General features: G+C 44.1%; 1 protein-coding gene and 1 pseudogene across 1 annotated transcript; one reads left to right on the top strand and one right to left on the bottom strand.

Moving 5' to 3' along the window:
* The first annotated feature begins 183286 nt into the window (after positions 1–183286).
* Positions 183287–460167, top strand: MTMR7 (myotubularin related protein 7). The gene is made up of 14 exons (XM_085642011.1): positions 183287–183435; positions 198451–198573; positions 205044–205206; positions 272525–272682; positions 299371–299499; positions 306020–306154; positions 317023–317155; positions 317492–317601; positions 360560–360685; positions 367540–367589; positions 372775–372975; positions 386817–386951; positions 399667–399793; positions 455750–460167. Exons 1-14 carry the CDS (start codon positions 183412–183414, stop codon positions 456110–456112), a joined length of 1977 nt encoding a protein of 658 aa, XP_085498137.1. The 5' UTR covers positions 183287–183411; the 3' UTR covers positions 456113–460167.
* LOC146862743 (endogenous retrovirus group 3 member 1 Env polyprotein-like) lies at positions 341185–342708 on the bottom strand (annotated as a pseudogene).
* Positions 460168–576716: the final 116549 nt, after the last annotated feature.

The following is a 576716-nucleotide window of genomic DNA, read 5'->3' on the forward strand; positions in this document are numbered from 1 at the left end:
ACTGTGTGATATCGCACAAACACAAGTCCTGATCCACACCACTTAAAACCAATGCGGGAAATTGGGTCGTTGGTTGACTGGGATGTGAGCCCTGGTCAGGCAGCACCCACAATGCTTTGCAGGGTAAACCACAAAAAGGCATACACAGGGATATGGTGTATATTTATGTTTGTGTATTGTGGTTATGTGGGCAACAGCCAGCTCTTGAGTTATCTTCAGAAGTTATACGTGGATCTTATGTTTGGGGATAAAGAAGTTTCATAGTATGGCTGCTTGAACAGAGAAGGATGTGCCACCTATGGTTTTTTTCTTGTATGGTGGGATTTTGAGGCGAGATGCCAAATTAGGGCGGAGGTTTCTTTGTTGAATGTATTTGGTGATGGTGATGTTATTCCTGATGAAGAGTGGTCCTGTTCCTTGTCTCGCTATCTGGGTGATACAAAGAAGCTTGAATGTGGATCTTCTGGCAACCGGTTACCAATATAGGGCCTTCAAGGAAGGGGCCATGTTGGCCTGTGGCTTTATATGTAATAGTGGTCTGGCAGCAGTGTTCTGAACTGTTGTAGTCTTTTCATAGTTGTTAAAGATGCTCCGTGGTAGAGGTTGTTGGTGTAATCAAGGTTAGACCGAAAAAAAGAGATACTAGCCTGGACCTTGTGTGGAAATACCAGGTGGGGGAAGACACATTGCAGAGTTTTTATAGTAATGAAGCTTGCTCTTGCTAGTTTGTCCACTTGGGCATTCATTGATAACTTGGTGTCCATGGTAAATCCGAGGTTTCTTGCTTCCTTATATACTTTAGGCGCTGTTCCCAAATTGTCAGGCCAGGCGGCGAGAATGTAATAATTTTTCCAATTGCCAGTGAGTATTTTCGTTTTGGAAGCATTCAGTTTGAGATGGCTCCATGTCATTCACTGATCAATGACTCTGAGGCAACTGACATTTTTTGAGTTTCCAATGTCTTTGGGACTTTCCAGTTTAAGAAATAGTTATAGCATGTGAGGTGAAATTAATTGATCAGTGCGGGTAATGACTTCATGTAGATGTTGAAAACATGAATGAGATGATAGATCCTTGAGGGACCTCTGCTTATGTGAAGTACGGTTTGGATGAGCAAGAGGGAGTGTGGATGACTTTAGTCCTGTTTGGAAGGTAGGATGTGATCCAGTCGAGAGCAGTCCCCTGTTTGCCGGTTTTGTAGAGTCTTTGTATTAGAATGTTATGGTCAACCGTGTCAAAGGCAGCTGAGAGGTCCAAGAGAAGTAGTGCAGCAACCCAGTTCCGATCAACTGTATTTTTAAGGTTATCCCAAATGGCAATGATGGCAGATACTGTGCCTCTTCCTGGATGGAATTCTGTTGAAAAGTCTGCAAGTATGGAATTGTCTTCAATGAAATGTGACATCCGGGCAAATGCTGCTCTTTCTATCAGTTCAACCAGGAAAGGTCCATTTGTAATCGGTCTGTATTTGTCAGGGTTAAGCAAATCCAGGTTTGTATTCTTTAGTAATGGGCATATGTATTACTTTTTAAGATCTTCTGGAAATATTCCAATAGTTAAGGAATTATTGATGATTCTCTTTACTGGTGTGGCAGCAGAGATAGTTAGAAGAGGTTTCTTGAAGGTTTGTTGTCAGGCTGGGCTGCTGGCAGGCCTGCTTGCTTTGACCCAGTCCATAAATTCATTGTGTGATATTTGTTGGAAAGAATGCAGAGGGTGGGTTAGCCTACTCTTGGAGTTTGTATTTGGAAAAGGATCGGTCCTGCTGATTTTTCTTTGTTTTAAATAGAAGTTCAACATGTCTGCTTTGGTGGTGAAATATTTGCCAGTTTGTCTGTTAAATCTTGAGTAATGGGATGAGCTCCTTCTAGGCAATTTGGTTTATGACATTCAGTGAGAATTTTATCGAATTTTTTATTTGCAAATTTAGCATTTTGATTTCTGTCTGAAAAGTATATATTCTTAGCTTTTTTGATTGATGACTGGTATAATATGTTCAGTTTCTATAGGTGAAGTTTGTCTTGATTGGTATGGGTTTTGAGCTAGGTGCATTGCAGGTTTCTAATTTGCTGTTTTATCTCTGTTATCTCTGTATTTCTCCAAGGTGCTGTTTTCTTTTGTTCTGCAGTGTTGTTTTTAGTGGTATTAGGATATCAAAAGCTTCCTGTTGCCACTCATATCGTTTTTAATGGATTTTATTGTGCCTAGATCTGTACTGGATGTTGTTTTATGTTGGAAAGCAAGCAAGTGGTGGTCTGAGCATGTGAATGGAGTAATTGTTTGAAGGGTAACTAGTTCTGAATTTGCAAACAGGACATCTAAGATGTGTCCAGCGATGTGTGTGTGTGGATGATCTGAGGAAGGTTCAGTTCGTCTAGGCCAGCGCTATTTATTTTTGGATGCGGCATATTGGGTTTGTCAAACCAAATGTTTAGGTCACCAAGAATGCATAGGTTGGAGTGTATTGTTATAAGGTTTGAAACTGTGTCTAGAAGTGTGTCTGGAAATGTTGCATTTCTAGGTGGAGGTCTGCAATGGAGTAGGAAGTCACAGGAGGAAGATGATGTAGGGTTACATCTAGTGAAGAGGGCCTCACAACCTTGCAGGGAGATGTCGTCAGCTTTAGTGATAGTTAATGTTTGCTTGAATACAACAGCTCAGCCACCTCTTCTTTTGCCTATATGATTTTGTGGGATAGTTTGATAGCCTAGAGGAACGGCTTCATGCAACGCTGGAGCCACGTCATCTCCTAACCATGATTTAGTTATGAAGAGTAAGTCAGTGAGTAGGTCGTAGATGTAATGCTTGGTTTTTTTAGAGTGATTGAGAATTTATTAGTAGGCGGTTTAGAGAATGTGTTTTGGGGATGGTGTGACTTTGTTTTGCAGAAGAGCAAGCAGTATTTTGTGGACTTGTAGCAGATGTGTCCTTAGTGCTGGTATTATCTGTGTGAATATAGTAATAGTGTAGCTGTTTTGTTTCGTATTCCTCATCAGCAGGCTAACAAGGCATTTTGATGGGTTTGAGTGTGTACATGGTTGAGATGATGTTTGAGTGTGAGTTGGTGAGCTGTGTTGTTTTTGTAGAGTAGCCTTGTTGTGCAGTCGACATGAAGATGCGAAGTTGTGAACAGTGTCATGTTGCTTATTTTGTTTCCATCTAATTAGGGAGGAAGGTGTATGAGTTGGGGTGGTGGTGTAGCATGTGGGTCATGTTGTAAGGTTCTAAATTGTCCAGTGTATGAGATGTGGTTAAAAGTGAGTTGCTGTGTTGCTGTAAATGTGCTTGGTGTGGGGGAAGAGAGAACGCTTGGCAGTCTAGTTGGTTTAGGGTGTCTATTAATTGTGTAGTCAGGGGGATGGGAGTGGATGTATGTTTCTAGTTTGTGAGGTAGTGTGTGTATGAGATTTTGTTGTGATGTTGTGTGTGTTATGTTTTGTTTTTGAAGAGTAATGAGAGTAGGTGATGATATATTTGTCTTCTGAGAAGTATTTGTATATAAATGTTGTTGGTGAGTGGAAGCTGCAAGGTAAAGGAGTGGTGATATGTTTTGGAAAAGAGTGTATGTGGTGTGGTGTGTGAGAGGGGATGAACAAGAGTTAAGAGTGTGTGTTAGATTTGATTGCTAAAAGAGGTGATATGTGTGGTGCAGTGGAGTGTAAGGGCTGTGTGGTAGTGTTTTCTTGTTAAAAAGAAGAGGAGGGTGTTGGTGGATGAAAAGATGGAAGGCTGAGTATAGATTTGTTGGTGACAGAAAATGGTCTGTTAGGAGTAATTAGAGTGGGGATTATGTGTCTGGTTGGGATATAGTTGGTATGGATTTGAGTTGTGTTCTTGATGAGTGGATTAGTTAGTAGTATGGGATAGGGTTGTGTTTTGTGTTTAAGTGAAGGTACCATTGTGTGGTAGTTGGGGTAGAAGGGTGTATATTTGTGGTTTGTGGGGTTTTGTAGTGGGTGTAGAGTACATTTTCTGTGAGTGTGTTAATATATTTGTGGATGTGGATAAGTTAAAGTGGGAGCTGGTGAATGGTAAATGTCTGTCATTATGTACCGCTGTGTAGGTGATTTTATTTTCTCACCTAAAACGATGCACGTACTGTGTTTTTTTATGTATTGGTCTTCGTTATTTTGTATTGTTTTACAACTTTTCTTTCATTCCTTACACTTCCAGGACTTTTTTACTATCTGCTTTTGACTGGAGGTATTTTAAGTTGTTTTAAGTCACTGGTTTTCAATGACCTCTCATTCTTGTAATTGGGTATAAATTACCATATTATTTTTAGAACATGTGATAAATAGGGCAAGTAGATCACAGACATCTGGTATTTAGCATGTGATGAACAACTCATCACCCCTGCGGCTCTGTTCTCTGCAGTCTGGCATCCTGCAGCTTGGATTCTCCTGCACTTATGGCTGCAGCTCTTCCCCCAAATTCAACTCCTTCATCTCTGCCCGTAAACTCACGACTTGCAACTCTCTCACCTACATTCTGAATATTTCCTGTTTCTAAGGCCATCGTTCACTGCCTGAGAGCAACTTTTGCTAATTGCAAATCTTACCAGCTCTGTATTTTGCGAATGCTAGTTATACCAAATCGTTATTAAGAAAGGGAATTTTATATAAAAAATAGTGATTTTCATTGGCAATTTGTAGGAAGCTGGCTCTCTATGTAGTGCCCCAAAACAAGGTACACTGTGCAGAGAGTCCAGGCGACCCTTATTGGTTTACAGAGGCACAAGTAATAATCCCACATACCTTCTTTTGTGTCAATAAATGAGACATACACTCAAGAATAAATTCGAGACCAATTTAGAAAAATAACACATATTTTTATATAAATGTCAACACCAAGAACTTTGTGATCATGTAAAAACTGTTGGAGTTATCAATTTTTGCAGGTAAGTAAAATGTTCACTTAAATGCGTCTTTACGCTGTAATGGGTAAAAAAGCATGTACTGCATACAGTTACTTGCAATAGGTGTCCGGGAGTCCCCCTCAGAACTTAAGGTGGTAGGGAGCCAAGGTCCAAAGAACCACCAGCAGTTACTCTTTACCTGTCCTGGAGGGTCCGGGTGTAGAGATGCTGGTTATGCTGGTAGCTTTGCATGCTATACAGAATGAGAGGGAAGCCACCAAGAAACAGGCTGCAGAGGAGGACTTGGGGACAAGTCTGGGAGCTTCCAACTGTGGGCTCGGTTTGTGAGGGTCCTGGGAGCAAGGAAGCATACTCGGTTCTCAGGAACCCGGGCTTGGGCTCTCAGGTGCAGCGTGGTTAAGTTTTGAAGGTTAAGGGAACAATAAACATGACAGATGGTCCACTCTTGAAGTGAGTCTGACTTCCTTCGATGGCTGTTTGGTCTTGGAGCTGTTGGAGTCCGGATTGGGCTCAAAGAGGCTTTAGTTACTGCAAGCGGTCTGGTACCCCGGGTATTGATGCTGTGGGGCTCTGGTTGGTCCTGGCATCTTCCCACTTGGAGATTGCTGGTCATTTGCGAAATGCTGGTGGTCTGCCAGGTTTCTTGGCAGATGCACAGCAGCAGGACAAGCCGGTTTGTTGCCACTGTTAGGACAGGTGCAGATAGGCAGGGTTTGCATCCAAAAAGTCTGCAGCTGGTCCTCAGTTCTTGCTTCTTCACTCTTCTTTGTCCTCTTCTTCTTGTGTCTGTTGAATATGTGTTCCTGGTGTCAGGGGTGACACCTAAAATTTTACTTTAGGGGCGTTAAGGGGAATGTAAGGTAGTAGCAAATGCCCTACTTACCTTTGCGGTGACTACACCCCCCTATATGACCACTTTCTGTGGAGAGTGGGCATAAACCTGACCTAGTGTATCTAATTTTACCAAAAGCAAAGAAGGTGGAATTTTACTTTTCATGTTTACTTCAGGTAGCCCACCTTGGGGGCATAACTAGCTTGATAGAGAACACGCCTCCTGACTATCTAATTTTCCTACCTGTCCAGTGCCAAATGGGCCCTGGGCAGGGGGTGGCATTTACCCTGTCTGGGGAAATCTGGTGTCACATATCAAAGGTGGCAGAGGCCTTTGACGCCTCCTTCCTTGATGTGCTGATTGGAGGAGGTGGCAAGATCTCCGTCCAGAGCAGGAATTGTTTCTGACCTCAGAGAGAGTGGGCTCTCACCTCCAGGGGGTCAAAAATGCATCTGTGGTGGCAGGCTGGTCAATACCAGTCAGCCAGCAAACTAGAGGTTGGTAGGTTTTAAGGGAGCACCTCTAAGGTGCCTTCTGGGTGCCTATCATAATAAATCTAGTACTGGCATCAGTACAGATTTATTAAGATGAGGTGTTTGATACCAAACACCATAGGTTTCAGTTAAGCCATCATGTAGCTGGAGAACTCGGAATGACCAGTGACCATCCCATGTACTCAAGATGGCTTTCCTGTTCATTTGCACTCTCTAACAATTGGACTAGACACCACAGGGGTATATATTCTCCAGCAGATATGTCCTCATATGTAATATAATGCGCCCTGCCTTAGGGCTGTATGGCCTGCTGTATGGGTGACTTACAAGTATTGCATGCAGTGCCAGTGGGTATGGCACACCGGGTGTGTGTCATGTTGTGTTTTCACTTTTGTGTGCGCTACTTCATGTGTTCAGTGGTGCATTACCTAGGATGGCACAATAGATGCTGCAGCCCTTAGGGATCCTCTTTAGTACCCATTCCCTCAGTACCAGGGGTGCCATTTACAAGGGACTTACAGGGGTGCTAAAGGTCTTGCCAATTGTGGAACAATTGAACAGCTACCTTGTTTTTGGGAAAGAACACTGGCACTAGGGACCTGGTTAGCAGGAACCTGGTGCACTTCAGTCAAAGTTGGATCAAATACTAGATAATAAATGGAGTGACTATTTAAAATCAAGGCACTTTCCTATACAATTCCTTAAAATTCACTGAGAAGGAAATTATGTTTTGCTTATGATTAGCACATCTAGCATATAGTTCTCTTTTCTTTTAAGTCAACTTAGATTGTAAAATCTTGTCCTCTGATCTCATTAATCTGACTTATTTTTGTAATTTATTTAGTACATCGAAGGAGTTATGGCAGTGGTTCCCAAACGTTTTTGACCCGAGGCTCCCTTGACCTAATTGGCAGTTGGCCGTGGCTCCCCACCATTTTTTTACCTGTTCACCGGGGTGAGGCGGCGCACACTTTGGGAACCACTAGTCTACATGAAGAATCAAGCCTAGACGTGATGAAGGATTCAGAGAGTAGTCATCACCATCATAAAACTTTATTTACAATCACAAATCTTATAAAGTACATCGCAATGCATACAACACCATCAAAGAGTAGCATAAAGCACTCCCACTAAAAGTAACCAGGCTAGACAAAGGCTCAAGGAGCTCTGTGGCGTTACAAAAAGTTTACGTGGGGTGGGCTCTGATGAACCCAAGATGGCTCACCCGATCCCATCTACTCATTGTTTTAAGTGGGCTGGGTCCTGCCGGTGCAGTTCTAAAAAGCTGGTGTCAAGATGGGTCCCTATCGGGCTCTCTATTTTTGCCTTCAGCCTCAGGATGAAAAAAAAAATCTTAACTCTGTAGCAGTCACTTCACTGCTTTTGAGGTAACTCCAAAGAGCCTCGTTTTAGTTCTATCACAGTCTCATCATTTCAGAACTGAATCATTTTCAATATTATATACAACAAAGCCATAGTTGTTGCTTATTTGTGTTATGCCACTAAGAATCATTGGCACGGCCAATTGTCCTGGCTTGTTGTAGGTGTAATGGTGCTTGTTGTATTATATATCTGGATGCAATGACAGAAGCAGCAAATTACCAGTCAGGCAGCACACTATGCTAAGCACAGATTAAGCCAGGCCCTTTATTACATCGGCCACCCAGTTTTTTCATCCCACTTAAAGCCCGGCATTTACATAAATGTAGGAGTACTTCACCCGTCATACTAGCTGCATGAGTGTTGGCTCATCCGCTTCAAAGTCGTATTTTTCCTCTCACCCCACACCCCCCTTTTCGCCCTCAAATTCTTGGTGTAATGATTATTCACTAACAATTTGGCAAAGTAACTTCCAAGTGTAATTGTGCTGAACCAGGGGCGTAACACAGGCCCCTGCATCCCCCGTGGTGCGGGGTGGCCCCGAGTTGCAGGGGACCCCCTCAGCACAATACTCAAAACTGCGCGCTCCGGATTAAATCCGGAGCGGGGCCCCTCTGTGTACATTGCAGGGGGGGGCCCTTAAACGTTCGTTACGCCACTGTGCTGAACTGTAACCGGAAACCAGAGCTACAGGGTCCCTTTGAAACAGCAGCACGGCCTAAAACAGATAGATGTGGTGCAACGCGCACACCAGTCAGAATTAATTTAAAGCCCCTCCAGCTGTTCTCCAAACATTGCAGCCTTTTATTGCATTTCCAGCACGCTCGCTGTCCAAGTTAATGCTTCAGGACGCACCGCGCTTTCTCCCAGCCAAATTCACTGTGATGCGATAGATAGAGAGCAGGAAGTGGACAGAAAACACTCTGCGCCAATGTCTTAAAGCACGTACGTTTGTCTTATCTTTGTATTGTATTGTATTTTTATGACAATTTGTTGGTATGTTGTATTGTGTTGTATATTTGTGCTTCTGTCATTGTTGTGTTTTTTTGTATCAATGTAAAACTGTTATGCAATGTTAAGCAGATTCTGCACACTAAGTACGTCAACGTGCTTCATGATGTACTTAGTGTGCAGAATCTGCTCAACATTGTGATACCATAGATGATAATTTCCTTGACATACCAGGAATATTGTTCAATGATTAGATCGAATCAGCATCAGTTTAATATACATGTCTTTGTTGTCTTATTTTCTTCTCCCTTTTTATTCTTTTCTCTTCTTTTTACCATTTGGATTTTGGTTATGCACCATATTGGGGGTTGCTTTATGAGATATTGCCTGAATCTTTGTAATGTAAACCGTTAAAAAACTTTTTTATGTGAAATATTGTTATTAGACAATTGTTTACATATTTTATATGTGAATTATTTATGAGCTGGCATTGAGTTAGACTTCGCTTTTTCAGTGGGTTTATCCCCAGAGGTTTTGCCTTATGGCCTCCTTTTTTTGTCGGTTTTAGAAATCTGGGCACTTTACCAATGCTATTTAGCAGCGGGCGCTGCAGGTAAGAGTAGTGGGGCAGTGGGGCCAGTTGAGGGGGATTTGAAGAGATGACCACGAGGGAAAATTAATTATTTATCTGATTTTCCCTCGTAGTTGTCTCTTGAAATCCCCCCTCACCTGGCCCCACCGCCCCTCCGCTCTGAACTGCAGCAGCCGCATCTTTTAGTCAAGATGATTTTTATGTTGTGTGTTTGAAAATACCACTTTTTGAAAGGGGGTATTTTCTTGCTCAGCCATCCTGTGTGCCGCTGCTGGGTTGTGGATTGACTGTCTGGCTTTCGATTGACATGGGCTTGGGGTATGCATTCTCTTCAGACAGCCGCTGGGGGTGTTGAGGTGTGTCCATCCTTTCCTGGTTGAGTCAGGGATGAAATTAATAGACCTGGGCCGCATTCAGAGCAGTGGGAGGAGTTTTACTAGCACCTGAATAGGCCTGTTCTGCATTTAGAGTGGTGGGAGATTTCCCTTGCACCTTAATAGGCCCTTTCTCCCATGCACAATGTTGCCTCCACCTCCTGCCGGGAAGCTGGGCAAGAGAGGACAGAACTAGTTTGGACGGAACTAAGAGACTTTTGCCACAAAGGAACAAAGGGAAATGTGGTATAAATATTGGGGCCCAGACCCCAGAACTTTGGATTATTGCTGAACTAAGGAACCTGCCAGTAAGAAGAGCTGAAAAAGCTGTAAGGAGTACCTGCCACTTTGCTGCATGCTTTGCTGTGTTGGCTTGCAGCTTGTTGCTTTTGTCTTGGGCAGGTAAAGGACTGGATTGTACGTTCATCATCCTGCTGTTAGAGTTTTCTCCAAGGGCTTGAAACGGAGCTTGCCTCCTGTTGGAAGTCTCAGGGTGATAAACAATTTCAGAGAACTTGCTTGAATCAAGGAACCTGCCAAGAGTAACAGCTGGAAAAACTACCAGGAGGAGTACTGCCCCTTTGCTGTGTTGTTGCTTTGCTGTGCTGGCCTACACTAGCTGCTTCTGCCTTGGGCAGTGAAAGGACTGGACTGAACTTTGTTCATTTGTCGCTGTGTATCTCCAAGGGCTTGAAATAGAGCTTGCCTCCTGTTCACAAAGTCTTATGACAGCAAAGACTTCACTTACCTCTGAGTACCGCCTCTGGAACCATGGGTTTCAGTTGGCACAGAAGGGAAAATAAGCCGACACCGCTTCGGGCTCCGTGTCCTGAAGGCACCGCAGAGGGCACCACAGCACTTTGCAACGCAACCCTGGTCTCACCGATGATGATGATGACCGCTGCTGCCACTGAGCCGCTGCTTGCACCATGACCTGTGGGCACCGCAATCTGCACCGCCTCACTTTTCTCTGCCACCCTGGTCTCACCGACGATGTTGCTGTCCGCTGACCTCAACACCGTGACCACCCTGTGGTTTGGGGGCACCGCTCGTAAGTCACACAATGCACTGCCCCGTCCCACACCGCAGTCTGGGCCTACTGATACCAGCTCCCATCAACCGGCACTGTCCCTTGCACCGTGACCTGTCAGCACCACCATGAGCACTGCCTTAATCCGTATCGCAGTCCTGGTCTCACCGACTTGAGGGCACCGCACACCGCACCACTATACTTCACATTGCAACCACGACGGTTGGCTGGAACCAAAGGTACTGCAAATGAATCTGCTGACAATTAAGCCTGGGCAAAGCACTACGCTACGCTCGCATAGTTTGCGAAGTTCGTGCTACTTCGCACTATGCAAATTGCACGTAGCACAGTGCGAACACGCGTAGCGTAGTGTTGCATAGTGCTGCGCTCATTTTTTTCTTGCTCGCGGTCCTCAATGTCAAGTTGGCGACCGCGAGCAAGCAAAATGACATCCCGGCGAGACTTTTTCCTTGTTCGCGATCAGCAACATCAAGTTGGCGATCGCGAGCATGGAAAATAAACCTCCCGGCGAGATTCCCAACGCGAGGAGGTCAGGTTTCTCATTACGAGTGGTCGCGTATGCTCGCGACCGCTCGGGATGAGAAACTACCAGTTCGCGTTGAGAAAGCTGCCGCTCGAGTAAAAATCTACTCGAGCAGCAGAAAACTACAGCTCGCACTGTGCAAGATGCCATTTTCAATGAATGAACAGTGCCGGTTGCTTGTCCGCACTGTGCAATCATTGAAAACAACATCTGGCATAGTGCGAACAAGGTACTACGCAGTTCGCGAAGTGCTACGCATAGCTCGCGTAGTGCGAATTGCACTTTGCGTAGCTTCGCGAAGTGCTACTTCGCGAACTACGCCCAGGGTTACTGACAATAACATCAGTCGACGCCAACGTGTCGGCCAGAACTGTTGGTTTCTGTTGATTTCAGCACCGCGGTAGCCCCAGACAGAGCTAAGGAACTGCATTTTAAAGTCATTCTTGAAAAGCGCACAATTTTGCTTACTATATGTTGGTATTTTATCGTTTTAGTCTTCTTTGCACAGATAAATGGTGGTTATTTTTCTAAAACTGGTGTGGTGTCCTTTTGTAGGGCCCGATTCACAGAACTAACTTAAGACAAAATCCTAAACTTACTACCATTTTGGTATTCACAGAAGGCATTTACTCATTTTGGTATTCACAGAAGGCCTTTACTCATTTCGGTATTCACAGAAGTTAGGAGTCCTAACTTTAGGACTCCGAAATGCCTTCTGTGAATACCGAAAATCTTAAAGTTAGAATTTTTCTCAGTTTAGGAGTAGTAAAGTTAGAAAGTGGGTTTCTGGTTGGCAGAGGTATGCACCCTGTCCAAGCAGGAACCACAATCATAGTCAAGCCAAGTCAGATAAACATCATAAATTAACCTGTGCTCAACCTTTGGTAGTGTGGCACAGAGCAGGCAGGCTTAACTAAAGAGGCAATATGTAAAGTATTTGTGCAACATTTCAAACAGTGACACAGTGAAAACACCACAAAAAGACTCCACACCAGTTTAGAAAAATTGATTATGATTTTGTAAATAAAAGACCAAAATGACTAAAATTCAATAAGTAGAAGTCAAGATATTTTTTTTTTAAATAATAGTGTAAATAGCGCTTAGAAGCAATAAGTGCCAATAGGGGTTATCTGGTCGTGCTGGACTGGGGTAAAGTCAAGAGTTCGGGCCAATCGTGATGGAGCATAAGCCGGACGCAGGAGCCTTGCAAGGCCAGCTGAACAAAGTGCCTTGATTGTGGTCGCAGAAGCAAGATGAGGGGTGCAGCCGAGCAATGCATCAGTGTCGATCCCGTAGGCAAGATGATTTTCTCCACGCGGTGACAACGATGACAATGCGCTGGTTCTGAAACAAAGCTCCGAAGCCAAGATGTCTTGGTTCCAAAGCCGATGCACTGGGTTTCTCCACGCAGTCAAGGGGATGTGTCAATCTACTCACACTGCAGCGGCAGCGATGCAGCGGTTATGATCCGTCGGTTCTTGAGGTGATGCACTGGTTCCGAATGCAATGCGATGGGTCTGTTCCCGACAGCGGCCATGAGTCAATTCTGCTTCACACAGTAAAGGATCCATTGGTTCCACTGCAGCAAGCACCTAGATTCACTTCCAATGGAACAGGCACAGGAGCAGGAGGTGGGACTTTGATATTCCTCATTCTCAAAACAAGAGTTAAGCCAGCATGCCCTTGAAGATATCTCTCAGTCTCAAAACAGGAGTTAAGCCAGCATGCCCTTGAAGATCACTCAAGAGCCCAGTTCTTCCTCAGCAGGGGCAGAGGGTAGCAAGCAGCAGGGCAGCACAGCAGAAAAGCAGTTAATCCAGAACAGCAGTCCAGCAGAGTGACTTTCCTTGTAGCAGCACAGCAGTCCTTCTTCCTGACTGAGTTTCTTTACAGGTCCAGAAGTGTCTGATTTGGTGGAGTCAGAGACCTGGTACTTATACCCAGTTGTGCCTTTTAAGTGGAGGGGACTTCAAAGAGGGACTTTAAAGTGCACAGAGGTTCTCCCTTCCCAGTCCTGGCTCCGGACTCACTACAGGGGTGTAATCAACCCTTTGTGTGGGTACAGGACACTGCTCATTCAGGTGTAAGGTTCAGCTCCTCCCTCTCACCACACCAAGGATGAGCCATCAGGATGCAGATTGGCACTCAGTAATACCTACCCTTCCTTTGTGTGTGGCTGTCTAGAGGGAATGTACAAAGTCCAGTTGTCACCCACCCCAGATGTGTATTGGAAACAGGTTGCAGGCACACAGAGCTTTAAGAGCAGAGAAATGCTACCTTTCTACAAGTGGCCATAATAAAATAGTAATGTTACATCCAACTTTGCCAGTAAAGAAGATGTATCTTTACTATTCAAACATGACAGAGCTACTCCTCCTCAATCAGGAATTACAGCTTAAAAGTGTAATAAGGAATTCCCAATGTTAACCTATGAGAGAGACACTCCTCACAGTAGTGAACATGAATTTGGTGTTATTCACTACCAAGACATGTAAAACTTAAAAGTACATGTCCTATAGGCTCTTAAGCGGCAGGCCTGAGATATCTTTAAACGGCTACTTGTGTGGGAGACACAATCAGTGCTACATACCCACTTGTAGCATTTAATTTACAGGCCCTGGACACAGGTAGTGCACTCTACTAAGGACTTACAGATACATTAAATATACTAATTATGGATAAGTAAATGAAACCATGTTTAGGGGAGAGAGCACATGCACTTTAGCACTGGTTAGCGGTGGTAAAATGCTCAGAGTTCTAAAGACAACAAAAACGAGGTCAGAAAAAGAGGAGGAGGAAGGCAAAACGTTTGGGGTAAACCTTCAGAGAGGGCCATTTCCAAAACACGACCCCCCTCCAGCCTAAAGCCAGTATAGACTAATCAATACCTTGCTGGACTTCCCTGCTTAGAGCGATAGAACGTGGACAATGGCCAACTACTGCAGGGACACTTGTCAGTTCATGCTTCTCTGAACCCAGTTGGATCCCTGTGTCTATACTTTCTGGGGCCACTGAGCTGAGGCATGAGGAACCCTTCTCCCCACCTGTCGACCCCATCTGTGCAACACCTAACCTTAACTTGTTCACAGATGCATCCCAGTAAGCTGACAGTACCACCATGGCCAACAAAGTGATGTGACCCATTCCACCCCTTGGACCAGACTTCTGTCCCTAGTCCAAGGAGAACTCTGCCCACAAGAACAAACACCACCAGAGGCCACTGACTGCTGTCAGTATCAAGAGCCATATCAGAGGCCATCCAGGGTTCTCTAACCTCTGTGGTTTCTTAGGGTGGGGACATTAGCCCTAGGTGCCTTGCACCCTTTTCCCCTCCTCCTCCCACCAGTTATGGGGTGGTATCCTGTAACTGGTCCTTCAACTCAAGGTCTATTCCCTTAGGCTGACCAGGTGGCTGGAAACACAGGACTTTCAGGTAAATCCCACTACTCCCCTTGAGGGAGACAAACTCATTGTGCCTGGCAGAGGTCCCAAGTCTTCTGTACCTGTGAGAGTGCACGGAGACCCCCTGGCCAGACGTTAACTCACCAGCATCAGTCTTGGGTTGCTCTGTTCCCAGAGCAGGCAACCCCTGACCCATTGGTCTTCCCACTGTGGACTGTTTTCACCTCCTGTCCCTCCATCTGGGCCTTTGTACCCTCCGCTATGGAGTAGTACCCCCAGAAAACGGAACCTGTGGCAGCCATCTCACCCATCTGTCCTGACACTGTGGAGCTCCCACCAGTGGATGGCCTCTTGGTATAGACCAGGTCCCCCTGTTTATGCCCCTGTTTGGGAACAATCCAAGCTCTGGGGCTGCACATAGGGCACCGTGCTCCTCTGCTCACACCACCTACTCTTAGAAGGGACATGGGACCCTTTTCCCCCCTTACCATACTGTGACTTGTCTGGGTCACTGCATACCTCTCTCTCACTCTGTTGAGGTGTACCTAAACCACCCTCCTAAGGATCATTCTCCAATGTCTTCTCAGACACTCTCTAGGAAAACTTGATCCAAGTTGCCTTGGATCTCAATGGCCTCTAAGCCTTCTTCTCCATTGATACTGCACTGAGAATATAAATCCAACTACAGCCATTGAGTGACTCACAAAGATCACTGCAAAGTGTCTGAAATATAGAGACAAATATGGCATTCATTAGTCTACCAGACACGCTGACCCAACCTCATATGGAAGCACCACAATACTTCTCTTCCCTGACTTTACTCCAATGGCTACTTGCCATTGGAGCGGTATGATTATGCTAAATGAAAATTCTGCAAGTATAATATAACATGATTCTATTCCAGGCCAAATTGAAGGTCATCAAGGAAAGCAAGTCATGGTTTACCCAAAAGCCAAATGATGTGTGGGACAACCAGCGGGAGAGCGCTAGGCCCTGCCGGGAAGAATCATAATAGATAAATAGCTTTGAACTAGACTGGGTGTCTAGTGGCAAGCTAAAGTCAAATGGAAAATCAGTTGATCAAATAGGAGACAATCTAGTGGGTGATATCTCAGAACAATCTAGGGCATTAACAGAGAGAGAAACTGGTGCACAATGTCTAACTGATGAGCAATAGACCATGTTGTTGGACAGTAAGCTGACCAGCCTATGAGAATGCATCCTACAGTTATGACAAGACATTAAGTTGTGGTCCAGCAGAAGTCAGTAGGTCGGAAAAAAGCTTGTGGAGACAGACATCATTGAGGACGAAATCTTATTTCAAGCCACAGTATTTGGTGAAATTAGCATATCTGTGTCTGAAATGGTAGGGTTGGGACATCTTGAAGTTCCTCAGGCAACTGCCACCATATCAACATTAACATTAGAGTGATTATGGCACAGAGGCATTGGTGGGTGTCTGAGTTAACCCCCCACACCACCTACATTCTTTATTTGATCTTGTGTTGCAGGGACACACTTCGGGGTATATTCACAAGAACGTGTGATAACTACCGCAAGACCAACGCAGGAAAATTATGCTGTGCCAACCCAGTATTCATACCGTGGCGGTAGCATGCTTTAGTCACCAGATAATGCGTCAACTGACCGCGCAAAATCCAACGCCACGCCGCAAAAATGCAAAACGCGAACGCTAAAAAACATGCGACGAGTCCAACGTGGTACAAAAAGTCGTGAAAACCAGCCACAGGCCTGCAAATACCAGGTTTATGGTGGGTAAATACACCACAAAAAAACAGAAACAACACACCAGAAACAAGCCAAAGCACGTAGCAACATGGATGCAAACTGACCCAGTGCAGAGGCCAACATGAACTCCACAAACCCCACAGACCACCAGCAAGGACCAACAGGGTCCGGGAAAACCAAGGAGAAGAGGGAGAGGAAGACGGGGTGCAGACCGCAGGAAAACAAGACCAGCATCACGGAGGTGACAGAACACTACCAGCAACTGACCCACAAGCAGACCACCTGGAATGCAGTCAGAGTGCCGAGGAGACCAATCCAGGAGGCCAAGAGGCGCCGGCATAATGTGACAACCAAAACCAGGCACAAACCCGCTGCCCACAGGAAGGCAGCAACGGCGACAGGAGGTGGTAGTCCAGCAACACAGGAGGAGCTGGAGGAAACCGAGGCCACAGCCATCAGTGTGGAGATGGTGCAAGGAGTATGAAGTACAGACACAGCTCAAGAGGACCTGACACAACATCAACAGGGACTGGGGGGACAGGGGGAGATGGGCACAATGGCACACATGCACAACGAGGCGTAGCACACTGCACACCCACAATCACCCAGGATCATGTCCCTCATCCCCTTGGCACACTGCAGCACACACACATAGCAAGAACAGCACACCCACATTGACGACAACGTGGTACGATGCGCATAGCCGACACTGCAGAACAGAGGACACAACTGGCTCCGCACATGCACAGAAACATGCCTACTACATCTGATAGAGCAGGAAACTGAGAAATGGAAATATACGCGTACGACCTCACATCCGTCATGTAGTCCAAATGTACACTGTCCCGCAGCAGGATTCAGCACCTCGTGAACAGTCACATTGCACATTGTCATACAGTCTGCATGAAGACCAGAACAATGCGCAAACATACATGTCAACACAATGTCAACATGCATCTCCCCTTCACATTGCAGAGGGGCACACAACACCTCCAGCAGAGCACACAAGACAACACATCTGTGATGCCAGAGAGGACCATCACACCTTCAACACCGTCACCCTACAACAGCCCATGGACATCCCATGTAACCCAATACCAGGATCGGGGCAGACAATCTACACAGAGGAGGACAAAGAGCCTACAACAGACCGCACAGCATGAAGCACCCGCAAGCACAGCTGGCTCACGACACTTCACCCACCCACACATGGCACCCCGTTGCCATGTGTCAGCACGCCAAAAGGAGGTGGCCGAACAGGCATGGATGGGGTCCGAACCCATGGAAGGCGAACTAGATCACATACGTTGGTGACCATTACACTTCAGGGACCACCCACACCCCACAAATGAGACCCACACAGCCATAGAGACACATGCAGATGCACATACCCAGTCCAGGACCACACCTAGGGGCACGCAAATAGCAGTCACACACCCACGTCGGCTATGCTTATGACGGCACAGCCCACTCCCCTTACGAATTGAGTGGCTGACGGTTCAGGGTCCAGCGGTCCGGGGTTCGGCATGCACACAGGATCGCAGGCAACTCCGCTCACGAGGACGGCATCGGCTTAATGGCGTGGTGAGCGGCGCCACCCTGGCAGAAACATTGGGCTTTCAGGAAGAGGACCACGCCCAGGGCTACGTGCTTTTTATTCACACCCCTATGCTGGCCTGGAGTTCGCCGGACCATCCCACTCCGCTCACGCTTACGGAGGGGACGTAACAGGCAACATTTACACAAACTCCCCCACTGGCCGGGGTGACATGGTTGCGTCCACTGTCCACTATACTCCATACACCAGCGGTGTATGTGCCATGGATATGGGTGTGTTCTGCATACTACGGTCTGTCCAGCACATCTCCGCCACTCTTGGCATTGTGTAGTTTCCCAATCACAGTTCTCCTGCATCCTTCACACATGCCTGGTTGCCACCTCTCTCCACAATCGGCTATTGTGTGGCTGAGGTGCCATGTCATTGATGGCTCATGTTCACGGCTTGCCCAGGTTTCCATTGTGAGTTGTCCTGTCGTGTCTGGTGGGTGGGCATGTTGTTTTGCATGTTGGTTTTGCTTTTGTGACATGTGCATTGCCAGAGTTGTGAGTTGCATGGTTGTGGAGTTGAGGTGAGTGGGGTGTTCATTTTGAACTTGCCAGGGGGCTGTGCATTTCCCTTGGTGCCATCCTGGGGACGCTGGTTGCTGATGGACTGTCGGAGGATGGAGGAATCGTGCACAGTGGCTGGGTATTTGGAGGCGAGATTGGTGGAGGTTCCACGGTGTTCGGTTGTTGCCTGCACATTGATGTGAGACGTGTGATTTCTGTTGCGGTGATTGTGTGCTGTGTTGGCAGGGGGAACAGGTATGACGTGTGCTGTGGATTCCCCACAACATGTGCCTGCATCCAGCTATGGCGTATGGTCCTTGCTTGGTCTCCAGCGGATCCTGCGCATTATGTTTGACGTATGGGGACTGGGGTACCATGCTGTGGTGATGTGCAGGACAGGTGTGAGTGACTTGGATGTGGCTGGCTGTTTGACTCCTCTGACTGTGGTGGGTGTTGGTTGGGGGTACCAGGGGCCTACAGGTGCAGCACAGCCAGCAGCTTTGTGTGGGGTGGGAGGTTGGTTGTCCGCTGTGTTGGTGCGGTCGGTCTGTTGGGCGTTGTTGGTCATGATGCATGCAATGGTTGTCCTTTTGACCCTGTATTGGGCAATGACATTGTCAGGTGTTGGGTCTGTGAGGCTGGCGTGTTTCCTGGGGGTCCGCTGTCTTTGTCAGCGTTTCCTGGGTGATGGTCCGGTGGGGGGGTGTTCTGGGTGCTGTATGGGGTCCTGGGGTGGTGGCAGTGGGTGTTGTGGCCCTCTTGGGTGTCCGGGCCACATGACCAGTGGCTCCATGGCATCTGCTGCCCTTCCGATGTGGCTGTGGGCTGTGCTCCCTTTTGTGGCACAGGCTGCGGTCCGACTTTGCACCAGGTCAGAGCAGGTGGTATTTTCCTGCTGCTAACATGCCTTATAGCCTGTTTTGTGTTCTTATCGCAGTTCTGGCTGTTCGTTGTGAATGTTGTGGAGTTGTGTTGTTGCTGCTTTTGGCACGGGAACGCCTACTCTGCATCTCATTAGCGATAGTTGCGGGGGTCATCTGTGGCGATGTTTTTTGCGGCTGCTATCGCGGGTAAACTGGTGCTGTGGGCTGTTTACACCAGCTTGTGAATGGGGCGATAAATGTATCGCAACTTTGGCTGCGATAAAGTGCTGTTAACTCGGCAATAGTTCCTTGTGAATATGGCCCTTCATTCTTTGGGGAGGTGGAAACAGTGTAAGAGTGGTAGGTGTGTGATGTGGGTGAAGAAGAGTTTATGCTTTGAGAATTACTAGGAGAGATATCCACAAAGATTGTTTCTTAATGTAGGAACTCAGACAGTATTGATTACATTTTTTGTTTGGAATGATGGCAAACAGTATAGAGTTCAGTTATACTGACCTCTTGAATAGCATTATTGAGTGTAGGCGATGGAGTAACATTGCTCAAGTATAAAATTATGCTACTGAGATTGTGGTTACATAAAGGGACATTCCCCAAGAGTGGGCTGGTAATGAGGTCCCTGATCTCAATACCTAGAGAAGAGGTATAGATAAGTGAGTGGCTATGTACAGTCAATTTATTAAGGTTAGAGATGCCCGAGAAAGTGGAAAAGTATATGGGGATCATTGTCTATCTCTTATAACTGGCACCACTCAGAATTACCCGGAACAATGGGTATGCTTACCCCATCACTCCCCACTCCCTCTCCTAATGTAAATCTCTTTTTAGACATGTTTTTGAATTCTGGAATCAGTTTTGGGTGGGCTGTCCAAGCAAAGTCTTGGCAACATTTATCCTCCATTTACACTTTTATTTTATTTTGTTAAATAAACATAAGTTTAGGAAACATTGCCAGATAACAAATGTTTTCAAGAGCAATGCCTTGAGGCTTCCCTAATATCATCAATGTGCTCAATGGTGATGTGATATGACGTTGCCAGTGATGTAATCTGTGACATCAATTGTTATTTTGCCTTCAGAGTAAATTCCATTACTTCTCTTTCAGAAAGTTTGGTTATGAAGCTATTTATTCCCTGTACAAAACATCCAGCTAGGTATAGGAGATTGCTTTCGGCTGCCCTTTATTCTTTATTCTCACAAGCACAGTAGGCCGAGAAGCAAAATAAGCTTTGCAATGCAACTCGAAACCATGCACTATTGAGAAGAAAGCTAGTCCCTTTAATGATTGAATCGAGAAGTATGTGGGGATAAGGGAATCTCCTTACTAAGTTATGCTGTGAACTTTCAAAAAATACTTTTATTAAGACCCCAATTGGTAAAGTGATCCATTAATCGTGAAAACTTATAAATAAATGATTTTGTTACCTTAATTTAGATTTAGATTCCTTGCATTCGTTGGGTAAATCCTGTCAATATTTTCCTTAACTAAAACAATACTCACAACATGTTAGCAACATATGGGCTATAACTTCAGCATCCAAAACAATCTGCGAAAATTTGGGCACAATTTGAAAGTGACATTTGCTTTCTCATCAAATGCAAAATAGAGCATTGGATCCCAAATAGACCGGTCAACCAGTATCTATTATTATCATGGGATTACAAAACAAGAAATGGACACTTTTCTAATCCTAATCACTGATGGGAACCAGCACACATTACATATGGAAAGCACTATTGTGATTCATAAATGGATATAAAAAGTATCTTCTGGGGGGAAAAACTAAAGAGCCCGATACAGAGAGCAAGGCAATCTGCAAAAGCCATCTAAATATGAACTTTAAGGAAAATACACCTACCACATGTCGAACTACTGTAGGTGCAGAAAGGGGATGGTAAGGGGAATACAAGACGAAGAAGGTATAGTTGCAATGTAAAGCATTGGTAACTTACAAAAATTAGAAAGTTTTTTAGACTCAAAAACCTTGAGAGCTATTTTACACAATGAAAAAAATAGGCACGAGCACGCGTTTGGCCTATGTGTTTTAGGTCTCGCCTGACCCAGCGCATGCGCTGGTCTGGCGAAACTTATTGAGAGGGCTCCAAAAAGTGATACCAGGCCAGCCTAGAGCTACAGTGCATGTGCGCGGGCGCGCGCACCGTGCTTTACCGCGATTACTTTCACTTTCGCGGCACGGCCGCTTAGATGTTTGATCGTGAATCGTGATCGCGATCACTTTCACTTTCGCGGCCGCTTTGCATAGCCAATAGGTCTCGCTTTTGGGACCTTTTAAGTATTTAGTTATGCAACTGTTGCATGGCTAAACACTTATAAGGTCCCAAAGGCGAGACCTATTGGCTATGCCAATGCTTGTTTTACATTGTGGTCTAATTGAAGGAATCACCCTCAAAGTTCAATGAGTGGTTAGTAGAAGACGTTTCTTCACTGGATACATTATTATAGAAGAGGTTTCTCCACTGGGGAGAGTATTATAAAGGAGGTTACTCCACTGGGTAAATTATTATAGAAGGGGTTACACTATTAGGAACATCATTATCGAAGAGGTAACTTTACTGGAAAAGTTATTATAGAAGAGGTTTCTCCCCATAGAAAATAATTTTTCCTGGGAATAAAAAACACTTAAAAGTGCCATTATTCCAGCAAACCGTGAAATAGCAGATAGGTGCTGTACGATAGGGTTAGGTCTCACATTTTCAGGTGATTTTAGTATGGGAGATCCACCAAACCTTTTTGTTGAGCAGCCTGAGTTTGTCTGGAGCATGCAGCAATTTTCTAAAGGACCGATGCGGAAGTCATGCACTTCCCCCATAAAAGGGGTTGTACTTCTATGGACAAATTATTTTCTATACTATGTTTATGAAGGATAAGCAAGTGACATATGACAGCGGTTCGATATCCAAAGCTTCCTATGCTACATACAGAATAATGAAGCTTGTATGGCTACACTGTCCCAGCATAGGTTTAGTCATGTCTATTATGTCTATATTGTTTGGGCAAATATGTTTAAATTGTTGGAACCGTAGTGAATGTGTGCCTTTTCTGGACCTCTTATGCTTCCCGACTCAATGCTCATGTTCCCAGGTTTTGTTCGCACAGCCTGCAGGAGTGGGCCTGGGAAGTGGATACGTTTGCAGAGTAGGGGTCCATACAGACATTTAGCAGTTGCTATCCAGCAGTCCTGCAAACCCTCTACTTTGAAGTCGTTCGAGAAGAATTTAAGAAGTTTTCAGCATTGGTTTCATCCTCTTCGGCTGTCACCTCTTGATTGTAATCTGAATAAAGTTATGGGAAAACTTTGAGAAGCATTTGGCGGTTTCTACTTTGAAGACCCAATGGGCCACGATAAAGTCATTTTGGTCCCCTTGGGGGAATTTGGCTGATGTGGCGGATTGGGTTGGACAGTTATTGCGCAGCTTTTCTCTTTATCGCACTTTTGGTTAAACCATTGTTTCATTCGTGGGAATTTGGTTTTGAAGGTCCTGGTTTCATATCCTTTCGAACCTTTGGAGTTGGTCAACAATACGTTTGTGACTTTCAAGGTGTTGTTTTTGGTGGCCATAACCTCTGCCAGGTGCAATGGTGAATTGGAGGCCTTGAAGGCCAGGGAGCCTTTTTTGACGTTTTCTGAGTATGGTTTCATTCTCTGTTTGGATTCCTCTTTTGTGCTGGAAGTAACTTTTAGTTTCACATTACTCAGGACATGGTTCTTCCAGCTCAGTGTCCTGAGTCGGGGTCTTCCACGGAGGGCCAGTGGTCTTTGTTTGCCGTGGAGCAGGCTTTGATAGTCTACTTGGATAAAACTAAGGGCCTGATTTAGATCTTGGTGGATGGGTTACTTCGTCACAATGGTGATGGATATCCTGTCTGCCCAAATATAGATCCCATAGGATATATTAGGGATTATATTTCGGCAGTCAGGATATCTGTTACCATTGTGACAGAGTGTTGGATATGGCCCTTTTTGCATGGTTATCCCCAAACTTTTTGCTTCATCCTCCTATTTTCTCGTGACCTGTCTTTGTTTGTTTTAGGACTCTGGGCACTTTACCTCTGCTAATCAGTGCTAAAGTGCATATGCTCTCTGTATAACTTGTATTATGGATTGGTGTTTCCATGACTGGCATAATTGATTTATTAGTCAGCCCCTAGTAAAGTGCACTGAGTGTGCCAGGGCCTGTAAATCAAATGCTACTAGTGGGCCTGCAGCACTAATTGTGCCACCCATATGAGTAGCCCTGAAAAGGTAACTCAGACCTGCCACTACAGAGTCTGCGCACTGTTTGTAACTGCCATGTCGACTTTGCACGTGCACCCACTTGCCAGGCCCTAACCTTCCCTTTTCTTACATGTGAGTCACACCTAAGGTAGGCCCAAGGTATGGCTGTGGGCAGGGTGCAGTGTATGTGAAAGGTAGAACATGCACTGTTTGTGTGTGGCACACCCTGGTAAGGAAATTACAGTGCATTTTGTTTTTCACTATTGAAAGGCTATCTAGCCCATAGGAAAGCACGGGAATTAATTTATGACATCTTATAAATATAACTTCCCACTGGGACCAGATAGGAAAATAAAGTTTAGTATGCCTGAACTCAGCATTTTAAAAAATGCATCTTTTAGTGAGGGTGATTTTTACATTCTATGTTTGAAAATACCACTTTTAGAAAGTAGGCATTTTCTTGCTTATCCACCCAGTGTGCCTCTGCTAGGATGTGTGTTGACTGCCTGGCTGTGGAGTGACAGGGCTGTGGATGTGCAGTGGCTCCAGAGAGTCTGGATGAGTCAGGGCTGGGCTGAATAGATCTGGGCTGCATGCAGAGTAGTGGGGGGAGTTGTCACTAGCACCTGAATAGGCCCAGTCTGCATTTAGAGTGGTGGGAGGAGATTTCTCTTGCACCTGAATAGGCCCTGTCTGCCTTGGACAATGTTGTCTCCGCCTCCTGCTGGGAAGATGGACCAGAGAGGACTAAACTGGTTTGTACTAAGCACAGACACTCTCTGCCCGAGAGAACAAAGGGATTTTGGGTATAAATACTGAGACCCAAACTCCTGAACTTTAGAACTCTTTGGGAACCAATAATACTGTCAGGGAGAAGAGCTGGAGAAGCTGTGAAGAGGGACTACTGTGTGCTTTGCTGTGTTGGCCTGCAGTGGCTGCTTCTGTCTTGGGCAGTGAAAGGACTGGACTGACCTTTCTGCAATTCTTTTTTGTGAGTTTCTCTAAGCGCTAGGGGTAGAACTTACCCCCTGTTCAAGAAGTCTCAGGAACGGCAAAGACTTCAAGTTCTTCTGCACTCAGTACTGGGGACTGTGTGTTTTGTGCAAGCGACAGAAGAAAAAGCAACCTGACTCCGTCTACTACGTGTCCTGAAGGCATCGCAGTGGGCACCGCCGCAACGCTGCACTGTAACCCTGGTCTCACCAATGACGCCACCTGAAGCCGCTACCGAGCCACTGCTTGCACCGCAACCTGTGGGCACCGTACTCCGCACCGCCTCGCTTCACGCCATCGCCCTGGTATCCCCTACGGTGCCACTCCACGCCAACATTGAAGACGCTGCTTGTGCTGTGGTTCGAGGGCACCGCTCGTAAGTTACACGACGCACCGTCCTCATACCGCACCGCAGCCTTGGCCTATTGATGCCAGCGCCATCGACTCCAGTTCGTCAGCCGATGACAGCACTTCAGCAACAACGACGAAGCTGCTTGCGCCGTGACCTGCCAGCATGGCGACGAGCACCGCATCACTTCGCACCGCAGCCCTAGTCTTACCGACGCCGTTGGACAACCGTCACCGAGCCGCTGCCTGCACTGTGACCTGAGGGTATCTCACACTGCTCCGCTGCATTTCGCACTTCAGCCCCGAGGCCTACCGATGCTGGCGCTCCCGACTTCAACCGCGAGGAGTTCGATCTGCAACGCGTGTGACTTCAAGGGCCCGACGACTCCTCCACCGATGTCCAGAACCGACGCCTGCAGACGCCGTGCTTTTGAGGGTCGACGAGAGGTCGCTGACGTCCTACATTTCTAAAGGTACTGTTTTGCAGGTCTTCTTGACACTGTAGCTGGCCCACAATACCGCGGTCAGCCAGAACTGTTAGGATTTGTTGTTCATGAAGCAGTGATAGCCCTAGACAGAGCTATCATCTACAGGGAACAATATTTCAAGTCTATTTTGATAACTGAAGATTACTCAGTACTATGTTGCGGATTTTTATCGTTTTTGGTCTTGTTTTAGGAATGAAAAATATTGGATATTTTTCTAAAACTAGTGTGGGGGGAAGCAGCCTTTACATCGCAACTGTTACAACGCATGCAGTTACATTGCATGCCATTGCAACAAAAAAGGTGTGCAGCAGTGGGTGGAAGGTGTTGGATTTAACTCCAACACCTTCCCTAATGTTGCACACACTGGAGTTGGAATTGAAAATTCATCTATTCCAACTTCCAGCGCTCCCCCGACAGAAAGTAAGGGTAAAGTTTGGCGTTGAAACAGAATGCGATGTAATGGCATGCATTGTAACGTCACATATCCGGTGTGGTGTCCTTTTGTAGTGTTTTCACTATATTACTGTTAGTTATGTGCAAATGTTTTACACACTGCCTCTAAGATAAGCCTGACTGCTAGTGCCAAGCTACCAAGGGAGTAAGCAGGGTTTAGGAGTGTAACTTCCTTATCTTGACTAGAAGGAAGGGTCCCTACTAGGGCAAAGGTGCAAACCCTTGCCAACTAGAGACCACCATTTCTAACACGGAATAACCTGTCCGCCAAGATCTAAATCAGGCCGTAAGTCTTTTGGGAAGACCGACTCTTTGTTTGTGTCTCTTGGTTCTTCCTCCTGGGGGGACAAATCTTCCTCTTTATCCATCAGTAGGTGGATCAAGCAGTTGATTTCTCTGACATATTGTTTGTCTGGGTCTCCTCCATCTGCGGTGGATCCTCTCGGGTATGGCTGCTGCCTAGGCCGATTGAAAGGGGTGTCCATCTATGAGATTTGCGGGGCAGCTACATGCACATCCTCTAGTACCTCTGTTAAGTATAACAGGCTACAAATCATTTTGTGGGATGATAACAATTTTGGTTTGGGGGTTTTACATTTGATTGTTTCATTAAACTTGCCCTCTTGCCTATATGAATAAATCAATATGGGGTGCTACAATTGGTGTTTGTGTATCCTAATGTGGTTTCTGCTTTCCTATGAATGCCGGGTTGTTCGGCTAGGGTATTCTCACTTGCAATGAATGGGACGAGGACAACTGGAACCTGGGGGTGATGTCCTATTACTTATGGGTAATCCTCAGTACTCCTGGTCCTGTTGTCCTAATTCTATTCATAACGCCCCTCCCTCCCTCCTGAACGTCCGGCCTTTATTGGTGGGGGATTGGTAGTTCAGGAGGAATGCTGGGTAAGTACCAATTAATAACCCCCCAGTAAGAGAGGGTAAGGCAGGGTATACTAGTATTCCTCTGTTCTTTTTTCTTATGTCCAGTGAGATAGTAATCTCACTTCTAATGAATGTGTCAAGGACAACAGGATCAGGAGTAATGAAGAGTACTGGTACTTAATAGGACATTATCGGTTTTGAGGATGTAGTGATGGAATAACAGTGCTGTAATGTTTGAAGGATTGGTGAAAGATTACATCTGTATAGGGCAATTGCAGTGTAATGTCGCCTTACACTATTCATGTTCCTGACGTAACTATGCCCACTTTCTACCCTTTCATTAGAAAAATCATAAAGCTATGAATTTGGCGAGATGGTGCTGTAGGTTCTTTGAACTGCAAATATTGTTATAAACTGTGCAGTGATCTTTTGATTATTTGCAGCAAGGAATCCACTCAGCTGTTTTTTAAATAGCTGAAAACAATGAAAAAGAATGTAGAGTGCGGGAAGAGGTGTCATCTGAAGGCTTAAAATATGTTTCTGAGAGACTGGCATGAATGCCAGAATATTTTTTGGGGCCCAGGTCTGTAAACTGAAGTGGGGCTCCCATAGAACATCGCAGGCGTCTTATCAGTGGGGATGGTTCGGTAGTGACAGCCATTTTGTCTCCTTCTACTGTCCCTCTCCGCAGCCTGATCACTCCAACTCGGTGAGTGTGGCCGGCCCCTGGTTCTGCACAGCAGTGATCCCGACCAGATGAAGGCTTTGCCTACCTGACTTGATTGGGACTCTGATATTAACCTTTTTTTATAGCAGGTATTGCGGGACTCTTTTTGAATTAGTTCCTACTACAAGCTCATGCCCTATCCCCACCACCCTTTTGTTCACCGTTTTCCTGCATTTATTTTACCGCTTCATTACTATTGTTCTTTTATATATTAGCCATCACTGGCTAACTGTTTGATGGTGTTTTGTATTCCTCCCTTTCCTATTTATTTGATCTACGCATATGTAACTAATGTAACTTTCATGTCCACCTCTATGTAAAGCGCTCTCATGGTCAGTGACTGGCTACCACCCTCCCCCTATGACCTCACCACCCCCGGACACAGGAACATAGACGTGGTATCTTTGGAAGGCGGGAGGTCGCAAGACCCCCCGGCCGTATTTATTAAGTTATAAAACAATAAATTTTTATAATTGTATAATAAACAGTTATACAAAAATCAGCAGGACATTAGATACATTATTGTCAACAGGTGTGAGTGACTAGCCTTAACAAAGACTCTAATACAGATTGTTTCCTAACCGAGTCTAACATCCTCCTCTGCATTTTTGTATACTAACATTTCTGGGCCATATGGCAAGGTCGCTAACCGGTGTCAGGTCCTACTAGCTGCGCCTCCCCTACAGATGTGCGCATGCGCAGCCGGGCCCGGTAATTACCCGGTCCACGCCGTGAACTTCATTTACCCACTAAAGGAGGGCCCTTACTCTGCGCCATCCGGTGACGTCATGAGTATGCGCGCGCGGGGTGGCTACCAGCCTAAGGAAAGTGTGACTCCCCAACCCGCGCCCCTTTGAAGCACCAGTTACCTTGCCCCTGAAGTTCTAGGAGGGGCCCCCTACTCCTACCCGGGACCTCGCTCCCCTGAGCCGACCGAAAGGGGTGTTGGGGTCTGGTGGAGTACCCCCTGACCGCACTGGTGGACTGGGGTGGGGCTGAGCTCCCTGAGAACTGCCTATGCCACGACACAGAGTCAACCCTGTCCCATGTCAGTGATGTATCAAATTCTTTAGCTTTCCTGAAATTGACATCATACTCCTTCCAGGCATCCCCCGGGTACTGCTCGCTCCACCCCACAATCCTACTCTGGTAGCAAGCCAATGGCGCCTGCACATTAGGAGGCCGTTCGGCCATGATGGTCGTGAATACTGCGAATGCCCTAACCCAGTTGAGCAAAGTTTCCTCCACCCTAAATCTAGCACACTGTGCCCTCCATTCACTAGGATGCATCCACTCTTTTAGTGTCTTTGCATGTTCCATTTCCCTGTTATCAAGTAACAATGAAAAAATGTAAATATATTTTCCCGCCCAGATCATTTCTTTCGTTGCCTGGGACACATGTTGTGCCAAATTCTCACTCCTGGAGGGCATTGACCCATCACCCAATAGAGGCAGCGCCACCTCCTTACCATTTCCTGGCACCCGGGCCGGTTGACCACCATCTGCGTTCGGTTGGGCGGGGCTGGAACCTGTAATTGAAGAAGATGAGGGAACCGCAGCTCTTTCAGCCGCCGCTGCCGATTTAATCCTTTCTACCAACTGTGTTGCTTCCGCAGCATGATCTGATGAAGCAGGTAACACGCCCCCCTTTTGTAGCCAAGGCAGTAAGGCCGCTATTTGAGATACCAATTCAGCCGGGACCGAGTCCGGGTTATCAGCTGGGACTACGGGCGCCCAAGGGGGCATGGCCGGTGGCACTGGTGTGGCAGGCACTGGCATCGGTACCACGGGCGGGGAAGCAGGCCCCACAGGAGGGAGCGCCGGCGGCATGGCAGGAGCCGGTGCAGCGGGCTCCGTAACTACCGGCACAGGTATAAAAGGCACGGGAACCGCGGGTGCGGGTGGGATCGAAACCGGAATTACCGGGGCTGGGGTACTGCACCTGGGCTTCTTGGCCTGAGACTTCTTTGGTGGGCTAGCGAAATCCCTCCTTGGCAAGGGTGCCTTTCGCCGCCGCGTGGGCCTGCCCGAAGGACCTGGGGGATCAGCAAACCTTTCATTCATGCGGGCCTCTAATTCATCCACTTTCCCCAACCTCCTATTAATGCTGTTCATCTCACGCATCATGGCCTGCATCATAACCTCCATCCTGGATCCCCCTTTACCACCCTTCGACCCCGGCATGACTGAGGAGCACTGCCCTACACTCCTAGTATTCCAACACAGATGCAAGTGCGCTTTTACCTTCACCAGCTGGAGGATGTACAGGGGGCTGTAAGCACCATGCAACCGTAACCGCAACGCCCCGGCTTATCCGGATTGTCTGGGGTGAGTAAACTCTAACGTAGACCCACCCGGCGGCTACCAGAAGCAATGTAATGCGAGCCCCCCGCTCTCCTCTTACCGTTCCAATCCTGCGCACTCCCCGCCGGAATTTGACCTGCGACCACAACCGCTGTCCACCACTCAGAGCTTACCACGTGAAATTGCAGGAATGCAGTACTAGTATGTCTAAAATAAAGAAAGTATTAGTTCCTGGAAATGTGAAATCAAGCAGTTGGCGAAAGCAGACGATATAATGTTAAACACCGAATGTAGAAAAGCAAATTAAAATTATAATAATCCTCAATATTCAAAACCAAACATTACCGAAAAAGGAGTGCAAACCAAATTTGCCGCCCAAACCATATATGCCAGATAGCAAACACCACAATAATGTATTGTAGACCATATATGTACCTCCACTGCCCTTGGCCGTTTCCCCTACCTTCGCAATCACCAATCACTGAACGCAAAAATAATGTCCCCTACAATGCTTAATGAAGGACACTCCCTTTGTATTGTGCTCCACGATCAGGATTCGAACCCTGGTTCGCCACCAAACCACACCTGCTCCCTGGTAAACAAACAACTCAAATGCAGATTTTCCTTGTCTAAAAAACCTCCACCGGATAATCCCCGGCACACGAGGGGAGTGCGCGGGAAAATTCGTTCTGCCGGCACCGGCCGCCGCCCCAACCCGCTGCTTTGACAAGGATGTTGAAACGAGGCTGGGGCTCGAACACGGAACCCCAGCTCCTAAATCTGCCCCTCTGAGTGCTGTGCCACGTTCTCCCACTTACAAATAATGCACCCGCCGCCTGGTATGGCCGTCCAATGCCCCCCCCACACCTTACCTCGCGATCGAAGCAACACCCCAAACGTGCGTCCGCCTCGCACTTGGGCGCCGAGCTAGCGCGCCACACCTTGCTCTACCAACGACCCCTGAGCGGAATCAGTCAGGCTGGATGGTTAACCCGGTCCACGCGTCAGCCCGTCCGTAGTCCGACGAAGGAAGGCGCCGAAAGCAGAATTGCCGACCAGGTCTCCCGCTTGCATCCGATGACTGCAGGAACCTCCAGCTGGCGAAACGTCCGTGGCCCTGAAAAAAAAAATAAAAGAAAATTGAAGCCCCGAACGCCGGGGGACGTCCGTTGTGGGGGAGCGTCCAGGCAACAAGGGGGCCACCTGGGCGCTCCCCGCCTCTTTATTCCACAGTGGCCCGCCCCCCCTCCCCTCCGACCCGGACGTCGATTAATGACATCCGGGTCAAGGTGGCAACCAATCGGTGGCAGGGCGCGCCCCAGAGGACACGCCCCACCACCGAGAGGTCCGGAAGGAAAGGGGGAGGTCGCCGCACCGCCATGCAGGCGGGGGGGCCAAGAGCCCCCCTTTCCAGATACCTCCGGGTCTAGCCAGCGCTAGATAAAACGCTACAAATAAATAAATAAATAGGTCAACAGCCACTTACAAAGTTTTAAAAATACCCTGCAGGGAAATAGAAAACATGGCAGATTTAGCATCTAGTGCCATCTAGTCATATTAGCACGATAGCTGGATTGTCATTATAAATACCACAATCATGCTTTACAATATATAAATAAATGTTGCTGCATGAGCATGGGACATATGGAATAATTACCCCCTCTTTACTGATGGACTGAGCACCTAGAACGCCTCCCCCAAGCTGCACCAAGCACCTTCACGGTAAAGAACAGTAAAATGAGGTACGGGAAAAAAGAAAAACAAGCATTGGCAAAGCCAATAGCTTTCGCCCATGCAGATCTATTGGTTTTTCGATGCTTTTTAGACATGTTGCACAGTAGCCTTGTGCGAGCTAAACCTAAGCAGACTAATGGACACATTTGGTAGGCGAGAGGTGGGGGTTGACAGACACAATATGGGATGAGGGCCCCTGCGCGTTAGGTAGACACAGGCTGGTGACAGACACGGTGGAAGTAAGAGAAAGAGTGGGTCAAACACTGTGGCTATGGTGATATCCAGAGGTGGGCGCTTAACGTCGAAGTGACAGAGGAGTAAATGACAGATGCACCTGTGCTTGACAGGCATGGTAAATAACCGACAGAGCGGTGGGGGGGGTGACAAGTTAAGTGCATAGGAGTAGCAGGTAAAAGGGCTGACAGATGCTGTGAGAGTTTGACAGATACAGTGGTGTTGCATGACACAATGGGGAAAATAAAGTGGTGTGACAGATGGTGAATACTGTCGGTGGAATGAGGAAGACGGTAAAATATTTGTGAAAACTGCGGTCGATTAAATATATACAATGGGGGTGCTGACAGGTACAATTACAGTGGCAGATAAAAGAAAGCGAAAGATAAAAGGGGTTCCAGGTGCAGGCGTAGGGTATGAAAGAGTGGCGTTTGGCAGCAGATAAAGTGGAGACAAAGAATGTAGGCTGGCAGATGCTGTGGGGAGGTATGTGCAGGGATGAGGTCTACAGAGAAGCTGTGTAGACAGCCAGATTACAGATACAGTGAGGGTTGCTGATACAGCAGATTTGAGTGATTTTTAGTGGTGAGATAACAAAGTGAGATCAGCGTTTCAGTGGATCGGGGCAGACACAAAGCGGAAACAGATGCAACTGGGGTGACAGCAAGGTTGCAGATTCAAGGGGGGGTTTACTCTGCTAGGCAAATAAGGTGGGTATCAGGCAAGGGGTGAAAAGAGACTGCAGGCACCGAGGGGGTTAAGGTGACACAGGTGTGTTGACAAAGCAAAAATTCACATACATTTACGAAGATGAAGATCGGTTGCCACACTGGGGAGTAAATGTAGGTTGTTATGCAGACAGTGCATTATCAGGTGTGTGTGTGTTGGGACGAGTAGGATGGTCGGACTGCTGACATAGTGTGGTACACCAGGTCCTCTTGCCGAAGGTGTGCATCTGTTGGTAGGGCCAATCGGGCGAGGTGGCTGCGGTTCCGGGCTCTCAGGCTAGGCTTGATGCTCTCGTCCATCTAAAAAGTTTGTGGAGCACTGGTCTTCACGCCGGATGGAAAGAACATGGGTTGAAGTGAGGTCACCAAACAAAAAACAATTGTGTTTCGTGACCAACAATATTTCATTCCAGCTAGTGCATTGAAAATTCTTGAGCCAGCCCTAATTTAGAAAAGGCCCCTTCGTAGACGTCATTTTTGTACCAAGCAGTCCTATGTTGGTACCTGAATTGTCTGCACGGTTACTTGAACAATGATATTGATTTTGTTAGTGAAATTTTAACTTGGCTCCACGGCATTAGAGCGCTTCACATGACCATCAAATAACATTACACATGGTCAGTTTTTGCATTTTTTTTTTACTCAAACACTGGGAGATTATGTGATTTTCCCCGAATCACATGATCTCGAACCTTGTGTCACTCAGATAACAGCAGTGTAGTGACCCACCCGGCCACGACACAACAATGTTACACCTCAACTCCCTGGGCCGGGCTCGGACCAGGGAGTATAAATAAAGGGCGGCGTCAGTGCACGTAGCTGACAGCGTGGACGAAGCATCTGTGCACACCTCCTTGTATTGTGCCCGCCGTTAGAGTTAGGCATGCCCCTAACCTGGCCATTAGTAGTCGGTTGCAGCCCCCAACCGCGACCCCAGTGACCCGCCCTGTACCCGGTATTTCCCCATCACACTGGCGACGAGGATGTGTGAAGAGCCCGCAAGTGCACATTCGCGCCTGCCCATCGCAACGCAGGTCGGTGTTGGTGGCGGTGTGGCAGCTGTCGTTGCATTATCTCGGCTCTCGGTGTCCCGGGGCAGGAGGACATAGGAGTACGCGGTAAGAGTGCCGTGTGCGTGAGCAGTTGAAGCGGCAAAGCTTTCAAGGGCCGCGGGTGTCCTCACTCGGTGACGCGGCCTGCAAGGGGAGTGTGGCCCAGGAGCCTGAGACTGTCTGCAGACTGCACGGGGACGCTCTGCGAGAGCGGAGCGGAGCCAGAGGGTGTGGAGAGCCCAGCGAGGAACCCGAGGGGTGCCGGAGGCAAGAGTGGGCACAGAAGGTGGCGCAGGGGACCGGAGGAGTGTGCTGCAAGCGCCTGAAGGGACACGGCCCAATGCGCAGGCACGTGCTGGAGACGGCAGTGGAGCACAGGCAGCCACAAAAGGCACAGAGTGAGCGGGAAGCAGGATGTTGGAGAGGGTGCAACGTGAAAGAAGGAGAGCACTGTCTGGCCAGCCAGGATTACAGCGATACTGCGAGGCAAGACCACTATGCCCAATCCACCGGCAGCAGCTGCGGTTGCGCCCCAGGACGCTGGAGCAGCAGGTGTGAGGCCGGGGCGCATAGCAGTGAAGGCCCTCCCGGAGTTCAGTCAGCTGGTAGACCCGGTGACAGCGGCGCCGCGGTGGCGGAAATGGATAGGCCAGCCAGAGAATTATTTTTGGCCACCAGGGAAACGGACAATGCTGTGAAGCAATCCACCATGCTCCTGATGCGGGATGACGAGCTCTATGACCTCTTCCAGGACCTACCGGACACGGGAGATGGCAACGACTATGAGAAGGTGGTCAGAGCCCTTAACCGGCATTTTGACCTACAGGTCAATCCGGATTTTGAACACTTTAAGCTGCGCCTGGCCAAGCAGAGGGAGGACGAGTCGATTGATATGTTGTTCGCGCGCTTGAGGAAACTGGTGAGCAACTGTGTTGGGGTGGATCGGCAATTTGAGACGAGGGCGCAGCTCATCGTAGGGTGCAAATCTGTGGAACTGCGCAAGCTAATTCTGTGACAGCCCGGTATATCGCTGGACAATATACTAGTCTTGGGGAGATCGCACGAGCTGGCGAACGTCAGGGCCGGAGAAATGGAGGTGGCTTTGGCCAAGAAATCTGCGACTAGCCCACCGTTATACCCAACACCCATCAAAGAGGAGAGGGTGGATACCATTCGGAAGACGTACAACAGAGGGACCACTCCCAGTACAATCACCGAAGAGTGACAGGCCAAGCCAGGGTGCAGGAATTGCGGACTAGCAACGCATGCCCATAGGGGCTGCCCGGCGCAGGGGAGGCAGTTTCTCAAATGCAACAAGTATGGACATTTTGCAAAGATGTGCCAGAGTGAGTCGAGATCTAGTGCAAGCCGGCCCAAGGACCAAGATTTCAGAGAAATGCTAAAGCTGTCCAAAAGGACTAATGATTAATCATAACAATTAATGAAGTATGGATTTCAATACTAATCATCCTTATTAACTAAGAGAATATACGTGGGATTGCTTTGCATGATTATGAGCCCTGTCAGAAAGATAAACAGGCTACACAGGACCCCATATCAGTCACCGAATCTCCCTCTTCCATTATCCAGCTCGACCTCACTTGTTCTAATAGGTTTGCTATCCTGGAAGACTTAGAGGAGGATACATCTGCATCTCAAGTGGTTGGTTCCTCGCCCTCTAAAGTAGCTCAGACTCCTAGCTCGCATGGGGTCTTGTTGGAACAAAAAATTGATCAGCTATTGTCCGAGATAGTATCCCTGAAGAACATAGTTATGGAACTGAGCAAGAGGGTTTTATTAATTCCTATGCAGTCTACAACGCATAGCAGCCCTGGGGTGCCAACACCACTTGTACCTCTAATCCCCGTTAAAACCGGCCCCTTGCCAATTACACACAGGGCTAATGATCTACCTTATGACACGATTAATTCCACCAGAAAGCCAACTCTGCCCTCCACTAGCCGGAGTATACCACTAAATAGGGATACTGTCAATAATCAGAGAACTGATAAAGTTACCACCCCTACTCCACATTTAGCTGTAGGAACTGGATCCTTAAGACCCAGTAGCCAGAGGTCTGTGCCATGTTCCGGAGACAACACCGCACTTAATCCTATTGCCGCTGGTTTGTTGTCTAACCCAACCGTAGTTTATATGGCTGGGGTACCAAGACTCACTAACAATCAATCTCACGAAAATGTGGATTCCCTCACTAACAAAGCTATACACTGGGTCAGGCATGTCAGGGGCTGTAGGTCTATTATTCGGGAAGACATTACCAAGGCCAGAAGACTGTCTCATTACACTAGCCAATTTGACTGTATTGAGCTTACTCTTTCTAATAGCACCCTGGCCGAGAATTTGGTGCTCCTCGAGTATCGCATCTCAGCCCCAGACCATTCCGGTATCCAGATAAGGCGTACTCCGCTTTGGATCCCAAGCAATTCTTCACCAGCGGGTAGACAGAGGATTCTTAGTAATGACTCCAACTTGAATAGGGTTGATTGACTGGCCCAAAATCCTTCTCCCAAGGCTTGTTCTACGGAACCGGTTACTGTTGTTCTTAATCACATTATCACAGCCCCTGAAAGTTTGTCCCCCCTCTTATTGCCCTCCTTGATCCGTGAGATGCCCCCTGTCATTCAGTCCACCATTACACTCGCCAAGCCTATGTCCCTTCTTAATTTTGTGTCATGGAATGTTGCGGGGCTCACCAAAAAGCTTTTGATCCCGGAATGGCACGATTTTATTGGCGCATTTGATGTATGTGCATTTCAAGAAACATGGAGTACAATCCCGCTATATAAATCAGGGTATTCCACATATTTTCTACCGGCCCTGAGCTCAGGGAAAGGTCGCCCTTCGGGGGGACTACATGTGTGGGTAAATATCAAGCACAACTGGCAGGTTCAGTGCCATAATAATGTTTCCCCCGATCTGCTCCACTTGACAATAAAAGGTCCACATGGCGGCCCCACCCCAGATCTCTTTAACATTTATGCCAGAGGCTCTACGGGTGGACAGATCTCTCAGACAGTGGCTGCTTTGGAACATGAACTGACCCATATCGACCGGAACTCCACTGTTATCATCTGTGGAGATTTTAACTGCACTTTTGAACCCCTAGCCTCAGAAGATCTACTGGGGTCCAGTGATTCAGATCTCATTTGGGGAATTCCGCCCTTGGAGCTCGCTCCGATTAAGAAATGGTCACAAAGGGCCATTCAATTGAATGCACTTACTCAAGAATTTAATCTACGTGCAGTGAATGGCAGATCCATATCTGACAAGGGTGGTGCCTTTACTTTTAACAGGTTAATTTCGCCATCACGCATCGATTATATCCTTGTCGATATTTATTCCTGGGGGCTCATCATAGATATGGTTGTCAAAAACACAATAGATAGCGATCACAACCCACTATGTCTACAAACTAAAGACCTCTGGATGACAACACCCAATGTGGCCAACGAACCCCCCTTAATGGCAACCAAGGAGGTATCACTGGCAGGGTGCTGTCGACGCCTTAAATGGCATGGGATCTCCCAACATGAGGAGAAGCTCGCTTTGATCAAAGAGCTTTTAGCTAGAAAACACACTGAACTTTGCGATGCCAGCACCAAAATGGATGATCCCCACCTCATAGCTTCTGTCTATCTTGACACCATCAATAAAATAGGGGACTTCTTTATTCTGGGGGAGAAAGCCCGTCCCAAGGTGGACTCCTCGAGGAGCGGAAACCCTTGGTACTCTAAAGGTTGCAAAAGGGCCAGAGTTACCCTGTCCCAAGCCCTAAGGAAACAGGATAGAAATCTAATTAGTAAGGCAAGACAAGATTATTCAAGATCCTTGAAAGACGCCAAACGGGATTGGGAAGAAAATCATTGGCAGGAACTCAAGGAGGCGGCCCTAAATCGGAATTCTACAGCCTTCTGGGACATTTTGAATAGAGCCAAAAGGGCCAAAACAATAAGCATCCCAAATCATATAGCGGAGCTGCAATGGTTCGACCATTTCTCTGCTATATATGAGGGTGAGATTGTCTCTGACACACCGGTGGCGGACGATTTGCCACCTATCGTTGAGTTCCCAGCGGAGACTAACTTTGGGACCCACGAAATTATTTTGGCTATTAAAAGTATTGCCCCCGGTAAGGCGGCTGGGCCTGATGGCATACCAGGTGATCTTCTTCTACACGATCCAATTCCCTGGGCCTCTTTTATTGCTGTTGTCATGAACGCCATAGCTAAGGGTTCTATAGTACCTGAGTCCTGGAAAGCCGCGGTGGTTGTACCAATTTTTAAAAAAGGCAATAAGGAGGACCCTGCTAACTATAGACCCATCAGTCTAATTGACGTAATACAGAAAGTGGTTGGCAGGGTTCTCCTAATGAGACTGAGATGCTGGATTGAGAACGGGGATGTTTTATCACACTTCCAAGCAGGTTTTAGACAAAAGGTAGGCACTATGGATCAAGTTTTTAGATTTTTTATGATATATTGGAAAACAGTAGTTTTAGGCAAGGGAACCCTATATTTAGCTTTTATTGATTTAAAGTCGGCTTTCGACTTAATTCCCCGCCAACGCTTGTGGCAGGTTTTATTTCAACTAGGTGTTCCCCATGAGATTCTTGCCTTTTTAAAGCTTTTACATGAAAATAATTATGCTAATATTAGATGGGGGGTCCAGGGCCAGCTTACAGGGAGTGTCGCGGTGAATAGGGGGGTACGCCAGGGCTGTGTGCTGGCTCCCACCCTGTTTTCTCTATACATTAACGGGGTGGTGGACTTCCTTAGAGAGGTCCCTGCTGATGCGCCAGTCCTGGCTGGCGAAAAGATCCACACCCTCCTGTTCGCCGACGACACTCTCCTGATTTCAAAATCCCCGGCTGGCCTACAAAGAAACCTAGACAGATTTGCCTCCTTCTGCAAATCCTATGGGCTCATTATTAATACCGAAAAAACTAAACTAAGGGTTATAAACCCTCCGAGACGTTTTAGCTATACTTTTACTCTGGATGGCACTCCCCTAGATATTGTAGATTCCTTTGATTATCTAGGGATACGCATTGCAAAAGGGATGAAGTGGAGTTCACATCTGACTAAGATGCTTCTGTGCCACAAGAGGGTTTCCGGTGCCATTATAAGAGAACAATATCTCTCTACTAGTCGACCTGTGGCACCGGCTCTTGTGGTATATGAGGCCCAGGCACTGTCTAGCTCTATGTATGGGGCTGAAATCTGGGGCCATGAAAACATTCACGAATTGGTGGTCTCGGAGAACAAATTTATGAGGAACCTCATTTCTGTCCCAACATCATCCCCCCTAAAACCTTTGCTGTATGACCTCGGGAGACACTCTATTCAGGACATTGCACGTCTACGACCCTTATTATTCTGGGCAAGACTGCGGCGGACCCCTGAACTTGCTAAATATGCAGCAGGTTTAAATGATCTCATATCAGCAGACACTGGGCGGAGTTTAAAATGGATCACTCACATAAAGCAAACACTGAAATCCATTGGCTATGAAGACTCCTGGGTATCCCAGGTACCCCCTCCGAAACAGGATCTTAAGGAAGCCTATTGGAGTTGGGTAAATACAAGAGATCTGAACAATCCCAAATCGGGGAAGCTGAGTGAGGCTTTCTTCGAACATAAGCCCTTTTGTAAATTGGAGGCATACCTTGACTTCATCCAGTCTCCACTGGACAGATCCCTGTACGTACGTTTCAGATTAGGGTCTCTCCCCCTTAATTGTGTGACTGCTGGCTGGAAGGGATCCTTACCTTCATCTGCTGGTTGTCCGAGCTGCACAGCACCTAATGAGTCCATTCCTCACTTTTTATTTGCTTGCTACCATTATCGAAGGCCAAGAGCCAAATGGTTGCGTCCGATTTGTAGAATGTTCGGATGCCGTGACTATCGTACTGTGCTACGCATTCTGCAGACTGATACTTCGTCACTTACTATTGTCTGCGGCATTGCCAAGTATTTGGGCTGTGCTTGGCTATTGCGTAAGAAAAAAATTTCATCGCAACCGCATTGATCCACTTTTGTGATCGATCATTATCTGCACTTTGTCTTTGCTTCTCATATGCTGTTCTTAACCTTTTGTACAACTTTTTTAGATGTATTCACGATCATTGTTGTTGCTTTTATTGTCTATCTTGATCCTTTTTATCATTGTATGTTGTGCTTTTATGATATTTTATATCGAATAAAGCTTTACCTACCTACCTACCTACCTAAAGCTGTCCAAAAGGACTAATGATTAATCATAACAATTAATGAAGTATGGATTTCAATACTAATCAACCTTATTAACTAAGAGAATATACGTGGGATTGCTTTGCATGGCTAAGGTAATATGTAAACTAAGTCTGTATGCATATTAATAGGATAAATGTTGCTTATGTTATGTTTTCGTGAATTCTGCTTAAATAAAGAAGTATTAATGGCTTTGGATGTGGCATATGGCTAGATAAATGCATATGGGTATTAGCGAGGGAAATAACACTGTTTAATCATTTCAATGTATTAATGACGTTTTATGTTTCTTTGCTTAAGTTGACCATTTGGGCCTGCTATAAAATGGCCGCTGACTGAATCGGACTTTACGAAGTAAAATCAATGAAGGGAATGGAGAAACGCGCTTGCGCAAACTTCAGTAGCTGCGACCTGCTGGTGAACTGTCATCGCTGTGCCCATCAAGGCTGTACCAGGCGAAGAGCCAATCCTTCAATACAAATTGTTGCAACCTAAACCATGAATTGCCACCATTCCCATACATTCGATTTGGAACTTTTTGCCTGTGGGAACGACATAGAATGTTACCTGATGAACTAAGATGTACTTTGTCCGTCCAATGCAATGCTCTGAAAAAGACAATTGTAACTTTTTAAATGTAAATTTTAGTATAAATATTAGTAGACTAGAGAGGGTCGTAGCTGAACGCACACCACCATATCCAGTATCCTGATGTTATGCTGACGGAGAGGACGGTGACGCTGCATGATAGAACAGAACTTTGACGATTTGACTGAGGACCAGATTCTGACTTAGAAAACGACAAATAGCCAGAATAGGTAAATATGACAAAAGATGAAATTTACTAATTAGGTCTAACCTGCATTTGATTTAGATAAAGAAAAGATTAATTGAACTCATGTGTGGGGTTGTTCTTTCATTTGAAATGTATTATTGATTGATTTAGGGAATTAAGGAATCATTAAACTAAATCCAACTAAATGATTCATCAGTAAAGTTAGCTGTTCTCTGAAGTAACTTGCGTGGACGCTCAATAAGTTCCAGTAGTTTTATTCATAACAGAGAAGACAGCTTACACAACCACGACAGTCCATTCCCTGCAGCACATCTCCCAACCGCCCACCATAGAACATAGAATCCAGAACAACCAATGACATTCCCAACTGCCGCGTGACCATTAATAGTATGGACACTACACACCTCCCCCCTTTAAAAAAAAACAAAAAAAAACACAAATAAAAATACAATACTATCACAAAATAAGTTTTCTATATGAATAGCAGTCAAAATCTAACAAAGTCATTCATTTTAACAGGAGGTTTCCTAATACGAGAACTTTTCCTTTGAGCAGGTATTTCTCCACATTTAACAGATACAGCTTCTACAGGACTAACATCTTGATTCACTACAGGAATGTCACTGGGTGTCATAACAGCACCCGGAGTTAAAGTAGGTGTCGCAATGTTATCACAAGTATCAAAAGCTTGAGTATTAGAAGATGGAAGTAACATCTCTGATCCAAAGTCAGATCCCAAGTCTAGAAAATTTTGGAAATGTTCGCTCTCATCCATGACTGGTGGCCCATTTCGTGGAGAAACGTATGATTCACCACCAACATTCTTGGATCTAAACATAGATACACGTCTAAAATTCCAAATTTTCCCCCCTTGTACTCTAACAGCTTTGCTGAATACTTCAATTACTTTGACTGGATCAGACCATTTAGACCATCTTTTGTCTAAACCTCCAAATTTAACACGTACAAAATCACCCACTTTGATTTTACAGTTCACAGAACGATCCTTGCAATTGACCCATCGTATCTTATCTTGGTAATTTTGAACACGCTCTCTGACTATTTTAAAATCCAAAATAGGATCACAAATATTGTTCTTTTTCAACCACCACGGCATAAGCTTAGAACACGGTCTTCTCCCTCTCAACATTTCAAATGGAGAACAACCCGTGACTGAATTAGGAGACATCCGATATGTATGTAAAGTGGCCCGTAAAGCTTTTTTCCAATCAATATTGCTCTTGACAGCAAGTTGTATCGATTCTTTTACAACTTTGTTAAAACGTTCAACTTGACCATTGGCCATTGGATTATAGTTGGAGACTCTTTTATGAATGACACCACATTTATGTAAAAACATTCCAAACTCACTACTGATGAATTGTGGCCCATTGTCTGAAACAAGCTCAGAAGGAAGACCCTCTCGACTAAAAACATTATCCAAGAATTCAATAACTTGATTAGAAGTGACTTTATCAACCACCATGACCTCCGGCCATTTTGAAAAATAATCCACTAACACCAAAGCAAAAACATGTTTGGCAGCAGGTAGATTTAGAGGACCAATAATATCGATGCCAAGTTTCCTCCAAGGTCCCTGTGAATACTCAATAGGAGAAACTTCCCCAGATAGAGGTTTAACAGACTTGTCACTCTTCGAGCATTGGACACATTCTCTGACCCACCTGTCTACCATACTATCAATACTAGGCCACCAATAAAATTCTCTCAAACGTCGCTTAGTAGAAGACATGCCTAAGTGTCCTTCATGAGACAAATTAACCAATTGTTCTCTGATTTTCCGAGGCGGAACAATTTCATCACCTCTAATTACAAATCCATGTGAAAACATGAGTTCATCTTTGATTTTACAGAACGAACCCATTTCTCCACTCAACTTCCTCTCTTCAGGCCAGCTACCTTTTAGATATTTTACAACATCTAACAAAACGTCATCTTCAGACATTGCCTTTGCCCAAATCTCTTCCGAGATAGCATCCGAGCTTATACTATGATGAACATCATTTATGGTATATGCTATATCACACTCATCTGCACTATTAATGGGATTTAGACCATCACAATATGATAAACGAGACATGCAATCAGCATGGACATTCATACGGCCAGGAATATACACAACTGAACACTGATAATCTTGCAATTTAGCAGCTAACCTAGCCAGGCGGGCTGTGAGAGTTCTACCACCACCAGCTGCCAACATATTTATAAGTGGTTTATGGTCTGTTCTCAATTGAAATGTTGTCCCCCACAGGAACTGTCTAAAATGTTGTGCAGCCCAAGTGCATGCCAGTAATTCCCTTTCGATTGTGGAGTAATTGAATTCTGCTCCACACAAAGCTCTTGAAGCATACGACACGACCTACTCTTCTCCAAATTTCTTTTGCATGAGCACAGCACCTAACCCAGTACTACTAGCATCTACCGCAACCATACATTCCCCACCAATCATGAAAGGTCTCAAACACGGAGCAATACAAATTTCTTTTTTAAGAGCTTCAAAAGCTTGACTTTGCTCCTCACCCCAAACAAATTTAGCATTCTTTTTCAATAAAATGCGTAGGGGAAATACTCTTGAAGAATAGTTTTTTACAAATTTGCTATAAAATTCCGTTAGGCCTAAGAACGACAACAGTTGTTCTTTAGTAGTAGGAGCAGGAGCTTTTGAAATACTAGCAACATGGTCTAGCTTTGGTTTAATACCCTCACGAGATATCTCATGACCTAAATACTCAACACTATCTTTTCTAAATTTGCATTTTGAGAACTTAAGCGTTAAACCTTTCTTCTGTATATTGTTCAATACCATTTCTAAATTGCTATCGTGTTCGTCAAAATCTTTCCCGAAAATCAAAATGTCATCTTGGAAAGCTATTGCACCAGGACAATCCTCTAATACATCTTTCATAAGTCTTTGAAAAACAGAGGCAGTGCTGGCTAACCCAAATGGCATTCGCAAAAATTGATACATGCCCTCAGGTGTAATGAAAGCTGTTAAACACTTAGATTGTTCATGTAGCGTGATTTGGTGGTATGCACTAGCTAAGTCTACCGTGGAAAATAAACACGCACCAGACAAGGTTGAAATTAATTCATGTATATTAGGTAGTGGATGCCTGTCAATCCAGATTTCTTTATTCAAACTACGGAGGTCAACACACAACCGAAGACCCCATTGCTTTTAAGGGAAAGAACCACTGGAGAAACCCATGGAGAGGATTCTATTGGTTCAATGATGTTTCGTGAGACCAAGTCTTTTAGCATATCTTTTAATTTGTTGCGATACGCCAAAGGAACATTTCGAACTTTATGTCTCACAGGAATAGCAGAATCTTTAAGAATAATTTTGTGTTTGAAGTCCACATATTTCCCAAGCTTATCATTGAATACGCTGGGAAACATGTTTTTTATATTTGCTACAAATGCTTCACCATCTGTAAAAACACTGTGAACAGGCGGAGAAGCATTAGGATCCAATTTAATACCCAACTCTTGTTGGTGAGGCCAACCAAGTATGGATATCCCCTTAGTGGCTACATACAATTTCCCTTTGATTTTCTTTCCTTTGAAAGTCAAATCAGCCCATACAAATCCTTCCAAATCAATTTTATGCCCTGAATAACTACCAGGTCTAATATCAGGAGGTAACAATTTTCTATCCTCCCACAGTTTAGTGAATACATCTTTGCCAATGATAGAATACCAGGCACAAGAATCTATCATCATAGTGACTTCCTTCCCATCTATCACTATGGAACCCGATGGAAAACCTTTACAGTTGTTCTCACAAACACATGAAATACAATTAAATTCATTAAATTCTGTAGAAATTTCATCCTCTTCACAAGTGACACAATTAACTTTTTGTAAGGATCTGCGCATCTTTCCAAAATGACCCGTTTTTTTACATTTAACACAGATTTTATTCCATGCTGGACAACCCTTATAATTTCCAACATGTTCGAAACTACCACATCTATAGCAAATTACAGGATTTCTGCTGTTACCAAATTTATTCTCTTTGAGACTTGAATCTTTCTTACTAAAGAAAGATGTTTTCTTAGGTGTGAACTGAGGTGTGAACTGAGGTTTTACGAGCGATACCTCTGCTACAGGATCTTGTACTTTCACATTAATAGTTTGGGATTGACCTCTAATCTCACTCACAAACTTTTCAGATTGTTCAATACCTTTTGTGATATTAACTACAGCACTCAATGATGATTCAGTGCCTAACCATAACCTTTCTTGTATTTTTTTACTTTTAGTTTTCATCATTATTTGATCTCTGAGCACATGTTCGTAATTAATAGTATCAAATGCACATGAGCCAGCTAGAGAACGTAAAGCAGATACATAGTTCTCAATAGATTCATCCTCTCTCTGAGCGCGAGAGTAGAATTTGAATCTCTCCATTACTATATTTATTTTCTTCCCATCTGATACTCATTTTTTTGACAGCGACTTCAAACACATTTACTCCATCTGTGCTTTCAAGGGGAGGCAGATTATCAAATTCTTTAATCCCTTGACCCCCTAAACAATGACTTAGAAGATCTAATTTCCTTTTAGGAGAACAACCATCTTCTTCTAATACCTCGACGTAAGCTAAAAACATGGGATACCATAAATCCACTCCATCTTAGGTTCCCCAGCAGAGGGCAAAAAATGTGGAGGTGCTAAAATATTTGAAATTTTTTTTTTTCTCCAAGAAAGGCAAACAAAAATGAAAAATAAAGAAGATAAAAAATAAATAAATAAATAATTCAATAAAAATATTAATGTATTGTGAACTTCCTTGCTATGTTTTATCTAAACGATGTCTACACCAGATTGTGCATATTTCATTTTGTTTTGTTTTTCCCAGCAAGGTGTGCGAATCACCGCTGTGCAATTCGCAAACAGTATTGTTTTCTCGTGTCTAAATAGGTTGCAACGATCTCCAAAACTATCCCAAACTAAGATGTCCGCACCACGCGTGACATCATCACGCTCCCAGCATGCCTTGTGATTGTTGAGGATCTACGCAAAGACGGCGCGGTGAAGCTTCGGAAGCAGAATGTTGGTGAGTGTTGTCTTTCAAACACGACTTTACTTGTTATGGCCACAGCATAGATTGTTACACTCCAAGAATCTCCCGCAGACGCGATCAAAGCGTGTATTCTCAAAAATATGCCACCAATAAACTGCCGCTGGCGCAATCATAGCGCGACTCGCAATGCGATCATCCTCATTCTTCGTTTTTTTTTCCCAAGTCACACCAGTAAGCTCACTTGGCCAACAATAACTTCTATGCTCCTTTACGCTCCTCTTAAGCCAGTATGCTCTGAAGCCAACACTAAAATGTTGTCACAGCCGCAGGTGCAATCATGAGCACATCGATCACAAAACAGCCGCAGGTGCATTCACGCACTATTACAAATACCTTAAAATTACTTCCAAACGTGAGCGCTGTCTTCTTTTTACTCCCAGTCGTTGCCAGTATGAAGTAACTTGCGTGGACGCTCAATAAGTTCCAGTAGTTTTATTCACAATAGAGAAGACAGCTTACACAACCACGACAGTCCGTTCCCCGCAGCACATCTCCCAACCGCCCACCATAGAAAATAGAATCCAGAACAACCAATGACATTCCCAACTACCGCGTGACCATTAATAGTATGGACACTCCATTCTCCTTGATGGGACGAGGAGGAGAAAGGGATTTCTGTTAGGTGATGTTAACAAGTTTTCCCATCAAGAGGAAAGCAGTGTAGTTCGGAACTAAATGTTTATTCCCCCTTTTTCTGAATAAAGTGGTACGGATAGACTGATTAGAATGAATGTTGGTGTTATGGGCCCCACCAGCGTGTGATGTGTATGTGTGTGTGTGACTGCAAAATCACTCTGTCCGTGGTAGTAAGGGGAAATTGAGGAACCCGAACTGCACCAGTTTTTCTGGTAGCTAGAGATGGTTTTTATTGTTTTGGTTTAATGATTTTGGCATGTATATAGCTTATCGATTATTGATTGGTATTGATATAGGTACTAACACTATATGTTAAAGTCGTATTGAGTTTTATGTTGTCTGTACAGCTTCTGGGATGTAGGAAGTCGGGAATTGGTAACAGTTCCGTAGCAGAGCAGAGGTAAGTGCTGCTCTCGGGAAAGACGGGATTGTGGTTGCCCGTAGGTACACGGGAAAACCGGGTGACAATTGAAGTTGCACGGCGCATTGTCTGGGTTCGATTCGGTAGCATCGCCTAGTGTTACCATTAGTGATATTTTCTGTGTGAGAAAAGTGTGAATGATAGCAAAGGGTTACCTGTGAAATTTTGGTCTTAGGTACCAGGAAACCAATTGGCATACTGATAACGCTTATCACTGAAAAGGTAGCAGGTGTTCTCTGAGCTTGAGTGAAGGACAAAGTAGAGGTAAGCGCTGCTTTGTTAACGTGTGACATAATTCTGTAGTAGGACAGACTGTTCGCTGTTCTCGGAAAAGACGGGATTCTGCGTGAATGAACTACATTTTCCAGTGTGAAAGTGCGTGAATGAAATAGCATTCGGGTTAATTGCGAAACTCTGGGTTTATTTCTCAGGAGCATTGCGTTTCCAACCATGTGTTTTAAATCTGGAGAAACAGTTAATTGATGCTTGGTAGAAGGGTGAAGTAGAGGGATGTGCTACTTTATCAACGGAAGTAACAATTCTGTGGTAGGGCAGAGGTAAGCGCTGCTCTCGGGGAAAACAGGATTCTCGTGAGAAAGGTCTATTGCTATTCTGTGGTTAGCGAAGCAGACAATGGAGATGTTTATATGTTGTAACTAACAGTATTGTAAAATTGAAACAAAGTCTACGGAGTAGTTTTGTAAAGGAGGGGTAGACTGAAGACAGGAGTCAGGAGCAGAAGCTGCCGCAGCGACTGCTGACGTCAGAAAGACCGCGCTGGGATTGGACAGCTAGACAGAAGTGTAAAACACTCTGGATCGGTACGTTAGTGTGAAGCCACGCTAGGATTGGAGAAGTACAGGGTGACGTAGACGCTCCAGGATTGGTGCGTTAGTGTGAGTCGCGCAGGGATTGGAGATTGTGATAGTGACGTAGACGCGCCAGGATTGGTGCGTGAGTAAGAGTCGCGTTGCTATTGGATGAAAAGATTGTACAGGTGAAGAAAAGACTAAAGGGTTCACGAGAGAAAGGAAGATGTATTATCATTCACCCGAGAAAAAGAAAAAATCCTTGTTTAGTAAAATAAAAGGATGGTTTGTGAAAGACAAAGAGATTGTGACTAGGGAAGGACAGTTACTTCCTCCGACAAAAACACCAGCATCCTTCATGGTTGCGAAATATGGATACCATACTTGCATTTGGTTAGACAATTGGGCAAAGTATACAAAGGAAGACGGAGTTTTAGCGTTTCCCGAAATTGGTTCATTTAATTTGGCAATTTTAAGAAACTTACAGGAGAGAATGATGGCCTTAGATCCGCGGCCTAGACCTACACAGTTCGAGGCATTGACTGAGTGGGAAGACGAAATGCATGAGCGAGAAAAACAGAGAAATGGCAGTAGATATAGATACTAGTACTTGGCTGGGGGCAGAGGTGGTCCCCATCTTCAAAAAGGGCTCGCCTCTCCTCCCAGCCAACTACAGACCAATCAGTTTAATAGACGTGGCACGGAAACTGTTTGGTAGGGTGTTGCTGAATAGGCTCCAGGACTGGATGGAGGAGGTGGGTGCCCTTAGTCCCTACCAGGCGGGATTTAGGAAGGGGGTATCCACAGTGGACCAGGTTTTTAGATTGAACCTAATCTATTGGAGGGCAGCAAAATTCGAGGGCGGTAGTCTGTACACAATTTTTGTGGACTTACGGGCCGCCTTCGATCTGGTGCCCAGGGGGAAACTTTGGAGCGTCCTGGCAGAGATGGGTGTTCCCCCGGACATCCTATTGATCTTACAGAGGCTGCACCACAATAATTACGCCCGAGTGAGGTGTGGGAGGTCGGGGGAACTGACCGATAGATTCCCCGTTGGCCGGGGGGTAAGACAGGGTTGTGTGTTGGCACCGACCCTGTTTTGCCTCTTCGTCAACGGGGTAATCGCCCATCTGAATGCCACTGAATACACTGACGCCCCGAAATTAAATGGCAGCAGGGTGCCCGCAATTATGTTTGCAGACGACACCCTGCTGCTATCCAAAACCCCTATGGGTATACAGAGGATTCTTGACTCCTTCGTGGCCTTCTGTATTGATAGGGGGCTGGAAATTAATGCGGCAAAAACTAAATTCATGGTTTTGAATCCGAGGCAAAAATTGCGGCCAAATCCGCAATTGGGAGCTGCACGGCTCGAGAGAGTGGCCACCTTTGAATACCTTGGTGTGACTCTCAACGAAACCATGACTTGGGGATCTCACCAGAGTAGGGCTAACCTCAAACTTACGCAAACCACTGGGGGTATCGCCCGGATGATGACTGGTTCATCATACCATCCATTGGGGGCACTAATCCAGATATATAAGGCCCAGGCTAGGGAGCGATAATGTACGGGGCGGAATTATGGGGCCACACGCCTTGCCGGAGTCTGTCATTAACGGAAAATAAGTTTATAAGACAGATAACCGCACTCCCGCCCAGCACCCCGCTCCTCCCCCTGAGGCTTGATTTGGGCCTACGACCGTTAGCTGACGAAATAAGCCTGAGACCCTTAGTATTCTGGCGTAGGCTGTGGAGTAGCAATGATCTCGCAGAATATAGGGCGGAACTGGTCGAACTTCTGAATCACCCAAAAGTGCTCAATATCCCTTGGGTCAAAAATATCCAAGCCACTTGCATGGAAATAGGGCTTCCCGATTTATGGACTGAGCCAGCGAAAGCCGCACTAAATATTTCCAAAAAGTCCCTGGCTAACGTATATCACGAACACAAATTAGCCAGGGCCCAAGCCACCCAGGCAGAAGGGTCCTTATCCTCCGTGTTTCTGCAAAGCAAGGATCTTTATAGGTTTGAGAAGGTATTGGATCCTATCTCCCCTGTACTGGCCCGGAAGCTGTTTCTCCAATGGAGATACGGCACACTGCCTTTCCGGTCTTTTACAAGCACCTGGCCATCGGCTCCCACCACAAAGCAGTGTCCGGCTTGTGATGCTACGGAGGAAACTGATTTGCATGTGGCTTTTTTCTGCCCAGCCTACAAGGTAGCACGAAAATACTGGCTCCTCCCGCTGATAAGAAATATGGGCTGCAGGGAATATGCACCAATGTATAGGATTTTAAAATCTGATGTCTCTGGCCCAACTGTCTTCGCACTAACAAAATTTCTTACCAATGTTTGGCATACGCGTAACCGTATTCTAAAGGCGTTGGGTCCCTCTTAAAAAATTTTTATTTTTTAATCAGTGATTGAATATGTGTACTGTATATTTTTTTTTCTTGGCCACGGCCGAAACAAAGAATGGAATTAGAATGGCTTATTGTTGCTACTTTGATAACTGTTGTTTAATAACTTTTTATCTCAAATGCTGAATTATTTATGTATTTTATGTCTATGTATATATTTTATCTGTGCTTTTATGGTCACCGACCGAAATAAAGCTATCAAAGAAGAAGATATAGATATATGTTCGGACGGCCAAATGATCGTGAAACTCATTGTGATCGAATGAGAAGGTGGCGAGACGCAAGTATGACTGAAGGATTGTTTCCTATAAGAACTACAGGGGAAAGTGAAGGAAGGAAATGTATAGAGAAGAGGAATAATGTAGAACCTAGAAGGTATGAAGCAAATGAGATAGAGGATGATGTCCTAGATGATATGTTTTACAAAAGCCCACCTCCGTACAGACAGGAATCAGAGTCGCTGACCTCAGGTACTCCAGTGAGGGAGACCCTGCGAATCATCAAGACAGAGGTTATGACTCCAGAGGTAAAGAGAAGGAATTCTCTTAAGGAAAGTGAGATGGAAAACAAGGTTGAGAGTGAAAATTCGAGGGAATTAGCAAAAACCACGCTTGAACTGACAGAGAAAATAAGAAAATTGACTAAAAATCTAGAAGCAGTTACAGTCCCTGTAACAATAGGTCCAGTTATGCCCATTTTTGAGAAGCAGAAAGAAAGTGAGCATGGTCTAACAGTTCCGTATGTGAGCAATAGACAGGCGGAACAACCCCTAATGAGAGCAAAGGAGAATCCTTGGAGACACACCATGAGTGAAGGTGAACTACATTTGTCAAATAACCTATTTTATAATCCTGATACTGTAGAAAGAAGCAGAATGGTAGGGGGCCCAATATTAGAACCACAGAGAATGACAGAACCAGGGAATGTAGAAAAACCAGTAGGTATAACTACAGACGAATTGAGCGAATGGCTGACGGACTTGCAAGGTAAAGAGAAAGAATCCCAAACCATTGATGTGGCAAAATTACGCATGGTGTTAGAAGAATTAATAGTAGGGACAATTCCCACAGAAAAGCTGAAAAATTACCAGGATGAGGAGCTGTTATTCTTATGTAAGAGTGTCACTTGGAGAGCAAAGAATTTACATGACAGGCTAGCAGAAATAGCAAGTGAAATGGGAATTGACATGGACAAGGTAAAAGCTTTACAGAAGCCTTACCGAGTGGATTTCACGGAAAAGGATATTGAAAATCTGAACACTGCAGGACGAATAGGGCAGATTAAGGACATAATCACATTGTTGAGGAAATGGGGAGATGTGGACAAATGGAAAAGCAGGTGGTATAGAAAGCGGGATGATACCTCAGACAGAACTTTCTCAGCATATCCTGTGAGAGAAAAGGAAAAGGTAGTGACAGAATTTCCCATGAGAGAGATTCCAGGAGGGGGATATGTGCACGTCCCATGGACAAGACAGGACATTTTGTCATTTACAAATAACTTCCCTCGATTGCGAGAAAAGCCCATCGAGTGGTACAGACAGGTAGACAGATTTGTTAAGTTGTCAAAGGTACTGTGGATTGATCTAAATAGTTTATTTGATATAATAGTGCCAGCCGACATATGGGCAGAATGCAAAATAGTCATAGATTGGCCAGCTAAAGAATACCCGAGAGATCCCAAAACAGGAGCACCAGACCCTGAGGTAATGAAGAAATATGAACAAGTTATGGTATTTTTGAAAAATAAAGTACCTCCCAAAGAAACAGATTGGGTTAAAATAGATCGAACACATCAGGAAGTGAAAGAATCAGTTCATGCTTACTATGAAAGGCTAATACTAGCTTTCAAACAGTTTAGTGGAGATGACAATCTGGGAGAAAAGGATCTAAGTCATTTTGTGTACAGATTTGTGTATGGTTTACGTCCCGAAATTGGGGAAATGATCAAGCAGCACACTGTAGATTGGCAAAGCAAGAAAATTGATGAGATTCTAAGACATGCCAAATACTTTAGTGATGAGATTGAGGCAAAGCAGCGAAAACTAAAAGAAAAGGCAAAGTAGGCTCAACTGAAAGTCGCAGAAAGACAGGAAGCTCAGCTGGTCGAACAAGCTAATAACCCAGGAATCAAACCGAGATTTGGCCCAGGAAAGAAGAAGGGTAATATAGAAGAAGCTAAAAAGAAATGTCCATGCCACAATTGCGGAAGGTTAGGGCATTGGAAATCCGAGTGTAAATATCCACCGAGTACTAATAATGAAAATCCATCATTGAATCCACAGGTGCAGTGTGAGGTGAGTGGCCCACCGCAGCAACAGCAGAAGGCTGTTAATCCACAGAATCAGGTGCCAAAACCGCCATTACCGCAAAGCAGGAATATCCAGAAATATAGCAAGGAAGTGGGATTCTACAATGAAGAACAGGTAAACAAACCGCAACGCGCGAGCGCTGTTTCACAATATTGGCTGCGAAATGACGAGAGGGAGTCAGAGGAGAATTATTGACGGTGCCGAAGAGAGGAAGAAGAGTGCGTACTTGGCGCAACTCTAGAAATAGATCAGACAGGACCATTTGTGGATGGGAAAGTTAATGATGAAAACATTACTTTTCTAGTAGACACTGAAGCTACGCAATCTACTGTCAGGTCAGCAGATGTGAAGAATCTTCCTCTCTCGGATGAAACAAGCCAAGTAGTTGGTGTGTCAAACACCCAGATTAGGACCTACCTTACCGAACCGGTAAAGGTTAAAATAGGGAAATTCACAGACATGCACCGATTTGTGGTGTGCGATACCAGTCCTGTGAATTTGCTAGGAAGGGATCTTCTGTGCAAAATGAATTGCACTATATTCTGTACTCCAGATGGAATAGCATTTGAGACACCAGATGAGGATGTACTGTATAAAATGACAATAGCTAATCAAGAACATGGAATTACAGGAACTTATGCAGTATTTAACCCAGATGAATTACCCAAAGAATTAAAGCAGTCAGTGAAGGCAGGAGTCTGGGATTTTACTGGAGAAGATTTAGGCCTCATGAGAAATATAGATCCAGTAAAGATTACACTAAAAGAAGGAGTAATTTATCCAAACATTCCACAATATAGATTGACACCTGAAATAATTGAAGGAGTGACACCTTTGATTGAGAAAATGATTCAACAAGGGGTGTTGAGGGAAATAATGAGCAGTCCATGTAACTCACCTATAATGGGACTGAAAAAGCCTAATGGGAAGTTCAGGATTGTGCAGGATTAGAGAAGGATTAACAAAATCGTTGTTCCAAATCCATCAGTGATTTTGTATCAGATTCCCCATGATGCAGAATGGTACACAGTAATTGATTTGTGTCATGCTTTCTTTTCCATTCCGTTGCATCATGACAGCCAGCCGATTTTTGCATTTCGGTTTGGAGAGCGTATTTTGGCATGGTGCCGAATCCCACAGGGGTACACAGAGAGCCTCTCAATTTTCAATCAGTTGCTAAAGAAATCTCTGGAAAGTCTAACCATGCCTGAAAATTCAGTTTTGGTTCAGTACATTGATGACCTATTGGTGGCGTCAAAAACACGCGAAGCTTGTGAAACGGACACAATAGCTTTGCTGAATCATTTGGCAGATGGAGGACTAAAAGTATCTCCGACAAAATTACAATTCTGTAAAAAAGAAGTACAATATTTGGGACATAACATTGAAAAAGGGCTGAGAAAAGTAACCATAGACAGAATCAGAATTATTAGAGGAATGAGAGCCCCTATGGTTCAAAGAGAAGTGAGAATGTTCCTAGGGATGGTTGGCTACTGTCGTCAGTGGATAAGTAACTTTTCCCTGATTGCCAAACCATTGATAAAATTGACGAGAAGTGAGGTTAAAGACCCCCTTGAATTGAACAAAGAAGAATTGGCAGCATTCAGACAATTAAAAAACAGCCTTTGCGAAGCACCAGCTCTGGGGATGCCAGACTATGAGAAAGAATTTGAATTGTACTGCAGTGAGAGGAATGGATGTGCACTCTCAGTGTTAATACAGAAACATGGAAGACAGAGGAGACCAGTTGCATATTTCTCGTCTATGCTAGATCCAGTGGCTGTAGGTTTGCCAGGATGTCTGAAAGCAGTAGCTGCTACCTGCCGAAGCCTAGAGCAGAGTGAAAGCATTGTGATGAGATATCCAGTAAGAGTGTTTGTACCTCATAATGTGGCGATCATTTTAACAAGGAGCCGAACACAGTTCATGTCACATAGTCGGCTGACTAAGTATGAGAAGGTCATTCTAGGTGCAACCAATGTGAGTCTGGAAAGATGTGTGAATATGAATCCAGCTACACTTTTGCCAGATGCAGAGAGAGTGGAGGTAAGAGATGATGTTGATCATGATTGCTTGGATGTGCTTGACTTTTGCACGAAACCTCGACCAGACATAAAAGATTTACCATTGCCCGAAAGTGATTATGTGTTGTTTGTGGATGGATCGTGCTTGAGAACAGATGAAGGATTGTTGAGTGCGGCCTATGCTATATGCACAGTTGCTGCAGTCATAGAAGCATCACACTTGAAAGGAGTTAAATCCGCTCAAGTAGCAGAACTAGTGGCATTGACAAGGGCATGCAAAATTGGGAAGAATGTGAGGGTGACTGTGATAACTGACAGCCAGTATGGCTTTGGAGTTGTACACAATTTTGGCCAACTTTGGCTGCAGAGAGGTTTCCTGACCTCAAGTGGAACTCCTAAAAAGAATGCAGAAGTGGTGGGAAAATTGCTTGAAGCAATACAGTTGCCAAAAGAACTGTCAGGGGTAAAATGTGCTGCTCATAGTCAAGGTAGTGATTATATCACTACTGGGAACCGATATGCCAATGACATGGCTCAGTACTGTGCCCGAAACCAGTATTCAATCAATAGGGCAAAGGAAAGGGAAATGTTTTCTTGCTCCATAATGTTTACTAACGTTGTGGGAACATGGGAAGAAGTGAGGCAGTTGCAGGATGAAGCAGGAGATGAAGAAATGAAACAGTGGGTAAAAGCAGGTTGTACACCAAGGGAGAAAGATCATGTGTGGGTCTATCGGGATGGAAGACCAGTAATGCCTGATAGCATGATGTCAACCATGGCACGGATGTATCATGGCCAAGGACACCTAGGGAGAGATGCCATGATAAGGGCCTTTAAGCAGACCTGGTACAATGCAAAATTCAGGTTGATAGCAGAGAGTCTCTGTCAAAGATGCCTGATATGTCAGCAGTACAATCCTGGAAGGAAAACAGTTGTGAGCCTAGGCACAATAGGCCGAGAGGGAGGACCTTTCACCAGAATGCTAATAGATTTTATTGAAATGCCCCCTTATAACAAGTTGAGGTATGTTCTGGTGGTAGTTTGTCTGTTCTCCAGGTGGGTGGAGGCATACCCAACAAGAAGAAATGATGGAATCACAGTGGCCAAGCTCTTGTTGAGGGAATTCATCCCAAGATTCGGGTTCCCAGTGACCATTGAATCAGACAGAGGAGGACACTTTTACAATGAGATCATGGGATTCATTTGTGAAGCATTGGGTGTACAACAAAAACTACATTGTGCATATCGACCAGAGGCTTCTGGTGTGGTTGAGCAAATGAATGGTACGATCAAAAACAGAATAGGGAAAATGTGTTCAGCCACAGGAATGAAATGGCCTGATGTCTTGCCACTAGTCTTGATGACCATCAGATCTACTCCAGACAGGACTACAGGTTTGAGTCCTCATGAAATTATCATGGGACGAGCCATGAGACACGTATTTGTTCCAGTCAACAAATTGATGACAATAACTGATGACATGATTTTGGATTACTGTAAAGGCCTGGCTGACCCAGTCCATTCTGAGTTTCACCAGGTTGGAGCGGACGCCACTACCCTTGAGAGAAAACCAGCCCATGACCTGCGCCCAGGTGACTGGGTGAGAATAAAAGTCCACAGAAGAAGGAATTGCTTGGTTCCAAGGTGGGGAAGGCCAAGGCAAGTTATCTTGACCACAACAACTGCTGTAAAGTGTGCTGGACTGAAAAATTGGATACATGCAAGTCACACTTTGAGACTTCCAAATCCAGCAGATAGCATTGGAAAAGAATATTTTGATGATTCGGAATCAAGTGCTGATTCAGACAATGAGAATACAAAGACAAAAGAAAATCCTGAAAGGGGGGTAAAGGAGCAAAGACTAGTTCCAACTCCAAGAGAGGAAATTCTGAGGAAGAGATTGCAGATTTCAGATAGTTCAGATTCTGGAGACGAGCAAAACGCCAGTGGCGAGCACCGAAAGAAGAAGAGAAAAGAAAAGAATGTCTCATCAGAAGTAACATTTACACCAGATGAAAGAGTAGAAGAAGTTCCACCTGAGAAAATTCTTGAAGGAGAAAAAGGGACAGAAATAGAGAGAGAGGGACAGATTTCTGCGGAAGACCCCCGAGGAGGTGTAGGGACATCCAACACTGAGTTAGGTGAAGGGACAATCAGCAAACAGAAAGATTGCGTGTCAGAGACCCGAGGAGGGACAGAAGTAGGGCCAACACAAGGGGTGGAGAAAGTAGCTGGTGGAAAAGAAAAGTCAAATGAGACAGAATCTGAAGACAGTGAACCAGAAGGTCGAGCTCTGAGGAAGAGAACTTGGATCGAAGAAAGAAACAGTAGAGAAGGCAAAACAAGAAGAAATGCTAAAGGAGACCTTTGGCCAAACAAAATAAAGAGACTGAGATATCGATTGACACGAGTTAAACAGTCAAAAGCTGAACAAGTGAACGAAGTAACAAGTCAGCATAAAGAAAAGGAGGGAGAGACAGAAGTGTCTGAAGGAAACAAACGATCGAGAAAACCAAACCAGAAGTATAAGTCACCTGAATGGACGTATGTGGCACTGCCTGAACAAGGATAAGAGGTAGATAGTCAAGGAAATCCAGAGGAGACTTTACCCTGAAGTGGTGGAAGAAGAAGAAACAGTGGAAATCCTGAGAGTTATCCTATCCGATATCGGAGAAGAAGTGGAAGATCAGGAAATTCTGTATGTGGATGATGAGAAGGATGTAAAAAATGATGAGATGCCAAACTGGGTGATTTCAAGAAAGTCCTTGTAGAAAATATAAAGGATTGAATAAGAAATTTAAGGATTTGGATAACCTGATAAGGGCCTAGCTCTTGAAGGGAAAATACCAGAAGCGAAATAGAAGAGGCTAAGTCAAAAGACACGGTCAATTTAACAAGATGGCTAACATAGATGATAATAAGAGTAGATGTACCTTTATGAGAAGATGCAAAATGTGTTGTTGTTGTACAGGACTATTAATGCTTCTTTGGAGCGTACTCGCTCTTTTAATCTCTTTCAAAGTAACTTTAGATACACTAGAAGGGCATACAGAGAATATGACTAATGCAGTGAAGAATTCACAGAAGGTAGTTCCATTTGAACATATACACAAGGATAGGTCTATAACTGATTTTTCTAGCAATGTATTTTCAAAATTATTGTATGAATATGTAAAAACAATGGACGTAAGGGATTGCTACGTATGTATGCAGTTACCTGCCTCTGTTTTAGAAGGAGTGACTTATCATCACCTTCCAGCAACTTATGGAATAACATGTAGCGTTTTAACCAGTATATTTTATCAAGTAGGGAAATTAGAATATAATCTGTCTAATATAGATAACATTCTTGGACAATTGCCCATGAATAATGAATTGAATCCAGCTAAAACCGCTAATGTACTAGGTGAGATTTTTATAGAGTTTAAAGAACTAACTTTAGAATATATTTTTAGAAACAATTTAACTTGCAGTTTGAAGACAGAAGAGAAAACATTTCTAGATATGGTCGAAGAAAGGAGATTGAAAATACATAAAAATGCAGAAGGACATAAAGTGGGGGAAAATATTTGGGAAATAGATGGGAAAAAGGAGACAAAGGGTGAAGCTAGACCAACAATAGCTATAGATTCACCACAGAAAGGCAAATTATGCATTATGAGGGAAAGATCCCAATATGATTATTATTATATAGGGACAAGTAAGTGTCATGATACATATTTTATTGCATCCGGATGGGGATTTAGAGGCGGAGAAGATCCAGTTTTTCCTGGACTGTACTATATTTGTGGGAACAAAACTTATTACAGGTTGCCCGACCATTGGTATGGCACATGTTATGTTTGCTTGGTCTTTCCAAAAATCTTTCACATGGATAGAGTAGAAAGGAGTGGATCACATAACCTACTAAGAAGAGAAACTTGGTTAGAAATTGTCGGTGTTATTTTCGGAGCTTTGATACCAGCAGTGGGAATATCGTTGAATGCAAATAATATTCGGAAATTGTCAACCATAGTGGATCGCTTGTCAACAAGCACCGCTGGCGGATTTCTTTTGGTAAATACTGAAATGGTTGCTATGCGTGCTCTGATTATGCAAAATCGACTTGCCCTTGATATCTTATTGGCAAAAGAGGGTGGAGTCTGTGGAATGCTGAAAGTTCAACATTGTTGCACTTACATTCCTGATGAAAGCAGAGATCTAAAGGTATATATTAAAAATATTACAGAACTGCATGATGAAATAGTACCACTGGAGGTTGAAAGTATCTGGACTAGAATTAGTAATAAGATGGCTGCTATTTAGACTTTCTTAGGTAAATTAGGTAGTACTATATTAGGGAAAATATTATTTCCATTAACGTGTGTGATTTTCCTACTATTAATACTTAGATTAGGATGTATGTGTTGCAGACATAGAAGAAATAAAAAGAAAAAGAAATGAGAAATTATCAAAAAGAAGGAAAAGAAACAAGAAAGAGAGTTTGACGAGATAGAATTGGAAGAATAGAAGGAGAGTATGTATGACAAAACAAAAAGAGAAGATGAAGGAGAAACAGAATTTTAATTGAGCAAGAAAACATTTCGAATTTCCATAAAAAGGGAAAAATAAATTGATTTTTGTGGGGTTTTTTTATGGTGATAAAATCACCAAAGGGGGGATTGATGGAGCAGGTAAAATGTTTTCTTTTTATATACCCAATCCATTTATATATGTTTGTATTAAAACGACTAATGGTTAATCATAACAATTAATGAAGTATGGATTTCAATACTAATCAACCTTATTAACTAAGAGAATATACGTGGGATTGCTTTGCATGGCTAAGGTAATATGTAAACTAAGTCTGTATGCATATTAATAGGATAAACGTTGCTTATGTTATGTTTTCGTGAATTCTGCTTAAATAAACAAGTATTATTGGCTTTGGATGTGGCATATGGCTAGATAAATGCATACACATATGGGTATTAGCAAGGGAAATAACACTGTTTAATCACTTCAATGTATTAATGACGTTTTATGTTTCTTTGCTTAAATTGACCATTTGGGCCTGCTATAAAATGGCCGCTGACTGAATCGGACTTTACGAAGTAAAATCAATGAAGGGAATGGAGAAATGCGCCTGCGAAAACCTCAGTAGCTGCGACCTGCTGGTGAACTGTCATCGCTGTGCCCATCAAGGCTGTACCAGGCGAAGAGCCAACCCTTCAATACAAATTGTTGCAACCTAAACCATGAATTGCCACCGTTCCCATACATTCGATTTGGAACTTTTTGCCTGTGGGAACGACATTGAATGTTACCTGATGAACTAAGATGTACTTTGTCCGTCCAATGAAATGCTCTGAAAAAGACGATTGTAACTTTTTAAATGTAAATTTTAGTATAAATATTAGTAGACTAGAGAGGGTCGTAGCTGAACGCACACCACCATATCCAGTATCCTGATGTTATGCTGACGGAGAGGACGGTGACGCTGCATGATAGAACAGAACTTTGACGATTTGACTGAGGACCAGATTCTGACTTAGAAAACGACAAATAGCCAGAATAGGTAAATATGACAAAAGATGAAATTTACTAATTAGGTCTAACCTGCATTTGATTTAGATAAAGAAAAGATTAATTGAATTCATGTGTGGTGTTGTTCTTTCATTGAAATGGATTATTGATTGATTTAGGGAATTAAGGAGTCATTAAACTAAATCCAACTAAATGATTCATCAGTAAAGTTAGCTGTTCTCCTTGATGGGAGGAGGAGGAGAAAGGGATTTCTGTTAGGTGATGTTAACGAGTTTTCCCATCAAGGGGAAAGCAGTGTAGTTCGGAACTAAATGTTTATTCCCCCTTTTTCTGAATAAAATGGTACGGATAGACTGATTAGAATGAATGTTGGTGTTATGGGAAAACCTGGTCTTAAGTTGGCGAAACCAGGAGAAATGCATTATTTCTTCTTGTTTTTTGCTTTTTCCATGTGTGCTGCCTTGTGAACCACACATGGAAAAAGCAAAATGCCTTGGTTTGTTTGTGTACAGGAAGGCCTCCTTTCTTGTACATAAACAATCTTTAAAAAAATGCTATGTTGTGACCTCCATGTGTGCTGCATTAAGCAGCCCACATAGAAGTGACAAAATGGCATTTAAAAATTGTTTATGTACAGGAAGGGGTACCTTCTTGTACATAAACAATCTTTCCCCTGCATGCAGACACCTTTGCACTATGGTGCAAGGGTACCTGAGTTGGGGCTACACTGCTAAATGAAGTGCCAGCGCAGGGGGAAACGCAAGGCTGCACGACATCGTTGTAAATATGGTGCAGCCGTGCGTTTGTAAAGTGGCGGAGTGAGGCATTAAGCCATGATGGCTAATGCCTCACTCTGCCACTTCCTTGTACATATGCCCCAAAATTGAAACAAGAGAAATGCAATTATAAGTAAGTCAAGTCAAAGTAGTAACATTTCGGTATTGGGGTCCTTTTAGAGCGAATACGGTAATTCTAGTTCAGCATTGTAGAATTTAAAATTTTGCATGTAGTCCACTGACATGGGAGCGTCGGTGTGCTTCTATTCCAGTGTTAGTGGTGAGTTCTATGAAGAATGTAGAATGTAACCTCGACTGCGAGGAGCTCAGTATGGCAAAGCTGGGACCACTCTATCCAGTTGCCGCCAGTAAACAGAATTACGATATGGTCCTGAAAGGCTCTGACTATTGGTCAGAGCCTTTCCGGGCCACATCTCGGTTTAATTTCCAACCACTGCATTACAACGCTGGCGGTCAGAAATTAAACCAGCCGGCCATTCTGGCTGGCTTCCGAACGGTTTAAGGAGCGCATCGGCTCGTCAGAGGCCAGCCATTAATCCCAAAGGGGCGGCCTTTCTGCCCTTGGGATAATGATACTCAGTCTCTGGCAGTCTTCACATGTCAGGCATTCTGACATTGACAGCCTGTCGGAGAGCTAGCAGGGCCACCTAGCCTCTGCGGCCTCCGGTTGATGGCCGAGGTGGCACTATGGTGCCCCTGTTCATCCCTGCACCATGTGGCAGGCACCCTGAGGTGCCAGCCACACGGTGCAGGGATGAAAACAGACACCCATTCCTCTATGGGAGCTTGAGCAATGGCCGGTTTAATGCTGTAATACAAGCTACCATAGAGATCGGTCGCATCATGATGAGGCGGTCGGGACCGCCGACCAGTGGTCAGTCGGTCCTGTTTCTGAGACGGCATCGTAATAGGCCCCAAAGTATGGTGAGCCACGGTGCGGGCGATGCCTGTTGCCACTGAACGCGTTGTTTAAACATAAAGAGATGTGCCTCAATAGTGTCAGTACTTTAGGAAACAAACATGCGGGCACTCCCTTTAAGGGAGTTAACGTAATCCTTCAACGGCCACACTGATGGCCTCCGCTGCCAAAATGGAAGGACCAGAATGCTGGAAAAATTCTGCAGCAGCGCTGAGGCACTGGTGTGGCACACAGGTAGTGTGGTGCATAACATGGGGGACTGCATGGATCCGTAGTGAAGATACAAAAATCTGTCCCTTTAAATATATCTGGTTATATGGGCTAGCAGCACTAGAACATTGAGAAGCATCTCAGTTAAGAGCACAAATACGGCCTCCAAGGCATTTACGGTGAAATGAATATTGCAGGTGCTCTCTTCACCTAATTATGGCATCAGAGTAAAAGCTAACTAGAAGTCTCCTCAACTGTTAAAGCTACAGCAGCGCTCACAGTATTCATGGAATGGAGATAAATACAGAATCACCAATGAGTGCTAGGGTAAGATTTAGAGCAGCCAACCTGGAAGCTGGGGAACAGGGTTCGAGTATCGGCAGGATGCATCCAGTGTTTCTATGCAAATCACATAATCTTTCTATGCCTGTGAAGTGCCTCGATACCTTTGCAGGGGTTCACACTATGTGCAAAACATCACATACATTAAGACAAGAAGTTCCACCAAAGCGCATGAAAGCATTACTTGGGAACGGAACACTGATAATAGAACACACGAGAGTAAGAACAGGAAATAGTATGCTATTCCCAATAAAAACTGAGGAAACGTAAGTTGCAAGCACACCAACCAATGAAAAGAAGGAGCGGAATGTAAGCCCCTTTAAAGATTTATATTAAATACAATAGTTTTCAAAAGCACAGCACAAGCGCTGTGCAGGTGAAACCTACTGAAGAACACAATAAGGCCTGAAAGCCATTTAAGGTGAAATTAATACTGTGGGTGATCCCTTCACGTAATTATGGTATGAAAGTAAAAGCTAACTAGAAGTCTCCTCCCCGTTAAAGATACAGCAGCGTTCACATGATTCATGGAAGAGAGATGAATACAGAAGTGCCAGTGAGTGTAATCGTAAGGGTTAGCAAACACAAGGAGATGATGGACCGAGCGCTGAAACTTTCCAGACACTCACCTCTACTCACAGATCTGGATTGAATCCATCATCATTCTTTAGCTCAATTTGCCACCCCAGTTCAGACACAGCTATATGCAAATCAGTCTTGACCCTGTGCCTCATGGGAACAGTCCAGCCTGAACTGCCAAGCCACGTCTTCCCCAGACCGGAAACCAGCATCCTGGGACCGGTTTCGGGCTAACAGCCCTCATCAGCCAGGCTGGCTTGAATCCAGTGGCAAAGGGAGCAAGGGGCCCACGTCTGGGCATACCCTGCCAACTTAGGGCAAACATAGCAAACACAAGGAGATGATAGACGGAGCGCTGAAACTTTTCAGACACTCACCCCCAGTCACAGATCTTGGTTGAATCCATCATCGTTCTTCAGCTCAATTCGCCACCCCAGTTCAGACACAGATATATGCAAATCAGTCTTGACCCTGTGCCTCATGGTAACAGTCCAACCCGAACTGCCAAGCTATGAATTCCCTGGATCGTAAGGGTTAGAGCAGTCAACCTGGAAACTGGGAAACAGGGTTTGAGTCTCGGTGGGAGGCATCCAGTGTTTCTATGCAAATCACGGAATCTCTCTATGCCAGTGAAGTTCACCTATACCTTCGTAGAGGTACGCACAATGTGTAAGATAGCATATCAATTAAGAAAAGAAGTTCCACCAGAGCACATGAAAACAGTACTTGGGCAAAGGGACACTGATAGGAGAAACACATGAGAGGAAGAACAGGAAATGGTATGCTATAGCCAATAGAAACAGAGGAAAAGTAAGTGGCAGCACACCAACTATTCAAAAGCAAGATTTATATTAAATACTCTAGATTTCAGAAGCACAGCACATGCGCGGTGCATTAAAACCTAAAAACGGGGATATTGTTGATTTAAATGCCCAAGTCACATCAACACAAAGAAGATGATGGGACATAAAGAGACCATGCAAATTCAACTATTATAAGAGCAGGAGAGACTATGCTACTAAACTCTGCCTAATTTGGTAGCCACTCATTTAGTACTCTACTTCGATGACCGCCATTGTTTAAGCAGACCCACAATTTTAGTTGTATCATGACAAAAGTATATATGTCCCTCAAATTAATTTTCTGCGTAGCTGGCTCCACTTGCTGCAAATTGTTCTCAGAGCTGCCAACGACGTACCAGTGTTTCATGGCGGGAATCTGAACGCATAAAAAACTCGATACCACATGCTCTAGCAAGAGAGCGAGACTGGCTTCTTGGAAAATTGACTGTCTCAGAATAAAGTTCACAATGTTTGTTAAGATTGCTTGAGTATAGCGAGCAATCCTGGACTGATGAAATGGGAAGCAATGGGTCCTTTGGATTATGGAATCCATATTCCAGTCCTTCAAAGAAGGAAAAGCTTCTCTAAAAAGCCAGACAATGTAATCGCTTGTGCCATCGCTCTTTTTTCCCTCGGGTATTCTGAGAACCAAGAAGTTATTCCTCCAAGATCGGTTCTCCAAGTCCTCTAACCTGGAAGAGAGTCCATCCATCTGTGTCTCATGTCTAAAAATAATTTCTCATTTTCTCTAGCAGTCTCTTGAAAATCCAATTAATAATTTACTCTTGCAGTCTCTTGAATAGCTACCTGCTGTGACTCCAAATCACTTAAATTAATGTGAAGAATATCCATATTCATGGATAACTTTGTCACCATTACATGTGTCTTTAAATGTGCTATTTTAAGAGCAAGAGAGAGTCCTTCCTGTACTCATCCCTATGGAGCTGTAAACGATCGTAGATAGTAGGCAATGTAAGAGTTGTAGATGACTTTAGGGTAGAGCTATCGATTTCTTCCTGAGGTCTGTTGACCACCAATGAGCTGGCGGTTGGACTGGCTGCCAGCACCAGAGTCATTTGAAGCAAATGACTCAGGTTGGGAGGAATCAGGCAGGGCCTCCGAGTTCGGAGAAGAAAGAGAGTTTGTGTTTTGTGAGCTTTAGACCCTCAGGATCACAGAGCAGCTCTTACTCTTCTTCCTTAGATAAAACAGGATCTAGATTATCTTGAGTGAATGCTCTAGGTTACTAAATCATCTAGTTGATCTTATGATAGGCATCTGCCCTTCTCCTTTTCAAAGTTAAGACCTGGCCTGCCTGCAGCAGCAGCTTCCGTTTTGCCCAGTTCTTAAGTTGTAAAAAAAAGTAACTGCCAGAGGTTACAGCAGCCTGCACCATCCGTTGCCCTGCCAGCGCTGCCCATGACAGTACCAACACAGCTACTAACCAGCATACTCATACAAGTGTGACAATTCAGACTAGTGCAGGCAACCCAAAGCTTTCATAATGGCATGAGCAGCAGGTATTATTCATTTTAATGTACATTGACTTATTAAAAACTGTTAGTGTGCTCATCTCAAAATTTGACAGACATCGCCACCATGTCATGGATAGTCACTAAAGCCAGTGCTTACAATTAAGTGCTGGTGCTGATGATCAGAAACCACCGGCCCAAATTAAGCACTGGTCTTGTCACTATAACATGACGCCTTGGAGTGTGATCTGACATTATCATAATTTTCCTCAAACCCAGACTGGATGTCAGTTTCTGAGAAGCTGCCTGCTTCAGTTATTAAGTAAAAATCGCCTGGATATCAGAAGCACCAAGTCCTGGTTGCTGGAGGACCTTGGTAGTCATCTGCTGGCCCCCATCTGCGAGAATGGTCCCAGCTAACCAAGTCGTTGATTCCTCCATGGGGCCTGTGGTAGATTGACCCTGAGGTAGCCACCCCTCGATGACCCCCACTACATTGAGACCAGATATGCGCAGATCGAACGAGAAGCGCTGGCCATTCGATTGGCGTGCCAGCATTTTGACATTTACCTATGTGGGCATACGTTCACGATGGTCACAGACCACAAACCCTTGGTACTGTTGTTCATGGGCACTGCACGCTATGGTCCTCCAAGGATAGAGCGCTGGGCGGTCCAGATACAGCACTACCGGTTCGATGTGGTGTATCGCCCTGGGCCAAGCAATCCGGTGGACTACCTGTCAAGGCCCCCCCTCACTCCCAAGGCCGGAAACAAAGGAGAGGTGGATGAAGGAGCCGAGTCGTTCATGCGGCAGATTGTGGAAGAAGCGTGCCCTCAGGCGTTATCGCTGGCAGAGATCCGGGAGGCCATGAAACAAGATGAATGCCTACAGGCTGTGGTGAGAACACTCCGCGATCACCAGTGGAAGTGGTTCATGCAGGGGTCGGGTCAGCGAACAGAAGAGGAAAAGGAATATTGGGAAAGCGTGTGGAGATGCAGAGAAGAACTCAGCGAGGCTGGAAACGGGGTAATCCTCAGGGGTGCCCAGCTGGTGATACCCGCAACACTTCAGAAGAGAACTGTGGACTTGGCACACCAGGGCCACCAAGGGGTCGTAAAAGCAAGGCTCGGCTGCGGTCTACGGTGTGGTTCCCGGGAATGGACCGAATGGTCGAACAAAAGGTGCGAGGAAGCCATGCCTGTTTGATAACGGGAGCCGAGCCAACCGTGGCCCCCATCATCACAGAGGGGCCCAGCCAGACCCCGTGGGCTCAGGTGAGCTTGGACTTCAGAAGTTTTCCCGACGGACGGCACACTGTAGTGCTGGTCGACAGTTATTCCAAGTTTCCAGTGGTGGAAGTAGTGATGTCCACAGCCTTTGACTGCATTCAACCGGTGTTGGAGAAGGTGTTCGCACTCCTGGGAATGCCCAGACAACGGACCTCCATTTCAGGGCCAAGACTTTAGAGAATATCTGTCTCAGTACAACATCAAGCATCGCTGAGTAACCCCACCAGTGGCCGCAGGCAAACGGAGATGTGGAAAGGTTCATGAGGACTCTGACCAAGGCACTAAGGATAGGAATAGACCAAGGGGGCAATCTAGAAACTTGTCTACATCAATTCCTAAGAGCCTACAGACACACTCCACACTGCACCACCCGTTGTGCTCCCAGTGACTTACTCATGAAGCGGGCGGTGCGGGACAGCATACCCACGAGCGAACAGTGGACTCCTACTGTGCTGGACACAGAGCAAACCCAAGCACGACGACAGCGCAACAATGATCGAGCCAGCCTGAAAAGGGGGGCTCGCCCGTCGCCATCAGAGAAGGGAACCACGTCGTGGTGAAAGATCGGCATCCTGGGTCCAAATTTCGCACACCGTTTGAACAGGAGCTGTGGAAGGTGGTGCAGTTAAAACGGTACCATGATCACGGCACGAAGGGGCAACTAGCAGATAGCTTGCAACGCGCCGTGGTTCAAGAAAGCCCGGAATCCCGAGGAGAAGGTGAGAGAGTCAAGGGGAAGACCTACAAATGGAAGAGCACACTGGAGCCGAGGACACAGGGGTGGGCAAACGGGAAGACAACCGGAGGGAACAGCTGGCGGGGAATGCTGAGTCCGCAGAGCCATGGGAAGAAGCAGCGGAGAATACCCGGAGCAGTCAGCATTACAGACTGAGAGACAATCCTATGCCCAGTTCTAGACTGCACGATTTCCTGTTTTGAACAAGACTGGAAGAGACAATATTTTCCCTAGATAAACAGTTCCTGAAACAAACTGTTATACACTGTTATGTTTGATAAGTTGGTTGGTACCCGCACAAGTTCCGTGGGTTAGATGGGATGTAGTGAGCCACCCAGCCACTGCACAACAATGTTACACCTCAACTCCCTGGGCTGGGCTCGGACCAGGGAGTATCAATAAAGGGCGACGTCAGCGCACGTGGCTGACGGCGCGGACGAAGCATCTTTGCAGACCTCCTTGTATTGCGCTCACCGTTAGATTTAGGCCCGTCCCCATCCTGGCCATTAGTAGTCGGTTGCAGCCCCCAACCACGACCCCAGTGACCCGTCCTATACCCGGTATTGCCCCCATAACAAGCAGCATGCTTTTAACTCGATAAGCTTTCTTGTCAGCTCACTAAAAGTGAAGCCCACCTTCTAAATAACTGCGACCCTACACAAGCAGCTCGCAGTGACTCAGTGGAAAAATAAAAGCAGATAAATGGAAAGTGATGTCTCCTTAAAATGGAGATGACTTGTCGAAACCTGTGTGCGGGCATACCTTGCACAGCAACGACTGCACGATCTGTTCACGTTGTGTTTATAAACAATAAAATACAATACTTCTAGTCAGCCTCGGTTGGCATATGAATGGATTTTCTTTATTTCCGAACTGAACATAAACCACAATAGAACAGCCGCGTGAACCCATGGACGTGTCACATTTGTGCTCTCTACGCCAGCCCCTCCCCGTTGTGAGAAACCATCCCTATAAGTCTGCGTTGGTATCTTTCTTCATCTTGGAGGTTTCACTGTATTTTTTGTACACGCTGACACAACAGCCCCTAAAGGTGATTCAGGATGTTATGCTCACAGAGACCCTTAGTGCTCTATCTCCTGAGCAGTCTGAGAGCACACTACCAGTGACGTATCACACGCACCTCTTAAAGGGGAGGAGAATGGCAAAAGCAAACTGCAAAACAGAGGGAAAAGGGGATGAGAGAATGCCATAACATGCCTTAAAGGGGAGTACATAAATACCACCCCCTAAAACAGGAGTAGCACCAGCGATCACCAAAGGAAAAGAGAGCTACAACACGGGAGAGAGTAATGTTTTATTGTTTTAAAGGATCCACCATTTGATGTGATCCAAAGCCCCTTAAATGAAAGGGGAGAGTATGTGGTGCTACAGACAGAGTTAGCGACTTGTGAGCTGAGTAACCAGGTTTGACTCTCGGCTTCGGCTCAACATCTTGTGATTCTGAGCAAATCACTTAATCTCCCCATGCAGCAAAAAAAACCTAATGCAACTGGTCTGGTGCTCATGTAGAGCACTCCAATACCTTTGAGTCGAGTAGAACGGGAGAGGGGGTTTGAGTAAAACCACCGGAGGAGGGAGGAGGGGGGGTGAAGGAGAGGAACTGCATACACATAGGGGCTTTTGTACAAGCCCCTATCGCCACCACAACCTCGTCAAATTGCCTTATTTAGAAGGCAGCGTTAAGCCACTTAACGTGGCTTAACGCTGCCTTATAAATAAGGCCCCCTTTCCACTATGCTAAGCGTGAAAGGGGTGGGCAGTGGGCATTGCAGTGGACATTCCTGCGCAACAGCAATTGATTTTGATGCTGACCCCCATTTACAAGGACAGCTTAAATAGGAAGCAGCGCCAAAATTAAGACCAGGGAAAACCTGGTCTTAAGTTGGCGAAACCAGGAGAAATGCATTAATTCTAAAGCAGGCGAACACCTTACCTTGCCACACCGGATAACGCCGACATTGCCAGGAGTCTTTGGTTGCTGTAAGTAGCGCCGCCGCCACGGGACTTCATTTCCCGGTAGCCCCAGCGGCGGCGCGCTCCATCCCGCCGCGCCTGCGCCAGGAGGCGCATTTAAACAACGTAGAGCCCAGCGGAGTGGGGGATCTAAAGCAGGCGAACAACCTTACCTTGCCGCACCGGATAACGCCGACATTGCCAGGAGTCTTTGGTTGCTGTAAGCAGCGCCGCCGCCACGGGACTTCATTTCCCGGTAGCCCCAGCGGCGGCGCGCTCCATCCAGGCCGCGCCTGCGCCAGGAGGCGCATTTAAACAACGTAGAGCCCCGCTTCGCGGGACGCACGCGGGAGGAGCCGGGCAAAGCCCGGGCCGAGGGCGGGCCCGTTTTAGCCCGTTCTAGGCCGGTAAAGGCCGGGACGGGCCACCCCCCTTACAACAATCGTTCAGCCTCAACTCTAGTAAGTGGTTGCCTACACTTGATTGCTATTATTAATATCATTATGACTGCCTCTGTATTGTCAGGAAGGGACACTAGTAAATTAACGGGAGGAGCTTTAATGGGCACTCTGGACAATTATTTAGTTAGAGTTTCCTCGGCTTTAGCAAAGGACATTGAGCTAACAGAAAAAAGACTGTCCTTGGACATTGCCTTTGATAAAAGATTATCCATGGGTGGGCTAGCTGAAGTCCGGTCTCCAGATCTACAACGGATCAATATCTGTGACTCAATTATATCCCCGGAGGGGGGAGAGAGACGGTCACCTGAAACAGCTGGACTATTGATTAATCAGCCTCCCTGTGATTTCAGTACATCGGACAAGAGGCTGAATAAAAATACATTCACTTTTACAGGGGTCATACGCTCTCCCAATATAAAAACTCGATCAGCTAGTAGTGCTAAGGTGGGGTTGGCCCAATGTGCACAGGGTTTGCCAGTAAAACGGCTTCAAAATGGTGCTAAAGTACAGATTCCCAGGAAGAAGTCAAAACCTGGAAAAGCTTTGATGTCGAATAAGCCCTTAACCCGAGGTCCTCCTCAAATTTCTGAAAGCCCACACTCTGCTAGTGATGGAAGGATCCATCATCCTCGGGACGAAGATAAAGGAACGAATGAGAGTTGTCCATCATTTTGGTCAAAGTTGGAAAGCCTCCTTAAGAAGTCTTGTGCCCCATTAAGAGAGAGGCTGGACTTAATTGAAACCAGACTAGTGTGCCTTGAATTGTTGCTTGCCTCATCTCGGGTCAGGGAGGAAAAGCAAGCTATTGGGCCAGTCAGTAATCAAGTAGGTGTCTTGGGGTCAAATGTATCCACTGTACCAGTAGCAGATATTCCCCCTAAAATACCGAGTAAAGAGAATGACAGTGGTAACTTGGCTGTTGCCCGAGTACAATGCCCTGCATTAGCCCCCAATCACCCGACAGTTGTAAAAATATTTTATTGAGGTTTTCCAACCGTCGAACCAATAAACCAATGTTGCATACAATAGTATCCTATAGAAGACCCAGTCATCAGTGCACAGATCAGGAGAAACCAGATCGGCAACATTTGCTACCCTAACTCCCCCCCCTACCACCCTCTCTACGCCCTCCCCCCCTGTCAGCGTGCCCGCCTCCAACCCCTGTAAATTGAGACATTAAGCACCCCGAAAAAGGACCTGAGGCTCCATGTCCCCCGCCATATACACTTCATGCTCCCGCCCTGACCACCCACGTGCACCTCAATACTTTGTGCAGACACAGACCCCTCCCAACTACGCTGAAGGGGCCTCATAACCCCAATCACCCGACAGTTGATGAGCGAATTAGAGAAAGGGACAGGTCGCAGCAAAGAGAGACCAGCAGGTCTGCAACCTATCAGCAAACTATGTATAAAAAGTTTACTGGTTATAGCGAAGCCCTACTGAATATTCAGCTCTCCCCAAAGTCCTCTCCTTATGTGGTGGTTTTGGTGGGGGTACCTTCACTAAGTCAGGGAAAGAAGGAATCATACTTGGAGCTAAAGAATAAATGTATTTTTTGGCTTAATAAGAACCGCCCACTGCCTTCCCATGAATCTGCAGAAATTCTTTTTGCTAGAAGAGTGGGTTGGGTGGAGAATAAGCCAAAGTCTGTGGAGGGGGATTGCATAGTTATTAATTTCAGGAACAGGAGGGCGGTGGAATACATCTGTAAATGACAACAAAGAGACTCGGTGTCAGTAATCCATTCTTTTCCCCTGTCCTATTTTTACGTAATTAAGGCTTCATGGCGGGGGGAAAAACACCTAATTGAGGGGCAAAAGGAATGGAGTGTTCCGGGGCATATTACGCTTTCTAACAGGTTCGAAGGGCTATCTGGCTTGGAAGATTGCGACTGACTGCAAATTGATAATTGTGCTTGGATGGCTAGTAACATAGTCCAAAATGTGGGCGATGAAGTCAAGAACATAAATGTAACAGAAAGCTCTGATGTTAACATTGTTCCCCAAGTGCCTACATGTAAAATTCTGAGCTGGAACATAGCTGGGTTGAGAAGCAAGTGCAGGGATAGGATGTGGTTGGGTGAGATAAAATCATATGATATAATGGCATTCCAAGAAACTTGGGTCACAAATAGCAATTTCACTATAGATGGGTATTCGCATTTCTCCATTCCTGCTAAACAGGCCCAGTCCGGAAGAGCAAAGGGAAGTTTAGCAATATTTTTCTCCATGAAATTAAATGGTTCGTTAAAACAACTTGTCGCGGGCTGCCATAATTGTTTGGTAGTGGAATTATCACTGCCACAGTCTGAGAAATTGCTATTGGTCAATTTCTACAATTCCCCTGAGAGTGAGTGTCTAAACCAATTCTTAACCTGCTTAGAGGATTTTTTTGTAACATATAAAGTCAAAAATCCAAGCTCTGAGGTTATCCTTATGGGTGACTTTAATATTCATCCATGTGCTCTAGCGTGTGTTTTTAATAATTCTGAAGGTCCCCCATACTCAGTTCAAACTCATTTTGAACATACTAAGCAAGGGGAGGCCCTGGAGAACCTCCTTGCCACCACAAATCTTTACGAATCCGGGTGTGTCATGGGAGGCGCAAGGGCTCCTACTTATAAAGGTACGGCTTCGGGCACAGTCATTGACTATATATTTATGTCAGCACTAGTTCTGACTAGAGTGTTAGTTTACAAGGTGGGGTTCTCTGTTTTTAGTGATCATAATCCCGTGATTTTAGAAGTGGCCCTGGGGGCCTATTTAAGTTTTACTGAAACAGAGATCACGGTTTTAGGCGGGAGATTATACCAACTGACCAGGGCAGGAGACTAAATGGACAAAAGTAATCCCAGAACTCTTTATGGGGGAAGTCTTGTCCAAAGTAGGGAGCGAGGTTTCCACTTGCCTGGACACTGCTGCATCAAGTACAATGATTGTGGGGGCTTTTGATGTTATTTGTAACCAAATTAATAGTTCCTTGACCATGAAAAGTCACCGTTTAATTAGTAAAGGAAATAGATGGTTTGATAGCTCCTGTTCTAGGGCACACTCGGCTCTTTTCAAAGCACTGAAAGAGTGCCCAAGAAACAGGGAGCTAGTTAAGGAGTTAAGGAAGTCCTACAAACAGGGCATTGGGGAAAGGAAAAACCAGATCAAAGAAGAGGCATGGGATAAACTCTTGTCCACGGAGATTCTGAGGGATAGTGGGAAATTCTGGCTAACCATAAATGAGCCCTTTTTTTCTGGAGAAGATAATTCCCCACTTGACTGTAATATTCCTGACGATCAGTGGATAGCCCACTTTGAGAAGATTTATGGGAGACAGATGGCAGTGTGCTCACAAGATGTGATCTTGAACTTAGAATTAGCCCCTGCAGTGGTTTTCCAGGAGACTGAAGTGGTAAGGGCAATTGAGGAGACTAGGAAAAACAAAGCGCCAGGACCGGATGGGGTCCCATCGGACCTATTTAAAAGTTCCCCCGGATTCTGGGCCAGGATATTGACTAATGTCTTTAATGCCTCGGGGTCGAATTCATCTCCCGCCTCCTGGTCTAACTCTATTATTATTTCGGTTTTTAAAAAAGGCCAAAGAGATGATCCATCATGCTATAGGCCTATTTCCTTGATAGACTCTGCGGTGAAAATTTTAGGCAGAGTTATCTTGGCGAGGTTGACAGACTGCCTTGAGGGGAGAGGGATTTTGTCGAATGCCCAGTACGGCTTTAAAACCAAAAGGAGCACATTAAACCAATGTCTCAATCTACAGCTCCTTATTAGTAAATATACTGTAGCTAAAAAGGGCTCTCTCTATATGGGGTTTATGGACCTCTCAACGGCATTCGACCTAGTAAACAGATCGAAGCTGTGGCAAATTTTACTGAATATAGGCATTGACCATGCTTTAGTTAAATTCCTGGCTGATCTCCACTGTGGCTTATTAGCCACTATTCGAGTCACCCAGGAAGGGAGATGCACAAAGTATTTTAATTCAGAAAGAGGGGTCAGGCAGGGGTGTATATTGGCACCCCTACTTTTTACGCTCTATATAAATGCATTGGAACCTGCCCTGAAGGGAGCAACATTAGACGTCCCGCGTGTAGGAGAAACAATTATACCAGTTCTCCTTTACGCGGATGACGCGGTTTTATTGGCACGTACTGGTGTTGGGCTAAATAAATTGCTGGATAAGTTTAGTAAATTTATGGAGTCATTGGATCTGAAAATAAATGCTAAAAATCTCATGTAATGATTGTGGGGGATCAAAGTAGAAAGAAAAGAATTATGTCTTCTTTCTGTGGGAGAGATGAGGTTAAAAGGGTCCCTGCTTTTACTTATTTAGGGCTCTTATTTGATGAAATGGGGTCCTGGGGTCCCCAACTGAAACATAAAAGAAATGTATTTGCCAGATCTACCTCAGCCCTTATGGACTTTTCTAAACGTCTTGGGGCTAGACACATGGAAGCTATTTTGAAGGTCTACAAGGCTAAGTGCCTTGCAATTGCTACTTATGGCTCAGAGATCTGGGGGTATAGCTCACAAGATCATCAAATTCAAGTGGTAGAAAATATATTTCTAAGAACCTTGCTATCCGTACCACAGTCAACCCCTACTTTTTCGATCCATGCAGAGACGGGGCTGGGTTATGTCTCTGATATATTGAAAACAGCCCCGCTAATATGTTGGCTTAAGACCTGGCTTAACCAGGAGATCACATTGAACCATATGATTTTAAAACACTGCCTAGCTCTAGATAAGGCAGGTAAAATCCCATGGATAGCATATATCGAATCTACCTTTAGAAAACTGGGACGTCCTGGGCTTTTTTCGGCCCCGGAAACTATTAAGAAAGTAGATGTAGATTTGATAAAAATTGCCATGGCAAACCTCCTATTTACTGAAAGGGAGGAAATAGAGCTGAAAAAACCGATGGTAAGATCGCATTATGGGCTAGTGAGCTCACCAGGATTGGAACATTACCTTAAGATAGTTACACGCCCTTTTCATCGGTACCTGTTAATCAGATTCCGATTTAACATAATTCACCTTACATTGGGAGATTACCCTCAATGGGGAATACCGGATAATACTGAGCCCTGTAAGTGTGACAATTTTTCAATACAAGATACTCTGCATTTTGTCATATTCTGCGAGTATTACGCAGACATTAGGAAAAAGTATTTGATTCCAGTCTTAAGGGGAGCAGGGTTTGTCCAGGTTAGGCCGGCACTTATTTATCTGCAACTGTTGAGTAGTGCCCGGATTATTTTCCATGTTGCAAATTTCCTAGTGGCAGCCGTGCGGATTAATAATACGAAGATAAGAGCAGGCCCTATGGGTGCTGTAGTTTGTTTATGATTATTGCTGTGACTTATTTCTAGCTTATTGTATATGGAATTGCTCACTACTTTTATGTGTAGTACGTAGAATGGATTTTAAAGGAAATTTTAATGTATTATTTTAATTATGGATTTGTACAATTGTGATAAATACTGTATTTGTGTCTTTTTATGATCTTAAATTATCGAATAAAAGTATGTGACTGACTGACTGACTGGCATTAATTCTTCTTGTTTTTGCTTTTTCCATGTGTGCTGCCTTGTGCACCACACATGGAAAAAGCAAAATGCACGTGTTGTCTCTCTATTGGAGAGCATTGACCCTGATGCGTACTCGTATGTTGATGATATTTATCTCACTGACGACGAATTATGGCCGCATCTGTGTTGCGTTGACCGTATCATTGTCATGTTTGCGGACTTCGGTTACAAATTTAACTTTGCAAAATCACACATTGTAGGTACACAATGTTGTTTTTGGGCTATGAGCTCAACAACGAAGGACGAGGTTTAGCACCTCACTTCCTGGAGAAATGCCCTTGTTTGCGCAATCCAACAACTCTGAAAAAACTACAATCTTTGCTGGGTCTTTTGAACTTCAGATGTACTTACATTCTAGATTATGCTCAGCGTATCAAGCCACTATATGCCTTGATACAACCTAATTTTACCAAATCTTGCTGGCTTCCAGAACATACTGCTATACTGCAATCCTTGCAGTCTGATCTACTTGAATCGAAATACTTACTGATACGTGACAACCACACAAACCAGGTAATAAGAATTGTGCCGGGCGCAGTAGGTTTCACATATTTGACGTTTAATGAGGGAGACACAGTCCCTATTGCTTACAAGTCACACTTGTACACTTCGGATGAAATGCGTTTTTCTTCTGTCAAGTATTGACTGCTGTGCAGATGGCGATTCTAAAAGAAAGAGCGCTGTCGCAGGGGAAACGCATGTTGGTTGTCACACCGTATCCTGCCCTTGAGGCAGTGACAGGAGCCAGTGTCCCAAATTCTAAAGCTTTGCATTCACGTTGGATACAGTGGGCTACTTCTTTGATGTCTCCGGATGTCACATTTATCTTTGATTCCTCATTGCAAACTTAGGAGTATTTACAGTATGAATTTGTTAATCCGGCTCCTCAGTCAATGCGCCCACTTGAGGATTACCATTGTATCATATACACAGACGGTTCGGCGCAACCGGCGACAGAATATAAGCATGCTCATTCAGCGGCCTGTGCAATAGTGGTAGGTACCATAGTGAATGGCAAATTCAAGTCCGAAGTTGTGCACACGCAGACATTAGGAGACTTTACTGCCCAGTTGGCAGAGCTACGTGCTCTGGTGCTTGCACTAGAGTTTGCTGATCCCCGTGTGACTACTCTTATTGTAAGTGACTCTTACTACTGTGTACAGTCTTTTAATGAACATTTATTCTTCTGGACTCAGAATGAATATCGTGATTCCAAAGGTGGCACAATTAAACATAAAATGCTTTGGGTTCGAGTTGCAGAACTTAAATAACGTCTGCCTCTCGTGAATGTAATTCATACTCTTGGTCACCAGCGCGTAGGAGTACACGCTGTTGGTAACAGTTTAGCTGACGAAGCAGCGAAAACAGCAGTGGTGACATATTTGGTAGCGGAAGTTACAAGATCCAAAAATAAAATTGATGATGACATCTTGGCAGCTATTGCGGCAACCGAGAAAGGAGATAATTACCCTATAGGTTTCCCTTCTAAATACTCTTATCATTTAAGTCCTGATAAAGTTCCCTATGTGAGAATTAACGTTATGGTGACCGATTGATTCCCAATGTGGACCGCAGGATTTACTTGATAACAGCCGCTCACAAGGGCATGGCCTCGGCACATGCTGACGTTTCAGCGACTGTCACTATCTTGCAGCAACGTTACTGGTGGCGCGGATTGTATAAACAGACTCGTGATTATGTCCTTTCTTATGACATTTGCCAGCAGATTAAGCCTTCAACTACTGCGCGTCCACCACAAACACAGTTGTACATATCTAATAAACCACTTGGGTGTGTTTATTTAGGTCACTGTGGTCCTTTCTCCTCTGATACTGCGTATAAGTTCATCTTAGTTGCAGTGGATTCGTGCACACGCTTTCCATGGGTTTGGCCACAAAGGAGTGCTGATGCTCAAACTGTCATCAGGGATTTGCGTGTCTTTTGGGGAATTTTTTCATGCGGTACCCTCCATTTGGACCAGGGTCCGGCATTCGCCTCTAAGGCATACAAAGAATCCATGAAGTCTTTGGGGGTCCAAGTCAAAGTTTCGTCTCCATACCGGCCTGAGGGCAATTCTGTTGTGGTACGAATGAACCGTGACTTAAAGCAATCCTTGACAGCTAGGGTTTTAGGTATTGTCAGAAACTGGTTGGCCCATTTGTATAGCGTATAACGTGCACTTAATAATCTCCCTAGAAGGTCTCTGGGTGGGCGGACCCCATACGAAATGCTCTTTGGCATAAACATGTTTGTCCCGGACCTTGATGGTGTAGACATGGCGGCGTCAGCCACACCCTTTGACGGAGATGATCATTCTGCTGTGTTACAGAACCTACAAGAGGCTCGAGACAGTCTTGCGAAGAAACACTTTCCCCCCACAACTGATGCTATACTTCAGATTCCGGTAGTTGGCTGGCTTCCTCGAGTTGGTGACCTGGTCCGTGAGAAGGTGGAGAACAAGAAGGAGTTTGGCCCCTCTTATCGTGCACCTGTTCCAGTGCTTGGAGTGCAGGGTACAAGAACAGTAATTTTACCTCCACTTCCTGGTCGCAAAGATAACAGGTACATCTCCATTGACAATGTCAAACTACAACGAGTGGCCGATTCTTCTTAGTAGGAATGAATGAACGAATGAATGAATGAAAAGAGTTTTTATAGAGCGCGATGGCTACCCTGAGGCGTCCCAGCGCTAGAGACCTGCGTATGCGTGAGTGGATAGAGGGACCTAATCTGTGGTGGTAAACAGCAGCGTTTTTAGCCCCTTTTGGAAAGAAAGATGGTTGGGTTCAGAGCGTAAATGGAAAGGGAGAGAGTTCCAGAGTTTTGAAGAGTTATAGGAGAACAATCGTCCGCCCGCTCTGGTTCTCTTAATTTTTGGCACTGTGGTCAAGAACAAGGACGCTGACCTGAGATGTCTGGTTGGAAAGTAGGGGGAAATCAGTGAGTGGTTTATGGTGGCGCCAGTCTTCCAGAAAGCGCGATGGGCAATACATAAGCTCTTGAAGGCGATTCATTCTCTAATTGGGAGCCAGTGCAGTTTATTTAAACCAGATTTTATTGAAACAAAGCAGGGAGCTTGCAGGAGCATTCGTGCTGCACAATTTTGGATGACCTGAAGTTTATTGATAGTAGACTGGGGGCCCCCCAGATAAAGGACATTTCCATAGTCCAAACGAGAGAGTATCAAGCCTTGTGTCATAATCTGTCTGGCTTTAAAGGGGAGTCTGGAAATATTTTTTTTGATAAGCCTGAGCATACCGGCACAGGTGGCTGAGAGCTTCGCCGCCTGGTATGAGAAGTTAAGAGACTTATCCAGCCAGATTCCCAGACTTTTAATTGAGTCCTTGTGAATAGGAGTAGGGCCAAGGCAGGATGGCAAGAGGAAGTTATTGATGGTGTATGATGAATTGCCTAAGAGCATCATCTCTGTCTTATCTCCATTTAATTTAAGACAAGAGGAGGTCATCCAAGAAGCAACTGCTTCTATGCAGTCCCTCAGGTTGTGTTTAGTCTGTGTCTGGGTTTGACTTAGTGCGACTACTAACTGCGTATCGTCTGCATAGGTTACGATTTTGATCCCGAAAGGGCGGACGATCGCAGCCAGCGGGGTCATATAAATATTGAAAAGTGTTTGACTTAATGAAGAGCTCTGCGGTACTCCACACCCTAGAGGTTTACGAGAGGAGGTGGCATCATTCTCGAAAACCTGGAAGGAGCGATTGGACAGGAAACATTTAAACCAGTTGAGAACATGGGTGGAGACTCCCAGATTGAAGAGTCTCTGGAGAAGGATGCTGTGGTTCACAGTGTCAAAAGCAGCGCTAAGATCAAGGAGGAAGATGGCGACGGTACCTCCTTGATCGATAATCCTCCTAGCCTCTTCCGTCACTGCAACCAGAGCGGTCTCAGTCCCATGCAGGGGCCGAAACCCAGTCTGGGAAGGATCTAACAGATGATGGGTTTCGAGAAACTCCGTCAAAGACTTATTGACATGTTTCTCTAAAATCTTACTGAGCCAAGGTAAGAGAGAGATTGGACGATAGTTATCTGGATTGTTACTATCTAAGTTGGTTTTTTTTAGCAGGGCTTTTACCATAGCCTGTTTCCAAGGAAGCGGAACTATGCCGGTGGTTAGGGAAGCATTAAGCAGATCCATGATAGTCGGCAGGATGAGTGGGCTAACCGAGATCAAAGATCGCGGGGGCGCGGGGTCATTGGGCGAGCCCGACTTGATCTGGAGCATCAAGGACTGTAGGATGAACTGATTCAGAGGAGGGAGTTTTTCCAGAGTAGCACAAGGCGGCACCTCTGTCCCAGTATCTTCAATAGACGTTGAAAGAGTCTGGGTAGTAGGGAAGGTGGTATAAATCGCTTGGATTTTTCCATGGAAAAACTCTGCCAGATCGTTGCAACGAAGTTGTGCATCGGCAGACTTGGGAATTTTTTCTGGCAGTTTGAGGAGAGTTTTTGCAATATTGTAAATTTCTTTAGGCTTGGAGGCAGCTGCATTAATTTTAGTTTCGTAGAAAGCAGCTTGTGCTGTTATAATTTTTTTCTTGTAGGATTTTATAGCAGCTCTATAAGCCTTTTTCCTAGAGGGTGAGAAATCTAGACGCCATTTCCTCTCTAGTTTTTTGCAATAGCGCTTGCATTCTCGCAGGTCCTGGGAATACCAAGGGGCAGTTTTTGTGCCACGTTTAGGCTTGCTGCTTTCTAAAGGGAGTATAGCGTCTAAAGAATTCAGGATCCAGTTGTTAAAATTGAGGTCAGCCAGGGTGGGGTCAGAGGTAAAGGACGGTCTTGATGACTCAAGGGCCAGAGCCCAGTCCGCTCGGGAGAGTTTTGACTCCAGCGGTCTCTTGTCCAGCAACGCTGAGAAATTCTGTTTTGGCCCCAGCAATTACGAACAGGCCTGACATTGCCATCGAGATGCATACAGTTACAAATCCATTATTGAATCCACCGACTGGTGCTCCCCATGAAGAAACTGAGTATACCTATCCCACAGATGTGTCGTTACCTGGTGCGCAGACAACTGCAGTTGACTAGTCACGTTTTTCATTTGACACTTACTCTAAAACATCGAGCGCCCCATCGCAAATTTCTATTTTTGCTGTTTGGTTTAAAAGACATTTTTTAATTCCCCCTTGGACATACTTTTGGTTGTTGCTAATCTCTATTTTTATGTTTATGTCGATTGGATTTGTACTTGTTTTTTTCCGTCTAGTGAATGGACATTATCTTACAGAAAGATCTGCAATTAGATTAATTGTTGGAACTTTGGCACCCCACTCCTCATCATGCATCATGAAGAGGGACCAGACTTTTGTCAATATTACTGCCTGGCCTGTGTTAGATGGGATTGTATGAGATGCTGTGAAATTTCAAATTCATGGCCCTACAAAGGTGATTAATATCCCCAATGTACTTCGTGTTTCTATGGGGGATGTTGTGAAACAAAACATACACTCTGATGATTGGGATGTCAAAGCCGTTGAGGCTCTTTTTTCTGATTTGAAATATTATGCTGCTTTTGATGCTGAAGATTTGTACTTAGACTCAGCGAATTATGCAGAGTTATTTTGTTACGAGCACTATGGCAATCATTTCCTGCATAAAGCTAATACATTTAGAAATGTGGTTAATTATACACAATGGGAACACAGCCCAGCTCCCATTGAAGGTAGTTCGAAAACTCTATTGAAAAAATGTACATATTTTACTGATTTTAGTCAACCCAATCGTGAAGCCTTTTATTTCAAAATAAATGCTGGGTCCACTTCCAAAGTTAGACTCACACACACTAATTTACTGTATTCAAAGTCCTTTATGGATCAATTAGCTGTAGGGGGCTATGGGCTGTGGAAATATACGATTGATCTTAAATCTGTTTGGGGTTCTAAAAGCTGGCAAGTGCAAGGCATAGAAGCTTTACATTGTGTGTGCCTCATCCCTAACCACATGTTGTGTTTGAATTCTAGTATTTCCCAAACTACTTGCTTTGGATTGGCTACTTCTAAAAATTGAATGCCCCTACCGTTCCTGATCTGGGTGTTTATCCTACATGGGACAATCACACAGATTTGTCCCTTGATGAATTGCAGTCCCTAATTAGTAATGACTTCTTCAATATTTCAAACTTGGATCCACTGTGGAAAAGTAGGTCTGTTATCTTGCCATTCACTCCGCCATTTTGTGCTATACCCTTCATGACTGACCTTCTCTCTGTATCACAAACACTCTGGAGCTCGACTTTTGACCTCCCACATTCCTGAACGGACGCTCACACCCTGTTCGTGCTTTGACCTGCCACAAATTGACCAGCCCATGCTCAACCAGTCGGACAGGGAGTTTCCCAGCTGTTTATCGTCCTCACCCTGCACACTATGCACTGCAGGTGTCCAACAGCTACCATCTGCAGGCCTATCAGATTGACCTCTGCTTGCTGTGTAATCATTCCTCTTGCCTGTGCCCTGCAGGGGTCCAACAACTACCATCTGCGTATAAATATGCTTTTAGCCTACACCCTGCAGGGGCCTCACCGATACCATCTATGGACTTATCAGATTAACCTTTGTTTGACATATAATCATGCCTTTTTCACCTATGCCCTGCAGGGGCCAAACAGCCACCACCTGCTGATTGTATCAGAACTGACCATTGCTTGTCTGTAAATTATTGGTTTGTTATTGTTCACCTAGCACGCACAGGGTGGGGATGAAGGGTATATAAGGTGCAGAACCAAAGCACTCAGCAGACTGCCTCCTCAGACAGCTATGGGTGTCTGTTGTTGATGCTTTCTCTCTCATGAGATTGTAATAAATATCCTTTCTCTCCGTGCTCCAGTGTTGGTCTCAGTTTGAATTCCGGACCCGTGGACTATAGGGTGACCCTGCACCTTTGGGCATCCCCCAAAAGACACCCAAATCCACAATTGGGGCCCAAACATGAGGCCCTATCTGCGACGCGGCTGCCAGGTCGAGGGGTCCCGACGAGGACGTTGAACGGACGGTGGTGGGGCATGCCTACGCGAAAAAGACCCTCGTCCTCGTAGCCACCACCCGACCTTCACTACATCTGAAAAGACCACCGCAAGTGGCTCCGGTCCTGACTCGGGCCCCCGATAGACTTGGACGATCTTTGCAGTAAAGAGACCATCTGCAGAACGAGACAAAGGATTCTGGTAGGGTCGCTGGTTTGACACCTTTTTGTTATTTGTTTGGTTATCTGGTCTTCTTCTGTAAAAAGTCACTCTTCGCAAAGAGTGATACTGGGCGGGTAATGTGGACTTTTTGTCCGAACTAGAAATTTGTAGAGACGTTTTTTAACATAGAAAAACATGCCCGCGTTTAGTAAATTTGCACGATGGTTTGGTTGTTGTATATCTCGATTGAGGGTGTTGGAAGATAGTCAGCCGGCTCCCCCGGAAGGTACCTCAAGTAAGGATATGTACATAAAATATGGTATTTCTCCCATAATGTATAATTATTATGGCATAAATACATGTCCAAGGATAAAGAGACTCAGTGTCCCATATATGGTTCTTTTGAATCTCACAAAATTGGGGCTGTAGAAATACAGCTTTTTAGACGAAGGTCGCAACAAGCTATGTTTGACGCCCTAGGCCAATGGAAAAACAAGGGAGCTGAAAGAGAAAGAAGGGCTCAGGGGAGGTTACAGAAATAGGCTCGAAAGAGCGATAAACAGACATTAATAGAATTACAGCAGGGAAAAGTTGCATCCAACCTTGCGCGCACAGACAGAGAACACAGGTTGAATGAGTCTGGTCAGTATCCTGTGCGTCATACACCACCAGCGCGAGCAGACCCCCATGAAGAGGAGCTTCTCCTCCATCCATTGCCACCACCGTACCATGTCCCTCCCCATCCTATTCCACGGCCGGCCGATGGAAATGTACCCTCTGAAAATGCCCAACCCCTGCCTCCAGATCCCACTGCCCCTCCCGCTCAATCTGACTCAGAGACCACATCTTCTGCTCGATCCCACACACCCCACATTACATCCGCACAGAAACAGGCCTTGGATGGTCTAGTTCGCACCTGCCTCGAGGATCTTTTCACCTCTAGCCAGATCCGTTCTATCTATGAGGCCTACGCACCACCTCAAAAGGGCTACTTCCTACAACAATTTGCTTATGAAGTATTCTCTCTTTATGAGAAACGCCACAAAGTGACACCAGCAGACCATGTTAGAGGATTGTATCGTAAGTTGACAGAGGGGGGAGGAAGTGCTGAGAAAAGCAACAGTTTGTTAGCATTCACGCTACAAATGATGGAGGGTCTAAGGAGAGACCAGGAGGAAGAGGAAAAGCCACTAGTAATGGAGGGTTGCAACTGGAGGTCGTATGGCACCAATTAGGAAAGCAGCTCCAGTCTTTGACCCCGCTCGAGGGGCAGGTACTGCTGAGGGACTGAATAGTCCAGATGCCAAAAGTAGGTCGTTATATAATTGGGTGTACACTCCGTGGCTTCGAGCTGACATCTTAGCTTTCAAAAAGGACTTGCCTAACCCCCGGAAGAATCCTACGGGATTCTACGAAGGGCTGGACACGGTTATTACCATTTATACGATGACACTGACTGACATAGATCAGTTCTTTGGGTTAATTCTGTCCCCAGATATTTGGAGACCCATAAGGAAAGTTGACGAGGAGGCCTTGTTCAAACATAAGTGGGAGGATTTGACGACAATGGATAGGGATAGAAAACCAGGTGAAAGGCCTGCAGAAGCTATTTTAGAGCTGCCAGGTAACATAGTAAAAAAATTGAAGGCCACAATTCCAGCTAGGAAAGTAGATTGGACAGCCATCATTTCTTGTGGACACATATCTGAGGAAACTACATCTGACTACTTCTTCCGCCTCAGCCAGGTGTTTATTGACTATAGTGGACAGGACTCGACGACTGAGACAGGTCGACACTTACTAGTTCAGACTTTTGTTAAAGGATTGTCGCCACCCATCTCCACAAAGTTACAGAGTAGCGAAAGCACGTGGCCTGCTGCAACACCCACACAGATCTTGGCTATGGCCCAATATTATGAACATCTGCAGAATAAGATAGAGGAGGAAAAAGATAAGAAAAGAAAAGAACTCAAAGAAAAAGTAATGCTTTCCCAAATAAGCATTAGAGGGGGAGGAAACGGTAGAGGTCCACAGTATAATTATATGCCCACGACTGCTGGAACACACCCACCCCACGTCAACTGTCCCAGGACCAATGCGCGTATTGTAAGGAAATAGGCCACTGGTGCGCAGATTGTCCACTTTTACAGAAAAATACAATGGGTCGGGGAAGGGCACTGAGTTGAGGTAGAGGAAGAGTTCCACCCTCCAACGGACAACGCCCCAATGTCTTCGATAACAATAGACAGGCTTTTGCACACGATTTTTCTGGTGACCACTTCCCCGACAATGAATTTGCATGAGACAGCCAGGGACAGGGAAAGGAACCAGTGGATCGTCCAATTGATCAATCAGGGCCCTATGTCACAGCTTCAGTGGTTGGAACTCAGGGCACATTCTTGGTCGACACAGGGGCCTCTACAAGTGCCCTCTCACATAAGCGGATTCCTAGGGCGCCCCGGTCTGGCTTATCGGTCACATCTGTAGGATTTGACAGCACGCCCTCCACCAACCCCCTTTCTACTGAGGTGCCCCTGGACATACAGGGGAACGCAGTTATGGCCTCTTTTCTGCTCCCTCCGAACTGCCTAGACAATTTGATGGGCATTGATCTCTTAAAGCATTTCAGAGCCACCATTCGCTGTTCTCCTCAGAATGTCAGAGTCATACTGTTTGATAATGATTGCCCCCTTGGTTATGAATCCCGCCTTTATTGTCTCACTGATTCCGAACAGCAGGATTTGTCCCAGTTACCGGACACCCTGTGGGCCATCACGGACACCGATGTGGGGGAGATTGTGATGGATCCTGTCCACGTAACGGTAAAACAGAATGCACCTCTACCTCGCCTCCCTCAGTATAAAATTTCTGCAGGCAGCGAAAAGGCTCTCATGACTATAGTACAGGATATGATTGCAGCTGGGGTAGTTGAGGAAGTTCAGTCTAACATTTGCAATAGCCCCATTCTTCCAGTTTTGAAACGTACATCCACTTCTGAGAAAATATACAATTTTGTCATTGACCTCCGCGCAATTAACAAAATAGTGGTCCCACAATATCCTGTGGTCTCTGACATAACAACTATATTGACAATGATCCCCTCAACTGCTACCACCTTCACAGTAATAGATCTCAAAAATGCCTTTTTCTCCATACCAATACATCCTGATTCAAGCTATCTTTTTGGTTTAATCATAAAAAACAGATTGTACAGATTCTGTCGGGCTCCTCAAGGGTATACCGAAAGCCATAGCATCTACAGCCAAACCCTTAAACAACAGCTCGACCAGATACAGTTACCACCCGGCGCTGTTCTCATCCAATATGTCGATGACATTCTGTTGGCTGCAGGCACTCCGGCCCTGGCTCGTACTGCCTCTCTTACTACACTACGCTTTTTGGCATCACAGGGCCATGAGGTATCCAAGAATAAGCTACAGTAGGTGACCTACCTCAGCCATCCTCTGTCTAAGGAGGGACGTACTCTCACACCTGACCGCATCCAAACAATACTACACCTTTCCTCTCCCACCACCCAAAGAGATGTTCGTGCACTAATTGGTCTCACTTCCTTTTGTCGCCAATGGATACCGAATTTTTCCCTCATAGTTAAACCACTCCTTGCTTTGCTTACAAAAGACACACCCACACCTCTTCCTTGGACACATGAACACGACGAAGCCTTTCAAGACTTACGCCACGCTCTTTGCTCTGCACCAGTATTGGGCACACCTGATTACTCTAACCCATTCTGCCTCTACACCCATGAGCGCTCAGGATGTGCTCTCTCATTCCTGACCCAAATTCACAGCACCAAACAACGCCCATGTGCTTACTTTTTGGCCACCCTAGACCCTGTGGCCCGAGGTCTGCCCTCTTGCCTTAGAGCGGTTGCAGCAGTCGCCGTCTCTATCCTACAAAGTGAAGGGATTGTGTTGGGATCTAGATTGACGGTATTAGTTGCACACGCAGTCGACACATTACTGAATCAGACAAAGACACAACACCTCACTAGTGCATGACTAACAGGATACGAACTGACGCTCTTAGCATCCCATATCACGCTAAAGAGATGTGCGACCGTGAATCCTGCCACACTCCTGCCCACACCAGATCCTGACATCCCAGACATTCCACATGACTGCCTCTTTCGAACAGAAGAACAGACTAAGGGACGGGTAGACTTAAAAGACACCACTCTCACGGAACAGGATGGACAATTGTGGGTGGACGGGTCTTGTATTAAACTATCAAACGGTACCACATCTGCTGCCTATGCCATCTCCACTACCAATACCATTGTTGAGACTGCACGCATACCTCAGAAATCGGTCCAGGCCGCAGAACTTATAGCTCTCACCCGCGCTTGTATCCTTAGCCAGGATCTCGCTGTCACCATCTATACTGACAGCCAGTACGCCTTTGGAGTAGCCCACAGTTTTGGTATCCTTTGGAAGGAGAGAGGGTTCTTAACGTCACATGGTACGCCCATTCAGCATGGCTCCAAGCCTTGACACTACCCAGAACATTAGCTATTGTTAAATGCAACGCATACAAGAAGGTCACAGATGAAAATGCCTTTGCTGATGAGACTAGCTGGGCTACTGCACAGGAAAGAATACATACCCCTATTTACATAGTAAAATCCCAAGCAGAGAAGTGGCATGATGTTAGACAACCGATCCGGGACATCCAGTCCACTGCCACCTCTGAAGAACTTCAAAATTGGGAGAAGGAGGGCATGCTTGATGAAGAAAATTGTTGGCGATCCAAAGATGCAAAACTTTGGAAATTACCAAATGCTTATCTCCTCCCATTGTTGAACATGACTCATTTGCCAGCACACACCAATGCTGCCACCATGACTAAAATATTACAGGAAGTGTGGGATAACAACCAACTCCAGTCTACCACCTCCAGGCTGGTCCAACAGTGTTTGGTTTGTCTCCGCTACAATGTAGGTAAAGGGACTCGGGTACCTCGGGCAGGATATGCCATCCCCACATCACCTTTTGAAGTGCTGCAAATAGATTATATCCAAATGGAACGATGCAACAACCTTAAATATGTTTTGGTGGTTGTTCAGCAAATGAGTGGAGGCTTACCCGGTTAGAGACAACACTGCCCTAACCACCGCCAAGATACCGCTACAGCCTTTGCCAAGTCCTATGGAGTGACAGTGGGAGTCACTTCATTGGAGAAATAGTCAAGCATATACTATCAGGATTATGGGTTCAACAAAAACTTCATGCCGTCTTCCACCCCCAATCAGCAGGCCTAGTAGAAAGATACAATGCCACAATCAAATCAAAACTAGCCAAAATAGTAGAAACTACAGGGCTAAAATGGCCAGATGCGCTATCACTGGCCCTTCTATCAATAAGATCTGTCCCGCATTCCTGCACCTCATTGACTCCATATGAGGTGGTCTTTGGACACCCTATGAACATCTGGGGCGCACCCCCCGCTACCACATTGTCTGATTGAGTGATTATTTGACCGTACTTACACAAACTTTGTCTTCCATTCATCAGCAGGTCCAGGAAGCATTTCCTGATTGATCCACCGGGCCGAGACATGGCATCCTACCAGGGGATTTTGTTATGGTAAAGAATTTCGCTCGAAAGAAGACGCTGGAACCCCGGTGTAGAGGGCCCCTGCTAGTCCTTCTGACCACTAGAACAGCCCTGAGAGTGGAAGGCAAGAAATCCTGCATACATGCTGTGCACTGCCGGAAGATCCCCAGCATCACTCAAACTTATCCTACCTTGTCCACCTACAAGGAAGTTTTAACGTGCGACCCCCCTGTGTGTGGTCTCCCAGAACCAGAACTGGAGTTATTCATAGATAACACCGTGCCAACTAAGGAAAGATACAACCTCCGCCCACGCACGGCCTCTGGAGCTCCAGTGACCGGACAGGGGAGGTGAGCCAAAAGTCGCAGGGCTGTAGTATTATCTGGAAGGGTGGATTGGTACTCAAGGTAGCGGGGTACTGAGAAGCCTACCCAGGAGAAGCAACCACCAGCTACCGGCGACGCATAGGGCTCACCTTTTCTCGCCAACAGCTGTAGAGCCCAAAGGAAGACTGATTATGACAAACAACAAAACCATGGAACTTTCCAACAAGAAGATAGCACTATGTAACAAACTGCATAATAACAGGTCAATAGCTTTGACGACAGTTCTCCTCCTCACTATTATCTTCGCCATCCTCTTCTGGATCCTAGAGGAAGGGGCACCAGCCAAGGATACCATATTGCCCACTGATGCCACGCCTCCTGAACACTCCCATGTCTCCTTGTTCCTTTATCTCCAAAATAGGTGGCAAGAGTTTTGGAACAACACCTTCATCCAAATGTTGAATCAACATAATGAGGTATTGAATAAAACGAACTGTTGGGTCTGTGGTCTCCTGCCTCACTCCACGGAGAATAACATACCCTTCCTCCCTTACTCTTACTCTATACACGCCTCTTGCGCTGCCTAGATGTCGCTCATCATGTGCGCCCATCAGTCCAGCGGCCTTGCCGACATCACTCTCCAACAATTGCAAGATGAGTTCTGGCAGAACAAAACGGGCAATGCTGTTTGTCCAAAGAACAATTCTACACGCATGTCTGAGGATAAGAAGGAGGAAATGCTGGTATTCGACTCTACCAGTAGAATACGCTTCTCCAGCTTCAAAGCAAGGACACCCGCCAAGCGGACCCCACCGCTAGCTGTTGTTCGCATTCCTGGACTTATGTGTATCAGAGGCTTAGGTATTGAGTACGTTGGGGACAGCTCTTGTGCCGTGACAACAACTCTGAATACGACATCTCCACCTCCCCTTGTTGCCTCCCCAAACACCTACTTAGTGTGTGGAACAAAGGCATACACTTGGCTTCACGAGAACTGGGGAGGCACATGTTACATAGCTTTCCTCCTTCCCCCTGTCTACATTGCTTCTCCTCTTCATCATCGCGCCCGCCGCAGCAACGATGTGGGTGAACAAACAGACACAACCTCTCAACAATTCATGGATGCCATGAAGGGCATCCTTCCCTTCTGGGGGCCAATGGCAAACAGCGTAGCCATTCGCCACCTCACCAGAGTCATGGAAGCCACCGTCAACATCACAGCTGGTATTTTGCCCAACAACACTGCGGAGCTCCAAGCGGTACGCCTCGTCACTCTACAAAATCGCATGGTCCTTGATATCATCCTAGCTGAGGAGCATGTTGCATCATCGGCACCAGCTGTTGCGTGTATCTTCTGGATCATTCATCATCTGTCTACGATGCTATTTCCGTACTCCATCGAATAGCCTGTGACCTCCGTCAAGATACAGACTCATGATCCCTTGGTTCTTGGATAAGGCAACTTCTGCTGACATGGGGATGGAAGGTTCTAATGATCATCCTGACCTTGCCCTGGTTCTCTTTTGTTGTCTTTGCCTTCAATGTGGTCCCCCACTCTGTCGCCTCTGCGCAAATGCTATCAAGTCAGTCCCCGTAAATGCACAGGTCAAGAACGATAAAATAAGGACTGAACGTGAGACACAGCTATTGATGAACATTGTAATTGACAAAAAAAAAAAAGAAATGGTTTCACTTATGGCAAAAGGAGGGACTGTGGAAAAGTAGGTCTGTTATCTTGCCATTCACTCCGCCATTTTGTGCTATACCCTTCATGACTTATCTTCTCTCTGTATCATGAACACTCTGGAGCTCCACTTTTGACCTCCCACATTCCTGCACGGACGCTCACACCCTGTTCGTGCTTTGACCTGCCTCAAACTGACCAGCCCATACTCAACCAGTCGGACGTGGAGTTTCCCAGATGTTTATCGTCCTTACCCTGCACACTATGCCCTGCAGGCATCCAACAGCTACCATCTGCAGGCCTATCAGATTGACCTCTGCTTGCTGTGAAATCATTCCTCTTGCCTGTGCCCTGCAGGGGTCCAACAACTACCATCTGCATATAAACATGCTTTTCACCTACACCCTGCAGGGGCCTCACCGATACCATCTGTGGACTTAACAGATTACCCTTGGTTTGACATATAATCATGCCTTTTTCACCTATGCCCTGCAGGGGCCAAACAGCCACCACCTGCTGATTGTATCAGAACTGACCATTGCTTGTCTGTAAATTATTGGTGTTTGTTATTGTTCACATAGCACACACAGGGTGGGGATGAAGGGAATATAAGGTGCAGAACCAAAGCACTCAGCCTCCTCAGACAGCGATGGGTGTCTGTTGTTCATGCTTTCTCTCTCATGAGATTGTAATAAATATCCTTTCTCTCCATGCTCCAGTGTTGGTCTCAGTTTGTATTCCGGACCCATGGACTATAGGGTGACCCTGCACCTTTGGGCGGTCCCCCAAAAGACCCCCAAATCTCCCCCCAAGAATGGTTATTATGGCAAAAAAGTTCGGATTCATGCTAACATCGTTTTCTGGGTCTGGCTCCAGGCTATACACAGGTTAGGGTGGACCCCCGTTTTGAAACCTCCCGTTCTGTTACTATCTATTCAGTGAGAAAATTATGTAAAAACTGGCTTAAACATTCCACCTTGGGGTCAGTGAACCTTCATTTGTCCCAACTGACTGACGATGTTGATTTGAAGGACTTTGTGAAAGGACCTGTAGGAGGCAGGTCCAAAAGATAGGTATATGTTATTTCCAAACGAAGTTTGGAAGTTATCTCAAATTGATGCTGCTTCTAGATTGAGGGCTATTGATCAAGCTAATTTGGAAAAAGTGCTTGCTGTCATTGATAGGAGCATTAATACTCTTTCTTCCAGAATTTACACATTAGACAATATTGTTTCATTTGTTGTGGATATTGTACAGGATGACGTGCCTGTTTTTTACCATGGTCAAAATCAATTGCGTTCTATAATGCAGTTTGCATGGACTTTACAAACATTGAAGTCTGGAAAGTTCCCTGGGACTACATGAATACATGATCTTTGTTTTTACCGTTTAATCTGACTGATAAACAACAGTTCATGTCCATGAAGGATGTGACATATTCGCTTTTGCATATTGAAAAGTTGGAACCTGTCCCATTTTCTGTGGCCGAATCTAACTCGGCTGTGTGGCTCATTAATGGGTTAATAACACTACCTTTTCCCTTGTTTAAGTTCAGTTCATGTATGAAACACTATGCCTTAGGCAGATATGAACCATTAGGTAGCCCTTTTCTCCATGAAGTTTGGTCACCCCCATTCACATACAGGTGCCTGAGAGAGGGAAAAGAAGTTTATTTGAAGGGAGAGGGGTGCACTTCTACATCTGATCACTCACTAGTGTGCAAGAATATACAATTGCAGGGCGCATGCAACATCCAAATCCCGAATTTAGCTTGCATTTTAAAGGGAAATCCTGTGCCAGCTATTACACCCACTTTCACATTACTAGCTAACGGTAGTTATTTGCTTTTAAATAATGAAGCGTATTGCGGGATGCTAGCAGGGATTTCGTACATTGTAACTGTCTCCCAACGTGTAGTTTGCTGTAAGAATGTACTCTTCCCGCCCCCGCATGGGAGACTCGATATATCCATCTGGCCTTCCATACCGACCTTGAAAGCAGAGTTCAACAAGATGAGCAGAATAAGGGCTCTATTGTCCCAAAAATAAGTCGCCCTAACTTCTTCTCATGAAACATTTGTCCTTCACGTAGCTAACACCCGCACCGAGGTACATGCGCTTTTAAATACTGATCTCCCACTTCATTCCGGCGCTCTAATTCACACTATATTCAATGCCTCGTCAACAACTGGCTTGGCTCATTTTTTCAAAATTTTGGGCTCCTCGTTCCAAACAATATCTGGTGTGATACCGGCATTTTTTCATTCTATTTTTACCAGCATCTTCGGCGGGTTACCATTAATTCTCGCCTTGGCTGCCAGTGTGCTGCAGTTGATTTGTTTGCTCTGAAATGGCTGCACAATCTGTGTCACAAGAAAGCCTACCCTGGCTGTTCCAGTTTTGCAACCGGATGCTTGAATACTATGGAACGCTACCTCTGGCCACTTTGAGTGTAGCCTACGGATTATCCTTCCGGTTCTCATATTTTAGTTGCATGCAAACTGTTTTCCATTGCCTGGATTGTTCCCTTAAATGGGCTTTGGATTTGTGCCTCTCCAATACGGTGTCTCCTGCCCCGTATTATGATCGACTGATGTGTCCCTTAGTGGCTCATGAGTTGGACTGTTCTGGTATCGGGATTATGGCCTGCGCAGCTGCGCATGGAGTTCTAGGAAATTGGGATATATATGTGCAGCGGCGCATGACTTCCTGGTACGAAGTTACCTCGACGAACACACAAGTTGTCCTCTGATGGTGCTAGAGGCTCCGGCTATCGAAGAACATGTATGTTCATTTACTTTATTAAATTGGATGGCTGAATCCTATACTGACGATAAGAATGACTTCTTGGAGGCTGTTGCAACATACTGTGCCTATACGCTGATGGATTAAATTGGCAATTGTCCATCTTCAACGCGTACTGTACTCAAATATTTTTTTCTATTTATTTAGCTCCAGGGTGGGCAGTATGCCGTCCCTTTTTGGTCCTTTTTTATTTTTTTTACACCACAGCTTCGAACTTATCACTCCCAATTATCCGGTTTGGCAAAATATGAACTTGGTTCTGTCTCACTCGAACTTGAACTCTGCGTTCCTAAAATTGCTTACCTATTTTGTTCGCGGTCCGATCAAGGGAGGGTGTAGTGAAGAACAGGGTTGTACTTGCACACATTGTTATGTCAGCATAAGTGTATTAGAAGTTTAAACGCCCTTTTGCCACTTGGCCGTTTTTGCACACAACACTACAGGTAACTGTTATTGTAAGTTAAAGTGCTTGCTTTTCTTCGCATGAGAACGGTCTGTTTTTCACATCCCTAGACTTACACCGCTACCTTAGTCTGTACACTGTGTGCAGAAGTCTTCAAGGTCAAATAACAATGTATACTGTTGCTTCAGGTTGATCGGGCCACGCTCTAGACACAACAAGCACACAGCTACAAATTTCTGAAACTCGGGTGCCTTTAATATTGCATTGCATGCATGATGCTGGCACTTGGAGAAAGCCTTTCCATCTACAGAGAGCGTTGCTGATCCTGTGACGTGATTCACCTAAGTTGATCTTGGAGGTATGGGGTTCCCCGTTCAAACCTAGAGACCTTCTATTATTATAAAACCTAGCTCCTAGCCAGGGGAGGGTGGTACACAAGGCCTCTAAGACCTGTTTCCACTATCATTATAACATGGTTTCTCCCTTTGTCTTTTATGGAATTGTAACAATGTGGATTGTTTTGTTTCTAATCATTTGCCTGCTTAAGTTAGCCAAAATGCTGCATCTTAGAGCACATAGTTAAGAATAAACATTTTAAACTTTTCCGTGTCTCTGATTACTCGCGCTGTGGACTTGTATGAGAATAAAAATGAAAGACTGTTCTTGATTCCCACCATTCCTAAGAGTACCCTAAGTCGCTTGTTCTGGGTTGTCTAATCATTGGTAGCTTCACTGTAGTACGGAGAACGAATGAGACACTGATACTAGTCGGATAGGGGTTCTAGGTACTGAGGTGAGTTTTTTGGTACACCACAATACACTGAGGTCCTGGTTTCCTGTGCATAGTTCTGTGCATGAGTAGAATCCCCGCAACACTACAGGCTCAAAAGGACAACCATCGTACGCATCCTGACCAACATCACCCAACAGGCGGATGGCACCAACACAGCGGACAACCAACATCCCACCCCACACAAAGCTGCTGGCTGTGCTGCACCTGTTGGCCCCTGGTACTCCCCAAACAACACCCGCCAGAGTTGGAGGAGTCTCACAGCCAGCCACATCCAAGTCCCTCATACCTGACCTGGACATCACCATCAGCCTAGTACCCCAGTTCCTATACGTCCAACACAATGCGCAGGATCCGCTGGAGACCAAGCAAGGACCATACGCCATAGCTGGATGCACGCACATGTTGGGGGCAATCCACAGCGCACATGTCCTACCTGTGCCCCCTGGTGACACAGCACACAATCACCGCAACAGAAAGCACACCACTCACATCAATGTGCAGGCAACATCCGAACACTGTGGAACCTCCACCAATGTCGCCTCCAAATACCCAGCCAGTGTGCATGATTCCTTCCTCCTCTGACAGTCCATCAGCAACCAGCGTACCCAGGACGGCACCAATGGAAATGCACAGCCCCTTGGCAAGTTCCAAATGAACACCCCACTCACCTCAACTCCACAACCATGCAACTCACAACTCTGGCAATGCACACGTCACAAAATCACAATCAACATGTCAAACAACATGCCCACCCACCAGACACGACAGAACAACTCACAATGGTAACCTGGGCAAGCCGTGAACATGAGCAATCATTGGCATGGCACCTCAGCCACACACTAGCCGAATGTGGGGAGAGGTGGCAACCAGGCATGTGTGAAGGATGCAGGAGAACCATGATTGGCAAAGTACACAATGCCAAGAGTGGCTGAGATGTGCTGGACAAACTGCAGTATGCCGAACACACCCATATCCATGGCAACATACACCTCTGGTGTATGGAGTGTAGTGGACAGTGGACACAACCATGTCACCCCAGCCAGTGGGCGAGTTCACGGTAATGTTGCCTGTTCGTCCCCTCCATAAGCGTGAGCGGAGTGGGATGGCCCGGTGTCCGCCAGGCCAGCGTAGGGGTGTGAATAAAAAGCACGTAGACCTGGTCCTCTTTCGGAAAGCCCAACGTCTCTGCCAGGGCGGCGCCTCACCACACCACAAAGCCGACGCTGTCCTCGTGAGCGGAGTTGCCTGCGATCCTCTGTGCATGCTGTACCCCGGCCCGCAGGACCCCAAACCCCTCAGGCCCGCCCCTGCGCAGCCAGGCCACACTGATCACCTTCCAACACCGGCGTGTGTCAAGGAGGGCCCACCAAGTGCCTGCGCAAGCTCCAAGCCCGAGGCTCGTGACCTTAGCAGCCTTTCAGACCATCACGGCCTCCACGACACAGGCCCGCTTTACTCCTTTCTCGTTGTCGCACTCTACTGCAGACTCCGGCCTACTCCACGGTCAAGTAGGTTACACATTTGGAACTGAGTCTTGATTACACGATGGCAGTGAACATTATTTAAGGCAGAGTTCATGTCACTATACTCCCTTCGATGTGGTGCCACCAAGTCTGTGCATAGGATTCCAACCACACGTGTCTGTGGGCCTACGCGGACTACTGCCCTCGGCCTATGCTGCACATGAGTAGGTCACAGAATTGGAACTGAACATCGATTATTCAAAGGCAGAATACATATCATCGCACGCAAGGGATGATGCGTTGCAGTCCGGAGGGAATAGGATCATCGTTACGGAGGTGATCGAACACTACCGACAACTGCCCTGGTGTCACTAACTCTGTGCATCGCAAGCCAATAACAGGTGGGTGTGGGCCACTGCTGACCGCTGCCTCCGGCCTACACTGTGGTCCAATAGGTCACAGAGTTTTGATTTAGCGATGGCGGAGGTCATATCAGTGTACCTGCATCCTCTCAGCATCGGTGCCACTAAGTCTGTTCCCCGACATTCATGGACACTCGCTGGTCGTACATTGGTGGCATCTGAGTCTATGGACTAGGGGCTAGTTTTCATCCTCATATAGCTGATACCGAATTGGTGGTGAAAACGAGGCTATCGCTTTCCACTCCACCATTTGCTGCTTCCGGATAGCATCCGACCTTCTGCATCATGCCCTGGAGGACACCTTCCACTGTTCCCGGCAACCCTCCGCAACATACACCTCGGACATTGATGAGGACCCGCTCAGGTCGCATGGCCCATCTGACTGCACCGCAAGTCACCGTCACGTGGCTGCCTGCCTGTGCCGGCCGCAGTGCATCCGGGGCCACTAACTCTGTGCTGGTCATGTCAGGGAGCCCTTCTTCTGAGATATTGGATGGCCTCTGAGGCAATGGCCTTAGGGTCATCAACGCCATGTGTCTGTGGCCCTGCCCTGTCCACTGCCTCCGGCCTCAATTGCAGTCCACCAGAGTTCACACAAATCGAGTCCCGACCGGCCTGGACATCGCATCACCGCAGGAGGCATACACCACCACCACCAGGACCACCTCCAACCGCAATCTGCCAGAGTCGAAACGTTGGTCCTGACAGACTTACAGAGTTGCTCACACCTGTCGTGGAGGCCATCGTCAGACTGATACCCTGCTCGGCACTCCAGGTGCCACTGACTCAGTGCACCGCAAGCCATCGTCCGTTACTGATTGAGTTTTGTGTTGTGCATCTGCATCAGGAATATCTTGAAGGGACACAATCCAAGACTTTTTCTTCACATGAGCGCGCTCAGCTGTAGTGCCCCAACCTGAGTGCACTAAAACTCACGGACACTTCTGTTTGCTCATTGTGTGCCCTCTGGACTTGCTCAGGCAACCTCCATGATGCTCCGCAATTGTCCCGGTGATGCTGGTGTTGTCTGTTTACGTACTGATTGTGTTAACTGTTGTATTTGTTGCCAGCACCAACGTCTCCCTGAGGGCTGGCTTGCACCCAACCCACAGACATCCAGCACATGCGTCACTGTACATGTGGCCCTACCAATAAAGGAGCCGGGCGCACGTGCCCATAGCCAGTTCAACATGATATCTGCATGTGTCCCTGTGATCTTGTTGTATGCATGAGGGCCCAGGGCCCTATGACATTACATTGTGCTGTGTACAGCGGATGCAGGCATGTCACCGCAGGCATCGGGTTTGAGCTTGGACATGTAGCTTTGTTTTCACCCACTCAATTCGTAAGGGGAGTGGCCTAGGCCATCGTACGCAGGGCCAACGTGGGTGTGTGACTGATATGTGCGGGCCCCTGGGAGTGGTTGTCTACTGGGAATGTGCATCTGAATGTGTCTCTATGGCAGTATGGGTCTCCTTTGTGGGGTGTAGGTGGTCCCTGAAGAGTAATTGACACCAACGTATGTGATCCTGTTCGCCTTCCATGGGTTCGGACCCCACTCAAACCTGTTCGGCCACCTCCTTTTGGAGTGCTGACACATGGCATTGGGGTGCCATGTGTAGGTGGGTGAAGTGTTGTGAGCCAGCTGTGCTTGCGGCTTGCTTCCTGCTGTGTGGTCTGTTGCAGGCTCTGTGTTCTCCTCTAAGTAGCTTGGCTGCCTGGGACCTGGTGGTGGGTTGCGTGGGATGTCTATGGGCTGTTGAAGGGCATCGGTGTCGAAGGTGTGGTGGTCCTCTGTGGCATCACAGATGTGTTATCTTCTGTGCTCTGCTGGAGGTTTTGTGTGCCCCTCTGCAATGTGAAGGGGAGATGCATGTTGACATTGTGTTGACATGTATGTTGGCGCATTGTTCTGGGTTACATGCAGACTGTATGACAATGTACATTGTGACTGTTTGGGAGGTGCTGAATACTGCTGCGGGACAGTGTACATTTGGACTACATGACGGATGTAAGGTCGTACACGTACATTTCCATTTCACAGTTTCCTGCTCTGTCAGATGTAGTAGGTATGTTTCTGTGCATGTGCGGAGCCAGTTGTGTCCTCTGTTCTGCAGTGTCGGCTTTGCGCATTGTACCACGTTGTCGTCAATGTGAGTGTGCTGTTCTTGCTATGTGTGTGTGCTGCAGTGTACCAAGAGGATGAGGGACTTGATCCAGGGTAATTGTGGGTGTACTGTGTGCTACACCTCATTGTGCATGTGTGCCATTGTGCCCATCTCCCCCCACATCCCCAGTACCTGGTCATTACTCACCCTGTTGATGTTGTGCCAGGTCCTCTCGAGCTGTGTCCATACTCCCTACTCCTTGCACCGTCTCCACACTGATGACTGTGGCCTCGGCTTCCTCCAGCTCCTCCTGTGGCGCAGGACTGTCACCTCCTGTCGCCGTTGCAGCCTTTCTGTTGGCAGCGGGTTTGTGTCTGGTTTAGGTTGTCACATCATGCCAGCGCCTCTTGGCCTCCTCGATTGGCCTCCTCGGCACTCTGACTGCATTCCAGGTGGTCTACTTGTGGGTCAGTTGATGGTAGTGTTCTGTCACCTCCATGATGCTGATCTGGTTTTGCTGCGGACCGCACCCCGTCTTCCTCTCCCTCTTCTCCTGGGCCGTCCCCGTCCCTGTTATTCCTTGCTGGTGGTCTGTGGGGGTTGTGGGGTTCGCATTGGTCTCTGTGCTGGGTCAGGGTGCATCCATGTTGCTACGTGCTTGGTTTGTTTCTGGTGTGTTGTTTCTGTGGTTTTTATGGTGCATTTTCCCACCAGATGTGTGGGATTTGCAGGCCTGTGGCTGGTTTACGCTACTTTTTGTACTGCGATTGGTCTCATTGCATGATTTTTTGCATTTGCGTTTCGCATTTTTGTGGCGTTGATTTTTGCGCACCCATTGGACGCGTTATCTGGTGACTATCGCATGCTACTGCTGCGTTGTGAATACTTGGTTGGCACGGCGTAATTTGCCCGTGATAGGCTGCGATGTTGAGAGTTGCATTAAGCTACTCTTGCGGTAGTTATCACACGTTCTTGTGAATATACCCCTAAGTTTCTCTATCTTCAAGCAACAACAGTGGAAGCAGGATGACTCTTGTTTAAGGGGATACTGGATCAGGATGCAAGGAGGTTAAATGAGCTTTTGGAGTGGCAGTAAGTACAGAGGGCTATTGGGCAATTGGCGAGTCATAAAGCGGTGTAACCAGATAAAATGCCCCTTGAAATATACAATATATTTTCTAACCTGCTTGTTCCAGTCCTTCGGGACTTAATCAATGCTTCTGACTTTTTGGGTAGGGTTCCTGGGGCGAAACCAGCATATCTATCATCCCCCAAAAAGGGGAGGATCCAAGGAAATGTGGCTCCAAACGGCCAATCTCCCTGATCAATTCAGACGCAAAGATTTATACGATGATTTTGGCCAATAGGCTATCGGAGTTCATTTCCAATCTGGTGGATTCAAACCAGCATGTTTCATCCTGAGTACAGACACAACCGAACATTTCAACACTGCAGTGATAGGGGATGTGGCATTTGTGGAGGAGGCTCCCACCTGGATGATCCTGCTAGATACCAAAAAGGCTTTCGACTGAGTATCCTGGCAGTTTTTCTGGCCAGTTAAGAGGACGTCAGGTTTTGGCTCTGGATTTATTTCTCAGGTCTTCTGTATCTAATGTGGGTTAAGTGCAAGAGTTCCAGGGGGTACTTTGTCTGACTCTTTCTGTATTACCCGAGGTACAAGGCAGGGCTATCTCCGCAACTTTTTGCCCTCTACCTGGAACCCTGTATTCCGGCTTTCACACAGTCGGTTACTATACAACCTTTTGCCTACATAATCTTGAACTGAAAATTCTTGCATATGCTGACGATATGCCATTTTCTACTTCCTTTTCGCCTGCGGCCTTGATGGAGATGGAAGCATTAGCAGCAGAATTTGGGTGTATATCCGGTTACAAGCTGAATTCTGAGAAAACGCAGGTTATCACTAATGCATCCTATATGGTGGAAGATAAAAGAAAGGTACAGTCATCCCGATGTTTGGGTGTGAAATTCTCAATGGTCTCCGACGAGATCGTAGAGCTTGACCATGTTATGTTTTTTAAGCATTCAGTTGATGTCTTTAACAAATGGAATACATTGCATCTTGCATTGATCAATAGATGTAATGTTATGAAGATTATTATCTTACCCTGCTATTTGTATCTATTTGGGTGTATACAGGTCGACCATTCAGAGACTTTTTTCAGAAAGGTCAAAGCCAGCTGGCAGAGGTTTATATGGTTTTACGGGAAACCCAGGTCTAAGATTCATTTTCTTCAACTCCCACGTGAGAGTGGTTGTTAGATCTGGGGGTCTCTAGTTGGTAGAGTTAGGTACCTTTGACTAAATAGGGATCCTTGCTTCTAGTCAGGGTAATGGGGATGTACACTTTAGATAACCCCTGCTCATCCCCTTGGTAGCTTGGCACGAGCAGACAGGCTTATCACAAAGGCAATGTGTAAAGTATTTGTACTAACACTCACAGTAACACAGTGAAAACACCACAAATGGATACCACACCAGTTTAGAAATATAAAATATCTTTACTAAACTTAAACAAGACCAAAACGGCAAAAATCCAACATACAAAACTCAGGAGAATGTCTTTAAAAAGGTTGTTGCAAAAATAAACTTGTAGAAATCAAATAGCACCAACTGGGGCCATCACGACGGGCAAAATCCAAAGTACGGCGCCGCCCGTGAGGATCGTGGCATCTGGCGCGGAGTCACACAGACCCCCGAACAACAGTAGGTTGAGAAACGATGTCGGTGACAATGCACGGCGTCGAAGGAGAATGATGTAATCTCGGTGATGATGAGACATCAGTGGTTCTTGCGAGTCGCCCTCGGCGGTTATCGGCGCCGCGATAACAGGAGGCTGGCACTTGGGGAAGACACAGTCGATGCGAGCACTGGCGTCGGTCACGGCCAATCGCTGCCGATGTCGGTGGGGGTTGTAGGGGGTCGTAGCTGCGGAGCAGGCCGGGTGCAATGTCATCACTTAACGATCGGCTCCTATGGCCTCGATGTAGGTCGCGGCGTCATGTTGACGGCGTCGGAAAACCGATTTTCTTCTTCTTCTTACTCTTGGTCAGCTCCCAACAGCAGAAAGGCCTCACATGCAGTTACAGGCCCTCCTGGCAAACTGGAACTCCCAGAAAGGAAGTTCAGGGAGGCTGGAGGTGAAGTCCTTTTGTACCTGGGACTTCAGAAACAGGAGGCCAGCTCTACTCAGGCCCTTGGAGACTCTTCCGAGGTACAAAGCACACAGCACAGCTCCTCTTCAAGCAGGGGGATCCAGAACAAAGCAGAAAGTTTCTTAGTCCTCTTCCTCAGCAGAAACAGCAAACTGCAGATCAGCCCCAGACACACAGCAAGAGCAGCCCTCCTCCTCAGTCTTCTTCAGCTGTTCTCTTTGGCAGCGATTCCTTCTTGATCACTAAGCTTTCTTGTCTAAAGTTTAGGGGTTTCAGCTCTGATATTTATACCCCAAAAGTCTTTGTTCTTCATGTGCAAGGGGTCCTGGACCCAGTCCAGTTCTGGGTGCACTCTGCCAGTGCACATCTTAATCCTTTGTGAGTGTGGGCCAGGGCTATCAGACGTACCGCAGGAGGTGGAGCCAGCATTGTGGAAGGCAGGCACAGCCCTATTCAGACCAGGTGCTACTCCTCCCATCACTCCAAAAGCAGATGTCAATGTCAATATCAAATGTTCTTGTTAAGCGCACATATCACCGGGGAGGTCTCATGGCGCTAGGCAACAACAACAGCAATACGGACGGCAGCAAGAACAATGAGAACAAGCTTACTGGGGAAAAAGCCAAGTTTTTAGTTCTCTACGAAAGCATCTATGATCAGCTATGGACGAGAGATGTGATGGTAGTTTATTCCATAGCATGGGGGCCAGGTAGGAAATTGATCAGCCACCATTTCGAGAAGTTTGAATGCGAGGCTGAACAAGGTGTGATTTGGTACCAGACCTTAACGATCTTCCAGGCATGTACCATTGAAGGTTTTTTGCTAGATATCTTGGGCCGGTGTCATACATTGTCCTGTGCGTGATACGTAAGATTTTGAAATGGCCTCTTTGTCGCACCGGAAGCCAATGAAGAGTTTTAAGGTTTGGGTCAGAAGGGGATCTGGAAGGGAGATTAAGAATGAGTCTGGCAGCAGTGTTCTGAAGAATCTGAAGCTTGGAAAGCAGATCATCATTGAGTGCCATCAGCAAGGCATTCCCATAATCCAGTCGGCAGATAACAAGACCCTGCACCAGAGGTTTCCTGGCTTCAATGGGTAGCCACTTGAAGATTCTGCGAAGTTTACGCATAATCCCATAGCAGGCACCAAGTACCTGGTTGACATGGGTTTTCATGGACAATGAACTGTCGATGGTAACTCCCAAGTTGCGTACTGCTAGCTTGGGGGAAGAACATGGGCCCAATTCCAGGAGCCACCAGTCTTGTGCCCAGAATTCCTCTGCTCTGCTAAACAGGATGATCTCGGTCATGCTACCATTTAGTTGTAATTTATTTCTACCCATCCAATTGTTTACCTGGATCATACAGTTTTTGAAACGAGATTGTGTGTCAGCGTAATCAGGACCGAAGGTGACAAGCAGTTGAGTGTCGTCGGCATACAACACGGTTTTGAAACCATATGATCTGATAATACCAGCTAAAGGTGTTAAATAAAGATTAAACAACATGGGGCTAAGAATGGAGCCCTCTGGGACACCTACATTGACTAGTCGACTGCACGAGGCTATAGAGTCTACGAGAACGGTGGTTGAACGGTCAGCTAAATAGTTCTCAAACCAATCTAGGGATTTCCCTCTGATTCCCACAGTCGATGTTTCAGGATACTGTGGGAGATGGTATCAAAGGCTGCAGACAGGTCTAAGAGAACCAACATTGCTGATTCTCTTTTATCCAATGCGAGTCTGATGTTATCAGTGATCTCAACAACCGCAGTTTCCATGCTATGAGCGGTGCGGAATCCCGATTGTGAGGGGTCAAGGAGACCATGGTTCTTAAGATGGACAATGAGGCGTTTGTTAACTAGATGTTCTAACACCTTCCCAAAGTAAGGAAACAATGAGATGGGATGATAGTTAGCTGGTAGATTAGGGTCAGTCAAAGATTTTTTACGGATAGGCTTGATTTGGGCATGTTTCCATCTGGTGTGGACCCTAGCTTGCTCTAATGACATATTAAAGATTGCTGTTAGTATATTTGCAAGTTGGGGCATAATTTTTTAAAAGGAGCGGGGCGGAAGTGGATCAACTGGGGAACCTGATTTAATCTTAGTTAGGCCTCCCAACACTTCGGTGACGGTTAGGGGTTCAAATTCCAACAGCAGCGGCACATCATTTATTTCCGATGGTGAGGTTGTCATGGGCATGCTACTAATTTGCTGATGATAATCTGTGTCGTGCTGGGGGAAGGATGAATAAATGGTTCTTATTTAAGAAGGAAGATACTGAATCTACCCATTCTTGGGTGGGGAGGATAGAAGACTGCTCAACCTGATTGGATGTGAACTCTTTCAATATTTTAAAGAGTTCCTTGCTTGAGTGCGCTACATTGTTTATCCACTGAGTTAAATACGACTTTTTTGCCAGTTTAATGTTTTTTATATAATTAAGGTGAGACTGTCTGTAGTTCCTACGATCTTCGTCAGTTTTGGTTTTCCTCCACTGACGTTCGGCTGTTCAACAAATTTGTTTATCAGTTTTTAGTGTTGTCGTAAACCAGGTTGAGGCTTTCCTTTTTATTTTAACCCTGGCTAAAGGGGTGACCATGTCCAATGCGGATATGATGGATAGGTCTATTCAGCCTAGTGCTGACTCACCCAGCCTTCTGGAGCCACCCCAGCCCCTGTCACTCACAAATCAGACAGCCAATTCACAAACAGGCAGAGGCACACAGAAAGCTTGAACAAGAAAATAGACACTTTCTAAAAGTGCTATTTCCATACACTGAATTTAAAAACCATCCTCCCTAAATTCTGAGTTCAGGGATACCAGATTCCAATTTTCCATCTTGCTACTATGGGAAGATATGCAGGTAAACATTTTACACAGCATTCCCTATTCTGTCCTATGGGGCAAGATAGCCTTTCAATAGTGAAAAACGAAATTGGAAGTATTTCACTATCAGGACATGTTACCCACACTAGTACATGTCCTACCTTTCACATACACTGCACCCTGCCCAGGGGGGTACCTTGGGCCCACCAGAGGGGTGTCCTATAAATAAGAAACAGGGAAGGGTCAGACCTGGCAAGTGTGGACACAGGCCAGGTCAACATGGCAGTTAACAAACTGCGCACAGGCACTGCAGTGACAGGCCTGAGACACCATCTTGGGCACTCCTGTGGGTGGCACAATCAGTGCTGCAGGCCCACTAGTAGCATTTGAATCACCAACCCTGGCACACTCAGAGCACTTTACTAAGGACCTACTGGTAAAACAAATATGCCAATCATGGATAACCAATCACAATTATAATGTAACCAGGGAGCACTTGCACTTTGGCACTGATCAGTAGTGGCAAAGTGCCCAAAGCATCTAAACCAGCAAAAACGAAATCCAGCACAGTGTCAAAAATACAGGAGGTAGAGGCAAAAAGTCTGGGGAAACCACACCAAGGATGCCAGGTCAAACAGTGGTGAAATGTCCTTACCAATACCGTGGTTCTCTTTACAGAAATGGTTTCCTTGTTTTTCTCTGTATAATCAATATACCTAGCAGGTTATAACCCAAATTTGCCATTATTCAGTCATGACAGCTTCCAGGGGTGTTGGGCGGTGGCGGGCCTGTACACTCTTGGGTCACGGTTTGATTGTGCGATATTAGTGACATACGAGGTGTTGCAAGATTGGTTCTCTCTTCCATGACAAGGTTTTTATAGGTACCTTCAACTACGTAATTTTGTACAAAGGTTGACGATTGAAGACCTTAACTTCTCCCATAATGATTTTCTTTATTATCTTATGCAGGCGACCAGAAAGGGCCATATTAGTACAGCTTATAAAGTGTTTCTTTTGGGCAATATGTCGAGGAACGTAGATGTGCTTCAGGATAGAGCAGATAAATGGAGTAGGTATCTGGGGGTCGCGGGTTTCGTGCTCTGAAATTAAGAACAGCAACGCCCTTGCACAATCTGTGTTGATTGTTTCCTGCAGCATGGTTCATCATTTTACATTTTTTAATGATTTTTATCACACCCCCCATTTTTATTTTAAATGAATTTACGGCAAGATAGTAAAGGTTTTTGATGTGGGGTCGATGGGGCAGACAGTGCGCATATTTTTGCCTCCTGTCCTGTTTTACTGGGGTACTGGCATTTTATTTTGTATAAGCTAAAAACAACTACTCATACGGCTGTTACCTGGGATAATAAGAGGATTATACTCAAAGAATCTCCGTTAATTCCATCTAGAGTTACCAAGACTTATTATTTCGTGATCTCCCTGGAACGGTTAGTTTTGGCAGGGGTGGCTCCTCTGTTATAGCAGAGGAACTTCGCCCCACTGAAATGCCCAAAGACAAACAAAACGGTAATGAAGCTAATTCATTACCATCTTATTTTTCGTCACCCTGTCCCGAATGGAGTGTCAAGATGGGAGTGAGGCTGCTGCTGAATGGCAGCAGCCGGGAGGAGGGTGGGCTGCATTTTGCACTTGTTTAAAGTGTGCATGTCTCTTTAGTCAGCTGGGTTGAGAGTAAGCGCAGGCATCCTGTGCCCTCGGGAGTGCCACCAGAGGCCGCTCCCTCCAATCAGAGCACTGCTCTCATGAGCATTAGAGCAGCGCCAGGATTGGCTTAGGAGCTTGTCTTGAGGAGAAAAGACGACGGAGGACTTCGCCTCGTTGCAGGAAGGTAAGTGTTTTATTTTATTCAATGTATTTTTTTTCCGCACCTGCCCCACCACACTCGGGACATGTCAGAAGACACTGAGTTTTGGCATGTAAATATTGAGTGATGCATCACACCCACGGGTCTGGTAGCAGGAGTTTATTAACGCTTGCACATTTGAGATTTCCATTTTAGACAATAACAGTTCTTGACCCAGATTGTCTCGTATTTGAAACCTCATCAGCGCGTGGATAGCTGTCTTCTTATCTGGGCATGATTATGATCTTTATAACGTACTGTAGGATGTGGTTCTTCCGTTTGCTTGGTGCATACTGGCATGCTTTTACTTAACTCACATTGCACTTTGTCATTATTATGTCCAAAATGTGATGAGGTCATTCTTGTTTGCTCGGTTTTTCTCTGGCCATGACCCATGACCTTCACAACGCAATGCCTAAAGCAGTTTTTAGGTTGAGCGTCAGCATGCATGTGCTGTCAGGAAGACCTGTTGTATTCACTATAAAATAGTGTAATCCCCACCTGCTGCTTACCATACGTGGATTTGTGCATCCCTCTGCTTTGCTGGCTCCTCATTGGTTGGTGATCCCAAACATCACTTCCGGTTTACGGTCGGAAGAACCGGGCAACTACAGTTTCCTTACTCTGTAAGCGTTTATGTGTCCCTTTGGGGACTACTTGTTTCATGTCCAGTCTGGCTTGTGTTACAATGTGAGTTCCTCACCATGGCGTCCGCTTCACGGCCTGCTGCGCTCATAAATTTCTATTCATATCTATAACTTTTCTATCTACACAGGCGCCGCACTTCTTGTTTCAGCACGGCACCCACTTTCATGTCAGTTTAATGGAGCCAGCTTTCAAGTTCGTTTAGTGGCGTCCGCTTTCATGTCTGTTTAATGGCGCCAGGTTTCAAGTCCGTTTAGTGCTTGTTCTTTTTTACACTATATTTTAACTTTTACATACTCGGCTCCCGCTTTTACTTTTAATTACTCTGCCGGAGCCCGCTTTCACTTTTAAATACTAAGAGCGATGGCTGCCTTCACATTTTTAAATACTAAGTGCGATGGCTGACTTAACTGTAAAATACTAAGTCTGAAGCCCGCCTTCATTTGATAAATACTAAAAGCTTCTGAGGCATTCGGGAGTAACTCACGTTCCATTTGCTACCTCTTAAACATGTCCCGTACCCAGAAATCCAAGTTTCCCTCACTCAATAATCACACTACACGCTGTACTTGAAGCGTAAAAGGCCATTTTTTAGGACAAGGTTGCTCCAATTCTCTCTTCCCATTTCACTCCGTGACACCCTCCGTCTCTCCATTCACTTCTTCACTTATCTTTCAACATCCTCTCCTTTATCTCCTCCCATCGCACTCTTGCATCCCGCACCTCCATTATTCACCCTTTCCCCCCAAGGGGTGGGTGTGCCCGTTAGTGACTCCCCACCCCTCCAAGGTACTGGCAACCTAAACCTACAACCCGTCCTCTACTGGCATACTCCAACCAACCAATCACCTCGACCCCAAAATCTACAGTGTGGGTGGGTGGTCCAAAATTATCCCAACCCTAACCAATGGTGCAGGGTGCAGGAAGAGGAAGAGCCTTCCTCCCCTGCACCCTTATATCCCCTCCCTAATCCCACCTCTTGTCCAACCCCATGAACAACTTGTCCTTCCTGCCTTACTGCACTAACACCCCGGGGGAAGACTGGTCTGCGACCCTACTTCCCCTGGGGGCTGGCATTATGATGCCAGACGGGGAAGCGAAAACTGTGGTGTGGAAATGTGCCTTTTCAGGGGCACACCAGTGCAGGGTTCACCCTTAAGTTTGTCCACAGGTCCTTAGACTAACAAAGAAGAGATTGTCACGGACGCTGGAATTCAAAATATCAAGTTTATTAATCACTCATGAGTGGGACTACATCAATACAACACCCTCAGGCGCTGTAGGAGGTAGTACATGAAATACAGAAACCATGGGCCTTTTATACAGTTTGTTGCAGAGTAAGCATGTGGTTACAAATAGAAGGTGCAGGCCTACACAGGAATAGATACTGACAAACATGGGCAGATGAATATCACTTAGTCAGCAAAGCGGGAGGGGAAACAGAACTGCTTACATCAGTAGGATATGATAGACAGTTACATTCTCAAACAGGTGCATTTTAGCAACTACAGGCCTTTCTGAGCTCATACATTGCTCAGGCTCAGTACAGAAGGAGTTAACTAAGGTTGATGACTCAAGCAGAATAGATAAGCAGGCAACAGTGAAGAAGGAAGAATCACAAGGCAAACAAAATGGATGCTGCAAACAAGATGGCTTCAACTCATGCTAACAGCAATAATTTTCGATTTCCACAGAGAGCCCTTTTAGCATTAGCTGAAGACATCTCTATGATTTAGAAGGAGCATGGAAGATATCATGGACCTCAATCATCATTAACTCACTCATTTCTTGGTCTGTTACTAGTCAGGTATTTACATTCTTGACATTTTGTTTAGCTGGTATACATGAGGTACAGGTAGAAGCACAAAAGGAACAGAGCATTGGGCCACATTGGATACACAGGCAACAGATAAAAAGGATTGCAACAAATATACATAGGGCTGACAATATCTTCCAGCCCCATACAGTAAATATAGTCCATAGCCATCCATTCAAAGTCCATGTTCCTGAATCCTGCTGGATTTCAGTGGCTATCTTGTGCAGCTTAGAAATTGCTTCAAACACAGAAGGGGCATGGTCAGGGATGTAGACACAGCAGCTGCTCACAATAATGCGGCATGCTCCACCACGGTCTGCCAGGATCACATCCAAACCATCCTGTTTTGGAGCACCACAATTCTCACAATTTGTAGTTCTTCCGTGATGTTTCCAAGTGCCATGGCAGTCTGATTGGTTACAGCCTCTACAACATGTGTTAAGTGCCTTATTTTTCTGCTGGTTAAGGCCGAACCAACAAAGAAGAATAGTCCCAAATTAAAGTCAATATACTGCTGCAATGCAGTTTCAGTTTGATCCACCTCATCGTGATTTATTGGCCTCTTAAATCGGCTCTTATAATTGTCATTATACAGTTTATAGTCTTTGTGGTAGGATGCAGGTGCCAAAAACATAGGTGGTAGCAAAAAGGACACAAAACAGCTACCTGACCACCCAATAGGTAGGTGGTAATAGCCTTTACTTCCACAAATGAAATAGGTGTTATGTGAGGACAAAAAACTACTATTGTTCATTCCAGTAATGTTCAGCACTGTAGTACAGTCAATTTCAAAAACTTCATTTCGACAATTAAGTCATAAAAGTAACAGATATCATCTATTTACATCAACATGAATTAAAACAAAACCTGATTATCCACATGATACAAGGCAGTTAGTTACACTAATCTCCATTTAGGTTAAACAATGTTAAAAAAATAATAGGACCTATACATACAGACGATTAAGAACATTCCATTTTCGGGCAACAATGTTTAGTGTTCCTTAACACAAATCAGTCAAGATGGCAAGGTATCCTAATCTAAGACTCTTATATAAGAGTATTAATGGATGAATAAACAGATAATTGTGAAAGTTGGATAGCTACATTTAAATGTCTATCCATTGGGTACTTTCGTAAGGAACTGTCTGGACCGAATTATCCAAGCCCACTTTATGAATTTTGCCATTGCTATTGCAATAGTCGGGCTTGGATCTGTACACAAAATTCTTAATGCCTCCTCGTGCTTTCTAGTGCCTATGAGCCGACAAACGGGTATTACCCATTTTTTGCGTGGAAGCTCATAAAGGGGACAAAAGAACAAAAAATGACTCAATGATTCAGACATATCCCTACATTTGGGGCATTTATCCTCGGACCCTTTGGCCCATTTGGATGTAAATGAGCGAATAGGGAGAGTACCTATCCTAAACTGAAAATAAAGTTTAAGATCAGTTGGTATTTCGATCAAGCTCCAGAATAGATCCTGTCTAGGATAGGCTTTAATTCTAAAAATCTGGCTGTTAAATGCGATGTACTCCCATTGGAAACTGATTCCATAGTGATCATTTCCCAGTACTTAGCTTTCATGATGTCTTTAGAGGGAAAGACCGCATTTTGGGGGTCATCCCATAAATTACTCAATCCTAGTCTATAGAGTAATGATTTGATAGACCTCAGCCAGTCTATTTTATGAAAAATATCTTTTTCCATTATTTCTTTTAGGCCCAGGGCATAGTGTTTGAGCTCGTCAGTTGACCAGACCCTGCGCCAGTACAACAATGGCCGCAAATTAGCGGTATCTTGCAGGGTCTTTAAACCAAGGTCCCAAAAAAGAGATAACAGAGGGGTACTCTGGGGCACACCGACTATTTTCCGGATAAACTCACTCTCCATGGCATTCAATCGTTTCGGATTGTTGCCATACCCCCATAGCTCAGATCCGTATAAAGATGAACTGCGGACCTTCATCGAGTAAATTTCAAGGAGTGGGCCAATTGGCTGCGTTTTCGAGGTTTTAAATCTTTTTAAAAGGGTGACCGTCTGTTGTTGGTACTTCAAGATAGATAGATCTAACTGGCTTTTCCAATGCATGTTCTTCTGCAACGTGACTCCTAAATAGGTGAATGCATTGACCTGCTCTAAGGGCGAACCATTCATGGAGATTACACCTTTGAAGGGTTTGTAAGATCTACACGGGTTTAAACCGTTAAGAACCATGAACTTGGTCTTGGAGACATTTATTTCCAGGCCACGGATCAAGCAGAACTCTTCGAAGCGTCGGAGGGTAAACTGCAGGCCACTTGGAGTTTTGGAAATCAGCAGCGTATCGTCTGCGAACATGAGGACTGGGACTCGAGTGCCAACCATGGCCGGCGCGTCCGAGGGGACCTGGGCGAGGAACTCGGCAACCCCGTTCACGAAGAGTGAGAACAGGGTCGGTGCCAAGACACAGCCCTGCCGGACTCCCCGCTCCACGGGGAAGCACTCCGTTACCTCACCCTGCCGGCCCCATCGGACCCGGGCATAGTTATCCTCATGCAAGCGGACGACCAATGCCAACAACTCCGGTGCCATCCCCTGTCCCTCCAATACTTGCCATAGCTTGCTGCGTGGAACCAGATCAAAGGCCGCCCTCAGATCGACAAACACGGCATACAAAACCCCTTTTTCTAAGACCACCGTCCTCCAATAGAGGACGACAAACCTGAAGATCTGATCTATAGTGCTGGTTTTTGGGCGAAACCCAGCCTGCAGAGGACTTAAAACCTTACTAGCCTTCATCCAGGTTTGGATCTTGCCCAAAACCAGCCGGCCCAGGATTTTTTGCATTGCGTCAATTAGGCTAATGGGCCTATAATTACTAGCCAATGTTTTGTCCCCTTTTTTATATATCGGGACAATTTCTGCACCTCTCCAAGAATGAGGGATAGCCATTCCCTGCGCTATGGCATTAGCTAGATGGGTAATATATGGACTCCATGTTTGCCTGTCATGCAAGAATACATCGGCCGGAATGGAATCCATACCGGGTGCACGTCCCTGGGTAACCATATCAAGCGCGATATCAACCTCCTCGACACTAAACACAGGGCTGTTGTAAAACAGCCTCTCCTGGAGGTACGTACTAGCATCCTCAGTACCTTTTGAATATTGCGACTTAAAAAATTTAACCCAGGAACTCTGAGGAACATGGTTATGGGGACTGTCGGTTATTTCACCATTCTTCCACTTAAAAATATTCCAGAACTTTTTCTGGTTTTTATCTGTGCATGCTGCTTTTAAGTCTTGCCACTCACCCTCCTCCCATTCCTTTTTTGCTTTCTATTGGACCTCTCTATAAGTTCTACGAACTGCTTTGATCTTACTTGGATCTTTTGTTTTTAATGCTAGTCCCAAGGATCTACGAGCTTGTTTACAGGAGGCATTAAACCAGTTCTCCTGTTTGCTTCTAGGGGCATAATTTCCTGAGAAAGGCCTACAGAAACAGGATTTGAGTTTGGCAAATAATTTTTCGTGTATACTCTCAAATGCTGCTAAAGGTTGGCTGCTGGTGCCAGCTGCTATCATAAGTGTCAATGCCTCTTCGACATGGGTCTCAATGCTATCTATGAGATCAGGGTGCTCTACTACATTATGCCACTTAAGGTGGCGTTCATCATTTGTTAGAGCGACAGCTGGACCGATCATTTCGGTAGCTCGGACCCTACTGTCTCCCAGCCCTAACTTAAAAAAAGCGACCAATGGATTATGGTCGCTTTCAGTCCGTATCTTAACCTCCATATCCACAAGGGTATGCCACATCTTCAGATGCACTAAGATGTAATCTATGTTACTTGCCCTGGTACCATTGTCAAACGTTTTATTACATGTCCTATCAGATACTGTTCTGCCATTAGCCGCCCTCATTTGGTTGCCCAGGCAGAACCCTTTCATATATAGAGCCGCCTCAGTCCACTTACTCACTGTCTTTGTCTCGAGCTGTGGAACACCCCATCTTAAGTCCTCTTCCTCTGTTAAAAACATATCTTGAGGCCCTAATGGCTCAAAAGTCGTGTTAAAATCTCCAGCAATTAATGGGAGAGCATCATCAGAGGAGGATTCAACGAGAGTGTTCAGTACTGTTACCACATCAGATTTTTTCCCGCCTGGTAAACCCCTAGCATATACATTAAATATATCAATTTTGAAATTTGGCAGATAAGTCAACCTAATACCTAGAATATCATCAGTCTGGGTTGGGATAGATTGGATGTTGCACTTCAGACTTTGTTTGACCCAGATGACCAAGCCTCCCACTGGCCGGCCCCCACAGGGATACTGCCAATACTGCTCACACAAAGGTCTGATCGAGCTCCAGTACCAGCTATGACAGGAGGTACATTACCCTTGACAGTTCGAGTGTTAGGGAAAACATGCGTGGAGGAATTTCCTCGGCGATACGCTTCCATTTCCCATACAGTTCCTTTAGCTTGTGGATCTCCTTCCTCATCAGGGTAACAGACTCTATTTAACTGAGCGTTAAGTCTTCCTACATCAAAGTTGGTAATATTACCAATATGAGAAGCCCACAACAATGCAAACCAGGCTCTGCAGGAGCCATTATGTGAAAATGGCAGAGGAAAATAAGACGTTCCTCCCTTTTTCTGATGAGCTGGCATCGTTCCACACACCCAAAAATTGTGAATGTTTGTAGCATTATTGGTGTGATGCAACATTTGAATGAAAGTGTTATTGAGATAGGACATCCGGTGTTTCTTCTCATGATAAGGCATAGTATAATAGTGGTGCTCAATTGGGACAGGAGTAGTAGCAGTCAGTAGATTTCGAGCAGGAGCTACTCCCTCTACAACCCATGTTATTGTAGCAATGATGGCAAAAATCAAAGTGAGTCCAATAATGAACATACTCTTTCGATCACAAACTTTTGCAGCAGTTGATTTCTTCTCTGCAGGCATGTTCATCTTGCCGTTGAACAACAGAACAGATGGTGCCCTAAGGTCCTGGGCAGATGTTTGTATTTTCGCTGAGGTTGAGATGAGTAGCCACTAAAAGAGTACCTCCTTTGTAACTCAGTCTTTCATTACCCAGGACAGTGGCTCAAACAGTCTTTTTCAGCAACGAAGTGTCTCTCTTCCGGGGTTGCAGCTGGTATCGAGATGTACCAGGGATCGTGTGGTCCGGGAAGACTTCCTCAGGTCCTTCAGGTGATGTGGCTTGTCCTTTCTCTGTGTCCAGGATGTCGGGATGATCTGCCAACACAGCTGGGCTCACTAGGTCCTGCAACAACTTCCGACAATGGGTTGCGTGGGCCCACTTCTTCCGGTTGGTCACTCGAACCACAGTCCTGGTAGCCAAAAGCACCTGCTCAGGGCCACGCCAAAGAGGCTCCAAGGAGCTGGTCCGCTGAAACGACTTGGTTAGGACAAAGTCCCCTGGCCGTAGATCATGGCCCTCACCCTGCGACCTGTCTGGAAGAGTCTCCCGAACCTGTTGATAAATAGAAGACAAACTGTCAGTCAACTGAGACAAATAGTCATTCATCAATACATAGGGTACATCATGTATAGGACGTGGTTTAGGAATCCCCCAAATATTCATTGGCCTTCCAAAAACCACCTTATACGGTGTGAGGCCAAATCATGTATGTGGTACCGATCTAATGGATAGCAATGCCAAGGGCAGTGCATCAGGCCGTTTCAAAGATGTGGAAGCCTGTGTTTTGGCCAATTTTAGTTTGAGAGTAGAATTGTAACGTTCCACTAGCCCTGCTGATTGGGGGTGAAAAGCAGCATGGAACTTCTGTTTAATTCCTAACCCTTTCATGAGGTAATCGACAACTTGCCCAATGAAATGGGGTCCTTTGTCACTCCACAAAACTCGACAAATGCCGAATCTGGGAAAAAACTCCTTTAGTAGCACCTTTGCTGTAGTAAGAGCTATATTATCTTTCGTCGCGTATGCCTCTATCCATTTACTGAAGGCGCAAACCACTACCAAGACATACTTCAGATTATTACAGCATTCAAGCTGGATATAATCCATTTGTTGGACTTCAAAAGGTGCAGTAGGTATGGCAAACCCTCCTGCTGGAGTTCGTGTTCCCTTTCCAGGATTATATTGGAGACAAATCAGACAAGATTGGACTATTTTTTTTAGCTGTGCCAGCAATATCTGGATGATTCCAAACTTGCATAAGTTGCTTTGCCATTGAGGACGCTCCAACATGTGCCGGCCCATGTGCCATGTGAATCATACAATATAAATAGGTTGTGGGTAACTTCCATTTTCTCATTTCTTTATTCCTCCAACAGCCCTCACCATCCAATGTTGTCTCCTTAGACCATTGGTCGAATTGCTCAACAGAAGCAGATCACTGCATATCCAGTACCTCTTGCCTGGCATCATGCCAACGCTCAGCCTTTGACTTAACTACATACATGGGTGTAGTATTTCGCTGCATTGCAGTCTTATGAACTGTGTGATCTGCAAAGGCATTGCCTTTTCCTAATTTATCAGTCACTTTCTTGTGTGCGCTACACTTAACAATTGCCACATTCTTAGGATATGTCAAGGCAGTAACGAGATTGTTTACTAATTCCCCATGCACTATTTGCATCCCATGTGAAGTAAGAAAGACTCTTTCCTTCAAGAGTTGCCCAAAATCATGAGCCACTCCAAAAGCATATCGGCTATCGGTGTAGATGTTAACAAGTAGATCTGTACTAAGCTCACATGCTCTTGTCAGTGCTATCAACTCGGCTGCTTGAGCTGACTTCTGTGGAATGCGAGCTGTCTCAACTTCTGTCGGAAGTGTTGTGATTGCATAGGCAGCGGATGTTGTGCCATCAGACAACTTCAAGCAGGACCCATTAACCCACAGTTCCTCATCAACACTAGAAAGGGGCGTATCTTGTAGGTCAACACGACCCTTTGTTTGTTCTTCAGTAAGGGATATACAATCATGTAACTCCTGTGACTGAGACTGAGTGGCTGGAAATGGCAATAATGTAGCAGAATTTAGAGTCGAGCATCTTTTCAGTGTGATATGAGGAGTCAAAAGTGTCAATTCATATCCTGTCAAGCGGGCACTAGTCAAATGTTGTGTTTTTGTTTGATTTAAAAGAGCATCAACTGAATGGGGTACTAGCACAAGCAATCTGTGTGACAAGACTATTCCCTCACTCTGACATATGGACACAGCCGTAGCCGCTACCATTCGAAAACACCCTGGCAGCACATGGGCGACTGGATCAAGGATAGCTGAGAAATATGCACAAGGACGCTGCTTATCACCATGTGTCTGTGTTAAAACTGAGAGAGCACAACCGCCCCTCTCGTGTACATAGAGTGTGAAAGCCTTAGTGTAGTCTGGAGTTCCTAATACTGATGCAGAACAAAGAGCTTGACGCAACTGTTGGAAAGCAAGCTGGCATTCAGTAGTCCATGGGAGAGTCATCGAAGTGCCTTTAGGCAAAATGGCCAACAAGGGTTTAACAATGTGAGAAAAGCTAGGGATCCACTGCCTACAGAAAGAAGTAAGGCCAATCAGTGCACGAACATCCTTCTGAGTACGAGGCACAGGCGTGTCTTAAACAGCTTGAATGCGGTCTGGTGTGAGTGCACGTCCCTCCTTAGACAAGAGGTAACCTAAATAGGTAACCTGCTGTCTACAATATTGCAATTTCTTCCGAGAGACTGTGTGATGATGAGAGGGAAGGAATGATAGCAATAACAGTGTACCTTCTTCACGCTGTTCAGGGGTATCGGCAGCCAACAAGATGTCATCGACATATTGAATAAGAGCCACCCCTTTTGGCACAGGGAAAGAATCAAGCTGCTTTTTCAATGCCTGGCTATAAATACCAGGACTGTCTGTATACCCTTGAGGAGCTCTACAAAATCTGAATGATCGATTATTCAAAGTGAAGCCGAACAAATAACGGCTGTCAGGATGAATAGGTATTGAGAAGAATGCATTCTTTAAATCGATCACACTGAATGTAGTTGCAGTAGGAGGAACCATAGTGAGAAGTGTTGTGATGTCAGAGACTACCGGATATTGGGGCACTACGATCTTGTTAACCTTTTGCAAGTCAATGATACATCTATACATTTTAGAATCAGTGTCTTTTTTTCAAAATAGGAAGAATAGGGCTATTACAGGTATTCTAAGGGACTTCTTCCACAACCCCCACCTTAATCAAATCCTGAACAATGTGTATCAATGCTTCTTCGCCTTCCCGAGATATTTTATATTGGGGCAGTCGAGGCAAAGAAGCACCTTCTTTCATTTGAATATGTACTGGTGGGATAACCATTTGTCCCACATCGGTATCTGATGTAGCCCACAAGGTACTAGGTAGCGATGCCAGAGCAACATCCTCTTTAATGAGACAAGACCTCTCAACCATTGGATAGTTATCGTTTAAAATAACATGCACACCTTCTGGGAAACAACGTATTGTAGCACGAAAATGTTTAAGCATATCGATACCCACAATGTTATACGGCGTGTTAGGAGAAAGCAGAAACGGACATGTTGCAGTGAATTTATCAAGACTAAATGCAAGTGGCTGTGACAGTGGGCTAAGTGTAGGTGTCCCATCTAACCCTATTTATGTTATCATTGTGCCAGACAGGGAAGCCCTAGGAACCAATTGTTTAGACAGAGCACTTTGAGTAGCTCCTGTATCAACCAGAAACTGATCAGTAGAACCCAAGACATTTGCATCGACATAGGGACCCCTCTGATCTACTGGGACCTCAACTGGTTCCTTATCCCATCCTAGGCATTCCTATGCATAATCAGAATCCTTAGGGCCATCAGCCGAATATTCAGACATTTGGTATTGGTTTCGTCTATCAAAGGTATGAAAAGAATTTGGATTGTGTTCCATTGCCTCAATTCTGGTGTGATTCTCCATGCCTCCCTTATTTACTGTGTTCCCTGGGTGGCTTCACCTACTTCCTCTACCCCGCTGATACTGCTGACCTTGTAAAATGGGGCACGCAGCACGCCAATGTCCAATTTCTTTACAATAAGCACACTGATCAGAAGGCAAAGTTGCTCGAGGTAAAGGGGGTACACCAGGGCGATACATCGCACGTCCACCTCTACCACCACTTCTAAATGAGGGACCATAGACTTGAGCCAACATAACTTTCGTTGTTAGATCCTTATCTTTTTTATCCTCCTTGCTTTTTGCTTCCAACTCCTGTCGCTCATAATACTGAGCCATAGTCAAAAAGGAGACTGGGGAAGACGTAGTCCATGAACTCTCGCTGGCCTTTAGGCGACTAACTATTTCTGGCAACATGTTAGCGACACATTTGTTGATGAATAGATGCTTACCCGTGTCATTTGTCAATGACTGCCCACTAAAATCATGGAATGTCTCTTCAAATCGTGTAAATAAATCAGAAACTGACTCATTCACTTTCTGCTTACAAGACGCTTATGTAGTCCAATCCATTTTCTTAGGGGGTATAAGAGTTTTCAATTTAGTCACAATAGCTTTGGGAAAATCTAATATCTCTTGTCGTGGCTACTGCGCAGGCTCTCTAGCTGCATCTATTTGATCTAAATGCACCCAAGTATCACCATAGGCTACATTATCATCTACCTTCCGAATTGATCTCCACATATCAGGGGACCAAATAAGTCCAAAAAACATTTCAATATCTGGCAGAGTCATAGTACAGGAGCTAATACCTCCTTCCACTTCTTCATAAAAAGCGGCTGGATTTTTCCGCGGGTCGGGCAAAGAAGCTTTAAGAGTCATAACGTCTGCTCTACTCCAAGGAGTGTAGACCCAATTATAAACAAAATATCCCTTTGCATCATCTGAATCTTTATCATCATTCATTCCCGCTCCCTTTGGGGGAACATACAGAGGTGCTGCTTCACACATGGGTTTCATAGTAACTTCAATATCACTAGTATCTTTATCTGTCCCCGTAGCTCCCTCTTGTCGCTCCGGGGTCTGAACTGTTTGTTCAGTTGTATCTTTACCAGCTGCTTTTTTCTCCTCTCGCAGCCGAAACGTGTCAGTGAGCAATTTAACCACTCGCCTAATTAGATCAGGCACCTGTGAAGGAAGAAAGGTGCCATCACTTGATTGTTTATAATTAGAATTTATATCAGAGGACTCTAGATCATCAGAATGTTTTCTAAAACTGCTCTAAATCTATCCACTGTTGAACCATTGCTATGAGTTCTGGGGCGGAGGCACTCCCACAAGCTGCTTTACGAGCAGCAGATCTAAGAGTGGCCTTGCACTCAGTAGTCAAAGTAGAACGAGTCTTCCGCCCGTCCTGCTTATCTTCATCTTTTCCTTCTGAAAACAAATGCTCTTCATCAGAACCTTCATTCTCAGGGGCACTAGGGAATTTATACGGGGGTGGAGGTCGATTTAATAAATAGAATCATCTTGATGTCTATTAAGTATGGGATAAATGGGGCGCCTAATAGGGTACTGGCCAGTTACCTCTAAATGATGTTTCTTTTATTTCCTTCATCTCCTTATTTTTCAATTCCAATGCTTTTTTATATATTGTTTTTCGCTGTTCTTTTTCTGCTATAGCTTCTTCTTTCCTCAATCTCTCATGCACTTCTTTCTCCCACATTCGTACACAATCAAACATATCTTGTCGACTCTTTCGTTCAAACAGACACTACTCAACATACTGAATCTTTTTAAAATCAAATGACCCATTAACTGGCCTTCGCAGATCAGGATCCTTTTTCGTATATTTGTTCCACAGTGTACTATACATTATGGAAGAAATACCGTATTTAATATACATGTACCTATTAGGTGTCCATTCTAGGAAAGCCAGCTGACTACTTTCTAAATCCATTTTGGTACCACCAAGACAGCAACACAACCTACAAAGTGTGCTAGGAGTAGGCATGCTACCAAATTGTAGTAAAATATTACTTATCCCAGATATATCAAAGTAGAGAAAAATCTCCACATTACCTGTCTTTATTTATAGCAATAAACAAACCAACAAAACCAGAATCTTGGCCAAGCAAATCCAAAATCAAGAGTGTCGCTTCAGCGACCTTACCAAACAAAAGTATCCAACCTCCAACTAACAATCTCTTGGTCGACCTAATGGTCAAGGCAAAACTTGCACCAAAGGAGATCTCAGTCGGGACCGGCCACCACCTGGAGGGTGAAATCGGGAAAACCGGAAAATCACTTCGGTCTGCAAAGACAAAAGGTCTCCTCGTGCAGGAAGTCTCCTCGGTAAGATTCCATTCCTCCATCAAGACCACTCCTTCGGATGGCCGCGTCTCCGATGAGCCCCACAAGTCGGGTGCCCAACTGTCGAAATGTGCCTTTTCAGGGGCACACCGGTGCAGGGTTCACCCTTAAGTTTGTCCATGGGTCGTTAGACTAACAAAGAAGCGATTGTCACTGAAGCTGGAATTCAAAATAACAAGTTTATTAATCACTCATGAGTGGGACTACATCAATAGGCACCCTCAGGCACTGTAGGAGGTAGTACATGGAATACAGAAACCATGGGTCTTTTATACACAGTTTGTTGCAGAGTAAGCATGTAGTTACAAAAAGAAGGTACCGGCCTAGACAGGAATAGATACTGACAAACATGGGCAGATGAATATCACTTAGAAACAGAACTGCTTACATCAGTAGGATATGATAGACAGTTACATTCTCAAACAGGTGCATTCTAGCAACTACAGGCCTTTCTGAGCTCATACATTGCTCTGGCTCACTACAGAAGGAGTTAACTGTGGTTGATGACTCAAGCAGAATAGAAAAGCAAGCAATAGTGAAGATGGCAGAATCACAAGGCTAACAAAATGGATGCTGCAAACAAGATGGCTTCAGCTCATGCTAACAGCAATTATTTTCGATTTCCACAGTGGGGCCTTTTCTCAACATTTTAAGTGTTTATAACTCTGCTCGGAGTTTGCAAGGCACAGGCGTATAACACCAGGACAGCATATGTGGCAGCAGTGGTAGTTTTCTCTAGAATGGCATACATATATGATGACAAAGCACCTGTATAAATCTGCAACGAAAAAAAGAACACCTCTCTGAGTACCCTTTTTTCTTTCTGAAAGGACTTCTGTTAACAGCTAATTACTATTTCCTAACCTAAAAATAATAATTCAGGAACACTATGAAAATTAGATCAGCAGTTCTCACAACTTTTTTGTTCTTTTTATTCCTGCTGTACTCTGCTTTTTTAAATTACAGCTGTTAAAGAGAGTGACTATGTGTTTCAAGGAGCTTGCCCTTTGCTTTTAAAATCCAATAATTGTTCAAGGATGTATAAACATCAATAGGAAAGTCAGAATATCCCAATTTCTGGTCTCTAATGCAACTTGTTAAATAATTAGCAGAGAAGCAATATTACTTAGCAGATTAGAAGACGAATTGCAGTTCTGCTGTAGGTGTACGCATGACGGATTACTTGACATCTCCCACAATTACCACATTAGCCCTTCGGCTTCCTTTTGCAGGGAGGTCAATAAACTCACACATTAGCTGAGGAACTAATTTCGAAATACTTGTGCTATTACCAAATAATGCACTGTCATGTCATGTCTTTGCTGTTCGCTGCTGTGTGTTTATCCCACCCACATAAGCGTCCCCTTTTGCACATTTCAAGGTATGTAAGTGGAAATACCTGCTTCAGTACACAGGAACACTCCAATGGAGGGTTCCAAAAGCGTCTTGACTAGTTGAATTTAAATTATATAAAATGTGACCTATTTATGAAATTTGACTATAATTGGGGCGAAGGGCCATTTATGGCAAATCTTTTGCATGAACAAGAAAGGAGTCTGGGACAGAATGCAAAATCCTAGGCTTTATAATTAGTGCTTGCAGAAGAAGAAATTTACTTTAGTTGTTGACTCTTTCGAATGGATTATTTCATTCCATTTGTGCTTTATCAAAGCAAGTTATTTTGATCACAGTATCGATAATAGAAGCATGGATTTGCTTGTTTGAATTTCGGAGCATGATTAGCTATAGAAAACGAGGTATATGAATTTAAATTACCAAGATCTGTTTTTATCTCAGTTATTTTTCTCATTCCCACCTCATCTGTCGATGTTTTATCATTTCAGTGTCTGACCAGCTAGGCTAATTTCATGTTTTTATATCAATTTAACATGTTCTAGTAACTAAAAACATAGCTGTGATAGAATCTCATAAATGATTAACACAAGTTAGAGATCTCCTATTCCACGTTCATAACATGTGATATATAATGCACTGCCTGAAAACTACCATTCACAACCAGGGGAACGATCAAGCAAGGTGTAATTGGAAACATAATCAGAAAAGTAAACATTCCTAAATCCTGTAAAATATAAAATGCTCTCCTTGAGCAGACAACCAACATATTAAGTCCATGCACAGTACTGGTGAAAAAGAACCTCTGCATCCTAGCAGAAGTGATTGCATCACAAAAGACACTCCTAATATATCAGAAAAAGAGGCACAGCTCAAGGAGAAGCCTGGTCTGCCAGAAACAAACGAATTTTAGCATGCCTCTTACTTTAGTTGTCCGGTGAATAACTCTCTACCTGGGGGAGAGGATCTTTTGCTACCCTTGAGGAAACTCCTTATACTGATATATGCTTTCTGCACAAAAAAGTACTATGTTTTTAAGTATGTCAATAAAAATCACCATTTTCTTTCAGATGACGAGTCTATGCGTGTTAAGACGATGCATTTCAATTAGTAAGGAAGATCTGAAGACGGATCACATTTTCTCAGATTTTCCTAAGTCACCAAGATGGATTTGGGAAACCAATCCAAAGAATATTATGCTTCTATCGAATACCAGCCAGCTGCATGATGAACTAGTAATGCATCAATGAAGCAGGTATGCTCTGAGCATATCACATGTGACTGCAGACCATGAAAGACAATGATGGAACGTTAATGTAGTCAAACTGTGAGGTTCTACATAGGCTGACTTAATCGCACAGTTTATGTTTTTAGACAGTTTCCAAACAGTAAATGTATATTTTTTATTACTCATATAGATCATGTTGCCAAAACTTAACACATTCTTGGAACACCCCGTTTTGGTCAATAGGCTAAATATGCGAAGTAAGCACAGGGAGATTAATAAATGTATTCAATGTTACATAACTACATAACATGCTGACTCTGAATTAAAGCCCATGTCTCTCTTTTTCTCATTCTGCAACTTAGCCCCAAGGCCCCATTTCATCACAGCTTTGGCTCTCCCTTACTCCGAACTCCACCAGGTTCTGAATCAATCAATCAATCAATCAATCACCAAATTTGTAAAGCGCGCTACTCACCCGTAAGGGTCTCAAGGCGCTGAGGGGGGATTCATAGGCCAGTCTCCGGCTGGCATTGTGTTCTCTTAAAGACCACTGGAAGTCACAAGAGACCCTGGCTCCCTAGCAACTGCTAAAAGTGTTGTTCTAGTCCTGTTCAAATTCTTACAGTTCCTTTAGGGGACTAGCTACCTGGTCAACGATGACACAATAGGTCTTAAAACCCAAGCAGACATTATCAAGCAAAGCAATGTTCCAGAATGCGTATTGTTAGTGATGGTCAGTGATGCTGGACTGGCTAAAGGAAGCTGCTTTTTCTTTACACTGGTTGGACCCTTTACGTTAGCAACAGTGCACCCTCTTAGAACAAATAGACCTTTGATTGTTGGCAATTTGAAAACCAGCCCCTTTGCTTTTAGCCCTCATTTTCTGTTGATGACTTTGAAAAGGGTCGTTTTATCACAGTCAAAAATCATATCTGGAAGTTTGGAGACGGATGAATCTGGATGTTACGTATGCAGATTGAGATTCTGTCTGCCATGAACGCATGGCACATCTCTACTCATTCCGGGCATTTTGCAGCTTTGAACACAAATGTCATCAGTGTTGTTTGTCAGATATAAGATCTCTGCCCTGATCAAGAGTATTGCTCTAGTGTGAGTTGAGCCTTTGGTTATAGGTGTTTCAACCTATTGTCTCAGGCCTGGGGCTAGTGGAAAACTATTCACCCCTTCTCAAATATCAAGGTGGAAAGTTCCTTTGTTGTAACCTATTAATAGTCAATTTCCAGATGTCACTGGTGTTAAGGTTTAAGAGCTTCTGGTTAGCGTGGTACTCGATAACTACGTGCAATTGCACTCTGGTAAATAAAGCATTTGTAATTTTGTTAGTGTAAATACATGTTTTCTTATTGTCCCTCCCTGCCGACTTCCCCTATTACATATGGTCTTACTCTTTTATTTATGTCTGTTCCTTCCTTCGCAAATTCATCAGCACACCACATAATTAACCTCCACTACAAATTACTCCAAAACACAAAATACCATTCAACATATTTACGCTCCATAACACACAAACCCACTCCACATAATTCCTGCACACTCAATACCACATAAATACCATCCACATAATTCCACAGCACACCATGCCATTAAATTCCACAACACAAATCCCCTCCACACCACACAATTCCATGCCACACAATTCCACAACTAATCTAATCCAACCCACAAAATGTCACTACACACCACATAAAACATTGCCCTTTTCAATGCCACTAGCCTTAACTCAAAAAAATGCGAGATTTATTGCATTTCAAATGCTTGTTTTCTTAGTGCTTGGTGTATACTCGTATGTCTTACCCGATGCACATTGCACTTTTTCATCAATTATATTTTATACTGTAATAGGAAGCGCTACTCTCTATGGTTATGAATTGTATACTTTTGATTGCTTGATGCATAAAAATAATAATAAAAATAAGGATTAAATATCCAGTAGGAAATTTCCTGCTTAGATCTATGTTAAAAATGTACTAAGCAACAGAGTTGAGGCTTGAATTTGAAAAAAAGAATCAATTTACACTATCTTATTAGGAAAATAATTCTCTATCAAGATGGCATGGTGGAATTTTAAGCAGGGCGATGAATGAAGTTATGTTAATTTATTCAGCGCACAGCTACTCGGAAGTGTCCCGGCGCTATAGACCGCTAGGGAACCCGTCCTGGCTATCCCTGTGAGATGGTCCCTTTCTGGGTATCTCCAAGGTGAAACCAGGCATCCCCGGCGTCTGTGGGGGGCCGTTGTAGAGATGAGGCAAACTTAATGCCCAGAGTTGCTGAGTGTGTTCCTGGTTAGAGTAGGTACCGAGGCGAGAATTATCGAGTCCGTTTTGACCCTGGTCCATGACCCTGCCGCGTCGGGAATTGAACCCTGGTCCCTGGCCGATTCTCTGCTTACGGGTCTGCCGCCTCTAACCAGTGAGCCACACCTCTCCATGAAGTGAAGTTTGATTGAAGTATGATGCACTTACCAGCTTTTGGCAGAAACATATCATAGACACGTTTGTGTTATGAACAAAATGTCAGTGGTAAGCAGATCAAATAAGCATTGCCAATGACAATAACTTTGTCTCTCGTCATGTGAAAACTTTTTCTCATGCTTCAGCTTCAGTGCGACACAGAGTAAAAGTACTGCATGGCCATTAGCACTGCTAGTTTGCCCCTCTCTCTGAAAAGCTGCAGCATGGGCATTCGGCAGTGCAAGTGTCCTTCCCACAGAACAGGTACAGCCAGAGAATCAGTACTGCAAACTTTCCTCCATCACACAATAGCAATAACAGAGCAGCAGTAGCAGTGAATACTCCCTCCTTTACAGAACATGAGCAGCACAACAGTCGCTATCCAAGCTTCTCTTGTTGCTTGAACATGAAATACCTTGAACAAACAAGAGGCGTTTGGCAAAACAGGAATAGTTTGTTCAATTAAACAATGTGGCGGGAGCACAGTCACAGGCATAGGGTCTGAGGACTGTCTCCATTAGCAATTGTTCTAACATGCATTTTTGTATAGTTCATTGAATGCAATAAACTAGTTCCGGCGATCCTTTTTTGGTAAGGAATGTGAACCTCTGTCTTTCGAGCCATAAATTATTGTATTGGATAAGGAATCCAAGTGGGCCTCGACCTTGCGTGGACACAGTGCGACCAGAGATGTCTGGCATGGGGAGCGCATGATAACTGCATGCACTGCGTGTGCTGTGTCCTAATTGGCTATGTTTTCCTAACTTCATGTGGCATCTGACTTTCTGGTGTTTTGGGAGCACGCATACCCTCCGACCATGTGTGCTATGTTGGGCCAATCTCCCTGAACCATTGTGGTATTGTTGCCCCTATCTGTGGGATTGATCTGGGGCTTCCTGATTGAGCATCTGTCTGCCGGCTATGTGCCACCCCACCTGTGACCTGTCAATCAGTGACCTCGGGCGTGGGTCTCAGAGCCTGACTAACTACATATTTCTGAGTTGGGGTTGACGTGGAGTTCACAATGGGAGAATGTGTCAATAAAGATGCAATTTCGTTGTTTTAAATACATCAATGTATCGTTATTCATCAAATATTTTATGTACGGTTTCAATTTTAACAATTCCCCTCTAGTTGAATTTTCAACTACACTGTCTAATCCATGCTTCATGACAGACACTTTATTGGGGGGCTTTTCTCCAGTTTTAGGAATTACTACTTTCCTAATTAATTGCATTCTACCCAATTTGAGGACTGCGGTTTTACAGAAGGGAATTCCCAATTGCACAAAACTACATACAAACAAGAACATAATGATAACTGGCAGCAACGATGAGCGCCGACTAGAAAGTCACTGGGTTAGCCAGGAGAACTAATTCCAGAACCACTCCTGCTCAGGGGCACCTCACTCCTCATGCATGTCCCTTTGTAAATGGTGCAGAGCTTGGATGGCAAGAGTCAATGTCCTATTATCCAGGTCATCCCCTGGGATAAATGTGCAGCAGGACGCACCAATATTGTCACACACTCCCCTCCATCGCATTCACTAGGTCTAACACATATCAATGCGGCATCACTATGAGGCGCATTGCTCTCAGTTCTTCCTTGATCAAATTAAAGCTGAGCTCAGTGCTGCTTATCATTTTAAGCATTTCCCACTTGGTTATTTGGAGCCAGTGGGCATTAGCTTTTGGCTGCATGGTAAATAAGGGCATGGACCCTCCTGCCGATACTTGTGAGACTAAACACAGTCTGAATTCTTCTGGAATGTTGTTGTACAGCCCAGCCAAAATAATCTGCAGTTCTATTTTCAGGAGTCTGATGCAGCAAGGCTGCTTTCTTCCTTAGTGGGTGCTGGTACAAGTCTGTAATTTCTTCTCCAGGAATGACCAGGGTAGGGGTGTATACGGTTACCAGAGAACAGAGTCCAAGCCATCTAGGGATGAGCTGAGTGTAGGCAAGCTCGCCGCACTGCCAGGACATGTCCATCAGCGTGGAGGTGTCCCATTGCATATCTGGACTGTGCAGGATTGTTCCGCTCGTTGAAGCATTCCTTTACCTCTGAAACATAGGGAATACAGTGTAAGTTTCCGTACAATTAGGGGTTGCTCCTTCCCTTCTAGTCAAGTGTATCCACCCACATCGGTATCCAGAATTCCTAACATGGGTGTCTATGCTTTCATTCAACCCTCACCTATGAGACCCATGACCCTTCATATCATCAAGCTGGATGCCCCTTCACAGGAACTCCATGTCTGGGTTCCACTTGTTGTTGAAGAAGATTGGGCCAGATACGCTAAGGGATACCTTTGGGCCACAGACGGAGGCAGAAGCGGATGTGTTTGTTCTTTGAGTTGGGGGTTTTGCTGCCTCCAAGAATCTCTTCTCTGGGAAGTCTCGGGCCAAACAGTATCCTCCCATATGGTGCCCTCCTGCACATCCTGTCCAGCTCAGTTTGGACATCGCAAGGCTCGGTGAAAAGGTATAGAGCCACTGGGTTGGTCTCGTAATGGGTCAGATTCACTACTACTCTCTGGGGTTCTACCTTGTTGGGCTGGGTTTTGGCCCTGATTCTGCATAGGTATAAGTGGAGAAGGCATTTTATTTTATGAGCTGCCAATTGCGACAAGTAAATTCTATCTGCTCCTACTGCATGCGGTATCAGCTAACAAACGTAACACGACCTAGCAGATGTCTTAGAGCTCATGGTGGTCGTGTGCTGATACCACATGTTCTGTTAAAAGGGTACTGTGTAGTGCATCTGAAATGCTAGTCTTTGGGTCAGTGTAATTATAAGTGACATGGGAGAGATCCCTACGCAAGCGCTGTGATAGTTTCTGAACGTAGTCCATTTGGCCAGGCGGTTCTTTAGTAGGAATAGGTGCAGCAGCACCCAAACTAAACAGAGGGTTACATAGAAGTGCAAAAATAAATAACTTGCAAATGAACATTATCGGTCTTGGTATGGATCCAAGGGGGTTTATGTGGTCATCGTTATTGGGTGATTTTCGTTTAAGAAGTCTATCAAAAAAATGGCAGAGTGCAGTTCATCATTTTTTGATTCGTACACCTTAGATCCATGGTGGGGCGATGATGTGTCAGCTGAAAGGGTGGTGCACTTGGAGGTTTGATTGCTGACCTGTTAAATAAGAACTTGGTTCATTTGTTAATTCAGAAAAATATTGTATGTGCGCCATCATTAATGATGTTTTCTTCTGGGTTCCTGTATTTCCCTCAGGGGTGTTCTCCACACTCCATTTACACAATTTTTAGTAAGGCACCAGAAGGTGGCACCAATCATGGTATCTTTTTGATGGTTAAAACTTAAAGATGGCTTATGAATTAAGCTATTTTATGAGTTTTCGTACCTAACTGGATGCTTGGATTAGTGTGAGATGCTTATGGAGTAGTCTTGTGGGCATAGGGATGGATCATATCAGTTTTTATCTAGCATTTTATGGGCTCTGTCAGTTTTCCGAGACCCTGTCTCTGCTGGTGTGTGCATGCAGCGCCACTAGGGTGGGCAGCTTTCAACTAACACATGCACAGGGCTGTACCAGGAAGGGACGTGTCAATGTTAATTGCTGTTGGTGGCTGCAACGTGCACCGAGATCACATGGGTATATTTTCCCTGTTCTCAGCATGCAGGGTGCCTCTTCCTTGTGGCGCCAAATATCCTGGCTCCATCCTTTCTCTAGAGACTTCTTTTTGGGCTAACTTTTGGCTACTTTTGTTGATATTTGGGTGCTTTTCTAGCTCTTGCATGATCTTCTATTTCACTTATCATGAGGAGGAAGGGGTTGGAAAGTTGTTCCTTGGCCCCCATGTACTCCTGATCGTGCCGTCTTGCGGTGTCTGAGGTCGGTGCTTACTGCTTTCTCTGGATGTTGTATATGAAGCCTGGTGCATTGTTTAATTGCTAGGCCTGATACGGGGTGAGTGCATTCAGCATTCTACTCTCACCTGGAGCTGTGATGAACTTTGTGACCTCCCCTCTCCCAGGCACCCCCCTCTCCCTCGTATGACATCTTTTCAATGTGTTTGGATCTGTGGTTCCTGGTTTGAGGCTAGAGACATCTAACTAGTGGGCATAGTCCTGTCTCTATTTTGGAGGGGTATGGCACAGTGACCAGACTTTAGAAATTTGAAAAACCTGAAGGAAAGAAAAGGCGACATCATCGAGGTCATAAGAACGTGGAGAGCCAGGGGTCTAGGCCAGGAACCCTCGCTGATCTTTGCCGAGGGATGACGACTGGACCAGGACTGTCTCACAACTATGGGAAATCTGGCTAACTTGACAAACCTCTTGACTGACTTGCTGCCATGCGGGCACCTTGCACCTTATTGGCTCTTGTGCATGTGCTGTGAAGGTTACGGGATCTTCACTATTCTAGGCGTACGGAAATCCTGGCTCCTGTCACTTGAGGACAGCTTTGTTTTAGAACTGGAAGAGGGCCTCTGTTTGGACAGAGGTTTCCAGTTTTTGGGGGTGCTGTTGGAACTTTATGCCATGAAGGAAACAATGGTCCTAGTCTGGGTGCCAGGGAATGGGGACCTTTTGAGCTTGTAATAGGAACCCATCCCATTGACTTTGGATGTGGGGACCTGGGTGCCTGTTTTTAAGTACTTTGCCTGGGAGCTACCCTGCGCCCTCATCAGACTGCCCCCCCCTGTGGTGTGGCTAGCCAGCCCTTCCCTGGGGGATCAGTAACAGAGTGGGGCCTTGGCTTCCACAGGAGCCCTTAATGGTGAACTTTAGTGAGGATACTCGATCAATAGAACACATGTAGCAGCCCTGAATCCACAGATGCAAGTAAAAGCTTCTATTCCCATTGTTGTCTCATTGGTCCTACTTTTGACTTTGGTACAGTTAATTTTTGGGATGGGGTAGATTGGTGGAATTTTACTCCAGGGTTTTACTTACTGCACATTTGGACTCTGTGTTTGTATGAAGGCATTACCTTCACAGGCGGTTACCCTCCCTGCCAAGGCTTTATTGCCGTTCCCTGTTGGGCTGAGTTCCCTGTCTGTAGTTGATGTTTTGTCCAACTGCCTGATCCCTGCTGCGGTGGCTATCTGAGCTCCCTATGGCTGAATGTAAGGTGCATTTGGATTTCCCTGGGCTTGTTCATGTAGGTGAGGATTTTGTGGAGACTGCCCCTGTCCCATCAATCTCAGTTTGTGGTATGCTTTTAACCAGCATCTGTCTGTCAGGAGGCCCATCCTGTAGCAATAGTAACGTTCCCTAGGGTCTGGTTGCTACCAACCTCCCTGGACTCTGCCGCTGTAGCTTGGTGAAAACCCTCTGGGGTTTTGAGGCGGCATTCCCTTTAAGACTGGTGCCAATTGTATGCTCACGGCCAACGCGGGCCTCTCAACAGCGGTCTTTTTCAATTTGTGTTGGACCAATGTAGCTGTGTCTTTTTAGGCTAGCTCCTGTTTGGGAATCGTCCTTGTGTGTTGCGGAGTGGGGGGCTGTGTTTGACCACTTCTCTCATACTCAGCCTTCTTTTCCCTGAGATCAGTGGGGACATTTTCTCATGGTGGATTTCTATCTCCCCTACATGGAGCATTTTTTATGATAGGCACGCATTCAGGTAACATATTTGATGGCAGAAAGGGGTCCTAAGTCAGGGCGAATGCCCCCTATCGCACCAGACAGCCTCATCTTCATCGCTCCCAGGTGCACAGAGTTGCCATGGTTTCAACAGGCACATGGGATCTAGCCATCACGGCTATTGCCCCCATATGCCTTGACCCCGTTTCTTGCTTTGTCCCAGGGGACCCGGTTGACGCATGTGTAGCGGAATTGTGACTTTCTTCGTCCTTAACTATCTTGCTAGCTACAAAAGTTTTAATCCTTTTAGCTGTCTCAACTAGGAAGCGGTGTGTGTGACGTGCCCACTGCCCAACAAGTTCATCAATACACAAGAGTTCTCCCCTGTATGCCTAGACCGCCTCAGTGAAGGTGGTCTGGTATGTAGGTGGTGTCTTTACTGATACATGTGATGAGGGGGTGTTTCAATGATGTGGATCCTAGGGTGGGAGCCCCTAGGGAAGAGCAGGCCATGGTCCCATCCTCGCTAAACTGGATGGTCGTTTTTCGTTTGGCTAACAGTTATCATCCTAATAGGTTAGTCGGGGCTAGGAAGAGTATAAAAACTGGTTCTCACTCAATTCCCTCCTATCTTTTGTTTGAGGGGTTTTGTGAAGGAGATCCTTCACCCCGAATCCGAGAACCCCTGTATAACTGTGGTGTCTTTCGATAAGGAGACCATCTCGTACCTTAGGCATGACCTTGCAGCCCCTGAGTCGTTTTACAAAGTTGTATGGTGTATTGTTCATGAATACCATGACTACTGGTTCTTCCTCTGGTCAGCTCGTGGTGGCGTCATTATGTGCCTGTTCTGGTTCGAGCATCGGCTCTCTTCGTACTACATTGGTTGACTGGGCAAGTCCTTTAGTCTCACCCTCGTCATCGGTCCCCGGGGACTGGGGTTCCCATCCTCACCTCCTCTAGTTGTGTCACTATCTAGAACCCCCACAAATCCCCCTGTCACTTGAGTGTGTTCCTCTAGACCAGTGGGAGTGTGTGTTCTCAGCTCCACTGGGGTTCTATGTGTTGAGCACGATGGATGGGGGTTCGAAATTCTGAGAGTCCTCACACTGGATTGGATTTGCTCTGTGACTGCCTGGACCTGCTGGCCTCTCGATCTCTCAAAGCTGGGCCTAACCGTGTGTTGTTCAGTAGGGGGCCCACCAGCTTCTTCAACTGGTGGATTGGAGTATCCTAATGTGGGGAAAGTGGGCGAGAGCACCCCCATACCTGCATATGGTGGGGGAGGTGCTGATGCCTTGCTTACTATCTGTAGGGCAGGGCTGTCGATTGGGCTTCCTTGAAGATGGCCCATAGTTCTAATAATGCCTCTCTCTTATGTTTCTTTTGACCTGTGTACTTGGTTTGTATGTGTGTTCTTGTATATTCAAATGCGTTAGTATCAACAGTTCCCTCCTATGGCCAGGGAAATATGTGTGCCTATGTGTGTCCTTGCCATACTTGGCAAAACTTATTGAGCTTTTTAGCCTGTGTGAGGTACCTGGTTTGCATGTGTTTTAATGATGACTCCATGATAAATTTGGCAGTTTCAGAGGACAAGAAACCTTAGCATCTTTTTAGGGAATTTTTGGTTTTGATCTAATCATAAAGAAAATATAAACGGGGGCTCATAGCTTCTAATTATGTAACGAAAAGCTCAGCGCTATCTACAGATGCATCAACGATTCACCATGAACATTTCATAAATACAATAACAACACATTTGAAGGATTGCATCATAGAAAAAATGCAATTTGTCAATAAAACAGTATCTGAATGATACTGACTCTTGGCATAAAAAACAGTTTGTTAGAAATAGCAGCATCTTCATATGAAACATTGGGTCATCGACAAAAACACAACACTTAAGACAAAACACAATTTGCAGTAATTAACAGCAGCACAATATCACACATGTACCTTACATTAAACACAACAATAAAAGGCTGATGACTTTGTAAAAATAATCCCTTAACCCGCTCCTAGCTCATGCTATTCTGTCACCAGGGGAAGCTCTGCGCAGTATATAGGACTAAGTGAGTCTGATAGTCTGTCAATATTGGCTCCGGGACAAAGATAATAAAAACAGTTCGCAGAAAAAAATTGAATAACTTGAGAACCAAAGGCCCCTCTTGGCTAAAGACAAATTACGCCTAATCTCCCAGGTCCAAATCTTTTTCCCTAGCTGCCCGAACCACACCCTGTATCACACCCATGGGCCAAGTGTACTATCTGTGTTACACCCAGCGATCTAGGCAACCAACACCTCTCACTTTTTTCAGATACCAACGGTGTTGAGAAACCAGTGGCACTGAGAAACCCTTTCACAGTAAAAAATAAGACTGAGGTGTCAACTCCAACAATAAATATTCACCTTTCTTAGCATGCTGACTATCAAAAGAGGAATTGCCTCAGAAGACGCCTAGTAACTACTCAGCTACGACAGATAAAATAGATAATATGCCAGATTATTGTCCGTGGCAGGGCGCTCAGGTTATCTTTATATGCTTCTCCCTAGTTGGCCATTTACCACATGCTTTACTAATGTACTGATGTAGTCTCTTACCTTCTGGTACGTCTTCTTCAGGGTGGGCCTCTGCCCCGCGGATTCAGCAGAACTTCCAATCAATTGCGGTATCTGCTCACCTTCCTTGTAGTGCAAATGTGAATTCATAGAGGCGGGGTCCCCTTCTTTTAGCTGCAGTTGGGTTTGCGTTACCAATCAGCTCCGATGGTGACTCACCACAATGTTACTTGAACATGAAATATCTTGAAATAAAAAGAGACAAAATGCCTTTGGCAAAACAGGAACAGTTTGTTTAATTAAACACTGCTGCCATGAGCACAGGCATAGTGTCTGAGGACTGTCTCAATTAACAATCAATATAATGTGGGTTTTTATACAGTTCATTGAATGCAATAAAATAGTTTCTGCGACCCTTTTTTGGTACGGAATGTGAACCTCTGTCTTTGGAGCCATAAATTAATGTATTAGATGAGGAATCCAGTTGGGCCTCGATCCTCACGTGGAAACAATGCGGCCAGTGGGTAACGCGTCCGGATGTCGGCATGTGGAGCACGTGATCACTGCGTGTGCTGTGTCCGGATTGGCTATGTGTTCCCTAACTTCATGTGGCATCTTACTCTATGATGTTTTGGGAACTCACTCACCCATCTGGCCAGGTGTTCTTTCTTGGGGCCAATCTTCCTGGACCATTGTGGTGTGTTGCGCCTATCTGTGGGATTGTTCTGAAGTTTCCAGTTCGCGCGTTTGTCTGCTGGCTACGTGCCACCCCACCTGTGACCTGCCAATCAATGACCCCAGGCCAAGGTCTCAGAGCCTGCCTAACTACGTCTTTCTGAGTCATGTTGATGTGAAGTTCACAACGGGAGAATATGGCAATAAAGATGCAATTTCGTATTTATACATGAATGTATCGTTATTCATATTGACATCGACTTTTTCATCATTAACATTTTCATACACAGTATAGGCAGAGCAACAGCAGTGAAGACTCCTTCCTTCATCGAACAGAAGCTGTGCAACAGCAGCAATGCAAGCTTTCCTCATACACAGAATAGGAACAGCATAACAGCAGCATCAGTAAAGACTCCCTCCTTTACAGAACAGGTGCAGTTCAACAGCTGCAATGCAAGCGTTCCTCATACACTGAATTGGAACAGCTTGTGAAGCAACTGTAAAGTCTACCTTCTTTACAGAACAAGAGCAGCACGATAGCAGCAATGCAAGTTTCCCTCATACACAGATTCGGAACAGCTTGTGAAGCACAAGGGCAAAAGGCCTTTCTTGATGTTAAGTTTGTTTGGGAATGTGGGGATTCATTGATAAGTAAATGGATGGTTGGATGAGGATGGTTGGTTAAGTGAATGCATGAGTGAGTGGAGTAGTGAGTTGACAGAAAAGCAAATAGGTGTGTGCATGTATTGGTGAACGAATCAATGGATGAATGGTGTTTATTTAATTGGTTAAGCGGGTGGACAAATGAGTGGGACATTGGAGGATGGTGAACTTAAGTTTTGATAAATGTAGAATTCTTGTGAATGTATGGAGAATGTGTGCAGATGAATAATGTGAGTTGAAAGATTGAGATATGTGTAGGATGAATTATTGGTCAGTTTGTGTGGATATGTGGTGGATATCCTCATGGGTGATTGATATTTGTGACTGTATGTATCTGCAGCCCTTTCTGCCCGATTACTGTCCCTCTCTGTGGTTACTGAAGAAACTTTCTACCCAGGCCGCTTCTGGGGTTCCTCCTGGGGCCCGCCAGTGCATGGCTATTCCCCTTTTTGCTAAGAGAGAATGGCTAGGGATGCAAAGCGACATTGTATCTTTTCGGTCTTTCTCTTACGAAAGATTCCCAGGGCACATGCCTCCCATGTGGATATGGCCATAAGATTGACCATCGCTCGGAATGTCCTGTGTACCTTATCTCAATACTGATGGATGGTGGGGCAATCCCAGAACATATGCTTGAAGTCCGCCTTCCGGGTCTGGCAGCGGGGGCATGCAAAATGTGTGTCAGGATAGAAACGGTGAAGTCTGTGTTTTGTGAGGTATGCTCGGTGGAGGATTTGTTCTAAGATTGAGTAACAAACAAATATCATTTATCCATTGATTTCTCAAACTTGTAACCGACGTATTGATTGTAATACAGTAAAATTATTGTATAACTTATTAGTGAGATTATATGACTTTTCATATCTTTACAGGCCCCTCGGACAACAGAAACACATAAAACTTACGCCCTGAAGAAGGTGGCACCCTCATTGTTGGGTGATTGCACCGAAACGCGCGTTGGCGTGTCCTTTTGTATTGTTTGGTTGTCTCCATCACTCCCAACAGTACATAGCAAAGGTTTTGAGGAGAGTACCTCTGTGTGTATATTTTTTAACGTGGTGAAAAGGAACGTGTAGTGTATTGATTGGCTGTGTAAGGTTGAGTGCTTTGCCTGGTGAGTATGAATGTGACATAATTGTTTTACACCCCTCTTACCTCTCTGACGGGGCCTACCTTGGTTTTTGCATATATCTTTTCAAAAATCAATTTGAGTTGTGTTCGGAGAATCTGTTTTTTGTATATGTACCAATAGAATTATCAAATAAACAGTATAATTTTTAAAATCAGATTTTTTGTGTACTCTCTTTCGAATGGTCTAGCCAGAGCGACTCTGAGGGTTGTATATCAGTAGGATTTATTTGAGCCATTATTATTAAGACAGGTAGAGCAAAATTTCTGTTTCTGTTATCGGTGAAGGATATTGAACTGAATATTTTTAAAGCGCGCATTCCTAGAGACCTTTTTCGGATACTCTAGTGCCTTTTCCCATTCCTTATCATTTAATACCCGTCCTACCTCGTCTTCCCATTTCTTTTGTAACGCGTCTAAAGGAGTAATGATCAGTTCCCGGATCGCTTTGTAATGCCAGGTGACTAAGTGTCTGCCCGCCCCCATATACAGGATTGTGTGTAGTACCGGGTGTGTCGGGGGTTCCCCTTCACCAAGATCCCAACAGTGTCAGCTGCTAACTAAGACTGTGCATCAGGAACTGTCCTGGCAGGAGATCATAGCATTCAACCTTTTGGGCATATGTCCTTAGCTGTCCGTCCTCAAACAAGGACTCCACCTCGGTCACTGCATGATCGATCCATACCTGAAGGGCTCCCGTAGTATAGTATGTATCCCTTTGGGGAAATCCTACTAGTGGGAGTAGTGGGGAGTACAGGGGTTTTCCCCTTGACATACAGTGGATTCGCAACATGCACGTGCGGGATAGAGATACCTGTAGGGGGTATGTGCGTAGTGGTTTGGTACCCGGCATTAGCATTCTCCGGATGGCTGGAAGGGGTACACAACCTTCATCGGTGATTGATTCCCCTATATGACGTTCTGCCGTCCAATGAGATAACCACTGGAGTTGTGCCGCTAGAAAGTATGCCTCAAAGGACAGAGCTTCCAGCCCTCCCTGAGTCGTAGGTAAGTACAGTGTGCTTAAGGCTATCCTATATCGATCCCCCCATATCAACGTTGTGAGTAACGTATCTAAATCCCGAAAGAAGGAGCGTGGCGGTATTACAGGGAGATTGGTGAAGTGACTGAGCAGTCTATGAACCATAATCATCTTTGCTATGGCTACGCGTCCGATGGGGGCCAAGGGCAATGTTTTCCCGAAGTTTACCGCCGTATGCAACCCCTCTAATGCCTTACAATGATTCCCTTCATAGAGGTCTTCGGGAGAGTGATATAATCTTACCCTCAGATATCGTGGTGCCACAGCACTCCAGGCGATTTTCTGGGTTCCCACTGATATGTCCAGAGGGGCTAAATGAGGGCTAAGTGGAAAAATCGTAGATTTGTCCCAATTGACTTTGAGGCCAGAGGCCGCTGCAAAGTTCCGTAGTGTTGCTCATATCGGGGTGAGGTCACTTGTGACATCTAGGACGTAGATCAGGAGGTCATCTGAATACAGCGACACACAGTGTACTGTGTCTGCTATTGGAATATCCCATGCCCCGCCCTCCTGTCGTAAGAGTATTGCCAGGGGTTCTACTGCCAGAGCGAACAGGAGGGGGACAGGGGGCACCCCTGCCAGGTCCCTCGTTCCACAGAAAATGGAGCAGAGATGTATTTGCTTATTCTCACCCTGGAAGTGAGGCCCTTATAGAGGAGTTGTGTATACCCCATTAGGGTCGGACCGACATTTATTTTACAGAGAACGGCAAATAAATATGGCCAGAGCAGTGTATCGAAGGCCTTTTCGAGGTCTAGGATCAGGCACGCCGCACGTGGGAACTGTTCTTTTGCTCTGTCTTGGATGTGGAACAGTCTGCGTATGTTCTGCGAGGTGTTACGTCTTGGGACAAATCCGCATTGGTTTGGATGAATCAGTGGTGGGAGAATTTGGCTGTAACGGTCTGCTAATATTTACCTAGTATTTTGCAGTCCGCATTTAGTAATGTTATCGGTCTATATGAGGCAGGGAGCGTTGGGTATCTATGCATCTTTGGGAATGTCACCAGGATAGATTCCCGGAGCGAGCCCGGGAGCTCACCTCTATTCAGCGCATCCTCATACATGGACACAACCCGGGGGATCAACTGGGTTGCGAAGGTGCTATAAAACTCGAGCGGGAAAGCGTTCATTCCAGGCGCTTTGTTACGCGCCAGTGCTCTGATTGCGTGAGCTACATCCGGGGCTTAATCCTCGTCTCCAACGCCTTTTTGTCTGCGGGTGGGATGCGGGGTATAGGCAATGGATGGAGGAACTGTGTCAACACATGTCGTGTTGTCTGCGTCGGGCCCGATAGGTTCCCGAGTAATAGTCGTGAAAAATGTGTAGTATGTCTACCTGTGAGTATTTAGGGGTTCCAGTCTTATCTATGAGCTCCGTGATTGGTTTCGTGTCTGTGTCTTGTTTGGCTAGCCAGGCTAGGAGCGTCCTTGCTCTATTACCCTCCCGATGTACTCTGGTCGCGTATTCCCTAAAGTTATATTTGCAGAGGTCCCTCATGGCTTCTACTTGAGATGTTTTAGCCTCCGCTACTTGCACTGGGGTGGCTTCCCCTTCATCCATGTTTTTTGTTAAGCCCGCCAATGCTGCCTCCGCCTTTTGCATTGCACTTTCTAGTGTTCTCCGTACCCCTACTATTTGTTGGATGCAGTGCCCCCTGGCTTCGACCTTAAACGCATACCATTCTATCAATCTGGATGTCGCTGTACAGGCATTAAGTGTGAAGTGTTCTTGGATGTGATCCCCATGTGCATGACAAAACGCCTATCAGTGAGGCACTCCCGTGGCAGATTGCAGGTAGGCACGGGGGTGAGGTGGTTTCCATTTGAGGATCACTGTGTGTGCGTCGTAGACTGACAAGTCTCTACACAGTGTGTCTGTGTGTTGTATTTTGGGGAGGAGTGTTGTGAAGTAGAGAAATCTATCTAGCCTCACCCATAAATTATGCGGGACGGAGTGAAAGGAGTATATTTTAGTGTTTGGGTTCTGCTCTCGCCAAGCATCTACCAATGTCCAGTGATCCACCCAGTTTTGAAAGTGTTCCGTCTGTTTGGTCGTGGGTGATTGTGCCGACGTGGGGTGAGATCTATCCAGACTGATGTCTAGGGTGCAGTTGTAATCCCCCCCAGAAGCAATGGGATCCATGTGTGTTGGGCCAGTACTCCTGTAAGGCGGCTCCAATATTGGTCCTGCTCTACATTGGGAGTATATATGCTTCCCAACAGTATTGATTGACCCTCTAGTAGTCCCGTTATCAGAGAGTATCGCCCTTCTTTGGCCACTATTCGTGTCTGCTCCCTGACGGGAATCCCAGGTCTAATCCAAATTAGGGCACCCCTGGCAAATAATACACCGAAAACAACAAGAGAGGGAGGGAAGTAATAAAAGGAGCACTCTCAGTCCCCCAGGGTAAATATAATCATAACAACAAAAGAGTGTGCCTTGTTTTTGGAAGTGGAGCACAACAGTAGAATCCAACTAGGTTCTTGGGTCTCGGGAGGGAGTGGTAGCAACAATGGCACACCGCCTGCACTGCTAGGCACCCGCTTGGTACCTGCAAGCTCCCTCAATGACCGGACCCCGATGGTGTACTTAGTGATTACGCCACATAATAAACTTGGTTCCTCTCAACACGAGGGATACCAGATCTATATTTTAATTTTTCACATTCATAGCCTCTGGTTAGGGTGGGCCTTAGTGCGCCCACACTGCCGAGGTTTAAACTTCCCCCACGGTCCTAACGAATGCCTGTTTAATTACAACACATAGGCAGAAACATGTTGACCACACCTTAATGGACTCTGCTGAACAATTTATTCAGCTTTGATGTCCTACACTTTGTTTTTATCCATGTCTGATTTGCTCCTAATAAAATTTATTTTTTGACACATCAAGGCAATTTTTTAATATTCACTTTCACTATTCACTGAACACGAATACCAGCTCTGCAGTAATTCTGGCGTTGAAGCACACCAGGGTGGTATTCGGCCTCTCCTGGTGGGGTCCGATGATGAAGCATGTCACCAACTAGGTTGGTGAGTGAGGGCTTTATTAAGAACCTAGTTGGATTCTACTGTTGTGCTCCACTTCCAAAAACAAGGCACACTCTTTTGTTGTTATGATTACAAATAATACCCCGCCATTTTTTACGCAGGCGGTCTACCTTTGTCGCTGTCAGGTGTGTCTCCTGTAGGAGAGCTTTCTGCGCTTGTTGTCTCTTTATGTATGCATAGATGGCGTATCGTTTGTTTGCCGTGTGCATACCCCTGACGTTTATTCCAGCCCTTGATGACTGATGTAGCTCACTTTTCTTCATACAATAGCTCTCCTGGGGCCTTAACACTTAGGGCTAGTGCCAAGGATCACCCCTGAAGGTTTTGAGCCTGATATCTGCCTAAGCTATTGAGGGCCCTACCATGAACAATATACACCTGGGACATTGGTTTATTTGTCTTTATTTGCTCTTGTGCTGCCACTTTTCTGTGATTTTTACATCTAATTGTCCATTTTTATGCCGGTCCTCCTTTGTGAAGAGCAGACACGCATATAAAATTATCAACAGGCCAGTGCTCCTTTTAAGAGTTTTGCTATCTGAGACTATTGTAAACAGCCGTCTTTAGAGGTGAGAGCAACCTCGTGAAAGGTCCAAAGCCTTGGAAAGCTGGCTTTCCAAGCAGATTTCGCTGCCTCTCCGTGTTCTTCTCTCCGACCCATTCTCGTGGCGCCAGGAAAGCACGGCGAGGGGCCAGTGTGTGCTTTCTTCGAAGTACTTTTCATTCTTTCATCAACTGCAGAAAAATGTAATAAATCCATCAGCCCTGCCTGTAACAAAAGTAATCTGCACAAACCGATGATTATCAATGACAGAAAGGTGGGTGTGCAGGTGTGGAAACTGAGGTGCGCAAACCCATATTTGCCCGGTGCCCGGTGCCCACTGGTCGCGGTGCGCCCCCTGCAGGGCTCCTGGTCCATCCATTGAGTCCCCTGTTGCTCCTAGTCCTCAGGGTCAATTAATGCTAAATACAAGCTGTTTTGGCAGTGCCCCCCAAAAAATCAGGAACAGCTACCATCGATTGATCAATAAGAAACAAAAAACAAATCTGTTAAGGGCAGCGACAGTGCTTCATTTGAGCCGTGGTTGCAGATGGTGAGTATGGCGCAGGTGTTTGGTTACCAGGCTGAGCCAAAGAGAGAAGGCACAGTGGAGAAAAGAAAGATTGGAAAGCTGTGATCAAGGAGAAAAGCAGGGATTCAAAATAACCTCCTGAACGGGTAAAATAAAGAGGCAGAAAGGTCAGCGTGGTGGACGAATGAGGCACGGAGTGGAATCAAGCAGGGCTTAATTTGTAAAACAATAAGTGCCAGGGCCCCTCAAGAGACTACCACAACTTGCACTACCCATTGCCCCGGCCAGCTCTGCCAATGACAGTAGTAGCATCACAACTATTAACTATCACACTCCTACAAGTGACATTTCAAACTATTCCAGGACCCCAAAGCTAATGGCTTAGGCAGCAGGCATTAGTTATTTTTAATGTATTTTGAATTGATATATAACTGCCGCTGTGCTCTTCTGTAAATCAGACAAACAGTGCCACCGTGTGGCAGACTGCCATAAGTCCCGGTATTGTCAATTAAGTGCAGGTGCCGAGAACAGGAAAACACTGGCACAAATTAAGCACTGGAATCAAGGTTCAGCAGCCTTGGTGTTCGACTACCCCGGTATCCAGAAGCTTCAATTGCGGGCTCTCAGATAATCTTTGAGCATTTGAACTTTTTTGTCGTTTTAACAAATAGTTCTCTGGGCAGCATGCTAAAGCACGCCCTGTGCTCTACTGTAGTGGCTTTGTATTGAACGGAGCCATCTGTAGCCCTTGGAATGACACCAGACTGCATGTCAAGGTTGACACCGCTGGCAGGACAGTGCGACCACGGTCTCACATGCCCGCCCCCTGGATAAACGTAAGGTGTCCCTGCCGAGGGCAAGTTAAGTAACCTCTCTAAGCCAACTAATACGCATTGGCGAAGCAAAGTAATTTGTTAATGAGGAAACTCTTACAGAGCAAGCTCCGGGCAGCACAAATAGGCCAACTAGAAAATATTAGATTAAATGTAATGTCACTTTAAAAAGAGGTTGCTTCTGTGAGTCCGTTTTGTTGCACCCAGCGCTTCTACGGAATGCATTTTCCCAGCCTAATGACTCCGTCAGGTGCGTTCTAGCAGTCCACAAATGTCAGACATCCAATACATGACGGGAAGAACTGGGTCGTAAGTAACTGTCAGCTGCAGCTGGCAGCCTTGTGATTAGTGGAACGAAGGGGCGTCGGTGCCAGGGGTGTGACCAGGAGGGGTCGGGAAACACCAATAGGAGAAGATGCTAAAACGAACCTGGCAAACGGTAGGGTTTATGCAACCGAAAAGCTAACAATGATCATATCGTCTGAGAGTCAAGCTGCCAGTTCCGGCCGCGGTGTCCCTTTCTACAGGATAGCGTCAATGCTTCAAGCAAAGAACGCCAGTCAAATAGGTCTTTGCTAGAAACATCCCTTTTAAAGCAGGCGCTCTCCCTCTGCCGAGAACCAACCGTTTTAGTAACTCTGGGATATCAATGACGTGCTACTAACTAATGTCAAACATTAAGAGAAAGGCCGAGACTGCTGTGTCCGCAGATGCGGGTTCAGACCGTACCCAGAACGCTCTTCTATCTCAGCAGACGAGGGGTCAGAATGTGCCCAGAAATGACTCGACCCGCAGACGCTGGGACACATTTTTAGACATACTCTTTAATGTTAAGAGAGACAAAGATGGCAGGTGAACAGAGAAGGGTACAGATAAAAGTAAACAGAAAGAATCAGCGACAGGATGGCTGAGGGACAGATGACAATAGAGAGACAGAGCGATGACAGAGAGATATGTATGTAACAATAAAAAACTATTTAAACTACACTAATATTTGAAATTGCGAAGTTAGAGTTAAAATTCTAAAAACGATGTAGAGTGGGGAAAGACGTGTCACCTGAGGTCTAAAATATGTTTCTGAGGCATTGGTAGGAGAACGTTTTGCGTCTAAAAATAGTATACGTTGGTCAACTAAAAAAATAGTGCAGTGCTTATACTCTTTCATATACCTTCACTTCAACATTGTTAAATGTCAGTTTTTATAACAAAACTTATCACAGCTAAAATTACATTATGTATGCTAACACTGCGTGCAGATTGGCGAGTTAAAGTTCATCAGGTGTGAATTTCATTTCCTAGCACAATGTTCTGAGGTGACCAATTTATACTATTTTTTGGATGAGGTAGAACATATGATTTAGAGTTTTAACTATAACTTTGTCATTTCAAATGTTTGTGTAGGTTATATTGTATGTTGTTGCTGTACTTAATAGCATATTCCTATATGTAACTAAACGTTAACCTTTGTCTTTTCCCTTGAATTTTAATGTTTAAAAAGTGTTTCAAATCGTAGTGTTGAGTGTCATATGTTAGGGTGTCATTAACTGGAATGTTGTATAGTACAGTGGAGGAGAGTGTTGTACAGTCTACTGTCACAGAGTGAAGTATTGTGTAGTAAGTGGAGTACAGTGCAGCAGGGTAGCGTACAGTGGAGTAAAGTTTATACAGCGAAGTGGTTTGGTGATTCCAATAGTGAAGGAATACTGTAGAGTGGAGTGGCGTGTTGTACATTGGAGTGGCGTGTTGTACAGTAGGTTGAGTTCTGTACAGTGGAGTGCTGGGGACTGGAGTGTTGTGGATTGTGATGTAGCGGAGTGCCATCGAGTAGAGTGTCCTGGAGTGGCATAGAGTGGAGTAGAGTGTTGTAGAGTGTAGTGGCATAGAGTAAAGTTCAGTGTACAGTAGTGTGGCACAGTTGAGTGTTGTCAACTGGAGTGTCATAGAGTAGAGTGGCGGAGAGTCTCGTACAGTGTAGTGTTGTACAGTGTAGTGTTGTGGAGTGGCATGTTGTATAGTAGACTGTGGTTACAGTATTGGACAGTGGAGTAGAGTAGAGTTGAGTGGACAGGTATACAATGGAGTAGAGTCTTCTACAGTGGAGTGGCATAGAGAAAGTGGCATGTTGGAGCACAGTGGAGTGTCATAGAGCGCAGTGGATTGTCATAGAGTGGAATGTTGTAGACTGTAGTGTTGTGTTGTATCATGCTGTGTTGTTGAGTGAAGTGTGGTTTAGTGGAGTGTTAGCGAGTAGAGTGTCATACACTGTCATAAAGTGGAGTGGAGTGTTAAAGAGTGGAGCGCCATAGAGTGGATTAGTGGGGAGTAGAGTGTCTCGAAGTGTAATGTCATTGAGTGGAGTGTCGTGTCATATCATGAACTGACGTGTTGTCGAGTGTCATGGAGTGTAGTACAGTAGCATAGAGTGGATGGGCATAGAGTGTAGTAGAGTGTCATAAATGTAGTACAGTGTTGTAGAGTGAAGTTGCATAGAGTGGAATAGAGTGTTGGACAGTGGAGCAGTTTAGAGTGAAGTATGGTACAACTGCACAGAGTGGGATAAAGCGTGGCAGAGTGACGTATACTGGAGTGGGGGTAATGTAGAGTTCAGTAAAGTGTCATAGAGTGGAGTGACATGTCCTACAGTACAGTTGTGTGGAGTACATTAGAGAGGAGTGGCGTAGCATACAGTCAAATAGAGTGTCATAAATTGGAGTTCTGTGTAGTATAGTACAGTGCAGTGGTGTGTCGTACAGTGTTGGAAAATGTTGTAGACTACCGTATAGTACAGTGGCATACAGTGTGGTAGAGTCTTGTAGAGTGGAGTGGTGAATAGAAGAGTGTCGTATAGTGAGGTTGAGTGGATTGGCATATAGCGTTCTAGAGTCGAATGGTTTAGAGTGGAGTGGCATACAGTGGAGTAGAGTGGAGTTCTGTGTCAGAGTAGAGTTGAGGTAAGTGGCGTGGAGTGCCATCAAAGAGTTGCATATATTGTCATAGAGTAAACTACAGTATCGCAGTGCGGCATAGAATGGAGTAGAATGTCGGATAGTGGCATACAATGCAGTAGAGTGCTGTACTGTGGAGAGTAGGGGTATAGAGTGGAGTAAAGTATTGGAGAGTGTCATATAGTGTAGTAGAGTCTTGTAGAGTGGAGTTGCTTTGAATATAGTAGTGTGCCGTACAGTGGAGCTACGCTGGAGTGGTTTGTTGTACAGTGGCATAGAGTTAGGTAAAGTTTCATACAGTGAAGTAGAGACCAGTGGAGTGGTGTAACATAGTGTGGTATAAAGTATAATAGAGTGCATTAGCATATCAGAGTACAGTGGCATGGAGTGGAGTAGAGTAGAGTAGGGTAGAGTGGTATAGCGTAGAGCAAACTGTCAGAAATTGGAGTGTTGCCTCATACAGGAGAGTAGAGTGTTGTTTCGTAGTGTGTTGGAAGGTCTCACAGACTGCAGTACAGTGTTGTACAATGGAGTGTACATGCATAGAGTGGAGTACAGAGTTAGACAGTGGACTGTTGGGGAATTCACTGGAGTAGAGTGTCTCTCTCAAGACATGGAGGAATGACACCATAGCGAGAAACATCGTTTACACCACATGCAACACAACGCATGCCATTACAACGCAAGTCAGAACAATGACTTGCTCTAGGGGTCAGAAGGTGTTGGATTTAAAACCAAACACCTTTCCCACTGTTGCACAGACTGGAGCTGGAATAGTAAATTATACTATTACAACATCCAGTGCCATAGAGTGGAATCGCATGCACTGATGAGGCGTAGAGTGGAGTAGTGTAGAGTGGAGTGGCATACAATGAATAGCATAGAGTAGAGTACAGTGGGGTGGCATAGAATCGAATCACATTGAGTGGAGTAGCGTACAGTGGAGTGACGTAAAGTGGAGGGGTGTAGACTGGAGTGGGTAACAGTGGAAAGGGGTAGACTTGGGGTACCCCACTCCACTGTAGACTAGAATAGAATACAGTAGAGTGGAGTAGATTGGATTGCCATCCATTGGAATAGTGTATAATGGAGTGGCGTACAGTGGAGTGGGATACAATGGAGTTGCGTAGAGTGGAGTAGCGTACAGTTGGGTTCCATACAGTGGAATAGAGTAGATTGGAGTGGTATGCAGTGGAGTGGCTTGTAGTGAAATAGCATATAGTGCAGAGTGGAGTGTTGTAGAATGGAGTGGCGTAGAGTGGAGTGGCGTCCAATGTAATAGGGTAGAATGGAGTGACATAGAGCTGTGTGGTGAGCACTGGAGTGGATTAGAGTGGAGTGTGATTCAATGAAATCATGTATTATGGAGTGACATAGAGTGGAGTGGCACATTTCTGTGTGGGAAAGTTCTAGAACCTACGTAGATCCACAAATTTCCTACCACCCAGCATTCCCCCAGGTCTCCCGATAAAAATGATACCTCACTCGCATGGGTGGGTCAAGTACCCGCGACAGACAAGGGCCCAAAACGTATTGAGGAGACATCAAAATGACCTATCACAAAACAACCTGGTTTTGCAAGGGGAGTCACCTGGGTTTTTGGCCCGAGCTCGGTGGCCATCTTGGGAAACCTACAAAACCCACACATTTCTGAAAACTAGACACCAGGGGGAGTCCAGTGAGGTATGGCTTTCATGGGTACCCCAGCGTTTTCCTACCCAGAATGCCCTGCAAATCTCAAATTTAGCTGAAAAACACATTTTCCACATATTTTTGGGTGGAATCAACGTGCAGGCACAAAAGTCCTACACCACAGCGTTCATCTCAGTCTCCGGAGTAAAATGATACCTCACTTGTGTGGGTGGGACAAGGGCCTGTGCCTGGGAAGAGCCCAAAACATAGGGATTTAGGGGATAGCACCGACAATTCTAAGCGCTACATTAAAAAAAAAAAATGTTTTTAAACAACAATTGGCCTGACCAGAAATGTACACCTAGTACTACAAATTTGGCACTTGAGGGGTTTCCCATACTTTTCAACTCCCTCACACAAGTGTTCCCTATCACTAGTCACAGTGTCGTGGTGTATCAATTTAAAGCTAAAGACGTCAAATTACCATCATAGAGCCATTCCCACCCAAAGATAGGAAAGTGTGAGAAAGGAGAGAAAGCACCTCACGGTCCTAACACCAAGGGGGTTGCTGGCTGGTACTCACCAGCACACCCACTTATCATCACAGGTTACTTTCTCTCTATGCGGAAAAAGAAAAGTGTGTGTTCTATCATGAAAATCTCAAAACCAATGAAGAATAGAGAAAACAGTGAAACCTAAATGTAAATGAAATGTCAGTGCATAGTGTCGTTGCAAGTGCCCACTGGACCCCTGTGCGAATGCAAACATATAATTCTCACCATTAAAAACCGGTAAAGCTTACTTGCTCGACGTAACTTTATTGAGTGCTGTAAGCTTTCCCAATTAAAAATGGTTTAAATCAAACCATAATCAATTTCCTTGAGCCAACATGTTTCATTGCAATAAAGTCATGCAACTTGTTCAGGGCTACTGGGGTTCCAGTTATAAACTTCATGCGAGATTCACATCAGACAAAAGTTACTCAAATAAAGTAAAGCAAATGCTTAATTACAAGCTGGTTGCGGAGATTCCTCATACCTGCAACCATCCTTCAGTGGCACAAGCGTCAGCCGATCATGTGCACACCGGGTAACTGCCAAAGGTCCCGTCCCCTACAAGTATGTACAAAATAGCATTATTTCACATGCCCGCTCTTCTCATTTTCGCAAGAGATACATTCTCATGGCATATTCCAACAAGAGCAACTCGGGTCGATTTTTATTCGATACTCACTCCGCATCACGGCTTTTCTCAATAGGCAGAACTTGATGTGGGCCCCCCCATTTTGAATCACAAACCTCTCCACTTTTACAAAAACTCTCTTCTTTAAAATATATAGCCTCATTTCCGTAACGAGTGTGACTTTCAGCCGTTTCTAGATTCCTTCGCCAAGTGCTCAGTCTCCTACTCTCCATATGCAATTTTAAAAGAACTGCCCATTTGTAATACGGCCTGAAATGTCAAAAACGTACGCACACCCATGCTCCAATGTTCAGCTCTATTAAATCTGCGCATGTTTCTCATTCACAGCGAGTCAAGAAAATGGCACTTCTGACCCGTTTGCATACATGCCCCCATACAGACATCTTACCACTACCACAACCCGCCGGCGTTCGAGCTGCTCCTTCTTGGAGCTCAGTCAACTGCATGGTAAATATGTAAATGTCCACGCCCTCATTCAGCGTGGACGTCATGCGGGATTGATAATCATTCCCAACCTACAGCGGCGGCCATCTTGTAGTGGATCCCAAAGTTATACAATGGCGTTGTAAGTCAGTGTCCAGAATAACAGCTCATCTAAAGAACTTTATTTAAAACGCCCTACCACCTTCACCCCCACCCTATATGCATGACAAATGATTGGAATAAAATCAGGGGAACAAAATAAGGGGGGGTGGATGTTAAAGTATCATCAGGGGTACCTAAGGTACGCTCTCTCACAGCGCGTACAAGGAATACACAAAATGTTATATCCCACTCTTATCCAGCCGTCATTCTAAAGAGAGTGCCTGTTAAACTTAAGGTGCACCCTTGTGACTATCAAAACACAATATCTCAATGTGCACAGAACTTAGACCTACCAGTTACGTGCAGATAGACAATACACCTAGCCATTTCTTACACCATCTCTATGTATTGATGGACAACAGGCACATCATCGATACACGTGGTCATGGTTATACTGTCATCTAATATATTAACAAACCATACAATTTTGATACATGTGGTCAGGGTTCTGCTGGGGTATAATACATTATCAATCAGTACTAAGGGGTGCTAGTACACAGGAGCAGGGGACTCGTTAAAGATTCTTAGTGTCTAGTGATTTTATTCCACTTAATAGATTCGTTCAATCCCACCTGATCTGCTCTCTTAGAAAAAATCCATTTCGCTTTTTTCCGTGCCAGAATGGATTCGATATTGTGTGTGTCACCCATCACCCTCTCGAGAACAGTCCACCTCAGATCCCTGAAGTCATGTTGTTTCTCTTGAAAGTGTTGTACCAACCGGGTTGTCAATTGTTTGGCTTTGAGGGTACTCTAATGTTCTTGTACACGCACTTTCCGCTTCCGCGAAATCAATCCAATATAATGTAACCCACAGTTACACGTCAGTCTGTAAATAACATTTGTGGTATTGCAATTATTGAACATATTCAAAAACCACACTCTGCCATTCTTCAAAATCACTCTTTTAGTAGCCTGGGTCAGGCTGCAAACTGAACAGCCACCACACGGATAGTGGTCGGTAGGAAGGTTAGATGACTGTGGCATTGTCATAGAGCGAGTTTGGACTAGTTTATCCGTAAGATTAGGAGCTCTCTTAAATGCAAACCGTGGGGGTGGCATCTTATTGGTTCCAGTATCTAAAATGAACCAATGTTTTCTCACTATCTGTCTTACTTTGGTTGATAGTGGGTCAAGTGTTGTAACGACTGGGAGGCACTCATTCTTCCACTTAATATTCCTCTCCAACAGAGCATCACGTGGGGTGTTCAAAGCACGTTTGCATGCTTGTTTGATGACTTTAATGGGATAATCCCTCTCCTTTAACTTGGTCACCAGTTGCTCTGATTGTTCTATAAACTTGCCAGTCATAGAGCAATTGCGACAATATCGCTAAAACTGACCCACCAGGAGATTGTCACGCAAGGCTCTTCGAAGGAACGAGCGGTAATGCAAAAGGGAATTCCTATCTGTGGGCTTTTGATGAACATTGGTGACCAACCCATGGTCCATGGCTGTAATGTCTACAGGAAGGACCAGGTGAAACACAAGCACTTATCCGCTTGGTTAAGCCATGTCAAAAATGATGACAAAAGGTCCTCTGATCCAGTCCAGATGCAGAGGACATCATCAATATACCTCCTCCAAACAGAAATATTCTCTTTGAAGGGGTTGGAGGCATGATGTATAACATTTTCCTCAAACTGGCCTACATAAATGCAGGCCAGACTGGGAGCAAATGTGGCCCCCATTGAAGTCCCCGACACCTGGAAATACAATTGGTTCTTATATAGCAAAAAGTTTCTTGTCAGTGCCAAATCAATACATTGCAGGACAAAAGACTGTGGGGTGTCATAAAACCACTTGAGTACCCCAAGAGCATGCGCTGCTGCCACCGGCGTGGCATCTTGGGGTATACTGGTGTACAAGGATTCAATATCAATCGTTACCAGAAATTGGTTCTCAGAGTCATATTCCACTGTCTTTAAAATGTTAAATATATCAGTAGTGTCTTGCACAAATAAGGGTTGTGTGATGACTGATTCCCTCAGATAAAAGTCCGCAAATTGGGACAAGGGCTCCAATACTGACTGGATGCCCGAAACAATTGGTCGCCCTGGTGGTGGACGTTGGGGCCTATGGATCTTCGGCAGAATGTAAAATGCTGGAACACGCGATTTCTGATTGATGATAAAATCCGCCTCCTTATGCGTTATCTATTTTTTCTCCATCGCGTCCACCACCAGGGTCTTGATAGTATCCGGTAGTTCGGGCGTGGGATCCCACATCAGTGGTTGATAACTAGTGCAGACCCCCAGTAATCTAAGAACCTCTGCCTCATAATCGCTGGTATTGAGTACTCCCATGGCTCCGCCCTTATCGGCTTGCTTGATTGTTATAGATTTATTGTCTTGGAATGATTTCACAGACATCCAGTCACTTTTACTCATATTATTCAAGTGCATCTGATTGTGCAACCGCTCCAAGGTCTCAATGTCGCGTAGGACCCGCTGTTCAAATACAGCGACCTCTGGACCCACTGAGGAAGTCGGTGGGCAAAACCCGGATGGTCGGTGTAAGTTGGTAGCAAAAATGGAAGGTGGCTCCCTTTATTTGTCAATAAAAAATGTATGAATTTGATCTTTCTCATCATTTCAAACATCTCTGTCCGACAGTTAAAAGTGTTGTGTCGCGGGGTGGGAATAAAGCCAAGGCCTTTGTTCAATACTCTCGATTCCTCATGGAACAAAGCATAACTGGACAAATTAACCACTATGTCATTTATATGGGGATGAGCCTGCTACACATCACTACTAGAGTCCATTATTGGTGTGTTCTGCTTCTGCTGCGCGTGATGCGGGTAGAGTATGTCTGTCAAGTCGGTAGATGGTTGACCCTGCCCCTGCCTCTGCCCCTTTAGGCAGGACCCCCTCCACCCCGGTTGCCCCTATGAGTTTCCCTAAAAAAGACCTCAGGAGAGCCCCGAGGTCCTCGTTTGTTCTATTTTCTGGTGCAAATCTGACCCTGTTCTGGTTTGATGTTGACGCTTGTTCCCCGAGTTCCTCCTCCTCGCTACTGGTGTTGCCAAATGTCCAGTTAGTGGGAGTTCGCCTTGCTTGTCTTTGACCACCCCTTTGATATTTCTGATAATGAGACTGCTCTACAGGTGATTGATAGTATTTATCCTCGACGTAAGGAAACGCCCACCCATATGAAAAGCGATCCAGGTTCCTATTAAGGCCCTTGATTTTCTGGTTTACCATGTAGGTTTTGTAATCCAGTTAATCACCCTGGATCCGCGCCAGTTGTTCTTTAGCGTCTGTAATTGCTGTGTCCCTCTTGATGGTCTCCTCAAGTTCGAGAATTTCCCTCAACAATTCCTCACTGAGGGCCATATGTAGGTAAGTTTTATTTACCGATTCATGAATACCGAATTTTACCGAATCGGTATTTATGAATCGGTAAGTTATATGTAGGTAAACATTCAGTAATTATTACCGAATCGGTAATAATTCATGAATCGGAATTAACCGATTCGGTAAATTCCGAAGTGGTATTCACCGATTCGGTAAATACCGAAGTGGTTTTTACCGATTCGGTAAATACCGAATCGGTATTTACCGATTCGGAAATTCAAATACACATGACTTGATGAATCAGCCAATCCTGTGCAAACCAAACCCCACCCAACCAGGAAGTGGCCACACCCAGGCAAGTGCACACAATCAACAGACTCTGGAGAGGCTGGGAGTGCAGAGGAGAGGAACAGTGCTACTGCCTGATTCAGCACAGGAAACTGCAACAATGGCCAGCCAGGACACAGAGAGGGATGGAGGGGAGAGGAAGAGAAAGCTAAAATTCAGCCAAAAGGAACTGCAGGTACTGGTGGAGGAGGTGGTAAAGCAGCACCAGAAGCAAGTGCTTGAATCAGAGAAACGGAAAATCTGGCTGGGAATCCAGGCGCAGGTGAATTCCATGGGAGTGACCCCCCGGGACATTGATGTCCTCAAGAAGCGATGGTACGACATCCGTATCATCACTAAGAGGAAGATGGCAGAATGGAAAAAAGAGGCCAGCCGGACAGGAGGTGGACGCAACAGGGCACCAGCCCTGACAGAACTTAAGGAGCTTGTGGAGACCACAATTGAGCCTGAAAGCATCGTGGGGATTGGGGATGCTGACAGCTCTGCCAGAGCCTCCACCAAAGAAGGTAAGACGCTTGCGCAGCAATGTGGCCCCCCCTACCCCTATCCCAACTCCCCAAATGGGCAATGAGAATCCCACTCCAGTACAGGTGTTAGTGCATACTAGCAATGCATCATGGGAGATGTAGTCCCTGAAACCCCGAACATGATACGAATAGCACAGAATAACAAGGCATGTTACACACATTAGCGAGAAGCAGGCAGAGGACAATGAGATACTGTTTAAGAAATGTATTGTGATGCTAGCAATTCTGTGCTTCAGGTACACTCAGCTGATATTGCATTTCTGTCCACAGGCACTACTGCGCACAGAACTGCACATGAGAAGGGAGAGAGGGCACACCACAAGGACAGCTCGGAGAAGGCCACAACAAGTTCTGGCCAGGGAACAGCACCACAGGCAGCCTCACCACCACAGCCAGCATCGCCACCCAAGCCAGCATCGCCACTCCTGCTGGAGTCACCACCATCATCACCACCTGCATTGCTCAGGTCGAGGAGGCGTGCTGCTGCCAGGTTGAATGTATCGGAGTCCTCATCTGAAGACTCGAGGGGTGCGGAAACGTCCACTGTGCTCCTGGATGTTAGCCATGCCAGTGTGCCCTCCGCCTCTGAGGGAGCACACACAGGTGGCGGACGGCGACGCAGGGCTGGGGTGCAAAGTCCACCTCCACAAGGTGAGGTCCATGGAGTCTCCTCAGGGCTTGAGGCCACCATGGTCAAAATACAACGCATACAGGCAAGGGCAATGATGTCCGTACAGCGCCAAATGCGTGGCCTCAATGATACTTTTGTAAATATTGACAGGGGCATCAGCGCTATGGCAGAGTGAATGGTTGAGATGGCTGCGGGCATGCGGGACATGTTCCAGTCCGTCATGCTGTTGTGCTCGAAGTTTGATGAGGACAGGGCAGCACGGCGCCGGCGACATCAGAGGAAAGACCAGAACACAAGGGCAGTGAACCGGCTGGCAACTGCCACTTCGCTGCTCTGCAGGCGCTCGGTGGCAATGCAGGAGGGCCTTGCGCACTGTAGCACTGACGTGTCAAGGGGGATGGTGAGGGTCACCAGTGCACTCGAAGTGCTGCTCACAAGTCAGTCTGCCACAACTGGCGCTGTGGATGCTGGGGACAGCGAAGATACGACCAGCAGGAGCAGCATTACCTCCCCTGTCCCAGACACACGGAGGAGCAGCAGGCGGCAAGGTGCTGCCACTGGTCCCACAGCCAGTGAGGACGCACACTCAATGGCATCCCGCACTGGTGCGCGTGGGCGCAGACACTAATGCTGCACGAAATACCATGACACTATTGGGTGAAGTAACCCTTGAATAACAAATGTTTATTGCACTATATTGATGGGACAGGTTTTCCTTTGTGTTGTGGCGTAGTGCCGCATGATTAAACTACGTTATGGCATCCAACTACTGGCTGTGTCCCCTTACTCACTCAGAAATAGTTGCATGTGATCTCTGCCCGTCTCACTCTCCCATCTGTTGCTGTTGCCACTCCTGCTGCGTTGGCCTCTGGCTGTGCAGACTCATCATCATTGTCCTCAAAATATGTCATTTCGACCTCTGTACCTCTCTTCGTGGCAAGGTTGTGCAGCATTGCACAAGTGGCAATGATCTTGCAGCAGATGATGGGTGTGTACTGGCGTGCACCTCCGCTTTTATGGAGGCAGCGGAACCTGCTTTTCAATAGTCCAAACGTGCGCTCCACCACATTGCGTGTAGATTTGTGTGCCACATTATATCGTCTCTCACTCAGGGTTGATGGGTGTAGGTAGGGAGTGAGGATGAATGACCGCACAGCATATGCACTGTCGCCTAGGTGAGTAAGAGGGAACCATCAGTCACATGCCTCAATACACTTTAAGTTGCACTTTGTATTAGGGAACGTCACTGTTACTTACCTAGCAGGTATCCTTCTCCAAATTCTCCGGCAAGCAGTCGTGTGTAGATCCCACTGTTCTGGAAGATGAAGGCGTCGTGGGTGCTCCCAGGAAACTTCGCTACGATATCAGTGATAATGTTCCCTGCATCACAGATTACCTGCACATTGATGGAGTGGGTGGACTTTCTGTTCCTGTAGATGTGCTCAGTGGCTGCTGGTGGGCAGATTGGAATGTGTGTGCCATCAATACAGCCTATGACATGCGGGAACTGTGCCATGTGGTAATAGTCTGTCTTGGTTTTCTGCATTTCAGCCTGTGTGTTTGGGAAGCTGATATAGTGGTGCATTCTCTGCATCATGGCATCCAGGAACTTCCTGAAGAAACGGGACAGGCAACTCTGGGATACACCGCCCACCGCAGCTATCACCCCCTGGTAACTGCCAGATGCAAGTAGATGTAGGCTGCAGAGAACCTGCACATGTGGTGGTATGGCATGCGCCCTTCTTGTTGGCTGGTCCAGGAGTGGGTGCAGGTCCCTTACCAGGTCCATGATGGTTTGTGGGTGTAGCCTGTACCTTTCATGTATCTCAGCCTCAGTCTGTTAAAAGAGTGTGATGCGCTGTCTGTAAATGCGTTCCCCACGTCTCCAAATCCTCAGACCTGCTGCCTGTAGACGTAGGCGCCTTGCAATCACATACAGAGCGGCCATGGTGTCCACGCTGTTGCATTTTGGGATTGCTTATATGCACTGTTGATGCTTACCACCTGCTTTCAATCTGTGTTAATTACCGACTCTTAATTACCGCATTTCATGGATTTCTTAAATACCGAATTTACCTACATCTCTTTTCTCTTTTTACCACTTCATATTTACCGATTCGGAAAATATGTATTCGGTAAATATGAATCGGTGATTTTGAATTCGGTAATTATGAATCGGTATTTACCGATTCATATTTACCGAAAACTTCTTTTTGGCCTCCTACATCTCAATTGGCTAAATACCGGTCGGTAACACGATATTTACCGAATTTCGGCCGTTACCGGCCGGTATTTAGCTACCTACATATGGCCCTGAGTCTTTTAGCAGTGTTTATAATTAAAATCAACCAGTCACGAGTGCACTTATTGGCTATAGAGCTCCAGTCCACTCGGAATTATTTGTCTTCCAAAAAGATCTTTGGTTCGATTCTTACCAACAGACTGGGTGGGGCTGCTCCAGCACAGAGGTATTCAGTCATAAGAGCCCCATGAAGGGCTACACGAATTTGGCGCTTCTTAGTGTTTGTTAACTTTTCCCACTCTTCCCTGGCTGTTGAGTTACTAGTTAACGGAGCATCCGGTAAAATTGAAGGGTCTGAGAGAATAGGAGCTATTTGTTCATCTGAGAAAGCAAGACCATCAGCATTGGCGTGCTCTGTACCAGGGTGGTGTTCCACCGTGAAATCCATCCCCAGTAGGGAAATGGACCATCTCAACAGCTTTGGATTCTCACCTCTCATCTGCATCAACCATCTGAGGGGCCTGTGGTCTGTCTGAACCCGGAAGTGAGTCCCAAAAATGTATGGTCTCATCTTCTTCAGTGCCCAGACCACAGCAAATGCCTGACGCTCAATCGCACTCCACCTCTGTTCCAGTGGAAGTAACCTCCTACTGATGAAGGCTACAGGTTGATCTAGGCCCTCCTCATTCATTTGTGACAAAAAAGCCCCCACACCATGCTCTGAAGCATCTGTCTGAACGATAAACTCTCTGGAGAAGTTGGGTGCCAGGAGCACGGGCGCTGTGCACATAGCAGTTTTCAGGGCCTCAAAAGCTTTCTGATATATGTCAATCCAAATCACTTTCTTGAGCTGCTTCCTGGAAGTCAGCTCTGTCAAGGGTGCAACAAAGCTGCCATACCCCTTGACAAACCTCCTGTAATACCCAGTGAGTCCTAAAAAGGCTCTCACCTCTGTCTGGGTTTTTGGTGGTTCCCAAGCCAGGATGGTTTCAATCTTGGGCTGTAGGGGCGCCACCTGGCCGCTCCCAACCTGGTGTCCTAAGTACACCACGGAACCCTGCCCAATCTGGCACTTACTCACCTTGATCATGAGGCCTGCCCAACGCAGCGCCATCAACATTTCCCAGAGGTGGCGCAGATGTTCTTCCCAACTGGCGCTGAACACTGCAATGTCATCCAGGTAGGCGGCACTGAACTCTTCCAGTCCAGCCAACACCTGGTTGACCAACCTCTGAAAGGTGTCAGGGGCATTCTTCATCCCAAAGGGCATAACGTGGAACTGGTAGTGCCCATCTGGTGTGGAGAATGCTGACCTCTCTCTTTCCCCATCAGTCAAGGAGATCTGCCAGTACCCAGACGTTAAGTCAAACGTGCTGAGGTACCGGGCAGCCTCTAACCGATCGATGAGCTCATCAGCTCTGGGGATGGTGTGCGTGTCAGTCCTCGTGACTGAATTGACTGCTCGGTAGTCCACACAGAACCGGAGTTCTGTCGTGGCACCCGGTGCGGCAGCCTTTGGGACCAAGCCCACTGGGCTGGCCCAAGGACTGTTAGAGGACTCAATCACCCCTAACACAAGTATCTTGGAGACCTCCTCCTTGATGCAAGCCCTCACCCTGTCAGTCACCCTGTACATTTTGTGCTTCACAGGAGGACTATCTCCAGTGTCCACATCATGGATGCACCAATCAGTGACACTGGGGATCAGGGAGAACAGATCAGAAAACTGTCCCAGCAACTGGCGGCAGTTATTCTGTTGCTCAGGGGTCAGGGTGGAAGAGAGTTTGACACCATCCACTGACCCATCATGCTCTGTCGCCGACAGGAGGTCAGGAAGAGGCTCAGTCTCCTCCTCTATTCCAGCATCTGTCGCTAAGAGCATGCCCACTTCGGACCTCTCCAAGTAGGGCTTCAGGCGGTTGACATGCAGGACCCGCAAGCGGTTCCTGGGAGACCGCAAGTCCACCAAGTAGGTGACAGGACTTTTGCGCTCCACTACCTCAAATGGTTCGGTCCACTTATCCTGGAGTGCGCAGGGCTTCACTGGGGCCATGACCCACACTTTCTGACCAGGCTGAAGCATTGACATTCTGGTCATACCACCGCTTCATCTCTTCCTGTCTGGCTTCCAGATTCGCTTCAGCGAGTTGCCTGAAACGCCTAGTCTGGTTCCTGAAGGCCAGCATGACAGGCGTTACTTACTGTCTGGGCTTGGCCTGCAGCGGCTACTTTCTGCCAAGGAAAGGGAAAAGGACTTTGCTGTTTGCTGTGTCCCCTGCATGTGGAAGATCTCCAAGGGCTTGAAGAGCTTGCCTCCTGTTCTGAAGTCTCAGGGACACAAAGACTTCACCACTCCACTCTCTGGAAGAAAAGCGGTGGGGCCTCTTATAGTGTGTTTTGCAAAGTATAGAGTAGACGCCGAAAGGTCATCATTTTAAATAAAGCTGTCCGACCCATTTGAATGAGAGGCAAGCTCCGCCAATGCTTGGCATCCATCACAAATCTGTCCAGTTGGTAACCCAAATTACGCTGGCAGATATATATTTTTTTATTTTCAATGCCCTTTACCAGTTTTTCTGATCTGTTTTGGTAGTTTGCATTTTATATACATATTCTATCTTTTATGGGTTTAGCCTGACCAAATGAAGAATGATGATGATGTTGATGATGATGATTCCAATGCTACATTGAAGTTTACTAAACAATGCATTTGCACCACATCAGCAGGGTCCTTCATGTTCACAAATGAAAGAGACTAAGTCCCATACACCCTCCAGCGATGTGGAATAATGCCTCTAAAGCATGGTGAAACTTATGAGATACACATGGAGGCATGATTGAGATGGTCATGTATTCTGAGATAACAGGGTAATTGTTTCGTATGTGGAAGGGTTGTTGGGTATCTTTCATCCAAAAGTCTAGGAGGGATGTTGCATCTCCGCCTCTCCATGTGTGTGTAATAATCAAGGATTTCAGTTACCGCTGTCACCAGACAATTATGTGAGCATCACTAGAGAGGGGCTTAAGCTCCGACCACATGTTAGGAGTCAGGAGTACATGTTTTGGGCAGAAGTTGTGTGCTTCCACAAAAAAGTGCTTACCCTCCACACAGCTGTGATCATTTTGTATATTTTGTCAGCTGCCTGAGGTTGATCTTTCAGGGGCACACATGGCATTGTAATGCTAATAGAGTGTCTTAGGTCACTGGATAATTAATGGCACCTTTTTTTTGGGCAGCAGCACAGATGGGAGAATGGCAGTTATTAACCTACATGGATTTTTAGGTCTAACCTAACAGTCCAACGGTCACCTGGCCTTTTAAACTACTACACCAATATTATTCTGCAGTTCTTTTCTTCCACACAAAGACATGTCTATTCCCATACTATTTACTTGTAATGCTTAATATTCCCCTACAACATCCCTTTAACCTCTTCAGTGCCCCGCCCTTTCCATGCCCTGTGCCGGGCGTTTCATTAGCGGGCGGGGTTCATGACAAGATAGTCTCGTCATGGGCACAGCGCAACCGCGCTCCATGACGAGACTATCTCGTCATGGGCACTGAAGGGGTTAAAGTCAGGCCTGTTGCCAGTGCCAATGCTTGATTTCGTTGCTGATGTTTGGAGAGGTAAGTGGGTTTTTGGTTTTCATAGTTAATGGAACATATATAGAGGAGAGCTACATGCCACTATGTTTACCAGAGCTTTATATAAAATATGCACCCTCTCTGTAGATGACACTAGCGCAAAAAATGTATTGACTAGTGACTGGTCCATTACTACTATCCTGGAATGTTAGGGAGTTAAATAACTCACAAAAGAGCAGGCATGCAATGGCATACCTGGATAGGCCTACAATTGATTGTGCGATGCTTCAAGAAACACACATTGCTCCTACACACTTACCACAATTTGCTAGGGCTTAGGGCCACAATAGCTGTTTTTGCTTTGGCTAGGTTTTATTATAGGGGCATGTGCGTACTTATTAGCAAGTATTTAGACTTCCGATTGACCAGGCAATACTTAGATCCAGATGTCAGATACTTCAGGGATATATGCTATGCCTGTAGGTCACACTCGTTAATATATATGTTCCCAATTTTGATTATCCTGTTTTTGTCTCTTACTCAATCCTGGATTTGTGCCATAGAGTAGATACAAATGCTATTATATGGTTTGGAGATATTAACACCACCCTGGACCTGTTTCTAGACAGATCCAGGCCTACCTTGGGATACAATACCCAGTGCGGACAATCATTAAAGACTATTTGTGATATCTGACATCTAGAGGGCCTTTGGAGAGTTGAGAAAGGCAATTAGAGAATATACTCGTAATCTTCAAATGTTAATGTTAATAATATGTCTTTGTGGTTGGATTATAGGTTTGTATTGGGGAAAATCGTCCTACGAGCCTCAGAGAGTTGACATATCACCCCCTATACGCTGTCTCTTTAACTGTTCAGCCTGGATGTGTAAACAGGCGGTTCCTTGCGGAAGCCCTGCTTGATGCTCTATCTAAGCATGAAATAAATGCTGTGATTATAGAATTTCTCCAACTCAATAGGAACACAGTAACTAGTTATCCCATATTCTGAGAAACCTCCATGCCTTAAGAGGGCTAAACAGTTTGATATCATTAAAGATTCTCTTGCACAACTTAATAAACTAGAGTTAAATCTGAAAGGTTTGAAATTTTAATACCAGCATGCTAACAATAATGTAATAATGCTCCCTAAAATAAATTCAAAGTTTAAAGATTTTAGAGACATGGCTGACAGGGATATAAAGATTCTCGTAAAATACGCCCTTTTGAAAAAAATGCATAGAGGGGGAGAGGCCCAGGCAGACTCTTGCTTGAGCGTTCAGGAAAGCCAGGCCACCCAATACAATTTGCAGGTTGCAAGATATCTGAATGAAGGTGAGATGACATTGAACCGCGAAATACTAACAGAATATTTCCATTATAAATCTTGATTATATTCTGCTAGAACAGCTGCAGATGATGAGGTGACAGAGGCATATTTAGATGGCATAGCCATGCTATGGACAGAGGATCATCAAAGAGAAATAGTTGATGATATACTGAAATAACATTGACTATAGAAAGCATGGCAGTTAGTAAGGCACCAGGCACCAATGGGTTGACTGCAAAATGTTATAAGGCATTCAAGGATGTACTGGCCCAACATGTAGTTGAATATATGTACTGACATCATATCAAAAGGTGAATTCCCAAGGTCCATGTGGGAGGCTACCATTGTTGTATTTCCTGAGACCCAGCAAAGACCCAACTAGGTGCTAGTTCAAGCGGCCCCTTTCAATTCTAAACTTGGATAATAAAATGTTGTCTAAATTGATAGCAATCAGATTGTTACCACAAGTTACAAGTTTGAAAATGCCACTTTTATAAGTTAGCAAAACCACAAAAAATGCCAATACTGATAATCCATTACACTTTTACTTCACTAGTGTCTAGAAAAAATCTATGGCATCATTAAGCCACCTTTTGCTTAATTTTAATTTATTAAAGTAATTTTAACACTTTGAGGTTCAAAATTATTTCATTTTTTGAATATACCACAAAGCTTTATCAAACAAGACAACAATAAACATTATAAAACATCCAGCCATGTTTTTATTGAATACAAGATAACATCATTCACTCTACCAATCCTACTTTCTGCTCCCATATCACATTCATCACACATTTATAGCCCATACTCAACTCCAAGCACACCCAAACAATATCTATCACAACCTGGCTGAACAATCCGTTTGCATCTAAGTCTAATGCCAGGGATAACCACCAAACATCACCAATTACAAACAATAGTCCTTTTCATTGCACAACAGAGAAAATGACACCTTTTTAAATTCATCAATACAAATCATAGTGCACAAAAGCAGCCATAAGCATTAGCCCTAAGATTGTTTGGTAAAAAATACGCAAGGTCGACGCGTTTTGAGCCCACTTCTTGAGGGGCTCTCTTCAGGACCAAAATAACTGCAAAAAACAAACAACACAGTCTTATTAACTAACAGCAGTTGCTTTTTTACCAATGAGCAGGTACAAACCACTACCCGTGTCTGTAGGCCTACCTCTAATGCGAAACACCTCAATCCATTAATACTGGAGGGAGTTTAGACAACACAAATGTCTGAAAAGTCAAAAGACAGAGAATAGTTTTTATCCCAAATGAAAAGAAAACAAGTCTTCTCTATTGGATGGGCCATCACTGGCTGGATAAGAGGGGGAGCTGGGCACAGCCCCACCTACACTCAAATAGGCTGTGCCTGCCTCCACACAAAGGGCTGCATATCCCCTCTAGTTAGTCTGGAGCCAGGGCAAGGAAGGCATGGCCCCTGTGCGCTTCAATGGCAAGCCGCTAGAAGCATCTCCTCCATTTTAAAGGCACAACTGGTTATACATATTGGATCTCAGACAGCAAATCTTCAGTACACATCTGGGCCTGTAGATACTCTGTCAGGAATAAGGACTGTTGTGCTGCTGAAAGGACTGCCACTCTGCTAGACTGCTGCTATGAAGGACTCATGCCCTTTTCTGCTGACCTGCTGCCATCTTACCTGGGTGAGAAGGACTGGACCTGCATCTATTGCGCCCAGGACCCCAGAGTGACTCCAAGGGCCAGTTGACTGGCCTCCTGACTTGAGCCTCAGGGAGAGGCTTCAACAACCTCCACCCCAGCATCTGGACTCTGCCATCTGTGGGACTGCCTTGCCAAGTTGTGCCGCCCCTGTCCCGGACACTGGGAAAAGGTCTTAAGGTGCTCTGTTAGCCTCTATGGATCCAGTGGAAGTGACACATCTCTTCTGCTGTGCTGTGCAACCCCAGGCAGAACTGATGCATCGCCGCTGATGTATGGATCGGACACATTGCAGAGACCCGCGTTGCCTCCGCAGCACGCATCCTCTTGTCTTCAGACCTGCCGCTGCACCATGCATCCTCGTCACAGACCCTTGCATCCATCGACGGAAGTCTTGACGATGACGCCAGACTCCTAATTGTAGTCTTGCAGCTCCTCAGAACTGACAAGTTGCCCCAACTGTGCGACACATCCTCGACGATGGACTTCACATCTCAAGCCCTCATCGTTGGGATCCTTGATGATGACACAGGACCTAGTGTCGTAGTCTCACCCCATCTGAGAGCCAACGCATCGCTTTGGCTGTGTAATGCATCTTCAACGTGGATCATCACAACGCTAAGCAAACCTGGAATTAAGGTACTTTGTTCAGCGTGCCAAACTGGGTCCTTGTAGATGGTCCGCGCTCCATCATGGTAGGCCTGAACTTATTACTTTGTCTGGGTGTAGCGCTACCAGATAATCACAGTTGATGCTTTGTGCTTTTTGGAACTATTTATACTGAAATCTCTAAACTTAGATATCTCCGTTTCTACTGATTGGATTTTTGTTGTTTTCCTCTTGTTCTATTTATTAAAAGTAACTCTAGTTTTCTAACTTTGTGTGGGGTCCTTTTCATGTGGTATTTTTCACTTCATTACTCTTTGAAGTGTTGCACAAATGCTTCATTCATTGCCTGCATCTTTTAGTGAGGGTGATTTTTACATTCTGGGTTTGAAAATACCACTTTTAGAAAGTAGGTATTTTCCTGCCGAACCCTCCAGTGTGCCTCTGCTAGGTTGTATATTAACCATCTGGCTTTAGAGTGACAGGGGCTGGGGATGTGCATTCTGTTCAGACAGCCACTTGGAGGGTTGTGGTGTATCCTGCCTTTCCAGGGTGAGTCAGGGCTGGGCTGAATGGACCCGGGCTGCATTCAGAGTAGGGGAAGGATATTTCTTTCACACCTGAATGGGCCTGGTCTGCCAAGGACAATGCTGTCTCCACCTCTTGCCAGGAAGCTGCACCAGAGAGGACAGAACTGGTTTTGGCTGGCCAAAGAGCTTCTCTGCCACAGAGAACAAAGGATTTTGTATTATAAAAAGAGGGGCCCAGACCCCAGACTTTTAGATCACTTCTGGGAATCAAGAGGAACCTTTGCCAAGGAGAGGAGCTGGAGAAACTGAGGAGGAATACTGCCCCTGTGATGTTTACTGTCTGTGCTTGGCCTGCAGTGGCTACTTCCTGCCAAGGAAAGGGAAGAGGTCTTTGCTGTTTGCTGTGTCCCCTGCATGAGGAAGATCTCCAAGGGCTTGAAGAAGAGCTTGCCTTCTGTTCTGAGGTCTCAAGGACACAAATACTTCACCCCCAACTCCCCTGAACTTCCTTGCTGGGAGTTCTGACCTGTCAAGAGGTGCCTGATGCTCTTCTCGGCCTCTGGAGGTTGGTCTGGCTGTTGGGAGATGGAAAAGCAATGCAAGAACGAGAAGCGAGACGCAACCGTATCCATTTCTGACGCATCGCTAAAGAAACTGACGCAGCGCCTGCCCTCAGCTCGAGAAATCATTGCATGCCACATCAAGTGCACCGGTCTCTGAAGTCCGAGATCACTGCACTGATTCCGACGCAAGCCCTGCTGTGCAGCCACAAGAACCCATGTATCATCCTGGATTGCCGCATCGAGGCGTCAGGTCTATCGCATTGTTGGGGTACGCAGTAAGAAACCGATGAATCACATCCCCAGCAAGTAAGAAACCAATGCATCACCTCCTCTCTGGTAAGGAACCGACGCATCACCTCCCCTGCGCAGCAGTAAGGAACCAATGCATCACCTCTCCCGGAGCAAGGAACCGACGCCTCACCTTCCCTGAGTGTAAGGAACTGACGCATCACCTTCCCTGCGACCCTTTTTGTTTGTGTGCGTGTCGCATCCAAGGTATTTTGTGTGAAAAGTGGTGCATCTGCATCTTGCTTTGAACTGAAATATTCCTACCATGTGAAAGTCATATTTTTATTACTGTATTGTGGATTTTTGTTGTTTCTGTCTTGTTTTGGTTTAGATAAAGATTACTTATTTTTCAAAACTGGTGTCTTGTCCATTTGTAGTGTTTTCACTGTATTATTGTATGTGTTCACAAATGCTTTACACAGTGCCTTTGAGATAAGCCTGTCTGCTCGTGCCAAGCTACCAAGGGGGTGAGCAGGGGTTATTTTAGAAGTACATCCCCCTACCCTGACTAGGAAGAAGGGTCTCTACCTGAACAACGGTGCAAACCATTGCCAACTAGAGACCCCCTTTCTAACATTGGTGGTCAGCGGTGAGGATCTGGACTTACATTTGTGTCTTACATACGTTGATTAGTGTCTACTACTAGTATAGTGCAGACTGTTACACAACCACATACAGTTGGAGGAACTTTTTCTTTGGGACAATTTGTTTTCTTCTTGCAACTCAGAACTGCAAATCTTCATCATGTCAAAGCCAGCATCACTTGCATCTGTGGATATTGAATTTGAAGAGGCTAAGATTGAAATCTACACTGTGCCACAATTGAAAGCTATCTGCAAAAGGTTTAAAATCTCTGTAAGAGGCCTTTCCAGAAAGTAGGAATTCCAAAAGGTGCTGAGGGCATGGTTGGAGTCAAGGGATGCCAGCAAGCATGACGAGCCACCTATGGATGAGGTGGAGAATTTAGATGGACAGCAGGATAGGCTATTGGGTCTGCCTGCGGTGAGGTTACCTTCCGGGGGGGAGAGGGGCGCAGCAGTGTCTCTTCAAAGGGACTGTCTCCAGCAGAAGAGCTAGAGTACAGGGAGAAAAACAGGATGCCTAAATTGGAGTTCACGAAGCTCAGGCTGGGGAAAGAAGATAAGGAGTTGGCATTTTAGGGGGAGAAAATAGACCTGGAAGAGAAAAAGATGCTCTTAGAGCATGAAAGAGGTTTGAGGGAACTGGATCTAAAAGCAAAAAGTAAGGAGTCCAATTCCATTGGTGGCAGCGCACCCTCAGTACCTGGAGAAGGGAGGGTATACATCCCCAAAGAGGTTATTAAGGATTTTGTGAAGGAGGAAGACATTGGTCCGTGGTTTAAGGCCTATGAGGTAGCGATGAGGTCCTACAGAGTCCCTGAGAGAGACTGAGGAGCAGGGTTGTGGAGCCGCTTTGTCACTGAAGGGAGGAACACATTGCTGGCATTACCCACTGAGGATCAGATGTCTTATGCTCCCATGAAGGAAGCCTTAATGGATAGGTATGGTTGGACTTCAAGCTATACAGGCAGAAGTTGTGAGCTGGTAAGAAGCTGGAGTCAAGCACTTGGGTGGAGTATGTCTCCTATTTTTGCAGAGCACTGGATGGATGGGTGAAGGGTAGCCAGGTAAATGATTTTCAGGGGCTCCATGATTTGGTTGCATGGTAGCACTTGTTTTCCAGAGCTACACCAGCACTTGATTGACAGTAGGCTGACTGACTCCAGGAAGCTTTCTGTGGAGGTGGACCGCTGGGTCAGTACCAGGGTCCAAAAAGGTTATGTGGGAGACTCCGCCAAAGATGGGCAGGGTCCCCATCAGAAGAGTGGGGGGGGGCAAGGGTAAACAGAAGGAGTTCCAAAAAGGGCCCCAAAGTTATTCTCAAGGGAAAGGTTCCCAGCCTCCCACTGAAAAGAAGCCATGGGTGCCTACAGGTATGCCTGTTCAGAAGGGCCCCAGGGCATGTTATGGTTGTGGTCAGGTGGGTCAATTCCAGGGTGACCCTAGGTGTCCCAAAGAGATTACTACTGCACCCTCTGGTGCACCGCCCCGGGAGATGGCTAGTGCAGCCTTGGGGGAGGAGTTGGGTGCCCAAGAGGAGTCTGAAGAAATGACCCTGGTCTCTTTAGGAGACAGTAAGATGGTCCCAAGAGCTCATCTGCCTGATTACACTAAAAAGTACAGACAGTGGGTGACCATCAATGGCCATAGTGTGGAAGCTCTGAAAGACACTGGAGCCAGTTTCATATTGGAAATATGTTTTACTTCAGAAACAAAAACTCTACGTGGCTTTTATTGACCTCAGAGCGACGTTTGACCTTATACCACAACCCGCCATCTGGCAAGCCCTGATGAATATGGGGGCCCCAGCTAACTTAGTACACCTAATAAATAGACTACATGTGAATCATTTTGCACAAGTTCGCTAGGGCCCAAACGGCGAACTGACGGATCGTATTCCTAACACCCACAGATACGGTTTCAGCATCACCAATCATCAACAGCAAAAAGAATCAAAATCTGTGATCATGCAGGAATAGTAAGAATAAATTAAATTCTTGGCATTTCGTTCTTCTGTTTTCATTGTTTCATTTTTAATCAATAACGGTGTTGTTTTTCTTCATCAGCCGACGCATTTCGTCCTGTTGACTTAGGACTTCTTCAGGGCAAATTAGTGGCACACCGGCCACCCTTGATTTCAAATATTTGTATATCCATATGACCGCAGTAATTTTTTGTGTAGATTCTATTACTACCCATGGTTTCTATTAAGGATACTTTTAAAAAATCCACAGATAAATAAGGATGTCATATACACATCTATAATGACACTTTGCTAACCGTAGACAAAAATGGCTTGGTAACCAAATTTACAGTGGCAATGTAGAGCCAAAAGATTCCATTAGGAAAGTATGGCAAAGAAGAGACAAGTAGTATCCAATTCAACTTATACACGATAAAGGCACCATCTCCCGTCTGATCCACCAAATATAGGGAGAGGAGTTCGCCATAGCTGTGTTTTAGCGCCTACCCTATTTTCATTCTATATTAATGATGTTGTGGACACTTTAGAACATTTTAGAAATGACTCTCCAATTTTGAACAACAAAAAGATATCCATTTTACTTTTTGCTGATGATTCACTTCTCATATCTAAATCCCGAATGGGCCTCCAAATTTTAATCGACACGTTTTTAAAATTTTGTAATTCAAGAGGCCTAGAACTAAACATAAACAAAACTAAGTTTATGGTCTTTGGAATGAGGAAAAAGGGAAGTCGTAGTATCCATGCAGGGAGTGAAGCCCTTCATAGAATACATAGTTTTGATTATTTAGGGGTTAGCCTCAAGGGCAATCTAAGGTGGACAAGTCAATTAGAGAAATCCAAATTAATTACTGAACATAGATCCACTGCTATCTTAAGGTTTTATAATCAAACCAAGTCGCGTGCTATTTCCACTGCTGTGGAAGTTTACCGCGCAACTGCCCAGGGAGCTGCTCTTTATGGGGCGGAGATATGGGGTCATGGTAATTTACACTTGTTAACTATTGTCGAGAATAATTTCTTTAGAAGACTATTAGGTTTACCATCCAGTTCTCCATTAACCCCCATGTACCTCAATGTTAGGATAAAAAGAGTTGCCGACCTGGCTATCCTAAAAACTTTAGCATATTGAATCCGACTTTGATCTACAACTGAACTTGTAGTTTTTAAAGACTCAGTGGTAGAGATACTAAATCTCCAAGGAGCAAGGGAAATCCCATGGGCCAAATCCGTCTCTGGATGGTTTTCTAAACTCGGAATGCAGAACCTGTAGGATGAGCCCAATACTATTTCAAAATCTGATAATATGTTTGCTAAAAACCTGGTATTGGGCTTATATAAACAACCAATATGCTATGAATACCCACAACGGCTCTGTAACCAGTACATTCCTGGCCCATAAGCATACTCCATTATTTGAAGAATTCCTTGATTTAATATTTCCATCTTCAACTAGGAACTTGTATATAAGATTTCGCTATGGAATTCTACCATTGAGGAACTTTACAAGTAAATGGTCGACTAATCAAGAAACCAAAATCTGCCCCATTTGTAATCTGGCTATTGAAGATGAGAAACACGTATTGTGGTTTTTTTAAAGGTGTATTATCATATACGCAACAAATGGTTAGTTCCTATCTGTCGTAGCATGGCCACAGGCAGTCACCTAGAAGCCTTAAGGATCCTAAAAAGCGATACATCACAAAAAAAAGTATTTTCTGTAAGTAAATGTTTAGAAGCAATGTGGTACAAGAGGTTAAAAGTTTTAAAGGCTTTAGAATGATTTGCCTCACTGGTTGGCTTTTCCCATTATGTAATGTAGTTTAATTTTACATTGCATTATGCACTATGCACGGACACTTTCTTTCACTTTTTGCACAGCCCTCACATTATAGGCGAGGACAGTATTTGTGCATGTTCAGGAGGCAAATTACTGCTGTTTTTATATATAATCAAAAAAGTGAACCCTGAGGCCTTAGCTATTTGTTATCTGAAGCAATACATATTTTAGCTTGTTTTGTACTCTTTTTTCATATGCTGTTTTTACTGCGTTTTTCTGTGTATTTTAACTGCCTGGAGGGAAATGATGGAATTATGAATATTTTTGTATACTATGAATATTTTAATGAATTGACTGAAACTTTTTATGGCAATTGTGATGATGCTGTATTGGGTGTATATAGGTCCCCTATCTCTTTTTTTATCCCCTGTGAATTGATTGTGCTTTTGTTTGTATTTGTTATGTGTGTACTTTGATGGTTATTCAACTGAATAAAGTTTATACTACTGCTAATACCACACACTGGAGCCAGTGTGACAGCTGTCAGTTGTCGGCTAGTGTCTGAGGAGCAGGAGGTCCCCAACACATTCTACCCAGTAGTTGCAGCTGACAACTTGGAGTGCCTTTGCAAAGTGGCATAGGTTCCCTTTGAGTGGGGGAGGGGTCTCAAGTACCTTGAAAGTAGCTGTGAGGCCAGCCATGCCTGTTGACTGTCTTCTAGGCAACAATTTGGAGAGTTCCTCTAGGGAAAAGGTGGAGCGTAAGTCTCATTTGGAGATGCTGGGCCTGCCTGAGTGGGCGTGTGAACCACTCGGTCTATGGCAGCCAGTAAGGGCGATCAAGAGGACTTGGAGCCTGAATCAGTGGCCCAGGTGCCTGCCAGAAAGAGAAGAGGCAGGGGGCGCACGTAACCGGCCTGAAGTTACCACGGTCTAGGAGGGAGCAAACCTTGAGGGGGATGCCCTGGAGCCTTCAGGGGAGCAAGTGGCTGAACTGGGGGACCTCCCTGAGCTGACCCGTTGGCAGCAGGAAGGGGGCCCCTCCAGGGAGGAATTCTGCCAGGAGCAGCAGAAATACCCTTCTCTTGTTGGTTTGTGGCAGCAGGCTGCAAACCAGGCAACAGGTGATCAGTCTGGATCACATTGGATTTTCTGGGAACATGGTCTTCTGTATAGTGAGCCTAAGGTTGCTGAGCCTGGGTCAGCCATGTGCTGGTGGTACCCCAGCGCTTCAGAGCCTTCCTACTGGGGCTGGCTCATGCTGTGCCTTTGGCAGGTATTTGGGCAAGACAAGACCTTTGAAAGGCTTGTCATCCACTGTTACTGGCCCCAAATGCGTGTGAACTCTGACACACATTGAAGGTCTTGACAGACTTGCCAGGCAAGTGGTTAGAGTGGGAGGAAGCACACAGCTCCTCTCCAGCCTTGCCCTGTGGCCAGCAACCCTTTGAGAGGGTCGGTAGTGACATTGTGGGGCTTCTGGTTCCCAAGACAGCCATGGGCAACAGGTTCATCCTGGTCTTGGTGGATCATGCCACCCGGTGTCCCAAGGCTATCCCTCTCCGGACTGTGATGATCCCTGTGGTGGGTCGAGCATTGATGGCGATCTTCTCATGTGTGGGGTTCCCCAGTGAGGTGGTGTCTGACCGAGATACCAACTTCATATCCAAGTATATGAAGTCCCTATTTTGTGCATTGGACCAGTCTGTTATATAGCTCCGCCACAGCTAGGGTCCGTACGGGACGTACCATATCATCGGCTTGCCAGGTGGAGAGGGGCACTCGTCAGGGTTGTTCTCTATCCCCACTGTTGTTCGCGCCGGCAATTGAACCCCTTGCGGCTCATGCCCGGCAAAGGCGGTACTACGAGGGCGTTCGGCTGCGAGGGGAGCTCCAGCACATATCGCTGTATGCGGATGACCTCCTGTTGTATCTGGCCGATGCGGGGGGTTCCCTACGGGGCGCCAGAACCCTGCTCAGGGAGTTTGGTCGCTTGTCGGGGTTGCAGGCGAATTGGACTAAGACCTGCCTGTTTCCTTTGTCCCCTGGAGCTCAGCAGCCTTCGGAATTTGCAGACCTGAGGTGGGAGCCTACCTGCTTGCCGTATCTGGGCGTCCGTATATTTCACACCTCCACTGACCTTTTTGAGGGGAATGTGGATGGCGCGCTGATGGGGCTCAAGGGTAGTATGGAGTTCTGGCGCACTCTTCCTCTTTCGGTAGCTGAGCGGGTAGCGCTGCTGAAGATGATAGCGCTGCCGCGACTGCTCTACTTTTTCTGTACTTTGCCGATATGGATCCCGGTCACCTTTTTTAAGACGCTTCGGACATTGATGACAGGGTTTATTTGGGGAGCTGGGAGTCGGCGGGTGGCGCTGTCCACTCTGATGAGGCCGAGGGAGGAGGGGGGGCTGGCGGCCCCAGATTTTGAATGGTACTACTTGCCGGCACAGCTGCAGTGGCTGACGCAGGCCGTGGCGCGTAAGTTTCGAGGCCCTGAGGGCCCGGAGGGTAGGGTTATCCCACGACATGTGTTGTCATTCATTGTGCTTTGGCAGAGGCTCAGGCTGGACCAGCTTACCCTCGAGGAGCGCACACTCCGGCTGTGCCGTATGCCCTGGAGATTCCTTTGGGCATGTGCACGGCCCTCCCCCATGGCGGGAATTGGTCGGCGTTGGCTGGCTGGGAAGAGTGCGGGGTCCACATGATTGGGGACTTATACAGGGATGGCGTCTTGTTGTCATTCCAGGAATTGCAGGGGGCGTATGATCTACTGAGGGGGGATTATCTTTTGCACGCCGCCTTGGTGTCAGGGATTCAGAAACAGTAGAAGATGGGGCTGTCGGAACCCCCAACTTCTTTGGGGTGTCAATACGTCACTATGGCGGCAGGTACATTCAGGGCCATCACTTGTCTCTATAGGGGGCTGTCCACGGAGAGGTTGTCACCTAGGGATGCCTTGCGGGGTAAATGGGAGGGGGATCTTGCTAGGCCCATTCCTGAAACGACGTGGGCTCAGCTGTTACGGCGGGCCTGGAAGGGCACGCGCAACGCTAGATTTCAATTGGTCCAATTTTATACTCTCGACAGGGCTTACTTAACTCCGGTCAAAATCTTGCGGTACTTCGGAGGCTCCCAATCGCCGTGCCCCCGGTGCAGAGTGGAAGGTGCTGATTCTGGTCATATGTTTTGGTCCTGTCTGGGACTGGGCTCTTATTGGGCGGATGTGGTGGCGTGTCTGAATCAAGTGACTGAGCGCGAGCTGGAAGTGGAGATGGGGACTTGCCTTTTGTTATGGTTTCCGCACACCCCCAGTACCAAAATTACGAGCAAGTTTTACGATTTGGGTCTGATAATGGCGAAGAGGGAGCTCACTATGCATTGGAAGGCTAGGGCCGGTCCGAGCTTTCAGAGATGGAAGGCGAGTTTCTTGTCCTGGGCGGGGAGCGAAGGGACGCTTCGTCTACAGCTGGCCAGGCGAGCATCTAATGACAAGGCGCTGGACGCGGCACGGGCGTGGGGGGCTCTGGTAGAAGGGCTTCGTTCTTTGGAGGAGTTGAGTGAGGGGGATAGGGATCCTGTAGACATAGACCGGAGTGTGGAACCGGGGGTGGGGCCGTCTGGGGCTACTGGGGAGACCGCGCAGGACGGGGCCACTTAGGTACACTCATGGAGGACTCAGCGTCTGCACTCTATATTGAGAACTGTCGAGTAGTCATGGTGGGAGCATGGGGCGTAGATGGGTGTCAATGCGGGGCCTTCTGCTTCTTGAGAACAATGAAAGTGCTCCTTTGATTGTTTTGAGTTAGGATTTCTCGGACCACGGGGCCCTACATGCAGAAGTTGAAGAGGGGTTGACGCGGGCACACTGACAGGGGGGGTGGGGGTAGAGAGGGTGGTGGGTGGGGGAACTAGGGAGGAAGCATGGAAGAACCGATTTCTCTTGACATGTAAGATGTTATTGTATGTAGTATTGGTTTTTTGGTGCACTGATTTGAAAACTCAATAAAAATCTTTAAAAAAAAAAAAAAAAAGTATATGAAGTCCCTGTAGCAGGAGTGCGGTGTTACCTAAAAGTTCACCACTCCTTACCACCCCCAAGGTAACAAGGTAAGGGGCTGGTTGAGAGATTCAACCGGATCCTGAAAGGCATGATTATGGGTCTTGGTGAACCCATGAGGTGTAAGTCGGGAGTCCTCTTATCATGCCTGTTGTTTGCTTACGGGGAGGTACCGCAGAAGTCAGTCCAGGTTCAGTCCCTTTGAGCTCCTGTATGGGCATCCTGTAAAAGGACCTCTAAGTCTGGTCAAAGAAGGCTGGGGGAAAGCTCCCATGAAACCTACCCTTAATGTATATAGCTACATGCTAGCCTTCAGGAACCAGACTAAGCGCTTCAGGTAACTCACTCAGGCGAATCTGGAAGCCAGCCAGGAAGAGATAAAACAATGGTATGATCAGAATGCAACTTTGATCGAGTTTAAGCCTGGTCAAAAATTGTGTGTCATGGCCCCAGTGGAGCCTTGCGTGCTCCAAGATAAGTGGACTGGGCCATTTGAGGTGGTGGAGCACAAGAGTAAAGTCACCTTCCTGGTGGACCTGCAGTCTCCAAGGAACCCTTTGTGGGTCCTACATGTGAACCGCCTTAAACCCCACTTGGAGAGGTCCGAAGTGGGCATGCTCCTAGCAACAGATGCTGGAATGGAAGAGGACACTGAGCCTCTTCCTGACCTCCTGGCTGCTAAGGAACATGATGGGTTAGTGTACGGTGTAACCCTCTCACGCACCCTCACCCCTGAACAGCAGAGTGGCTTCCGCCAACTGTTGGGACAGTTTGTTGCTCTTTTCACCCTGACCCCTGGTGTGTCCATGATGTGGACACTGGGAACAGTCCTCCTGTGAAGCACAAAATTTACAGAGTGACTGACAGGGCCAAGGCTTGCATCAAAGAGGAGGTCTCCAAGAAGTTAGCGCTAGGGGTGATTGAGCCCTCAAACACCCCTTTGGCCAGCCCAGTGGTCTTGGTCCCAAAGGCTGCTGCACCCGGTCCCATGCCAGAACTCCGGTTCTGTGTGGACTAGTGAGGGCTCAATTCAGTCACCAGGATTGATGCATATACCATCCCCAGAGCTGATGAGCTCATAGATCGGTTGAGAGCTGCTTAGTACCTCATTACGTTTGACTTAACATCTGGGTACTGGCAGATTGCTTTAACCGATGGGGCCAAGGAGAGGTCTGCATTTTCAACCCCAGAGCAGCACTACAAATTCGGGGTGATGCCCTTTGGGTTGAAGAATGACCCTGCCACCTTTCAGAGGTTGGTCGACCAGGTGTTGGTTGGACTGGAGGATTTCAGTGCTGCCTACCTGGATGGCATCGCAGTGTTCAGTGCTACTTGGGAGGAACATCTGCACCACCTCAGGGAAGTGTTGAAGGCTCTGCAGAGGGCAGGCCTCATGATCAAGGAAAGCAAGTGCCAGATCGGGCAGGGTTCAGTGGTGTACTCAGGACACCAGGTAGGGAGCGTCCAGGTGGCGCCCCTACAGCTGAATATTGACACCATTCTGGCTTGGGAACACTCCAAGACCCAGACAGAGGTGAGAGCCTTTTTAGGCCTCACTGGATATTACAGGAGATTTGTCAAGGGGTATGGCACCATTGTTGCCCCCTTGACAGAGTTGACTTCCAGGAAGCAGCCCAGGAAGGTGAACTGGACTGACATCTGCCAAAAAGCTTTTGATGCCCTGAAGTCTGCCATGTGCATGGAGCCCGTGCTCAAGGCACCCAGCTTCTCACAGGAATTCGTGGTGCAGATAGATGCTTCAGAGCATGTGTGGGGGCTGTGCTCTCAAAGCTAAATGAAGAGGGCCTAGACCAACCCGTAGCCTTCATTAGTAAGAAGTTACTTCTACTGAAACAGAGGTGGAGTGGGATGAGAGTGAGGCTTTTGCTGTGGTCTGGGCACTGAAGAAGCTGAGGCCCTACTTGTTTGTGACTCACTTCCGGGTTCAGACCGACCACAGGCCCCTCAGATGGTTGATGCAGATGAGGGATGAGAACCCAAAGTTGTTAAAGTGGTCCATTTCCCTACAGGGGATGGACTTCACGGTGGAATAACGCCCTGGTACAGAACACGCCAATGTTGATGGTCTGTCCAGATTTTTCTGTTTTAGTGAAGAGAATTCCCAAGAGGGTGGGTAGTTCTCCCTTGTGAGAGGGTATTTCTCCCCACATTTCAGCAGAGGAGACATGTGTTAGACCTGGCATAATTGACGTGGGTTTCCCCTGTATTTTTGCCTTTGCCTTCTGTATTTTGCTGTGTGTTGGATTTCGTTTTGCTGGTCTGGATGCTTTGGGCACTTTGCCACTGTTGTTCAGTGCCAAAGTGCAAGTGCTCCCTTCATAAACTGTTGTTATGGATTGGTGTTTCCACGATTGGTTTATTTTGTTTAATATTAACTCCCTAGTACAGTGCACTTTGTGCGCCCAGTGCCTGTAAACCTAATGATGCTAATAGGTTTGCAGAACTGGTTGTGCCATCTACACAAGCAGCTTTACAACAAGGTCTCAGGCCTGCCATTGCGGTGTATGGGTTCAGTCTAGAACTGTCATTTTGACTTGGCAAATGCACCCACTTGACAAGCCTGAACCTTCCCTTTTCATACATGTTAGTCACCCCTAGGTAAGCCCTGTGGGCAGGGTGCAGTGTATGTGAAAGGTAAGACTTGCCCTGATATGTGTGACATGTCCTGATAGTGAAATACTGCCAATTTTGTTTTTTCACTATTGTAAGGCTATCTGTCCGTATGATAGAATGGGGAGTTTGCTCATAACATCTTATGAGCATTACTGCCCATAAGATCAAGATGGGAAAATAAAGTTTGATATGCCTGAACTCAGAATGTTAAAATGCATCTTTTAGCGGGATGATTTTTACATTCTGGGTTTGAAAATACGACTTTTAGAAAGTAGGTATTTTCTTGCCTAACCATCGAGTGTGCCTCTGCTAGGTTGTGTATTGACTGTCTGGCTTTGAAGTGACAGGGGCTGAGGATGTGCATTCTGTTCAGACAGCCACTTGGGGAGTTGAGGTGTGTCTTGCCTTTCCAGGGTGAGTCGGGCTGGGCTGGATGGACCTGGGCTAGATTCAGAGTAGGAGGGCAGGTTTCTTTTACACCTGAATGGGCCTGGTCTGCCAAGGACAATACTGTCTCCACCTCCTGCCAGGAAGCTGCACCAGAGAGGGCGTAACTGGTTTTGGCTGGGCAAAGAGCTTCTCTGCCACAGAGAACAAAGGAATTTGTATTATAAAAAGAGGGGCCCAGATCCCGGACCTTTAGATGACTTCTGGGAAATCAAGAGGAACCTTTGCCAAGGAGAAGAGCTGGAGAAACTGAGGAGGAATACTGCCCCAGTGCTGTTTGCTATCTGGGGTTGGCAAGCAGTGGCTACTTTTTGCCAAGGAAAGGGAAAAGGACTTTGCTGTTTGCTGTGTGCCTTGCTTGAGGAAGATCTTCAAGGGCTTGACGAAGAGCTTGCCTCCTGTTCTGAAGTCTCAGGGACACAAATACCTCAGCCCCAGCTCCCCTGAACTTCCTTGTTGGGAGTTCTTACCTGCCAAGAGATACTTGTTGCTCTTCTGGGTCTCTGGAGGTTGCTCTGGCTGTTGGGAGCTGGAAAAGCAATGCAACGTTGAGAAGCGCGACGCAACCGTACCCGTTTCTGACGCATCACCGAAGAAACCGACACAGTGCCTGCCCGCAACTTGAGAAATCACTGCATGCTGCATCGAGTGCACCGGTCTCTGAAGTCTGAGATCACCGGACCGATTCTGATGCAAGCCCTGCTGTGCAGCCGCAAGAACCCGTGCATCGTCCCGGATCGTCACATTGCATCGAGGCACCGGGTCGGTGGCATCGTTGGGGGACGCAGTAAGAAACCGATACATCACCTCTCCAGGCAGTAACAAACCGATGCATCACCTCCTCTCCGATAAGGAATCAACACATCACCTCCCCTGCACAGCAATAAGGAACCAACGCATCACCTCCCCCGGAGCAAGGAACCAACGCATCACCTTCCTTGAGTGAAGGCAACTGATGCATCACCTTCCCTGTGACCCTTTTTGTTTGTGTGCCTCATGCATCCAAGGTACTTTGTGTGAAAAGTGTTGCATCTGCATTTTGCTTTGAACTGAACTATTCCTACCATTTGAAAGTCATATTTTTATTACTGTAATGTGGATTTTTGTCGTTTCGGTCTTGTTTTGGTTTAGATAAAGATTACCTATTTTTCTAAACTGGTGTGATGTCCATTTGTCGTGTTTTCACTGTATTACTGTATGTGTTTACAAATGCTTTACACACTGCCTCTGAGATAAGCCTGTCTGCTCGTGCCAAGCTACCAAGGGGGGTGAGCAAGGGTTATTTTAGAAGCGTATCTCCTTTACCCTGACTAGGAAGAGGGTCCCTACTTAGACAAAGGTACAAACCATTGCCAATTAGAGACCCCCATTTCTAACAGATATCAACAAAATGCTGTCTAGATACAATTTAACATTTGCAGAAAAGAACAAGTGGGGGTAGGTTTGAGAGTGTGTCACAAGGGAAGGGGGTAACTTAATTCTGTTGTTTTCTCATACTGTATGGGCAACCAAATAATGAGAGTGATTAACTTGAAAGCATGGCAGGAAACACATAGGCTGAGAATTAAAAACCCAGCTAAAATAGGGATCTGAAAGAAACAGTTAGCTATAGATTCCTTACCTTAGAATTACCCCTAGGCATCAGACTGGGGTTTTGATAGGGTTTTATTAAATTAGCACAGTTAATTATAACCATTGCAATAGAATGTCATCATAGCGCAGTTACTACGTTAAAAGCAAAAACAAAGAAAACCATCAAGTTTAAGTTAATATATATATAACTAACAAGGCAGTCTTGTAGTTACTATTATAATCACGTGACAGGTTTCCAGAGCCAAGGATAAAATAATTAAGTATAGGGATACTAGGACAGGGGGTGAAAAAAGCCTGTGATACGTTTTTTGGGGGGAGGAACTGGAAGGGCAGGGGCAAGAGATGGTAAAAGGAGATTGTCCAAGAGTCTCACATATTTTCCAGACCTTGCAAGCACTTGAATGTCTAGGGAAGTAAAGCAAAGGGCCGATGCCTCCCAACATGTTCTGATACCCCTTTTTAAATATAAGGGTTTTAAAAGAAGTTTTCTGGGAGCATCAAGGGCGGGACAACAGCACAGAAGATGCAACCATGATTCAGACCTGTAGTTGCACAGTCTGCAGGCCCCCTCCTCACTTGTTGGAGCCCATCGGTTGAAGGCAGTGGAGCGCAAACTTAGGAGACGCATGAACATTATATTCTTCCGGGCCACTGTGTTCAGACTTTCCAGGAGGTAAGATTGAGGAACCCCAGGGAGGTACGAGTTATTCACGGGAAGCAGGATAGTTGTTGTTTTTAGAACCTGGATGTCCATCTGGTAGGAAATTTGTCTGACCTGCTTATTGATAACCCTTTTCCAGACTGTGTATGGAATAGTGTCTGCGGTTAGTAATGAATTGTCGATGTCTAGCATTCTTATGGCCTTTATAATTTGACGGTTTCATGGATTCCCAGAGCTAGCAAGAGTTTTTTTTAACCCGGCTTTTAGGGTGTTGTCTGCGGCTTTTAATGTCCTTATAAAGTATTTCAGGATATCAGCCTCACAGAAAATAGATTGTCTTTTAAGGCCCAGCTCCAGTCGTAGTCTTGCCCTGTGGATGAAATTCGGGAGATGGAAGAATTTTTTATAAATGGAAACTTGGGCGTGGTGGAGATGGGCCGAGCATGCGCCAGGAAAGGCCTGATGCCCATAGTTTAAGGCGGGGAGAAGAGTGGCTTTAATCACCTTCAGAATGGCTTCGGCAAAAGGACTACTCAGGGACTGGTTGAGTCGGGTCAGGGAGTATGTTATTGCTCCAGCTCTCTTTTTCAAGGCGGCCAGGTGGACTGATGATCTGGAAGAAGCTAAACCAGACCCCCAGGTAATTGTATTTTGATGTTGTTTTGATCTTTGTGGGCCCAATATTCCACGTTACACTTTTCTTTTTCTTGCAACAGCCGAAAATCAAGACCTTGGTCTTATCATGGTTGATTTTTAGAGCGTTAGCAGTGTTATATTTATGGAGCGTGCTCAAGGCTCTTTGGAGGCCAGATTTTGCCTGGTCCATTATAACAATATCGTCGGCATATTGCAGAATGTGCAGGTTCGTTTTTGTGAGGCGCAGTTTTGGGGGAAGGAGACTGCTTTTCTCCAGGAATCTTCCCAGATCGGCGGTGTAAAGGTTGAACAAGAGGGGAGCGGGAACGCATCCTTGCTTGAGGCCGTCTGAGGTTCAAATTTTTGCAGAGACTGTCGTTGGGCCAGGTCTGACTCGTACCCATGTGTTCTTATGCAAGGAGATAAGGGCTCCTAGCAGACTCTGCGGGATCCCCCACTTGTCCAATTTCCTCCATAAGGATCCGGAAGGTTTTTCATCAGCCGTGCCCCTGCGCGTCGGAAGGTGGCGTCGGTCGACTCTGTGTTTGTCGTTGACATTGTGGTCACCGGGATGATGTCACGGTAGCTACATAGACGCCGCCCTTGTGCGCTGACGTCAGTTCTTTCTTTTTCCACGCCAGGAAGCGCAGATCCTGAGAGGGCGGTACCTCGAGTTATTTTTTGACTGACTATTTCTCGAATTTTGTCAACATCGTTTTTGAGTCCATCGACTCCTGGTGCACGAGGGATGCCCGGCTTCAAGGCTTGCTGTTCCTGTAGCCGACAGATGTCAGTGATGGATCTGCACGGCGTGTGCCTATTCTGCCAGACCATGAATCGGAAATCTTTGCGGGAGCAGTCCAGAAAGCTTCTCGAGGCCCGGCAGTCGGCTCCACGCTGCTCGAGATCCCGGTCGCGTAGGAAGTTGAGGGACCGGTCGCGGAGCCACCATCATTCTTCTTCCAAGTCTTCGCACTCGGGGTCAGGTAAGTCAGAGCACAAGAAGAAGCCGAAGAAGCATTCCCCCCTTTTTGGGACCTTGCGCGATCCCCTGCCCAGCTTCGTCAGTTTTAAGAAGTGATGCACACCATCTTTGGGCAGCCCGACTCCGCCGGTGTGTCTTCTGGCCCCGCTGACATGGCTGGGGGCCCTGGGCCTTTGACGCCCGCTGGCCTCAGCACCGCAGGGTCCACTTGGATCCAGGCCTGGATCCGGATTGGCACCGGTCAACCTTGTTACACCTCCCCCGGCACCGATTCCTCTGGCACCACATCCGCAGCCGGCGTCAGCTGTGTTCCCTACTGATGTCGACGCCGGCCTCCACCTCGAGGTAGACACGGAGCCGGACCGGCGTTGACCGACGCCGGATCCGGCGCCGACGGGTACTTTTGTGCCCCTGTTCTACCCTGGCTCTTTGAGACCACAGTGGCAGCCAGAAGAGGGTGAGGAAGACTGGGAGGGGTCTGGAGACCCTTTAATTGACCAGTTAGGTTATGAACCGGACTGGAGAGAGGAACTGGGGGTAGCCAGTGGTCTGGATACCTCACCAGACCTTGGCATGTTGTCTCCTCCTACTGTGGCTTCGAAGGAGGGAGCGTCTTACACAGTGGTGTTGCATAGGGCGGCCGAAGCTCTCAGCCTTGAGCTACCTATGGTGGCAGTCAGGACTAACCTCCTAACAGAGGTGCTTCAACCAGCAGTGAGCTCTTCGGAGCCTCTGCTGCCGTTTAATGAAGCCCTAACAGACATCCTTTTAGTCACCTGGTCCAGGTCCAACACAGGGGCTCCTGTGGATAGGATGATTGCCTGACGCCACCACCCGGCCCCGGACGACCCCACTTACCTCTCCCAACACCCCACCCCTGAGAGGTTGGTGATCCAAGCCTCCACCTCCAAAGGCGCATTCCCTACTGCCACACCTGACGGAGTCTCCACTCTGAGATGGTGCAAGGTCTCTTTCGCAAGTGGGGAGAGCCTTGGTTAGATCTATTCGAGAATGTGCAATGTCAGCAATTCTGCGCGTTGGAATTTCCAAGTCGGATCTCGCTAGGCGGCGCTTTTCGTTGCGAGTGGAGTTGCGATCTTCTATACGCCTTTCCGCCTATACCACTTCTGCCCAGAGTGCTGAAGATGATCAAGCGCAACCGGGCCAAAGTCATTCTTGTGGCTCCGGATTGGGCACGAAGAGTCTGGTATCCCGAGCTGCTGCACATGGCCATCGATCCTCCTATCAGACTGCCTCTTTGGGAGGATCTTCTGTCGCAGCAGCAGGGGACGGTCCTCCACCTGAACCTGTCCAGCCTCCACCTCCTTGCGTGGAGATTGAGCAGCGGCAGTTGACGTTGTTTGACCTGCCTCCTGAAGTCTGTGATTTTATCTTGGCAGCCAGGCGTCCCTCCACTAAGACGGTATACGCCTCCAGATGGAACAAATTTGTGGCATGGTGCGCAGCAAAGGATGTGCATCCCCTTTCCGCCCCTCTTTCTGAGGTTCTCTTGTTCCTTCTTTCTTTGGCCCAGCAGGGCTCTGCTCTGGGCACTCTAAAGGGCTACCTCTCGGCCATTTCAGCCTTCCATAGGCTTCCTGATCAGCCTTCTCTTTTCAAGTCCCCTGTTGTAAATCGTTTCCTTAAGGGCATTACTCATCTTTTTCCTCCTGTTCCCTTCGTAATGCCCCAGTGGGACTTTAACTTGGTTCTTATATATCTTATGTGCGCTCCCTTTGAGCCGCTACATAACTGTCCTCTCAGGCTTCTAACTTTGAAAACTGCCTTTCTGGTGGCCATCACCTCTGCACGCAGGGTGAGTGAGCTACAAGCTCTTTCTTCCAAGCCTCCCTTTCTGGCTGTTCATCCGGACAAGGTCGTCCTCAGAACTAGACCTTCCTTTCTTCCCAAGGTGGTTACTTCTTTCCACATTGGTCAAACAATCACTTTACTCACTTTGTTTCCGCCTCTGTATCCTTCAAAAGAGGAAGAGAGGCTCCACCGTCTGGATCAAAAACGTGCGCTTTCCTTCTACTTGGATCGCACCAAACAATTCCGGGTGGACGCCAGCTCTTTGTTGGTTACGTGGGCGCTAAGAAAGGTCAGGCCGTGCACAAACAGACCATCTCCAGGTGCATCAAAGCTTGCTATTCTTTGGCAAAGGAGCCTCCAGTGGGACTGCGCACCCATTCCACCAGGGCGACAGCAGCTACCACTGCTTTGGGATGGAGTCCCCCTTAATGACATCTGTAAGGCAGCTATGTGGGCATCGCTGCATACGTTCACCAAACACTACTGCCTGGACAGCCAAGTCCAGAGAGACAGCTTCTTTGGCCGTTCTGTTCTCCGGGACTTTCTGGTGTAAACTTAGTTCGCAGACCCACCTCCGGGATTGTTATTGCTGGGGTATCTATTCTAAGGTAAGGAATCTATAACTGTTTATTTAAGATGAACAAGTTACTTACCTTCGGTAACGATATATCTGTAAGAAACATAGGTTAGTTATAGACTCCTTACCCCCGACACATCCCCTCCGTTCTGAGAACTGACTTCTAGGGTTAAGGACTTCCTTAGGGCCCTAGTGTTGTGCTTCAGTGGTCAGTGTCTTGCATGGCTCTGCGCTTCTGGCGTGGAAAGTCATGTACAGAACTGACGTCAGAGTGCTAGGGCGGCCTCTATGTAGCTACCGCGATGCCATCCCGGCGACCACGACGCCAACGACAAACGCGGAGTGGACCGACACCACCTTCCGTCACGCAGAGTTACTGCTGACGAAAAACTTTCCGGATCCAGTCTAATGCCTGGGAGAAACTCTAAGGTAAGGAATCTATAACTAACCTATGTTTCTTACAGATATATCGTTACTGAAGGTAACTTGTTCTTCCAACTCAAATGTTGATAAGAGAGGTAAATATACTTGGACTTTATCTCTTTGGCCAGTTCAGTACTGTCTCTGATCCTGTTCCAGAAATCATGAAAGCAAGCTTTGAATTGGGCCCTGCAGTGTGTGGTCATGTCTTCTAGATTGGTAAAAACTGAACATAGTCAAGCTGGAACTTTGGATCAGATGTACTAACATTAGGAGCAACAATTTCCAACTTACAGTTATCCCCGAATCGCAATTTAGAAATCGCTACTCCTAAGGTATGTACATTTTTTTAAAATTTGCGGTTCCTAGTGGAATGAAAGTCAGCCTACCTCATGAATATTAAGGAAGTAGGTCGCAGTTTGTAACCCATTAGGAAGGATAGAGATCACACAGATGGTGGCCTGCTGGGGTCAGCAGAACACCTTGAATGTGATTACTTTAAATAAAGATACAGAAAGTATGCTGTTCCTAATTATGAGACAAGGGAAAACTAGGGGAACCGGTTTTGCGTGGTCATGAGATGTAGGAGAACGGGGATTCCTCCTCTTGGAATTTGGGGCCCTCACACACCCGGCTGGGTGTCATGCTTCATCATAGGGATGCTCCTCGTCAGGTCGGTGCTGCAATTCCTGATGGGCTCCCTATGAGTGACTCTTTAGCAGAGATCTTTTATTCCAAATTGCCATTTGGTGCGGTGGGGGTGAGGGGCCTAACCAGTGTAGATGCGTGAGTGGAGGTATGTAACCTGAAGGAAGTTAAAATGGGTTTGGAAGTACCAACAAAAACAATTTTAATCAATAGGTCTCTGTTGTAAAGGAAGATACAGAGTCCATCTGTACATGTAGGATACTTCTTTATTAGTAGCTTGGTTCCAGTATAGGAGATCAGGATAGTAGGAGAAGATAGATGGCACAAAGACAGCCCCACCAGGAGCAGGCTCCTAACAGCTCAGCCTGAGTTGACTAACTGACACTCTAACACAGAGAGGCACTCAGGCATTCTATGATATCATGGAACATTCTGATAGAGCAGTACATTGGAGAATAGTAGACAAGTAATTTACTACAGTCTCCCAACCTGATTAAAAGAAACAAAGGTGCATGTCTAAGGTTATGTCTTAAGTAGGGTGCTCTATTGTGTGGTCAACATGTTTCTCGCATAGTAGTCGATCAATCAGGTACAATTCGTCAGGACCTTATAAAATCAAATCCATCAGGTATTGTAGCGCCGGCCTGACGAGGGGCAGCCCTATGATGAAGCATGACACCCAGCCGGGTGTGTGAGGGGCCCAAATTCCAAGAGGAGAAATCCCCGTCCTCCTACATCTCATGACCACGCAAAACTGGTTCCCCTAGTTTCCCTTGTCTCGTAATTAGGAACAGCATACTTTCTGCACCTTTATTACATTTACGCACATATGCTGGACCTGTCCAAAAAGCCCAGAGTCCCTCCTTTGTGATTGATTACTTTAAATAAAGCATTTTTTTAAGGATGGGCTGTATTTCAAAAAAGAAAATGAAACATTTAAGTTTCATTTTTTAAGAGAACGTAGTGGTCTTTGGGACATTTTAAGAATGGAATTAAATAGTTTTCCAGTTCCAAGTGTGAGAGGCTCATCAAGTAGGGGCATTTTGTCACTGATTGTTGAGATTTGTAATCCTGAATAACCCATTAAAAATAGGACTTCAAATCCCAGAATTCTATAAAAATATCTGGGATGCATGAGGTACTTCACGCAGGGTACTAGAAAACTTGAAAGCTCTGCACGACATGGGGTCTTTTGACAATTAGGCTAGCTAAAAAAAACAACACTGGAAGAAAGTCAGCCCAGTACTACCTAAGAGCCTTAGGACCGACCCATATGCAATTTCCAGTGTCTTGTGTAGGAGAAAGGGAAATTCGATTAGCCTATGACACCTCTTATTAGCGTGCCTAGAAGCTCGGATGATTGTGTGATTCCCCTGGAGCGTTTCCATGTATGCGCACGTCGTGGACAGAAATCAATAATACCTGTTCTTTGATACCAGCTGCTGATGAAATCGGCGGTGTCTAGGGCCGCACGGCAGTCCCAGTCCAGGCGGCTGCACCTGAGGTAGGAGTAGGCGGGCCCTGCTGTGTACGTCAGATGTGCTCTCTGCTGTGGGATGCCAGGCCGGAAAGCAGGAGACCCTTACTGCCACCCACCCTTGCTTCAATGAATCCTTGCCATAGGGGTTACAGCGCGGAGCGCTATTGAACCTTTGTGCTGCGGGAGTCATGGAATACATCCGGATGCCGAAGGTTGGTGCTGACGAAGGGATGGAGAGATGGGCTAAAGGATGAGCTGGGCTATTTATAACGGTATCGCTAGCGCAGGAGCTGCTCGTCTGCGGGAGGACCGAAGGGCAGGTCTTCTCGCAGCCTGGCGCAGTAACACCGAATGCAAGCGTCCTGCATTTCCTGTGGTCGTTTTCTCAAACCACTTTCTCGTTTTTCTAGCCAGTTGTTTTAATTGCTCGAAACACTGTTTAGAGCAAGGGATGGAATTAGATACTACAAGGGTAGCAGGTCTTCTAGCTTCATACGGTACGTTAAATAATAAATATACAATATTTCCGAGGCAAGGATCTTTCCTCCATCAGAAAGAAAGCCTCAATTTTGTTTAAACTGCATTCCACCCGTTTTCTTTTTTTGTATATGCAAATGCTGATTTGGGCGAGACGCAAATGTCAACTTGTATTGCGTGGAAATGGCCGCTTTAATGAGTCAGGTGTACAAGTAACATTACCAATCCCTAGACCAATACCTTACAAAATTAGCAACCTCACTATAAATATACGATCACCTACTACCTGTCCTACCCCCACCCCTAATTGTCCCGTCCCCCACTAGTCCCTCAACTCTACTGCTTGTCACTGCCCACTTCAACCCCCTGAAGTAACTTAACTTTTTGTAACCAGTGGTCGAAGTGGGGGAAAAAAAAGTAGGGGAACTGTGGGCGGAGAATCAGAGGGCGGGAATAACCTGAGGATTGGATCAGTGGGCGGAGTTAGAGGTGTGGCCAGGATTGGCAAAACATCCCAATCTTTAGTATTTGTTTGGCATTTCACTGACCAGTTACAGCTTATTATGTTATGTAATTCAACCAATGGATACACATGATTATTTAACGATTAATATGAGTTATTGACATTAAAATAAATTCACAAAGTGGGATCTGCTTCTAATCACAGAATGTCCCAAATATGCTTAAAAGGGCGAGCACAAGCCATTTGTTTCCAAGCCATGGATTTTCTGTCATCCGCAATATACACACAGATAATCAATTTTACGTGTGTAAATCACTGTATGGGAAATGTTACATAAGACAAAGGACTACAAGGTGTAGGAGTCAAATGACAACCATATTAGTAGGCAGTATAGTTTAATAGTGATTGATCTGGAGAAACACAAACTCAGAATTTCAAACTTAATATCATGATTGGGGGTCACTTTAATAATCATTATTGATTTCTATTCAAATGATCACTTTTTGCAACATCAGGATATTCAAAGGCTTAGGGAAACAAGCATTGGCATAGCCAATAGGTCTAGCCTTTGGGACCTTATAAGTGTTTAGCCATGCAACAGTTGCATAACTAAATACTTATAAGGTCCCAAAAGCGAGACCTATTGGCTATGCAAAGCGTCTGTGCGGCCACGAAAGTGATCACAATCACGATCAAACATCAAAGCGGCTGTGATGCCGCAAAAGTAATCGCGGTAAAGCGCAGTGCGCGCGCACATGCACTGTAGCTCTAGGCTGGCCTGGTAGCACTTTTTGGAGCCCTCTCAATAAGTGTTGCCAGACCAGCTCATGCGCTGGGTCAGGCAAGACCTAAAAAACATAAAGTTCTAGTTTATACCTTGCAGTATGAATGCAGCTCTAAGATGATAGTTAATAGCTCACTGTTCTTTGTTAGGATTTTAACTTATAAACTGCAAGTAGCAAAAGGATCTTACTGACAAAAGTAGTAACCCTCTGACCTATTTACAATATGGGCACTTTGTGATGGGCATGGTACATGTTCTTAGCAGCAGGCACATTAACCCTCTGCGCTATCCATGCTGAGGAACTGCCTAGTCCAAACCTCGTGATATTTGGGGCCCGCTCACTGCATACCTGTTGACTATCACTGATGTCTGATTGCTCATGTCATTAATGTACTGTAATCCTCTACTGCCACATTGTATACCTGATTGATTACTATCGTGTTTGTCTGTCTACGATTGTCTTCTAATTCATTGTCGATATCTCCTGCCACCCCGAGTGTACGAACTGTTAATGTGTCATCAATTGCTATAGCATAACCATCTGTATGTGTTCTTTTTAAATTTGAAATAAATGAATTAAAAAAACCCTCTGCGCTATCTTTCCATGAGTCAAAACTTCTACTAGACAAAACTCTGATCTCGCTCAAGGAAGACTTTTATTCACCGAAGTTATCATGACATTTTTATTATTGCCGAAAATTGCTGTAGGCCAGGAAGGAGGCAGCAAGTGCTTTTAAAACCATAATATACAACGACCCCACTCAAAGTCAGCACCCGTTGCGGTCGCACCGCCCTAGAGCCAGCTCTTCTCAGGGGTCCTTTGACCTCTGTGACAGTCACTGTTGCTCTGGGGTCTGCTACTTCGTAGGTCGTCCTGCAAGACTGGAGGTGAACTTCATTATGGATTGTGGTGGGCAAGCCTTCAAGGTGAACCCACACTTGCCACTGCTAGGGTCCACCTGCTGGTGCTAAGACACCAGGGCTTTTCCGGATTAGCAGGGCCTTCGAAGGTCTAGCAGGGGAATGTGCTCCCTCAGGAGAGTGGTCTGGGGGACTGCTCATGAAGGCTGAACCTAGTTCCCCAGTTCTAAATTCGGCAGCTCTGCCCCCAGTGCTACATCCGCTCCCTCACTGAACACCATACTGCCCCACTGAGAGAAATTCACACTGCCTTCAACTACAATCCAATTTGACCTGCTATAAACAACTGGATGCGACTCAATTCAAATTACGCACTAGGCAAGAGCAATATGGTCCCTAAAGGAAAAAGTAACAACATCCTGGAAAAAGCAGACACTCATAGGGAATGAAAGATTAAATAAAGCATGCGAAATGTAAGCAGGAACTGGTGAACTTAACGCTTTCACACTCACTATTCAAAAATCGGTGAGTGCTTCTGCCTGAAAACTACAGGGCCTAGAAAGGACTCATTTCAATGTCCACTGCTTATATGCTTACAAAACGTAAGCAGTATGGTTTAAAAAGACCACATTCGTGAACACAAAGCCGCCGTACACATTTTGTTTTCCAATCCACCCATCAACCAGGTATTGCAGTACCTCCAGGTTTGCACAACTTCCCCACTGGTGAAAAACAGCGCTTCACTGACAAACTCAGTAAAGTGACGCTAATGTTTTTGGGGTTTGAATAAAACCGATCTTAAAGTGGCCAGAACACTCCGTCTTGCTTTATTTAGTTATTGATTTTTCATATTTTGAACCTTTTATTTCCGTGGCTGCACTTTGGAATAGAAAAATGTAAAAACGGCATTTCCAGCAAAAGTGGTTTTCGTTTTTGCATCCATTTCACAGGGGAACAAATGAGCGACAAGAAGAAAGAGAGGGTGAGAACCATTTCTTGAGTCACGGTTTTCGGTAAGTGAGGAGGAGCTAGACAGACAGAGAGGGAATAAGAAAGAGAGGGGGGGACAGCTGCCAGCGGCAGAGCAGAAGCGGACACCTTCCTTGTCTTGTCTGGGCAGGAAGCAAGAGACGGAGACCTTTTCCTACTCTGCTCCCCGTCCGTCCCCGAACAGCCACAAATGCCGAGCCTTCTCTGCAGGCCTTGGATATTTCTCACGTCCAGGGAGGCATGTTCAAAATAAAATAGTTGGGGAACGGAATCTATAGAATTAAAGAAGTAGGGGCACGCCGTGCCCTGCCGTTCCCGCCAACTTCGACCACTGCTTGTAACTGTATCATTTTTCTTCCTGCAGGTGTCCCCCCCCTACTCACCCGCCCTTGAACTGCTTCACCCCTAACCCACAACATCAACACAACTGCTTCAGAAAACCTGCTTAACTGCTCTGGAAACTGCCAGCCCACACCTGCTCCTCAAAGGCAAATAACATTCCCCCCTTACTCTTGTGCACCCTTCCCATAAAAACAGTGTCTGACTCATCTTCAGAAGCCCATTTAACCCGGGCCACTGCCTAACTATAGGCATGGGAGGACGGGCAAAAACTTCAGGCCCCCGCTTCTGGATTGCCGGCCTACGTGTCCCTTACCAACAAAATGGTGACTGCCGGCCCAAAACTGCTCCCTATATAACGAGGCCTGCCCCGCCTACTAAAGGTAGCCCAAAATGCTTCAGAAGTCACTGGGACTGAACAAACCTACCCAAAACCACCCCGGAGGCAGTGCTGTCTGAACGCATGGGCACACTGGACAGATGCCCGGGGGGACCCCACAAGCATAGGGGACCCAAGGTGACCAGAATTTAACACTAATTTTCCGTAAAACATTTTTATTCCTGTGAATGGTTGAGTAGGTACGGCCCAGTGCGCTGCTTTGCCTGGGAGCCTATAATGCTGTTGAGATGGCCTGGCCTGGGGCAGACCGAGCCGTTGGCTGCCCTCCGAGCCGTTGGCTGCCCTCCAAGCCTTCATTGCAATTTTACAGCCAGCTGCTGCTCTACATGAAATAAATAAAAAATAAAAAAATTCAGTACCTTATTTAAACTAAGTTGTGTATCAGTTCGTGCAAGAACTAAATATCTGTACTTCTAATGCACATAGTCTTGGTCATGGTGCATTATGCAACCCTGTTACTGTACGCCTTATCGTAGCTCCACTGTATCAACTGTAAACCCCTAGCTGAATGGGGTGTGCCTCAAAAGTGAGTTAGCTGTAATTATCTAGCCCATATAAACTGTTCTCCACTCTAGTCATCCAAATTTGATTTGCATTGAAGCAGCCGCATCCGTCTTTTTGTATTTATCCATTCACACAAAAAAGTTTTGTAGTGTCCCTTTGAATTATATATTTTCTTGTATCCATCCATTCAGTGAATCTTGTATTTCCTTTAAAAAAGACATGCCACTCGCTACTGAGGCAACGTGTTTAAATAGGTGCAGAATCTTGCTCCTATCCAGGATATTGTGCTGTTCCATGATGTGATATCTAGGAGTGAGTACCACCTCATAGATGTTTGTAATTGCCTCGGGAGCAGGAAATGCTTAGCAGTCATTCTTGACCTGAAGAGCTTCGTCGGGTGAAATTCAGGGTCTGTATCCATGAAGGTAGCCATGGTAGTCGGATGCTGGTCGTGTGATGGGCTCTGTGAAGTCCATTAGAGTTTTTGAGGAGACTTGGGACATTTGTTTTTGATGCAAAGATTCCAGAACCTCTGATCTTTCAAATGACGTCCAGTTCCTGCAGATTTGGGGTTGGAGAAGTACTCTCTAACACCAGCAAAGGGTTCAGGATCTGGAAGAGCACCTCTTGGGGGTTAGAGCTAATTCCAGCAGATGAGCAGCAGCATGGTTCTGGCAGGTCCAGTTGGTACTAGTCAGCTGGGCATTTGCAAAGGCCTCTGAAAGATTTTTGACGTCCCGTAGCTCAAACAGGAGGTCAGCACACTGTCCCTTAGAGTCACTTCTTGGGTCCTGGGTTCAAGGTATGCAGGGCGAGTCTTGCTTCATACAGTAGGGCAGTCCTTCTTCTATGTTTGCACAGGTCCAGGAGTATTCTGATTGGGGGTTCGTAGAGTGCCATTTTTATACCCAGTGCCAGCCTGTGTGTGGGAGTCACCCCCTTAGTCTAACCATAAATGGGTTCTGATCAGTTCTTCCCTTTTTCCTGGGTCTGGCTCCAATCTGTCCAGGGTAACAAAGAGCATGCAGTCACAAGTGTGAGTTACATTTGCCAGTGACAGGGCAGGCACATTCAGAAGTTAGGAAGGAACTGGGTACAGCTCTCACGCTATCCTTTGAAGTTCCGGAAGGGCTTAGTAGAACTCACCCCAGGCCATTCTCCTCAGGAGATGAACACCCTTCCACACACTCAAGGCCATTTTGTCCCCTTTCTGGAAGAAATACACATCACACCCAGGAGAGCCATTACGTTATGTGACCCTAGACACTGGCCAAAAGGCATATTGCTTTAGGCAGAAAAATACCAACTTTCTAAAAGGGACAATTTTAGAATAGTAAGTTAAAATCTGATTTTAAATACCACACACCCTGCCCTATGAGCCTTTAGGGCCTATCCTAGGGGTGACTTGGATGTATTAAAAAGGTTTATGTCTGGCAAAAGGTTTATTTTGCCAGATCGAAAATGGCAGTTTAAACTGCACTATAAACTGCAATGGCAGGCCTGAGATATGTTGAACAGTGCAGCTTTGGTGAGTGGCTCAAGGAGTGCAACAGCCAACATGTAGCATTTAATTTACAGGCCCTGAACACGTAGTACATTTACCAGGGACTTATAAGTAAATGAAATGTAAATTAAATGCGCCAATTAGGTGTATATTATTTTTCCAATGTTTGGAAAGAAGAGAATGAGTAAGCACTTTACCTCCGGTAGCAGGAGTAAAGTGTGCAATTTCAGCAAAAAAATATGGTAGTATACCACACAATAGATGGTAATTTCCATCACTAACAGTTAAACTCAAAAGACAAGCAGGCATGGACATCATTTGGGAGTAGTTGGGGGATGGGGTCGCAGATCTGACAACTAATTTGCTCCCTGCTACTTCTGTCACTTCCTTTGCGTCCCCTGGCTTCAGAGGTGCCAAAACTTGTATAATTATATATAATTAAATATTAATATCGGCCCTGTGGACCCCATCCCCCGGGGCCTCGCCAATTAATAATGGGGGCATTTGCACCCTCCCTCTCCAGGCCGATTTCTGCCCCGGGGACACGATCCTCCAGGGCTCTACCAATACCAATAAAGGGTGGGTGCCCTGAAGCCCACCCAAGGCACCCACTGCATCCTTGTTCTGGGGCGCTGGGGGAACCTGATGGCTCTTGTTGCCCCAGCCGGCTCCCTACCTCCAGTGGGAGCCGGCATTGCTCCTGCCCACCGGGAGCAGCTTAAAACACTGCTCCCTGTGGGTGAGTGCAATATTTCCATCTGTTTCCCTTCCCGCTTCAGTGTGGGAAGGGTAACAAATGAAAAGTCCGCTCCCAGCGGGCAGGAGTATTTTTCATGCTACCGCCCACTGGGAGCAGACTTGGATTTTTACTCTTGCTTGATGGGAGCTTTGAAATTGCTCCCACCAAGCAAGAGTAAACAGAGGTTTCCCTGCCCGTGCCAGTGCAGGCAGGAAAACTGCTATGTCCCGGGGCTGAACCCCGGGACTTAGCCGGAGCCAGCCCTAGGAGGACAGCTGTGTATCCCTTCTAAGGCCAGGCCCCAGGGAATGGGGTTCAAATCGGCCCAGGAGGGTGGGGTTCCTGTGGCCAGAAGTGCCAAAGGAAGGGGGCCGGGTGCACCCACTCCTGTTTATATAGAAATTAATTCCTCCCCCACAGTCTGGCCCACCCAGGGGGCTAGTAAAATGCACGGGAAACCACACGATATTTTTTCCCTCTAATTTTCCTACGGATCCTCTGCAGATTCATGGGAAAATAAAAAATAAAACTTTTCTGCCCCCCGGCAGGGCCTTTGTCGCCTTTTTGTTGTTCTTGGCACTCGACCGAGTGTGGGTCTGAAGATGGCTGCCACCAATTCCTGGTTGAACTGGTGGCAGCCAATCGGATCTCATTTTGAGATCTGTTGGAATCATAGACCCTTCACGTCTCTAGATATACAAAATCTTTTTTCCTGTTGATAACTTCAAAATTACTGAATGGATTTTACACCAAATCACAAAAAGATCTTTCTCAATCAAGGTCTAGCTTTCTGTCAAATTTGGTGTAATTCCGTTCAGCGGTTTGGGCTGAAGTCGTGTCTAAAATCCCCATGTGAAATTGCATGGGGAAAACATGTTTTGGGACTCCCCCCTTTTTCTCTGCCCCGGTTTGATGAATCGTCCCAAAACTTTCCAGACAACAGCTGAGTGGCAAAGTAGTTTTGGAAATTTCGTGAAGATTCATGAAATGGCGCCAAAGTTATTAGCAAAACAAAAAAAAACCATTTTCTATGGATACTAGATCCTAGCTAATACTATGTTGCCAGTAGGATGGAGCTATATATATATTTCCCCTTAGTGACTCCTAAAAAACTCTTTCCAATCAATACCCTTAAACCCTAAAAAACACCCTTACCGACCTGTAAACCCTAACAATTCCCTTACCCTCTCCTAGATCCTAAAAATGTACTTACCACTCTGTACTCCTTACCCACCCCAAAACCCTAAAAACACCCTTACCACCCTGTACCCCTAACCACACCTAAACCCTAAACATATTTACTACCCAATACGCTTACCCACCCGTAAATCATAAAATGCCCATACAACCCAATGCCCTTATCCATCTATAAACCCTAAAATCACCCTTACCAGCCCATACCCTTACCCACCCCATAATCTTTACAGCGCTCCTACCTGAAGTCCTAATACAGATCTATATTTTTAAAAGAGGTTTCCCTTACCTGGTTGATACTTACAATTTAGTTGTAAAGGCATCTGTTTTAAAGGCATATGCTTGGTAAAGGATGCATTGTAAAGGCATTGCGTGGTAAAGGCCTCGTTCCCAGTTAAAAGTCATGGAAATTAACGTTGATTTGCAGTAGTATCGCTAAACAAAGTAAGTGCACATCATAAACAAATATCATGATAGTGCCAATGTAGACAGCTCAAAATAAAAAAGGATATGAGATATTGTGTGACTACACCTAATAAGGATGAACACTGTAGTGCACTGTTTGCCAGAGAGAGCAGTGTCAAAAGAAGGGGAAGTTTGATTGATTTTGCAAGGATGAACAAGATTCAGTGCCCAAATGATATACACCATCTTACACCAATGTACTTGTCATTCCTGAACGATTAGCTGCATATTGAAGTAACACAAAGTGAGGCTCTTAGTGGATTCCAGGTAGAATTTATTCTATCAGAGAAGACAGCTTGTACAACCACACAAGTCAATCCCCAACCGCCAATGATCCACAACCCACCATGGAACCTAGAACTCTGGTAGAGCAATAACACTCTAAACTAGAGAGTGACCATGGATAATAAGAACACTACACACCTTCCCCCCCCTTGAAAAAAACAACAACAAAAAAAATAAGTAAATGCAAAATACTAACATTTAAAATCTAACACAATCATTCATTTTAACAGGTGGTTTTCTAATACGAGAACTTTTCCTTTGAGCAGATATTTCTTCACATGGAATAGACACCTCTTCTGCATGACTAACATGTTGGTTCTCAACAGGGACATCACTAGGTGTCACAGCAGTACCCTGAGTCAAAAGAGGTCCAGTAACGTTACTACTCGTATCAATAACGTCCGTGCTCGAAGATGGCATCACCACCTCTGATTCAAAGTTAGAACCACTCAAAACATCCAGAAAATTTTGAAAATCTTCACTCTCATTCGTAACTAAAGATTCTTTTCGTGAAGGTACAAGTGATTCACGACAAATATCCTTGGATCTAAATATAGATATTCGTCTGAAATTCCAAATTTTACCCCCTTGTACCCTAACAGCTTTACTGAATACTTCAATTACCTTAACTGGGTCAGACCATCTAGACCATTTTTTGTCTATACCACCCAATTTTACGCGAACTAAATCACCCACTTTGATTTTGCAGTTCTCAGAGCAGTTGTTACTCTTACCCCTCTGCATTTTATCCTGGTATTTTTGAACCCGCTCTCTAACTACTTTAAAATCCAAAGTAGAATCATGAATATTATTCTTCTGCAACCACCATGGCATGAGCTTAGAGCAAGGTCTCCTCCCTCTTAACATTTCAAATGGAGAACAACCTGTAACTGAATTAGGAGACATCCGATATGTATGCAAAGTGGCCCGTAAAGCTTTCCTCCACTCAATATTACTCTTGATAGCTAACTGTATGGATTCTTTCACAACCCTATTAAAACGTTCAACTTGACCATTAGCCATGGGATTATAATTAGAGACTCTTTTATGAGTGATACCACGTTTGTTTAGAAACATTTCAAATTCATTACTGATGAATTGTGGTCCATTGTCTGAAACCAGCTCAGAAGGAATGCCCTCCCGACTAAAGATGTTATCCAAAAATTCGATAATGTGGTTGGAAGTTATTTTATCTACCACTTTGACCTCTGGCCATTTTGAAAAATAATCAACTAACACCACAGCAAAAACCTGTTTAGCAAAAGGTAGATTCAAAGGCCCAATAATGTCAATGCCTAATTTCCTCCAAGGACCTTGTGAGTATTCAATGGGAGAAATCCCCATAGATAGAGGTTTAACAGATTTGTCAATCTTTGCACATTGTACACAATCTCTAACCCATCTGTCCACCATACTAGGCCACCAATAAAATTCTCTCAAACGCCGTTTAGTAGAAGACATACCCAAATGTCCTTCGTGTGACAAATTATCTAACTGTTCTCTAATTCTCCGAGGTGGAACAATTTTATCACCCCTGATTACGAACCCATGCAAAAACATAAGTTCGTCTTTGATTTTCCAAAATGAGCTCAATTCACCACTCGGCTTCCTCACTTCAGGCCATCTGCCTTGTAAATGCCTAACAACATCTTGTAAAATGTCATCCTCAGACTTTGCTTTTGCCCATATCTCCTCCGAGATAGCATCCGAACTTATACTACTTTGAACATCCTCCATAGTATATGCTATATCACACTCCTCTGAACTATTAATGACATTAGGACCCTCAGCTAATGACAAGCGAGACATGCAATCAGCATGGACATTCATACGGCCAGGAATATACACGACTGAACATTGGTACTCTTGCAATTTAGCAGATAACCTGGCTAAACGGGCTGTAAGAGTTCTACCACCCCCAGCTGTCAACATGTTAATAAGTGGTTTATGATCAGTCCTTAATTGAAACTTTGTACCCCATAAAAATTGCCTAAAATGCTGAGCAGCCCAAGTGCATGCGAGTAGCTCTCTTTCACTAGTGGAATAATTAAATTCTGCTCCTCTTAAAGTTCTTGAAGCATACGATACAACATACTCTTCCCCAAATTTTTTCTGCAAAAGCACAGCACCTAGGCCCGTATTGCTTGCATCTACTGCTACAATACCCCTCCAATCGTGAAAGGTCTCAAAAACGGAGCAACACTAATTTCTTTTTTCAGTACTTCAAAAGCTAATTTTTGCTCTTCACCCCAGACAAATTTAGTGTTTTTCTTTAATAGACTACGTGAAGGGAATACTTTTGAAGCATAATTTTTTACAAACTTACTATAAAATTCTGTCAAACCTAAGAATGATAATAATTGTTCTTTTGTAGTAGGGGCAGGAGCCTTTGCAATACTAGCTACATGGTCTAGCTTTGGTTTAATGCCCTCACGCAATATTTCGTGACCTAAATATTCCACACTATCCTTTCTGAACTTGCATTTTTCCGAATTTAAGTGTTAAACCTTTATTTTGTATATTGTCCAACACCCTTTTTAGATTGCAATTGTGGTCCTAAAAATCCTTTCCAAAAATTAAAATGTCATCTTGGAAAGCTATGGCACCCGGACAACCTTCTAATACGTCTTTCATAAGTCTCTGAAAGACAGAGGCCGCACTAGCTAGTCCAAATGGCATTCGCTTAAATTGATACATACCCTCCGGTGTAATAAAAGCAGTTGAACATTTTGATTGTTCATGTAGCATGATTTGGTGGTATGCACTTGCTAAGTCTACCGTGGAAAATACACAAGCACCAGACAAGGTTGAAATTAATTCATGTATGTTAGGTAATGGATGCCTATCGATCAAAATCTCCTTATTTAAGCTACGGAGATCAACACACAACCTAAGATCCCCATTGCTTTTAAGGGAAAGAACCACCGGAGAAACCCATGGGGAGGATTCTATTGGTTCAACAATGTTCTTAGAAGCTAAATATTTCAGCATATCTTTCAATTTGTTACGATACGCTAGGGGAACATTACGAACTTTGTCTTACGGGAACAGCAGAATCTTTGAGTATTATTTTATGTTTGAAGTTTGCATATTCCCCAAGCTCATCACTCAAAACACCAGGAAACATCTTTTTTATATTTGCCACAAAATCCTCACATTGTGTGAAAACACCGTAAACAGGTGGTGAAGCATTTGGATCCAACTTTATGCCCAATTCTTGTTGATGGGGCCACCCAAGTATAGATACACCTTTAGTGGCTACATACAATTTACCTTTAATGTTCTTTCCTTTAAAAACCAAATCTGTCCACAAATAACCTTCCAAATCAATTTTATGCCCCGAGTAACTACCAGGTCTGATATCGGGAGGTAGTAATTTTCTGATCTCCCATAATTCCATGAATAGATCTTTACCAATAATGGAATACCAGGCACACAAATCTATCATCATAGTGACTTCCTTCCCATCGACTAATATAGAACCTGTTGGAAAACCTTTACAATTGTTTTCAGACACACAAGAAATGCAGTTAAATTCATTAAACTCCGTTGAAATTTCATCTTCTTCACAGGTAACACAATTAACTTTTTGTAAAGATCTGCACATCTTCCCAAAGTGGCCTGGCTTTTTACATTTGATACAAATTTTATTCCATGCTGGGCATCCTTTGTAATTTCCAACATGTTCAAAACTACCACACCTATAGCAGATCACAGGATTTCTACGGTTACCAAATTTATTGTCTTTGAAACTTGGATCTTTTTAATAAAAGAAGAAGTTCTCTTTGGTGTAAACTGAGATTTTACAAGCGAAACTTCCACTACTGGATCTTGTACTTTAACGTTGACAGCTTGGGGTTGACCTCTAATCTCACTTACAAACTTCTCAGATTGTTCGATGCCTTTAGCTATATTGACTACAGCTTTCAATGAAGATTCAGTGCCTAACCATAACCTTTCTTGTATCTTTTTACTTTTGGTTCTCATCATTATTTGATCTCTGAGCACCTGTTCGTAATTAATAGTATCGAACGCACAGGAGCCAGCTTGGGAACGTAAGGCAGACACATAGTTTTCAATAGATTCATACTCTCTTTGAGCGCGAGAATAAAATTTAAATCTTTCCATCACTATATTTATTTTCTTTCCAAATCTGGTACTCATTTTTTTAACAGCGACTTCAAACACATTTATGCCTTCTGTACTTTCGTGAGGAGGTAGGTTGTCAAATTCTTTAATCCCTTGACCTCCCAGGCAATGCCTCAGCAGGTGGTCTAATTTCCTTTTAGGAGAGCAACCCTCCTCCTCTAACACCTCCACGTAGGCTAAAAACATAGGATACCATAAATCCCATTCCATTTTAGGTTCCCCAGCTGTCGGCAAAAAATGTGGTGGTGCTAAGATATTTGACATTTTGACAATAGTAACCCAACCAATAAAAGTATAGAAGAAGGAAGATGTGAAGACTATCCTTTCTCCCCTGGATGTAGTACAGATGAAAATATCACCAAAGATACTCTGCTTTGTTTGTTAATACTTCAATGCTTCTATGTAAAATTCACTTGAGTTAATAAAATAAAAAAAAATGGTAGTAACACGATCCCAAACGAAGATGTCTTTGTTACGTATAGCTGTTTGAGAAACGAGTCTTTGAAGTCAAAGTTAGAGCGTTTCCATGTAATTACACCTATCTAAAATGGCCTCTCAACGCGTGACATCATCACGCTCCCAGCATGCTTTGCACTTCCGATTATTCTCCCCGAAGGTGGAGCGCGTAGCACTTCCAATTATTCTCCTCGAAGATGGAACGCGTAGAGCTGGAGCTCTAAGCGAATGTTGGTGAGTGTGTATTTTCAAAGAATCTTTTTCTCCCGTTATGGCCACACTTCAAAAGTTGCCGGCGCCTCCATGCATCCTCCGGAAAATACCAACAACCAGCACAACCCCTGCATATACTGCCAAATCTGCCGCAGGCGCGATCAGAGCGCATAAATAGTTTTACACAAGCCACACAGCCGCCGACACAATCAGAGCGCAATCCTCAATTAGGGCATTCTTCAATACTTTTAAACTATCACAAATCCTTTTAAGCCACCAAATCATGCGATGATTAAATAATTATTTCAGCCGCTGGTGCAATCATGAGCACATCGTTCCCAAACAGCCGCAGGTGCATACATGCACTGATACAAGATACCTTATCGGGATTGTCTTCACAAGTGAGCGCTGTCCTCTTCTGACTCCCAGTCGTCGCCAGTGTGAAGTAACACAAAGTGAGGCTCTTAGTGGATTCCAGGTATAATTTTTTCCATCAGAGAAGACAGCTTGTACAACCACACAAGTCAATCCCCAACCGCCAATGATCCACAACCCACCATGGAACCTAGAACTCTGGTAGGGCAATAACACTCTAAACTAGAGCGTGACCATGGATAATAAGAACACTACACATATGAACCTTGGGGTGATACCACCAGATGAAGTTCATGTCATGGTACTATTTTCAGATAGTGATTCCAAGTTTTGTAAATGACATGCTTATTTGTCCACATCACAACAATGCAGTAGCGGCCCGTGTTTGGGACGCGTGACAGGGTGGGTGGTGGTTGAGGGGGGTGTAGGGGTTGCGAAGGGAGGGCGGGGAATACAAATATAATAAAAATAAAAAACACTTCCCTTCAGCCGTCTGCGTCCCACGTCATGCTTCTCTGCTCCTTCTGCTTCTTCAGGCACAGGCTCCCAGCCTGCCCCGTGGCCAATCCTGAAGCTGCTCTCTCATGAGAACAGCTTCAAGATTGGCCTGAGCGTGCGCAAATGGCGCTCCAGGACAGACTGTGTGCCTGCTCTCTGGGGTTGCAGAGAGATTCTCCTTTCCGGCCGTTTTTGGAGGGGCGACGCTCTTCTGCCATAGGAGCCTCCGTGTTTTAAACAATGACTTCCTTTACAGCCGACTCGAGTTCTCACCAGTAGCTCAGTACCTTAGAAACTGGATGGCCCGATTTATTGCTAACCAAAAGACCCCAGGTTTCCCTCTTGGCCAGACCTTCTCGACATTCATCCGTTTGACGTTAATTCATATCGGCATTATGTTGGGTAATATTGACAGCACTTAGACTTTTGAAATTACAAAATCTGCTGTAGCAAGTAAGTGTTTACTCAAACGTTTGACTTGGATTTTTTTATACAATTGTTTTTATTCCTCTTATTTTTTTTCCTTCTCAGGTTGAACATGTTCGGCTAATTGACAGAATTTCCTCTAGAAAAGCAGCACTAGGAACTTTATACCTGACGGCCACTCATGTCATCTTTGTGGAAAATGTATCTGAAACCCGTAAAGAAACTTGGGTATGTGTCCATTTTTACCATAAATAAATACGGTGAAGAGACCCCCACCAGCTCTGTCTTTCACGCTCCTTTGTGTTTCCTTAAGATCGGTGACTCGACATCTGTTTTGTGTCACACTTTTTTTTTTACAGTTCTGAAGTGAAAAAGTGTGAGAAGTATCTGTAGACTCGGCCTTTCTGTTCTTTTCAGTTTTGTCATGGTGCTGTGCACACTATTGCAGGTAGGAACTCCAGGCTTCTATTTTACAAATTTGCACCAGTGATGCTCCTGGGTTAAGCATCCTAACATTTCGAGATTCATTCAAACAGCCAGAGTAGGATATTATATCATTTCAGTCTATTCTGATCTTTGTTGGTGTGAGGACTGAGTCCTCTACCCACCCCACCCCCCCTTTACGGTGTCCCCTTCATTGGTGTATTTTCACCACAACATTTCTGCATCATAACCCCTGGGGTACCAACTACTGAGTAAAGTTTAGGCACAGCTGTTAGAACAAATAAATGTATATTTATGAAAATTAAATGAAAAGTGGTATTTATAGAGCGCGGACTGTCACTCCGAAAGGAGCATCCTGGCGCTAGTACGGAGGTGAGAGGAAGCTCTGTGGTTCTTAGATGAGAGAGAGAGAGGCAGAGTTCATCTCATGATCCAAGTCTTTAATGCCTTCCTTTATTGTGGTTCAGATTTTACCATTCTCAGTTGCAAAGGCAGCAGGTTCCAGGCTTTGGTACCTAGTGCAGCCATTGTTTTTCCTCCCTTTCTTTTGCATCTAAAGCTGGGAGGTTTGAGCAGGTTGGCTGATGAGGACCTGAGGGTTCTGGTTGTAAAAATAGGGGGTGAATCTTGATGTCTGGTATTTTGGCCCCATTTTGAGTGAGGCTCTAAAAGTGATTAGGAGAATCTTGAAAAGTATTATCTTATGTAGTGGGAGCCAATGAAGGGTTTTGAGGGCTGCGAATGCAGAGGACCTTCGTGGAAATTTTAAAACCAACCGCGCTGCTGCATGTTGGACTACTAGCAGTCTTTTAAGTGTTTGTTTGCTGGCGCCTGCCAGGAGGCTGTTGCAGTAGTCAAGTCGTGAAAGGATCAGGGTGACTGCTACTGATTTCCTTGCAAGGATTGGAAGTAGATCGAAAAAATTTCTCTAAGACTGAAGCAGGTTGCTGCTAACGTTACTGCGTGTGGTTGGAAGGTGAGGGCGGAGTCAAACTGCACTCCTAGGTTTCTTGCTACCTTCACTGTGTCAGGCGGGGGTGATGTACCCTCCGGCCACCATTCGCTCGGTAGAAATGAGACCCCTTTCCCTTTTGGTAGGATCTCCGTTTTATCAGTGTTGCACCTAAGGTAGTTATCCTTCATCCACTGGAGGGCCTTAGTTAGGAATCTCTTAAAGTTAAGTTCCGTGTCCTTGGAATTTTGATCTAGGGATAGGATCATTTGGGTATCGTCTGCATAGGAAGTAACTTCGATCCCAAATGATGTAATCAGCGCGATGAGTGGAGTCATGTAAATGTTAAATAACAGTGGGCTTAGTGTAGAACCTTGGGGCACTCCTGTTGTGATGGTCCGTTCAACAGATAGGAAAGTTCTGAGGGACACGACTTGCCTGCGCTTCGAAAGGAAGGATTTTAGCCATTCCAAGGCGGTGTTCGAGATACCGCTGGTTTTGAGTCTTGATAGGAGAATACTATGAGATATAGTATCAAATGCGGCGGATAGGTCGAGTAGGATCAGTACAGCCTTCCTGCCTCTATCCGCTATCATTTTTAGAGTGTCCGTAATTTTCAAGAGTGCAGACTCAGTGGAGTGCTTGGGACGGAAAACGGATTGTTGGGGGTGGAGGATGTTGGTGGCCTCTATAAATTTGGTTAGTTCTTTATGAACTCATTTTTCTGTGATTTTTCCTAATAAGGGAAGCAGTGATATGGGGCGAAGGTTAGATAGGATAGAAGGATCAATATTTGGCTTCTTTTTCAGGGGTTTCACTATCGCTAATTTCCAGTCGTCTGGCAATATCCCTGAGCTTAAGGAAGAGTTGACAATCTTGTTAATAATTGGTTTGACTGTGTCAACGATTTGGTGGAGAATTGTGGGAGGACAGGCATCCAGGGGAGAGCCTGATTTGCATGCTACGATTGGTTCGCAAGTTTGATCCAGTGACCCTGGTTGAAAAGAGCTAATGAAGAATTTAGTGGCGTCATGTTCATGCTCTGAGGTGGCAGATTTAGTAGGGGTAGGGTCCGTAATAAAGTCATTTTGAATGTTCATAATCTTTTCTTCAAAGAAGATTGATATTTGATCGCATAGCCTCTGTGAAGGAGGTAATTCTTTTTATAGTGCTTTGGGATTGATAAAGGACTTTACGAGCGAAAAAAAAGATTTTTTTGGTCAAGTTTAGCCTCCTGTATTTTGTTTGAGTAGTATTCTTTTTTGGCTAGTTTGATTTGTGTGTGTGGTAAAGCTTTCTGCTTGTTTTGTAAGCTTGTTACTCTACTGCATCATAGCACCTTCTCCATTTACGTTCTACTTGTTTACATTGAATATGTGCTTGTTTAAGAGTGGCCGTGAACCAAGGGGCTTTCTGGGTTGTTTTCTTTTGATTTTTATTGGATTTGTCTTGTGGTATGAGTTCCTTGCTTACTGTAGTCATCCAGCTATGGAAGAGACGTGAGTCATCTGCCGTGTTCCCTGTCAAGGTAGGCACTAGAGCCTTGGCGGTAGTGGCCAGTTTGGGATTACGTGCTAGTTAAGTTCAGTTCCGCCTAGACTGTGGGTTAGTTGATTGTTTTTCAAGGCGACTCATCAATGGGATCTTCAGTGTGAGAGGGGAAAAAGTTATGGTCTGACCATATTTGTGGGATAGGTGGGGCCGCAGAGAAGAGGGTGAAGTTAGAGCAGACCCCATCTAGTGTGTGGCCAGCTCGGTGTGTAGGAGCGTCGACCATCTGGATCAGTCCTAACTTCTCTGTTATTTGAAGGAAGTTGTCTACTCCAGGCTCTTTTTTTTTGTCTTCAAGGTGCAGGTTAAAATTACCTAATAAGGTGAAGTTGACGTATCTCAGTAGGAAGTGACTTAAGGTGTCCCCTAGTGAGTCAATAAATGTGGCACTGTGCCTGGGAGGCCGATTAAATCAGGCCACCTGAAAAGGACACAGAGGCATTTAGTGAGATGCAGAATCCAAGACTTTCTGCTCCCTTAAGTGTGTCTAATAATTAGAACAGTGAAGTGTATCCGGAGGATGATGGCCAGACCCCCTCCTCGAGTGTCTTCTCTGTCATTCCTACAGATCGTATACCGCGGTGGCAGTGCTACCGCGATATTCGGGTTACACCAATTTTTCAGCCATGTTTCGGTGCTAAATAGGAAGTCTAGTTGTTGCTCCGTTATTAAGTCTCTGATGTCTTATAAGTGCCTGCACAGAGAGCGGGCATTGATTAGTCCCCCTTTTAATTGGGCAAAGGTAGTAGGTGCGGCTAATTTGTGGTTATTAAATGTGGTCGGAATTTCTAATTTGCAGTGGTAACATGAACTTGCCCCCTTTTGTTTCTCAGGCATTATCTGTCATTTGTCCGATCCCCCAGTGTTAAAACTTTTCAGTTTTGCAGACGAATATACAACTTCTGGACCTTTTTGGGCAGCAATTCCTGCCCTTGTCGCACTCTTGGCGCGGATGGGCGCAGATGGGATTGCCTTTGGCGCGCCGGTGGCACGTCCGCTGCACGTGTCCGGCCGAGCATAGGATTAAATAGCTGGCCGGGCGCGGGAGAATGATGTGGTCGGAGTTACCGACCGGAAGTCAGGAGGCAGGCCAGGCAGGGGGGGGGTGTGTCCGCTTCCCTCCGATCAATCGGCGAATGCCGCGTCGGACTGGGGAAGCGGAGACTACACAATAGTCAAAGACCCAGGTACGAGTAATGTGCAAAGTTGCTGGTGGTGTTTAAAATAATTTAAACGAAAAAAGAGTCAAAAGATTAAAAGATACTGACGCTAAAAGCGATTTTAAAAAGATTGGATTTTAAAAAAAAAGATTGCTGCTTAAATGGTTCGCTGCTTGCTGCCGTTCAGTGAGAGCACGACTCACCTCGGGTAACATTTACTTCCTTATTTTATTTTTTTAGTGCATGAGATGCAATGCCTTTTTGACTAGAAATTGTGTTAGTTAAAATGACGAAGAGCAATGGAAATGGAGTTCATTTACACAGTGGTTAACTGCTGTCTTTCTGCAGTTTATATGCGATGCTGGCAAGGGACTCCTTTTTCGAATCACCACTGAAGAGTATACAACTGGGCCATATACTTGTGGGCCAAAACAAAATGTGAAAGACACTTTAAACAAGCAAAGGCTAAGGAGGGCTAACCCAAACATGCCAGTGGCTGAAGTGTTCAAACACAACGCCCGCTCTTTGCGTATTAGTCTCTGTTGATCATATGGGCTCTGGCCATTGCCTGACCTAAAAAAAAGGATGGAAACTGTGTATTTATAAAGCAATGTGAACATACATGTATTCCGCTGAGTAGATTAAAATGCATTTTGCAGATTTTTAGGTGCTTTCCACAGACAATACTCCCAAGCAAACCATAAAATAGTCAAATATCCCAGTTGCAAAAACGCTGTTAATGCATATTTTTTCTTCATTGTTTGCAAACACAAAAAATCACCCAGACCTACAGGGAAAAAGTATTCTCAAACTAACTTACAAAGTTATATGAGAATAATTAATTTCTTGATGTATATAAAATATTACAGAATTTCGTGAAGGAAAAAGGGCGGGTGGCCCAGTGCTCATTGTGTATTATTACACTCCGTGATAAGTGAAAATACATATGAAGGGACATTCTTTCAGAATTGCTGACTGATGAAAATGTTGTGTGATCCATCCACATTGTATGTGATCGATGGAGTACCTTTGAAATTTCAGTCTTAATAATTGGTGAGTTTTTTTCCACTTAAGTTCCGGAACGCAGGTCGTTTGTATCAACTGAAAAGATCATTCATTATGAAGTACCGTGACCTACACTTACAGTGCCGTGCCTTAATGCTCTCTAGAACGGCATAAGCATTGTGCATTTATTGACGGGGTTTCTGTAATCATTTTTTGCTCTGCAATACCCAAAATGAAGGACCAACGAAAAACTTTTAAAACAAGCATTGGCATAGCCAATAGGTCTCGCCTTTGGGACCTTGTAAGTGTTTAGCCACGCAACAGTTGTTGTTGCACCAAAGAAATTGTGCTGCATAAATAAATACTTATAAGGTCCCAAAAGCGAGACCTATTGGCTATGCCAATGCTTGTTCTTTGTAAAGAAATAGATGCTTGTTTCTATTTCTTTACTTTTGCTATAATCGCGGCACCGGCGCTTTATTTTTAACATTAAAAGTAAAGCGCCGAAGCCGCGATTATACCAAAGGTAAAGAAATAGAAACAAGCATCTATTTCTTTACTTTCGCTATAATCGCGGCACCGGCGCTTTATTTTTAACACTAAAAGTAAAGCGCCATTGCCCGATTATAGCAAAAGCGCCTTCATGACGTACAGTACCCGTGACAGAGACATATGGCGGCTGCGCGCGTTCACGCGCACATGCACGCAGGCTTTAGGCCAGCGGCTGCAGCACTTTGAAAATCCCCTTACAAAAATTCGAGCAACAGCGCATGCGCTGTTCTAGGCTCGACCTAAAAAGATATCGAGGCATGTGCTTGTATGTGCTTGATTTATCACAATTGATATGAAACCATAGATCGGTGATCTCCAACCTTTTCTGTATTAGGAGCTACTTGTGTTCAATGAAAATCTTCTGCTGCTACTATTATTACCAGTGCTGTAATAGTGACCTCATCAGACAAGATTACATTGGTGGCAATGCCATTCAAGCCTACCAGCGGTGATCACCTCAATGCATCGGCAAGGTTACTAGCAGTAATGATAAAAAAGGCGTTCTCAATTTGTCAGGCCTCTCCATGGGTAATACATAACAGCAATAATGTAATGCCCCAGGCACCAATATAAGTCTCCCTAATTCCGCCTGAGTTATCATTCAAATATTAGCTTTAAATATAGCATGTACATTTATAAAGCGCATGCTGAAGGTATTGGAGCTAAAATAACACATTTATCCTTACCCCATTCAATGGTTGTATTGGAAATTCATCAGGAAATGTAATTGAAATTCAACAATTTTTCTCCAAACATTAGCTTATGAGCCTTGAAAATGCACACATTTTCATCTCTAATACGCACTTTCAATACTGGTATATGTTTATTGATTCAACCAAGCAAAAGCTTCTAATTTAGTAGGCTGGGTTGCGTACTGGAGACCTACTTACAGGTAGCTGAAGAGCCATCAGAAGCTCACAAGCTACTCAAAGAACTCTGCAATAGATGTTGTACTTACTCCTTTTTACACCCTTCTCGTAGCAGCGTTTACTTCATGGAGATTTTCACTTGTGTTTTCATTTTTTTTCTCTTAGGTACTTCACAGCCAAATTTCATCTGTTGAAAAACAGGCTACCACAGCTACTGGATGTCCTTTGCTCATTCGCTGCAAGAATTTTCAGATAATACAGCTTATCGTTCCTCAGGAGAGAGATTGCCATGATATCTACCTATCCTTAATACGTCTAGCACGACCAGGTAAGCAAAAGGAGAATTCTGTAGCAGTCTCTTGCAAATTGGCTTACATAAAATGCTCTTAATTAATCAGGCTGTAAGACATTACCTGGGAGCATTGTTTCTCCACAACAGCAAATTGTGTATGGGCCAATCACAATAATATATACACCCTATAGAAACACAATCAAGTTAAATTGAACATTTCACCTAGTTGAAAAGCATTTTCATTCTAGGGGTCTCCTGATGTACTGTTGGCGAGTGACTGTCTTTAAGCTGAGTTGCTCCCATTCCTTGCACAACATCAACATTTGAACATTTGTTTCACAGACACAAAAGCAAGAAAAGTAAACAATCCTAAAGTGAAAGATTATGCACAGGATATGGGCAAGGCTGATAAAGAGGAAAATGCTGAATTTTACAGACCATTATGTAGGAAAGTAGGTTTCTGTTGTAGTAAAACCCCCACTTTTTGCCTGACACTTAGTGCACTTTGGCAGAGACTCAGGGCACATTAAGTCAATCAGGTTCCAAGGGCCTGTGTTCTTTCCCAATCAATTGGCACATCTCAGGCCACAAGTAAGCTCCTTCTAAAATGTACCATAGGTGCTAAAGACACTGTGACAAGGGAAGGCCTCTAAGGGCTGCAGCACCTATTGTGCCACTCTTAGAGGCACGGCACCTTCACACCCACACACTGCCATTGCAGGCTGCATGTTTTGGTGCGGAGAAAAGTGAGGAGTCGACATGGCACATATCCCTACATGCCATGACTGTAACCCCCTGCTTGGGGCCTAGGTAAGTTACCCCTCTAGCAGTGTGCACTAGCCCCCAGGTGAGGGTACAGTTGCATGAGCACTGTGCCCCTACAACGTCTAAGTCCATTCTTAGACATTATAAGTGTAGTAAAGCCATACAGAGTATATGGTCTGGGAGTTGGTCATTACGAACTCCACAGCTCCATTATGGCTTTACTGAAACCTGCAAAGTTTGGTAGCAAACTTCTCAGCACATTAAACCCACACTGATGCCAGTGTGGGATTTAATGTAAACTGCACTCAAAGGGCATCTTAGAGATGCCCCATGAAAAAAGACCAGCCCTGGTGTGGTTCCTGAATGGCTACCCGCCATTTGCCACCACCAGACAGGTTTCTGGACCCATGGGTTGAGGGCCTCCGCTCTCTGGGTCCAGAAACAAATCCGATCCTGGAAAGAGGTGTCAAGCCTCCTTCCCCAGGATGGGCTGGGTCCACGAAGGGGAAGCTTCAAAGGCCTGCCGCCTTTGTTAGCTGAGAGGCTCATGCCCCCTCCCAAAGCACATGCTTGTAACGCCCCTAAATTTAGTATTTACGGGGACCCTGAACCTTGCCTCCTGAGATTCCTGCAACCTACAAAGAAGGACAGAAGAAGTCGCACAGCAGAGGAGTCTGTGAAAAAGAACTGACTTGGCCCCAGCCTGTCTGCAGTTTCCGGAGACCCTGCACCAAAAAGCAACTTGTCCTGCAGGCAGTGACCTACAGACCCCTTGGGAGAACCGGCTGCCTTCCATAAAGACCTGATCTCCTGCGAACAGCAGCTCTGTTCCAAAGAAATCAAAAGAAAGACTCTGAGCCTGCTGAGGAAACTTAATGCCTTAATCCACCGCTGCACTCGTCGCCTATGGCCCGAGTTCAAGTGGCACACTGGTCGCTGCGAGGTCCCCCAGTGCTCAAGAGTACTTCCTGACATTGCCTCAGCCTCTGCACAGAGAACCACCCCCTTCCCCAACCGTGAGTGGCCCAGTAAGATGAAATCTAACCTCAAAAGGCACCCGTGCATCCGGCTGCCTTGCTCCCTGAAGTATAGGACCTGAGGTGCACCTACATCCCCATGCCCTTCAAGTTACCTGCCCTGCTGTTGGTTCCTCCCGGAAGACTTCCTGGACAAGCCTGCAGCCAAAATCGCCAAAGCCATAGGATTGCATTGGGCTCCCAACACCTCCTAAGCACCCTGCACCCAGCCGCCCCTGCGCCACTGGTAGTGCGGACTTGGTGCTGACTTGGGACCCCCTTTGCCCTGACTTTAACCCTAGGAGCTTGGCTCCGAAGATAGTGGGCTGGCCGTGAGCAGCCCCCAACCGAGGTGCCCCCTAGCATTGGCCCCCTGCTCTCTGCACTCGGCTACCATCGTATTGCTGGTGGCGCAATTTGAGTGCCCAACTGGACCTTGGGGAACCTTGGTCCTTACCCCTAAAAGTTGTACTTACAGGTCATTTAGTTACCTGTAAACCCTTAACACTCTTTTTCCCATAGGAACCAATGTTAGACATTTTTAGGTACAAAAATTCATAAGTGTTGACCTGTGTTTTGTATGACGGAAAAGTAACTGTATTTTAAACCTGAAAAAGTCTTACCTTTGTATTGTAGGATCCACAGTTTGATACCAAGGCATGTCACCCTGAGTAGTTGATGTAATCCAAAAGTAACGCTAAAGTAATCAAAAGTAATTTCAGTTGTTTTTAAATCAAATACAAACCTGTTAAGATTGAAAATACCATTCCCAATTGCATTTCTGTGTAAGGTTTTACAATTGAAAGTACATTGTACCTACCTGTAACCAATCCTGCCTGGTTCCAGAAATAAAACATTGGTATACCTTTTTTTTTTTTTTATACTTGCCCAGTTGGTCTGGATTCTGTCTGAGTGTGTCTAATCAGTCCTTGATTGAGTAAATACAATAAATGCTTAACACACCTTCTTGATAAGCCTAAATACTTGCCTACACTACCACACAAAGAGAGCTGTTAGTGATTATCTAATGTAGCCTCTTCTATACATTTGGGGATTTCCTGGACTCTGTGCTCACTATACCTTACTTTGGTATAGTATATACAGATCCAGCTTCCTACACATTTCAACTCCTCTCCCACCAGACATCCGGACATGGCAGCAGACATTACAGTCAGCTAGACAGCTGGGGAACAGTTGATATCTTTGAGTCCAGAGGACAGTATGATGGTGAAGGAAATTTAGAAAGATCAAACCTACCCTTCAAAGCTATGTGGATGAAAATGGCATTAAATTGAATGCATATTTTTATTTGCAGTCCAATTTAATGCCAATTCCATCTACATCGCATTGAAGGCACAAAGGACTAGGTTTCAGAAGCTGAAGAGAGGGCAGCTCCCAAGATGCCAGCATGAGAGAGTGGAAGGCTTCATGCAGAAACTTTCCTTGAGTTGCACTTGCAAGGTCCATGGGTCAAAACAGGCACACTTGCCAAAACAATATAGTGGTACTGGGGGTCTCAAAGAATACATAACAAGGAGGCATAGAACAAAACATTGAAAATGTATCAGAATATCTTCCCTAAGGCAGCACTCACACTTTTTTCCTGGTGGAGAGGGCATCCATGTTCCTAGTACCTAGACCGGTCGCTGGCGAAATATCAATTACAGAGACCATGACACAATATTGAGAGCTGCTAGATAAGGTGGGGAGGTCAAGCATTGCAATGCAAAGAGCAACCAGATTTTATTTTGGCTTTGTAAACAACTCGCGGGCAGTTCTACATTGTTTAAGCCACTCTACACGCTAGCCAGAGCATCTATGTTATGCTGCACCCATTAAACCACAGAATCTTCATCAGTGGCAGAGCATGGGTCTTCCAAAAGCAACTCTACCTTGTATTGAGGGGCAAAACTCTCAAGGGGATGGACATCGAAAGGAGCTGTGGTAGTATTATTTTTCTAGACCAAGTTGCATACAATATCCCTTGTATTAGGTAGGTGACTCGCCTCTCTGGTGGGTGGAGATTTTTTTTATTTTTTATATTGTAATATTTTTATGTTGTATTACCAATCTCCCTGTGCTTTGAGGTATCATGAGGCTGGGGTGGATAAATAGCAATAGAGAACGTCTCCTTTTCTGTTAAGATTCCATTGCTGCAGCGAGTGTGTAAATACTCGCACTGCATAAATCACGGTAAAATTGTTAAAGTGGGCTGGTACCACTGATCTAATGCTAGCTTTTTTAAACGGAAGCTTTTAGGCATACCATACACTAGAGAATGGTGTTGCATGATGTTAAACGCTACCGTAGATTTTATTTCAGAAAGTTGTACCTCTGAGTGATGTCATTGAATCGTTGTGTCTGGTTATGTTTTTTTAAAATAACTTTTTGATTGTTTTAAAAAGTATAGAAACATAAGCATGGCGGCAGTGTCAAGGTTGTTTCATGGACCAGTACAGTACCACTTTAAATTCACTTTTATTTTTTGCAGTTCTTTATATTGTGTGAAATTGACCCAAAGGTATTAGTGCGCTGTACACGAGCTCCAGTTACATTATAGAAGGTCACATTCATTTTTTTTTTTTTTAGGCACTGGGAGATCTACTGATTTGCCCAGAATCATCACAGAATGTAGAGCCGCTGCTGGGCCTTGAACCTGATTCTCAAGTTCCAAAGTCAGCAGCTCTGCCGTAAAGCCTTATAGGTGTAGCCTATACTTTTCAATATTAACCTGGCTCAGTCTTCAGTTACACTTTGGGAGTTTATTGCGAAAATACACCCACCCTGGATCTCACATCTTCCCAAGTATCTTCATATATCCTTGAACATAAATTCTCTAGTCCATAGCGCCAAGTCATTCACTTGTGGGAGGGATCTCCAGTGGTGGTCAATGTCTTTTTTTCCTCTATCATTATACCCATTACTACTAGTAAGTGTGTATGTCCCTATTAGTCCATTATATCAAGCAGCACCATCTTGGGGAGCACCATGACTGAGATACCCACTAATTGTATAATTATGAGGTGTATTAAAGCTCAGTACCTTTTTACTTGATGGGCATTTCCATTCAGTGTGAAAAAAGTCTACAATTTCAGTTTTGCTTCTCGGGCAGTTTGGGTTTTGCTCCTGCCTCTTTCCCAGAGCTTTCCGGGGCTAGAATAACCTCTAAGTAAGTGTTAGAATTGTGTCAGTCAGATACAAGATAATATTTTCAAAGTGAGCGAGACCATATTGGCCTTGCTCCATTCTGCCTATTTTAGGGTACAGAGATCCTGTTCCCATCTAGCATGAAGATACCCAGTGGGTTGAGCATGTCGCACAACCAGGATCTGTAGACTGTGGGAAAATCATTCCTGTCCAGTTATTCCATGGTGAGTTTTTAAAAACTGTAATGTTCCTTGTTGCACTACTTTGATGTTCACTTAGTTTGAAACATGTAACTGAGCACTATTGCTTCAACCCTAATGAACTTCACTGAAAGACGTTTTTGGCTATTGGACTATTAATGTATATTCAGGGAGGATCATTATTTTTGAAGATTCAATGTGGAAGTCTGGATTGAGATGTGCAGTCCATAGAAGGGTGTTATGCATTAAATAGCTTAATATCCAGGTACTCATGGTGCACCTAGCAGGGCCCTTTGTGTCAGTACTCGTGGATCATCTCAATCACAAAGTATGCTGTTAAGGTCTCAGAAGGCATTCAGGATGTTAGCCATGTCATTAGGAATTGCTCTGGTCATGTCCACTGCAGGTCCTCCAGTTACCAAGTAAAACAGTAGTTTCTCCAGGATCTCATCTCGTCCTCCTGCTTCCACACCCTCCACCTCCTACGCAAGACCTTCAAATGGATCCCCCTCGAACACAGAAAGACCGTCACTCATGCCCTGATCACCAGCAGACTCCACTACGGCAACACACTCTACGCCGGAATAAACCAAAACCTCACACGCAAGCTACAGATCATCCAGAACGCCGCCCCAAAACTGGTCCTCAACCTGCCAAGACACTGCCACATCTCCCAGCACCTGCGCACACTCAACTGGCTCCCCATCAAAGCTAGAGTCACCTTCAAGATGCTCACCCACGCTCACAAGGCCCTACACGACACCGGACCAGCATACCTGAACAGCCGACTCAAATTTCACGCACCCCAAAGGACCCTACGATCAGCCCAGCTCTCCTACGCCGTGGTCCCCTGCACCAGAAAGATCAGATCAGGCGGCCGATCCATCTCCTTCCTCGCGGCCAGAGCCTGGAACGCCCTCCCTCTCCAACTCAGACAGACAACATCTCTCCCCATCTTACTAATAACAGTGGAGGGTTTAGCTTGAGTTGAAGAAGTGGCGCTCAGGCGTGTGCGTTGTGGGTGTAGCTAGAAATTGGGTGAGTACGGTGCTAACAGGTCAGGGGCAACAAACCCAAAGAAACAACCCCTGCAAGTGTGCAGGTCGAGACCCGCACCATCAATTAGAAATAAGGTCCTGTGCGCACGTGTTAGAATAATGGCTTAAGTGCACCAGATAAGTCATGGAACAGATATCAAACATTCCTTGTTTTTTGAAATTATGGAGGTCGACATCAGGTGTATCATATGCATGGATTTTTTATGTTAATCCAGATCAATACAGAGTAAAAAACAAACCAGCCGACACGTGTTTCTTCACAAAGTGATACAATTGTGACTCTTCAGGGCTGTATGTAAATCGTGGCGGTTCTGTAAGCAATGAGCCGGTATTAATTCCACACCGGTCGTGGCACGGGTATTAGTAGAAGAAAAAGGGCCGAAGGTTGGAAGGCATCCTTCCATGTATCCCCCAGGTAGGCGGGGAACCACTGGAGAAGTTGCCGATCCCGCACACTGGATCTTTGTACACAGACCATTCTCACGCCAAAGACAGACCCGTCATTTTCTGGTTCCCCGCCTACCTGGGGGATACATGGAAGGATGCCTTCTAACCTTCCGCCCTTTTTCTTCTACTAATACCCATGCCGCGACCGGTTCGGAATTAATACCGGCTCATCGCTTACAGAACCGCCACGATTTACATACAGCCCTGAAGAGTCACAATTGTATCACGTTGTGACGAAACGCGTGTCGGCTGGTTTGTTTTTTACTCTGTATTGATCTGGATTAACATAAAAAAATCCATGCATATGATACATCTGATGTCGACCTCCATAATTTCAAAAACAAGGAATGTTTGATATCTGTTCCATGACTTATCTGGTACACTTAAACCATTATTCTAACACGTGTGCACCGGACCTTATTTCTAATACTTCCCCCATCTTCACAAGAAACCTCAAAACCTGGCTCTTTGACAGACCCCGTCCGTGATGGACTGGAACTTGCAAGACAGCCTCCCTCAGCGCCTTGAGACCCTCACGGGTGAGTAGTAGCGCCTAACAAATGCAGGATTGATTGATTTAGGATCTGCCCTCAGTGTCCCCTGCTCTTCTCTCCAGGTGCAGTGCATAATCTCGCAGACGTGCTACTTCTGTTTGGGGTTTGCAATTTGTTGTCTATAGTTGAGTTTCTTTCTTCAGCTTTATTCATGTTCTCATCCATGTTTCTGAAGTCTTGGCACTGGAAGGAAACCTCTGCTCCCACTCCTCCAATCTTACATTCTAGGGCAGTGTGGCTGTCACAGATGGCCTGGAGGATCTTTGCCTTCTACCACCTTGTACATTGGTAAAGCTACTCCTGTACCCAGGTTCAGGAACTTATGGATTTATTTATTTATTTATTTTAAAATGTGCCTACTGAGTAAGGGGTTGAGACCTTACCTTTTCTCATTTGTCTACCATTAGCAAGATTCCAGTGATGTTGGGAAATGACTGGTGCAGTTTCTCAAGCTTGCGATAAACAAATGTTTTCTCCAGGTGATGTTTCCAGCTTTCCCTTCGATGATTGGTTGGCCATTTCCCCTTTTCTTCACAGTAGATGAGTCTGGTCAATGTAGCCAGTATCATCCACCACATTGTTTTTAATAGTGCCCAGTTCACCACTAATAAAGTTTGTTGATGGTAGAATTGGCCACTTTTTAAATCACATTTCACATAATCACACTTGGATTACATCAAAAACCTGCTCCTCTGTAACCAGGCATTGTAGCACACCAGGGAGGCATTCGGCCTCTCTGGTGGGGACCCAATGATGAAGCATGTCACCAACTAGGTTGGTGAGTGAGGGTCCTTTTTAATCACAAGAGTGATCCTTCACTTTTTGATATATTTTCGTTTTCTTTGGCTTGGGCCTCACACTTTTGTTGTTTGACTATGGTTGGGTTGAGAGCCAGGACTGACCTAATCTAACACCGAGGTGAGGTCAGAGCTTGGTAAGTGCTATTGTAGGTTGCAGTGTCTGATACAGCAAGATACCTCTGTCCACAGTCTTTCTAGATGTACCTCATGTTGCACTATTAGTATGTGGAGCAAAGGCCAGAGTAAAATCGGGCATGTATTTATTACGATTGTTCTGTATCTTGGTACAAAAATTATTCCTTCAACCACTGCTCTCAATTAGTAGGTGGGTCAGTAGGACCATCCTCGTTCCACCCACAGGCTCTAAGTTGCTCCTTTAACATCACCATCTGCAGGTGCCTTTCAGGCAGCTGGTATAATCTATGCATCATCCTTCTCACTGCCGTCCCACACTGTGGACCCCAGCAGCTGCCTGCTCTGCAGCCACCAGCACAAGAGGCCTCCACTTGCATCCTCTGCCAATGGCAGCCAGGCAGCACAGCCTGCTTCCTGTTGTTCTAGTAGTAGTCCTTTGTGCTGAATTGTCTGACAGGCCCCCCCCCGCTTGCTCTTCTTGGAGCCTCGTGTCAGATCTTCCCGAGCAGGCAACTATTCTGAAGCTGGATAAGGCTTACTGCAGCCCTCCTGTTGTTCTTCCTGTCAGCTCTCTTTGCCGCTTTGACTCCCTCCTCACCCAACTAGAAGCCTTAGGCTGCAACTCCTACCATGTGCAAAACTTATTGTATCAAGGTAATGGTGTAGATGGTGATGTCCATGGTCTGGGGTCCCCTTAAGGTGCTGTTATGTGAGAGAAGGCTCACCAACAAAATGCTCTCATTATTTTAGTGTAACGGGTGATCTGCATGATGAGGAAAGTCTTGTATTGGCTGTACAGCATATGTCAGGTAATGTTATTTGAATTTATAGTGTGCACTTACACCTGTCGCTGAAGATTGAACACTACCATTCATGGAAAAGTTCTAACATTATGTGGGGGAAAAGTAATTTTTTAAAGCTTTTTTTTCCTAAATAATGCCAGTGAATGAATTAATCTAAGAGAGAGTGGTGGAAGATTCCATTCCTTAGCAGCAAGCACAGAAAAGGATCTTCCACCTCGTATAGCTCTTTTGAAATGAGGAACTTGGAAAGTATTTGTGTTGGAAGAGTACAGTCATTGTTGAGTAGTATGAAAAATAATTCACTTTTTCAAAACCGCAGGGGCTGATCCATGTATGCACTACTGAATGATGCACAATACTTTGACAGTAACCCTTTTGCTAACTGGAAGCCAGTGGAGCCTAGCAAGCAGTGCAAAGGCATTCGAAAATCTTGCAGACTGCATTATAGTCCATGCTGTTTGATTTAGCACTTTTTTGAGGTCTATGAATTTGCTGTTTGGATGTACCTAAATATAAAGCATTACAATAATCTAGTTGAGAGCTTCTGGTGGCTGCTAACGCTGTCCTTCTGACATCTTCACACAGCAATCGGAATAGGTTTCAGAGATTTAAGGATGAAGAAGCAATACCATATCACAGAGGAAACCTGAGTATGCAGTTTGAGAGATGAATCCAGTCTGAAACTGAGACTCTTGATTGAAGTTTTGGACTTGAACCAAAGTTCAAAGTCCTGGACTGTGAGACTAGATCGACAGATCTCTGCCCACCAAGGGAAACGCAATTTTTTCTCCATATTTATCTTTAATCAGTTTCTATCCATCTAGCCTTTAATAAATGTTTGACGAGAAGGAAGATGTTTAGCTATACATCCATATCTATTTAGTTTAAATATGAACTGGGTGTCCTCTGCATTAGAATAAATGCAGCATCCCACATTTTTTAGATTGAATCTTTACATTAGCTCTCTTTTATTCTAACGAAAAGGAGAAAGAGCTGAACCTTGGGGAATGCCTGTAATTATTTCAGAGGCTCGGAGACAAAGTGATGAAGCATAACTGCTTGAGTACGAATTTTCAGAAATGTTTTACAGCAATCAAGAGCAGTATTGGAAATGCCATTTTCGGCCCCTCTAGTCAAGAGAATTGTAAGAGTAACTGTATTGAAAGCTACAGAAAAGTTCAGTAATATCAGGACACAGGTGGAGTAGTTTTTGGCAGCCTTCAGAAGGTCCTCCTTTATCACACTTAGTGCAGCCTCTGTTGGGACAGAAACCAACCCGGGAGTCCCCCAAAATTTCAGAGGTTTAAAATAATTGAGAAGCAACAATGCTTTCCGTAATTTTAGCTGCTACTGGCAGATGATAGGACAGCAATGTTGGTGATGGCAATGATTCAACTTGAGTTTCTATAATAATGGTCTAAAATGCTAGGGCCCACTCCAAGTTTTAAAGATAGAAAGAATACCTTTCTTAGCAGATGCACTGAGATTGGAGCTAAAGAAGATCCATCTTAAATTCGTTAACAAACAACCCCAGCTCATCTGGCAAAGAGCAGCAGAACTGTTCTAGGCGGGGTTTATCCATTCTGGAATGAATAGGCAACTGAGATGGTAGTTCAGGGTCTGAGGTCACTCTAGAGGTGTTTTCTTGAGATATATCTATTTTATTGTTTTTTGATTAAAAAGGAAGCTAGCTCATCACAAAAGGATTGTAAAACAAGTTCCGGGGGAAAAGAAGTTGGAGGCAGAGATAGTCCCTTAACTTTGAAGAGATCTTGTTGTTTTCTATTGGATTCAATAATCTGTGTGATATATTATTTTCTTGTGGCATGGATGCATTTTTGTATGTTAATAAGTTGGCCTTGTAAATTGTTTTCAATTGGCGATCATAATGTAGTCTTCATTATTATTCTGCCGATATATTTTCAAGTTTGACAGACCTCCCTGCTTCAGAAAACCAAGGTGCAATGTTTCTTGGTTTTCATCAATTTTATAGTGGCAATTTAATCTGAAACGGCTATAGCCTAGTTAGCATAATGTGAATATCCTATTTCTGGAGCCTACATCATTGGGTTATTAACAAAAGAATGAATTGGAATCTGTTGATTTATTTTCTTCCATGGGATAAACCATTTCTTTTGGTTTACGTTACATTTCACTCAATGGAAGATTGTATTCCCTGAGAGTAGCACTGTTGATGACTAGAAAGAGACATCGGAATGTGTATGGCTGTGCAGTTGCAAGGGATCCCTAGAACATGGACATTTTCCTTTGTGGCTAGTGAGGCGCATGCTCTGCACGGAGTCCTGTTATTTATATCATTGGAAGTAGAATGCAGACTGCACACCATGGTCTCAGTTCAATAGCTATTGTCTGATTTTCTTAAACAGTAACTGCATGTGAGGGCTATAATCAGGTGAATATTGTTCATTCAATTTGGTGAACTTATGTTAACTATGCATAAATAGGGAATTCAGCCGAAGTTCAAAATAGTGGGTCACTTGAGGCTCAAAGAGGGGGCTTCATTGGCCCCTTATAACAGTGTAGATAATGAGTGTGTATCATGGTTCATGTTGGAGAGGGTGTTGGGTGGCAATGTCTTTTCTTGAGTCACATTGTGGAGCGAATATGGATAGGGTAGGGAACTAGATTGTTGATGATGTGTAATTTTGGTCAGTCAAAGGCAATAATCGTTGTCAATTATGCTTTTGTTAGTAAAAACCGTTTGCAAGGACATTCAGCCGAGGAGTGGGGAAAGAATGTTGGCTGTACAACTGACCTGTTTATGTATGCATGCTAGGTTTCTTTTGTATATGTATTGAGCGGAATGTGGTTTTTTTTTATGTAGTTCTTGTGGATTTTGAGGAGAGTTCAAAATATCATTTATAAATAGGATGCCGGAAATTTACTTACTCAAAGTTCAGCATTACAAATGTGTATTAAACTCAGATGCTTATAAAATATTTAGGGAACCATCAGGCTGACTGTGGAGTGGTGATCACCTTGGTCCACAAATCCCAAGATTTTGATTGTGAGAGGTACAATTCATGGCACAGGGTTAATGAAACAAACCGGTATGGGCTGAGATAGATGGCCAAAGTTTTGTAAAGGGTTCTTTTGTTACAGCACAATGCATTTGGTGTCATTTGGGTATTGGGGTTGTGATTTAAATTGTGCAATAAACATATCGTTATATTGCTCAGTAACCAGAGCACTCTTCATTTACAAGGCAGTATGATGCAACTACCTGAGCAACAGAGGATTTTGTGACCTATTGATAGTTTGTGGTTCTCTATCTTGGTGATTAATAGTACACCTGTTACTCAACGGTTAATGAGCTGGCATCTTGCAATAAAATGTCTTACCCCTAACAATTTGTACAGATGAATGTGATTATTGCCAGATTCACCCACACTCTCTGCTGAATCGCCCACTGCCACAGAAGGAACGTGGTATCCTAGGAAAATGTGCTCAAAGTGAAATTGGAATCTAATCAGAATCCTTGCCAAATCTAGCCTATGGCTTGTCTCTTCTAGAAGGCATTTACATTTATTTTGAGAATGTGATTGTAGGATGAAGGGCAGAGACTGTGCGTTATTTAATGAACGTACATTTTATCACTTGGAACATGAAATGTATTTTAATTTATCAAGAAAGTAATGCTCAATGTTCAATATGAAGTAAAGTTGCCACATAAGTCTTCTCACATAGGTGCAATTTTACTGGTGATTTTTGCATTTGTGTTTAAGCAATGCACGGTTGAATTATGTTTTATGACTATATAGTTATTTGCTTGTACAGGTTTATATTTAATGGATCATCATGTTTAATAAACTATGTTATATGATATAATTGCAGATATCCACTTAGTGACATAATGTAGTGCCACAATGCATCCCATTGGCTAACTTTCACTTTTGGCAAGGCAGGTATAACGCAAGTGAAATTTCAAGTCACTATGGAACCCCCTTCGATGCCTGTGCAAACCTTTCCCCTCCACCCCCCCTCTCCCCCCCCCCCCCCCCAGAAGTGGAGCTTCATTATAAGTTTAGAAAAATATATGCAATTTGTCTTCTAAAAATACTAAGGCCCACTGATCTTCAGAATTTGAAGATCTCATCAGCCTCTGCCAAAGTTTGATGGGCCCAGAAATTCTTTAGGAGTCACGTGGCAGGGAAGTGGTATATGTCACCCACTTCTCCAACCACATATGCCATTTGCATTATATATAATTTATTATAATATGAATGAACAACATATGTATTTATCCTGTTAGTTGTAGATGTTGCATTACTGTACCTTGCTGCCCTCTTATGTGTTCAAATCATAACGCTTTGGAATCCTAATTCATAAAATGGAACACACTGGGAATGAGCAGTATATTACAAAATATTTGTGCTCTCCCCAAGGCGGGCATGAACTTGCACAGCACAGAGTGCAGCAGAGAACCACCGATGGGTCCATGTAACGCTACAAGATGGCATGATTTAAAACGAGGGGCCAGGGATTCCCAGACAGGTGTGTGACTATGCCTGTATAGAAAGGTATTGGGTTCATGTGGAAACTGGGGGCGCTCTATCCGAGATGTACCCTCTAGGTGCATTAACAGTGTGTCACTACTTGTGCGGTGAAGAGTCTGGGTGCCTCTACTTGTGTGGTGAGGAGTCGGAGCACCTCCCAGATGCCTCTGTGCCTCTCCGCCTGTATCGGCAACAAGAGCATACATTTTCGTTTATTTGCATGGGATCACGCCATAATGCAAGCGAGGGAAGGCTGCGTTTTCATCTCATGGGCACAAAATGTGCATCTACGTGATTGGTATTACTGAAGGGGCCACAAAAGCATCTGAATCTCCTTTGGTAATGTGCCAGACACTGGGTACAAACCCCAGTACATCCTGTGGGCTATTCTGCACTATGCCCCCAGCGGAGAATTTGAAATTCTTTGCAAAAGATTGGCAGCCATTCCCTCCACATACTTATTTGAATGAGCTGAAGCCTGTTCTCTGGATGGCAGTTAAACTTCTCTCCACAGATTGACTGCAGAAGAATCTCTGTCTTTCCCGAGGCGATGGTGTGAGGGGAAGGTATTTTGTGTTAGAAGCACTGACTGAGCTCATTTCCTGCCTTGACTTAGACAGGCAGCACTAGTGTCCAGTCCCCCTTTAAATAGGGATAGACAAGTAACTTACAAATGACAAGGTAAGGTCTAAAAAAGGCTTGAAATTAACGACAGTTATTTTTGTCGAAAGAGGAGAATACTACTACTGAACCTGGGATGTAAATGGACATCTCTTACTCTCAACCTGTGAATACCTCATCACATAAAGATAGGACTTAATACTGTTTCTCGTGTCTGTTTCTGTGTAGGTGTGACAATATAATAGAGCAGATCCCCTTTCTCCTAAATGGGTGCACATCATTACCCATTCCCTTCTTTCTGCTGATACTTGTGGAGTGGAGCCTGGTTCTTTCATGCTAGAGATTTCATAGCACAAGCCTTCTGGCCTGCATTTCCCCTACCTTTACGAGTGCACGTCCTTGCAGTTTGAGGACCGCTTTGCGCCCAGCTCTGGTGTTTTTCCAAGATGTGCTTGACAAACTAGGAGTGTTCTATGTTTATCTGACATTCCACTTGGCTCTGCTGGCCAATGAGTATAACCTCAGTATACCACCAACCACAGCAGAAGGGAGCTACTGGTCCCTCACAATGATGTTGGGTTCCAGGTGAGATTCTAGTGAAGCCTCAGGTGTTTTTATCTGATCCTCTGGGAGGGCAGTCAACCAGCCTTTTCAGTTTTAAAATGTTGGTCCATTACTAAACACTGCATGTATATGAGTTGTAGCCCGTGGCATGAGTCTACCACTTGTGTTAGTGCTGTGTGGATGGTGACCTCCCTCTTGCAGTGATAACATGGCACACAATGACATTTCCCATCCATGCTGCCTTATAGAGGTCACATTCCCCATTTAGTCTCCCTTTGCAGTGCCTGGTAGCCCATCAAGAAGGGCTTTGGAAATCGCAATTCATTCCTGAGCCATGCTGGACTCACCAAAGCCATTGTTCTACCTTTGGCAGCCGTGCCTGCAGATGTGTCTCGCACATCTTATCTACAGCTTCCAACCAACAGCTGTTGCCAGACCAAACTCACGGTCACATTTAGACCAGAGAATGACAGTATCGTGGAGAGCATTTCAGTCACATGATTCACCACTTGGTGAAGCTATTCTTCTAATCCAGTGCACCTCGACCTGTAATGTTTGCAGGATATTTTGGTAACACTAAAATCTATCTTCCCTGTGTATTTCATTACCTGATGTAGTAATGTTTGAGGAATATCTTCCTGCTGCATCACTGATTCTTGCCTTAATAGACACGCCTTTCTTTTATGTTTGACGAAGTGTTACTTCCTTTGGGAGGCTGCGCCCTTTGTCTCTGGTGCAAACAAAAAACAGCAGTCACAATCTACCACTTGTGCAGTTGTACAATCATTTACTTGTTCTACTAACCCACTATTGGATGGCATTTCACGGTGTCAGGGGTCATCTCTTCTGGCAGTATGTCTAGCAGGAGAAACCGGAGCCTTGCACCAAGTCCTCATTGCTTTATATTTTGTGCAGTAAAGCACCTGCCTCAATTCACTTTGTGCATTGCTGTCTCGCATGCAGTTTGGTTTTACCTGCAGTGATACTGTGACGTCAGCATTTCTTAAAACGTATTTGAGGGTTCCCCATATACAAATGTTATTTTGGCCAACCTTAATCCCTTCAACTATTTGGTGATGTCATAGGTCAGTAGCAGAGGGTCAGAGGAGCCATGTACAACAGGCCTTCATCTGCCTCAGACCCCATACTTGTACTTTATTATATACCTGGTATCCTTCCAGCCACTCCCACCAACCAGGCCAGTGCACTGTTCTCGATCCTGTAATCAGACAAGCATTGGCAAATGCATTAGGTTTCACCTACGTGATTAATAAGAAGTTGTTTCTTGTTGTGAGTTGTAGTTTGGTGAATAGTTGTGCAATATAAGTTATTGAAAGTCTGTTGAAGTGATAGGACTTGTTTTTTCAGAAAAGCCGTATATTGCGTTGTTACTGGTTTTATTATAAAGTGGGGAGAACAGATACATGTGGTTATATGATAAAAATGCATGTACCTGAAATGTAGGCTTAAGATTGGTGCAGCTCTTGGGAGACAAGGTAAATGTTGAGTGGGATTGTGTGCCATAGATTGGAGTGAAATTATGTGACGTGGTGTTGAATTATGTGGCATGATGTGGAATTCTGTGGTGTGGATTTGATGTATGTTGTGTGTAATGTAATTATGTGTTGTGGAATTATGTGTTTTTGCATGGAATTATGGTGTGTGGATTGGGATTGTGTGGAGTTGAACTTTGTGGTGTGAAAGTGTGTTTTGTTCAGAAAAATTATGAGTAATGGTGTTGAGTGTATGTTGAGTGTTGCTATGTGGAGTGGATTTATGTGTGGAGTTGAATTATGTAGTGTGCAATGGTATTGTGTGGAGTGCGATTGTTGAGTGGTGTGGAATTGTGTGGTGTTGTGGAATTATGTGGCATAGTGTGGAGTGGAATTATGTGGCACATTGCCCAGTTGAATTTTGTGGAGTAAAATTAGGTGTTTTGCAGACAAGTCTCTATATGTGAAGTGTAATTATGTAGCGGTGAGTTGTGTAGTGAAATTATCTGAAGTTGTATTTTGTTGCGTGGAGTTTATTATGTGGATTGGAGTGGAGTTGCGTGGAGTTAATTTTGTTTGTAATTATGTGGCGTGGAGTAGAATGATGTGGAGTGGAATTGTGTGGAGGGGAAGGGTGTGGCCTGGAATTGTGAAATGTTTAAATATATTGTGGAATTATGCGGTGTGAATTTGTGTTATAGAATTGCATGGCACTTAATTTTGTGGCATTGTGTTGAATTATGTGGATTGTAATTAAGTGGTATGGAGTGCAGTTGAATTATTTGTAGTAGCATTGTGTTGCATGGAGTGGAATTATGTGGAGTGGACAGGGATCGGGGCAGGTGGGAGAAGAACGATGGATGGCGCAGGAGGAGATGGATTGAACTGCAAGCTTACCAGTGCCAAAATAATTATAGTCCGCAATGTAAACATCTTTATTCGCCACCTTCATATATAATGTTTCTTGGATTTGCTTGAAGATGAACATTGTTTCTATAAATATTAATGCCCAGTAATCCACCATCTTTAAACTGGCACCCTCATCATTGATCTCAGAAGAGTAAGAGGCTCCGTTCCCTCTTTCAGATTTTACCTATGAAGATGTGACCTGCGAGTCACAAGCTTATCTCAGGCACCAACTTCTTAACCCAGAACCTTTCATTTTGCATCATACTGAGGTGTGTCATCCAGTCACCTGATATTCTTTATTGTTGGTTTCATTGGATGATTGTGTGAAGATTGCATTACCCTTTACTTCCCCAAACCAGAGGTCAAAGTGCATTAAAAAAAAATACAAATGGGAAGTGTGAGCCAAAGTGCATTGGGGATGGTCAGAGAGCATGGCAGCGAGGTCAATAGGCAGAGATGTGTATAGACTGCTTGTAGAAAAAGGGCGGGATAAAGACCCCGTGTAGAGACCGCTAGCGACTGCTGGCGAGACAAGAAAGTCGAGAGAGAGAGTGATCGAGAGAGAGAGAGTGATCGAGAGAGAGAGAGAGTGATCGAGAGAGAGAGAGTGATCGAGAGTGATCGAGAGAGAGAGAGAGAGTGATTGAGAGAGAGAGAGAGAGAGAGTGATTGAGAGAGAGAGAGAGAGAGAGTGATGGAGAGAGAGAGAGTGATCGAGAGAGAGAGAGAGTGATCGAGAGAGAGAGAGTGATCGAGAGAGAGAGAGAGTGATCGAGAGAGTGATTGAGAGAGAGAGAGAGAGAGTGATCGAGATAGAGATCGAGAGAGAGAGAGACTGACACTCTCGCTCTGTCTGTATCAATGGCATTGGTTAAAAAAGGCTGATTCCATGCATACGCGGATAGACAGACCAGGTGTAAGAGAGAGAATTGAGAATTGCTGCTTTTAGTCATAGGGGGAAAGACCGTCTCAGTTTAACACAGTGGTGGATAGATACTGTTTCCGGAGTCGAGATAAAAGAACCTGCTTCAAGAAAAGAAGAAGCGAGAGATCTCTCCTAGAGACATGCTAGATAGCCCCTACTTCTGTGGACAAGCCTAGAGAGAAATGGAGAAGCTGCTTCTAAAGCAAACAGGTGAGAGACGGTCCAGGTCGTCAGAAATTGCTTTCACTTAGGGCATATAGTTAGACACGGAGTATGGGAGAGGGCCCTTGTAGACACGGAGTATGGGAGAGGGCCCTTGTAAACACAGGAGTAGAGACAATCCTTCTAAAGAAGGGAAAGTGAGAGATTGCTTCTAGAAACAAGATGTATAATCTTTTTGCCCCTTGAGACAGCAGTGGTAGAGCGAGACTGTGTCGAGAAAGCAGGAAGAGAGACTGTTTAGAGTAGTGTAGATGGACAGAGCTTCCCTATGCATGCATTATTTGAGTCCTTCTAAAGGCACCTCTGCACGGAGGTTGAGCCTACAGAGAACAGAGAGAGAACTTCTAAACACAATGATATGAGAACTGCCCAGAGACAAAATGGTAGGAAGAGACTGTTCTCGACCTAAGCAGAGTGGTATACAGCCCTGCATGTGTAATAGACCGACTGTTCCTAGGGGCAGTGTTGTAAGAGGGTGCTGATGGGAGTATACTGTCCCATGTACACAAAACTCAAACTGTTGCACAGTGCCTCGCCAGCGCTGGAGTTTCTACTGTTTCGTTAACGATCCACAAGTAATGTGGAGCATCAGGAGAATGCTCCTCAATCCTTGGAGCAGGTGGGGAATCAGACTCCTGCTGTTTAATGGTGTGGCGGTTAGGTGTGGTGCAGAGGCCAGAGTGTCTGACTCTGGAGTGCTGGGCTCTTGGTTTGATCCCCGGCGCTGGTGGCAGCTCAGACTGCACCCAGCACCTTAAAACGCTTAATGGGTGATATGTTTGCGCTTTACAAAAAAGGATTATTATTATAATTATTAAACCACACAGCCAGTAATCATACAACGGAAAGACACTGCATCTGTAGAGTGAAAAATACCCGAAGGAGTTAGCACTCCTGTGTGCAGGGGCAGAACTGTCGCGGGTCTTCTAGACTGCTGCCTTTTCACCACTGCAGGTGAATTGGTGACATCTCGCGGAATAGAGACATGCTGCTGTCTTGGGAGAAAAAGGCAAATAAAAAGTGTAGGAAAGTAGGATCTGCTTCTTATGGTTACCCCCACTTTTTGCTTGATGTGATCCTGTTTTTGACTAGTCTGATTGGGATCCTGCTAATCAGGACTCAAGTATATCTGCTTTCTCCCTAAACTGCTTTGTTCAGTACCTAGGTACATCCCAGATTGGATACTGGGGTACCCTTGTCAGGACCTAGTATATGGTACCCATGTACCCAGGGCATAGGTACCCCAGGGTTCTCCCATGGGCTGAAGCATGCATTATGCCACCCAGGAGAGACCATTCAAAATGGAATTACAGGCCTGCCATTGCAGCCTGTGTAAGTGGGTATATGCACCACTTACTAAAGATATAGGTTTACTGTAGCTAAGGGCCCCTGCACTTAAAACATTTAAGTCACCCCTATAGCAGGTCTTTACAATCCTGAGGGCAGGGTGGTTGGTTCTGAGTATGAGGGTGCCCGTGCATGAGCAGAACACCCCTGCAGCCTACAGAGTCCATTCTTCCGGGTTGTCAGTGAAACAGCCATATACTATATAGAGGGGTATTCTGTAATCACGCGAGGACCATCTCAAAAAGGCTGCAACAAATCCTATCATGTTTGGTATCAAACATGTTGGAATCATACCCCCACACTGTAAACGGTGTGGGGGTATGATTCCAAGCACTGGAAGAGCCCTCCGTTAGGCTCTCCTGGTACCAGTCTTCTAGTCCCTAACAGCACAAAATGGTTGCTGCTGAACATAGACACATTTCTGTCCTCCTGCACTGAGCCAAGCTTGAGCAGGGGATGGCATAACAATAGGCATCCTGTCACAGGGAGGTGTGACCACATCTCAGACCGGATTTAGTGGATTAGGGCTGGGTGGGTGCGCTTGCCAGCGCCTGAAAGTCTGCATTAGGGGCACATTTGGTGTCGTCCCTTTGCATAGTCCAGTTCAAACCAGCCCTGGGAGCCATTGGCTCCCGCTCTGGTGCGAGACTGGACAAAGGACATGGGAGTAACAACCCCCCTGTCCAGACCCTCCCCTGGGAGGGACCCCCTGAATCTGACCAACCCTTTTCTTAGGGTACTTAAGGGCTTATCTAGGTGTAGGTCCCTAGATTCGTCATGGGATAATATTTTGACCTGAAACCATTGCATTCTGGACTTCGCTGGACTTCGTTTGGGCCTGACTTTGTCTCCCTTCCAGTCTGCTGCATCGTCTGTGCCTGTGCATCCTACGGGAACCTTCCAAGGCCTGTGAAGCATCAAGGACAACCAAAATAATCTCCCTTGGAGTGAAGGAGTCCCTCCCCTACATTTGTAGGCACTGCAATGAAGACGACCGGTTGGCAGGACCCGAGGTCCTCTGGACTCCGTTGGCTCTGCAAACCAGGTGGTGGTTTTCCTCGGGTCCCGAGGCCTGCTCTACCCTCTTACCAAGTTTGAAGCCAGTAGTCCTCGTGGGGGATGCAAGAACCGAACCCCTGGGTACCATGTCCCCTTTGCAGTTACAAAGGCTGGTTGACATTTTTGCAAGAAGTTCTTCGGGCTTCAAGTAGCCCCAACCTCGAGCACCACTAGTGATCAGACTCTTTGGCCACACTGTGTTGTGGCCTGCATCTTTTGATGAGCTGCTTGAGGTCCTCTCGCGACTCCTGTGCCTTTTGGTCTGTGGTTCTATTTGAGGGTCACCTTTGTTTTCCTTGGGCTCCCCTAATTGCTCAGGGCCTGCCCTGACTCTCCTGCTTGTGGTAAGTCTCCTGGACCTTGCTGGTCCCAACCGTGCACCTTCTTGACTTCTTGCGTTGGTTGCATTTGCCAAGGCTAGTTGGCGTTCCCACCAGACACCAACCCCTCAGCACTCAACTTCCTTCGTGGGACTGCTCGTATTTGGGTCCTGGTCATCCTCCGCATCGCCGGGTCCTAGCAGCTGCAGAGTCAAGGTCACCCTCATCTTTCCTGAAGCACCCAACATCGGAGGGCATCTGTCTTCCAAGTCTCCTGGTCACTCCCAAGTGATATAGACTCTGTCCCCTAGCTTTCAGGTACTCCTCTTCAAGAATCCACATTTGGATTCCTCCGGACATTTTCTCCTCTTCCAGCAGCGGCACTTTCCTGAAGTCCTCCATTGAGGTCGACGGCAGTTTCCGACGCCACTTCACACCTATGCACCCTGCCTCCCTGGGATAGGCAACTTGGGTGCCACGATATCCACGGGTGGGGTGGCTCTCCAACCTTCAGTCTTCCACGGGGTTTCCTCGGGGTCCACTGGGCAGGTTCCTTATCTTTAAAATTCCAAACGAGACTTGCACATAGACTTGTACGGAGCACGCGGTTGTGTTCACACACTGCACACACACTCTGTGGGGTCCCTATCTACTTACCATGGGTGGTTCTGTGGGTCCCCAGCAATCCTACGTCCTCTCAACATTGTCCTGACACGAGTCATGGTTTTCATACCACTTTCTCAGTATCCCCCCTTGCCCCCTCCCCCCCCAGGCCCACTGTATAGCTATTTACTGTGATTTATTTGCTGAAGTATTGTGTGCTTTGTGTCTATCTCCGTGTGGGAGATACTGTAATGTACTAGATGGTGTTATATTAATAAATACATATTCTTATAACTACTGTGAGGTTCTCCTTTAATTTACTCAATACTATAAGGTTTCATTCTGGTAAAACAAGCTGCATTACACTCCTTCAAGACTAAGCCTGAAAGCTGCTCTCCACAACTACCACTTGGATAACTTTTTAAGGTTGTCTAAGACCTCTTATATCACCATAATGGTTGTTTGGACTGGTACAGGATGTCCACTTACATAAGTGCACATTATATACCAAGCCAGCTTCTCACAAAAAGTATATGTGTGCTGCCAGCATTGTACAAACCTTTAATTAGATGTTTGTTGCGCAACTTATAGTAAATGTATATATTTAGTAAGTTAACCAGAGAGACAAAACACAAAGGACCAAAAAGATATAAATGTTATTACATTTTTTCGAATGGTAGTGAGTGCGTAGTAATATTTTTAGCACTATAAAACTAACATTTCAAAAGTATAGCCGTTTGTTGCTCTTCTTAAACAGAAAAGGAAGAGTTTGTGCAAGTGTTACAATGTGGCTTCCAGTTTCCTGTGAAGAGATGTTATCGCGTGGTTTCCAACTGAACAATGTCTCGCTTGTGGATGGGCTGTAAACCGTGTGAATGCTATTGATCAACATACGTTCAAGTGGCAACGACAGTAAAGTACTGTCTGAAAGTTTGAAAAGACCGCGGCTTGTGTTTGAAGATGAGTTAGTGTTAAATCCCATAGCAGACGTGTAGTTTAATATAATAAATCTGATGAGCTAAGACAAAGTGATGACATTAAAAAAGCTGGATGCGAAACACAGATTTATAGCCATTAGTTCTCCCAAAAAACATTTACAATGCGTGATGAGAGCATAAAACGTGCAGTTTTCGGAGAAAGTCAACAAAATTTTGTTTAAAAAAACATGCTTCTCTCAGAATGTATTTCATAAAACATGTTAAAGAAATAATGATCACATAACTTAAAACAGTCAGCTTGCCCCAACAATGGCAACAATAAATCATACATTTCTAAAAAAAAACATTGGCAATGTGTGCTGAGAAGATAAAATATGCAGTCGCCGTAAAAAATAAAACGTCGGATAAAAAAGTGGTCTTCGGAGAAACTTAACAAAATAAAGCAACAAACCATGCTTCTCCCCTACTTCAAATGCATGCAGTCGGGCAACAAACAATGAAAATAATGTTTAAAAGCACACTTTTTAAGTGCATTTAGTCAGGAAAAGATAATGAAAGCTAAACAATAAACGCTGTCCAGCAATCAAATTAAAGAAGTTCCACCCATCAAAGTGACATGGGGCTGATGTACATGAGAACTAGAAACATTGGAGTCTGAGAAAAATACACAAGGAACACGGGAAGAGAAGCCTTCAACCAATAGAAAGGAGGAATAGGAACAAGCACTGGTAAATGCATTAGGTTTTGCCTATGGTATTATTAATAATAAGTTAAGAGGCGTGGAAGCAGTCTATCAGTGCAGGGAGAATGGCCGGTTACTCGCCAGTAATATTCATTACTCCTAGTCTTAAACCTCCCTGTCACAGTCCTTACGTATGTGAGTGACCGCTCACCCCGCAGACTTTCTCAAGCTAGGTTTGGAAGGTGGATGCGATGTCATTTGCGTGGAGGACTAGGTTGATGGATGCCTTTCCTCCGATTGCGTTGATTCAGTGGGTTCTCCTGACAGGGCTTCGGTGATCATGGTAGTGCCGGGCTGGAGCAGTCAGCTGGTGTTCCCTCTGGTTACAGTTGGTGGCATTGCCATGTTGGAAGCTTCCCCCGGCCCCCTGTCCTCTGAGATTTCCGGGGCTGTCTCTAGAGTGTCTGGTCCATTGCAGTTGGCAGGCTGGCTGTTGAAAGGATGAACCTTGTGGTGCTGCGTTGTTCTCCTGAGGTGGACCTCTTTATTCAGTATTTTTGGAAGCCTTCTACTCTGAAATCTTATGCCGGGTATTCGGTTTTGTTTCAGGGCAGGTGTTCTGGGAAGGGCTGGTCAGCTTTGACAGTGAACACTGAAGGATTTAGATTTTCTAAAGGATGGGTTTGATTTGGGATTGGCTATTTCCTCTTTGTGTTATGTTATGTTGTTATGTTATATGTGGATTTATAACGCGCTCCGATAGTCAAGACTGTCCAGGCGCGGGGACGAAACTGAATCAGAGTGGTAAAAGGAGTCAGCTATTCATGTATTTGAAAGAGGTGAGTTTTAAGCAGTTTTTTAAAATTGATCAGATTGGGAGAGTGTCTGAGAGCGTCTGGCAGGGCGTTCCACATTTGAGCTCCCTTTACCGTCAGAGATTGTCCACCCAGGCGAACTCTTTTAAATCTGGGGACGACCACCTGCTTTCTGGAGGTAGATCGCAGCTGACGAGTCGGGAGGTAGAGAGTGAATCTTTTGGCTAGATAGGAAGGGCACGGTCCATTGAGGGCTTTATAAACGAGGACCAAAGTTTTAAAGCGCACTCTTTGGGCCACAGGAAGCCAGTGAAGCTCCTTCAACTGTTTGCAAACGCTGAGTCTCCTTGAGATGTTAAAAATGAGTCTCACCGTTGCATTCTGGACTACCTGTAGCTTTCTGATCAGGTAGTCAGGTGCCCCTATATAAAGGGCGTTTGAGTAGTCCAGACGGGAGAGCACCAGAGCTTGGCTACCGTTTCTTTGGCCATTTGAGGGAGAAGGGGAAAGAATTTGCGAAGAGTGGTCAGGGTTCCAAAACACGTCCCCGCCAGTCGCGAGATCTGGTCGTGAAAACATAAGTCTGCTCCAAACCAGATACCCAGGTTCTTGGCTATCCCACTCTCTCCCGTTGGGCATGTTGATTCACTGGGCCAAATAGACTCCTTAAAGTCAGTGGGAAATTGGCCGTAGAGCAGAATTTCTGTTTTATCCTCGTTGCATTTGAGGCAAGCTCTAGCTAGCCAGGCAAATACAGAGGATAGGCATTGGCGTACTCCAGAGGTGCACAAGTTCTCCTTTTTCGAGGTGAAGAGAAGCTGGGTGTCGTCGGCGTAAGCCATAATCTTAGCACCCCAGTTCTCTGCCATCCATAGTCAGAACCATCCTGCCCTGGAGCACAAACTGAGAACCCCTCCTGATATTTCCCACATCCATCCACCAGGCCAACACCTGGGTGATTCTGGGACCCCACGAAATCAATTGGTCATAATCCTGTGACGTCAGACACCAGAGGCAAAGGATGTTATTCACCAAGGGGTACAAGCACAACCTGGCCCAAGGAACAATCAGGACAGCAGCTGCCATCAACCCCTGCACCCTCAACCACTGCGGGGCTGTGGAAGTGGGAGATGCCAAAACCACTGCCACTTCGGACACGAGTCTTCCTGCGAGGTTCGTAAAGGAACACCTTTACCATCCTGGTGTTTAAGACCTCTCCAATGAACAAAAGTTCCTGAGTCTGAATCAAGTGGGTCTTGTCCAGGTTCAGCAACCACCTGAAATTGTATAGGAGACTGCAGACATCCTGAGTCTTAGATTGAGCCTTTGTAAAAGAAGAGGAAGAAATCAACCTGTCATCCAAGTACGGGAACACCTGAATCCCCTGGGTAGGCAACAACCTCACCAAAGGAGCCAACACTGTGGCAAATATCCTAGATGAAGCAGAGAGACCAAAGGGCAATACCTGAAACTGGAAATGTTTGTCTCCCACACAGAACCTCAGAAACCTCTGAGTCCCCGTGCACTGGCACATGAAAATAAGCATCCCTCAGATCCAGAGAGGTCAAAAAATCCCCCACCGACAATAAGGGAAGAATCAACTGCACCATCTTGAAGGACTGGTGAGGAGTGCACATATTCACAGCCTTTAAATCCAACACCGGTCTGTAATCTCCATTTGGCTTTCGGATCAGAAAAAGGATTGAGTAAGCCCCTTTGCCCTATTGCGGCACAGGGACATTTATAATGGCTCCCTTGTCCAACGGGTCCTGAACCCCTTTCAACAGTGCCTGACTGTTCACAGGTGATTCCGGAACAAGGGTGGAACGTAAGACTTCCAAGGGCGGTGCCACAAACTCTATACAATACCCCAGTCTGATAATCTGTATGACCCACTGCTCTCTGACCAATTCCTCCCAGACTGGCAAACAATTCCTGAGGCAACCCCTCCATACGATACTTTCCCCACCCTCCAAAACACAGAATAGTCATGATTTAGCCTGACTACCAGCATCTGAACCTCCATGCTGGCCCCGGGACTTACGAAAGGTAGGGACTAAACAGCCACGTCCCTTACCCCGAAAGAGCTGGGCAGCCATTTGTGGCTGAAAAGCCTGTCCAAAAGCCCTCTTATAGCCAACATATTCTTGTCCTCTGCCGCTTTTACTTAATCATAGCCTCCAAGGGATCACCAAACAGTTTGGAGCCCATGATGGGAATCTTCATGAGACCGCTCTTCTGTGCCACCTCCACCTTCTAAGGCTTAAGCCACAACTGTTGTCTAGCTGCCACAGAGGCCCCAGCCGCTGTAGCTGAGGCACTAAGGGAATCGATAGACTGGTCAGACAAGGAACACAACTGCTGCTCCAACATAGTCAACGACTCAGAGGGATCATAATCCTGAAGCAGCTGCTCCGAGATAACTCTGACAGTCCTTCAGCAGCAACTGAACCAGATAACTGGTATACACCACAGACCTAACAGCCAGATTGGAAGCTGCAAACAACCTCTTCAAAGCCCCTTCAACCCTTTTATCACCATGATCTGAAGACACTGCATCCTCCTGCACCACAATACTTTGAGAAGAAAGGCCAGCCAACAGGGTATCAACCTTCAGGGCAGAAGGGAACTCCTCTTCGACAGGTACCAGGGAGAGGCATGTTAATCCACATCCCTCCATTCCCCTTCTAGTACATTACGGACAGACTTGTGTATGGGCAGACTTTTGGGCTCCTTTCTTTGATAATTGGCAAAAAACTCTTCAGTTTCCTCAGCCACAAGGGCATAGGAAATCCTAAATTGTCCCGCACGTTTCAAAACACTGCAAAGAGCTGCCCCTTGAATAAAGCGCCCCTTCACCTCCTACTCACAATCACCTTCAGACTCGAAAGGATCAGGGACATACAACTTTTGTCTTTTAAGCCCCACTGCTTCCCTGGCCTGAAAAGCAGCTGAAACAGCAGCCCCAATCATCCTCTGGACATCCGCCAAGGAAGGAGCAGCTGGAGGCCCAGCTACCATCTCTTCCTCCCTATGATTACACTTCTCTGACCTTTTCCCCCATCCATGATGAGTCAGAGGCCAGCAGAAAGCGGGCGCCAGTAGGTAGTTATAGTTAGGACCAAGTTTCCATAGGAAAAGCATTTTTTGATTTGCTTATAACTTTGACGTCGTTTGACGAATCTTTACGAAATTTTCCCCAAAAATTATTTTTTAGATCAGCTGCTATCTTGAAAGTTTGGGGGTGATTCTTCAAGGGGGGACTAAGAAAAAAGGGGGGTCCCAAAATGTTTTCTCCATGCAATTTCCATAGGAAACTTTAGACAAGGCAACAGGTCACACTGCTGAATGGAATTACGCCAAATTTGGCAGGGAGAAAGGTCTTGGTCCAGAAAGCACACTTTTGTTAAAATGGTGTAAATCCGTTCAGTAGTTTTTTGAGAAATATCCAAATTTACAGATATCGCTATTTGAGAATTCTGACATCTCATTGGCTGAGGCGTTATGAGAACGAGCTTGTGGCTCATAGGCTGTGAACGGTTGAAGCTAGGAAGTGTTGGCAGCCATTTTGTGACTCATTGAAAGGAGTAGGGGGAAAAAAAGAGAAAATTTGTTTAAGAGGGTATAGTAGGAACACTGTGGACTTAGTTTAAGCAGTCTGTACGGTGCAGAGGCAGGGAGTTTGAATGTTGCGTAGGCTGTGGAAATCACGTAGTCAGAACAACGGTGTGCGGTATTGCGGCAAGGTTGCGTTGTTTCTGGAAATCCCGTTGGGAAAACAATGCGGCGTATTGCAGCAAGCAGTGTGTAGGGTGCGCACACAGGTAGTGTGAATATTGCGTAGGCTGTGGAAATTCCGTCCGCAAAACAACGATGCGCGGTATTGCGGCGATGTTCTGTAGGCTTGTGGAAATCATATCAGGAAAACAACAATGCGCCGTATTGCGGCCTTCCTTTATATAATGCGCAGTAATGTTTACTTATAATGCGGTGTTCACTTTTATCACGGATAGTGTCACTTTGTTAGAGGAAATTTAATATTATGTGGGAGGGCGTATTCTGTATTCTGCGGAACAACATTTACGTTTAATTGGCTGAGGTGTTCCAACAACGAGCTTAATGTTTATTGGCTGCGAACCATTGAATGTATGAAGTGTTGCTAGCCATTCCCTCACCCTCCGCGGAGTAACAAGGACATCTGATTGGCTCACATGTTCCAAGCAGGACCTTCCAGAGCTTAATGTTCATTGGCTGCGAACCATTGAAAGTAGAAGTGTTGCCAGCCATTCCCTTCCCCTCCACGGAGTAGAAGGGACATTTGATTGGCTGACGTGTTCCAAGCAGGACCTTGCCAAGCTTAATATTTTTTGGCTGTAAACCATTACAAGTAGAAGTGTTGTCGGCAATTCCCTCCCCCTCCGTGGAGTATCGGGGACATCTGATTGGGTAACGTGTTCCAAGCAGGACCTTCCCTTAATGTTCATTGGCTGTGAAGCATTAAAAGTAGAAGTGTTGCCAGCCATTCCCCCCCCCCCCCTCCTCTGCGGAACACCATGGACATTTTATTGGCTAAAGGGTTCCGAGTACAAGTTTGCTCCTTATTGGCTGGGAACGGTTCACTGTTGTCAGCCATTTTGTCACGCACTTCAAAGGAGTACGGGAAAGAAAAGTAGTAGAGGGAAGGTTAGGAACACTATTAACTCTGTACAGTAGTCACAAGGTGGTGGATAGGGACTGTGAAGGTAAAAATAGTTTTTTATATATTTTAAGGGCCATTTATATAATTTGTGTGGGGCCTACAAATCACGACGGGAAAATAACCGAGTGTGTTGTGGTCTTCTTTAGGTCTCGCTGAGACAGCAAAAGCTGTCTCTTTGAGACATTTTGTTAGTGGGTTTTCAAAGTGCTTCCCCTGGCATAGAGCTACAGTGCAAGAGGCGTGCACACGCGCAAAGCAGCCATGTGGCTTCACATCGCTCTCCCTCGTAGCCCCTCTCCGCCCCCATCCCTGCTGCTATTTCACACCAGTTTTCATCACAGTGCACGAGGCGTGCATGCGCGCAAAGCAGCCATATGGCTTCACGTCGCTCTCCCTCGTAGCCCCTCTCCGCCCCCTTACCTGCTGCTATTTCACACCAGTTTTCATCAGAACTCCCGCTTCTCTCCCCCATCCCCCCACCATCGCGTCTCGCGCGTCCAATGCTTCTTCATTCTCCCCGCCCCCCCATCGCGTTTTGCGCGGCCAATGCTTGTTCATCAGTGGGCTCCTCCCCTCCACGGCGCCTCACCTGACGTACTTTGCGGGGCGCACTAGGCTCCGGCATAGACTTTCAATTCTGGCTCCAGTGGTAGTGCTATTGTCTGCTTCCCTCTCCTTCACTGAGTCGTGGATTCGAGGATAAGAACATATGGGCTTCGCCTCACCGACAAAAAAATATAATCCGGTTTAAATTTGTCTTCACGGTGACTTTATATCAAGACCCGCCGTCCGCCGCTATCGCCAGGTCCAGGTTAGAAAAGAGACGCTAAAAAAATACCACAGTTTTAACTGTGTTTGCTTTGCGCGCGTAGCTTTTCTGCACGTCTTAAACATACATTTTTTTGAACCGCCGAGGAGAGCGCACGTCCTTACCTTAGCCGTTTGAGACCACATAATTACTCATTCGCTGCTACTTATAATAGCGGGGTTTTGTTTACCGCTTAATAGGACACTACTACGCTTTCTAGGCACTGTAAATACTGGGTATATTTATGACCCACTTTTTACCTACCTCGCAAGGACTGAGGTTCCATTAGCATGTAAATCACTATTAATTGGTCTTCTGCCTGGGCCGGAACGCTCCCGGCTGCGCTGCCGACTTTGGTGCAGGAAACCAGGGTTCGAGCCTCGAGGTCGCGTCCACATCCTGTGATCCTGGGCAAATCACTTAATCTCCCCATGCCTGAATGTGTAATGTAAATACGGTGCTCATGTACAGCGCTCCAATACCTTCGGGTCGAGTTCGCGCTATATAAAAGATGCAGAATAAATAAATGACACAATGTGACCAGTTTGAAAAGCTTTGCTGTTTTTCCATGGGGGTCTCGCAGTCCTGATGGGACAGGGCCCTCTCACAAAGGTTATAAGCAAGAACTTACAACGAAGTCCTGTGCTTGATACTGTCTTCAATGTGAGCGAGAATGGCTTGGATTCGCCATCAGGTCAGAGTCGGATACCAAATTACAGGTTCTACTAGTGGGACGAAGAAACTCCAGAAATTCGAGTGGATGACGACTTGTGCTTAAAGGCAGGAACATTTATTTTGCTCTAATTTTATAACTTTTGTGCTGATCCAAGTAAACTTGGAGATCGAACAGTAAATTAGCCCTTAATAGAAGTCAGTGGCTGGTCGCCAAAGTGTAAGGGGGAGGGGCGGGCATGTGCTTGTAAGAGACTACGGAAAACATAAGTTCACAAAGACAATGGACGTTCCGGAGTATGTGGCAGGCCCACTGGTGTAAGATTATGCGGTTAAGTTACGTTGGCACCACATGTGTGTGCTTTAAGACCACAATCATCTCGAAGTACAAACGCAAAGTATTCACTGTTGGCTCTGAGGCATGCTTGAAGGGTACATCCGCATCACAATATGTGGAGGTTACATGGCTGCTGCAGGCCTTGTGGTATTTACAGGCCTCTGCTGCAGAGCAGCGGGAGGAACAGACAAGAGCCGTGCGCAGTCTGCAGCCAGGACACCTTATATAGCAGGCCTGTCTGGGACTCAAGGCAAACACTTAACTCTTCCTCCTGTCCCTGATAGAGTCACCAATCACCAGAGTCGCTCTGTCAGCCATGCGCGAGGTGACGTGAACGAAACGTCCACCGCAACCTCCTAAATTAGCAATTAGGCGATGCAAGTCTATCTATCCTGCATACAACTTGAAGCCCAGACATGAGCCTCCTTAAAAAAAGAAGTAAAAATGCATCTACTTAACAAATTCACATCCTAAGACTTTAAATCATAAGTGACTGTTAGCAACATAATCCTATCTACCACTGTCTACCTCTTTTGTATTGAATGTCGATTATTGAATGTATGTATATTACCCCCCAACCATCTAACGTTTCTGAACGGTGTAATGCAAAGCACTCGGATACCCTCTAGGATCATGTTCGCACTATATAAAACTTTATAAACTGTATAGGAGAGGTTGACAAATCAATATTGTCACACAAATGCATATTATACCTCCTTCAACCATTTCGGAATTCCTTGCCAAAACTTTTGTGTTGCATGTTAAAATGAATATATACTGTGCTTAGTGCTGCTGAGTCAGCTGCAAGAACCACTGACAATTACTGAAGTACGAGTTTGTACTCATCGCGAAAAGCATGTGTGTTGAGCATTAAGCGGAGCGTTGTGTTTTGCTAGTGTAATATTACTTAAGCAATGCTTCCAAATGCTTCCAAACATACACAGACGCAGTGGGTGGCGGGAGATCATTACGCACAGTCTTCTTCATAACAATGCCTTGGCGTGTGAGGACCTCTGCGCCTGTTTCTGTCTCCTGTTTTTACTTCTACTGTTTGTTTGAACCATTCTCCGGTCCAGTTATCCACAGGTAGCCTGCTGGCTGCAAAGGAGCTATAACACGATGCTGCAATGCTCCTCAGCGTCAAACTCCGCTGTATATGAATGCATGTTTTGTACATGTCCAGTTATGGTATTTTGGTAGTCTTGAAGTCTTTGAAGTGAAAGTAGGCTGCTAGGCCACTGCAGAGGTCCGGTATGGACAGCTTAGAAAACATTGCAAGAATGCATAAATATAAATCCAACCGCAGTGCCAAGCTTTTTCAAAGTATGTTATAAAAACAGAATTGTGAGAGCGACTTTTTATGGCTTGAAAAAATTGATTTCTAGTTACAGGCTTCTTTTTCTGACATTCTGTGTAATTAGCTCTCACTGTTCACAAGCTGCTAATCGCACAGCAGCAGACAGTCTTCCACCTCGTGCACAAATCTCAGGTTATTTCAGAATTCATGGTATTCAACGCACGAGGGTTCAGCCAAGGGTAGCGGGGCCGTTCAGCTGTGGGTTGCTGATTCGTAACTAACTCTGGGTTTGCCATCCTTGGAAGGCTGAGAGTGTCTTGCCAAGACTGGAACTCATGATACGCCGATGTCAGCAGTGAGCGTTTAACTCCTTGGATGAACAGGCTGTCAGGTGCAGAACACTTTGTGTAACAAGTCAAGAAAGGTGCATCTCACTACCAGAATGCATTGCTTATTCGGTAAAGGCCCCTGACATGGAATAATCTGGTGAGGCTGCCTTTTTAATCACTTGTGATGATTTGATGCACACACTAGTGACTATTGTGAGAAAACTAAAATTCACTTTGCTCGCTTATGCAGTGTTCTAATTGTAAACGTTCTATGTCCGTAATTAGTAAAATATATTTCACATTTGTATTCCCTTTTCTCTTCATAGAGTACTCTTATTTAAATGTTTTCCCTTCCTGCTGCCACCTTGTGGCAGTATTGAATATTATTACTCTTGCCTGGATTGTAAAGGTATACCCGTAGAAGTGCAGGTAAGTGCTGGAAAAGCAGGCCGGATGTTTGTGAATAGCCACAAATGTGTCTCACTCACCCTTTTCCACTGCATTGCCTTTTACTCGGTGTTGGCATTATCCTGAGAAGGCTCGTCTACTCATCTTAGCGTCACGTACAAATGTAAAGGTTGCCCGTACATTGTGTGACATGTTTTTGCCTGATCACCCGATCACGAACTTTTTAAATGTAGACATTCCACCACTGGGACAGGCAGATAGTAGTTGCCAGCATTGACAGGACAAAAAACAACCTCAAGACATTATTTATTGTTAATACTTTTTTAATATGGTCATTCAGTTGTACATAATGCTTTCTTGGTCATAATCAAGGTAACTAAAATGCTTTTGACACTTTATTATAACTTTTCTGCATGATGCAGACTTCTGACAGCACAGCTTAAAGACACAGGCAAAGTCAATATCTCTAGCTAAACACTTATAAGGTCTCAAAGGCGAGACCTATTGGCTATGCCAATGCTTGTTTTATTAAGTCCGCGGGCATGATACTTCCCAGGAGCACTATTTACTTATAATGTGGTGTTTACTTTTCTAACGGGGAGGTGTGCTTGCGCTGCAAAAATTTCAGTCTAGGTTTGAAACCGTTTTTATTAAGCAATCGCAAATATACTTTCTTAGGAAAGTGAAGCTGTATATATCAGAGGGGTGACAAATAAAAACGCAATTCATAAAATATCCCTTAAGCGTGGCCACACCCTGCCTTTTTTTTGTCGCCTATAGTTGGTAAAAGTATTGACCCATATTCTTGTTAATATAAAAGGGCATCAGTCACTTTTAGATAAAGTAGAAAAGAATTCCTACAAGAAACACTCCCGCACTACATCATCTCAGGTCACAACAACAATAACAAGTAAAAAACAGTTAAACACAAATGACGTCATATTACATAGAAATGTACACTTTATCAAAATATTAAATGAAGCAATATGTATACAATTTTTTTTTTTTTTAGGAACTACTATTTTATAAAACATTAGCAGTGTTACAAACTGTGAGGTACTAAGTTATCAACGGAAATAACTGTAGTATATGTTCTTAATTTCTCTCACAGATAGATCTCCAACCCCTTTGAACTACTATAAAGTCACAGTATTAAAATATACAGGGTGAGTTTATAGTATTCCACAGGAGAACAAGAATAAGGGCCACAACAAAAAAATCAAAATGTTTACAATTTCTATTCTGTAGAACTCGGGAAAGTTCTGTCGTAGTGCTTGGAGGTCGCTCACTGCTCTGCTAACAGATCACGTATTCCTTTAAGAACATATAGGATAGTAGTATAATATACACTATTATTCCTATATATTCTATAGGGAGAAGGAGAATATTTTACAGCGGTGAATATGTTCAAAGCTTTTTTTTTCCGGGACTTCGAAATCCTTTGTGCTCGCGCCGACGGGTGATGAACTCCACTGAGGTCAGTATGAATGTGAATATTACAATACACATACTCACACTATATGATCCCAGGGGGGAAACAGAGTAAGAACCAGAAGCTGCTGATGTTGTATATAAATCTTTAGTCTTCGCGCCCACGGGTCACCAACACCTCTGAGGTCAAGTATAGTGTCAATATTATAATATACAAAGTCACACTATATGAGCTCAAAGGAGACAGAAAAGGAACAGTGTTTTCTCTATTCTGTCTGTTTCTGAATAAAAGCTGCTGACGTTCCATATAAATGGCAAAAACAATCAATAACACTTTTTTTCTAAATGGAAGTCTTTAAATGACAAATAGCTACGTGTTATAAATATCTTCAATGCCATAATCCGACAATTTACAACTCTGTAATATGTTTTGTTGTCGCAAAAGAAGAATCTGACGCTAGAAGACGGAACCTGCATCACAGAATGGAAATATCTCGCAAAAACAAAACTAATCGATCAACGGGTGTGGTCTATATACTTTTTGGTTATTGAGTAGTCAATGGAAGCATGCGGCATGCGGCTCCGCCCATTTAGGTGTCACGTTTTACAGTTGACACGTGCTCACGTTTTCACTGTTTAACTTGTGCAAGTGTCGAAAAGTTACAAAATGTGAAGCGGTAAAGGTTTCGATCCTCACACGTATAAGCTCCTTAATATGGTACATATGTTGGAGAGTTTAAAAACTGTTACCCGGCAAACCGTGTCATTACCTTTCTCGTGACTAAAAACCTCTATTAATTGACTTCATTCTAAATAGAAGATATAAAAAAAAATCGTTCAGAATAGAAGAAAAAAAAATACGTGCTGATATATCTCATCACTATGGTTTTAAATTAAAAAAATGCCAGTATTTGTAAAGCGTACAGCTACCTCCAGAGAGGTGTTCCGGCGCTCGGGGGCGTTGGGAAGATTAAGCAAGTTATTGCCCACAGTGACATAGTGGTGGGCTAATGTGCCGCCGGAGCCGGGAATCGAACTGTGAACGCTGTTGTTCGAAGTCAGGTATCATAGCTGCTGCGTCACACTTTTTCCACACTTAGATGTTAATTAGTGCTAATTAAGTTTTAAACATTGTTAAATTATAACCATAGGTTTTAAAAATGTTATAGTTAGAAATTTGCATTTAAAAAGCCTTAGAAATTCACTGAAAAAAAACCTAGGTTTCAGGGACGTTATAGTTAGCTGCACATTTCACTTCTATAAAACCACAGAAATTCGCCCGTTATAGTTAGTTGACCTAAGTATAACTTGCGCCCCCGCAATGCACTGCTGATGACGTCACATATTACATCACTCATGACATCTTTCACATGATGGTAGGAGAGTAGGGTCTGCTTCCTATGGTCACCCCCACTTTTTGCTTTTGCTTTACTGGTTTTCGACTTAGATGTGGCTGTGGGCCTGCTAATCAGACCCACAGCCCAGCTGTTCTCTCTATAAATTCATACTATGTACTTTAGGTGCATAACCCAATTGGTAAGGATCACCTTATGGGGCCCTATACAGTGTACCTTAGGTACCCAGGGCATAGGTGTACCCTAGGCCTACCAGGGGCTGCAGCATGTATTATGCCACCCCTGGCTGGCCTCCCATCATGACACAACTGGCTGATCACTCAGCTGGGGCAAGGTCGTGTAATCACCCCTTGCTTAGGTGTAGTATCCCTATACCTACCTCACATATAGACACATGGGTAACCTGTCAGCCACTCCTATGGCAGGCCTTAACAATCCTGGAGGCAGAGTGCTTGGTAACATGTGAGATGGTGCTCTAGCATGAGCTGAGCCTGTCTGCAGCTTTCGGAACCATGTCCTTATAGCTGTTCTATGGTATCGCCTACCATATACTCTTAAAGTGCCTTATAATCCTCGCGGTTGTGGTAACTATGGTTTGGCTTTATCAAAACATGTCGTGTAAGGTGTCTAACACTTTGGAATACTACCCCCACACCATTTCTGGTGATGAGGATAGTATTCCCCCCTTCTAGAGGGAGAAGACATGTTGAAATCCTACTTACCCGGTTAAAGTTAACCAGAGCCCCAGCATCACAAAATGGATGCTGCTGCCACAGACACAAGTCTGACCTCCTGCTGCTGGGAGTCCTTCCAGCGAGGGAGGCTTGGAAAATAGGTTTCCTGCCTGGGGAGGTGCTAGCACCACCCCAGACAGGACTTAGTTTATTGGGGCAGGGAGGGATGAAAGAAACGAGACACTGCCTGGGGCACACAAGGTGTCGCATGCATAGCCCGGTTCAAACCGGTGCTGGGGCACTCCAGCCCCAGCCCTGGCGCGAAACTGGACAAAGGGAAGGGGGTGTAACCACCCCCCTCCCTGGTCCCACCCATAGGAGGGACCTGGCAGGTAACCCAGCCCCCCGATTAGTATAAGAGTGGGAGCTAAGTCCCTAGGACTTTGGATTATCCTGAACTGAAACTAGACCCGAAACTCTGGACCTTCGACAACAAGAAGACTGAAGAATCTCCCTTGTGGCCAAGGAGTGGCCACCCTGTGCAAACAGGCACCAACAAGCAACCTGCCGTTTGCTTTGCCCAAAGTTCTACGAGGAACTGACTGCAGAGCCCAACCAGCGCCTTGACTTTCAGACTTCTCTGACCCTGATCCACATCCACAGCCGAGCTGAGATCCGTGGAGGCGACGAGAGACGTAGGACCGGCTACCTGGGAAAATTGGCGAGTAGCTTCCAGCACAGCTTCTGAGGCATCCTCGAAGTTGTACTCTGGGGATTGAGAAGCCCCAACCCCGAGCACCATCTGCACCAAAGATCAGCCCTCCACACTCCACGAGTTCTGCGTGGGGCCCTTCTGTATTTTCCTGCTCGACACGTCTGTCCGGTTGCTGGCCCGTTGGCTAGTAGCCTCTGTGATGACGAACCCTTAACTTTCCACTGCTGGGTTGGCTCCTCCAGACTGGCCCTTGCTTCCCTGTGAAAGAGCAGCACCCCAGACCTTCCTGGTCTGCACCTGAAGCCAATTTCCCTTTCTGTGTGGGTTGCCTTTGCCAAGGCTTGTTGACTCCAATCGGGACGTCGACTCCGCCATCAGCAAGATCCTTCGTGGGACAGCTCGTACCCTGGGTCTGGTCATCCTAGACACCTCCTGGTCCACGCAGCTGCAGAGACAAGCTTCACGACATCACCTGTGTTCTGCACGACATTGCCTGGTTCCTTCCTGGTTCCACACGGGGGTCACTGGCTACTGACCCAGACTTTGTCCCCTCTGCTTGCAGGTGTTCCTCCTTCAAGATCCATCCTTGGATCCACCGGACATCTTCCTCCTGGCCGCCTGCCAGCATCTGTTCTTCAGGCATCCATAGGATCCAGCGACGACACCCGACACATCTTAACACCTATGCACCAGTCTCCTGTGGGTGAGGTAACCCGAGTACTCCGGTGCTCCAGTGGATAGTGACTATCCAAGTGTCTAAGTCTTGAGTTGCTTCCTCCTAGCTCCTTCGGAAGTGTCCTTATTCTCCCTATTTCTAACTGTTACATTCCCATTGACTTTAATGTAACCCGCGTTTGTGTTTCCACACTGCACACGCGTCCCGTGGGCCTCCCACTTCCTAACTATTGGTAGGGTAGTGTAGCCCCAGCGATTCCCTAGGCCTTAGGCCTACTCCCTGTTCGTGACGTGGTACTTATACCACTTTCTTAGTATATCGTTTGCGTGGCCCCGGGGCCTAACTGTATTTTCCTGTGTAACTTAACGTATGCTACTTAAGAAATTGTTTGTACTTAGACCTCTGACCTCATAAAGAGTGCTGAGGGTATATGCTAGAATAAATACATTCTAACTTTATATATACTTGGTGTGGTGTCCTTTCATTTGGTATTCAAGGGGTTATAATGGTATAACAACTGGCTTCACATGCCATACAGAGTTTAGCCTAAGACTGCTCTTGTCCATGCTACCACTAGGATAGCTGGTCTATAAGGTTGACTTTACAACCAATCACCATAAGGGTTGTTTGGACTGATACATGGTGTACACTAGAACTAGTGACATCATATATCAGGCCAACTTCTCACAATAATCATCTGATGCAGTTCTTCAGAACCAAATACCACCTTTCATACACTCACTCAAAAGTACATACCACTAATATGGAAACCATGCTCATTCAAATAGCAGTTACTACATAGCTGCTTACTGATTTATAGGTCTACATACACATACACCCACAAATTCATACAGTGTGTTATACATACAATCATTCATCAATACAGCCAATAATATATCCACTCATACACCTTTATAAATACTCACACACTGCTACTTACCCTAACAGTTAACCCAAATAATTATTTCCAATGCTTTTTTACACAGTTATACACACAGCACATCACTTTTTCATACACATATGTACTGTGTTTAACAATTATTGACATAACCACATACTTATCCATGGACCCACTGTCACAATAACTTGCTGTCACATATAGTTACTTATATACTCTAATTCTGTAAAATACTGCCTTTTACATATGTAATTACTTACACACATATCTGGAACACATCGTTGCATTTACCAACAAAGCTATACATGCGTTCAGTCACCAATACAGTCCTTAGCTCATACACCCATAAATGCGTACATGCACAGAATTATTCAGTTACACATCCATGCAAGGAGTCACACACCCACCCACGCATACAGACACTTTAGCACATAAACAGGTTATAACGCAACAAATCATTCTTGAATATTCATTAGCATATAAACATAAAACATTCTTAAAATTTTTAGAAACTGTCTGTGGGTGATGTCATCAGTGATGTAATTTGAGATGTCATCAGTGATGTCAATGAGCATGTCATGAGTGATGTAATATGTGACGTCATCAGCAGTGCATTGCGGGGGCGCAAGTTATACTTAGCTCAACTAGCTATAACAGTCAAATTTCTCTGGCTTTATGAGTGAAATGTGCAACTAACTATAACGTCCCTGAAAACTATGGTTTTTTCAGTGAAATATATATATTTTCATTCAAGGCTTGTAGAGCGTTGAAATACATTATGGCTGTGCACGAATAAAATTTCAAAGCACCTACTGCGGACCGTATCCGTTTTGTTTGTGGAATTGATGGTGAGACGGAATCTACAGGATATCTCCCAGTCAGATTAATTCCTGAAAGCCAAGACGCTAGTCCAATCAATTGACACGACCCAGCACACACATCTGGCACCACCGGCCAATCACCGCTCACGCAGAACAAGGCACGCACTGGTTAATCTCAGCACGGCCCTTTAAATACCCAAAGCCAGCACTCCCACACACTCGTTCCAACTGTGAGTCAGCAAAATGCCTAAGCCGTACATGTTTCCTTAAAGGCAGGCCCCGCAAAAATGTCCCGAGACCCACCACACCCCAGGCGCGCCGGTCTGACTCAGAAACCTCCCTAACGAGAGACAAACCCCAGGCTTCATTCCACAAAGCTCTAACGCGAGTGAAGCGGAGCCGGCGACCATCCTGCTAATGCAGGGACTCGAGCCACGCCTCAGCACCCTTCCAAGAAAAGGTCACTATAGCCAGGGCACAAGCCCTAAAAAAAAAAAGAAGTGGGGGGACTAACCTCTCCAATCGGTATGCAAGTGGCATCGCAGCGCGTGACATCACGGCACGTGACATCGCAGCGTGTGAAATCACAGCGCATGGCATCACAGGAAGTGCCATTGCAAAAAGTGCCATCAATTCTTAAGCCCTCACATATATGTTTAGCAGGTGCATCATGAGTACATTTTAGCACATTTCGAGTATACTTCCAAACCCTCCTGATTTAGGCAGAAGATTCACACTTTTGTACGCTATACATAAAACAATGTTACCTTTTGTCAGCATTAAGCTTTCTCTAGCCATAGTGCTTTAAAAGAAATAGTGATATTTAAATTATTAAAATGCCTCCTCAGGGGTAGTATGCGCTATATAAATGCTATTTATTTTGTGCAAATACTAGGAAAGATCAACACATCTGAGGTTCTTACAGTGATTGCACATCTCCTAAACAGAGCCTGAGCAAAGTGAAAAGCTGCCTCTCTTAGGTATGTGTGAAGTGCTAACAAGATTTGTTTCCCCTCTGCTGCATTTGCTTCTTGGTGTGAGGCTCCTGACTGCTCCAGGCCACGAGACTGACAAATGGAGGCCTGATGACCCCTCAGATTCGGCCTTTGTTATGGGCCAAGCAGAAGTCAGAAATAAAAGAGCCCCATCCCGTACCTGCCTGCAGGTTGTTACAGATAACAACGTGCAGGCGCTGCTGAAAGTGTCCTGGTGTTTGGAAATTACACCAGGAGGAATTCAGCATCTTTTTCAGCGGGGCCCAACTTCTTGGCAGGGTGGACGGCGTCCACCCGCATGTACCCACGACTCGTGCCCGTACTATAGCAGACCTGAATAGCTCAATACTTACCAGCACTAGTCCGAAAACAGCAACGCGGAGACCAGCACCAAATGTTTTACAGCTTGATCAAGTTGCAGAAAAAAACCATCAGGATTTCCATAGGATGTGGGCGTGGCCTGGAGGTTAGGGATGGGAGCAGGGGAGTTTTTAGCTTGAGAATGTCTGTGGGGGGAGGAGCTGTCACTCACTCACGTAAGGAGTGTGACTGGGAGGTCTGACGAGGAGGTAATGGTGTGAGTGCTCATGCAGGGTGAGTGGTGCATGAATGAAGGCTGATAAGTGTGTGACTGCAGGGTGAAAGTGCTTTAATGCATGGTGATTGATGGTGTAGAGTTCAGTTTTGCACAGTAGTATGGCAAAGAGTTAAGTGGCAGAGAGTGCACTGTTGCAGAATAGAGTGTTGTAGAGTGCAGTAGTGTAGGGTGATGTGGAGTGAATTGGAGTAGAGTGCAGTGGCGTAGACCAGAAAGGGGCAACATAGAGTGCAGTGGCGTAGAGTGCATTGGTATAGAGTGCAGTGGTGTGGCATAGAGTGCAATGGCATAGAGTGAAGTGGTGTAGAGTAGATTGTTTCAGAATAGAGTGAAATGGCGTTAAGTGGAGTGCTGCAGGATAGAGTACAGTGGTGCAGAGTAATGGTGTAAAGTGGAGCAGGGTGAAGTGGCATGGAGTGCAGTGGTGCAGAGTAGATTACAGTGGTGTACAGAGAATTGGTTTAGAATGCTGGGGCGTAGAGTGCAGTGGTTCAGAGCAGAGTGCATAGGCATAGAGAGTATTGGCCTGGAGTGCAGTGATGCAGAGTGCAGTGTTGCTGAGTGGTGTAGAGTGGAGTATCCTAGACTCAAGGGTGAGGAGGAGAGTGCATTGGCATAAAGTAGAGTGGTGCATAGTAGAGAGGCGCAGAGAGAAGTATCATATGGTGAAGTGGCGTAGAGTGGAGTGGAACAGAGTGGAGTAGAGTGCAGTGGCATTGTGTAAAGTAGAGTGCAGTGGCGTGGAGTGGAGGGAGCAGAGTGGAGTAGAGTGCGGCGTGCATGGTGTGGTAGGACACTGCCATTACAGACAGCATATTTTCAATTGAAATGACCATTATATTTGTACAAACATTCAGTTTTACTAATAAAACTATACAGCTCACTAATGATAAGGTGTGGAAATTGCATCACCTAGTGCATTGATTTGATCATATTAAAGTATTTGTTTACAACACACCTCTGAATTATCAAATAAGTGCTGTATTTGTGATTTGCTAATTCAGATACATTGTGAACTACTTTCACAATTCACTTAAATGTTTTTGTGTGCTAGAAAAAAAAACTTTTCTTTACCCCCTTTGTCCAGCAAGATTGTCACATAAATCCTCTCACTTTGAAGTTGAATAAAGAAAATTAAACACCAAGTTCCCTTGGAAGACAAAGCCTGACATTTGTCCTCTGTCTTTGAATGGCCAGCAAATATGACAAGATCTATAGGCCTGTTTACAGAAAAGGGCGATGTGGGAGAATCCTAAGAGAGGTAGTGTGAAAAAGCTTTACTCGGTGGGAGGGAAAAACTGAACCTGGACAGCATGAAACAAAACCAGCAAATAGAAAGACTGAAAATGTCAGTTACAAACCATATATCCAGCGTTAAGCTACGGGTGAAATTCATTCCTAGAGAGGTTTCTGATTATCCTCAAGATGTGCTGTCTGGTAGACCTCGACCTAAAAAGTAAACCTCTCTTCACGGGACCCACAGCCAATGAACAACTGGTGTTTTTGCTGCCAATAACGACACGCTACCCTAGCCGTTCCAAGTTCACCACACCTTCCTGCCACTAGTTGAATATGCTTTCTCCTAGCACTGGCCCTGCACCATGTAATGTGACATAATATGTATCAGTTAAAGGATTAAAGCCTAAACAGAGACCTCTTTATTTTAATTCTAAGCATGACTGGACATGTTCCCAGGTGTCTTCAAGTCTGTTAATAGTACTGTTCTTGAAAATAAATAATTGGGAGAAAATGTAATCCTGGCGGGGCGCTGTGGATTTTTATTTTTATGACAAGGGTGGCAGGGAAACAGCATAAAAAAGTAAACAAATATGGAATCCGCTTTAATACCTGGAGCAAACAGACAATTGGGTCTGCAACACCAAAAGAGTAGCCCTGTCCAATACATCAGTTGGGCAATCGTTTTGGAAGACAGAGGAGTGCCTTTAACGGTACTTGATATGCTCCAATTATGTATATTTATATTTATGAACAAACTGCACGTCTTACAGCCTACACATTTTGTGTGCTGCACATATCCTCTGTAAGAATTCACCAATTGAGACTGCTTTCAAAGAGGCATGGCATGTTGCATTCAGAAGAAACTGAACACACTTAAAGAATGAACACAATGCACTCTAAAAAATGGACTTGAGGCAACATAGCTCTGCCTTGAGCTCTACCAGAACCCGTGGGAATAAGCACATTTGTTACAGCCTTGCAACCCTATCTTCCAACAGCCCACACCAATTTATATTTACGGCAAGCATGAAACTAAGTTAATTCGTGAAGTATAATTGGATTTACTGAACTACACCATGGGCGGAGGATGGGGCGTTCAGGGCTTACTATTGCGAACTGCCTGTGGTTAGCGTATTAGTGACTTAAAAATGCATTTAGAATGGTTACTTGAGGGGTCATTGACTTTAATATGGTGACTGGTGTCGCAAAACCACTAAAAAGCATCAAAAGAACATTCTAGCATGCTTGTTGTTGGCGAATGTTGGTAGAAAGCCCCTTTAAGTTATCAATTGAAGAAAACGGTGTTCTTAAGGAAAGCTTTTGCTATGCCCATCACCCTGTTTTCCCATTGTGTGCCATGAATAGTAGCTCGTTTTTCTGGTCAAAAGTAGTCCAACAGATACGCATGTACATTCAACTGCATGTGTGTAAATACAGGATTATGTGATCATGCTTGGGGATCATGATGCATGAAAATACGGTCTGAACTGTGGTGCTGTTAGCCTCACCCTATGGCTATACTCATTTCACACCGGACAAAACTAGCGAGCGGAGAACATCACTCTTTGCATAGACCCACGCTTCAGAAGGGGAAAAGCTCTTTCAGGACCTATATGATTTTAGTTTGAGACTATAATAAGTTCTCACCTGCCATCATCAAAAAAATATAATTAAGCAAAAAGAAACATGTATTTATTAACAAATTTTATTTATATTTTTTTTGAATTTTATCCATATTCATTAAAAATTTTTTACTGTTACTATCATTGCTTATTCACATATATATTCTCATTGAGCAATTTACAAAAACCACCCTAACACATGATCCCGTGGCTAATTATATAAAAATACAAATCATACTCTCACTCATACATCAGTCATACTCATATTAAAATATAGCACTGATCATTTGGTTGTTTGACATAGTCTCCAGGACAGATAACAACAAAACAGTTATATCAGGTATTGTCGAGTCTCTGGGGACCTCTCCTTTAGATGAAAAGGGGCCTACGCGCGTTTCGGTGACAAGACACCTTCCTCAGGGCCACCAACAGGAGGGGCAACAAGCCCTAAATGATGTAGGGGGATCTGTAGGGGGGTAGATATAATAATTTTAGAAGAGGCAGGTAATATATTTTGAAACAATATTTCTTAAGACTTCATACTATTGTTCAGGTTTAAGTATCAGTCATCAATGTTAACAAACACCAGCAATTAATAGATCTATATATATATGTAGCATACATCTTTAGAGTGGATAGAAGATTGACCCCTTCACCAAAGACGTGATTAAAAAGTTTTTTCAGTGGTAATTGGAAAAGAGAAAAGATTAGCAGTCAGAAGAATACCTTAATAGTCTGATTTCAAAAAGGTGCTTTGGCAAAACCAATGGTACTCGGTTATTGTTTTTTGGTGCTTCTGCGTCTGTGTTTAAGAAAATGATTGTAGTTGGTGCTCTGACTTACTCTGGGTAATGACAGTGTTATACAAACTCTACATACACGGAAAGTACTCACCTTTCGGTATATGCTCTTGATTTCCCTGTTGTAGAAAGCATTTAGAGGTGCAAATAAATTGCTTTTAAATTGCTATCACCTCTATCTTTGCACAGCGTCCAAGATGTAGATATGATCAAATGCGTTCTATAGAAAATATCAGAAAGTAGAACGAAATTGATTACACCATATTGATGGTCGGTCTAGGGTCTAGCTTAGTAGTACCGCATTTGCGCAAATATGTCTGATTTCTTACCTTTAAAGGAGTTTCACGCATCCCAAAAAATGGAGAACATTTCTAATGGGTCCTTACGGTGTAAGTTGCTGTGCTGTGCGATCGGTTTACTCGTAATCGTGATGTCTCTAAAGAGAAGACATATATGTTTATGCCTTGTTAGACTCTATAGTTGTTTTCGGAAATGCTTCTAAGTAAAAAACACTTCCCCAGTCTTTTCTTTTCTAGTTGTAAGGCAATTGAGTCTTATGTTTAAATTTGTGCTGCTAGCGGTCAACTTCTACGCATATTCTAGAACTTACTGCCACTGTAGGTACAGATCTTTACAAGCGGAGCCACTTTTTCTTATTAAAAGTACTCGAGTTTTGGCAAATAAATGCGATCTAATATCGACGAAACCTCCGCGTTTAGCTATGGTAATAATTACCGGCACGACAGCCAACCTACAAGCTAATCAGTCTGAATGACGAAGTATATCCTCGAGCTTACCTGGCTTCCGCAGAGTATGGACCTCACTGGTACGTCTATTTCCAAAGAGCGATCAGCGTTTGTGATAATGACACCGGTTTTAAACGGACTGCTCGGCGGATGATTGGTCGAACACAGAGTCACATGGGCTTTACGCTCAGAGCTCGGGGTGATTGGTCTATTAGTTAGTCACGTGGTATGTTGCGCGATCACCGCATCTATGCCGGCAATTTGATATACAGACTACTCTATCATCGCGGCCATTTCTTGCTATGTAAATAGCTGTAAAATAGCTGCTATTAGCGAATGTATTCATTATATAGTCCTCAGAGATATAAAATAACAAAAGTCCCGTTTTTATGAACATATGTATGTCAGCCAAATGGATGATATTAGCTGGTAAGACATTTCAAATTCACTCAGTTAGAATATAGGTGATCACATCAGTTTTAAGCGGAATGCTCGAAGTGTTCGACAGTTTAAGTGGTCATACAGTTTGTTACGTGGTCACAACATAGTTAGTGATAATCTGATACATAACGCCATCTATCACCGCAGCCATTTTGTAGTATGTAAATAACTATGGGTTGGCTGCATCATCTATTAGCAAATATATAGTCTTCTCAGAGTCGAATAACGAGAGTCCCGTTTTTATGGGCATATATATGTGCCAGCCAAACAGATAAGATTGCTTGGTAAGACATTTCCTATTTGCTAAATAAAGATATAAATGTTAGCGCAACACAAGCTTTGCACTTATTAGGTAAAGGGAAGGTGTCTCAGTATCAATGTGTCGCTCCTCACTTAGGCCTTATATATAAACGACCACATACAAGTGTGATCATCATACTATATTGATCATCCGCTAAGACACCAATGGACTATTCAACGTGTTTGTAAGATTAGAATTAATACAAACAGCGTGAATAAAAATTAGGCTCGTGACACAGCCAAATATGGCTAAAATTCATGTTAGGTAACTAGCCATATAATTTCCTCATTGAGCCCATGTCGTACTGTGTCGAAGTAGAAAATCCAAAAGGATTCTCGTTCTTTCCTTATCTTCTCTGTGTCTCGTCCCAATTTTGGAGTAATCTTCTCTAATATCAGCCACTGCAGGTCAGTCTCAGAGTGATGTTGATCTAGAAAATGATTAACCATTGGGGCTTGTCTTTTCCCCAATTTGATTGCAGATTTGTGTTCGGATAGTCTTATTCTGAACTCACGGCTTGTTTCTCCTATATAACCTAGTCCACACGGGCACAATATCATGTAGACTAGGTTATTGCTTCTGCAATTAGTGTGGCTTTTCAACTTAGCTGTTTTAGAGCCATAGTTGCAGATTTGGGTGGTGATCGCTGAGGGACAAGCATGGCAATTACCACATCTGTGGTTGCCTAAGATGGGAGGGAGTCCATCAATAGTCGTTTGCTGTCCTTGTCGTCGTCGTGGTCTACTGTGGACCAATTTGTCTCTAAGATTTGTATTTCTTCTGAACGCTACGATGGGGGGAGCTAGAGCACTGTTATCATCGCAGACATTCAGTATCTTCCAATTCCTATGTAGCACCTTTTGGATCTTGTTGTTCAAACTGGAATGGTTAATTACGCAGACAATTTTGTCCAAAGCTGGTTTTTGTCTGCCAGAGATTAGGGCGTCTCTATTATAGTATTTAGCACGCTTCATTGAGTGCCTCACTAATCGTCTGGGATATCCTCTAGCGAGGAGTCTTTTTTGGAGTTCTTCTGCATGCATGTTGAACTCGCTTGTATTGGTGCAATTACGCCTAATCCTTAAAAATTCTCCAAAGGGAATGGAGTCCTTTTGACAGCTGGGATGGAAGCTGCTATGTTCTAGAATTGTATTTTTCGCAGTTGGTTTTCTGAAGAGGCTGACTGCAATTTTGCCTCCACAGTCCATGATCCAAATGTCTAGGAACTCCACTTTTTCTGTGGAGTATTTAGCTGTAAATTTAAGGTTGACGTCGCTAAGATTCAGCCACTCAATATATTCTAGAAGATTTTGTTCATTTCCTGTCCAGATGAAAAAGATATCATCTATAAATCTATGCCATACCTGTATATTCTCGTAAAAAGGGGCTACTTGATTAAAAATGTGCTTAAGTTCGAGTTCGCCCATGTAGATATTCGCTACACTTGGGGCACATGAAGCTCCCATGCTGGTGCCTTTGATCTGATGGTACAGTGCCTCTCCAAATTCAAAAAAGTTATTATGGAGTACTATATCCAGGCATTCCAGTATGAATCCGTTTGGTCTATCGCCCGGAGTTCTAGTAAGGAGCGCTGCCACCGCTTCTAGAGCCAGATCCTGGGGAATGTTTGTATAAAGGGACTCAATATCTAGTGTGACCAGATATTGGGTCTCCTTATTAAACGGTAAGTGCTCTATGGTCGTAATCATGTGTCCTGTGTCTTTGATATAAGAGGTATACAGTTTGGTAAGTGGACAAAGGAAAGTATCTACATATTTTGAAAGAGGCTCTGTGCAGGAATTGATGGAAGAGACAATAGGTCTCATAGGGGGATTGTCTGCATTTTTATGCGTCTTAGGTACTCCATACAGAGCAGGGACAACTGTATGTGTCTGATTTAGGAAATCCAGCTCTTTTTGACATATGTAGCCGTCTCTGAATGCTTTGATAGTGCAATTTTCAATGCGTTTTTTAAGTTCTGGTAGGACAGATCTATTAGCCTTACAATAATGATCTGAAATCGATAACATTGATTTCATTTTATCATTATAGATATCACTATCCATGACAACTATACCTCCTGCTTTGTCGCAGGGTTTGATCGTAATGGAGTCATTGTTCTGTAAATTGTTAAGGGCAATTTTCTCAGAGACCGATAAGTTGGGATGGGTGGATGGAATATACTTGAGAATTCTTTCAATTTCTTTAAGGACTGATTTTTCGAAGATTGTAACTTCAGGACCCACCATATCTAAAGATGGAGTAAATTTTGACGGTGGTTTACAGCCTGAGTAATTCATTTCTGATTCTGATGGCACTACCTCCATCATATATTTTTTCAGTCTAACTTTCCGAAAGAAAGAAAAAAGGTCTCTATGTAGTTTGAATATGTCCGGTTGGGCACTTGGTACAAATGACAAGCCTTTACTCAGGATATTAATCTCATCCGAAGATAGCAGATGTTTAGACAGATTAAAGATGGGAATGTTGTCATGTGGTTTGACTTCTTTGTTTATGACTTCCAATATTGATGGTTCCGTGTCCTCATATATTGCTGCGGATGTGCTTGCTCTGTTTGAGGATAGTGATTCCTTTCTGATCTCTGAAATCTGACTCGTCCTCTGCCTCTCCCTGACCGTAAAAAAGGCGACTGACCCTGTTGATATGGGTAGCGAGGTTGTCCTGAGGGTTGTCTATAATTTGACTCGCTTGTACTAGGACCCTCAGGATCTGAGTCCGATGAATTGGTATCAGAAAAGTTCACAATTTTTGGGCGTCTAGAATTTTGTGGATTATATACCCCATAGTCTACTGACTCACCTTGATAGAATGTACTCTGCAAGTAGGGATAAGCCTTTTCTTGAGTGAACCAGCGAAGATCTTTCTTCAACTTATCTGTCTTTTTCTTAATGAGATAGTCCTCGAATTCTAAGAGTTCCTGATTGATCTTACCTAGTTTGTCTTTTGCTTCTTCTACACTGTTGTTTTTTTTAAGCTTTTCCTCAAGTTCTAAGATCTCCTGATTGAGTGTCTGAATCATCTCCTTAACTGTTTCAATAATGAGGATCATCCAGTCCCTGGAGCATCGGTTAGCAATGTGTGACCAACGCTCCAGGAACTGGCGTACCTCAACAAATAGAGCTGGCACATTTCTTACTCTCAGACCTGAGGGAATTGCTCCAGCTTTTAAGTACTCTAACATAAAATGAGCGTGTGATTCCATTCTTTTGGCTTTTTTGCGTAAATTTTGCAATTTCATCCACTCACTGTTATCACCTATCTTGTCTCTTGTATCTCCATTGGTGCCTGTTATTTGTCCAATGAGGGTGGAAAAAAGTTCATCAGAGAAACCGAATGTTTTAAACCCATCCATGATGTAGTGCTGAAAACACCCGTGAGTAAAGTCTAAAGAAACAACAGGGAGGAGAAAAGGGAAAATGTTATATTTGCTCTTAAAAGTTCAGAAGTTCAACACATAACCAACTAAAGATATACAGCTACAAATACTCACTGCTGGGAAAATTACGAGTATGAAGTCAAAGAACCAAAATTGGTATATAAACCTTCGGTAAAGACCGAGGAAGAAATAAATCTAAGCACAAGGCCCCCCTTAGCACATACTTTGAGGTCCAAGAGAAAGGGGGAGAAACTGAACAGAAGGGGAAAAGCTCTTTCAGGACCTATATGATTTTAGTTTGAGACTATAATAAGTTCTCACCTGCCATCATCAAAAAAATATAATTAAGCAAAAAGAAACATGTATTTATTAACAAATTTTATTTATATTTTTTTTGAATTTTATCCATATTCATTAAAATTTTTTTACTGTTACTATCATTGCTTATTCACATATATATTCTCATTGAGCAATTTACAAAAACCACCCTAACACATGATCCCGTGGCTAATTATATAAAAATACAAATCATACTCTCACTCATACATCAGTCATACTCATATTAAAATATAGCACTGATCATTTGGTTGTTTGACATAGTCTCCAGGACAGATAACAACAAAACAGTTATATCAGGTATTGTCGAGTCTCTGGGGACCTCTCCTTTAGATGAAAAGGGGCCTACGCGCGTTTCGGTGACAAGACACCTTCCTCAGGGCCACCAACAGGAGGGGCAACAAGCCCTAAATGATGTAGGGGGGTAGATATAATAATTTTGCCAAAGCACCTTTTTGAAATCAGACTATTAAGGTATTCTTCTGACTGCTAATCTTTTCTCTTTTCCAATTACCACTGAAAAAACTTTTTAATCACGTCTTTGGTGAAGGGGTCAATCTTCTATCCACTCTAAAGATGTATGCTACATATATATATAGATCTATTAATTGCTGGTGTTTGTTAACATTGATGACTGATACTTAAACCTGAACAATAGTATGAAGTCTTAAGAAATATTGTTTCAAAATATATTACCTGCCTCTTCTAAAATTATTATATCTACCCCCCTACAGATCCCCCTACATCATTTAGGGCTTGTTGCCCCTCCTGTTGGTGGCCCTGAGGAAGGTGTCTTGTCACCGAAACGCGCGTAGGCCCCTTTTCATCTAAAGGAGAGGTCCCCAGAGACTCGACAATACCTGATATAACTGTTTTGTTGTTATCTGTCCTGGAGACTATGTCAAACAACCAAATGATCAGTGCTATATTTTAATATGAGTATGACTGATGTATGAGTGAGAGTATGATTTGTATTTTTATATAATTAGCCACGGGATCATGTGTTAGGGTGGTTTTTGTAAATTGCTCAATGAGAATATATATGTGAATAAGCAATGATAGTAACAGTAAAATTTTTTTAATGAATATGGATAAAATTCAAAAAAAATATAAATAAAATTTGTTAATAAATACATGTTTCTTTTTGCTTAATTATATTTTTTTGATGATGGCAGGTGAGAACTTATTATAGTCTCAAACTAAAATCATATAGGTCCTGAAAGAGCTTTTCCCCTTCTGTTCAGTTTCTCCCCCTTTCTCTTGGACCTCAAAGTATGTGCTAAGGGGGGCCTTGTGCTTAGATTTATTTCTTCCTCGGTCTTTACCGAAGGTTTATATACCAATTTTGGTTCTTTGACTTCATACTCGTAATTTTCCCAGCAGTGAGTATTTGTAGCTGTATATCTTTAGTTGGTTATGTGTTGAACTTCTGAACTTTTAAGAGCAAATATAACATTTTCCCTTTTCTCCTCCCTGTTGTTTCTTTAGACTTTACTCACGGGTGTTTTCAGCACTACATCATGGATGGGTTTAAAACATTCGGTTTCTCTGATGAACTTTTTTCCACCCTCATTGGACAAATAACAGGCACCAATGGAGATACAAGAGACAAGATAGGTGATAACAGTGAGTGGATGAAATTGCAAAATTTACGCAAAAAAGCCAAAAGAATGGAATCACACGCTCATTTTATGTTAGAGTACTTAAAAGCTGGAGCAATTCCCTCAGGTCTGAGAGTAAGAAATGTGCCAGCTCTATTTGTTGAGGTACGCCAGTTCCTGGAGCGTTGGTCACACATTGCTAACCGATGCTCCAGGGACTGGATGATCCTCATTATTGAAACAGTTAAGGAGATGATTCAGACACTCAATCAGGAGATCTTAGAACTTGAGGAAAAGCTTAAAAAAAACAACAGTGTAGAAGAAGCAAAAGACAAACTAGGTAAGATCAATCAGGAACTCTTAGAATTCGAGGACTATCTCATTAAGAAAAAGACAGATAAGTTGAAGAAAGATCTTCGCTGGTTCACTCAAGAAAAGGCTTATCCCTACTTGCAGAGTACATTCTATCAAGGTGAGTCAGTAGACTATGGGGTATATAATCCACAAAATTCTAGACGCCCAAAAATTGTGAACTTTTCTGATACCAATTCATCGGACTCAGATCCTGAGGGTCCTAGTACAAGCGAGTCAAATTATAGACAACCCTCAGGACAACCTCGCTACCCATATCAACAGGGTCAGTCGCCTTTTTTACGGTCAGGGAGAGGCAGAGGACGAGTCAGATTTCAGAGATCAGAAAGGAATCACTATCCTCAAACAGAGCAAGCACATCCGCAGCAATATATGAGGACACGGAACCATCAATATTGGAAGTCATAAACAAAGAAGTCAAACCACATGACAACATTCCCATCTTTAATCTGTCTAAACATCTGCTATCTTCGGATGAGATTAATATCCTGAGTAAAGGCTTGTCATTTGTACCAAGTGCCCAACCGGACATATTCAAACTACATAGAGACCTTTTTTCTTTCTTTCGGAAAGTTAGACTGAAAAAATATATGATGGAGGTAGTGCCATCAGAATCAGAAATGAATTACTCAGGCTGTAAACCACCGTCAAAATTTACTCCATCTTTAGATATGGTGGGTCCTGAAGTTACAATCTTCGAAAAATCAGTCCTTAAAGAAATTGAAAGAATTCTCAAGTATATTCCATCCACCCATCCCAACTTATCGGTCTCTGAGAAAATTGCCCTTAACAATTTACAGAACAATGACTCCATTACGATCAAACCCTGCGACAAAGCAGGAGGTATAGTTGTCATGGATAGTGATATCTATAATGATAAAATGAAATCAATGTTATCGATTTCAGATCATTATTGTAAGGCTAATAGATCTGTCCTACCAGAACTTAAAAAATGCATTGAAAATTGCACTATCAAAGCATTCAGAGACGGCTACATATGTCAAAAAGAGCTGGATTTCCTAAATCAGACACATACAGTTGTCCCTGCTCTGTATGGAGTACCTAAGACGCATAAAAATGCAGACAATCCCCCTATGAGACCTATTGTCTCTTCCATCAATTCCTGCACAGAGCCTCTTTCAAAATATGTAGATACTTTCCTTTGTCCACTTACCAAACTGTATACCTCTTATATCAAAGACACAGGACACATGATTACGACCATAGAGCACTTACCGTTTAATAAGGAGACCCAATATCTGGTCACACTAGATATTGAGTCCCTTTATACAAACATTCCCCAGGATCTGGCTCTAGAAGCGGTGGCAGCGCTCCTTACTAGAACTCCGGGCGATAGACCAAACGGATTCATACTGGAATGCCTGGATATAGTACTCCATAATAACTTTTTTGAATTTGGAGAGGCACTGTACCATCAGATCAAAGGCACCAGCATGGGAGCTTCATGTGCCCCAAGTGTAGCGAATATCTACATGGGCGAACTCGAACTTAAGCACATTTTTAATGAAGTAGCCCCTTTTTACGAGAATATACAGGTATGGCATAGATTTATAGATGATATCTTTTTCATCTGGACAGGAAATGAACAAAATCTTCTAGAATATATTGAGTGGCTGAATCTTAGCGACGTCAACCTTAAATTTACAGCTAAATACTCCACAGAAAAAGTGGAGTTCCTAGACATTTGGATCATGGACTGTGGAGGCAAAATTGCAGTCAGCCTCTTCAGAAAACCAACTGCGAAAAATACAATTCTAGAACATAGCAGCTTCCATCCCAGCTGTCAAAAGGACTCCATTCCCTTTGGAGAATTTTTAAGGATTAGGCGTAATTGCACCAATACAAGCGAGTTCAACATGCATGCAGAAGAACTCCAAAAAAGACTCCTCGCTAGAGGATATCCCAGACGATTAGTGAGGCACTCAATGAAGCGTGCTAAATACTATAATAGAGACGCCCTAATCTCTGGCAGACAAAAACCAGCTTTGGACAAAATTGTCTGCGTAATTAACCATTCCAGTTTGAACAACAAGATCCAAAAGGTGCTACATAGGAATTGGAAGATACTGAATGTCTGCGATGATAACAGTGCTCTAGCTCCCCCCATCGTAGCGTTCAGAAGAAATACAAATCTTAGAGACAAATTGGTCCACAGTAGACCACGACGACGACAAGGACAGCAAACGACTATTGATGGACTCCCTCCCATCTTAGGCAACCACAGATGTGGTAATTGCCATGCTTGTCCCTCAGCGATCACCACCCAAATCTGCAACTATGGCTCTAAAACAGCTAAGTTGAAAAGCCACACTAATTGCAGAAGCAATAACCTAGTCTACATGATATTGTGCCCGTGTGGACTAGGTTATATAGGAGAAACAAGCCGTGAGTTCAGAATAAGACTATCCGAACACAAATCTGCAATCAAATTGGGGAAAAGACAAGCCCCAATGGTTAATCATTTTCTAGATCAACATCACTCTGAGACTGACCTGCAGTGGCTGATATTAGAGAAGATTACTCCAAAATTGGGACGAGACACAGAGAAGATAAGGAAAGAACGAGAATCCTTTTGGATTTTCTACTTCGACACAGTACGACATGGGCTCAATGAGGAAATTATATGGCTAGTTACCTAACATGAATTTTAGCCATATTTGGCTGTGTCACGAGCCTAATTTTTATTCACGCTGTTTGTATTAATTCTAATCTTACAAACACGTTGAATAGTCCATTGGTGTCTTAGCGGATGATCAATATAGTATGATGATCACACTTGTATGTGGTCGTTTATATATAAGGCCTAAGTGAGGAGCGACACATTGATACTGAGACACCTTCCCTTTACCTAATAAGTGCAAAGCTTGTGTTGCGCTAACATTTATATCTTTATTTAGCAAATAGGAAATGTCTTACCAAGCAATCTTATCTGTTTGGCTGGCACATATATATGCCCATAAAAACGGGACTCTCGTTATTCGACTCTGAGAAGACTATATATTTGCTAATAGATGATGCAGCCAACCCATAGTTATTTACATACTACAAAATGGCTGCGGTGATAGATGGCGTTATGTATCAGATTATCACTAACTATGTTGTGACCACGTAACAAACTGTATGACCACTTAAACTGTCGAACACTTCGAGCATTCCGCTTAAAACTGATGTGATCACCTATATTCTAACTGAGTGAATTTGAAATGTCTTACCAGCTAATATCATCCATTTGGCTGACATACATATGTTCATAAAAACGGGACTTTTGTTATTTTATATCTCTGAGGACTATATAATGAATACATTCGCTAATAGCAGCTATTTTACAGCTATTTACATAGCAAGAAATGGCCGCGATGATAGAGTAGTCTGTATATCAAATTGCCGGCATAGATGCGGTGATCGCGCAACATACCACGTGACTAACTAATAGACCAATCACCCCGAGCTCTGAGCGTAAAGCCCATGTGACTCTGTGTTCGACCAATCATCCGCCGAGCAGTCCGTTTAAAACCGGTGTCATTATCACAAACGCTGATCGCTCTTTGGAAATAGACGTACCAGTGAGGTCCATACTCTGCGGAAGCCAGGTAAGCTCGAGGATATACTTCGTCATTCAGACTGATTAGCTTGTAGGTTGGCTGTCGTGCCGGTAATTATTACCATAGCTAAACGCGGAGGTTTCGTCGATATTAGATCGCATTTATTTGCCAAAACTCGAGTACTTTTAATAAGAAAAAGTGGCTCCGCTTGTAAAGATCTGTACCTACAGTGGCAGTAAGTTCTAGAATATGCGTAGAAGTTGACCGCTAGCAGCACAAATTTAAACATAAGACTCAATTGCCTTACAACTAGAAAAGAAAAGACTGGGGAAGTGTTTTTTACTTAGAAGCATTTCCGAAAACAACTATAGAGTCTAACAAGGCATAAACATATATGTCTTCTCTTTAGAGACATCACGATTACGAGTAAACCGATCGCACAGCACAGCAACTTACACCGTAAGGACCCATTAGAAATTTTCTCCATTTTTTGGGATGCGTGAAACTCCTTTAAAGGTAAGAAATCAGACATATTTGCGCAAATGCGGTACTACTAAGCTAGACCCTAGACCGACCATCAATATGGTGTAATCAATTTCGTTCTACTTTCTGATATTTTCTATAGAACGCATTTGATCATATCTACATCTTGGACGCTGTGCAAAGATAGAGGTGATAGCAATTTAAAAGCAATTTATTTGCACCTCTAAATGCTTTCTACAACAGGGAAATCAAGAGCATATACCGAAAGGTGAGTACTTTCCGTGTATGTAGAGTTTGTATAACACTGTCATTACCCAGAGTAAGTCAGAGCACCAACTACAATCATTTTCTTAAACACAGACGCAGAAGCACCAAAAAACAATAACCGAGTACCATTGGTTTTGCCAAAGCACCTTTTTGAAATCAGACTATTAAGGTATTCTTCTGACTGCTAATCTTTTCTCTTTTCCAATTACCACTGAAAAAACTTTTTAATCACGTCTTTGGTGAAGGGGTCAATCTTCTATCCACTCTAAAGATGTATGCTACATATATATATAGATCTATTAATTGCTGGTGTTTGTTAACATTGATGACTGATACTTAAACCTGAACAATAGTATGAAGTCTTAAGAAATATTGTTTCAAAATATATTACCTGCCTCTTCTAAAATTATTATATCTACCCCCCTACAGATCCCCCTACATCATTTAGGGCTTGTTGCCCCTCCTGTTGGTGGCCCTGAGGAAGGTGTCTTGTCACCGAAACGCGCGTAGGCCCCTTTTCATCTAAAGGAGAGGTCCCCAGAGACTCGACAATACCTGATATAACTGTTTTGTTGTTATCTGTCCTGGAGACTATGTCAAACAACCAAATGATCAGTGCTATATTTTAATATGAGTATGACTGATGTATGAGTGAGAGTATGATTTGTATTTTTATATAATTAGCCACGGGATCATGTGTTAGGGTGGTTTTTGTAAATTGCTCAATGAGAATATATATGTGAATAAGCAATGATAGTAACAGTAAAATTTTTTTAATGAATATGGATAAAACTCAAAAAAAATATAAATAAAATTTGTTAATAAATACATGTTTCTTTTTGCTTAATTATATTTTTTTGATGATGGCAGGTGAGAACTTATTATAGTCTCAAACTAAAATCATATAGGTCCTGAAAGAGCTTTTCCCCTTCTGTTCAGTTTCTCCCCCTTTCTCTTGGACCTCAAAGTATGTGCTAAGGGGGGCCTTGTGCTTAGATTTATTAGACCCACGCTTCAGACACACAGGGAGATAGTCACGCATGTTGAGTATTAAAAGTAAAGACCTTGCAACACCAATCGTGCACATGCAACACAGGGTCTGTGCTTGTCAATTCCTGGGGCTATTAAGCAAACATGGTAGTAGGGGCTTGTGGTAAACAATTTTGATACAAGCTGCCTGGCAGCAGCACAATGTGCCCTCTGTCTCTGCCATACCGAGCCCCAAAGCCGATGCACCAAACTCTCAAAGTCGACTACAAGCTAGAACCCAAGAAGCAGAGTGGGCAAAGCTGTGAAAAGCACTTATCAAAAAACGAGAGCACCCAGATACCGACCACAGGCGCCATTGTGACCCAATCACAGCCGAAAGGAAGAAAGCCAGGCGCACATGTGCAAAGTAGTTCTGAGTGCTAGCAGCATACATCAACCAGGAACCGATCATGACTTCCAGGATCTATTATACAAGTCATCAAACGGGACCGCTTAGTGGGCTCGTAGATCTTTGTAATATTTTGCGCTTATCACAGACTTGTGTTTCAGCTAATGCTATTCTCGTATTGCAGTAAATTTTAACAGATTATGTTACTTTGATCATGTTTGTTTGCCATTTTGCTACTTCATTTCTAGAAGAAATGAAGCTTCACAATGCAAAGAGCATGAACACAGTACCTAGCAGATGGGAAGCTGATAAGAGACACACACACACGGAACAGGAAATAGAACACCTAAAACCAATAGAAACGAGGAAAAGTTAATTGACAAGCACAAGGACCAATAAGAAGTGAAGAAGTTAAGGCGGGACGTAGGTCCTTTTAAGATAAATTAAATACAATAGATATCACAGGTGAAATCTAAAAATGACTAGCACACGGGCCAATTGCTGCCTTTTACCCGCATGCAGTCACACACTCTGCTCTCACTGTAAGAGCATAGAGCCCACCCAAGACTGACATCAACTCTGTGAGAGCCACCCACCAGCATCTCCTGCATGACCCATGGCTGACAAGAATTCTCTCCGTTTGTGGAGCAATCGTGCCACGCACATTCGTCTGCCAGCCTTGGGTCTGTGGAGACCCAGTGGAGTAGGTAGATCACTGTCACTCAGTCCACTGGTTTAGGTGCGTTACTGCTCTGATGTCACAATAGTGAAACGCCGGGCTTCCAAATCAGTGTTCTTGATATTTGCTTCGTATTGCAGACACCAGTAACAAGAGAATTAGCAACTGTCCTTTATAGTTCGTACTCGTTTTCATGTATTAAAAAAAAAAAGAAAAAATTATATACACGGGAGGTACATGCAGCTGCCTGCTCAGCTAAAGAAGAGCTACCAGGGTTTTTCTAACTGCTGGACAGCTGATCTTTTACAGAGTCTGTAATGCTTGTCCATTCAGTGAGTTCATGGGAGGACTGTATTCGATGAATGCGTCCTGGAAGTTCTGCTTCCAGGTTATTAATCTTCCTTTCCAGTTGTTGACTTGAGATCACATCAACACAGTTGAAATCCGAGCTCCATTTCCTCCAGATATTTACAACTTTTACTAGCTTGGTATGTAAACTGCCTGCCGTCTGCTTTGTGAACCAGTTGCTGCTCATGTTTCCAAAACATTTTAGGTGTTTGATTTGAGTTTTTGCAGAGGTGGGTTGACTGCCGCTATGTTTTATTTGTGTGTAGTTTGCAGAAACATTGTTTCTACTACTGTGCATTCATTCAAGAGTTCCACAGAAAGAGATTGGCGTTCCATCAGCCAAAAAATAGTGTATATACAGAATAAGTCTGTTAGATAGAGTGCACCAGACCTGTTTAGCTGACTTCTTTTGCCCAGTTAAACATTTATTGGTTGATTGACTGAATGATCTGTGTGATCATGGATTGTTTACAAATGAAGAAGCTACATATGAGATTTGAAGAGGTAAATCTTTTAAAGGGAGTGAGTATGACTGGCCTGTGTGTGTGTATTCTATGGTGGGCGGACCAGGAGTATGTTCAACCTCCTGCCTCAGCATTGCTAAAATATTAACACCAAAGTTTGTTCTATTTCAGAGGAGGCAAATTATATTCTAGATCATGATAGCCTAACCCACCCAATGCAAGAGGCGCACATGAAGTATAGATAGCTATCGATTGACCACAATTATTACTTGAGTATATCATCAGGTCAGCATCAAATAGAAATGTCAGCTTTTACACCTTCCGCTTTATTTGATTACCTTTGTACTCATGAATTAAGGTCAACATCTCAAAGTCATGTAACAGGAATGGAATGGGGGGGAAGATGCAGGGCACAGCATTTTTCCACCCACATTTCATTCCTCATCTGTTTTTTTTTGTGTGGATATTTCTAGTTCATTACAAACTTTGTTTACCATTACCTCTCCTCTAGCTACCTACATATGATCCCATGTTTTGGGCATTTGGTGGCGAAGACTCCACTCTAGACAGAACCCTAACCAAAGGTTCTCTGTGTTCTGAACAATTCCAGTTCCTTGCTACGTGAAATCATGCATCGCCCATTTCGTCTTGAGTAGAGGCATTACTAGTTACGGTCACTTTGCAAATAATGCAGCTAATCAAGCACCCTATCCTGTTTGTCAGCTGACGGCGTGGTAAATCTTTTTTTGGGCAGGCTCAGCTCTTCTCTTGGTTATTCAGATCTGGATTGTGTCGAAAAGCCACCCTTTCTTGATGAAATTGTCTTGAAACATCTAGAAACGTTTCCTAAGTCAGCAATTCAGAAGTTGAAGTTGCTCGAGGGAAGCTCGATGCTCCAGATCAGAAGCACAAACAAATGTCTACTTCTGACATGTTATTTTTATTTCCAGGACCTTATGAAAACTGTCACCCAGGTGTGGAATTCCACAGAGGCAAATAAACTTCACTGCCAGGAACTGGGCTCCAATTACTGTAGGTGTCTGCAAAAGGACAGCTCCACTAGCCTTTAGAGTAGCTTTTCAGTCACATAAAATCTAGGTTGAGATAGCGTGGAATTGTTCCCAGGCTTTCCCCAATGCAGCAGCAGGATCTTTTTTTGTCTTCTACTCCTGTAAGCGCCTTGCTGGGAGTGGGTCAAGTAGAGTGATTTAAAGGATAAAACCATCCTGCGACTGTAATTCTATTTGATCATAGATCATCATCAAATACCACCCTTTTTAGTTTGTGGTTTTGCAGGACATTGACTCCATTCCTATTTCAGTTATGCTTTCAAGCAAAAGCAATGCTAAAGTCCCTTCCGTCACAGGAATCCAAAATAGTAGCATCAATGGGCAGCCTGGTTACTTCCACCAGAGTTTAAAATGTCCACAACTATCATGTGCCAGCCTTATGCGCCAGCCCTCATGCTGCTTTTGGCTCATCTAGTCTTAGAAAGATCTCCAGCACAGAAGAGGAACAGGAGCTGTACACAGGCATGTACTCTTGAACGGCTGTGGCTAATTTCCCTCCTTTCCTGAGTCTATTGTGTAGAGACTCACTTATGAAGTTCAAATGCTAAATCTCTCAGCCCGAGGGTAGATTAGATGTGAATAACAGGATATGAGCCAAGGATATAGACAGCCCTTTAGTAAGCACTGTACTGGATCTTCAGGAAGACTATCTTTAATCATTCAAAACTTGTACAAGTAATCAAAGTCTAATAATTCCATTGACATCCCCATAATGCCTTACCTATACGCTTGTCAATGTCATTTAAATTTCATATTACTAAAGAAAGAAAATGGCAGTTTTCATTTTAAAAGCAAGCATTGCAGCTTGGATCCAAAAAATGTACCAAACTGTTGCTTCAGTTGTGCACCTCATAGTTTAACTTCAGAATTAGATTTGATTTAACAAGAGATAATTTGAAATTGAACCAGTTGTCTTTTTAAAGTCGAGCACATGTAACTGTGTCCTGATCAACAACTCTTAGTTAAACTAGATGTCAAGATAGTCATTGTCCAATGCAAAAGAAAATGGAAACACTGCAAAATTATGGTTTTACTACTACATCTATTTTAGTTCCTTTGTGGAATATAATAGGGGATGATGGTTAGGGATGAAGTTGGGGCACTGCTGAATCTATTGAACCTATTTAAGTGCACAACGGCACAGGCAACTGGTATCTTCGCTGTTTCACAAATAGCCAATAATGATTTTGAGGAAATGGGTCTCCTTTACAGACTTTTAAAGGCATCCGGTTATTTAGAGGAGCCCTGTAATGGGGTGTCTGCTAGGAGCCAGTTGATACCTCTTCTAGCTTCCTTGAAACTTTCCCTTCTCTTTTATAGTGGGGAATGTTTTGTTGGCTCTGCTGTCAGAAGCATCTTGCTGGCAGGCCAGCCATCTCAGGACTGCCATAGACATCAGAAACCCCACCACTAGTTAGAAGCAGCCTCTAGTTCTCTTTATTTTCCACTGTGACTTCCATGAAAGGCCTGGAGTTTGCAAACATGAGAAAACAACAATGTCCCCATGCAATGGGAGGAACCTACTAGAACACCAGGAAAATTATTTTATTTTTTACAAACCAAAATAATTGATGGGCTTCCCTTGAGAAGAACACCAGCCCATGTCAGACTGCAACTTTCTTGTGTGAATCCTGCTGTGGCTTTAGGCTAAAACGTCCTTGCTTTGTGGATCCTGCACCAGCCCTTGCCTTGGCTGCAACAGTCCTGCTACATGAATCCTGTACTGGGTCTTGTCGGGCTACCAATGCGGCGCCACATGACTCATGCACTGGCACAGGTTGAGCTCCACTATCAGTTTTTTGCGGGTGTATCTGGGCTAGAGTATAAATTTCTGTTGATTAGGATAAAATATCCGATTGATACAAATGGATCAGATGATGAAGATAAGATATTTGTATTTTTTTATTGGTAGCTGAAAAAGAAGAAAGGATGGCACAGCCAACACGTGTTTCACCCTCTAATTGGCCATCAGGCCTGGGGCTTCCTCAGGGCTGTACATAGACAAAGTAACATCAAGGGTTGATTAAGACAGGGTATGGTTAGTCATGTGTAAATCATGTGCATAGTAGTGGGTGGTAAGTGTAGAAGCGAAGCGTAAGAGGGAATAAGTAAGGGAAGAGGGAGAAGAGGGACTGAGAAGAAAGTGAGAAACGGGTCAGAGTTGGGGTGCGAGGGAAATGACAAGGTTTAATTAAGTCAAGTTTGTGGTATGAGTTGCAGCGGAAATGTATAGGTGAGGGGGAGTAGAGGTGTAGTAGAGAAGTTGTGCAGAATAAAGTAAGTTTAATAAGAAAAGGATAGGGGTGTGATTTGGATAATGAGAGTGGGAAAGGAAAAGTGGATATATTGGGCGAAAGGAGTCAACATATTTATAAGTCCATGTCAAGGAAGGTAAATGTAACAATTGCGACCGTTTTAGCACAGTAAATTTAGAAATCCAGACACATCAAAAAAAAATTTTGAGAGAAAGAAAATAGGTATAAACATTCAAGGAGTGGTGCGCATATGCGAGACAAATTACAAAAGACAATTTCCGGTTGTCAGGGAGCATGGTTGCGAAGAGAACATAATCACAAATACATCGTTGTTTGAAGTCAGAAGATCATATAGAGAGAGAAGAGGATAAGAATAGTATGTCATATAGGAGCAGGGTGGTCAAAAGGAGTCAACAGTATTAAATACAGTCATCGAGCGTGCAAAAGGTTGTGATGAGAACGCGGTCATGTGACGTATAGAGACAAAAATCAACATTCGAAAAGTTGTGGATATTTACAGTTCAGCATTACGGGTATATGTTTAAACAAGGGCAAAGTGTCAATTGTCATGCAAATATAAGAGATAAAAGTATAATTACAGTATGGATGCGCATCAAGGTGGCCCGGCTCAGGCACGAGAAAAAAAGGAGGAAAGTTAGCATTAGTTAAGACTTAATATGGGCGAGTAAATCGGTGCGTGGCGCCAAAATGGTGAATCAGTGACTTAGTGCGAGTCGAGGTACTGGCGCTTCATCGGTCGCAAAGCGTAGTCATTACGTATTTCAAGAATAGTGTGACATGCAAAAATAGAATGGAAGTATAGTTATACAATTGATAGCACATCGATAGGTATGGTCTATGTTATAGATGCTAGCAAGTGATTTTGAAAGTGAGACTGTCGCCGAGTAAAAGCGGTGCTCTTAAATTTTCCATATATTGTAGGTGGTAAAAACAAGACGTGAATATTAGCCTGTACGGAGTTCAAATCAGTGTTGAGAGTAATGCAGGCATACACATGCTTTGAGCTGATATGGTGAGCAATTGCAAATGGAATATAGAGCGGGATCAGGATTCCCTTACCGGGTATTCGCGGAAAGTGGTATCTTGGTACAAGGGTATGTAAACCCGAAGATTCTAAAAATAAGGCGAAAGGACAAGGAAGAGCAAGCTTATAGAAGCGTAATAGCGGGCGGGAGTCTGGTAGTGCATCGGAGAAGGAGGGGGGGCGGGGTTTTTTTTGGGGTGGGTATCTCTTACCTCTGGTCTCGGCTAATGCCAGGTGCTGTCGGTGTCCGTGTTATTTGGTGGTAATGACAGCCGGTAGCAGGGAGCGGTGAAATAGGAGTCGTATGTAAGAACTTCCGGTTTGTGACCCGGAAGTGGCAAGGTGCCTTCGCTGAGCGCCATCTTGGATTGGAGTATAAACCGAAAAGAGAAATGCAAGGGGGTGAGCGGGATGGTAATAGCGTTCATCATCTTAAAAAGTGGATTAGCGTTTTGGAAGAGATAAGTAGGCTGGTAGAGGTATGACGAAGTTTGACACTTAAGAAAAGCCGCACAATGCGTAATGCAAATAACATATAGATACATATTCGTGGGGTCTGTATTAACAGCACATATGACAAATATCTCTGAAAAGCTAAACATTTCAAAGAATTAGAAAAAAGGGGGCACAAATATGTTCCAATTTACATAATAGTGCCATGTGGTCATAGGGTTTGCATCTTGGTATGGATACATATACGAATGAGGGGGGACACACTGTATATTCTCCGGTTTCCTAAGGAGAGTCTCGAATGAGAGATCTTGGGAGAGGCAGGTAGTGGTGTCATTTGGTTAAGGATGGCGGTTAAGACAGTATGTGGGAGCAACTAATCATCTCCCAACCATACATGCATTTCCGCATCCTTATTGAGCCCCAGATTTGTGGTTCTGTAGTTCATTATCAGTTCGCTTTCTCGTCTTCGTAATTTGAGTTCACGATCTCCCCCCTCTTTTTGCTTGGTGTACAACCTCCAAGCCAAAGAAGCGGAAGTCCTTTTTGTGAGGATGACTGTCTTCAAAGTGTTCAGTGAGTGGGTGGCCTGAATGGTACTTATGGATGTTACGGTAATGTTCCTGAATCCTGGTCCGTAGAGGTCTGATTGTACTACCGATGTACGGAAGGTTGCATGGACAGATTATCACGTAGATGCAGAATTTACTGTTACAGTCAATCCATTCTTTTATCGTAAATTCTCGCCCTTCCGTTAGCGGGACTCTTGTAGTTTTGTTACAGCTGAGTTTGCAAATGCTGCAATTTTTGCAGGTATGGAATCCTGGGGGCCTGTCCAGGAATGTACTGACCATGTTCCGTTTGTCTATAAATTCTGATTTGCACAGCATATCCTTCAGGTTAGGTGCGCGTCTAAAAGTCATCTCTGGGTATGTTTTTAGATCATGAGTGAGGTTTGGTGTTTGTTGTAACAAGTGCCAATGTTTCTTGAGGCTTTTTCTGATTTGGTGATGGCCGATATTGTAATCCGTTATAAAGCGTATTGCTGAATCGTTCTTTTTTTCACCTCTGTTTTGTCTGAGCATCTGTTTTCTCTCTATTCTGGCTACTGTAGTCATTGTGTTTTTTAACATTGATTGTTCATATCCTCGTTGTGTGAGTCCAGACACCATTTCTTCTCCCTTCGTTTTGAAGACCTCGTCCTCACTGCAGTTTCTGCAGCTTCTATAAGCTTGCTCTTCCTTGTCCTTTCTCCTTATTTTTAGAATCTTCGGGTTTACATACCCTTGTACCAAGATACCACTTTCCGCGAATACCCGGTAAGGGAATCCTGATCCCGCTCTATATTCCATTTGCAATTGCTCACCATATCAGCTCAAAGCATGCGTATGCCTGCATTACTCTCAACACTGATTTGAACTCCGTACAGGCTAATATTCACGTCTTGTTTTTACCACCTACAATATATGGAAAATTTAAGAGCACCGCTTTTACTCGGCGACAGTCTCACTTTCAAAATCACTTGCTTGCGTCTATAACTTAGACCATACCTATCGATGTGCTATCAATTGTATAACTATACTTCCATTCTATTTTTGCATGTCACACTATTCTTGAAATACGTAATGACTACGCTTTGCGACCGATGAAGCGCCAGTACCTCGACTCGCACTAAGTCACTGATTCACCATTTTGGCGCCACGCACCGATTTACTCGCCCATATTAAGTCTTAACTAATGCTAACTTTCCTCCTTTTTGTCTCGTGCCTGACCGGGCCACCTTGATGCGCATCCATACTGTAATTATACTTTTATCTCTTATATTTGCATGACAATTGACACTTTGCCCTTGTTTAAACATATACCCGTAATGCTGAACTGTAAATATCCACAACTTTTCGAATGTTGATTTTTGTCTCTATACGTCACATGACCGCGTTATCTCATCACAACCTTTTGCACGCTCGATGACTGTATTTAATACTGTTGACTCCTTTTGACCACCCTGCTCCTATATGACATACTATTCTTATCCTCTTCTGTCTCTATATGATCTTCTGACTTCAAACAACGATGTATTTGTGATTATGTTCTCTTCGCAACCATGCTCCCTGACAACCGGAAATTGTTTTTTGTAATTTGTCTCGCATATGCGCACCACTCCTTGAATGTTTTTACCTATTTTCTTTCTCTCAAATTTTTTTTTGATGCGTCTGTATTTCTAAATTTACTGTGCTAAAACGGTCGCAATTGTTACATTTACCTTCCTTGACATGGACTTATAAATATGTTGACTCCTTTCGCCCAATATATCCACTTTTCCTTTCCCACTCTCATTATCCAAATCACACCCCTATCCTTTTCTTATTAAACTTACTTTATTCTGCACAACTGCTCTACTACACCTCTACTCCCCCTCACCTATACATTTCCGCTGCAACTCATACCACAAACTTGACTTAATTAAAACTTGTCATTTCCCTCGCACCCCAACTCTGACCCGTTTCTCACTTTCTTCTCACTCCCTCTTCCCTTACTTATTCCCTCTTACGCTTCGCTTCTACACTTACCACCCACTACTATGCACATGATTTACACATGACTAACCATACCCTGTCTTAATCAACCCTTGATGTTACTTTGTCTATGTACAGCCCTGAGGAAGCCCCAGGCCTGATGGCCAATTAGAGGGTGAAACACGTGTTGGCTGTGCCATCCTTTCTTCTTTTTCAGCTACCAATAAAAAAATACAAATATCTTATCTTCATCATCTGATCCATTTGTATCAATCGGATATTTTATCCTAATCAACGGAAATTTATACTCTAGCCCAGATACACCCGCAACAAACTTACTTCAACTTAGGGGGATAGGGGCCCCTCTCCCTGTTTCTGGGCCAGAACTAGTATCAGAAGGATATATGCTTATTAAATGACGAGTAAGGGATGAGGATTTTTTTCCCCTCACCTACATACAACATGAGCTCCACTATCAGGCTGTGTGTTTCATCTGCATCTACCTAGATGGGCGTGACTGCTAAGAACTCCAAGGTCTCCGCCCAAGGCTCGCAGAATGGCATCCATCCGCTCACTCTAGGCTATGCATGCCGATAAAGTGGGCTGCACCTGCCCTCCCCTGCAACTGCCATCAGGATAGTGTGCTCCTGCAGCTGAGGACCATGCTGCTGCGATGCACTGAGGTAAGCGCGAGGACAGGGTTTAGAACAAGACTGAAGAGGTTGGGCATTTGAACTTGTTTCATGCTCCTGCCTCCGCTTACTGGAAGTTTGTCCTAATCAGGTGGGTAAGGACATGGAGAGGAGGGCAGGGTGCGGCATGCACAGGGTAATTGTGACCAGGAGTATTGCCTTCTAATCTTAAATTGGATTGTGTAGTATTTATGATTGCTATGAGATTAAAACTACTTTCTTTATGAAAAAGACAAGCACTGCCCTGGATTATTGACCGGTTGTTTTTTGAGCTCCAAACTTGTTCCTCTCACATTACCTCATTGAGAAGAATGTAACTACTCTCCCCCACTACTCGAGAGTCAAGAACGGAAAGGGTTGTACTTGGACCATTTTATAGAGCCTTTGTAAACTGGGGCCTAGGACACCCATGGCAAAGGACCTAAGGACTACTGGGTCCCATCTGTAGTGCTTATCTGCCCTATCGCTCCCCTGAATGGTGTCTGATAGTAGGGTTTTAACACTTACTTAAAGTTCCCAAACCTGCCTGATGTTAACATTAGCACACATTACATTTTGAAAATGACCATCACACAATATTGTTCTACATACCAGAGGGGAGTCCAGAATAATATTCCTTTTATTTCTCTCTTATAGTTAAGTATGAAGAGCTGTACTGTTTCTCATTTAACCCAAACCTGGATAAAGAGGCTCGGGAGCAAGGCTGGAAGCTCATAGATGTTGGCGAAGAGTATACCCGCATGGGGATCCCTAAGAGCCTGTGGCAGATCAGTGATGTGAACAGAGACTATGGAGTGAGTAAAGCTTGATTTGCAATCAGTATACCTTTCCTTTCAGTGCATACTTGGAAGACTATATGGACAGTTGTGTTAGCCGGGATATTATTTGCAATTGTCTATTGATATAATTCAAACATTATCAATTATAATAATGATCATAATGATAATAGCATCTAATGTATGGCGACATAAAGTAATAGTGGAATTGTTATGGGTCTCTAGAGTTTTGCCAGTTTTCTGACTGCCAAGCGAAACCATTTAATAACTAAGAGATGGTTTACCCTGGTGTAAAGTACATCATGAAGTCAGTGACTGTGAAAATCTTTTTTGAATATCCTCTTCAAGAGTTTGGAGAGGTTGAACTTGGATGTGTACCATTACTTTGTAGAGCAGTGTGGACTCTGACTGGCGTCTTTGTGTTAAGTTTTAGTTTTAGTTGTCTTGTACAGCACTTTTATGTCAATTACCGTAGCACACTGATTGCATGTGACATTACAACAGAGCAAATCCACATCAACATATCTGTTTCCATTCGTTCAAATAGTATCTGCTGCATGAACTACTGTGGTACCGGCTGAATCCACCAGTGGAACAGCTTCACCTTAGCTGCACAAATTAAATATTTTCCTGTGTAACTTCAGAACCTAGATGCAGCATTTGATTCAGAAATGGCTCCAGATGTTCTAGTTCTGTAGTGGACCTTAAAGTTCAGTGTTCTGCCACACCCACCTCTGTTCAAAACTGTGACTCTGGCTCAAGATGCAGGGAATAGAATTGTCAAGCGATAGACATGACATTTTCAGAATTCTCTTCATACGCACGTTCCTTGCTCTTCGTGTATGGTCTTGTGGAATATCTAAGTTATTATTTTGGTGTCTTCTTGTATACAGCATCTATTTGATGATGTTTGTTTTCATTCTACCTGGATCACTTAAAAGGTTATTCCCTTGACCAACCACGTAAGTAGGCTGTTAAACACCTGGACCATGGCAGAGCCTTCAATGATGTGTTCACCTATGTATGTATTGTAATTTGAATAGAACAATCTATCTAGGGAAGAAGCGAGCACTAAACAAAGTGAAAAATATAAAATGGTACTAGAACATGCATAGATCTGTTGGGTAGGGAGGCTTGATAAAGGAAGTATTCATGCTTTGCGTGGCCCCAAAGGCAGAAGGATCAGGAAGTTTTGATGCCAGTGTCGGATGAAGTGCTTCTTGATAAAATTACTTTTTTGCTCCTTTTTTAAGTGCATTGGAACCTGTACTACGTGCCTCAACCCCATATGAGGGGTTACGCCTCAAAATGGTGTGAACCAGTAAAAATTGCTGAAGCTCTTCTTGCTATCTCCTTCATTTTAAAATTGAATGCTCGAATTCAGACACCTAATAATGTGACGGAAACCTACATGCAAGGAGGAGATTCTTGTGCAATGCATTGCTTAGTTACTGCATTCCATTAGGTTAGGAGCATTAGACTGACGCTGCGTCTTTAGCACTTGCGTAGGCCAACAACAACAGCTATTAGCCCCTCAGTCTTACAGTGCATCACTCATCAGATGCTTTTGCCACTCATTTATCAGTGAGGGCACTCTCTCAGAGAAATTGAATGGTTGCAAGCCTGCTGTGCTAGATCACAGAGAAATATATTTATGGATGGATGAAATACCTTGTGCGCTCGACTCCTGACGGTTGGATTGTGGTAGCGTTGCGAAGATTGGATGAAAGTGATTGGCTGGGGGATTGAGGTGGTGTGTCTTAGGTCTGTCTGGTTTAAGAATGCTCTGTAAGGATGAATCGGAGCGGATTCATCTGCAAAGTGATGACATGCTAAGTAGTGGCGTAACACAGGCCCCCTCAGCCCCTGCAGTGCTGGGGGCCCCAAACCCCAGAGGGCCCCCTCAGCAAAGTACTCGGGCCAGAGAGCTCCTGATTGAGTCCGGAGGGGGCTCCTCCACGTTCCCTGCAGGGGGGCCCCCTCAAGTTTCATTACACCAAGTGAAGAGGAGGTGCTGCTGTAGCACCCTTGAGTTGTATGCCCCCAAAAACCCATGCACGCTTGTAGGATGTGTTTGGCTCCATGGAAGGAAATTTAAGGACTGGACAGGTGGATTTAGGCCCCAGTAACTACTATCAGATCGGTTGTATATTTAATGTCCTCTGTTTATGCCTACACCTTTACTGTTCAGTATAGAATGTACTTCGTTTTATTATAAGACGTAATGCTTTCAGACTCTGGAAATGCTGTTTCAAAGGGCTGTCCGTTGGATGCAGTTCATCTGCACATCCCTTTTTGCATATTTATTTTATTTATAGAGTTTTATATAGCGCAAACTTCACCTGAATCGGGTGTTAGAGCACTTTACATAGCACCAGTTGCATTACATGAGGATACATTCCTTTTTGTTAGTCACAGGGAGATTAAGTTATTTGTCCGGAATCACATGATGTTCAGCGTCATTGCCGAGACTCAAACCTAGTTCCCCAGATTCGAGGTCGACCGCCCTAGCCTTTAGGCCAACTCCTCTCCCCTTAGAGTCCTGTTTCTTTTGTAATAAGTCTTAACATTCTATACCATGTCTCAAGTGACTCTTTGAGACTTGCGAGAAAGTCCGAGGATTTTGTCAAGTGTGGCTTCGAAACACACTCGACTTACAGATTTCAACCTTGGCAAATCCTATTGACTTTCAAACAAGGTCAATGGGCCTTTGCCACTGTGATTGAACAGAGCTAAAATAAAATATAAATCTAACATGTATCATCGACAATTAGAATCTTAGATTTTCAGTCAATGATGAGAGTTTGGAAAGGTTTCAATACCTTTATTTATCTTTTAAAGATTAGTATTGTTTTTGTCATTTTATTCAGATAAGTCCGTTTACAGAAATCAATAAAGACATTTTTTAGTGAAGGCATAAAAGCAAACGCAGAGTTACATAAAGGAAAATGTGTCTAAACTAACTAATGTATCTATCCTACCTTAAGTAGAACCCATAAAGAGTTTTTTTCAGACAAGAGCAAAGTCAGAATAAGACGGAACTTCCTATGAAGGGTCATTCTGGAAACTCGGCTGAGTTCCCTACAGTTGCAGTAGCAACCATCAATAATGGAATGAGCTCTGCAGTAGCATTGATCTTAAGAAAGATATGGGTGAAAGGAAATAAGTCACTTTTAGCTGTAGCTGTCGGTTACAGAGCAAGTATAACTCTCCAGGAGAAGAGTCGTAAGGCAAGTAAAGTGGATTTACTAGCCTCACATTCGGCCATTCTGTACTAACTAGCTAGGAAAACTCATTAATATAAACTAAGAAATATTGTAGCTAATGTTATTGGGCATTGATCTTTCAAATTCAATGGTATTCTCCCATCCAATGGGGTCATCGAGCTTCGGGTGTCTCTTCCCTCTATTCTCACAGTAAACGTTCACGCCTGTACACTGTTGTAAAAGACTGTTACATGGAGGCAACTTCTCATGAGAACATTGTTACCTAAGCTAAAGGATGCTATATGTGTTTCAGGACGAAGACAAAGGCCAGTTTAGGAATAAGGAGGCAAACTAGCACTGTATTCTATTAAAGCGTACATAAATTGTCTAAATCATTATTTAGCAAACACAGTGAGATTCATTGTATTAAGGTAAATGATCTATTATGTGATACACTCAGTTTCCTCACCGCATATTAGGAGTCAGCAATTTCCTAAAAAAATGCTAGTGTTAGGTAAATGATCTAAATAAACTTCTATTAAGCTATGAACAAGAGTCAAATGAAAAGCATTTCTGAGGCCTAAACTAAATATGAACGTTTGGCATTGTATAAAAAACAAATTCCACACATGTATTTCATATTCTAAACAGTAAAGTACATTTTCCCTAAGTTATTAATAACTGTTGTATGCATTAATTTATACATTAAAAAGATTTCTTTTGCATTTCAATGTGGGCACATTTTTCTGCATGCCATTTCTAAATGAAAACATTTCTGTAGTAGCTTCTAAACTCATTCTAAAAGTGAAATTCTAACATGGTTTGTTAGTCAAATGTGAATTTTTAACCGATTTCCCTCAGACTCAACAGCAATACAGCATTTTAGGTTCATTCTACTGGGCACATTTTGGGATAGAAGTCCCTGATTTACATGCGTATTTATTACTTTTCTTGTGTATTTACTTACCTCCACCTTCTTGCTCTCTTGCGTGAGGTGTGAGAATGGGCTCCTCTGCTTTTTTTAAGCTTTTCAATACAACTCCTCTTTTGGATGCTGTTCAGTATATTGAATATCTCTACCTTTTTTTTTTTTTTTAGTTTAAGGAATTTTTATTGAATTATCAAGAATGATCAAGAGCAAAAACAATCACAGAGCAAAACACGATATTACAAACAATAATTAATCAATTAATATGGAAGTGCAAAATACAAAACAGAAAAGGGAAAAAGAAAGAAGAAGGAAAAGGAAAGTAGAAGAGGAGTGAGAAAATGAAAAAGGATTCAAAATATTCTACGAAACTTATAAGAGAATAGAAAGAAAATAAATTTAAGGCATAGGAGCATGTGTAGAAAGGTAAGATGTGAATGGTAGCCAAAGGAGGTCAGATTTGATTTTCTGAGACAGAATAGAAGAAGAGACATTAGCAATTCTATGTTCATCACAAATTAAGTTCCACCAAGTCAATGAAGATACTTTGGAATTATCTTTCCAAGCTGACAAAATAACTTTGAACGCTAATGCAATAAATAGGTCGAATAATAGAGAAATAGAAGTGACATCATCAAAGTCCGGTGAGGAGGAACCTAGAAAAACATTTTGTAATGATAATATAATATCACAATTAAAAATTTTCATGCAAGTAGACCAAACAGTTTTCCAAAAACTCAATACATTGGAACATTCATAAAGTTGATGTGTCAAAGTGCCAGTGAATTTAGAACAGGACCAGCATAAAGGAGAAGAGGAAGTGGAAAACTTGGATATACAGACAGGGGTAATAACTGCTCTATTGTATATAAAATACAAAGATTGGGTTATACGAGCTGCAGCAGAAACTTTAAATAACTTAGACCATAATTTGTCCCAAGCAGAAATAGAGAGGGACAAAAACAAGTCTGTTTCCCATGCAATTTCAATAGGAGATTTAGGTCTTTCAATAACAGGTAATGACAATAATTTAGCTTTAGGTCTGTGCACCCGAAATAAACTATATAATGGTGAAGGTGGAGGAAGAGAAGGTGCGACACTTGGAAGGTCATGAGAAGCCAGTTGTGATTGTAAAGCGGTTGAAATTAAGATGTATTCATTAAGAAATGTATTGGGTAAATGAAAACGTGATTGTAATTCAAGGAAGGGAATGACAGAATTTTGATGAATCAATTGATACACAAAAATAATACCCTTCTCCTTCCAGTGTTTGTAATAGAATGATTTACCCTTATATTTGAGAAATTTATTATACCAAATAGTAGAGGATAAAAAACATTGAAATGGAGATAGACCATTAGTGAATATATTATACATTAAATTATGGGAATATTTTAAAATAGGGTTATTGGCTATGAAAGTACAGTTGGACATATAAATTACATTATGAAAAGGAAAATCCTTTAATGAGGATCGTTCAAAAACAATCCATCTGGGTATCGGAACATCAGTAAAATCAAAAGATAAAGCAAAGGATTGTTTAATCAAAAAAGCAGAGTGACAGGCTTTAAAATCAGGAAAACGCACTCCACCCTCGGATTTAGGACGTTTAAGTTTTGTGAGTGCAATTCGGGGGTGTTTCTTATTCCATTAAAATTTTGTACAGATGGAATTAATTTGTGAAAAATATGAAATAGGAATTCGAATGGGCAACATTGATAATGTATAGAGGATTTGGGGTACAATCATCATTTTGATAGTATCTATCCTACCCCACCAGGAAAGATAGAAGGGAGTCCAGGTAAGAAGGAGTGATTGAATTTTAGTAATTAGTGCATTAAACGTGTAACTAATTGTGGTAGACAGAGAAGCGGAGAACCAAATACCAAGGTATTTAATTTTTGTGGGGCACCATGCATATATTGATAGCATAAAGAGTTCAGCGGTAGAACTTCTGTTTTGGAGAGATTTAACTTATAACCAGAAATACTGGAATATAAACGAACCTCATCCAAAAATGGAGGGAGTGAAGTGTGAGGATTGGACATATATATTAATATATCATCGGCATATGCTGATATTTTGGTTTCGATGGAGTTGTGCGTGAAGCCAGAAATATGTGAATTAACACGGATGCGTTCAAGGAAGGGTTCAAGGCATAAAACAAATAACTGGGGGGAAAGGGGACAACCTTGACGAGTACCTCTAGATAAAGAAAAAAATCTGGAGAAATGATTATTTACAAAAATACTGGCACGGGGGCTGGAATATAATAATTTAATATAGGAAATGAAAGTGGGGCCAAAACCAAACCATTGGAGAGTTCTAAACATATACTGCCAATTAATACAATCAAAAGCCTTTTCTGCATCCAGAGACCGCGCTGCAAGATGAGACTTAGACATTTTACCACAAGAAATAACATTTGCAAACATTCGAGCATTATCTGCAGCCAACCTGCCTTTAACAAATCCAACTTGATCAGTCTTAACCAAAAATGGAATAATACTTTCAAGTCGAGAAGCAAGAATTTTTGCAAAAAGTTTACAGTCCTAGTTAATTAATGAGATAAGGCGGTAGATTTTACACAGGGCGTGATCTTTATCAGGTTTAGGAATAAGAATTATTAAGGCGTCCATAAAGGAACCGGAAGCTTTAGCTTCATCAATAAAGGAATTAAAAAGATCCAAAAGTTTGGGATCAAAAATGGAGGAAAAGGTAGAATAAAATTCAACAGATAGGCCATCTGGTCCTGGTGCTTTTAATTTTTTTAATGATTTAATGGCATTATTTATTTCTTGAACAGTTACCTCTCTCTCAAATGATTCAAATTCAACTGGCATGGAAGGAGGGCTGGGAAGACCAGTGAAGAACGTATCTAGATTTTAATTAGAGGGATTTGTATCATCAGAATAGAGTGTTTGATAATATTCATGAAAGATATTAGCAATATCTTCATCTGAAGACGCTAAACTTTTAGTGGACTCATTTAAGATCGATCCAATATTTTTACGTTCAGATTTGTTTTTCAAGTAATTGGCTAACATCTTACCAGCTTTATTTTGTCCTCCATGGTACTTCGATTTAATCTTAAGGAGGATATTGCATGCTTCAACTGTAGCAAGTTTGTTAAGTTCAGATTTGGCCCTTATCAGCTCATGAAGAGCCAAAGATGATTTAGTAGTGAAATAATTATGCTCCAATAATTTAAGCTTTTGTAATAGAGCTGCGTATTTATTTCGGGTAATTTTCTTTTTCTTTGCAACATACGAAATAGTGAAGGCACGAAAAGAAGCCTTGAAGGCATCCCAGTTATTGGAAATGGAGGTGTCAGAGGGAATATTAAACTGAAAATATTCATTAATAAAAGCAGTGGCTTCTGTAATAAACACATTATCTGATAATAAAGAATTATTAAGCTTCCAGCGGTTGAATTTTGAGGAGCTTAAGGAAAAGTCCAAAACAGTAAGAACTGGTGCATGGTCGGAGATAAAAATAGATCCAATCTCCGATGATTGAATGGAGGGGAGCAGTAATTTACTAACCAAAATGTAATCAATCCTGGAACGTGTTTGATGAACATTAGAAAAAAAGTAAACTCGAGAGAGTCAGGATTACAAGTCTTCCAAACATCATATAATGAACGAGAGGCAATGGCCGATTGGAATACCCTATGGGATTTATCAGGGTTAAACTTACACTTAGATTGTCTGTCAGAAAAGGGGTCCAACCATTGGTTAAAATCACCAGCAATAATAATATTCGGACATTCAATGGAGGAAAGTAAAATCTTAATGTCATTCCGAAAATCAGGATCTGGTCTGACTGGGCCATAAATATTCAATAAAACCAGTTATTTGTTTTGTAAAACAACCCTGGCCATTACCCATCGTCCATCAGCATCATTTTGCGTGGATAAAATGTGTACAGACAATGACTTAAGAAACAATATAGCAACACCCCCTTTCTTATTTGAGGCAGGAGAGTAAACAACTTGACCCACCCACTGTTGTTTTAACTTAAGCAATTCCGCTTCATTACAATGCGTTTCTTGAATAAAAGATACCTGAGGGTTTAGTTTAGATAAGTGAGAAAGTACCTTTTGACGTTTGACGGAATTTCCAAGACCACGAACATTCCACGTAACAATATTCCACATGATGAGGGATTAGGGGGGTAATACAAGTAAAACGTTGATACACGTCAGGGAAACAGCTAGAAAGAAAAGAATACCACGGATGAGATAAGTAAAAGAAATACATTATAGAACAACAGTCAGCACTAATGGACACATGCAATAAATTGAACAACATCGAATAGAAATAACAGATGAACAGAAAAAAGAAAGAAGAGACAATAGAAAAAAGGGATAGGTAAAAAAGAAAGAATAGATAGATCAAGGAAAGACATCCAGATCTAAGCGACAACAACAGTAACTGATGCATGGGGCGCAACAGTACCGATGAGAGAAGAAACGACGGAGAAAAAGGTTAAAAAGAATAGAATTATGAAACGGCCGAATAAGTATGATATATAAAAGAGGCAAGGACTCAAGGACGATAAGGAGAATCAGTTGCAGAATTTGTAGAAAGGGTCTGGAGAAAAGACCTCAATTTAAGAGGATCATCAAAAGAGCGCGTGGAACCATCGTGAATAATTTTACATAAACACGGATGAAGAATACCATATCGAATGTTCAATTGTCTCATTTGAGGACGAAGTGCCAAAAATTCTTTCCTTCGTGCATTAGTAGCGTTAGAGAGATCCTGTGATAAGATGTTGTGACCAGACCACTTGAGATGACGTTTCGCTCTGGCAGCAGCAAGAACTCGCATTAAATCAGTAATTTCCTGAAACAACATAATAATTCCTCTAGGTTTGGAAGCATGAGGTTGAACACGTCCAAGTCGATGTGCTTGTTGAATATTTAATGAAGGTTCCGGTGGAAGGTCTAAAAGTTCTGACAAGAATTTCTTTAGGAAGAGAAGCAAATCAGGACCTTCAAAATTTTCTGGCAGGCCGTAAAGACGTAGGTTATTGCGTCTATTACGATTTTCAAGGTCCTCAGTGTGGAGCTTGCGGCGATGAATTTCCTGTTCCAAAAACGGAATTTTGGTAGAGACATCATGAAGGTCACTGATACGATGTTCCATATCTAACACCTTGGCTTCCATAGTAATCCATCTATCTTCTATTTTCTGAAGTTTCTCGTTAGTCGTGGACATAAAAGACCCCTCACCTCATCTAGAATGCTGTCAAGAACCGGGTTTTGAGAGGATAAGATGGGTGAGTGGGGTCATTTGTGGCTATCTTGGGTTTGGTACCTGAAGACGAGGCTTTAACCGAGATTGGAGCTTCATTAGCCATTTTGAAATGATGTGGAGGGCGAGAAGTGGTTTTCAATAAAGATTTCAATCTGCCCATATGCTTAATGAAGACACATCATTAATTAGTGAGGTACATAAAAAATTACAACACTCTCCGTCAGCACTCGGTTAACATAAAAAACTACGTATATTATGTAAGGTCAAATGTCCAGCTAACAAGAGGCTAGGAGGTACTGCTAGACTGTAGCAAAAAAGCAAAAAGGTTAGAAGCTCATAAGGTAGAGACCAGCATCATTCTGAGAAATATCCATGCATTTTAAATTAAGAAGGAGATATGCATGTTGGTATTAACTGATGCAGGATAGAAAAAAGGCAAAATGTAGGGAGCCATTAATAGAGCTTCATCATTTAAAAAAAAAAAAGAAAATTTTAAATAAAGAAGAAAGTCATTAAGCAATATTCCATGAAGAGAAGATGAAGAAAACACCGGTGCCGCGCATTTCAATGAAAGAAACGCCGGTTTATCTTATTGGGGTGAGAAGCTGGCAGCCGATGCAAAATGGCCGCTGCCTCTCTCATTGCTTCTAAGGAAAAAAACACCGCCACGGCCACTGGTTCAAAGAATGCAGGAAACACGGTCAGAGCGGTCTCAATCACCGCTCCGACCCTTCATCTGCTGGTATTCTGCCTTGAATGCCTCGCGGAAGGCAGAAATCCGGCTGAAATCCTCGAACCGGCTCCGCGTTAAAGCTGAGCTCAACGACGAGCCGCCATCTTCCTCGTGGCGCGGGACCACACCCCCGAATATCTCTACCTTTGACAAGGAGTAGTCCAGGATCTTCTGGTGATTTGGGCAAATTTTAAAGATAAGCAGCTCTTTGCAAGTGCAGTTACTCCAGTGGCCTCAGTCATCTCCTGCATGTCTAGACTCAACGGAAAATCATATGCAGGCACAAGTAAAAATCACATGCAAACTGCTTTGTCCTTCCAGAAACAAATGGTGTGCATGACATTCAGTTGCATAATCACATCGGGCCCGTCCTTAAGACTGTCAAAGGAATGTATTGTGCCACTTACTTAATAAAACAGTCGTATCTTCTGCACAACTTATTACCTGTCAGTTCAGAAAACTCTCCCTTACAGTTTCAAGCAATTATGAAAATAATTATTTAGTTCTTCAAATTGTGGATTGTGGCATCGCCTGGGCTCCTCTTTTGCTTCTTCTCCTCCTCATTAAATCTTCCCATTTGGATGCTTTTCAGTCTATTCTATTTCTCGACAACCAACAGTCTCTAGGATGATTTCGGGTGTCCAGGGCAGTTATCTGTCTGTTCTGAATGCAAACCATCCTGATAGATGCAGAGAAAGGGTCAGTTTAGTGTCTCAAGTCATTGTCAAAAGGGACCCAGCAGATACACCCACAGTATGCCTCCACCGGCCATTAGGGTGGTCTGGATGCCTCACGTTACAGCACAATAAAGGCATAGTGGCATTTACGTTGAACCAATGTGGGTCCTGTACTTTGTGGGGGAACCTAACAACTAACATGAGATGCTCAGTCCGTTAACAAAGAACAAGTAACCACTGAATACCGTGAACATTTTTTTTTTCCGTGAACAGATTTTGTGAGGAAACTTGATCAGATAGTTTGCTCATCACCCGGCAAGAGTATAGAGTCCATCAGCCCACCCTTTTTGGCGGAGCTTCGTCATCTGGAACTCTAGGAGAACTGGATCTAGGGCCACAGTCTTGAGCCGCCAGGCCCTACTGGGTACCTGACTCTTATGCTCCTGGAAAGGACTCTTGCCCAGATGTATGTTCCAACTATATGAACTCCAATAACGTGCAGTGCTCTAGTGTATGTGCAGATTAAAAATGACTACCGGGGCAAAAAATATATTTATTAAGAAATTGTCCAAGTGTCATATCTAAAATAACCTAATAGTCTTGAAAAAATATAGACTGTTTCCTGGCTAAGTCTAGTGTGGTCGACATGTTTCAGCCGAGTTGGTCAATAGACCCGGCTTTCTTCAGGACCTAGATGGAAAATAAGGCTACTGCAGGATAAACACAACTCGTGCATATAAACGTGTAAGGTAATACTTATAAAGAAAGTATAATAGTCCGATGAGTCTGTGGCAATTGCCACCCTACCAGATAAGCGGACCCAATACTTGGAAGGTAAGAGTCACCTCTTCTTTCCTGGAAAGAAAAGAGTCAAACTATCACAAACAAAGTATCTACATAAATCACGGTATCGGTGATCACCTATTCAACTGTGCCCATTATGCGCTGTTAATATTAAAGAATACCCCGCAAGGTGGTTCCATGCAACAGAAGAAAAAGTTAAATAACAACTAAACTTGACTTACCCAGCTTTGTGTGGGAGAACAACCTCACCTCACGCGGCTGACTGCTCGGAGATGGAGGCACCGCTCTGTCTATAAGTGAAGTAAAACAGAAAAGTTGCGTACTACTACTAGTCTGTCTACACACTTCACAATCATATCAAACACTATAACGACCCTGAAAAAGTCTAAAACCAGAAAAACACTCAGCCCCTGATTGGTACAACATTGCAGGTAAAGAAAACTACTTTGATCCTAATTAAAACCTCAGTCTTCAAAAAACTAAAAGGTCTTGTAGTTTAGAGTGCCACATACTGGGAAACTACAAAACCGAAACAACCCAGTCTATACAATCCCTCGTAACTTGTTCAGACATTGAAAAAAACGGAGTCCAGGGAAAAACAGCATTGTATAAGGGGATTCCTAGACAGGGAAATTTAGGCCGTCTAACTGTTAGTTAAAACAAGAGCGAGACTTGGAAACGAGACCAAAATCAGGAGCTGTCCTTTCCTTACCTGTCCGTCGGTACTTCAGGCCAGACTGCGAGCAGTCTGGGAGGTGACGGCAGGGGGAAAGAGAGCTCCTTTTAAGCCCGCCTTGATCAGCTTGAAATGACCTGATCTGTAACAGCTGCCATAGTTCATCACTCCAGTGAGCATGCGCCTGGAGAGCTACCGTTCACACACAGAGCCACTGGTTACAACGCATGCGCACAACAGTTATGTATCTATCTGTCATGCGCAACTTGATCACTTGTCATGCTCGGGTTAGAACCACTACTCACTATGCAAGTGCAGTGACAGAGATTAACGATGTGCCCTGTCTCCTCACCCGCGCATGAGCATGGGGATCGAAAGCAGGCTCGATATGTTAAACTCAAGGAAATGCAGGGCCAACCCATGGTATTAGTGCAGCCCGCCGTGATGTATAGATGCCGTTATGATGATGACATTCCATGTTTTAGCCATTATTCAACTCAATAGAGCTCTCTTAAAATGGGGGTCCCCATCTGGTTGTGTTTATAATGTGATTCCCCAGAATCATTACTAAACATCAATAAAGTCCGAAAACCTATATGCCGGCACCGAAAACTGGCCCCGAAGCGATATTTACATTCAGCGTGACATCTATATAATATAGTGGCACGAAAGATCCTACGGGCTCACTCAGCATTAGAATGTTATTAAAATGTAATCGAAATCATGTGCTCTAATGGTAAACACAAACATCCGACGGCCACATATAAGAGTACATGGTGAACTCCCCTCAACCCAACGGGTAAAGAATACTGCTCGATGGGTTAGGGCAAATGGCGAAATGTTTAAGTGTCATATGGAATTGTATCAAAACTTGATCTACAAAGTTACACATATTAATCCGCAGGGTGACACAAGTGTTTATTGAGTCTGATGCACTTGAATGATTAAAGATTTCGTTATGTGTTGGAGTATCTTAATCAGTTATGAGGGGAACCCAGAGAGATAATCATGGTTTCAAATAGAGGACCATGGAATATTATCATTCAGGCCTTGAATGTCGGTTTTCATTTTGAAAATCCACCTCTGCTCTTTGAGAAACAAAAATTTGGAAATGTCTGCTACGTGCTGGGGAATAAAAGGACGTTCCAGCACAAGCCATCTCAGATCGTCGGCCTTGTGGTTTTTGACAAGAAAATGGTCAGTCAGACAAGTGGACTGTTTCTTACAACGAATGGTGCTCTTGTGCTCACTTATACGTAACTTCACTTTGCGTGTAGTGTGACCAATATATTTAAGAGCAAAAGGCCACGTGATCATATAGATCACACATTCAGAATTGCAGTTGGTATGGCGCTGCAAAATCCAGGGCCGGCTAGTGCCTATGTCTACTGATGTAGTTTTAATTGTCTGGGGACAGACGCTGCATGAGCCACAGGGATAATGGCCTCGTACAGGACTAGATGACCACAGGGTGTTGACTTCACATGTGGACTGTGTCAAAGGTCGTGTGTGGACCAAGCTATTCCGCAAACTCGGACCTTTCTTATACGCAAAAAGAGGGGGCGGGATGTTCTCCGATGCCACATTCAAAATCCGCCAGTGCTTCCTAACTGTTTTCTGCAATTGGTTGGATAATGTGCAGAAAGTAGTCACAAAAGTCAGCCTGTCATTGGGGGTTTTGTGAATGTTGTCATCCAGCAGCGCATCACGATCATTGTTCGACGCTCTCTTCCAAGCCTGACGTACCAGTCGCTACGGGTAATCGCGTGCCCGTAGTTGAAGGGCAAGTTCACTGGCATGCTTGTCAAAGAGGTCTCGAGTGGAACAATTCCTTCGAACCTGGAGGAACTGCCCTACCGGAAGATTCTCCCTAAGGGCCCTTGGGTGATGGCTGTCGAAGGATAACAAAGAATTCCTTGACATGGGCTTTTTGAATAGTTCACATTGCAAAGTATCTCCGTGGGGGAAAATAGAAATATCAAGAAAAGATAGCCGTTGCTGACTATACTCAATGGTAAACTTCAAAAAGGCATTTTGTTGATTAAGCCAAGTGTGGAAAGCCAAAATCTCGAGATTAGTGCCCCGCCAAACCACCAATATATCATCTATGTACCTCTTCCACAGCACCAGATGTTGACGATAAGGGTTGCTGTGGTTCAGTACATAGTTTTGATCAAAAAGATGAACATAGAGGTTGGGGAGGCTGGGCGCAAAAACGCTGCCCATAGAGGTTTACGCCCGAAATCTAACTTTACACCTCTGGCACATCAGGTTCCCTCCCAGGTCACTACTTTTGAGAGAGCCGGAACTCATGATGCAATGGCATTGTGCGACACATGCACAACTAAAACTACATCAATGGACTTAGGCACTAGCCGTCCCTGGATTTTGCAGCGCCATACCAACTGCAATTCTGAATGTGTGATCTATATGATCACGTGTCCTTGTGCTCTTAAATATATTGGTCACACTACACGCAAAGTGAAGTTACGTATAAGTGAGCACAAGAGCACCATTCATTGTAAGAAATGGTCCACTTGTCTGACTGACCATTTTCTTGTCAAAAACCACAAGGCCGACGATCTGAGATGGCTTGTGCTGGAACGTCCTTTTATTCCCCAGCACGTAGCACACATTTCCAAATTTTTGTTTCTCAAAGAGCAGAGGTGGATTTTCAAAATGAAAACAGACATTCAAGGCCTGAATGATAATATTCCATGGTCCTCTATTTGAAACCATGATTATCTCTCTGGGTTCCCCTCATAACTGATTAAGATACTCCAACACATAACGAAATCTTTAATCATTCAAGTGCATCAGCCTCAATAAACACTTGTGTCACCCTGCGGATTAATATGTGTAACTTTGTAGATCAAGTTTTGATACTATTCCATATGACACTTAAACATTTCACCATTTGCCCTAACCCATCGAGCAGTATTCTTTACCCGTTGGGTTGAGGTGAGTTCACCATCTACTCTTATATGTGGCCGTCGGATGTTTGTGTTTACCATTAGAGCACATGATTTCGATTACATTTTAATAACATTCTAATGCTGAGTGAGCCCGTAGGATCTTTCGTGCCACTATATTATATAGATGTCACGCTGAATGTAAATATCGCTTCAGGGCCAGTTTTCGGTGCCGGCATATAGGTTTTCGGACTTTATTGATGTTTAGTAATGATTCTGGGGAATCACATTATATACACAACCAGATGGGGACCCCCATTTTAAGAGAGCTCTATTGAGTTGAATAATGGCTAAAACACGGAATGGTGTCATCATAACGGCATCTATACATCACGGCGGGCTGCACTAATACCATGGGTTGGCCCTGCATTTCCTTGAGTTTAACATATCGAGCCTTCTTTCGATCCCCATGCTCATGCGCGGGTTAGGAGACAGGGCACATCGTTAATCTCTGTCACTGCACTTGCATAGTGAGTAGTGGTTCTAACCCGAGCATGACAAGTGATCAAGTTGCGCATGACAGATAGATACATAACTGTTGTGCGCATGCGTTGTAACCAGTGGCTCTGTATGTGAACGGTAGCTCTCCAGGCGCATGCTCACTGGAGTGATGAACTATGGCAGCTGTTACAGATCAGGTCATTTCACGCTGATCAAGGCGGGCTTAAAAGGAGCTCTCTTTCCCCCTGCCGTCACCTCCCAGACTGCTCGCAGTCTGGCCTGAAGTACCGACGGACAGGTAAGGAAAGGAGAGCTCCTGATTTTGGTCTCGTTTCCAAGTCTCGCTCTTGTTTTAACTAACAGTTAGACGGCCTAAATTTCCCTGTCTAGGAATCCCCTTATACAATGCTGTTTTTCCCTGGACTCTGTTTTTTTCAATGTCTGAACAAGTTACGAGGGATTGTATAGACTGGGTTGTTTCGGTTTTGTAGTTTCCCAGTATGTGGCACTCTAAACTACAAGACCTTTTAGTTTTTTGAAGACTGAGGTTTTAATTAGGATCAAAGTAGTTTTCTTTACCTGCAATGTTGTACCAATCAGGGGCTGAGTGTTTTTCTGGTTTTAGACTTTTTCAGGGTCGTTATAGTGTTTGATATGATTGTGAAGTGTGTAGACAGACTAGTAGTAGTACGCAACTTTTCTGTTTTACTTCACTTACAAACAGAGCGGTGCCTCCATCTCCGAGCAGTCAGCCGGGTGAGGTGAGGTTGTTCTCCCACACAAAGATGGGTAAGTCCAGTTTAGTTGTTGTTTAACTTTTTCTTCTGTTGCATGGAACCACCTTGCGGGGTATTCTTTAATATTAACAGCGCCTAATGGGCACTGTTGAATAGGTGATCACCGATACCGTGATTTATGTAGATACTTTGTTTGTGATAGTTTGACTCTTTTCTTTCCAGGAAAGAAGAGGTGACTCTTACCTTCCAAGTATTGGGTCCGCTTATCTGGTAGGGTGGCAATTGCCACAGACTCATCGGACTATTATACTTTCTTCATAAGTATTACCTTACACGTTTATATGCACGAGTTGTGTTTATCCTGCAGTAGCCTTATTTTCCATCTAGGTCCTGAAGAAAGCCGGGTCTATTGACCAACTCGGCTGAAACATGTCGACCACACTAGACTTAGCCAGGAAACAGTCTATATTTTTTCAAGACTATTAGGTTATTTTAGATATGACACTTGGACAATTTCTTAATAAATATATTTTTTGCCCCGGTAGTCATTTTTAATCTGCACAGACACTAGAGCACTGCACGTTATTGGAGTTCATATAGTTGGAACATACATCTGGGCAAGAGTCCTTTCCAGGAGCATAAGGGTCAGGTACCCAGTAGGGCCTGGCGGCTCAAGACTGTGGCCCTAGATCCAGTTCTCCTAGAGTTCCAGATGACGAAGCTCCGCCAATAAGGGTGGGCTGATGGACTCTATACTCTTGCCGGGTGATGAGCAAACTATCTGATCAAGTTTCCTCACAAAATCTGTTCACGGAAAAAAACAAAATTTCACGGTATTCAGTGGTTACTTGTTCTTTGTTACCGGACTGAGCATCTCATGTTAGTTGTTAGGTTTTGAATGGGGATTGGAGGTGGTTCAGTCTTTAATTAATTTCCCTGTGACCCTTATTCATATAGTGTTGTTGGCTTTGTGGGGGAACACCACGAACATTTTACCCTGACACTAGTGAGACATCTCTTAGGGCAGAGAGCAAGTGAAGCTCTGAACTACATGCTTTAACAATTTGGAGTAATTGCGTATTTTCTTAGGAGTCCTGGCACAATTCATTTCCCTGAAATGAAATCCAGTTATTCTACCATGACCACTGTTCATATCAATCCATGTGAATGAGTAAACACAGGCTGTGTGACAAAACCACAGCAAAAGCATCTCCTCCAAACCTCAGGAGAAATATTGGGCAGATGACATCGGGTATTGAAATCTTTACATACCTTTCCTGGGCCTTCCCCCAAGCCTTGTACTTGGTGGACAGAGTGGTTTTCTGAATGAACTTACCCAGTCAGGGAATGAGCATTACACATACTCGATAGCCAATGCCCCCCATCTTCTTAATTATTTTGCTAAAAGAAAAAAATAGTTGTCTGGTATTCTACTGACAATGCTTATGCTTGTTGTACATTCTTTTCAATTTTGTATGTAAACGTTTTAGCTGTAGTAAACTCAGTACTTTATGGCACCACTAGTGGCAGCAACACCCTATATAAATGCTAAATACAATACAATACTGAAACACCTTCAGTCTAGTTTGTAGTGTGTGTATTCTGATGACAAAAAGCTTACTCTAAACTCGTCAAAATAAATATTTTATTTTTGAAAGGATAATTAGAGGTATGTATGCTGCCTGGGTCAGTCACTGGTAGATTTGGTGAACATCTCTGAATCTCTCAGGTTAGATGATGGTCTGTATGTAAACACCCAAAATACATAGGAAACTTTGCACAATATGCCCAGGTTCATTAGGTGCTTTTAGAAGTTAGGGAACCATGCTACTGGAGATGTCTCCAGCACTATGATTTTCATGATAGCTGCAGTTTGTCACCACTGTGACCTGGCCTACTTTTACGTAGTTCAAAATTTCGTATGGTAGTGTTCAAGGTCACGTAATATACACTGATCTGCACCATGAGGCCAGATGATATCCAGCCCTCTGTAACCTACTGTCATTATCTAGGTCCTGAGATCTGCATAATTAAATATTCAGTCAAGTTATCTGAAAATTCTAAAGATAGTGGCATTGCTTCCTGAATTGCAAGAATTTAAAGGTTTGGGCGAGAGCATTGTGCATTGCTAGTGGACACACAGAATGTTCTGAACACAGGAAATATGGAAGTGCATTCTGTTGGTATGTGTCATGAACAGTATTGGGCTGTTAAATCAGTGTCGGAAAAATGCTTTAAGGAGCAATGTAGCCGACTGGGACCAGGCTTTAGGAAGTCTACACTGTAACGGTAGGTTGTGGCTAAAGACTTGAGGGAAGAGAGGATGTTTTCAACTATCAAGATAAGGGGTTCTATCTCAAAACTGAGACTAAATGCTCTGGCAGTAGGGATATGAAAATTGATTAGGACTCACTGTAATTGCATCTGGGAGAAGAGGGTGGTATCATACACTTTTGTCTGTTGTGCAATTATTGCAGATATGTAATGCCGCCTCTGATAAAGCCTCCAGATCCTGATCTTTTCTGAACATAGCCAGAAACGTGGTGGTGCATAAGCTGACAAGGCAGAATTCCAAATTCTGGGCCGTAATAACCTTCTTTTTTCACAGCTGGATGCTCTTTGAGTGGCATTTCTGTGCTACGTAGAGACTATTACCCATCATACAGTCTCAGCTTGTTTGTCATTGAAAGAGGAGAGGCTGTGTTTATAACTATGAGTCGCACAAGCCATCTTGCAAAAGGACCTAGATTCTATGGGGAACCATTAAAGCATTAATAAGTTAGGTGAAATGTGAACATTGTTTTTGCTTTCAGTGTCAAAATGTGCTACTGCATGTAGAACTGCTCTTGGAGAGGCGAGGTGTTCTTTGGATAGACTGGTCCGGATCAAATTGGCTCTTTTTTAGGTTGTCCATAGGTTTTGTTGTGCATGAAACACAGCGAGAAGAGAACCTGGCAGTGGTGAGACTCATCTGCAGAAATGTTATCTTTATTAATTACTGTCATCCTTAAGGATGCTGAAATCCAGGATCGAATCTTTCATGTAAGTAGATTTGCAGCAGTGTTGGATCAGACCATTACCAGAAAGGATAGAGTTAAACAAATCGGCAGCGGTGTTAATTGAATAACCCCAATGGAGGTTAATGTCCCCTAGGAAAACATTCTAGTCAAAAAGAATAAGTTGGTGTGTAATATGTTTTGTAAATATTGAATGATCACCGAAGGGATGGTAAGAGACATTTAGGACTCGATTACGACATTGGCGGTGTGGCACCGGGTCTGCCCTGCCGCCGCACTGCCAAAGCCGCGGTCAGACTGCTTGCTAGATTAGGAGTTTCCTCCTGTCTGGCAGGCTGGTTTTTGACGATCTCACGTCAGTGCCTTGAAAAATGGGCACCGAAATGGGAATGCAAAAAACAGTTCCTGCACAGTATGGACTGAAAAGTCCATGACATGCTGGAACTGGGGACATGCACAGGGGCACATGTTATGCCCCCCTGTCTGCATCCCTATACGGAGGAGGCACAGGGGGCCCTGCAGGGCCCCTTTTGTTTCCTCTGTGCCACGGTGTTTATGGAGGAGTAACCTCCATGACACCGCCGGCAGAGAGGAAACTCGTAAAATGCTTGGTGGGACAGCAATTACTGCCTCCTGACCGGCAGGGCTGTGGCAATCCCACCGCCCAACTCTTAATAGGATAGTTGGGAGACCGCCACCACTGCTCCCCCGCGATTCTGGTGGTTTGTGGACCGCCAGACTCGTAATCGTTGCTTTAGTCTAAGGGACATGCTTTTAATTATATAATTTCCAGGAACAAGCGCTGTAAGCAAAAGTAAGAGTCCTTGTTATCAAGTATTAGGGTATCTATCATAGATTCACATGCTTGAATCATTCCCCATCTTCGAGATGGGAGTCCCTGGTACATTTGTAAAGGTAATGTCGCATTAGACATAGAAGGTAACAGGCCTGAGGCCTTACGTTTAGTAACATATCCAAGTCCTTATTTGAAAAGGACCAAACTTAAGAGAACAGCCAATCAGCTGACACCACCCTCTAGAACCTTCCTGGAACAAGCTTCAGTCCCTCAGATTTTCTACCGCACGTTGTGCTAAGAAGTCTCCACTGAGCTCTGCTCAGTTTTCCTTGTATACAGATATTTTCTTGGATTCAAGGTCTTTTTTTTCTCCATTTCCATTGTCTGAGTGAAGTTCTCCAATTTCTTCATGTCAGACACACTTAAAGGACTTTTTAGGCCCTGTGGTACCTGTAGAAAGAAAAGGGTGCAAATCTATGACCCTCATAAGGACTGCTTCTATTGCCTTTATCCGGATCACAAACCAAATGACTGCATGGTATGTTGTACCTTTTCTTCGAAAAAATTAAAAGCCCGTGAGGCAAGGCTTTAAATTTGGCTGCAGAGGCTTAAAGACGGAGACAACCCTGTATCTTCTGGGGAGAGAGAAGGCTCCTCAAGATCCTCCTCAAAGACTCCTTAAAAAAGACCTTGGGATGTCTCTCCACGTCATTCTTCGCAGCAACCTCCAAAGAAGACGCACAAAAAATCTTTAGAGGCTACTAAGAACCTGGATTCACCTTCCAGGGAGTCTTCTTCCCTTCAAAGTTTGATTTCTGCCAACAAATACACACAGAAATCAGCTTTGGACCCTCCTACTCCTCCAGTGAAAGTAAAACATGCTTTCAAAAAACCTTCCTCAGCCCCATCGACGCTCGCCACAGTATCGATCTCGCCGGCATCTATTTCATCGACGACGGCATCTTCGTCGACGGGTCAAGCCCCTTTGTCGTCGACGACGAAGATTGTCAAAAAGTCATCATCATCGACGAAGATAGCGTCGAGGACTAGCCCAATGACGAAGACGACGAGTGCCGCATCGATGGTGGTGCCTGCGTCAACGACTAGTCTACCGTTGATGACCCTTCCATCAACGGTTTTCTCTATTCCGTCGTCGACTGCCTCGACGATGAGATTTGCATCACCGACGGCAGTTCTGTCATCTACACCTGTTTCGTCTGAGACATCCATACCTATGCCCGTCTGTTTCTTCGACGACGGTGTATGTACCGACGACGACCTCGTCGACGACACCAACAGCAGGAAAATTGTTTTCCCAACATAAAACTATGAAAGAGAAACTGACACCCTCTTTAACATCACCTAGTAGGGTTCAACCTTTATTGCCAACTCATCTTTTGGATGAGGATGAGGACTCTGATGACGATACCATGTTTGGGGCTGCAAGAAGTCCCTCTGAATTGAACGTCAAACACCAAGAGAACTCTGAGGATGAGGATCAATGTTTTGATGAACATTTGTACTATCCGGACCAAAGACATCATCAGCAACTACAACCAGAAATGGTTTGTCTTCCCTCAGCTCTGATAACGGACCTACAATTCATGCTATCGGACTACAAAAAGAGGTTCCCTACATCTGCACCGTCTCCTGCACCAGCGTTTTCTCCACCTCCTTCGGTGCAAGATCAACCTCCATCCCTTCCTTTAGCTCAAGTACCTGTGCAGCTGCTTCCCTCTGCAGACAGAGGAGGAAGAGCAACAAGAAGGTGAAATTCAAGATATGCAATCACATCCCGACGAATGGGACGATTTATATTATCCCTCCACAAGCGTCACCATCTCCACCTCAGGTAGATTCTCCTCCAGAGGATATTGGAGGATTCCATAATCTTTGAGACAGAGCAGCCAGACATTTTGAACTTCCAAATCCATCACACCAACCAGACTGTTTCCTCTATGATTTCAAGGAACCTTTTATGAAATCCGTAAGGTCTATGCCGGTTATAGACTATATCTGGGACCAGGGCATTAAAATAATGAGAAACCCTGCTACAGTTCCTCCAGTCTTACCAAGACTCGACAAAAAATACAAAGCTCCTGATGATGCTCCTGCCTGTCTTATAGGTCACCAAAGACCTGATTCCGTGATTACTCAGGCAGCACAACGCAGGTCAAAAAATAAATCGGCTCCACTGTCAGCACCCCCAGATAAGGAGGGTAGAAGAATAGACAACATAGGAAAACCATGTCTGCGTTGACGGTTAGGGCATCCAATTCTTTAGCATTACTGGGACGCTACAACAGGCAAATGTGATCAGACATTGCTCCTTACCTCAATGCTTCCCCACAAGACATCAAGGAAGAGGCAAGGAAAGTGTTACTGGAGGGCAAATGCTCCGCTTCAGAAATTGACTGCGTGATGGACATCGGGTCCACTGGTTTCCGTCAGCTAGCTGGAGCTGCGTTCCTAAGACGCCAAGGATGGCTTAAGGCTATCACATTCAGACCTGAAGTCCAGGCCAAGATTCTTGATATGCCTTAAGATGGCCAAGAGCGTTTTGGGAAGCATATCGATGAAGCCCTTCAGGGCATCGAAAAAGATACTGATGCGGCCAAAGCCTTGGGTACCCTCCAGTATAGAAGAACCCCTTTCCATGGTGCACAAAGTAAAAGTCAATCTTCCTACAGAGGTGGTTACCAGCAGTATAGGTATACCTCCTCTAGCCAGCAATACAGGATGCAGTTTGCCCAGAGACAACAGCCAGCGACTACCTACTAAACTTCCTTTCGAGGAAAGGCTGGATGACAAAAAGATTCTGCCTGACGTCAATGACCTCTCTCTTCCGCCAGTTACAATTTCTTCACCGCCCCCCAAAGTAGGGGAAAAAATATCCCATTACCTTTAAAATTGGAAACAAATCACAACAGATCGCTGGGTCCTACAACTAGTACAATTCAGCCATTCCCTAGAATTTATACAGCTACCCCCGCCAACTCCTTCTCAACCTCTGGCTTACAAACATTTGCACCTTTTACAGTTGGAAATAACATCCATGATCCAAAAGGGAGCAATAGAGCGGGTTCCTTCTCATCAAAAAGGAAAAGGATTCTATTCCTGTTGCTTTTTAGTGCGCAAGAAGGAAAAGAAATGGAGGCCAATTTTAGATTTATGAAATCCAAACAAATTCCTCAAGAAACAATCATTCCGCATGGTCCCCATTCAAAAAGTCTTGCAGCTTCTCAATGCAAACGACTACATGGTATCCTTGGACCTCCAAGATGCCTATTTCCATATACCTATCCACAAGAAGTTTCTTAGTTTACTCTGGCCGGCAGGCATTGTCAAATCTGAGTTTTACCTTTTGGACTCCAGTCTGCCCCACGCATTTTTACAAAATGCCTTGCTCCAGTAGCTGCATATCTCAGGCAACATCATAACCAGGTTTTCCCTCATCACGACGACTGGCTCGTCAAAGCATCCTCTCTCAACGCTGCGAAGAAGTCTTCCAAAGCCTGTCTACTGCTTTTCAACAAACTTTTCTCGCATTAAATCCAGACAAGTTAGTCCTACAGCCTTCTCAAGGTATAACGTTCCTGGGAGCTGTCCTAGATACGGTCCTAAAAAAGGCCTATCCAACGAAAGAACGACAGCTAAAACTTCTGATGTTAGCCGGCCACATACAAAAAAGAAAGGCTCTTTCAGTTCACCTATGCAAATCCCTTTTGGGAATGATGTCCTCTTGTATTCTTCTAATTCCCTGTTGCTGTCCACACGTGTCCTCTTCAGGAAGCTTTGACCGCTCAGTGGATTCAAGTGTACGGACCCTTCGACAAAATACAAGTGACTCCACAAATGGTCGCCTCGCTAAATTGGTGGTCTCATCCTCACCATTTATCTCAAGGCTTACCTTTCCTTCCATAAGCCTCTCCTCTGGTGATAACAAGAGATGCTCCTCTGGAAGGTTGGGGGGCTTTCCTTTAGGAGCTTCAGATCAGCGGGAAGTGGCCATCTTCCCAGCAGAGTCTACACATAAACCTCTTGGAACTGAGGGCGGTCTTTCTAGCCCTTCAGGCTTTCCTTCCCAGGATACAAGATTCGTTCGTGTTTGTCAGGACAGACAATACTACGACAATGCACTATCTAAACAAACAAGGAGGAACTTGATCTCTCTTACTCTCCCTAGAATCTCAAAGAATTGGAACTGGGCAATTCAACACTGAATCTGGCTGAGAGCGGAATATGTTCCGAGGAAAGACAATATAATAGCAGATTTGTTAAGCAGATTACAGATAACCTGCAACGAGTGGGATTTGAGCCAAGATACTCTCAACTGAATCTTCTCTCAGTGGGCGAACCAACGTTGGACCGGTTTGCCACAAAGGACAACGCCAAATGCCAGCACTTAATAAGCTGGCATCCCCAACAGGGATCTCTGGGGAATGCGTTTTCAATAGCATGGTCCGGCGTATTTGCCTACGCTTTTCCACCGATTCCTCTTCTTCCCAGGGTTCTAAAAAAGATGAAAGCAGAAGCTTGCAAACTAATTCTAATAGCTCCAGCTTGGCCTCGATAACATTGGTTCATGGAACTTCATCTCCTGTCCTTACAGCCTCCAATTCCTTTGAAACCATTTCCCTCTCTTCTCACTATGAACCAGGGACAAGTTCAGCACCCAGATCCTGGCTCTCTGAGACTATCGGCTTGGCTCCTGAGTTCCAGGAATTCCGAAACCTAAATATTCCTCAAGAGTGCAGGGAGATTTTGTCTCATGCGAGAGCAGACCGTGCCAACAGAACTTATTCTTTCAAATGGAAAAGATTCTGCATCTGGTGTGGGTCTGCTAAAGAGCATCCCCTCAAATCCTCTCCAGAGGAGATCTTGCCATATCTTCTCCATCTGGCGAATTCAGTTCTCGCTCACGCTTCCATGAAAGTTCACTTGGCTGCAATCTCCCGTTTTCGAAGATCTTCCAAAGGTTCTTTTTTGTGGTCAAATAGTCTAATAAAACTATTTCTCAAAGGTCTGTTCAGAACTTTTCCCCCTGTAAAGTCTCCACCTCCAACATGGCAACTCAATATGGTACTTACTCAACTTATGAAACGCCCATTTGAGCCGATGCATAGAGCTGACTTAAAATTCCTCTCTTGGAAGTCTGCGCTTTTACTAGCCCTTGCATCCGCAAGAAGAGTTAGTGAACTTCAGGCTTTGACAATACAAGAACCATTTCTTCAATTCAGGAATGACTGAGTGATCCTACGTACCAACCTGAAATTTATACCTAAAGTCCCATCGGACTTTCACCTTAATGAACCGATTGTCTTAAAGACTTTCTTTCCAAATCCTCAAACGGCAGCTGAACGAGCTCTGCATTCTTTGGACTTGAAACGCTGCCTCAAATTTTATCTACACAAAACAAAATCCTTCTGCGAGTCTAACCAGCTCTTTGTGGCCTACACCTTACCCAGGAAAGGCTTTCCTCTTATGAAGCAGAGCATATCTAGGTGGATCTCTAGTGCTATTCTCTTCTGTGACCAACAAGCTGGTCAACCTTTACAGTCAAAAGTTTGTGCCCATTCCACTGGGGCAGTATCTACATATATGGAGTTATTTGCTGGCGTGCCCATCAGACATTTGTAGGGCAGGAACCTGGAAACCGCCACATACATTCACCAACCATTACTGCTTGGATTCCGAATTGATGAAGGATGCTGCGGTGGAACATGCGGTGCTACGTCATCTATTCCAATAAAGGTGAGCCTTCCTTCCTTCCCTCCAACCTTTTTTTCTAAGGCACATTTCCCTCTTCTTTTCCTTCGTTATGCCAAGATTGAAGTCTGTCTATTTGCTATTTTATATTTATATGCATATTTCATTTGCATGTATGTATGCTTTGTTTCCTTTCTCAGGAAATAGCTTATGGCTATTTATAGATTTATGGTTCATGTTTATGACGAAATGTGCTCATTTGCTGATTTTTATTCTGATTCAAGCATGTGAATCTATGAAAGATACCAATAATGAATAACTGCAATTACAGGTAACTCATTTCTTAGTTACCTTCTCGATACACAGTTTCTTATGGTTTACTGCCACCCTTATACCAGGCTTTCCTTCCCTCTATAATTGTGCATTGAGAGGGGGAAGAAGTCCACCTTATTCTGTGAAGTGTTACTGAGCGGTGCCTCAGTAAGTACAAGTTTACGGTTTGCAGTTTACTTTAAGGGTGCACTTTTGTCTGCTGTATTTCTGTGAAGCTTTGTACTGGGGAAGTCAGACTCTTCAGGTTTTATGTATATGCTGATGTATGGACATCATGCTGCCTAATACATTGTTTTCTGCCTGCAGTTTGCGGACTCTGATAATGTGGTAGTACAGGTTTGTGCATTTTTTTTTATTGATAACACTGTGTCAATTAAAAGTGTGAGACTAAGTCCCTCTATTTTCCCTAATAGGTGTGCGATTCTTATCCAAGTGAATTGTATGTCCCCAAATCTGCCTCCGCTCCGGTCATAGTGGGCAGCTCAAAATTTCGAAGCAGGGGTCGCTTTCCTGCTCTCTCCTATTATTGCCAAGATAACAATGTAAGTACTTTTTTTTCCAGTGCTTTTATTAGTGAACACCATATTCGAATTTCATCAGGATTATTTTGCTAAATTAACGTGGCAATTTTTTATTTGTTTTATTTGAAGAAAAGGAGGAAAAGAGATGAGAAGGTTATTGACTGAGAAAGATGTAAGAGCGATAGCTTTGAGTTTTATAGGGTGATGCGCGGTGGGGCGAGGCTAGTGATGTTGGAAACAGCGGAGAGGTGGAAAAACGAAATGCAACTGTTCAAATAGATTGGATGAATTATGAGAGGGTAAGAGATAAGAATGGAAAGGCTAGGAAGAAAGGGAGGAGTGGATTCTAAAGGGACCCAATAAGAGTAGGTGGAGTCCTAAGACAGATGGGTATGGTGGTTTAGAAATAAGTGACTAGTAGAGTCAGAGTCAGATAATACTTTATTTTGGTGGCCAGAGACAGCCATAAAAGCACAATATAAGCATTAACACCTCAATAAAACACAGTCAGAGCCTTATCTTTGCACAGAATTAAAAACAAAAATGATTGCATGATAAATATAGGCGATCAAAAACATTAATTAAGTAAAAGCTCTCTTGCCAGATGGTTAAATAATCAGACTGTTAGGATCAGCAGCCAGGTCACACCCAACAAACCAATGCCCCTATATTAACATTTAAACATGTGTAGCTTGGGGTATCTGCCGGTTAGAATACCATTTGTTTTCGTTTGGCTGTTGCACACTTTAAGAATGAACTAATGCTACTACTGTGTGTCGCGGAGTTTAGCTGTTGCAATTACCATAAGGCATCAGCACATCATCTGATGCCACATACTCGAATTAGTGCAGCTAAAAAGCTTCAGGAGTATGACAGTAGTACTTGCAAAAAAAGGTGAAATGGAGCAGGCCCTGAGGCGAGGACTCCTCTCATGGGCAGATTAGCATGTTATTGGGAACAAATTGTCCCAGTGGGCAACCCAGGTGCCACCTCACAAGGCTGAGCCTAAATCCGACTCTATTCCAGGTGGCAATCACCCATGCTAGATACAACTCCATATTAGGGGTGGTGTGGAGGTTTGCGCACTCCATCACAGAAGTCTTAACAAACACGCCTTCCTCTCTAGGCTGACATTGCTTGACTTGAAATGTTTTTCTAACCCAGGCTAGGTCACATCCCAATTAAGGCCTGGATGCGAATTCGCCCAGACAACACACCATAGCACCAAACTGATCCGTTTATTACAATCTTCTACATACTCCACCTCGAGCTCCTGGTGGACAATATAGGTAGCACAAGCTGGGGAAACTTCCAAGAGATGCCGCAGTACCCTGTTCTCTTCAATCTGCTGAGCGATGGTGTTAGAATATCCCCAGATGCTAGCCCCATAGGTGAGAATGTGAAAGCATTTTCTCCTAAAGACCTCCAACAAAGGGGCCATGGACTTTCTACCTGTTTGTGAGGATAAGCTGTAAATATAATCCATGGCACTAGCAAATCTTTTGGAGGCTTTAAGCTTACAGTATCCCCAATTCCCCCTAGCATCGAAGACCACACCCAGGTATGAAAAGTCCTGGGTCGAGGCAACAGGATGTCCTTGGATTAATACACAGATTTGTGGGCCACAGCACAGGCTACAGTGTAAGTTTAAGAATGATTGGTGATGAGACACAGGCACACTATGAAGCTGAAAAATTTCTGAAGTAATATGTTTAGGGTTTTGAAGTGACTGGTAATAATACATATGATTCAAAAGGGTGGGGGGTTCAGAGGGCTCATGGGAGTAGGGTACTCAAAGAAATGGAGGGGAAAATAGGTCGGATGGAGGTTATGCTAGCTGAATCCTCAACAGGTAAGTTTTAGTACTTTGAAGCTGTAACTTAGAATTTTCTTTATATAGATCTTTGTGATCAGTAGAACGCTTCTCCAAAATGCAAGACTAGAGGTAAAAAGGTAGTAGACTAATAAAAGTGTATTTGTTTTGTTTCCTTTTGGAATAGTTGTGGCAAGTGTTTTAAATTTCTGCTCTTGAGATCTCATGCATTTGCCTTTTTTTTGTTGTAAACTGATAGACTGACACTGCATTAGTAAAAAGTACATGTGTTACTGGGAGTGATAGACATGTTTGGAGAATTTGGAGAGTATGTATGGGAATCCATAGTAGTCAAAAAGGTTTGGGATGACACAGGGAGTGAAGGTACAGGCAGAGGTATAAAGTAAAATATATACAAATAATAAGTATAATGAGTGTATGTATATATACACATCTATATTTTTAATTCTACGCCAATAAGTAAAAATTAATATATACGTGTATAGACACATGCCACACATCAGAGGATATAGCGATATTTATACATACATGCCTAAACACATTATACTTCTTAACTTGTATTTACATGGCACACACCTTGCTATATATGGACACCCATATGTACATACATCTAGTAATATTTACATGGCCAGACATTTAGCTGTGTTGTGCATAAATATGCATTGACTGTGTAAAATTGTTATTTTCTTTCTTTCTATATTAATGTAACTTATAAAGCGCAATCCCATGTGCATAGAGAATTATATTGGCGTTGTCTACAATTATTTTTAGTTAGCTAAATAAATTGTCATCCACTTACACTAACATATATCTTCCCTTTAATCATATTTACATATTGTGATATATGTATTATCATAGAAAGAAGCATAAACCCATATGCACACAGTCATCCACTCTGTTATCTATATACAATGGCATACATATATATGTTGAGCATACACATGTAGGTATGTGTGTGTGTGTATGTATATATATATATAGATATATAATATGATATATGTATGTTATTTTAATAACTAAAAAGCAATCTATACATGTTTAAAGATAACATCCACATATCTAAGTATGAATTAAAAGGAGTAGGGGAAAATTTGTCCTTGAACACCTCCAAAAAAGGTAAAAAACGTAAAACAATTGGTGATTTATATAAGGATGGTTGATCCGGAAGGCAGAGGAATGCTGAGAAGATAGCGAAGTAACCTCTGACCGTATATACGGTACAGCCTTGTGCTAAAGAAAGGGAAAAAAGCAGAATATCTGAGAGACATGGTCTCAGATGGTCCACTGTGTTATCACAACACCAAGCAACAAACTTATTCCACCCGGTCGTAATTCATCGTCTTGGTAGAGTAACATCGAGCAGATAGAATAATAACTACTACTTGTCCACTCTCAAAACATTAAGAACACAGAGGTGCAGGCTTTTTAGTTTGGAATATAGAACCTGACCCTTGGTCAAGACCGAAAAGCCACCGGAGAGGAAGTCCGAGACAGGTACACATAGTTATAAAGACATACATTGAAATCATTCAGATGCAGTAGAGTTTTAAAAGATCTATTTGTATGTTTTTGTTTCCTTTTTTGCATTAAATGTGTAAATGTATTTTTTTAAAGTCTCGTACATAAAATTTCTGTACATTGTTGTGAGTATTGTGGTAATATAGGGAAGAGCCAACTCTTGACTAATCATCTGAAGCTGAGATGGTTGTCAGTGGATCTTATGTTTGAGAGTAATGAATTCCATTGTTTGGCTACTTGGACGGAGAAAGATGTTCCACCCATATTTTTTTGTCTTGTATTCTGTGATTTCGAGGCGCGGTGCCAATCTATAGTGGAGATTCCTTTTGTGTCTTATTTTGTGATTTTCTTCCTTAAAAGTGATCCTTTGCCATGCATTACTTTGTGAGTGATAAAAAGTAGCTTGAATGTGGATATTTTGAGTAAGCAATGGTGGCCCCCAAAGGCTGGGGAGATGTGCACGTGTGGCTTTACATGTAGGAGTAGTCTAACAGAGTAATGAATAGTCTGTAATCTTCTCATTTATAAAGGTGAGCTGTGGTTTACACCATTAGCGCAATCAAGTTTTGATGGGAGAAAAGAGATTGTCATTTGGACTTTGTGGGGAAATCCCGGGTGCAGGAAGATGCTTGGAGTGTTTCCTTGGCCAGGAAGCTTGATTTGGCTATCTTATCTATTTATTGACAGCTTGGAATCCATGGTGCTTTTAAGGTTTTTTACCTCCTTGGATATTTTTGGTTGTGGTCCCGGACCATCAGGGTCATATGTTTTCCAGTCGGGTGAAAATTTCAGTTTCAGACTCATTCAATTTTAGGTTGTGCCATATCATCCAGTGATCTGTGAGCACAAAGAGTGAGAGAGGCATTATTGTAATGATAACACTCATAGGGTTTAATCCCAAAAACACAGAGAGAAGGCGATGACGGAAATAATTGTCTTTTCTCCAGATGACGTGGTGAATCCTTTTATTCATTAGTTTATACATAACAGCCAACGCGTTTCACTCTTACGGGCTTCTTCAGGGCGAGTAAACGGTCCACAAAGCGAAAGAATCCACAGTGTATTAGCCCAGATAAGTAGATGGTTTCCTTAATGAATTCCTGATCACGGAATCTGAAAAGGAGTATTCTGAAATGTTTATGTACATTGTTCACGCTAGTTCCAGTCAAGAACCAGAGTGCATAATTTATCGTGCATCTCGGATCAAGTGGAAGCGAGATCCAGAACGTACGGTCTGCTCTGATGAAAGGTTGTTAGCTAGCTTTGATGAAAGGTTGTTAGCTAGCTTTGAGAGATTTAGGTTTTTGGTTTCCAGCCTTAGCTTATCAGGTTTTTGTTGCCACCTGAGATTTTGAGATATGTGGCGGTATTCTGAATATTGATTGTATGTGGCCTTAAAAGTGATGCATGCCAGCTTTAATTTTATTCTGGCTTCCAGAGGAAGCTCTTGGAGGTCTTTTAGTGTACGCAATATGTGGTCATACATTCTACCTATTTGGTCAGCCTTTCTGCTGAGTGAATGCCTTTCTTAAGTATACAAAAAGTGATGAATGGAATGCTTGAATTATTCTCGGCAACTGCTAATTATTCGGACTGCATCCTAGTCCATTGTTATTTTGCACACCAAACCACCTTAACTTGGACCCAGCCATATGCAAATCAGTTATGACACTATTCAAGTGGAAACAGTCCAGCTTGAATTGCTAGGCCACATCCTCACTGACTCGGAGCACAACCCAGGACCAGTTTTGTTCTATTAGGAAAGGTATAGCTTGGTTTCAGTGACACAGTGTACACTGGACCCACATCTGGGCATACCCGTCCCAGAGTGGTTAGAGTGGCACATCGAAGTATACAAAAAGTGATTGATGGAGTTCTTGAGTTAATCTCAGCCACTGGTTGTTATTTAAGCCGCATCCCAGTCCATCTGTATTTTGCATACAATGCTACCTCAAATCAGTCTTGACCCTGCTTCAGTGGAAAAAGTCCAGCCCGAACTACCAGGCAGGTCCTCCATGTTCTGAAACACAAGCACCCCAGGAACGGTTTTCGCCCTAATTAGGCGTGTTCAGCCAGTTATAGACTGGTTCCAGTGACAGTGTGCACAGGACCCACACCTGGAAATAACTTGTCCCACCTAGGGCGACACACTAAAGTATACAAAAAGTGATTGATGGCATTACTACTGTTAATTGCTTGTACCACATCCAGGCCCATTGTTATTTGCATGTCTTGGTCCAAGTTGAGGTTGCATGGTGTGCAAAATAACGATGGACTGGGATGAAGCCCGAGGGAGACCCTGCGGGACACACTATCTGTGCCTTTTTGCTGACATGGGCTACTGTCTATGTTCTGGGTTGTCGATCTTGATCCCTGCCGGCAGTGAACTATTCCTATAACTAATACCGAACAGACATTGTTCTCTGATTATCAAGGAATGTGGTGTCTACTGGCACCTCTTGTGTAAAGTTCAATTTGTATGAGACACTGAGACCCTTGTGCTCACATCCCATGTGCCTGTCAAGTGTATGGCAGTAGGGCTTTGTGTTAATTGTGAGTGTAGGATTGCTTTGAACAATGGGACCCATTTTGGATTGCTACAGTTTTAACATGGCAAAAGATGGAAGGTGTGGTACAGCCTCACCAGGCAGTGAAAGTGTATTTAATGCATTCCTGAACTGAATCTTGTAACCTTGGATACTGAGGGGTAGGTGGATGGATACAGGGCTGCTTTTAGGCAGCACAGGAGGAATCTTGACCAGGTTCTCGGTCCTAACTCTAGTGCCAGTAAAGACAGTTATGTAGGCATCCACCCTCTGGACTGTAACTTCTTGCCCATTTGTGTCTCATGGGGTTGGTTCCTAGCCACTGGCCTATACTGGCTGCTGATAAATGCCCCTAGCACTGACTGCCAGCAAGACCATTGCACATTAAAGGGACTTTCAAAGCCCACCATCTTCTCCACATGTGAGCATTGCCTTTGAAATTTAGAGACTGAAAAGGGAGACTGGAGCAAACAACATCTCCGACTGTGTGAGATGCTTCCATACCTCCTTTGGTGCATGTGGAATATTTTCTTGTTATTTACTGCAAAGCATCATTTGTCATGGCATTTCTTGTTTTGCACTAACTGCATTGGGTACTACATGCATTCTTTGTTATGTCAGAACTTTTGTTTTGTTTGTGTAGGCTTCAATCTGCAGGAGTAGCCAACCCCTATCTGGCTTCAGTGCTCGATGTCTTGAAGACGAACAGATGCTTGAGGCTATTCGAAAGGCCAATCCAGGAAGCGACTTCGTTTATGTTGTTGATACACGACCTAAAGTAAGCAACAAAATGTATGAATAATCTGTAAACTCTGAGGGCCTCATTAAACATTTCATATGTTACAGCTGGATCTTCATTATTTGAAATAGTATTCCACATTTAGACATGGGTGGTGTACATGCAGATGCTCCTATGTTCAAAGCAATGATAAAAGGTGTATGGAAAAACATTGAATACTATTTCATGTGGTAGATTCACTTGAGAAATAGGTGCATTACTTTTCTTGTTTTATACATTTTGGTACAGGTTTAGTGTGTACATTTAGGTAGTTTCTTTAGCCTTATCATTCCTATATTGTAGTGAGAATGAACACTGTTGCTTAGCACTTGAAAAGGACAGTAGGCGGTGGTCCATGGGACCACTGGAAACTCTCAAACAAATAAAAAAAGATAAACGTTGTTTTTTAAACAGCCCTATTTATGTTAAAGAAAACAGGTTGAATTTTTTGTTTAAGTGACCTTTTTTGAAAGTCCGAGACATGGAGGTCTACTGGCATTCAGCAAGCCAGCCAGCCAAGCAATCCCTGTGACAGCCTCCAATCTTAGATGGTCGCAATTGGTGAGCTACCTCGTTAATATTCATGAGGTACGTTGGATTGCGACCAATTGAAATTCTGAATTTTAGGAACCAACATATTAGTATACAAGTCGATTTTGAAAATAATTTACTGGTCGCGACCAGCAAATAATACATCTGGCCCAAAGTTTCTAATTCTCTGTATGGGTTCCATAAAAAACAAAACCTCGAACAAAAGAGAGGAAGAGATGACAAAGAGGGTGGGCCCCACAGTTTTGTACTCTAACTGACTGGATGAATGAATGACCCCTATTTGTATAGCGTACAGCTACTCCTTCCGGAGTGTCCCGGCGCTGGCAATAAACAAGTGCATACCTTACGCTGCCTAGTTTTTAAATAGCCAAGTTTTCAGCTGTTTTTTAAAGTGGGAGAGCACTGTTAAAGATCTTAGAGCTGCTGGCAGTTTATTCCAGATGTGGGCTTCCACTGGTAATGGTACTTGTACCATTGATGTCCTTTAATCCTATACCAGACACTGCTTTCTAGCCTAATAAACTGCAATCATTGAATTTTTAGGTTCTCTATCAGGAATAGAGTAGGAGCCTTTAGATTTCTTTTCTTTTCCATCTAAGGAATTGTGGTTAACTCTTGGAGGGAATGCTCAACTCAATTTATACACCCCCTTTCTTCTTTGTGTTTATAATACAGTGAACATTGGTGATCTGTGGACATTGCTCTAGCTTCTCTCCTTTCCAGTGTTGACCACAGGAGATTCAACTAATTATGAGCTGAATAAGATTTTTCACAATAAAAATACTCTGATTCTACCATGGCTGTTTAGATAGAAAGTTATGTTTTAAGGCCTTTTTTTCTAAGTCATTGCAGGTTATTGTAGGCTCACAATTTTAGTCGAGATTAAAGATATATGAAACCAATTCTAGATCCTACTCTAGATAGACCCAGTAGACAGTGGAATGTGCGCATCTCCTAAAAAGGACTTCACCTAGGCAAGGTGAGGTTGATAAGAAATTAATAGTGCATCTCATGGAGCAGCCATATCCAGCCAAACATTTTTTCACAGTCTCACTAAGAGCAATCCAAACACTTGATTTGGTTCCACCCTTTAATTCTGCAGCTTTAGGGCTGTTTTGTTTTCCAGGCTTACCATATAAGCCTTAACAAAATCCAATTAAACTATGGAACAATTCAGAAGTGATCACTTTCCACACTAAAACGCCTGCATTCTTCTCATGGATTGTCCAAAACACTGGATGCTAAATATCGCATCCAAAAGCTGAACCTTTACTTCCACAATCTGCTGTAGTCACATCAGTAAAATCAAAGATCCAATGTTGTGTGTTTGTCCATTCTAGATGAGGAAGAAAAGGTGCTGGAAAGATGTGCAAAGAAAACATATTAGAATGCCTCTTTAATCCTTTAACAACAATTTTCTGTATTGTCTTGTCCTGTTAAAGTTTGCATACCTGAGACAACATAGAAGATTGCGACAAATTTCTCTCAGTGGATCTCAGAATGAGCAGACTGTCCCCTCGGCAAGCCAGCCACATTTAAAGGACCCACCAGAATTGGCATCTGGTTCACAGCGGAACTGAAATCCACCAAATGCAACTGCCAACAACTTGAAAGGAAATAGGGCACCAGCAAACAAACTGGAGACAGTTACGACAGCACTCTCAGACCGCATAGAAGCCAGCACAAAACACACCAAGGAGCTCTTCGCCATTGTGAAGGAGTTCTGTAATCCTGCAGCCGCCAAAACACATCGCTCCCTCCCAAGAATTGTGACACCCTGGCGGACTTCTTCCATAACAAAAATTCAGTCATCTACAAAAGCATTGAACCCCCAAGCCACTGAAAGCATCAGTCTGCTCCCACACACGAGCACCAAACCCGAACAACTGCTCACCCACTGGGACCCTCTCGGAACTCAAGCCATAATCACCATTATGAACTCCGTGCACTCTGCTGAGCCCACGGACCCCTCTCCCCACCACATCTTCAACCTCTGGAGCAAGTCAATTGGCGATTAGCTCAAGTAAGTCCTGAACACCTCTATCACCTGTTCCTCATTCCTGGAGGACTAGCAACACACAGAAGTAAGGCCCCTTCTGAAGAAGCCAGCTGCTGACCCAGCAGAACCTAAGAAATACTGACCCATCTCTCTGCTCCCCTTTCCAACGAAGGTTCTGGAGAAGGCAATCAACTGGCAACTCACCGAACACCTGGAACACAACAACCTCCTGGACCACTCGCAATCCAGATTCCGAGCCAACCACAACACCGAGACAGCCCTCATCACAGCCACCTTCGACATCAGGGCCCGCCTGGACCATAGCGAAACGGCACCCCTCATCCTCCTAGACCTATCAGCCATCTTCAACTTTGTCTCCCACCACATGTTGATCAACAAACTCCAGCACATCGGAATGCAACGGCACGCCCTCAAATGGATCGCCACGTACGTCATCGGTGGAACTCAAAGAATCTGTCTCCCACTGTTCACCTCTGAACCCAAGAAGATTATCTACGGCGTACCCCAAGTATCAGTCAGTCAATCTATTTTTATTCAGTTAATAAAAACCATAAAAGAATACCAAACTTAAAAACATTCAATAAAAAATCATCAACTGATCAATCTCCCTTGCACAGTTTTAATCATAAAATGACTTCTGCCTAAATCAAAAAACCCATCAGTAACTCGAACACAATCAATTAATCATTCTTCAAATTATGTAACAATAAAACAGAGCACATTTAAAAGCCGACATTGATAATAAATTCCAGTAATTTTAGCAGTTTAATACAATCTTAGTAACATCTTCGCATATAAATAGTTCTTGATAAATATACAGGATAGAGTTCATAAAAACTGCAGTAGTAAAACTGTCAATCCATGCAGAGTAAAAGATAAAAAGTCAAACCTCTACAAAGAATAGCCAATAACCAAACAAAATAATCATTTACCTATGATATTCATTATTCTCACAGCAGTAGCAATAAATGTATATACCATTTCGCATAGTATTAAGCAGCTGGAGATAATGAAGCACCGGCCTACATTTTCTAATATTTAGTACTCGTAATAATGGAATAATAAAGTCTTTCTGTGGTTTGGAATAAAGCTGGCAAAAAAGGAAAAAGTGTAACATATACTGAGCTGAGTTACAATCACATGGACCAGGATCTAAAAAGGAATGAGAATATACTTTGCTCGGGTAAGAGACCAAGAAATGTGCGATGTTCAACCTAAATCTGACAAGATAAAAACTTTTAGAGTGGCTATAAGGGAACAAAAGGTAAGGTTCAACTCTTTCAGTAATGACCAGGGGTAAATATTCTGCCACTCTCTTCTTGCCCCACTCCCTATAATTCCTTTGCTCCCTTAATAGATTTACGAGGTCTCGTTTTAACTGAGTTTTTGGGAGTGCTGCACTAATTCGCGGTTTTAAGAAAACATCTAATCTCCCCATTAGTTCAAGCTGCTTTTGAACATAGCTAAGCCAAGGTATTTTGATGCACATGTTCAAGTCCTAAACAATCCTGCATTAGTGCTTGGTTGAGTACGGATTCCTCTTTTGTTCAAATAGACCGCCTAAGCATAACAGGGTCAATTTGTATACAATGTGATAAAGGAACCCTTCCTATTTCCATATGGAATATTCTAGCTGGCAGACTAGAAGGAACTGCCAGAAGCCTTCTAAGAAAGATGTTTTCTATTGTCTGCAAAGATGAAATATTACAAGGACACCATACTCCTGCTCCATGCAAAATAGTGGAGCAACAACGCGCAACATAGATGTTAATAAGCGCATCCACTGGTTTAGAGCCCAATATCTTTGTAAACCTGTCTAAGGCCTCCAGTATTTGATAAAAGCAGTTTTTTTTTTACTTCTATAAGATGGTGCCAGGAACCTTTTTGGTCAAATTTAACACATAAATAAGAGAAAGTAGTTATAGATATTGCAGTTTTTTATTGTCCACAAAGCAAGGCTTTAAAGACTAACAAGATTTTCCAGCCACCATTACATGCGACTTAGCTGTATTTGTTTTTAAGCCCAATTCTCTTATAAAAATGTTAAATCTGTTCAAAAGTATTTGCAGACCAATGTCCGTTCTAGATAGCAGAAATCAATCAATCATCTGCATAAAGCAGGGCAGGGGGCCAGGACTCATCCTAGTCTTACCATCCTCCCCTCCCCCCCTCATTTTGATAGGTACGGTTAATTCGCCTTCAGCCCCATATCTTACTCTCCCCATCACATCGTGATGCATTTGGGCTAGAAAGTTGACCATTGTAGTATCAATATCCATATACAGCATTTTGTGCCAGAGTATCCCCTCTTTCCACCCAGTCAAACGCAGATGTTGGGTCCATAAATCCTAAATAGAGGAGGCCATTCTTTGCTAGAATATACTTGCTTATAAACAGGTGAAGATTAAGACACCGCTCCACAGTGCCCAGGCCTCTCCTAATATTATATTGGATATATGAGAATTTCCCTCTATCAGATACTAAAGCTTCGAGGTGATGAAGAAAAACCCTGCCCATTAATTGGCATGTAAAATCGATCAATGAGATTGGACGATAACATTTGGGGTTTGACCCATCACCCTTCTTAAAAATAGGTACTATGTTCACATTGGACCAAGATTTTAGTGGACCCGTCTTGGCAACACAGCCTAAAATATTAGTGAGCGCTGGTAACCACAGCTCCTGGTCTGCCAAAAAGAGATCGGCTAGGACCCCATCTGGGCCTGAGGCTTTGTTCCTAATGGTCTGGTTTAAGACTTTTTCCACTTCCTAATAAGTGGGTGGTAACATATTAAAGGAGCTCTGCCCTATATGGTTGTCATCGGGTTCTGTTAATGAGCTAGAGAGGCTATGCTCCCTAAGACCCCCGTATATACCAGAAGAGTGATCCACCCATCTATTCAAGGGAATAATGCAATCAATACAGCTATTATGGCTATCTTGGAAATAGGAAGCGTGAATGATTTTCCAAAAGAGGCTGGGTTCCTTGCTAACCATTGCTTCATGTAATTTGTCCCTTGCCTCATGTCTAATAGTTGCCTTACAGGCCAAGAGTGCCTCCTTATATTTAATCCTACATAGGCTCACCAGCTCCTTGTCCCATTGAAGTTTGTTTCAAAGCCCTAATGAGATTGCCATGAATCTGCGAGCAAATAAACCATGTATATATCTTTTTGCTTTTTATCGTCATGTAGTAGTTTGTATATTGTTTGAGTAATTCCTTCAAAAGCTTCCAGCTTGCTATTGGGATTTATGTCCCTCTCTAAGCAATCTAAAATGTGGGCTCTATTTTTTTTCCAATAGTTCCTATTCTATAATATCGGGATTGACATTAGCCCATATGCGCATAAGACCCTTATTTTTATGATAAATTATTGGGTGTACAGTGAGCTTTGGGAAGCAATTCTCAGCCTGTATAATAGCTATAAAGGAAAATGGTCGCTGAGACTTATTTTCAAAATAGAGAATCCTTCTGCTTTTGGTTTAGAATGCTCTGATAGGGCAATGAAATCTACAAGACTACCTTTACCTCTACATGTGACCTGCTCCTGTGACGGTTGTGTAATAAGATCCATTGTCAAATAAAGGGAGAATTTAGATAAAATTGTGTTAAAAAATCCCCACATGGGTTATAATCAAAGTGATATTTCCCTTCAGTAACTTCTCTCACCAGACTACAAACTGACATTTTGGATAGTGGACAAAGTCTACAATTAAAATCCCCACCCCATAAGAAAATGCAGTCTGTCGTAATATCTGATAGATGTTCACTGAGGGAGTAGTCAAGGCCTGCTGCTATATCAGTATCGACTGAAACAAAATTGTTGTGGTAGACGTTGACAATGACCAATGTTACCTTGGATTCATCTATAATGTTAATAAATTGAAAATGCAGTGAGACCAAATATGTGCCATAAATCTTGTTGCCTAAAGTTGTTGCTATTGAGGTGAGCAAACCACCATTATGATTACCCCCCACGGAAATACCAGCGGGGCAATGAATTGAAACAAACCTATCAATGTGCCCTTTGTCCTATATCCAGGTTTCTTGAAGGCACATAATATTATAGCCCTTTATAAGGCCAAACCATTCTGCATTTTTCACCTTATGTAAGAGGCCTGTACCTTCCAGAATACAACACCTGGAAAGATTTTGATCATAATTAAGTGTAGGGAAGACCACAGCACAATTAATTCCATAGTTAATATCAATATCAGTATCAATATCAGAAATTGAAATTAGATTTGAAGAAACCATATCGGTCCCAATTTCACCTCTGGGTTCCGCTGAATCCACAGTTCCCACTTCAATAAGTGCCAATGTTATAAGCACACTTCTCCTAGCTACTGTTGCCTTATCCATGTGCAGGGTTTCCACAACAGATGATAATCTCTGTGATTGCAGTCATTCTATTGGATCAAGAACGGAAAAGCGATTAGAGCTTGACTGGGATAAGAGTGAGGGACACTACAACCAGCACAAATGGGCATAGGAATAGTTGGAAAGTCTGTATTATAGAAATATCTCAAGGGTTCCGCCATGATGTTATTGCTTGCAGGCCTATATACGGAGAGCCTTTCCAGTAGAGAGCCTACCATGTGCATATTTCTAAAGTTGACAACAATGCAGTCACCACAATCATTCTTTGGTTGCGAACTGACCCACAATACTCTCTCCATGTTGTTTATGCTCCTAAATAAGCCTTCACAGTTGTTCCAATTTGATGCTCTCATTAACCAGTGTACCACTTTGTTTTCAGTTGCTGGGTATTCTCCTCCCTCACCTGATATATGGGTGGGACATTCTTCAAGACTATAACAAGGGGAGTTGCTTCTGGCGGAAGCTGAAGAACTCTTTTGGGGCTGGATCTGTCTCGCTGTTGCTCGGGGCAAGTAAACTTGTGATTCGCTGAGGTATTAAGCCCACAACCATTCTGGGAATATCCTTTACTTAAGCCCTGCCTCAATTCCCTGATTAATCTGTTTGAAACACTTGAATCGATGGCTGGCCTAGTGTCCTGATGACTGCCCTCTTGCAAAAGATGACATTTTTCATGTTTTTTTGCAGGCGGATGGGTTTGTGATCCTGATGGTTTATGGGCAATGTAGACCTACCCCCTAAATTTGAACCAGCAAGGGCCTTCAATGACATGTCAATACAGTTCAGAGTTGTCAAGAGGGGATCGAAGTAGGATTTTAGTATTTTCCCAAGTATCGGCGACCATAGCTGGTTAAAACTTCTCCCCAGCCTCTTTTGGAGGATCTATGACCGGTGGTAACAGAACATTCCTCTGTGTAGCGGAGGGTTTCTTAGCAACTGGTGCCAATTTACGGTGCTCAGAGGATTTAAAGGGGCCTTTTGCCTTTTTTATGGGTGGTGAACAAGAGGTGTCTGTTTGTGCAGCTGGATCATCACGGAAAATAACCTCCAGGTCCCCCCAAACACAGAAGGGGATAGACCTTCTGTGGGATTCGTTTTATTTGCAGCCAGACATGATGATAGTGAAGTCTTGCCCCCCCTCCCCCACGACTAGTATGCAAAGCCTTCTTAATGGCCCCTATTCATTCTTCCACACATTCAATTTTGCAATTAATTGCCCCATGGCTGTGGTAAGAAAGCTAGTGATTGTAGCAGTTAAAGGGCATTCTTTGGACACAGGCATTGTAGATTTCCTCTTCCCCATTTCTTACCTCGCAGAGAGTCACCTCAGTCACAGTTGCTAAGCAGATAGCCAAGAGGGGTGGTCCAGCCCAGCAGTGGATGGGCCCGCTGTTACCCGGTCCTTGCCCTGGCGCGTCCCGCACAGTGGGCCCACCCGTGTCTGATAAAGGCACCTCCGAGTGCTGGTGTGTGTGCTGGCGGCTCTCGCGCATCAAGGGATGCTGGGGCCTGTGGCCCTGCCCCCTCTGCAAAAAAGCGACTCCCACATGGGAGGGGGGAGGGACCTTCCACCAACCGTCAAGACCCCTACGTTCCACCTCCCTCCTCCTCGCAGACGCCGCCCGGTTCCGCCGATCCAACAGTGGAAGACGTTTGTTCTTTCATCTGGTGCCCAAAGCTTGGAACAACTTACCACTACACGTATAGCTAAATCCGTCCTGGTGGCACCAATTCCCTCATTGCCCAACGAGGGAATCAGTGCCGCCAGGATGCGTTTATTTCTCATCACCCAAACTGATATGGTGAACACATACATGTGTTCAGGCTTCACTTTACCCAAGTCCAACCTATACGCTGGGAATAATCTTTGCTCATAGACTAAGGGATTCCTTACTAGATTTAACTTGCACTCTACTGGCGGTACTGCCTGTTTCGCTAACCTAATTAAGATTATCATACGACACTCGCTTCTCGAAATTTGACTACGATTGAGTTCTGCCGGGTTGGAAGTATCACCGGCATTCCGATCATGCAATACTGCTGATTCACTTCTCAGACGCCTTCTCATTATCTTGAAATCCTGAATATAACTTGCACTAGTGCCCACCGGGTTGGAATTATCACCAGCCGAGGGACGTCACAGAATTCTGGCAACTCCAGTTAGCCCTGAAGAGTCGTGGGACTACTTCTCCCAGACGAAACACGTGTCGGCTGGTTGCGTTTTTCATCGGTATAAAGAAATCGCGACATCACCCAAGAATTCTGTACAATTTGCTTTTTAATGACACTTGTATTTCTTGTTTAACTATGTATGTGTGCACAGGATTTAGCTATACTTGTTTTCTGTAGGGTTTCCCTACACATATTAAGGGGTTACAAGGGTCTCCCCTTCCTAGTTAGCACCATACTCACTATTGTGACCCATATACACTGACGTGAATCTGCTGAGCGCCATTACTTCCTATACACTAAAACCCTGAACCTCTAGTATCAACTTCCCACTACACCTCAGGACCACCTCATTGCTCCAGCAATTCAAGAAAGGACACAAGATCTGGTTGTTTGAATGAACTAATCACCAAGCAGCAGCCAGCAACTCTAGCACCTTGAGACCCTCTCGGGTGATTTGCTGTGCTTTTGATTGATTGATAGAGAAGTTCATAGATTTCGTTCCATAGAAGCGGCAATACATTTCTCTTATGGCCTTCAAGAAACTGTGCTACAGCAGCTGAAATGAATAAGTGCCTAGTGGAGATATTAATGGGTCACTGAGTATGAACAGATATGGCCGGTTAATTGTTTCATTGCAACATACTGATATTCAGGAAAATGAATTTATAATTTGATGACAAGGCTGTGTGCCATTGACTGAAGAAATTCTTGAAAAATGCGTTATGCTATCTAAGCCCTTCAGTTCTATATTGACCTGCCCATAAAAAGGGAAAAAACAACATTCTAATTTTGACAGAGAATATAAGGCCAGGCAGGTTTCAAATGAAAAGCATCCTTTCACTAATATTTCCGTATTCAGTATCAATTTTACCCCGAGCAAGTTGATTATCTAATGTGACACTTCTGCAGATAGAGCTAAAAACGTCAGTGTAACTCTCTGTGGAGGGCAGCCCCCCATCCCAAAACACTGATCAGAGAGCATTCTGCCTGTGTGGGGGAGGCAAGCGACTCCTACCTAGCAGAGTGCCCTTCCATCACCCAAGACCGATAGTTACTGAAAATAAATAATATCAGATAGTCAACCATGAACCTTTCTTCGCTCATCCCTGCTTACCAAAAAAGTTTTTCGAAATTCTCTAGACCGCTTCTTCAAGATATTCAGAAGCGTCTGCAAAAGGTTGAGAAGCTTGTGCTTCTGAGAGTTCATGACTCGGTTCCATATCGAGAGAGGAGCTGCTGCCATGGCCTGCCGTACTTTCTGTCCCCTCGTCTGCACCTCTCCCATTTGCTAGCTCTAGGGTGGATGGGGCTAGAGGTGGAGCAGAAATGTTCGTCTTAGATTGTGCTACCACCCGAGGCGGATCCCTTCAGATTTGAAAGATATGGCACAGCATTATTTGTTTGGATTTGTTTACTTTGGTGGAATGAATCTGATGTCTCACACTAGCTTTAGAATGATCTATTTGTTAAAATGCTCGGGTACATAGTGTATGTCCGCATTCTGCACGTGTACTGCTATTTTGGGGACTTGTAGCGTGTTTCTTGGTACCTCCGATATGCGAAACCCAGATAACTGTGGTAAGAATATCTTTCTTTTTGGCATTCGTTGGCAAGCTTTGCATTTGCTAAATAAATTAACAAAATAAAGTCAATAATTGTTTGCCAATAGTTAAAGAAATATTGTGGCCTCTCACTTTAGCTGTGCGATGTGTGAATTGACTGGTCTATTTATTTTGTCTACAGCTCAACGCGATGGCAAACCGAGCTGCAGGAAAGGGTTATGAAAATGAAGACAATTACTCCAACATCAAGTTTCAGTTTATTGGCATAGAGAACATCCACGTCATGAGAAGCAGCCTGCAAAAAATGTTAGAAGGTACAAGTTTACGGCTCAAAATCCATATAAGGTTGTGCTGCATGGTCCGCCGAGTAGCATGTGCTGTGCTGTTGCGTAACAGAAACAGAATATATACACAGCATATACATGCCTTCGTATGTATCGTCAGATATCAACTCTAGTTTCTCAATTGTTATATACTTAAATTCTAGTGGCGGCCTTACAAAACAGTAGTACTACTTTTAATAGAGGCGAGCATTCACTTCATTCATTTTTTCTTCTCCTAGGTTTCAAACTATTTGATGACTGCACGTGTTTCATCCTGAGAAGTTGTGTTCCGCTGTCATATAACGGGAACCTGTCTTTCTTTTGCAGTTTGTGAGCTGAGATCGCCATCTATGTGTGATTTCCTGTGGGGACTGGACAATTCAGGATGGCTGAAGCACATCAAAGCCATAATCGATGCAGGCATCTTCATTGCAAAGGTATTTATCTCCAGGGTTTTCAAATCAATCAGATTTATAGTGAGATTAAAACAGAATTGTGATTGTCAAATCAAAGAGCGCTAGGGGTATACCTGGTGCAGCTCGAGTTTCTAGCCCCCGCTCCCTTTTATCCTCCACCACTCAGATTAATTTCGTTCTTTGATGAATTCAAGTTTTGTTTATCAATTTTCACTGTAAATAACGTAGTTTGGGTGCATTACTTCTACTGCTTCACTGATGCAGGGTGAATATTAGCAGAATTCACTTGCCTGGGTCCTGGTGACTGCATAGGTGGTTCTGTTTCTAGTTTCTGTAACCTTCCCCGACAGGCGAATGATACCCGAATACAAAGGAGCTTATAATGTAAAAAATGTTTAAGCTCGCCAACAAATTATGTCGTTTACCAGCTACATTGTTTATTGTGTATCATGGAGGTGTGTTCTAACGCAGACTTCCTCACCTGCCCATACCTTGCGATTTAATCTTCCGGCTCTTTTCTTTTCTTAAATTTGCTAAAACAATTTGTGTGTTTAAATTATGCTGAAGGTCACTCTGAAGCTCTGCGTCGGTAATCGGACTGGCATATGTACTTTTTTCAGTGCCGTTCAAGTTCCTGGGTAGGCTCAAAAGAGTCCTTGGGTGTGGAACAGTGAAGAAGTCACGAACGTGAGCAGAGACTGGGCCGCGGGTCATCATCCTTTAGCCGCTAGTTTATTTGGGTGGGCAGCCCTCGCTCAGCCTTCGCTGTGGTGTTGTAGGCCTGAGGCCCACATGCTATTAAATAATACACACAGTCACTGGGTGGTAGTTGCTTAACTGGCCACGAGCACGTGCACCCGGGCTCTTTTATAAACAGCTCACGTCACTCGTGACGCCTGTGGTGTATGGGTGTCCGGTGCATGTGTGTCCAGCCCTCGAGGGAGTGGCTGGAAAGACCAGTGCCTGCTGAGACACTAGAACGTGTCCAGCAGGACACAACATTCATCCCACGTTTTAATGAAGACCCAACAAACACTAGTCCAACCTGTAGGGGTAAACAACAATTAACTATACACCACAGGGTCCATCAGCATCTCCTGTTAGGCAGCAGGACGACAGCAGACAGGGGCTGGTGACTCTGACTGCAGCAGGACGACCTTGGTGGAGACTCCTAATTTAACCTGAGTGGTTCAGGATACGAACGCTTGCTTGGAGACGTCAGCTGCATCCCAGCAGCATACCGGTGAGAACATGTCTTTAGGTCCGGTGTTGCTCCACTCTGCTGATGTTGAGGATGGTCTGTGGTGGGGGACTAACAGTTCATTAAAACAAGGTGCGTCAAGAGCATGGTTGGAGTCCATGGTGAAGGTTCACGAAGGTGTTGCTTGATCGAGTGAAGTCTCTGTTAGACTGCTTTGCTGTATCCGGTAACCCGTCGGTGGGGCAATATCCAGTCCAACTCTCCCGCCTGGGGAGGCCCTTGGTCGGGGTTGCCACAGGACTGCCTGTGACCTGCACTGGGGCTGTGTGTGTGCCGACTGGGGGCAGCTGCAAGACCACCGAGGAGACAGTACCTAGTCACTCGCATAACCCTCAGGGGTGTATGAGTCTTGGTCAGGACATGCTCTCGCTGCCGCAGTTCAGGTGTAAGCCAGGTTAGCAGGTAGCCTCTGGTTTTTCTTGTTGGCTGGTGTAGCAACGGTGTAAGACTCCAGTCCATTGGTACTCTTGAGATAGTAGTGTATGACGTGTTCTAACGAGGACTGGCATGATGGCATTGCCAGCCGTGTGGTGAATCTGGACAACCGTTGGTGATGACTTGCCGTGATGGTTGCAAGCCTTCGCTCTTGAGTCGATCACGGCGAGTGGGGGTGGTCAGGTGCTTCCATTTCCTTTGGGGAGGTATCTGCATTCTTGCACTTGGACTTCTTGGGCTACGAAGGCGGCGATGACAGTGGCGTGATGGACACGCTGAGAAACGTGAGACATGGGACTCTGTTCGCGCAGGCTTGCGGCTTACTCTCGGTCTCCCGCTGGGCGGTCGCCAGTTCATTCTCTGGTTGCCACCCACTTTGCTTGCTGTTGGTGTGCCGGATACGCTCCTTTAGAGGCTTGAGTTCTCTTCAATGTCCGGCCTGGCCACACACGACATCCCCTCCTCAACTTGGTATGTTGCCGGATTCTTAGTGTAGACCCTCCAGTCACACTTTCACACTTCCTGCTGGGTGCGGTGTCATGCACATGGCAATGAGGATGTGGTTGCCATTGGAAATGGACAACAGGTGGTGATGATCTTTTTGGAGAGGAGATTTCGGGAGGGACTTCGCAGCTACATGCTTCAGCCTTGCTGAGGCTGTTCCTTCACCCATGGCATCTGGGGTCAGGAGCAGGGATGCCGTCCGACTTTGACTGCTGACACTCTGGGATGGACGGTCGCACTGGGAAGCGTTGGGGAGAGACGCGGTTTGTGCTGGCGGCTGCTTACCTTTGGTTCTACCATGGGGCTGTCTCCAGGGACGTCGGTCCGTCTTGGTGGCTGTCTGGCGTCTCTGGGTGTGCTCTTGGCTTGTGGTTCTACCAGTCCTCGTGCTTCTCCTCTTGTTGTCCCTAGCGCACCTGTGTTTGTCCGGTTCTTCAAGGTCACTAATACAATAGGAGCCACAGGGGGAAGGAAAACGAGCACGGCCGCCCCCCACTCAATCCACTATAACAACCAATGACCTGCTCTAAAAAAAATTGTTCTCACTGGGGTTCGTTGGACACATATATAAAAACACTTGGCACTATTATTATTTTCACCACTTTTATACACTGAAATTATATATTATAATTTCTCTGTTTTTCACATGGAGTAAGAGCAACCGATGATGATAAGTGGGTATACTGGTGAGTACCAACCAGCAAAAAAAAAAACCTTGGTGTTACTACCGTGAGGTGCTCTTTCTCCTTCCTCACCTTTTTCTATTCATTTTTGGGGTAGAACTGGTGTTCTGATGGTTTTTTGACACTTTTATATTGATACACCACAAACATATGAATAGTGATAGGAAACCTACACTAGGGAATTAAAAAAGATTGGAAACTCTGTTGATTGATTAATATATGAGTTGGCGTACCGTAGAGCAGGCCATCGGTTCTTCATGGTGACAGGATTGTCACTCTTCTTTTCAATTCTTCTTCCGGGTGTAGTCGCATGCACCTTCATTCAATCAGGCCAACTGGGCCAATCAACTTTGATGGTCTCTGGACCATGCGGGTGAGACTTCCAGTTGCTCTCCTTTCTTCTGCCTGGGTGCTGGGTGGTGTACAGCCACATGACGTCTGTATTTCTTCTGCCTGGGATTATTATTTTTTTGCGGTGCCAGGGTGGCAGTTACCTTCTTCGCTAGAGGGCATCGTGCTGCGTCTCGAGGCTGCGCCGTCTTGGCGCTTGATCCTGCCTCCGTTCAAGCATGCTTGGTCACTTCAAGTGACGTACTACTTCCTTGCTGTGCGATGTGGCGTCCGGCCACATGTTGCATGTCTTTGGAGCACGTGTTGCGGTGGCAGCTTGCCACGTAGAGTGCGCGACTCTCCTCTTGCCTGTCTAAGGTCACTGGCGACTCCATCTTCAGGTAGTGTGGGGGAGGACACTTCTCTTCTTTCATTATGTGGCGTTGTGCCACATTCTCTTGTCCGTGTTTTAGTGGTGACAGCTTGCCACTTGGGGACGTGCAGTAATGGGTCGATGTACGGCGTAGTCTTACAGCAGTGTTGGGGCACTTCCCTGCTTATCTCTGGCCCACTGTGGGGTTTCACTGGTGGAGTGGAGATGCAGAGGCTCTCCCGCCTGCATTTGGGCCACTCTAGGCCTTTTCACTCCTTTTGGCTCTGTGGAGCTCTGGCGGTGCATGCAGTGCCTCTTGCATGCATAGTCTCTTTGAGGGTGCCCTCGGCTGGTTCCCTGTAGGTTAGCTCTTCTTTTCATGCTTGGTGCCATTGGTCTCATTTGGTGTGCTGGGCTAAGCTTGGCCACTTGACGGTGTCATTGGCTAGATTAGCTTTGTGCTCTTTGCAGTTCCCTGCTAGGGTTTACCACTCTCTGGCTGCTTGGGGCTTCAGTGCTGTAGTATACAGTCTCTTTCCCAGGTGCCTCTCTAGAAACAAAGGCAGCGTGTGGTGCTCTCTCACTTAGGTGTACATTCTGTTGCTGCAGTATGGGAGATGTAGAGCAGTTTTCTACCTGCAGGTACATGTGTTTGCCCAACAGCTTCCTGTTCAATGCAGCTACTGCAAGGCTGTTTGTGTGATGGTACTGCGGGGCAACTCTAATCCTGTCATGGGACCGTTGTGTGAGGTAAGGTCATGGGCACTTCCAGCTATGTCACTGGGCAGCAGGACGGCTTTGTGCACCACAGTAGTGTTCATTTGGGGGTCTCTATATTTAAAGCTGTGTGCTGTGTTCAGGTGAGGTAACTTGAATGGCCACTAGGTGGCACTGCAGCACTGTTCTTTTCTGGCCCTGGCAGTCTGTCTTGGAACTGCGGGCGTGCAGCTCTCACATGCAGTGTAGAGGGGAGGTTAGCCTCTCTGCCGCCAGCACTCCGACGAGGTAAGTTGGGGCACTGCGGCCATCATGCTGGGCAGCAGAGCGGCTTAACTTTTAGACACCGATGGCCCTAATCGCTTACTTGGCCATTTGGTGTCAGGAGCCATCTGTATGTAGCTGGAGTCGCAGGAGAGAGCACATTAAGGATGCCGCATCATGGGGGGGGGTGTATGGCAAGTTGTAGGATGTCAGCAAGTAGGCACTCATAGCGTTAAGGGCGCTCGGTACTGGTTGCAGTACTCCCTTATTTTCATACGGTTCACTGTTGTTTAGAGCTGGTAGGTACGGCAGAAGGCAGCCACACTTGCCTAGGCCTCACTGGGGGTCTGATAGCAAATCATGTGAAGGGTGTTGCTCCCTCGTTTTCACCCCGGGGCTGGTTGCGGCAGGCATAGCCGCCGCCAAGCACCTCAGTAGATTGGGGGGGGGATGTACCTGTTGTGCTGCTGCCGTTTGGTTCTGTTTCCTCGCGCTCACCCAGCATGTGGAGTGTCAGAGGTAGGTACGGTGTCTTCATCCCGTTCGGGCGAGGGCGGCGTACTTTATTGTTATTTATTTCTTTTTTGTTCATGGGGCCGCTCCCGTAGGTTGCGCACTTCTCATCATGGGGCACTGCTGCCACTTCAGGAGGCCACAGTGGATTCCTGTTGCTGCGGGCCGTGTTGCATGGACATGTGGGTATGTGGGGTAACACTGGAGCAGCTGCGGTCTTCTCCCCTGCCCGCGCAGTGCTGCTGTTGATGCCTAATGGCGATCTGGACTGTGTCACTCGCCCACCTTCTTCATGCACACGCGCTGCCTGATAGGCGTCTCGGGGGCTATGCGAGCACCCCTTCCTCCATGCTGGCTTCACTATGCCTAATGCGCCTCATTGGGACGGCGCTTCCTCCTCACTGGAACAAGTAGCGGCAGGCAGAGGCCATCACGGGCGTCGTGCAGATAGGGGGTCATAAACAGTCACAGGACCTGCAGTACCTTGAGAGGAGGTCTAGAACCCGGTTTCCTGTCGTAGTTGACCCCTCCAACGGCTCACACTGCCTGCCGATTCATTCAGCCACTCGACAGGCGGGCGGCAGTGGGCATCGGACTGTTGGAGGTGAACGGTCTTTACTCTCCCACCTCAAGCCATTCAGTGCGGCGGACGGCTGCAGGGGCGCGCCTATGTACCCATGGACACACTCTCTTGGTGGCTGTAGTCTTGCCCAGTTCTGCCATATTCGTAGTCATGCCGGCAGTAGGGGTAGCCTCGGGCTAGGATTCCTGCACTGGACACAACAGCGTAACGGCCAGCAGGTACGCAGGGTCAGACCCTCTCGTCGCCAATGTGGGGTTGTGGGCCCGAGGCCCACATGCTACTAAATAATGCACCCAGTCACTGGGTGGCAGTTGCTTAACTGGCCAAAAGCACGTGCACCCGGGCCCTTTTATTAACAGGCTCCCGTCACTCGTGACGCCTGTGATGGATGGGTGTCAGGTGCATATGTGTTCAGCCCTCCAGGGAGTGGCTGGAAAGACCAGTGTCTGCTGAGCCAGTAGAACATGTCCACAGGACACATTTGCTTGCTTGAAGTGCACTTCACATTTCGGACAGCCCACATCCTTTTGTAGTTGTTCACATTTTCAGTCTTTATTCTTTGTATTGGTACATAACGTTTTTAGGGGCGGGGTTTGCAGCTAATGACCTGCACCTGAGCCCATGCAGTGACTCTTGTCTGCAGTCTCCTGGCAGTGGCACCCCAGGAGAAGCTGCATGAAGGCGCCCGCTGCACTGTGCCGATCCACCGCCTCCTCGTGCATTTGCTTATGGTGGTGCTCTCATTGATGTCACTGAAAGGAGGGGCTGCAGGTTCATCTGTCGCCGAAGTGGCTGACAGTGACAGTGTTATTGGAATTGGTGGCTGTGCAAGCTGGCATAAAGTGAACAGGAAATTAACACATTTGTAAAAACGCTATTAACAAAACACTTTAAGGCGTAGACCACGCTGTGCGGAGGTCACCTTCTGCTGTGCAGCCATATGGAAAGTGAAAGATGTGTATAGCCAGCATTGTTTCCTTGCTTGCACAAGTGACAAGGACAACTTTAATCTTGACCCAAATGTGGTGGGTTTGTTCCCCATCCATAACTCACATTGCTGGAGTTGGATTGGAGAAAAATGTGTACTTCAACATCCATTAACCGAGGTCCTTCTGTCCACAGCAACTATTTCTTACTGGACTTTCACACAAGGGCGATGCTGTATAATGGTCAAACTCGCACAATGTGCATTTAGTAGTTGGCAGTTGCACCACGGTGTAAAAGGTGGGCGTGCCCAGCTTTGACCTAGTGAGAACTTGATGGCCTGGACCAGGGTAAAATTCCCAGTGGCCTTGGTGGTAGTTGTGGACTCCTCCCAGGGATGAGGATCACTGTGTCCCTCTGGCTCCCTCCCCAGAGTTCCTTGCCCTTGAGCATGACCAAGGAGTCCGCCGTTATCGTAGTTTGAGGGAAGGGGGAAAAGGGGTTAATGTGTCTGACCTGGGAAGGGCCACCGGCGAAGGCTGCTCCACAGCAGGATGAAGCCTCCTGAGTGCCTGCTGCTCACCTGGAATCCGGCCGACATTTCTAGCATGGGTGACATTGAGACTGGTGCTAGTGTTGAGGATTTTGTGAATTTAAATTTTTGTACATCACTAACAAAGTGCAGAATGTAGTTTCACACTCAGTGACACATGCACTCTAATATCGATTCCTATGTTATGTAGAAATATATTTTCCTAACCCTTGTTAACTAGGACTCGATTTGGGCCCAGCAGCCATAGTGTTCGAAATAGAAGTCACCCTTGTCTTCCCCTGCACATGTCACTGTTTGTCGTTCCTGCAGTGTGCAGTCAAGCAGAATCCCATGTGTTTATTTCCATGGTCATGTTCATGCTGTACTCCATGAATCTTCCCTGGCTCCGTCACAAAACTGCAGTTATTACTTCACGGTCTTTCCATTGGCTCACTGTACCCTATTCATCCATCACACCTTGCTGTTATTTATGTATCTAGTTTGTTCCACCGTATCTGGATGGCATTGGCATAGAGTGGGAATAATAATTATATAGTGAGATGGTTCTTTGGTGTTAAGACAATATGACCTTTAATAAAACCGTGTTATTTGCTAATGAAAAGATGCATTGAATCCCACCACAGGGATTCTATAGTTTTACACATTTTATATGCAAAAGTAATGTATAAAAACACTTGATGTTGGGATTGTGCCAGAGACCTTTCCTATGCTGCCAGGATGCTGTCCTTTTCACTCTTGATTGTGCTGCCAGTTTCTCCGTAATGCCCTATTTGACAGCGACACTTCACGGTTTTGACTCCGTACTGCATTTTCAAATAATTTTAGGACTAAATCCATAAAACTGTTCTGGTGATTTAGGACTCAGTTATTGAGTGGGCTCTTTTACTTAATTGATTGAATTTCGGCTTTTTTTTATGTGGTGGAGGTGCCTTACCACATGGAAATTGCCTCATGAAATTGTGCTTTGACACAGTCTCTGATTCATTAAATTGTGGGTTTTCTGTTGAGATGAAGTTCAGCATGTCAAAATTTCAGGATTCCTCGCACCCACCCTGGCAGAGAAGTTGATGCCCCTGCAAGGCCCATTGTATGGAGGCTGCTCCACACCACTGGCCTATTGCGTGGAGGACTGTAGGGACAGGTGGCAAGCTAACATGCAGGGTGATATCGAGGAAGATTAGAGTATAGTGCAATCGGCCCGTACCTTAAACAAGCATTGTCAGGAAGAGGTAAAGGGGCAGCACAGAGGAAGGGAGTGAATGACCATATACAATCAATCACTACCTGGCTTACCCTGTCTAGACCTCCCGTCAATCATCTGGCCCCAGTAATAAAAGAATTCATGCAATATACAAAAACGCCAGACCACATTCCTGACTCAGCTATTTATACCAGCCAACAGGTTAAACAAGCATTGGCATAGCCAATAGGTCTTATAAGTGTTTAGCCATGCAACACATTATCCTGGGTGCTTTTGCGCCAGGGATTGAAGAGCTATGCAATTACTACACACTGGGTCATTAAGCATGATTCAGGAATACATGCTTGCCTCAGGAAACGTTTGTGAACACATTTCAAGGCTTTTTAATGCACAGACAAAAAGATAAGTGCCTCGATACAAGTCAACAGCACTATAAAATTCTGTGTGCGACTGCAAATCTAGAGTATTTAACAGCCTATGAAAAAAGCAGTGAAGTACTTTACAATAGCAGCAACATCACATCCCTCCTGGCCTCTATTCACCAGGCACCCATCTCCAGAGTTTACCATTAAAAACGCTCGCACCATCCATTTACCAGCAAGCCCCCAGCACCGCTCTCTGTCTAACGCCCCCTTGGTATGGGAGCACCAGGCATTACAACAAGAAAATTCTCCCATTTGTCATGGATTGGGGAAATAATGAATAAACAGGGACGGATTTCACACCACTTAATCTCTGCGCAACTAAAAACAAAAAAAGTACCTGACCTTGTGTAATTTAACTGGCGCTTTTGTAAAGCAATTCCTTTGGGTCAGATGATTTCTCACACTCTAAAAAATTCCCCCCAAAATTCATCTGACGTGATAATGTAACTAGCGTTTATTTGAAGCGCTCCAACACTTTCGGGTCACGTGAGTTCACATTATATAAACAAATGTCAGAGAAAATGCAAAGGGAGTTCTCCAAGCCTTTCCCTTAATTGTGCTCACAGGTTGGGCTGCTGAAGGTTCGGTGACCAAGAATCTCTAAAGTAACAAGCAGGCGGGGCTTGGGGGAAATCCTTTGAAGTCAAGGATAAAATTAAAGAGGTGATTTCAAAAACAGTGTCTGAAGCGTCTGACATTTCATAGCGGTATTTGAACTGGAGAGATTAAGTGATGGGCGCTGAATCTGAACCACCTAAGACGGGCAAACAGTGACATGAGCAGGAATCACAGAAAAAATAGTCCCCCCAAATCAACAGATAAACACAGAAGCGTAATCCTAACAGTAATTGGGCTGTGCTCTGTGGGAGGAAACCTAAGTAACGAGTGGCAAAGAGGAAGGATTAACCGCTAGCAATCAAGCAATTTTGAGCAACAAACTGAAGAATAAAAAGGCCATGGGCAGGCTGTAAGTCCACAGGGTGAATATAGCATGTCTTTAAGAGACTGCACATGCGCAGCCTAACCTCGACCTAAAAATGACACTAATCCAGTGACAATGTAGCACTAACAACAAAGTAAATGTGAAACAGTGTACCTAAGTTAGCAATCAGAACTATAATCTTAGCTGCACATAATTGTAATAATTTCTGTGCAGTATCTGTAAATCCACTATATTTCGTATTTCTATAAGATTAGAAATTAGCACCTCTACAAAGTTGCATCTATCTAACTTTTGATGGGCCTCACCAACATGTTAAAATCAACAAATCCAACAACAAAATTGCCCAAAAGCAATTAAAAAACAAAACCAGTGGTTTTGGCTAAGCCAAAGGAATACTCTACAAACAAGCGAGTCGAATCTACAGAAAGTTGCAATTGGTGCTTTTTCAATAGTTATAGACACAACCAATCTTGTTGGACAATAGGAAGTTGCCTTTATAGGTTTTGAAAGAAGGATTTATGTTGAATATTCTGAAGGTAATCAAGTAGAAACAGAATAAGACCAAGTGAACGGTAGAGAGAAAGAATGTAAACTTTCTTCACAACAAACTATAAATTCTACTAAGTATAGCACAGTAAACCCACATTAGCTACCAAAAGTGATAAGAAGGCAAAAGTTATACATACCAAACAACTGAAACGGGCAATCTCACTTTAGACCAGACCAAATAATCCTTTGAAGCCTTTTAAACCAATAATGAAGCTACCTACTACCTCCGCTTCACCATTGATTTGAGTCAAGTAGGAACATTTCAAGATGAGCCTTGTATTGAAGAATAGCACAAAAAACCCAGATCACAATAAAAAAGTTAATTCGATTTCCCAGATGACACTCTACGGGCAACTATGTTAGAAAATCAATCATCAAAATCCTGAAGGAAAAATTATTCATACATTTATATGAAGCACAATAAATGCTCCAACTCAATAAATGTGATGAAATAACCAATTGTTATAAAATATCAGAGTCATTATTTGACATAGGAGCAATGTCACAGCAAACCCTCGTTTAAAAAAGACAAGATAATATAATGGACAAAATCTAGAACACTTTACAACCTAATGACTGAAAATGAGCAAATGGAACATGCTGGTAAACTGGGCCCAGGAAGAGGTAAGACCTACCAAAACATCATGCTCCTCTATGCCATTATTAGGTAGGCTATCAAATGTGCCACTCATTCAACAGTCCATGGTGGAAGTTCGGAAAAAAGAAAACAGTTGATAACCTAACATTAAAAAAAAAAAAGGATAGTGAGTGCTCAATAGACCCATCAATATCATCCCTAAAAGCTGCCAACGTATTTGAAAAATCACAAACTGAAACAACTATGTCAAAAAGATATATTGACCATCGAGGATGTGCAGATTTTGGGAGACAACTTCATTCTTGTTCCAAATGAGCAAAATTAAGGAAGCTCAATTAAACAAAATAATAACTGGTGTGCAAAAAGAAATTAGCCTTTGCAATGCAACAGGTCTTGCATTTGTGAGATTTTGAACTATTGACATTGTAACTGACCATGTCTTTTACCCATGTTTTATTTGGGTAAAAGGGAGCTGGGAGAAAACAAAGCCATCCCTTGAAGAGTAAACTAGTATTAAAGCATCAGGACTGGGCAGAAGAAATGTGACTATTTGCAAAGAGAGTTTTGCAGCCACACCAAAGTGAAAGTGGCTCTCTCGGCTTTTTATGAGGCAGCTGCACATGAAACAAATGATTTTGTGTATTTTGTATCTTGGAATGATGAAAAGCTAAGTGGAAATTCTATCACAGTGGTAACAATGGCTCCTTACATTGTACAAAATGCAAAGTCCGCCCCTCTTCGTGATGTGAAACTTTACTTAATCCCAGATAGCAACATCCTAGGATAAGCCCTGTACTTTCCAAAACGTTGGTCTTGTATAAAATGCACAGAAGCAGTTTAATACTAGCAGTCGAGCCTACATTACATGCCACTGCATTTTGAATAATAAACTTGGGAACCCAGAGAGGAGACAAACAGGACGGTATATGCTTTTCTGCTAGTTTAAAAAAAGCAAGAGTTACTCTTTCTTCTGCCAACACAACCTTAACATTAGGGTTGTTTGTGCCCCAGCTGACAAAGCCTCCTTGTTCCTCCCTTAATTCAAATCCTGTCACAAATCAAAGGGTGCTAAACGAGGACTTTACCGGAGTAGACTGTTCTTGAGGCCTGTGGAAGAAGATCTACATTGACACATAGGTGTGAAACAGGCAAGATGATCAAAAGCATCTCACTCACCATGAACTCAGTCAAGTACAGTGACGTGGACATGTGAGTTCCATGGTGAGTGTAAGCGTCCTGGACGTGTGTCCTATATTTTTGTATCACTGAAATACAAAAGTGATGCAAAAAATATTTATTGTTACCATCCCCTGCTCAGCGGCCCTTAAGACCCCGCCCGCTGCGAATGTTAATAATTTTGCAATCTCAATAAGAGCAAAATGTAGTGCTCACTTTTGAACTGCAATCACCAGGACATTGAAATCTGCCACCAGTCACGAAGCAGAAAAAACCCACAGAAAACAGCAAAAAAGGGGCGTGGCCGCTTGTCTTTCATCACAGACCGATGAAAAACAGTATACGATCCACAAGACTTTTGCAGATTTTACAGAAATGAAAACAATTTGCATCACATTGTGAAGTCGGCCAGGTTGGATCCAGTGCATGCAAAAGATGCCCTTTAAAGACTACGTGCTCTACATAAAACATGACTACAGATGCGATAAAGCGCTGCAGCAGTCACACTTATTATGATAAAAATGTACTCCTCTGAAAATGGGAGTGTGGATTCCCTGAAGCTGCGCCATGCAGATACACAAGCCCGAGGCAGACAACCCTAAAAAAAAGTGCACAAAGGAATGTAAATTAAAAAAGTGTAAGACAACATGTAGCAGTGGCAGTCTGCTGGGATGGTCCAAAACACCAGACGGTGGGACTAATTAAGCATGCTGACCAAACAAAAGCAGGCATTTATGAAGGTCAGGAACAAATGGAAAAGATGGGAGGCGGCTTCAAGCCACAGTCTAGATTACAGCATGCTTTGCAGAGTAGCACATGCACCAGACTTAACCTAAACATTACAATCTGCTACAAACAATGAAATATGTACTTATTACATTTCCCCATCACAAAACAATAAACTAAAAAAACTGTTTTGCACTGGACGAGCTTGTAACCCTAATTTAGGCAAAGCTATTGATCATGGCATATCGTTAATATCATATAAATATTTCCCATGCACGGTTTGATGAGTGCAATTCCAAGGGAATGGAACCTTCAGCACAATTCATAAGAGACGGAATCTCTAGGGCACAAAAAAACAAGGAACAGATTGAATGACAATTTACAAATACCAAAAACAAAAATAAAGTGAACATAGACCCATTAAAAGCCCTAGACTGACAAAGAGGGATCATTCCAAATAATCCTACTAAAAAATCAACAAACAACAAACTATCTATATGATCTAAATCCCTGCTACCTGTAGCTGTTTATCTAAACATGATAAAGGCCCTGGGTTTGGCTCTGCTGGAAATGAAAATATTAGAATGTCAACAAGACAATCAACTAAACAACAAAAATGAACAGGTGAAGCAATGCAGCAAATTTTTAAAGATGCGAACACAGATCATATGTTTTACTAAATATCCAATGTAACCACAACCCAAAAAAACACAAAATAATCAAGCCAGAACCGGAGGAACCTAAATTGGTGAAAATATACCATGCTGAATTGCAACAAATCACAGACCGAGAGAGAAAACAAAAGAAGAACCAGCAAAACATCCAGATCGCTTAAGGTCACCTAAACATGTTTTTCAATCACAGAACTTCCTAACAAATAGATGTCCGAAGTAAGCCTGCCTCTTCTGAACCTACCACCGGATCAATCATGTGGCGTAGCGGAGTTTGAACAGCTTTTTTGAATCCCCAGTACACTTCCAGAGAAGCACACTATTTCAATCATGGCAACATCTTAAAACTATTAAATTCCCCCCCCATTCAAACTGTTTTTCCAAGTTATCAATATTAAATATGGATTTTCTGCCTCCACAAATTTGGTAAAATGTGAAAGATGAAATTGACTGCAGGAAGTCAAGATAAATTTAAAGATTTATTTGCTAACAGACATCTTTTGAAAACAGCAGCATTAGAATAACTATTCTAAAACCAAAATGCTATCTATTAATACCCACTCAAATGGAACATAATCAAGCGATAAGAGTCCCAATACTAGCCAGCAGGTTAAAAATCCTAGAAACAACAAGCACTGTAACGATCTAACCATGTACAATCAAAAGCTCGAGACCTTGGAACCCTCTTTACTTGACAAGCAATGTAATATACCTCCTGTTCTAAAAATGGATAAGGTCATACATCATTAACTCACACAGATACTGAACTTAAAATAGGTGTTGATGATTTAGGAGTTTGTCATTGCACTGTAAAGCAAAGAACCAAGATTGCTTGGTAACCCAAATTTGGACATGCTTGGCTGGATCATTGCAAAAACTGGATGCCACTTATTGGATGGTGCCGCATCTATCAAAACAAATGAAGTATTCTTAATTATATCAATTTGACACTATTTTGTAGCAACAACTTTGATTTATTTAAACAATTTAAAATATGCTCCTGGTCCATAGCAGGTTGGACACAGTTCCATATCCATGAAGATGTCATTACGTTAATATCAATTTTCGAATTGTATATCTTCAAGAAACCTGGAAAACTGATACAGCAAACCTTTCAGGCTATAAAACCTTTGACAAACTAGCTGTAATGCTGCCTTCCTGGTAGCAGCAAGACTTCAATTAACACAAGAGAAAATTGATAATGGACTTCCAAGGATACGATTGATTAAAATAAAATTTAAAAAAAACATTCTTCATTACCAATTTCTAACAATACTAAATCTATATATGCAACTGGAAAGAGGGAACAAGAGACAAAAAAAAATCACTGATCTAATTTAAACTGCTATGGGACAGTATTACCAGCAAAGCATTCAAGCGTCTTAATATTAAAGGGTAATTTAAAAAGAATCTTATCTTGTTAATGCCTGGGGAGATAAAAATCATGAATAAAATCTACTATGGAACAGCGAGCAACTAGGAACTCTACCTCAAAGAAGAGACTCATTGGGAAATTTGCTACTCAAATCACTGTCGAACGTGAACGTAAAGATATTTAACCGTCGTTTAGACAAGGGCATTCCAATGCCATTCATGCACATTAAAGGCGGTGCTGTTACGTCAATGAAACTTGTTAATTATGTCAGCAGCTTTAAGATAGAGCATCAACTAGAGAGTGACCATTTTCTACAAACTGTCTCTGGCAATAGGAACGTTTTAAATTCCATGTACAAAAACCTGAGGAATCATTGAATGGGCAGATAAATTACCACAAATTAAATGGTTATCAAGCACGCAGGCAAAATTAGAAGAATGGACTTCAAGAACAGCTCAAGACGTTGCCAAATTTCTCAAAACCAACACAGGGAAAGACCAACCATATGATTCTAAGTTAAGGAATAAATGTGCAGCATACCTAAGAGGTATTCTATTAAACAGTAGAGATTAATTGGCACATAAAGGAATTCCTCAGTAGGAAAAGTGAACTTACAAATAATGCTAACATGATAAAACATGTAAACAATAATGCTTACCTTGCTTTAAAGCTCAAATCTCTTTATCAACATCACAAACAATTAATTTGGGGTGCTTAAAGTTCAAACAAATCATAGTGGTTAGATCCTATTAAACATGTAAATTCAAGAACCCTATAGATTTTTGGAGCAACTCGATAAAACAGCAGACAAAGGTGGAATTCCCAGAAGTAACAGCATTTACACCACAATGTGGGTAGCATTTGTAAAAATGCTATATATACAGGGCGACCCAAATGAAGAACTAGTAATAAATTACAAGTTCTTGAAGTTCTTCTGAACTTACAGGAGCTTGTTTACCAATGAATTATCAAATTATTCTATTAAAGCATCCATCCACAGACCCGATATTGCCTTTAATCAATAGAAGTAAGAAAGATGCAGCATTAGGACCAAATTCAATACGGGCAGCTGTCTTTAAGTGGAATCCCACGTACTAGCTATAAACCTTTAAATGCTTTTTGAGAGCTGCTATAATAACAGTCAGGGATTCTTATTGTTGGGAAGTTTCACACCTTCATCCCATTTAAAGGAAAGGCTACAAACAAGATCATGATAATTATAGCTTTATTGCTCTTTTGGATGTAGTCTCAAAATACTAGACAACCTGAAGAATTGGGTAGAAGAGAAGGGGTCTAGTTCCCTGGTTACTGACCGGTTTTCTATCAGATTGCAATACCATGGACCAAATCATGATAATCAATCTCCTTGCATACAAAGCAATATCCAGTCCTACCCAGCTATACACTTGCTTGGTAGATTTCTAAAAATCGTTGTTTTCATCAATTGGGACCTTCAATGGACAAAACTCACCAAATGGGAATCTCATCTAAATTGCTTTATACCATTAGGACTTTGTACTCAAGCAACTGGATGCAGGTTAAATTAGTATACACTATTATATTGACTAAAAGATAATATCTATAAACAAATTGCTAAAACAGGGGTACATCCTAGCCCCTCTCCTTTTAATCTTTAAGTGGACAACATTGAAGATACAGTAATAAATTCAAGGCCCTGTTCATCAAAGTTTAATAAGTGTTATGTATTGCAGTCCATTTCATCAACAATACTGTCATGTTGGACTGCATTTGGTATTATATGGTGCTAAACTCTGGGGCTATGAAAATTTGACTCCACTAGTTTTAGCACAACACAAATTTTTGAGAGGTGTCACTGGAGTACCCCAGAGCACTCCAGTTAAGCTCTATGTTACGACCGGGGCTGCAATAGATTGGATGAGATAGCCAGGTTTTGCCCGATAGCTTTTTGGCGAAGATTGTGGACCACTCCTGAGCTATCACATTATGCTGCTGCCCTTAAAGATGTCTGGAAAGCAGATACCTCTTACAACATTTTATGGTTGCAAACGGTGAAAAACACATTGGTGAACATGGGAGTACGAAATCTATGGGATGATCCAGAGGGTCAACAGTTCCCCCTCAAAACAAGAAATAAAAGAGCTCTACTGGTCCATGGTTGTAACGAATAGTATCCAAACCTATGGTAGTGCTACGATGACAGATACATTCATAGAGTTTAAGCCATGTCCTCTGTATGAACCCTTCTGGGATGTTTTATCCAAGCCCAGAGACGGACGACTCTACTTTCAGTTCCGGGTGGGTTCACTACCAGTAAACTTTCACGCACAAATGGCATAATTTAAATGATATTAAGTGCCATTTGTGTGTAGAATTTGAGGAGACCTATTCACATATTTTATTTGTTTGTCCGGCCTATAAGTCCCCCAGGAATAAATGGTTGAAACCTTTATGCAGAAATCTGGGTACTAGGTGCAGCACCACTGCAATGAGAATATTGTTGATCAACACAAATGAATCATGTGCAATAGCAACTGCCAAATTTCTAGGCTGGATATGGTCAATTTGTGAAAAATGTTAAAGACCCCGGTGCCCATCGAACCTAGTGATTAGCGAAAATAGTAAGTTGATGTTTAAAACTGTTAGGCAAATGTCAATGGGTGCCGACCAGTAATGTCTATAGTAAACCTCTGTCCAGCATACTCATGGTCATAGTTATAGAATTGTATTCCTATTCTAGTGCTGTGCATAACGCTGTATATTTGACTGTTACCTTGCACATTTTTTATGGCCATTGGGTATCGCATATTTTCTTTTCTCTTTATCTCCTTTTAACTGGTCTCTTTTATGTTATTTTTATGAAACAAGAATGTTAAAGTTTTTCATATTAATGTTTTGTATATGAGAAATAATGGTTTTATGGCTAGTTCGGAATTTTTTATTTACGTACAGCCTTGAAACCCTCAAATCCTAATTGTAAATAACTGTGTATATGCCATTTATTATGAATATAGGGTGTAGGTACCCCAATTGAAATGCACTGTGTATCGTTGTGAATATCTTGGCGATCGAAATAAAGATTATGAGCTGAACTGACTAAAAGATAATCTCTATAAACAAATGGCTAAAACAGGGGTACATCCTAGCCCCTCTCCTTTTAATCTTTAAGTGGACAACATTGAAGATACACTAATACATTCAAGGCCCTGTTCATCAAAGCATAATATGTGTTATGTATTGCAGTCCAGTTCATCAACAATACTGTCATGTTGGACTGTACTCCAATCAGCCTACAACATACAATCAATAGACTCATCCTCTACTGCTTAAAAAATCAACTTGAATGCAGGGGGAGGCTGGGAAGAACGCATAACCCTGTATACGGAAAATATCCTTCTTTATGCTCACAGACCCGGTCGCACATTCCCCAGGCTCATTCACATAATACAGTCCTTTGGCTCCTACTCGGGATACTGCTTCAACGGGGATAAATCCCAAGTATTCTCTCTGATGGGCGATCTTCCAGTATTAACGTCGGCGTGCTTGGTGCTGGTGCAGAAGGATAAGTTTAAGTATCTGGGTATTTAGGGGGCGCTAGGTGGCGCACTGACGGAATGGCCACGCTGTAGCGAGGCTCCCGTTTTCCGGAGTGATCATCCTGCATTTATCCTGCCCAACGCCGCGGTCATCATCGGCCCTGGTACCCACGGCCCCATAGTGATGTGAGGCACACTCGTTGCTGGTTTGGAGGCGATCGGGGCAGTGGAGCCCTGGAAATCCGGCAGAGTAATTTGACCGGGAGGAGGCGGTGAACCTGGGCGGAGGCCGGCGGCGGCTTCATGAGATACGCGAGCGCGCGGCTCACCACGAGGTATAAGGCCGTAGACTGTGGCCGAGATCAGCAGCGCTGGCAGCCCTGACGGTCATTGAGGGGCTGCTGGCGAGGGCTGGCGAAAACCCCGGAGCAGTAGTGGCAGCGGAAGGCGCGGTGAGTGGCCTGCCTGCGCAGAACAGAGACGGCCCTGGGGGACAGCAACGGGGAGATAACCCCCAGGTGGGATACGCATGAGTGGCTGACGGCGTCGGCTGTGGACCGGGGACGACACGGGGGAGCGGAGCGGGGAATTTGCGCCCCCCCTGAGCAGCCAGTGGTCGTGCAGTGCGGAGTTTAGACCCGGCCCAGTGGAGCCTGCTGTCAACTCGCTACTGGAGGACCCAGCTATAGTTGGGAGTGCAGGCCGGCTGGGCAGGGAGCGGAGCGCTTTACCCCACCCGCAGGTTTTGGATAAGCAGAGATATGGGCAAAACGGACACCAAGCAGACAAAACTAAGTTTTGAGACTTCGAAACGAGGAGGCCCGTCTAGTCAAGCCGAACAACAGCCTAGGAGTCAGCTGGATGGACGGGAGAGCGGCGCAATCCCAGCTGCGGACACCAAGAGCATACTGCTGGAGATCATAAAAGGATTCGCCACGGTGGTTGAGAAAGTGGAACATATGTCATCCAGAATAGATAATATAGTCCATAAGTTGGAGGGGCATGAGAACAGGATTCAGGAAGCCGAGCAGCGCATTTCCACGACGGAAGATACTACCGCAAAGTACAGCACACAACTGGCACGCATGGACAATCTCATGCGTGTGATTGCGACGAAGAATGAAGATTTAGAACGCGAAGTCGGCGCAACAATATTCGCATTTTAGGTATTCCGGAATCCACCAACACCGGGAAGATGGAAATGTATGTAGAAAAGATGCTGCTGGCCACCATAGGAGAAGACGTGCTATCGAGACAATTTATAGTTGAGAGAGCCCATCGGTCTTTGGGGGCCCAGACCGCAGCCGGGGGTGAGCCCCCACCCTATCATAGCGAGACTGTTAAATTACAGAGACAGGCACGCGGCCTTAAGAGCAGCTAGGGGAAAACAATCCCTGTCATATGAGGGCAACTCCTTCGCGATCTACCCTGACTTCACTCCAGTGGTGGAGGAAAGGCGCAAGTTTATGGACGTTAAGGCCAAGCTCCGGAAGGCGCAAATTGACTATGCACTGTTGTACCCAGCAAAGCTCCGAGTGACGCATCAGGGCAAACAACACTTTTTCACCTCACCAGCCCAGGTGGATGACTTCCTCAAGAGGGTAAAACTCTCAGGGCGTGGTGGAGAAGTTCGAAACCTCACGCAACAAGGAGAAGCGGCCAGGCACAGTGATGAAGACTCTTGAGCTGTAGTCGTCGGCCTTGATCACACATGCGAACTAGACACTATGCCACTTCCGGTCGGATAAGGTTCAGGGGCTGGGGCGGGTTGGGGGCGGGGATGGCTGGTGGTCGGTTGGGAATGGTATAGGACCCCTCCGGGACCCTCTGACTCCCTTAGGTCCAGCCGACGGGTGTGGGACCTGGGGAGGTGGGAGGAACTTGTGTGCCCGCCTATTGCAGGTCCCCAGCGGGCATTACCCCAGACCAAGCACCCACGTGGAGAGTTAGGGTGCTACGGCAACACTGGTTCAGTTGCGGACGATGGGTGGGTTAGGGAGGGTACACTTCGCTGGCAAGTTGGGGGTGCTCCAGTGGGAGGGGGAGGGGAAAGTTACAAGAGTTGTGTTATGTAGGTTTTATTCTCTTTTTGGCAAGGAGGGGCAAGCAGTTGGTATGATTAGGATGTATTCTAGAACGATAACTCCAAGGGTATGCATGATGCTCGGATCAAGCAGCAGGGGCTGGTGGGCGCAATTAGGCATTTGCACCACTGAGGCCTATGGCTGAGGGAGGTGCTAACACTTTGAATATACTTACATGGAATGTTAGAGGCCTGGGAGATGCGCGTAAGCGGAGGCAAGTGATAGCCTACTTAGACTGGCACCATACGCACATTGCTATGCTGCAGGAAACACATTTCTCTCCCCTGGGGCAGGGTCGATTCGCGAACGCATGGGCGGCTCACAGGGTCTTCTCCTCATATTCCTCATATGCGCGAGGCACAGCCATACTGATAAAGAAACAGGTGCCCTTTCAGATTGGGGGACAGCTGGTGGACCCACAGGGCCGTTTTGTCTCATGTGGGGGCGTTTGGGTTCAATTTCGTTGACACTGGCGTGCTGCTATGGGCCTAATGTAGACGATCCCGTTTTTTTTACTACTTTATGGGCTAAGATATTAGAAGTAGGCTCCCAGCAACTCATTTGGGGAGGTGACTTCAATGTTACATATTGTCCGAATGCAGACAGGTCTCACCCTGCTCTGCACCATTATACCAGAGCGGCCGGAATCATTGGTGACACCATAGAAACCTACCGGCTATAGGACGGCTGGCGTTATCTGCATCCTACGTCGCATGAGGGTACGCATTTCACTTAACGCGCAAACTTGTGGTCGCGTATAGATTACTGGTTGGTATCCAGGGACCTGGGGCCAGCGATGACCCAAGTGCAACACCTGGCGAGAACATACTCGGATCATACCCCCGTGAAACTTACGTTATCGTCGCCGGACTTACAGGTACCGCGGGCTTGCTGGCGGATGCAAGCCTCTATGCTACTTGACAAGGTGTTCCGGGAAGAGTTGGGGGAGGAGGTGCAGGACTTCTTCAGACGTAATAAAGGATCGGTGGATAGTGTGGAAATTATATGGGAGGCCTTTAAGGTAACGATCAGGGGTTTCTGCATATCCAAGGGGCATGGAGTGCTCCGTGATATATTACGGACGCTAGGACAACTGGAGGGAGAATTGCACGGATTGGAGGCGGAGATGGCGAAAGCTGAGTCCAGTGAGGTGCAGGGGAAATACCGGGATAAGCTTACGGAGTATATATCCACGGCAGAGAGGGAAATGCTCTTTCGGGGTAAATATTAGAAGGCCCGTAGCTATGGGGAGGGCAAGAGGCCTGGGAAGGTACTGGCAAGCCTGATCACGGCGCCCAGAGGCTCCAATTGCATCCTTGAGGTGGAGGATGAGGGGGGGAGAACCTCCAGAGACACAGCTTCTATACTCAAGGTATTTACAAAGCATTATAAACAGTTATACTCCTCCCACAGGCGTGACGAGTTGGATTTGGAGGGCTTTCTGGGAGAAGTTACGTTGGGCTGGCAAAGCGATAGACAGCGGGAATTCCTGTGTGCGCCCTTTGAGTTGGATGAAGTACGCGAGGCAATTATGGGGATGCAGAATGGTAAAGCTGCGGGTACGGACGGCATCCCCGTAGAGTTTTATAAAGCATATATCGACATAATGGCCCCGGTACTGCGGGAGGTGTATGAGGAGTCGCTTGAGGCAGGCTCGCTTCCGGCGTCCATGAGAGAGGCGCTTATGATCTCCCTGCTGAAGCCGGGGAAACCCCCGGACTCGTGCGATTCTTATAGACCGCTCTCTCTTCTGAATTGTGATGCCAAAATACTGGCTAAGCTGATAGCCAATCGCTTGAGCTTGCTTCTGGATAAATTGATCCTCCCGGACCAGTCGGGCTTTTTGCCAGGTAGGGCTACGTCCCATAACCTACGAACGTTATTTGCAATCCTTAATAATGTCTCACCTGACCTGCCGCTTGCAGCAGTCTTCCTTGATGCCACAAAGGCGTTCGATTTGGTGGAATGGGACTATGTCTTCGGGGTGATGGGGCGCATGGGGTTCCCGCCCATGTTCCTCTCCTGGATCCGGTTGTTATATACTCAGCCAGTAGCCAAAATAATGATCAATGGACATACATCGCCCCCCATATCGATCACGAGAGGTACGAGACAGGGGTGACCGCTCTCTCTGCTGCTTTTCACAATAGTTACTGAACCACTGGCGGCGAGGTTGAGGCAGCATCACCGAGAGCGGGCGTTGAGATGTAATCTACGGCAGATTCTGATCTCGCTATATGCTGACGATATCACGTTGTATATTAGAGACCCGCAGGAGAACCTGAATCCGGTTCTGAGAGAGTTCATTGTATTGAAGTACTGGGTTTTTCAGAACCCAGCGGTGCCAGGGGACACACCCAAAGACTTCGAGTTCTTCCTGTTTCAGACTACAGAAACACAGAGTCTTCTAGGTGAAGTCAAAGATCGAATTTATTGGCTGCAGCCAGTAACAGGTATCCTAGAAGTACAACACGGTGTATATTCTCAGGAGACTGCTCAAACTTACAAAGCTGGCCTTCTCTTTTATACAAAATATTATGCTTTAGGCAAACATTCCTTATTTTACAGTTAACCATTCACATATTTTCACTACAAAGAAAAAGCAAAGTCATGATGACAAGCCCATTGTCCAGCCCTTAATCAATTACCCGGCAAGGCTCATTGCTTCCATCCGATATCGACAGACCTCCAATATAAACGGGCACCTCCTCCTCGTAAAGCAAGTCATAAAGGGGGAAACAGGGACTGGTGTGTAGAAGAATAACCATGGTTTGTGTGATCAAAGGGTGTTACGATAGGTTGGGCCTTGATATTAATCTCGTTCGGCCACTGGGAAAGGAACTGGCCGAACAGGTTTGGCTTCAGGCAGTGGAGTCAGCTTGCCCAGGTCACCGAAGAGTCAACGAAGGTGTGCGTGTCCTTCAGACCCATGCTTGGCTTTAGTTCTGGGCCTATGTGAGGGCAATCACAAAATGGCTGTCGTTCTAAGATGGACCCGAGGGATCAGAACGGAAACTATGATTTCAGGGTGATTTCTTCACCCGAACATGGCGAAAATGCTTGTGCATAGTATCCTAATCATTTGCGGTCTGCTGATACCAAAATCGTCATGATACGACGATGTTTATAACACGGGTCCAGAATTTAAAGTACCACAGACCCTCCTTTTGCCCTTACATAGGCAATTAACCTATACTCACGTTAGTCTGAGTCTAGGTCTGAGTCCAGGTCTATATTCATAAAGTCGTTGAGATGTTGCTGTAGCATCATCCTATTACATAGCTCGTCCCTTGATACAGCTTTCCTTACACACGATGTAGCACAGAGGCCACATATTGCAGGAGCACACTGTATACACAGACAGAACAGGAAAAGAATGGCTAAGATCATCCCAATGACTATCAGAATCTTCCATCCCCAGGCGGATATCAGTTCCCAGAACCACCCCATCAATGACCAATCTCCTTTATCCACGTGAATAGATTCGGAGATCTTGTGCAGTTTGGAAATGGCCTGGTAGAGTGTCGGAGCGTTATCTGGAATGAAAACACAGCAACTTGATAGGATCACTGTACATCCCCCACCTCGGCCTGCAAGTATGACGTCCAATGCGACCCTGTTCTGAAGAGTCATAAGGCGATCCGACTGGAGCTCAGCAGTCGAATTACCAAGGGCACCGGCTGTTTCATCTACCGTGGATTCAACCACCCTTGTCAATTGCCTTATGTTCCTGCTGTTAACCATAGGACCCCAAAACGGCAGAGAACCCTTAACGAAATCTCCAAACTCTTGTCCTGCAGTGTCATCTTGACTGATGACGCCTCTAACTATCCTTGTCTTATGGTAATCTGTCGCAGCCGTGTAGGTGGGAGGCAACAGGAACGAAACAAAACATGTGCCCGAGAAGTCAGGGGGCAACCATGTATAGGCTCTATTATGGCAGATGAAATAGGTACCCTTAGCTGCTAAGAACGAAGGGGAAGTCTGAGACGCAAAGACCTATGTTTCAGTACAGATACTTCTCCCTAACTGAGCTCTGGGATTCTTGCCATTACCTTGCAGACATAGGTGACCCTGATGGGGTACAATCCAAATCGGGGAGGATCCCCTTGCTCGCTGGTTCTCACTCAGAGCAGCTCCATATCCTGTTATGTTCCATCCAATATATGCTAGTGTCTCATCTCTCGGGATAGTCTCATAGGAAATGTCTTCCTTAATCATATCTACTATACCCTTAACTAGAGCACTATTCTTAGCATTATCTTTCACAGAACGTAGGGGGTTGGCTTCATGAGCGTATATGAATATCGTTCTATATGCCCACACAGAACCATTATGGCTGAAAGGTAGGACCAGATAAGGGATACCTTTTTCAGTATTATGAGGCATAAGACCACACACCCAACAGTCAGTTGTGTTAACTACTAATTGGTGTTGGTGTAAAAGCTGAATGAATGAATTATTGACGAATTCTAATCTTCTAGCAGATTCGTGTTCAGGCAGAGGGTGAAAAGAATGCGAGGAAACAGTAGAAGGAGGTATGGGCTGTGCAGTGGGTGCAAACGTCACTTGAAAATAAAATAAAACGTATCCTATTAAAAACGTCATTACACTAAACAACATGAAAATACATATTATCAAAAATCGTTTCTTTGTCATCATTGTACACATTCTGGCTTTAAAATCCATCTGTTTGGCAGGTCTCTCATTCTCGAAAAACTCCATCCTCTCTAATTGCTGCTCGTGGTGGTAGGGTGTTCTATGCTAAGGAATGCTTCTGTCAGTCCAGGGCAACTCCCTTAGACCGACCAGAACTGTCGACCTAACGTCTTCAGCTGCACTCCAAAGACTTGGGCAACCACGACCCTGCAGCTGAACCCGGATGGTGGTTCGAAAAAACAAAAATAAGCAAGTTTCTCAGATGAGAGAGCTGCACTATCAAAAATAGCAAAGAAGAATTTTTATTTGTCCATAGTTCTCGGCCTCAAATTATAGCGACTCTTTCCAGGTGCTGTCTGGTCCTGGAACAAGAGTTCGGGCTCTGTAGTGTCTAATCGAATTGACGGTGGCGCAGCTTCTTGCAAAACGTTGTCACTTTCTTTCTCAGAAATTGTTCCTTTTACACGTGCATTGCTAAAAGGCAGAAAACGAGGCACAATCTCAGTCTCGGAGTCAGCGATCCCCTCCTGGACCCACTGGTCGTAGGGCAAGGGCAAAGGCAAAGGGATCCTCTTGCAGTGAACGCCGTGGATCCAGTTCTTTTTCCCTTTTACTCGAACAGCTGATCTCGTTGAAAGAAGAACGAGGTGGGGGCCGGTCCAACGGGGCTCAACATTCTTTGTCCTCTTGAAGTTTTTGACCAGCACCCATGATCCAGGATTGATAGGATGTCCTGGAGCTTCAGAGACCTGAGGCAAAGTATCATGCACCTGTTGGTGTAAAACACGCAATTTAGCCGTCAATTCATACAGATAATCAAGTAATACGGGGTGTTCGATCTCACTGAATTTTGTCAGCCTTGGCACTCCCCATATGTTGGCCGGGCGGCCGAACACAATTTCATAAGGACTAAGTCCCACTCACGAATGTACAGTCATTCTCGTTGATAGGAGCGCTAAAGGCAGGGCGTCAGGCCATTTAAGACCAGAGCTCGCTTGAATCTTGGCCAGTTTCAATTTTAACGTGCCATTATAGCACTCTACTAATCCAGCTGATTGGGGGTGATTTGCAGCGTGAAATTTCTGCTGAATACCTAGCCCTTCACATACTTTCTTCATCACACGACCCACAAATTCACTCCCATTATCACTCCAGACCATTCTCGGCATTCCAAATCTGGGGAAGAATTCTTTGACAAGGGCTTTAGCTGTGGATAAGGCAGTGTTGTCTTTTAAGGGATATGCCTCTACCCACCTTGAAAAGGCACAAACAACAACGAGTACGTATTTCAAATTGTTGCATCTTTCCATGTGGATAAAATCTAGCTGCAAAACCTCAAACGGATACGTTGGAGGCGCAAAATGACCAGCTGGAGTTGGGGTTCCCCTACCAGGATTGTATTTCAGACACACCATGCAATTTTTGACCACATTCTCTGCACATTTAGGAATTCCAGCATTTTGCCATACTGGAGCCAACAACTTGCAAATCCCTTTCACACTGATATGGGCCATCCCATGGGCCATTGTCACCACTGCAAGCACATACGCATCGGGTAATAACCATCGCTGATGTTCTGATAAGTCAATCCAACAACCATTTTTATCCAATTCACCCGTACTTTCTCTCCACATACTCAATTCTTTCTCTGAAGCTTCAGCTTGAAGGGACTTCACACTCTCTATCGTGTCTTCACACATTCCAACATCACCAACCCATCTTGCAGGGCCTGCAACATACATTCGATTCTTCACATCCTTTGCTGTTTCTTTAGCGATTTCGTCAGCAAATGCATTGCCACGACCAACATCATCGGTAACCTTCTTGTGTGCACTGCATTTCACAATCGCGACTTGTAGTGGCAAGGTCAGTGACTCAAGGAGCTCATTTACCAACTGACCATGCTGTATTTTAGTTCCATGTGAAGTCAGGAACCCACGTTCTTTCCACGATCGTCCAAAACTATGAGCCACACCAAACGCATACTGACTGTCAGTATATATGGTCACTTTCATTCCTTTCGATAACACACACGCTCTTGTAAGTGCAATTAATCCTGCTGCTTGAGCTGAATTATGTGGTATACGTGAAGCTTCAACAATCGTATGCAAAGTCGTGATAGCATATGCTGCAGTCGTATCACCATTCGGAAGCTTGAAGCATGAACCATCCACCCATAAGGTACCATCACACTTTACAAGAGGAGTATCTTTAAGATCTACTCTCCCTTTCATTTCTTCTTCTGTCCTGAGAAAACAATCATGCTGTTCAACATCATCTGTCTCTACTGAAATCGGCAATAACGTGGCTGGATTCAACGTACTGCATCTCTTTATGTGCACATGACTCGCTAACAGTGTCAACTCATAACCTGACAATCGAGCGCTAGTTAAGTGCTGTGTCTTGGTCCTGTTTAACAATGTGTCCACTGCATGTGGAACCATCACAATCAACATGTTATTCATTACTAATCCAGCAGACTGTCGAATAGAAACAGCTGCTGCCGCTGTGGCTCTCAAGCAACTCGGCAATGCTTTAGTTACCGGATCCAAAGTCGACGAAAAATACGCGCATGGACGCTGCTTGTCTCCAAAAGACTGTGTCAACACTGACAATGCACAACCTTCTTTCTCATGGACATACAGTGTAAAAGGCTTACTGTAGTCGGGGGTACCCAACACAGGAGCTGAACACAATGCATTACGCAATTCGGAGAAACTTTTCTGACAATCTTCAGACCATGGAACAGGATTCGGTGTATCTTTACAGGTTAATGCTACCAAAGGTTTGGCCAGCAAAGAGAAATTCGGTATCCACTGCCTACAGTATGATGTAATGCCCAAGAAAGCACGTACTTCTCTCTGCGGTTTTTGGCACACTCAACCTTACAATTGCCTGAATTCTTTCTGGGGTCAGTTTCCTTCCCTTTTTCGATAAGAGATGACCTAAGTAGGTCACTTCTTGTCGACAATATTGCAGTTTTGAAAGAGACACTTTGTGATGAAAATCAGACAAATGACGTAGCAACGACAAGGGGGCTTCTTTACAAATCTCCTCAGTATCTGCGACTATTAGTAAATCATCGACGTACTGAATAAGGGTTGCGCCATGAGGTAAAACAATTTTCATCAAGCTGTGTTTTTAAAGCCTGACTATATATTGATGGGCTTTCACAGTAACCTTGAGGTGCGCGTTTGAAGCGGAAGCTTCGGCCTCCTAGACTGAAACCAAAAATATCCCTGCTCTCCTCGGCAATCGGGATGCTGAAGAAAGCATTCTTCAAGTCAATCACTGAGAACCAGGTGGCGGAAGCTGGAATCATAGTCAATAGGGCAGTGATATCAGGAACAACTGGAAACTGTGGCACAACTATTTTATTGACCTCTCTAAGATCAATCATGAACCTGTAAACAGGTGGCTGAGAAGGGTCAGTACGTTTCAAAACAGGCAGAACAGGACTATTGCAAACATTACCTCTTGTCTCTTCAATTACATCTTTTTCAATCAAATCATAAATGATCGCTAGCAACGCCTTTTCACCTTCACTAGAGATCTTGTATTGGGGAATGCGTGGCAATTTAACATCGGCTTTCAATGTCACAACATATGGCGGTATTTCCAAAAGACCCACATCATTAGGACCAGTAGCCCAAAGAGTATCAGGAAGAAACGACAATTCGGTCGGAAGTTTATCCTTTGACAAATACATTGAAGAGATCACTTTCCTACCCAGTGTAAACTGTACTCCCGAAGGAGAACAATATAATGTCGCATACAATCTTTTCAACACATCCAATCCCAACAGGTTTTCACCGCAACCTGTCGTTAGGATAAGGGGTGCTTCCAATTCACAAGGTCCAACAGAAAGGGACATAGGACTAGAGATCGGATTCCTAACCGGGGCGCCAGAAAAACCTACTGAAACATTCATCTTGCCAGACAAAGGTGCGCCAGGGAGTTTTGAGTGCATAATAGAACTCTTTGCAGCACCAGTATCCAACAGAAAAGGTTCTGACACACCTGATGTAGTCACCTTAACATACGGTCCATCTTGATCTACTGGAACTGAAACAACTCCCTCTCTTTGTCTATGGCTGCCCTAGCAATCATTGCCTTCCATATTCTCATCTTCCGCATAATAATCGTCAGCATAGTACTGAGCTGTCCTACCGGGCGCATTATTTTGCTGGTCAAAACTATTCATTGAATTCTGAGATGGAAGGGGACGCGCGTTCTGGGGAAAACTTCCACGTCCTCTACCTCTAGGAGCTTGTTGAACACCTCGACCTCTTGCACCAATAGTACCATTCGTACGCTGTAACAAAATAGGACAACTATACTTGAAATGACCCTCTTCTTTACAATATGAACACTGATTGGGACCTACAGGAACACGTGGTCGAGAAAATTCGAACCTTTGCGAGTTTCTCTGAAACTGCTGAGGTTGCTGATAGTTACTCTGACCACCACGTGGCGGGTAAGCCTGTTGTAAAAGAACCTTCGTCTTTAGTTCTTTAGTTTTCTTTTCTGCTCTATCCTTCTCATCTTTATCCCTATTTTCGTAGTACTGTGCAGTAGCCAATATTTGTGCTGAGGAGGAAACGGCCCAAGAACTCTCTGAATCTTTCAATTTCTTACACAACTCGGGAAGCAAATAGTGCACAAACTTGTCAACAAACAACCGTTGACCACCTTCTGTACTCCTATCTTGACCACTGTGGTCGATAAACGTTTCCTCAAACCTAGTGAAGAAATCAGACACTGTTTCATCTTTCTTCTGCTTACACGCAGACAATTTATCCCAATTCACACGCATCGCAGGCATTAAAGTCTTCATGTAAGTAATGATCCTAGCAGGAAGTTCTGCTACCAAAGGCTCAGGCTTGGCACCACCAACTTGTCTATCATTCGCAGCACTAATGTTAGCCCATGAGTCGCCTAGCTCTTGCGCATGATCTGTATTGCGAATCACTCCCCACAAAGGCTGTGGAACAACATTCCCAAATAACATGTCTGTCGGCTAAATTTATAACACATGAGTCTGCAGTCTGTGCTAATTCCTTATAATATCCTGCGGGATTTTTACGGGGGTCAGGCAAAGTCTGCTTAAGGGCTAAAACTTCAGATCGCTTCCAAGGAACATGTACCCAGACACGCTAGAAATGAGCTGGCATAGCAGCAATACCTTGAGCGGCATCAGCCGCAACGGCGTCCTTCCATACCGGAGGGACTTCTCTCATAGGGTATTGTCTCACCTTTTTATCAGATGGGTCATGTTCAAACAGTGACTTAGAAGGACCCTCAATCCTAAAAGACAACAATGTTGCAACTGCTTTCTCAACATCGGGACCCACAATTGTGCCCTTTTCAAATTCAAATCGTACACGGCACAACTCCTGTGGATTCGCTTCCAAATCATTATCCTCCAATTCCTCACAAAGAAAAGGCACACATCTTTTCAAAAACGTATCTCTGTTTCGGTGCTTCCCATTGGCGGAAGGCATCCATAACAGACTCCACATCATACCTTGAAGGATAGATAACCCATTTACGCGCCATTCGGTCAACCATTTCTTTCTCTCGAGAATCAGGCAGTTGACTACGCGTCTGCTTACGTCTTGAATCAGGGGTTACACTAGAGGACCCGAAGAGAGGAGATATAAGGCTAGCAACAGTAGCAGTCATTCTCTGTCGCATAGAAGGAGAAGTTGACAAAAGAACGGGAGGAAAAACGGAGGGAAACAAGGCAAATGCAAATGCAGATGCAGAAGCAGAGGCAGTATCGGGAACACCACCAGAAGAGGCGGTTGGTTCCACAGACAAAGTCGTAGGAAGTACAGGTGGAGCAGGTAGCAAAGTCGGCGGCCCTTGAGGGGGCTGCACCATAGGAGTAGGAGCCAACTGAAGAGGAGCTGGCGGTTGTGGAAGAACTTGAGGCAAAATAACCGGAGGCTGCACAACTAAAGGTTGTGGAGGTGCTGTAGCACTCTGCACATAAGGGGGTGGTGAATTCAACAAGTGTGACATTAAAGGGTCTTTCTCCATTTCTTTTGACGCATCTTGCTGAAGAAGCGGCAAAACTGGATAACATTTATCGATCACCATGTTACGTTGCCTGTGCAACTGCTCACTTATCTTTTCTTCTTCGTTATCTTTAAACTGCATAGCAGCTTGCATTACCGTAATACCCTTTTCTCTCTTATTTCTTTTTGCTAATTTAATTTCCTTCTGTTTGGCTTCCTTACGCCATAGACGGAAGGAGTCAAACATCGCCGGCCGGGCTTTCTTCTTAAAAAGTTTAACCTCCAGATTATCCAGAATCTCTGTGTCAAAACTACCATTTTGGGGCCACTTTAAAACACCATCTTTCCTGGTGTATCGGATCCATACTTCATTATATGCGAGGGGGCCTATGCCATGTTTCACATATAGTTCATAGGTTGGAGTTCCAATTGGAGGAACCGGACAAGAGTCCTCCAATCGGGAATCCCTATTACAACCAAGACAAAACAAATTTCGAAGTCTGCTAAGACCAGGCATCTTCGCTCTCTAGTCTAGCTTCAAACTTCAAAGGATTATCGAATACGATAGTCTCGTGAATACACGAGTCCCTCGGCTTTGGTACTTGCAAGTTCCAAATCAAAGATCCCAAGGGAATACCAAACTAAAAACCAAACTAAGGACTGGGAGACGCTCCACTTATACTTAACTGAGGTATCGATGACGTCACCAGAAGACTCGTCTATCGTTTCGCTCTACCAAATCATCAAGGGTCCAAACCAGGGCGATAGTCAGGGCAGCAGTCCTTCGTAGCCGTCGGGAAGCGGGGAACCTCGCAGCAAAGACTTTCGGACCACGTCAACATACAGGGGTCGATGAAGTGGCGGCCTTCCTCCAGAATTTTCACACGAAGCTCCTCACAAACCTCTGGCTTGGACCGGTACCGCTGAAATCGCCCCACGTTGGGCGCCAACTGAAGTACTGGGTTTTTCAGAACCCAGCGGTGCCAGGGGACACACCCAAAGACTTCGAGTTCTTCCTGTTTCAGACTACAGAAACACAGAGTCTTCTAGGTGAAGTCAAAGATCGAATTTATAGGTTGCAACCAGTAACAGGTATCCTAGAAGTACAACACTGTGTATATTCTCAGGAGACTGCTCAAACTTACAAAGCCGGCCTTCTCTTTTATACAAAATATATGCTTTAGGCAAACATTCCTTATTTTACAGTTAACCATTCACATATTTTCACTACAAAGAAAAAGCAAAGTCATGATGACAAGCCCATTGTCCAGCCCTTAATCAATTACCCGGCAAGGCTCATTGCTTCCATCAGATATCGACAGACCTCCAATATAAACTGGCACCTCCTCCTTGTAAAGCAAGTCATAAAGGGGGAAACAGGGACAAGTGTGTAGAAGAATAACCATGGTTTGTGTGATCAAAGGGTTTTACGATAGGTTGGGCCTTGATACTAATCTCGTTCGGCCACTGGGAAAGGAACTGGCCGAACAGGTTTGGCTTCAGGCAGTGGAGTCAGCTTGCCCAGGTCACAGAAGAGTCAACGAAGGTGTGCCTGTCCTTCAGACCCATGCTTGGCTTTAGTTCTGGGCCTATGTGAGGGCAATCACAAAATGGCTGTCGTTCTAAGATGGACCCGAGGGATCAGAACGGAAACTATGATTTCAGGGTGATTTCTTCACCCGAACATGGCGAAAATGCTTGTGCATAGTATCCTAATCATTTGCGGTCTGCTGATACCAAAATCGTCATGATAAGACGATGTTTATAACACGGGTCCAGAATTTAAAGTACCACAGTATTCGGAAAGTTATCAGGCATCGGAATCAATTGGGGCAAGTCGTGCGTGTTCCCACTGATGGCGGCGACCCATAGATTCGCGCTTGACAACCCACTGGAGTGGTGCGACGAGGAATTGCGCTATCTTGGGGTGTGAGTGACTAGAGACAGGGACGAACTCATGCGGTTGAATTACGGCACTGCGATGGGGCGGATAGCGGACTGTGTGACACAATGGCTCACCCTGCCGCTGTCAATGGCGCGACGGGTGTCACTGATTAAAATGGTGATTCTGCCCCAATTGCTATAACTCTTTCTCAACATCCCCTTCTATCTGGGGAAGCACTTTTTTGGTACACTCAGGTCAGAACTGACGCGATTGGTTTGGGAGGGGCCGCCAACCGCGATTGAGTTGGCACGTCCTGACAAGACCATATGCGCGTGGAGGGTTTGGGATACCGGATTTTGAGCTGTATTATCTTAGTGCGCAGGCTCACTATGCATGGTGCTGGGTGACCCAGCCCAAATACATGCCGCAGGTGGCGGCGGAGCACTGGTTGGTCCACCCGGTACCGTTGGAAGGTGCGATCTTCACAACTACGACACCCAGAGAAAAGTGCCCTACAACGGTCACCTGTATGACGGCAGCTTGGCGCCGGATTGGGCTCCTTATGGGCAGTCCCATGCTCTATGCGCCCGCTTTACCACTTGCGTATCATCCGACTATGCCTCTGCTGCAGGAGACGCTGTTTCACCGGTACCGAGACCGAGCACACATAAGGACGTGGGGGGATTTATATACGGGGGGAAATTCTGAGCAGATGATGCAAGGTATACAGCAGACCCCACTGGACAGATTTCTCTATGTCAGGCTGAGAGAAGGTATACGTTCACTTACACCGGATTTCCCGGAGGAGCCGCAGATAGTAGCCCCGCTGCAGGTGATGCTTAAATGCACCTCGACTGCGCGACTTGTCTCTCTGATTTACAGGACTGTCCACACGCCAAGGGAATATGCAGACACAGGCTCCAGGGTGGGATGGGAACGAGAGCTGGGGATGACCATCCCAGACGATCAGTGGGAATTTTGCTGTCAGCAAACGGAGAGAATCATAGCCAGCAGTAGACTCCGCATGATCCACTATAAATACTTACATAGATTATACTACACACCGGTCAGGTTGCACCGTTTCAAGTTGCGGGATACAGATTGTTGCGACAGGTGTAGGGCTCCGGCGCGGATTTTCTGCATCTGGCTTGGGAGTGCCCTGGGGTTCAACAGTACTGGAGGCAGGTGTTTGAAGCAGTGTCCCATATGACGCATATATCTGTGGAGCCGACGCCCCTGATGGCACTGTTGGGGTGTGTTAAATCGATCCAGGCAGTACACCGGAGGTATGTCCCTGTGGCACTTCTGATGGCGAGGAGGAGGGTGGCATGTCGGTGGGGAAGGGGGCGGGCCCCGAAATTTAAGGATTGGATTGCGGACCTGGTGTCTTGCCAGGAGCAATCTCTGCTATATTCGGAGCTCTTGCCAAGAGCCTCTAGGCCCCGGACATTTGGGCACCGTTAACATGCTACTTACTCGAACACCCACCGGAAGGTACAGCTCAGTAGTAGGTAGGCGTATACTCAGGAGAGGAAGGGGGCGGGAGAGACAGGGGGATGGGTGGCAGGATTCTTATAAGTTGTCAAGGACTGGAGGTTGCTTGGGTGGGAGTTTACAGGGCGTTGGTTTTGGGTGTAAGCTCATGGTAGACCTAACAGCTGTTAGAATGCGAACATGTCAGGGGGAGGGGTAATGGGAGGGGAAGTCCACATGTGTTAGAGAGCCTCTGTTGTTCCTACTTTTTTTTTGCCTAGGAGATAGGAAAGGAGCTAAACCCACTGCAAAGCTGTGATGTATAACTGTAAACATTGCATACATACCTATATTGCGAATGCTACCTCAGTAATATATGCCACAAATACTGTTGTTGTTCTGATTGGAAAATCTAATAAACAGATTTAAAAAAAAAAAAAAAAAGAATCTGGGTATTTGGGTGACAAAGTCCGTGGAGGAGTTCACGCAATTAAATCTGTTGGCGCAACTTAACAGACTACAGAATTATGTGGCTCACTGGAGGGGGCTCCTGGTCTCCCTTATGGGCAGAGCTGTCCTTTTTAAAATGATGGCCCTCTCACGCTTACTCTATGCAGTCCAGAATACCCCATATCGGATACAGGAGTCGTTCCTCCGCGGGATCAAATCCGAACAGTAAAAGCTGTATGGGGAGGGGGCAGTCCTAGAATTGCGCTTAGGAAGTTCCAGAATGGAGTGTACGAGGGGGGGGGGATCTGGCAGTGCTGGATATTAGGAAATACTACTGGGCCTCTCAACTCATTAATATCAATGGATGGATCTTTTCTCTGGTTGAGGAACCAGCATACAGGGTGGATCGATTGGCATTGACCAACTGCAGTTATCTAGCAGAACTGTACCGGGTGGGACGGGCCAAGGTACATCTCCCGACACATACATGGACGGCTATTTACATCTAGCATTAGGCAACTAAAATGACAGGCTGGGAGAATAAACTTACAGAACAGACCCCTTTGTGGGAAGGAGATTTCCTGAAAGAACTAAAATGGCTGCAGGGCTTCCGGAAATGGAGCTTCATTGGGATTGACGTACTTGGGGATGTTTGGAAGGGAGGCAAAATACTTACATTTGATACCTTAGGGGAGGAGTTTCAAATGAGGGGAGGTGAGTTCCTCAGATACCGACAATTGCGTCTTGCGCTCCAATGTCATTTGGAAGAAGGGACTGTGAAACGTGAGTAGTCTCCTCTGGAGGACAGGCTCCTTTTGGACCCCATGATCGATAAAGCAGTGTCCCTGACTTACAAAAAACTTGTGAAAAACTCCAAAGACTGCATGGGTTCCTTGAGGGAGGCCTGGGCATCTGACGTGGGGCTTCTGGAGGACGATGATTGGGCGGAGGCCCTACAGAGTCCCAGAGACCTAGCCATTAGAGCGCGCTTTAGTCTTGTTCAACTCCGCATTTTGCATAGATCGTATGCCTCGCGAATGGTACAGTTTCGTATTGGGGGTTGTGTATCCGAGCTGTGTGTGAGGGGATTTGGCAAGGAAGGGTCCTTCTTTCATATTCTGTGGTCCTGCCCTAAGATTCAGAGGTAGTGGAGGGGTCTGACCCAAATAATGGAGACAGTGGTGGGAGAGAAAGTCCCACTGGAATCTAGATGGCACATCCTGGGCGTCATGGGAGAGATCACATGGCCACAATGGGCCAAGACCTGGCTAGCCTTAGCAGGGGGGGTCGCCAAGAGGAATATTGTCCTGGCATGGGGGCAACAGAACCCCCGACACTGGAAGCACGGAAGTGCGATATGGACTGGCGCCACAGGGCGGAACAAGTGGTCTATCAAACCCGGGGATGCCCCTACAAATGGGAAAAAATATGAGGGGGCATGGTCTCAGTATAGAGGCCTGTGCACGGGGTCCTGAGGTGTCTTAGATGATTTCCTTAGAGAGATGGGCGGAGGGATCCGTCTAATTCAGTATCGATATGTGCAGCATGTATCTGAGTTCGATATCTGGGGGGCTACAGGGCACATGTGCTTATTTCCTAACCCACAATTGTATGTCTATCCTGTGTCTCTGAAGCTTGTTCTTTTTTGTTCAATAAAAATACTTTTTCCCCAAAAAAATCAACTTGAGAATAAATATTAAAAAAAGATTTTAAAAATCATCACAAATAAGAATATCCACCTAACCTGGTATATTGCCAGGCCAACTATTAGTAGCACTCAATACTAGACATATAAGGAAGTCACTCTAAACGAAGGAGGCATTCATAAAGCCTGATTGTGAGCAATACAAAACAAAGAGGCATCCTTAAGATGTGTCCTCATAAAGCAAACCAAGTTTTTAGGTGGTGTCATATTAATACCACTCCTTAAAGACATATAAGCCAAATATCTACCAGCATGTAGCCATGGACTGGAAGCTTCTCCTGAAAAAAATTTCTCTTGGCTCAATATGGAAGAAAGTAAGTTATTTAGAACTATTTCTCACCCCCCTCAGTCATCAAGCGAAGCTCAAAGTTGTGCAGAATTCAACTTGCTTAATCAGCAGATAGCAACAAATGGTGCACTATTAAGATACTTGGTTTAAAATTAAGATAAAAAGATGAATTGATTTAAAAACAATCTTTGTAACAAATTTGAAAATTGCATCCTCTGAGCAAATACCCCGTGGCATATTGCAATCAGTGACATTCTTGTGGAGCTAGGAATGGTGCAAGCTAAAGATCATGAGGTATTGTTTGCCAATTTAATTTTAAATGCCTACTGAAGAAATACCTCCCTAAGACGTCCAAAGATAGAGATCTTCAAAATGTGTAAATCACCTCCATTCTGAATTGATTAGGGACAACTATGCAATGAAGAATATCAAAAACATAATGCAGTATCCTTATCATGGGTGCTTCAATTTAAATACCTTCGATTATCTTTTAGCCTCTTCGACAGAGTAGAAGTGGAACAACCTTGCTGAAAATAGAGAAGACGGCTCACCAATTTGGCATTTGCTACAGGGAATCTATCGCAACTAATTTCTTATGATCTGCAACATTTTATTGTATGGTTTGAACTAACTACCAAACATTAATATTAACTCCTCCCATATGGGATATGGCCAGAAGATATTAAAGAAGTTGATGTGGTAGACAGCCAGAACTGATCACATTAATCACACCATCTAACCACTACAGCACAATTAGCCCAAATTTCAAGTAAAAGGTCCTGGAAGACTGTGACCAGTCAACCCACTTTTTACAGGATGGATGGAGGATGAGAAGATACGAAGCATTTGTAGAAAAATAGGGCATCATATTATATTTCAAGAGACCTCGTTGTCCTGCTTTGCTGATTTAAAAAATGTCACCATGTGGTTCTCGTATTTGTGCAAAACCAGTGCTTAAGGAAAGGGCATAACTGTGCTCTTTTTTAGGTCTCGCATAGGGCAGCGCATGCGCTGCCTCTCCGAGGCATTAAGTAATTTGTAAATGTGTTGAATCTCCGCCTACTGCAGCTCTTTGTCAGTAATTGGTTCCTGAGCTTGTCTGTTTTAGTGTGTTGGTTTCTGACAGGCTAATGCCCTTTGTCGATCAGCCTTTACTTTTTTAAGAACGCCCACGCAGCACCGCCTAACTACAGTAAACATGCTTTATGTGGCATGAAGTGTTTCAGTTGGAACTCTTTTGTTTCTTTTCGTGGCTATTGCTGAAAGAGTTTAGCTGTGTTTAGTTTGAGGCATTGGAATGAAGTGAATTGGGTCAGTAGCGTGTTTTATTATTATAGCTGTGTTTACTTTGAATTGGGTCCATAGCGTGTTTTATTAGCTGTGTTTTCTTTCAGGCATTGGAATGGAGTGAATTGGCTCCGTACTTTTAGTGTACGATGGTCCGTTTCTGCTATTTATTTTGTTTTCATTTTTTTTTTCAGAACAGTTGCACTGTTATTTAGCGCGTTTTACTTATGTAACTAGAAGGGTTTAGCTGTGTTATTTTGCTGCATTGGAATGGAGTGATTTGGCTCGTACTTTTAGTGTACGATGTTCCTTTTTCTGCTTTTTTGCTTATTTTTATTTATTTTCCCGGGAGAGTTGCATTGCTATTTAGAGCGTTTTGATTTATTTTCCCGGGAGTTTGGCTGTTTTTTTACTTTGTGGCATTGGAATGGAAAAGACCTTTCGCATCACTCTGTGTCTTCATTTGCATCTCTTTGAGGCTGGGAACGAAGAGATTACAATCTATACTGCCCATCTTAATGTACTTCATTATCTTGGCCTGGTTTCGGTTCTCAGCTGTCACAAACAAGTTGACGCTTGACACCATACCAGACTTTCTGTCTTCCGATTTTTTTACCCTTTTCACACATTATTCCCAATTGAAGGGCACTGCGAAGTGGCTGTGTGCGCGTAGCGTGGATGCGGGTAGGAAACCCTTGAATAATAGTGTACATGGGCGCAATGCTTCAGGCTCTTTTATAGTTGTGCCTTGTGCCTTTATGAATATATAACAAATGGCACACCATGTACTGACTTCGTAAGGATAGCAGGATGATTTGATGTGTGAATGAAGTCCCGTAAATATACGATCATACTTGATATCAGCAGCGAGCCTGAAGCGTGTTGATGTGTAAAATGGTATACATTTGCCCAAAACAAACGTTTCTTATTTACAACTGTTCTCGTGTTATAAGGAACATCAGTTTAGCCTTTGGTGCTGTTTTGTTGTTGTAACCACATGGGCTCACTGTTTTCGGGTGTTTTATACTTGCAAGCTCTAACTTTATTAATCCCTCTCGAATCTCATCCCATGTTCTAAGTATGTAAAGACGGCAGGATGATTTCATGTTACAATTTCGTGCTGTAACTATACTATCGCAGCTGATGTTAGCAGTGAGCGTGAAAATTTATCATTTTGTAGACAAGCACGCCGTCGTGCATAAAACTAAACATTTGTATTTGAAACTATGCTTGTCTTATAGTGTATATGGGCTCAGTGCTGCAGGCATTTTTTTTAGTTGTAACTTCTGCCCTTATTAATTCTCAATAAATGTCACATTATATTCAAAGTGTGTAAGGATAGCAGGATGAGCTGAGATAACAATTACGTGCTGACATTATACTATCACACCTGATGTAATCTGCGAGTTTTGCGAGCATTGGAATGGAGTGATTTGGGTCGTAATTACTATCGCAGCTGATGTTAGCAGCGAGCGTGAAAATTCGTGATTTTGTAGACAAGCACGCCGTCGTGCTTAAAACTCAGCATTTGTATTTGAAAATATGTTTGTCTTATAGTGTATATGGGCTCAGTGCTGCAGGCAGTTTTTTTAATTGTAACTTCTGCCCTTATTAATTCTCAATAAATGTCACATTATATTCCAAGTGTGTAAGGATAGCAGGATGAGCTGAGATAACAATTACGTGCTGACATTATACTATCACACCTGATGTAATCTGCGAGTTTTGCGAGCATTGGAATAGAGTTATTTGGGTCGTAATTACTATTGCAGCTGATGTTAGCAGCGAGCGTGAAAATTCCTGATTTTGTAGACAAGCACGGCGTCGTGCTTAAAACTCAGCATTTGTATTTGGGAATATGCTCGTCTTATAGTGTATATGGGCTCAGTGCTGCAGGCAGTTTTTTTTAGTTGTAACTTGTGCCCTTATTAATTCTCAATAAATGTCACATTATATTCCAAGTGTGTAAGGATAGCAGGATGAGCTGAGATAACAATTACGAGCTGACATTATACTATCACACCTGATGTAATCTGCGAGATTTGCGAGCATTGGAATGGAGTGATTTGGGTCGTAATTACTATCGCAGCTGATGTTAGCAGCGAGCGTGAAAATTCCTGATTTTGTAGACAAGCACGCCGTCGTGCTTAAAACGCAGCATTTGTATTTGAAAATATGCTCGTCTTATAGTGTATATGGGCTCAATGCTGCAGGCAGTTTTTTTAGTTGTAACTTGTGCTCTTATTAATTTGAAATAAATGTCACATTATATTCCAAGTGTGTAAGGATAGCAGGATGAGCTGAGATCACAATTACGTGCTGACATTACACTATCACACCTGCTGTAATCTGCGAGTCTTGCGAGCATTGGAATGGAGTGATTTGGGTCCGTAGTTTTAGTGTGCGATGGTCCGTTTCTGCTATTTATTTTGTTTTAATTTATTTTTCCGGAAGAGTTGTACTGCTATTCAGGTCGTTGTATTTATTTTACTGGAAGGGTTTAGCTGTCTTTATTTTGCGGCATTGGAATGGAGTGATTTGGGTCGTAATTTTAGTGTACGATGGTCCGTTTCTGCTTTTGGGTTTATTTTTATTTATTTTCCCGGGAGTTTGGCTGTCTTCACTTTGCGGCATTGGAATGGAAAATACCTTTCGCATCACTCTGTGTCTTCATTTGCATGTCTTTGAAGCTGGGAACGAAGAGATTACAATCTATACTGCCCATCTTAATGTACTTCATTATCTTGGCCTGGTTTCGGTTCTCAGCTGTCACAAACAAGTTGACGCTTGACACCATACCAGACTTTCTGTCTTCCGATTTTTTTACCCTTTTCACACTTTATTCCCAATTGAAGGGCACTGCGAAGTGGCTGTGTGCGCCTAGCGTGGATGCGGGTAGGAAACCCTTGAATAATAGTGTACATGGGCGCAATGCTTCAGGCTCTTTTATAGTTGTGCCTTGTGCCTTTATGAATATATAACAAATGGCACACCATGTACTGACTTCGTAAGGATAACAGGATGATTTGATGTGTGAATGAAGTCCCGTAAATATACGACCATACTTGATATCAGCAGCGAGCATGAAGCGTGTTGATGTGTAAAATGGTATACATTTGCCCAAAACAAACGTTTCTTATTTACAACTGTGCTCGTGTTATAAGGAACATCACTTTAGCCTTTGGTGCTGTTTTGTTGTTGTAACCACATGGGCTCACTGTTTTCGGGTGTTTTATACTTGCAAGCTCTAACTTTATTAATCCCTCTCGAATCTCATCCCATGTTCTAAGTATGTAAAGACGGCAGGATGATTTCATGTTACAATTTCGTGCTGTAACTATACTATCGCAGCTGATGTTAGCAGTGAGCGTGAAAATTCATCATTTTGTAGACAAGCACGCCGTCGTGCATAAAACTAAACATTTGTATTTGAAACTATGCTTGTCTTATAGTGTATATGGGCTCAGTGCTGCAGGCATTTTTTTTAGTTGTAACTTCTGCCCTTATTAATTCTCAATAAATGTCACATTATATTCCAAGTGTGTAAGGATAGCAGGATGAGCTGAGATAACAATTACGTGCTGACATTATACTATCACACCTGGTGTAATCTTGGAGTTTTGCGAGCATTGCAATGGAGTGATTTCGGTCCGTAGTTTTAGTGTACGATGGTCCATTTCTGCTATTTATTTTGTTTTAATTTATTTTTCGGGAAGAGTTGTACTGCTATTTAGGTCGTTGTATTTATTTTACTAGAAGGGTTTAGCTGTCTTTATTTTGCGGCATTGGAATGGAGTGATTTGGCTCGTAATTACTATCGCAGCTGATGTTAGCAGCGAGCGTGAACATTTCTGATTTTGTAGACAAGCAGGCCGTCGTGCTTAAAACTCAGCATTTGTATTTGAAAATATGTTTGTCTTATAGTGTATATGGGCTCAGTGCTGCAGGCAGTTTTTTTAATTGTAACTTCTGCCCTTATTAATTCTCAATAAATGTCACATTATATTCCAAGTATGTAAGGATAGCAGGATGAGCTGAGATAACAATTACGTGCTGACATTATATTATCACACCTGATGTAATCTGCGAGTTTTGCGAGCATTGGAATGGAGTGATTTGGGTCGTAATTACTATTGCAGCTGATGTTAGCAGCGAGCGTGAAAATTCCTGATTTTGTAGACAAGCACGCCGTCGTGCTTAAAACTCAGCATTTGTATTTGAAAATATGCTCGTCTTATAGTGTATATGGGCTCAGTGCTGCAGGCAGTTTTTTTAGTTGTAACTTCTGCCCTTATTAATTCTGAATAAATGTCACATTATATTCCAAGTGTGTAAGGATAGCAGGATGAGCTAAGATAACAAATACGTGCTGACATTACATTATCACACCTGATGTAATCTTGGAGTCTTGCGAGCATTGGAATGGAGTGATTTGGGTCCGTAGTTTTAGTGTACGATAGCTCTAAAATTTACAAATGCGAGACCTGTTGCATTGTAAATGCTTGTTCTAGTATGTGCTTCCCTCTTATATTTCTTATGCCACTTGTCAGTTAGTCTCAAGTGACACCCAGTTGGAAAGGGAAGTTTAGTACATCCACACAGAGGCAACACTTTAGCACATCAGTCGCCATGTGTTTTACCATGTTAAATTGTTTCTTGTTTCTCAGGTTATCAACTCATTTGTTCAAGCTTGAGTTGTCTTTCACTTTTCAAACCCACCCCGATGGAGAAGTCAATCCAGTAGCAACGCGCACCTGTTTCTGACGGTGATTTTTACTTTATAACGAGTTCTCTTTGCTCCTCAGGCAGTGGCAGAGGAAGGGACCAGTGTCCTGGTGCATTGCTCGGACGGCTGGGACAGAACCGCGCAGGTGTGCTCCGTAGCAGGCCTGCTGCTGGACCCACACTACAGAACCTTGAAGGGTTTCATGGTAAGCAGATTTGGATTTGACAAAACGTACACAGGTTTAAGGAGTATGCATGATATATTTAATTGTACCATTGAGCACATTGCACCCCAGATTTACAGCTACAAGAAAAACAAACCATCTTCACAGTACAAAAGTTTCAGTTGATGCATCAGTAAACAAGCATTTACAATGCAATAGGTCTGACATTTGCGAGAGTTTAAGCTATTGGCATTGTAAATGACAATGCCTTCTATTAATCTGTTTTGATACATTTACAATGGCAATAAATGAAACTCTTGTAAATGCGAGACCTAATTCATTTCAAAGAAGCGGCCGCCATTGTCCCTGGCTGCTTGGAAACTGAAGGCGTGTGAATGGCGAGCTGAATGTTGCAGGAAAGCATGTTCTGCCTGCAGTATGAGAAAAGCATTAAAGAAAATAGTGCTTATAAACTAAATAAGACATACTGTGTAACAGAAGTAAAAGGGCCAGTCCTCGTGGGAGGTTACAAATGAAGACAAGGTGGTACTAAGGATGGACTAACAACCTAGTAACGAATCAGAAGCCATGTTTCTTCCCTGAATCAATAATTGTCTTCAAACGAGCACACAGTTCTCCAGCATCACATCTGGCTTCACTTCCTGTCAGCTGGGTGCGGAAGTGATGCCAGAAGGGGATACAAGCAAACACCACTCTTGATTGAAATCCATAAGAGTAACACCTGTCCTCAGTTTTACAGACTGCACCATTGTAATAGTTCACATAGCTTGTACACTTTTATAGGAGGCACATTTGCGTGCAGTGAAATGTAGAACTAGATAAGAAATGGACAAGTGGGACAGGGATATTTTTTGAAGAAGACGTGCAATTTTGTAGATAAAGCTCATAATTTACACAAGAAGTATGGCCTTATAGAGAAGGGGACGAAGAATGATCGAGTAAATTCATAAGTGGGAGAAAGTATGGATGAGTGGGCAAAAGAATTGGGAATGAAAGGATGAGTGGTTGAAAGTATGTGAGTGGGTAAAATAATGGGTGGGAAAAGGATGGGGTGAAAGGACGGATGGTGAATTAAAGGATGAGTGGGTGGAAGAATGAATGGGTGGGTTAAAGGATAGATGGATGGATGGGCGGTTTAAAGGATGGGTGGGTAAGAGGATGGATGGGTTGGTTAAAGGATGAGTGGGTGAGAGGATGAGCAGGTAAAAAGATGGGTGGGTGAAAGGACGAGTGAGACAATGGATAGATGGGGAATGAAAGGATGGCAGAGTGAATGGAAATCTGAGAGGATGTATCGGTATGGGTGAAAGGATGCCAGAGAGTAAATGGAAAATTGAGAGGAAGAATGGGTGGTTGAGTGAGAATGTGGCAGAGTAAATGAAAATCTAAAAGGATGGGTGGTTGCCGGATGGGTGGATGACTGGCAAAGTAAATGGAAATCTGAGAGGATGGATGGATGGTATCAGTGAAAGGATGAAAGAGTAAATCGGAATTTAAGAGGATGCATGTTTGGTTGGGTGAAAAGATAGCATTGTAAATGAAAATCTAAGAGGATGATGGGTAGGCAAAAGGATGGTAGAATGAATGGAAAACTCAGAGGATGGCTTGATGGGCATGAATGGATGACAGAGTAAATGGGAATTTGAGAAGATGGATGGATGGTTGGTTGGGTGAAAAGATTGCATAGTAAATGAAAATCTAAGAGGATGGATGGATAGATGGGTAAAAGGATGGTAGAGTGAATAGAAAACTCAGTATGGATGGAAGTACGGCAAAGTAAGAAATATGAGACAATGGATGGATGGGTGAAAGGATGGCAGAGTAAATAGAAATCGGAGAGTATGGATGAATGGATGGATGGATCAAAGTGTGAAAGGTTAGAAGAGTAAATTGGAATCTGAGAGGATGGGTAAATGAGTGGGTTAAAGGATGGCAGAGCAAGTGGATATCTGAGAGGATAGCTGGATGGGTGGGTGAAAGGATGGCGAAATAAATGAAAATCTAATGAAAATGGATTGATGGATGGCATAGTAAATGGAAATCTGAGAGGATGGCTGAGTAAGTGGAAATCTGAGAAGCTGGATGGATGGATGGTAGAGTGAATGAAAATCTGAGCGGGATAGATGGATGAAGGTATTGCAGAGTAAATAGAACTTTGAGATGAAAAGGATGGATGGGTCATTGAAAGGATGGCAGAGTAAATGAAAATCAAAAAGAAGATGGATCGATGGATGGATCGGAGCGTGAAAGGGTAGTAGAGTAAATAGAAATCTGAGTGGATGGTTGAATGGCAAAGTAAATTGAAATCTGAGAGGATGGATGAATGGATGGACAAAAGGTTCAATTGATAGGTGAAAAGCTGTATTGATGGATGGCTAGGTCAAATGATGGCTATACGGGTGAATGGATGGATGTATGCATAGTCCTCGTGCCAGCTCCCCCCTACAACAGTTCTCCTGTCCAGCTTGCCCGCAGTCCGCTACCCTCTGCTGCCTATCTGCTGCACTCAGTTTGTGCCTCCTTTGTTAGTTTCTTGCTCTGATTTGCCTTTTCTGCTCATTTTTCTGCCCTTCCTACTTGTTTTTCTGCCCTCTGTTTGCCCTTTCATGCTAATTTCTTCCCTCCTCCTACCATTTCCCTCCTGCTGTCACCCCAGTGCTCTGCCCTCCTCCCAGAACCTCCTCAATTGAGGCCATAGGGAGATCCCATTGAGCAGGTCCGTGTGCCAGCTCCTCCTGTGACATCTCTTCTGTCACACTTGCCCGCAGTCCTCTAACCTCTGCTGCCTGTCTACCTGCTGCCCTGTTTGGGCTTCCCCTACTCGTTTCTTGTTCTATTTTGCCTTTTAGGTTAGTTTTCCTGCCATCCGTTATGCCTTTTTCAGCTCGTCTTTCTGCCCTCTGTTTTGCCTTTCCTGCTCATTTTTCTTCCCTCGGTTTTGCTTTTTCTGGTCTGTTTTGCCTTGTCTGCTCTTTTTTTCTGCCCTCTGTTGTGCATTTTCTGATCATTTCTTTTTTTGCCTTTTAAGTTACTTTTTCTGCCCTCAAGCCTTTTCTGCTTGTTTTTCTGTCCTCTGCACTGCCTTTTCTGCTTGCTTGTTTTTCTGCCCTCTGTTATTCTTTTTCAGCTCGTTTCGTCCCTCTTCCCACCATTTCCTCTAGACCTGGCTTTTCGATGGAGGCCATGCACCCTTAGCACCCAGATACCCCCAGGCGTGACCGTGCCGCGCCATACAAATGCTGATGGATTGATGATGAATGAGTGGATGAAATGGCCAATGGATAGATTGAATGGTGAAAGATTGAATGATGGACGAAAGAACAAATAGATGACAGAATGTAAAGGTGAAATAGAGGATATCAACGGGTAGATGGAAGGGTGGAATGATGGATGGATGCTTGGATGGAAGAGAACAGGTAGCTCTTCTAGAGAGATTGAGGCTCACTTGCTTTGCTTGCTTGGTGCCATCAGAGCGTTGGTTCCAAGTGGGGAGTATTTAAATTTTTCGGCTACTCCCTTGTGTAACTTGTCATACAAAACTGTACGAGCTTCTCTTATGATTCTGTATTTCTGAAATAAATTATTTAGATCTCGGACACGTTGGTACACAAAACATATGCAAGGTAGAACCTCAGGGTAAAGCTGTTATTTCTGATTAGATAAAGGATATTTCTAATCGGATATTAGGGTTGGCTATGTAAGAAGGTGTAAATTGTATTGTTTAGAAGTGTAAAATGGCGGAATCAGTGTTTGACAATGTTTGAGAAAAGTAACTGTCAGCCTATGTCCATTTAAGAGGAACACTTTAAATGGGTCAACATTATTGCTAAAATGTTTGCTGACTATTGAAAATATCAATCTTTGTTTATTAGCAATTGAACTTAACAGGCATTTTTAAACTATTTTGTCATTTTGGAGCAGTGAATCCAATATTGATGCCAAGTATGTAGATCCAGTCAGACATCTTTGCCATTTTTTTACAAACCACACTTCATAAATATGACGCGCCATTGTTACTTGCCCTTCCGAATGTATAAATCTTCCTTCTTCTAGAAATGAGTCGGGCAGCTCGCTTTCTGCAGCTATATGACTCCTTCTGGCCCTGAATGTATAAATGACCAGCTTTTTGGTAAATAAATCAGTAAGGGAAATGAAAAAACATGCTGCATACATCATGTGCTTTATTGTTAGATGATTTTCAAATGGGTACACAGTTACTTGCATAATGACATTTAGTGGATCTTTTTCAGGTAATGAAAGAAACAGAGCATTCCATCATGTGTACCCTAGGTTTTACTGGAATTCCTCCAACTTAAGTGGTGCTGTTTTTGTAGAAAAAAACATAGGAAACCGAAGGGAATGCTTATATCTACCCCAATACTTTACAGAGCACACAGTCAGATATATGTATAAGTATAACTCGTGCCCTTGACATACATTGCTTTTGAACTCGGGTATTACATCATTCATGACTTGCTCTATGTGACATTCATGACAACACTGCATGGTGGGCGCACAAGTAATAGTTACTTCTGTTAACTATAACTGGTGGGTTTCAGTGGTTCATAGAGTTTAAAACACTACATTTCACCTACCTGTGACGTGTATGTGTGTATATGTGTTTGTGTGTGTGTGTATGTGTGTGTGTGTGTGTATATATATATATATTACCTACTGGCGGTCGCCAGTAGGTAGTTATAGTTAGGACCACGTTTCCATAGGAAAACCTCAACATTCTATTTTGAATAACTTTGGCGCCGGTCGACGAATCCTCGCGAATTTCTCAAAATAGGTGGGGCGCTACGCTCCGCTCCTACCCTGAAAGTCTCGGGGGGATCCGTTAAGCGGGGGTTGAGATAAAAGGGGGGTCCCAAAACGCGTTTTTCCCATGCATTTTTCCATAGGACCTTTAGAACGAGCTACAGCCCGAACGGCTGAACAGAATTACTCAAAATTTGGCAGAGAGGTAGTCCCTAGGTCAAGGAAGTGCCTTTTGTAGGTTTGGTGTAAATCTGTTCAGTAGATTCTGAGAAAATAGCCTTTAAATCAATATATATATCTGAGCCCGCTTACGGTACGCTTACCGTACGCTTACGGTAAGCGTACGGTGGCGTGCGCGAGCGCGATTCTGATTGGCTCTTAGATCTTAGTAAACATTCGAATCGGCCGAAACCAGGAAGCGGCGGCCGCCATTTTGTGTATTTCACTCTGAAAAAAAAGAGTGAAAACAAGGAAAGGGGGCAATGAGGATAGTTACAGACCCCCTAACATTTGTAAGGGGGTCAAAGAAGGACAGAAAAGTACAAAAAAAACATTTATTGATTTTAAAAAAAATCACGGGGTACGCGTACGGTAAGCTTACGGTAAGCGTACGGTAGAAAAAAAAAAAAAAAAAATGAAAATCAGATTTAAGTGTTTAGATATTAGGGGGCTCTAAAAAGAGCCGTTGTGTTTATGAAATGATTTTTTAGTGGTACCTACAAGTAAGTACCGATGCAGAGTCTAAGGTTCAAGAGGAAGACTCTGTTCCCTTCATCATTGAAGTGCACACCCTCTCCTCTATAAAGGTCTTGCATGTCATAACGCAAGTTGTTGTGGTAAATGGCACCCATACCATAGTCACGGAGGAAAGCAGAAACAGATTTGTTGACGTGCTTTCTTGCTTTGTCATCGCACCGCGTGCCCACCGTGCGTGCACGGCACTAACTGCGTAAAGTGGGCGCGCGGTGCGCGAAGCGCACCGCGTGCTCACTGTGCGCGCACGGTGCGCGAAGCGCACCGTGCGCGCACGGAACGAACTGCGTTAAGTGGGCGCGCACGCCACGAATGGCGTAAAGTAACTTAGCATTTAAAAAACCGTACAAATTCACTGAAAAAACCATAGGTTTCACACACGTTATAGTTAGGAATTAGCATTTAAAAAACCTTGCAAATTCACTGAAAAAACCATAGGTTTCACACATGTTATAGTTAGCGGAAATTTTACTGATAAAAAACCAATGAAATTCCCCCGTTATAGTTAGTGCAGGCAACTATAACTCACGCGACCGCAATCTTCTGCTGATGACATATGTGTCTTTATGAAAAAAAAATATTTGTAATATATGTATAGCTAAAAATGTATGGAAGAAGACATGGGCAAATAAGTGTCTAAATACAGTATTAGCATCAGCAGAGGATTGCGGTCGCGTGAGTTATAGTTGCCTGCACTAACTATAACGGGGGAATTTCATTGGTTTTTTATCAGTAAAATTTCCGCTAACTATAACATGTGTGAAACCTATGGTTTTTTCAGTGAATATATATATATATATATATATATATATATATATATATAATATATACACACTTGGTCCACCCAATCCCCCTATATTTGGGGGGGGTGTTACTGCTTAATGTCCCCCTTTTGTTTGATATTGTTTTTCCTTTTTCTGTTTTGGAGAATGCCACCCAATCACACCTACTTTTAAACTCCTTTCCCTTCCGTTTAGCACTGTCTGTGACTAAACTAAAAGAATAAAAATAGAAAAAAAACTCTTTGACCCCCCCCCCCTTTGCAACTACCTGGCCCTGAACCCTAAAACCCCCTTCACTCCATTTAACACTACCCACCCCTGAACCCTATAATCCCCTTACCTTCCTTTTTAACTACCAGCACCTTAACATTAAAACAGCCCTTCCATAAAACTTTCAAATGAAAACACTTATTTGTGTGGTAAAGTCTAGCATTGTTAAGTGCATGACAAAGTTCGGTGTGGTACAGACTTGCGTTGTAACATCCTGCGTGGTAAAGACCTCCCATTGTAAATGTTACATAGCGTCATCATTCTGTTAATCATTGTATTTAGGCTTTCTTTTGTATTTTATTCCACCAGGTACTGATTGAAAAAGATTGGATTTCCTTTGGTCACAAGTTTAATCACAGGTAAGGGTTTTAGTCCCAGGCAACCAAGAATATTAGCTTTTTCTCTCATTAGTAGCATGTCGTGGCACATATGCAATTGCTTCTACTATATCATTTTCGACAATGTTTTTGGCCTCTTCCAAATCCTTAATGATGTTGCCGAGGAATCCACATGTTTACTGCAACATATTTACAGGAAACAAAATTTGGATTGTTTATCTCCATAATATTTACTTCCTGGTAAAAGGTGAGGCTTTTCCTTTGATGAATTGCTCAGGAAATAAAATTGAAGCTCTAATAAGCATAGGAATCATGTAATGAAAAATTCTAACTTCGGCTCAGTTTCAGAAACGTACATGAAAGATTCTACATAAGGTATACATACATGTAAGTTTTATCACAGAAAGTGTTGTGCAGATTGTTTTGCAGCTGGAGAACAGTTATACAGTTCATTTTACTTTATAATTTCCAAGGAATTTTGCTCTGTGCAACAACAAATTCTGAAGTCGGGCATGAAGATGGTTAATTGCCCCCTTGATTGCATTAGTATAAATTTGTTAAACGGTTTTGCTCACTTTAAGAAACAAAATGTATATCTGTCTAGATAGACTTGTAAATTGGTACAAAAATCTAAGTTTTAATCCAGGCATGGAATCTGATAGGCTGTAAGGAGCCGCTCATGGCGCCATGTTTCCTTGCACCCATCCGTTTATGAGCCTTATTCCGGGAACCTTTTTTGTTGGGCTAAGTGGGGGGGTTGGGAGGGGCATGATAGATATACCAAGTGGTAGTGGCCGGGCAGAAGGATTGGAAAGAACTTAATTTTGGCATGGGCCTACAAACCCAACTTGAGTTGCATAAATCTATATCCAGATTTTCAGATTTTCACGTTACTTGCACAACCTAAGGTCAGGAGACTATAATAGCTCTCTCCAATATAACACTTACCATAACTTTGCAGAGATGCCAGTGTGTACTGCACACCAAGAGGGATTGGCTGAGGACTATGAGGACTGATGGTAGTGTTATATATTGATTCTGTGTGCAGCCTTAAAAACAATTTTTGGGATTTGTTTATTACGTTCGTCTTATCTGACAATCCTGCCCAACACTTTTTAAAACAACTGTCTGTCAGGCTAACTTTGATATTGAAAGGTCCTATCTAGGTTAGTTAAAGAGGTGGGTACTAGAAGGAAGCTAGAAAGTTGTATTTTACCATTAAATAATCAATTTTATGGCCAAACCCAATATAATCATATGTACGTACCGATGTGTGGCCTAAATGAAACAAGACATTACTTGTAAGTGGTTCAGCACCTCTTACGTTTTAGCAAATTGCAATAAGACTGAAACAGATATAGTAAAATAATTCCTATTTCTGTTTTTTAATGATCTTGCATAACAGTAAAAGTAAACACATTAATACCTTTAGGAGGAGGAAAACATAAATAAGTACCAGTGTCCATAGTATAAATACTATAGGTCTTTCTGTGATAGAAACTTGATAACGTTAGTGCATGCAGAATGCAGTATGAGTAGGTCCTCCGAATCCCTTGTATGTAATATTGCGGTCCATTACCCAAATTGTAAGCACACCTTTCCTTGCTATGTATGTACTTTTTATATTACATACATGCATACATACATACAGATAGGCAGGTCCTGAATTACCAGCAACGTAAAGTAAAGGAAAGGGCATGCAGGGCACACTATATTCTTATGTGCAGGCAATCATTTCAAAGAGAGCAAGGATTGGATGGAACCCATTTGAAGTTGTACATCCAAAGGGAGGCCAAATATTACATGCATGTTGAAACTCTCCTCTTTTTACTTCCTGGAATCATTTTTTTTATGCAGAGGTGCTAGTAATGAAGAAGGTATGAAGCCTGGGTCACCACAGCCCCCTTTTTGTGCATCTACCTGCCCCTCCCTTTATTACTACCTATATGTATTGTTGGTGATTGTCTGTGACTGATCTATTTGACTGTGTGATTGTATGTGTGTTTTGTCTGCGTAACTGTGTGTTTGAGTTCCTGTATGTATCTGAGAAGAGAATTGATGTGAGATCCAACGAGATCTACTTCAGGCCACAATCTGCCCTGCATGTACTAAACACATTCTTAACCCTACTGTCTTTGTAAATGCTTGTTCCCTTACTGAAGAAGAGCGCTGAAGGTGAGTCTTGGTTTATGAAGCCCCAAGTCTCAACTCCTAATCGCCAACTGATAACTATAATGTTTTAAAAGAGATCAAAGGGGCCAGATCAATGGGCACAGAGTGTAGGAAAAGTTGATTTGGGAAAAGCAGGCCTGGATTCCTTGGACATATGGAACAAAGGAAGCGTCCATAAAGAAACAGCAGATAGACATAAATTAGCAAGTGCGAAGCAGAGAGTGACTAGAGCAAAGAACACGAAGCTCTCAATTACAGAAAAAAAGAATCTGTATACAAATGTGCACTGTAAACTAGACATCTGCACAAGGATTCACAAGCATGAGTAGCTATAGCACCAGGGCAGGAACTAAGAAAGTGAAGGAGCAATGGCACCAAGACAGATTTTTGGAAACTGGAGTAGCTGTAGCATCAGGACTGGATTTTAGAAACAAAAAGATCCATAGTACGGCATAGTATTCAGCTGTAGTTCTAGACTACCATGGGAAGAGCTTGAACTGAAATAATTGATAATCTGCATAAGATCAGAAATTTGATTTAAAACCGAGTAGCAAAAAGACCAGGTTTGATAAAATGTCTCAGTTGATATGATTAGTGTGAGAGTAACAATTTCATATGGAATCTACTTAGACCACTCGGAGGAGAACAACTCAGGCAGAGAACTAGGTGTGAGCAATTAGTCTGGGGCTGTAATTCATATTTTTTCCTCAATAATGAATACTACAGCAGTGCACCTGAAAGGAAAGGACTAAATAAACCCGAGAGCATAAGAAGGGCAGTAGGAAAACCATGAATGAAGTACAGATTGGACAGACATGAGAAAGTCAGGAAAGTGTAAATGCGCATCAGGGTATATGTAATGATCTGGTAACAGTAAGGCAAATGGGTTTCCCTTGATCTGCTGTCAAAATTGAAAAGAAGACTTGCATCGTGGTGTTATTAGGTTCCAAGAGGGAAGAATGGGGGGGGGAGCAAGAAGGTGTCTCCTAGATGGTCTAGAAACTGTAATTCTAAAGGGAGGTTTATTAAAGAGGGGGAAATAAAGGGATGAATATAGAAAATGTATTGTAAAACCTGACAAGAACTAGTCCTGTACAAGCATTAATAATTCTGAAATTAGTTGTGATATAACCTAACATTTTAGACTGATTTTGTATTTGGGAAAATAAACGTAATGGGTTGATTAAATGTTGCCACCTACAAATTAACCAATATAATTAATTCTGTTCTGAACTATGCCAGTACAACATCTTAGACTAAGCATTTACTACAGGAAATGTTATCAGACCTGGATAGTAGTTGATAACATTTACAAAACAGAAATCTTGGCTTAAAGGATGAATAAACTAATTGCTGAAGGGCACCAGGGAATTATCCACCCCTTTTTTAATTACAAGAGGCACACCTTTTTCATAAACTCTTACCACAACTAATATGGGGAAGTACGATGTGAGGGAAGTTTTAAAAAGTCTTGCTAGCCTCTATTTGCAGAGCAATCTTCTAATTACTATATACCAGATTCCCATTGTTTGGAGGAATGTTTAATGATTCTGCTGAATTTTCAGGCAATATACTCAATTTAAAGAAAAATGCTGAAATATCTTTGCATATTCAGGGGTCACCTGGTAGAAATAATTTATCTATTTAGCCATATAAATCCTCCAAAATTAAAGGATTTGTCATGGCAAAACTCAAAGAATCGTGTATTAAGATTTTACAAGATGGAAAAACGTTTACAGCATTGTTATATGACAGAGATGAATTAATCACGTCCATCATCTCCTTGTGTTTGCTTTATAATATTTTGGTAGCATTTTACCCAAAATAGTTTAGAAATTTAATTACACACTATATACATTGCAAAGTGACAGGCACTATTTCCTGCTTCTAATGTAGAATGATATCAGGGCTGTCTCTCAGTTCACCACTTCTTGTCCAGATTTTAAGAATATAGGTTGTGGTGTTTACCAAACAGAGTGGCGGTGCCCAATTTAGATCTGTAATTTTCTGTATCTCCGTGTAGGAGGATCAAATAAGAGCTAAAGCTTTATCTTGTTTTGATTATTATACTCTATCCTTACCCAAACTATTAATTATGAGAAACTGGAAAAACGTACATTACCTAAGTTGCGAAAACTGACTAGAAGAATTGAAGAGAATCAGGACTCTGAGAAATTCACAAAAATATGTATTTGGGCCTTCTTGACATACTAACGTGATGAAATAATTATTGAAACATCAACATTTGCATACTTTAATTTAAAAGGGGAGCTCTTTTTTAACCAGAAACATTTTAGTACAGGTTTATCATCACTGTTACTATTACTATTAAAGACCTTTTTCTGAAAACATTGACATGTAGTTTTGCTGATTTTCACCTTATGATGCCCCAGTATATAGCAATGTTTTACAAAATATTTAAAAAAAAAAAAAAACTGTCCAGGTTCACTAGACCCTTGGAATGTTTTCATGGGATGAATGCAGAATAAAAATTATAACCTTTGTAAAATAAAATGTTAATACAAATTCAGAGCTTGTTTCAAGGAACGTTACTAATCAGAAAAGTAATTGGGAGAGCTTTGCGAATCAGCAAGCATCTAGTTGGCTATTAACTTCCATTGTAAAGGAATTGCAATTAGTCTACAATTATTTTCTCACATGCCACTTCTACTTTGAGTATCGAGATACTCCAACACCTAATTAAACCCCCAGTGGTACAAAGTATTTCTGCACATGGGATGGTTGAAGCCATGCAAACATTTGTTATTACACCTCTCTAAAAACTCACCAATTATTAGTAACTGACTGAGAAATTGATTTCCACTAGTATAAGAGGTATGCATCCATGTATGTGCACATGGGATGGCCAGAGAAAATATTGTGCTGAACAATTACTTGGCATGTGAAACTGACGTAAATCACATGCACATTTATGAATTAAATATTTGTGAAATTGAGAGACCTTGTCTGGTTGTGTAATGGACATGCACCTTAGCATTGAAATATTTTATGATATTTAAATACATGTTTTCAGGTATGGAAATTTAGATGGCGATCCTAAGGAAGTCTCTCCAGTGATTGACCAGTTTATAGAGTGTGTCTGGCAGCTCATGGAACAGTTCCCCTGTGCCTTTGAATTTAACGAAAGACTTTTAATCCATATTCAACACCACATCTATTCCTGCCAGTTTGGAAACTTTCTGTGCAACAGCCAGAAGGAAAGAAGAGAACTGAAGTAAGATGTTGTCCCTTACTATAATGTAGATACTGTGTATGTAACATTTGAAGAAGTCTATGAGCTTATGTCACTGTTGCCACTCTGCATGTCACTCTGTTTTGCTTAATCATATGCACTTTGATTGTTGCTAGCATGCTGTGAAATTATAAATATGTTGGTGGATGAATCGATAACGTGTTCTTGATTGATACAGAGAGACACTCTGGTTAGGTTAAAGGCAATATTAATACAAAGGCTCGAATATGTGAAGCCTTCTCTGAGATCAGCAAACATCCAGTGAGGTAGAAATGGAGACATTCAACTGCTAGTGCTTCCTGTGATTCTCCCGTGGCCTCTGCCTAAAGTCCATGCGAACAGTAATGACTTAGGAATGCAGTGATCTTTGTTTAAGGTAATGCAATCCATGATACCGGAGTAAGAATATTCCCAAATCCTAATCTTTAAAATATGACATTTTGTGCATCAGAAACCTTTCTAGAGAGGTACAGTATGAAATACGTTACTTTAAATAACTTTATTTCGGCATACATGCCATAAAGGTTTTCACATCTTCAATAACCAAACAAATAATGTAAACACATAACAATTAAAAGAATAACAAATCATATGCTAATTAAAAAGTTCCACAAATGTGCAACATTAAAAATGTATCCTTAGAGTGCCAGTAATACTAAAAAGAGAAAAGACCATAAAACCATCTGGAGATAAAATGTGAAAATATACAATTATCAATCATATAATAAAATTAGCACCTTCTAGACTTTTGCACTTTTCTCCTAATGCCCCACATGTGCCCTAGGAATTTGGCAAGACCACAAGCATACAGGGGTCTAGCATCTGATCTTAAAATTTGCAAGGCTACTTCATGGATATATGTTCACAGCTGCTTGCAAATAGGTGTTAGCCGTTTCGCTCTTGGGAGTGCATAAGCTGGGCAGGCATACATCACATGGGCAACAGATTCAGTAGCAGTATTGAAACCATAGCATAGGATTACGGTGCTAATGATTGTAAATAAATTCAGAGGAAGTGTACCAATCCTAAAATATAAGATTTCCTGCCATTTGGTGCCTGGATATATTTACCTAATTCTCCAGGGAACTATCCAGTTTGAAAACCATAAACTCAGTTGTTAGCCTACCCCATGACGTATTGCTGAACCCAACTTGCGCTACCCAATACCATGTTTTCATAAGATACCAGAATTGAACGAATTTTCCAATGTTTCTATGACTGGACGTGCACCTTGCATTCCCACAGGGTCCTGCTTGGCTGATCCACCATGGCAATTACACTCCCCACACAGTCCCTAATAGTACCATTTTCTAGCAACTTATCTTTCGTGGGGACACTCGAGTCATCAACAGGTAGGACTTAAAAGGACTCCACATCAAATGGAACATTACAACTCTGAAGTCAGTCATTTTCACCCAAAGCAGAAGCATGGCCATGACAAACTGTTGAAGGGTGAAGGCAGGTGCTAGTTAACTTGTTACCAGTTGGTACTTGAATTCAATTTTTGACCTTACAAGGGGACATGAGCTAGCCTCCAGAGCTACCAAGCTTTCAACAAGACTCCCATCCGTAAGAAGCAGTTCAATACAATCGGTGGTACTATAAGAAAACACACGTCCTCTGACCCGCATGATGTCTTCCCTGATCACTGACCTACAGCCTCTCCCGTGACGGATCCAATGGATCGCTTTATTCCTAAGTGAATCCTAACTCTCATACCACGGGTGTGAAACAATTTTTGGCTCCTTGACCATATAGATTTCACGGGGAGCAGAGGAAGCAGGAGACTTCTGAGCCAGGGGTTGCCATCTTGGTGCATTTCTGACCAAGGATTCTTCGAGGTGACCAGATCCTCTAGGGTTACGATTAGCCAAGTCCAGCCTAAGGCACTCGTTGTATTTGCCTAAGTGCCTCCTACTCGAATGCTCATCAACAGATATTCTATCTCCACTAGTATACTCTGCTCTCTGGGAAACAGGAAGGATCCCTCTGGGCTCTGGAATTTAATGTGTGTCAGGTATTTTGGCTATGAGGTTGCTGTTAGCCTACCATGGATTGCATACAGGCCTCCTCTCTCCTTATTAACCACTGTTTCACCATCCCATTAAGATCACCTATCATAGACCTGAGAGCATCTATTTACGCTCTAAAGTCGCTGATATACTTGTAAACGTCTGATTCGAGAGACAGAGGCCCCACTGTCAATACTCTGGGAACCTCTTCACTATACTTTGGAGAGGTGAGTACCTGTTACTACAAATGATCTTCGGGTCAAGTGAACCAGGTTACAACAAGGTGTCAGGTTCTGCCGTCTTAGTGATATCTGGTGGGGGTGCCTGCTGTCTGAGTCAAGGTGTAAAATTTCTTAAACATCTTGGGTATACTTTCTTTGTGGACTAAGATGCACCCTGGGACTAGGAGTCCCACCAGGTTATCCACAAGCAGAAAAAACTGACAGCCCCCACCAGCAAAGTGTCATGCGCCTCGTGGGGAGAAGCAACACTATGAGTGTGATGACCACACCTCCGCCATGACAGCTGCGGCGAGTGTGGGGCCAAGATGCACCCTGGCACTAGGAGTCCCACCAGGGTGTCCATGAGCAGGAACAACTGACCAGAAAGCGTATGAAATGCACTTTAAGGTAAAAATTGAGGATTCATTTATAAGTTCTCTTGTATATTGCTATACAGCAATCTTTTGTGATTATACATTAAAGTTCCAAGCACGTATCTTGTTGACAAGAATGGCAACAATACCCCATCCAATATAAAAGACACTGTGCCATCCGATGAGCATATTTCTGATTATTCTTGACACAGGCTGTCCTGGAATACCTGGACATGAGACAGATGTTTTGACTTTAATTTGTTGTGAGTAATGTACAAAAATAGTATATCACATTTTGCAAGCACTTAGAAAATTCAGTGTCCATAAACTATTTTGCTTAATTAAATCCACTTAAATCTAGTTACAGCATTATGTAAAAATGTCTCAACATTGCAGAATGCATCTCTGTTTTAATTTGATAGAGGAAATCTAATTCACTTGTATCATTAGCAATCTAATAATCTCTTAATAGGGAAAATGTATACAAATATCACTCACTCGTCCGTGCACCTCAGTGCAAATAACATGCACAGCAGTCTATCAATAATAAATTGCAGCACTATAAATAAAACATGGGGCTGGCTTAGTGTTGTATGCTATTAATATGGTTAAGCAAAGAAATGTACAATAGAGTTGCTGAACTGAATTTCGTAATAGTCCAAAGTACCTTTAGTTGTGTTTTTTCACATTTAAGAGGAGTTGCCAAGTCAGCCTGTCATCAATCAATAGCCCCAGATAGCAATAGTCCATACCTGTCTAGTTCATGTTATAGCCCCACACAAAGTTATAGTTGCACGAATCAAAGTGCATACATTTTATTTTTGCCAGTTTAACTTAGAGGAACTTAATATCGTATAGTAGCTCTCTATCCCTTTAAGTTCATATTGCAGACCTACTGGCGTGTGTCTAATTATTATCATGTTGTCGATGTAAAAAGAGTGCTGCTATATGGGTACTACCTGTTTTAGGAAGAAATACTCTTCACCTTTAGGAACAGTGAAAATAGATCTGCTAAAAACAAATGACTTAAAAGAGTGACCTCAATAGGAAGCCTTTTTAAGTCAAGCCTAGGCAGTGCATGCACTGTCTCTCGAGACATGCTGTATTCAGTCTGTGAGCTTACAGCCCGCCTCTAGCTTTGGATTGGCTTTTTTCAGTGTCATTCAAAAAATATTGCATCTAAGTGGATAATGGCTCCTGCTTATCCTACCTTGTTCTCAACTGCTAATTCCACGGAGTAGCACCGCTGGATTTATCCTCTTCCACTTGTGACATTAGATATTATATTTTTGGAACTTTTAGTTTTTTACATTCAGAGCAGCACTTCCAACTTAGCGTGGCACCCGATTCACTGTCGAAATGCTTCAATGTAATCGAACACTTCCCTTGTGGCACATGCTTCACAGATGCAATGGTCTTTTAATTTATGCACAAGCTGCACCCAATGTTCTTTTTATATATCTGTGCTTTTCAGGGATGCTCAGTGCACGCTTCACGGCTGGCGCTCTTGCTGCACACGCTTCTCGTGATGTTCTTTTTATTTGATGACGGTCAGCGTGGTTCACGCAGATGTTCATGTTAACTTTAAGTGTTTCTCTCATTTGTTGGCATATCTTCGCCAGCTTATGGAATTCAATAAAAAGGAACTATATTATAAAACTCTTCACAGCAGGAGTCTAATACATGGCTTGGTGCATTTGACGTGCATGTCCTGTGCAACATTTGACTCACTGGATGAGTGCCAGTGGTGGAGAGACCCTGTGTGCTCGACCTAATAAAACGGTGGCCTTGCCTGCAGTGATGGTAGCATATGTTTGCCACAGCGCCTACATTTTCCAGAAAGCTAAAACCTATTTTAAGTAGAAATTACTGATGAATGGAAGCACTAGAAATAAGACTTTTTTTTAGTGGAAAAGATTGCTTTTGGATTGACATTCATCCATCAGATTCTGAAGAAGTGGCCTGTGTGCTGATAGCAGTTTTCAAATAAATGATTTGTTCCAGTTATTAAGGTATTAGTTCTGTCCTGTCTACCGACAGACGCTATTCAAGTTCAACTAAAATGGATAATAGTACTAGCTGTTATGTTACAGCACTTGGAGTAGACAAAACAGCAGTAAGGAGCACTGTTTGGAAAAAGGTATTGTTATTGTGTCATTCATATTGTGCAAGGAAAACCTCTTGCTCACGTTTAACAGTCAGCCAGTTTGAAAGATTTCCAGTCTTGACCAGCAGGTGGCAACATTTGCTAAATTCACAACCTCTGGACTTCAATAAAAAGGAACTTTATCATAAAAATCTTCTCAGCAGGGCTCTAATTAGTGTCACGGTGCATTCAAAGTGCACGTTGTTTGCTACATTTTACTTTTGTTTCGTTTCTCTCACTGGGTGAGTGCCGATGTGAGAGGGACCCTGTGCACTCTGGGAAGCTGCTACCTAAGAGGTTAACCATGGAGCCCTGTTCTCTGTCTGCCGTGTCAGTCTCCTCTACTCTACTAGTTGGCTTGAACTAGAGGCGCCCGGCTCCAGCTACACAGGATCAGCACCAAGCTCTCGCCCAGTGCTACTGTACCATGCATGGGTTGTGGAGTCAACGAGGCACACCAGGAGCACTGCGGCAAAGGACACTTTGGGAGGGCCAGGAAGGAGACAGCACATGGGTGAGTGAGAGAGAGACGTGCAGTAGAACAGTGTTGCAGTGAAGCACCACTGGTACTGCCACTTGGACGTCAGAATGCAAAGAGCTCAGGAGTGCCAGGTCAGCTGTGAAATGTTCGCCCACTCCTGCTCTACTCGTTGCACCCCTGCTTTACCCAAGATCTGTTTGGATCTCCAGGTATTTCAAGACAAAAGAAAGGCTGGGAGAGTGCCTCAAACAAAACTCAGGGCAACTTGACATCTCTTGCACAGATTTTTGGTTATGAGGATATTAAGTAATTTTATCTTCTTTTAATTGTGGGGGAGTTTTATGTATGAGTCACGCTGGAGTATATTATCTGAGCAGCACAAGGGCAGTTGGCCAATACTTCAGCAGAGTCACGAGGGGTGTGGCTCAGTTGTATGGGCAGTGGTGCCATCTGCGCACAGACAAAGTTGACAGTATGTCACTGAAAGAATCATGGTATTTGTAGTATGGATGAGATCTGAGTGACTTGCCTATATAAATCAGAGGAATCGTAGTTGGAGAAAGTGTCACTACAAGATAATGAGGTAGCTGCACGCAGTATAGTTATTGAAGGAAACTTAGCTGAGAAGGAATATATGTTTTTGTGGAAAAATAGTTCTTTGAGATCATTGATGACTGGGAAAAACACGGGGAATGAGACTCAAATCTGTAGATCGTTGGTAGGAATATGTGACTAACCTGGCAAATTCTATATTCCGCAGTTGTGCTAATTGCCCTAGAGCCATTCGCATAGACACTTCGTCACCCATACACCCATTAACACACACACCCATAGAGCTACTCACACAGCCCCTCAGTCACCCATACAGCCACTCTTACAGTCACTTACCCACCCATACAGCCACACACACACTTATTCACCCACAGAACCTTATTCACTGACTTACACACCCATATAGCCACCCACACACCCACTCCCAAACTGATAGTCACACAGTCGCTCAGATAACATATGTTAAACAGTATCACTCAGTAGTGCAAAAAGAATATTAATTTAACTGACACAGTAGTTTGGTATATACCTTTAAGTCTCAGAAACTTTTACCAAACACACTCGCTGGATGATGCCATCAGGGATGTAATTTGTGCGGTCATCAGTGATCTCACAGACTGTCATCAGTGATGTAATACGTGAGGTCATAAGAAGAAGTGCATTGTGGGGACGTAAGTTATAGTTAGCTCAGGTAACTGTAATTGCTGAATTTCAATGGTTTACAACTGGCCAATCTGAGCCTAACTATAACGTCCCTGTAACCTTTGTATTTTTCAGTGAATTTCAATTTTTTTTTGTACATTTTATTTCCTAACTGTAATATTTTAGAGTGGGCGTGTGAGTGGCTCTATGGGTCTGTGAGTGTTGTTGTAGGTGTGGGGGTGTTGGTGTGTGAGTGGGTATGTGGGTTTGTCAGTGGGTGTGTGAGTGCCTGTGTGGGTCTGAGAGTGGTGCTGTGGGTGTGTGAGAGTCTGTGATTGGATGTGTGATAGCATTTGTGGGTCTGTTAATGGTGCTATGAGTCTGTGAGTGGGTGCATAAGTATTTGTCTGGATGTGTGAGTGGTATATGGCTCTGCACGTAAGTGTGGAAGTGAGTGTATGGGTGTGTGTGTCGCTGTGTGGATCTGTGGGTGGATGTGACAGGGGTCGAATAGATGTTTGAGAGTGTCTATGTATCTGTGTGCCAGTAGCTTTGTGAGTGGCTGGGCCAGATTGGAACTTTACCTGTTCCTTTATCCAATAAGAGTGTACACTTCTGGTTCCTAACTATATCTTCTCTTTATTGTAACATTTTGTTTGCAAAGGTGGAATGATGCAAACTTATTTAATGAGGAGATTTTCTTAGTGGTTCGATGATTATTTGTTTAGTGTTTTCATTATTTGCGAAGTAGTTGTGAACTGTCACGTTACAAGTATTGCGGTGATGTGGTTAAACGTGAATTTGCCATGTTTTTTTAAAAGTGTAAAAAACATATATACTGATGTTTGAAATAATGCTTCACATCACCAGTTTACAAATATAATGTTTAAACTAGTATTTATGTAGGTAATTTTGGGGAAAATATTTTTAAAGTTCTTTTTGCCATTTTCGCAATGATGCCGTCCTTCGAGACATCATCTGCTATTGTAATATGTAATTTACATTGATCTGTTTAATCGCAAATTTGCTGTTTTTTTTTTAAGTCTAATACACATATATAAAGATATTTTAATTAATGGTTGAGCAATATCTTAGAAAAATACATTAATTGCCATCTGGTAAATTTCTTAGAAAATGCCCAATTGTTAGATGCCACCCAGACGGGCTTTAGACCCAAACACGGGACTGAGACCGCCCTCCTCATGGTCACGGAGGAATCCAGAAAAATCATGGATCAGGGAGGATCAGTGGCAGTGATCCTCCTCGACCTCAGGGCAGCCTTCGACACGGTCAGCCATGACACCTTGCTGCATCGTCTGTCCAGCATCGGAATTAAGAACAAAGCTTGGCTATGGTTCAAAACCTTCCTGGAGGACAGATCCTTCCGAGTTTTTGACGGTGAGGCCGTGTCCACCAGCAGACCATTGAGGTGCGGAGTCCCTCAGGGCTCCTCTCTAAGTCCCGCTCTTTTCAACATCTATATGAGGCCACTGGCCGATGTCGTCCGCCCTTTTGGGATTAAGATCATCTCCTACGCGGACGACACGCAGCTGGTGGTCTCACTGGCACAGGGAGCCAACCCTCCCACGTCAGGCGGACTTAGAGACTGTCTAAAAGAAGTAAAAAACTGGATGTCCTCATCATCTCTTAAATTGAATGGGGACAAAACGGAGCTGATGCTCCTGGGCCCCTCCGACCCCCTTTTTTTCAACTCCCTGTGGCCCTCCGATCTAGGCCCCCCCCCAGCACCTAAAGACAACATCAAGAGCCTTAGGGTATGGCTGGACAGTTCCCTTTCATTTAAAACCCAAGCCACTAAACTTTCGGCAACCTACTTTGGCCTCCTCAAAATGCTTAAGAAGATCCTGCCTCTCCTTCCAATGGAAGCCAAGCAGGTAGTTTACACAGGGTCTGATACAGTCCCGCTTAGATTTTAACAATGTGTTATACCTCGGCGCCCCAGACTACACCCTACGCAGACTTCAGATAGTGCAGAACTGCGCGGCCCGTCTACTACTCGAACTTCCTCGCAGTCAATCTGTGAGGGCCGGGTTGGCTAAACTTCACTGGTTGCCAATTCGTCAAAGAATCCGATTTAAAGCCATGTGTATTGCTCATCAGGCCTTTTGGGACACGGGCCCTATGATCACCCGCGATCTAGTCACCCATTATATACCCACCAGAAACCTTCGCTCCAGTCAAACCTTCCTAGCGACACCCCTTAGAATAAAAAAGACCCAGGTCAGGCGGCAGGACGTTCACCTATAATGCAGTTAAGTCCTGGAATGCTCTCCCTCTGCATCTCAGAGCCAACTCCAACCTTTCGTCATTCCGAAAGAAGCTAAAAACTTTCCTTTTCAACCTTCCCTACTAAGTCCCTCTCAGCCACTTTTATTAGGTTCCTTTCTATTATCTTCAAGCGCTTGGACGCCCCCGGGCAGCAATTCGCGCTCTATAAATGTACTTCCATTCCATTCCCATTCCATTCCATTCCACTAATTGTTACAGTTTTTTAACTTCATGAAGATATTGGTTTTTTTGTTCTAGTTGACATTTTTTTTTTAAAAGCACAAAAAATACAATAGGATAAATAACTAAATAAAACACAAAAACTGTTCCAGAAAAAAAGAAGAAAAAAGGTTCTCTTTAGAATTACCTTTCATGGTTAAACAATAGATAAGATGTATGTTTGTGTATATGTAAGAAGGGCTGGTGTAGAAATGAATGTGTGAGTGTGTGAGTAGTTGTATGAGTGGTATATATATTAGTGAGGACACAAGTGTGTGTATGGATGAGTACATTAGTGCAGGTATGGGTGAGTGACTAAGTGTAGGACTGGTGTATGGTGTATCAGTAATTAGATGAGTGCATGAGGGATATTTGGGTGATTGACTAGATGCATGAGTGTGTATATGAGTGGTGTATAGGTGATTGTAGGAGTGTGTGTATGGGTGTCTGAGTGAGTGTATTAGTGGTGTCTGAGTGACTGATGAGTGTACCAGTGCGTGCATGGGAGGTTGAGTGCATCAGTGTGTGTATGGGTGAATACATGGGTGCATCTGTGCATGCATGGGTGATTGGTTGAGTGTCTATGTGTGTATATGTGTAACAGAGTGAAAAAATGTATGAGTGGTATATGAGTAAATGTCTGAGTGCAACTGTGTTTGGCTATGCAAGTGTTTGAGTGGGTCTGTAAATGGGTGTGTGTGTCTGAGTGGGTCAATGAATGATCCTGTGAGTGGGTGCATGAGTGTCTGATTGGGGGTGTGAGTAGTTGCATGAGTGTCTCTGAGTTGGTGAGTGAGTGCAGGATTCTGAGTGGATGTATGAGTGGGTGCATGAGTCTCTGAGGAGGTCTATGACTGGGTGAGTGAGTCTCGGAGTGTGTCTGTAAGTGGTTACATGAGTGTCTGGGTCTGTGAGTGGGTGCTTAACCCTGAGTGGGTGCATGAGTCTGAGTAGGTCTGTGAGTGGGTGCTTAAGTCTCTCACTGGCTCTGACAGTGGGCGCCTCCATCTCTGAGTGGTTGAGTGCAACTGAGGGTGGGTATATAAGCATATATTATGTTTTTTTACTTTTTTCAGTGATATGCACAAATTTGTCGTGATTTGTCATGATGTTACACGCTGATGGTCGTGGCGAATTCGGAAATATTGCGGGTGGGGAAAAAATCTTTTTTTCCTCACCTTTCCCTATTAAGGGGTTCCTAATACACCCCTATATTCCTTTCATTAGGTCAGGGCACATGCAATCTGAACCCTTATGCCACTTTCTACCATTTGGTTTGAGCCCCGGGGACTGCTCTAATGAGATAAAATGGCAGCCTCAACTCTCTGCTCAGGTTTTGGTCAGCCAGTCACAGCATTCCTATTGGCATGCTTATTCGCAATTAATCTCAAAATCGTCATGAATTAGCCACGATTGCAGATATGCTTATCTGGTTTTCCTTAAATTTCTCAACAACTACTAAACGGATTACTGAAAGCGTGATCTGCGAACCAAAATTTACGTTCCTGCCAAATTTGGGTTAATTTCGTCCAGCGGTTTGGGCTGTTGTCGTGTCTAAAGTTCCTATAGGAATTAACTTGGGAAATGCCCTTCTTTTCACCCCCTCACTTTTTCTTGGCCCCCACTTGACAGATCACCCTGAAATTTTACATGCACAACAAGACCCACTATGACACTTTTTTGGAAACTTTTGTGAAGATTCGTCAAACGATGGCAAAGATATAGGCAAGTCAAAAACACGTTTGCTATGAAAAAAGTCGTAAAAGTAACTACCTACTGGCGACATACATACATATGGCTCTCAGGTGTGAGAAAAAGCGCCCTCCGCTGCAGGCCGGTGGATCCTGGGGGGATGGGGGGGGGGGGGCCTGCATTGAAGGAGGCAGATCCTAGGTGTCTGTTTTTTTGGTGGAAGGTCATGTACTCCGGCCCTTCGTTGTGTAGGGCTTTATATGCCTGGGTCAACATCTTGAACTGGCATCTCTTCTGATTGTGGAGTCAGTGTAGCTTCTTGAGATGGGTGAGATGTGGGTCTGTCTGGGGAGGTTGAGGATGAGTCTTGCAGCTGAGTTTTGTATTGTCGGTAGTCTCTTCATGAGGAATGCAATGATTCCTACGTAGAATGTGTTCCCATAGTCCAGTCTGCTGGTGATGAGGGCCTGTGTGACGGTCTTTCTGGTGTTCACAGGTACAGGGGGCAACCTGAAGATGTTGCTGAGCATGTGCAGGGTGTGGAAGCCAGTGGATGAGACCGTGTTTTCATGTTTCTTTATGGATAGCTTGCTGTTCAAGACAAAAAAATGGGGAATCATCTAAACTTTTATTGCGATCTAACTGTAAATAGTTATAGAAAACACAGAATAAATAAAAAATGCTGAGGTTGCATGCGTGGTCTGTTGGGGCAGGGGTTTGGTGGAGTTCAGCAGGCCACCATGTGTCGTTCCGTGGTGGTGTTGCTTCCAAAGATGAGGATGCCTTTCATGTCTGTGTTGAGCTTGAGACAGTTGTCCTTCATCCTGTTGGTGACGTTCATCATACATCTGTGGAAGTTGGCTGTGGTGGTGGAGGGGTCTTCTGACAGTGATAGGATGGGCTGGGTGTCATCGGCATAGGAGATGATGTTGAATCAGTGCAATCTGACGGTGTCAGCCAGGGGGGTCATGTATGTGTGGAAGAGGTTGGGGCTGAGGGACGATCCTTGGGGGGATTCCACAGATGGTCTTCTTTGGGTTTTGAGATGTACCATGATAGACAGATTATCTGGGTTCTTCCGATAAGGTAAGGGACGATCCATTTGAGGGGATCTCCCTGAATTCCGATGTGGTGGAGTCTGGTGATCAAGATGTGATTGGAGGAGGTGTTGAAAGTGGCTGACAGGTCCAGGAAGATGAGGACTGCCGTTTCACTGTGGTCTAGGAGGGCCCGATGTCGTCGGTGGCTGCAATCAGGGCTGTCTCTGTGGTTGGCTTAGAATCCAGATTGCGAGTGGAGGCCAGAAGGTTGTTGTGTTTGGTGAGTTGCTGGTTGATTGCCTTCTCAAGCACCTTCGGTGGAAAGGAGAGCATGAAGATGGACCGGTAGTTCTTCGGTTCTCCTGGATTGGCTGATGCTTTCTTCAGGAGGTGCCTTACTTCAGCGTTTTTCCAATCTTCTGGGAAGGAGGGCGAGGTGATTGAGATGTTCAGGACTTTTTGAGCTTGTCGCCAAAGATCTTGCTCCTGAGGTTGAAGATGTGGTGGGGACAGGGGTCCATGGGTCCGCTTGAATGCACAGAGCTCATGATGGAGATTATGGCTTGGGTATGAGAGGATCCCAGTGGGTGAGCAGGTGTTCTGAATAGTGTTTGTGGGTGTAAGCAGTTTGAAGCTGTCTGCGGCGGAGTTGGGATTTGAAGTTTTTGTAGATGACTGAGATCTTGTTGTGGAAGAAGTCCACCAGGGTGTCAGAGTTCTTGTGAGGTGATGATGTCGTTCTTGGTGGTTGCGGGGTTGGAGAACTCCTTCACGATAGTAAAGAGCTCCTTGCTTCGATTTGTGCTGGCTTCCATGTGGTCTGCTAGTGCTTTCTTATTTATTTCTTTCAGGAGACGTTGGTACTAGTTGAGCGCTGCCTTGAATGTGATGTGATATCCCCTGTTTCTTTGCTGGTGCGCCACTTTGTTTCTAATTGCTCGCACTTGCTTTTGGTGGAGTGGGTGCCTAGCGTTGCTAAGAAAGTCATCTGCATTGGTTTCAATGGCCCATACGATGGGTGCAAGGCCTTGATGACAGACATGGCCTGTGCCCAGTGCCTGCACAGAAGATTTGGCATCTTGGAGAATGGGCAACGCCTTATGGACACTGCCCCTGCATCTGGCTAAAGGCATGGTGCAGTGGAGTCCGTGCATTTGGTTTGTGTACAAATCATTTACGAATACTACATGCTGTGCATAGCGCTCTCTGCATACAGCTGGAGGTTTTGTCAAAGCCCATGCTCTATACGAGTGCCATCTGTGCACAGGCAAATGTAATAAGCACTTGATTATAGTAGAACAGGGATGTGGTAATTTTTTTTTTTTTTTAAATCTTCTGAAATTGGCTGGAAAAAGACCTTAGTTAAGGCTAAGTTAAAGTCAAGTTGGAAGAACATAGGTGAAACAAATGAACAAGAACTGAGCTGTTGTGATGCACTGTCTATGATATAGAACCTAAAACTCTTAAAATTGGCCATCTAAAGAAGCGACACAACTGTAATCCCCTCGAGCTGTTACACCTCCTCCTTTGCCATGTGACAATCATAACCATACACTTGGTCACATAAGTCTGCAGCTTAGTCCATAGTTTGTAAGATTACATTAATGAGACTTAGACATCGCCTGCAAGCAGGTATTATATTGCATAATATTAGAATGACCAGGTAGCCACCCAAGTTGTGTATTCAGTTGATCCATAGAAAAACTCAAACCAAAGGGCTCTTCTTCCAGCCATGTATTTACCAAAAATATTGTGAAGATCAGTTAGTAGTTCTCTATATAGTCTAAAAAAAAAAACCTCAGTGATAGTATTTTACTTTAAAAAAAAGTTTATCGGTGCCTCGAAAAAGTGTAGGCATGGATATTGGCCACTTTGTGATACCGAATGACCTCTGTATTTGGATGAATTAGTCAATCAAAATTTGGATTTTAATATCACAAATGAATGTTGTTAAAGAGGCGGTATGGCTGAAATGGCAAACTGATGAAAATTCATTCGTTTAGCATAATTGAATGAAAACAGTATAGAGAATAAATAAAAAAGAAGTCTGTTCGGCAGAATAAAAGAAATACAAATCAGCCATTAAGCAAATACGTGTCACTTTGCCCAGGACTATGATATACATCTTTAATTTTTTTATTTTTCTTTGTGCCAGAATTACCGAAAGAACGTTCTCTCTTTGGGATCACCTGTGGAAAAATCGTGTGGACTATATGAATCCTCTCTACAGACCAGATCACAGTCAGACCCAAGGCACCCTGCGTCCGAACACTGCTCCGTGCAATTTCAAGTATGTTTGTAGCCTATTGGTAATTTTAACTCTATTTTGTTCCCACCATCATTGGATCCATGACTTCTGTTTTATTAGAATGATTTGGTGTTCATAATATTTTTAATTTCCTGTCTATTGGCTTGCAAGTGTCTAAAATTAAGCTTCACAGAGTAGCACTTGGAGGTTTGAACATATTATGAGGGCAGTTAACACTTTGACTGTCATTGCTAAGGGGTACTTTCCTAATACAGACTAAGAGCCAGATGTACGAACAGCAAAATTGTGTCTCGCAAATTGCGACTCATTTGTGAGTCGCAATTTGCGAGGTGCAATTTGCCATGTTCAACAGTGTGTTTAACACTGTTTACGATTCCCAATGGGTCCGCAAAGTGCGAGGCTTATTAATATCAATGAGCCTCTCACAATTTGTAAGCCCATTGGGAATAACTGGCCCTCCGAGGTATCGTGGCCTGCTGGGCTCAGCAGACGACCAGGTCTGGGACTGCTTTTAAATAAAGCAGTTGTTTTTTTTTTAAATGTCGCCCGTTTTCCTTTAAAGGAAAATGGGAGGCATTTAAAAAAAAAAAAAAAATTTCGTTTCATTTTTTAAGGGCAGGTAGTGGTACCGGTCTTTTCGAGTCCGAGGTTCCGGCTCCTCTAAATTAAGCCTGGGCAAAGCACTACGCTACGCTCGCGTAGTTTGCGAAGTTCACGCTACTTCGCACTACGCGAATTGCACGTAGCACAGTGCGAACACGCGTAGTGTAGTGTTGCATACTGCTGCGGTCATTTTTTGCTTGCTCGCGGTCCTCAACGTCAAGTTGGCGACCGCGAGCAAGCAAAATGACATCCCGCCGAGACTTTTTCCTTGTTCGCGATCAGCAACATCAAGTTGGCGATCACGAGCATGGAAAATAAACCTCCCGGCGAGATTCTCAACGCGAGGAGGTCAGGTTTCTCATTGCGAGTTGACGCGTATGCTCGCGACCGCTCGCGATGAGAAACTACCAGTTCGCGTTGAGAAAGCTGCCGCTCGAGTAGAAATCTACTCGAGCAGCAGAACACTACAGCTCGCACTGTGCAAGATGCCATTTTCAATGATTGCACAGTGCCGGTTGCTTGTCTGCACTGTGCAATCATTGAAAACGGCATCTGGCACAGTGCGAACAAGGTACTACGCAGTTCGCGAAGTGGTACGCGTAGCTTGCGTAGTGCGAACTGCACTTTGCGTAGCTTCGCAAAGTAGCGCCCAGGGTTACTCTAAATCTGTGTGCTGGCAAGAGGTAGGGCAAGTGCCAGCAGCTACCTTCAGAGGTGGGCATTAGTCATGGACTAAGTCCATTGTCTAATCCTCATGCAGCATTTCCACTTACTGTGGTTTTCACATATCGCCTTTGCTAAACAGCCTGCTTTGGTAGTCTGCATCCGCGGAAATTAGGAGTTATAACAACACAGTTTGAACTCGTGAGTAATGCGTTGGGCTTTATGCAGTTTTCAACTTAGCATGTGTATGCGGAGCTGGTTGTGAATTTGGATTCTGCACGTTTTTCTTCTTTGTTTGTTTTGGGCTTAATGCAGTTTATAACCTAGTAGGCCCACATGAGGCTGGTGGTGCATTTAGCATGTTTTTCACCTTTATTGTGTTTCTCACCTTGAGTTGATCATTGGGGCTAATATGTTTTTCTCATTGAACCCTGTGCACCCACCAGTATTGTTTCTAGTCACTATGTGTTTGTCTCAAATGGCACTATAAAGCTTGTTTCATGTCATAAATGTTGAGGAGGTTGGGGGTACCATCACATCAAGTATGTTACATGTATTTTTACACAAATTGGAAATTTGAAAGTAATGCTGTGGTAAGACCCTACTTGTACTATTTATTATTTTCTTTGTATAGAGTGGCCCCTGAAGATAGGACTTTGGTCCTGAAATGCTTTGGGTATTACAATTCTGATTGGAACCAACGGTGGATCAACTATTACACATTATTGACATTTTCTTGAAGTTAATGGTCTTAGGTTCACAAGGAAAGGATTAGTCTTTGTATTAGCAATAGGTTCAATCACCTACATATTTAAACAACAATGTAAAGTGGAAACTTTATTAAAAAAGTGAAAAATGTGATTTATGTTGTTGGATAAATTCATATACACTGCACACTGAGTCTAAGGCGCCGGCGGTAGTTGGCCCTGTTTTTGTTAAAATAGCAATTAGTGGCGTAAACCATTGAGATTTCACATGCAGAAGTGATATGTCTTTGCATCTTGAAATGTTGAATACACATATAAAGGTTTGCCCAAGTATGCAGATTTTTCTGCATCCATGAAATGTATAGGGTGTTCTGTAGGAGTGGTTCATGCAAATATAATGAGTTTCTTAAGATTATTAAGATTGTGGTACTCTAATACAGTTGCTGTGCCGTTCTGACACGTCTCTGCACTGTGTAACGTTCCCTTCAGTGAAATTGCCATAAGGTATAAAAGAAGTGTGGGTTAAATACATACCTAGTTGTATCTAGTTATAGGAAAGAGAAATCCTCTTCCTCCTTGAGGAAACGTACTAGTCCCTGAGTGACCTTTGCAGAATAAATTGCAGTACAAATTGGGAGCATACAACCTTAAGTGCTGAATGCCAGGTTCCACAGGAAAAGCCACTTCAGGTGTGCCTCCTAGAAAATGACCAATATTTATTCAAAATCAATGTTCTGTAAAGCAACTTGAATTATAGTTGCAATTCCTTTAAATGCACATATGCTAGTACTATGCTTCTCAACAATAAATATTAATTTAGACTACATATCCCAAATACCTAGGCCAAAGATATGGTGCTTAGCTTGACCCATTATCCAGTCTCTGGTTAGTTCCCCTTTAAACTATCACTTTTGACCAAACTCTGCCTCTTTATTTAGCTGCCTCTTGCAGACCATTAAACGCCAACATAAGCAAACCAAAACACTTACTTTTGAGATGTTGCATAGACACTTCATATTGTGGTTGCTATGAGAACATTTTTCAACCACTTATTTAAGCAAATCTTCTTCTAGTACTGAATAAATAGTAAAATATAATACACTTAAGTCATATGGTTATGTGATACTTTCCTTCAATAACTCTTTGCTTCTATCATGAAAGCCCTGGCTGTAAAGTTGAATACCCTCATATCTAAAACTCTATTACAGGAATCTATACAAGACCGCATGGTCAGCTTACCCGGAAGCGTTTTAAGAGAAATCTTTCTATTACCCAGCAAGTTCAAGGATACCTGTAAGACCATCCAGATGTCCCAGGGAGTACTGCATATGGGAACTGGAGAAATACATTGTCTAATCCTTCTTAACAGATAGCAGACCAGTAGCTGAATGCCTACTGCAGCGACTTACAAATACTTACACCTTGAATAAAATAGCTCATCTAAATTGTTAATCCTCCTACAAGCATTAACTCATGTTGCCAGATCTTCCTATAGTAAGAGCACATCTCAATAGATGCTGGAAAAAGGATGCACATTTTGATCGACATATTAGCTTGTCCTTGCAGATCAACTTTCACACCTGGTTGTGCTGGAGCAAAGGGCTCCTTGAAGAAATCATGTGACTGTCCTACGATTTCCCAGTGATTTGTGATATCTTCAAGGATACTAGGTGCACAATTCCCATATGGATTACCAGTTTAGTATCCCTTGTATGCATGTCAGGAGCTTAGAGTTCCAGAAAAGCATAAACCTGAAAAAGAGGCATGATAAAAGGCAGCTTTGTCTCTTTTTAAACTTTGTTAGAATCTTTGGGCATCATGGCAATGTTAGAATGCCTTACTCTGTTTCTCCCTTTAGGAATGCAGGAGAGTACTTTTCCTGATGTCCTGTGTTTTTAGACTTGAGCTGAAGAAGTTTCAATCCAACGTGGATAACTTGATTCCAGTGAATCTTTTATGGTTTTAATTTAATTGAACCAAAATAAAGAATTTTGAATTGAATTTAATATGGGCAGATCTAAACTGGGGTGGCATGGTGAGCAAAAGAATGATGGATTTAACCCAGAATTCTTGACTGGGCTGAATGCTTTGATTTGTTCTGCATTCTGTCCATCAATTGTGTGTATTTTGCACTTGTGAGCATGGCCTATGAACTGTGGATGGCTGCCAGTAGAAGACTGATAATTTGGCAATTATGACAGGGAAGGAGCCATTTCCTCCTCGTTAGCTTTGTGGGAGCTCAACTGCCTTAAAGGTTTTGAGTTGTCGGTCAGTTCCTGGAGATCAATAAGGGATGGAAGATGATTGAGGCAGCCAACCTTTAGGGTAAGACTTCTTCTCCAATAATTGCTGGTTCTGACTCAGTGATGAGCTTGGCACAAAGAGAATCAGGGGATCGATGAATATGGATAAGCCAAAGCCCACTCTTTTGTAACATAGTAGGGCATTTATAGATTCTTGAAAAAAGATATCCACTTATAGAAGTTAACAGTAAGTGTAGAATGTTTCCTAGAAAGTAGTACTATGAACATAGTTGGGGAAAAAACGGAACATAAAAATGCTACGGGGTGCTAGTACCTTGGACTGGGCTTGTTCTCACAATGGCATCTTAAGGTGTGAAGAAGCTGAACTGGAGTTCCTAGGCTGGAACTGAATCCTCAAGTTGTAGCAACTAGAGTGGAATTAGAAAATCAATTATATATCTTTAGACTTGTAAGTACCACACCTATTAAAAAAGTAGAAAGAAAAATTTACTAGTAGCTTGGGTAGCTTGCATATGACCAGCACTGGAATATAAAAGTGGAGAACAAGAACCATAGAGTGAAACACAAGATGGATAACATCAGTTGTGTTGAAACGAACCCTAACTCCAATCAGTTCATAAAGTAGAAACACGTAACAGGAAAATACAGACTGCCAAGTAACCAAGAAAGATTGGTCTTGGTTCATGTGTAAGGATGGAAGAACTCACTGTCATGATTTTTATTTTAGGGCAAAAAGGCAGTGGTCTCCGGAAAATAGAATTACACCCTTTGCTCAATTTTGACCATGTAATAAAACCTATGATCCCAGCTGCCCTCACAAGTGAAATGAAACAAACATGAACCCCAGAACACCACATCAAACAAAAATAAATACCTCTGTACAGTGTGGCACCTTTAATATGTATATGAAAGCTCCGCTTATTAGCTTAGATCCCTTGTGTGTATTTGAGTGCTCTGCCGATTTAGCACTGTTCTTCCTTCTGTGTATGCGGGTGTCTTGATTAAGAGCGTATGTTCACGCATGCTCAGTGTTAAAGTCTTGAGACAAAGTATGGATGTGAGGAGGAAGAGGAACCAGGTTCGTTCAGAACCAAGGTAAGGGAACCATAAGGCTTTCTTATACTGTTGGGACAGATCTATAAGTCTAGAAGTGATTCTTACAATGGCCTCATCCTCAAACCGGGCATAAACCAAAGCAATACATTTTTGTTGCTCTATACTTCCTGATACTATCATGCAGTACGGCTGGTGGCGGGTGTAAAGCTCTGCTGCAGAAACAATGCCAGGGAAATAAAGACCATGGATGCTCCTTCTTGGGTAATAGTACCTTCTGGGCTTGCAAGGTGTCTGTGATTACTGCGACTCTACAGCATGTTTTTGCTGGCACAACTATAGACCAGCATCTGACATTCATGATCTAGAAGTCCATCATAGTAAGAGACAGTAAAACTGCTTCCTTCACTGATGCTTGTTGTGTTTGATAAAAAAAAATTATCCTCAAGGACTTTCAGTTTTTTAAAGCAAGACTGTCTCGCTCATCTGCTTAGGTTAATATGTATTAGAACGGTAATCAAGTTTCACTGACTGCAGGCATTTCGGTAAAGACATTTCAGCAGTTCATGAGGTGAACAGCATAGAGCTTCTTACATATCAGTGTGTCTTCCAGACCACCACATTCCAACATTGATTATCACATTTCAGTTTAGCATTTTTTGGGGTACAGACATAAAACTGATCAGCAAATGTACCAAGTAGTAAAATGTATGTCTTTCTGATAGAACTTCTAATCTGAGCTCATGAAACGCATTCTTTACTAAAGGCCATTTTCAGTCATGATATTCTCTAGGTTCTTAGATAGACATTGGTTGGTGTTTACAATGTGGATGGTTGTCTACACTGCAAAAGAAACAATTGATGGACGGAATGCTGGACAATGCAAACATACACCCCCAGTCACAAGGATCAGGTTTTAATCCATCATTCTTTTGCTCACCACACCACCCCAGTTTGGACCCAACTGTGTCTACACTGCCACACAAAAATGAGTAAAATTGCACCAACATTCAGTTAGATCTACCTTCCCAACCACATCCTGATTTGTTTGCATCGCAAATGATCAAGGTCTTTCCACTGTGCACACTGGCATACTGAACCCTGCAACATGCAAGGCCTGCTTGTATGATAAACTGCTTACGTTGCTGTCCTGAATCAATTGTCTGAGATAGTGAATGATGACATGGTCAACAGAAGCCAGGCTTTTGAGCATGTCCTAGCTCCTTGATTGCTTGCAGTACAGGAAAGGAAGGAAGGAAAGGAAATGGATTTGTTAAGCGCGGTTGCTGCCCACGGGCGTCCAAGCGCTGAGTAGAAGCAGAGATGTGACGGAACAGGGAGATTAGGATTAGAGAGATTTGGCGAACAGTAATGTTTTCAGCTTTTTCCGGAATGCGAGCAAGTCGGGGTTGGAGCGAAGAGAGAGGGGGAGAGCATTCCAGAGCTTGGCGGTGTTCAGCGAGAACAGCCTACCCCCGGTCCTGGCTCTTTTCACTCTAGGAACAACTGCCAGGAAAGCATCCGTGGATCGAAGGTTCCTATTTGGGTGGTAGGGGATGACAAGATTGTTATTTATTGCTGATCCCGTCTTCCAAAAAGCCCGATGCGCAATACACAGCGCCTTAAATGTCACTCTTAGCCTCACTGGCAACCAGTGCAGGCTTTTTAGTCCAGGTCTAGCTGACTGGGTTCGCGGAATCTGGAGTAGGGTACGTACGGCGCAGTTTTGTACCACTTGCAGCTTCCTAAGGGTCATCTCAGGGGCCCCTACGTATAGAGCATTGTTTGAGTCCAGGCGGGACTGGATGAGGCCTTGTACTGCCACCTTTTTGGCCTCTAGAGGCAGAAGTGGAAGGACCTTCCTCAGGACTCTAAGTAGGCCAAAACAGGTGGCGGACAGCTTGGTGGCCTGGGTGGAGAAGGAGAGCCTTTTGTCTAACCATACTCCCAGGCTCTTGACACTTTCCTTGCGGGTGGGGGGAGCACCCAGACCGCAGGGCCACAAGGAGGTGAAAGGTACTGGCGATGCTGGGCCTAGGAGCATGAGCTCTGTTTTTTCTCCGTTCAACTTGAGGGAGGAGTTGGTCATCCACTCCTTCACGTCCTCTAAACATTTCAACAGACCTACCGGGGATTGCCTGCTGCTCTCTTGCGCCAATGAAACCACTAGCTGAGTGTCGTCGGCGTACGACACGATTTTAATGCCGTACGGTTCGACTACCCCAGCCAGTGGTTTCATGTATACATTAAATAGCACAGGGCTCAGTGAAGAGCCCTGCGGTACTCCGCAGCTGAGAGGCTTACTGGGTGACATTGTATCGCCGTCGAAGATCTGAAAAGATCTGTCAGACAGGAAAGAGTCGAACCACCTTAGTGCATCACCCGAGACTCCGATGTTATAGAGACGGTTCAGCAAGGTGGCATAGCTGACCGTATCGAAGGCGGCACTTAGATCAAGGAGGATCACTGCCACTGATCCTCCCTGATCCAGTATCCTTCGAGATTCTTCGGTGACTGCTAATAAGGCGGTTTCAGTCCCATGCTTTGGTCTGAAACCTGTCTGGGACGTATGTAATAGGGAGTGGTTCTCTAGAAACTGGACCAACTGGGCATTTATATATTTCTCCAACACCTTGCTAGCCCAAGGGAGGAGTGAGATGGGGCGGTAGCTGGAGTGATCATCAGGGTCCAGGTTAGGTTTTTTCAACAGCGCCCGCACCATTGCTTGCTTCCAGGCTGTGGGAACTGAGCATGCGGATATAGATGAGTTTAGCAGTTCCAGGATCACAGGCAAGGTGGCTTCACCTGCCTGCATCAGGACTTCTGGGGGCGCTGGGTCACGTGGAGAGTCCGACTTAACTTGGCGTGCCACTTTATCTAGGGTGTCAAGGTCCAGAAGGGGAAAATGATCAAGAACAGGCTGGTCTGGGGGGAGGGGGGTTCTCGGGAGGAGTAGGTCAGTCGCATCCGAAGTCGAGGCTATTGTTGGGAAGGTGGAGTAGATTTTCAACACCTTGTTATGGAAAAATTCCGCCAACTCATTGCATTGATCTTGAGTCTTGATCGGATGGGGGGCAGTGGTGACGCTGGTGCATTGTTTTATTATGTGGAAGATTTCCTTGGGCTTTGATTTAGCTTCCAGGATTTTGTCAGAGTAATAAGTAGCCTGGGCCGTCCTGACCCCTTCTCTGTAGGCTTTGATCGCCTCTTTGTAGGATGCCTTTTTTCCGGGAGAAAGTCTAATCGCCAGGCTCTCTCTCGTTGCCTACAGAGGCGTTTTTGCTCTCTTAGCGAATCAGAGAACCAAGGGGCTGATTTCTGCGTTCTTTTTGAGGACGATCTGCGAAGAGGGAGGATCATATCTAATGAGTTCGTAATCCAACCTACATAGTTTCCGTTGGCCACGTTGGGGTCTGGGCAGGGTGGCGGACGGGTGGAGTCCAGATCATGCGTCCAGGGTTCCACGGGGAGTTTTGACCAGTTTCTCCTAGTTGTGGATTGAGGGGGTAATTGGGGGGCTTTATGGGTGACCCAGGTAAACGGGACCAAGAAGTGGTCCGACCATGGGAGGGGAATGGGTTGGTCAACAGTTAAGTCAATGCAGTTACTGAAAATAGGGTCCAATAGATTGCCCTTTATGTGGGTCGGGGCTGTGACCAGTTGGGCCAGTTGAAGAGCTCCAAGGTCATCTATTAGCTCCTTAGCAGTGTGGTCTGAAGGGGAGTTAAAATGGAGATTAAGGTCCCCTAAAACCGTATGATTGGCAGAGGATAAAATTCTTTTCGCTATAATCTCTGGGAGAGATGTATGGAATAATTTTGCAGGCTCGGGGGGGCGATAGATCAAAGTGCCAGAGAATGAACTATTCGCGTGGAACTCCATACAGAATTCTACACTCTCGCAACCAGGGATGGTTTCTGCTGTGGTGCGGCAATGATACTGGTCCTTTAATATAATGGCCAGACCTCCTCCTCTCCCTTCCGGTCTGTCTACTTTGAAGATATGGTAGCCAGCGGATAAGGCTGAGGCTAAATCAGGCTCTGATTGAGCCGAGAGCCAGGTTTCTGTTAAGAAGATCGCGTCTGGCTTGTGTTCCTATAGCAGCATGGCGATTTGTGTACAATGCTTTGGCAGTGATCGACAGTTTAACGCGTACATGCAGTATTTCTGGGCTGTGGCCAACGGGGAGGTGTTGCGGAGGGGGTGTTTGCAGTCCGGGCAGCGGGGAGGGAGCTCTGTAGGAGCATACATATGCGTGCACTGGACAGCGACAGTTCTTCCTATGCTGTGTAAGGCTGTCGAGCTATATGTCCTGCCCTGGGGGGTGGGAGAACCAGGGTTAGTGGCCCCTGGTCCCGTCTGGTCGCGGACGGGCGCAGACGGGCTTGCCTTTGGCGCGCCTTCGGCGCACCGCCGGCGCGCCCGCTGCGCCCGTCCGCTGCGCCTCCGGAAACAGCACATTCTTAAATATCAATGGGAAGGGGCGTGGCCTATTTCGGTGGGCGGAGCCCGGGAGGTCGCGGCGGTTGCCTGCTGCCTGCTTCAGCGCCTCGCTCAGCTGAGCGGCGAGGCAATCACCAGGTGAGCAAGTAGTGCAAGTTTTAAAAGCACACAAGCATTCACACAATATACAGTTTTAAAATTAAGTTTAGTGAAGGGGTTCCTAGCTCTCGGCTTTCCGCCTCAAGAGCTCTGTCCTAAGCAGCGCTGGTCAACAGAGCGCGCCTAGATATGCAAAAGGGGGCATGGCCTATTTCGGTGGGCGGAGCCCGGGAGGTCGCGGCGGTTGGCTGCTGCCTGCTTCAGCGCCTCGCTCAGCTGAGCGGCGAGGCAATCACCAGGTGAGCAAGTAGTGCAAGTTTTAAAAGCACACAAGTATTCACACAATATACAGTTTTAAAATTAAGTTTAGTGAAGGGGTTCCTAGCTCTCGGCTTTCCGCCTCAAGAGCTCTGTCGTAAGCAGCGCTAGTCAACAGAGCGCGCCTAGATATGCAAAAGGGGGCGTGGCCTATTTCGGTGGGCGGAGCCCGGGAGGTCGCGGCGGTTGCCTGCTGCCTGCTTCAGCGCCTCGCTCAGCTGAGCGGCGAGGCAATCACCAGGTGAGCAAGTAGTGCAAGTTTTAAAAGCACACAAGTATTCACACAATATACAGTTTTAAAATTAAGTTTAGTGAAGGGGTTCCTAGCTCTCGGCTTTCCGCCTCAAGAGCTCTGTCCTAAGCAGCGCTGGTCAACAGAGCGCGCCTAGATATGCAACAGGGGGCGTGGCCTATTTCGGTGGGCGGAGCCCGGGAGGTCGCGGCGGTTGGCTGCTGCCTGCTTCAGCGCCTCGCTCAGCTGAGCGGCGAGGCAATCACCAGGTGAGCAAGTAGTGCAAGTTTTAAAAGCACACAAGTATTCACACAATATACAGTTTTAAAATTAAGTTTAGTGAAGGGGTTCCTAGCTCTCGGCTTTCCGCCTCAAGAGCTCTGTCCTAAGCAGCGCTGGTCAACAGAGCGCGCCTAGATATGCAAAAGGGGGCGTGGCCTATTTCGGTGGGCGGAGCCCGGGAGGTCACGGCGGTTGCCTGCTGCCTGCTTCAGCGCCTCGCTCAGCTGAGCGGCGAGGCAATCACCAGGTGAGCAAGTAGTGCAAGTTTTAAAAGCACACAAGTATTCACACAATATACAGTTTTAAAATTAAGTTTAGTGAAGGGGTTCCTAGCTCTCGGCTTTCCGCCTCAAGAGCTCTGTCCTAAGCCAGTACAGCAACGTTCTGTTGTTTGCACAGATAATCCACATTTTCCAGAAGAAATGGTGTATAACACTGATTTGTTTTGGGAATTAACTTTGCAACCATGTACAATAAACTAACGACAAAATAATTCAGTTGGAATTATGATAACACTTGTCAAGGCAAGAGGTTATCTTTGTTATGCATTATAAGCGCATCAATGACCTTTGGTTGTACTAGAAATTATTATTGATGGAAAGTTTCAACCTTGTATGCAGCTCTTAGAGAACGATGCAACAATTCTATGAAAGTTGGGCATGATGACCAAGGATCCACTTGTCTCAATCGGGAGCATCTCACATGCTTCATAGGTAGCAATGTTTTTGTGGACCTTATATTTTACTCACTCAAAATCGAATTCTCATTGCCTGTGCAACGTTCAATAGAACAAAATAAAATCGAGAAGATTAAAATTGCTATATACAAACACAATAATCATACATGTATTGCTTGTCAAATATTTGAATAATTTTAAATATGAGGTAGTCTTACTTAGTCCTGCAGTTTTTTCTTGCACAAAGCAAGACACAAGGGTTTTTGAAGCTTTAAATGAAAGATAACTCAAATGCACTCTTTGAATTCAGTGTCACAGGACATATTGAGAATTTTGTAGGAAAATGCAGATCGTAAATAGAATCCTAGTGCTGGTTTTTGAAATTGGCTTCTGTGCTACATTGAAATGTGCATATTACTATTCTTTTAATTTTTAGCTGATTTGTCCACGGACAGCCTTACGAATAAAGGACCCATCCCTTGAGGTCACGCAATATTAACTTTTTCTTTGAAACTAGGACCGTGCATAATGCTTAACTAACTTTTGCAGGTGGTATCAAGACCCCTGTGAAAAGAAAATTGCATTGACAGATAAACCGAATGCTCTGCCACCATGTACATTGATTGATTCCACATGTTGTGCCATTGCATAACTACCTGTTATAAGAAGATAAATGAGGCTTGGCAAAAATAAATCCTTTTTGCTTATTTTCATCTCTGCAAAAGGGAAAATACCATTAGGAAATATAGGCATGCCCTTAAGATTGTGCCTTGGGATCTTTGGAGGTTAGAAGGTTCCGAAGGGTTGACTTGTAAATAATTCAGGCAGAGTTGATCATACACATTAGTCTGGGCTGTGACTTAGTGACTCTTACGCATACACCACTACTCCTTCTTATAAGGGATTACGTTTTTTAAAAACAGAAAATAAATTAAAGTGCGTGCAGCTGTGGTAATGGCCAATTTTGTTGTAGAAATCTTAAATTGAAATTGAGAAATCCAATGCTGTAATCAATGAACAGATCACACACATGTCTTCTGCTTCTCCTGCTGCAGCCACTGCTTACAAGTATGGAGTTTGCGAAAGGCTTTTATTACGCTGCCTACAGAATTTGCTACTTCTTTGGAAGGCGGCCATCCTCCTCCCTTTAACATCAAGAAAGCCTCCTTCAGGGAATAGCCATATCCTGAAGCGAGGGATGGTTCAGTCCCACAGTGTACTCAGAGGTGTGAATTACATACTGATCAGTTTGATATATGCATGAGTTATTATGCTTATAGTAGTCCTAGTGAAAGTGGACATGGGAAAGGGAAAGTGTTTGTAGCCTACGGATATTATTTTACTTATAGTGGGAACTCGACCAACAAGGTTTATCATTGTGTATTTTTATATGCAGATTTTGGAGAGGGATGTATAATCGATTTGAAAAAGGGATGCATCCTCGCCAGTCAGTGACCGATTTCCTTATGGCTGTGAAAGAAGAAACACAGCAGCTAGAGGAAGAATCGGAGGCCTTGCAAGAGGTAATAATGTGTTTGACATTCTTATCAAATTGGATATATAATTGGGTAAACACTTGCTACTATTTACTATTTCCTATTTCCAGGTACCATTTTCAAAATATGCTAGATGTCACCCCTCCCTACCAGTGTATCTAACATGCTAGTATGGATGTGTGGCAGGCAAGGTGCATATGGTTAAAGGTTTTTTACTCAATTGTTTGTGTTGTTTCGGCTACATTGCTGTAGAGGGTGTGTAATACCCAACTGTAATCTTGACTGAAAATGAAGTACATTTGACATGTATTAAAGGAGGAGGAAAGAGATGAATCATCAAAGAATTGTAAAATTCAGAACTAATTAGTTTATGGAACAATTGAACTGCACGTTGCAGATGTGTGTGCAGATGACTAACATTGCTTGAAAGATCTGAAAAGGAGTAATTTAATGCACACTTAAATGTTGCCTTGACCTGGCTATCACACGGAAGGGGCGCCCTCAGCTACCTGTGAAGTAGAAAGGCAAATACTAGTTTTCTGGTTGAGATTGCTAAGTCAAGTAAGTAGGGATAAAAACATAAGATGGAAAACCCGATAATCATGAAAGAAATAAGAAAAGTATGATGAGCATCACAAGGGCCTTTACGTACAATTGAAAGTTGGAGATCTACTTTAAATTAATTACCCAGAGTGTTCAAGGAGTCTCTAGAGTTTTCACAGCTGATCGAAGTAATTGAAGCATGCAGTGCATGTAGAAAGCCTTTTGGAACTTTTGGCATCACTTTTAAGAAAGGACACGAAAATATAATGGTATGATGATGTAGCAGACTAATATATTTATATGTGAACTCTCTTTTTACGAAAGGGTAGTATTTTGAGTATTTAGCTTCAACTAGCCTGTAGGCATGTATGTCTTTCACTCTGAGAAGAAAATGTTACTTCTGAAATGCTTCAAAATATCGGTTCTCTCACTTTTAATAAAATAACTTTTCCTTAACCCTGCCATTCCTAATAATGAGTGTCCCAAACTGAGCAAAAGAGTAAAGAGCACAGAAGCACTGCAATTGCCAGCACATTTAGACCACATTTATTCTGTTCAAGGAAGTTTCCATCCAGGTAATGTAACTGAGATGCGATTGCTCAGTATTGCAGCTAATGTCCGAAGGATAGTATTACAGGGACCTCAAAGAATTGTTGGACCTGGATTTGCCTGTTACATAGGATACTATACATGAGATATCACTATTAGACAGGCTGGGTTTTTGTCCACATGTATATTACACCTTTATTCTGCAATGGAAATGAGGTTATCCAGTATTAGGGTATCTTTAATAGATTCACATGCCTGAATAATTCCCCGTAGTCTGGATGGGAGTCCCCGGTACATAAATAAAGTAATGTCCCATCAGGCATATATAGTAATAGGCCAAGGGCCTCACATTAGTAACAACTCCATGTCCTTTTGTAAAAAGGACCAAACTCTAGAGAAGAGCCAATCAGCTATCACCACCCTCTGGAACCCACCTGGAAGGAGCTCTAGTCCCTCAGATTTTCTACCGCACGTCATGCTAAGGGAGTCTCCCCTGAGCTCTACTCAGTTTTCCTTGTTTTTCTGGATTTCCAGTGATTTTTTTTCTACAGGATTCCTTCTTCTGTGTGGAGTTCTCACTCTATTCATGGCAGATACTCCTAAGAAAGACCTTTTTAGGCCCTGTGCTTCCTGTGGTAAAAAGAGGCTTCATGTTGATGACCAACATAAAAAACTGCCTCTATTGTCTTTACCCGGACCACACAAAGGACTGTAAGGTATGTCGTACCTTTTCTTCAAAGACCCTTAAAGATCAGGAGGGACGCCTTCTAATTTGGCTGCAGAGGCTTAAGGATAAAGACCAAGTCCTGTCTTCTGAGGAGAGTGAAGGCTGCTCTATATCTTCAAAATCCTCTCAGAAAAGGCCCAAATTTGCTTCTCCAGGACCTTCGTCGCAGTCCCCTCAAAAGAAGGCACACAAAGTCTTCAGAGGCTCCCCTTAAGGCTTTCCCATCAAAGGTTTCTCCACAGGAGGTTCCACATACCTTTAAAAAGCCTGGTTCCACCTCGTCGACGACGGCTTCGTCGACGGTGGCGTAGACGGTGAGAAAATCCCCATCTACAGCTGTGGGGTTAACTTCGTCGATGACGACCATCTCCACCTCTTTGGCATCTTCTGCCTCGTCCACGTCGACGACGACGACTTCCTCGTCGACGGCTGCTAAACCTGTATCGTCGACGATAAAAATTAAAAAGTCATCGTTGACAAGACGACCCCGTCGACGACGGCTCTGTCGACGACGACACTGTCGATGAGGGCTCCGTCGACGGGAACTTTATCGACATTTCTTTCAATAGTGCCAGTTGGTGCTTCACCGTCGACGACTACACCGATGACGGGCTCATCGACGACGCCAGAGTCCAAAGTGGAGAGTGCGCATGTCCATTTCAAAATCACAAAACGCACGTTGACACCTGCCCTGACTTCTCCTAGCAGGGTCCAGCAGTTACCTCCGACTCACCTTTTGGAAAAGACGGAAGATTCAGACGATGGTGGTATGTTCGGAGATGCCACAAGTGCTTCCGAACTCCATGTCAAATACCAAGAAAGTTCGCACTATGACGAATAAGAACCAGAAGACCAGCCATATTATCCTGATGACAGCCATCCTCCCCAACCTCCCATGGTTTGTCTACCCGCGTCTTTGGTTTCTGACCTCCAATTTCTGATTACTGACTAAAAGCAGAGATTTCCAACTTCTGCTACGTCTCCTGTTCTGGTTGTCTCTCCGCCGTCCAGGCTGCAGCCTCCACCTCTTCCTCCACAGTCTGTGCCTGTCATGCTACCGCCTCCATCTTCCACAGAATATGAGGATGACGAGCAACAAGAGGAGGGAGAACTCCATGATTCTCAATCGACCCATGATGAGTGGGATGATTGTTATCCCTTGTCCAGCGTCCCCGGTGCCTACTCAAGCTGATTCGCCTCCAGAGGATATCGGGGGTTTTCATAATGTCTTGGAAAGAGCCGCACAGCGTTTCCAGATCCCTATTCTTCTAACCAACAGGATTGTTTCCTTTATGATTTTAAAGAACCTTTCAAAAAGTCTGTACGATCAGTCCCTATTATTGACTACATCTGGGATCAGGGTGTGAAAATAATGCACAATCCATCTTCGATTCCTCCAGTGTTGCCTCGGCTAGACAAAAAATACAGAGCTCCGGCCTGCTTTACCGGACATCCAAAGCCTGATTCCGTCATCACTCAGGCTGCTCAGAGAAAATCTAGAAACCCTTCTGCCCCACTGTCCGCTCCTCCTGACAAAGAAGGCAGATGACTTGACAATATTGGAAAACGTTTTTCTTCTATGTCTGCATTGAAAAAACGTGCGTCAAATTCTTTAGCGTTATTAGGGTGCTATAACAGGCAGATGTGGGCGGACATTGCTCCATACTTGGGAGCCTTGCCGGACGGCTCGAGGGAAGAAGCGAAGAAGATATTGCTGGAGGGTGAACGTTCGGCTTCCGAGATCATCGATTGTGCGATGGATATCGCCTCTACTGGTTTTCGTCAACTAGCTGGCGCTGCTGTACTACGACGCCAAGGTTGGCTGAGGGCAACTTCATTCCGGCCGGAAGTCCAGACAAAAATTCTGGACATGCCCTACCTACGATGGTCAGCTTCTCTTTGGCCCGCATATTGATGAGGCTCTTCAGGGTATAAAAAAGGATACCGACACAGCTAGGGCTTTGGGTACCCTTCAATTTAAAAAAAAAAAAACCTTTTCGTGGCTCAAGGAGTAGAGGTCAATTTTCCACTAGAGGAGGCTACCAACACTATCGGCCTTCTTATTCCTCCTCCAACTAACAACATCGGCCACAGTACCAACAACATCGGCCACAGTACCAACAACGTCAACAACAGCAATCCTCTTACACTAAAACCTCCTTTCGAGGAAAAGGACGACGATAGAAGGACGCTGCTCGGCGGTAATGACTTTTCTCTTCCGCCGGTCACCATCTCCTTCAAAGTTGGAGGAAGGGTTTCCCACTTCCTAAGCAATTGGAAACAAATAACAATGGACTGCTGGGTTCTTCAAATGATACAGTTTGGACATTCACTGGAGTTCATTCACACTCCTCCCCAGACCCCTCCTCGCCCTGTGCTTCACAAAACTCTCCGCCTGTTACTCCTGGAACTTTCACTCATGCTCCAGAAGGGAGCTATAGAAAGGGTTCCTCTTCGTCAGTGGGGGTGTGGTAAATATTTCATTACCGGTACTATTTTTTATGCAGTAAAATCTAGTAAGAATAACTCAGTAAATATAAGAGGCAGAATCCGTGGTATTAGAGGTTCTAAAAGGCTTTATTCCTTTACAAAGGAAATACAATTCGAATTGCAGGCTTCAAATTCCATCACCACGAAAGTTCAGGAAGGAAGGCAATACATTATTGACAGGTAATCACTTTTATAAGAAATGCATTATAATGAAACAGATGCAGGAGGCGTAACAGTTGATAAGAGAGATAAAATATGCATACGTAACCAAAAAGGCGGACATATAGGCGTAACTTAGAAAACGTCATTATACATGATGTCACAAGTGGGTGGATCCATAAGAGAATCCTGCAATGTCAGCAGAAATATTTGGCAGAGATGCGTGCGCAGCCGCATGACGTGTGATTGACGTGCAACTAGAGGGTGAAGGGGACTTGACATTTAGCTCTACATGTGGAGACAGAAGTCTGAGGGGTCATGTCAACCTAATCCCAAATCATATCTAATATCTTATGTTTAAAGAACTGTATTATCCAAAAGGAAAGGTCTCTCGGACGGAATCTATTCTATACTGACCGTTAGTGCGTGTACGAGCGTCTAAGTGTCTACATGAGATGCGAGGGGGCAGGAATCTTCCATGGTAACGGGGGCTATGAATTACTTGCACGAGGACAGTGAGGCCTGGCCCTTTGCTCGGTAGCTGGAGGAATGTTTACCTAAACTACTAGACAGGAATGCGTCAGATGAGGAGCGGAGCAGATAATCTTGAAGGTGAAATACAGTTTTTTGGCAGGCAACAGGCTGGATCAGGCACCGTTAGCCGCGCAGGGAGTAGGACAAAGTTCATGGATACAGATGCAAGCTCGGGCTGGAGCTTCCAGAGGCAGAAAGCAGGAAAGGCTTGATGGCAGAATTCCGGGCCTACTCGCCTGAATCTGTAAAATGTGGAAAGTGAACCACATAAAGTCGGTGGCCTTCCATACTTAGGAATGGAATATCTGACCCATTCATGGTGGATCTGAAAGAGGACATGTTGACGGTGGACGCACATGTATTTGCGTCTTCAAAACTGGAACTGGAGGGAACATACATGTACTTATAGCATGCACATGGAGCCGTTGGGGTCTACGATAGGGGACATAACTGATCACAAAATTCATATTTCCTCATTCCCTCCTTGTCCCCTACGGACCCTCAGGAGATATCGATCTTCATCAATCCATTGATCTGTTCATATAGCATCATTTGTTCTTCTTTCTTCTTCCGGGATTTTGAACGAAAACTTGGAGGTGGGATGCACGATGTGGCACACAGGCCACAAATCGCTGGCCCACATTGTAGACATAAGCAGCAACTGAATAGTATGAGAAAGCCAATACCTAGGAAGGATAGGATCCTCCATCCCCAGGTGGACAACACGCTCCAGAACCACCCGGACCAAGTCCAGGTGCCTGGACTCTGGTGTATCTGGTTTATAATCTTATGAAGGCGGGTTATAGCTTTATATACTGACGGTGAATTTTCTGGTATGAAAATGCAGCAACTTGATCCGATGACCCTACAAGCTCCGCCCCTATCGGCCAGGATGACGTCAAGGACAAGACGATTTTGAAGCACAACAATCCGCATAGCAGACTGCTCTTCTGTTAAATTGCCTAAGGCGGAAGTAGTCTTGTTTACTACTGCTTCAAGAGTTCTAGTTAATCTACGTATCAGTTTACTATTAGTGACTGTTCCTATATAAGGAAAGAAACCTTTATTGAAATCTGTGTATTGCTCCCATGCTGTTTCAGTGTAATCGACAATCGGGAGATCTCTCTGCTGTCTATTGTGTACTAAATGGGTATTTCTGTGATAATCAGGAGGAGCTAGGAAAACAGGTGGCAGAAGGAATGCAATGTAACAGGTACCATCCCAGTCTAGAGGTAAACGTATATATGCGGTCTGGCCACATATGAAGTAGGAATGACGGGAAGCTCTAAATGTAGATTTGCCTTGATCACTGAATTTTATTACAGTGGTGCATTTACTATGGCCCATGTGTATGGAACCATTCTTTCTTACACATAATTCCCCTTTAACTGGGAATACTGACATAGCGGGCAAGATTGGTGTGGCTTCGGATTCAACATTCAGGATCATGAGGTTAAGTGTAAAATTACCTAATCCATATACTTCATTTTCTAGATCAGTTCCTGTTCTTTTGGGAAGTCCCTCCTTGTTAGGATAGCAGACTTTAAGCAAAACTAGGTTCAGGTTTCCCCATACCCAGTTGTCTTGATAAACTGCGGAATTTGAATCTAGGGAATTAATCAAACTAAACCATGCTCCACAGGAGCCATTGTGTGTGAACGGATATGGAAAGAGGGGCAAAACTCCCTTATAGTTCTGATAGGGAGGGAGTCGGCCACATATCCAACAATTTGTAGCATTGCTGGTCTGATGGGAATGATGTAACATACTAATGAATGTGTTGTTGCGCAGCGCAAATCTATAGGATAACTCATGCGGGGGTAATTCGCTAAAAGAATGTTCGGCAGTAACATTATAAGCACGTTTAGAAATAGGGTAATACATATGCAGCAAAATACTAAAAATGATGATCAGAAGACTTAGAAAAAACAAAATTAATAATGTTACTGTGCAGTGACTACGAAGTGATTTACAATACGCATGCTTTTTAAGCTGCATCTGTTGATTTCTTTCTCTATTCCGGTCTAGAGGATACATGTCAGAGACAAATTCAACCGATTCACCTTGGAGAGGACTTAAACAATCAAATTGTCTGACCTGCTAGACCTTAATTTCAGTTTATAAAGTTCCGTTTTTGTGGGTTCAACCAAGGGGAGCTTTGAGTCTGTCTGTGAGGAAATGCAGGGCTCAGTGTCCACACTGGACGGTAGTCCATAAAATTTCTTGATATGACTCGAGTGCAACCACCCTTTACGTCCCTCGATCTTCACGGCTGTCCTTGTTGCTAGTAGAACAAGTTTTGGCGATTTCCACCTAGGCTCCAGTTGGGTCTTCCGGTCGAAATTCCGTACCAGAACCAGATCACCTGGAACCACGTCATGGGGCTTCACCTCAGTGTTATCGGGAAAAGCTGCAGCTACCTGTGAACGACAAGATTGTAGTGCAGACATCAAGGAAGCCAGGTAATCTGTCAGCATATTACAGTCAACATCAGTGATTTTGCGAGGTATAGGCGTCCCCCACATATTTGGTGGTCTACCGAAGATCACCTCGTCGAGAATGTGCTACCATTCTCATGTAAAAGAGTGCAACTGGTAAGGCTACTATCCAATCGACACCTTTTTCTCTACATATTTTGGACAATCTAATTTTCAGAGTTTGATTATGGCGTTCCACAAGACCTGCTGCCTCGGGATGTCGGACACAGTGGAATTTCCATTGGTAGCCTAACAAAAGTGAAACGTGTTTCATTAGTTCCGATGAGAATGGCTGGCCGTTATCTGAGTAGACAACACGTGGCAAACCATACCGTGGGAAGAATTCTCGAACTAACTGTTTGGCAGTAGTCGGGGCAGTGTAATCTGAAACCGGGTAGGCTTCTGTCCAACGGGAAAGAGCACAGACAACTACGAGAACATATTTGAATCCTCGACATCGTTCCATCTGGATATAATCCATCTGGAGGACTTCAAAAGCATGATCGGGAGGTTGAAATCCACCCTGCTCTACGGGGATGCTTTTACCTGGATTAAACTGACAACATATCATACAGGTACGTACTTTCTGTTTGGCTGCTGCTCGCAAGTGTTTGTTGAACCAAATGTGTTGAATACTGTCTAGCATAGCTTTTTCTCCTAGGTGCGCTGGACTATGTATTGTGTTAATGATGACTTGAACCATGGAATCGGGAAGAAACCATATAGATTTTTCCTTCGTTATCCATCCTTGATCCGTTTGGATCCCTCCTAATTCAGTCCATTTCTTTATTTCTTCTGGTGTAGCATGTGTCTGTATGTCAATTATATCAAGGGCGGGATCCTTAACTGTCATGCAATGTGTTGGTGTCGGGACTATTGTCTTTGTCGCGTCAGTTGTATGAGTCTGGTTCTGAGCAGTCTGTTTAGCTGTCCTGTCAGCTAGGTCGTTACCCTGAGAAATGATATCGGTAACTTTTGTATGGGCTTTGCATTTCATAATTGATATTGCAGTAGGTAGATGAATCGCGTCTAATAGGGCTTGAATGAGGGGTCCGTGTTGGATGTGGGCACCATGAGAAGTTAGATAACCTCTCTCTCGCCACAGCACGCCGAAGTCATGGACGACTCCGAATGCATAACGTGAATCTGTGTATATGTTGACTTTCTTATCTTTGGCTTGAGTACAGGCTTGTGTCAGAGCGATGAGCTCTGCTGCTTGAGCTGACAAAGTGTTAATACAATTTGTTTCAATGACTTCAGTGTCTGTTGTGACTGCGTAAGCGGCCACTAACTCTCCCGTACTTGTTCTCATACATGAACCATCTACATACAATGTCAGGTCCGAATCTGATAAAGGGATATCTGTTAAGTCTTGTCTGGGTTTCGTCGTGATAGTAATGACTTCTATACAATCATGTGCTAATGGATCTGTTCCGTTTACTGGCAACAGTGTGGCAGGATTTAACGTATTACAACGTCTGATTTCTATGTGTGGTTGAAACAATGTTAATTCGTAACCGGTGAGTCTCGCTATAGTCAAGTGTTGTGTTTGTGTGCGGTTCAAGAGAACCTCTACTGCGTGTGGTACTTGTACTGTCAATTGATGTCCTAACACTATGGCATCGCTTTGTCTGATTGCTAAAGCTGTTGCTGCCACTGATTTCAGGCACGCAGGAAGAGCCTGAGCTACTGGATCTAATGTACTAGAGAAATAAGCACATGGTTTGTGTGATCCTGCTTGTTCCTGAGTGAGTACTGACAAGGCAGTACCTTCGCGTTCTGTAACAAATAGTGTAAACTGTTTACTGTAACATGGTGTTGCTAAAACAGGTGCTTGGCATAAAGCTTTCTTTAAGCTTTCAAAGGCATATGTGTGTTCTTGAGTCCAAGGGAGGACAGTCGATGTGGCTGCCTCCTGTGTTGTCAACTGGATGAGTGGTTTTGCTAGAAATGCATATTGAGGGATCCACTGCCTACAGTATGAAGTGAGGCCTATAAAAGCCCGCACCTCCTTTTGTGTCTTGGGTGGTGACATGTTAGCAATTAACTGGATGCGGTCGGGTGTAAGCTGTCTTCCCTCCTTGGACAGCGAGTGCCCAAGGTAAACAACTTGCTGGACACAGAATTGCAGCTTAGAAGGGGACACCTTGTGCCCTTTGTCGGCCAGAAATTTCAAAACCGTCAGTGACACTGTTTCACATTCAGGTTCGCTTCGGGCGGTGATCAGCAGATCATCGACATATTGAAGCAAGGCAGTGTTGACTGGCATGTGGATACTGTCAAGTTCTCGTTTTAGTGCTTGGCTATAGATGCTGGGACTTTCTGTAAATCCTTGAGGTGCGCGTGTGAATTTAAAACTTCGTCCATTTAAACTGAATCCGAACAGATATTGACTTTCCGGATCTATTGGGACGCTAAAGAAAGCATTCTTGAGATCAATTACAGTGAAGAACGTTGCTTCTGAGTCAATAGCAGTTAGTAATGAAGAGATATCTGGGACCACAGGGTATTGTGGTACAATACATTTATTTAATTCGCGCAGATCAATAACTAATCGATATACTGGTGGTGCTTTTGGATCCGTTCTTTTAAGAATCGGAATTATCGGGGAATTGCATACATTGGAGTCGGTTTCTACAACCACTCCTTGTGCAATGAGTTCGTCAATGATTTGTAGTAAGGCCGCAACAGCATCTGGTGGCAACTTGTATTGTCGCATTCGTGGTAGTACTACTCCTGTTTTTAGTGTGACTCGATATGGTGTAATGTTCATGCAACCAACATCAGTGTGGCTTTGTGCCCATAAATGCGTAGGTAAACTCTGCAGCCGGTGATACATGTCTCTGGACACGTAGTGACCTTTAAAATCACGTAAAAATAATCGTACTCCTTCCGGAGAACAACATATTATAGCTCCTAGAGCTTTCAATGTTTTTATTCCTAACAAGTTTTCTGGACATGATTTAGTAAGCAATAAATCTGTAGTACGTGTCAATGGACCAACCGTAAGTGGAAGGGGTTGCGTAACTTCATTAATGATAGGCTTTCCTGAGAATCCAAGGGAAATATTCTGTGAGCCTGAGAGGGGTGCCCCTGGAACTTCACTGCGTCGTATAGTTGTTCTGCTTGCCCCTGTATCAAGTAAAAACTTTCTGTCTTCCCCTAATAGTTCACTATGTACATAAGGTCCCTCTTGATCTACAGGAACCTCAATAAGGGGTAAGCCAACTTCCCTCTCTAGGCTATTTCATGTGTATCGCTGATAATCGGGATAATCTGCTTGTGCATACTGGTACATCTGTTGCGTTGTTGCTTGTGTGGCAGCAATAGGCTGCACTTGTGGTGGTGCTACGGTCTGTTGTGGAGCTGGCTGTTGCGGAGCCGGCCTAGATTGTGCATGCTGAGGGATTTGCTGTTGATTCTGATCCTGTCTAGGTGGACGTGGTCTTTCCTGAGTTCTACCCGTGGCGATATTGTGTTTCAGAACTGGACAATCGTGTATATAATGACCTTGTTGTTTACAATAGTTACATGTCCCTTTAACTGGACCTGTTGAATCACCCTTTTGATGACCATCAGCGGGAACTGACTGAGCAACAAGCATTTTCATTTTTGTATCTTTCATACGTCTTTGTTCGTGTTCTTGTTCTTCTCTAATTCTATTGTGGTGATATTGTAACATCTGTAACATCTGTGACGGGGTGTTACCCTGCCAGGTACTCTCAAATTTCAATACTCTATTCTTAACTTGCGGCAGGGAATTTTCAACTAATTTTGTCACAAACAAATGTGGATATGACTCGCTACTTGCTTTTATGCCACTATTTATACCAAAACATTTTTCAAATCGGGAATAGAAATCACTAGTGTCTTCATCTTGCTTTTGTTTACAGGCTGAGATTGCACCCCAGTCTTCCTTTTTCGTAGTTAATAAACGTGGTAGTACCTGCACTAGTAATCCTGGTAGTGCTGTAGTCTTTTCCCCAAGCCCTGCTCCTGCAGCTCGGGCCTTTTCTTCGTTTTCTAATATTGTCCAGTCTATCTTTTGGTCTCCCACCTCCCATTCCTTTTCCTTGAGTTTCTCGTAAATACCGGCAGGCATTAATACTTTTAATATTTTCATAATGTCGGGGTAGGTATACTCTCCCATGAGTAACATGTCTTTTATCTCACGGTGGAAACCTGCTGGATCCTTGTCATGGCTGGGTACTACTTTCTTCATTTCTAATAATTCAATTTTAGTTATAGGCGTGTACACAAACACGCGTGTAAAGTTATTACCTTCACCTCTGATTGGGTGTACTTCGCGTAACGGATTCAGTCTATCTATGTGATACATTTTTCTTCCCATAGTGGGAACTGGAACGTGTTCTGGGCACACGAAAGTTATATACTGGTTTCGAAATTCTAGAATTTCTTTAATCAAATCAGTACCTGACCCTCTCCATTTATTCGTGAGTAGTTCTATCATTATGTCAGGTAAGGGTCCTGGATCGGAGTGTTGGCTTTTATATAATATAAGGAGGTGTTGAATCATGTATATACTAGCTAAACGCTGTTCGTCTGGGGCAAGATTCAGGAACGTGTGTGCTAGTGCATCATCACTGTATTTGCTGGGACTGTCAGCCCATTGTACTGCTGACCTGGCTAATTCTTGTTCATCCATGGAATCGAGCATATGGTACCCCCTTCGATCTCGGAGTAATTTATCAGCGGCTTGGAATAGGTGTTCAGGGGACCTTGTATTTAACATAGGGGTTTGAAAATGTCTATTGCATTCTGGACGTATCGGACATATCGGATCATTAAAGCCTCTAGTATTATTATGGGGTCTTCCTCTACCTACGTAAGCTATCGTTTCTATTTGTTCTGATTCTTGCTCGGGTACCTTCCTCAATTAATAGATTTTCTCGGGTTTTATTTGAATTTTCCCTACCTTTCTCTTCCTGTCTGAGCGCTTTTTCTGTACGTCTATATGATTCTTTACGCCATAATTCAATGGCATCTTTCTGTGACTGTCTGGCTTTCTTTTTCCATAATTCTTCTTCTACTCTCATGATGCAATCTGCATCCCAGGTCCCCGCTGCGGGCCACCTCTGACTTTCTGGCAACTCTTTGGTGTAGTCCACCCATAAATCAAGAAATAACACGGCATCTAGGCCATGCTTATGATACATAAAGTATCCTGGAGTGTCCCTCGGTGGAATGGGAACAGCTTCTTCGAGTACCCCTTTTCTAGTTTTGATCTGTCTTAATTTCGAAAAGAACGGCATTTTTAGATCTTATTATTTGAACACACTTAATACAATAAACACAATAATGAACAGTCATTCACACCACAATGTATAGAACGTATTAAAACATTTAACATTTAACATTTAACGAATAATGATGACTAATAGGAAACTAGTTACTGACATAATACTAACACTAAATAATACTTATTTATATGCAAGACATACTAGATATACTGCTAAACAGTACAGATACACTGCTGGAACAGTGCAGACCGGATTTGTGTACCCAAACCCGTCTTGACCGGCACAGACTATGTGCACGTTTAAATGCCTCCCCGACAATGGTACTCACCGGGTAGCGCGGAACGGAAGGCCTCGGAACTGAACTGAAACTGGACCGGACTGGACTCGACTCGACTGGACTCGGAACTTCGGAACCTGGTGGGCCTCTTTATACCTCGGATCTTGCTCTCTCAGCTAGGCTCTGGTCGGGATACTTCGCACTTCTCACCGCCTCGTCTGGGTGTTGATCGCAGCCTCAGTCACCCCCGCTTGGCCGGAGGGAGATACAGGAAATCCTGCAGGTACGCATTTTTGTCCGTTCAGCTGTGGCAGGAGACCGGGCCTGCAACGCACCTCCGGCGCGTGAGATGAGAAAGTGTCCCTGTTCGGGCGCCAATTTCTGTGGTAAATATTTCATTACCGGTACTATTTTTTATGCAGTAAAATCTAGTAAGAATAACTCAGTAAATATAAGAGGCAGAATCCGTGGTATTAGAGGTTCTAAAAGGCTTTATTCCTTTACAAAGGAAATACAATTCGAATTGCAGGCTTCAAATTCCATCACCACGAAAGTTCAGGAAGGAAGGCAATACATTATTGACCGGTAATCACTTTTATAAGAAATGCATTATAATGAAACAGATGCAGGAGGCGTAACAGTTGATAAGAGAGATAAAATATGCATACGTAACCAAAAAGGCGGACATATAGGCGTAACTTAGAAAACGTCATTATACATGATGTCACAAGTGGGTGGATCCATAAGAGAATCCTGCAATGTCAGCAGAAATATTTGGCAGAGATGCGTGCGCAGCCGCATGACGTGTGATTGACGTGCAACTAGAGGGTGAAGGGGACTTGACATTTAGCTCTACATGTGGAGACAGAAGTCTGAGGGGTCATGTCAACCTAATCCCAAATCATATCTAATATCTTATGTTTAAAGAACTGTATTATCCAAAAGGAAAGGTCTCTCGGACGGAATCTATTCTATACTGACCGTTAGTGCGTGTACGAGCGTCTAAGTGTCTACATGAGATGCGAGGGGGCAGGAATCTTCCATGGTAACGGGGGCTATGAATTACTTGCACGAGGACAGTGAGGCCTGGCCCTTTGCTCGGTAGCTGGAGGAATGTTTACCTAAACTACTAGACAGGAATGCGTCAGATGAGGAGCGGAGCAGATAATCTTGAAGGTGAAATACAGTTTTTTGGCAGGCAACAGGCTGGATCAGGCACCGTTAGCCGCGCAGGGAGTAGGACAAAGTTCATGGATACAGATGCAAGCTCGGGCTGGAGCTTCCAGAGGCAGAAAGCAGGAAAGGCTTGATGGCAGAATTCAGGGCCTACTCGCCTGAATCTGTAAAATGTGGAAAGTGAACCACATAAAGTCGGTGGCCTTCCATACTTAGGAATGGAATATCTGACCCATTCATGGTGGATCTGAAAGAGGACATGTTGACGGTGGACGCACATGTATTTGCGTCTTCAAAACTGGAACTGGAGGGAACATACATGTACTTATAGCATGCACATGGAGCCGTTGGGGTCTACGATAGGGGACATAACTGATCACAAAATTCATATTTCCTCAGGGGAAAGGGTCTTACTCCCGTTTTTTCCTGGTGCGCAAAAAGGAGAAGAAATGGAGACCAATCCTGGACTTAAGAAGTCTCAACAAATTTTTAAAGAAACAGTCGTTTTGCATGGTTACCATCCAAGAAGTGCTGCAACTTCTCAACACAAACGACTACATAGTGTCTTTGGATCTTCAGGATGCCTATTTCCATATCCCTATCCACAGAAACCAAAAGAAATTCCTGAGGTTCGCCGTGGCAGGCAGACATTACCAATTCCGAGTCCTGCCCTTCGGACTCAAGTCAGCTCCACGCATTATTACGAAATGCCTCTCTCCAGTGGCTGCATATCTCAGGCAGCAACACCATCCGGTCTTTCCCTATCTCGACGACTGGCTCGTCAAGGCACCTTTTCTGGACGGCGCGACCAGGTCTTCCGACGCCTGTTTGCAGCTTTTCAGTCACCAAGGACTCACTCTGAATCAGGACAAGTCCGTTCTCCAGCCTTCTCAGCGGATAACCTTTCTGGGTGCTACTCTCGACAACTCAGAAAAAGGCTTTCCCATCACAGGAGCAACAGAGCAAACTTCTTCAAATCCCTTCTCGGAATGATGTCATCCTGTATTCTGCTTGTTCCTTACTGTCGCCTCCACATGCGCCCTCTCCAAGAAGCACTGTCGGCTCAATGGATTCAATCTGAAGGATCCTTCGATGTCATTCAAGTGACCCCTCAGATGGTCACTGCTCTGCAGTGGTGGACTCGTCCACGGAATCTTTCTCAAGGTCTGCCTATCTTGGTCCAGGCTTCTCCACAGGTCATCATAACAGATGCGTCCCTGGAGGGTTGGGGATCTTTCCTCCAAGAACTTCGAATCAGCGGGAAGTGGTCTCCTGCCGAACGAAAGCCTCACATAAACCTCCTCGAGCTACGACCTGTCTATCTGGCTCTCCTGGCATTCCATCCCAGGATCAAAGTTTCTCTAGTGCTCGTCCGGATGAACAATACTACGACGATGCACTACCTGAACAAGCAGGGAGGGACTCGTTCCCTGACACTATCTCACAAAATCTGGAACTGGTTACTCCATCACAACATTTCCCTTTGAGCGGAATATGTTCCAGGTACAGACAACGTGCTGGCCGATTCTCTAAGCAGGCAACAAACAACATGCCACGAATGGGAGTTGAACCAGCGGACTCTCGACCGCATATTCTCCCAATGGAACACTCCTCTCATGGACCTATTTGCTACCAAACAGAACGCCAAATGCCAAAACTACGCAAGCTGGCATCCCCAACGAGGATCTCTAGGGAATGCATTTTCGATCGCATGGTTCAACGTCTTTGCTTACGCTTTTCCACCGATTCCCCTGATTCCCAGGGTCCTCTGGAATAAATGAAGACAGAACCCTGCACGCTAATCCTAATAGCTTCGGTGTGGCCGCGTCAGCATTGGTTCATGGAGCTCCATCTTCTCTCTCTGGAGCCGCCGATCTCTTTGAAACAGTTTCCCTCTCTCCTCACAATGAACCGGGAACAAGTCCTGCATCCGGCATTTCTCAAGTTATCGGCTTGGCTCCTGAGTTCCGAGAGTTTCATGGCCTAGACATTCCTCCAGACTGCAGGGCGGTTCTGGCTCAGGCTCGAGCCGACAGTACTCACAAGACATATTCGTTGAAATGGAAGAGGCTCTGCATCTGGTGTAAGTCAGCAAAAATACACCCTCTTTCGTCTTCCCCAGAACAAATACTACCTTACCTTCTCCATCTGGCAACTTCAGGTCTTGCTCACGCCTCTATTAAAGGTCATCTAGCAGCAATATCCCGTTTCAGAAGACCTTCTGCAGGCCCTTCTCTTTGGTCTAGAAGGCTGATTAAACAATTTCTCAAAGGCCTATTCAGGACTTGGCAGCTCAACACAGTTCTTGCTCAGTTTATGAAACACCCTTTCGAGCCGATACACAGAGCTGATCTTAAATATCTTTCTTGGAAGACGGCACTCTTTCTAGCCCTTACTTCGGCATGGCGTGCAAGTGAGCTCCTCAAACGGCAGCAGAAAGAGCTCTACACTCTCTAGACCTTAAACGCTGCCTTAAATTCTATCTTCACAGGACAAAATCGTTCCACAAATCCAACCAACTCTTTGTGGCTTACAGTCAACCTAGGAAAGGTCTTCCACTGACTAAACAATCTCTCGTTGGATCTCTGGAGCTATTATTTTCCATCATCAGCAAGTGGGCCACCCCTTGCATTCCACAGTTCGAGCCCATTTCACTTGAGCAATGTCTACTTCCATGGCACTCTTTGCAGGTGTCCCTATCACAGACATTTGCAGAGCGGCAACATGGAAGACGCCACATACATTTACCAAGCATTACTGCTTGGATACGGAACTCATGAAGGATGCTGCAGTGGGACAGGCGGTGTTGCGTCATCTATTTCGCTAGAGGTGAGCCCTTTTTTCATCTCACCATCCTTTCTTTTATACGCACATTTCTCTATTGTGTTCCATAATGGTTTCTTTGATTGACATTTGGTACTTTCTATGTTTTACATTGATATGTTATTACTTTTTTATATGCTGTACCATCCGAAATGTGCTTATCATTGCTTACTACTCTGATTCAGGCCTGTGAATCTATGAAAGATACCCTAATACTGGATAAGGAATGCGTTACTTACCTTTTACTGCAGTTATCCAGTATTGGTATCTTTCATAGATTCACATGCAACCCACCCACCTTCCCTGGAATGGCTCACCTAGTTCTCTCAGTGATACACCTTCTTAGCACTGTGCTTCTGAAAATCTGAGGGACTAGAGCTCCTTCCAGGTGGGTTCCAGAGGGTGGTGATAGCTGATTGGCTCTTCTCTAGAGTTTGGTCCTTTTTACAAAAGGACATGGAGTTATTACTAATGTGAGGCCCTTGGCCTATTACTATATATGTCTAATTGGACATTACTTTATTTATGTACCGGGGACTCCCATCCCGACGATTGGGAATGATTCAGGCATGTGAATCTATGAAAGATACCAATACTGGATAACTGCAGTTACAGGTAAGTAACGCATTCCCTATGGTGCCCTAACTATGCAAACGATACACATATTCTTATCAACATAAATGAGTCCGAGAAGAAGCTGGCGGATACATTTCTGCCTGGAGGGGGTCAGATGATGAGTGAATTAAACGCAATTATAGAAACAAACCACAGATTAGAAATCATAGCCTTCTATTGAAGGTCTCTTGGTTATATCTATAGGTGAATATAGATAGGCACCAACACACACTACATGGTTAGCATTGTAATAAGTAGCATTGTTTTACTATGAAAGAATGAATATTATACTACACGCATTATAATGCATTAAGGATCGGTCCTCCAACACAGAGACCTACACTTCTAGGGTCTCCTGTTATTGCCAGGCTGGATTATGTTAAATTACTGTATTTTGGGTTACTGAATGGGAACAGTATGGATGGCAAAATGTAGCAGTATTTTGTGACAGGAAGGTCGAAAAAATGTGATTACATGTTTGAAATAATAAAAAACTTACACTAGAAGGAGGTAGCGATAAAGGATTGAGTTTGTCTCTGCGAGTGGCTTGCGGCTGTAAAAGATTTGGGAACCACAGGATTACAGTAATGGGTGATCAAGAGAAGCCAAGGTGTTGTTGAATGATTGGAGTGTGATCACCTAACATGTAGGCTTCTGCATGGCAGGTGATTATTCGATTTTTTGAATTAGAAGATTTACTAATATTGTTTTGTATTCTTACAGCTCCTGGTCTCAATAGTATGAATTGAGCCAGGAATAAAAAACAATGGAGCAGCATTACATAATGTATTTATGGCTATCATTTCCAACAAAAAAAGCACCTTGTGTGGATTTGACTATACTGATACTGCCAGTTCATCTATTTACAATACCAAAATAAGGGTCCAGTTCAATGGTGCCTAAGTTGATATTAAGGTCACCTGGACAGTGTATGTTCAAGGTACAGTACGTTGGTGCAGTCTGTGCTGGTAAAATTGTTAAAACATTAACCAACAAAACCGCACCAAGCTTATCAAAAGGATAACTTGAAAGTTGCCCTCGCTGTCATGGTGTTCCTGTATCATGCAATGAACACTAAGAGAAATGCAAATAAGCAGTCCCCTCTTTGCTCTGCCAATAGGGGAGGGTATTTCAGGGATACCACAAGAAGAAAAACTGTTAAGAATCACATTGTCTGCAGACCAAGTTTCCTGTAAGATCATACTATCAAAAAATGTTACGAATTGCAACCAATCTATTGTCCAGTTTGGAAGCAATCTCAGCCACATTCCCTGAAACTGTTTGTAATTTGTGTAAACATGAAACCAAAGGCTCACATACATCCTGAGGACAAGTGCCTTAATCTGAAACTGTATCAGACAACATGATAGGAGAATTATGTGACCAACTAGTAGTAAGGGAGGACAAAGTAGTTAGAGGAATCCTTACTCAACTGTCAGTCTTTCACATCCAGCAAAAGTATATCAAATCGCTTTTGTGTAGTAACATTAAAGATGGTCTGACAACTGTCTGGCTTAATAACAGGGATATTCTGAGTTTGTAACTATTCGGGTCTACAAAAGTAACCAAGAGAAACTCCACAAATTTCCCACTCAGGAACAAACCCTATATTCAAAGCAAAGAACAGATTGCCAAGCAGAAACCGATTCTTGAAATTACTTATTATGCAGTACCCTTTGCAGACATAATTACCAATCCATCTAAATCTCCTAACCATCATAACATCTTCAAAGAAAATATGAAACATTCTATAGTGAGTGTGAAACCAATGCATAGAATTGTTCTTAAGTTGGGTGAAGCTTTCAGTCTGGGTGCCAGTTATGAAGCAGGAACGTTTTAAAGACCATAATATAAGAGCCTAATAGACATGGTTACTGAATCGTGGGGATAATGTGTGTTGATAATTTTGCTAATATGAGGTCTCTAGAAATTGCATTGAGAGATGGAGGCATGGCTACCTTTAGAAATTCCATTAAGACCTTGTTAACAAGGGTCTGATGAATAGTTCTTTCTGAGCACTCAGTGGGACTACAGTTCCTGTTCAAGGTGAGGACGTTTCTATACTAGTCCTGCACTTTTGTCTTTAACTGATTACTAATTAAGAAAGGCTGAGGACAGCCTTGTAACACCTCATTGGGTTTACACAACTAATTAGGACCATGTTGTGGGTGATATTGCTTGGATCTAGCCAAGTGATACCTGCTGTGAGAAGCATCACTTTACAGAACAGCTGTGCATGGAGGTCATCTTAAACAGGTCACTTGAGGTCAATCAACCTAAACTGGTTCTGAAACTTGTGATCCATAACCCCCGTCTGGAAAAGGCATAAAACATAGGAACCAAATCACTCACCTTTGTCCCAGTCAATGTTCTTCTTGACCAAGCAAGGAAGTGCTCCACAGGAGAGCTGCTTTGTAACACGGGATAATATCTGGTGACATCCAGTCTCCCAGAGGTGAGGGGACATCACCTGAAGTCAACACTTTCTGCTGGTTGAGCTTTGACTCTTCCTGAAGAGCTTAGAATTCTGACTTCTGCTGAGATGAAAGGAGTATCTTGCACTGCAGGAGAAGAAACTGTCCAGGAGAAAATAACTACGTGTGTTCCCAACAAGGGGAATCCCAGAGAAAGCTGATGATACAATACAGTGTCCCAGGAGGTTGCGAAAGGGTTTCCAAGAACTCCCAGTGCAATTCAGGGAGTGACCTGTGTCAAGTTCATGCCAGAAGCGTAGCACTTGGCATCAGGTTTGATCATCACCAGCGAGCTTGAGACCAAGGGCTGCCATTTTTATAGAGATTACCATCAGTAGATTTGGCCTGGAAGCCTCTAATGCCCCTTCTGAGTGCCTGCCTGCCAACAATTTTGAGAGAGTCACTGCCTTTGAGTAAGGGGTTACCATAAAGACTCACCTCCCTGTGTCCCTCTTCTGATGTCATCTTGAAAGGTTGTTGTCTCACATCAAAGAATTCAAGCTGCAGGAGAGGGGCGGGTTGGCTGTATGCACCATACACTGGAGGATTTGCCTTAGGTTCTAACCTCATGCCGAATTCTTCCTGATGGGGCCAACCTAAGATGGATTGCGAATGAGTGTGTGTAACCAAAAAATAGATTTGTTCATCGGCCTCAAGTTCTACTAGCAAATTAGTGTATGGACCAAATGTCAACTCTGTCAGATCCTGTTCGGGACGGCTGCAGGGCACGCAAGGGTTACTTGGCCCCAATTGTAGGGGTTGAGGTGTTTTGACACTCCTGACCTGGGGCCCATCCTACTTTGACTCTGCAAACTGAGACAATTACAGCACTTTCCCCACTTGACTCTTAAGATTGTAAGTCATAGGCCTCAGAGGAAGGTAGTGTGGGGAGTGGGGTGCTAGAGCTTAAATTGAACATTCAACAAACAGACACAATACAGTGTTGTCCAGCAGGGTGCTTGTGTTTATGGAAAAGAAAGTTCTTAACTCCTACAGCAGAACTCAGTAGTGTACAGTTGACAAAATACGTGGTGCAGGGCTGCAGAATGCTGTAATCTAAACTTAAGTGCTGCAATCTTTTTCCATCCTGGTAATGTTCTCTTTCCATCTCCCCTATTATTTACAACAGTTTTATAAGTCGAGTCAGTATTTGGCTTTGGTGCTATTAGGTGAAATGTTCTTGCTGGTTTCGACATGCAGCTCAGTTCAACAGTTTATTGTATCATTATTACCAAAATAGCAGTCTCTCGAAGGAGCTGTAGATAGGCCCAAGCAATCATGTATCTCATCCACTGGAAGGCTAGGTCCCACAGATTACCTGAAGGAATACTTTCAACAGGTGATAATGAAACACACTTTTGAACTGAGCTGCATCTTGAAACAAGCAAGAACATTTTAGATGCCTGATGTAGGTTAGCAGGGGTAAAGAGTACAGAGTTCTGCAGCCAGCAAAAACAGTTAAAGCAGAAATCCTGGGGTACACCATGCAAAAGATGGTCATTCCTACAGTTCCCTGGCCTGACGTAGAAGGTATTCTTGCAGGGCCCTGACAAGTATGATTTTTAGGAGTCTTGGAAAGCACTGCATCCTGATGCAACTGTATACCTTATTGATGTGACACTGTACTAATACTATTCAAGGATAGATGGAGCATTTTTTGCGTGAGACTAGTGTGCCCATGTTTACAGACGGTAAATAGTTTGATAGGCCTCCCTTTCAGCTTCTTAGAAACATAGCCTTTGCATAAACACAGCAGGTAACATTGAAAGATTTGACATATAGAACCCTTATATGTTCAGAGTCCTGTCTATTTAGGAAGGTGTCATAATAGCATCCTTTCTAGAATCCAAAACCTGACATAATGAGTCCTGGTGCAATCAAAAAGGAATTTATCTGGGATGTGGCCTAGGCCACCAACATGGCAGACTCATTCTGCTGAGGCTCTAGTCTTGCGCCCAGTAATCCAACAAAATCCTTATTCCCCGCTGAATGCAGGAACCAAACAACACATCACCATTCTTCTAAGTCAATCTGCAGTTGGGCCAGGAATAGACCAGAGTGAATCAGCACACGAGCAATGATAATAAGCAAGGTGTCTGCTGAGCTGTGAATGTAAGGATGGGACTAATGTCTGACTGAGGTTGACTGCAGCTGCCCTTGATATTGGTGTGTTCCATTGCCAGACAGAGCAAGTGAGACTATATTTGTTGGCTGGTAGTCGGAGGAGTGGCTGGTTTGGACCATGGTGGCAAAGGCCTCTGCAGCCTAACGAGAGAGAACTGGGTTTGCGGTGCTGTTGTAGTGCCAGTGGTGGCCCTGAGCCAGGCAATTTTTATTTTATTGATGGTTGCCAGCCTGGTTCATTGTGGAGAGCACCCTGCTCTCAAGGAGTGAAGGGGATCACGCTGCATGGCTGGGTTGGGTCTCCTAGTTTTGGAGGACCCCCGTAGCACTGCTAGTTCAGCAACACTGGGAACATTCCCTACTCCATATGCAGAAAGGGCTAGGATGGAAACTGGTCCTGGGCTTAAGAGATGCTGTGTATGAAGCTGATTGGAGCTAGTGAGTGGGAATACATGGTGCATCATTTAACCAATCAAAGGAGAGCTGACTGCTTGTGCTGCCTTTTGGGACGGCCCGAACTGGGTAAGCCAGGCAGGCATTAACTGCAATAATGCCACTTTGATTTTCTTTGAACTACTACCCTGGTAATTCATGCTTATTGATCTGAGACTGTGCCTAGGGGACATCTTTACCAAATGGTGGGCTACAGAGCACAATGTCAGAGAATCTCCCTGCAAGAGAAAAGTAAATTCTCACTGACATAGTGATTGCAAACTACTGTTGTGCGGCAGCCTCTGGGCATCGTATTAAAGGGGCATAGATCAAGGCCCTTCACTCTGTGCAGTTCAGTATTGTTGAAACAAGATATGTATAACTGTTGCCATAACCACTGGCCTGCCTGTGTAAACCCCAGTTTGAAACTGAATCAAAAGTGCCTATTCTCACTTTAAGCCAAAGGCTAGTGCATTTTGTGACGTTCATCGCAGGCTAACTTGGTAGGTATGCAAAGGAATTAGCAATACATCACCTGAGATAATGTATACCCGCCACACTATCACATGGCTGTAGCCTGCAATATGCCCTCTTCTGTAAGAGAATATAGCCTCAAGTCCCATGGCTAAAGATAAGCCTCGCACATTGCAGCAACATATCAAATGAGTCAAATTTACCAAAGTTATGCCAACTACACAGACCATGGCCGAAGCAACAGCAGATTCAGGTCAAATTAGAATAAAACAACTCAACCCCACTGCTTCCACAGATCTCATACTGCAAGTCATGCAGGCCTCCAGGTCGCCATTCAGAAACAAAATTGAAGTGGATGTGGCCCTGTTGTGACAAGGTTTTGAAGGCCAAAGGTCAAATATCAGGTCTGGAAGATACTTTACAAGAGTTCCAAACAACAATCGTACAATTATTCACCTCCTCCAAAAAAACTACTACAACATACGTAGGACACGTAAGACCATTCCCGCAGAAACTCCTGCGATTTATTGTCTTTCTTGAAGAAGACGGGCGCAGCTGTGAGAGCTTCCTGCAGAAATGGCTAAAGCACATTATGCCAGAGGAAGTGAGCACAGCATGCTTTTGTAGCCAAAGCTCGGTCAGGAGCTCCAGCCAGACCACTAATTACTCAATTCCTGAGCTAAATTAACTAAGACTTACCACTAAAAGAGGTCAGGACGAAGGAGATAGTGCGGTTTACCTTCCAAAAATTTCACATTTTGCAAGATTACACAAGAGCAATCCAGAGAAGAAGCAAATCATACTACCAAACCAAACACAACCTGTGTGCAATTGGTCTCAAGTTCATGCTACTATATTCAAGCTAAAGGTTTCTTCCTGATCATGCCGGACCAGGCTCGGCACTTGGATGAAGAAAGGTGCCCCTTGCAGGGAAGAGACAGGGTGGCTGCAATTGGAACCATGTGTAGCATGGCCAAAGTAATCAGACCTAAAGAAAAGAGACCCAAACTCAGGGATAGATCAAGACCTTGAAGAACTCTGACCACCCTAATTCACGATGGTTGGACAAATGACCCAGAGGCTCCCACTGATACTATCACTATGGTACCAAAGCAAGACTACTAGGTCCTTTCTCTAAGCTTCTCTAATGACATGATAAATAAACAACACACAAGAGGAGGGCCCACACCAACTCCAGACCTGGATGGAAAAAAATCAACAACAAAAAAAAAGATTCCTTTTCAATAGCAGCTGTATAATAGCTAAGGTAACAGACCATGTTGAGTAGTGATTCCACTAGATAGTAAGTACTGTTTGAGAAGTCCTAAGTAACTAGGTGATTGCAAAAAACTGATAATGACTTACGTCGAGCACACTTAAAATGTGTGTTTTAGAGAGGAGACTAGAAGTGTTCTTGCTCATTGTATTGAAGGGTTTGAGCTTTTATTAGTTCTGCAAATACTGGAAAACATGGTCGTAGCACTGTGACCACAGGGTAGATTTCTATCCTGATTACTATGAAACATGTTTCAGGTAAGAAGTGTGGGCATTGAGGGGTTCTGTTATGTTCTGGGGGTTTGTGTGTAGTTGTATATTTTCTCAAATTGTTCAGCAGCAAATTTATAGGTACACGATATTCCAAAGCACTGGGATCTTACATATCATTGACATACTCAAGTCCTCCATTACTTCTGGTAGAGTTCCCCGGGCCTGGAAATGCGCCCAGGTCAGAGCGCTTTTAAAAAAACCTAATCTGGACCGTTCTAACCTGGCAAACTATTGCCCCATCTCTCTCCTCCCATGGCTGAGCAAATTGATTGAACGTCATATCAATTCTACTCTAGTCAATTACTTTGAAGCCAATAATTTACTCCACGCCTCCCAAACAGGTTTCCGTCCCCAGTTAGGCACCGAGACGGCCCTGCTTGCTGTTACGGAAGAAGCCAGAAGACTTCTAGATCAGGGCGGCTCAGCAGCTATTATTCTACTTGACCTCAGTGCCGCCTTAGACACTGTCAACCATAACATCCTACTCAAACGGCTGACTAACATGGAGATAGGAAAGATGGCATTCACTTGGATTCAGTCCTTTCTAAAGGATCGCTTCTACCAAGTATTTGAGGGGACATCCATGTCCAAGCAGTGGCCTCTTAACCGCGGGGTCCCGCAGGGATCCTCATTGAGCCCCACCCTTTTTAATTCTTACATGGCCCCACTAGCCGAGATAGTGCTTCCCTTCGGCATCAAAATAATCACCTACGCAGACGACACCCAACTGGTGGTGGCACTTAACCACCCTGAGGGTTCATCTGACGTCCTAGGCCTCTGCCTAGAGGCAGTCGCCCAATGGATGCGCCACTCTCACCTCAAATTAAATGGGGAAAAGACCGAACTTATGTTCCTAGGAAAGACCCCCTCGCCCTCCTCTTCTTTCATCTGGCCACCCTGTCTTGGACCTATGCCCACTCCTAAGCAACAAATTAAAAGTCTCTGCATATGGCTTGACGTCTCCCTCTGTTTTAATCATCAGACTATGAAGCTTTCGGCCACATGTTTTGGACTGTTACGAATGCTCAGGAAAATCCTCCCCCTACTCCCTTTCCAAGCCAGGAGAATCATGGTCCAAGCCTTGATTCTGTCCCGTCTGGATTACGGGAATGCACTTTACCTGGGCGTTCCTCAGTCCACCTTAAATAGGCTGCAGGTGATCCAAAACTGCGCTGCGCGTCACCTGGCACAGATTCCCCGAAGACAGTCCGCTAAGCCTGCCTTAATAAACCTACACTGGCTGCCCATCTGTGCCAGGATCCAGTTCAAAGCCATGTGCTTAGCGCCATCTGGAAATACGGCTCCCACATTATTCAATCCTTGGTTGTGCCCTATCAACCTACCAGGACGCATCGTTCCAGTGCCACTTTCCTTGCCACGCCTCCGAAAGTCCAAAGAGCTAGGTGGGGCGGACGCTCCTTCACTCTGAATGCCTCCAACCTCTGGAACACCCTCCCACTCCCGCTTCGTAGTGAATCCAACATCTCACTCTTCCGTAAACACCTCAAGACCCAACTTTTTCTATCAGCATTTCAGTGATACTCCTTCTTTTTGCGCTCTCCTTGTCCACAAGTGCTAGGAGGCCTCCGGGTAGCTACGCGCTATACAAATACAATTTCATTCATTCATTCATATGTAAACTAAGAAGGGTACGCAGTTCCCCAAAAGGGATGGCACAACGAGAGTGTAGGCCAAAGGAGGGGGGGGGGGGGAGTCTTAAATGGAACTAGAGTCCTCACACACCCAGCAAGCTAGGTGTCATGCTTCATCATATGGACTCGCTCCTCGTCGGGTCGGCGGTGCAATACCTGACGGGCACCCATAAAGGGGCTCTTTAACGGAGATGTTCCTGCCTTAAGGTGCCGTGGGTGTGAGGGCCCTAGGGGTAGGTGTAGATGTGAGCGAGTGATTTTAAAAAAGGTTGGATAATCCAAAAGAAGAATTTAATGGAATGGTCATCCCCCTTATTAAAAAATACAGGAGAGCGGCTGCTCGCTGGCTTAATGGTCCAGGGGAACAATGCTCTGCTCTAAAAATGTGGTCGACCTGTTTCACGCAGTGTGTTCAAAAGTGATACTGTGCATTTCATCAGGACCTATAAAAAACGATCTACACACGGTAGTTAGGTGGAGGAGTTCCTACCTACCACTGACCAGTCAGTGTGTCCACATGATTCGAGAGGTGTCCCTTTACCTGTTATTTTTCTGCTAGGTGCCTACCCCCACTGCGTCCACTTGTATCCGTGGGGGCAGCCCGTTTCCTGTTATTTTCCGGCAAGGAACCAGCCCCCACTGTGACCACACAGGTGATAAACCCTTGAGAGCAGAGCTTAGTCGATGGGCTACAGCTTTGTTTTCCTTGCTGTGCTGGCCAGTCGCCACCACTTTGGCACCCTTGGTCCTCCTCGCTAACACGAAGGAGGTTGCACTCACTGCCAAGCCGGCTGTTTTTCCAAGTCTCTTGACCTACATGGCCCTGGAACCTCAGCAACCCCCTTCGCAGGCACTGCTAGACATCGCCGCTGTTGTCTGGGCCGGATGAGAACAAGTTTACATCAAGAAAGTGGTGTGAGGAGAACATGACTGCAAAGATAAAAACCCTCACCACCAACTTCAGTAACCACCCACAAAGAGGTACCTAAATTCTGGTGATTGCTCTATTTTTCTAACAAGAAAGTTTAACTCGATTGTCAAACACTCATACGCATAGGAATTTCACTCATATGCGTAGAAATGTCACACACAAACAATCTGAAAACTTGGAAGCTATGCTTAGTGTCAGACTGGCCTATTGGTTGATAGGCTTTTCTGACAGGCCAATGTATGGGCTGCTTTTTTGCCTGGGGGATGGTTTTGGCAGCTGTTAGTGCTTTGTTACTGCAGTATCAGTAGGTGGCACTACTGCATCTGCGCCCAGGACAGTGATCACTGTCTCAGCCACATCAATTTTGGGGGAGGTGAGTGTCAGACTTCGCCGTTGAGCAGAAACCGCGACGCTCCGAGCGGCGCTAGGGGGCGGAAGGGTATGGAACTACAATACCCATCACCCCTAGCGACCGCGCGACCGCACTTCCGGAGGCAGTACAAAAGCCTCGTACACGGAAGGCCGGGGGCTTGTCAATCAAGTTCCACCTGGCGTTCCGCGAGGTAACGGACCTCGCATTTCCTTATCTCCCGAGCTTCCCTGCTTCCTGAGCAGGGACCTAACTCTATCCCGCTGATTCCAGCATGGACGGCCTTAGCGCTCGAAGGCGCTCCGCTTGGACCCGTGACACCGAGGGATACGCCGCGACGCTTCATTTCCGGGCATCACTGAAGCGCGCTCTACCCGAGGGGCCCCGCCGTGACTAGAGGCCTGACCTGAGTCTCTCTCCACCTCGGGAGCTAATTATCTCCCTCAAGACCCTTCTCCCCCCCCCCCCGCCCCCCCCCGCTTGGAGCCGATTGAAAGGCTCGGAGAGCGCCTGGACAACGCTGCAGCCGTGAGCCCGTCCTGTGTGCTGATCCTGCGCTTGGAGCCTCTTGAAAGGCTCGGAGAGCGGCCCGCCTCCTTTCCCTTGGTGACTACGACTGGGATGGACTCCTTCCACGTCCTCTCCTGCACCAGCTGAGTCGTGAGTACCCTGTACTGTGTGAGACTGCTTGGGCGATACAGACAACCGTCTGAGTGTGTGTGCTGGGGATATCACCCTCTCTGTACTTGTGTTCTCCCTGAGGTGTGGGATCCGGTGACTCAACTGTCCATTCTCTCTCTCAACAGGAGTGGGTGTCGTGAGTGCAGGTTCCACGTAGTCGCCGCAGCCCTTCCCCTGTTATCCTTCTTCCCTCCTTTTCCCCCGGGGTGGTGTTGCTTATAGAGGGTTTCTGGAGTCCTCGTAGGTAATACCGTTCTTGGGGGAGAGAGGACTCTAGCGTCGTGGATCGCTCCTGCTGTATCCGACTTCTGAGGTTAGTGAGCATCCGGGGTGCCAGCTGACAGTGAGGCCATGACCCAGGTGGTGTTGTCAGAGTAATTACATTTAAAATCCATAAACTATGCCAGCAGCAGCCATAAACTTTGGCGTACGGACCCCTCAAACACCGTCAAGAAAATATGCTACAAAGTTCTGCGCTGCCACGGTTTGCCAATTATGGTCACTTTTTGCTATGGGGCAACTTTTTGCTTCTTTTTGTATGGGCCAACCTATTTTTTTTAATTTTTTTTTTTTTTTAGTATGGAGCCACTTTTCTTCTTGGTGCTAAGGCCTATTTTATGTCCCAGTCAGACACTGGCAGTTCTCATGGGGATTACCCTACCCGTCTGTGTAGTGACATATAACCACCCATATTACAGGGTGTGTTGAGGTCAAGAAAAGAATGACCACAGACATAAACAAAAAAGCCTAGTCTCATCTGAAGGGTGGAAATTTAAAACTTCAAGAATAAACTGTTTGTGATTTGCAATGATCTGCTGCTCAGCAGACATGGGCGTTATAAATAAGCTTAGATGCTCTTCAGTTCATTGGCTTTCATCTCAACAAGACCTTAGTGGAGCATGCCTAGGTGCCTCCCTTATTGTAGACCTGAGATATGTGGTATCTGCAAGGCTGTGACCAAGCCTGGTACCCTGATAAAGCTCTGCTGACATTTCCTGTTTGGAGACCAGCGCAAGGAGTCCAGAGTCACCTACCCAGGTTACTAAAAATTCTACTTTATTCTTTTTAAGATATTACCCTTCATGCACTCTCTTGTTGACAGCATTTTAGCATCTCCTGTATCCTAGAGGATGAGCAATCTGCAATCAGATTGAGCACCAGTGTAAGACCAATGCCCTAGATTATTATAGCATTGGAGAACAGGAATTTCCAGGTGATATTTTCGTAAGTCAGGAAAGTCAATATTTGGTCAGTATGCTGAGCATGAAGAAAATGCACCCAGCCGTTTTCTCAAACAGAATTAATAATTGTGCCTCTGCATTTGCCACATAGCAACTACATTTAAAAGGGATGGACTGATATAGAATCATGAGCCTGCTTGTAGAATTGGTAGAATAACTTGAAAAGTAGGTATGGCATCTACATATTGCTGCCTGAGATAAATGTTCTCCCAGCCGCAGGTGCATTTCTTAAAGTGTTTACATTCATACTCTGTATGGTGTCATTAACAAAGAACCTTCTGACTTTGAGCTGTTGTTAATGAGGGTAACTACATACAGCCTTGGCTACAATTCGCTCACATGATACAGTTCTGATAGTATTCAACAGTGTGATGCATGTTTGACTGCCAGTTAACACCCCAATCCAACAGAGCCTCCTCCACCCACATTGAAATGCCACAATTGTGAGTAAATAACTTATTACGGCCTGATCACCCAAAGAACCTGGATAATGTAGCATGCATAAAGTTCAGTCATGTTTTCATATAGTTGAACCTGCTTCTACCAGCCTCAAACCACAGACTAACATATAATATTTGAACTGTAGAGAGCCAGAATATGTGTGTATTTAGCTAGTTATTGCAAAATATCTTACCTGTCAAACAGTTTTCTCTTGAATGAGGGTGAGGTCAGATGATTAAGGGGATGATTCCATTAAATTGAACTGTGAAAAAAATATTTTTTGGGAGGATGATGCAGGTGTGCAACGAGAGCGATGAAAGTTTGTGGAGGCATTGTCTTTTTTAGGGGGGTATACATATTTGAAAAGCATAAATAGGGGTTGTAAGAAATTGGATTGTTAAATGGGGTGGGGAAACTGCCCACCTAAGGGTATAAAAACAACCTCACATCATTAAATTAGCCTGAGTTCAACCACCAATAGCTGTGGCAGAGCATCCGACTTAACTTAGGGCAATTTCTAAAGCATTTATGCAGTGCTAAAACTGTAATAATATATGATTTTTTAAAATTTTTAGGTAGAAATAGCACCAAAAAGCACAAAGTTGCCAATGGTAGTCAATGGTCGTGGTAGAAATGGACCTAGGCACAATGTTAGGCCAACCACAATGGAGCCCTGGTTGGTGTCCCAAGTGAGGCGGTCATGATGAAAAGTATGGAAGTAAAAGTTACAAAAAAAATCTTAATCATAATTCAAAAAGTGACTTTATCACATTTTGAGTTTAAAATCTTCTCAGCTCTGATCGAAGCTGAAACTGTAGCTGCGGCTGTAAGCCATAGGTTGGATACTTGAAGCAGGTTGGTCCTGCTGACACTCTGGAGCTTTAAAATTTTTAGCTAAAATAATCCTCTAAATTACAATGCAGAAAAGGACTTTGTCATTTTTCGGAGGTGCACAGATCTGAAACTCAAAGCTGAAAATTCCGTTTGATGCCGTGTAACTGCTGGTAGGATACTTTTCAGGGCGGGTACTACTAATGATCTGGACCAGAAGTTTTTCAAAGATTCAAAACCTTATTCTGGTTCCCAAACAACCACAGGAGTAATCCTCTAAGGTCCCCCAGGACCTCAGGGATTCATGGTATTATGCAGAAGCTTACATCAATGTCCAGTCCAAGTCTAATTGCCACTGGTCAGCTGTGCCCTTTCGGAAAAAGGCCTCTTGAAGATTGTTGTGTTCCTGTAGCCACCCAGGAGGTTGGCCAACTGACCCTTGGAGTCCACTTCTTTGCGTAGGTACATGAGCGAGCAGGACCAGTCTTTCGGTCCCCCTCTTAGGTTACAGACAGCCGGTCCAGTCCTTCTATATTCTTACGCAGGTCTACAAAGTGTTCTAGTAAGGTGCTTTGGGGTGCCACATTTAATCCTGGCACTAGATAGTGGGATCATGACAATAAAAAAAAAACAAGTCTTTCAGAGGCACTCCTTTATTAAAGTTCTGTGGACGTATGCAAATGCATGAAATTAAACACAAACATTATAAAATAAGCAATGTACTATTAAAGGTCGTATGTACATTAAATACAGTCTAGCCTGTGTATAACATCTGCCAAACTGAAGAAAACGGCAAGTAAGAAAACATATTGGACCAGGGGCTAACAGCCCTGTCAGATAATTCAGTGTTGAAATAAATGTACCAGAGATTGACAGTGCCTTGTTAAATTACATTACCCTGTATAATGGTTATCCCCACTTGTAATTTGAGATCAAATTTAAAACAAAATGACAAGCAGACTAACATTGTATTTTGTGGTTCCATTTAACTTTTTGTATTCACAGTGCTTGCTTTCTTTTTGAAGTTTTGAGACGAAAAATACCTATAACATGGTTCATCTTGAGGCCTCTGTACTTTAAACATTATTAGAACATTGGAATGTGGAGCACTGCTGTAAGCACTTCCTTTTTCCCAGTTGCCGAACGGACGGCACCCGAAGATGTTCGTAGTTTGGTAGCTCGGTAACTTGATCTCTTTTCTTGAAAGTCTGAGACTTGAAGCTTGAATCCCAAGGAACGAAGTTTAGAGACAAATGCTTGGAGTTGGAAATGCTGCAGCTTCACAGGCACCCGTGACTCGGACGCCGAGAGTCTCAGCCTGCGGCTCCAATGGTGCACGAGGGGTGAAGCTATATGTGCGGTATTCCGTAGCCCTTCACTATCACGGCGCTCTCGGCTCTCTCGGTAGTGCCGATTTTTCCACCAGCGCGGGGAAAACTACTCCTCCCTTCACCGGGAGAACTCACGTTTGGCGGATTTTGCTCAGAAGTATTGGCAGAGGCGCCGATATCCCTAATAGAAGTTGTCACTGGAAGATGGCTGCCCGTGGTCAGAGATCACATAAATCAAGACCCACTGCCGCCGCACATGAGGAGATGGGAGAGAAGGAAAAGTTGGAGAAATCAGACCGTTCAGATCCTCCATCAAAAGGTAAAAGGGATCTGGCATTTAAAAAGGGTGTGAATAAGTTTGGAGGGGGTGCTGTATATTTAAAGGAGAAGGCTATGGAGAATGCTGGGACCTCTATCACAAAACATTTTCCAATTCTTAAACAAACGCTCCCTCCTAATGTCACTACCTCCGCGAGTCTTATTGAGCCACCCATAGCGCAAGGAGCTGCATTATTCCCGCAACCGCCACAAGGCAACGCATTAGTGGATGAGACAGCCGAGGTGTTAATGTCCGAATCCGGTCTCCTTAACCAGAACACTGTTGGTGCTATTCCCATCTCTGCCAATCCCAGCATTACCCCCTTAGACGTAATAGACCCCGCTACCTCCTCCGCCACACCTGAGAGTGCTTTGGAAATCCTGATACCCGGGGTGCTGGATCCTCAGACTCCCGACTTAGTTAATGAGAACTTTTTCTCCGTCTCAGATGGATCTCTAACTGAGACCGACAATGAACTAATGAGCTCCACCGGGACCAGCAAATCGGAAGAGGAGATGAATTGCTCTGTCTCAAGGACTATTAAACAGAAAAAAACATCTACTAAAAAACGTAGTCAATTAAAGCGGGGACACTTAGAACTGCACAATCTTCCCTCGGATCTCCCCTCAGACAGAGATTCTAAAATACAATCACCCGTGAGCCCTCAGCCTGATAACGAAACTCCTCAAGAGCCTTCTCTATCTACAATTTTTGCCTCAATTAAACAGTTCCAGGAAGAGGTCAGATCAGACAATCTTGCAGCAAAGGGGGCTAGCAAAAAACTTAATGGTAGCATAAGGAAACTAAATAAAATCTGTACCGATATCGGTGACCGGGTCTCTATGGTAGAAACTCGTACAGAATCCCTGGTAGCTGAGGTCTCCCTGCTTAAGGAACAAGGAGCATCCCATGAAGCTCGTCTCTCCGACATGATGACCAAGCTCGAGGAGCTGGAAAATAGACTACGGAAGAACAATTTAAGACTACTAGAGATATTGGAAGGTGTAGAGGGAGATGACCCCAGAGGATATATTGTAAAACTTCTTCGGTCCGCCTTCCCACTACAGACCAGCTGGAACTGGGATCAGGAAATCCAAAGGGCTCACCGCTTCCCCTTTACTCTAAGTTCAAACCGAGCCAACAATAACTTTGGAAAAGAAAGACCCAGAGTCTTTCTGTTTTTTTTTGGCAACTTTCTCCTAAGGCAATTCATTTACGACCAGGCCAGGCCAAATTCTCAGAGAGAAGTTGATGGAGTTAAATTTTTTGCTAAACCAGATTTTGGGCATACCACGTTGGAGCGAAGATGGCGTCTGCGTCAACTAATATCTCCTTTTCAAGTGCAAGGGGCCCAAGCTTTCCTGATGAACCCTGCAAAACTGAAAGTTATATTTGAGGGATCAACTCGAATGTTCATTTCCGAAATCAAAGCTGGAGAATATCTAAAGGAAATAACGGGAAGAAAGAGGAAATAAACAGTTCAGGAATTCAGGATTTCAGGAACCTTTGGGACTATTGGGACAAATAATATCTAAAATCTCTAATTCGTGTGGGGTGTTAGTTTAAAAAAAAAAAAAAAAAAAAAGCAAGGCGGTAGGGGGGATAAAAAAAGTAAACTATCTCTTTAGACTTCTTTCTTTGGGTTACTGACACTGTGTAGATTTGACTATTCTTATGTCTTTCTTTTCTCGGCAACTGGGGGTCTCACATTTGCTTCTATCATTCAGGGAAATCCTGACTGTTCTTTTTTTTTGGAGGGGGGGGTGGGACTGGGGGTGGGGGTCCGGGTCTTCATTGAATGCTTTGGGGGTAAAAGTCAACTGTTAGTATTTTTTCTAACAGCTAATGTTATTCTTTAGGATATCTTCTTTTTTTTTGCACTGGCAATCCAAGCGAGCAAGATCTTGGTTTGGTTGGAGAGATCATGTAGTCAGGGGAATGGAGGGGGAGCATGGTAAAAATGGTAAGAAATGGGTTGTGGGATATGGGTTTGTGGGAGATTCCAATGATACCGGATTACCCGTAAAGGATCAGCCTGGTTTTATTAGTATTTAAAAAGATAGAGAAAAACATAAACGCATTAAATAAACTTAGGATAGTCTCATTAAATATTTGCGGATTGAACGACGTATCAAAAAGGCAGAAAACTGCGCAGGTACTACAACAGATGGACGCAGACGTGGTTTGCCTCCAAGAGACTCATATTGAAGGCTCCCAGAGATCTCTGTTAAACACCCTCGGGTTTAAACTTATTGGGGCAACTTCGCAGGGGGATCGGATAAAGGGAGTAGGGATCATGATACGAAAATCATTACCAATAGTAGTTAACCAGGTTAAATCCGACGCATTAGGGAGATGGGTTATAGTACTATGTTCTTTGCCTTGTAATCCTGTGTTTACAATCTGTTCGGTATATGCTAGCAATCTAGATGATCCCGGGGTGATAAATCATATCAACCAAGAACTAGTACATTGGCCACTTCCGATAATTTTATGTGGAGATTTAAACCTAAATCTTACTAGCACATGGGACTCCCATAAATCTTGGCATTATGAGGGATGGAAACCTAAAGTCTTTCGGGCTCTGACTAATTTAATAAATACACATGGCTTAATAGATGCCTGGGCTCGCCTCAAACCTGATCAGAATGGCTTTACCTTTTTTTCCGCCCCTCACCGGTCTTTAGCTAGATTGGATTATTTTTCTGTATCCTCTGCCTTTATCCATGGTTGTTCCATTGATATCTTCCCCCGTCGGATCACAATCCTCTTATTTTAAATTTAGAAGGCTGGGGTACTCAGAGACCTGGTTCAACTTGGACGTTTGAAAAGGCTTTGTTATATGACAATAAATATCGAGAATACATGGCCGGCTGGTTACAGGAATTCCAGGATATGAATATTGGGACTGCATCTGTTATGGTGGTCTGGGACACGCTTAAAGCAGGCATCAGGGGGGAAACACTCCGTTTTTCAACCCGAAAGAACAAAATGGAAAAAGTACAAATCAAAAAATTACATCTACTGATGATAGAAGCGGAAAAAAGACTAACTCGGGTGGTTCAGACGGGCGTAGGACTAGATGAGGCACAGACTTTGGTAGCAGTCTCTAAATCAGAAATGGGGGCTGTCCTAGCGGAGAAAATAGCTATTAAATGGGCTGCTTCTAGAGAAAAATGTTATGAGTGGAGCGAGCGTATTGGACACCAGCTCGCTATCTCTATAAGACAAAGGGCAACAACAAACACCATCACTTCTATTAATAGTGAGACAGACGGGCTTATCACCGATCCGGTAAAAATAGAGGAAGCTTTCAGGCAGTATTATGACAAACTATACTCAGAAGAAGCCAAAGGGACATCTGAAGACTTAGAAATGAAAATAGGAGAATATCTTAAGGGAGTCTTGACCTATAAAATGAATGATGTGGCTCGTGACTTATTGGAAAATATTCCGGTTTGGGACGAGGTTGCATTAGCACTGGCTAGTCTCCCGGATGGCAAAGCCTCAGGGATGGACAATATACCAATCGAATTTTACAAAATCTTTTCGGTTCAAATTAAAGACCTTTTTACTAGCGTAATAAGCGCTATTTTTGAGGGGGCCGCTCCACCGAATTCTTGGTCCCTAGCCAAAATTGTGATATTTCCCCCAAAAAATAAATCCCCCCTTTAGATGGCGTCTTATAGACCGAACATTAATCAACACTGACTCGAAAATCTTCTCAAAAATTATTGCCATGAGAATATCTATAAATATTGAGACATTAGTATCTAAATGGCAACATGGATTTATTCCAAAAAAAGGTACTACTGAACATGTACGTCGGACTATCACTCTATTTGATGCCGCTGAGGTAACAGGAGACCCGATCTCGCTAATACTTCTTGATGCTGAGAAGGCATTTGATCGGGTCTCCTGGCAATTCCTCTGGGTCATCATGCGGCATCTTGGATTCGGACCAAGAATTATTCAGGCTATACAGGCACTATATAAGAACCCACCAGCCAAAATATCCATCAATGGCCAATTGACTAAAGCGATACAAATTACCAGAGGAACGAGACAGGGGTGCCCTTGTTCACCTCTGCTTTTTGCCCTTTATATCGACCCCTTAATAAGAAGAATTGAAATCAACCCTTTAATCCCCCCGGTTTCGAGGTTTGGCATAGACACCAAGATCATGGCTTATGCCGATGACATCGCCATAATTACTCCGGCACCCGAGCTTGCTATTAGGACTCTGGAGCAAGAAACTCAAAAATTTGGAATGATCTCTGGGTATGCCCTTAACAGAACAAAGACACAGATTGTTGTCAATAAAATGATAACCTGGGTAGATGACAGAATCACAAAGAAAGCAAAATATCTTGGAGTCGATATTGTCGCAGACTTGGATTCTTTGGTAAATGAAAATCTGACCCCTCTGGCCACTAATATGAGAAAAGCACTCCGGAAAATTGATAACTTACATTTAACTATACTGGGAAGATGTAACGTTTTAAAAATGACATATTTTCCAAAGTTACTTTACTTTTTTCGTACAATTCCCCGTACTTTTAATAGACATATAATTGCAGTTTTTGAACATATTTTTTCTCAATTTATCTGGTCATACACGAACCCTAGAAGGGCTTTTAATCTTCTCTCTTTACCTAGTGAGAGGGGAGGTTTGGCTCTCCCTAACTTAAAATTATATCACTGGGCTGCTTCCCTACAACACTGCTGTGAATTGATGCACGAAGAATTTTCTCTCTCTCCCTCAGGCCTACCCTCTCCCTATGTTTTGTTGTTGGGGGAAAAAGTAAAGGGGTGCCTCTGGCGCCAGCTGGAATATAGCTACTACAAACGAGTGAAATTTAAGACAATGATTTGTGCTTATCAGGTTTTCCGTAATGTCCGCAAAATATTTGGTCCTTGAGGCTGTTGTGGTGATGTTAGGGCTTGTGTAGCCAATGGCATGTGGGGGATATGTCATGTAAAGAACAATTATGAGATAAACTCATTATATGATTTTGTATAAGGCATTTCAGTTGCTGGCTGTGCCTGGCGTTGGCTGTGCCTTGGTTTACCTCAGATGAAATAAACATCTCATCAGGAATTCATTTGAAGAACCATTTATTTTGCAACAGAGGCACTATCTATACCAAAGCCAACACAATTTTCCCATGGAATAGAATGCTTTTCTCTAACATTAAATACCGCAGTTATTATACCTCCGGCTGTACTTTCCTTGGTTGAACACGTCAAGAAATTGGCAGCACTCCAAACCCTTCTTCAAATCAAAAATATAAACAGTTATGGGATTCATTTTTTCAATGCCTTGATCATTGTTACGATCAACACACTGACTAAAGGCTGAGACCATCATATTAGCCACTGAGTCAGTCAACAACTCTAGTACAATTGCTTTATTTATTACACAGGTTGCTTTTTTTCTAGCACAGTCATAAGCCTGCACAATTTGTGAGTCTGTGAAACCTGTCCTTATGCGCTGCCCAAACTGTCTGCAGTGGCGAAGGGTACATTGTGCTCAGACAAAAATTTGTGAATTTTTAGTTCTGCCACTCATTTAGCCTGAGATGTGCTTGATTTTAATTATTACGACCTGCAGGGATGTATGAATTTTACTAGTAATATGGCGATTCAGATCAGTCTCCCCTTGATGCCCACAAGACAAGTTTTTCTCATTAATCAATCAGCAGAAGGCATATGGATCAGTCTTAACAAGAACAATGATCCCTAGAGGTAAAAAGCATTTCCAAAATTATAATTGTCCCCTACGAGTTTTAGGAAGATTTTCAATTGAGGCACTAGTGAATGCAGTGGCTGTTCACAAACACCTACCGAGCACTCCTAGCACGGACCGCTTTAGTACAAGATAAAAAAAAAAGTATGCATTTCAATAAGTATACCAGGGCCTCCAGCCAACAGGTGTAAAATCAGTCCAGTTTATCATAGTGTTTGTAAACAGCACTTCTGTATTTGACTGAAAAGCAAACTGTACGCAGGCAGAAACTGAAGTGCCCAGGAACGCACAATAATGTTGGGGTTTGAAGCTCTCATTAACATGTTTGCCTCCTGAATCTCCAATGTACATAGTAGAAAACATGCCACACCTCTTCGTATATATTGTGGGAAACAATCATCTGTGAAAACAGTTGGCCTTGTACATTAATTTCTAAAATATATCACGCAAAATTGATGACATAAAATCTAGGTGGCAGCATAGCGATAGCAAAAAAGGACATGCAATGAAATGGATATATTTGTTCTCAACACACTTGAAAGTATATAATCCGATTGAACTACCTTTGTATTGCTCTGCTTGCATCCAGTACAGGTCAATTTACTTCGATAGTACTGTGCCCCAGATTCTTTTTTGCTAGGTTTCCTTTGGCTAGCACCAGCCTTTCCATTCTGGAACTCATAGCTGATGTGCACAGCTCACTTGCATCAGTATCAGACATTATTCTGCCAACACAGAGAAGTGGAAGTAAATAAATACACTATGTCCAACATTCTATGTATGATCAACAGGGATAAAGCTTGCTGCAGCCAATATATAATGGTCATGGGGAATCTGCAATCCATCAGGTTCTGCATCCTAACTGGTGGGGCTTAGTACTTCATCTGGTCAGTCTCATGTGTCCTTGGCTCCCTCTAATTTGTTAAAGTCAGAACACTGTTTTGGACTGATTACTACTTTCATGCACTGCAAATAGTTCTCCTTTCTTAGAAGACAAACTTGTTAAACATTCATACCACTGATCTGTTTTGTCCTCTTGCAAAAATAATTAATTGTGCCCATTAGCCAATACCAATGAGTCTGTCTCCGTGGTACACTGCCATACCCTTAAATTAAAAAGTTTGACTCAGTTCTGTCCCGCTATGCAGTGATTGGTCCTGTTCATTGTAGTCCTAAAAATGTTTCCTGGGGTCACCTGCACTGGAGGTGGAGGACGAATAGCCACAAACAAACACACACACTTCTGCCACCGACATCGGAGCTGCTAAGCCTGTGCATGGTCCCCTCCACTGCTCACCTGCCATTGTGCCACTGCGAGGCAAGATTGCTCAAACGGAAGGAGACCAGTTAGTGTGACACACCAAGGGAAATAACAACAAAATATAGTGATTCATCTAGCCACTATGCCTGCTATTGTGGACACAATGTGCTTAAGAACGTCCCTGCAGGATTTCCTGTGTCACTAAAGTGCTGAATAAAGGTAGGCTCACCATCATGTATGATGGCCTCACCTAGTACTGCTTTTCTGGGACTTGTAGCTTTGATCAGCATATACAAACAAGTAACATTAATTCCATAACTGCTGAGGCTTTTCCAATCTAATTGCTGAGCCCTTTTTTGGCTATTTGGGCTACTTTGCAGTCACGCCTCCTTAACTTTTTTCCATATAAGTTATCCACTCCAAATTGTCATCCTTTTGTTCACATCTAAGGGATCCTAAGCGAATCCAGGATTTTTGGATTCCCATGGAGGGTAAGAGGGATATGAGCAAAATATAGCTCATTGTTTTAGGGGGAGAGAGTTTGGGAAAATGGGAAAAAAGTGCTGCACAAGAAAGTGTCTGTATTTTCCTAAAAATGGCACATACGAAAGCTTTGCTGTGCTAAATTCACCCCCTTCCCAGCTTTCAGGAACAAGCGGAACCAAATCAAACATTTTCTTCCACAGTTTTGGCATTTATCTAAGAGATAACCCATTTTTTCTAATTTTCATGCTTTCAACCTACTTCCAGTTTGAGGTGGAAACAGGTGTGAAATCCATAAGTGATCTTTGAAAGCTCTAGATTTCTGAAAAGCAGACACAATTCTGAATTCAGGCAAAAGTCAGTTGTATGGATCTCTTAACGTTTTGTCAATTAACTGTTAATATATCTTGCAAATGATTATGAAAAACAGCCATTTTTGACACCATTTTCATTTATATCAACTTGTCACGATGGCCAATTTACAAAAGAAATAAACCGTTATGCCTGCTAGACCCTTGTGGTCATGGGAGATATATGGGGCTTTTAGGTTCTCCAAGACCCAAATCCCACAGATCCTGAGCTGAAACTTGCAGTTGGTTTTGCTGTACTGAGTATAGAGCAATTTATTTAGTAAAATATAAAAAATGAAAAATGGGTATGAAGGAAATCTATGTATTTCTCAGTTTAGGCCAACATGTTTTCTTTCTAGCACACTGGTATACATTTAGAAGGCACAAAGGCAGCAAAATCGAATCAGTAATGAAGAATGCTCTACTATTCTGTATTCCCACAAATCTCACAATAACAATACTACCTCATGTGTGGGTGGACCTAGCGTGTGCAACACAATACTCCAGAAACTCTAACTGGAGACAACATATTTTACCCAGCAGAATCCATGCTTTTTTTGCTACATGGGTAGCTGTGAATTTTTGTCCCTAGCTCATTTGCCACCCAGGAAAGCCTACCATACCAAGACATTTCTGAAAACGAAACTCCTAAGGGTGTCCAGGGTTGTATCTCTTGTGTAGTTCTAACAGTCTTTTTACCCAGAAGCGCTTGCAAATCTTAAACTTTGTCTAAAAGTGCATATTTTCCTCACAATTCTGTGATGAAAAGTTATAGGTTCTGCAAGGAGTCACACATTTTCTACCACCCACTGCGCTTTCCCAAAGTCTCCTAACAAAAATTATACTTCACTAGTGTCCCAAAATGCAACACAATCTCTGCACATTTTGTGACCGCTTATCCTAAACTATGTGTAATTGCATTTTAAAATAACCTGTATATACACAATGTTCTCAGATGCAGGCTGGACATTGTAGCACTCTAAATACACAAGTCTGCATTAACCGATGAGGTTCCAGAGTGCATTTCTAATCAGCTCAGCATTGCCAAAGTCAAGTTTGCCCTGCAGCCCTTCGAACTCCTGTATGGCAGTGAGGAAACAGCCCATAATATCCTTCAGGAATGACTGTGCCTGGACTTGACCACAAGCCTTTTTTGTTTTTTATAACCAGATGTCCTTAGCATTCTGGGATTTGCATGCCCATACTGTATGATGGAAACGAGAAAACTGTAAGTATCAGCATACATAGTAGATTAAAAAGTCACCTCCTAGGTAAATTAGGGCCTCAATAATAAGAGACTGTAATCTGGGCTGGTGTGACCCAAATGCTGCAGCAAATGCGCCACTCCGGTGGTGGTGGGCATGCAGTGAAAAACAAAGTTGCTGCCCATCGATTGAGTGTCAGCCTCTGTGGCAAATTACCTTGTATGGTCACAGTGAGTCCCTTGCCAGAAAATAACACGCAAGGTGGTGTCCCCAGAGCCACATGGCATGTGGCACTCTGTATCCTCTGTCGGTATTGCTTATCTCATGATGACAACCACGTGCCACTGACCGAAGACACATGGTAGGTCATAGTGGTGTTCATAATCCCCTTGACATTAGAGGTGCCCAAGTTAATTATTAAATCATAATCATTCAAAGTGTCGACCCCTATTAAAAATATCGATTCAATTATTTTTCCAGCAGTTCCCATTTCCAAGATGCATACGTACTCTGGTTTTCTACAAAGGACTGCTAAGCCTGCCCCAATGAAAATAGCATTTTAGGCCTCGTCCGTGTAGCGACTTGATGATATTACTATATACCATGCCTTGTGGATTACAAGGCCTACCTGGTGCTGACATACTAATATTTTAAAGGGACGCCTTCACCTGGCAAAAAAGGTTATTTTGACATGTGACACTGCAGGTTTTGGTAGCCATGTCTGCACTGCCACTGTACGTGATGGCGCCATAAGTGCTGCAGTCGAAAAGTGGCATTAAACTTCCAGACCCTGGTTGCTCTTTTTCCACCGTATGCTGGGGTGCAGTGTGGGGGCAAAAGATTGTCATATCCTACATGGGTGATATAATGCGTATGAAATATTAAACCATGTTAAACTAATCAAAAGCATGGACATCATTTAGTGGTAACCAGGTTTTGTGGCTGCTGGCTTGCCCCTTGCATCCACTAGCACTGCCGTTGTGACCCTTGGCCTCAAAAGTGACAAAATCAGTGCCAGAAAAACAGTGGCAGCTCATCCTTATGGATGTGTTTGAGGCCTCACCCTTTGTTTTCTTTCATTTTTTTGTTATACTAATAGTTAATATTAAATGATTCACTATTAGTGTAATAAAAAATGGAGCACAATTAGCTGGAATATTACCTTTCCTGGCAGCTGAGATGAGTAAAATAAAATGCTTTTTTGAAGTATATTGTTTGTGCGCGCTTGCTGGTAAGATTGTGTTATGAGAGAGAGAGAGAAAAAAAAAAGGGTGTGTGCTGTCAATTCCGCTACCCCTTATGCAGCACTTCAAATAGCAATGGAGTACAAACACAACACAAGCAAAATCCCACAGCAATTTAGAAAAATAGAGTAAATTTAAAAAAAAATTGTATCAAACGATACGATTTAAATTATTTAAAATTGAGATATGCAAGTTCAAACTTTGAAGTAAAAATAGTGCCTAGTAGTACAGAGCGCCAACTGTGGTTGTCTGGTCATGCTGGACAGGGCCAAAGTCACATGTTCAGGCTGACTACGATGGAGCACGGACCGGGTACAGGTACCAAGTTAGGCCTGCTGTACAAAGTACCTTAAATCCTGGTTTGGAGAGCATTGCAAGATACTGCGTTGAGGATGTGTCATGCAGCGCTGGTTCAGAGGAAGCTACAATGCGAGATCTGGCATTGGGGATGCATTTACAGGACCACAGCTGGGCTGGCAGAGCTCCTGCAGGCCCACTTCCAAGGGTCCAAGACTAGGGTAGTACCATTTAGGGACATGATTCACAGCAGACAGAGTGCTGGGTTCAAGCATTTTCTGTCCCCGTGTCTTTTGATCAGGAGGCCTGCCAGCTGGCCCTTGGAGTCACTCTGATGGTCCTGGTATCAAGGTGCATGTCCAGTCCTCTTTCGCAGCAGGGCATTAGAGCAACAGAGTAGCAGTCCTTCTTGTAGAGCGGCACAGCAGGCCTTTTAGGTCTTCTACAGATTGCGAAGTGTACCGAAGAGTTGGATCTGAGGTTCCAATATTTATACCTGGTGCCCACTTTGAAGTAAGGGAAGGTTTTGGAGGCTGCCACCCCAGAGGTGTTTGGAATTTCCTGCCTCCCTCCTCTGGCCCCAAATTGTCTGGGGTCACAATGGACTAGTGGCAGACCCTTTGTCAGTGTGTTCAGGCAGAGCCTTTGTGATTTGCAAGTGTAGTAGGTGACAGCTCCACCCCCTTGCCCCATCAACTCAAAGATGGTTCATCCTGCCAACATCTATCTTCCCTGTGCCTCACTGTCTGGGAGCAATACACAAATATCAGCTGCCAGCTACACTTAGTTATGTGACCCAGTATAGAGGCAGCAGACACCAAATGATTAAGACAAGAAAATGCCAACTTTCTAAAAGTATATGTACTGGGGGGTTGGGCCCTTTCAGTATCAGCCAGAATAGACCGTTTAAACATAAATATGCAACATAAGTACCTGGCTGTAATGGTGTAGATGCACTTAATTCAAAAGACCCAAGACAAATTATTTCTCTACCTTGGTCTGTGTATTTATTTCATATTTAATTAAGCAATTATTTAAACATTCATTTATTGTATTTGAAAGTATGTCCTACAGGACAACTGTCCTCTTTTTCTATGAAGCCCTATGGAATCCTGAAACAATTAACAACCAATGCAAAAACACATATTTAAAAACTGAACATGGAAACATTTATGACATTAAGGACTTGATCTTCATTGACAAATTACGAAACATTCACAACCTGGTAGACCTGTTGTAAACACATTCACAGTAATAAAAAAAAGGTATAACACTACCAGTGTGACAAAATTGAAAACCCCAGAGGAAAAAGTCACAGATAGTAGGATTTGTATGACCCTCTTGGAACTGGCTAAGGGGTTATTAAAGGAATGATCGGAAGTGGAGTGGATGCTTTGATTCTATTTTCCACTGGCCGTCATCTAACTTCTACTACTATTACCGTGGTTGTGAAGGCAATTCTAATCAAAACATGCAGAGGCAGAATTCTTTTTTAGCAAGATGCCAGCAAAAAAACAAAGGCCGCTACAAGAATCAGCCTTGGGAAATGCATACAAGGCGCCAATTTGATCAAAACCAATAAAGAGTCCCATAGTCAACTTATCCACAAAGACTCTCACAAAAGAACAACAGGAAGTCCTTGAACTTGGTTTGTCCTATGTTCCCATGAAACCTACTGATTTTGCAAGGTTAAAAATTGAAGCCTTCAAATTTTTCAGACAGATTTGATTGAAAGCTTTTTTTTGCCAATAAAGAGAAAAGAAGAATTGAGGAACCCTCTGGCCTAAGCAAAATATCAGCATTCTGCCCCAGACCATTCCAAAGGAAGTGATTATGCTTGAGAAAGCCGTGCTCACATCTTTAAATCATCTTGAAAACAAGAAACGATATTGTAAAAATAACATGATGAAGAACCAGACCCTTGCATTCCAAGAACTCAAAAATGATAGCTGCATAGTGATCAAACAGGCTTATAAGGGGCGAGTTGTAGATGAATGGGGGAAAGATCAATATTTGGAAGAAGGAAGAAAACGTCCATAATACCAACTGGTTGCGCCCAATGAAGTATGATCCAACAGTAGAAATTCAAGAGGAAATTTTACAAGTCATGCTAGAAGGATTTGATGAGGAATACTTAGGCCCTAAAGAGTTGGAATATTAAAAAAAAAAAAAAAATCTTCAAGAATTCCGATAATATACTTTTTTGCCAAAAATCCACACCTCCTCCCCGTCCGATCGTATCTGGCTGCGATTCATCGTTAGAACCGATCTCCCAATATGTTGATGTTTTTTTTTAAACCATTCCTTAAGGAAGTGTCCTCATATCTAAGGGATACAATGGATTTCTTTAACAAGGTAGGACATTCTTTCGATGCACACAGTCAATGGCTAATCACATTTGATGCGGTCTCCTTTTATACACAGATCCCCCAGGACCAAGGTTTGGAAGCACTGGAACTTCTTTTGGAAACAAGACCACGTCCCTATAGAGTTACAACAATGTTCATATTGAAATTGGCATCACTGGCATTGAAACGTAACTATTTCAAATTTGATGATTTCTTTATGCAGATACAAGGGACCGCCATGGGCTGTCTCTTTGCGCCAGAAATGGTGATAATCTTGATGGTAATGTACGAGAAGAAGTTCATCTACAATAATAACCCTTTCTCCACCCACATTTCACAATGGCTACATTACATTGAAGATATGTGGTGTATTTGGACCGGAAGTGAGGGCCAGTTAAATACATTTTTTGATTGGCTCAGCAATAGATGCCCAGATATAAAATTCAGCTGTTCAATATTGGATGTTAAGGTTAAGATCGAAGACCATTTGTTGATAACCACCTTAAACAAAAAAATGACAGATATGAATAATGCTTTGCATTACAAAAGTTATCATCCATGGAAGCTACGAGATAATTTGCCTTGTGGACAATATCTAAGAATTAGAAGAAATTGAACTAAGATAGGTTACTTTCTGCATGCTCCAACTTTTCTTAATAAACTCAAAGAAAGAGTTTATCCACTAAAACTTCACAAACTTTCAATGAAAAGGGCCTGGTTTACGCCCACAGAGTTTGCTTAAAAATTAAAACAGAGAGCCAATGAAAACAAGCATTGGCATAGCCAATAGGTCTCGCCTTTGGGACCTTATAAGTGTTTAGCTATGCAACAGTTGCATAACTAAATACTTATAAGGTTCCAAAAGCGAGACCTATTGGCTATGCAAAGCGGGCGTGCGGCGGCGAAAGTGATCGCGATCACGATCAAACATCAAAGCGGCGAAAGTTAAAGTAATCGCGGTAAAGCGTGGCGCACGCGCCCGCGCACATGCACTGTAGCTCTAGGCTGGACTGATAGCACTTTTTGGAGCCCTCTCAATAAGTCTTGCCAGACCAGCGCATGCCCTGGGTCAGGCGAGACCTAAAAAGGAGGGGGGAGATAAACCTAGAAGAACAGTAACGAAGAAAGCAGGGACGAAAAAGAACCTTCAAAGTGAGGTAAGAGATGGAAGAGTAGGTTGGTGCATGTAAGAGGAATGAGGTGGAATCAAGGCCAGATAACCTTGGTATTTGACAGACCAGACATTGAACAGCACCAGCGGAGGGCTTCTACGAAAAACCTTGTGCCCTGGCATCTATTCTTTTACAGATTAGGCACTGCTCACACCTGATATGTTCACAACTTGTGAGCTGGGTATTTCCATTTATTTAACAAGAGGGCTGGTACTTTTGTGCCAAGTAGTGTAATTGTTACAGTTTTATTTGATATGATCATGTGTATTTCAATTACATTCTTGGTCAAAATCATAATGCGAGAGATTTGACACTGAATAGGCCATCTGGAGTGTCTCTTTAACCTGATCTTTTGTATAACTTAATACTTATAAGGTCCCAAAAGCGAGACCTATTGGCTATGCTAATGCTTCTTCTGACATGGTGTTGGTTTTAGGACTCTGGGCACTTTATCACTGCTGTCCAGTGTAAATTGCATGTGCTCTCTATGGTAAAACATGGTAAGATTGGCCTACTTCTGTTTGGCATATTTAATTTACCTATCAGTCCCTTGTAAAGTGGTATTTCAGATGCACAGGGCCAGTAAATTAAATGCTACTGGTGGGCTTGCAGCGCTGCGTGCGTCACCCACCAAAGTAGCCTTTCAAACCTGTCTCAGGCCTCTGCCATTGCAGGGCCTGCGCGAGCAGTTTACTGCCGGTGTGACGTGGCATATAAAGTGGGTGCCATGTCTGTGACTCCCCTTTTACTACATATCAGTCACCCCTAAGGTATGCCCTAGCTAGTCCTATGGGCAGGGTGCATTGTAGGTAAAAGGTTGGACATGTGCCTTAACTGTGTGGCATGCCCTGGTAGTGACAAACAGCCATTTTGGTTTCTCACTGCTGTGAGGCTGCCCTCTCATAGGTATGCATTGGGGATTCCCTGATAAGTGTTTCAGTTGTAATTACTGATCTGAGAGGAGCAGCGGGATCAAGTTTGGTATGTTTGTAATAGCGGTAATAAATGCTGCGTAATGGTGTGCGGAGATATATTATCACTATTTTAGAAATGCCACTTTTAGAAGTGGGCATTTCTGTGTGCTATGCGTCTTTGTGCCTGCCTGATGTTGGTGAGGTGCAGTGGCTCCAGAGGGGCTGGGTGAGGCAGCGCTAGGCTGAATAGGCAGATCTGCATTTGGAGTAGTTAGAGGAGTAGCCCCTGACCCTGAATATGTCTGTGCCTGCCTTGTACAATGCTGGCTCGCCCCCAACCTAACAATGAGGGTGTGTGAGCACTTTAAAGAAATGCTTGAGTGCCCCCCACAACTGGTTTGCACTAGGTCCAGTGCCCTGTACCAGGAGGAAGAACAAAGACAAATGAGGTATAAATATTGGGGCTTTGACCCCATGTAAAGAGTGCTGCTTGGTGCTGACTTGGACTGCTGGGCACCAGGATGAACCACCACGAAGGACTCCCTCCCTGCCTGGGCCCAGCGCTGCCCCTTGTGACCTGGGGCTCAGCTTGTGGCGAACACTGGATTTTCTCCTACTTTCTGGGAGCTGATTGCCCTTACACTGGATAGCGTGGCCGGCGCGAGAAGAAGTGCTGCCAGGTCCTTGTGTGTGGTGGAGCGCAGGACAGGCGCTGTGATTCCCCCTTCATTGCGGGTAAATCGTGCTAAGCCTGGGAGGACTGAGAGGGGAGAGCTGAGGGAAAGAAGTGTTCTCCCTCTCCCTGCGGGTAGTTGTCGTGGTGAAGGAAATGCCCAAAACCTGACGGAGACTCCACTCCGTAGTACAAGTCCAACGAAGGGACAGGAAGCCAGACTGTGGGCGGGGCATCGACCCCCAGGATAGGAAGCCAAGGAGAAAAGGCCAGAAGTCAGGCGTGTGGGTGCCTGACGGTAGGCTGGGCTTCCAGTGCCGAGCAGGAGAGCCCCGCGAGCCTGCATGTGGAGACGGAACCCCGTGGGCAGAAAAGATGGGCCGGAGCCTCGCTGACTCCTAGTGCAGACAAGTGGAGGCGTTCCAGGCAAGGCCAAGGTCCTGGGGAGAAAGGCCTGGGAGGAGCCCAGGTTTCACGCACGGAGGGGAGACAGAGTCGGTGCCTCTCCTCCCCCAACCTAAAGGAGACATCACTTCGATTTCACCCTGCCAGCGAAAGAAGCCCCGGTAAGTGGGGCTGAAAGGGCACACGGTTGGTGCCTACAGGTTGCACCAGGAGGAGCCCGGTGAAGGGGGCTCCCAAGGCACTGTTGGTGCCAGTGGCTAACTGGGGCATTTCTTTTTTTTTGGGCATGAGAGAAACAAGGGTGAGTTACACCCTCGCCCCAATTAGAGTACGGGCCGGTGGGAGCCACGTGCTCATAGAGCCCTAACTTGTGCGAACAGAGGGCATTTGGGACAGCCCAAGAAGGGCCCCAGAGGAAGGCCAGTTTGCCTAGAGATCGCCTTGCGTTCTGGTGGGGCGCAAGGCCCTAAGGTGCTGTGTGCACCTTACCTGTCTTCCTGTGGTGCACTGGTGATTATGATGCATGCCTAATGTAATTTCTGTCTAAGAGGGGCAGGATGAGTTATGTGTTCACCACGGTGCACTATTGCAGGTTATGTTTTGCGTAATGTATTTATGCTAAATGCCTTTACCAGTAGTTAATGGTTGTGATCGTTTACCACTTGTGTGATTCTAATGGTAATAACAGTGGCCCAATTGGCCCTGTAATGTATATAATCCCCTGTAAAGTAAAACCTAGTGCCAGATGGCACAGTGTACATATGTGATTATGCTCTGATGTGTTTTATGGATGATACAAAGGCTATTTTTTATATAACCCTGTGTGGAGTTGATTTTGTGGTGTGCCCAGTGTGTCGCTGCTGTGTCTGTGTTGCGCAAACGCTTTACACATTGCCTCTGGAATAAGCGTGACTGCTCTGCCAAGCTACCAAGGGGTGAGCAGGGGTTATCTTTGGTGTGTAACTCCCTTGCCCTGACTAGAGTGGTGGTTTCTGCCTGGCTTAAGCGCTTCCCCTAGCCATCCAGAAATCCCATTTCTAACAGTCATGAAGTTAACAATGTTAAATTTCCTGTTTTATTTCGCACAGAGTTTACAATTATAGGCCCCATCCGACAGCATTTGTCAGAGTCACAATGCGAAACGCCGTCCTATTGTATTTTTTAGAGAGCTTGCAGGATAATGCCCCATTCTCTTGCAGTTGTTAGAGTTCATAATGTTAATTCCCTCTGTATATTGTTTGACAAGGAGTCCACACTGTAAAACCCCACCATACTCTATTTGTCACGGACTTCACAATGTAAAACCCTTCCTATTGTATTTTCATGGGGTAACACCTTGCATATACACATCTAACTGTATTATACACAGGTTCTGTGTTAAAAATATCCTAATCTGTTATGAGCAACAGATCTACTTCTTTTGCGGACTAAGCCAACTACTGCCCAATCAAATGCTCAAAGAGAAGATCAGATGTGGGCGGAGGCAAAGCTCCCTTCTTTGTACTTACAGATTGTTAAAGCGCTTTTTCTGATGATCACATAAATTCTGAAAGATAGCTGTGCTGCCATGTCAGACATAAAGAGGCGTAAGACACTCACAGTTTTGAAAGTATGGAGAATTCACAGATTGAAACCCTCCCCAATCAATGAAAGCAGCTCAGCTCATTACAGGAGTGGAGGAGATGCAGGGGAATGGGGCAAAGGATGCCTGTGAGTGATGCACATGGGTCAGCCCTTGGTTTCCAAAATGTTAAGTTACAGAGACCGTTTTCTCTCGCCTTCCTATTTGGCCTGAGATCTCCAACACAACTTGAAGAAGCTGGAAACAAGGACAAGATTGCGAAAATATTGGCTTGGATTCTGTTTTTGTTTTTTTGTTCTTGCTACGTATCCTTTATGATAAAACTATACTCTTTACGGAAACTGTTTCAGCAGGGCAAAGGAACAATGAAACAGTCAGTGCTGAGCAGAACTGGCAACAACAAACAGCTCATAAGGCACTTCACAAGCAAATGATGGAAAATAAAAGATTGATATAAGAAGAGGAAAACAATAAAGTGTGTTCATCCTTAAGCTCTCAAAAATGTCTTTATTATTATTACAAAGCAAAAACCAAAGGAAATGATGGACGGAGTGCTGAACATTGCAAGCACTCACCCCCAGTCAACTGATCTGGGTTTAATCCATCACCGTTCTTTAGCCCACTCTGCCACCCCAGTTCAGACATGGCCATATGCAAATCAGTCTGACCCTGTGCCTCATGGGAACAGTCCAGCCCGAACTGCCAAGCCATGTCTTCCCTGGACCGGAAACAAGCTTCCTAGGACCGGTTTCTGGCATTTCAGCCGTCTTCAGCCAGGATTGCTTGAATCCAGTGGCAAAGTGAGCAAGGGACTCACGTCTGAGCATACCCTGCCAACTTATGGCGAACGAAGCAAAAACCAAAGGAAATGATGGACGGAGTGCTGAACATTGCAAGCACTCACCCCCAGTCAACTGATCTGGGTTTAATCCATCACCGTTCTTTAGCCCACTCTGCCACCCCAGTTCAGACATGGCCATATGCAAATCAGTCTGACCCTGTGCCTCATGGGAACAGTCCAGCCCGAACTGCCAAGCCATGTCTTCCCTGGACCGGAAACAAGCTTCCTAGGACCGGTTTCTGGCATTTCAGCCGTCTTCAGCCAGGATTGCTTGAATCCAGTGGCAAAGTGAGCAAGGGACTCACGTCTGAGCATACCCTGCCAACTTATGGCGAACAAAGCAAAAACCAAAGGAAATGATGGACGGAGTGCTGAACATTGCAAGCACTCACCCCCAGTCAACTGATCTGGGTTTAATCCATCACCGTTCTTTAGCCCACTCTGCCACCCCAGTTCAGACATGGCCATATGCAAATCAGTCTGACCCTGTGCCTCATGGGAACAGTCCAGCCCGAACTGCCAAGCCATGTCTTCCCTGGACCGGAAACAAGCTTCCTAGGACCGGTTTCTGGCATTTCAGCCGTCTTCAGCCAGGATTGCTTGAATCCAGTGGCAAAGTGAGCAAGGGACTCACGTCTGAGCATACCCTGCCAACTTATGGCGAACAAAGCAAAAACCAAAGGAAATGATGGACGGAGTGCTGAACATTGCAAGCACTCACCCCCAGTCAACTGATCTGGGTTTAATCCATCACCGTTCTTTAGCCCACTCTGCCACCCCAGTTCAGACATGGCCATATGCAAATCAGTATTATTACAAAAACATCAACTCCATTTCAGGAGCAGAACAGAAGGATCTAAATTTCAATGTTTCAAACAAAGTATCATCTGCTAAGGGTGATCGGGTTAGTAGAATGTTTAGCAAAGCAAAAGGCATATTGTGAATGCAAAAAGAAAAGCCCAACGCTAAAGTCATATATTTTCAAAGTGAGCACATCAAACAATTTTGAATACTGGAGCTGTTTTTGTAAAGTGGAACATCATAACACTTTTCTGAAGCTTAGCTCAACAAAATAGGGCAACTGTGTCTAGAAGTCAATAGCAGCACAGCAGTTAAGCACTGCCTTAAGCAATATTACATTTTAATGCAACCTACTTATGACAAGTCACATCAATTTCAGTTCAGATAAAGTGGGCAGAACACCCGCCACTATAGAAAGTTAGTTTTTAAGAGCTTTCAAAAATGAATATGAAATAAGTAACCTGCCATTCTGAGATTGAAATAAAGCCATAAAACTGTTACTTTAGGATTAACAGAACCCGCTTCTAACTGAATTAGTGTCCGACATCTTTTAAAAATAGAAATCTGATAACTTAATGGGTTCATACTTTAGTGTGAACAGACTGAAAAGCAGTGGCTTCTCACGTGCCATCTGTCCACGGTAACAGTAAACAATCTATTACGGCACCGCATGTAAACCTCCCGGATTAGATTTTGTTGTAAATTGAATTCAAACAAACATTTATTTAATAAAGTGTAATTAGATGGTGCTATACCGGCTGCTTAAAGAAGCATTTATTTGATTTCAAATGAACTCTTTCCCTATTTCCAATCCATATTTGTGTTGAATCAGAAAATAAATTAAAACCAGGCACCCGCGCTTTACTTTTAACATTAAAAGTAAAGCGCGGGTGCCGCGATTATACCTAAAGTAATAGAAAAAACATCTATTTCTTTACTTTTGGTATAATCGCGGCACCTGCGCTTTTCTTTTAACGTTAAAAGTAAAGCGCGGGTGCCGCGATTATACCAAAAGTAAAGAAATAGATGTTTTTTCTATTACGTTACATTTGGTATAATCGCGGCACCCGCGCTTTACTTTTAATGTTAAAAGTAAAGCGTGGGTGCAGCGATTATAACGTCATCACGATCGCTGTGAAAGCGAAAGTGATCGCGATGACGCTCTCCTGAGTGCTGCTGGCTGGCCTAGCGCATGGCGGCTGCGCGCGTGCACGCTCACATGCATGCAAGCGCTAGGCCAGCAAGCAGCACTTAAAAAAGCGCATATACAAAATGCCTCTCCGAGCTAGCGCATGCGCTGGGCTCAGCGAGACCTAAAAACTAGTATGCATGTCAACATACTGCCCTCAGACTAACCATTTCAAAAACATCATTAGAAAGAATTAGCATTTGATCAAGAATTCAGAATGTGGCTTTGAGGTTCCGTTGTTCGCACTGAAGAAAACTGCTAGTGTAGGCACACACTTAGTTTGAGCAAATATTAACACATCTAACAAAAAAACAGATCTGGTTTCACAATGGAATCTCAAAGCAATTGAAGGCCATCATAAATGCAGGAATTGCATTAGTTGTGCCCAAACAATTGAAGGCTCGGTGTTTACTAAAGATAAAATCCAGTGGAAACACAGAGAATTTTCTAATTGCAGAACAAAAAGTTTGGTATATACAATAATTTGCTCATGTGGGAAGATGTATATTCGAAAAACTAATTAAGAAATCAAGCAATGGCTTGTCTAGCATAAATCACGGATTAAAACAAAGACAATCCCTGCGCCACTTGTCAGCCTCTTTATGAAAAAGAATGATACAGAAAAAGATTTCAGATGGTCAGTGTTGAGCGTCATTCATCCCAATCCCATAGGAGGTGATGTCGAAACAAGGTTGATGCAAAAAGAAGCTTATTTAATGAACAAAATAAATTCAATACTGCCAATCAAGGACTGAAGGAGATACCAGAAATAAATAGATTATAATAGCCAACGATAAATTATGCATCCCGAATTAACATGTTCTGCTTTTACACCATCAAGAACTTTGTGTACCATGAGGCCATGCTATGATTCTCTTGAACGATTAATCAGGTCTGAGTGGATAGAAACCTCCAAGTAACGCCGTCTACGAACAAACAGATTGCTGCCTGACTCGGGATGGGGCATCCGGCCGCCAAAACTGGCTGTACAACCACATAAGATTAAAAGAAAATGAGACTTTTTTAGCCTTGCAGCAATCTTCCCCAGAGTAAATGATTATTACTCCACCTGCTAATTCACCTGCGACAGTAACAATGTTCCCATTTTCTATAATTCCTGAGTGAATTGATACAAGCTGGTTACAATGTTTCCATTTCCTACAACTCACCGGGTGAACAGATACAACAGTGAATTTAGCATTTCCGTTCTGGTAAAAATAAACAGATAAAGAACCACCAAGCCAGTTCTCCGCTTAAGGATATATACAGTTCACACTGTTTAAAGACATGTGAGCCAGCCATAGTTAATTTCAAGTAAAAAACAAGAACGTGTTTATTACATACAAAAAATTCAAGGGTATTTCTTCAGTGCGACTGGTGAGAGAAGAATTGGAGAACAGTGGTTTCCCCGTTGATGCAACGAGCAGAGGTACAAAATTACTCTAGGCTATGGTAATAGCAGAAGAAATTAGATGATGGCCAGTGGAAAACAGAATTAAAGCATCCACTCCACTTCCGATCATTCCTGTAATAATCCCCTTAGGCAGTTCCAAGAGGGTCATAAAAATCCTAATATCTGTGAATTATTCCTCTGGTGTTTTCAATTGTGTCAGACTGGTAGTGTTATCCCGGTTTTTTTATTACTGTGAATGTGTTTACAACATGTCTACCAGGGTGTGAATGTTTCGTTATTTGTCAATGAAGATCAAGTCTTTAATGTCATAAATCTTTCCATGTTCAAAGGTTTTGTAATTTGCCAATGAAGATCAAGTCCTTAATGTCATAAATGTTTCCATGTTTAGTTTTTAAATCTGTGTTTTTGCATTGGTTGTTAATTTTTTGCTGATTCCAAAGGTCTTCATAGAAAAAGAGGACAGTGTCTTGTAGGACATACTTTCAAATGCAATAAATGAATGTTTAAATAATTGCTTAATTAAATGTGAAATAAATACACAGACCAAGGTAGAGAATTGTCTTGGGTCTTTTGAAATAAGTGTTTCTAAACCATTACAGCCAGATACTTATGTTGCATATTTAACTTTTTAAAAGTGGCATTTTCAGAATTGCTACTTATAATCCACCTTTACCAATAAGGAGGGCTATAAATTACATTTATTTAGACACCAAATCAACATTGCTAACTGCTCGGTGTTATCCTATGGAGAGGTGACCTTGCAATAGTGAAATACCAGGACGTGTAAAACTTTAAAATAAATGTCCAACATTTTAAATACACTGCACCCTGCCCTATGGGCTGTTAAAGGGCCTACACTATGGGTGACATTTATGTGAAAAGGAAGGTTTAGTCCTGGCAAAAGGTTTATTTTGCCATATCAAAATAGCAGTTTTAAACTGCACACAAGAACAAGATCAGCATAAATGGAGAAGGAAGGCAAAGAGGTTTGGGGGAAGACCAACCAACCTAAGGCTGCCAGGTCTAACATTGTCTATGATCCAAAATCAATCCACTATATAGGACACCGCACTATAATATTTTGCAAGGTTCTATACAAGTTCCTGGAAAGATGTATTAGGCATCATCAGGATTTTCTGCTCCAGTGTCATTACCTCAGGAAGCCACTCCCGGAATCCTGCCTCAGATATTGGATGGATGTAAAAGTGGGTTGCATATAAAGTTGAAGATATACATAACGTTGGTCCTCTGCCAAGAAAGTAGCATCTGTGTGTGTAACTAAATACTGATATTACCAGATTTAACAATTGTGATGTTTGGCCAGAGCTCCAAATGTTTTCACCAGGATTTTACTATCAAGAATGTAATCTCATATTGCATAGGCAAACTTGAATTTAGGAAGAATGTGTTGACCTTTTATTCATACATGAAATAATTCTGTTAGCATTGAAGGCAAAAGGGAATACCACAAATACAAATTAACAACATTGCTTGTTTTTCTAACTCTTCATGCTAAAGAATCCTACTGTGAAATGTTTTACGTGCTTGTTTATTATTTTCTGTTTCTCCATCTAGAGACTGGCTACTCTGAGAACGCTTCAAGTAAATCATACAAAAGTTAAGAGCAGCCAGCAAAATGGCGGAAAGCAACTAGTCCTTTCTACTTCAAACAATATTTTAGCCAATACCCCGCAGGATTATAGCGGTTGTCCAAAATCATTCCCATCCCGTAGCCCTTCACAAGGCGAGGAAGCTCCAGCACTGCTTTTGGCACCTGAACACTGCAAATGCTCTGACCTGGAACTCTCTGGAAACAGCGACCAGGAGTCTGGTGTGGAGGACTTAAGCTGTAGATCCCCGAGTGGCGGTGACTCTTTACCCAGTGAAGACAGTGGCAAAGATCCAGATTCTGATGAAGCTGTTTTTCTCACTGCATAAGATTGTCAAACAGTTCAGCGTAAAGACTGAAGTTTTAGCATACGCACAGATTCCAAGCCCAGGATGGTGCCACTGCCGTACCATGTAAAGTGTCACGTGAGACTTTGGATTTTATTTGGCAAATGCCATAATTACAATATCGTTTACCCTCAAATACTGTGAAATCTGTTGTCTGGAAATATCAATATGTGTTAACAATGTTCATGGTTTTTAAATTCTCCGAAGCAGATAGACGTGTGTGTATGTATGTGTGTATATATATATATATATATATATATATATATATATATTTACACACACTAGTTGTTTCACTATTGTAGATTCACAAGTATTTTTTATTTACTGTCCATAAATGTGTAAGGAACATACATTTTACATTATATTTTATATTTTAATCATAAGAATACACCTCGTATTAAACCATAAGACAAGAAAAATAATGCTACAAAACAAATATACTGTACTATTGCATAAGGATATTTTAATTATGACTGATCCATTCTATCAGTGATGGAAATGCAAATATTTGCATTAGTCTCTTAAATACTTAATGATATTCCTTCTTTATTTCTAACATTGGGACATGAAGTATCCTAAAAGTCAATTATTATCACATGGTAAATGCTAATTCTTTTGCGCACTCCAGTCCTTTCCTCATATCAAAGCTTTATAGGCAATAGTAACTTGTTCAAATTGAATGTGTTCTTTCTAGCATTTTGTAAATGGACTAACCTCAAAATGGAACCCATGAGAATAATGCTCCTAGTCCACAGAAGTAGGAATGTTGAACAGTTACCAGACCGGGTGTATTCTCAGAGTAAAGCATCAAATATGTTTTATGCCTTTGAAAATGATCCTGCCTCTAAAAGCAGAGATGAACAGAACAAGATATAATCAAACTTTGGGCTGATTCCCAAAGCCAATTGTACATATAAGCTGTGGCACTTTTGCATTATAATTATATATGTGTTGATGTAAAAAAGTGACCTTATTTGTACAAATGTGACATTTACAAACTAATTCCACTACTGCTCCTAGGAATCTGTACTATTCAGTCATGCAATCTGAGTAAGGGTTGTAGAATCAATTGTGAACGGCATGTAGTCTGAAAATTACCCTAAATTTAAGCTTAGACCTAGTCAAGTGTCTTTATGACTTCCTTTTGTAGCTGAGCTCTGAAAATAATCCCCCATATTTTTACATTAGAAAGTAAAGGTATCCTTTTGGATACTCTCCCAACAGGAAAGTGAGCAACTGTTATAAGGGAGGCTACAGATGCAATCCAAGAGGACCAAAGGATTCCCATGGTATTTAATGGTAAATGACATCTAATTTTCTAGAAGAAGCACTTTGAATCCAGCTCACTAAAGTCATTTAAGAACAGCGTTGAAATTGCTCAGGGTATAAAGATGTACCTTTGAAAAACATCATCACCCATTTCAGGCAGATGTGATCTGATTAGGTACAAGTGCTCTGCTGTCTTTAGTCCATTTTATATACAGCGAACGTATTTTGTTTACAACTAAGTGATTAGCCGCAAATCCAAACTTAATTTCTCTAAAGTTGCTAGTACTGTTCCCAAGAATTAAAATTGTAATATAGAATTTTTTTAAACTTAATATTAGGCTGATCTAGCACCTTTTTTATGTGTCTTGGGCAAGGAACAATATGGAGTATCTTGTTGTTTATGCTTCTAATAGAAATATGCTTTAAACAGTGTACAATTGAGGAAGGATTTGACTACTGATTGGACCACCTTCCCCAGTGCTGAGCCATTTTTTGGCTATTTGGGGTAGTGCTCAGAGCTCCATAACTTTTTTTCCACAAATGGTATCCATGCCAGAATTTATTCCTTTTTTCGAACATCCTGAGAATGCTTAAGGTACCCAGGGGTTGTGGATTCCTTTCAAGGGGACTGAGAAAATAGGAAAAATGTAGCTAAAGTTTAAGTGTTTTGTGGAAAAATAGGAAAAAGTGCGCCGGAAAAAAGTGTCAGGTTTTTCTTTAAAAATTGAATAAACAAATGGTATGCTGTGCTAGTCACAATTTTCCCAGAGTTCAGGAACATGCAGAGCGGAAAAAAACCAAAGTTTTTAACCACACTGTTGTCCTTTTTCAAAGAGGTAGCCCATTTTTTCTATTTTTTTGTGCTCTCAACCTACTGCCAGTTTGTGATCGAACCAGTGTGAAAATCATGGATGATCCAGGAAAGCTTTAGATTTCTGAAAAGTAGACCGGATTCTGAATTCAGCAAGAGGTCCTATGTATATATCCTTCACGGTTTCCCCAAAGAAACTGTTGAAATAAAATATTGAAAACGAGTAGGAAAAAACGACCATGTGTGACATTTTCATATGTTACTTTTTGTCATGATGGCTGATTTAAAAAAGCAATATACCATTATATCCGCAAGACCGTTCTAGTTGTGAAGATACATAGAGTTTGTAGGTTCTCCAAGAACCCAAGGTAACCAGAGTAAACAATTGAGCTGCACCGTACAATGGTTTTTCATTGTGTACCGAGTAGAGACCCATTCATATGGTGAAATATATGGGGAGCCTCAAACTGCCTTCCACCCAGCATTCCCCCAAGTCTCCCTACAAAAATGCAACCTCACTTGTGAAGGTAGACCTACTGCCCGCAACTGCAAAGTTTGTAGCTTTGGATTTTGTGTCCTAGATCAGCAGGCAACTTGCACATTTTTGAAAACTAGACACCTTAGGAAATCTTGGGTGGGGTGACTTGTGTGGCTCTCACCAGACTTTTATCCTGAATAACTTGCAAACCTTGACAAAAAAACTAATTTCCTCGATGGAAAGTTCTGGAATTTGAGGAGAGTTATAAACTTCCTTCCACCCAGCATTCCCCTAAGTCTCCCGATAAGTGGTACCTCACTTGTGTGGGTATGCCTAGTGCCCGTGACGGAAAACCTCTCAAAACATGGATACATGCCATTTTTCCACTCAAAACAGAACCTTTTTTTTTTTTTCCTAAGTGGGTAGCTGTGGATTTTGGGCACTAGCTCAGCCGGCATCTTGGGAAACCTAGCACACCTGCACATTTTTAAAAACTAGACAAGTAAAGAGAACAGGGGTGCATGACCTGTGTGGCTTTTACTAGTTAATTTTACCCAGATGCCCTTGCAAATGTTAAATGTTGGTTAAAAAAAACACACATTTTCCTCTCATTTCGATGACGGAAAGTGATAGAATATGCGTGGAGCCACAAATTCCCCACCACCCTGAGTTCCCACATGTCCTCCGATAAGATCGGTAGATCACTTATGCGGGTGGCATTTATATATATATATATATGTGTGTGTGTGGCAATATATGTGGCAATGAGACCACAACACAAATGGCCCTACAGTGCTGCGTGAATAGGTTATCAATAGGGGTAGCTGCAGTATTTGGGGCTTAACTGTGGCACCACCCTTGCAAGGGTATGAAACCCAGCTATTTATTAAAACTAGACGAGAATGAGATTCCAGGGTGGTTTATCTTGCGTGGATCCCATGAGGTTTTCTCACCCACAATGCTCTGCAACCCTCAAACTTTGCCTGAAATCACACATTTTCCTAACATTTTTATGATGGACCACTCTACGTAAAGCCTTTTGTATCAAGATCTCTTGGCTCACTCACACAAGTAAGGTATCATTTTTATCAGGAGACTTGGGTGTATGCTGTGTGGTAGGACATTTGTGGTTCCCCACAGATTACATATGTTTTCCTCACAGAAATGTGAGGAAAAAGTTTGAGGTCTGCAGAGCATTGTGTGTAAGAAAATGATGTGGGATCCATGCACACCACCTTGGAGTCCCTTGGATGCCTAGTTTGCAGAACTGTCTGGGCCTGGTAGGTTTTTCCAGGTGGCAGCCTACTCAAGCCCAAAATGTGCAGCCATTCAACCTTTTGGGAGTCAGACACACTCTCCTGTCTTAAATGTAAAAATACACAAAAGAATCAAATGTTCTCTACTTTGGCACTGCGATGGGATGGTTTAGCCCAGAGGGGAACAGAAAGACTGTTGAGGCTTTAGGGGTTGGGTGAAGCAGGGCCGGACTGCCTACCGGGCGTTTTGGCATGCTGCCGAGCTGGGGGCTGATGTCACTGCAGTGGGGGCTAATTTTGTTGATGGCGACCTGCGTGTGCTTCAAAATAAAGCAAAACGAATTTCGTTCATCACACGCAGGTGCCCCATCAACTAAATCAGCCCCCAGCTCGGCAGCATGCCAAAATGCCTGGTAGGCAGTCCGACCCTGGGCTTTCAGAGCATCCTGATGTATAAAAAATAATTAAGGACTCTCTCTGGTGCAGAGCAGTGGCCCACACCTATCCTGGGGAGGTAGTGCAACCAATGGCAATTGGCCAACAGCCGCAGTTAAAAGGTTAAGGCTATTCTAAAGATACTCGTCATTTTACCACATCAGCAATTCCAAAGTACGTAGAATCTTTCACAGCTTGGATCTCAGGAGAGTACCTTGCTCAAACAATCCTACAACTACTGAGTTTATTTAGGTTGACATACAAGTTAGCATTGACCTTTACTAACAAGAGTCCCAAATAGACTATCGAAGAATTGTCACAAACAGAACCTTGATCTGTTCAGAGTCAGGTGTAAATGTGGGTAATAGCCTTTCTGGAATCTAAATCCTGTGTTTGTTCTCTTGCATTTTTCTATGCTGGCAATTGGTGTGAAATGCAATTTCTGTGCTTTGATTCTCATTCTACTGGTAGGAAACCTGCTCCTGCAGCTCTTCTATGCTGGGTAATCCTAGATGACAGCTGTCGAGTTTTTTGTCTCAAATTCACTTCATGCATTTAACTAGAATCATTTTAAGGTACTGATAGCAGGTCTGCCACAATGAAATTGCCAAATTGCAAAATTAGGCTGCCAAAAAAATCCATATTTCCAGGGGGGTGAATTCTAATGAAGATATTGGATTTTGAAACAGTTCTGCATGACATCATGCTTCTTTCCTGAAGCAGTGTCGTCTTGTCATCAGTTTTCTTCACTAAGAACCTCTCCTATGTTTATTTAAGCTTGTGTTGAATACTAGTTGAGGAAGTTATTCTTTGTGCCTGTCACATAAGGGAACATAGTGTGGCACTAAAGAGATGACTTTTTGGTAAGCATTCCACACAAGAACAGTAAGAGGATGGCAAGTTACTCAAAGTTTATAAAGTTATCTGCTACCCTATTCAGCTTACTGATGGCCCATTATCCAAGTTTTACATTTATCTTGCACTCGTACCTCTTTTCAAACACTCATCACCATTCACCTATACATTTAAATAAAAGATCATAAAAAAGATGTTTCCAACTTTTCGGGGCTGTCATGCATGTCAATTAAGAAAGCATAACTTATTTCTAAATTTAGTTCCAGATTTGTCCTCGACTGTTACATTGGACTCATGGATATTAAATAGCAAACCAAGAACCATGCCAGTGACTTATCTTTCACTGTATGCTTGATGTGTACAGAGCAGCCCCTGCCACTCTAATAACCGTGCAAATCTATGAACTACTCTTCTGCCCAGCACGAAGATGCTTGGGTTGCTGTGTAATAAATTACATGTCCTTCAGAGTCAGTTTGTCACTTGCTTTTCTAGAAGTTCTAAAATAAGGGGAAAACAATAATCCATTTCCTTTCATATTTGCCGTTTCATTCCTGTTGCACACTGTCCCATTGTTCTTTACGTTTTGTGGCTACAGCAGAATCTGACCTAAATTGTTACCTATTTCAGCACCAGAGGGATGTCTCCTTCCCACATTAAGGTTTAAAAAAATAAATAAAATGAAAGCAGCTCTAGAGACGGGCATTAGTAAGGATCTTGGTGTGCATAATTGCAAAAGGTATTTTTTTTGTCTACTAATCATTCCATTGTGTTTAAACCACCACTCCCGGCTTCAGTTATGTAGCATCTTGATTATAATTCCCACAGCAGGCACGGAAGCATTTGTGTTGCTTTATTTTTTAAAACCATGTTAATTTCAGGGGCCACCATATCAAAAATATGAATATTTTGTGACTGTTTCTAATTGTTTTTAGTTTAAAATTAAAACGTATTCTTGCAGTGGTTGGTGGCTTAAGTTCGGGTGTGCAACTCAGTGTATGGAATTGTTTTATATTCAAATTAGAAATAATTTAATAACTGCGCTATACAACTTTAGTTGGTTCAGGTTAATGTCTGCATATGGCAAACTTGAAGCATACTAATCGCCTCTTTACATGTGACCTGTTAAATAGCACAGGGATCGTAATTAGTAAGTGGTGCGATGTTAATTGCTGAGCTGTGATAGTTTGCACCCTTCATTTATGGCAGGTCAAAGCTGCTCAAATTTAACGAGAGAAACAAGTCTGGTGTTTACTTGGACATGCGGACTTTGGTGCAGTAAACACCAACACCTGCATGTTGTTTCCCAGAAAAGTCAGAATAGGCAATCGTTATTGCATTCAATATATCCCAAACACCTTGTGTCAGATTTTAATAGATTTGATACTTATTGCGTCCGACAAGGCCACTTGTAATCAGACTCCTAAAAAGTAAAAAACCAATAGTTGTTAAAATTCAGTTCTGGGGTGCCCATTAGAGTAAGTTATTTCTTTATTAATTCACACATTTAGAATATTTGTAAAAACCCGTATTTCTCAAGTATCGGAATGCTTAATTCCACAAAATGTGACCGCACTAAAATGTTCGTGCAAGGCAGAGAAGGGTAACCATACTTGTGGCATGGCCTTGCCTTTAGTGAGTGGCAAAAGCGGTACATATTTGTAATGTGGTTTGCTTGGAGGTCTTCCTATGGCCTTGGATACAAATGTGCCCATCTTGTGTCTCTTCCGTGGTGGCAGGTGAACTTTGAAAATGGTCGGGGCTAAATACTATATGGATCTTGCGAGTGAGAAAAGCAAGAAACCTGACTTCCTCCAAGAGTAGGCACTTAAGAAGGATGCCAAATTGTGCGTTGTATAGCTCACCTTCCCTTCAATATAACTTGTCTAAAATTTCACAGATTGTGTAGGGGAACTAATTAAATATTAAAATTCTTTCTTGTGTGACAGAAAAGCCTTACTAGCTTAAGGGGTTTTGGGAATTCACAGTCCCCAGGAAATCTTTTGAATGAGATTGGGCAAAAAAATGCAATTTTCAGCACACTTTTTCTTGAAATTGGCCAAAGCAATTAAAGGTGGCAGTTAAAAAAAATATCCGGGTTTGTAATTTCACATGGTGTGTCCTTTTGAGAGGCCTAGCTTGCTGTAGAGCTCCCTGTGCAACTTGCACAACATAAAGTTCAATCCCCTCAGTACCAACTCGCCTTTTCACCCTTCCAAGGTTGCCAAATCTGGTACCTTCAGATATAGTCATACTAACAATTATTTTTAGGATTAGGATTTGGGCATAGCTGCCAAGTGGCCATTTTCCTGATTGGCACCTTTAGCGAGCCTTGCCATTTTAGCCACAACACTAGCATCTTGGGTTATCTATCTTCTCTTTTTATATTGTGTTACTATGGGACCAAAAAGAAATCCTCACGAAGTGTGCGGTTGTCCAAACTGCTAGGACTTGCTGACTATCTCCGAAAAACACAATGCCGCTTGGCAGTATGCTAACATGTCTTGGTGTGTTAATTCTGCATCTTGTTATCCTTTTGCACTTCACAACAAAGGCAAGATACAAATTTGATTTACACTGGCCTGAAATTTCATTTCCTGTGAAGGACATCTAAGAAGTATGAACAGCAATATGTGCAGTTCTGGACACATGCCTTAATTCCCCAGTTATAACTTAGAAATACAAAGACTGGGGCCATATACTTTTGTTCTTTTCACTCTAGTCCCACACTGCCCCAAAAACCAAGCGCTATCAAAGCCAACAAGTCTGATTTAAAGTGCCAACACATGCAAACATAGGCATGCACATAAGTTCACAGACCTGTCTCTTTCTCTGCCTCCGATATTTGAAAGTTAAGAATGTTTCAGGGGATTTAGGGCTAATGCTTCATTGTCATCTTATGTGGTACAAAGATCAGGACTTAGTGCCTATTTAGATGTTGGGTGGTGTGGGAATTGGTGGATCCAGATTAGTTTCCTGAAGACTAATAATTTCAAATGATTTGGGCACTCTTTTACTGAAACTTCTTCCCTGGTGAATATGTAAATTATACGTAAGCTGTTGAGGGGATTTGAAACTACATTTGGCTGAACCAAATTCAATTTGGAACTTTTCTTTCAAGTATTCCATGATTAGTACAAAACAAATCCAAATAGTTTGTGGAGTTCTCGAACATTGTCAGCAGGGCTTTTCCTTGGAGTTGTATAGAGACCATATGTGAAAGTCTCCTCCACATTTTATCATGTAAATCAGGAAGTTCAATATAAGGGTAAACGGTAAAAAATTATTATTTTGGACAATGGTGGCATACATAGAGCTACCAAGTGTGTGACACCTGTAGCCAGTCCTGGCTTCTCAGTTAGTAGCTTTTTGTATGCTGGGACAGTTAGATCACTACATACAATGTAGATGTGCAACGTACCTGGAAAGGAATATAAAGGCTTTAGATAATTTTCCGCAACAGATCTCCAAAAAAAAAGGGTGTATCACAGTGCAGCCTATAGCAGTGCACTGAAGCGAATTATATTGGAATGTAGTGGCCCCTGTATTGTGCTTTCCTACACCTGAGGCTGCCAAAGTGTTTAGGGGAGAGGTGGAACTTGCAGTGTCATAATGACAGGGCATGCCATTGGCTAGGGCATCTGAGAGATAATTTGTCTGCAAATGGAGGAACCAACTCTGTTGCGAAATGATAGATGAGAAGTGGGCTAAGCCTAGACTTGTCCGTTTAACATATAAAAGGCATACTTCTGAGAAGACCGAGCTTTGAGAGACAGAACCATCCATATCTAGAAAACATGAAAAAACTGCTTGTTCCATGAGTCGCATTTTGAATGGAACATGGTGTCTCCTGCTCAGACTTCATTCATTTGAGCTAATGTTCTCCAGCCATGAAACATAATCTTGTGTATTGATGAAAGTAGGGGAATCGCCGGTACTCGCACCACTTCTCACCAGGAGAATTATGATAACAGTCCCTGGCACTCTTCACTGTTTGGAAGCGCAGAATCTTTCAACGTGACACAGCTTTTTGTGGAGTATAATTCTCGATTACAAGGTCCCATATAAAAAGCCACAGTGATAAACACATCATGTGAATAAAGAGTGCAGGCCTCAAAGTGACTAAAATAAAAATATGCATTATTGCCCGCTCCTGAAGGCCATAACGGCTGTTAATTACCCTCCCTCAGCTATGGGCCTGAACTGCAGTTGAGGACACATAATGAGGGCTGCTTAATAAAGTCCTAAATAGATTTCTACAGTAGGTATTTCACCTCCTGAACTATCCTATCAGTACTAAGACTTAGCTCAATTCAGAGAGCACAGATGTGTTTAAGTCAGATTAGTGCATCTGGTTGGGGTAGAGCGCAGGAAAAGGAGAGTCTGTCAGCAGCCCAACCAAGGACAGGGCCTGTATTGTACAGCACACTATTAATGTGCAGCCATTGTAAATTTTATAGATCACCTAGGCTGTGTGGGCGGGGAGCAAGTCTGAGGCCTGAGCGTACAAAAGAATAGGTTTTTTTAAAAGTGAGGTGTGTGGTGCTTCTTTCTCTCATATCTGCTCTGGCTCTGCTATGTTCATTTCTGATCTGCTCGTGCCACAGTCTAGATCTGGAACACAACCAATAGCTTGAAATTATTCCACCATATGCTTCGGTATCTGGAGCAGAAGGGACAGCAGACCTAACTCCCATTATGACGGAGTTGTTTGTGTATTGGGGAACAAAATTAGATGTCCTTTGGAAAAACGAGGACTAGCTTCAACAAGAGGTTTGTGAATATTTATTCCTTAATGCTGGCCTTTACATCATTTTTAGGATTATATGTGCAACTTAAACATAGATCAATTGTTTCAATTTAGGTCTATTGTGGGCTCTTTTGCTTGCTCCTGTCATTAGGAGGGGGATTCATGTAAACACATTTTAATCAGTGACTGTGTTTGTTTGGAAGATCTCCATGCAGTTCACACCATTGGTGTTGCATCTGCTTAAAAATGCATTTGTTTCCCTAAAATATGTTTCAATTTTGTGGCAATAGACATATTTATAATTTCCTGGCGGTGGCGTAACCTAAACCACTTCTAGCTTATATTAGAAGTTTTATAACTTCAACTTATAGTTTGGGTTTATTGACTACATGAACGATAGGGGTGAGGAAAAAACATGAAAACACAAGCGGTACAAGAGGGCATAGTTTGAATGAGGTAGTAGAACCAGTTTGTATCGGTATGGTTCAGTTATGAAGACGTTAAGTTACAGTCATCAATTAGCAGTTTTACTTAAATTGTTTAGCTGTAAATTAATGTTATGGTGAAGAGTCAGATAACTAACAAGATCCATTAGATTAAGAAAAAGTTCCAGGCATGTTATATTATTGATGATAGAAAACCACAAGCAAAGTTTTTTAAATTTTCTATTAGGCATGCATCAAGTTATAGTCTCAGGAAGTTGTTCCATCATTTTTATTACTCAAAGCTTTTGCGAGCCTCCTGTGATACCAGTCCTGGTTAGTATACAGTTTTGGTCTTTTACAATAGAGAAACCAAAAGTAAGTGCTTAACTTATACAGTTCTCTCATTTAGTTACTAAAACAGAGTTTAATTTATTCTCTGTACTCTACAACGCCTATTGCTTTAAGTGAATTTGATCATTTATAATAGCATATGAAACTGACCTACTTTAAATAGTTCTGCGAATATCAAACCGTTCAACATATTTAGTCTCATGTTGTTTTATTAAGATGCAGGATCAAGCACACAAGCAGTTGCAGAAACTGACAGAACAAAAAGATGTTTTGAATGTGTAGAATGCTATTCTGACATCCTTAATAGACGACCCTCCAAAAGCTTATTTATCTTCTGACCCTTACAGGTGTTTAAAAGAAAAATTACAGTTAAAAACAAAACCTATGAAAATGTTTACTTCCATCTAACAGTTGATTTGTTTACATTGAAAGCTGCTGCTACAACAAGATGTGACTCCTTTTTAAAAAAATGTTATAGTTTTATTTTTGTACTTATTTATTTTAATGTATTTTTGATGTAGGTTTTATTTGTTTGTTTAAAAACTAAGCACCACTGTTCTTCGCAAGGACCATAAACACTAGCAAAAGTCACTTTCTTATTGCTTTTATTACCATATTAGTGTTCTATGTGATAACATTCTTGTTAATGTTACAATTTTATGAAATGTGTTTTTCATTGGAATATGATAGTCATTTCTCCATTCATTAACAGGCATCATTCACTGGGAGGATAGCTGCTAAGATTTTGTTCAGTATGTGTTGAGCTAAGAAAACAATGAATTAAACTAATGGAGTGCAAGATAAAAGATGACTCTTCTCTGATTTGGCAAAAGGACTCAATTTAATGAGCACTGTATTGTGTTATAATTTGTGGAAAAGTTACAATGCTTATAGCAAAATATTTGATTACATGTAAAAGTCACCATTGCAAAGATAATTACATTACAAACTTGTCATTCTCATGGAGCAGCCAAATGAAAGGGGAAAGTAGAATGTGTTTTCATGAAACTTTAAAAACACATCATTAAGAAATTGTGTATTACGTTTGACCTCCATGGAAGAGAGGTTTAAGTTCCCTTAATCCCATTCAACGTATTCAGCTTTGACACCACAAGAGTGCAAATTAATACAAATTGATGTGAACCCAGCCTTTTCATTGGTTCAATGTCTAGAGTAGTGCAACGTCTGGAAACTTTTGGTCTGAACAATTAACATTGTATCTTGATGCTGTGTAAAATGATTGCCGTGGTCACTCAGAATAACCCGAGTTAAGTATGTTTTTACAGCACTTTTAAATAAAAAATCTAGGATCATTACTGGTTCACTTCTTTGTTATATGTTGAGTAAACCTCACACTTTATATGATAATTATGATTTCGCTTAATAGAGGTTTCATCAATCAACTTTGTGAACCGCAAATCTAACCACAAGAGAAATGCAGTAATCCAAATCAGTTTCTGTAGATTTGAATGTTCGTGTGGAGTATCAAGAGACCAAACAGTTTTACAAAAATTGTTCTTTATTTATTGTAATGTTTGAATTGCATTATATCAAACATTTTCTCTATACTGTACAGTGCATTATTATATAAAGTATATGTGGGTCTTTGCAGGTTAACGAACTGGAGAGTTAATCATTGTTGTTTCAGATGAAGCTTGGGAAGTGTCTAATCAGATTTTGCATTGGACATAAATAATGATGTATATATCTATGCTTTTAAATTTACCCACAAAGGTTATGTGTCAGATCTTAGCTATATGTGAAATAATATATCTTAGGTTATCTAGCTTGTGAGATTGTCAACATGAAATAGCTTGTTTCCACAATCATATTGCCGGTGATTTTTGCTGGTACTTTCTTTGAGTTTTCATGTATTTAAATGAAGGTTGCAATGTTACACACAAAATAATTATGCAATAAATATCTGGTAAAGTGACTTCCTTATGAGATCTCTTTAGCATTTTTGAATGATGGTTACTTTTTTTTAGAGCAACATCTTGCATTTGTAAGAATTGTACTTTCCTAATAGTATGCAAAATATATATGTTATCCGCATGGTGGATGCACTCAAAGAAGAAATCATAAACTCCCCAGCGCTAGGTACTTTTGATCCCCAAAAAAACACCATTCTCACTACAGACACATCCAACAAAGGACTGGGAGACCCCTTTTCTCAAAGGAACGGCAAGGAAGAAAATAGCATTGCCTTTGCATCCCGGTGTCTTTCAAAGGCTGAGATTCACTACTTGGTCATTGAAGAGGAGGCTCTGGTGTGTTTCTGGGCAGTGAAACACTTCAAGTTTTTTTCTTTGGGGTTTGAATTTTACCATTCGCACAGACCACAAGACTCTCACCTTTATATATACACTACACCCCGCATTTGCAAATGGGTTCTGGGCCTTAAACTTCAGTTTCAAAGTGGAATATGTCCCAGGTGATGACAACAAAATTGCCGATTTTCTGTCCAGAACACCTTTACAAAGACTGCCAGAGGAAATGCTAGATAGTCCTATCATGGCTATAACAGACCCTGCCCTCGCGGAAGAAGAATGGAAGAAGACAAAGGTTTGTGCAGGCTTAAAGAGATAATGGTGAAAGGGTGGCCCAACAAGCGCAGTGAAGTCGATGAAGTTATCAAAGACTTCTGGGAGGTAAAGTACGAATTGAGCACCATAGGAGAGAAAGTGTACCTCCAGAATAGAATTGTACCCCCTGAAAGTCTGAGGAAAAGAATTATGGGATTGGCACGTGAGGATCACTTGGAGCGTAGCATAACGAAAAACAGAATTAGAGAGAACTTCTGGTTTCCAAGGATGGACGCCATGGTAGAACAGCTAGTGAAGGACTGTCACAGTTGTGCCAGAAGCGATAAATCTAAGTCCACACGCAAAGCCTCATTGTGCCATCTTCCCTTGTCACCGACAATGGAGTACAGTTCACATCGCAACTGATGAATTACTTTTTAACTAATTTGAACATCAAACATGAAAAAACTGCTCTCTATTGCCCCAAGGCCAACGGCCTAGTCGAGAGGACCAATAGACTAATAAAAGATCACTTACAGTTAGCTATAGCTAATAGTCATGAAGTAGAATCATCCTTCTGTGACTGTTTATGGGCGTACCACACCTCACCTAATCTCATATCTGGGGTTTCCCCTTTTGTTGACCTCAGGAGATGATAACCCTGCACAGAGTTCAACCTCAGTAGGTTGGGTGGTGGTAGGGTTGTGGATTTTAATTCCAAGGAGTTTGGTAAAACGGTTGAACATCACCAAACCAAGTATAAGAAGTGGTAAGACAATAAAAATGGAGTCAAAGCTCTCAAGTGGAGGGTAGGTGACATGGTGCAGGTCAAGAGGAGTGTAAATTCTACCCTCCTTGTCGTGTTTCCAAAACCTTCAACAATGTGGTACTCGTTGAGAATGGACAGTTGTGGAGTTGTGACAAAGTTGTCAAATGTAACAATGTTTTTCATTAGGTAAACAAGGGAGGTGTGTTATAATCTTCCTTTTCCTTTCCTTTGGTCATTCCCTGCCACCTCTCTACCTCCTTTCTCCTTGGAATCTCCCTTTAGAGCTTGACTTAAAATGTTGGTGATGGCCTGTGTTTTTGAGGAGAGTGGATGGCCAATAAACCAGCAACTGGAACCTTCTTTGTCTCTTTGGTAATTACTTCCAACAATATACTATAGACTAAATATGCAAATGTTCTTTGTCCTGGATATTGCAGTTTGAATTTACAGGCAGATTTATTTTCAGTATGAAAGTCTCACTGAGAAATGTGTAACCTCAATTGTACATTGGTGCCTGGCTGAAAAGGTATGGAGACATATTAGATGTGTTATAACCAGAGGAGGGAGGACCTACACAGCAAAATAATTCTGAGCAAGGTAATGGTGAGTGCAAGCACTTCGAATGACAAAATGCTAAACACATTACCACTAGCAACTGGCACTCCTGGTATGGGTCATGGGCAATTCTTCAAGCGGGAGACGAGGCAGTAAGTAACCGTGTACACTCCATCTGCTTCTTTCTAATCATGAAATCCAACATCTTCTGTGTAATAGCTGCAACATTACTTTGCATGCAAGTCAAGTTGTTCCTGAAAGACCTTGTATCTATGTTAGCATGCAGTTGTGCACCGAATAACCTATACCTAAGGACCAGATGCAGAGGCATTGTAGGCAAATGCTGCAGATGGTCAGGGGTATAATCAGTCTGGCTTGAAGCTACACAAGTTGAGACAATATAGTGGAGAAAGCAGCAGGCTAAAAAAACTAAGAACACAAATGAGATCTGCTGCAGAAAGAATACAAGGGTCCAAGAGGTAATTAAAATATATACTTTAGTTGTAGCAGGAAAAGCCCACTGAGAGGAAGTGAAGGCAAATATACAACTCATATAATTGTCAGCTTTAGATTCTCCTTTGCAAACTCAATAACATACCCATCATATTACATTCTTAGCCTGGGAAAGAGAACAAGAATTAGTAAATGTAATTAAAAAGACATGCCATACAAGAAAAACTGAAAAGTAAACAATAAATCACTTTATAGAATACCACAGTATCAGTGAGAGGGCAACAGATTAAGAATTCACTGAGTGTAAGGGAAGTACGTTCTGATCCATTAGCCTCAGCAGAAAAAAAGGAGCTCACATGGGCAGGGACACCCAAAGATGGATAGGAGAGCCCTCCATATGGCACCTGCATACATTTGTGGTACCAACACACACTGCCCTGAAATACACAGATAGGTAAGTAATTTAAAGCCTTGCTACATTCTGGGAATAGAAAAAAGGCAGAACATAAAAGTACTTTCTAATTTTGCATGAGTCAGCAAAAGATTTTTAACATTTAAAGAAATAAAAACCTCTTAACTAAAAGATGACCACCTAATAGATGCCTCTGTGTGGAACCCCCATAAGCTTGGGGGCACAATCCAACAAGAAGGCAGATCTTGAGGTGAGGAGACACAGGAGCAAGGAGGGAGGCTGCTGTGGTTTACATTCCCTCACCCCTCATTCAAGGGGAGTGATTGACCTAGGCAGTCCTGAGTATAGTGGATCGTGGGCCAGGCAATGCTGAGTGGTGATGCCTGGTGTGCAGCTCCTCCTCTCCCATCCAACTGCTTATATCAATCTCTTGAGGCACCTTGCAGAAACGATCAAGGATCTCCCTCTCTTCCCCCATAAGCCTCTTAATGGTGGCCACAGCATGGACATGCTGAGTGGACACACAACTAGTACACCAAAACAAGTCTCTTCACCCACCTGTGCCCAGTGTCAGGACCCCGGGTCCGCTAAACATCCATCGCAGCCCAAGACGGTGCTTGGCTAAACCCCTTTGAGCCCTCAACCTGGCTTCAGCTTGACCCTCTTAAACCTCATCACCCCACTGCTCCTCATGTCCAGCTCCTTTATCTGACTCTGCGACCTCAACTTTCACCTAGAGGACTTGACCCACTTGATCTCCACAACCCACCTGGAGGAACTCAACGTACATGGACTCACCCTTTTCTATGCCGCTTCTCCCCTCTCCAAAACCTGCTTTGCTGGGAATAAACGATAGTATAAAACTCTGCTACCGCAGGTTTATTGCCATAGCATTGCTGCTAGCGAAAAGAGAAATCACTATACGTCGGGGCGCCAAACATAATCCTATGAAAGTAGCATGGCTTTGAAGCATGTCATATCGTGATATGCAAACCGAAGTATATGCAACACTCCAGCCCCTGACTTTACGACCCAAAGACATATGGCACGTTTACCGCTGCTATCTGCAGCAGACACAGCAGTCCTCCCTAGATCCCTCTCCCATGCACCAGCCGAGACCAACAGGATTTGCACCGGCTACTCCCCCGCAGCCAGATGACACACTAGCACCCTAGAGCTATACGCATTCCTAATCATATCCGATACGGTCCGAACTATCTATGAACTGATCAACACCTCAATGACCGTTACAGAGAAAAGCTGTTGCACCCCACAAGCATAGCGAATGTAGTAAGACACACAGAGCACACGCATGGAACCTCTCCCCCCTTTCTTTTCCTTCCCTAGCCCTTTTTTTTCCCCCGCTAATGACTAATCCCCGGTTGAAGTTTCTGTTCTATTGGACACTTATGCTTGAGAAGTGATAACTCATGTAAGAAAACACTTGACAATGGGAATGTAATTGTGTTTGTTTATAGTTTCTTTCAATAAAATCAATTAAAACAAAAGTTACCTTTTCCCTACCTAAAATCAATGGAAGCTAATTTGCTTTAGCCTCCAGCTGCAGCCCTCCGATTATTTATCCCTGAATTAGGTTTAAAAACTAAAACTGCTCTAGAGCATAAGACAAAGGGTTGTGTGTGGAGAGCTGTTTCTTCTCCTCTGGCAGGATGACCATTTGATCAGTGTCGAGGAACTTAATTAACTTCAAACGGGCCTCCCTGTCTCGGACAGATGTCTGATTGCACCTGCATAGGCCCCTTTTATGTTTCCCCAGTTAGTGGGGAGGGAATTGCCCCCAGAACTTGTTTGAAGTGACCACAGAGGAGGAGTTGATAATTTCCCTAGCCTACTGGGGTGAGCACACAGGCCTGCAAAAAGAAAGAAGCGTTTTACCATCTTTGATTTCGGCAGAGAGGGGCACTGTGGGATTGTTTGCTATAGGGCACGCATGAAATGCTGCTGAAGTGGGTAAGTTACCCCTGGGAACCTTACCCTATTTGTTAGAAACTGGCCAGGAGTCACTCCTTCAATTCACAACAGGCTAGTGCCAGGCATACATGTTGCATCCACAGTAACCTCCTCAGAACACTACTGGACCTGAGGAAGATCAGAAGAGGACTAGACCTGCTGTTTGGGTACTGAGACTGGACCTATTCTCTCTATCGTAGGACAAAGAAATGACCTTCCAGGGTCAGAAGAGTGACCTTATGTCCAAGCTCCAGGGACACAAGCTACAAGAGATCTTTCCTGCAATTTCCCTCCTGACCAATTCCAACTGGACCTGCCCTGGACCCTGCTGTGGCCTTCTGCCAGAGTGAGTCTTATCCCGAAGTTCTATTCCTGAAGTAATAGGTGTTTTTATTAACCTAAACAAACTAGTTACTTACCTTCACGTGAATACTCAGTCTAACTGCAGATTCCTCAATTATGCACCAAACTGGATCTGGAATTGTTTCTCGCACGCTGGTAGGTGAAGTCATCCCACCCCAAAAGTGACAGTAAGGCCACATCATGGGCTGTGTTAAAGTGTTGTACTAATAATATCTTCAGCAACCAGTGGACTTTGGCTCCAAAGACCTTTGGGGGACTGGGACAAACATGCAAGCCAATCCAACCAAGGTGCATTGCGGCTGGGTTGAAATATAATCTTTCTCCCTCTCTGAGCGCTTACCGCAGTAGCAAATCTGATTCAGTTGGAACTTGTAAAGAAGGCATTTGGCCTCGTGGAGCCATCTTCGGCTACAGTCTGCAGCCTCGCCCCACTGGAGGAATCTGAGCTCCAAAAAGTGACTATGTGTGAATGTAGCAATCTTCACTATGCGAAGGGACCAAAAGTATCCGGCCAGCAAGAGACCTTCCTTGGCCATTAGTGGACGACTTCACCAGGCCCTCATCTGACAGCTTTGTGACCTTGTGGCGTCATTCTCAGCCACAGCTTGCTCCTTTGTCTCGCTGAAGATTTTGGACTTCCATGTCAGAGACTAAATACTAAAGTAAAACTTCCAGACAGGTCAAACCGAGTTTCTGTAGTCAACGCACGCCCCATCATTGTCGTCCTGAAATCGCGCTTAGGTCCCGGTTTACCATGTCCAGTTGAGCACGTGGCACTATTTTGATTTCAAACTTTAAAAAATCACAGCTCCTGTTCCCCCTTATTAGATTTTTATATTTTGCGTAATTTTATTTATTAAAATGTACTTTACTTTTCTTAATTGGTTTGGAATTTTTGTTTCATTTTGACTTATATTATAGATTTTGGTAGTGCATAAATACTTTACACATTGGCTATAGGTTGAGATGGTCTGCTCTGTGCCATATCTACCAGGGCGTTGAGCTCAGGTTTATTTAGTGACTTTAGTGGTTCACCCTAACAATGATTGTGTCAACTAGTGCTCCAATTTCTTACAACTACACATCAAAAACCCAGCATAGCTCAACAGCTGAATCCAACTTCACACCTGTTCAACAAGACTTCTCATTGCCCACGTTCCCTGCATACCCTGAGCCAGAGCTGGTGGCTGTACCTTCTCTCTCCTAGCCCCCAAAATCTACAACGAATTCCCTACCACAACAGAGCCTCCAGCTCCATACATCATTTCTACGGGAGAGTGATGTAGTACCAGTGGTTGGCCATGTGTGGTGCTGGACTTACTCCAGCTCTGAGATAAAGCACATTTACCCCTGTGTTAGGTCATTTTGGGCATTAGTAACTTTAGAAGTGCCATTTGTGAATAAGAATGGGCTAACTCACATATATCCATTCAGCCCAAACTTACTGTGTCCCTGTGTTTGCTTTTGTCCTGGGCTGCTGTTTGAGCAGAGGGCGCTGTGCCTGCAATCCACCTAACCGAAGAGACTGAGAGGGGGTGACACCGGTGAGGGAAGGCCTGCAGCGCCGGGGACACGCGTAAGCTGACACTGCAAAGGTCCCTTGAGGTGGTGCTGGATTTGGCATAGTGAGGAGGTGGCGGGGGCACCCCTCATGCGACCGGCCCCGGCAGTGATCGACCAGACTACAGAGGGCCCCTGGAGCTTCGGGGTTGAGAGCAGCTGCGGTGTGGTAGGAAAGACGTGATGGAACGGCAGTGGTAGCCTGGAGAACGGACCGCGAGTGCCTGCCCAGTGCGGGTGATGATCGGAGCAGCTAGATCCACAGAATCAGGTCCTTTCCTCCCCCCTCCTCCTAAATTGCCCCTCTGGGCCCACTGGACACATCAGACACTGTGCTTCCCCATACTGGTGCAAGTCTCCACTCCATTCCAGACGTTTGAGAACTGAGCTGCGTAATTAGCTGCAGCCATCTTGGCCATATGGGGAGCATGCATCCGAATAGCAGTTTATTTCCCTGAGGATTTCACTGTTAATACTGACAATTTTCCCTCCAACCTCCATTTGACCGGGCTCCTTTGGTCTCCATAATTCATGCTCAAGCTTAGCCCGGACCTGAGAAAGTGGTCTGCAGAGGTCCTGCTGAAAGGTTTGAAGGGGGCTCGGCGTTCACAAGTGCTCAATTAAGGAGTGTGCTCCTTCTGATGGTTCTGTGCTCAGGAGACCAACAAGGCTCCATTGATCTTTGCTGCGCCGCGGTCTAAACCTGGGCAGACGTCCTCCACACCCACAAGGTAAAGCCACAACCATCAGAGTCACTGCACCTTGGCGAGGCACGGTCCGGCGAGGAAGGGAGAAGAACCCGTCGGAAAGACGGTGGTATGGCGATGGGGTCTAGACAAACACACCAGACCAAGCTAGATAAGTTTGCACTCTCTAAAGCAGAGAGTATGGAAGAAAATAATGAAATTCAGGGAACGAAGAAACAGATGGATGAGGGTACCCCTACTCTCCAGGATGTTATGGAAGTCATGCATGGGGTCCGCACTTCCATGGAGCTGAAAATAGACACGGTTATCTCGGAAGTGACTCTCATGCATGCTGTCTTAAGCACATTGGGGGAAAGGATGAAAACTGCTGAAAACTCTGTCTCTGAGCTTCAGTCTTCCACTAAGATACTAGAGCGGGAGGTGAAAAAACTTCAAATTGCGTCAATAGAAATGGAAGCCAAGCTTGAAGATCATGAAGGAAGGGAATGCAGGAATAATGTTCGTATTTTGGGAGTGCTGGAAGGGGCAGAAGGTCCAGCAATGGACCTATTCGTGGAAGATCTAATACAAAATCACCTACATCCCTGCTCTCTCTCCCAATAATCTCTGTGGAACGGGCCCACAGAATGCCAGGAGGTCCTCCAAAGCCTGGGGCACCTCTGTGCCCTATTCTAGCTTGAATATTTAACTACAGGGACATAATTCTCCAAACTGCGCGCTCCTTCCCCCCGCCCCCACACACAAAATTTGAAAACTCTACAATTACATTCTTTCCGGACTTCACAGTTAAGTTCCAGAAAATGAGGAGATTCTTCTTGGAAGTAAAAAGGGCACTTTGGGAAAAGAATATCAAGTATGCAATGATTTTTCTAGCAAAGTTGCGAGTGACGTCTTATGGTAACGTTTGGTTCTTTTCGTCTCCAAAGGACACGTGGGACAGGTTTGAGAAATGGCAAACCCATGGTCCCCAAAAGAATGACTCACAGCGACAAACACAGGGGCTGGATGGTCGTCGTGATGCCCTCGAACTCAGAGAAGGTCTGCGGTAAGACAAGTGCCGACATAAGTCCCATGACAGAGTAATGGCTCTCAGACGATGACTGTCCCTGAAGTAGTAGCAGGGTGCTGTGAGAGACCACCTGGGTCTCACCGGAGATGCTGTTCTTCGTCAAGTACCATGGTTCTGGGGGAGGAGGGTATAGTACTGATTGCTGGACTAGTGGGACCTTCACTGTTGTTGTACTTTTGTTTATCTTCATTCATCACGTGAAATGGCCCTGTTGTTGCCGGGGTGGGTACATTATTGCTACTTGGGCGTTCAAGACTTGAGTTGGGGTACTATAAGATCTTGGGCTTGAGTTGACGGGCCATGTTCCCTTCTACAAGGTTTGATGGGGTTGGGTGCTCTGCACAGTTGGGGGGTGGGCAGTTTGGAGTCCACGTTGCAGGGAGGGGGGAGGATTTGGGTGATTCCCCAGGGGTTTGTTGTTATGTTGTTCTTTCTTTAGTATGGTGTACAGTGATATTACCTGACAGTGCAAAAGTGGTACCTAACCTAACAGTAGGCCATCCAACATTAGGCCGCACAATTTACTTGACCATAGTGTTGTTCAATCTACGCGTAATGAGGGACACAACGACTTTATATTTGAGTGTGATCCGGGGCCGGTGCCTCATGGTATATTTTCTGAATGACCAGACACCGAGAACAGCCTTCAGGGGCGGAGCTTGCTCGCGACCAAGATGGCCGCTTGAACCTTTAGCTCTGTGTCATCGTTGCTCCATTCATCAAATATCTGACAGTCTCACAGTGCCCCATACTACAATTGCCGAGGCCAGCGTGTCGGAACAAGCCAGGAGCCCGACGATCGAACTCCGGTTCCTATCCGACCGGGAAAAGAGGAACTAGGTGGCCTGGACGTTGCCCACCCTGTTAGGCCTGGATCCCCGAACTGTGGTGGGATGCAGCGGCGGAGGCAGGTTTGTGGCAAACCACTTGCAAGCCGTGAGTTGGTTTGGCGCCTCGCACCTTGGTGCAATCTGCTCGGCCTGAAACCCCTCAGAGCCCGGAGTCGTCGCGATGCCCTCTGGGAGCACTCTGCGAGCCGGTAATAGTACGGAGAGAGGTGAGGGGGGCGCGCAGAAACCCGGGCCTGGCCGATCCCGGGCAGACGTAAATAGACGCTGCATGCACTCAATATCAGACCTGCCGACTCTCCTGCCCCAGTGCCTGAGCAAGTGAGCAGAGCCAACGGGGTGAGTGACCTGCGGTAGGAGCCCTGTGCTGAGCAAAGAAATGGGCCCAGGTGGCTGAGAGTCTTTCTACCCCCTGGAGCCGCCATCTTGTTACGCGAGTGTGAATCGCGTACAGTGCTCCCGTGATGTGTTGGTGCAGTCGAGACCTGTAAGTACTGAGCCAGAAAGTGGAAAGACTGGGAGGGACCCCTAACAAAGAGATTCTTGCGGAGTACAGGCAGAGGGGCTCACCATAGAAGGGCCGCGAGGGTTCAGCAGCCCTGGGTTAGCGGCGCCGGTGTACATGTCTTGCACCTGTGCGGCGGAATTTGAGGAAGAGAAGCGTACCTCGGGAAGGACAGAGGTCTCCACTATTCACTGCCCTGGCCCCTGGGATTGGTGCATTGGGGCCACAACTAATCATAAGAGGGGCGGAAGCCGGAGGCACTGGGAAGTTCAGCTGGGCAGCCTGGGAAACACGCAGTGATGGCTCGGATAGGTGCGGTGGTACAGTTGGCTGTCGGCTGGGGCCTCACCTGGTTGCGCGTCACTAGCCACACCTGATCAGGGGGCTACCCTGTGCACTGAAGTAAAGGCCCACCGGCTGGCGCAAACGAAGGGGCACAAGCCACCAGTATCACTCTGTGGGGGACACCGCTTCATAGCAAGGCTGGTCAGCGGCGTGGTTTGGTGAACTTTGCAGTGCCATCGAGCCACGGTTGAAATCTGGAGTGAGGGGCCTCAGGACTGGTGTGTTGTGGAGCTCCAACTGGTGGGTCCCACTGTGAGCCAACATGGGTAAAGTAAACCGAGCTCAGCCCAAGCTCTCATTTGAGCAGAAACGCTCGAAATCGCATGATGCCTCCACGGATGGGGCTGCAAGGATGCAGACCACCCCCACGTCTGAAGACCCTAGCCCAGATATACGGGAGATGTTGGTGGCTATGGAAAAAAGCTTGCAGAGTGGAATCACCTCTTTGGGCACGAAGATGGACGCCCTATCCTACCGTATGGATAGAATGGTGGAGCGCTTAGACAAGCATGCTGAACGCTTAGACATGTCAGAGCGGAGGCTAACTGAGGTGGGGGAAGCGCACACCACTTTGGACACAGAACATATGCAACTGGGGAGAGTACTGCAAGTCCTCCAAGACAAAACCGAGGACTTGGAAGCTCGTTCTCATCGCTGCAACCTTAGAATCACTGGTCTACCGGAGTCCACCCCGACTGGTAACATGGAACTCTTTATTGAGAAGCTGTTGGTCACGCTGCTGGGGGAGGGGGCTCTTCTCCGCCATGTCCGTAGTGGAGAGAGCGCATCACTCCCTGGGGCCACACCCACCCCCAGGGGCACCATCTCACCCGATCATTGCAAAATTACTTAACTATCGAGACAGAGACGCAGCTCTGAGACTGACGAGGGAAAAGCGGTCATTGAACTATGAAGGCTCTGAGATATCATTGTTCCCAGATTTTACTATTCGAGTGCAGGAGGCGCATCGCCAGTTTGTCCCCATGAAAAAACAACTACGAGACATGGGCATAGACTACGCTATGCTGTACCCTGCGAAGCTCCGAGTCAACAGGCAGGGCCGCTCCCACATCTTCACTGACCCAAAGGCCTTGCAGAAGGCCCTAAAAGAATGGTCCAAGGAGCAACGTCACAGCCCGGAGCGACACCTGCTGGCCGATGCGGCTGGGGGATCTCTAGAGAAACAAGACTAACAAAGTAGAATGGATGCTTGATGATAAGTGTGGTCATACAGCTGGAGAGAAGGGGGGAAGGGGCGGCTTCGTGTCTGATCAGGAAGACACAGTTTGTGGGCTGTAGCTACCTATCCTTACTGGTGGGGGGAGGGAGAACACTGGTGCGTAAGGAAATGCATAGTGGGTGGATGGTGGAGCCATCGGTCATGATGCTGAGAGATGACGGGGCAGGTGGGGCGGGGGCGTGCAGGTTTGGTAGCGATCACGTCAGAATTTCTACAAGCTGTTAGCATAGCTCCACGAACTAATGAGAATCTGGCATGGAGGGTCTGTCTCCTGGTTCGTACCGTTTGTTTGTTACGGCCTGAACATATTCAGTCTGTGAGGCTATTTACCTATCCACTGACGATGCACGAGGGCGGGCTGACTAATGTTTTTACTGTTATCCATTGTAGGGCGAGCAACATTCGCCCGCGAGTGAATCACACAAGGGTTGTTAATATTTGATTTTGTGGGGGGGTGGTGGGAGGGGGGATGAGAGTTCTAGGGGATGAATCACGACCCAGTTGGGGGTGGTCTGTTGTGGGAGGGGGAAGATGGAAGAAGGGGAAAGTGTTGATGTTGAGGTTGTTCTTAGCTTTGCGTCTGTATGTACAAGATAAGCTGATCATATTTGTTGCATAGGTCGGGATACATAATGTGCTACATTACACACTACGGTGAGATACGGTGAGGCACACACGTTAGAGACCCTAGGCTCCCTGCGCGCACTTACATGGAATGTACGGGGGCTTAACGACCACCGGAAGCTGCGCAAAGTGCTAAACTATTTAAATAGGCATGATATCGACATAGCCCTGATACAAGAGACACATCTACCACTGAATAGTGCTTTGCTGCGCAGTAGAGGACTGTTGGGCAACATTTCATTTCAGGTTTCACCACACATGCCAGAGGGGTGCTGACATGAGTTAACCCCTGGTCGGCTTTTACAATGGTACAATAAGACTCAGACCGAGATGGCCGTTTTGTGCTCTCGAGGTGTCAAGGGAAAGGAGTTGATCTCATTGTAGTTCATGTCTGTGGCCCAAATTATGACTGCCTGGAGTTTTACAATACCCCTGCTAGCACTGTCTATAAGTATCTGGAGGCGCGGTATCTTTGGGGGGGAGATTTTAATCTAGTCAGGAATCCGTATCTGGACAGATCGGGGGGGCCGATGAGGCGACCTTCTGCGGCGGCAAGAGCACTTGAGAGTGCTATGCTAGGCATGGATCTTTGTGATGTATGGCGAACAAGATATCCGGATAGGGGTTGTTACACACATTTCTCTGCTTATCATAATTTGCACACTCGTATAGATTACTTTTTGATTTCTTCACCTGTCATGGGTCACACTCGGGAATGCTCGATACTCCCTCGTAGACTATCGGATCATTCTACCCTATTGCTGGTACTTAATGTGCCAAAGAAGACTGTTATGCTATTTACTTGGCGGTTTCCACCTTATTCATTGCTGGACCCTGTCTTTAAAGAAGACCTGGCTGAAGCTATTGAAACTTTTTTCAACGTAAATGTGGTGTTCGTGGATAGTTTTCGGGTCGTTTGGGAGACCTTCAAGGTCTACATCCGGGGTGTGGCCATGGCAAAGCACTCGGGTGTTCTACGCTCTAATCCGATAGAGACTGGCCGATCTTGAGCGGAAACTGGGCGTCTTGGAACAGCGCCAACAGACGAGTAATGATGAGGCGATATCGCGTGAAATCAAAGATCTACTGGGCGAATATCAAGAAGCAGCTGACAGTGAAATCAAGCATCTAGGAAAATATGCCACGGCATGTGTATATGGGGAGGGGGATAGGCCGGGTTCCGTATTAGCACAGATATTGAAGGCCAAGCGGAGCAGAACGCTGGTCATGGAACTTAAGTCGGCAGAAGGTGAGATTCTAATGGAGGAGGTAGCTATAGTGGACAGGTTCAGGCAATTTTACGCGGAATTGTACACGGCGCGGTTGACCGGCTCAGAGGAAGAAATTCTTGCCTATCTTGAGCATATTAAATTACCATTTCTCACTAACACCCACCGTGAGTTTCTTATGCGACCCATAGAAAAAGATGAAATAGTATTGGCCCTGGCTAGTATGAGAGCCACAGGCACCTCCGGGGCGGACGGCCTCACTGACGGCTTCTATAAAAGTTTTCTTGATGTACTACTCCCACACCTCTCAACTCTTTTTGATGGCATGTGCGTGTCGGGCACAATGCCACCAACGATGAGAGAGGCGGTAATTGTTGCCATCCCTAAACCAGGTAAACCCTTAGACGAGTGTGGGTCCTATCGTCCACTCTCCCTGCTAAATGTTGATACTAAGCTATTCGCTATGATACTCGCTAATCGGCTCATGGCTCTGGCGCCAGTATTAGTAGCCCCGGAACAGGCGGGGTTTATTCTGGACAGGAACCTTACATACAATCTCCGCACGGTGTTCGGCACCATTCAACATACCAAACCAGACTCTAAGGCGGTCGTAGTCTTCCTCGACATGGGGAAGGCCTTAGATTCTGTCGAATGGCTCTTCATGCGACAAGTTCTAACTAGGATGGGATTGGGCCTAGTCTTTCTCCAACTGATAGGGGTACTTTATAATTCCCCCACGGCTCGTATCAGAATAGGCGATTTAGTAACCAATTCCATCACGGTAACCAGAGGAAGGAGGCAGGGCTGCACGCTGTCCCCTATCTTATATGCCTTCGTAGCTGAACCACTGGCGTGTGCATTAAGGGATTACCATAGCCATAAAGGCGTCTGCTTCCAAAATTATAAGATCATTGTGTCTACTTATGCTGATGACACATTACTATGCGTCCGCGAGCCGGAAAGCAACCTCTCCTCGGTCCTTAGGGAAGTAGTACACTTCGGGGTGCTGTTGGGTCTACGTGTTAATTGGCCTAAATCCATAATCTTTCCGCTCACCCCAGCCACGATACCTTTTGAGCTGGACTATCCACTGCAGTGGTCCACTGAAGCGATACGATATCTTGGTATCCTTCTTCACACGGACTCTGAGATCATGTTCAGAGAAAACTACGGCACTGCAGTCAGCAGACTGGAGGATGACGTTGAGAATTGGATTAGGTTACCACTGTCTCTACTTGGCAGAATTTCTAACATGAAGATGGTGGTTCTGACACAATTTCTGTTCCTCTTCACAAACATACCCATTGTTTTACCCTGTTCCTTTTTTCAGAGAGTCAACACATTGATAAAATTGGCCTGGGCCGGCATGCAAGCGAAGGTGAATTGGCGGATACTTACCTTACCATATCACCTGGGGGTTTGGGCACGCCAGATTTAAATTTGTACTACAGAGCAGCACAAGGCGCCCTATTTATTGGATGCATGTTTCGCCTGATATTCTGTTTATTCACATGGAAAAACTTTTCGCAGATCCCCTCCCCCTTCCGGCCACCATCTTTGAATCTACGGACCGTAGGACGGGGATATTGGACTCTATTAACTCGACCCGACGCGCATGGTATAACATTTTGCAATTCCAGGCGGGGGCACTGCTATACTCCCCGGACATGCCCATAGAATGGATTCTCTAGTTGGCCCCGTGTAGGGATAAAGGGGTTATACGTGTGTTACAATCATTTTATATACTGACGGCAGGGGATTTATTTCAAGAAGGAGCAGTTAAGTCCTGGGAAGAGGTAGAGGACCCGGCGGTACCTAGCAATATGTTACAACGGTTTCAGTTCCATGGAGTGAGAAGGGCAATGTGTGGAATTTTAGGAGATGAACTTCAGGAGCCCCCTGAACTACCGGAACTGTTCTACATAATCAGAGCTAAGTCGCCCCGCAAAATGGTTACTAATATATATAAATTAGTAATGTCCAATAGAGCACATCATTACACTATAGCCAGACTGGCCTGGCAACGAGATTTACAACAGAATATTGATGACGCCACGTGGACTTATTGCTGCACTAGCACTCAACGTATCTCCCTACAAGGCAGACATAGACTGATTCACTTCAAATATGTGAATAGAGTGTACTACACCCCAGATAGATTACACAGATATGGGTTAAGAAGACCTCGGCTTGTCATAGATGTAGAGCACAAAACGCGGATTTCTTCCACCTTGCGTGGCAATGCCCGGGGGTGTATAAATACTGGGAGTCTATCTTCCAGGTGATTGGGGAAAATAGTAGACACAGAGCTAGCACCAGATCCGACCCTGGCTCTTTTAGGGTATACCAAACAAGTGCCTAAAGCAATACGTAGATTAGTGGATATGGGTCTTCTCATGGCTAAGCGGCGAGTTGCAATGTGTTGGTCGAGGGGCCCCTTACCCGCAATGACACAATGGTCATACGACATGCTTTACTGCAGTACACAAACCGAGAATTTTAGTGAACTGCTTCCTCTCAGGAGTAGACCCAAGAACGTCTGGGGACTTTACACGACATATTTGCTTGCCAGAGAAACTGACACTAATACCACTCCCATGGACCTTGATGGCAATGCGCATTCCACAGCTACTTAGCCTGTGATATGCAACGTAAAACTGACGGTGACATTCCGTGAGCAGTGTTGACATTGCGTTTCGATGTCCCTCCCTACCCCGCCTTCCCCCCAGGGATAAAGTAATGTCAGTAGGCAGGGCGTGTGGGTCTAGTGGCTATATGCTGGATAGTCAACGCACCTCACCGTACATTAATATTCAACTGACCTTTCATAGCCTTATATATAACTGGTCATCATTTTCACGATGCAAGCTGAGTATGTTTTGTTTGTTAATTTGGGTTGCATTTTAAGTTTTCTTTGCACATAATGTATCTTTTAATTATCGGTGCGCGATCGCTGCCTGCCCTATGGGTTTTATTAGCTGTGTAAAACTGTTCGTAACGACAAGCTGCCGGCCCCAGGGTTGTAGGCAAGTGGCTGTGTTCGATTGAGAAGTATGCAATAAAGATTTTTAAACGTAAAAAAAAAAAGAACAGTCTTCACGACTCGCCTGACTTAAACTGCTTTCGTGCAATGACAATGGGCTAGGGGATATAATAAAGAGGGGGAATTGTCATGCAACATTTAAAAAGACAGGCACCTGACTTGGTGTTATTGCAGGAAACCCACATCCAAGGTTCCTCATATTGCGCCCTAAATAGATGGGGGTATAAGTTGGTGGCGCATGCAGGATACACTAAAGGCTCTACAGGGGTGGGTATTCTTTTACGTAATTTCTCCCCCTTTCAGGTCCAATCCGTGATACGTGACCAGCTGGGCAGATTTGTGACGCTGACTGGCACATGGGAGAGCAGAGTACTTAACATTACTTCACTGTACATCCCACCCCGGCTTCACCTCCCTACCCTGACTGATCTGGGAACACATCTGCTTAATGTGCCGGAAGGTGAGTCGATACTTGGGGGTGACTGCAATGCTGCTTTGAATGGGACCGTTGACAGAGGACCATCTAAGCCGGAGGAACCAGCTGGGAAAGTGCTAGGAGATTTGTTTAACGGCCATGGGTTTGTTGGATGTTTGGAGAGCATACAATCCATCCTCCCTTCAGTACACCTTTCATTCAGGTGTACACAGGAGTTTATCTCGAATTGATTATGTATTTTGCAGAGCGGATCAGCTCCCCTTGTTTGGAGAGGTGGGACATCTCCCGAGGGGCATCTCTGATCATTCTCCAGTTGTAGTTGCATATGGAGATACTCCCCCAGACAGTAGACACAAGATGGCGCTTAATCCATGGTATTTACGACTCCCTACGATTCGGGAAGGGCTAATTGAGGCTACAGAAAATTACTTTAAAAGAAAACGTGGGCTCTGTAGATTCAGCCTACACGTTGTGGGAGGCGTATATAAAGGTGATTAGAGGACAGGGAGTATCCATGGTTGCTGGATATAAGCAAAGCAAAAGCAGCTGCTTATCCTGGAGAGCGAAATAGCCCACTTCGAGGAAGACCAGGTGCTCTCAGTGTCCCCCGAACATGAACATAAATTACTCCTTAAGCAGATGGACTAGAGGGATATCGCGGATGAGGCAGCTAAGGCTCACTACTGGGCCTCGCGTTGTCGGATCTATGAAATAGGGGATAAGGCGAGTAAGCTACAAGCGTGGCTGTGCTGGCGTGGGCTGGCCTCTAGGTGGGTACTTGAGACTGTGACGGATGGTGGAGATCGACTTAAGGACAGGAACAGTATTGCAGAACACTTCAAAGTGATAAAAAAAATGTGATATACAAATCTGCAGGTGTATCTTCAGGGGAAGAGGCTAGGGAGCTGTTATCTACCCTTAAATTTCCCTGTGTTGGACGACACGGAGAGAGAGGGGCTGGAGCTCGATTTGACCAAAGATTAGGTCAACAAGGCCATTGGTGCCTTACAGTCGGGTAAGGCGATGGGACCGCATGGTCTTCTGATTGAGCTATTTAAAATTAATGCATCTACCGTAGCCCCATATTTAATTGATATGTGTGAGGAAAGTGTGGAGGAAGGTATTCTCCCTGAAACACAAAGATTGGCGAATGTGGTTGTGATCCACAAACAGGGCAAACAGCCAGAACGGTGTGGCTCCTACCGGCCATTATCGTTATTGAATCCTGAGTTGAAAATATTGGCAAAAATCTTGGCCACGTAACTGTCGCCCTTGCTCCATCATCGGATCCATCCCGATCAGTCTGGCTTTATGTCGGGCAGAAACGCGGCGCTCAATCTGCGAAGACTTCATAGGGTCTTAGGCAGAGCTGGGACTATGCAAGAAGATGCAGTAATCATGTCCCTAGATGCCAAAATGGCATTTGATCTGATAGAATGGCCCTACCTGTTTGAGGTGTTAGAACGGTACGGATTTGGCCCAAAGTTTCTGACATGGGTGCGGCTCCTGTATTTGGAGCCCCTGGTGAGAGTGACGGTGAACGGGGGCCATTCGGCAACTTTCGCCTTGCATAGGGGGACACGGCACGGATGTCCACTCTCCCTGCTAATCTTTGCTTTGGTTCTCGAACAATTGGCAATTTGGATCAGGGGTACCCCCTCATCAGAGGCTTAAACTGGACACTGGACTGGGAGGATAGAATCTCCCTCTATGCAGATGACATTCTACTGTATCTGGCCCGGCTCTATTTTTCCATACACAGAATACTTCACATATTCACCCTATTTCAGAAATATTCTGGCTCTACAATAAACTGGGATAAGTCCATCATATACATTCTTTTGGGGTAGGATCTCAGGTTACCCGCACACTGTGGTGCTAGAACAGTCACAGAAGGATTTTGTTATCTGGGGATTTATGTTAAGACTGACCCAGTGGCCTTTTATAAGAATAATTTGGTCCGCCGCTGCGCAGTCTCCAAACCGATGTACAACATAGGAAAACACTGCCATTCACGTTATTGGGCAGGGCAGCCCTATATAAAATGATGGCCTTGCCTCGATTTGTTTACGCATTACAAAAGACGCCTTTCCCCGTCCTGTGGTAAATAATTTAATTACCGGAACTGAATTTGATACGGAATCTTAGTAAAATAGCTCAGTAAAATAAGAGGCAGAATCCGTGGTATAAGAGGTTTCAGAATGGGCTTTATTCCAATGGACGATTCGAATCGTGGCCTCCAAGTTCCATCACCACGGGGGTTCAGGAAGTGGAGTACAATACTTTATTGATAAGTAATCATTTTTATAGAACAGACATTACAATGAAACCAATGTAAGAGGCGTAACAATTGATAGCAAAGATAACATTTCACATGCGTAGCTGAAAGAGGCGTAATTGGGAGTAACAAGGAAACGTCATTGGTTGTGATGTCACATGTGGGTGGACCTATGAAATAATTTCGCAATGTCAGCAGAAATACTTGGCAGAGATGCGCGCGCAGCAGCATGACGTGTAATTGACGTGCAACTAGGGGGTGAAGGGGACTTGACATTTAGCTCTACATGTGGAGACAAGAAGTCTGGGGGGTCAAGTCAACCTAATCCCAAATCATATCTAACATCCTATGTTTAAAGAACTATGTTATCCACAAAGGAAGGACTTTTGGACAAAATCTATTCTATACTGACTGTGTGTGCGTGCACAAGCGTCTAAGTGTCTACATGAGATGCAAGGGCAGAAACCTTCCATGGTAACGGGGCTATGAATTACTTGCATGAGGACAGAGAAGCCGGGCCCTTTGCTCAATAGCTAAAGGAAATGTTTACTTAAACTACTAGACAGGAATGCATCGGCTGAGGAGCGAAACAGATAACTTGAAGGTGAAATACAGTTTTTGGCAGGCAGGCAGACCGGCCGAGGCAGGCACCGTTAGCCGCACAGGGAGTAGGACAAAGTTCATGGATACAGATGTGAGCTCAGACTGGAGCTGTCAGAGGCAGAAAGCAGGGAAAGGCTTGATGGCAGAATCAGGGCCTACTCGCCTGAACTGCAAAAATGGAGTAACTGAGCCATATAAAGTCGGTGGCCTTTCATACTTAGGAGTCGAATATCCAGCCCATTCATGGCGGATCTGAAAGAGGACATGTTGACGGTGGACGCACATGTATTTGCGTCTTCATAACTGGAACTGGAGGGAACATACATGTACTTGTAACATGCACATAGAACCGTTGGGGTCCAAGATAGGGGACATAACTGACCAGAAAAATCCATATTTCCACATTCCCTCCTTGTCCCCTACTTGCCCATCAAGAGATATCAATCTTCATCAATCCATTGATCTGTTCATATAGCATCATTTGTTCTTCTTTTTTCTTCTGGGACGAACGAAATCTTGGTGGTGGAATACACGATGTGGCACACAGACCACAAATCGCTGGTCCACATTGCAGGCATAAGCAGCAACTGAATAGTATAAGAAGGCCAATACCTAGGAAGGATAGAACTCTCCATCCCCAGGCTGATAACACGCTCCAAAACCACCCGGACCAAGTCCAAGTGCCTGGATTCTGGTGTATCTGGCTCACAATCTTATGAAGGCGGGTTATAGCTTTATATACAGATGGCGAATTTTCTGGTATGAATACGCAGCAGCTTGATCCGATGACCCTACAAGCTCCGCCCCTATCGGCCAGGATGACGTCAAGGACAAGACGATTTTGAAGAACAACAATCCTCATCGCAGACTGCTCCTCTGTTAAGTTGCCTAGGGCGGAAATAGTTTCATTCACTACGGCTTCAAGAGTCCTAGTTAATCTACGTATTAGCTTACTATTGGTAACTGTACCTATATAGGGAAAGAGACCTTTATTAAAATCTACATACTTTTCCCATGCCGTCTCAGTGTAATCGACAATTGGGAGATCTCTCCGTTCTCTATTGTGTACTAAATGAATATTTCTGTGATAATCAGGAGGAGCTAGGAAAACAGGTGGCAAAAGGAATGCAATGTAGCAGGTACCATCCCAATCTAGAGGCAGACGCATATATGCAGCCTGACCACATATGAAGTAGGAATGGCGGGAAGCTCTAAACGAAGACTTGCCTTGATCACTGAATTCTATTACAGTAGTGCATCTACTATGGCCCATATGTATGGAACCATTCTTTCTTACACACAATTCACCCTTAGCTGGGAACACTGACATGGCAGGCAGAATTGGTGCAACTTCGGATTCGACATTCAGGATCATGAGATTAAGTGTAAAATTACCTAATCCATATACTTCATTTTCTAGATCAGTTCCTGTTCTCTTGGGACGACCCTCCTTGTCGGGGTAGCAGACTTTGAGTAAAACTAAGTTCAGATTTCCCCATACCCAATTGTCTTGATAAACTGCTGTATTTGAATCTAAGGAATTAATTAAACTAAACCATGCTCCACATGAGCCATTGTGTGTAAACGGATATGGAAAGAGGGGCAGAACTCCCTTATAATTCTGATAGGGAGGGAGTCGACCACATATCCAACAATTGGTAGCATTACTAGTCTGATGGGAATGATGTAACATACTAATGAAAGTGTTATTGCGCAGCGCAAATCTATAGGACAATTCATGCGGGGGTAGGTCACTAAAAGAATGTTCAGCAGTAACATTATAGACATGTTTAGAAATAGGATAATATATGTGCAACAATATACTTGCAGTTATTATTATAAGACTCAAGAAAAACAAAATTAATAACGTCACTATACAATGACTACGCAGTGATTTACAGTACGCATGTCGTTTCAACATTTTTCGAGTTTTTTCTCTATTCAGGTCTAAGGGATACATGTCAGAGACAAATTCAACCGCTTCACCTTGGAGAGGACTTAAACAATCAAATTGTCTGACTTATTAGACCTGAGTTTTAATTTATATTGTTCCGGGCTACTAAGTTCAACCAAAGGAAGCTTTGAGTCAATGGGTGAAGACACACGAGGTGTGGCATTTACATCCGATGGTAGTCCATGAAATTTCTTGATATGACTTGAATGTATCCAGCCTTTTCTGCCCTCGATCTTCACGGCTGTCCTTGTGGTGAGCAGGACCAATTGCGGCGACTTCCACCTAGGATCCAGCTGAGTCTTCCGATCAAAGTTCCTCACTAAAACGAGATCCCCCGGAATTACGTCATGGGGTTTCACCTCAGTGTTGTCAGGAAAGGCTGCAGCTACCTGTGAACGACAAGATTGTAGTGCAGACATCAAGGAAGCCAAGTAATCTGTCAGCATATTACAGTCAACATCAGTTATTTTACGGGGTATAGGCGTCCCCCACATATTCGGTGGTCTTCCAAAGATCACCTCATAAGGGGATAGCCCTGTTCGAGAGTGTGCTACCATTCTCATGTAAAAGAGTGCAACTGGTAAAGCTACTACCCAGTCAACACCTTTCTCTCTACATATTTTGGACAATCTGATTTTCAAAGTTTGATTATGTCGTTCCACGAGACCTGCTGCCTCGGGGTGTCGGACACAATGAAACTTCCACTGATATCCTAGCAGAAGTGAAACATGTTTCATCAGTTCGGATGAGAACGGCTGGCCGTTATCTGAATAGACAACACGTGGTAAACCGTACCGTGGGAAGAATTCTCGAACTAGCTGCTTGGCAGTAGTCGGGGCAGTGTAATCTGATACTGGGTACGCTTCGGTCCAGCGGGAAAGAGCGCAGACAACTACGAGAACATATTTGAATCCTCGACATCGTTCCATCTGGATATAATCCATCTGAAGGGCTTCAAAAGGGTGATCAGGAGGCTGAAATCCACCCTGCTCTACGGGGATGCTTTTACCTGGGTTAAACTGACAACATATCATACAGGTACGGACTTTTTGCTTAGCTGCTGCTCGTAAATGTTTATTGAACCAAATGTGTTGAATGCTGTCTAGCATAGCTTTCTCTCCTAGATGCGCTGGACTGTGTATTGTATTTATGATAGCTTGGACCATAGAGTCAGGAAGAAACCATACAGATTTCTCCTTCGTCATCCATCCCTGGTCCGTTTGGATCCCTCCTAATTCCGTCCATTTCTTTATTTCGTCTGGTGTAGCATGTGTCTGTATGTCAATTATATCAAGAGCGGGATCCTTAATCGTCATACAATGTGTTGGTGTCTGGACTATTGTCTTTGTCATGTCGGATGTGCGAGTTTGCGCAGTCTGTTTAGCTGTTCTGTCAGCTAAATCATTGCCTTGAGAAATGATATCAGTAACTTTCGTATGAGCTTTGCATTTCATAATCGATATTGCAGTGGGTAAATGTATTGCATCTAACAGAGCATGAATGAGGGATCCGTGCTGAATGTGGGCACCGTGAGAAGTTAAATAACCTCTCTCTCGCCACAGCACGCCGAAGTCATGTACAACTCCGAATGCATAACGTGAGTCAGTGTATATGTTGACTTTCTTATTTGTGGCTTGGATACAGGCTTGTGTCAGAGCAATAAGCTCTGCTGCTTGAGCTGACAAGGTATTTATACAGTTTGTTTCAATGACTTCAGTATCTGTTGTGACTGCATATGCGGCCACTAAATCTCCTGTACTTGTTCTCATACATGAACCATCTACATACAACGTCAGGTCTGGATCTAACAATGGAACATCTGTCAAATCTTGTCTGGGTTTCGTCGTTATTGTAATAACTTCAATACAATCATGAGCTAGTGGGTCTGTTCCGATTACAGGTAAAAGTGTGGCAGGATTCAATGTATTACAGCGTCTGATTTCTATGTGTGGCTGAAACAATGTTAGTTCGTACCCTGTAAGTCTTGCTATGGTCAAGTGTTGTGTTTGCGTTCGGTTCACAAGAACCTCTACTGCATGCGGTACTTGTACTGTCAATGGATGTCCTAACACTATGGCATCACTTTGTCTTATTGCTAGAGCTGTTGCTGCCACTGATTTCAGGCACGCAGGCAAAGCCTGGGCTACGGGATCTAATGTACTAGAGAAATAGGCACATGGTTTGCGTGATCCTGCTTGTTCCTGAGTGAGTACGGACAAGGCAGTACCTTCTCGTTCTGTAACAAAGAGTGTAAAATGTTTTCTGTAACATGGTGTTGCTAAAACAGGTGCTTGACATAGAGCTTTCTTTAAGCTTTCAAAAGCTAGTGTGTGTTCCTGAGTCCAAGGGAGGACAGTCGATGTGGCCGCCTCCTGTGTTGTCAACTGAATGAGTGGTTTTGCTAAAAATGCATATTGAGGGATCCACTGCCTACAATATGAAGTGAGGCCTATAAAAGCCCGCACCTCCTTTTGTGTCTTGGGTATTGGCATGTTAGCTATTAACTGGATGCGATCTGGTGTAAGCTGCCTTCCCTCCTTGGACAGCGAGTGACCAAGATAAACAACTCGCTGGACACAGAATTGCAGCTTAGAAGGGGACACCTTGTGCCCCTTTTCGGCTAGAAATTGTAAAACCATCAGAGATGCTTTTTCACATTCAGGTTCGCTTCGGGCGGTGATCAGCAGATCATCGACATATTGAAGCAGTGCAGTGTTGACTGGCATGTGGATACTGTCAAGTTCTCGTTTCAGTGCTTGGCTATAGATGCTGGGACTTTCTGTAAATCCTTGAGGTGCGCGTGTGAATTTAAAACTTCGTCCATTTAAACTAAATCCGAACAAGTATTGGCTCTCCGGATCTATTGGGACGCTGAAAAAAGCATTCTTGAGATCAATTACAGTAAAGAATGTTGCGTTCGAATCAATGGCTGTCAGTAATGACGAGATATCGGGGACCACAGGGAATTGTGGCACAATGCATTTGTTTAATTCGCGCAGATCAATAACCAATCGATATACTGGCGGGGCCTTTGGATCAGTTCGTTTAAGAATCGGAATTATCGGGGAATTACATACATTGGAGTCGGTTTCCACAACCACTCCTTGGGCAATGAGCTCGTCAATGATTTGCAGCAAAGCCACTACAGCATCTGGTGGTAGCTTGTATTGTCGTATTCGTGGTAGTACCACTCCTGCCTTTAGTGTGACTAAAGCAACCAACATCAGTAGGGCCTTGTGCCCATAAATGTGTGGGTAAAGTCTGTAGTCGGTGATCCATGTCTCGGGATACATAGTGACCTTTGAAATCACGCAAAAATAATCTTACTCCTTCCGGAGAACAACATATTATCGCTCCTAGAGCTTTCAATGTTTTTATACCTAACAAGTTTTCTGGACATGATTTAGTAAGCAATAAATCTGTAGTTCGTGTCAAGGGTCCGATCGTAAGTGGAAGAGGCTGTGATACTTCATTAACAATAGGTTTTCCTGAAAAACCAAGGGATATATTCTGTGAGCCTGAGAGGGGTGCCTCCGGAACTTCACTACGTTTTATTGTTGTTCGACTTGCCCCTGTATCAAGTAAAAATTTTCTATCTTGACCCAATAATTCACTGTGCACATAAGGTCCTTCTTGATCTACAGGGACCTCGATAAGGGGTAAATCAACTTCCCTCTCTAGGCTGGTTCATGCGTATCGTTGATACTCAGGATATTCATACTGTGCGGCCTGATACATTTGTCGTGTCGTGGTTTGTGTGGCAGCAACAGGCAGCGCTGGTGCAGCTGGCACAAACTGTATAGACTGTTGCGGAGCTGGCATGGACTGTTGCGGAGCTGGCATGGACTGTGCATGCTGCGGGGCTCCTTGTTCATTCTGATCCTGTCTGGGTGGCCGTGGCCTTTCCTTTGCAATACCTACGGCGATATTACGTTTCAGGACTGGACAATCGTGTACATAATGACCTGGCTGTTTACAATAATTGCATGTCCCTTTTACAGGAACTGCGGAATCTCCAGAATGTGTCACACCCTTTTTGTGACCGTCAGTTGGAACTGTCTGGGAGACTAACATTTTCATTTTTGTGTCTTTCATACGTCTTTGTTCATGTTCTTGTTCTTCTCTAATTCTATTGTGATGATACTGTAACATTTGTAACATTTGTGACGGGGTGTTACCTTGCCAGGTACTTTCGAACTTCAATACTCTATTCTTCACTTGGGGCAAGGAATTTTCAACTAATTTCGTCACAAACAGATGTGGATATGACTCACTACTTGCTTTTATGCCACTATTTATACCAAAACATTTCTCGAATCGGGCATAGAAATCACTAGTGTCTTCATCTTGCTTTTGTTTACAGGCTGAGATTGCACCCCAGTCTTCCTTTTTCGTAGTTAATAAACGTGGCAGTACCTGTACTAGTAAACCTGGTAGTGCTTTAACTTTATCCCCGAGCCCTGCTCCTGCAGTTCGGGCCTTTTCTTCTGCTTCTAATGCTGTCCAGTCTATCTTTTGGTCTCCCACTTCCCACTCTTTTTCCTTAAGTTTTTCATAAATGGCAGCAGGCATTAATACCTTTAATATTGTCATAATGTCAGGATAGGTATATTCTCCCATGAGTAACATGTCTTTAATTTCTCGGTGGAAACCCGCTGGGTCTTTGTCATGACTGGGTACTACTTTCTTCATTTCTAACAATTCTATTTTAGATATGGGCGTATATACAAATACGCGTTTAAACTCATTGTCTTCGCCTTTTATTGGGTGCACTTCTCGCAAGGGATTCTGTCTATCTATGTAATACGGCGTTCTTTCTTTGATGGGCAATGAGACATGTTCTGGGCATACAAAAAGAATGTACTGCTTTCTGGATTCTAGTATTTCTCTAATTAACTTAGTACCTGAACCTCTCCATCTATTCGTGAGTAATTCAGTCAATATTTCAGGTAAAGGACCAGGATCGGAATGTTGGTTCTTATATAAGATAAGAAGTTGTTGAATCATATAAATCCCAGCTAAACGCTGTTCATCTGGGCTGAGGTTCAAAAACGTGTGTGCTACTGTTTCATCACCATATTTTCCGGGACTGTCAATCCAGTGAACGGCTGATCTGGCTAATTCTTGTTCATCCATAGAATCGAGTAGGTGATAACCCCTTCGTTCTCGGAGTAGTTTGTCAGCGGTTTGGAACGAATGTTCGGGAGACCTTATATTTATTATAGGTGTTGGATAAGTTCTGTTATTATCTGGACATATCGGACGTATTGGATCAGTGAAACATCTAGTATTATTACCAGATCTTCCTCTACCTACATAGGCTATAGTTTCTGACTGTCTTGCGGGAAATTCTAATTCTCCCTCTTCGTTTTGTTCAAACTCGTCTACTGCCAATCTCTCTTCATGTATTCGTTCTATTTCTTTTCTGATCTTTCGGCACATAGCTACTATACATGTTTGCTTATCATGTTTCCCGTCTGATATATTCTGACTCCATCTCGTAAGAATTTGCATTACTTCCGGGTTTACCCCCGGTCGGTCTTGATTTCTGATCACACAATTTATGAGGAAACGTAACAGTTCCCCCTGTATTTCCACTTTCTGGTATTCCATAGCTCTGTTAATACATTCAGAATCTCGCCCTGTTTGGACAAAATGATATATATTATCTAGATGCATAGTCATTCCTGGTAGTTTCCCTAAAAACATCGCAGCTCGTCTGATACGTAATGATGCCAGGACCATTTCGTCCTCTTTGCCGGGCACGGGGTCATATCTACAATCTACTAGAAGTTCCTTAAGTGTGCGGGTATTTATAAGTTTGGGCGTACGTGGATGTGCTGATTCTTGAAAAGTAAGTTTATTTATTCTGGGTGGCGTAGAATACACGCTGGTAGCACCTCCGGTAGCCCCATCTGGGGTACTGGGCGCGAAAGGATTCGTTGATCGTGATACAGCAACTATAGGTGTAGACACAGCTGTAGAAACGGCCGTGGGAACAGATGTAGAAACAGATGTGCTTGCCGGAACTTGTGTCGGAATTTGTGGTTGCAAAGGTACAGACACATGGTCTTGACGTTGAACCCCCCCAGCAGACGGTCTATGTGGTACAGGGTTAGCATACTCGGGAGCTGCGTCATCTAAATATGAGGAGAGAAAAACATCTTCTGCGGTTCTGGGATGCCCCTTTGGATGCGCTTTTATCGGAAACAATGGGGGTGGCAAGTCTTTTGGTATCTCCGGAGTAGCCTTAGGTAATCCTTCGGCCAGAAGGGGATACATACCATTCATAAGGGCATTTCTTTGTCTATCTCCTTGTTCTAATTTTACTCGTGTATCTTCTTCAATTAACAGATTTTCTCGAACTTTATTTGAATTTTCCTTACTTTTCTCTTCCTGTCTACGTGCTTTTTCTGTACGTCTATACGATTCTTTACGCCATAATTCAATGGCGTCTTTCTGTGACTGTCTAGCTTTCCTTTTCCATAACTCTTCCTCTACTTTCACGATGCACTCTGCATCCCAGGTCCCAGCTGCGGGCCACCTGTGACTTTCTGGTAGTTCCTTGGTGTAGTCCGCCCATAAATCAAGAAATAATATGGCGTCTAAGCCATGTTTGAGGTACATAAAGTGCCCTGGAGTGTCCCTAGGAGGAATAGGAACAGCTTCTTCGAGTACCCCTCTTCTAGTTGTGATCTGTCTTAATTTCGAAAAGAGCGGCATACTGACAACTGATCTGATACTTATTCTTAAACACACTTAATACAAAGCACAATAATGAACAGTCATTCATACCACAATATGCAGAACGTATTTAAAACATTTAATATTTAATGAACAACAATGATGGCCGTTCGCTAAGCATAATACTCGATACTAACTAGATAATTCTGACTTCATATACTAGACATACTCGATATACTGCTAAACAGTACATATACACTGCTGAAACAGTGCAGACCGGATTTGTGTACCCAAATCCGTCTTGACCGGCACAACCTATGTGCACGTCAGAACGCCTCCCCAGCAATGGTACTCACCGGGTAGCTCGGAACGGAAGGCCTCAGAACGGAACTGAACTTGAACTGGACTCGACTCGAAAACTTCGGCACTTCGGATCATCGGAAACTTCGGAACTTGGTGGGCCTCTGTATACCTCGGATCTTGCTCTCTCAGCTAGGCTCTGGTTGGGATACTTCGCACTTCTCACCGCCTCGTCTGGGTGTTGATCGCAGCCTCAGTTGCCCCCGCTTGACCGGAGGGAGATACAGGAAATCCTGCTGGTACGCGTTGTTGTCCGTCCAGCTGTGGCAGGAGACCGGGCCTGCAACGCACCACCGGCGCGTGAGATGAGAAAGTGTCCCTATTCGGGCGCCATTCATGTGGTAAATAATTTAATTACCGGAACTGAATTTGATACGGAATCTTAGTAAAATAGCTCAGTAAAATAAGAGGCAGAATCCGTGGTATAAGAGGTTTCAGAATGGGCTTTATTCCAATGGACGATTCGAATCGTGGCCTCCAAGTTCCATCACCACGGGGGTTCAGGAAGTGGAGTACAATACTTTATTGATAAGTAATCATTTTTATAGAACAGACATTACAATGAAACCAATGTAAGAGGCGTAACAATTGATAGCAAAGATAACATTTCACATGCGTAGCTGAAAGAGGCGTAATTGGGAGTAACAAGGAAACGTCATTGGTTGTGATGTCACATGTGGGTGGACCTATGAAATAATTTCGCAATGTCAGCAGAAATACTTGGCAGAGATGCGCGCGCAGCAGCATGACGTGTAATTGACGTGCAACTAGGGGGTGAAGGGGACTTGACATTTAGCTCTACATGTGGAGACAAGAAGTCTGGGGGGTCAAGTCAACCTAATCCCAAATCATATCTAACATCCTATGTTTAAAGAACTATGTTATCCACAAAGGAAGGACTTTTGGACAAAATCTATTCTATACTGACTGTGTGTGCGTGCACAAGCGTCTAAGTGTCTACATGAGATGCAAGGGCAGAAACCTTCCATGGTAACGGGGCTATGAATTACTTGCATGAGGACAGAGAAGCCGGGCCCTTTGCTCAATAGCTAAAGGAAATGTTTACTTAAACTACTAGACAGGTATGCATCGGCTGAGGAGCGAAACAGATAACTTGAAGGTGAAATACAGTTTTTGGCAGGCAGGCAGACCGGCCGAGGCAGGCACCGTTAGCCGCACAGGGAGTAGGACAAAGTTCATGGATACAGATGTGAGCTCAGACTGGAGCTGTCAGAGGCAGAAAGCAGGGAAAGGCTTGATGGCAGAATCAGGGCCTACTCGCCTGAACTGCAAAAATGGAGTAACTGAGCCATATAAAGTCGGTGGCCTTTCGTACTTAGGAGTCGAATATCCAGCCCATTCATGGCGGATCTGAAAGAGGACATGTTGACGGTGGACGCACATGTATTTGCGTCTTCATAACTGGAACTGGAGGGAACATACATGTACTTGTAACATGCACATAGAACCGTTGGGGTCCAAGATAGGGGACATAACTGACCAGAAAAATCCATATTTCCACAGTCCCACCCAAATATTTTCAGTCTATAGAGTCAGAGGTCAGAACGCTTCTTTGGAACGGAGGAACCCCCGTATTTTCTTGACTAAACTCACGAAGAGCTGGTACGATGGTGGCATTGCTCTCCCGGCAATCAAGAGCTATTATTGGTACGATGGTGGCATTGCTCTCCTGGCAATCAAGAGCTATTATTGGGCTTCCCAATTAGCGGTCACCAACCACTGGGTACATTGGCCGGTAACTGAACCTGCTTACAGAATGGACAGGTACAATATGATTTCTGGCTATTATCAACGGGCACTGTATGGAGGGCGGAGGAATGCCCCAATATATACTCCAACTGCAACCACGGTTGCTTTGTGGTACGCAGCCAACTTACCCTTGGGTTGGAAAAACAAGATTACCCTAGCCACCTCCCACTTTGAGTCTGATCGATTGGAGCTCTTGGCGCATAGCCCGAGATTTCATAAGTGGGACCTCATTGGACTTTCAACAGTAGGGGACTTATGGGCGAGAGGTGAAGTGGTCCCCTTTAGTGACCTTCAAAGAGACTATGATCTAAACCCGGGTGAAACCTTCCGATACCTTCAAGTTCGTAGCTTGGTGTATAAAGGAGTGCCCAAGGCCACGGACCTCCCAGCCGCCTCACGATTGGAGGAGAGACTCCTTGATGAATATCTGAAAGATAAGTAATCTCCCTAACCTATTGAAAGATTTAAAATAATTACCCAGACGCCCTGGTGAAGATGCGTTCTAAGTGGGTGGAAGACGTGGGAGATTTAAATGATGAGGAGTGGCAGGAAGCGCTGGCCTCTCCTCGGGAGGTCGCAGTGCATTCTAGATTCAAACTAATCCAACTTAAGCTCCTCCATAGAGTTTATTATACTGGTGTGGCGTTGGCCAAGATGGGCATTTTAAGCTCCCCACAATGCCCCAGGGGTTGGGCCAAATAAGCACATATTTACATCAATGGTGGGACTGCCTAACTGTGCAGTTGTATTGGAAGAAAATAACCTTGAAAATGTGGGAGGTCTGCGGGAAAAGTATGGAAGCCACCCCCGACTCTGCCTTCCTAATGTGTGGGACTCAACAGTCTTGACGGCTAAAGTGAGGATCTGGGTTTCCCTTGGCGATGTATTTGCGAAACGCAACATAGCTAGAGCTTGGAAGGGAGACACAGCACTTAAACTCTGGGATTGGGAAGCCGATATGGATTGGTGTATGCAGACCAATCCATATCAGCTTCCCAGGGTGATCTATGAAGGGAGGGGTTGCCCCCAAAAATTGACCAAGATCTGGGGGGACTGGAACAAAGCGAGGGGAATGCTATGTGTACCGTTTCCTGACCCCTCTACGCAGAAATTTGTAACTCCTTGATAATGTTGGTCATAATTTAAATTGATGGCTTGTAATGCAATGGTAATGTTGGAATGCGCTGACGAATTGATAATGGCTAAGGTACTGATACACCATGTTACTTTATTATATGCTGTCATAAGTTTGTTTTTCTTATTCAATAAAAAAGAATTTTAAAAAAAGAATGGGCTAACTCTTTGGAGCGTGGGTGCAACTATCATCCTTAAACCACACCTTAATTCTTCTTAAACCCAACCTATTTCGTAGTGAGTATGCCTTATTATCCATCTGCTCTTTAGTCCCTCATACATTTACTAAACTTACAGTAGTAAACAGATGTGGAGGATCCCGCCATAGAAAAGATTGGCAAGGGGGAAATTACATAAAATACCACATGACAGAAAACATAATGGTTTCTTCCTGACTTTCCTAATCCAAGAGAGAAACAGCCATGATGGAAAGGCAAATGAAAAGAGAACAAAATCCTGAATTGGACTAGTGGTGGAGCCACTTTAAATGTTATCTGCAAACCCTCAGGCAGGTGATTGAAATTCAGGGGTTGGAGAGAAGGAGCAGCAGCCAGGGGCATGAGGGAAAACAGACCCAGGTGAGAGACTCCCCAGACCACAGCTGTGGGCTTCACATGGCATCTTCTGAGCCACGGTAACTGCAACACCCTGCAAAGTACCACATCTCTCAGATGGCCAAGAATCTGCAGATGTAAGAATTTAAGAATAGGCCCCTCAATAGAAGTCTGAAAGTATTACAACTAACTCATTATCCTTTGAAAATTTGCCTGGGAAGGCCTCATACCTGTTGAGTAAAGTTGATAAAAATGTTGTCTTTACAATTTTCAAGAGTTGAATAAACGATTACCCTTAAAACATCTATGCAGGGACAATTTGCCCAATGTGCAAAAAGCTACAAACTGTAGGCTTTCAAAAAACTTGATAGTAATGGTGCCAGACTTGTACATGGGTACTTAGTCAAAGACTGCTAATGCTTCTACTACTACACAGATATGAGTACCTTAACTTTGGGCCATTCGTTTTTGACTTTCATCAGCACTTTGGGCAGGAGAGGTAGAGTCAGATAGTCATAGAGGAGTTCAGAGTTTCATTCCAACAAAAAGGCCTCTCTAAGGGAGATTTGTCCTGGGAACTCCAGCGCTCAAAGGTTTGGAGACTGCAAATTCTACGCTGTGGCAAAAAGATCAAGACAGGATTCTCCCCATTGTTGAAAGATGCTCTGTGCCACCAATCAGTAGAGCTGCCATTCGTGATCTGCTAGGCAGCGACAACTGAGTTTGTCGGCCCTGGTGTTTAAAGATCTTGCCAGTTGTTGTACGATCAGGAAGCTGCCCTGATAACTGATGAAGGGTAGAGCTTACATTAGCATAAGGCAAGGAATCCTAGGCCCCTTGGCTTAGTCTTTTCACCCTCTTCACCATTATGCTGCAGTCTTGGGATGGGGATTCAGTCTCCAGTAGGGCCTGGAAGCAGTCGAGACACATCTTTCATGGTTTGCCTACCTTATTTAAATGAGGCAAGTGCCATGATGAAGGAATGCTCAAGACAAGCTTATCTGCTCTAGCCCTCAACCTGAAGTGGCTGGTGATGCTGGACAACTCACTGAATCTATTCAATTGACTGGTAAGTCATGTTATACTTATTTCACCAAACAATTGATTGCATTGTCAAACATATCAGTTTAACTCATTTCTAGAACATGGGAAATTTTAACTAGAGAGGGTTTAGAATAATCTAATTCCACTGAAATTTCAAGTAATTGGTGTTTTGACTAACCTAAACAAACAAGTTACTTACTTTCATCTGAATACTCTATCTAACAGCAGATCCCTCACCCTATGCACCAAAGTGGATCAGGATTTTTTTCTCACACGCCAGTAGGTGAAGTCATCCTTCCCCAAAAGTGACATTACGGCAACAATATAACTGCCACCTCCACATGTTGTTTGCGTTGTTAGCCACAGTGCATTTAATGATCAGATTGGGCCAGTGTGCAGATCCCTAAGTGGAATCTATTTATTATGGACCAAAGGAGTCCATTCCACTGAACAGAGAGAAGGCTGGGTCCAGTTAGGAATCTGTGGTTTAGAGACTGCCCACCAGAAATAGCAGCACTGAAAGAAAGTAACTTGTTCTTCTGATGGATACTTCTAACTGCAGATTCCTCATCTTGTGCTTAGATTTCAAAGCAGCACCTCTCCAGGGAGTGCGTTTGTGGAATGGCTCACACCAGAAAATCCTGCGGGACTGAGCGGGCTAAGTGCCCCCCATACTGGGCCTGGCTATCCAAGCAATAGTGCTTCATAAATATTTAGACTGACACCCATGGAGCAGCCTGGCAGATATTCAAGACTCATCCCAATCGACAGCTCAGTGGCGGCAATCTTTACCCTTGTGGAATGAGCCTGTAAGCCTTCCGGTCACTGTTTCTTGGACAATCTATAACAGATATTAATACAGAGGACCATTCACCTGTAAACGGTCTCTTTCTGCACTGCCTTTCCCTATTTGTTCCAGAGAACCCAATGAAGATCTGATCATCCACCCCATTGTCCCTGGTGTGATCAAAGTAAAAGCTCAGAGAGCTTTTAGGTTCTAAGCGATGGAGTCTTTCTTCTTCCTTGAATAGATGAGTAGCAAAGAATACCAAGAAGGTGACAGACTGCCCAATGTGGAAGGGTGTGATACAATTCAAAAGGAATGCTGCCTTACTTCTTAGCACTAGCTTGTCTGGAAAGAAGGTAGAAGGTGGGATACGGTTTCCAGAAGAGAGTGCCTATAGTTCACTCATGCGAAGGGCTGACATGATTGCTATGAGGAACACTGTCTTTAGGATTAGTAACCTTAGAGAACAATTGTACTTTGGTTCAAATGGGGTGCTTATTAGGCATGTGATAAGATTCAGATTCTATTGGGCCATCACAAAAGCTTTCGGTCAAAACATGTAGGCCAGCCTATTAAGGAAACGCATCACAATAGATGATTTTCAGTAAGATGACCGATCAGCTAACCATAGGAAGGCTGATAAGGCTGGCCACCTTTTAACTGTGGCTACAGGTAGCCCTTTTTAGGCTAATAAAGGAAGGAAAGGGAGAACACACTTCAAAAGGAAGGTCAAAAGCATTTCGCTGTCACCACTCAAGCTCCAAGCATGGAGGTGTAAGTTGTATAGGCTTGGTGTAGGACCCTGCCCTGCGACTGTGACAGAAGATCCTCCAGATGGCGCAACACGAGGACAATGCCTCTGGCCAGTCTTTCGGGGTACCACACTCTCCCTGTCCAATTTGGAGACACTAAGATGACTTTGGGTGGTCGTTTCTGATCTCCTTCAGAATTTTGGGCAGGTGAGGTACAGGCAGGTAGTTATGCAGGAGTGCAGAGTTCTGGTTCAACAGACAGTTATTTCCTAGGAAGAATTTCCCTGGGTACTCAAATGCACAACATTTTGGACACTGCAAATTCTTAACGGTGGTGTAAAGATCAAGGCGGGATTCTCCCCATTGTTGGAAGATGCGCTGTGCCACCACTCAGTCAAGCTGCCATTCATGATCCGCTAAGCAGCGACCACTAAGTTTGTCTACCCTGGCGCTTAGAAGATCCCCTCTCTTCATAGCTTAAAAGATCATGTCAGATGTTGTATGACCAGGGAGATGTCTTGATGACTGATGAAAAAAAGAGCCTCTTGGCACAATACCCACTGCCCCAGCCTACCCAATTAATGCAGTACCGAATGGTAGTAGTGTTATCCGTAAGGACGTGTACCCGTTCTCCCTTGATGGATGGGAGAAAAGCCTTTAGTACCAAGTGATTTGCTCACAACTACAACAGGTTGACGTAGAGGGAGTTTTCCACCAGAGACCATAGTTTACTGACCTCCACCTCTCCCAGATGGCCTCCCATCCCAGCAACAATGCATCTGCCATGACAGTTAGCTCTAGATGGGGTAGGTAGATGGGTATTTCACCAGTCCAATTGCGGTGCAGCAGCCACTACTGCAATGACCATGGTAAAGGATATCAATTCCTCAATAGAGGGGGGAAATAGAGGGCGGTTTTAGAAGATGTGTCCAGTCTTTTGGCTTCCTGAAGATCCAAAAGTAAGGTTTCCTCATCCTTGATTTGGGACTCATCACCCCCATCGTCGTCTCCATGGTATTTAGGGCCTGAAAACCTTTGACGTAGTGGAAGCATCTCAGATCAGAGTCAGAAAGAGGTTTTCATTGAAGTCAAGGTGTTTCCAACTTCAAACAAGGTCACAGCAGATTCACTTCTGAGTCCAAAGAACTATTGGTTCTTGCTTTGGCGTCTCTGCTGGAGTCACCAAGCGGGTCCCTGGTGCGGATCTTGGCACCATAGACTGAGTCGGCGCAGCCGCCACCCCTGAGTTCGGTCAAGATTAACAGTTGGCAATAGGGACAGATCTACTTGTGGTAGCCCGACTGGAGGCTTCCTCTGGTCTGTAAGGCCCAAAGGCTTCACAGGGCTTCAAGAAGGTACTGGACATGCACAAAATGTTTTCCTTGAAGGGCTTGTACTGGTTTCAACAACACCGTTGGGCCCAGGAATTAGGACCAGGCTGGGGATTGGTTCGGAGATGGGAGAACGAAATTGAGATGAGAGGTACCCTGATGCACCATCTATTGACTAAAATCCACGGAAGAAGAAGAGTCTTGTTTGGATTCCTTGTGCTTTTTTCTTCAATTTAGACTTACCTGAGGATTTTGGAGTGGGTTGACGAACTCTCTTGGGAATGGTCTTGGGATCGAGAACACATCTGCATCCTTGACTGGGGCTTGGCCATCTGAGCCTTCTTGCAGTGCTCGGTGATGTAGTGTTTGGCCCTGCGGTACTGGGTGGCTTTCGGTGTCATCTGAGCACATTTGTCCCATGACGCCGAGTCATGCTAGGAGCTTAGACACAAGAGACCAACCTCATGAGAGTCCATCACTGATGTGTAGGAGGTAATCCTTACAGGACCTAAAATCTTGCTTAATGGAAAATATGTAAGGTCTGGATCTGCGTTTGAAGGCACAGAATTAATGAACTAGCGTCAATGCTCAGAAATAGCGATTATATTATAGCCCCTATGCCACCTCTGGTGCAGGATGGCCCCTATGCAGAGCAGCATAACTTCTCGTACCAGCAATCAAGGCTGAGAACAATCCCTGGATCCAGTATGGTAGTCACAAGGTGAAGAATCCGTGGTTAAAAGTATCCATTAAAAGCCATTTTCTGTAATGCTCATTTGGTGACTGCTCACAGACAAAAGATCTATGAATACTTGGATTTACATCAGTTAGACTTATTATTTACTGAGACTTGGTTTACTCCCCTTCTAAAACTGTTTTAAAGGAATTCTTGCTGATTTTCAAGATAATCCACATTGACAAGGTAGAACTGTAACTTTTATGCACAAATGTTCTGAAAACAATAAATATTAAAAACACATGTAAACATAGAGCAAACAGTTCAAGAAACACTTTAGCACGTTGGACATGTACACAATAGTCCTTCCTTCCTTTCAAACTCTGCCAAGTGCTTGCTTCCGGGTAGGTGCTGGACAGTGTCTTGGTAGCAAAATTGCTATTCTAACTCCTCCAATACTTACCTCAGGGAATGTGTTGGAACAGTGTATGGGGGCAAAATTGTGTTTCTTCTTCCGCTGGGTACTTAGGGACGGTGCTGGGCAGTGATTGGGGGGCAAATTTACTATTCTAACTCTGCCGGGTACTTACCTCAAAGAAGGTGCTGGACAGTGACTGGGAGTAAAATTACTATTCTAACTCCACCAAGCACTTACCACAGAGCAGGTACTGGACAGTGTCTGAGGGCAAAATTACTATTCCTACTTCGCCAGATACTTACCTCAGGGAAGGTGCTTGACAGTGACTGGGGGCAAAATTACGATAACTTCAGCAACAACTTACCTCATTTTCTATTCTCTAGTAAATATTTGAAAATTAACAGCAAACAAAACAAGTGAAAATTCATAAACCTACTTTTGTACAAAATCAATCAATACACAGGTGAGTTATTTCAAAAACACAAAATGCAACGAAAGCAATAATAGAACAAAAAAATCAGGATTTTAACCTGTTTTTCCCTTTTACATCTAAATAGAAAACCAAGAAACAAGCCTCCGGCCACAGGACAACCGTACCAATTGACTACAGGCCTTTCAAAACCCAAATAGAATTCAAAAAAATTCACCAGGTAAAACTTCATATAAAAAACTATGCACAACCAAAATTAACAACTTTCATCCCACAGGCTTCAATCAATAGCTAAATAATAAAATACATATTTTTCCCTTATCAAATACATTGTTCAGAAGGAAAAATAGCATTGACAAAAATTCATTAAAAAAAAAATATTTCCACAGATCACTGAAGAATAGAAAGCATGCTAGCTATGCCTAATCTCGGTGAGGAAACAGACTACTGAAATACGGTGGCTGTCTTTTTTTAAGGAGAGGTTAACTGAGCCCAGAAGTCATTGGACATGTGTGCAGTTTTTTTCGTCCCATTGCAAATGCAGAGTGGTTACTTTGAATAACACTGTTGAAAGGACCACAGTCATAACCACTGTGCCTCTGCACTGGAGATCGACGTGAGGAAGAACATCAGGCAATTAAAAATGCTAGCATGCACCTCCAATGAACCCTGTGGCTCAGTTTTGAGGAATGTAACTCAAAACATCCTCATGCACATTGCTAGTGGTATTCCCACAATACCTAATTTGAGGAGAATGATTCAGAGGCAAAAACAGACAAGTAATCCTCAAGGAGTAGCACCACAGTCCTACTTGGACATCAACATCACCCCTGAACTAACAGTTTCTTTTACTAATGAGCCTTTCCTCCTGTATGACAACAAAAACCCTCTACAAGAATACTAATCTTTAGCACAACCCATAACTCAGTGATCCTTGAGAATACTGAAATTTCGATGATAGGTGGAACTTTTAAGTCAACACCCCATCCACTCACCCAAATGTACACTATTCATGGTAACATAAACAACACAACTGTAGCATTAGCCTACAGCTTCCTCCCTGCCAAGCAATCCTCAACTTACAATACATTTTTAAAAGTAATAAAATCTATAACTATGAATAAAAGTCCTTTGAATATTATAACTGATTTTGAATTAGAGATGATTAATATTATTGCTGAAATTGACCCTGATACCTAAATTCAAGGATGTTTTTCACTTTTCCCGGGCATATTGGTGAAAACAAAAAAAATCCTTAGCTGAGGATTGTATGTCAAGCAGTAAACTACAGTACGAATTGAAAACACGAACAGCTTTGTGTTTTCTACTCCCGAGTGTGTGGTTGAGTTCTACACATCAATTTTAGAATCTGAACATTTTACATAATACGAGGAAAAGTTGGCCTCCCTGCTAAACTACTTTGAGGACACTTGGATTACCATCTAAGCAGGCCAGGTCACAGGAGGAAGAAGGTTTCCCATTGACTGGTAGAACTGTTACTCGACCTGCTTAGCCCCTTCGCTACTAGGCCTTTTTCACCCCTGTGCTAAGCCTTTTTTTGGCTATTTGGGGTAGTTCGCGCTTAGGCCTCTGTAACTTTTTGACCACATAAGGTATCCATGCCAAATTTGCGTCCTTTTCTTCCAACATCACAGGAATTCTAAAGGTACCCAGGGTTTGTAGATTCCCTTGGAGGGGACCCAGAAATTAGCCAAAATATAGCAAATTATTATTTTTTTTGGTTGAAAAATTGGAAAAAAGGCTACAGCTGAAAGCGTATGGTTTTTACCATGCAAGTGGTATCAACAAAGGGGTTGTAGTACTGAAATCACAATTTTCCCTGCTTTCAAGAACAAGCAGACTTTTGTCAGAAAATCAAAATGTTTTACACAGTTTTGGCATTTTTCTGGGGCATACACTTTTTTTGCTATTTTTTGTGCTTTCAACCTCCTTCCAGTTAATGGTAGAAATGGGTATGAAAGCAATAATGGATCCTGGAAAGCTATACATTTCAGAAAAGTAGATAACATTCAGAATTAAGCAAGGAGTCATTTGTCTAGATCCTTCAAGGTTTCTTTATAGACACTAACAGTTGAATATAGGAAAAATTTTAAATTAGTTGAAAAAAACAGCCATTTTGTCAACGTTTTCACCTGTAACTTCTAATCAGTGGCGGTTTTTGTGTGAGGGCATTGGGGCTCCGCCCTCGTCACTTTCACCCCCGGGGTCGGCCATTGGAATAGTCATAGTGTAAATGAAAAACAATTGAATTTGTCTGTTCTTATTTATTTTTTTATTCACAAACACGAGACACACGCACCTCTTGTCTTTGTTGCTGTGTGTCTAGATTTCTAACGAGTTTCGTGTGTGTCACTGCAAGCGGCGCTGATCCACCTCTTCATTCACTAAAGATGCTTGTGGGCGAGCCCTGCTGAGTCTTTTGCCGGGCTGACGAGCTCAAAGCTTGGCTGAAGGCTGTGAGGTCATCAGCTCGGCAAAAGACTTAGCCTCGAGGACCAGTCTCCACCCTCTGATGACGTGAAGTGTGTAATAGTTTGTCATCAGGATTTCTGAAGGCACACTGCGCATATTCGAGGTGTCTGTTTCCCGCGTTTCTGGTAACTGCAGGCCGGGTCTGGACGCCAGTTACAGCTCCAGTGTCTATACTTGATTGGCAATGGCAGTCAGGAGCCGCTCAAGGATTTGGGCACTGCCTGTGTGCATTACATAGAAGAAGTCCGATCCCGATGGTTCCCAAGTGGACCAGGCAGCACCAAACTCAGGTAGGTGAGTAAAAAAAAGGTAAGTGGTCCATACATCTGCAAAGCAAAACAGAGTCACCATCAGTGACAGACACAGCATGTTGCTTTGGCAGTGAATCTAATTTGTCAAGCCGAAGTCCAACTCCGGACTCTGCCTCAGCAGTGCCAGCAGCAGGGAGTTTAATTGGAGCTTAATGGCTAAGGTGTGCTTGCTGGACGAGTACGATGTATTTCATTTTCAAAGTTTTCAGCTCTGAATTCCTAACTCATCTCAGAGGAAAAGGGGAGACCGGGGGTGTCAGAGGGAAGATATTGCAGTTTATCACTGCCCATAAATCAGCAGCAGTGGTCGCAGGGCCAGTCTTGAGAGATGTAATGTTCATGTGGTTGCGCCGCCTTTCTTTTATAATACAAAACATATTTCGGTTTTGTAAAAAGCGTCTCCATTAATGAGTAAAGGGTGATTTATCAGTCTTTGAAAATAATTAAAGTCTCAGTTCTTTTAGAAAAGCAGCTAAGTAACAGCAGCTTTTCTGGTGAAAGCAGAGTGTGATGTTTGTACAGTCCGGCCAACAATGCTTTTCGTAAATTTATGTTTTTGGACACTGTCTGTTTATGTCACTAACATGATCAACAGTGACAGACAGGAGCACGAGTGCAGTGAGGCTTTTTTTGTGGCCTCTGGAGGGTTTTGGTATAGCTGGAAGCATGTAGCTACTATGCACATAAGTCAGAACCTGCACTCTGCCTCGTGAGTTACTTAACCTGCTGCATGGTTTCTTTTTAGATCTGTAGAAGAAAATAATCTTGTGCTGTAAACTCCTCAGCTTGGTGGGGGGTGGGGTGGTGTCAGATGGTAAAACATCACTGGCCATACATCAGCAGCAGTGATTATGTGTGCCAGTCTGAGGCCCTGCCTCAGCAGTAGTCAATTAGATTTTACTTGTACCATGTTCCTGCGCTTACATTTTTGTTGCTGTACTTTTTTGAACTTCTTCAAGCTCATTCGTGGCCTGCATGATGTTTTAAAATCTCTAAACCATGCACTGGAGACTGCCTTTCTTGATTTAAAATCTTTGTCCATCAATGGATTGAACACTTTTGAGAGATGTTTTAAATTTGTGTGATTTGACAAGCCTTGAGACCTTATTTTGTATTGTCATTGAAAATTAGTTTTTTTTTTAAAAACTTGCTAAACAGCAGCTTTTTGGGGAAATCTTCCAATCCAATGAATGACTGCAAGGAGTGTGTGGTGTTCATATAATCCTTGCCAACATCGATTTTTGTGTATTTATGTTTGGTCACTGTTAATCGTGTTAGTGTATGAACAGACAAAAATGCAAAACAAGTGCAGTGTGGTCTTTGTGTGGAGGGTTTTGGTGTCACTGAAAGTATGTTGCTTTGCACATAAACCAGAGCCCAGCCTCAGCAGTGAGTTACTTGGTTTGCTGCACAAAGTCTTTATTTTCAGCTCTGTGTGGGTAAGGCTGGATCCAGAAGAGGGGCAACTAGGGATGCTGGGATTGTATGCAGCATCACCCCAAGAATGCAATTACTCTGGAAGGGGTGACTTCGGGACCACAGTTTGCTGTTTAGTTCAATAATATGTTCATACCTCACCATGAATCATTGTCTCCTTGCCTAGTCAGATCCTTGAAATAGGTTAGGTAACTGGCCTCCAAGTTTGTTGTCTCTTCCACTGAGAAACCAATCGTGAAACGTCTCACCATCTGTACACATTCCTTAAGAAGAAAGTCTGGCTTACCTACGAAGCTAGGAAATTTCCAAGGTACTTTAAAAGTTCTTGTACAAAAGTCTATGAAAGCAATTGCTTTGTTTTTCTTTTATCTTAAAGTTCACTGGAAAATGCATCATGTTATCCCATTGTTTGCTAAAGATTTGCATGGGAAATGTTGAACGGCCTACCAAAAGTGCTGTGTCTGGTTAAAGTGAACCCCGATGCTTTACCCTCCCTCCCCCATGCATCGCCAAGCCTCACCACTCTCAAATTTCCCCAGCCGCCACTGCTTCTAATTATGACAGCTGTTTGAAAGCAATATACAGTTACATGCGCTGGACCTTTCTGGTTGTGGGGATATATAGGACTTGTAGGTTCACCAAGAACCCGATGCACCCAGAGCCAATAACTGAGCAGTGTCTTGCAATGGTTTTAAATTATGTACCGGGTATATAGCAATTAATTTGGGAAATATATACATGGAAAAATCTGTATGAAAGACACCTATGTATATCTGAAATTGGAGCAAAATATAGAGTTTATAAACAGTAGATATTTGCACATTTCAAAAATTGTGAGTACCCATACTAGCATGAGAATTATTGGTCATTTTTCAAAATGACTTATTTTTTACACATTGTCTTTCATTTGGGAGGCAGAAATGCATCAAAAGTCAATAGGTATTAACAGTTGCTGTACAATTCTGTGTTACCTTTAATCTCCCGATAAAAATGGTACCTCACTTGTGTGGGTAGAAGTAGTGCCCGCGACAGGAAACGTGGACACACTTTATTTTTAAGTGACAACGGACCCTTTTTTTTGTCAAGTGCCTAGCAGTAGACTTCAAACCCTCAGCCGACACCTAGGGAAACCTAGCAAACCTATACATTTTTGAAAACTAGACACCCAGGGGAATCCAGGATGGGGTGACTTGATGGGCTCTCACCAGGTTCTATTACACAGAATCCCTTGCAAACCTAAAAATGTGTTTTAAAAAAAACACATTTTCCTCGCATTTCTGTTGTGGAAAATTCTGGAATCTGTGTGGATTCACAAAATTCCACCCACCTTGCGTTCCCCAAAGATGTCCGAGGAAAATGGTACCTCACTTGTGTGGGTAGGCCTAGTGCCTGCGACAGGAAATGGCCCAAAACGTAACTTGGACGCACCAAATTTTCACAGTGAAAACAGACACTTTTTTTGCTAAGTGCTGAGCTGTAGATTTTGAACCCTAGCTCTGCCGGCACCTAGGGAAACCTGGCAAACCTATACATTATTGAAAACTAGACACACAGGGGAGTCCAGGATGGGCTGACTTGTCTGGCTCTCACCAGGTTCTGTTACCCAGAATCCCTTGCAAACCTCAAAATGTGTCCAACATAACACATTTTTCCCACATTTCTGTGGTGGAAAGTTCTGGAACCTGCGTGGATCCACAAACTTCTACAAACCCTGCATTACCCAAAGTCTTCTGAGAAAAATGGTACCTCACTTGTGTGGGTAGGTCTAGTGCCCGTGACAGGAAACAGCCCAAAACGCAATGTGGACACATCACATTTTCACAGTGAAAACGGACCCTTTTTTTTTTGCAAAGTGCCTAGCTGTAGATTTTGAAGCCTAGCCCTGTTGGCACCTAGGGAAACCTAGCAAACCTATACATTTTTGAAAACTAGACACACTGGGGAATCCATGATGGGGGGGTGACTTGGCCGGCTCTCACCAGGTTCTGTTACCCAGAATCCCTAGCAAACCTCAAAATTTGTCAAAAACCCCACATTTTCCTCACATTTCTGTGGAGGAAAGTTCTGTAATCTGCGCGGATCCACAAAATTCCACCCACCCCGCGTTTCCCAAAGACTTCCGAGAAAAATGGTACCTCACTTGTGTGGGTAGGTGTGAGAAGTTGGCCTGGTATATGATGTTCACTAATTAAAGTGACCACCTTGTACCATGCCAAGCAACCCTTATGGTGTGGTTGTAAGTCAACCTTTTCGGACCAGCTGCCCTAGTGTTAGCGTAGGCTAAGCAGTCTTTCAGGCTAAACTCGTTTAGGCATGTGAATCAAGCTGTTTTACCATATGTAACCCCCTTTTATACCAATGAAAGGACACCACACAGATATATATTCAAAATATATATGTATTTATTACTCAAAGTATCCCCTAGACTCTTTATGAGCACAGGAGCACAAATCGTTAAACAAGAAATTACCACAATAGGAAAGGTAGAAGGCCTAGGGCCTCTAGAATCGCTGGGCCTACAAGGAGCTAACTTTAGTTAGTGACCAGGAGGTCCACGGGTCGCGTGTGCAGTGAGGAAAGTTACACGCGGGCTCCCATAGGTTTTCAATGGGTGCGTAAAAGTTCAAAAGTTACTGCTAGAAGGGTCTTCTGGTTGGACTACGAAATCAAGACTTCAAACCTAGACATTAGAGATGTTACTCTACACTTGTGCACCGGAGTGCCAGCTTTACCTCACCCACAGGAAGCGGGTGCATAGGGCTCGAAGTGCGTCGGGTTTCGTCTATCTGTTCAATGGAGCCTGACGACAAAGATGCTGCAGGCGGTCGGTCCAGAAGAGATGCGGTGGATCCAAGGATGGATCGGAGTTGTAGAAGGCCTGTAAGCAGAGGGGACAGTGTTCACAGTCACTAGCCAGTGACCGGCGTGGCACCAGGTAGGTACTAGGCGATGTCGGGTGCAAACAGGTGAAGAGGTGTAGCTTGTCTCTGCAGCCACGTGGTCCCTGAAGGTCGACGACGTCCAGGAGTCGGTTCACGAGCTGTCCCACGCAGGCTCTCGCTGTCGGCGGTGTCGGCGACTCAGAAGAAGCAAACAAGCCTTGGCAAAAGCAGGAGTTGCAGGAATCAAAGAAAGCTGTTAGCTCTGACCAGCAAGGTCAGACGGGCTGCTCCTTTGGAGGGAAGCAGGGGCCAGTCTGGAGCAACCAGACCAGTGTTGTAGTTTTTCAAGATGGTCGCCAAGATGACCACTAGCCAACAGGCCAGGGACCGGGCAGGCGCGTCGAGTCGCAAAGTGCAGAGGGGCCCCACGCAGATCGTGGAGATGCTGGAGGGCTCACCTTTGGTGCAGATGCTGCTCGGATGTTGGGCTTCTCAGGACCCAAAGCACAACTCGGAGGGAGCCTCTGTTGTCGCGCTTGCAGCTTGTCGAGTGTCTTCCAAGATGGCTGGCTCCACGTGTCTCGGTGCCTCCACGGGTTCCTTCTTTGCAGGGACTGTGGATCGGGCTGTGAGAGGTCTGGAGGTCCAGTTCTTGTTGGTCTCTGGGCTTGGGCTCCGGCGGGAGGCGGCGGCAAAGCAGACGTCGATTCGCTGGTTGGTGCTTGCGTTAGCAAGATGGTCACTCCCTGACCATAGGGGAGAATTCCTTCAGTCTTCTGTGCAGCAGAACGTCGAAGTTCCCGTCTTCTTCTTAGTGTTAAGTTGATTCCAGGATGTCTGAAGTCTTAGGACACAGCTCCTACCTTTAAGCGGATTCTAGGGGCCGGACTACCTGCTAGGTCCCTCCCTAAGGGTGGGACCAGGAAGGGGGGTGGTTACACCCCCAATCCTTTGTCCAGCTCGCCCCAAGTCCGGGGCTGGTGTGCCCCAGGACCGGTTTGAACTGGCATATGCACCACGGCTCCTTGTGAGCCTCAGGCATGTCTGATTCTATTCAAGCCCTACCTGACCAATACACAAAATCCTGTCTGGGGTGGTGCTCGCACCTCCCCTGGCAGGAAACCCTTTGTCCACGTCTCCCAAGCTGGAAGGACTCCCAGCAGCAGGAGGGCAGACTTGTGTCTGTGGTGGCAGCGTCCATTTTGTGGAGCTGAGGCTATGTCTGATTTTACCCGGGTTTCAGGTTCTGTACATGTCGTGTCCCTCTAGAAGGGTGGAATGCTAACCCCGTCGCCAGAACTGGCGAGGGGTTAGTATTCCAATTCGTATGACACCTTACTCGACATGCTTTGATAAAGCCAAACCAAAGATAGCATTTAACCGCGAGGTTCATAATGCACTTAGAGTATATGATACGGCGATATCTGGAAACGGTAGAAGGAAGTTGTTCCGACCACTGCGGACAGGCTCAGCTCATGCCAGAGCACCATCTCACATGGAACCAAGCACTCTGCCTTCAGGATGGTTAAGGCCTGCCATAGGAGTGACTTATAGGTTAACATGTGTCCCATTTAAGGATAGGTATAGGTATACTACACCTAAGTAAGAGGTAGATACACCAACTTACCCCAGCTGAGTGATCAGCCAGTTGTGTCAAATTGTTAGGCCAGGCCAGGGGTGGCACAATACATGCTTCAGCCCCTGGTAGGCCTTAGATACACAAATTCACTGGGTACCTAGTGTACACTGGTACAGGGGACTCACAGGGTGATCCAGTTCCAATTGGTTCTGCACCTAAAGTGCACAGTGTCAATTTAGTAGAAAGAACAGCAGGCTGGGGGTCTGATTAGCAGGCCCACAGCCTCAATATGTCAAAAACCAGTGAAGCAAAAAGCAAAAATTTGGGGTGACCATAGGATAGCAGACCCTACTCTCCTACAGTAGGCCTAGTGCCCGTGACAGGAAACGGCCCAAAACGTAACTTGGACGCACCACATTTTCACAGTGAAAACTGACCCTTTTTTGGCAAAGTACCTAGCTGTAGATTTTGAAGCCTAGCTCTGCTGGCACCTAGAGAAACCTAGTAAACCTATACATTATTGAAAACTAGACACCCGGGAAACTCCAGGATGGGGTGACTTGACTGGCTCTCACCAGGTTCTGTTACCCAGTATCCCTTGAAATCTAAAAATCTGTCAAAAAAAACACATTTTCCTCACATTTCTGTGGTGGAAAAATCTGGAATCTGTGTGGAGTCACAAAATTCCACCCACCTCGCGTTTCACAAAGTCTTCCGAAAAAAATGGTACCTCACCTCTGTGGAGAGGCTTAGTGCCCGCGTCAGGAAATGGCCCAAAACGCAATGTGGACACGCCACATTTTCACAGTGAAAACGGACCCTTTTTTTGCAAAGTGCCTAGCTGTAGATTTTGAACCCTAACTCTGCCAGGACCTAGGGAAACCTAGCAAACCTATACATTTGTAAAAACTAGACACCCAGAAAAATCCAGGATGGGGTGACTTGACTGACTCTCACCAGGTTGTGTTGCCCAGAATCCCTTGAAACCTTAAAAATGTGTCAAAAACCAAATTTTCCTCACATTTCTGTGGTGGAAAGTTATGGAATCTGCGTGGATCCACAAAATTCCACCCACCCCGCGTTTCCCAAAGAAACATAATACCTCACTTGTGTGGGTAGACTCAGTGCCTGCGACAGGAAACGGGCCAAAACGCAACGTGGACACACCACATTTCACAGTGAAAACTGACCCTTTTTTGGGAAAGTGCGTAGCTGTAGATTTTGAACACTAGCTCTGCCGGCACCTAGGGAACCTGGCAAACCTATACATTTTTGAAAACTAGAAACCCAGGGAAATCCAGTATGGGGTGACATGTCTGGCTCTCACCAGGTTCTGTTACCCAGAATCCCTTGCAAACCTCAAAATGTGTACCACAAAACCCACATTTCACTCAATTTTCTGTGGTGGAAAGTTCTGGAATCTGTGTGAATCCACAAAATTCCACCTACCCCGCATTCCCCAACGTCTTCCGAGAAAAATGGTACCTCACTTGTGTGGGTAGGCCTAGTGCCTGCGACAGGAAAATGGCCCAAAACCTGGGTTTTGGCCCCGGGCTCGGCGGCCATCTTGGGAAACTACCAAACCCACACATTTCTGAAACCTAGACACCCGGGGGAGTTCAGCGAGGTATGGCTTCCGTGGGTTCCCCAACATTTCTCTATCCAGAATCCCCTGCAAACCTCAAATTTATCTGAAAAAATCACTTTTTTCTCAAAGTTCTGTCTGGGAAAGTTCTGGAATCTACGTGGATCCACAAATTTCCTACCACCCAGCGTTTCCCCAGGTCTCTCGATAAAAATTATACCTCACTCGCGTGGGTGGGTCAAGTACCCGCGACAGGCAAGGGCACAAAACTTATTGAGGAGACATCAAAATGACCTATCAATAAACAACCTGGTTTTGCTCGGGGAGTCACCTGGGTTTTTGGCCCCAGGCTCGGCGGACATCTTGGGAAACTACCAAACCCACACATTTCTGAAAACTAGACACCTGAAGGAATCCAGCGAGGTATGGCTTGCGTGGGTCCCCCAATGTTTCCTATCCAGAATGCCCTGCAAACCTCAAATTTAGCTGAAAAAATCACTTTTTTCTCAAATTTCTGTCTGTGAAAGATCTGGAATCTATATGGATCCACAGATTTCCTACCACCCAGATTTCCCCCAGGTCTCCTGTTAAAAATGATACCTCACTCGCATGGGTGGGTCAAGTACCCGCGACAGGCAAGGGCCCAAAACGTATTGAGGAGACATCAAAATGACCTATCACAAAACAAGCTGGTTTTACAAGGGGGGTCACCTGGGTTTTGGGCCCCGGGCTCGGCGGCCATCTTGGGAAACTACCAAAACCACACATTTCTGAAAACTAGACACTCAGGAAGTCCAGCGAGGTATGGCGTGCGTGAATCCCTCAATTGTTCCCTAGCCAGAATGCCCTGCAAACCTAAAATTTAGCTGAAAAAACACATTTTCCACATATTTTTGGGTGGGATCACCGTGCCAGCACAAATGTCCTACCCCACAGCGTTCCTTTCAGTCTCCTGAGTAAAAGGATACCTCATTTGTGTGGGTGGGGCAATGGCCTGTGCCTGGGAAGAGGCCAAAACATAGGGATTTAGGGTGTTGCACTGACAATTCTAAGTGCTACATTTAAATAAAAATACGTTTTTAGCAAATTCTGCATTGGACACTGTTTCCTGTCGCGGGCACTAGGCATCCGACGCACATTAGCACTTACGCGTCGGACGGCTCCCAACGCATGCAAGGGGTTAGAGGGAGGTGCAAAAACAAACAATGCCATAAATAAAATAAAGGGATGGCATAATTAATTTACCAAATCAATTGGAAAATTGAGATTTTTCTAGCCTGGGTGTCAGAAAGGCTAGATTTGTTCAAAGGCACGAAGGCAAGTATTATGCTATATTTTGTTGCTATTTATTCACAGCAGCCAAGAGAAAAAACTACATTACCCAAGAAACCTGGTAAAAGATCTACAAACAATGACATCATAATAGCACAACCAATGCGACATCGAGTAACCCAATAATTATCTTGACTGAGAGCAACAAATCCTCTTTTCTTGTTGCTAGCTAACCAAGATGAGGCCTGGAAAGAAACAACAACACTGTACAAAAGATAATCGGCAAAGTCAATAAATCGGTAAGGCAGTCCAAAAGGAAGTAAGGAACCATCTACTGAACGGAAGGAGAAGATCCATGGAGTAGTCCAGCAGGTTCAAATGTAGAAGAGAATCCAACAGGATTAGATAGAAGCGATAGTACCGGAAGATGGCACGGGTACTGAGAAAAACCGATCAGGCAGGGTTAATAAAAAAAGGTGGTATAGTACTCGCCTCGTGTCTTTATTAAAAGCTAATCTTTCTGACACCAAGGCTAGGAAAAATCTCAATTTTAACACAAGATCGGAGGCTTGTTCAAAGCATTGCAATAGCCTCTGTCTGTGATAACTTTATTTCGGTCGACCGACCATAAAAGTGCACATGCATACATCAACAATTACAAAGACATGATAAAACAATAAATATACATATAAAGTTAAAAAAGTTAAAAAGAATTAAACTTAAGGTTATCATACAAAGATAGTTAAGAAGGTTTGTCTCCTACGCCACATACTGTGCAAATAGCGGGATACAGCAAAGACAATGTTGGGATGAGTGTCATAGATTAGTGACCTGCAAGCCTGCTTAAAGTGGCGAAATCCCAAATTCCTACAAATAGGAGTCAACCAACATTTCCTGATTGCGTAATAGGCTGGACAGAAGAGCAGTACATGTGCAACAGACTCTGTTTTATAATTGCAAGCAGGACAGCTTTCCTGATTTTGAGTCTGCCACTTAGACGAAAAGGACCGAACCGGTAAAGTACCAAATCTTAGCTGGATATACAATTTTCGTGCCAATGGGGGTTCTATTTGATCCATGAATTCCTCTAGTTTGGAGTCTTGCTTAACCATGAGGAATTCTAGGGACAACCTACCCAAGGCTGAAGAGCTCGAAAAGGAAGAAAAATTCTTCATGGATATCAGGGCAAGAAGTTTTTTCCTTGTTATCCCAGGGCAACTTGCTTCCGGGTTTGCCCACAGATCTGGAAGTCCTAATTGGATACAACCTTCATTAATATGTGTAAGCCAGGGGATCTCTTTATATTTAAGAGCAGGCCAAATCTTTGCGAATTCTGACCTATAAGAGGTCAATTCAGGCACTGACCACAGCCTCTTCCAATACAAAATTGGTCTCGCACTGATGATCTCCTCTATTGGGACTAGTCCAAGATCAAGCCTAAGGGGGATCAGCGGAGTGCTAGAAGGAAGCCCCAAAAGGGATCTTAGGAAAGACTGCTCAACCTTGAGGAGAGACACTGTCTGCTTATGCCCCCAAAGTTCAGCCCCATAAATTACTGCCACTCTTGCCTGTCGACAATAAATTTCAAGGGCAGGGGAGACAGGTTTAAAAGTTGATTTTTTAAAAACTTTATTTAAACCCCCTGTCAATTGGGCAAGTTTGAGCGTAGACTTAGCAATTTGGAAATTCCAGCTAAAGTTCTCCGTTAATGTAACGCCCAGATAAACAAAAGTTTTAACCCTTTCAAGGGGAATATCAAATAAAACTGGGTTAGGACGCACCCGCTTAGGGGGGTTAAAAATCATATATTTTGTTTTCCCCAGATTTATTTCAAGTCCTCTTAGCTCACAAAACCTCGCAAAACCATTCAGTATGTTTTGTATGCCCGATGACGTTTTTGACAATAACAGAGTATCGTCTGCAAACATCAATGCGGGCACACGACCTGACACCAATTTAGGAGCGTCATTGTCTACCACACGGTTTAGGTGGTCGACAAGACCATTTATATAAAGGCTGAATAATGTCGGGGCCAGGACACACCCTTGGCGAACGCCTTTTTGAACAGGGAAGCGTTCAGTAAGCTCACCATACTTGCCACACCTTACTTGGGCAAAATTGTTGTTATGGAGCCTAATTAGGACGGCCAATAAGTAAGGTGGAAGGCCCAGTTCTGCCAATACTTGCCACAGTTTAGTTCGTGGGACTAGATCGAATGCCGCCCGCAGGTCCACAAACACTAGGTAGAGGCTGCCACCCTCAACCAGAGCTGTTTTCCAATACAAGACCTGCAGGCGAAAAATCTGATCTAGGGTAGAGGTACCAGCCCTAAAGCCTCCCTGAAATGTGGAAAGAATCCCATTCTCCTCAATCCATCCCATGACCCTGTCCAAAAGAACCCTCCCCATTAATTTTTGTGAGGTGTCGATAAGGCTAATTGGCCTATAATTGGAGGGGGTTAATGGACAGCCCTTTTTAAAAACGGGTACTATTTCGGCCCCAAGCCAGGTGTAAGGTACTTCGCCCCCCTGTAGGATACGATTAAACAGGACAACCAAGTACGGTGCCCATATCTTTGGTTGAGCCCTAAATAAGTCCCCTGGCAATTTCTCCAAGCCTGGAGCCTTATTTGGGAGCATTTTTCCAATTGCTATTTCCACCTCAGCCAAAGTGAAAAGTTCAGATGAGGCATAGCACCCTGGGGCTGGTAAAAGATCTGGAGTATCAATAGACAGACTATCAAGGTTGCTTGCGCCATAGAGATCACTAAAATGACGTTCCCAAATTGAAGCAGCTATGTTAGGGGCAGGGGTGTGGGAATGCCCACCAACTCCAGTTGCAACAATGGTCCAAAAGGATTTTATGTCCTTGCAGCCAAGCGCACGTCCCAACTCTTCCCACAGTACAGCCTCCCCTTCCTTCTTCGCTTTGCTGATTGCCTTTTTATACAAAGAACGATTTGCTCTAATTTGCTCCCTGTCCTTAATTTTTATTGCAATCAGCAAGTCCTTTTTGGCTGTGCGGCAGGTTTTATTAAACCACCTGTCTGTTAAGGCCCGGGACTGTTTAACCCTTTTAACTGGGTATAGGGTGTCCTTTAATGCAATAACCAGATTGCCATGGATATCTGTAGGGCTACCAAGAGGCCCGACTCTCCCCATCTCTTCTATGAATGGTATTATTATTCCATACAGCTCCGCCAGCTTACTAATGGACATTTGAAGTTCTGGCCACTTTACTCTCCTTCTACAATTTGTGATTGTCAATGGGTCAATCACAAGATGGTCACCCGGAGCAGGATTTTTAAGTCCAAAACTTCCTGGTTTAAGTGTCAGGGCTAGAGCATTGTGATCACTATCAGACCCCTCAATGACCACAAATTCATGGAGCCTGTCCCAATGTCTGGCTTCAATGAAAATGTAGTCAATTGTTGAGGTATGATTTGCTCTATTAAACGTTACATTACCAGGTCTATCTGGCATCACCCTACCATTGCATGCTCGCAGTGATGTAGCTAGGGAGAGTGACTGCAATTGCAAAACTAGGGGGGTCCATACCTTGACCAGAGGGGCCAGTGGGTCAGGAATATTCCATAATGCATCTACTTCATCACGTTCTCCCGTATTTGAGCCTAGAAGAGGCTCAAAGTGGCAGTTAAGATCCCCGCCCAGGATTAACACAGTAGAGGAGTCAAGTAACTGTAAGAGTTTAGACACTACAGTAATAGCCTTTGACTCAAGGCCCCTCTTAATAGGCCTTGAGTAGACATTTATCAGGGCAATGCTTGGGCCGTTCACTACATCCAATAATACAAGTTGTACATCCCGAGAATCAGTTGGAATATCCTTTGCCTTAATCCCCAGATGGGAGCCAACCCATATAGACAGCCCCCCCGATGGCCTTCCCCTACCACTCTTACATGCTAGAATGTCAAATGTTGCAAAACCCGGGGCCGCACTCTCTTTAAGCATCCAGGTTTCTTGCAGCATGCAGATGTCAAAGGAGGAGATGAACGTAACCCACTCAGGGTTGGGGAGTTTATTTTTAAGGCCTGCCACATTCCATGAGATTATTTTAATCCCTTCAACGTTGGGGGTTTGCTTAGTTATTTGAGGTTCCAATAAGTTAGTAGAATAACTCAAAGTTAAGGGACCAGCATCCACCCTCTGTTTGGTTACGCATTCTAGAGGGGGACATGGGGTAGCGGGAGGGACAGGTAATTCTGGAGTCAAGATCCTCTTCAACAGACTTTGTCGCTCAATTTGTCCGGGATTACCATTTTGAAGCAGCCCGAGATGTACAAGTAAATCAGACTGGGTAGCAACAAGTGGAAGTTTGGTCGTATGTCTCATCTGTCAATCGCAATCATCAAGATTCGAAAGGACCTCATATCGATTCGAGACATCCAGTGGTGTAAGAGGGATCAAATGATCCTGCCTCCCAATACGATTCCCATAGCCCCATGGTAGTACAGTGTCCCACCCTGGAATGCTATCAAGGAACATTGGTTTGGCATTAATTTCAGACCTTTTATACTCTTTTTTATGAAATGGACAAGAATTAGTCAAAGAAACGGAAGGAAGCCCAAGGTATCTTGTTCTGCTCCCTTGGTTTCTGGGGTAAAAAAAGGTTAACTCCAAGGGAGTAATAGAAGTACCAAATGTCTCTGCAGGCCAATTAAGGATATACCTTACAGCCGCAGGGTCCCTAAAGTTAATAAGAATTAAATCCCCCTTAATATCCTTCTTCCTACTTCCCAACCAATCCAGTCGGCGAACGTGAAGAATTTCGCCATTGATGATATGGGGGAGTGGGCGATTTTGACTCAGCCAATGTACAGTCTTATTTTTAAGCTGAGCAAATCCCTCCCTCTTACCATCAGGCAGTTTAGGAACTCTCGCCAACACCACCACATAGGGGACTGCTTCAGGAGGTAATTCAACCTGGGGCTCCCTGAAATTTTTTCCCCTAGCAACACTGGGACTCACGCGCTCATTAAAGCCCGCATTTTTTCCATCTCGTTTATCCCCAACCCTCTGAGTTTCATTTTGGGCTTGTACGTCCAAATATCTTACAGATTTAGGGGTTAATTGGGACAGCTCTTTAGCGCTAGTAATCGTTACACTAGCTCCGGCTGGACCTTCTCCTGCGACAGGACATGGAAGTAGTTTGGTTACAACAGGAGAATGGTCCAACATTACTATATCTCTAGTCTGTCCCATTTTATAGTTGATGGCCGATTCTATATTCCCCAGTCTTTCCTCAACCCTCTTTAACCTCTCAATAATAGGTAAAATGAAGGACCTTATAAGGTGCTCAATACTTTCAAGGGGGTCATTAAGTTGTATTTCCTTAGGAGGACAATGTTGGGGGGTGCCTACCTCCACCAGGTTTAGAACAGTATTCGAGGCAACCTTTTTGGTTTGTTCAGGCAACGAGGGAGCTTTAGGGATAGTAACAACAGGTTTGGTGATAGACGTATCACTTCTCCCAAAATCAGTGTGACTAGTTTTAGGTCTACATGCATCTCCGCCCTTCTTTCTCCTTTTTTTGGGTGGTGGGCCGGGAGCTTTAGACTGCACTAAAGGTCTAGTCTTCCTTTTAGTAGGCTCTTTACTTGGCAGGGAAGAGATTGGTAGCACTTCTGTTCCCGACAAAGAGTCACGCGAACAAGAGATAGTTATTACATGTGTGGAATCCAAGGAATTAGCTGGGGAAGATGGGGGAGATAACTCCCGAAGAAGTGCAGGGACACCATCTAATGAGGTCAAATCATCATTAGACGGGTTTACAACCGACTGGGTATCTTGTTGTAAAAGGTCAGTAGGGGGCCTTTTCTTCAGGCATTCAATTGACTGGCGGCGCTCAGCCCTTCGCTCAGCTAGTATGTCCTCTCTCTCTAAGTCCATAGTGACCTTACTGAAATATCGGTCCAATGTGCCCTTAGCCAAACCACCAGACTTTAAAGATGACGAGAACTCTTGATTCTCAGCCATAGTGTCTTAAATAAGCAAGCAAGCGACCACTACAAAAGAAGGGGAAGGGAGTAGACGACCCCAAGCAAAAAAATGTCACACACAATATGAGTCCAGGTAACTCCCAATCAAAGTCACTGGCCCACAATGGGCCTATCTCCAACCGAAGACAATCCACAGAGAGTGACAAAGTGAATCCTGATAATCAGGTGCTACTAATATAGCCAGTCAGGGTAGGTCCAATGATGCAAAGCAGAAAGACAATATACAGATGGAAAAGATGGCAGGAAAGGCCAACACTTTCAACACTTACAGATTGGTAGAGATGACAGAGGGTATGCCCAGCCCGGCCTCGAGCGGTCCTTGACGGGCAAGGACGGGCCCGCCCTTGGCCCGGGCTTCGCCCGGGCGCTGCCCGCGCGCGTCCCGCGCTGCGTGGAGCCTGGGGATTATTTAAACAGCCCGGGCGCTGCCTGATGACATCAGCGGCAGGCGCCCGGAGCTGAAGGTGCTGGGATTTGTTCAAAGCATTGCAATAGCAGAATCAGATACATAGGTATTGGTTTACAGTAAAAACTTCTGAAACTATTACCGCCGACCAATCTGCAGATTTGAGAATGTCATGCAAACTTGCACCTGCCCGAAAAGCCCAAATGGCCATAGCCCCCCTGGCTGAAGGGGTGCAAAAAGAATCCATATTTATACCAGCCAATGACATAATCCATTTCACCCAGCTAGCAAAAGTGGAAAAAGGGACAGGTTTATGGAGTTTCTGAAAAGAAATAAGCAATTGAGAAGACGAGGACAATCTCAGATCTACAGTTAGCGCAACGTACGTTTTTAATCTGACACACTTAACTTCGGTTTAGAAGGCAAAAAGGGATACTGAATTGATGTTAAATTAGTTTTGGTACGCCTGTGAACGTGAAAGGAAACACCAAGGGGTGAATAATGAAAATAAGACACATCTAGAGATTTTACATCAGAAACACATTTGAAGGAAATGAAACATAAAAGCAATGTCAATTTTGCTGATACCTTTTTGAGAGAAAGATTCCCAATATCTTGCGATGATATAAACATTTTCAACAATAAATTAACATCCCACATTGTATTATATTTAGGAACAGGAGGATTAACAAATCTTATTCCCTTTCAAAAGACAAAGCAAAGGTGTTCATCAATGGGTCTTCCATCCACTCTGAGATGTTCAGCTGAAATGCCCCATCTGTAAGTATTTATTATATGAAGCTAGGAGATTAACTAACAAAGTTACATCCGCTAAAATGGGATCTGAATTTCTGTCGTACACCAGCTACACTAGGCCAACCAAGCTGACTTGAAGAGTTTTGCAGTGCCAGGGGCCCAGGATTGTTGAATGAGGTGGATAGCCTCCTCCCATATTCCTGGGGTTCTCCGGGAAGACCCCAAATCCTGCATGCAATCAGAAAAAGTGATCCCTCTAGAATCATGTAGTGTCGAGCTACGTGAGGGTTGTGTCATGCCCCGCGGTTCAGCCCCCAAGTCGTTCCAGTATTTAAGGAGCCTCAACGCAGACGAACGCGCTTAGCGTTCTTGCTTGGAGCTCCGTTTCCGTCCTTGTTCCGTCCTTGATCTTGCCTGACTTCCGGTATCTCGTTTCCTGTTTCCGCCGGCGGCCCCTAGCGGGTGGTGATCCTTGCCGGCTACTGGTGCTGACTATCTATCCTGGCCCCGGTGTTCCGCCTCGCAGCTCACTCTTCCTACGGTGCCGGGCCGGACACTTGTGTTGTCTAACTATCCTGGCCCCGGTGTTCCGCCCCGCAGCTCGCTCTTCCTACGCTGCCGGGCCGGACACTTGTGTTGTCTACCTATCCTGGCCCCGGTGTTCCACCCCGCAGCTCGCTCTTCCTACGCTGCCGGGCTGGACACTGCCATTATATATACGATTGCATTTCGAGGAAGACGTACCTCATAACTCCTTTCTTCCCTGTGTTCCTCTACTATTTGTGCTCCGCCCCGCGGTCAGGGCTTCTCCCTGCGGCCGGGCCGGGCATGGCCCCTTAACTCCGGTTATTCCGATCTCCCTATTAGCCTATCCTGGTGCTTCACCCCGCGGGCGGCTCTGTCCGTACCGCCGGGCCGGGCACTGCCTGTGTGTTCAGCCTTACTCCTTACCTGGTGGCTCTACATGATTGAGGGAATCATTCCCTTGCCTGTCACACGAAAGAAGAGAGTCCTGTTGTTCATTTGGGAGGCTTACGTGAACCATGGTGCAGCTCAATCTCAGTACGACAGAATCACAGTAACAGCGCTGTGCGCTGCCTTTTTTCTATACCTTGGTTCATGGTACCAGTAAAGGGGGCACTTAATCTTGCTTTGTTCTTTCTGCAGATTGTTCCATACTTCTCATTCCTAGTGGACCCAAGCTGGAGTACAATCCGATGTACTAGTAGTAGTCCAGTGAGTTGCACGTATTTGTAGCCTAGATTTTGGGGGCAAGCGGAACATTCTTCTAACGCTGTGTTCTCTGTTATATAGGTGACTCAATGTTGAATCTCTAACGTCAGTTCCCTATTAAACGACTAGATGTAACCAAACAGTGGTAGGTGTGGTCAAGAGTTAGTCCTATCATTGGGTCATTCTATGGGGGCATAAGCTAACACAGTCTTTGTTTTACAGCAGGGTTCTCCTTCGCCTATTCCAGTCCTACCGCCAGCCACGCTACAGGAGTGTCCCCCACCTTTCCTTGTTTTGTTTCCCTGTTTTCCCCTGGCATGTCTTCCGATGCTCTAGAGTCTGATAGAGTCGGAAGGCCGTAGGGGAAGGCTGAGGCATTCTCTCCTGGTTCCTGACGCTCCTGCAGAAATCTCCTGGCAGTCCTCACAGGTTGAGAAGCAGATCGGGAAAGTGAGGAATCCAGACTGGGAAATCCAAGGCCAGCTCTAACAGAGTTGGATATCAAGGTTGAGCCTGCCAAATGGGAGTGATTAAAACCAAAGACAAAAGTTTTCTGCAGGCCTGAGCTAGGACTAGTGCAATCAACAGAAAAGGGAAAAAGATTTAGAGGCGAGACTGCGGCCAAGTTTAGAGAAACACCTCCGCAGCCAGAGCCTGAGGATCTGGTCTCCAACTAAAAACAGAAGGAAGTTGGGTGTTTAGTCGCAAGGCAAAAAGGTCGAGTGACCTGTTGCCAAAGGTGGAAGAAAGATGATTAAACACTGAAGGATGCAGCTACTAATCACTTGAGTCCTGAATGTGTCTGGAATACCAATCCCCTACGATAGTCAAATTTCCTGGAAGGCTAACTGCTCTGACCGAGAGATTCCGTTGCAGACAGTACTGGCAAAGATGTTTGGCGAGATCTGCAAGGGGTTTTGATTTTGTACCCCCAAGATGATTTTTATATCTGACCACTGACATTGTCTATCCGTAAGAGAATGGTGCATTTTGCCTTGTCTATTGTAAATGTTTGGATGGCAAAAGAACCTGCAAGCATCTCTAAAGTGTTGATATGCAGAATGACTCCTGACCAGACAATGTAGCTCCAGTCAAGAACTGACCACATCTTGTGCCCCAACTAGTCCAATTTGCATCGGACTCAAAGACAAGATCTGGGAGTGCAAAGAAAATAATTCTCCCACTCCAAGCATCGAAGTGAGTCAGCCACCAAAGGAGTTCCTCTCTGGATCCAGGGAAACGGTGTCTTAATAAGCTAGGCCTCTGTGGAGATGTTGAATTTTCAATCTTTGATGGGAACAATAATGAAGCAAGCCAGGAAATATTGCTTGAATCAAAGAAGACGGAGGACCCACAGGACAGGCCAGAGATCTGAGAAAAATTTGTAAGGAATGTTAAATCTCCTTTTTATGAGAGTCACCTTGTGTTGAGGTAGTTGGAGGATTGATCGAGAACCCTATCAGGAACCCTAGGAATTCCAAACATTGAGAAGGAATGAGAGCAGATTTCTGTACATCGATGATGAAACCTAGTTGAAGTAGAAGGTCTTAACAAAGATGTAGGTGAGGAAGAAGAACATTCTTGTCCAGGGCCATGATCAGAAACTTGTTGCGGTACATGATTAGTCTAATCCCCTGTGCCCTGAGAAAGGCGATAACCAGTTTGTGAATCTTGGTGCAACACCAAGGAGCTGATGATGGACTGAAAGGAAGATATTTGGAGAGGAAGAAGGAAGGACACCTTTGAAACTGGAGATATTTCCTATGCGAGGAATGAACCGGAATCGTAATGTAAGCATCTTGAAAATCCAGTCTGACCAGCCAATTGTCTTGGAGCAATATGTCTCTGAGGTGGAGAATAGTCTCCATCTTGAAGTGATGATATACTAAAAAGTTGATGAACACCTTTAAGTTTTTAACAAGGTGAAATTTTTTGTTCCAAAAAGATGGCACTGAAACCTGTGTGGTTGAACTCTATTCGTTCAATAGCTTGTTTTGAAAGAAGAGATTAAAATTTGTCCTGGACTAGAAGGAATTGATCCTGAAAAAAATTAAGAGGTGGGGGAAATAGCAACTGAACCGGGGGCTAATGAAGCTTTATGAGATACCTGGATAATACAAATGGATCCAGGGTATCTGCAGCAAGAGAAAGCCAAGCATTCAGATGAAGAACAAATCTGCCTCCTCCAAGAGGAAGGCCAGAACTGGAAACTCTTACCTGAGTATTGCTCTCCTTTATTCCTATATCTCCACGACCGGAAGCCTCTGGAATGACGGGGACAGAACTGGGATTTGTATCCAGTGTAGACGTCACCTTGAGAAGTTTGATCGAAGTAGCCTCTGTTGACGGATTGTCTCCTTGTGGGGTAATGGCCGGCAAAGCAACTCCTGCCTTTGCCGGCCTTGGCAAAAACCAGAGAAGAGGACATTTTTTTCAGGGAGAGCTGGGCCTTGTCCATTGTGGCAAACGTGGAGACACATTTTCCGCGTTCCTTAATAAAGGAATCCCCAAACAAAATATTTTTAGCAAGTGGACCTTCTTCCTTAGTGGAGAGACTGCTAAGCTTGGGGTACATTTTTTAGAAACTTTTCCGCTTCTCTTGGGAAATGTGAACGTCGACATTGCCCAAAATGTATAAAGCCCTTAGGGCTTGATTAGAAGAGGGTGTCCAGATCAATTTGAGTGCCCTCAATTCTTGCCTCTTTAGCCAGATCCAATATTCTGGTAAGAGTACCAACTAAGTCTAAAATCCTGTCCTGGCAGTTGGACTAGACCTTGTCAACCCCTTTATTCGGGTCCTTTCCAAATTTTATTAAAAAACATCAACATGGAGGAGGAGCCTAGCGCGCATCCAAGATGGTCGCGTGAGCACAGGGCTCCCCGGACCCTTGCTGCTCCTCGGAATTTATCCTGAGAATATCCTGATGTGGTTTATGGAATCTGGTAGATGAAGACCGGCTGAGCACGTATCTCTTTTCAGAACTCGAATCGGACCTGGGAATCCTGAGTTGTCGTTGTTCGAACTTTTGGGACCCACCCGACGGAGGTGCCCGGGGCGAAGGTGAACCGTGGAGCCGTGTCGTAATTGAACAACAGCGGCTGCAGTGCGGTGCCAGTGGCCGCTCTACCACTTTCGGTTTCACTTTCGGACTTCAGGGGGCTGGCCTGCGAACGCACTTGATGTGGCGGGGTGTTTCCTTGGCCTCTGCACGAGGCCTTGTCTCCACCTGCCACTAGTGTGCCCATCGCCTTGGGTCCCCCCGCACCGCTATATTGTGGTCCCTGGTCTGCGGTGCCGGTGCCCCTACGACTCTTGATCGGCGGTCCCCTTCGGTGGCCGTGACCACATGGGGGGCAAGGGGGGCCCCGAGGGGCGTAAGACTAAGGCCTCCCTCCGCGGGGGACCGGTCCAGGCCAACAACATGGACCGCTACACTCAGGGCAGAGGGTCCCCTGGAGCGACCGGCCCCCCCCCGGATGCCGCCGGCGGTGGCACGACCGTCTCTCCGGAGCTTTCCCTGCAGGACATCATGGGCGCCATTGATGGCATCAGGGAAACCATCGCCACGCAATACGAGGCCCTGGCCCGTAAAATCGATACGGTGGCAATAGATGTCACCTTAATTCGGGCAGATCTCTCCAAAACTAACGAGAGGGTTCAGGCTCTCGATGCGCGGACCTCCACCCTTGGTGCGGATGTGTCGGACCTGCAGGCCGCGCTTGGTGACATTAAGGCGGTCAACGATCAGATGGCTAGGCGGCTGGAGGACTTCGAGGGACGGGCCCGACGCAACAACATCCGTGTCATAGGCGTACCGGAGTCCTCCGACAACCGCCCGGTTGACCTCCTGGTCGAGGAACTCATCCTCCAACAGTTGGCCCCTGCAGGCCTAAGTAAGTTCTTTGCCGTGGAGCGGGCCCATCGAGTTCCGGGCGGTCGGCCACGGCCGGGGGCCCCCCCGAGGCCTATCGTGGCCAAACTGTTCCACTATAGAGACCGAGATGCGATTCTGCAGGCCTCACGGGTCCACGGCCCGGTTCGTCATGAGAACTCATCCATTAACTTTTATCCGGACTTTACCCAACTTGTCCAGAAACAGCGGATGGGATTCCAGGGGGTGAAGCGTCGTCTCCGTGAACTGGGCCTAAAGTACTCTATGCTCTACCCTGCAAAACTCCGAGTGGAACATGAGGATCGGACTGCCTTTTTTGACTCTCCAGTGGCCGTGAGTGACTGGCTGGACTCGCTGCCGGACAGAGGTGGCCGTCCCGGGCCCTCTGCAGGCGCCGAAGGTGACGGGTCCCCTTTGGAGTGACTTTTGGTCCTTGATTTTGCCATTTTGCACTGTTCAGCTGGGTTTTACTTCTTTTGTTCATTTTGTCTCACTAGGACCTGTGTGGGGGGCGGGCGGGGACGGGTCCCTTTCCTCCTCCGGGGTCTTTTCGTAGAATGGGGTTAGTAGGGCGACAGGCACACTGCAAGTTGGGGGGGTTTTCTGGCCCGCAGGGGTGCAGGGTGGGGGGAGTTGGATTTGGGGGGGGGTTGGGGGGAGGGAGGGGTTGTTTTGCTGTGTGTTTTTTGTTTGCAGGGCGAGGTACTGATTTTTGTCCAGATTCGGGAACTGTGCTACTGACTGGGGGGCCTTTGATCTATTGGAGGGGATGGGGGGGGGCGGGTTGAGGCTGGTGTCATGGAACGTCAATGGGTTGGGGGACCGTATCAAACGGGGTGTAGTACTGCAGTATTTGCGTCGTCTGACTCCTGATGTGGTGTTTATCCAGGAGACGCATCTGGTTGGTAATGTTTGTCATGCAATGAACAGGGGGGGATACCGCCTCGTGGCCCATTCTGGTTTCACAACTGGTTCCAGGGGGGTGGGCATTCTCCTGCGATCCTCACTTCCGTTGGATATCACTAGGGTAATCTCGGATGACAGAGGGCGCCATGTGTGTCTGATTGGGAGGTGGGAGGGGCAGCCCCTTTCCCTGGTCTCAGTTTACGTCCCCCCGGGCCTCCAGAACTCCACCTTCGCGGACTTGGGTCGAATGCTGCTTGAACTTCCGGATAGTCTTTTGCTTATGGGCGGGGACTTTAATTCGGTGGTTTCGGGTGACCTGGATCGTCACCCACCCAGGGCCCTCCCCGCTGCCCAGGCATGGCTTGGTGGACTGCTAGAGACCTTCGGTCTGGTAGATAGTTGGAGATTAATGCATCCGACCCAATGTCAGTACACCTTTCACTCTGGGGCGCATGGGAGTCTTTCTAGGTTAGACTATTTCCTTATGCCCGCGGCACAGACTGGTCGGATACGAGAGGTTAGGCACCTGGCGCGGGGTATCTCCGATCATTCCCCGCTGTGGCTGCTCTTTGACACCGAGTCGCGGTCTGCAGGGCGGATCGCTCCCATCAACCCGTGGTACCTGCGAGACCCTACGACTCGCGACAGTCTGGTTAAGGCTATTGACCAATACTTCCTTGAAAACGAGGGGTCGGTGTCGTCCGCAATGTCCCTGTGGGAAGCCTTTAAAACCGTAATCCGCGGACACGCCCTCTCCCAGATAGTGGTGGCTAAGAAGCTCAAGAGTGAGGCAGTGGTGAAGCTGGAGACTGACATCTCGGGGCTGGAGTCGGCCTTGGAGACGGGTGTCACTCCGGACGGGCTCCATGCCCTCAGCCTGAAACAGTTTGAATACAGGTCTCTTGTCACTGACGCTGCCAAAACGATGTATAGGGAGCAGCAGGGTCGATTGTATGATGCCGGGGACAAGGCGGGAAAGTTGATTGCGTGGCTGGATAAGAAGGAGAGAGTGAATCGTGTGGTCCCGGAGCTGCGTGTCTCGGATGGAGTGTGTGTGACTGAGCCTGGTGAGATTGTGGAATGTTTCGCTGACCACCTCCGGGCCGTGTACTCCCCGGTGACTGATAGGGATGAGGAAGACTCTTGCCTTCTGCTGAGGGATATTGCTTTGCCCTGCCTGTCCGTCGAAGACCGTGAGCAGCTGGACGCCCCCTTGTCTGTAGATGAAATTGCAACTGCGATTCGGTCCCTTCGTTCGGGCAAGGCGATGGGTCCCAACGGTCTGCCTATTGAATTATATAAGTTGCGCCCGGATAAACTCGCGCCCTTCCTCCGTCGTATGTTTCAGGAGTCCCTTGAGGCAGGCTCCCTTCCTGACGACCAGCGTCTGGCTACGATAGTCGTGATCCCCAAGGACGGTAAGCCACGAGACCGCTGTGCCTCCTATAGGCCTATTTCACTGCTAAACGCAGAGCCTAAAATCCTGGCTAAAGTCCTTGCCAATCGTTTGTTGAGCGTCGTCTGCGATCTGATTCATCCTGATCAATGCGGCTTCATCCCTCACCGTAACACCGCTCTTAACTTGCGGCGTCTTCACGGCGCCCTCGCCAGGGCTGAGTACCTCTCCGAACCAGCCGTGCTGGTTTCTTTAGACGCCACGATGGCCTTTGACACCATCGAGTGGCCATTCCTCTGGGCTGTCTTGACCAAATTCGGCTTTGGGGACGGATTTCTTGGCTGGGTGAAGCTTCTTTACACGGGACCCATGGCTCAGGTGGTGGTTAATGGGCGGGTCTCTCGGCCCTTCGCTCTCGGTAGGGGTACGAGGCAGGGGTGCCCGTTGTCCCCTCTGCTCTTTGCTCTTGCCCTGGAGCCGCTCGCTGCTTGGCTCCGCTGGGAGCCCTCGATCAGAGGGATCCGGTGGGCCCCGGGCTTCGAGGATCGGGTCTCGTTGTATGCGGACGATATTCTCCTGTATCTCACCTCGCCGCGGCAGTCGCTTAATGTTCTCTTTGATGTTCTGACTTCCTTTGGGAGAAATTCGGGTCTAACGATCAACTGGTCTAAATCCTGTGTCTATCCTATCTCCGGCGAACCTCCTCTCTTGCCGCCTCGGCTTCCGATCCAATTATCTCTGTCCGGCTTTAAATACCTGGGAATATACGTCTCGATGGACCCGGTGGCTCGCTATGAGCAGAATCTCCTGCTTCCACTTCGGCGTTTGAGGGAGGACACGGCTCGGTGGTGTAGGCTGCCCTTGTCCCCGCTGGGTCGGGCAGCACTGTTCAAAATGATGTCCCTTCCCAGATTCCTCTATGCACTTCAGAACTCCTTCGATGTCATTCCTGTGTCCTACTTCCGGGAGGTGGAGAGCCTGCAGAGGAGACTGGTGTGGGACGGACGGGCGCGTATCGCTCTGGCAAAGCTTACTCTCCCCTGGTACGACGGGGGCATCGCGCTTCCCGACATTCGCAGGTATTATTGGGCCTCGCAGCTATCGGCCATTAACCATGCCACGTATGCGCCTGGCCTGAATCCGGCGTATGAGATGGATAAATTCCTGCTTCCCGGCGGAAACTATAATAGGGCACTTTACTCCAGCTCGGCTGGACGGACCCTTACGGGCCCTACTAAGATTGCGGTACGGATCTGGAAGGCGGCCAATGTAGCCATGGGCTGGAGTGAGCGATTAACATGTGCTACTCCCCTGTTTGCCTCCGACCGACTGGGAAGCCTCTGGACAACGAAGGGGTTTGAACGTTGGGACACGATTGGTATTAGTAGAGTGGGAGACTTATGGATTAAGGGTGCGGTTAAAACATTCGCGGCGCTCCAGAGCGAATACAAACTTACGGAAAGGGAGTTCTTCCGCTACGTCCAGGTTCGGCATGCCCTGCTCTCTGTTTTTGGGGAGGGGACCAAGATCCCGGCTTCTTCGCCCCTCGAGGACCGCATACTCGATGGTCATGTCCCCGACAGTACTATCTCTTTAATTTATAAAAAACTTATCAATAATCGGGCTGACCTCTTGGTGCGCCTCCGGGAGGCGTGGACGGGGGATGGGGTGGAACTGGACGACGAGGACTGGCAGTCCGCACTGTCGTCCCCCAAGGAAGTCGCCATTCCGGCCCGTCTCCGCCTGGTCCAGCTTAAGATTCTCCACCGGGTGTATGTGACGGGTCCCCGTTTGGTCTCGATGGGATTTTCTAAAGACGGGCTCTGTAAGCGGGGATGTGGGCTCAGTGCCACCTTTCTCCATATCCTTTGGGAGTGCCGCGAGGTGGCTGAATACTGGCGCCGGGTTCATGTGGTCATGGGACAAGTCACCGGGGTTGCGCTGTTGCCGGAGGTGCGTCGCTGTGTCCTGAATGTGTGGGAGCCCAATGATTATAACGCGGCTCAGACTCGGTGGGCGGCCCTGGGGAACATGATTGCCAAGAGAGATATAGCGCAGCTTTGGGGTTCCCAGCGGCCTCCCACCGTGTCCGTATGGAAGGAGAACATGGACTGGTGCATGTTCAGGGAGAAGACTGTGTATGTGGCTCGTGGTAAACCGGGGGCATGGGGTAGAATCTGGGGGCAATGGAACGCGTATCGTGGGGGTATCTGTACTCCCCCCCCAGTGGACACCGATATTGCTTTGTCCCCCTGACCCTTGATGGTTCCTTGCGACTTTTTGGAATAACCGAATATGGACGTTCCTCTCCCGTGACCCCCCCCCCGACCTATCAGTACTCCTTCCTCTTGATAGCTATTTGAAGGTCTGAAGTAGAGTCCCCCGGAGGTAGCCGGACCCACACTTTTTGCCCTTATGCCTCGCCTTTTGTTTTTATTTGTTATTTATGTTAAACCTATGTATCCTGCTTCCCTAGGACTATCCGGAGCCATGTACGGGGCTGGGCCCCGGGAGTCGACTACTGCCTTAATAACTGTATGATCCTTTCTGAATCTAGCGGCCGGCCCTGGTGGTTGTAGGCCCATGCTTGTAATTGACTTATTGTTCAATAAAATTTTCAAAAAAAAAATCAACATGTTTGAATCAATGACTGAAGTAGCCATACTGTTATTGGGAAGGGAAGAACGGTGACATTCTGATTTTAATTTGTTCCTAGAAGATTTATCAGGAGCATGTCCATGATAGAATGGAACGTAGTCAGCTACATGCTCCGAAGGGAAGCACTCTGTGGAATTGGGGTGATGAATAAGGGAGGGATCAAACATGGGTTCACCAAGATTGGCAACAAATTTGTTAAACACTGGGTGAGACTCGCCGCCATCATTAGGAGAAAGTGTATACCTTTTCTCCTGAGGCCCATAATTAAAAGGATCTGAAGATTCGTCAAAAGTGTACGTTTCATCCAAAACCTCAATAGTGTCATTTAAATGGATAACTTGAAGAGGGGAAGAAAGGAGCCCTGAAAAAGAAACCTCTTGGATGGGAAGACTAGTTTTTAACGAATCGCCTTTGACAAACCCACCAGGGGTTGCTGCACTTTTCTTACCTTTTAAAGTAACATCAGAAGAGGGAGAGAGCATTTGGGAAATAGAAGCTTCAAACTTTTTTGAAACTTCTAGCATAGAGACAGACTGCTGTCCAGAATCCTTAATAAAGGATTTCAAATTATCTTTAAATGAGTTTCTTCCTCTTTGGCCGTTGTAATAGAATAAAGGGTTAATAATTAGCAATTAGCTCAATAGGCATGCACCCTTTCGAAAATAACTAAATAAAAAAATAAAAAATACCTGACCTAAACTGAATGGAACAGGTTAATATAGCCAACCCTTAAAGGAAAAATAACCTTTAAGAGGTGCAAATCTGAAGAAGAGGGCGTGTGAGGCAGGGAAGACTTTTCCAGACTGCAGCCTAGGGAAGCAAAGAAAGAAACTAATGCTTCCCCTAAGCGGTTAAGGAAAAATACCCTGAGGCAAGAGATACATTTTGTAGGCAGCAGCACTGGAGAGAACAACCTGACTGGGAAGCAAGTGAGGCCGGAATGCCTGTAACGGTAAAAACGCTTGAGGCAGAGTGGGGCGTTAGTGAAAGCATGCAGGGGCAGTTGAAACAATGCAAAAGGAGTGAAAAACCACAGTAACCTAAGCATATGGCGCTATCGGGTGGCATTGAGAATATTAAAATCCGATACTGCAAGATCTATTGTTTTTGCTGCAAGTAGATTTTTTATGAGCCTCTGGGTCAGGCGACATACGTTTTTGTCCGAGGCTAGCCAAGAGGTTTTAGTTCAATCTAAGTTGCAATTTTAAATAGGATGAAATGATTGTTATTGCTGGAATCTCCATCCAAGATTGTTTGATTATCAGAGGCACCCAGCACTTTATGGATAGGAGCTGTAATTATAATCAGGATGAAACGATTGTTATTGCAGGAATTCCTACTTAGGAGTGCATGAGCTTCTGAGGCACCAAGCACTTTATGGATATCACAGTATGCTATTGACATGTTTTATCTATAGAAGTTTGTTTGCTGTCCCAGGTGTACAGTTCGGGCTATTTTATTAATCCTGATAGTTTTTTATTTTCTTAATGTCTGAATCAAGTGATGGCATTCTTAATATTGCTGTAACAGTCATGAACTGTTTCAAAAATCTGACACATTGTCAGTGCGGATCTGACAATTGGAGGTACAAGTTGTCTTGAGTTCATTGACTGTATAGAAGCCAAAGTATATGATCATCCTGCAATTCAACCGAATCTTGTATTGTGTATTTATCTGGTCTGTTATATTCTTATGTACTGTATGTATTTATTGTAAAGAATTTTAATGGTGTTTTTATTATGGTTGTTATATTTTCTTGTATTGTTTATATCTATTTTATTGATATGCACTTTAATGATGATGATGAACATCATGTAAAGAATATAACAGTGAAAGAAAATGAATATAGTACTTATCTTGGCTGCAAGCAGCAAGAAAAGAGGATTTGTTGCTCTCAGTCAATCTAAAAACTGGGTTACTCGACTTCCCATTGGTTGTGCTATTATGATGTCGCAGTTTGTAGTTCTTTCACCAGGTTTCCTGGGTAATGTAGTTTTTCTCTTGCTTGGCTGCTGTGAATAAATAGCAAGAAAAGAAAGCATAATATGAGCCTCCAGTCTTGTAATAAAATCTCATGCTAACCGTTATCATTTCCTGAAATTTTGAAGCAAGGACAAAGTTTTCTGGAAAAGAGAATGGCACAATCATTGTTAGGTAGTCTGAATTGTATATCCAAAAAATGTAAGAACTGTCTGCGAGACTATTGGCTAAAATCCATCAATTTCTATTGATGGGAACTTCAGACTACCTAGACAATATTGCAGGCATCTTACACTTTTAACATATAGTAACAACCTGCAGGATTACTCAACTGTTTTATCAACACTTACTAATTCAATTGTCGTTTTTCAAATCTCTTTTAGAAATCATGAGTAGTCCAATAATCCAAAGAGTAAAACCAACATCAATGGAATTTACCAACAACTGATTTAAAAAAAAAACATCTCCTACACTCCATTAATTGGCAAGCCACAAAAAAGTTTAAAAAAAAAAGAAATTTACCATAAAAAAGCTGTTATTAAATCTCAAACGCATTTAATTTTAGCACAGCGTTTAAGGACTCATTTAATTCTTTTTTTAGGAACTTTTGTGTGGTAGCTCGACAAATGAAACTGTCTTCGTGAGTGGTTTGTATGTTTTGGTTTCTGGTGTTTAATCCTCACTTGGGTTTGTTTTTTGGGTTTTTGGTGGCAGTTTCCCTAAGAACACCTTTTCTTGTGTTTTTGCGTATGATTCAGAATGTAACAACAATGTTTAATAATTTGTGGGGTCAGTGTAACATTGATAAAATATGTGTATTCATTTATTCATTTTTTGGTCAAAACTTTGTATTACTGCTATATGTGTCTGTCAGTAATTCTTGCTTCCGAGCATATTAGAGTGTAAACACCATATGTATGTTTTTTTAGAGCATCAAGCCCCTGAAGAAGGGCCATACCGGCCCGAAATGCATTGGGCATAATCAAAGTTGAGAAGAGAGTTTTCTTCAAGAGCAACTACAAGATTTCTTCGATATTTGAACGAATATATATGAATGCATTTTGTATTTTTATGATTTTGCACAGATTTAATGGTTGAATAAAAGTGAAATAACTTTTTGATTTGTGTTTTGATGATGATTTATCAGGTTAATGGGAATTTGGTGTAGAATTTATAATAGTTAGTAGCAACAGCTTGATAGCTATGGTGCGCAGTGGTCAAGTTTTCATAAACTTGCTATATTTTGTTTCAGTACTGTTATGACCAGACAGCATGCCAGCCCCTGCAGCACGCTAGGATAAAATGTTAAAATTTAGTTATTATAAACATTGATTAGATAACAAAATTAGGAGTGCTCCTCTAGTCTTCTTTTTTACTTTGGGGCTTACCACACACCATGTAGTGGGTTCTGGATAGGTTAACCTCTAAATATAGGTCGTTGTGTATCTCATGAAAGTATCAATGAGCCCCAATAAACCATTAGGTGTTTGTGAAAGCAGAACTGCATCATTGGCGTGAAGTAAAGTCTGCACATGTTTGTCTTTCACTGTTGTGCTATCCTTTCCCTGAGAAACTAAAATATAGTGCAAACCATTAATATATAAAAGAAATAATATAGCAGCTAAAATGCACACCTGATGAACTCCCCTAAAAAGATTACAATATTTGGTGCACTCACCCTCCATGCCATACCTAACTGATGCACTATCTCCCTCATGCAGTGACTGTGTAAACTCCAGTGAGACAAACCCAACTTATGTAATATTCCCCAGAGTTTTGAGCGATTTACCCTGATAAAAGGAGCTACTAAGGTCCATAAAAGCAAGGTACGTTTCATTTTTTGGCAACCGTGTAATTCCCTATCATCAAATGTAGGCTCAAGCACTGTTCTTGGGTCCCAAGGCCTTCATGAAACCTATACTGCACAAAACTCATAATTACATTTTTAATTCTGTGTAAAATGATACGCCCCAGAATCTTGACCATAATAACCAACAATGATATTGGTCTGGTATCCTTTCTGTTTCCTTTCTTGTAGACGGATACTGTGCAAGCTGTTTGCCATGAGGCATGTAGATTTTGTACAGTGGCTGCATTTATAACATTAGTAATGATAGGTGCCCACAGGGGGATATTGTCTATATTGAGATCCATCAGTACCCTGCTGGGGCCAGGTGTCTTATTGGATGGGCTATCCTCAATTGCAGCTACAACTTCTTCTAGATTGAATCTCCAAAGGAAAAGGAAAATCAATGGCCTTCTCATCTTCTCCCAGTGTATCTACGTAGGAGTAAATCCAGCTGAAATGATCATGGCAACATTCAGGCAAAATTTTAGATCCTAGCCCCTTTGTGGTCACATTGTTGTAACTCGCTTTAATTCAATGTTCCAAAATCTCAGGTGTCCTTCTTTCTACAGGCTTGCAGAAGATTCTCTCAGGATTCTGCTTTAATCACCATTTTCATGATTTTAATAGCTTGCATATATTCCAATCTGGCCGCAGCCACCAATATATTATTTCTAGGTGTATTACTAAGTGCCAGGCACAACCTCTTGTTAGCAGCTTTACAAAGGTCAATCCAGCCTGGTTAGGGCCTCGTTACAGGTCTGCTGCTGCCATTGATCAGGTCACACATTGATTTATTCGGTTTCTCAATGGCTAGTATGTTTTCTGATGGAGATAAATTGTCTACCAGCAGATTATCCCTAATCAGACCTTGGTAACATCCCACCACAACAGTCAAAACAAACAGAATGTTGGCTCTTCGTTAGCTAACCCTAAGCCCATTATCCTTAAGGAATTCCCAGGTCAGTCGGCTCTACAGATTTTTAAGGACGCCTGTAATCGGGTATATCAAAAATCAGTTCAGTGGGTTTGTGATCACTATGCTTGTGTTCCTTAACCCCCCTGCAGAAGCAAGTTGACTCATGTTCTCTGTAACAAAGATGAAATTGATCGCTGTACCTGAACCCCAACCCACAAAGCTGGCTGTCTGTTTAGATACATTACCCACCTTCTCAGTTGCATTAATCAGACCAAAATTTACAAGAGTTTCACGCTTCAATGATCAACACCCTGGTCAGTTAAATAATGATTATCCCTCACTGCAAATGGATCTGGCAGAGTGATGTTTATACCTATTTTGGCATTAAAATCCCCGCCTACTATAGAATGGGAATCACTAGATATACCAGCAGATCGGTGTTTTAGGGTGGAAAAAACTGAAAATTGGACATTAATCTGACAGCCAAATTCACAGACAGGGTTATAAAAATGTATAACAGATAAATATAACTTTTTAAGATGAATAACCCATACAATTAAAACCCACTGGTTCTTGCATACAGCTTGGGTAACCTTATATAACCTAGTAATATGAATCAAGGTCACCAAACACCCCGACCCCCAAGCCCTCTGCCCAGACAAATCAATGTCAGGAGCAGAAAACGGACATATCCATCCCAAATAGTTTCACCAGAGGTCCATGTTTCCTGCACCATCACTAAATCAAATTGAAAAGTATATTCAGATCAATACTCATCATGAAGCTTAGTTCATACCCTGCAGCATTCCAGCATACAAGATGGAACAAATAGCCTGTCCTAATAGGGATATCCAATGGCATAGAACTTACAAAACCAATATCTGGGGTAGCATGAATCCCTCTGGCTCTTGGGGAATTACAGATAGGTCATGGTCAGTCAGTATCCTCTAAGCCCGACAGGGCGGAAAACTTGTTGCTGGTCATAAAAAGTGGTCCCTTGTGTTAAACGGGGATTGCTGAGGCACCCTCTGCATCTTGGATTGTAGATGCTTGTGAAAAAGAAGTAGGGGAACCACATTAATGCCATTAGTCAGCTGACATTGCTGCTTATTAGAAAAAAATCAAACGATGCGCTAACCTTGAATAGTGGCAATTAATGACTATACATTCCCCTTTCAACTGCTGATCCGCTGAACCAATCCATCCTATCCCCCTAATGAATAAAATATTTCATAGGGTGAAAGTTAGAATTCTTGCTCAACCAGAAGCAGACCTTAATCTTAAGTTGAACTGTAGACTTCTCAGAAAGTGGTGGCACCTGTGCTACATATGTCAATACAGCAACATAGGGACAACAGTCTGGTGGGAGATTTAGTGGTGAATGATTCCCCTTATATGAGTCAGCGCCTAGCCCGTCTTTCTGCGGACTAACATGCAGACCTTCAAAAGTCCCAATTAAATTGCCTCTCCTAACTTGAGACGTTAATATAGCTTTGGGATCACCCTCTCGAGATACAGAAGGTATAGTTTTATATGGGTAAGTTGGAGCATTCAGTTTCACCCCTGGTTAGATAGCTACATCGTTAGATATATCATTAGATGGCAAAGTGCTCACCAGTCCGGACCCTTCTGTATGCAATCTAACCAGACGTACTACCATTGTCTCCAGAGAGCTCAGCTTTTCCTTAAAAGGAGCCACACTGGATTCACTTATCTCCTGTAATTGCTCTAATAGGTGCGCCGTAATGGTTTTAATACCGTCACTGGCAATATTCCCGGTGGTCTCACGATGTGTTTGATCTAGGGCATCATTATCATGGCACATTTCACCTTTGTTCCTTGTATTGCAGACTATTTTGGACTGATATTTCCTTTTAGTTGTGGGTGTGTCTTCACTCATTGATGAGTTAGTGATACCATTTAAATCTGCCCTTGGTGGCAAACAGTCCTGACCCTCCAAAGCGGGCCCGGAACCTATCACATACCCTACCATAGAGACAGCAGGCTCCACAGAATTCTGGTTAACTTGGGAGAATAGACCCTTGCAGAGCTCAAGAGAAAACTGTCACTCCGCCAAGTCCATCTCTTTAGTGACCACCCCCACTGCAGTGGCCAGGGTTGTACTTTGGGGTTCGCGATGGGAGCTAACATAATCCTTGGACCCCTGTGTCTTTCTCTTCCCCATCTTGAGGGTAAGGTAATGTCCACACCATCTTAGGGTTACTGTATGCAAGTAGTGTGGGGATCCCCAAAACAAACTGTCAGTCGAGGTAGAGAAGTCACTCCCATGGCAGTCACTCAGCAAAATCAAGATATGGGTAAGATTAGTTGAGGAAAAGCCACTCACCCAAGTAGATGCAACAGCCAAGAAAAATGGCCCAGCCCAGCTAAACCTTTTTCGCACGATGGCCCGGTCTTCGCCCGGGCACGTCCTGCTCTGCGGGAGTCTGTTTAGTGTTTTATAGCGCAATGCCGGATGCAGCTCCACCTCCCAGGCTGCCTGCGTGCTCCATTTATGGCATGTGGGTCTCCCACAGCATTCCCATGTATAAAACGCATCAACCATGACACCGACTCTATACTTGGAATGCTATTGGACGTTGAAACATTTGTATGAAATTGAATACATCTAAACCCAAGTTTTTAATTTCTCCAGCAAGTGCCACAGTGCCTCAGACGAGAGCCTGGCCAGATACAACAGGCTTTTGTCCCTGTCCTTCCCCAATGGCACGCAACTTGGGCACCTTATTTGACTCTCACCTTTCTCTTGATACAAACATGGCCAAAGCTGCATGTGCAAGTTTTTTCAACTAAAAACCCTGTGTCAATATTTTCCATTTATTGATAAATTTCACATTCCTATAGTCAATGCTTTGGTACATTCCTGTATATATTATAGCAGTGTGATCTTTTTACCTCCCCCTGCTAAAATTCTGAATTTGCTTCAGTTGCTTCAAAATACTGCAACTAGGTAGACTAGTTTGCATTGCCCCTAGACACCAGCATATTTCACCAATTCCAAGATGATGCATTGGGCACATGTTGTCAGCTCAAACTACACAGGAGCAGAACAACGCTAACTTCCAATGCCCCAATCGAAACGTTCCTGCAAGGCTAGAGTAATCCTTCACAGGTAAGTTCCAATGGGGGAAGGGGAATTGGGACAGAGAAGAGAACTCCAAGCTCACTGTCTGTTCTGTTTCGTCGTCTTCTTCTTCTTTTGAGTGTTAGACAGCACTGAGAACATTAACATTAATCACTATTAGTATGGTACCAAGATTCTTTGACTTACTTTCTTAATGTAAACTAGCTCACTCGCCTTACCAGTATATGCCTTGAAGCTACTTCTCTTCTTACTTCTCAAATTGTTCTCTTTTCTTGTTACAGGAACCACAGGTGCAACTTCAGTTTCAGCTAAAACGAGGAAACACTTGGGTAAGTATTGCTTATTACCTACTTAACTTGTATGTACTAATAAGAATTAACCACCATCTATATCCGTACTCACAGTGAAGGAACTAAAGTGGGCCTTGTAAAGGTAACCGTTGTAAGACTTCTCTTCCTTTCTCTCGTTACTTTGCTTAAGTTTACAGTGCTCTAATAGGTAAGCGTTCAATTTTGGATCTTGCAAGGTTTAATGGACCTCAGGTAACACTGCGCATGAAGTGCTGCGCCTACATTACCCAAGTCTAACCAGAATGACGAAAGAGTATGAGGTTTTTGCCTATTTTAGCGTTTGATCTTGTTTATGAAGGATACTGAAGGCGTGGGTGTCTTCAACTACCAAGAATGGGAAGTGCGAAATCTTTTCTTTTTAATGTTATATTAGGAAGCTTCTGATTTCGTTTTGTTTCTTTTAAAGGGGAATTAGGTTTTAGTTTTTTGTTAGTTACCTCATATTTACTAGCTGGTACAGCGCATTCAAGAAAGATTCTGAAGTATTACATGCGAGGGAAAAAACTATGAATTTTTCTTTTAAAGTACAAGTATTATCACTGACCTCATCTCAGGAACGTTTTACCATCGGAACTAATCGCGTTTTAAATTTTACAAACGCCACTACCCTGACTAAACTTGCGCGATGCCTAAACAGCTCCTCTTCCGTTGAAATCTTCGGTGAAGTGCGCCTTAGAATGTTGGAGCGCACTTCACCAGACCGGGATTAACAGTGACAACTAGACCGCTGCACAGCGGTGTGCTGGAGGATGTTGGTGGCCATATTGGAATTCCGGCGATGCCAACAACCTCACCAGCTCAAGGAAAAATCTGTTTGTGGGTCAAAAAGGAGGAAACATTAGCCACAGTCAGATGAGAGGGAGGAAACCGCCCACGATTCCTGACACCTGTTCAAAATAGGTCATTTTTTAAAGTTAATGGTTATCGAGCATTGTGCAGTCCACCACATTTTCCTGACTCTATTGCCATGAAATTGTGTTGGCATAACTCTGCTTGTAATCTGCAATCCACTTCTCGACATCTCCTAGATGTCCCAAGAGCAAAAACTGTTTATTTTGGGGATCATGCTTTCTCAGTTACTGCAGCCAAATCATGGACCACCACCTCTCTCTTTTTGGTATCAACCATGACCTATTCACTTCAGAAAGCAGTTGAAAACCTACCTGCTTATTCACCAATCATTAGCATTGCCAATAGGTCTCGCCTTTTGGACCTTATAAGTCTTTAGCCATGTAGCATATTATCCTTACCTCACCCCTCAGTAGACGCCATTACTTCTCACCCATGCGATGCGTGATGCTTCTTATGAAAACAAAGGGGTGGCATAGACTGTGGACCCAGGTAATAACAAGTGGATGAGATCAATTCAAGCATTCTACCCATCACTTTTTGGTTTTCTTGAGAGCCAGACATGGGCCCCTGCACACTGTGCCACAGGACTAATTCTGCATCCTTAAGGAGACACCCAAGTGAACAGAAGCCTGTCTGAGGTTGCTCCCATTCCGAAGAGATCTGTCTTGCCAGTTCGGGCTGGACTCTTCCTATTGGAGCAGTACCAAGGCTGATTCCTCTCCACGATTACATTGTGGGTAAACATTGATGAACTGGAATGCACTCCTGAGTAATCACCATTGTGGCTGAGATTTATTCCAGCGATCCACCGTCACTTTTTTGTTTTTGTGAGGCCCATTGATGGAGGAACAGAAGGAAATTTGTTCCGGACAGACATTTAGTGGGAGTTTGTGTTGATGGTTCTCTGGTACCTGGAGCAGAAGAAGCCTCCCTTAACAAGGACTGGCACTGCCAGTTTTGCTCAGACAGTGGTAATTATTAAACTGCAGCACCCAAGCACTTGCCACCAGAGGAGGCGCTATAATGCATGATAATTATTTTTAAGGCGGTGATGAGGGGGCTTGCCTTCAAATGCGTTAGGCTAACGCGTGATGCATGGGACTTGGCAGGGCTATAATTGTTTCAATAGCATGATAACTAAACTCCATTCTACTATCTTAAAAACCTTATGGAATGTTTCTTTTTATAGGTTTACTGATGAAACAAATCAACACAGTGTATTCATCGTCTCCCAACCACAGTACCAATTCCTTTTTTGCCATCTGTCAACAAAATAATTTTTTTGATTTATGATGCAATAAAATGGTCAGCAGATTTCGGCAAAACACATAAAATACACGACTAATAAAACGTAAAATAGTAATTTTGCTCCCGTGAAATTCTCTGCTTATGATCTCAAACAATGACATGCTAAATCAAAAAACAGAGGATCATTAGTCTATCACAGCAACTCAGGAGCTGTGCAAGGGATCAGAGAAGAACTGGGCACTTGCTTATATGTAGCGGCACTGTGTATATATTTACCTTGAAAATTGTTTGAGTTAGCACATGAGCTTCAGGCATCACAGTGTTGAAATTGCGAGCAGTTGTATTTCTTGGAGTATAGTATAGCTTAATTAAAAACAACTCCACTCGCTAAACCTTGTATATTAACTTGCAGTTTCTATGTGTGAGCTGAAGATACCGTAGGTCAAAAACAGATGGTGGCAACCACTGCTCACTCTTTTGACATGCATTAGCACTGAGAAATTCCAGGTTAAATGTAATGCACTTCAGACAGTCCAATCGGTTAAAAAGAGGTAATTTGCTTGTCACAGCACACATGTTCATGATCCGACCCCAGCAGGGTTCTCTCTACAGGTGCCAGCAAGTTTGGAAATAGGAACAAGTTGGAAAAACTACCCATCATTTGTGTATGCCAAAGTCCAGAACTTGACCTGATGAAACATAATGCACAGAGCTCTGGCACTGTTTCAGCGTTTCCATCTGCGCCTTCTATGCCCAGGAGCATGCTGAATTTGTTGAGCTGAAAAGGGACATATTTTTAACAACTCCAGGAATCGTGTCACTAAGGGCGGTGCTGAGGGTCAATGAAGCTTGTGCAGGGTGTGTGTTGTTTCAAACCATTATACAACTCATTGACTTCCTGTCAATGTATTTTTTTTTTTTTACAGCGGTGGCAGCTATGTATCCCTGCAGCACCGCCATAACATGTCACGCCCTGGAGGGGAATCCCTCCCACGCTGCCATAACTTGTGTGTCTCATTTGTTAGAGGAGATGGGGCCACAGTGTGTTCCAAGAGGAGTGCTGTATCATGCCAGTGCATGCATTGATTTATTGCACCTATTGCATTACAAGTACAGTAATTATAGAAAGATACACATCCACAGCCAAACCATTCAGTCTCCTGATTTCACCAAGCTATTCTCTAGTGTAGGAGAAATAATTAAACATTCGCTGGGAGCTTTTGGAAGAGACGACATGGGGGACATAGTTAGGCAACAGCTTCCCCTGTGCTAACTATATCACAGCGACACAAACAACCACAAAGGAGCCATTTTCCAACCCAGACCCTGCATGACATATGGCCCTGCTTATCCTGGCAGAAATCCCCAAGGACCAGTGAAGGGAAGGAGATTGAAGTGGACAAGACTGTGCATGTTGGAAAGGGCTGCAACATGTTGTAGCGAAAAAAGAGACTCCCTCCCTCTAGGCGGCAGGGAATCAAGACCGGAAAAGGGGAGAGGAGAGGAAGAAAAAAGAGGCTACTAATAAAGGGCAAGTTTGCTTTTCAAGTTAACTGTGTGCGGTAACATACAGAGCTGTTAACTTTCGGACTGGAGAACCCGATACGAGTCTCGCATCGGCTCTATAAAAAATTATAACAAATAATATTAAACAGTGGCAAATCACAAATGCTGAACATATTGCAAATGCTGATGAACAAAGGTGAAGAAGCCAGCACAGGAAGTAAAAAAAACATGAACAGAAGCAGGCCAAAAAAAAAAAAAGAGTGCTCTCAAAGTATCCTAAATAACATGAAGAGTAGGAGCTCATGTAACATGGTCAGTTCTCTTGGGAGGATACAAAAGTACCAAAGGACATGAACACGAGCAGAAGCAGGCCAAAAAAAAGTGTTCTCAAAGTATCCTAAATAGCATGAAGAGTGAGAGCACATGTAACAGGGTCAGTCCTCCTGGGAGGGTAAAAAAGTCTCAAAGGAGAAACTACTAAGCATGTTTACCAAACAAAAGCCGGCATTTACAAAGGACAGTCAGAGGAACCAATAAAAAAGATGGGCGGTGCTTGAAGCCCATATTGTAGATACAGCATGTCTCAAAGAGACTGCACACATGCATTGCCTAGGCAAGATCTAAAAAGGACACAGCATGTAGTGTCTTTGTGTCTATACAGTACGGCGAACATGCGCTCTATAAGAAACCTAAAACATAACAAAGCTGTGTGGCTGCCAATTTTTTATGCCTATTTGGTTGATCTAGGGTTATATTTTTGATAAGCACATGCCTTTACATCCATATTTGATGCAATATTTATGACTTGTGCAATGCAATTGCTGATCTGCCACACCGCTGCTGAGGTGCAGCGACCATTGGATGTTCTCCAAATTTACGCTATGACCAAGTTCCTCATAAACTTAAATCTAATGTGCCGTACTCTTGACTCGTATATTCCCACCTGTAATTCATTATAAGACATAAAATATTTGTTTTATATTTCTTATAGTGGTCCTTCTTTGTTTTCATTTTTTAGTTGTTTAATATTTTGACTGTTCATATTTACTGATGTCAGTTATTGTTCCCATGTTTCTAATGTAATGGTGTATGGTGTTAATTCTGTATTCTATTTCAAATCAATAGATATTTTTGAACGCAAATAAGATAAGGGATTATGGCACATGGGAAACTTTCATGCTGTAACATACAAGTATGTTGGTGTATATTTTAAAGCAAACACAAGGAGATGATGGACGGAGCGCTGAACCTTTTCAGACACTCACCTCCAGTCACAGGTCTGGGTGGAATCCTTCATCATTCTTTAGCTCACTTCACCACCCCAGTTCAGACACAGCTATATGCAAATCAGTCTTGACCCTGTGCCTCATGGGAACAGTCCAGCCCGAACTTCCAAGCCATGTCTTCCCTGGACTGGAAATAAGCAACCTGGGACTGGTTTATGGCTAACAGCCCTAATCAGCCAGGCTAACTTGAATCCAGTGGCAAAGTGAGCAAGGGACCCATGTCTGGGCATACCCTGCCAACTTAGGGCGAACAAAGCAAACACAAGGAGATGATGGGTGGAGCGCTGAAACTTTTCAGACACTCAGCCCCAGTCACAGATCTGGGTTGACTCCATTATCATTCTTTAGCCCACTTTGCCACTCCAGTTCAGACACAGCTATATGCAAATCAGTCTTGAGCTTGTGCCTCATGGGAACAGTCCAGACCCAACTGCCAAGCCATGTCTTCCCTGGACCGGAAACAAGCATCCTGGGACCGGTTTCGGGCTAGCATCCCTCATCAGCCAGGTTAGCTTGAATCTAGTGGCAAAGTGAGCAAGGGACCCACGTCTGGACATACCCTGCCAACTTAGGGTGAACAAAGCAAACACAAGGAGCTGATGGACGGAGCGCTGACACTTTTCAGACACTCACCCCTCGGTCACAGATCTGGGTGGAATCCATCATCGTTCTTTAGCTCACTTCGCCACCCCAATTCAGACACAGCTTTATGCAAATCAGTCTTGACCCTGTGCCTCATGGGAACAGTCCCGTCTGAACTGCCAAGCCATGTGTTCCCTGGACCGGAAACAACCATCCTGGGACTGGTTTCAGGCTATCAGCCCTCATCAGCCAGGCTAGCTCGAGTCCAGTGGCAAAGTGAGCAAGGGACCCACGTCTGGGCATACCCTGCCAACTTGGGCCAACAAGGCAAACACAAGGAGATGATGGATGGAGCGCTGAACCTTTCAGACACTCACCCCCAGTCACAGATCTTTGTGGAATCCATCATCGTTCTTCAGCTCATTTTGCCACCCCAGTGTATATTGTAACCATTTGAACTGGAAAGTTGAAATAAAATCTGAAAATTTTTACATTGGATGTTTTCAATATGCTTCGCTAATTTCATGCCGATTATAAATGTATTTGATATCGACCTATAATGGCAAGGACAGTCCCTTTTTTATCGGACAAAACTCTGATTTGTGATTCTTAGCAATTATACTGATCTTTTAAAATGGATGACCTGGTGAAAGCCTTTAGGCCACTGAAAATAAAGTCCTATTGAATTTACCTTGTTAGAGCTGTAAGTCAACTGCTTCTCGAGGAGGAGTTTGCCACTGACCTCGGAATGAGTTATTCAGGTAAAGCATGCTTTACTCCGCAACCTTTTGTCACACATCTAGGCTAGTTTGCAGAAACCATGATAAATCGATACTATCTTTATGATGTTCTGTAGGACTTGATTATCCTATTTCACAACATGAGGATGCATTGTGTGTAATGATTAGCCAGAAAGTTAAAGTACCCCCCACTTTATCTATATCTCCGATCACACTGAGCATGCGGAGCATGCAAACCTGATCCACCTTAGGAGAGTTACCTAGACCCTTTGGTCATCTATTCATCTATGCATCCATCCCTTCTTATAGACATTCACCCCATTCACACATCCACCCATCAATATATATATATTTATCCAGTTATCCATCCTTTCACCCAACCATTATTTCTCTTCTCATCTGTCCATTCTTCATTTTTCCATACATTCACCCTTTGAGCTCTAAATACTTTCACTCATTCAGCCATCCTTCCACCCCTCCCATCATTCATTTATTTACTTTTCCATCCTACCTTTCACCTTTTCTTCCTTTTTCCTTCCTTTCACCCTTCCTTACCCCCTTCTTTCCTTCATGTATCTAATCATCTTTTGTCCCTCGTCCTTACCTTTTCCTTTCTCTCGTGTTCATTGTTTCTGTCTCTCACTGTCTTTGTTTTCCCTTATGTTCATCATTTCTTATTTTGAGTTTTTTTTTGCTGTACATAGCCTACTTATCACTCCCCTCTGCTCTGGTATTTCCTGCCACTGTTAATAATGACCACCTTACCAGCAGAACTGCTGAAAGAAGAGGGCCATTACCAACTAGTTCGTGTTTATTGGAACACAGTTCATCTCCCCATACAGCCCACTAGAAGCCCCCATTAATCTGATTAAATGGGGGTTCTCTATGCTAAAAATTGTATGCCTTGCATGTAGCCTATGAAATGTTTCATACTATAGTAAAACAGCTGCCAAAGTGTAACTAGGCTGATTTTGTGTCAGTGAAGAACAAATCCCCTTACACTATGTTTTGTGAAATATTTGCCCGTAGCCAAATGGCTTGTCACTATGAGCTACAGAAATGCTTGGAGTTAAGTTCTAAATATATTCTTTGGCCATTAGACTTTGTTACTACTAATGGCACGGACATAGGTCACCTCTGTGGCTGAAATGTTGATCTATGTTTTATGTTTTTTGAAAGCCATTGCAAAAATGACAGTCTGACTGACCTTGGATTAGAATAACTAACTGATGTTAACTAGAATGAAAATTGCTTACTTACACTGATGAAGTATGCTTGCAACCATGAATACTGAAATGATTACAATTGTTGAGAGTTGTTTTGTAGAAATTGTAAATCGTTTTAATTGATTTTTAATGTTTATATTGATGATTCAACCATGGATAACTATGATAAATAATGTAAGATAGGGATGAAAGAGTGTAACTGAGTGATGGAAGTACCACCCTCTTTGCTGAATCAGGAGATCTGGTGAGGGTAACCAGTATTATCTTAAAATGTGGGGACCCTTAGTGTCAGGTGAATTTTTATCAATGTCATAAAGTAACTTTCTTGACCAGTCCCAGATGACTTGAGTATGCAAAAAAGTGATGGTTGTGATACTTGAATTAATTTCACCCACTGGTAATTACTTGGGGCCACATCCCAGTCAATTATCATTTTGCTCACCATGCCACCTCAGTTTGGAACCAGCCATGTGTAAGTCAGTCTTGACCATGCTCCAATATGAACAGTCCAGCCCAAACTGCAAGGCCAGGTCTTTCCTGAACCAGAACACAAACAACCCAGGACTGGTTTTGCCCTAGTTGGGGCTCATCAGCTAGATATAGCTTGGTTCCGGTGAGACACTGTTTATCGTTTCCACATCCGGGAACACCAGCCCCACTTAGGGTGACACAATGTAAGTTACAATAAAGTGATGAGCGAAATATGTGAATTAATTTCAGCCACCAGTATTTACACAGGACAGATGTTGTTTTGAACACTATGCCACACCCACTCCTACTTTGTGGAAGAAGAGTTTGCATGTTTGATGCATAGTTGGTTACTGGTGTGAGATCTTCCACACCATACTACAGCAGATGCCTGGCCGAAATACAACTTAGGGCTCTGCCATTGTTAGGAATATTTACCCAGTGTTAATTAATCAAATCTGGTCAAATTCTCTCACCCCACGGGGAATGAGACATCTTAGGAGACCTCATATTTCTAAAATGCAACAGGACCTGAGGATGATATTGTTAAGGTTTTTCTGATGTACAATTTTGGGTGACAAATTATTTGCCAGAATTAGTCTGGCATGCGGCCTATTCCACTACAGCTGGGTAGGTCGCACGCCAGACATGCTTATGACAAACTGTGGTCCCATGAAAATGAGCATGAGTCCGCTACCTATTTTGGAGGTATAGATTCTCCCCTCTATGGTCGGTTATATTAACCTAAGATATACTATATACTGTTTGTCATTAGTGTCAGGTACGGTTTTAATCAACACACCCCTGAGAAGTCTAGCCTTTCCTTGGTCCTGAAGAATTGCTGTGATAATTTTTTTTTACTTTTAATAGGCAAGAAACATGTCGACCTCTACTTATCCTTTCGAGCCAACATGGACCATTATATCCACTTCTGGCCATCACCTGTTTTTTAACATAACAAAGTGATACAGATTTTATCTTGGCTTTTGGGTCAACTTCATTATTTTTAACTCACTTTACACCAGCCTACTCACTTCATCACATTTACACAGCACCTCACTCTTCACATCGGCAAAATGTAAAGAACTCCAGTAAAGAGCCCCCCTGCAGGATCCGTTGCGCATTGCAGCGCCGGTCCAACAAGGAGCTGCCCGATGATGAAGCATGACATCCCTCAGGGTATGTGAGGGCCCTTGCACCTGAAAGATCAGTTCCCCTGATCTGATACCTCAGGTTCTCCCTCCCTTCCTCTCTCCCTCCTTTCTCAGGAACTGCATACCTTTTGATTTAACTCAAAATTGGGGGGTGTATGGTGCACCTTTATTCGCACCTTGCCCCTCTCTTTATAGACTTGCATAAATACTTTACACATTGCCTCTAAGTTAAATGTAACTGTTTTTGTGCCAAGCTACCAGAGGGTTGAGCACAAGTTAATTTAGGATTTGCTCTGATGGAGATTGTAGTTGCTGCATGAGTAGGGTTTCACCCCCCTCAACCAGGAATCCAATTTCCAACAGTTTCATATTACTCTGTATATCTCCGGAGTGCAGTTGCAGAGGAAGCAAGCAGAAGATTTCTCTTACCTTAAGAAATGGATTAGTGTTAAGAAACTTTTGGTTTTATGAACTTGTCTTTGATTTGCCAATGCAATCCAACTATGATTGTATCATAATGAATTTGCAGTTTTATAAATCGATATGCATACATTTTGTATGAAAACCAGTGCTTTTTCTCCAAGACACTGTCCAATTATTTTGAGATTTTCTTTCTCATTTAGGATATTGTCAATACTTTTTATGAGTTTGACACTTAGAATTTGGAGAGATTTCCATTACCTAACTGGGGTTTGAGTTATGACATACTATGCAATTGTGCTATAATGTTTTATTGACAAATCTATATTAAGCCTCGCAAACCTAATTTTTATTTAAAACTCAGTTCTTGAGTGCTCGCAGTTTCTAATATGACTTTACTCTGATAAGTTTGAGTTATTGGTGGGGAGGGTAATTGTTTACTGCTAGATCAATGAGAGGACTCACGGAGCTGAACTGCCTAAAGTAAATTTGAGGTTCATAAAATATTGGAGTTCAGGATGTTATCGGGGTTTGGCTTCCAAAAATCTTGGTAACCGAGGATGATTAGCATAAGAGCACCTCGTCCTCAAGGGACCCCCTGAAAGATTTGTTGTTTTTAAACCATTTATGCCCAAACCGAAGGAAGAAAGAGCTTTTGGAAACGTTCCAATTGTCTGGTGTTGAATCCCTTTGCAAGTGACTAGCTCAATTTGCATTCCAATATGAAATTGAAGTGTAAGTATGGACAGAGAGAAATTGAGTTTTTTTTTATGTGTTCTGAAGTATAAGTTGTGATGAGGGATTTCTGTTACTGTGCTTAATTGCTTGGAAATGTGGTGATGATTGTGGGTTCGATTGGTGGATTGAATTATTGTGATGTAACCCGATTTGAAGATTAGTGTGTTATCAGTTGAAATAGAGTTAGTAATCTGATTCTTCATAAATCCAAGATCTCAAGATGTTATTTGTCTGTACTGTGGTGTGGTGTGTACAATGAGGTGCCCCTTACACATCTATAGGGACTCTCTTTCTACGTTCTTTCTTTTTCAGGTTTGAGGTCAGTGTGCTTACCATGAGTGCACGGGTAAGGCACGTTAGCTTAGAGGTAGATTTTTACAGGTCAGAGTTTTCTTAGTTAGAGTACTGCAGGTTGTTATGGTCGGTTCTGTTAAATCAATCAATAAATATTTATTTCAGCCAGAATAATTAAAAAACATAATACTATAAATAAAAGGATGAAACAGTTTACACTCCATTTCATAAAAAGCCCAAATTCATAGTGGCCACAATCAGATATGCATTAAATAAGGCGAACATTTTAAAATCCAGAAAATCTTATAATCCAATACATTAAGAGTCAAGATTGAAGGCACCCACTAAGAAGTAAAAAGTTTTTGTCAATGCCTCCACATACCTATCAAAAACTGTGAAACAGAAAAGACAATGCATTGATTGGTTTTGCTATTAAGAATCCTAGATGCAGTCCTAAAACTCCTTGTCCCCAAATTACGGCAGACCAGGCAAATCCACATGTTTCTCAATACTTGATAGCCTGGGCAGAAAAATGTGACATGTTCAGTTGTTTCTTCAACCTGGATGAAGAATGGGCAAATGTATTCACTGTCACTTGGGTTGTGACCGAATTTGGCTGTGAAAGCACACAAAGCAAGGATCCCTAGGTGAACTTTTACGTATAAGGTCTTTGCCAATGGGGGTTTAATCTCATCCAAATTATTTTCCAAACATTAATCTGTATTAAAAGCTAAAAAAAGAATCAGTGAGTGATCTTGCCCTTACTGAACATAAAACATGACTATCAGTATATTGCCAGTAGGCATTTTTTAGCTCATATTTAGAGACCAGCCCAACATCGCCAGAAGATGACCACAAATTTTAAAAAACCCAAGCCGACCCAAACAGGCCTTCAGGGTATTCTACATGCCCCAGGTTTCTTCATAACATCTTCAACAGCCATTCGAAAACAGAGTTTAGGAACAACCCACAACCTTCGCCAAAACAAAAGTGGCCTCAGGCACCTCACATCATTAATCAGTTTCAGGCCATATTCAAGGCATAAGGGGACAAGCGGAGTGCTTAAAGACAATCCACAAAGATTTCTTTCTAAACAATTCTCAATTATTTCTAATGAATAGGAATCTTGAAAGCCCATATTTTCTCCCCATACAATGAAGCCCCCAGTGTCTGGCTTTTATAAATCTCCAGAGCGGAAGACACAGGACAGAAATATGAGGCTTGGTGCACCCTCAAAATACCACCACAAATGTGCTCTAGCTTGAGTCCTCACATCCGAATATAGGGTATTCAATCAAACCTCTCTGAGCGTCAATACTCCCTGTGGTCCACACCTAACCTGTACATAGTTATTCAGATGAAATCTAGTAAGGATTTCTAAAAGATACCCTGGAACCCCCATCTTCTTTAGGGTCTTCCACAGCAAAATCTCTAGGTGCTAGGTCGACGCGGGATCGTAGATCCACAAAAATGACATACAGTCTGCCTCCACTCCACAAAATGTATTTCCAATATACCAATTGTAAACATAACACCTGGTCCCCAGTCACTACACTATCCCTAATGCCAGCTTGCAATGGTGCCAAAATTTTATGATCAGATACCCACTCACTCAACCGATTCAGAATACCCAGACTAAGCAGCTTCTGTGCACTGTCTATGAGACAGATCGGCATATAATTTGAAGGCAGGGACCTAGAACACTTTTTAAATATTGGAATAATCTCCTCCCAGGCCCATGTGGGGGCATGGGATCTCCATTCATTATAGCAGTGAAATAGACCACAAAATATAGGCACCAAACCTCCCTATAGGATTTGAAGAGATCTAAGGGTACCTTATCCAACCCCGGTACTTTTGTAGGTATGATTTGGTCCATAGCTCTTGATATTTCGATGACAGAAACATTGGGAGCTACTTGTAGTGTTAGCTCACTGTTAAATTCTAATTCTATACCAAGAGTTTGAGTAAAGCTCTGCTCCCTAGGGGCTGCAGCATTGGGTAATGCCTCATTTAAATCCTGTACCTCAATTTCCAAGTATAACTAGGTAAAATGTTCAACCCACATGGTGGAAGAGCTATTGCTATAAGGGCACAAATGTCCTTCTGAGCGACAAGGCGCCAGAAGTAGTTCTTGCAGTTGATGTCACTCAGCATAGACTCCCAGTTGGTCCAGTCCCATTTCCTTTTTGCATCAGTAATGGTTCCCTTATACAAGGCCCTAGCCATTCTAATATTGGCTCTGGATCCAGACTTAATTGCACAAGAGAGAATACTCCTGGCTATCCTACAATATTTATAATACCAACAGGCGACTTTCTTCTTCTTAGGGATGGATTTGAACTCTACCAAAAACATTTACCTAAGCACCACAAACAAAAGATTGTGGATTTCACTCAGGCTTGAATACTGCTCAACCGTACTTCCCATTGCAGAAACTACAACTTCCAGACCTGTAGTCTCAATCTTAAACACTTTACCCAGAGCTTCCTTTGAGGTTGCCATGGAGCACCACTTCAGCCATCGCCTAATATTAGTAGGGACCAACCTACTGTTAAGGGGCCCCTACAAGGAACAGGAAAGAGAAATGCCAATGGCACTCAGAGTCAAAGCGACTATAATAGGTTGACCTTTAGAAGAGCAGCACTGTTGTTGATTGCTATTTGCTAAGTTTGTTTATTGAATTCTATTGTGATTTTGAATTTGTTTTGAGATTATTAATGTAAAACATGGATCGTATATTTACGAAACCCAAACCAAAATGTGAGACACCTAGAAAGGGTCAGAAATTACAGAGCATAGGCACCAGCATATGAAATGATGGTTGAGGTCGGGTATTACACATGCACCTGGATCTCTGAGTGGATTAAATACATTGCATATGATGAGGTATAACAGTTTCCACTAGAGGGCACCATTAATATTTATACACTAGATATTTTGAGACCAACCATGTACAATATAAAGCCAATGCCCAGAAAAAACCATTTGAGGGGCTTGATAAAAGCGATCAAGTGGCAACCTAAAAGGAAAAAGAAAACAATAAAGTAGTCATTCAGGGCTTTACTAGAAAATAGACTAGATTGCCAAGAGAATAGTTGGAGGGAGGACATGATGGAATGTGTAAAGACCTTTCTTTCTATAGTTAATGGAAAAAGCAGTATAAAGGTAAAAATAAGAAAAAGACAGATATGAGTCAGATGATTATGATGATAAAATCACTAGTGAACTATTTAATTCTAGACCTTCTCCGTATATGAATAGATCGATGGAGGCAACCCTGAGTGGTATAAGGGGTTGATAAGGATGCTCGGAGGGATACAGCAATGGCACAAGCCCCTACTGATATTGTACAGAGTGTCCTGACAGACGTTACAGCCACAATGGCAGTACAAGTCTAAGTGGGGTACTAGAGAATCAGAAACAGGTTAATCTTGTGAGAGCAGTGGTGGTAGAGCCACCACCTAAAGAAATTTGTATTGAAATTTTTAAAATAGAATTTAGTAAAATGTTGCAAGAAAATGTGGATTTTAAATAATTATTGAATAACAATGCTGCTGAAGGGATTGAGGGACAGGGAAGTAATATTGCTAGTGATTCAGAAGTAGTACATAGTCCACTAGTAGAATTCCCTTTAAGTGAGGTACATGAAGGTAATTTGGTGCATGTTCCATGGACGAGGGCTGATTTGTATGCTTTTACACATGACTTTTCATAATTGAAAGATTACCCAGCAAAGGGGTTTGATGAAATGCATTGTGTAATACACATTTTTTCAATGTTGTGGACTGCTTAAAATATGAAATTGGGGTCTCTGGAGATCTGTGGTTAAAGTGCAATGTGGTTACTGCATGGCGGAAGCAAGAACCAGCTAGGCTTGGTCCTAACAATGTGCAGGCAACGTATATGGCAGACAAATACAAAGCCATGATTGAGTATTGGAAAAAGCGAGTCCCTGAAAAGGTTATAAATTGGGAGATGATTTTGAAAAAGACACAAGAACCTAAATAATCATGGCATTCCTATTATGAGAGGTTGAGTGTCAAAATGCAGAAAAGGATAGGGCTAGTGGTTTTGTTTCTGCTTTTGTAAATGAATTGAGATCAGAGATTAGTAATCATATTCAATAAAGTGAATTGTGTTGTGTGTTGGCAGATGACAAACATTGATGAGATCTTGATGTTGTAGTGCTATACATTGTGAGATTATGGTGGCCATTGACTCCAGGTGTTTTAACTGACTCCATTTGAATGTGAAAGGATATCATTTTAATATACCAGGAGGGCCGTGCACATTCACGTGGTTAGGACTGATGATGTTATTATGAAATCCTGCATTGCAGACCCGGAGTACAAGTGAAACATTTCAGTTTGATGAAGATGGTGTTTTATTATTCTGAAATTAATTTATTGACTTAGACAGAATATTTAAACTTAGGCGCTTCAATAGTAGAGGTTACAGGATTAGCCATTTATAACATTAGAAGCATTAATAAAATAACATCTTTGATGATTTGTGTATTTCTGACATTTTTTTCTGTATCTGAGTTATTATTACATATACATGTTTTTTTTGGGTGGAATAATCATAGTAATATGTGTCATGATTTTATTATGTCACTGTTTTAATGTGTGCTTCATTTTATATTCATGCTTTCACCCAAAAGGGGAATATGTATCTATGTTATGAGAGTTAAAGGTCAAGGGTTGGAGTGGAGTGCTATACATTGTGAGATTATGGTGACCATCGACTCCATGTGTTTTTACTAAGACTCCATTTTAAATGTACAATATCATTTTGTGCCTTTTTACAGCTTCATAGTGGGATGTTTTTCTTTCTGCACAGAACAGAGCAAATCAGGCTTGATTTGAACAAAACGTGTGGGATGTGCATTTCAAAGCATGAGAGAGAAATGTACATCTCTGTCTTAGAGACAAAGCACGGAGAGCTGGCCAGCTTCCATCTTGACCTCGAAACAAATTGGTATGGTCAGCCTTGGTTTTGAAATAGATGAAGGGAAGAGGATTTTCTAGAAGTCTCTCTCCGTGTTAGTAAAGGTATTAAAGACAGAAAGTCTTGGAGCTCATACAGAAGCTCACTCGTGGGGTGGAGGCACCATCACAAGGAAAATCTTTTTGCTGTCCCATTGAGACTTCTGGATGACTGAAAAGGTCTTCCTAGTCAAGCTGACCAGGATGATGTGTTCTCAAAAAGTGATGTAAAAGCTGTAACTTTTATTGCTCTGTGGTGTTTTTATGTTGTGTGTACATGTTCTTTATATGTGGTTCTTGCATTTGACCATGCTTAGTGCTTGTGTCTTGTATTGGACATCCATTATCATTATTTGCTTGTGTTTTACTTCCATGCCTTTTAATTGTGAAGGTTCCATTTTTATTATTATTTGCTTGTGAGTGTGTGTGTGTGTGTGTGTATGTGTATATATATATATATATATATGTGTGTGTATATATATATGCATATGTGTATATATATATATATATATATATATATATATAAAGACCAACGCTTGTTCCCAATGAGAAAAAGCATGGCACACTCTGGAGTCTTGTGAGGGCTTTAATTAGATTGAAATTCGCATAGCAGGCAGTCCATGAGAATCAGGCATGTCAAAGTACTGGCAGTTCATGAAGTGTTGGCATACGCGTTTCAGTGATAAATCGCCTTCGTCAGTGCCGGTTTCACAGAGTCGCCAGCACACAGTACAACCGTTGTTACTCCTGTTCCTGTTAAAAATTTACACATGCCCCTCCTCCACATCATGTGCTTGTTGCAGCGCGATGACACTCCCACAGGCCGAAGGATGCTGGGACTTGAAGTCCGAGTGGGCGCTTGAAAAATTTCTAAAACGCTCCAAAACATCAAGTGATGCTCCCAAGTCAGTGAGCATGGGCCCCAAACCAGCTCGAGTGCCCGCAGGGGTGTAAGTCAAGGACCTCACTGGTTCCTCCATCAGGCACACCATGATGCCTCCTCTCTCCCCATTCCAGCTAATATAGCCCAATGGCGATACAACTATTCGGGGGGGCGCCTTGTTTTGCCATATATATATTCACTGAAAAAACCATAGGTTTCACACGTTATAGTTAGCTGGACATTTTACTCGTAAAAAACCAATGAAATTCCCCCGTTATAGTTAGTTCAGCTAACTATAACTCGCGCGCCCGCAATCCACTGCTGATGACGTCACATATTACATCACTCATGACATGGCGAGTGACATCACTCATGACATCTCAAATGACATCACTAATGACATCCCTGATGACATCATCCATTGCGTGTGTGTTTCTTAACAATTTTAATATGTTTAATATATATAGGGAAAGGCCTGTTGAAGAATGAGTGGGTGTACAAGTGTGTAAATGGATGATTTTCTGTGGTGCGTAACTAACTCTATAAGTGAGTCATTAAATGTATCTTACTGCAGACTAGTGACTAAACTGTGTAAATGTCTGTATGTTTCTGTAAGTTGGTGTATAAGTGGCTGCATGGTTTTGTGAATAGCTATATGAGTGTCTATATGAGTTATTGATTTCTTCTCTCAGTATCTGTATGGGTTCCTGAGTGTTTGTGTGGGTAGGGTGTGTGTGACTCTATGCATAAATGTGTGAGTGGATGATTCTATGGGTGCATGGTTTTAAGAGTGCATCTGTGATGGACTGTATGGTTGAGTGAGTGTATGTATGGGTGTGTTAGGGATTGAATGTATATCTCAGTGGTACATTTGCGACTAACTACATATATGAAAGGCAGTATATATGCGTGTAAGAGTATATAAGTGGGTAGATGTGAGTGTGTGATTGAGAGAGTGACTGTATGGATGAGTGTGTGCTTGTATCAATGATTCTATAAGAGCCTAACAATGTGATACTATTTTTATGAGTAAGTGAACTTGAGTGTGTATAACCGTATAGGTGAGTAAATGGGAGTGTGATTATTTGCATGACTGAGTAGGTGTGAGAGTACCTCTATGGATGATTGGTAGTGTGTGAGTGTCTATATAGGTGTATAAATGCATATGATAGTTTTGCATGGAGTGACTGTAAGTATGAGTGACTGTACAGGTGAATGAGTGGAGGTGTATGTAGACCTAAGAGTTAATAAGTGGGTATGTAGTTATTGGTATTGCAGTATGTATGGTTTTGAGAATGGAACTCTTAAATTTTGAGTCGGTGTATCAAAGGTTATATTAGGGTGTGAGAAGATGTGGTAATTTATCACATGGATGACGTCATCAGTGATGTCATCAGTGATCTCATTTGAGATGTCATCAGTGATGTCATGAGTGATGTCACTGACCATGTCATGAGTGATGTAATATGTGACATCATCAGCAGTGGATTGCGGGCGCGCGAGTTATAGTTAGCTGAACTAACTATAACGGGGGAATTTCATTGGTTTTTTACGAGTAAAATGTCCAGCTAACTATAACATGTGTGAAACCTATGGTTTTTTCAGTGAATTTCAAAGGTTTTTTAAATGCTAATTTTAGAATTTTTTTATATATTTTTTTATATATTTCCCTATGTATGCATTTATAGATTATCTGTATCCTTTAATTTGGTGTGGCTCATTTTTTTTTTACTTTGAATTTGGATAAAGTTGAACAGCATAGTTTTTTTTTTTTTTTTTGAAACCGTTTATTGCAATCTCAAATATATACAAGTATGGGCCTACAACCTTCCGGCCGGCCGCTAGAGTGACAGGAGCATATGACATACATACAAAAAAAAGGCTCTTGGCGTTGCAGAGAGGTAAATCAGGAGGTATCAACGACGTGGGCCACATGACTCCGAGCCCGCAATACGGTTTCATTTTATAAAAACACAACAACACAAAAAAACCACACCCGCAAGGCAACCCGCAATCCGAAGTGACAGCACGTGCTCCTTAAGTGGGGGACCCCAACCATCCACAAGAATCTAAAGAGGGGAACGGGAAGAGAACAGGGACTGGGGGACCCTGTGCCCGGGGCCGGGGGAGGGGGTCAACTAGGGGGACGGAGCTGGCGAGGCAGCCGGCAGCAGTGGTGGCTCACAAATACCCCCGCGGTAGGCGTTCCAGGGGCCCCAAACTTTCACCCACGCCCCAGGCTTACCTCTCGCCACGTACACCACCTTTTCTCGGAACATGCACCAATCCATGTGTTCTTTCCAGGCCGACACCGCCGGGGGCCTCTGGGACCCCCACAGCTGCGCGATGTCACGCTTAGCTATCATATATCCCAGAGTCACCCACCGTGTCTGCGGAACCGAGTAGTCAGTTGGTTCCCACACATTCAGCAAGCATCTCCTCGCTTCAGGCAACAGCGCGACACGCGTAACCACTCGCAGGACCTCATGCACACCACGCCAGAATCGCTCCACCTTCGGGCATTCCCACAGAGTATGAAAAAAAGTCGCCAAAGCACCACACCCACGCTTACACAGCCCATCCTCGGCATAGCCCATACGCAGAAGCCTTGGCCCCGTCATGTAAACCCGGTGGAGGATCTTTAGCTGGACGAAGCGAAGGCGAGCCGGTATGGCCACCTCCTTCGGAGAGGCCACCGCGGAAATCCAGTCCTCGTCGTCCAACTCCAGCCCATCGGCAACCCAGGCCTCGCGGAGGCCAGTCAGCAGGCCCGAGCGATCATTAATCAGTTTTTTGTATATGAGGGAGATCGTGCTGTCCGGAACATGGCCATCCAGCACTCTATCCTCCAGGGGGGATGACTCCGGAATGGAGGCGACGTCTGGGAAGACGGAGCTCAGTGCGTGGCGGACCTGCAAGTACCGAAAGTATTCACTGCCCTGCAACTGAAACTCCGTCTGCAGCATCTCAAATGTTTTAAATCCCCCCCTCGTCCAGAGGTCCCCCACTGTACTGATGCCGATCGTGTCCCACTTCTCGAAGCCCTTCGAGGTCCACAGGGAGCCCAACCTCTCAGACGCATATAGCGGTGACGCCCGGGTCAAACGGTCCTTCCACCCCATAGCTGCGTTAGCCGCGTGCCATACTCGCACCATGACACGCGTAGGTCCCGTCAGGCGGGAGTCGGGCGCGCCAGAGTAGAGCGCTCGATTGTAGTCGCCACCAGGCAGGAGCATCTTGTCCATTTCAAATGCCGGGTTTAAGGCGGGCCCGTAAAGGCCATGATTAATTGCAGCTAGCCGGGAGGCCCAGTAATACCGTTTAATATCCGGGAGGGCAACCCCCCCGTCGTACCACGGGAGCGTCAACTTCGCCAGGGCAATACGCGGCCTCCCGTCCCAGAACAGGCGGCGCTGTAGACTCTCCACCTCACGGAAGTAGCGCGCCGGGACCAAGTCCATAGTGTTCTGGAGAGCGTACAGGAAGCGTGGCAACAACATCATCTTAAACAATGCCGCCCGGCCGAGCGGCGAAAGCGGCAGGCGCCGCCAACGCGCGACGTCCTCCTTCAAGCGCTGGAGGGGGGGAAGCAAATTCCGCTCGTAGCGGGCCTCCGGGTCCAGAGTGATATAGATACCCAGGTACCGGAACCCCTGAGAGGCAATCTGGATCGGACAGTCCCGCGGGAGGACGGGAGCCTCCCCGGAAAGCACATACACACATGATTTAGCCCAGTTGATGACAAGGCCTGAGTTGCGGCCGAATGAGCGCAAAACATCAACCAGGACAATCAGTGATTTACGCGGGGAGGCGAGGTACAAAAGGATATCGTCAGCGTATAGGGACACGCGGTCCTCATACTCAGGGGTCCAACGGAGACCACGGATGGAAGGGTGCCACCGCAGCCACTCCGCCAGGGGTTCCAAGGCCAGTGCAAACATGAGAGGCGACAAGGGGCAACCCTGTCGCGTGCCTCGTCCCAGTGCGAATGGGGCCGAGACTCTTCCATTCACCACCACCTGCGCCAATGGGCCCGAATACAACAATTTGACCCAGCTGATGAATCCCGGTCCAAATCCAAATTTCGCCAGCATCGCCCAAATGTATGGCCACTCGAGTGTATCAAACGCCATGGTGGCGTCCAAGGACGCCAAGATGGCCGGCTCCCGCACAAACGGAACACGCGCGAGCACCCCGTGCAGGCGCCGCAGATTAAGGGCCGTGTTGCGATGGGGTATAAAGCCGGACTGGTCCTGGTGGACCAGATCGCCCACCACGCCGACCAGCCGGTTGGCGAGCACCTTGGCGAGGATTTTGGGCTCCGCATTCAAGAGCGAGATAGGCCTATAGGATGTGACCCGTTCTCGGGGTCTCCCCTCCTTGTGGATCACTACGATTGTAGCCAGACGCTGGTCCGGCGGGTTGGGAGCCCCGCGAGTGGGCCGCCAGGAACATCGCGCGAAGGTGGGGTGCCAGCACATCCGGTCGCAGCTTATACAGCTCGATAGGGATACCGTTTGGGCCCATGGCCTTGCCAGATGCGACCGAGCGTATTGCAAGGGCAATTTCATCCGAGGTGGGAGCAGCCTCCAACGACTCCCTGTCCTCCACCGAAAGGGAGGGCAGCGCGATGTCCCGAAGCAGGGCATGGGAATCCTCCTCCGAGCAGGGAGAAACCGGGGAATACACCTCGCGGAAATAATCCGCGAAGCAGGAGACAATGTCTTCTGGCTCGGTGACACGTACACCATCCATTCTCTCGATCAGCGGGACCACACGATTCGCTCTCTCCTTTTTATCCAACCACGCAATCAATTTACCAGCCTTATCACCCACATCATACAGTCGCCCCTGTTGCTCTCTACTGAGGCCCCTGGCCGCCTCCGTGACGAGGGCCCTATAGGCCGCCTGCTTAAGGTGTAGAACATGTAGTGCGGCATCCGTCACCCCACTCCCCAGGTCACCCTCTAGTTCAGTAATTTCGGCTTCCACCCGGGTCACCTCCTCCTGTTCGCGCCTCCGGGCATGGGAGATAAAGGAGAGGGCCTCCCCCCTAAGAACTGTCTTGAAGGCTTCCCATAGGGAGATAGCCGAAGGGACAGACCCCACATTCTCCTCAAAATACCGCTGCAAGGATTTAATCAAGTCGGCACGAATAGTGGGGTCGCGCAGGTACCATGCATTGATTGGAGCTACCCTGCCCTCCCCCCTCGGGAAGACATCAAAATGCAACAGGAGCTGGGAGTGATCTGAAATACCCCGCGCCAGATGGCGCACCTCTACCACTCTCCCAGCATAGGCCGCAGGGACAAGGACATGATCAAGCCGCGAGAGGCTACCATGGGCACCCGAATGAAAGGTGTACTGCAGCTGCGCGGGATGTTTTAGTCGCCAGCAGTCTACCAATCCCAATGTATCTAAGAGGCCGGGCAACCACGCCTGTGCCCGGGGGAGGTCCCTAGGGGGGTAACGATCCATAGTCCCAGAAGCCACCGCATTGAAGTCTCCCCCAACCACCAGAAACCCCCCCGGGAGGTCAAGGAGGAGGCGCCCCAGATCCGCAAAAGTGGTAGATTGTAACCCCGGTGGGACGTACACTGATACAAAAACGACTACTTTGCCCTCCATTCTCCCCACCAAGACCGTGTAACGTCCCCTCTCATCATGGCGCACCTCATCTATTTCCAGCGGGAGCGAGTTCTTAACCATGATACCCACCCCCCGCGAGCCTGACGTGAAGCCCGAGTGGGCCACCAAGCGATAGCCCCGCCGATTCATGGCATAAAAGGAATTACCAATAAGGTGTGTCTCCTGCAGAAAGACCACATCTGGAGAAATTCGTTTCAGATACTGCAGGACCACACCTCGCTTAATCCTATCCCCCAGTCCATTAACGTTCCACGACAACAGAGTCAAATCCCTACCCCCCATCACATACAGAAGCCATCATTTGTCCCCCCAAGAGCACCTCAAAAACACCAACACAGTAAAGGGTTTGCCTTGCGGTAAAAACGAACAACACCCCACCCCAACCCACCCGTCCCAACAGAACTCCCCCCTCCCTGCACCCCTGCATGAGCCCAGACAGCCCCCCCAAAGTGCAGTGTGCCTGTCGCCCCTTAGATGAAAAAACTAACTAGTCCCCCAGAGGAGGAGGGAAAGCCCCCAAGAGACCCCGCACGACCTCCACTGGAGGGGAAAATACACGAGCAGTAAAGGATAACAATAATATTGTCCCGAGCAAGGCCTACTATTCGTCCCTCAGTCCTGATCCGGCGGGCCCTCCCCACCAACCGCACCCCCCCACCCCCCCGGCCCCGATCCCCGGGCAAAGTGTCCAACCAGTCCCCGGCCGCCTCGGGACGATCAAAAAAGTGCGTGCGGCCATCCACCTCTACCCTCAGCTTAGCTGGAAAAAGCATTGCGTACTTAAGGTTCAGGTCCCGTAGACGACGTTTAACTCCGAGAAAACTCAGTCTCTGCTTTTGGACCGCCGGAGTAAAGTCAGGATAGAAATTGACTTCCATGTTGTCGAGTCTGACCGGTCCTTGTAGCCTAGAAGTCTGCAGGATAGCGTCCCTGTCCCGAAAATTGAAAATCCGGGCAATGAGAGGCCTCGGCGGGGCTCCGGCCTTAGGTCTTCCTCCGGGGACCCTGTGGGCACGTTCCACCGCAAAGAGTTTACTCAGCCCCCGGGGCTGGAGGTGGGTGAGAATCAAGTCCTCCACAAACAGATCCGCCGCCTCCTCCTCTCGTCCCTCCGGCACCCCAATAATGCGGACATTGTTCCTCCGGGCCCGACCCTCGGAATCCTCCAGTCGACGATCCATCAGGGCGCTCGCCTGGCCAAGCCGGCGCACCTCCTTTTGGAGGGCCGCCACGTCCGTAGTGAGGCCCGAGGTAGTGTGGGCCAAAGAGTCGACCCGGTCATTCGTTTTAGACAAATCGGCCCTTACCAGGCCCACATCCACGAGGACCGAGTCTATCTTCTGCGCCAGAGTGTCAAATCGCTGGTCCACCGAGGCCTTCATTTCGGCGATGGCGCCCATGACGTCTCGGAGGGTCAGATCCGCGGGCAGAGCAGGAGCATCAGTCGGGCCCGCAGGGGACGTACGCGGCGCCTCAGGAGATCCCTTCTGGAGGGTGTAGCGGTCCATGTTGTTGGACTGATGGGCCGTGCCACGGCGGGTCGATTTCACCTTTGCCCGGTCGCCATCTTGCTTTGTGGACATGGTTGCAGTCCCCAAATCGTGCCAATCTCCTCGAAGGGGCCGACAAACCAGTTCACGGGCTCCGGGGGGGGGGCGACCACAGGTCCGCAGGCCAGATCACAGACGGCGGGTCGGCCGGGCACCCGGGCAAGGCCACACCACCGCACACCGCCCCGCAACCCTACCTCGCCCGTCAGCAAGGAGGGCGCAAAAGCGAAAGTGAAAGTGCGGGGTACGCGAGTCGCCCAGCCTTGCCCGCCGCTGTTGTTCACTTTGTCTCCGGATCGCCCCACTACTCCAATCCGGGGGGCCGGCGTGGAGAAGGCCGCAAACCTCAATCGGTGCTCCCGCCGGTGTCCGAGGTCCGATTTGGAAACGGAAAACGGGTGTCACCTCAGCTCGGGCTCACAGACACAGTCCCCTCATCTAGGACAGGATATAGTCAGGATTAATGCAGGAGGTCGCGGAGGTCCTCGGGAGCCTCGCACCTACGCGGCCATCTTGGTTGCGCGCTAGGCTCCTCCCCCTGAACAGCATAGTTAATATGTTCTATTAAGTTATGTACACTTTAATTTATTTATTTTTTTCTATAAATTTTTAGGGTGCGAGCACTGAGCGGGCACCTAGTACGCATGCGTACTTTTTTCATGTACGCCTGCGTACGTTATCTACGTACGCATACATACGTTTTAGTGCGCGCTCGCAGCGCGCACCTAGTACGCATGCGTACGTTTTTTGTGTACGCATGCGTACGTTATATACGTACGCATATGTACATTTTAGTAAGCGCTCGCAGCACGCACCCAGTATGCATGCGTACGTACGCATGCGTGCGTCGTACGTGCTCCGCGCGCTACACTCGCGCATACGCGCGGAGTACGCGCGCTGACGTTCGCGCATGCGCGCGTGCTGCGTATGCGCGTTATGTACGCGATGCGCATGTGCGCGTACACGTTCGCGCATGCGGAATTGCACCGTACGCGCATGCGGAATTGCACCGTACGCGCTCTGAGCTTGCTCCGTGCGCGCACCTCGAGTTATGTGGTTAATAAAACAACACTTTTAATTGGTTTTCATTACTTTCAGGTTCAGATTGTTTCAACACCACACCCAATCCCCTCATGGCAAGTCATGTGATCAAGAAACATGACTTTTCATTGGTTCAAAGTACTTTCAGTTCCAGATTCTTCCAAAACCACACCCACTCCCCTCATTGTTAGTTCTGATTCCCTTGGAGAAGGAGCTACTCTGTTTTTGTGAGACAATGGCAGAGCACCAGCCACCTTCTGAGAGTGAACAGGACACTCTTGAGAGGCAGAGGAAGCAGAAAGACTCCTTTATATGGCAGTTTTTCTCTTTTCCTGAGGGACAAAAGAAGGTGAATGCACCAAAAGTCACCTGCATACTTTGTCAGCGGACCTTATCACGTGGGAATGCTAATAAGAAGTACTCTTTTAGTATTCACACAATGTTGAGGCACGTTGAGAAAATGCATCCTGTGACTTTGTCAAGCTTCTGGAGCAAACCCTCTACCTGCTCAGCCGACGACATCTGCAGCAGCTCAGCCGAGCACATCTTTGGCAGCTCAGCCGAGCACTTCTTCTGCGATGGTGCCTTCACCTTCTTACACACCTCTGGATATTCATCCTTGTTTTGGGAGGATGTCTACACGGTGCATGGATTGTGGTACTCTTATTACTATGGGTGAGAGCAGTGTTGATCTCATTCAGAGAAAATTTGAGGAGCACTCTTGCACTGGGCCATAGTTTAGTGATTTTTTTTTCCGTTTTTCTCTTCCTCTGTCCCTACATTAACTCAAGGGCTCTTTTTAGAGCCACCTAAAATCTAAACACAAAAACTTGTTTTTTGAATCTATTTGTCAAATTTTTTTTGGGGGTGCGCGCACCCTGCGCGCCCCCAATGATGTTTTAAAAAAAAAAAAACATTTATTTCAACTTTAGTAAACCTTCAGGGACTCCCTGACAAAGAGAGGGGAGTGGCAAAGTAATTAAAAAAGAGATGGTGTACATTTCACAGATGAAGGGAAGAGAGTCTTCCTATTAAACTTTAAACTCTGCATCAGTACTTACGTATAGGTACCCTAAACCTATCAAAAAAGATAATAGCTCATTTTAGTGCTGCGTTTGAATTGGCTGTATTTACAAGGAGAGGAAAAGACACACAGAGTGGCTTATCCTCTCCTTGTAAATATGGAGGAGCACCCTGCGCCACTAGTACGTCAAGAAAAGTGACGTAGTGGTGGCGCAGGTGGCTTGTAAATCTGCCCCAGAGATGTTAAGGAAATTAAGGGTAAAACAGACAAACAGAGAGTGACAGATACAGAGACAGAAAGCAAACAATTGAGAAGGAGTAAGGCAGTTAAAAAGACTAAGACATATGGATACAGAGAAAGAAACATGGATGAAAAATTAGTGATGGAGGTAGTAAAGGTAGGGGAGTAGTAGAGAAGGAGTGAGGGAGTTACAAAAGAGTAGTAAAGCAGGAAGAGAGAGTGAGAAGAGAAATGAGAAAAGCAGAGTAAGGAGAGGTGAAGAAAAGGAAGCATGAAACGAAAGCAGTGAGACATACAGATATTTTAAACTTACCTGACCATCAAAGTAACTTATTTAGAAATAAATGTTTTTATTTAATTGCAAGGAAACTGAATTACATTTTCTACATTTTCTTTCTAGTTCTGAAAAAAAGAAAAAAAGTATTAATATTCAACAATACATTTTATTAAACAGTACATGTTTTTTCATATTTAGCAAAGCAATTTTTTGCCCTTTTTTTTGCTGTTTTCAGAATGTTTTGATTTTCACTGAAAATAGTGAAATCAATTGTATTCATCATTTAACAGCGGGCAAAAAAAAAACCAATCTGAAAGATTGTTTAAAAAATCCCTGAATCTATCCTCACTAAAACATACCTTAATAGAAATGTCAAAAATAACTTTTAAGTACAATAACAATTTTCAAGAAATAACGTCTGCAAACCTTGTTGCAAAAGAACATATGCCAAAATAATATCTGTCAAAGAAGTCCACAATTGTTTGTTTTACCTTTCCTTGAGGCCAAATGGTAAGTTTAAAATCCTTTTTGAGTGAAATATTCAATTTTAATTCTTTAAAATTTAAATAATGCTTTCTTCAGATGCTGAATTTAGTATTTAAAATTTGGGTTTCAGAAAAATTAAGTAACAATTGGGTAAATCATAAGGCAAACGTTGCTTGAAAATCAATTGAGAATCATTACACAGTGTCCATCCTTTTTCACATTTAAGATAAACTGTGTAATGACCAGAAGTTATAGAAGGACCGTCATGAAAAATTATTGCAACTGCTACAAAAGTTTTTCCAGATATAGATAATTGATTACCAACAAACTTCTTTAGTAAATTTTCCATTTTTGTTCCATCAGCTCTACAACGTTGTACCATTCAAATTACATACTGTCCACATTTCTTTAAAAATAACGTTGACAACATTTCAGATTTACATTCAGAACATTCCATGTTGTGATTAGCATCTTTAACTAATTTACTAAAAGTCACTGTTTTACTTTCTGGTAATGGTAAATATATGAACTTTTCAGAATCAACATTACTACTGCATGTGTTCATACAGTTAGCACAACAATGTTCCCATTTATAAGAGACACCAAATAAAGTTTCTACTTCTACCCCTTCATCTTCCAGTACCATCAGCATATACATCAAGAATTCCTGTGCATCTTGCTGGACATTTTGTGTAAACTGTGTACAGCCAGAACATACATCTAAAAGATTTCTAACATCAGAAGCACTTTCTATTTTATTTTTATCATTACTCAGCTTCTCATAAAGGAGACTCAGCAAAGAACAGAATCTTTTTTCATGATTTAGTATTATCTGCTCTTGCAAACTTTCAAGATAAAATACAACATTCAGCACTACATTTGCGTAGCAGTTGACACCAGAGCTATTTTCAAAATGACAACCAACAACCTCTTCCACACTGTCCTTTTTCTTTTTGCTTGCAGTCACATCACTGTCTTTTTGTTTTCTCTTCTGTACATCCTCATTACAGATATTCTCAAATCTCCTTTTCCGACAAACAACACGTTTTTCAAACACAGGATACTGACCTAAATGAGGAGCATAGCTTCTTCTTAATCTATTATACTCCTTTACACAGTTTGCATCAGCACTTACTTTTGAGTCATCAAAGTCTATCATGAATAAACCAGATAATTTTTTCACGCGTGACAAAGCAACATATGCCATACCTTCTTTAAAGACAGTAGATCCAATGTTTACAAAAGCACTATCAACAGTTAATCCTTGAGACTTGTGAATAGTTACAGCATATGCTAGAGAAATCGGAAACTGCTTCCTACGTACATATAAGTCTTTCACTAGCAAAAAACGAACTGAACAACGACTAATGACCTCTTCAATCTGATCAAATTTTATTTTTAAGAATTCAATTCCATCTTTTTTCTGGAACTTTACAAAACCCACAACTTTACCCATAGCTCCATTCACTAAACCTTTTTCTTCATCCAAATTACGTCTTAAAATTACTCTACAGTTCATACACACATAAAGATTCTTTTCCAAACCAGCTGTTTTTGAAATGTTTTTCTCCAGAGAATCCAATTTAGTAGCCAATTTGCCTGTCAATATAATAGTTATTCGTTCATGTTGAATTTTATCCACAGCTTCCAGTTTTATGATCTCTTCATTTTCCAATTTCAAAAGTTCTTGATTGAATACAGAGCATTCATGTAGTGTTGGCATTAAGCAGATTACAGTATTTTTTTCAGCAATTTTCTTGTATATTTTCTCTGGAACTATTTCTTCTGTTGTAAACAAATTACTCAGCAATCGACTCTGTAATGCTTTTCTGCCATGTTCTGTGAGTAGTCCAATTCTTATATCTTTCAGAATACTTGCATAATCCTCATCATTGGCTTGTCTCATATTGGTAATAAGTTCCTTATACTCAAAATATGTCCAAATATTTACATTGCCTACACTTCCTAGCGACTTTTTCGTGTCTTCATGTGTAAGTGTATGGAATACCGGTTGTCCTTTAACTGGAGTAAGTTGCAAAAGATCCCCAAAAACTATGACGTGTTTTCCTCCAAATAACACGTCATAGTCTGTCTTTAGTATTTGCTGCATTCTTAATGCACAAAGGCAAGCATTAAGTTTGATACCATGCTTACCTCATCAATAATGAGTACTTTCATTTTCTTCAATACTCTTGAAACTTCCAAGCATGCTTCTCCTGCTAGTTTGTGGTATTGTATTTTGTTCTCATGCTCTACTGGTAACATTAGCAAACGATGTAAGGTAACTCCTTTTATGTTATACGCTGCTAACCCAGTTGGAGCAGTAACAACACAAGACAAAATGGAATCCGTTTTCTTCTGTAGATAGCTTCTAATTACATTAATTAAGAAACTTTTTCCAGTTCCTGCTTGTCCACTCACATACATTCTCATTGCTTCAAAAGATGTGCATGAGCACTCTTTATTTTCATGTAGTAATCCGTGATCAATTTTTTTCCTGACTTCTTCATAAATTTGTTGTTGTTCATCATTCAGTTGTTCTTCCAAATTCGGTAAGTTTATTAAATCATCCTGAGCTTGATTCATAGCTGTTTCGACTTCAGTCATGGCTATTGCTGCTTCATTTTCTACGATTGGTTGTCCTAGAAGATCTTGACTGAATGTCCCAGAACTTTGACTGTCTTGAGAACTGTCTCTAGCTACTTCAGCTGCAATTGTTGTTTCTTGTTCAATTTCTTCATTTAACATTTGAACATAAGTTGTGAAAGTACTGCATTCTATGCTGTCTTTGCTAGCATTGAAGGAATCTTCATAACTCTGGAATTCTCCAAGTAGTTCGTCCTCTGAACGCCATGGTTTAAACAGCTGCAAAAGTGCCAAGTAGTAAAATTCCTTTTTGTCAGGAGTGTCGCAATTCAGCTTCCGGTGATTTATCAAACTTCCTTTTGTTTGCTTCACCAAACATCCTTCCTCACCACTGACTTTATATTTTCCATTGTTGATATCTTCTGTGGCATTCCGTTTAAAAATGAAGTTCTACAGCACTTCATAGAGACGCATGTTCTCAAGGTGATGACTTCTTTGTGGGTAATATGTGTCCAACATGTTTGTTCTTAAAATGTCTGTACTTTCTGGTTCGAACTCTGCTAAATATTCAATTTCTCGAATAGATTTCAGTACCCGATTTCGCATTCCTGCAAGGCCTAAACTTACCCAAATTATTCTTCTGGATTTCGAGTACAGACTTGCAGATGATAACCTATCTGAGCATTCGTAGGATCCAATTTCTCAATGCGATAACATCTTTAAACTGAAACTGTATAGCTTTTTACTGACAGTCTTCTCGTGAGAAATCTCTTCCCACATTTCCTTCAATTCCGTTTTCTCAGATTTAGTGATGTAAGATGTGACATACCGAGCAACAGCAATAGAATTGTCAGCCACATACTGTATATCCATGTTAGCATTCCACATGGATAAAATGACTGGGTTGTAGTCATTTATATATTTTGACTCTTCCTTTCTTCTTAGGTTGTAGGTATTCTTAGGCGATTTTCTTGTAATAGTATGTCGCACAGCTCACATAAAACTGTTTACTCTTCCTTTTGAAAGAACAGGTCGTGGAAATCCAAATCGACATTTTGTGTAGAATTTATCTTTACTCTTGTACTTTCGTCGACAGTATTTTCCACACCGATGACTTTGGAAACGTAAAACTTTCTCTTTTAAGTTTTTCTCTTCTGTGCTTTTAGGTATAGCACATGTTGCATATCCTTCAATGAAAGATAAAACTGCTTCATCAGCATCTGTTCCAAATTTTGGGGCATCCTTGATCCACAACAGCATATGAATGTGAGGAGCACCTCTTGCTTGGTACTCTTTTCTCCAAAAGAAATCCACAACTTCTCCAAGAGATGGATTTTTTTTATTGCAGATGAAGGACATCATAGCCTCTAATCTATGATTAAAATATCTGCAAACATTAACCGGATCCAATGAGCACAATTCTCCTGCTGTCTTGTATTGTATGTTTTTAATGTTTGAATTTGCCTCTCGAAGAAAATCTAGAAGATCATCCCAAGCGTACTCAGCACAGCTTAGGGTAAGGAACCATGTAGGAGTTCCTAAATTCCGTAACATACACTTCAATTCTCCATGGCGTCGGTACCAATATTCATTAGTCCCACGCTGACAAGCCATCAAATTGATCAATTGAGATTCCAAATGATCATCTTGCTGTTGCACTTTGTTGATAAAGTCCTTTGCTGACACATTATGTAGATGTACTCCAGTTTTCAAAATGTGATTTACTGCATAAGATAGTGCAGACAAGTCACTTTCAAATAAAAGATGGAACAAATAAGGAATACTTTGACGAAATCTGGGATCTTCTGCATATAATCTTGTAGTCCGATACTCCGAAGCAGGAATCTGTACTGGACGTTCATCATATCGTCCACCTTCTCCTGTAGGAAACAGTTGGGGAAAACAACGAGCTTCCAAGCTCTCCTCCCATACACTCACAGGAGTTCCTTTTGCTTTCTTCATCTGAAACAGATCAATAGCGTTTCCCATAACTTCTTTAGAATGAAGAGGATGTATGCTGAAATGTTCATAAATTTCTTCTTCTTTTGACTGATCCACTTTTTCAATTTGCCCAGTTGGTATTCCTGTGTCTTCTAGTAAAACTTCTTCATATTCATCCATATAAATTGCTTCATTCCATTTATTATTTTTTTTCAAATACAAATTTGCTCTTTGTACTTTTCGTACATCCACCAGCTCCTGCCAAATTTTCTTATTCTTTGTAGGTACACCATTAACCAGAATAACTAATGGTTCAGTTTCCAAAGTATCTGCATCAATTGTTTCCATATTTTTTTTCAAATCCAATGGCAAATAGACAACTCTTCCTTTTAAACCTCTTTGTAAATCCGAAGGAGGTAATTTACCTGTTTTTGGCTCCATACGCACTATGGTCTGAAACGGATGGACACATTGAATGAGTATAGACTCATACGTATTTAAATCAAAAAGTTCTGGAGGAATATCAACCAATTCTAATTTATTATGTACAGCTCTTGCTGGCATTCTATTTTCTTCTAACTTGTTATAACAGTATTTACAAATACGTTGATCTTCACCCAATTCAAAACAATTTTCCAGAAATATGTATGTTGCAAAATCTTTCCACTTATAATTATCTTCATTTTCACTTTTTTTATACAGATCAACATTCCTTGTTTGAGTTTTATAATGGTTTCTCCGGCAACAAATACAAGTAATATTTGGTCTTTCATTAGAGATAGTAAAATTTTTGAAGATGAAATGACAAAATTTACTAACAGTAAGTTCTACATTCTCTTCCACATTTTCATCAATAACTGTGTCATTTTCTGCACTTTCTTGTTCTGGACCAAAGTAACAAAACTGAATTTCATCAGTAACCTTCACTACATCTGATACAGATCCACGGAACAGAGCATTATTCAACTCATTTAACTTTAGTGCTGGACTTTTAGCAAAATACAATGTTCTCACAAACTTTCTCATTTCAGTATGCTGAACAGCCAGCATCCTAAAATGGTGAAAAACACTTTGACACACTTTCCTAGATAGACAAGCCAGAGAATGTCCTTGCAAACCAGTATTCTCTCTCACTCTGCATGGATCTAGTCTTTGAAGAACCTTAATCTTCTGTTTAACACTCTTTTTACTATATTCTCTTAGAAAGTCACGTAATTTATCAATAGATTCCTGACGCACAGTACAAATACTACTACAATTCCAAGTGTACACTAGGGCTTTAGGACGTCTCCCCATAACCTCATCAGCCATCACTTCTTCCTCATTTCTTGGAACCATTTTCTCCTTTTCCATTACACAACCATCCTTAACTTCATATACTCTACCATTGGTGTCAACTGCATGCAACAAACTATTACTTTGAAGATAACTCTCTTCATTAAAAAATGGTTCAGTACTTGAACTATGCTTCCATTCGCCTAAGAACACTTTACAAAAGTTATTTTTTTTCACTTCTCTTTTCCTTTTGCTTTGTGACTTCATTGCATTGACTAATTTATCTAATCTACGCATCCTGTTCAAAATTAAAATGAATAGTTTTTTTTTTATTTCTAAAGCCTTCGTAACAATACTTTCAATAAATTTCTTTTTCTTATTTTTTCACATCCTTTAGCAAATTTAACATCACTCTTCTCTGAAACATTTTTCGACGAATGTTTTTAAAATCTATTTTTCGTGTTAAGTCACTCTTTCTTACTTCTGAGTCTACATTAGCATTTTGTTTTTGCTGTCGACTCTGTTGTTGTTTTGTACTTGAAACACTGTTTGAATTTATCTTTCTATCATTTTTTTTTTGAAGATATTTTTTAAAAATTCTTTAGTCTGCTTACCAGAAGACTTTTTCTGTTTTCCAACACAAGCTTCTCCTCATATTTTTTTTGTACCAGTTGTCTTCAAATATAGTTGTTGTTGCTTTTCTTTTCTCTTTTTTGACTTTATAGGCATCTTTAAATTTTTTCACTGTTGCTCAGCAATACCTGCAAGAAACTAAAAAAAAAATACCTTTATGTAATTTTAATTCATTACAATTTTTTTTGAGCTTTTCAAATCCTATCACATGAGCTGACCCTTTCCTACGAGTCCAAGTCATACAAAACAAGAGAAACATGAATTAAATCTCTGACAACAATTCCTGTGTGCACACAGACTCATGGTGTGATTCTAGGCAGAAAACAATATTTGATTGGCAATTTCAAAGCACATTTACTACTGTGGAGGAGCAAGTGATAATTGCTGCTGCGTGTGTGCAAAAAGTGTGTTTC

Source organism: Triturus cristatus, chromosome 2_2, assembly GCF_964204655.1.
Source record: "Triturus cristatus chromosome 2_2, aTriCri1.1, whole genome shotgun sequence".
Classification (NCBI taxonomy): domain Eukaryota; kingdom Metazoa; phylum Chordata; class Amphibia; order Caudata; family Salamandridae; genus Triturus; species Triturus cristatus.

Coding starts and splice junctions, on each gene's coding strand:
- MTMR7 (XM_085642011.1), top strand. CDS start 183,412: ATGGAATACATCCGGATGCCGAAG. Junction 317,602..360,559: donor CAGGCATCTTCATTGCAAAG/GTATTTATCTCC, acceptor TTTGCTCCTCAG/GCAGTGGCAGAGGAAGGGAC. Junction 367,590..372,774: donor GGTCACAAGTTTAATCACAG/GTAAGGGTTTTA, acceptor ACATGTTTTCAG/GTATGGAAATTTAGATGGCG.